The 572757-nt window shown below is 46.1% G+C and overlaps 3 protein-coding genes and 2 long non-coding RNA genes across 14 annotated transcripts in view; 4 read left to right on the forward strand and 1 right to left on the reverse strand.

The window, feature by feature from the left end:
• The window catches only part of PRMT3 (protein arginine methyltransferase 3), a 124142-nt gene extending 43731 nt beyond the window's left edge, over positions 1-80411 (forward strand). Inside the window, exons 2-17 of one of the 2 annotated variants that reach the window (XM_064163055.1) lie at positions 25541-25661; positions 26384-26466; positions 26580-26629; positions 28509-28611; positions 30189-30342; positions 32864-33005; positions 35869-35934; positions 37948-38069; positions 41178-41277; positions 47919-47945; positions 48638-48716; positions 53115-53302; positions 55206-55292; positions 65724-65774; positions 65975-66062; positions 79751-80411. In XM_064163055.1, coding sequence (XP_064019125.1) covers positions 25541-25661; positions 26384-26466; positions 26580-26629; positions 28509-28611; positions 30189-30342; positions 32864-33005; positions 35869-35934; positions 37948-38069; positions 41178-41277; positions 47919-47945; positions 48638-48716; positions 53115-53302; positions 55206-55292; positions 65724-65774; positions 65975-66062; positions 79751-79860 — 1571 coding nt within the window. In that variant the 3' untranslated portion in view covers positions 79861-80411. Of the gene's footprint in view, positions 1-25272; positions 25427-25540; positions 25662-26383; positions 26467-26579; positions 26630-28508; positions 28612-30188; positions 30343-32863; positions 33006-35868; positions 35935-37947; positions 38070-41177; positions 41278-47918; positions 47946-48637; positions 48717-53114; positions 53303-55205; positions 55293-65723; positions 65775-65974; positions 66063-79750 lie in introns of those variants that run through there. The other variant, XM_064163053.1, reaches the window with a different exon arrangement.
• An 18313-nt stretch (positions 80412-98724) lies between these two features.
• SLC6A5 (solute carrier family 6 member 5) lies at positions 98725-125259 on the forward strand. The gene is made up of 15 exons (XM_064163934.1): positions 98725-99241; positions 100404-100542; positions 101840-101971; positions 102286-102459; positions 103477-103618; positions 104092-104224; positions 105131-105265; positions 105624-105727; positions 108787-108911; positions 111495-111607; positions 112510-112641; positions 113502-113601; positions 118811-118911; positions 121842-122009; positions 124836-125259. The coding sequence occupies exons 1-15, from the start codon at positions 98735-98737 to the stop codon at positions 124989-124991; spliced, it is 2361 nt and encodes a 786-aa protein (XP_064020004.1). The 5' UTR covers positions 98725-98734; the 3' UTR covers positions 124992-125259.
• A 9539-nt stretch (positions 125260-134798) lies between these two features.
• Positions 134799-456902, forward strand: NELL1 (neural EGFL like 1). 8 transcript variants are annotated; one of them, XM_064163058.1, is made up of 20 exons: positions 134799-134827; positions 140672-140800; positions 160422-160572; positions 177187-177357; positions 191945-192041; positions 199084-199156; positions 199400-199482; positions 204382-204516; positions 205860-205962; positions 209609-209682; positions 214955-215054; positions 227510-227638; positions 288413-288538; positions 331746-331868; positions 376900-376995; positions 436368-436508; positions 444611-444804; positions 450521-450697; positions 453235-453459; positions 454878-456902. In XM_064163058.1, exons 2-20 carry the CDS (start codon positions 140686-140688, stop codon positions 454926-454928), a joined length of 2364 nt encoding a protein of 787 aa, XP_064019128.1. In that variant the 5' UTR covers positions 134799-134827; positions 140672-140685; the 3' UTR covers positions 454929-456902. The 8 variants fall into 8 exon arrangements, with proteins under 8 accessions (XP_064019128.1, XP_064019127.1, XP_064019129.1 ...); XM_064163057.1 differs by lacking the exon at positions 134799-134827 and adding an exon at positions 134836-134885; XM_064163059.1 differs by lacking the exon at positions 134799-134827 and adding an exon at positions 134947-134965.
• Positions 456903-476576: 19674 nt separating this feature from the next.
• LOC135185890 (uncharacterized) lies at positions 476577-478951 on the forward strand. The gene is made up of 2 exons (XR_010306673.1): positions 476577-476987; positions 477143-478951. It is a non-coding gene; the product is annotated as an uncharacterized LOC135185890 (long non-coding RNA).
• Positions 478952-483213: 4262 nt separating this feature from the next.
• On the reverse strand, positions 483214-536112 carry LOC135186298 (uncharacterized). 2 transcript variants are annotated; one of them, XR_010306812.1, is made up of 4 exons: positions 536035-536112; positions 489219-489529; positions 484627-484744; positions 483214-484314 (listed from the first exon to the last, which is right to left on the reverse strand). It is a non-coding gene; the product is annotated as an uncharacterized LOC135186298 (long non-coding RNA). The 2 variants fall into 2 exon arrangements; XR_010306811.1 differs by having other exon boundaries at positions 483214-484744.
• Between the last annotated feature and the right edge of the window lie 36645 nt (positions 536113-572757).

Here is a 572757-nt window from a genome sequence, read left to right on the forward strand (position 1 = left end):
GATCACAGAATGGTTTAGGTTGGAGGGACCTCAAAGATCATCCAGTTCCAACCCCCTGCCATAGGCAGGGACACCTCCCACTAGAACAGGTCACTCAGGGCCTCATCCAACCTGGCTTTGAACACCTCCAAGGAGGTTGTGGCTCACAGAATCTTTGATCACATTCTGTGATCTACAACCTCCCTTGGCAACCTGTGCCAGTGCTTCACCACCCTCACTGGAAAGAACTTCTTCCTAATATCTAGTTTACATCTTCCCTCTGCCAGTTTAAACCTCATCCTGTCACTACAAGACCTTGCAAATAGTCCCTCCCCAACCCTTAAGATACTGGGAGGCTACTCCAAGGTCTCCTCAAAGCCTTCTCCTCTCCATCAAGAAGATGGAGAAGATGAACATCCATCAAGAAGCAGGAAGACCACGAGACTCATTTATGGTCACTCATGATCCAAGTCAGATTTGCTTTGCAGCATGTCCTCTTCTGTCCAGTTTCACATTTTTTTTCTGTTTGGCTCTTTTTCTATCTTTAGTATAACATAAGGATAGCTTTATAACTGAATCAGTAATTCCCCAAGTAGACAAAGAGATTCTAGATGTACAAACTCACCTGCAGGAGGGGATAAACTAGAAACGTGGGTGTCACATCTGGTTTTGCACTTAGATTTTGACTGTCACACACTCTAATGCATTGACATTTCACAGTCAAGTTTGGGAAAAGCTTTCCTTTAACAAGTTAGTAGAGACAAAATGATATTATTAAGCATTGTAGTAGAGAGATCATATGTGACACGCAAATGTAACAATCTGGAAGGGTTCTCTAATGCCTGAGTTTGTGATTTTGCAGTTGGAAGGCGACTTGGTGATTTACAGATAAAGCAGTATTTGTGAGAGCTCTTCTTGAGATGGAGAGGTGTAAACCAGTTCCTTTCTCTCAAACTGTACTGGCACACTTTTGAATGTAAGAAAATGGAACCCTTACTGAGGCCCTAGGTCTATAGATCTCTGTAAATACTTCTTGTCTAGGTATGTGTAGATATTCTCTTTCAGGTTCTCTTTAGGTTAGTGGCTGCCTCAGCCTTAGCCCTTGACATGCTGCTTGCCTGCAGTACTAAAATACTGATCTGTGTTTTCTGCTGTGACAATATCAGATGGGTTTGGGTAAAACACTAAGAACCACTCATTGTTGGTGATGCTGGTCATCATCTCCCTGGTGATCATTTCCAGCTGTAGATTAACTTTGGAGGATGTATTATTATCTACCAACTTGGCTGTGAAATCGTCCTGGTTGTCAAGAAAATGTCTGAAGTCTTGCTGCATTTGAGGAGATGGCTGGAGTGAAAATAAGTCTTTGTGATCCCTTTTTATCCAGTGTTGCAGTAGTAACCTATTTGTTCATATTCCTGGAGTGTTAGTTTTGGTATTCTCCATCGTCTGGGGAAAACCTAATCTTTGTCATCCTTTTGCTAAGTGATTGCCCTAGGCACTGTGGTGTAAACCAAGGCAAACCATGAAAGGAGCTTCTCTTGCTTCTCATAGTTGATGCTTCACTATTTAGTCAATAAATCTTCAGTGAGGTTGGAAATGTAAAACCAGATGTGAAGAACCTTGTGAGTAGGACACTCATCTTTGGGCAGATACTCCTGATGTTGGCTTTGAAGGTCATTGACACTTTCTGTACAATGGAATTGCAGTAGTTTGGCAGACTGGCAATTGCATAGCACCCATGAAAGCAAATATCCTGGTGGGTTCAAGGCTTTCTGTAGAAGCCCTTCAGGTCCTTTCTTGAAAGGGAAGGATTGGAACCAAGTCCTGGGGGTGAGCTAACTCCTGGACTCCCAAAAGGACTGCAGATATATGTCAGTGAAGATTTCTCTGAGCACACACTTGTCCTTTTTAAAACATATACCTCATTCTAAAGCATTTATTATTATTATCATGCTTTATTTTTGATCAGGAAGTTAACAAACCCCACAAATCTGAACTGTACTCCTTATATCAGTTGAACTGAAAAGTCAATTGCTTGTGTCCAGTTCTGGGCTCCTCAATTCAAGAGAGATGTTGAGGTGCTGGAAGGTATCCAAAAGAGTGCAACAAAGCTGGTGAGTGGCCTGGAGCACAGCCCTGTGAGGAGAGGCTGAGGGAGCTGAGGGGGTGCAGCCTGCAGCAGAGGAGGCTCAGGGCAGAGCTCATTGCTCTCTACAACTACCTGAAGAAAGGCTGTAGCCAGGTGGGGTTGGGCTCTACTGCCAGGCACCCAGCAACAGAAGAAGGGGACATAGTCTGGAGTTGTGCCAGGGGAGGTCTAGACTGGATGCTAGGAGGAATTTGTTGGCAGAGAGAGTGATTGGCATTGGAATGGGCTGCCCAGGGAGGTGGTGGAGTCTCTGTCCCTGGAGATGTTCAAGAAAAGCCTGGCTGGGGCACTTAGTGCCATGGTCTGGTTGACTGGACAGGGCTGGGTGCTAGGTTGGACTGGCTGAGCTTGGAGGTCTCTTCCAACCTTGTGGATTCTATGTTAGAGAGTATTGCTTTCCTAACAGGAAACTTTTAGTATCCATTTTAGAATCTCTTTAAGTAGGATTAATTAACAAATGTGGATCCTTTCTTCTTTAGGCAACAGTCACTCATTTCTCTGGTTGCAGCAGGACTCAACAGTTTGGGGGAAATTCTGAAGCCTGAAATTTTGCCATTGCCTGCTACAGGAGCAGTGTCTCAGCTTTTGTCCTTTCACTGCAGTGTGATAGGGAGGGGGAAGGAAAGGGGAAGACAGATGCGTTTCTGGAGGAAAGGAAAGCAAAGCCAGTGGTTTTTTTTTGGGTACAGTTGTAAGTTTTGTGTGATTGCAGTGCCTTTTTTAGAAGGAGACTAGGTGATCTGTTTCTTGGCTTGCAGTTTTGCCTGAAATGATACTTCTTCCACTGCAGGAAAAAAAGCTTATGGTACAAAATATGACAGTTCATTAACTTGTCATTTTCCTTTGAAACCCAAAAACCCTGTGTTTGGTTTGTAAAAACCTGTGAATGCCATAGTGGATTTTCACAGGGAAGAGGAGAAAAAGGCAAACAAGAAGATTTTGGTAGGTTCCCTGTTTTTATACAGCCATTTATAGCACTCTGGTGGTGCTGCTGGATCAGTGCCACAATCCTAACAAATACCTGCTCTTCCATTTTTTTTCTTTGAGTTCCCTGAATGCTCTGTCACTTGTGGACCCGACCATTTCAGGGTATGTTATCTCAGAGATAATCTATGTGTGCGAGTGCTTTGCCACATCTGGGCTGTAGTATGATGCATAAGATCAGAAGCATCATGATGCCTGTAGTAGGATTGCTGAGAAACTGGAATGTGATCAAAGCATCATCTGGACTTTTCTTTCAGGATGTTTATCTGGTTAGGTGGATTTATAATACAAGTTAGAATAATTTTGCTACCCTAGAAAAATGATGCTCTGTTCCTAATGAAAACCAAAACAAAACCAGTTCAGATTTTCTTTTCCTTGGTTTTTAGTTGTGCTTGCTCTAATAAGCCAAAACTCTAGCATGAACAGTAGTAAAGGACAATGGCTTGAAGACCTCAAGAAAATGAAAAGGATGTGTTTGCAAGTGCTTTTAAAGAGAGCTTAGAAGCAGCCCAGACATAGAGTGCGGGAGCTCAGCAGCTTGGCGCACCACGCAGCGTATGTCTACATAGACATTAAAATGCACTCGGGCTCAGAACGCGCTTTCTCCACTCCCTCTACCCTGCTCCCCTCCCCGTTCTGCGCTGCCTAACAAAAGATTTCCAACAAAAGAAATTCTTCCTGGTTTGTAAAACAGTTGTGTAAAACTTGGACTGTAAAGCCACAGTTGACTGCTTTAATGTGGAACAGTTGGGAGGGTGGGGAATGGCTGGCAGGTTGGGACAGGACACAGCAATGGTGCCCCTATTCTGTCGAGGGTCTACTTAGTCACACCACCTGCTCCCCCTATTCTTTCAAAGGCAAACCAGTCCTGACAGTATGAACAGACGGATGTTTAGTCTCAATACCTTGGACACACAGCACCAGACGGAGCAAGGGGAGTTAAGAAAAGATAAATTAAGTGATCAATAAAGATAAGGGACCTGTTTAGCAGTAAATGGTGGGGACACAGCAGACAGAACAAGGGGTGAACGTGTGTTAAATAATGCAAGTGTGTGTTCAGCTAAACTCAAACTTTTCAAATCCATGTATTGTTCCCCAGAAGCCATCTTCCCCTGGCACTGGTTAATTGTGGTTTAGGTAGATATAAGGTGTAGGCACATAAGGGCTCCTCAGGGTAAGCCTCTGCACAGTCATCTACACTGCTCCATACTTGGCTGGAGTATGAGGAAGGGAAGAGAAAGAGGTCTGTGGCTGGGGTTGAGCCAGTGGCCTATTTGCACCTCCCACTATCATGGTGTAAGGAAAGGAATACTGAAGAGCAACAAAATTTGGATAGAGAATAACGGTGTTTTGACAGCTGATTGACAGTTCAGTGATCCAAAGCCACGGGCTTTTTTCATCTGGGTGTCACACTGTCTCAAGGTCACTCTTCTCGTACTCTCCTTCTCTCTAGCATAACAAAATCCCTGACTTCAGGCTTAGGCTGGTAACAGTAGTGAAGTTTAATGAAAAGAGATAAAAATCAGCATGTTCTCTTCCTCACTGCTGAGCAGCTGCAGAAGAACTCTGTTGCTTTAAGTATCAGTAGCCTGCATCACTTGGAAGGAATCTAACAGTCACATAGCCCAACTGCATTAGTGTCAGCAAGCAGCATATTCAGTGGCCTAGGACCTTGAGGTGCCCTCGGTTCTCGGGTTATGGTTCAAAACCCAAAGAAGAAAATGACTGAGTGAATAGAAGTCCATTAAGTTGATGAGCCTTCTTTTCTGCTTGTTGTTGTCCCACTGTGATTAAAGACACTTTAATTCTCTTTAACTGATTCATTGCCAGACCACATTAAATAAGCTCTTCTGGCTGCACTTCATCTAGTAGAGCATAAAGGATCCTTTCCCTTATTTCATCTATGTATTGTTGTGTGGTGATAAAATGATGCTGCACAAGAAACAGGGAAGTGCTGTGAGTTTTTAAGGTGCCAGCAACCAAAGTGCCCCAGGAGTGAAAATTGAATTGTAGTGGTGCAATGGGGTATAAGATCTATTTCTGTCTTATAAGGCAATATGAAAGTCTATTCCCAGAACACAGTGCAGACCCCCAGAAATTACTAGGAGGAGGAGTGAAGAGACAAGAAGAAACAATGGACTGAAAAAGAAGAATTTAATCAGCCATGGTAACTCAGTGATACAAGTGCAGCTGAGCCTCAGCTGTTCTCTCCAGATTCATCCCCAACTGACACTTTGATTTTCCTTCTAGAGCTGGAATTATTTTCACTGAGTGTCCACTACAGCTGATTGTGTGCAGCTGTGGGGACTTGGGCAGTGGGAACCCATTTCCTGAGAGGGATGGGGCCAGCACAGCTGCATGGAGGCAGCTGTTTGGGGCAGGTTGTTCTCATCACTGCAAAGATGGAGGTGCCCTCCACAAACTCTCCCAGCGCTTCAGGTCACTACAAACACCTCCAGCCACGCTGTCTTTTCTGCAGCAAACCACACAAGTCTGTGGCAGTAGTGGCTAGCTCAGATGCTCCAGCAGATAGGCAGGTTGGTTGTGCTTGTCCTTACCTTCTTAGGCCATTGGAAGACTAAGGGGTTTTGATGTGTCTCTTTTCATGCCCTTAAGCTGCCTCATGAGGTCAGCTCACAGCCTGCTGTAGGCATTATCAGGTATGGAATTAAGGAGTATGGGTTGGGCCTTCTCTAATTTAAGCATTGCTTTTGGAAACCCTTTAGAGCCATCTTTTGTAAAACCCAGGTGGAAGGCAATAAATGACCACAGCATCAGTGAAATGCATGTAACTGCTGTGGGGATTTGTGGGGTCAGTAACACAGATCCAATCACCGCTTAATAAATAGAGGCTGTGTCACAGCTTCATGCTGATAAACCTCTTCCAGAGAGGAAATCCTGGCACTATACAAGGACGAGTCACACATTGTTCCTCATCATTGCACTGATGTTGTGGATTTGGTTGTTCTAACAATTACAGAATCAGTCAGGGTTGGAAGAGACCACAAGGATCAGCCAGTTCCAACCCTCCTGCCATGGGCAGGAGCACCTGGATCAGGCTGGGCACAGTCTATAGCCTGGCCTTAAACACCTCCAGGGAACCACCTCCCTGGGCAACCCATTCCAGGCTCTCACCACTCTCATGCTGAACAACTTCCTCCTCATGGCCAGGCTGAATCTCCCCACCTCCAGCTTTGCTCCATCCCCCCTAGTCCTGTCACTCCCTCAGAGCCCCAGATTTTTTGTAGGGCCCCTTTAGATACTGGAAGGCCACAAGAAGGTGACCTGTGAGCCTTCCCTTCTCTAGACTGAGCAGATTCCTCCTTATTGCACTGACACGGTGGACTTGGTTGTTCTAACAATTGTTTAGCCATAGAGACCAGAGTATTTCAGTTTTCTCACAGCTCTAACTGTAGCAACTTTTATTTCTCTCTTACTTCACAAAATCCCTGCCATCACTTAGGATGAAAATGCAGAATCAAGAGGCAATATGAATACAAGCTGAGGCTTTACTAGCGGAGTTCAGGCAGGTGTAACTAATAGAAAGATGGCATGAGGCTTTGGGAACAAAACAACCTTTTCCAAAAGCAGGAGAAACCCCTGTGCTGCCCCTGGGTGTTGCTTCTGGTGTTGGTGCTGCATCTGGGCAGTCCCATCTTCTCCGTGCCCCTCTGCTTCACTTCCACAGTCGTTTTCCCCACGCGAAGATACCTAAGGAGAAAGCTGCTGAAACGAGGTGGCCCTGTCAGAACGCCTGAGATACGACCCAGAGCGTTTCTAATGAGCGCCCATTGTGCCCTCACATCCTGCCAAGCCTGCCGTTGGCATCGGGCTTTCCCCCACTGTTCAGCATGGTTTCTTCTTGCTGTCACCAGGGCTGCATTGTTTGTGCTGTGGGAGAGACAGTCTCGCAAGTGTGTTTCACTTCACATCGGTGGTCACACGGAGCGATTACTCCAGCTGTACAAATAATGTAGGAAATGGACTTTTCTTTTTCACCTTAGAATTATGCAAGCCCAGCAAATGCTCTCCACAATTGCTGCTTAAGTCAGGGAAATTTCAAGCCATTCAGTTTCCTTGTAAGGAGCTCACGGCTGCTTTGATGAGGAGGTTTGTTAAGCCCAAATGTGGAGAACTAATAAAATAATAAAAAGGCTCCAGAGGTGTTTATAGATTTCAATTATCTCTTGCTTTCTCTCCCAGGATTGGGCTAGGCAGGATTGTGCTGCCCTCAAGTAGTACTTGAGTCTAGGCTGCATTTTCTGCTGCCCGTCTCCGAGGTTTCTTCTTTGTGGCTGAATCGCCTTAGCGTGGGTAGTGTGCAGAGGTGCTAAGGGCTCGCCCAGACAAAGCAGCCATGCTTCACAAAAGCAAAGGAGCCAAAGGAAGCAAAATTGAATCTCTAGCACCCAGCTCCTGGGCAAACAGACGAAACTAATGGATCCACTCTTGCTCCTCCCATCCAATTACTGTGATCCAGTAGAGAGAATATGGCAACATCGGTTCACACAAACTCTAATACTCTTAATCCCTTCCATACATATAAACCTCACATTCACCACCCTTGCTTCATTACTGAGCCACCCAGGCAGCTGGAGCACCGGAATGGACCCACCGGCTGCAAAGACCTGCCTCCTTCAGGTTTCAATCAGCTAATGAGGGATATGCAAATGACAAGCTTATGGGATTATGCCTTGTCTAACAGCAGCCCTCCTCGCAGTGATACAGTACTAATACAGGTGTTAGTAAACTGGTTATTAGGCGCTGGCTAATTTAGGCCCATTCACACTGGGATTGTGCTGGTAGCCCTGCCATTTGTACTGGTGTTTGTGGCCCGGTAGGAGATCTATTAGGGCTGTGGTAGGTCTGACAAACTCCTGGCCACCGGATAGGAAGTTAACAAAGCCTGTTGGTTTGCTCTTTAGCCATCCACAGCAACCCCTGGATGAAATGGGGGCTTGCTTTCCACCCCAGCTGCCTGGGAAATTGCCACAGGAGGGCAAAAGGGGAGCTTAATTGTCAGTTACTTGATATTTATGTGGCCCTTTGACTAACATTTGAAGCATAGCAGTATATTCAACCTGTATTTTCTCTTGGTCACAGCCAACCCACCCACCCTCTCTTCCATGCAAGAGCATGCAGCCTAAAAGCATACAGGGAGAACAGAACACATGGCTTCTGAGGATAAGTGATATCCCTGGGGCTTTGGCTATTGCAGAGGTTCTGTACAGCTTTCTGCATGTTGTTTTTCCATGTTTGATGATATTGCTTTAAGAAGTTTCTTCACTGTACAAGCAACTCTACTCTGCAGTGCATTCACTCACTGGCTCACAGGATGTCAGGGGTTGGAAGGGACCCAAAGAAATCATTGAGTCCAACCCCTCTGCCACAGCAGGACCATACAATACAGCTCAGGTCACACAGGAACATATCCAGGCAGGCCTTGAAAGGCTCCAGGGAAGGAGACTCCACAGCCTCTCTGGAGAGCCTGTGCCAGTGCTCTGGGACCCTTAAAGGAAAGAAGTTCTCCCTTGTATAGAGGTGGGATCTCCTGTGCTGCAGCTTCCATCCATTGCTCCTTGTCCTATCCCAGGGAGCAAGAGCCTGTCCCCCCCCTCCTGACCCCCAGCCCTCAGATACTGACAAACATTTATTAACTCCCCTCTCAGTCTTCTCTTCTGCAGACTAAGCAGCCCCAGGTCCCTCAGCCTCTCCTCACCAGGCAGTGCTCCACTCCCCTCATCACCCTTGTAGCTCTCCCCTAGACTCTCTCCAGCAGATCCTTGCTCCTCTTAAACTGGGGAGCCCAAAACTGAACGTGCTTTTGTGTTAGTGATGGAAAGTGGAGTGACATCAGTAAGATATTCACAGACCAGAATATATGATGTGAGCAGTTTGTCAGCTGATAGCCCTGATGTATGGTTGGCTAAATTGCCTTCAGTGTACTCTGTTTTTTAGCAGCAAATATCTCAGAGGTGTGAGTGCAGGATGCTAAGTCTACAGTAATTTTCATCACTTGTGTGATGCTTTGGGGGTTACCTGCCCCACATACACAATGAATTCACCCAGACTAGACTCAGGCAGCTGGAAGGTAAAGAATGAAGCTTGATATTCATAGCTTAGCACAACATCCAAGCAGGTAGTTACAATGTATTACAAATATTTACAGCTATATGCAAGTTAAAGGTAACACAGAAACACAACAGCCCTCTCAGACATCAGAGTGCCCAGGAGGGGCTCCCAACCACCCTGCCACCTTCTTTCCACCCCTCTGCCTTATCCCAGAGTCTGCCTCATGTGCAAGGTGAGCTGCAAGAATCAGCAAGGGGGGGTTAGAAGCAGGAGGATTACTTGGGTTACACAGATTCAAGCAGGACAGCAGAAGCCCAAGGAGAAAACACAGACACCAACTCTGACAGATAGGGACACTCACTGCCCTATGTCTGTTTGTGTCCTTGTTTTTATACATCTCAGCAAGCCTATGGGTGAAGCAGCCCTCACCACTGATTCCTTTTCACAGCCCAGAAGGTATTTTTTCTCATTAAAATATTCCCATTGGCCTCAAACCAGCACAGCTGGAGACAGCTTCTACAACTCTCCAGTACAAATGAAGACAGGGTTAGCAAAATACATTTCCATGTATGAGGCACCCAGGATAAGGTGAAAATACACAAGGGCATCACCCAAGAAGTACCAAAACCAAATGACCTCTTTCTCCTCCTCCAATCAGAGGGGGAAAGGAGGTATTTTGTAGTCAGTCCTAGTTTAAGACCCAGGTGAGAATTTTGCCCCAAAAGTGTCCTGTTGTGGGGTTTTGTTTTCGTTACAGTAGCAATACCTTCAATTTCTCTTCATTTAAATATTGCTTAAAATCTAAGGCACTCACTAGACTGCTGAACTGTGTTAGGACTGGGCAGAAATCCAGGGGCCCAGGTAGCCTTGTATGGGTTGAAAGCTTTGATTTCAACTTCAAAATGGCTGCATTGGAATTGTCCTCATTATAGGTGGGGAGATTGAGACAAAGGTTTGAAGGGCAGTTCTGGAAAGCCAGTCCCCCAGTGTAAATACACAAAGCTTCTTAGATTTAATGCCTGCCTGTCTATTGTTGCTCTGTTTGCTCTGACTGACCCTGACTAAATGTGTATCTTTAGAGGAATGTCCTGGAGCTGAACTTCTCTTCTGGCATTCCACTTTAAGGCATTTGAAAATTGAATATGGGTCCAAACTTTGCAAATCCAAGTCAGTGATCAGTCTTTTGAACCTGAGAATTCTGCATCAATGAGCCTCACTCACCTGCTTAGGTGGCTCTTACAGTAAGTTTTTCCTGTGCTCCTGGTCTTAAACTGGAAGCTAAGGTGGCCTGTGGACATTGCCTGGTTCAGCTTGTGCTTGGGGTAATCTGTTGCTTGTGCAATGCATTTGCAAAATGATGTACTGGATCCTGTGTAAGCTAAAAATCCACTGACTATGAGTGGAGTGGTTTAAATGGAGTATTTAGTTGTGCTTCATTTACCATTCTGTCCTCCTGCTCTGTGCTCACCTCTACTGATTGTAGCCCAGCAGAATCCTGCTGGCAGGATGGTGGTGTGCTGTTTGTAGATAGCAAAGGCAGCACTGTCTCTCTACCTTCATGCTCTATGTCTGTGCACTTGCTGTTGCAAATATTGAGAAGGTGAGGAAAGTTTACTGAGTTTGGACCTATTCCAAATCTCAGGAGCCAGAATCCCTGAATGTTCACAGAGAACAGCATAAGGAATTCTTTACAACGGGGGTGGGGAAAGGGGATAATAAACATTTTCCTTTCAATGCGTTGATTGGACAGGGTTGGGTGATAGGTTGGGCTGGATGACCTTGGAGGTCTCTTCCAACTTGGTTGATTCTATGACACAGCCTGCAAGCAGGTGGTAGAAGAAGGTCTGCTCTAGGATCTGTTGTGCTTCCAGCTTTCCCCATGTCGTGGTTCCAGCAGAGTGGTTGGAAATACAGCATATGAGAAGGGGACACCAAAAATGGCAGCGTTGCTGTTTTCTGGTGACTGCCACCAGCAGGGAGTTGTAAGTCCGCGTCCTGTGCTGCAGCTTAGTTTACAGCCGATTCACAGCTGCTCTCTTGCAACCTGGGTGTAAGCAACCTGAAAAAAATCTGCCTTCTCATTCCAGGAGATCTTCCAGCAATTAGAATTGCTTCTTGTTTCAAGGAAATGTTCTCCCTGTCTGCAACAGCTGTATAGACTGGACGTTAGGAGGAAGTTGTTGGCAGAGAGAGTGATTGGCATTGGAATGAGCTGCCCAGGGAGGTGGTGGAGGCACCGTCCCTTGAGGTCTCCAAGAAAAGCCTGGATGAGGCACTTAGTGCCATGGTCTGGTTGACTGGCTAGGGCTGGGTGCTAGGTTGGACTGGATGAGCTTGGAGGTCTCTTCCAAACTGGTTGATTCTATGATTCTATATTTGCTCTAGGTGGTAATTTTTGTGCCTACATAACAATGTTAATGCATCTGTCTGCACCTTTTGGGTTTCTTTGCAGTTCTGTGCATAAGGCAGCTCTGCACCTAGATTTTCACCTTCACCAGTGGAAGATTTCAGCACTCTTGGGATAGCTCTTTTAAAGATCAGTTGTCAAAGACAGCTTACATCCACCATCCTAGGGAAAGTGCATACTGCTACCATCTTAAGCACGTCGGAATCCGAAATTGTTTGCAGCATGTTGCTGGATGAATCCTCGGTTTCCTTGCTGTTAAGTGGGATCACCAAATCGGGGCGGGGGATGGGGGGGTGGGACACGACACACCACGCCGTGAAAAATCAGTTCACTTTGGGTTTTTGTTTACAGAGGTATTTGCAAATGCAGAAAGATGTGAGAAAATTGCATCCTAAAGTTACCTTCTGAAAATCCTGAGGTCAAACAGCCTTAATGCTACTCCTTGTGCATCTTTACAATGAGATTTCTAAGCGGATTCCTCCTGCGTGGCAGCCCACAGGGTTAAAGGTTAACAACTGGCCAATTCCTTAGACAAGGTGTTATTCACAATCAGGTACTTAAAACATTTGCTAGGGGACTTAACCATTAGAGCTGTTTGGAATCAGTGCATTTTCCAGCAGGGAAAGTATTTAGAGGGAACAAAAAGAGCGGGGAGGAGGGGAATTCCAGCAAGCCTGTCGCCATATAAACTGAAAGCCACCATTAGAAGCTGAGTTTTCTTTACAGAAATCTCACAGCATCCAAACAGGTTGTGTGGAGATGAGGGTCCCTAGAAAGAGAGGAGAGCCTTCTCTGCAAATACTTCAGCCTGGCTCTATTTAAGCTCTGCTTTCAATGTACACACAGGTTTTCTCTTCCCATGTGGCTTTCCTTTGATGCAGTTGTGCTGCTGACTTCTTGTTTTCAGAGCTTGTAAAGAAAGTGATAATTTTACAGTCAGATCTGAATCAAAGGGCAAAGCTCTCGGAGGCTTCTGATCTTGCACTGTTCTAAGCAGTATTTCATTAGGGATTGGAATTTACTTAGAATCTTGAAATTATAAAAACTCTCCAGGTTACATTGTCCTGTTTTGAAGAGAAGGCTATGATGGCTGAGGTCTGAAATCTTCCTGTTGTGTAAGCTGTGAGGACAGTTGCTGCATCTCCTTTCTGATCCCAGTTGCAGAGTTTCTTTTCTGATTTTTCCATGTGTGTGCTCCTGGATCCTCTGGCCTTTGGAGCAGGTGGATGTTCTGGACAACACAGCTATCTTCTCTCATTGGTACCAAAATGTCTATGGGTTTGAGTGGGAGTTAGAGGAGGAGAGACAGGCACTTACACAACCTTAAAGGACTAATCTGCTTCTCAGGACCAAACTTTTCCATATGCACAAAGGTGAACACATCAGATTCCAGACAGAGGTTTCTAAAAATATAAATGCTGAGTACCACATAACCCCAACCCTCACCTCATGAAGGTATCTGTTATAAAGCACAAAACTACCCTGCTCTGTCACTTCAAACCAGACCACAAACAAGAAGTCACACACCCACCCAGAGGGATGATTCGGGTACTGTTGGAGTGTGACTGTGGAGATAATGCACCCATGCCAAACCATGCAGATGGGCAGCCTTGCTCAAAATGCAGGTGCTGTTGTGACCTGCTAAATCCCCACTGCTGTTAAAAGTGCTTGGTTAGCTTGAAAAATTGAATAGGAGACCAGACCAGATCAGATCCTCGTGACCCTAATCTTACAATCACTGATACCGGTGTCAAAAGCTTGGCTGTTTGAAGAACTGGGAGACATTTGTGGAGCAAGGGCTGGATTCTGAAACAGAGACAGATAACAGGCAACCTGTGCAAGTTCTGCTCTGAAGCCTAATGGTGGCTTCCTCGACCAGTTGGGCTTCCCTCTGGCTCACCCTGAGCATATCACCAGAAAACAAAGTATTTCTGGTAATCATAGAGCCAGCCAGGTTGGAAAAGACCTCCAAGCTCATCCAGTCCAACCTAGCACCCAGCCCTATCCAATCAACCAGACCATGGCATAAGTGCCTCATCCTTTTTTTTTCTTGGTTGTGCTTATTATCGACCCTAAACTAAAATGCTTCTTTACTGCTATCCTTAGTGCCTGTGTTTTGGTATTAGAAGCAGCAAAACAAATAGATCAAAGTCAGTTTTCATCGCCTGGCTCTTGCAGATATTTGCCTGTTTTCTCTGTTGTTCTCACACCTTAGGAGAGGTACTGCATCAAGCTGGTGATTTTTCTTTTCCTCTCTCTTCCCCTTGAGCTCTCCTGCTCCCTGTCAGAGTTACTAAAATTCAGTGTTCTTTACTGCTTTCTAGGAAGATTGCTAAGCCAGCTGAACCAAACAGCAGTGGCACCAATTAGGCATCATTCAAAATTAATAAGCACTATGATGATAACAAATCAAAAGATTGAGGCTTCTGATGGGAGAATCATTTTAATTAATTTAATCCTTGTTGAAAGATCAGCTGTGCACAGTCCTGCTCACCAGTGGGGCCCATTTGTCCCTGTCTGTCCCCCGTCACCTAAAGCCAGTGAATATGATCAGTAGCCAGCACTTAGGGAACAATAAGAAACAGATTGTACTGTCAGGCTTCATTAAAGATCATCATTAGTATTCCAATTTGGAAACAGTCAATCTCTAGCCTAACCTTTTACCAATTCTTTTCAGCTGCTTTTGTGAAGTTTGGTTCAGCTGCTAAATGTAAAAACGAGGCGCAGGCTGCTTTAAACCAGCAGGCTGGCTCTGGCTGATGCCTGTCAGGCTGCAGCTTAGCACAAAGCTCGGGGGAAATAAGTGTTATGCAACCGGGCTCTAAATGATCTCATGTGCAGCTGCTTATGATCTGAGTATTTATGGGCAATGAAACTCTCTTAAACTTGAAGCCTAACAATGACGAATGGCAATGAAATTGATACGGCACTTTCTTTCATCCTGCTGTTGAGAACTTTCATTTTGCTTCTGGTCCCGAGGGGGTTTTCGGAGGGCTGGCTCGCTGGCAGGGCTCTCCTGCTCCTCTCCTGCTCGGGCTGCGGAGGGCATTTGGAGCCCGTTGATGAGGGAGATGGAATTTGAGATTTGTTTGCAGATCACTTTATCTTTTCTGCCGAGGTCAGATTGCTTTGTTTGTTTGTTCTCGATTCTGGTGGCTGGAAATAGTTATGGAGAAATGGATTATAGGATTTGGGGCTGTGTTTCTGTACACTCCTCTCTTTATCTCAGTTATATCCTCTGGCTGCACAGGAGATATATCTTGGATCTTAGTCTTCAAAACAGTTTGTCTGCCAGGCAGTGATCTAATTATTTTAACATTCTGCACATCCATTATTTGCTAACCTTCCCAGTTGTTCAAGCAGCTTCCTGAAGATGGTGGGAGGACAGGGATGTCTCAGGAATGCTCTGCCTGAAATAGCAAGAGAAAAACAGAAGCCTTTCATTTTGAGCAATTGCTTAGAAAAGGGTTTCTTAAAAAGGCTTTGTGAGTTTGTTTTTTTTCCTGACGTGCTTCTCTTTATCAGGAAGGTCTTCACAAAGTTTGCACATGAAAGCAGAATTAGACCAGTGAAATAAGGAAGGAGGGAAAGCTTCATTTTGTCTTTTAAAGTACAATTCTCTTTCCTAATTTGATTAACAACTGAAAATGTTGTGATTACTGTAACAGAATGACAGAAAAACCCAACCAAAACCCCAAACAAGCCCCACGACACAAAGTGTGAGTTAATGTAGTGTAAAAGCTCCAATAGCTTCTTTAGTTCAGTATTCCATTTTCTGAACTTTTTATACAGCTTGGGGACAATTATTTGCAATAATTCATTGCTAATTGCATCCTTATGAAGATTTCTGCTATTTAATTCCACTAATAAGTGGATTTTTCTATAAAGGAAAACTGTCATGGTAGGAGATGCTTCATAAAGATGATCTAGCCCAAAATCCAGCCCTGCCACCTCTGGAGTTTTCCAAAACTAACAATCATTTTTTATTTCCTTTTGATTTTTTTTGTTGGTTCATTGTTTTGGGGGCTTTGTGTTGGGTTTTGTTTGTTTGTTTGCCTTTTTTTTTGCTCATTTATCCCCAGGCAGAGTTATTAACATGCAGAAGAAAAGTTTTTAGATACTTGTAGCTGAAAACAATGAAGAGTCTGTGTGACCTTGTTGAAATTTCCTTCTCTTTATTCTTGATATCTTGGAGCAGGGGCGGGGGGGAAAGAAATGCTCAGAGGCATCATTATCTTTTCTCTCTGGGAAAATGGTAACACTTACTCTGCTGAGAAAATACCAATCTGCAGTCACGACATTTCAGCTGCTTTGCTGTATGTTGTTTTTCTTTTGCTGTAGGTGTAAGTTGTATTGTTTTGCTCTCTGGCAGAGTGGTGTCAGTCAAAACTCAAAAGGAATTGTGGATTTTTACAGATTAGTGCTTGTTAATTGCAGTTTTATTGGCTGCTTGAGTGGAGTTCATGAGCAGCATATCTTGCAGTGGTGAGTAACACGCATGGATAGGGATGCAGAGAAAGAAGTGCCAGCATCCCACCAACAGTCTTTCAAATACTAACATGCTATGGGCCCTTCCTTCTTAAATTTGATTTAGACTTTCCCAGTGACTTCTCTAATTATTTCCCCAAGATTTTAGGTTGACTTGGATGTGATTAATTTATTGATTGATTTATTTTGGTACTACCTGGCTTTGAATCATTTCTTCCCTTTTCTATGTGCCATGCACCTGCACTGGAGGAGCATGCCTTTGGAAGAAGGGGCATACAGCTCTCTTATTACCTTGATGTGCTCCTTCTGGAAGCTACACTCAGCATGTTTGTTACACCTTCATACCTACTGCAGTCCAGGAGATGTTTGAGGAGCTTTAGCTCGCTGAACCCTTGCTTGGTGCCTTTGCTAAGATCCATTTCTGCCACGCTTGGTCTGCTCATGAGTTCAGCCCAGGGAGGCGTGAGCACTTACAAATGGCACAGGACTCCAGAGTGACTGCACATGATTAAAACCTTCAAAGATGTGGACCCCAGCAGCACTGATAAATGCAATCCTTGCAGTAGGGAATTTTTCTTGCCTCTTTTCTTTGTGGGTTTTTTTTTCTTCCCCCTCCTTTCCCCTTCCCTCTCTGCCCTCTCTTCTTGTCCAGAGGAGGGCAATGAAGCTGGTGAAGGGCCTAGAGAATAAATCTTAGGAGGAGTGACCGAGAGAGCTGGAGATGGTTAGTTTGAAAAAAAGAGGAGGCTGAGGACAGACCTCGTTGCTGTCCACAACTACCTGAAGGGACATTGTGGTGGGGCTGCTGCTGGGCTCTTCTCACAGGTACTTGCAGAAAGAAGAAAGGGGAATGGCCTCAAGCTGAGGCTGGGGAGGTTTAGATTCGACATGAGGAAAAAGTTTTTCATGGAGAAAGTGGTCAGGGACTGGAATGTGCTGCCCAGGGAGGCGGTGGAGTCACCCAGCCTGCATGTGTTTAAAGGTCGTTTGGATGTGGCGCTTGGAGATGTGGTTTAAGGTGAATCTTGTAGAGTAGGCTTATAGGTTGGACTTGGTGATCCTGAGGGGCTTTGCCAACCTGCATGGCTCTGTGATTCTCTGTCCTTTCTTACCCTTCCCTTTTCCCTTTGGCAGTACAGATATTTGCTGCACATGCAGAAGAAGTCTAACTGCTTGGCTAGGACTGGGTCCGAGCTTGCTTCATGGCAAGCACCGTCTGCTTCCGAGCCGCTTGCATCCAAACCAGGTCTGCACTGCCCTCTTGCGGCCGCGCCGGGAAAACCCCGCGGAGAGGGCAAGCTTCGGGACGCGCATCCCCTGCAGGGAGGAAAGCGCTCGGGTCTGGACCGTCCATGCTAGCCAAAAAGAACAAAACGATTCCTGTGCCCGCCTACTCAGAGCAGCACATAACCAAATCGATTTTGCCTGCTAGGATCACCCGAATCACACAGGAAAAAGTGAGTAGTCCAAACGGTTTGTTTTTTTCCCAGCTATGCATTCACTGCCTAAACGTGTTGCAATTTTTGTGAGGAGGCTCTGCTCTTGCAGGCAGCCAGCTCAGGGTGCAGGGAGACTTCTGCATAAAGATTTTAGGGCTCCTGACCATTTTGTAGCAGTTTTGGTTCCAAAGCCATCACTGACAACACATCCCCGTGGTAGAAAGCTGCTAATGCAGATGTGAGGTTGCCCAGTTAGTTGTTCTTACCACCACAAATGCTGGGCTCAGCAAATCCTGGCAAGCAGAAAGGAGGGGCTCAGGCTGAAGTGTCTGAAAAGCAGGACGTTCAGCACAGAGGTGCTCATGCAGCCTCCATATGGCCTCTGCCAGAGCTGACAACGATAGCCCACCGGGTTCAGCTGATGCGCTCCAGTGGCATTGGCTGTGCCAGGTACAGCTACATGAAAGCTCATCAGTGTTTACAAATGCGTGCAGGGTGAGTGCCAGGAGGCTGGAGCCAGGCCTGCTGGGTGATGCCTGATGATAGCACAAGGAGCAATGTATGGAAGCTAAGGCAAAGGAAGTAACCATGAGGAGGACTTTTTTCCCTGTGAGGGTGATAGAGCACTGGAACAGGCTGCCCAGAGGAGTTGTGCAGTCTCCCTCTGTGGAGATATGCAAAGCCTGCCTGGATGTGTTCCTCTGTGACCTGCTCTAGGTGACCCTGCTCTGGCAGGGGGGTTGGACTAGATGAGCTTTCAAGGTCACTTCTAGCCCCTGACATTCTGTGATTCCAGCCCAGAGGTTAATTCAAAGGGCTTGGGCAGTGCTGCCCTGCGAGGGACATGAGATGATGGGCAGCAGAGTGTGTCCCTGGGCTGTAGCTGGGTGTGCCAGCAGCCCTTTCCTCTTGTCCAGCTTGCAGCAGAGCAAAGGCACAGGCTCCTGTAGCAGTGAGAGCTGTGAACTGTCCTGTCCTGCCTCTGTACCTTCAGGGCTACCAAGCAGAGACTTCCACTAAACAACGTACAGTTCAGTTTGCAGAAGCAGGTGACCCCTAGCACCAGGTGAAACATTAGTGGAATAACTCTAGATTGACAATCTGTGATGATCCACAGGCATTATTCCTCTGGGGAAGAACTCTGGAAGAACAGCACACTCAGCCTGACAGAAAAAATGCCTTGTTTGCATCAGTCAGTGATTTCTTAGCAGCAGATCAGTACCCAGAAGCTCTTCTATCTCCACCACGTTAAGTCTGGCTAAAATTACAGTCTGTTTCAGAACAAGTGCTCTGTTGCCAAGGGCTGAGTTACAGAATGGCTGAGGTTAGAAGGGACCTCAGAGAGAATCTTATCCCTGGGCATGGATGTCTCTCAACTAGACAAAGTTGCTCAAAGCCTCATTCAATCTGGCCTTAACTCCAGGAACCACCCTCAATTACTCTGGGCAACCTGTTCCAGAGTCTCACCACCCTCCTACTGAGGAACTTCTTCCTGAGATCCAGTCTAAACCTACTCTTGCTCAGCTTCAAACCATTCCCCTTGTCCTATTGCTAGACACCCTTACGAATAGCACCTCTCCAGCTTTCCTGTAGGATCTCTTCAGGTACTACAAGGCAGTTCTGAGGTTCCCCTGGAATCTTCTTTCTAGGCTGAGCAAGCTCAGCTCCCTCAGCCTGTCCTCACAGCAGAGCTGCTGCAGCCCTTGGATCATCTTTGTGGCCCTCCTCTGGACTGGCTCCAACAGTTCCATGTCCTTCTTGTGTTGGGGGCTCCAGAACTGCACACAGGACTGCAGGTGGGGTGTGAGGAGAGCAGAGCCAAGGGGCAGAATCCCCTCCCTTGCCCTGTGCCCACACTGCTCTTGCTGCAGTCCAGCACAGGGTTGTGTCTGGGCTGCACTCGCACTGCAGGCTCCTGTTGAGCTTTTCATCAGCCCAGACCCCCAGGTTCTTTTCCTCAGGGCTGCTCTCAGCCATTCCCCACCCAATTAATTGTGTTAGCATCATGAGCAACGTCTCCAGGGTGAGATCAGGCATGAATGAGGACAGGTAAATCCAAGAGGAAGTATGTTTGTAACGTTTGTGCTCCACAGAAGGTACTTCCATCACCCAATGTGCAAACAAAGGGGATCATTAAGGGCGTACGAGGAGTGCCCAAGCCTGTATCTGTGAGCTGGACATGAATGGCACGTAGTTCAAAAGTACAATGGCTAGCTCTCTTAGGACCTTATATATTGTAAATCAAAGTAGCTTACTGCTCTCTCTCCCTCCTTAGCTCTCCAGCCCACAGACTAAGCCAGAGTTTACCATATTGCAGTTAAAACAGAAAGGAAGGCTCAAAAGCTCTCTTATTCTGCAGTTTCAACCCGAAGGATTGAAAGTGAAGAAGTAAATCTTCTGAGGGCTTGGTGACCTGAGTTTGAGCACGTTTAAACTGCAGAACTTTGACATTTGTAAACGTCCTCTTAAAGACAACAGAGCCCTTTTGCCTTTGCAGCTTTGCTCACCAGCTACAATGTCCCATAACGGAGCAGGAGGGTTGGGAGGAGAGGGGAAAATCCATCTGAAATTTAGCAGCTTAAAAAAAAAAACACACCAAACGTTTATAATCAGCTTGAGAGCTCAGTGGATTTGTGAAATCGTTTGGGATTAACAGGCTATTGATTGCTAATAAAACAATATTTAGCTTTGTCTGATGAACAGCAATGGAAAAAGGTGTGGGCACCTTGTCAAACAAGGCCCATTGAGGGTGGATGATGGGTTAAGTGTGGGGGTCTGAGTGGCAGCGTGGGTGCCCAGGCTTCAAGGAGAACTTGTCAGTTGTTAGTAAGGCTGGTGAAAGGAAGGACGCCAGCGCCTGATGGCTGGGGTAGTATTGATGCAAGTTAGCTGACTAATCAGATTGAAAAAGTCCCATGGTATTTATGTCACTTTAATTTTCATCAAACAATTGGAGACGACAGCACTCTATTAAGAAGAGGTTGATCCAGAACTAAAGCTAAATAAATTAGGGTCTCAGTTTAATCAAATTATCCCTCTACTGGCCTTGGATTAAGTGAGGGAGACAGCGTCGGTCCTGGCACTTCTCATTGGCTGAGGTAGGTAGTTCTTTTTTTTTGAAGAAGCTGGTACAAAGAATGGGAGATTTAACACACATAGCTACTACTCAAAATACCTCAAACCAGCGGCAGCACCTCTTCAACAAGCGGCAATTAATATTTATCAGGGGAATTTGAAGTTTTACTGAAGGTAATTTCCATTTTAATTTTTTTTTTAACCCTTAGTTTTGTTCAGTGAAATGAACTGAAAATGAGGCCAAAGTCTCTCAACAAAACAGCTAAGCCCAGAGAACTTCGAGCAAGCTGGCACAAACAGTGAAACGCTTCATGATTTCTTGTGTGATTCACAATGGGTAGCTGCTTTGGAAGGCATTTGGTTTGCTTCTGCGTTTTGCAGTTGTACATTTACGTTTTGCTATTGTTTGTGCAGGTTAAGCCTTTCTTTTTCCTCCTTCCCAAACTGTCCAGACCTCAGAGAGAAGCATTTTTGGGTAGCTAGATCACCTCTGAGATAATTTTCCTAAGCTGTCTATCTTCTCCTGCAAAGTGATTTCATTCGAACCTTGCAGCAAGAGATAGCAGCTAGCTTTTTAATACTAACAAACACAGACTTCCTGGGTTTGTAGAGCCTCCACAAAAACTCAGCTGGTGCAATCAATCTTTTGACATCTCCAGCTCTTGACATACACCCAGATTTGTGTTGCCAAAGTCGTTGCATAAGGCTCTCCAGGTTTCTAATTAGAGAAGCAGAAGCAAACGGTGCACTCTTTGCTGCAGGGAGCTCACTGAACCCATCCCACTTGGCTCCGACGCTGATTTTTGAGAGATGCAGTGTGGTGGACACTTCCTTCTGTCTTTGTTGGAATGGTAAAAATGATTTTGCAAGAAAAGCAGCCTCAGTGGGTGTGGTCCTATGTCTGGTTCTACTTTCCTGTTTTATCTCCTTTTCTGACTTGGTTTTGTCTGCTCATGATCATCAGTGTTGGTCTCCATTCCGCTGGGGCAGTCACAGCTCAGGGAAAGTGAAGCTGACCCAAAAAGTTCTAGTGTTTTTTTTTGTCACATCCATCAAAGTACAGAGACTAGTCCAGGCTGTGACCTAGTGCACACTAAGGGAAATCATTGACACTGCACTTGTAGCAGAGACGAGAAGTGTGACTGCCTTCTGCTGGTCCCTATTACCCTGTTGTCTACAAAGTTTCACACCCTTCCTCTACCTGCACTTCAGTTCTGCTCCTCAGAGTATTCTTATCAGGCCCTTGGAAATCTGGGCAGTAAGCACTCGATTCCTTGAACAGCTACGAAAATGTGTAATGCTCTTTTTGTTTAGGTTTCTAACTTCTTCAGCTGATGCTGCCATTTCCATCTCAGGTTTCTTCACTGCAACACTCTGAGCTTCCAGCGCCTTTGTTTTGTTGCTTCTTATGAACAGAGAGCAGAGCAGCTTCAGGTGGAGTTACCATCCTCAGATGCTCCCTCAGAAGGGCTTTTATTTCAAAGTAACTCATCTGGCTATTTACACCCAGAGTTTGCTGAGTGTTCCACATTCAGTGTTGTGACACTAAATATCTTGTCAGCATTTAGAAAACATTCTGGGCCAAACCATTGCTTCTGAGGGTTTGTTTTTTATTCACAGGCCTCAGAGTTCCACTGGTCTGGGTGCCACCTGTCCTCGCTTGTTTTCTTGCTGGGAACATACAGAGATCATGGTAAGATGTGGCCTAAAGCAAACACTTTCTTCTACTTCAGATGGGGATAGGACTTCTTTTGCAGTTTACAGAGATTTCCACCCCCTCTGTAGCAATGCAGATAGTAACAGATTGAAACATCTGAATTACTTCAGGATGGCTTCTTCGTGATTGCTCTTTTGTCCTAAAGATGCCCACAAGTACTGCTCTAAACATTTACCTGCTGGATGCCAGCGGTGGAAGCAACTCTGCAGATCAGAGAAACGTGAGGCTTCTGTATTTCTGCCTGTTGCACCTAGAGCTGCTGCAGCTGTGCTTTTCCATTGCTTTGTGAGAACCTCATGGCTACACATCTGAAAGACTCCCCCAAACAGCCAGCTTTTAGACTGCTTTCTACAAAGAGTTTGCACCATTAATTTGATCAAAGGTGTAACAAAATGGTGTGGGTGGACTGAGCTCTGTGCTTTCAGAAGTGCCATTCTCGGTCAGGGCTGGGTTTAGCACCCAAGGAGTGCAGTGTAATGCTTCAGACACTGTGCTGGTTTGAGGCTAATTGGAACATTTTAGCGAGAGAAATTAGGTGATAGGCTGTGAAAAGGAAACAGTGGTGATGTCTGCTGCACTCGTAGGTTTGCTGAGACACACAGGCAAGGACATAAGCATAGATAAGACAGGTTCTATTTGTTGGAGTTGGTGTCTGTTTTCTCCCTGGGCTTCTGCTGTTCTGCTGTGTAACCCAACTAACCATTCTGCTTCTAACGCCCCTTGCTGATCCTCACAACTCACCTGTGCATAAGGCAGGCTCTGGGATAAGGTAGAGGAGTGGAAAAAAGGTGGAAGTGTTGTTGGAGGCCCTCCTAGGGACTGTGGACTCTGGGGGGGCTGTTGTGTTTCTGTACTACCTTTGACTTGTATATTTCTGTCTATAGCTGTAAACATTTGTACTATATTGTAACTCTCTGCTTGTATGTTGCACTAAGCTGGGAATATTAAGCTTTGTTCCTTAACTTCCAGCTGGCTGAGTCTAGTCTGGGTGAATTAATTTGTGTGTGAGGGCAGTTAACTCCCAAACCATCACAGACACTTTGGTCGTTTTAGACAGGGCTTTAGAAAAATTGCCTTCAGCCTTGAGTGTCCATCACTGTGTGCATTTTGTCTCCTCTGTTTGCAACTTCCTGTGGTTTAAGCTGGAAAAAACATTATAACTCTGACTACAAGACTAAGAAGTGATTTGGTTTCTCAGCTTCAATTTTTAAACATTTTCTCTCTCTCTGATTGTTTTTCCCTAACATATTTCACACAGGGCAAAGTCACAGCCACTTAATAAAGTGTTTCATTTGTTTGCTATACAGTTTCTATTACCACACTTTCTTTGCTTTGGAATAAGGGCAAGCACAGTGAGCACAAAAGAGTGGCGCAGGTAGAGGGTGAAGTTACACACGCTTAGAAATCAGGATGAAGCTAAGCCCACAAGACATATCTTGATGGCACATTTTGGGTACAAACACCCTCTAGCAGCTTCCCCAGTGGTGTGGTTTTGAGAGCTGGAAAAGAATCTTGAAGTGCAGTAAAAAAAAAAAAAAAGGTGTATATTTGAAGTTTCTTCCCCTTGGCCCGGATTATGAAATAGTCATCCATTACATTGTAAATCTTCCTGTACCATGCAAATCCCTTTACAAGCATTAGGGGACTGTAACAAAGACAATCATATTTCAGAAGATACCAGTGTAAATTATGCCTATCTACTGCAAGGATTCCACACAGTCTTCACCCCACACGTTACACACACTGACCCAAATGAACAGGTGCTTTGCATCTATCAAGAATCTTAATTCAAGCAATAATAAAAAAGAAGATTTGGTTACAAGGCACATTTGGTCTGTTGCTCTCCAAGTAGACTCAACAATAGCTGAGGGTGTGCAATAGAGCAAGGACTATGCAATCAGTGACCCCTTGCCCCTTTGCAGGGGGAGAATTTCAGTAAAGCACAAAGAAGTTGCTGTTTCTGCTTTTGCTGCTATCAGCCCAGGCATCACTGACAGAGCAGTGGCTGTTAAGCTTACTCTCTGATTAGCTGCTGGAGCAGGCATAGAGGAAAAGTGTATCTTGGCATTCTGCATTTTCTCTTTATTTCACTGCATCAGACCCCGCTGTGAGAAAATGTGGGAGCATCTGACTTGCTTAGAGTTCTTCTGTAGTCTAAGAGTATGCAGCACTTGGCACTAATTCTAATTCAGCAAGCAGTACTGAGACCCTGGGTAGGAAACAGTTCCATGAGAAGCATTGGGTTACACAACTAAACAGTGCTTACAGAACCAGTATTGCTTTGTCATACCTATAGAAACGATTCTGAATGGATAAGCAATGCAAAACCAGAACAGAATTTGTGGAGGAGCCTGAGTTAGGAGCTCTTAGGTCCTTTTCCAGACCTGTCATTCTGATCTTGTCTAAACCCAGTTTCCATATTTAGATTTTTCATATCCTGCTGGGTTTGCCTATAATCCCGCTGGATTAGGCAAAATGAGTCTGTTTAATTAGTGCCATGCTTGAAAGCTTTCTTTGTTAGCTTTGGGAGATAGGAGGGCAAGGGAGAAGGAAAATTAAAGTGCATGGGACTGCTTTACTAGTGCAAGGCTGGATCGTTTAATTTATTGACATATGTAATTCCATGTAGGATGCCTCAGGAGGTGTTTTGGCTCTCTATGTGTTGTTATTTTTAATCCACTTTCTAACTTCTGCATTTCAGCGAGATACTCGGTTGCAGAAGTCTGTTGCTAACCTTCGTTCAAAAGCCGGCAGGCAGGTGTTGCTTCCTTTAGCTCTCGCACCGCAGCCAGGCTATTTGGAAGAATCGGGAACCCGGCAACAGCGCCAGACGCTTACATTTTAGGCTGGCCGAGGCTGCGACCCCTGCCCGGCAGCAGCAGCCGAAGCTGCCGCCGTGAGCGCCCTGCAGGCGGCAGCGGGACCCCCACGAGGTGGCGCCACGCAGCCGCCGCCCCTCCGGCGCCGCTCAGCCATGCTGGAGGAGCTCCGCCAGGGGGCGTGCGAGCGCCCTTGGGCCCTCCCTCCGCGCGGCCTGCGGCCGGGGCCGGCGCCCGGAAGCGGCGCACGTGTGGCTGTGGCCGCCGCCATGGCGTCCCGGGCGCCTTCCGCAGGTACCCGGCTGCGGCCGGCGCCGGCTTCCTTCCCCCTTTGCCGCCTTCTTTCTCTTCCCCGCTTTTTTCCTTCATCCCGGTGTCACTAACGGCCCCTTGCTGTGCGTTCCGCAGGGTCCAGCGGGCTGCCGGCGGAGGAGGAGATGCCCGAGCTGTCCGACGAGGAGGGCGCCTGGGAGGAGGAAGAGGAAGGTGCCGCCGAGGAGCCGCGGGCCAGCTGCCTCTTCTGTGACAGGTGGGGCCGCGGCGCTCCCGCTGGCCCTGGCCTCCCTCCCCCGGCGGAGGAGCTTCCTGAGGCGGGGAGGTGCGGGAGCCGCACGGTGCCCGCGGGAGCCAGCCGCGGCGGGGAGGTGAATAAGTAGCTTGTAACGCCGCTTTGTGGCTTTGCAGCTTGTGCGCGGCGTCTTGAGAGCTGGAGCTCTGTTAAGTCTGGTCTAAAGGAGGGAGCAGTAATTGTTTTCTTTTGGCGCTGAAGCAACGTGAAGCTGCTTGCGTCGTTTCTGTTATCTTCTTCCGTTGTCAGTGAATAGACCCAAAATTGCCCTTGGGTGCCGCCGACCTGGCCGGGCAGCTTGCCTCGGAGATGTATGTGTGCCGCTTAGATCTTGGCTGCAACTCAAGGAGTTTGTGGAAGTTGCTAACAGGCTGTGTGGTTTGGCAGACACAGGTTTCGTATTGGCTGTCTGCTGTTGTAAAACGTTTAGCAAACAAGGGGAGCGCTTCTTTGGGAGTGAGCAGATGCCTGCTCTCCTTAAAGGCAAAAATCTGTTCTTTGCCTTGCAGGTCCTAAAACTAACCCTCCTAAAACAGTGTTACCTGAACGTGTTAGTCATAGAAATCAGCCAGGTTGGAAGGACCTCTAAGATCATCCAGTCCAGCCTAGCACCCAGCCCTATCCAGTCAACTAGACCGTGGCACTAAGTGCCTCATCCATATTCACTAAGTTGTTACTTACAGGTTCTTCAGTTCTGCTGAGGATGTGTTCTCCCACTGCAAAGCAGAGCATCGTTTTAATGTGTGTGAAGTGGTCAAGAAACACGGTAAGATTTTGTCTGTGACTTGTTGTAAATGATTAGTTGCACAACCTGGGTGATTTTCCAGAATGCAAGCTCTACATTTAAATGTTTTCCCCCTCCCCTTTCTTTCTTTTCAGGACTCGATTTTTATGGATATGTTAAGCTAATAAACTTTGCTAGGTTAAAGGTAAGTGCACCACATAACATCTTCTGGAAGCTGTCTGGGGAAGAGGAAATCAAAACACTCTGCCGGCAGTTTTCCTCTTGTGATAACCACGAGATTTAGTATTCTGTATCTGCAAATAAGAATTTGTAGGAATTAAAGTGATTACTGATGGGTTTATGTAGCTGTGAAATAGTTTGCATTTTGTGTTTTATTGTTTCCAGAAGAGAATGTTCAGACTTGCAGAAACTCCACACAATGGCCTGTTATGTTGTTTAGTTGATCTTGGCCTCTCACTCTGCTGTCTTACTCCAGCAGTGGGTTTACTCCTTGATAACTGAAGTTTCTCAGCCTTCACATGTATGTTAAAGGGTCTTTGCTGAGGTCATGAGCTGCGCTGTTAGTAAGGACAGCACAGGATCTCTTAGGTCACAGAGTTTGAAGTTAACCTCTTACCCTTTTCTTTTTCATTTGTTTTTAAACTAAATCAATGCTAAAATGTAAACTATGCACAAAGGTCTGACAAGCTGAGGGGCCTGGAGCACAGCTCTATGGAGAGTGGCTGAGGGACCTGGGGTGGTGTAGCCTGGAAAAGAGGAGGCTCAGGGCAGACCTCATTGCTCTCTACAACTACCTGAAGGGAGGTTGTAGCCAGGTGGGATTGGTCTCTTCTCCCAGTCACCCAGCAACAGTCTCAGGTTGTGCCAGGGGAGGTCTGGGATGGATGTTAGGAGGAAGTTGTTAGCAGAGAGAGTGATTGGCATTGGAATGGGCTGCCCAGGGAGGTGGTGGAGTTGCTGTCCCTGGAAGTGCTGAGCAAAAGCCTGGTTGGGGCACTTAGTGCCATGGTCTGGTTGACTGGACAGGGCTGGGTGCTAGGCTGGACTGGATGAGCTTGGAAGTCTCTTCCAACCTGGTCGATTCTGTGAAAAGTACCTGGAAGTCTTAATAATTTGGTTGGCCTCACTGCTGTGGAAGGTGAAGAAAGGATCTGGTGGTCACAGAGGTGTTGGGTAGAAGGTTGGACTTGATGATCTTGGAGGTCATTGCCAAACTGAATGATTCTGTAAAAATGATAGCAGAATTGAGGAAAGCTGAGGGAAGTTTACAGTTTTCAGTTAGACCCAGTCATATTCTGTGTGTTCTCTGACTTTGAAGTGTCTTCTTTGGTTGTCCCCTAAAGGTTTATGTTCAGCCTTAATACCTCCTTATATAATTGTTTTTTACTTGACTCCTTAAGTCTTAGATACTCAAACAGTTACTCAAAGTGTAGCTAGCTGTACAGGATAAGCACAGAAAGGGAAAGAATGAATTCCAGAATCTGACCTCTTCTTTCCTGGAGAAGTATTGGCTGTCAGGATGCAAACAGGACAGACTGTGGCATTTTTTACTTAGAGCACTGTTTGTGTAAACACACTTTACTCTGTTAGGCTCTTGGACTTAGTGATTTGTCCTGTTGTTATGGGTCTGACACGGCCAAACACCTGAGTAAACCTGAGTCCTGACAGCAGTGTAATCCTACAAGCATCCTTCAGTGTCTGTCAATCTCTTGTGCTGTACTCTTTGTATTCAGTTTCTGCATCCTGTAGCTTCCTGGCTTTGGGTCTGAGTAGCTCGTAGGTGTAGTTTCATTCTGTTCTCTGGTCACCATGGGTGTGCTGTCAGTATGCTAAGGTAAGGACCTGTCAGAGCTGGGATAGAGGCCAGCAGTTCATTTCTTCACTGTTACCACTACTCCTGATTTAAAATGATATCTTTCTCAGCCTTTGCTGCAAAACACAGAGGATATTATTGAAGTGGCTTTAATGGGTGGCAGAGCAGATCTTTGTCTGATTGTATTGAGTGTGTTAGGTTGGTGTTTGTATGGATTTTTTCTCTCATATACTTGCTGCCTTCTGCCTAGAAACCAACAGGAGAGTATTTGAGTTCTCTCAGCAGCCCACTGCCTTGGGAAGGAGAGGAATATTTGAAACCAGAGCTAGAGGATGATCTCCTACTTCAGTTTGGTGAGTAAATTATTTCAGTATGACTGTACTGTGTGGGGGGATAGATGTGGTGTTGGCAGAGTTGGTGTCCTCATCGCTATTGTTCAGTTGTCTTATGTGCATGAGGACCTGCACGTAGGAACTGAAGTCATGACATAAAGTCGTGCTCTGAAATTCTTACCATGTGTTACAAGTTGAGTTTTTTTAATGACTGAGTTTTCCTTAGCCCTGTTCTGTTATCTCTGTTCTCTTGCTGTGGAGAGATCTTACGCTTCTAGACAAATTCCGTGTTGGACTAACCCAGTGCAAGATACTACAGCTGGAAAGATGATTCCTGCTGCTTTAATGGTTCTAGTGATCAGTGCAAGCAGCCTTAGTTCATCTCCTGTGATAGTCCCTCAGATGGTCATTCTGAGGGCATTCAGTTTGGCTTTTGAACTTATTTTTGCTGCCCGTGATCCTCTTATTTTCTTCCTGTTGTGCATCTTTCTTTGACCTTTGTGTGGTCTGGAATGCAGTCTTGCCCTTTTGTGAGCAGGCCCTGCTGCATAGTAACTGAAATAGTCCCAGGGGCTAAATAGTCACTCTTCCATTCCTCTTTTATTGTGGGTTTTTTAGGGGAGTCTTTTGCCCACTAAGCTGACAGTAGCTCCTAACTATATCCACAACTACTGCAGCACCATTTGTAATCTGCTACCAGCTGCTGAAATCACCAGTTGAATTTACAAGGAGTTGAATGTTGTGCTTATGGATATGGTTTAAGGTGAATCTTGCAGAGTGGGGTAATAGGTTGGGCTTGGTGATCCTGAGGGGCTTTGCCAAATTGGTATTTCTGTGATTTCTGTGAATGGGACATGATAGTGAGTCTGGGTTTTGGTAGTGAAAAAGCAGTATTTCACCTAGATTCATTATGCTTAGGCTGCTTTGAGTTTTATGTGTTTAGAAGCTTTCTAAAAGCCAGGGGAATTGGTTTGGAATTTGTGAGTTAGTGTCTAATTATTAAGACTTTTTAAACATTTCTACCTTATTTTGTCTCTACCAGCCCTTTTGGCCTCACAGTGTAACTTGAAAAATAGGGGCCAGGTTTGTAGTGTGGTTAATTGCAGAGTAAATGGGATGTATTAAATAATCAGTAATCAAACACTGCTGTTTAAAGAAGCCTGAATTCTGGATTTATTTGCTTTGTTAACTTAAAGCTTGGCTCTTTCCAGTGAGGGTGGTGAGACACTGGCACAGGTTGCCGGGGAGGCTGTGGATGCCCACTCCCTGAAGGTGTTCAAGACCAGGTTAAATGAGGCCTTGAGCAGCCTTGTGTAGTGAAAGGTGTCCCTGCCCATGGCAGGGGCATTGGAACTGGATGAGCTTTAAGGCCTCTTCTGACCCAACCCATTCTCTGATTCTAGCATACTTGCTTTCACTTAAGTGTCTTGGTTTCCATCTAGTCCTATGAAATTCAGTGGTGCTTCTTGTGAAACAGGTTGCTGTTACAAGTCATCTAAGCACAGAAATAGCATCACTGAGAAGATTGTATGTTTATGAGCTGCTGTGAAGCAACATGTGACACTGTGACACTGGATTTTTTCTCCTCATCTCATCAGATATAGAAGATCTTTGTGAGCCTGCAAGTGTTTTGCTGTGTAACGGTTTGAACGAGTCTGGGATGCTCCTTGAACAGCTAAAACATGCAGAACACAGAGCAAGACTTGCAGAAGCAGCCTTGGCTAGAGCACAAGATGATCTTCAGAAAATGAAGTAAGGGCTTAAACTGAATTTCTGGGTGTTTTTGTTTGATGTGGTTTAGGTGAGATAAGATGTTCATGTTCAAAGACCTGTGGGAATTTGAGTAAGTGCTAGAATGCAACTGAAGTATAAGTCATAACTTGTGCTGGGTATGTAGGCCTGACTTTTATAAGCACACAGCCCAGAAACACAAATTTTGCTTTAGACCATTCTTCGTATTTCAGTTTCTTTTCCATGAGTCTTTTAGAGATGAATTTAAACACTGATGCCCCACATCCCTGTCTTTATTCATAGCAGAGGTGTTCAAGTCTTCCAGTCGTCCTTGTTGCTCTCTGTTGGACTCTCTCCATCAGATCTCTGTCTCTCTTGAACTGAGAAGCCTGAAACTGGACACAGTATTCCAGGTGTAGTCTCACTGGGGCAGAGCAGAGGGGCAGGAAAACCTCCCTAGACCTGCAGGACCCACTTTGCCTAATGCACCGCAGGATGCTGTTGGCCTTTTTGCCTGCAAGGGCACACTGCTGTCCCATGGAGGACTTGCTCTCTGCTAGGACTCCAGGGTCTTTATCCATGGAGCTGCTTTCCAGCAGGATGACTCCTGCTTTGTATTGGTGCTTGTTGTTACTCCTCCCCAGGCACAGGACTCTGCATCTGTGCTTATTCAACTTCACGAGGTTCCCCTTTGCCCAGCTCTCAGCATCCAGATCTCACTGGATGTCAGCACAGCCTGACAGGGGTGTCAGCCTCACCCCCAGTTTTGTGTCATCATCAGACATGCTAAGAGTCCATTTAATCCTCTCATTCAGGTCATTGATGAAGATACTGAACAGAACTGGACTCAGTACTGATCCCTGGGGTCCTTGGTGGTTTTTTTAGTTAAAAAGAGAGGAGGACAAGTTCTGAATCCATAGGCTGGAGGAACTATTGGCTGAATCCATTTTAAAGGCAGTTAAACTTGGGCTTAAATCTTACAAAATGCTAACTGTGCTTAATGATATGCCATAGAACCTTCTTTTGCAGGTTTAGTTGTTTGTCATTTTGCTCTTTATCCAACAGTAAGGCAAAGGCAAACTACCATGGTAAAGAGCAGCAATGAAAACAAGATCTGGACTGTGCCTGTATGTCAGCAAGTGTAGGAAGTTTTGGTCACTGGGACACTGCTAATACAATCTCCCTTGCCACTTTCTCTTCCCCATCCAAACTAGTGTAGTAGGGGAGCATGTGGTGCATCAGGACTGAGCTAGTACTTTTGGGTTCGTTGCTCTGTAAGGGTGTCACTGGTAATGAGATGTTACCTACAGCTCTTATACATTAAGCTTCTATATTAGAAAGTGTGAGCACTGTTAAAGGTGAGCTCTGGCTGCTGTGGAGTGGTCCAGGATGCAGGTTTTCTTGAGTTGGGCATGTAGGCCTTGGAGGAACATTGGCTGGCTGAAGCATGTTTGCTTTTTCAGTTCATTATAGGTGTAGTAGGAACTGTTTGCTTGTCACTGTTGTTTTTGTGGTAAACATCTTAATTTGTGTATTTTGTCATCAAAACTGCTGGGATCACAGGCATACAGGATGTTAGGGGTTGGAAGGGACACAAAGAGATCATCGAGTCCAACCCCCCTGCCAGAGCAGGACCGTACAATCTAGATCAGGTCACACAGGAACACATCCAGACAGGCCTTGAAAGTCTCCGGAGAAGGAGACTCCACAGCCTCTCTGGGCAGCCTGTGCCAGTGCTGTGTGGCCCTTACAGTCAAGAAGTTCCCCCTTGTGTTGAGCTGGAACCTCCTGTGCTGCAGCTTCCATCCATTGCTCCTTGTCCTATCCCAGGGAGCAGTGAGCAGAGCCTGTCCCCCCCTCCTGGCCCCCAGCCCTCAGGTATTTTGAAGCATTTATTAAATCCCCTCCCAGTCTTCTCCAGACTAAAAATCCCCACATCAGTGAGAAATGAGCATGCATATCAGGAGTGGAAGGCCATGGAGGAGAAAAAATAAGCAGCATGAAAGCAAAGTAATAAATAGAATTTAAGCCCCGGTATGTTTCCACCCAAATGCTTTCTTTCTCTAGTGCTCCAGCCCTCCACTAGCCCTGCAGTGCTCTGCACTTCGTAGTTCAGAGGATCACAGGATGTTAGGGGTTGGAAGTGACCTCCATAGATCCTCGAGTCCAAACCTCTTGTGTTGAGGCTGCCTCTCTGTCACACAGCCTGAGACACGTCTTGCTTGCAGCACTGTGCTGCTGTCTTTGTCCCAGGGAGTGCAAAAGAAAGAAGTCCTCTTTCAAAACAGAACTAGGTCCCGAGTTTGTCGCTGCTGCCGTTCGCGGCTCCTCGCAGGAGGCTGCTGGCTGCAGAACGGTGGTGCAGGGGGCTGGAGGAGCCGGCAGAGGGAGGTTGTGCACACTTCAGGCTGGTCCCATTGTTGTCCTAGCGCTGGTGCAGCCTGGCTTCCTCATCTCTTTGTAGCCCCTTTCTCCCCCCAGCCCCCCTGCTTTCCCTGGTCCCATAAAGCTGTCTCAAGGGTGTGTTTCAAACTGATTGCAGACAGTTTGCCCAGGATTTTGTGCTGAAGGCAGATGTGGGGAGCAGCTCGTCAGCCGGCGCCATTGCGGACCTTCGGGAGGATGAGGATGGCGTTTACTTCAGCTCCTACGGGCATTATGGGATACACGAAGAGATGCTAAAGGTTAGAAAGTCAGCTCGGCTGCATCTTGGTAGGACTGAAGAGAAGAGATGGAATGAAGTGGGCTGTGTGCCCATAAATATACTGCAGAGCAGCTGCATTTTTAACCCCTGCTGTACGTGAGCGTTTTTCCCTAGGAGCTAGGCTGGGAGAGCTTTCACTTGCTTTGTGGGGAGCATTAGGAGCATAAAATCATATACAGATATGCTGGAACATATATTAAAGTCTGGGTACCACAACCTTACCTTGCCAAAAGCAGCATTTTCCCAGGTGCTTCAAAGAGAAAGGATAAAACGTGGTACAGACAGCAAATGTTTTTCATTAGTTTACATTTTCCTACCCATTGAAATTTGCAATATTGTGGCTTCCTTTTGCCCTAAAGACACTGAAGTTGTTGATATTTGTGCAGTGTATTGGTAGCATGACACTGAACAGCTAGAAAAATCATAGCTTCCATTGATATGATAAAAGAACTCTTCAGAAGCAAACCTGCCTCTGCCCTTTTAACTTGCCAAAAAAACAAACCCCAACGACTTACTAACTGGCAGGCAAATCAAAATCTCTTCATGCTTCCTAGAAAGTATCACAGCTGTGAAAGACAAAAACATTTTTGTTACCTTAAGGCACGAGTGAAAATTCCTGCCTCGTGTAAGATAGAATACAGAGTTGCAAAGTGACTTTGTCCATGCAGGTATATCTAAATCACGGTAGCATGTAGAGTTTTCTGCTTTGCAGATCATTTACACACATGAATTTGTGTTAAAAATAGTACAAGGCTGATAAAAATAGTATGAGTGTATTAAAAATAGTATGAGAGTGAGGTTAATATTAAAGGAAGGGGTGGTGGTGGTGCAGAAGTCAAGAGATGTCTGCAGAAGAACGCACAGAGAAAGATGGTTTTGCTCTTGAGGATAAATAGAAATGATAGAAGCTTGGTTCTGCAGTTGTGTGAAGCTGTCACAGGCTAGAGGACGAGGAAGCTTTTCTCTTTGCTAATCAAGTTTGTAGGATTATACATCTCTGCACATGGAAATTGGGATAGAATTGTATTTTGTTGGCTTGAGGCACATTTGTCAGTATGTATTTTAGGAAGACTTTTGACGTTCCAAGTGTAGGAAACCAATTGCCTTTTACCACCTGCATTGAATTTATTCCTAGATGCTAGGAATTATTATTATAATCCCTTCTCTATTTTTTTTTAAAGCCTGATAGGGGTAGGATGGAGTTTCAAATGAGTGAGTTTTGCTGCAGTTTCTTCAGAGATAAGGGATGTGTGGTGTTGCTTTACCAAATGGTTTGTGTTTTCCTTCCTCTCTCTGCTTCCCCAAGAATTTCTTGACTCTCACCTTAATACATTTCCTTACCATTTTTTTTATTGCAAACCAACCAAACAAAAGCATTGCACTGAAATGGGAAGTGGGAGAAAGGAATTGATGAATAAGGGGACCTGAAGTGAATGATAGTGCTCTACTCGAGCAGCAGTGCGTGGAGTGGAGGCAGCAGTGAGAATTGTATTGATTGAGTTGGGGCAGTGCTGAGGCAGTGTGAGTGGGCAGGGTGGAAGGCTGCTTTCCAGCTGACTGCCTCCTCCATTGATGCTGAGCATTCTGATTTTTGTTTGATGATTTTATTTTTCCTTGGTTATTTCAGTAAATCTTATTACATACTGCAGCAGAGGTGAAGTACTAAAAATAGTTGCTCTGACTAGAACGTAGGTAAACCAATATGGATTGAAAGAGATCTTTCTCTTTTTTTTTTCCATCTCAATTATGTATAACTTTAAAAGTACCATTCTCTGTAATGATCCTTAATGCCCCTCTGGGACTTGTGTGTGTGATTAAATTGAATTTAAACATAGATTTTAGGGTTTTCAAGCCTCAAAATAATTTTTTGTCTCCAGAATGTTTATGGGCAGGTTCATGGTCTCTGCTGCTGCTCTTGTTCTAATAAAACAGACTTTGTTGTCTTTCACTGGAGAAAATTTTGGTAGCTACTCTGTTGCTTGTAAAAATCTTGCCTGCCACAGTAGCAAAATAGCAATTTAAATATACACAGTTGGATTTTATGCCTCAGGATTATTTATGGCTTTGTGCTAGATAAAAATGACTTAATTTTTCTTTTGCTTTGTTCTGACATTTGAACTGCAGCAGCAATTCCAGAACCTATACTTGCCTGTCAGTTTGTGTACCTGCTGATGCATGTTAAGAGAATCAGTGTTGTGATAGCTTACCTTGCTGGTGGATTGAGCTATGCTGCTAGCTCTCACACACTGAGGTACTATAAATATTTAGTCATATGCTAGAGAACAGTCCAGCTTCTCAGGTCATGTTATATTACAGTTGAGTTTGTTTATTTTATCGGGCTTGGATAGAATGGCCTCTGCAGCTTCAGTTACTAGCTTGTCATTAGAGATTTTCATGTCTGCAGTCTGTTTGGAACTAGAAAAGGTTAATGTGATCCTTAACTCTTTTAGAAGCAATCTGTGTGGCACAGGAGAGACAGAAAGCAAAATAATACAGATGGCTTCTATAGGCTGAAGGCCCAGATTCTTGCCACAGTTATCTAAAGTTGATGCATTATTGTTACTCTGTGGTAAAGTGGCATTAAGGACTTTTAAACATCCAACTGCATCAGGTCAGGAAACTAATTTCTTCTCTGTGCTGTGGAGGCTCCGCCAACTTCATTTGCAAAGGCAAAGTCTTAAGCGAATATTGTATGCAAAAAGTCGTGGCGGCAGAGCCTTTCTAAGTGCAGTAGCCACAAAAGATCTGGAGGCAGAGTTAAGAAGGCAAGTTTTTCTCCTTTTCTGAACAACGTGCTCTACCTAACCAGGAAAATGAACACGTTTTTGTTCTGGAAATCCTAGGATAAAGTGCGCACAGAGAGCTATCGGGACTTCATCTATCAAAATCCACATATCTTCAAGGACAAGGTGGGTGAAGCAGCTCAGAAAAGGCAATCGTTTCTCTGCTGTATTTTCTCTCCAACGGTAGAAATCCTTCAGGTTGGCTCCTTTGGGGAGGGAGTATCGCACAGACAAGGCTTGATTTAACGTGCTCTGGCTTTATGAGGTGGTGGAGTGCTGCTGAACTGCTGGAGGGTGCAAAGTGCTGATAACAGAAGTGCTGATCACTGTTGTCATTGTTCTGTGTGCCACGCTGAGATGTTCATTAATTATGTTGGTGGGCTTAAGTTGAGCCTTTGTCTATTCTGTTAAGCAGAGTCTCTCTTAGATGACCTCTTTACCTGAGTTTAAGGGAATTTCAGTTTGTGCTTGGTATGGTAAAAGAATCCTAGAAGCACTGTGTGAGTAGAGCTGGGCGAATTCATGCACAGCTGATGGATTGAATTAGTGCTGTTCAGATTCCCCAGACTAGGTTATTAGTGAGGGACTTGAAGTCAGGAGCTAGCATGTCACTTGCAGGGAGGAGAGGCTGCACTGACTTGGGCAGAATGGTTTAAGTTGGAAGGGACTTTGCAGATCATCTCCAGTTCCAGCCCTGCATGGCTGGCAGGAACAGACACCTTCCACTAGACCAAGTCATTCAAGGCCTTGTCCAACCTGGCCTTGAACATACACAGGGAGGGGGCATTCTGTTCCAGTGTCTCACCACATTCACTCTAAAGAGTTTCTTAATACCCAGTCTAAATCTCCCCTCCTCAAGCCTAAAGCCATTGCCCCTCAACCTATCACTATAAATACTTGTGAAAAGTCCCTTCCTACTTAAAGTTCATTGATGGAGTTGATGTAGTGGGCCAAATTACCTGGCCTCCTGTGTTTCTCAATTTGGAGTCATTTTTTCCTGTTAGTAAAAGCTGAATCCCAGGTCTGATCAGACTGCAGAGAAGGATGTGGTGCTGCAGTGTTTTGTGGTGTAGTCACATTGCCAGCCCACATACTCCAGATCGCTGGTGCGAGGCCATATGTGATCACGGCGAGAGTACTTCAGCTGTAGATCCTTGTCCTTAGGCTAAGTGGTGATCATTCTGCTTGTCTTTCCATTCCCCACATGTGTTCCAGCTTGTATATTTTCTCTCCTGTGCCTTTTTCTCCATCCTTTTCCCCTGCCTAAGGCTAGATGGGTTCCATCTGGGTTTGTAAGTGACCAGGGCAGCTGTCCAAAGTGGTGCCTGTTGTGATTTTTTTCCAGGTTGTGGTGATTGCTCTCTTTCATGCCACTGTGCATCAAGATCGTTCTCTCACAGAGCTTTATTTCTGGCTCTGACTTCCAGCCTTCCTGGCTCAGCTCTTTGGTTAACTGCCATGGGTAAAGCTTTAGAATAGATGATGGGGGGGGGGGAAGATTTCAGCAGCTGTGAGAACTCTAAATTTTTTACTTCCTATTCCTGCAAGGCCAAGTGCAGGGTCCTACACTTTAGCCACAACAACCCCAAGCAGCGCTACAGGCTGGGGACAGAGGCTGAGAGCAGCTGGCAGAGAGGGACCTGGAGGTGCTGGTAGATAGTAGCTGAACATGAGGCAGCAGTGTGCCCAGGTGGCCAAGACAGACAACAGCAGAAACAGTATGGCCAGCAGGACAAGGGAGGTTATTCTGCCCCTGGCCTCAACACTGCTGAGGCCACACCTTTAGTCCTGTGTCCAGTTCTGGGTCACTCAATCCAAAGGTTATGTCATGAACGCTTAAGCAGCATCTTCACTTTTGGAGCACTTACTGCAAGAAAGACTTCCTCTGGAGCAGATCCAGAGCAGGACAGCCAAGCTGGTGAAAGATCTGGAAAATAGATGTTATGAGCTTTTGCTTCAGTAAAAGGTAGCAGGCAGCGCAGAGAGAGAACTGCAGTTTGACTTGGGTATGTTAGATCCTAATGGTCAGTCGTGATCTTACTGTTGGAATACGGTGTCTCACTGATGTAGAAGGATGTCTGGAGGAACTGCAGCAAGGGGAATCAGATGTTTATTTTTACCTCCATTCATCTGTTTCAGGTGGTTTTGGATGTCGGCTGCGGAACTGGAATACTCTCCATGTTCGCTGCCAAAGCAGGCGCAAGGAAAGTGATTGGAGTTGACCAGTCTGAAATTATCTATCAAGCCATGGACATCATTAGGTAGGAAAAGGTCCAAGAAAAGCAGGGTGAATTCTTCTGTACAAACTTCCTAACCTGCTGGTGTGAGTTAACAATCACCTAGAACAAGGAGAAAGGCTTTGCTGCAGGAGCACACTGCTGCCTTCTGTTCAGCTTGTTCACAGGCCCCTTGCCAGGACAGGCTGAAGAGCAGTGAGCAGAGCTGGTTTCTGACCAGCAGGAACCAGCTTGCAATGTTTCATGGGGTCATTCCAGCCAAGGTGCAGGTCTTTTACTGCCTCTCTGAGGTTCTTCTCAGCCTGTATCAGCAGTCTGAGGTCCCTCTAAATAGCAGCTCTATACTCTAGCTTGTCAGCTACTCCCCTTGAATTCAACATCATCTGCAGACTTACTGAGGTCACTAGAAAAGGTGTTAACTGGTATCAGAACTAGCACTGAACCTTGAGGGACACCCAAGCTGATACCCAGCTACAAGTTAGACTTTGTACTCCTTATTTCACCTCTTTGAACCTCATGGTCTGGACGGCTTTCCACCCATCTGGTTCATTTATCCCCTCCACATGTTGGTAGTATACCTATAGAGGGTATTAAGAGAGTGTGAGTGTATGGGAAGATGAAGCAATGGCATCTGAAGGATTAAAAATTACTTTATAGCATGAAGTAGGGGAAGAGGGAATATGGACTGTTGATAGCTGAGGTGTGTAGGTTTTCTTGTTTTGGTTGTTCTTGTAAAAGCAACTGTGTTCAGGAAAACCCAGGTAGGTACGAAGAAATCTGAGAGTGACAGTTTTTATGCAAGCATAAGTCAGAATTAAGGTTGTCTAGGCAGAATTTTTAGGTTAGATACAACTTTTCACTCTGGAGATGCAACACTGCCCACTTGGATGCTGTAAAATGACTGTAATAAAGAATTGCCTGTTTAAAAAAGGTACTGTATCAAGCATTCCAGAATCACAGACCTTAGATTGGAAAAGGCCATCAGGATCATCGAGTCCAATCATTAGTTTCAACCATTAGGTGCAACTGGAAAGCCTTTATGGTACAAGAACCTGTTCTGTAAAAAGAGTTTTTGCCAGGAGCCTTCGACATCTTCAGAGTGCTTACAAATATGAAATAGTGTTCTCTTGCTCATGTACTAGATGGCAAACTTAGGTTGTTCATACCTTTGAGCAAGTGCAGGGAAAGTCCTTTACGTGTGATTTATACCTAGAGGGGGATAGGACTATCAGCCAGCACTTTGCCTTTGGTGAGGAGAAGGGAAGGCCTTGAAGAGAAAGTAGCCAACAGAACTCCTGAGTGATGAATTGCCACTTGAAGAATGTAGTGAACCCTCAGTAAGGCTACACGTTTATAGATACCTTCTGCTAGAAAAGGTTCAATTCACTTTAAAGTCTTCAGCTGACATCAAAACAATTTATATTTGTCTTGTTAAACCTCCTTTTCCTAAAGGAATAAAGCTGACCAACTTGAAATGGAGTAACAAATTCCTATTGGAATACTAAACAACTCTGTGTAGGTTAAAAGCAGCTGCAGCTGTATGCAGCCACCTGTGATTCCAAGTGGGTGCTCATGAACTTGGCCCTCCTAGAATTTGAGTTGGTGTCTGCTGTGCTAATAGCTAGAAACAGTACAAATCATGTATTTAAGTAGGGTAAGTGGCCTGAGTGACATGATTCCTTCCACTGTCAACTTATGGTTCACTAAATGTTTGCCTGTTACTGGGAATAGCTGCCCATAAAATTCCTAGTGCAGTGAACAACATGATTTTTGCCATCCATCATTGCTATGCTAGACTAGAAAGTTGAAGCAGGCTTCCTGAATAGCATTTCAGCAGCTTTGCCTAGGATGTGTAAACTGTACTGGCTTGTCTGGGGTTTTTCTGCCTTAGAAATGAGATCAAGTGTGTAATAAATCAGTCATTTTCCTCTCTTTTGTTTAAAATCATCTCCCTTTATGTGGTCATTTCAGAAGTTTTCCTTCGATCTCTTTTTGTCCTTCTTAAAATACTGATGTTGGTGCTTGCTCTTCAGCATTTAATTTCTCACTTTGAACTTCTGGGTTTACTTCTCTTTACAGCATTAAATATGCTAATAGTGATGAACTGCTACTCTTCCAACAGAGGACTGTTGTGTGTATTTAATTGATCTCCCCAGCAGCCCACATGTTCAAGCAGCCCTTTGACCCTTTCCTTTCCCTCTCTTCATTCTGATCATTCTCCCATTGTGTTTCAGATTGCATTTTTAATGTGGTTACTGGTCTGCATTGACAGCCAGGCTGAATGTCGGAGTAAGATATCAGGAAGAGGAGGGAAAGGGCAGAGATAAGAACTGCAGTGGAAAGATGAATGTTTTTGGTGGGAGGGAATACTTCTCTGCTCTCTGTAAGCAGAGCTCTTGTATGTGATAATGCTAAGTGCAAGAAAGACTAGAAAGAGGAGAAATAAATTCCAAGAATGTATGTGTTTGGTAATTTCACTGTCACCAACCCTGCAGTCACATCCAGTGCCCTCCTCCTTACACATTACTTACGTAGGAGGTAATCCCTGATTACTGCAGTTAGTAGACACTACAGATGATGTGGGTCGCAATCTCAGTGGGAAGGATGCCTTCATTGTGGAATAACTCCAGTCCTGGTCTAGAGGCAATGTTTATTCTCAGTGACTTTGCAGCTAGTTTTGTTAAATAAGAAGCCAAGTTGTGCAAAACAGCCCCGTGAGGAGGTTAATTTCCACTGCTGTCCTGGTGCGATGAGTGGGCTCTAATCGCTTATGCTACAGGGTTGGAGGAGGAGAACCAGGAGCAAGCAAGTCCAAGTCAAAAGGAATGTCATTTGAAACTGTCCTCATCTCTGTTTTCCTGGTTTCTGAGCCTTAACATGTTTGCATGCACAGCATGTTGCAGCTATATGCATCTACTCTCTGCCATCCTTGTCCAGCACTTGATCTGTTGCAGTTTTCGGCCCTTAAGGAGCATTCCCTCTGAAACAGGGGAAGGGGAATATTACATTTTAGTGCTTTGATTAAAAAGGTACTTGGGAGGGGAGGAGAGAAATACAAAGCAGTCATCAGTATGTCACTTGACAGCATAGATCGGAAGTAAAGAACTAATTTGTGTTTGTTTTGGCTTACAGATTAAATAAACTGGAAAACATAATTACATTAGTCAAAGGAAGAATTGAAGAAGTAGATCTGCCTTTGGAAAAAGTGGATGTAATTATATCTGAGTGGATGGTAAGGTGCATGAATCTTCCTTTCAAGACATAGTTATTTTCCTTAAAAAAACAAACCAAAACTTGTTTAATTTGAAAAACTATTCTCTAAGTGATGCTGGTTCAAGCAAAATTCCATCGTGCTTACCACAGTGCTTTTGGCCAAAATGGGAGTGACAGTCCTGGTTGTGGTACTCAGATGTGACTACTGCTTCCTCTTGTCTGCAGTCTTTTAAGGTTCATAGAATGGTTTAGGTTGGAAGGGATCTTGAAGATCATCCAAGTCAATCCTCCCTGCCATGGGCAGGGCCTGTGTATCCTAGCCTGGAACACCTCCAGGGAGGCAGAAATCCGCAGCTTCCTGGGGCAGCCTGTTCCATTGTCTCCCCAACCTCACTGTCAAGAATGTATTCCTGATCTCCAGTTTAAATCTACCCTCCTCAAGCTTAAAGCTGTTGTTCCTTGTCCTGTCACTACAGACCTTTTTACAAAGTCACTCCCAAGATCTCCTGTGACACCTTCAGGTACTGGAAGGCTGCTCTAAGGTCTTCCTAGAGCCTGATTTTCTCCAGGCTGAACAGCCCCATCTATTGCAGCCTGTGCCCATAGGGGAGGTTCTCTAGCCCTGTGATCATCTTAGTGGCCTCCTCTGGATGTGCTCCAGCAGCTCCATGTCACTCTTATTCTGGAGTGCTGCAGGTGGGATCTCAACAGAGCAGAGGGGCAGAATCCCCTCCCGGTCCTGCTGCTCTCCCTGCTTTGGATGCAGCCCAGCACACAGCTGCATTTCCAGCTCTTGTTGAGTTCATGATCAGTTGACACCCCCAACTCCTCCTCCTTGAGACTGCTCTAGAGCCATTCCTTGCCCAGCCTCTGTTTGTGATGTGTTGTCTAAGTACAGCTGAGCTGGCTGGGTACAGCATTAAGCTGCTGTTACATAGTTAGCAGGTAGAGCTACAGAGGTACTCCATTGCTCAGGTGAAAGTAATGGAGGAATGTTGCATTAGTCATCCAGCTAGGTCATTCTGATGAGTAAAACACCTTTAGTCTCCAGAGACAGCTAAGGACAGCCATGAGGTGAGGTATATGCTCACTGGAAATCTGCTAGTGTTCATTGCAGGTTTCTTTTAGTGTGGGGTATAAGTAAGTGATTATAAAAGTACGTAGTAAAGATGATGACCAGCAGGAAATGCAGAGTGTAAATGGAGCATTTCTTGCAATCTCTTGGATTTCAGCTCTGGGCCTTCCGTTAGTGTGCTGGCTGGTGACTGTTGCACAGTTGTATTTGCTACCTGCCATTGATCCTAATAAACAAATCAATGTGACAAGACCCAGTGCCAACCTGAACTTCATAGCATCTAAGTAAGTCTATGCCCTGCCAAAAATGTAGTAGGAAGCTTCCCTTAAGCCTTTTTTGGTGCTATTTAGTCTCCTCGTACCACAGACCTGCAAAAAGCACTTCCAAATAGATTTTCTTCATGCTATTTCCCACTGGTTAGACTTAAAAGATGTTTTGTCTTGTCCTTCACATTCAAGATTAGTGATGAGAACTTACATTCAGAGTTACTGGTTTGTTTGGCCTAAGTTTCTGTGCTTTGGTTTGGTTGGGTTTTTTGGTTGGGGTTTGTTTTGTGGTTGGTTTATTTCCAAACTGTGTCTTTTCTGCTTAACCATCCAAGGGTAAGTTCACTGTGGATCCATGCATATCTAACTGGTTTCTAGGTAGAGGTGGGAATAAATCATTTGGTTTGGGTTTTTTTTGGGGTGTTTTTTTTTCATTTAACATCAAGTTGTCCAGGGAGTTGAAAATGGACCAGAGGTTTTCCATCAGTACTATAATGACCATTGCTTGAAGCATGAGCTTAATGTAGTGCTGAGATCACTAGCTTCAAACAAAGGATTTAAGCCATTGGTGTGAAATAGTGGTTTAAAAATAGTGTGTTATGGTTGGTGATTTCTGACAGTATAGGGACTTCACTGGGAGTTTAATTATAGTTCTTTCAGGGAAGCTTCTGATGAGTTACTTAATACATGCACCAAGAATAATGTACTCCAGGTCACATTGCTCATTCTGGAACCCAAGATTTGATCTTAAGAGCATCTTGGGCACTTAAGATCTTAAGTGATGCTGTAAATCAGTGCCTCTGAGGTGAGGGGGAAGGATTTTGAAAAGCAGCAGCTCCTGAGCTTGGGTGTCCATGCTGCCCGTTTGTGTGCTAATTTAGCTTTTAATGTCTTAATTATCTGGCCCTGTGCATTGCCCTTAATTAGGTGTTCTAACTATTGCAGAGCCTTAGCGCTTTTATAGGTCGCTGCAATACAGAGATAAAGAGGACAATGCTGTGGGAGTAAGATGGATAGCTGGACAGGGTGCATGCTGTTCCAGCACTGTCCAGAAAGGAACATTGTGTTGCTTAGATGCAAATGGAGATTCTTCTTTGTCTGGCTTTCTCCTGTGAATTTGCTTTTCCTTTTCCTTCCTTGCGTGATGCTGACTGCTGTGAAATGTTTGTTACTAATGTGAATCTCAGTGCTTGTAAATATTGGAGAGCAAAAGGAATCCAATATGTAAGTTTTCAGCTCTTTTGATTTAGAGAGTCAGTGCAGATTGGAAGGAAAATTGCAGTGGGAACAGTGTTTTTCCTTTGTAACACTGTTTAGGAAGCAAGTTTCTTTCACACCAGTCCTTTTTTGGGGCTACAGATCTGTTTTCCTTAGGGCTGGGCTGTGTTTAAGACCAGTATGCTATAAGCTTACAGCTGTGTGTAGAGCATCATTGTGATGGTTTGGAAGTTACCTGCCCCCTGACACGATGAATTCACCCAAACTAGACTCAGGCAGCTGGAAGTTAAGGAATGAAGCTTTGCATTCCCAGCTCAGCACAATATACAAGCAGAGATTTACAATACATTACAAGTATTCACAGCTGTATACAGCAATAGAGCAGTTAAAAGTGATACAGAAACACAACAGCCCTCCCAGAAATCAGTGCCTAGGAGGGCTCCCAACCACCCTGCCACCTTCTTTCCACCCATTTACTTTATCCCAGAGTCTGCCTTATGTGCAAGGTGAGTTTGGAGGACTGGCAAAGAGGGTTAGAAGCAGAATGATTAGTTGGGTTATGCAGATTCAAGTCAAAGACAAACAGACTCCAACAGATAGACACTGTCTTACCTGTCTTTGTGTCCTTGTTTCATACATCTCAGCAACCTAAGAAAAGCCTGGATGAGGCACTTAGTGCCATGATCTAGTTGATTTGAGAGGGCTAGGTGATAGGCTGGACTGGATGAGGTTGGAGGTCTCCAAAACTTAAGTAGTGTTGTTTTCTGGAATGTTCTTACCTAGTTGCAGCATGTGTGTGCAGATTTGTGGGTTTTTTTCCTGTGGGTAAGTTTTTCCTTCCTCCTTTAGCTAAGACTATAAAGCCAGGGGCTGAGAATTTTATTAACTTGGAAAAATATCTGCATTTCTCCCCCTGTAAGGGAGACAATTGTCTGAGGTGGTTGTCTGCAGTACAGTGTGTTCCCAAACTGCTGTTTTATGCAGTGCTTTGTGCTACTGAGTGTGCTGAGTTTTACACAAGGAGAAGCTGGGAAGGAGACAGACTCCATTAAAATAATCCAGTACTCCTGTCTCTTAGTCACAGCATTGCTCAAGTAGTTGCTGCTTTTTTTTTCCCCTCTCCTTTTTTATTATATAATTTGGAAGTAATAGCAAGAAGGGCTGTGAGTGGCAGGTACTCAGGCTCCAGTCCAACCCCCCTGCCACAGCAGGATCTCCTATACCAGATCACACAGAAACACATCCAGGTGGGTTTTGAATAACTCCAGAGAGGGGGAATCCACAACCCCCCTGGGCAGCCTGTTCCAGGGCTCTGTCACCCTCACAGGGAAAACATCCCTCATGTTTACATGAAACTTCCTATGCTTCAGGTTCTACACATTGCCCCTTGTGCTGTCATCAGGCATCACCCAGCAGAGCCTGGCTCCAGCCTCCTGACACTCACTCTGCACACACTGATAAACATTAATGAAGTCACCCCTCAGTCTCCTCTTCAAGCTAAAGACCCGCAGCTCCATAAGTCCTCATAATGGAGATGTTCCATTCCCTTCATCATCTTCATGGCTCTGCCCTGGACTCTCTTAAGCAGCTAGCAGTAGTAGCTGTAGTTCTAGAGTGATTTGCCATTGGAATGGGCTGCCCAGGGAGGTGGTGGAGTTGCCATCCTGGAGGTGTTCAAGAAAGGACTGGATGAGGCACTTAGTGCCACGGTCTGGTTGATTGTTCAGGGCTGGATGATAGGTTGGACTGTGTGAACTTGGAGCTCTCTTCCAGCCTGGTTGCTTCTGTGATTCTATTCCTGTCCAAACCTGCTCATATGTGTGTCTGCTGCTAGCTGGGGAGCAACCATCTCATTTCACCTTTGCAAATACAGCAAGAAGGAACTTCATGTTGGTTTGGAGGAAGAAGTGGCCAGATTTGCTTTTATGTGTCTTAGCTTAGCCACAAGCCAATTGCAATGTTAATATGCAGTGCACAGCTTTGTATCCTGGAGATCCCTTTGCAGTAATTAATTTTAAGGATGCTAATGCACACTAAAGACAAAAGCAAAGCCCTGAACCTTCTTGGGGTGGAATCAGGAGTGCCCCAGAGCATCACGGGGAGGAGACATCAGGTATAATTCTCTTTCCAGACGGCACCCCTACAGGTGAGGCAGCAGCCTGTGAAATTACATTCTAAATTACACTACAGATGAGCAAAGCCTTCAGTGGGAGTAATAAATGACTTGATTCAGTACCACTGACGCTTTATGTAACTTAGAGCAGCGCTGTAATGAGCTGGGGGGAAGAGAGAATCCAGCGCTGGGGGAGAACCAGCAGTGCCAGAGTGGAAGGGAGAGGGAAAGGAGAGCGAAGGGAATTTCACTGTGCTTCTCCTGAGACAGTGTGACTTCCAGCTGTGCTGCTTGCACTGGGCTGCCAGATGTTCTAGGTGCTGGGCTGACAAATGGGGAGCACCTAGTGTCACTGAGACTCCTTGGTTGGACCAAAGAGGTGGTGGAATCACCAAGAAACATATGGACATGACACTTAGGGACATGGTTTCATGCCTGTGGTGGTGTTGGGCTGATGGTTGGGCAAGATGATCTCAGAGGTCTTTTCCAACTAAAACAATTCTGTGGTCCTGTGTTAGGTAGGAAGAATTAAATGAAGAGTTGAGCCATTAAAATGCCACTTTGTAAGTTACTGACCAGCCCTACGATATGTCCTGGAGGTCACATTTAAAATGCTGTGGAGGAACCTCATTTTCAGTGAATGTGGGAGAAGTTTTATGACCTGAACAAGTTCTATTTTTAAAACTGCAAGAGTAAGATGAAGCAAAAAAAAAGCTCTGGTTCCATTTTATGCTTTTGGCTTGCTGTAGGCATTAAATCATCTCTGCCTGATGCACTTGGAGCTCGTGGCCACCTCAGCTGTTCTGCAAAGCTCACCAAAAATCACACTGCTCACAAAGCTGTAGTCTTCATTTGGGCACTTAGTTAAAGACTTGACAGGGTGAAAGTGAAAGAAGGAAAGTGTCCAGTAGGACACTGTCCTATCACCAGCAGTTCTGAACTTGAAGCATGTTTTGTTCCAAGACTGAAATAAAGATCTAAGATGGCATCAATGTGGTGGCCTTAGCAGTGGGATGCTGTCTGGCTGCCTTCAGTAGTATGGCATTTGTGACTTGGAGAGGGAAAATTAAAGGTAGTGATCTCTGTGACTGTCCAAGTTAGGGAGGGTGTAAGAAAGGTGAAGGGGAAAAAATATCTTCGCTTTTTCTGGGGGTGTAGAGAAGAGAAGGCTCCAAGGGGGACATTAGGGCTGCCTTCCAGTACCTGAAGGGATCTACAGGAAGGCTGAAGAGAGACTTTTCATCAGCGTGTCTAGAGACAGGGCAAGGGGGAATGGTTCGAAGCTGAGGGAGAGTAAGTTCAGACAGGATCTTAGGAAAAATTTGTTCAGTAGAAGGGTGGTGAGGTTCTGGAATAGGCTGCACAGGAAGGCTGTGGCTGCCTCCTCCCTGGGGGAGTTCAAGACCAGGTTGGATGAAGCCTTGAGCAGTTGAGTCTAGCTGAGAGATGTCCCTGCCCATGGTGAGGAGGTTGGAATGGATGATCTCTGAGGTCTTTTCCAACCTAAGCTATTCCATGAGTCACAGGTTACTGCTGACTGCTCTTACAGGACTGCAGGTCTAGAGCCTAGAGTGGAAGTTGTCTTCCTTGTTCTTTCTTAGTGGCAATCGATGTATAAATCAAGCCAGATGGCTGAAATGTGTTTTGAGCAGAAGGAGAATTAGGACACTAAGTGAAAATCCAAACCTTAACGCTGCTATGATTTGTCTTAATCGATTTGATGTCCTACGAAGGTGTAGGTGGATGAAATGTGTTACAGCACCCAATAAGAGCAAGGATTATGCTCAGACTCGGAAGATAGGAAGTGTGTAAAATCAGTAAATCAACTGGAAAACAAAGGGCTGTTCATCTCTTGGAGCATCTGCAGTTTAATTGAAGTAGTTGGGAATTCCAGTGTAAATACACCAAAATGCACATTGTCTGTAACACTGCAGGGGGGGTTGTATCTTGCAAATGTTTAATGAAGGAATTGTTTTTTCCTGCTGCAGAAGTTGGCTGTCTCAGTGATGTTTGCAGTAAGTTATCCTATAGCCATTTGATTAACCTGCTGTGAGATTAATCCCATCACCAAAAAAAAAGCTCCACAAATCTTGTTCTGGTTTTATCCTGTGATCTTTTCAAATTCAGGTGCTGCTAAATGATGCAGGACTATCTAGAGAAACTCTGCCTTTGATATATGGTTTGTTTCCAACTGTCTTAATGAACACTGCCCAAGCTGAAGGCAGTGGAACATCTCCCTGTGAGGCCAGGCTGAGGGAGCTTGAAGCAGAAGAGCCTGAGGGCTGCCCTCATTGCTGCTGATAAAGATGTGCAGGGCAGTGTCCGGAGGATGCAGCCAGGCTCTGCTCAGGGATGTCCAGTGACAGGACAAGGGGCACTGAGGACAAGCTGGACCATAGGAGGTGCTATGAGAACAGAAGAGAAAACTTCTTCCCTGTGAGGGTGCTGGAGCCCTGGAGCAGGCTGCCCAAAGAGTCTCCTCTCTGTGGAGTCTCCTCTGGAGACATTCAAATCCCAGCTGGTTGTGTTTCTGTGTGACCTGCCCTGGGTGATCCTGGGCTGGCAGAGGGGTTGGGCTTGGATGGTCTATGGAGGTCCCTTCTAAAGCCTAAATTCTGTGATTCTATGCTGATAAAGTCTATCTGTAGGTTGATGAAACAGACCACAGAAGCAGCATAACAATTTCTCAATCCTTTCCTATAACCAGGGTTATTTCCTTCTCTTCGAGTCCATGCTGGATTCTGTCATCTATGCAAAGGACAAGTACCTGGCAGAGGGAGGCTCAGGTTGGTGTGCATAATTCTTCTAATAAATTTAGCTCTGGGGGGGAACTAAATGAATTTGGAGACTTAGAATAAGCTATGCATGGGTGAGAAAGTTGCCCGTCTAAATGAAAAATGTTTCCATTAGTCTGAGCTTCGAGGCATTAATTTACTCTGTGGGTAAGAGAAGAACATTAGGTGGGGGATCAAGGTCTCCAGTTAATGGTGGTTTTAAGAATAGAGGGGGGTTATTTATTTTTAAGTACAGTCTAAATTTTCCCTCCCTACTTCTTTCCACTTCTATGGGCATTTGTTTTCCTCCTTCAAAATCCCAGCTTCTGCCTCACTACAAATAGTTCTGCTCTGTGAGATATGATAGTGAGGAAGCTGATGTGAAATAGAGAAGTGGTTAGGGTATTTTCCTCCCAGAGGGAAGCTGGGCTGGGAGAAGGTAGTTTCAAACACAAGAAGCCCCGTGAAATAACTGCTGGAATGACACTGTTGCTGTTCAGCTTATTGACGCTGCCCTGGTGGAAGCAGACACTGTATTTTTGTCGTGGTTGAAGGGTAGGGAAGGGGCAGAGCAAAAGGTTTTACTTGGAAGTAGAATTCTTTCTGTCCTTTTAAGTAGCCTAGATAGTGTCGTCTTAAGCGGTGTTTAAATGCCTGTAAATACCTCTTGAGCTCATGTGATGCACTTTCTGCATGTGCTTTGTTCCTTGCTCTTAATTCCTTTGTCACTCTTGTATTTCATATTGACCTTTTCAATCGTAATCATCAGTCTGGGTTTTTCTTTTCCCTTTTGTGCTAACCATGCACATAGTTAGTTTCACTACACTGACTTAATGATTGGATTAATGACTGTGTAACAGCGCTCACTGCAGCGCTCCCCTTCGCAGCGAGCTTTTGTGTGCTGCAGAGTGCAGGAGAAGAAAGAGAGCTAATGCCATTGTTCAACCTTTGGCCACCAAGCTGCATTTGCAAGCAAAAGGTTTCTGTTTGTACGTTTAAAACACGTTTAGGAACTGCTTAAGGTCAGAGTGAGAGCTTTTGTTGTTGTCAGTAGCGTGGAGTAGCCCAGCCCGATCTGGAAGGCGCTGTGGTGTGCTCTGTGCAGACGCATGCCGAGAATTTCAGGGGGGCAGTGGAATTCATTCAGTCTGGGGGCATCTCCTGGAATGGCAGAGAATCACTTTTCTTTAGTTACTACTTCCAAAGCCTTTGAAAAGGGCCAGAAATATGTGACGAAGTTCTTCATAGAATGAGTGATTTGCCATTGGAATGGGCTGCCCCAGGAGGTGGTGGAGTCACCAGAGGTGTTCAGGAGGAGGCTGGATCAGGCAGTTAGTGCCATGGTTTAATTCATTAGAAGGTTGGACTCGATGATCTCCGAAGTCTTTTCCAACCTGGTTAATTCTGTGACCTCTGAGCTGCACTGATGCCACCTTCTTTATTTGTGATGTTGGTATGTTTGGTATTGGCTTGTGCCTCCCAAAGCTTGAGAGACAGGATATTCTGCAGTACACTTTGCCTTTGTGGCCTGAGAATGCTTTTGGGTCCTTACTGTACTCTTCCCAAAGCAATGTACAGTGACTGCTTGGTGTGGCCAGCTTTATATATGGAAAGCTGTTCCCTCAGGCTGCCTGCAGTTAACTGCTCTTCTGCCAGCTCCTACCACAGGTAGGCTGTGCCTAAGACTGCTGAGGAAGCTGTTCTGCAGTCAGCCTGGCAGGACAGACACATCTGCAGCGTAGATGAACAGCAGCAGAACCATGGAAACATCCAAATTGACACTAGGCAAAACTAAGAGCTCATTCTGAGGTGAAGGCTTACCAGAAAAACTCCTGCATCTGCCGTAAAGCTTCGTTGTGTCTCAAGCTGCTTTGTGCGACTGAGCCCAAGACAGTTATTACAGGGGCTGCTGGAAGACTCAGAAAAAAGCAGCAGCAGCAGCTGTGATTTGGCCAGATATTTCTGTGATTGAGCTGGGAACAGAATCCAAATTTCTGGACTTGTGCTCAGTCAGTCATATCATCATTGCTTCCATTCAGCCTATTGGCATGCTGAAGTGGATGGACTATGCCAAAGTGTCTAGAGTAATGTGTACAGTATATAATAGCTTTATTTGGGAACATAAAATTCTTGCTGCCCAGGCCCCATCTGTTTGTTCTTTAGAATTGTTACTTGCTCCAGTGTAGGTTTTTGCAAGCACTTGAGTGCAGGCAGGTTGGTGAGGAGGGGCAGAGGTGAGGAGAACATTGCTCAAGATGTGGTATTGTTTGTGCACATCAGAGTGACGACGGAGTTCACTTGGAATGGTCTCCATCTATCTGGAGGATTGCTGGCTTACCCTTCAGCATCCTGAAGTCTGTGAGGTGTTGCTGAGAGATAAAGGATTTCCCATCGTGTTCTGTTGCCCACGTGAGCTGTGACAGATGACTCCTGGGCGCTGAGTCGAGAAGGACACAGATGGTCAAAACGATGAATCTGTGGGAGCGGTGAGGAGTGTGTGCTTTTGTCCAATCAGCATTCTGTTCACTTCACCTGTGAGAGGGAATAATTACTAAATTATAGCCTTAATCAAAAAAAAAAAGATAAAATCTGTCAGGATTGCCCAGGGAAGTGTTCCAGGGCTGCAGAAAGAGCAGAGGATTTCCAGAGGATCAGAGGGTAAGGAGTGAGATGGCAAATGCTGATTTCACTGGATCTTAGGGGTTGGAAGGGACCTCCAGAGATCATACAATCACCCAGGTTGGTATAAAGTTTAGCTGCAAAGGTGGTTGCTTGCTGTAGAGTCTCCCTATTAAAAAAGGCTTCTGTAAAGACTCTTCTTTATCATTAATATGTATAAGATGTTTCTTTCAGGCTAAGTTTACTCTTATATAGAAGGTCTAATTTCGGTCTTCAGTTTCTGTTTCTACTGCTTCTGTCTTCAGTATTTTACAAGGCAAACCCTTTTTTGACTCACTGTGCTGTACCAGTGATTTCCCCATACTCATTCTGACAATTTCAAGGACACCTGAAGGCAAAATTAATTTCACAGTTCACCAGATTTTGGGGGGAAGAAAAGAGAAACAGCTTCAGTTTTAATAATACCTGCCACTTTATTTTACCTCTTTATGGATATATTAAGGTATTTTTGAGTAGGCATTTTTCTCTGACCCAGATAAGAATCCAACTTAAGTTGCTTTAAAAGCTTTAAAACTGTAAAAATACAACAAGGGAATTTGTGTAAAGAAACCTATAGAAAATTTAATTGAGCTGCTCTTAGTATTTGAAAATGCTATAGACAACCCTGTTCATAGCAGCTGTTCTTTGCATCTTTCCCTGTCAACAGGAGATGGAGATTGCCAAGAGGTTGCCTGGCTTTGCTGTAGGCAGCTGCTAAAAAGGCGGATGTCAGTCTGCCATTGCTGTGTTCTGTACATTCTCAGAGGGGAAAGCACAAAAGTGAAGACTGTGTAAGAATCATAGAATCCACCAGGTTGGAAGAGATCTCCAAGATCATCCAGTCCAACCTAGCACCCAGCCCTAGCCAATCGACCAGACCATGGCACTAAGTGCCCCAGCCAGGCTTTTCTCAAAGACCTTCAGGGACAGCAACTCCACCACCTCCCTGGGCAGCCCATTCCAATGCCAATCACTCTCTCTGGGAAGAACTTCCTCCTCACATCCAGCCTAGACCTGTCCTGGCTCAACTTGAGACTGTGTCCCCTTGTTCTGTTGGTGGTTGCCTGGGAGAAGAGACTAACCCCACCTGGCTACAGCCTCCCTTCAGGTAGTTGTAGACAACAATGAGCTCTGCCCTGAGCCTCCTCTTCTCTAGGCTAAACAGCCCCAGCTCCCTCAGCCTCTCCTCATAGGGTTTGTGTTCCAGGCCCCTCACCAGCTTTGTCGTCCTTCTCTGGACACTTTCCAGCACCTCAACATCTCTCTCTTGAATTGAGGAGCCCAGAACTGGACCCAGCACTCAAGGTGTGGCCTGACCACTGTTGAGTACAGGGGAAGAATAACCTCCCTTGTCCTGCTGCCCACACTGCTCCTGATACAGGTTTTTCACAGAGAGAGTGACTGGCTTTGGAATGGGCTGCCCAGGGAGGTGGTGGAGTTGCCGTCCCAGAACGTGTTCAGGAAGAGACTGCATGAGGCACTTAGTGCCATGGTCTGGTTGACTGGCTAGGGCTGGGTGCTAGGTTGGCCTGGATGAGCTCAGAGCTGACTTCCAACCTGCTTGATTCTATGATTCTGGAGACAAATGGGGCTCCAGAAAATGCAGTAGCAGGAAAAGTGTTTTTCCAAGAGCTGAAATAAGTTACTTGATTTGTTCTTTTAAGATGTTAATCACTCAAAGAGAAGGGGAAAAGTCCTCTTTGTGTGTGTCTAAAGTAATGTCTAAGTACAGCTGTGTTTGGGTTGTTCCAGTTTACCCTGACCGTTGCAGCATTAGTCTAGTAGCTGTGGGGGACATGAAGAAACATGCAGAGAAGCTGCTTTTCTGGGAAGATGTCTATGGCTTTGACATGTCCTGCATGAAGAAGGCTGTCATTCCAGAAGCTGTGGTGGAGGTGCTGGATCCAAGCACACTGATATCTACAGCCACGGTTATTAAGGTACTGTATTCACATTTTTAGTAGTCAGAAGTTCCCTTTCTTTGTAGAGGAGGGGGTTAAAAACACACCTATGAGCTTTGGCATCTTCAGAATGACACAAATGCAGGAAGGTCCTCGATGCTGACACTGCAAGACTTGTATTATTTTTCCCCTTTTTACCAATTCTCAGCTCTTAATAATCTTCCCATATTTAGATTGTTCTGTCCTGCATTTTCTTCTATTCAAACCCAAATTTACTTATGTTTTAGTTGGGTGCAAGCTGTGTAAGTTTTGCAGCTGAAATGTAAACTATAAAAACTAAAACCCACCCAGCAGTATGGAGTTTTTGCTTCTGCTTTGCTTGCCTTTTCACCTCAGTCAGGGAACTGAGTTGCAGGGGGACTTCTTCAGTGTTGCTGTGTCAGTCTAGCTGGCTTTAAGGTTTTTTTCAGTGGAGGATCAATCACTGTCACCCATTGCTTCATCCAATAGAATTACAGAATCCACAAGGTTGGAAGAGACCTCCAAGCTCATCCAGCCCAACCTAGCACCCAGCCCTATCGAGTAAGCCAAACCATGGCACTAAGTGCCCCACCCAGGCTTGTCTTGAACACCTCCAGGGACGGCGACTCCACCACCTCCCTGGGCAGCCCATGGATTACAGGAGGACTATACTGGTCCCTGACTCCATCTGCCCACTCAGGAGCCAGTTGTCCCCCTATTGAAGACTGAGGCTAAGAAGGTGTTAAGCACCTCTGCCTTTTCCTCATCTTCTGTTACTGTTTTCCCCTCCGCATCTAATAAGGAGTGGAGGTTGTCCTTGCCCCTTCTTCTGCCATGAACATATTGATAGGAACATTTTTTATTCTCTTTAACAGCAGTGGCCAGCCTGAGTTCTAAATGGGCTTCTGCCTCTAACTTTTTTCTTACAAGACCTAGCAACATCCTTGAACTCTTGCCCTGGAAAGTGCTGGTAACAGCAGCTGCTTAACTGTGCCCAAGCTGCTGGCATATTAGAAGCCAAATGCTTCACCTGTAGTAATCCTTGTGCCCCTTTCTAACGTGTACTATCCTGAGCAGTGTCCAGCTCAGGTATATGTGATTGGCAGATGCTGCTATCGTGCAGCATTGCCCCTAAGTGCTGTGCTTAATGCTTTTATACTTGTTTGTTCTCGTTAGCAGCCATGGCTCTCAAAATAACCTAGAGTCAGTGCACGAGGCTGTTTGCTGGAGTTACAGTGCAAAGTAGGAAAATTAATGAGTTGAGCAACAGTGGCATTATAAGTAAATTGTTTGAATCAATAGCCATTTCACGGAGCAAATGGGTTGTGTTTTTGAGGGGAAGTTGAAGAAAAGGTTCCAATTCATCATATGATTATTCCAGAAGGTATTTTATTGTGTGTGTTCAGGTTAGCTGCTGATTGGGTTTCATAGTTTGCAACACAACTCTTCAGGAAGCAAAACATTTCCTAAAGAAAGATGAGAGAGCATCAAGAAATATTGCTTGATGATGTACATGGCATTTCACTTCAACATGGTTGGATAAAGCATTTTAACTGAGTACCTAACTCCAGACCTTCATTAAGTGAAAAAATGTGGTGGGATTTTTGTGAACTGAAAACTGAAGCTTACTGCTCTTAAAAAAAAAAGAAAAAAAAAGAAAAAAAATCGATAAATAAGTCAAATACTGAACTGGAGGTTGCAAGTTCAGCTGGCAGTGTCAGTGTTGTCATCCTGGGTGCCTTTGGTTTGTGTTCATGTTAGCAGTGTGCAGGTAGGATTAGGTGGATTTTAAGAGTCACTTCTGAAGAGCTGAACCCTCAAATAGTTGTCTCTTTATGGGTGCACCTGGGCAACCTTCATCCAAAGGAGGATCTTCAATTCAGCACTGGTACTGACAGGACTGTACTGTTCCTTTCTACAGCATATTGACTGCAACACTGCATCCACTCCAGACTCAGAGTTCTCTTCAGATTTCACCCTGACTGTTACAACGAGCACAAAGTGTACGGTAAGACAATTTTAGTCTCCTCGTCTGTGGGCAGTGATTTAGTTGGGGCAATTATCGAGGCAAGAATTATACAGTGTGTAGGTAATTTTATTTCTGGACAGCCCTGCCCACAGCCATATGCTGATGAGTGAAATTTGAGTTCTGTTTTGGTTGGGAAGCTCTTCACAAGGATGCTTATGGGCGATCGTTCATTTAGGAGAATCAGAACATTTAGAAAAGTTCAGCCACAAAGTGCCTTTGCCTCACTTACCAGTTGGCAGCCTGGAGCCCTAGGGAAAGTCTGTGCTACTCACTGAAGTGGAGTAGGAAGTTCAAGGTAGTCCCTGGCTCCTTTGTGGCAGTGTTGGAACTGCTCAGCTGTTGAAAGGCTTCTAGATCTTTCCAGGGTGCTGGGGAAGAGGCAGACAATCTCTGACTGATCCTGGTTCTTCTTGGCAGGGAGGTTTGCAGAGGTGCAGGCAGGAGCTCTTGCACATGTGCAGAGAGTACAATGTCAGTGGCACTTTTCACTACGTTGTGAGGCACTTAATGCCTTCTCCTGCCAAACTTGAGGCACTGAAGTTTCCAGATAGTTCAGGCCCAAAATACCAGAGCTAAGCTGGTCTGAAACACAAGGCGGAGCAGAACATGCTGTCCAAGAGCAGTGAGGCAGAGGCAGCTCATCTGCTTGCAACTTAGCTCAGTTTATATCATTTGCCCAGTGCAGTGGCTGCTTTGGCCACAGAGATTCACCAATCAGAATGGCATTCCCAAAGCTGTCCGTATTAGGTGACACCAGGCCTTGCTCACCCTTGTTTGGGTGAGACACCAAGAAATACCTAAGCACCTGTGTGTACCTGTTTGTCACTTTGGGAGGGGACATAGTGGCCCAAGCCTTTGCTTCCCTCCCACCCTTGCTTCCCCCATCAGCAGAATAGTGGGGCAAGCCAGGACATCTAATAGGCCTATTAGCCTGCCAGGACAGTCAGTATCTCCTTGGACTAGCAGACAGTGCATGCATTAAGCTTCATTTATCACTAGTCCTTGCCTTGAAACAATTGTTTCTGCAGTACAGAGATGTCAAGGGAGGCCTTTTTGTAAAGAGAGACAGAAGTGAAACTCCAGTAAAGGAGTTACAGGTAGCTGAGGAGAGGGAAGCATAAGGAGGCTTCACATTTGGGTCATTCTGGTTTGTTCTCTAGCCCATTTTCTGAAGGAAAAGGGCTTTGTTCAGATGTTTATTCTATATTCACACACAAAAAAACCCAACAAACTATTTTTAGTTGGCAGAAAATGATAGAGTAATTCCACTTGCCTCAGAACAGGATCAGCTTTGATTTGACACCAAGCTCCAGTGCAGCTCTGGGTTCATTTTCATGGTGTGGCTCTTTTTGAGTGATTAAACAGAAACCTTCACAAAGTCTTGGTGATCTTTGTGACATCTGAGTGAAAGAGCTTACTGTAAAAACACACCTTTCCCTAGCACTAGGCCTTTACAAACACTTCATTTCTGTCCTGTGATTATAAATCAAGATGCACACCTGCATCCTCTGACTTCCAGGGAGGAGGGGAGGGCAGAGCAGGGGTTCTGATTTTTTTTTGTGGTGAGTGCAGGTTCTAAAAAATGCTCAGAACTCTGCAGTATTTTGCACTTCATCTCCTAGGTTTATTGACACTGAGTGAAATTTCCACTCTTTCTATGATGGATTGTAGAAGTTTAGTTGGGGGTTGACAGTTCATCCATCATATCAGGCTGCCTAACCTTGCAGTAAATGAACAATAAAAGTCCATTATTTATGTTGAGAATTTTGGAGGAGATGCTTTAAGATTGCAATTTATCCTTTGGAAATAACAGCTGATGTTTTTTTTCTGTTTTGCTTCTGGTTTGTTGTTCTGGCTTTCCATCTTCTGTACACAGTGGGAAAGCTGCTTGCATTTTCCAGAATTCCAGATGTTTTTTCATGGCTTTCTGTTGTGGTTTTGGTATTTTATACCAATGAGCATTTAAAAATACTTCTGCTGTGTTAAAAAAGTAAAAATAACAGCCTAACTTTGCAATCTGTCCTCGTGTGCTTCCGTATATCACAAGTTTTTAGCTCGTAGCCTGAAGTTCATTTCAAAGCAGGATTTTCTCAGACATTTCTGTGCCATTGAAGTGTGAAACCAGGTTTGGTTGTCGTAGGCCTGGTGTTGGCATTATCAGACAAGTGAACACTTCAGACCAGTGTTGCAGTCAGAACCAGAGTCATGGAATCATCAAATCAGCCAGGTTGGAAGAGACCTCCAAGATCATCCAGTCCAGCCTAGCACCCAGCCCTGTCCAATCAGCTAAACCGTGGCACGAAGAGCCCCATCCAGGCTGTTTTCCTCAACACCTCCAGGGACAGTGACTCTACCACCTCCCTGGGCAGCCCATTCCAATGCCAATCACTCTCTGCCAACAACTTTCCCCTAACATCCAGCCTAGACTTCCCCTTGCACAACTTGAGTCTGTGTCCCCTTGTTCTGTTGCTGGTCGCTTGGCAGAAGAGACCAACCCTCACCTGGCTGCAGCCTCCCTTTAGGTAGTTGTAGACAACAATAAGGTGCTGAGCAATGAGCCCCTGAGTGCCTGCTGTTTTGCCACAGGATTTCTGGTGGTTTTGTGCTGTGACTTGGCAAGGAGGTAAAGGACACAAATATCTGCTCCTCAGCACTGAATGGGTCCAGCTGGTTGCTGTGGTCATTGCATAATAGAATCCTAGAGTGATGTGGGCTGGGAAGGAGCTCTGGAGATGAAGTTCAGTCCCCCTGCCAAAGCAGGATCACCCAGGGCAGGGCACACAGGAGTGCATCCGCATGGGGTTGTTTGCTTCCTTCTATCAATCTGTTTGCATGGTTTTGGTACCAGGGCAGTGAGCTGTAAAAGCTTGCAGGAACCAGAGCCATAATGCAGTCCTTGTGCCAGCTGCTAAACACATTCACTTCCATTATGACTTCGAACAGCCCAGGACCCCTCAGGCAGCAGAGGCTGCACCTCTCATTTCTGTGGCAAGATGTTAAATGCCTCTAAATGCTAACCTTACTTGGCCCTCAGGGTTTTGTCTGTTGGTTGGGTTCTTCTGTTGGCATTTTTTTTTTGGGGGGGGAGGATTGTTATTGGTGGGTTTTGGTTTGTTGTTTGGGGTTTTTTGGTGGTGTATTTGTTTGAGGTTAGTTGGGTTGTTTTTTTTTCTCCCTTGAGCATATACTCTCTGAAATTCTGTGCTTGTTTTCATTCTCCTCAGAGAAGCTGACCTCTTTGTAATTTCTCTGTACTTGATTTATGTTCTTATTCTGGAGAACACTTCCGGGTGGATTTCACAGAATCATAGAATCAACCAGGTTGGAAGAGACCTCCAAGCTCATCCAGTCCAACCTAGCACCCAGCCCTAGCCAACCAACCAGACCAAGGCACTAAGTGCCTCACCCAGTCTTGTCTTGAACACTGAAGGTGAAACTGGTCATAATTAGGTATGATTGAAAAGAAAGCCACTTGAGCAGAGTGTTGCTTGAGTCATGTTCAGAGCAGGTCAGGCTGGTGTGTCTCTGTAGGTGCACCTTAAGTGAGCTGCAGAAGATCCTGGAAAACATTTCTTGAGCCATATCCTTAAAAAAACACTCATTCCTCCAGATGGATTTTTCTTCCAGGTGTTCAGTCGGTTAAGTCTTGAAGAAGAACATTCCTCTTGCACCTGGAAAGCCTGAGGAAAACACAGACACATTTTTCAACGGGACCTTGTATGTGGTGCTTTGTCTTTCAGAAGTTATTTGGGGCACTTGCAAGCTCTTGTCTCAGAGCACACTTTCTCTCTGTGCATTTGTCTGCTATCCCTCCTGTGGCTTACCACAAAGTAGCATCTTCCAGCATTGAGTTTGTTTATGGTTATTTTAGCTTTTGGAGAGTGAAGATTTTTCAAAGCATGGAGCAGTTGCATGCAGACATTCCATGAAATTGTTTCCAAGTGCTTGTGGTGTGAGTTGACTTGATTTCATTCAGAGATAATGGCCAAAAATAAATGTAATTAGCCTGCAAAAGTGCATTTTCCTAGTGAAGAGCTGGGGTTTGTCACTGCTGATTTTAATGAGACATCTGGCTAATATCAGTTAGTGGATGCTGCTAGGAAAGTATTCTATTAATTGTATTCTGACTTGATCACTGTGTGAGCTTTGGAGATAAAATATAATGGTGATTACTCACAGTGTAGAAATCAATTGACAAACTTTCCCTTTTGTTTGGGAGCATTTCCCCTGTGAGTCCATCAGGGTTGATCTTTTCTAGCTGAATACAAATATCTCCTGGGAGGAAAATGGCAGTATCTCTTCATTGCTCCCAGGAGATCTTGTCAAAGAGCAGGGGATGTGTATAAAAAGTGGGAGGGAGGGGGCTGAAAGAAGGATAATGAAGCAGAGGACGTGACTGATGTATTAAAATCTTCAGGAGGATAAAGGAAATTGAGGTGACTGGAGGAAATTTTGACTAAGGAGGCCTCTCTGTTAAAAATCATCATAAATGCCAGACAGTTTCATTTCTTAGTGTCCACTCTTCCATTTGGGAGCCAATAGTAAGTATTAGCATATAAGCTTTTAATTCCAAGCTCGGGTGAGAAACTAAATGTTGAAGGTAGAAGTTGGGCACAGTGGAACACACCTAGAATGCCTGGGTGCTGTTTAAAGGAAAGGCTGCTTTCTCTTGTTACAAAGCAGAATCTGTCCTTCTGCTCTAATCATTGGTAGCCTCCTCTAGAGTGATCTACAGATTCTCAGTCGTCTTCAAGCACAGAACTGTTGGGTTTTTAACGGTGAGGGGTTTCTTTTCCCTGTGATGAAAAGGCAGAGGCTCTGCTGTGTGGATGACAAACATTCCATCTCCATGCTTGGATAAACTCCATCAAAAGCACATTATCTCCCACTTCTGTGGCCAGCTGTCTAATTGTATTTGTTGTAGCCACTCACTGCTGGAACATGATACTAGTGAAGAGCAGGAATGATGAATGACTCGCTGTAGGTGATAGCAATGCTGATAATTTTTAATTTCCTTGCTCCTAAGTGAATTGGTAAGGTTGCCTTTGCCAGCTCTCAGAAGGAATCAAGCAGCCTCATTTGTTTTGTCCTCTTAGAATGCTGCCTGCACAGCCAGCCATTTTCTTCAGAAACAAAAAAATGCCTTAGTGTTCAGTTGTATTTGATTTAAAATTTAGGCCCTCCTTCCTGTTCATCAGCTAAGGGCTTCAAGCAGGAGAAGTTAAATAATATACACTAATACTCATCTAATACACGTGGTAAATCAGTTGGTGATTTTAATGTATTGATGAGCAGAAGCTCAGAGGGCTGCAGCAGCTCTGCTATGAGGACAAGCTATGAGAGTTGGGGCTCTGCAGCCTGGAGAAGAGAAGGCTTCAAGAAGACCTTATAGTAGCCTTTCAGTACCTGAAGGGGACCTACAGGAAGGATGGGGAGGGACTACTGAAAAAGTCTTGTATTGACAGGACAGGGAGTGATGTGTTTAAACTGGCAGAGGGGAGATGGAAACTGGATGTTAGGAAAGGGTTCTTTCCAGTGAAGGTGGTGAGACAGTGATACAGGTTGCTCAGGGAGGTTGTGGAGCACATGCATTCTGTGATTCTGTGCTCCACAACCTCCCTGGAGGTGTTCAAGGCCAGGTTGTCCTTGAGTGACCTGTTCTAATGGGAGGTGTCCCTGCCTATGGCAGGGGGTTGGAACTGGATGAGCTCTGAGGTCTCTTCCAACCTAAACCGTTCCATGGTTCTATTTGGCACATGTTACATGAATAGTGGGAGAAGCAAAAGGCTCAAACTAATTTGCTTGGGAGGGAAGGAAAAGGTGTTTAAGAGCACTGCCTTACTGAAGCACATGCTTCAGTTACTGGTTTTTCAAAGGTTTCTATTAACACCTTAGAAACCCTCAGAGATGGATGAAGACCTTAAGATACTTAGCATGGACCCTTCATCAAAACTTGGCTTTGACAAAACCAGGTGGGATTTGGTGGCTCCTACTGTGTAATTTCAGGACCATTTTACTCTTAGTTGAGTGAACTCTCGGACCTTTATGAGGTGATGCTTTGCAGCCTCAGTAATGCACATCTCTTCCTAATTACTTCCTTAGTTCATTATTTAACCTTCTTAGTTCCCTGGGTGTAAATACAGAGACTGGGTTTGGAGGTTGGAGTTTTTGTCGTGATAGCTTTGCTTTTCTCCTAGCAATTTATTTGCCACCAGGAAGAATAATATTTCTGCAGTGTTTCCTAATATTTAACATCCTTTGAGGCTAGAGCATGTGTCAGGTTGGAGTTGCAGTTATTTATTATCAGCCTAGAAGTCATTATTTTTGTTTTCCTCTTTCATGAGATTCAAGAAATTGGCACTTGAGAGATTCTCCCAGAGAAGGCTTAGGTTCTTGCTGATTAGTCATTAGTGAGGTTGTAAATGAGCTGTCAAAAGTGGAGCAAAGAGGTGAGGAAAACTGCAGTGGAAGAAGTAAGTTGTGCTTAAGGAAACCCAACCAACCAAACGAGAAACCCACGGCAGCAGCTGCACAGCAGTCAGGAATTTGGAGGGGTTATTTACTTGTCCCTTTTCTTTAGTTTGCCTCCTTGTATGCCACCATTAATAAAACTCTGGCCAGCACTATAGGCCATTTTAATATACTTGTGGCTGTGCTTGCTTCTGGTATGCCACTTGTAAGTGATTTTATTTCTTCTCCCCTCATATTTTTCTGCCTAGCTGCATGCATTAAATTTTACAAGAAGGGAGAACTTAATCTGCCTTCAAGCTGTACACGTTGGAAATGTCTTTCTTTGTTGCCTCACATGTTTAATAGAAGTCAGTGACTGATTGTTACAGCTGCTGCAATTTGTGGTAGTGCTCAAGAGTGAAATGAAAGGAAAATGTTTTAAACTTGGCTTTCACAGAATTATTTCACTGAGATGTGCCTAAGTGTAACAGGTCTGGAACGTACGTTTCAGCACTACAGGGAAGGCTGAGGGAGCTGCGGGTGTTCAGGATGCAGAAGAGAAGGCTCTGGGCAGACCTTAGAGCTGCCTTCCAGTCCCTGAAGAGGGCTACAAGAAGGTTGCAGAGAGACTGCAGGGACAGGATGAGGGCAATGGTTTGAAATGAGAGCAGAGAAGATTTAGATGGGATGTGAGGAGCAAGTTCTGCACCATGAGGATGCTGGAACACTGCAACAGGTTGCCAAGGAAGGTAGTTGAGGCCCAATCCCTGGAGATACTCAAGGTGAGGCTAGACAAAGCTCTGAGCAAGCTGCTGTAGTGGAGGATGTCCTTACTGACTGCAGGGGGGTTGGAATGGATGACCTTTGGAGGTCCTTTCCAACCCAAACCATTCTGTGATTCTATAATGAATTTTAGAAACAAGTTAGCATATGAGGAATACTTTGCTAGTGATGTGGAATCACTTGGGTTGGAAAAGACCTTACAAATCATAGTCCAACCACTAACCCAGCACTGTCACTCCACCACTAAGCCATGTCTCTAAGCACCATGTCTGCACATCTTTTAAATATCTCCAGGGGTAGTGGTTGCACTGCTTGCCTGGGCAGCCTGATCCAGGGCTTGAAATTTCATCTTGGGAAAGAATTTTTTCCTAATATCCAATCTAAACCTCCCCCAATGCAGTCTGAGGCTGTTTCCTCTTGTCCTGTCATTTGTAACTCGGGAGAAGAGAGGCCCCTACTGTGTCCAGCACTGGGCCCCTCAATTCAGGAGAGACATTGAGGTACTGGAACGTGTCCAAACAAGGGCTCCAAGGCTGGTGAGGGGTCTGGAGCACAGCCTTGGGAGGAGAGGCTGAGGGAGCTGGGGGTGTGCAGCCTGCAGAAGAGGAGGCTCAGGGCAGACCTTATTGCTGTCTACAACTAGCTGAAGGGAGGCTGTAGCCAGGTGGGGTTGGTCTCTTGTGCCAGGCACCCAGCAACAGAGCAAGAGAACACAGTCTCAAGTTGTGCCAGGACAGGTCTAGGCTGGATGTTAGGAGGAAGTTGTTGGCAGAGAGAGTGATTGGCATTGGAATGGGCTGCCCAGGGAGGTGGTGGAGTGGCTGTGGCTGGAGGTGTTGAAGCCAAGCCTGGCTGGGGCACTTAGTGCCATGGTCTGGTTGATTGGCCAGGGCTGGGTGCTAGGTTGGACTGGATGAGCTTGGAGCTCTCTTCCAACCTGGTTGATTCTATGATTCTGTGATTCCTTTCAGGTATGTCTGCTTGCAGCTTTTAGCTTTGTGATCCAAACTGTAGCATTATGGCCTCGTTTTCTCTGGAAGCCAGGGGTTTTTCCCTCAGTTCTGAGTGCATTTTGTTGTTGCTGCCTTGTTTTCTCCAGTAATGATACCCTAGGTCTTATTTGTAAACACAGCAACAGTATTGACCTGATGACTGAAGAATGTTTTTCTGACTTAGCAGATCTCTGACTAACATCCAGAAGAGATCATGCATCAATAGAAGTAGTCTGATGGGTCAATAAAACTTTGTCAAAACCTTTACTCAAGCAGGCATCCTGGAGACAAGGCTGTAATTCACCTGGGGTTGAGATTCGCAGCACTGAGTGACAGGGCTATACTTAAGGGGCAGAAAAGTCAGAGTTTCCAATATCTGGTGCTCATTTGTCACACAGGTTCCTCGGTGTCTCCTTGGTTCCGTGGGCTTGTTTTTGTTAAGAATGTTTGCCCAGATTGAAATGTGGAACTTTCCAGGCTTAGCTGGAGTTCTCTTGGATTGGAAAGCTAATAGAGGGGCTTCAGCATAGAATGAATTTGCTTTAAGGCACTGTCTTCAGTACTCTGTGAGTGAAATCCATTCTGGATTTAGACCAGAGAGGAAAACCAGCAGAATGGTTTCTGTAGCCCTGTGCCTTTCAGATTGTTACCTTCAATTTGGAAGCATGTTTGACTTCTTTCCCTTAACAGTTTTGGGGTATTGTGAAGGCCAAGCTACAGAGCATGGCCTTTGTAAATATTCAGAGCAGCGAGCTTCCTAGTCTTAGAGCAGGAGAGAAACACTGGAGCTGGGAGAGGAAGGATACCATCAGTTGGTGCATACCTTGTTTGAATGTGCTGCAGCTGACGTGGGGAGAGCCCCTTCCTGCTGTCACAGGGGTAGACACTCCTCAGCTGCTGCAGCTGGAGTGACTCAAAAGCTCTGTTCTGAGTCATTTCTTCAGGCCAACATGTAATAGAAAGCAGAACTGCCTTGGCCCCTGGGTTTGCTTTGCCCTTTTCATAAGAGATGGTAGAAAGCAAATAAGAGTGAGCATGGACAGGATTTCAGAGGTGAAACTGGAGTGTTTCTTACTAACATTTTCTTGATCATTATTTGTATGCTTTGAATTTCTGGGACTCACACAAGCATTTTTTTGTCCAAAAGCAGACCAGTATTATAAGTCTGTGTAATTAACAATGTGAGTAAACTGTTCAACATGCAGCCATTCTGTATTTCTTTCCCTCTTCAACCTGGAAGCAAAGTCCCACTGATGGATTCTGTAGAGAAGAGAGAGGCTCTTTTAGAGGTTAGGAATGGGATGGTGAGAGGGATGGAAGAACTGCTCCAGGGTACCCTATGTTGAGTTACTATTAAGAAGCTATTAACTGCTGCAAAGACTACAGTGAATAAATGATTATAAATATGTGAGGGCTGGGGGTCTGGAGAATAGGGGACAGGCTCTGCTCTCTTGCTCCCTTGGATAGGATAAGGAACAATGGGTGTTACTTCCAGCACAGGAGGTTCCAGCTCAACACAAGGGAGAACTTCTTTCCTATAAGGGTCCCAGAGCACTGGAACAGGCTTCTGAGAGAGGTTGTGGAGACTTCTTCCCTGGAGATTTCCAAGGCCTGTCTGGATGTGTTTCTGTGTGGCCTAAGCTAGACTGTATGGTCCTGCTCTGGCAGGGGAGGTTGGACTCGATGATCTCTTTGGGTCCCTTCCAACCCCTAACATCCTGTGTGTGATCCTGGGTGTGTAGCAGAGGAAGGAAATGTTGCCTGCCTCTGTTCAGAGGGAGCTTTAGTGGCAAGCAGTGTTAAGCTATGCAGAGCGTGGACACATCATGCAGAGTGCCTTATACTGTCTGGCTGTGTAGTGAGCCCTAGGGACAAGCACTGAATTTTATGCACCTCTGAAGGACTCTTTTTGTGAATACATAAAGTCTAGGAGCAGTTAGGGAGTGGGGGCTGTCTTGCAAACTCAGCCTAAAATTTGCTCTGTAATAAAAGGCCATTACAGTGAGTTGAATGCTGTCAGAGGTGTGATGACAGCTGATATTTTTGACTTCAGATTTCTGGCATCAGGCTAAGCTCATCCCACTTAGTGAAGGCTCGAAATGGAGTAGAAACCCCAGTAAGTGTATCTATTAGTGATGGGCTTTTTCTCGAGTGTCACTGTTGTTCCTTTATGTGCATTTAACAGGCAGTTGCTGGCTATTTTGATATCTTTTTTGAGAAGAACTGTCACAACAGGGTGAGTATTTGGGGTTAAGCATTTGAAAAACCCTTTGAGACAGGAGGGTGGGCTTGCATTTTATTCTGCCTCAAGGTGTTTGGCAGTGGTTCTCTGTCGCTGTAGCAAACACTTCATGTGCCTGTGTTTGGTAATTGATTGATGTGGTGTGATATCAAAAATGTTGTTCTTAATCAAACTCTTGAACTCCTCCATTGCAGGTCTTGTTTTCAACTGGTCCCCAGTGTACCAAAACACACTGGAAGCAGACAGTTTTTCTCCTAGAGAAACCAATTCCTGTAGAAGCAGGTATGTTTGCATTCAGTTGTGGTGCAGCAGTGGTTGTGTTAAAATATTCTTAGCATTAAAATTAAATGAAAAATGCTCCTGAAATAACACAAATGTTAAAAAGAACTCAGAAGTAAATCTGCCAGCTGCATGAGGGAGCTGGGGGTGTGCAGCCTGCAGAAGAGGAGGCTCAGGGCAGACCTCATTGCTGTCTACAAGTACCTGAGGGGAGGCTGTAGCCAGGTGGGGTTGGGCTCTACTGCCAGGCACCCAGCAACAGAACAAGGGGACACAGTCTCAAGTTGTGGCAGGGGAGGTCTAGGATGGATGTTAGGAGGAAGTTGTTGGCAGAGAGAGTGATTGGCATTGGAATGGGCTGCCCAGGGCCGTGATGGAGTTGCTGTCCCTGGAGGTGTTGAAGCCAAGCCTGGCTGGGGCACTTAGTGCCATGGTCTGGTTGATTGGCCAGGGCTGGGTGCTAGGTTGGCCTGGATGGTCTTGGAGCTCTCTTCCAACCTGGTCAATTCTATGATTGGTGCATTTGTACCTGGTTTGTGTTCTGTTCAGTTTCTCTCTCTAGACAAAGCTGAAGTCTCCTTGCTGCAAGTCATTAAGTTTCAATGTCGCAGTGTGAGGGGAGATTTTTTTTAAGTGCCATGACATTTGTTACAATATGCACATTATTTAATATTGCATAGATCATTTGGCATTTTCTAAATGTGTGAAATTACTAGGAGGTGTGCCTGCCTCTGGAATTGTAGCCTAGTGTGATGGTTTGGGGGTTACCCCGCCCCCCCACACTTTTGAATTTGCCCCAGCTAACTCAGACGGACCCTGGGAATATAGATGAAGCAATTTATTTACAGCTAGCAGAATTTACAAGCAGCTATTTACAATATATACAGTTATATACAATTATATACAGAAATATACAAAGGATAAACAATACAAAAGCACAACTCCCCTCCCAGAAACCTGAGTCCCCAGGAGGGGCTCTCAAACCACCCCAACACCTCCCCCCGTCCCTCTCAACCTTACCCCAGTCCTCAGGAAGAAAAGAGGTGCAGCCAAGAGGTTAGGGAGCAAGGTTAGTAGGAGCAGGGTTAATGAGATGTGACCAGGTCTAAAGCCAAAGCAAGAGTGAGAGAACAAAATGGAGAATGTTTTCTTCTTCTTCCCAGAGTTCTCAGCGTGACTGTGAGAGAAGTAGACACAATTGTTTTTTCATTTCACTGCCCGTTATCTAGTTCTGTTACCAAAACATTCTAGCTTGCTTCAAACTAGCACAATCCACCCCTTGTCTACTTCGCTCAGAGTATCGCTGAGAATTATCCAATCTAATCTAAACCAATATTTACACTAAAACAATATATACAAGTTCAGTTCACACTTCAATCAGATGTAGGTGATTCAAAAGCTCAGAACAGGGACTCCCAGGTGATGTTGGGTTCGTGCTCACGTACTGTAGATTCTATTGTAGATTCTCTCAGTGTTGGGCGCCGATGTTACCTAGAACAGAAAACTCCTAACAACTTGAATTTAAACTCTCTCAGCTAAAGTTAAATTTCTCTGTGGAATACACTGGATTTCACCATTCTCCTGCATTACCCAGTATGTATGACCAGGACCTTCAGCAGAAACCACCCCTCGGACAGGTTTCCCTTCGCCTGAAGGAGAAAATACCCAAACAGCTTTCCCTAACAGATTCTTCTCACGTACAACAGGAACTTTATCACTGTCTACTGTTTGGACTAAATCTGATTGTGCAGGTCCTGCTCTGTTTACTGAACCTCTACTATTTACCAACCAGGTAGCTTCTGCTAAATGCTTGTCCCAGTTTTTCAGAGTTCCACCCCCCATGGCCTTTAGGGTGGTTTTCAGCAAACCATTGTAGCGTTCAATCTTCCCTGAAGCTGGTGCATAGTAGGGTATGTGATAGATCCATTCAATACCATGCTCTTTGGCCCAGTTTTTCACAAGATTATTCTTGAAATGAGTACCATTGTCTGACTCGATTCTCTCTGGAGTTCCATGTCTCCACAAGATTTGTCTCTCCAAACCAACAATGGTGTTAGGTGCAGTAGCATGTGGAACTGGATAGGTTTCCAACCATCCAGTGCTGGCTTCTACCATCGTCAGCACATACTGCTTGCCAGAACGAGATCGAGGTAAAGTGATGTAGTCAATCTGCCAGGCTTCACCATACTTGTACTTTGACCATCTCTCACCATACCATAAGGGCTTGATTCGCTTAGCCTGCTTAATAGCAGCACAAATGTCACAGTCATAGATGACTTGGGTGATAGCGTCCATGGACAAGTCAATTGACCTATCGCGAGCCCATCGGTATGTTCCATCTCTGCCTTGATGTCCAGATGAATCATGGGCCCACCGAGCTAAGAACAGCTCACCTCGGTGTTTCCAATCAAGGTCAATGTCAAGTTCAGAGTTGGTATCAGCTTGAGCAATCTTAGCAGCTTGGTCTGCCTGCTGGTTGTGGTGATGTTCCTCAGTTGCTCTGCTCTTAGGCATGTGTGCATCTACGTGCCGCACCTTCACTGGAGTTCTCTCCAGCCGTGCATCAATGTCCTGCCATAGATCAGCACACCAAATAGGCTTTCCTTTCCTCTGCCAACCATTCTTCTTCCAGTCCTTCAGCCAACCCCATAGAGCATTGGCTACCATCCACGAGTCGGTGTAGAGGTAAAGGATAGGCCAATTCTCATGTTCAGCCACATCAAGAGCAAGTTGGACAGCTTTTACCTCAGCGAACTGACTGGATTCTCCTTCGCCATCTTTCGTTTCGGTAACTCTCCTGGTAGGACTCCAAACTGCTGACTTCCATATTCGCTTGTTCCCAACAAGACGACAGGAACCGTCTGTGAACAAAGCATAGTTCTTTTCCTGATCAGAGAGATCACCATAGGGAGGAGCTTCCTCAGCACGAGTTATTTTCTCCTCTGGAGGTTTGGAACAGTCTGTGCCTTCCGGCCAGTTGGTGATCACCTCCACCAGACCAGGTCGGTCAAGATTACCCATTCGCGCTCGTTGGGTTATCAAAGCCATCCATTTAGACCAGGTTGCATCTGTGGCATGATGTGGTGATGAACCTTTGCCCTTGAACATCCAGTTAAGAACTGGCAGTCTAGGAGCTAAAAGCAATTGTGACTCAGTTCCAATCACTTCAGAAGCTGCTTTCACTCCCTCATAGGCTGCTAGGATCTCTTTCTCAGTTGCAGTGTAATTTGTCTCTGAACCTCTGTAACAACGTCCCCAGAAACCAAGAGGACGACCACGTGTCTCATTTGGAGCTCTCTGCCAAAGACTCCAAGTTGGACCATTGTCACTGGCAGCCGTGTACAAAATGTTTTTAATGTCTGGACCAGATCTCACAGGACCCAAGCCCACTGCATGGACTACTTCTCGTTTGATCTGATCAAAGGCTGCTTGTTGTTCAGGTCCCCACTCGAAATTGTTTCTCTTACGAGTCACATCATGCAGAGGTTTGACAATCTGACTGAAACCAGGAATGTGTAGTCTCCAAAATCCCACCACACCAAGGAAAGAAAGTGTGTCCTTCTTACTGGTGGGAACAGCCATGGTAGAGACTTTGTTGATCACATCCTGAGGAATGTAACGGCGACCATCCTGCCACCGCACTCCCAGAAACTGAATTTCTTTGGCAGGTCCTTTGACCTTGTCTCTCTTAATGGCAAAACCTGCTTGCAACAGAATGTCAATGATTTTGTTACCTTTCTCGAAGACTTCCTCAGCAGTTTGGCCCCACACAATGATGTCGTCGATGTACTGGATGTGCTCTGGAGCTTTACCTTTCTCCAGTGCATTGTGGATGACTGAGTGACAGATGGTTGAGCTGTGTTTCCACCCCTGAGGCAAACGATTGAACTGGTACTGGATTCCTCTCCAGGTGAATGCAAACTGAGGCCTGCACTCCTTTGCTATGGGAATAGAGAAGAAAGCATTAGCAATGTCTATGGTTGCATACCATTTAGCCTCCTTCGATTCCAGCTCGTACTGGAGTTCCAGCATGTCCGGCACAGCTGCGCTCATGGGTGGCGTCACCTCGTTGAGGGCACGAAAGTCAACTGTCAGTCTCCAGTCGCCCGTAGGTTTGCGCACAGGCCAGATGGGACTGTTGAAAGGTGAATGAGCTTTCTCGATGACAGCCTGACTCTCCAGTTGACGAATCAGCTGATGAATGGGCAACAAAGAGTCACGGTTAGTTCTGTACTGCCTATGATGAACAGTTTGAGTTGCAATTGGCACTTCCAGGTCCTCTATGTCATGATGTCCCACAACTGCAGATTCATCAGAAAGTTCAGGTCTAACAGACAATTTCAATTTATCATCCTCAATCTCTACAGATGCTATTCCAAAAGCCCATTTATGACCCTTAGGATCTTTGAAACAACCTTGTCTCAAAAAGTCAATTCCCAGAATGCAAGGCGCATCAGGACCAGTTACAATAGTATGTGTCTTCCACTCTTTACCAGTTAAACTGATCTCAGCCTGTATCTTAGTTAAGTCTTGAGATCCACCAGTGATTCCAAAAATAGAAATGGACTCTGTCCCTTTGCAATTGGATGGCAATAAAGTACACTGAGCACCTGTGTCAACTAAAGCCCTGTATTTCCGAACTCTTGAACTGCCAGGCCACCTAATGAATACATTCCAATAGATTCGGTTCTCTCCACTATCCCTTTCCTCCTCCTGGCTGGAGGCAGGGCACCCCTAATGCTGAACATGGCATGTAGGGTGTACACAATGATTGGTGTTGTTGCGAGAGGAACTGCAACTGTTGGAACAATTGCAGTTGCTCTCAGGAGCCGAAGAAGTGACAGCTACTTTTCTGGCATTATTGCCTCTGTTTCTGCCACTCTGCAGATCCCTGACCCTCTTTGAAAGAGCTGAAGTAGGTTTACCATCCCATTTGTTCATGTTCTCCCCGTATGTGTCACGCAGAAGTATCCACAGTGACGCACGTGATTGCTGCTGTCTAGGTGGAATTTGTCTCCTCCTAGGCTGGAATTGCCTTGCAGGAGGTGGGCGTCTGTTCCTCACTGCAGAAACATGCACCCATTCAGATGATGCAGGAATGGTATCCTTGACCAGATTGGAAATTGAGGTTTTAAGATCCTCCTTCAGTTCTTTCATAGTATCTTTAATCTCTGTAGTCATAGTTTTTATGGCACAGATTAGGCCAGAATGTGACAAGCTGTCCTCAATCTGCCTGAGCTGATCAGTGAATTCACCAACAGTGAAAGATCTTCCATTATCACTCCTTGCTAGAAATTTACTGGCCAAGATGTTAGCATAGGATGAAGGAGCAAGCTTAATCAGCTTCTTCATGAGACCTGTTCCCAAAGGAATATCATCAGGCTCATGAGTGCCATGATCTCCATAAAGCACTTCCTTCACAGCAAACTCCTTCAGAAGCTTAATTCCCTGCTCAACAGTGTTCCACTTCTTGGCAGCCCATGGCAAATCATCTCGGGAAGGATATCTCATAGCCACAGCCAACAGCAGGCGTGTCCACAAGCTAACCCTACCAAGAGGACTTGCTAGGTGTTTGTCCACTCCACTCTCCTTAGTGAGTGGTCCCAGCTGCTTGGCCGACTTGTCTCCTACCTGCAGGGCATTAGCACCAATGCCACGGCATCTCACTAGCCAGCTTAGGATTGGCTCACCTGATTCCCTTGTGTATTCCTTCCTAACTTCCCTGACCTCTCTGAGTGGATCCTTGGAGCCTTGGATGTCATCTTCCTCCTCTTCCTCCTGTTGTTCTGGTGGTGCCGGGCCTAACAGAACCTTCCTCATAGCATTCCTGAACTCATTGGAACCATCCTCTCTCTTGGCAGCTAACCTCACAGCACTCCTCTCACTTGAGTATTGTTGTCTCAGCACATCTACAAGGTCTCGCAGACTAACTGCCTCCTCTTCCTCCTCTTGCTGCTGATCACCAGAGGTCCCCTGTCTTACATCCTCCTGCGAACCACTCTTTGTCTTAGCTTTTGCCTTAGCAGGTGCCAGAAGGGCCTGAGCAGCAACAGACTTGGATGTGTCTGCTGGAGGGTTTGAATCTTTAGGAGTCTGACTTGGAGGGTTTGAATCCTTAGGGGTCTGACCTGGAGCTTGTGAGCTCAGATCTGCCTTGCTTTTAACAGGAGGATTTTGGTTCTGGTCTGCTGGCTGGGGGTTCGAATTGGCTGAGCTGGTGTCATTAGGATTTGGACTGACTGGGCTAGCGTTACCAGCATTAGCATTAGCATTAGTGGGATTGTTTGCCTGTCCTCCTGGGATGCCTGCCAACCCTGACTTGTTTTCATTTTTGCTAGGAACATTCTGATTTTGGGTACCTGTCTGTGCTCCTGAGGCTCCTGCTAAACTCTGACCATTATTTTTGTTTTTGCTATCATTGTTTACGTTAGTGGCGGGAACATTGGCTGTGTTCCCAGCACTTGGAGAAGGAGGGGCAGAGGCTGGCAAGGGGGAAGCCGATGACTGTGTTCCCTTGTTTTGCTGTGAAAGAGACTGCTTCTGAGACACAGAATTTTTCCTAGCTCTTACAGAAACTGGTTTAGAATTTTTCACCAATAATGCCAAAATTAATATGAATATTAAAATCATGAGGCAAATATTAAAAACTGTGAGAAGAAAAACAGTTTTACACGAGCATGTACCTATACAAACAGTTGGAATTCCTGTCTTAGGCTGAATAACTCTCATTAGAGCCATATTTAAAGCAGAATTTCCATTGATTGTCACATTATTGACCAGAGCTCCTGTAATGTCCTTGGTAATATTCTCAGAGATATTAAAACCAGCATAACCAAGAATAAAATCACCCCAGCTCCAGAACATGTTTGAAAGCTTAACTTTAGCCTTCTTAAAAACTACATGAAGCAAGAAATAACCAATTTGATCTTTGATCCAGTTGTACACAAAAAACCAGAAAACAGGCCACACAGCAATCCCCACCAAGTACAATAGCTGCTTGATTAGCTTCATCTTAATTCCCAGAGCTAATTTCCACTCACTGAAATATCTAGCCCCACGTTGGGAAAGCCAATAAAAAATGTGATGGTTTGGGGGTTACCCCGCCCCCCCACACTTTTGAATTTGCCCCAGCTAACTCAGACGGACCCTGGGAATATAGATGAAGCAATTTATTTACAGCTAGCAGAATTTACAAGCAGCTATTTACAATATATACAGTTATATACAATTATATACAGAAATATACAAAGGATAAACAATACAAAAGCACAACTCCCCTCCCAGAAACCTGAGTCCCCAGGAGGGGCTCTCAAACCACCCCAACACCTCCCCCCGTCCCTCTCAACCTTACCCCAGTTCTCAGGAAGAAAAGAGGTGCAGCCAAGAGGTTAGGGAGCAAGGTTAGTAGGAGCAGGGTTAATGAGATGTGACCAGGTCTAAAGCCAAAGCAAGAGTGAGAGAACAAAATGGAGAATGTTTTCTTCTTCTTCCCAGAGTTCTCAGCGTGACTGTGAGAGAAGTAGACACAATTTTTTTTTCATTTCACTGCCCGTTATCTAGTTCTGTTACCAAAACATTCCAGCTTGCTTCAAACTAGCACACCTAGGTGCAGTGACCTTCTGAAGACAGGCCCAGAAAGAGAGTGTGCTTTGAAGCAGTGAGCACAACCCAGCTGACCTTCAAGATTGCTTTGGCCTTAACTCCTTCTTTCCTTTTTATTAGCTCATCTTCCTTAAAATGATCCCCAGAAAAAATCTCGTTTGCTTTTAGTATCTTAATAGGCTATGAAAGAAGAATTTGGTGGCATAAAAGGCATTTAAAACATTTGCTTGTCTTGAAAGCATCTTTCAGACAGGGCAGTGGGTGTTTGTTTCCCTCAGTAAAGAAAAATGGTTCCTTCAGATTGCTAATTCTGAGTAAAACACTAAGGCTGACTTAAAAGTCTCTATCAGATGCTTTATTGCTTTTGGAGATGTGCCTGAAGTGGTTATAAAGCACTGATTGTATTTGGATTCGCTGTGTAAAGGAGGTTGAGCTTACAGATTTCTGAACTTGTCGGATATTTAACAAGAAAAAGCTCCTTCATGCCATGGCAAAATTGTTTTGTTCTGCAGTGTGAACTAGCTCATTTTCTCAGCTGTTTGATGCCAGGCTATTTGTTGTAAAAATAGATCTATTTTCTCAGCCATAAAAAAGACTGAATGTTTTGATCTCTAACTATTAACAGAACCAAGCCCTTACGAGCCAAAGGATGGAGCTCGCAGCTGATCCTCCCTCCTCTGACATTCCTGCCGCAGCCCACGCTACGTGTGCGGTGTTTGCGGTCTCTGGGGTGAAATGGGAGAGGTTTACACTTGGTCCAGGGCTCTGGAGGAGTCATACCTAATTAATACTTCTGATTTGCCACTGAGTTTCAGCTTGGTGCCTACCTGTAGTAGACAACAGCCTTAGGGGAGCATTTCTGTTGCTTAGGTTTAGATTTACTGGCCGGGGAGGATGGCCTCTTACTACTGCTGCTTTATGAAAAGCTGAGTTTATTCCTCGCAGGCTGTGATGAGAGATTGAAGCTGTACAATGAAGGGAAGGAGCATAGGGCCAGTATGTTGGATGTGCTTTGAACTGCTTAGTAGCAAGCAGTAAAATTAACCTGGAGAAAGAAGGCAGATGATACTGCCAGGAAAACTGTTTTTTGCTCAAAGGAGCCTTGAATTGTAGACTCCCTGCAGAGTCCAAGGCTTCGCTTAGCCCTTTTAAGTGGCTTGCAAATGTCTTCATTTCGAAACTTGAAGTTGTGAGGCCAAAATTGTATCTTTTTCTTCTTAGTGATCCGAACTGAACCGTTCTGTTTGTTGAACTCTCCCTGTTAAGTGTCACAAGCAAAACCGAATTCACATACAGAGTACCACTCTCGATTGGTTTCACTAAACAGACAAAAGACTGTGTCGGCATTTTGAGGGGCGCACAGAAGCTTTTCAGTAGCAGTGCAGAGTTAAAGCCCAGCTCCGTGTGCGGGCAAAGCCTCTTAGCAGTAAACCAGCGTCGTGTCGGCGCTTTGTGTCCTCGGTATTGCCTTGCAGTGGAAATAAAACCTTGATTTGCTTTCTTTTCTGCGGTGCTGAAAGGGAGCTGCCCTGAGTACCCCACGCTCCGCTGCCCCCGCGGTTTGCGTGGCAGAGGACAGGCGCCAGACACCTGTCCCCCCCCGGCCGCGCCCCGCGGGGCCGCAGAGGGCTGCCCCGTGCCGTACCCCGTGCCGTGCCCCGTGCGGTGCCCCGTGCGCTGCCCCGTGCGGTGCCCCGTGCCGTGCCCCGTGCGGTGCCCCGTGCCGTGCCCCGTGCCGTACCCCGTGCCGTGCCCCGTGCCGTGCCCCGTGCCGTACCCCGTGCGGTACCCCGTGCCGTGCCCCGTGCGCTGCCCCGTGCCGTACCCCGTGCGCTGCTCCTGAGGGACCAGACCGGCTCGGGGCGGCTCCCCACCGTAAGCACCGTTTGGTGCAAGCTTAATAGGCCTAACGACCCTCGGATGTCTTCTGAAAGACAGAGCTGCCAAGCACCTGGGGCGCCCTTTGTCTCAGCCTAACTTAACCTGTGAGTAGTGAACTTTCTGCTCAGCCTGACTGATGCCGGGAAAGCTGCATTTGCAGCTTAGCCTTTCCCTCTTTGCTGTCTGCAACTACCTGAAGGGAGGCTGTAGCCAGGTGGGGGTTGGGCTCTTCTCCCAGGCACCCAGCAATAGAACAAGGGGACACAGTCTCAAGTTGTGCTGGGGAAAGTCTAGACTGGATGTTAGAAGGAAGTTCTTCACAGAGAGTGATTGGCATTGGAATGGGCTGCCCAGGGAGGTGGTGGAGTCACCTTCCCTGGAGGTGTTCAAGAAAAGCCTGGATGAGGCACTTAGTGCCATGGTCTGGTTGACTGGACAGGGCTGGGTGCTAGGTTGGACTGGATGATCTTGGAGGTCTCTTCCAACCTGGTTGATTCTATGATTCCCATTTCCTGACTTCTAAAATAGCCCAATTTACCTGAAGCATCCTTTGTAAGACATTCTCAATGGATTGAGCCTGCTAATTAAACTGCATTAATTTCTGTATATAGTTTCAGGAAAATAAAATAAGTCTATTTTTATATATATTCCTGCCTCAGCCACGTTAATTCCCTGCCTCCACAACACTAGCACAGCAAAACTGGAGTAGAGCTCCTGTGCCTAAGCCCCTACAAAATCCTCGATTATCATTTCTCTCCCCAATATCCATAACCAGTGGCTGTAATCTTACAAACTGCAGAATGTTCTTTTGTCTACCTGGAGAGCTTTGCAAAAAAGCAGTAAGAAAATGACAGCAGCACAATCAGTCTGTCTGAGTGTTTTAATCTTCTACTGGCATACTTCAGTATTGCTTGTCCCCGTTGGATAATTTGGTTCCAGATGGAGATTTTAGTGTCTGTTTTGCCTGTCTTACAGCTGCAACACAGCGTCTGTAGGAGGCTGTCCCTTGTTTGCTTGCAAGTGGTAGCTCCAAAAATGACTCTAGCCAATTGTCAGCATTTAGGTTTGGAGATCAGACTAAATCTTGTGTGCCTTACCTTGAGTCTGCAGTTTAAAATCATCCTGTTGGCTTTTGGGAAACACTTTGAAGTGTGTATTTGAGGAAGTAAATTAAGAGAATCTCATCCTCACTGTAAGACGCTGAGGGTTCTGTACCTAGACAGGAAAGCTTGGGTGGACTTCTTGTGCTGTTTTGTGTGCCCCACTTGGCAGGTTCTGCAGCTGCAAGTGGATGTGTCTCATTCAGTAACAATCTTATCACAGAATCAACCAAGTTGAAAGAGACCTCCAAGCTCATCCAGTCCAACCTATCACCCAGCCCTATCCAATCAACTAGACCATGGCACTAAGTGCCTCATCCAGTCTTTTCTTTTGTTGCAGCTATTGAGAGGGAAAGACTGGGACAAGGTTGCACAGTTTAGGATCTCTGCTATGAAAACTGGTGAACTAAAACTAGTTCTAGGGGAGTGAATTTGCCTACTGCAGCCATGCGTGTTGGAGGACCACGTATCTGGCAGTCACCATTCCCTGTGACAGCTGTTTCTGGTGCTGAGCTACCTTTTGGAATTTGGTCACCTGCAGTGTGTGCATGTTACCTTAGGCAGCCACACAAGGCTGCTTTACCTTAGACAGCTGGCTGTGTAGATTTCTTTGCAGCAGCCTAGTTCATGGTTTGCAGGGTTGAAGCTGCCATTTGGGCACAAAAGCTCTTCAGAGAGTATACACAGAGCAGAAAAGGAGACAGAACCTCAGAAGAGGGTGTGCCATGCCAGTGGTGTGACAAGAAGGAGCTGGCTTAGTTTATAAAAGCAGCCAGCTGGTGGAAGAAGGCTGTCCTAGATCAGATGGGTAACACCAAAAGGCAGTGATTGCTGCTCTCCTTGGATCTCGCTGGCTTGGGGATTTGGTGACTGCCAGTGGGAGGTGGCAGTCTGAGTACAGCTGCAAGTGCCTGCAGTTTAAGATGAATGGGACAATTAGGGGTAAGTTACTGAGTTTAGGGGAAATGCTCTTGGTCTTGCTTGGTTTTGTACATGGAAACTCCCTTCTAGCCATCTCTTCTGGAGCAGTGCTTTTAAGGATTGTATTTTTTAGCTTGTGTGCTAGACCTCAGTGTTGCATAGTGACCCCCTACCGGACCTGCGCCATCAGCTGCATTTCCTTCCTGCGTTGAGGGATCCAGAGCTGTGTGCATTGCTCGCAGCCTGATGGATGATTGTTGTGCACACACAAGTGAAAGATGCAGCTGCTTACAGCTTCCCTGATCATAAAAGTCAGAACCAAGATGAACCATGTGGGTGCTCAGAGCACATGTGTTGGGGCCACTGCAGACAGCTGTGATTTGGCAGTGGGTGAGTGTGGACCTAGAGATTCGTTGTTTTTCCTGTGCTAGCAAGCTTGTGCAGCAGTCCTGCTGAACGCTTTTGGAGTGGTTTTGTTCTTTTTGGGGATGAATTTGAGGGCTCCCCAAGGGAAAATAAAAATGCAGGGAGAGGGTGGTAATGGATTCAGTTTTGTCCTAATCAAACTGCAATGGCAGTGTGTGGTTTACTTGCATTCAGCTGAGCGTGATAAGAGCAAGGTGATGCAGCTGAGTCCCAGAGACAGCTTCCTCCAGGCAGCTCACAGGACAGCAGAGGGGTGGAAAAACATCAGTCATGTTCTATCTACATGACATTGATTAATTGTTCAGAACTGCCTTTCTGTTGCTTGCTTGCACGGCTGCTGTTTGCTTCAGCCCTCAGAAAAGGCTGTTTAGAAAGGCAGGGTTAGTGTAGTTACTGTGCAGGGAATGCTCTGCTTCATTAGCTGCCTTCGCAAACAGAATCTGAGAAGTCAGATATCATTTATGAAATTCTATGTGTAATTTTACTGTATTCTTTCATATTAATCTTTTTAATGATTAAGATTGAAGCATGGATTAATGAAAGCGGTGGAATTTTAGTTCTCAAAGGCTCTTTAGCTTTGTTGAGTGGTTTAAAAGTTGTTACTTAGAGATCTTAAAATAGGTCAAAAAATTCACTTTTGTAGCAATTCTGAAATGTTGTGTGCTGAAACTAGATTAATTGCCCTAATTGGAGAGAAGCTCCTTTTTTTCTGTACCTTGTTCTTCTACCCATCAAGTCTGGTTCTGTTTAAGTAATCAGCAAAGAAATGTTACAGCACTGAATTTTATGGAATACCTGTTTTGCCTGGTTTATAGCTTTGGGTTTTGTTTTTTTTACTGCATGGATGGAAATGTCTGTTCAAGAGTTTAAAGATGTTATTTATCATGTCAGGAGAAAACTCACAAGTTCAGGGCTGAAGGGGGAGTAGTACAGTGGTGCTCACCACCTGTCCAGCTGAGGCCTGGATGTGCCTAGAAATGCTGGTGGTGATGTGCAGACCCAGCTCGACCAGATACAGAGAGGTTAATTTATTCAAGTAGTGCAGTATTATCCCCTATTCCTAAGTAAAATAGTTGACATATCAGCTTTTGGGGCTGAGAGCAAAGCAGCAGACATAACTCAGCATCTCACCAGGTTTGACTGCAGTTGGTTTGCCTTAAAGTTTGTTGTTAAGATCATTGCTTAGAGCTTTGAAAAGGAAAGCACTGCAGACATCTTTAATGCTGATTAACCGGGGACAGCTTCTCCTGCAGCATAAAGGCACAGAATGCATCTTTCACAGAATCACAGCATGCTAGGGCTTGGAAGGGACCTCCTAAGATCATCCAGTCCCACCCCCCTGGCCACAGCAGGATCACCTAGAGCAGGTCACACAGGAACACATCCAGGCAGACTTTGAGTTCCGCCAGAGGAGGAGACTCCACAACCTCTCTCAGCAGCCTGCTCCAAGGCTCTGTCATCCTCATAGTGAAAAAGCTTTCCCTTCTGTTCCCATGGCACCTCCTCTGCTCCAGCTTATGCCTGTTACCCTTGTCCTGTCACTGGACATCCCTGAGCAGAGCCTGGCTCTGTCTGCCTGACACTGCCCTGCACATCTTTAACAGCAGCGATGAGGGCAGCCCTCAGGCTTCTCTGCTCTAGGCTCAAGAGCCCTAGGCCTGGCCTCACAGGGGAGATGTTCCCCTGCCTGCAGCAGCTTTGCTGTTACTGTGTGTGATTCGGTAATGTAAGCTCTTAGTAATTTCTGTTTTGCTTTTGCAGGGGAGGCCCTGAGAGGAAAGATAACAGTCCGCAGGAACAGGAAGGATCCACGGTCCCTCTTCATAACCCTTTCAGTGAAGGACATGCAGCAGACCTACAGCCTTCAGTGAAAGTCCTGTGCATGGAAATTGGGGAAATGTCAGATTTAGATGCTAGATAGAGCTGTTGGCAGCTGTTCCTAAGTATCCAGAAATGGTGAACTCTTGGATCTTTGTCTGTGTTTACACACACACCAGGACACAAAAAGGTTACCTAGCACTGAGAGTACTGTTGGGATATGGAGACTGATGACGAAAGCAGCAGTTCCATGCAGTGTGGGAAGGCAAGAGAGAGGATTTTGGTTTACATGAGACTGCTAGATGAGAGGAAAAAACAAAACCAAATTAAAGTCTTGCTGTGAGGAACAATAAACATGATCTCTCAATGTCGTATTCTCCAGCTGGCAAAATCCTTGAGAATTCGTTTATGTTTTTTAGGAAAGAAGAGGCTGAACTGTGTGTGAGAACACTTCAAGAGTAGCTGGAAAATCCCAAGAGCAGTAAGTTTGGAATTCCAACTGCAGGATTGCAGCAGCAAAGACTCTATTACACTTCTGTAATCAAAAAATGATATCACAGTTACATTTCTCTAAATAAAGGAACTAAGGATGTTGTGTAATGCAGGTGCTAGTTCCCCTGTTGTTGTTGCATGAAGTCATCTGCAGCTGCCTGCCGTGATAAGTGAGACAGTGGTGATCCAGAGCCACACCTGGCTTCAGCCAGCATCCCTGCATTGACCTCATCAGGCCAGTCAGCAAGGACCTCACCAGGCTGCCATGACTTTTCAAATACGATGGACAGTGGTTTGGCAGCTTCATCTGTGTGCAGTTCTGGAGCACCCAGCACAAGAAGGACATGGAACTGTTGGAGCCAGTCCAGAGGAGGCCATGAAGATGCTCAGAGGGCTGCAGCAGCTCTGCTATGAGGACAGGCTATGAGAATTGTGCCTCTGCAGCCTGGAGAAGAGAAGGCTTCAAGGAGACCTTATAGTGGGCCACAGAAAGGCTGGGGAGGAACTATTGACAAGGTCTTGTAATGACAGAGTGAGGAGGAATGGGTGTAAACTGGCAGAGGGGAGATTCAAACTGGATGTTAGGAAAGGTTCTTTGCAGTGAGGGTGGTGAGACACTGGCATAGGTTGCCCAGGGAGGCTGCGGATGACAGAATCACAGAATGTAATCAAAGATCACATTCTGTGTTTCTGTCATCCACAACCTCCCTGGAGATGTTCAAGGCCAGGTTGGATGAGGCCTTGAGTAACCTGTTTTAGTGGGAGGTGTCCCTGCCTATGGCGGGGGTCGGAACTGGATGATATTCCAACTGATGCCTTCCAACCTAAACCATTCTGTGATCTACTGGTTCCCTTGAGATCTGTGGGTGGATTTCATTGGGCCCCGTGGACTTAAGCACCTTCAGGTTCTTCAGATGGTCTCAAAGCTGCTCTTCACTTACAGTGGGCAGATCTTCCTTTGCCTGCTCCCTAGGTGTGTTTTCTGGAGCTTGGGTGGTGTGCAGCTAGAGCCCTTGCCGGTGAACACTGAGGCAAAAGTAGTTGTTGAGCACCTCAGTCTTCTCCATATCTGTCTGTAACCAGGTCTCCATTCTCCTTTTGGAGAGGCCCCACATCTTTTTCAGGTACATCAGGGCTAGCAGTTCTCCTCTTACTTGCCTTTATGCCCCTAGCCAAGTTTAATTCCCTCTCTGCTTTCAGTTTCCTAACCTAATTCCTGGCTGCTTGGAGAGCTTTTTTGCAGTCCTCCCACGTGGCTCATTCTTCTTTTCATTACTTACAGTGTTTTTGTTGTGCTTAATACTGAAGTTGTCTTAAGAACATTGAATGTACAGAAGGTTTTTCTAGTACTTCATCTGAGAGTTAACCTTTTTCACAAGGAATATTCCCACTTATCAAGCTTCATTCATGCTTAACTAATGTACATTATACTTAGCCCAAGGTCAGAGGCATTAAGATTGACTGGTGGGTCATAAAAGCTCTTTTGACTGTTAGCCTGCCTTCCTCTGCTTGCAGATCTGTGCCCAAAGTCTAGGTGCTGGAAGATAACTCCACCTGAAAAGCCTGGCTGCTCACCTCTAGTTTGATGCTGAACTACAAGATTTCCCTCCCATTTTGTGACCTTTCACTGACTACATCTTCCTTGTCCTCTGCAGAGCTTTGCAAGGTCCAGCTAGCTAAGCTGGGAAGCTCTTTCTGCTTCTAGCCATCAGACAGCAGCTAAGCAAGACAAACTTGCATGCTCCTGGTCCTTCATTAACTGAAAGTCTCTTAGTGTGCATCATGCCTGGATCTCTAATAGGATTTTTCTTAGTTTGACCTTCTAAATTCAGTCCTATGGGGTATGCTTTAATGAGGTAGACCTAGCTCCTATGATCCAGATAAAGGCAATGCCTCAGCATTGAAAAGCTAAAGCTCTGGGGAGGATTCAGAAAGCTGGTTTGGGAGACAGAGCTGCTAACTGGAAAAGGTAGGCTGCTAGGGAGTTTTTATGAGTTCTTTTTCAAGGATGTTTCTCTGCTATCTGTTTAATAGTGCCTGACATTCCCTGCAGGAATGTAACTGAAGATTTTCTGTCCTTGGTTTTAAATTATTTGAAGAAAAAAAATTGCTGAAGTGGATGTTTCCCAAGGGTAAGGGAATGTCACAGCCAGGCAGTGACTGGCTTTCTGGAGGAGCAGGAAGGGCACACACCCTTACTGCAAGGGCATCTTGGAAGGGCAAGAGTTGAAGCTGAAGGTTTGTCTGAAGGCTGAAGTGGTAATCATTTAATTTTTGGAAAACAGATTTGGGAGTACATCAAACTGCAGCAAATCATGTTTTGGGCTGCAGCAAGGGCAGTGTGGCCAGCAGGGCAAGGGAGGAGATTCTGCCCCTTTACTCTGCTTTCCTCAGACTCCACCTGCAGTCCTGTGTGCAGTTCTGGAGCCCCCAACACAAGAAGGACATGGAAGTGTTGGAGCCAGTCCAGAGGAGGCCACCAAGATGCTGAGAAGGCTGCAGCAGCTCTGCGCTGAGGCCAGGCTTGAAAGAGTTTGGGCTCAGCAACCTGGAGAAGAGAAGGCTTCAAGGAGACCTTGGAGTGGCCTTTCCTCACCACCCTCACTGTAAAGAACCCTTTCCTAACACCTAGTTTGAATCTCCCCTCTGCCAATTTAAACACATTCCTCCTTGTCCTGCCATTACAATACCTTGTCAATAGTCCCTCCCCAGCCCTCCTGTAGCCCACTTCAGATACTGGAAGGCCACTCCAAGGTCTCCTCAAGCCTCCAGGCTGCATAGCCCCAACTCTCTCAGCCTGTCCTCATGGCAGAGCTGCTGCAGCCCTCATGAGCATCTTTGTGGCCTCTGGACTGGCTTGGGAACTGCACGCAGGACTCCAGGTGGGGTCTTAGGAGAGCAGAGTAAAGGGGGGGGAAACCCCTCCCTTGCCCTACTGGCATATATCAAAATAGAAACCTCGTTTAGATCCCTTTCTGAATGGCAGCAGTGCTACTCTCTTTGGCTTGCTAATGCCTCTAGTTTGCAGCACTCTCTGGACTCCTCTGTGATCCATGAGAAAGAGTCACCCCATGGAAAATCTGTACCAGGGAACACTCAACTTACAGATCTGCAATGTTTCTATTGCTGTTCTGTAACAATTAGCCAAAGTAAAATAAAAGGCTCTAATGACAGCAATAACAAATTAAAGGGAAATAAAGCTTACTTAACATGTTAATTCTATTTTCCACAAGGGTACTACTCAAAACATCAGTGGAAACTGAGTGGGAGCAAACATGTCCTATGGAAAGCAAACTAATTAAAGTTAGCCTTTCACAAGTGAGAGCTGCAGCCCAAAGAAAGTGCTTCTCCTTGGATTCAGTTGGCAGATGCTGAGACAGTCCTGCTTCCTGTGGTAATTGAGAGCCTTTTCAAATACTTCTTATTTTCCCCCTAGTCCTATCTGGGGATGCCCCTGGTGGTTATTGGTTTGGGGTTGTTTTGTTTTGTTCTGAGTTTGTTGGGTTGGGTTTTTGTTTGGTGGCTTTTATTTGTTTGTTTGCTCCCTTTTAGCACCTTTAGATATGTCATGGTGTGTGCAAAATAACAGATAGATCTTTCCAAAGTGACTTGAAACCTGAAGGAGGACTACAAGCAGACTGAAAAAGGACTGATTCCAAAGGCTTATAATGGTAGGACTAGAGACAGTGGTTTGAATGAAAACAGAACAGATTTAGATTGGATGTGAGGGACAAGCTCTGCACCATGAGGGTGCTGGGGCACTGCAACAGGTTGACCAGGGAGGTAGTTGAGGCTCACTGCCTGGACATACTGAAGGTGAGGCTGGACAAGGCTCTGGGCCACCTGCTCTAGTGGAGGACATCTCTGCTGACTGTGTTGGGAGTTGGGCTGAATGACCTCTGGAGGTCACTTCCAACCTAAACTGTTCTGTAATACCTGTATACAATAGTCCTGTGCAGTGAGTACCAGGAGGTGTTTCAATTACTTAGAAGGTACCCACATTTGGGAAGTTTCCACTGGTGAAAATCCATTTCATGGACTCAGTGCCATGTTACCCAAACCTAGCCTGTGCCCAGTCTGCTCCTCTCCGTATCATCACACCTGCCTTCAATTTGTTTCCACTTCAGCCACTGGTATTCACAGGATATATTCAATGATCTGGATTTATAGGAAGCAAACATCTCTACAACAGCCACAGTCCATCTGGTGCTATCCAAACAAGTCCAGGTTTGGCCAGTTCCTGAGGACTGTCCCTCTCTGGGACTGCTATTTGCAGCAGTTCTTAACGTCTGTCTTGCTTAGAGTTAACTTCCACTGCCGTACATTTCTCTGTGGCTGCTTGGCTGAAAGAAGGAGCTTGAGGCTGGCAGGAGAAAAAGGAGAGCTAGTCAGAGACGTGCTGGAGAACTCCAGGTCCCAGGCAAAATGTACCACAAAGAGAGGTCCCCTGAAGGAGTGTTGATCCACTTTGGGTAGTGACAGGTTGGGTAATTAAGCCTGAAATATAAGTAGGATTCAGTAAGTAGAATTGAACTTTGATTAAACCATCTGATGAGTTATGCAAAGGGAAGAGCACTGAGGAGAGGGAATTTCTTAATAATATTGACTTCTGTCACAACAGTGAAGGTTCTGGAAACAGAGTCTACTCAGCTGGAAAATTGGATATGAGGAGGAGAGGGACTTCTCCGCACCTCAGATGTTACAGCTGTGCTACGAGGCTTGCTGGTGAATTAAACACATAAAGAATACAAAGGCTTCCACCGAGAAGGTAAAGCAGTGGGGAACTCAGGCCTCTTGCCCTGTGTGGACAGATGCATTGATCATTTTGGGAGCATTACAGGTTTGGTGCATTCACAGCTGTTAAGGCTGCAAAGACCCCAAAACAGCAACAGACACTAGGTAGTGTCCCTAGAGGTGAGAACAGTGCCCTTGCCGATGCTTTGCCTGTCAGTTCCAACACCTCAGAGAACAGTTTAGGTTGGAAGGGACTTTAGAGCTTATCCAGTTCCAACCCCCTGCCATAGGCAGGAACACCTCGCACTAGAACAGGTTGCTCAAGGCCTCATCCAACCTGGCCTTGAACACCTCCAGAGAGGGAGCAGCCACAGCCTCCCTGGGCAACCTGTGCCAGTGTCTCACCACCCTCACTGCAAAGAACCCTTTCCTAATGTCTGATTTCAATCTCCCCTCTGCCAGTTTAAACCCATTACTCCTCATCCTGTCGTTACAAGTCCTTGTCAATAGTCCCTCCCCAGCCTTCTTGTAGACCACTTCAGATACTGGAAAGCCACTCCAGTGTCTCTTGGAGACTCTCTTCTCTAGGCTGCACAGCCCCAACTCTCTCAGCCTGTCCTCATAGCAGAGCTGCTGCAGCCCTCTGAGCATCTCTGTGGCCTACTCTGGGCTGGCTCCAGCACTTCCATGTCCTTGTGTTGAGGGCTCCAGAACTGCCCCCAGGACTGCAGGTGGGGTCTGAGGAGAGCAGAGCCAAGGGACAGAATCCCCTCCCTTGCCCTGCTGCCCACACTGCTCTTGCTGCAGCCCAGCACAGGGTTGTGTCTGGGCTGCACTCACACTGCAGGCTCCTGTTCAGCTTTTCATCAGCCCAGACCCCCAGGAACTTTTCCTTAGGGCTACTCTCAGCCATTCCCCACCCAGCCTGGAGTTGTGCTTGGGATTGTGCCTACCCAGGTGCAGGACTTTACGCTTGGCCTTGTTGAATGCCATGAGATTGGCCTGGGCACACCTCTGCAGCCTGTCCAGCTCCCTCTGGTTGGATCCCTACTCTCTAGGCAGTGCCCTGGTCTGTGCAGTCTGCCTGGAGATGGGTGTCTGCAATCTTTTTCACTTGTCACCTAGGACAAACCAACCTCTCCTGCAAATGGCAGCCAGGTAAGGAACATACAGCTGTTGAGGAAGATGAAGGGAAAGTGGTTTCATGGAATTATGCACTCCAAGAAAGATTAGTGCTGGCAGAAGTAGAGAATGTTGAGGGGAAGAAATATCTCCTTTAACTATTAAACTGTTCAGCTGCAGTCAAACTTTTCTGAAGTGTACTGTGAATATTGAAATGAGTTGTGTGAGTTCTGAAGAGTACTATGTCCAATTCTGGGCCCCCCAGTTCAAGAGGGACACAAAACTGCTTGAGACTGGCCAGGTTAGAGCCACAAAGATGATAAAGGGAACGGAACATCTCTGTTACAAGGAGAAACTGTGCAAGTTTGGGCTGTGCTGCTTGGAAAAGAGAAGCCTGAGAGGTGACCTCATCAGTGCTTATAAATACGTAAAGGTGAGCACCAGGAGGCTGGAGCCAGGCTCTGCTGGGTGATGCCTGATGACAGCACAAGGGGCAATGTGTAGAACCTGAAGCACAGGAAGTTTCATGTAAACATGAGGAATGTTTTCCTTGTGAGGGTGACAGAGCACTGGAACAGGCTGCCCAGAGGGGCTGTGGAGTCTTCCTCTCAAAAGATACTCAGAACCTACCTGGATGTGCTCCGGTGTCATCTGCTCTAGATGACCCTGCTGTGGCAGGGGGCTTGGACTGGGTGAGCTTTGGAGGTCCCTTCCAGCCTCTGATGTTCTATGGGTCTATGAAGTCACCAATCATTTTATTTCTTCTTCTATTGCTCTGCTGCAGCTGAGATTTACTCTTTTTTTACAGGAGTTTGCCTTTACAGAAAAAGCCTCAGTGAAGACTGTTCTGTAGCATCTTGTGAAAGAGGGTTTAAGATTGTTTCCTCTAAAACAGATGTCCTGAATATTATTTCTTCATAAAAACTCACTCTATATTTCAATATTTAAAACACATAATTTTTCTCTTTTCCTATTTTAAGGGAAAATAAAAAGCCACAGCCTGTAGACATGGGGCAGGAGTAGTCTCAGTTTTTCATGGCTTTCAGCCTGCCTTTTATTGCATTATTTTGGTCAGCTCCAGCTAAAACCTGGGTTCAAGATCACAGAATCAACTAAATTGGAAGAGACCTCCAAGATCATCCAGTCCAACCTAGCACCCAGCCCTATCCAGTCAAGCAGACCATGGCACTAAGTGCCTCATCCAGGCTTTTCTTGAACACCTCCAGGCACAGCGCCTCCACCACCTCCCTGGGCAGCCCATTCCAATGCCAATCACTCTGCCAAAAACTTGCTCCTAATCTCCAGCCCAGACCTCCCCCAGCACAACTTGAGACTGTGTCCCCTTGTTCTGTTCCTGCTTGCCTGGGAGAAAAGAGCAATCTCACCTGTCTGCAACTGCCCTTCAGGCAGCTGCAGACAGCAATGAGCTCTGCCCTGAGCCTCCTCTTCTGCAGGCTGCACACCCCCAGCTCCCTCAGCCTCTCCTCCCAGGGCTGTGCTCCGGGCTCATCACCAGCTTTGTTGCCCTTCTCTGGACACATTGCAGTATCTCAACATCTCTCTTGAACTGAAGAGCCCAGAACTGGACACAATGCTCAATATGTAGCCAAGGAGTACACTGTGGATGAGGGTGGTGGTTCAGCCCATCCCTTCATTGTATGTTTTTTCACCACCAGCTTCATGTCTGACTTATTCATCCATATAATAGTTAATTAATTTTGAAGTAATTGAGACATTCTTGAAGGAGTTGGATGAGGGAGCTGTCAAGAGGAAAACCACATCAAAATCAGCACCCTGAGATCATCTCACAGCCTGCTTTTGTAGCTGCCCTCTGAAACCCTGGCTTCATTCAGTGGGATAAGCAAGTGATGGCTGAGCAGTTACAGGTCACACCACCCGGATCTGCTCCAGCAAAGATTTGCCTTGATGGTCTACAGAGCTGGGGACAGACTATCAACAAACTTAGAGGGGAGTTTAATGGGAGTTGATAAAACATGCCTGACAGAATGTATTTTTTTGGTCTTAGTCCTGCCAGGGCTCCTCTGGGACCATTCTGTGTTCGACTGTTCTCAATAACTTCATGGTTTGTACAGCTTTTTTTGTAGCACTGCCAGTAAAAGAGAAGCCATTGCCATTGTGCCTGGCCAATGTCTCACCAGTGCTGCAAGCCTTCTTTTCAATAAGGCAACCTGTTTTTCAGCAAGTTCTGTTGTTGCTAGCTACAATAAAACCACAGCAGTGCACCAACCCTTTGGAAGAGGACAAGCACATCTTTCCAAGTAACTCTCTCCATCTGCATTCACTTTGATTTGTTTGTCTGACCTTTACCATGCATTGAGCAGTATTTCAACAGTGTCTTTGAAGAGAGGCTGGTGTGGAGAACCAGGAAGGATGGGGGACTGAGTAGATCTATTGTGTGCATCTTTTTTTAAAGACCTAGTCTCTTTCCACAGTGTCTTACCTCTGCTTGCTCTTTCCTGCCTTCCATAAAGTATAAAGTCTTAGCTGAAGTTACTTAGCCAAGAACAATTTACCTTTTCTCTAGAACTGATGCAGATGCCTCCCTGGTAGCAAGAGTATGGATGGTAGGGATAGTTAATAAAAGGCAATAAAACACCTTCCTGGAACCTGGTAGAGTCATTATATCAACTTGGAACTGTGTGGTTTAAGAAACCATCACCAGATCCCATTCTATTCTCATGTATTTCACTGAAGCCTCTGCAAGTCTCATTTCTTTTTCCTTCTCACTCCCTGTCAGCCTGTTGCAGCTTACACTCTGAAACTGTTTTCCATGCTCAGTAGCATGGGAACAGAAGGGAGAGTAGGAGCTACCACCTGGGGGAATTTCAGAGGGGGGTTAGGTGTGGATCTGAGGAAAGGCCAGTTCCACACCTCGTGGAACATTCTCTGCACTGTGGTTGGCACCAGCTTGCTAATTGTGTGGGATTTAAGAGAGATGTAGGAACCTTCTATGGGTGTCAGTAGTATTCTGGCTCTGCTTACAAGCTTTCAAGGTGATCACACCAGAAGTCAGTGCTGTGCACATGCACATTGCTCTTGCCTGGGACCATCCAATGGGAAGCCATGCATCAAGTCCACTTGCCTCTTGTAGCTAGATCTGAGTTTTGCAGCAGGTTCTTGCTGCATTCAAATAAATAATAAAAATTAAAGAGCTCCTGGTTCACTGCTGACTCTGTTAGCTAATGCTATGAGCTACTGAAAATGTCTGGATCATCTCTGTGAAGGAAAAAAAGAAACACAGCAGTTTTGTCTTGCAGATCATTTTGCTACTCCTCCTTAGACTGTTCTGTTTGATGATGGTTTTTTATTCAGCCTGCTTTTGGTTTGGTGTGGGTAATTTTTTTCCCTGTATCTGACAGATGCTTTCAAACTCTATTTGTCTTGATCAAAAATGCACTGTAACCTGTATTTATATGCTGCTGCATATTCTTTGGGGGTTCTTTGCTTTTCCTCAATCAGGGCTGTGTGATACTTGGAATTTGCCTCTCTGTCTGCTACAGATCAAGCAGATTTTGTTTCACTGACAAGTGTAGGAGTGAACTGGGAAGCTTAATATGAAAAGGGTCTTGATGCTTAGCTCTGGCTTCAGTTTCACAGTTCACTGTAATTTTTTGTGAGGCAATAAGAGTATTTAGAGCCAATGTTGAAGCTACCCAGAATTTCAGAGTATAAACCAGAGTGATTAACAAAATGGCCATTCAAATAATTCATCTTGTGTTTTAGAAGAGCAGTCTCATCCTAGCTGCTTGAAGATTTGTGCTCTGAGCAGTGTTTGAGCCTGATTTTGGCATGCCAGCTGGTAGAACTTTGCTTTTCCCAACTGTTTTTAAACAATTCAGTGCCTGTTTTAAAGTCCAGTACCCTGAATGGGATGCACAGATTGGCTTGGGGAGTAGATTGTGTTTGTAATGTGATTCTTTTAGTTGCAAGTGTTATTGGAGTTCTCACTTGCAGATTCAGGTTGAACCTATGCTGTGATTCAAGCTCAGTTCAGCATGACCAGAAGCAGCACTGCAGGACTGTAGAGCACAGGTCTGCACTTGGTGAGATACAGACATTGTGGGATGATGTAGCTTTGATTAACTGCTGAGGAGGCTTTGAGTAACAGCCACATGCATACAAGCTGTGAGGCATCTTCTCTGCTGTGATGCCAGCCCCTTTGAGCCATCTGACAGTGTAATGGAGCTGAAAAGTGGCTATGTGGTATGTCCGTATCTGCTGTTCCTCAACCATGGGGTAGTTCCCTGCTGCCACAGTGCTTGCATACCCAGCTCTCTCATACCCAAGGCTTAGTCCCTGGTCTGGAGACTCTCTCTGGACTTTACACTGGGAATCTGTAATAGTTGATCAGAATATTCCCACATAAGGGTTCCAGGTGTGCTGGGACCACCTCAGTTTGGGAAGGGGAGTCATTACTGGTATTCTCCAAATGGGTGTCCCAGTGACAGAAGCTGTAGCTGAAAGCTCAGCCCTAGCATTTGTTCTTCAGCCAAAAGAAAGTGAAATTTGACCTATGACCTTAAAAGTTCACTGTTCCTGTGTATGTCCTACAACCCACTCACTGATTGAGACTTAAATCCCAGCACTTGCTTGATTTACCAACCCTGGACCTGTGAGTGTTTTCATCTGGCACTTTGCAAGACAATGTATGGGCTGCTTATTCACGCTGGCAGAGCACAGCTTTGTTATCTCTGCATGGCACTTGCTGTACCCAATTCACTGTGTGTTGGGGATTTCCCCTTTCGTAGTGAAGAAGGAAGCCCAAAAATTAATGCAGAGCACTCTGGTTTAAACGAACCAAGAACTTCCTATGAGATGGCACAGAGCAAGTTTAAGGCTTCCTCTTTTTTTTTCCTTCCCCCATTCAGAAACTCCAGTCACCACGATGGCTGACTTGGTGAAATACTCAAGTAATTACACTAGTATAATGATTTTTTTTCCTTAAGATGGGACCATTTAATCAAAGGACCAAGACACTACAGTTGGGAGAATTGCTCTTTTCAGATAGTGTTGTTTAGAGTGTGGCTCGTCACTAACATTGAAGTGTAGCTGAACTGACACTTCCCAGCTGAGTGACATGTCCCTGTGCTCCAACACTTGCCTCATTTCCCAAGCAAAAGCACCTGGCAGGTGGTTTAGGCACCTTTATGCAGTTCACAGGAACCTCCCTTGTGAACATGCTGGAGTTCAATGTTCCTATATGTGCAGCTCCTTGTTCTCACCCCCCTGACCTGCTCTATCTGGTTGTGGGGCTGTTGGCACATTCTTCTCACAGCCGGGATCTGGTCCCCATTCCAACCTCTCTATAGCATGGTTGCCACAGCCACTGGCTATCCAAGTTAATGCTGGGAGTGAGATAAAGCAACCTGGTTGGTGCTCTCGAGAAGCACTTGGATTGCCCCACAGCACGCTCCATTATGGGGTGTTTCTGCATCTCTCTCTGCCCACAGCTGGAAGGGTTTAAGAAGGCTTATTCTGTTGTGCACAGTTAGAAGTCACTACTCTCAATCCAGTTTTGAGCATCCCTGGCTCAAAAAGATGTCTTTTTATCCTGTTTGCAGTGTAAGAAGCGGGTACATTTTTACATGAATATGAAGCATCGAGCTCAGTGCCTGGGCTAGGCTTAGTGTGGCAGCAGAAAAAAAACCATCTCCTTGACTTGACTGCACATGGGTAAATTGTGGAAATACCTTTAGAGCATTTACTTAACGTTTTCATTAAATGTGTTTGTGTGTAGGGGGGGAGGGATGCGCTAAGCATTCTAGTATTGCAAAGTGAGGATTCCAGCTTTTGCTGACTATGCCCTGTGGTTAAGGCAAATGTCTGGACAAATGAAGAGTATGCGTGGATTAAATGGCTGCTAGGAGCATCAATGCCTGGCCAGTGGTGCAGAAATTTCCTCCAGATGCTTCTGGGTTTCCCCCACCTGATCCCTCTTTCTCTTACTTTTGTTATTTACAGCGTTATCGGCTGAAGGAGTTAAATCTCCCGCAAAGCAACGCCTTTTCACAATTTAGGACACCAGCTATTATTGTTTTGGGTTATCTGAACATCCAAGGGCCAGCCGGTGAGCGATGTGGGTGAAGGCAATTGGAAGCCAGCTCATCAGAAAGTGTACAGGAGAGCTAATAAATAGCGGGATCAGCCTGAGGCGTTTCACGGGAGGAAAATAACAGGTAATTATCACTTGAGAGGTTTCACAGTCTCTTCATTATATGGTCGTAATTAACTGAGAGAGGCAAAGTACTGCAGCCTGATAAGGTGAATCTTTGTCTTAAGAAAAGGTCTATGCTCTATGCACAGGAAAACTGCTCAGTTGAATTCAAGCTATAAAAAATCATGTATGCGGATAGAACGAGAAGGGAAAGAGAAGAAATTGAAGGTGAAGGATCACTTTGAAAGGTCTGGCTCATTGATGCCTGCTTTTGCTGGTTCTGGTTTCTAGCTCATCTGAGTGAATACAATATTCTTCATGTTTTTGCCATGTGTATTGTTGTGTTTAAATAATTTTAAATTGTTTAAAACCCCTTGGTTAGAAGAAACGGCATAATGTATACACACACACACATCTATATAAACCCAAGTTACCCAACATTGGAATTTCTCTGCAGGATTTTCGCGCCCTGGGTGAAAGAAGGTTAATTCCCCCGGGAGCACTTGGAGGTTGGCTTTGTATCCACAGAGACCCGATGGGGACCTCCCCATCCCTCCGGCTGCAGAGAGACCTCCTGGCACTTGCTGGGAACTTGTCCGGCTTCAGTATCATCTACCCCTAACTGTAAGGATCGGATGGAAACACGTTTGACTGCACGTCAAACACACGAAGTGCAGATGGAATCAGGACACTTCACAGCGAACGTTTAACACCTCTCTAATCCAATTACCTTTAACAAAAAGGCTCTTCAGTCGCAGTCCTAACTGGGTAAAGTCATTCCCTAAGGTCCTCACTGTCTTCCTCATCCTGACCATTGTATTTGCCTTTTAGCCTTAGGGGAGAGTTTAAATGGCTGTGCTCTGTGGGGAATCGCACCTAAGCGGCTTTCACTGGATTTGCTGGAAAGCTCCGCGCCATTAAAAGAAAGGGGGGAAAACCCCAATAAACCAAAACACCTAAAAAAAAAACCAAAACCCAAAAAACCACCACCCCAAACTAAAAAGAGAGAGACAGCGGGGAAAAATCGAACAAGTGAAAAAAAGTGAGATCAGGAAGCAGAGGGAAGAAGGAAACCTCCCTCGCGTGGGTTACTGTGTTGTGTGCGATGCCTCATTCCTGAGTGAGGCCCCCGGGACACCCCGTAACTGCCGAGGGTGTGAAGGCTGCGGCTGGAAATCCCGGGAGAAAAAGGGGGGGAAGAGGGTGCAGTTGCTTACTGCCACTGCCTCCATCAATTTTCGGCGGCAAGGCGGACAGGCGAGCTCAAGAGCAATGGTACAGTGTTTAGGGGATCCGTTAGAGAGTAGCCAAGACGAGGACTGTCTCGTAGGGGGCAGAACCCGGGGGCGCCCGTAGGCGTGCTTGGGTTTGGTTTTGTTTTGGGGCAGTGTCACCTCTCGCTGCTGTCGGGCTTGTTTGCTTTTGTCGGTGTTTGGGGGGTGTGTGGGGGGGTTTTGTTTGTTTGTGGGGTGGTTTTGTTTGGTTTTAAAATATTTGTTGGTTTAGTTAGGGTTGTCTTTTTTATGTTGTTGTTGGCTGGTAGATTTGGGCTCCTTTGAGGGGTTTTGTTTGTTTAGTTGTGTTGTGGGTTTGGGGTTTTCTGTTGGTTTGTTTTCTCGCTGAGGTATGGCACAAATGTGGTGTAAAGGCAGGAGCGTGCGTTATGAGGAAGGGCGGGCGAGGGGGCACCCTTCGTGGCAGCAGGCTCCGGGGTGTCCCGGCACGGCCCGACCCCCTTCTCGCAGTGCCAGCTCCACCTCTTCGTTTGCGCGTTTGCTTGTCTACAAAGAGGGGGCAGGGGAGGGGAAGGGATGACGAGCGAGGCACGAAATAGAAATCAATTGCTGTTTTTCATCCTTGACAAAGTAATTAAGACGGAGGCATTTGCTCGGCCGCTCCGCGGGCTGCGGAGGACGAGGGTTTGCTGGGAGGCTTTCCTGTGCGCGGGGATCACCGCAAACAGGCTGCCCACAGAGAGCTGGGTCGGGGAATGGGGAGAGGGGTGTCTTCCTTTTGTCTTTTTCTTTCCCTCCCGGACCACGACCCCTTCCCATCAGTGGGAGTGGCCCCTGGGGACCTGCACCGGTGGCCAAGCTTTGAGAAGCGGGCAGACTCCTCCAGGCAGAGCTTATTTTGGGGGAAGAGAGGTTGGCGAGTGTTTGGTGGAAGATGCAGCCAGGTGCTTTTCCTTCATTCCTTAGATACGTGCCTGGGGCTGTGGAGTGGGGGTTCGGCCCCGGAACAGGCGTTTTGGAGGGACGATGAGAAAAGTAACTTTAATGAACTTACTGGTGGTTAATTGGAGGGTTAAACCCCTACATTGAAGGAATTTGGTTTGGTTTTGAAAGAGTTTGGAGTTACCCGAACTAAGCATTTCAGTCCAGAGCAGGTGACTCCATCTGAAGCCTGGATGGAGGATGAGCAGGGAGCTGAGGACACTCCATTTGTACTCTCCATAGCCAGGAGAGGTAGGAAAAAGCTTCATGACTGAAATCAGAACGCGTTTCTCAGTCGGTTTCTCTGTTGTCCAAGTACAAGTCCTTGGCTCTGATTCTCAGCGAGACCTCCTGGCCATGTCCTACCGAGAGAGACGTTTCTGGGAGTGCGAGGCAAGGAGGGGTGCTCCTGCTTCTCCTGGAAGTAAAGGAGATCAATTCCTCTTTTCCAGAGGTGAAATTTCGATTTCACGTTTCAGTGCTGATGGAAGAAGCAAAAAAAAATAGCGCTTAGAAAAGAAAGTGAAGAATGAGTTTTGTCAATTTCCTGCAAACCCAAAAGAAGTCAATCCTGTGAATCCAGATGAGGTTTGAGGGTCTTCGAGACCAAAATTCTTGGACTGCTGCCTTGTCGCTTTTAATTTGTCCCATGACTGCAGAGGCGTTAATGTGAGCTGAAGGGCAGCATAACTGAGCTAACGACCCTGTTCACTGCCTGCCTCTCGGCAGATCCTTCTGTGCTGGAAAAACACGGCGAAACGCCACAGATTTCTGCTCCCCCCTCTGACCCTCCCCAACAAACCATCTTCTGTGTGCACCCCTCGAGTTCTGAGCAGAGTCGGGGAGAGTAGATGGAAGAACAGAGGCAGAGGAGTGTAGTTAAAGAGAGGAACTTAGAACCTACAGAGTGCACGTGTAAGAACACCTATATGTGCATACTGTGATTGTTATATACCTGTGATATAGGTAGGCCCCTGTACCTGAACAAGTTAGAAGCAGTAGCGGGATGAGTTAGTAGTAGATGTGTTATAAAATGCTCTGCTGCAAGGCGAGGACATTTTTCATCTGGCAGGTGGGGTGATCTTTTCTGGGAAAACCGATTTTCCCCGTTCTGCTTTGCTGGCCCCCGTCTCCTCGGCTTTCGCTGTGCCTTTAAGACTCCTGCTTCCAGCCGCAGTGCCTAGGTGTGATATGAAGGAGCTGGGCTGAGTTCTGGGTGAGATGTGCAGATTCCGTGGCCCCACTGCGCGCCCAACCACACCTTGGCACTGGGGGCAACTGCCTGCGTTGGGTGGAACTAAGCTGCACAGCCCCATGGTGAGGCTTGCAGCTCCTGAAGAAACTTCTTCAGGGAAAGGCTTCTCAAGCACTGGAACAGGCTCCCCAGGGAAATGCTTGAATCGCCATCCCTGGAGATGTTTAACAGCCGCAGTGGTGTTGAGGGATATGGTTTAGCGCCAGACTTGGCAGAGATAGAGAACGTTTGGAGTCGATGATCTTAAAGGTTATTTTTTTGTTTTGTTTGGTTGTTTGGTTCTTGTTTTTGTTTTTCCCAGTCACGATTATTCTGTGATTCTATGGTAGCACCGGGCACCTCGAGGCTCTGCAGAATGATCCGGGCTACTGCGAATTTATGATTCACCCTGTCCGCTGAAACAAGCGTTAGTAACCCGTAAAGCCAAGGACGCACGGGAACTGCATGCGGTGCTGATTGTATCTCTCCTGCCCGCATAGGCGCACACCGCACATGCCTCAGGCTAAACCTGAAATCCTCCCTGGAGCAGCTGACGTTAGCAGCGGGGTTGCGGAGGAGCAGCAGCTCTGACGCTGGAATAACTGGGAAGGTTGCTTAGGGAGCATCCCCCTTTGCCAGGGTGCATTTGATTGTTGTCAGCGTGACCGAAGTTACCTTGTGCGCAACGAATCTTTACGAAAGCCCCTCAAATAGCAAATAACACGTACGAGAGGTGGTTATGGGTGAACTGCTTCGTGACAGAAACGATTCTGGCTTAACACCTGACTTGCAATGATGAGTAATTTTGCGCCCAGTTCTCAAACATAAACGTTTTGATGGGTGGGGGAAGAAAAACAACGGCTTGGTTGTATTTGCTATCATCTTTACTCCCACTTAACTCTTCTTTATAGTTTTGATGAAAGAGAAAGTGCTTTATTGTGTGAATCACTTTAAATTAATTAGGGCTGAGGGCTTCCCCCCGCTTCGAGGCACACTGAAACGAGAGACTATCGTTTTGTCTGGTGCCAAGATAGCAAGAAAGACACGATTAAAATGTGTTTATGTACTTTACAGAGTGAACTCTCTGTGCATATAGATATGTGGATATACATATAAACAGGTAACTTATAGATATAAGCTATTATAATGGCTGAACCAACTGTGAACTGCACAAATACAGAGATTTGGTTTTAATTGAAAGAAAAAAAGAAAAGGGAGATGTCTATGAATGCCGTATTAGAGCAACAGGGAGTGGAAGGTTTCCTCCCATTCCTCTCTCGCTTTGGTCGCAGTAGTACGTGTTCCCTCTAATTAGCCACAAGAAAGTTCTTCCCCGCTCTTGCTGGCTCTGGTTTAGCAGTCAGCCCCCATCTGAGTCACAGGGACCACGCCATCCCGCTGCTGGGTGAGTGACAGCAGCCGACGCTCCGGCTGCGTGTTGTCCCTTTAAAATCTGAAATCAGGGGTAATGATTTATCAAACCCTTATTATCAAGAAAATGTCAAACGAAGGGCACCTTGCTGTGCACTGACGCAAACCTAGTCTTTCCCACGGAAGTATAGAAAGCTTTGCTCTCCACTGAGCAAAATCCAGTCTGTCTATTGCCTGTGCTTCTGGTTTTGCTTGTACTGCTGGTTTTACCTCCACTGACTCAATTGGTGGCTATTTAAGGCATGGTAAGTGCTTGGATCTCTTCTTTGATACTGAAAAGGGCTGAGGGGGCCCGTTGGTCGTTAAATTTGAGGTTGGATCCCTCGTGTTGGTGGCGTCTTTCGCGTAGCGAGAGAAGCGGTACCGGAGGGGGAGCTGCCCCCGGAGCTTTTCGCGGTGCTCCGGGAGCTGTCCGTGGTCTGTCCGCGGAGCTTTCCGCAGCGCCTGGGGAAATGGCCTCTGTCTGTCTGCGGAGCGAGCTCGGGAAGGGTGGTGGTGGTGGTGCTACCCCAAAGTGCATCGGACAGGGACCAAGTCCCTTTTATTTTATCGCTGGGACACTGGGATTAAGACGTGGAGGAAACTTGCAGCGGACACAGTGACGGGTGGGTTTGTGAAACCCTCTTTACAAAAGCCTTATGCTTAATGTTAAATGGGTGGAAAAGGTTTGTAGAGTTTGTCTGTCGGTCGTTTCAAAGACAATTAAAAAATATGCATTTTAAATTACAAATTTGAGATGGAGAGAAAGGCAGAGTTGGGATGGCAGGGAGAGTCGTCAATAATCTGTTTAATGAATAAAGAATGCTTAAAAATCTTTAGAGGTGTGCAAACTGAAAACATAAGCAATACCATAGGGACATTTAGGTGGTTTGGGGTTTTATGTTTCACTGTCTTGCTGTAGGATTTGGAAGGGTGGCAGCCACCTCAGAAAGTATTTTGCTTGGTTGCTTTTTTGTTTGGTTGGTTGGATTTTTGTTTGTTTTTTACCTCTCCAGCTGCCTACAGGGCAGCTTCTCTATCGCCTGTATTTATTAAAAAAGAGAAGGAAAAAAAAGGGGGAAAAAAAGCCGATGTGCATTGTTGAATGACAGAAAGGAAATGGGGCGTAAAATTAAAGAATCTTTCTACACTGGCGATAGGGAAGGGAGCATCCTCGAGCCGTGCCGTGAAATCTAACGAGGGCTGGCGGCGCAGTGCTGTAGCGACACTTTGTTTGACCTCAAATTCTGGTTTTGCAGGCGCTGCCGTATGGGTTTTGGGTGGTTTGGTTTTTTTTTCATTGATTTCCCCCCCCCCACCTTATTCTCCTCTCCCTCAGGATATTATCGCTGAATAAGAGAGCAACCAGGTGAGCTGGGGCACCTCGAAATTCTGCAATGCTTTTGCATCCCGATGTTCTAGTGCACACGTTTTGCGCCCGAGGGAGGAGGGGAAATCTATAGAATCTCTGCACTCCCCACTTCTCTTTTCTTTTCATATAATATGTGACGTTGTTATTTCAGGATTACGCCAGTCAAAGGGATATGAGCAAGCCGGTTGTGAACAATCCTGAAACCGCTGCTGCTGGACCTAGTGAAGGTGCAGGGGTTGTGAGAACCAGCCCCGAAAATGACCCGCAGAATGCTCCATTGCAAGCCCCTGCCGCGGTGGCCAAGCTTCCGCGATCGCTCTCTAACGACAGCAGAACGCTTTCCTCCGAAGAACCTAAACCAAATGATTTTGAGAGGACCAAAGTCGGGATCTGCAAGCTCAGCAGCACCCCAATGCAAGCCAACTCCACCCTCCGGAGGGAATCCGTGGAAACCTTCCCGTGCAAGCACACCCCTGGGGCAGGGTCCGCCGGGCAAGCTGCTATCCCTTACTGCAAAATCCCCGCTTTGCAGAGCACAGACGGGGACGCCAACCTAACCCTTGGTAAGAGCACACTGGAGCAAAACAATGCCAAAGGCTCATGGATGACCTTGAGCCAGAGTACCGTGGTGCTGGGCACAGATGGCAACACTTCTGTTCTTCCTGGCAGAGTGGAGGGGGTAAGTTGGCTCTTTTCAGGGTTTCTTCCCCCAGATCAGCTTGTGGGAGTGAGTGGTCTTTGCCTCTCAGCACTGGTCTGACTGAAGCTCTAAAATCAGGTTCAAATCAGTCAGTGATAGGGCTGTGTCATGGGGAGGGGGAAGCGGAAGGACAGGGTCGGGGCAAGATTCGGTACTGCTGTTGAGGGCTACCCGTGGGATATGGGTATAATCGACAGTCAGCAGTGCTTGGCTAATCCAAAGTGTTCAATGAGCCGTGCCCGTCCCCACCACCCGGTCCAGTTGGTGTACCCTCTCTGTCCCCAAGGCCAACCCCTGGCCCCAGCATCAAATGCCAAAGACAGGAAAGCCGCTCCCACCCTCTTGGACTTGGTGGGCTGCTCAAGCCTTGGAGCCTGTAGCCAAAACCAAGGCGAAATCACCAGAACCTCCCAGGACACCAAACCCTGCCAGCCAGGGCACTGCCACGGGAGGGATTTGCCGTTGGTCGGCGTGCGGGGCCTGGCAGGAGCCGGTGTCCGCCCTCTCGGTGCTCTCCTGCCCCACTGCGTGTCTGGGCTTGCCCGGGAAGGGGGGAGGGGCGGGTTCGTTCTCTAAAAGCGTCTTTTTCACTTGGTTTCTGTGTGCGGGGCAAACGGCAGGGCCCGTGCGGGCTTTGCTGAGCTCGGCGGTCGGTCAGTCCCCGGTCCGAAGACTCCGCTATTCAGAGAGGGCAGGTTGGCCTCCGGTGCAGCAGAGGATGAGGAGCCAGGCCACCCCCAGAGCCCTGCGGGGATGCCAGCATGGCTGGGAGATGCGCATTGCAGTGGCCGGAGGCCCCGGGCAGGCCGTGGAGCCCAGGCCCGCGCATTCAGGGCTTGGGTGCGCGGGCAATGGGGGCTGACACACACCCGCACCCCACACACCCGCCCCGGGCTGCAGTTGCGCTCTCCCGTTCCCCGGGAGCAGCCTGGCAGAAGGACAGGGTTTGAAAAGCTTCTCTGCTGTTTTCTGTGTCAGAGGAAATCCCGGGCGGGGGCGGCATGGGAAGATCTCTCTTTTCCCCTCCCATTCTCTCCCCCTCCGGTGAACCCGGCGGCATCAGCACTGCGATGCTTGTTTGCAAAAGTGGCTGTTTTCCGACCTCTCTTTCCCTCCCTTCCTTCCTTTTCCCCTCTTTTAGGAAGACGATGTAGGGGATGAAAATAAAGCCCGAGGGAACTGGTCTAGCAAGCTGGATTTCATCCTCTCCATGGTGGGTTATGCAGTGGGGCTGGGCAATGTCTGGAGGTTCCCGTACCTGGCCTTTAAGAATGGGGGAGGTATGATGGCTTTTTCCTGTCTCTCTACCTGCGGTACCGTACGTGGCTGAGCCGGTCCCTGCCTTCTTGGTGGGGAGAAACAGGAGGGAAGGAAGCGCGGGGCAGCCGTGCCCGCTCGCCTGGCAAAACCAGGCAGCACGCTCCTGGCTGAGCCCAGGTCCGAGGGCACCTCCAGACCACCTGCAACTCGGCTGAGAATCCTGGCTAGGGCTTTCTGATGGTTAATTCTCGAAGTAGGAAAGCTCCTACAGGATTTCGTTAGAAGGTAGCGCTCTCCTTTAAAACACCTGCAATTAGCTGGTGCTGGTAGGAGAGGGAGGAAAACGAAGAATTGATCACACCGGGCACGGAGTGAGGGCTCTGGGCTTCTCATTTCACCTAGTTTGATCTGGTCTGACTGCACAAACGATGGGACTGGGCGAGTGGAAGAAGGGGAGGACGATGCAAAGGGTTTCCCAATCAGGAAAGTCACAGGAGGACACTTGAACCCATCTCGACCCGTTCTGTTATTTCGTGAAGTTTGGGGCATTTATTTTAAACCTCTCCATGAAACGATTCGAAAACAATCGCTGAAAGTAAGAGTGGTGCTGAGCAGAACAGAGGAGAAGGAAGGTTGGAAGAGGGGTTGTGCCGTTGACAGCTTAGAAGGAGAATAGAAAGTTTATTTGCGGAGGTTCTAACAGAGGTCTCATCTAAACTGGGAGCTGCTGTGGTCACCCTCCTGCAGCTGAGAGCCGCTTCTGGCCGCGCAAGGCTCTGAGTGGGGGATGTGGGTGCTGCGAGCATTGGGAGCAGTTGTGCAGAGGCTGTAAGAGCTGGTTTCTGTGAGGGAACTCAGCGATTTTAAACCCAGTCTGGTCCTTACCGGAGAGCTTTGTCTTTCTTACGTGTAAGAACTTGTAAGCGGGAGCTGTTGAAATATCCGTGTAATGGCAATATTCTCGCCAGTAAATACTGGAAATGCAGAAAGCTGCTTCCCCTCACCCTGCTCTGGGGCCGCCAGGAATCGCCAACAAATCGAAAACGCTTAGGAGCCGCAGATCTTGACTCGGGCTGTCCCTAGTATCCCGGGCACAAATAGCCTGGGTTTACCCCAGGAGTGCCCGCTTCCAGCCTGCTATGGGGGGTGCTGAGGCGGGGATAGCTGTCCTGTGGAGCTTGCGCGGGACTCTCCGCACCGGGTCGTGGAGGTAGGCGAATTCACCCCTATGTAATGGGTGAGGAGGCTCCCCCCAGCCCCGGTCTGTGCGTGCTGATTGAGGTTGTTCTCTCTTTTCTCCCCGCTCCTCCCTACAAGGTGCGTTCCTCATCCCCTATTTGATGATGCTGGCTCTGGCCGGGATCCCCATTTTCTTCCTGGAAGTCTCTCTGGGACAGTTTGCTAGTCAGGGGCCCGTGTCAGTCTGGAAAGCCATCCCCGCCTTGCAAGGTGAGCGGAGCAGGAGCCGACCTGGTTTTTGGGGAGCATGTCCTGCACCCCCTCTCTCGCATGGCTTAAGCATCGCCGTCTCCTTGCGCCCCGCTCCGCAGCGCGTCCGCAGGCATGTAGCCGCATGCCAAAGGCTCTCCCTCTGGTTTCCGCAGCGTTTAGAGCGCATTTTGCGCGGGGGGCGCCCTTTCTGGCGGGGGATGCGCTTTGTACCTGCATCAGACGAAGCCGCCGGGATCTGCTGAGGTGGCCGGCGCCCACCTGGGGTTAACTGCGGTCTCCTCTCTCCCCTCCCTCCCTCTCGTTTCCCTCAGGCTGCGGCATTGCGATGCTGATCATCTCCGTCCTGATAGCCATATACTACAACATTATCCTCTGCTACACACTTTTCTACCTTTTCGCCTCCTTTGTACCTGTGCTGCCTTGGGCTTCCTGTAACAACCCGTGGAACACGCCAGACTGTAAAGATAAGAACAAACTTTTGTTAGGTAAGGTGGGATAGGATTTTAGTTATTTATCTGGGAGGTTTCCAGAGCTTTCTCTGGCACAGCTGTGCCCCTGGGAGATGTCAGCGGGGACTGCGGATGCCCATGGCTGGGCGAGGTTCCTAGCAGGAGGACCGGTCGCTTCCCAAGCCCCTTTGATCTACATCAGATGGGCGTCTTCCACCTCTTTTATTTTTTTCCTCACCAAGGCTAAATGCAATTTTGAATCTCTAGTGCTAAAGAAGCCCAACTCTGTCTATTTCTCGCTTTCTGTCTTCTCGTGGTTTTTGATTTTCAGGTGACAGCCGCGTAGGGGAGAAGGCAGGGGCTAAAACACTGTAGCTAGCAGCCTCCGCTTCTTGTCACAACCCCATGGGCTTTAGCCAGGCGTTTTAAAACAAAACCCAAGCCCAAACAAATAAACAAACAACCAAACAAAAGCACGCACTTCACCCTCCCCAGCCCAAAACAAAACCAATCAACAAAACCCGTCTCAACCTCCTCCGGAACTCGTTTTTGCAAAGAAGGCCAAACCAGGGAATTACATGAAAAGAGGAAAAATAAACTGAGCGAACTCTCCTGGATGAGCTACCAGCCCCAGCAGGGTGGTGCGCTCTCCCATCCTGCCTGGACTGGGCACGATTCCCCCGGTCTCCTTCAGCCCTCCTTAATCTCAGCCCGAGGCTATGCCCCTGCTCCATTGGGGTGACTCCTGAGAAGGAACGAGCCCCCCCGCGGGCTCCTTCAGTTCCTGCGGCTCTTTTTATGCCTTAAACATTTGTGCTACATCATGAGGTCTTTTAAGACCCGGATCTTTCCCAGACCCTTAGAGCTTCTGTAAGGGAGGTGTTCAGAAATCTAACACGGAACAGAAGTCAGTTTGTGTGATCTGATGCTTTTTGTTGTCATTTTACACTCAACCCGGAAAAAAAAAGCAAAATAAGTTTCTCTCTCTCTCTCTCTCTCTCTCTCTCTCTCTCTCCTTTTTTTTCCCCTTTTCTTCCCCTGATTTCCCCCTAGATTCCTGCATTATTGGTGACCACCCCAAAATACAGATTAAGAACTCCACTTTCTGTATGAGTGCCTATCCAAACTTGACTATGGTTAACTTCACCAGTGAAGGAAACAAAACGTTTGTCAGTGGAAGTGAAGAGTACTTCAAGTAAGATTTTCCTTTGTTTGGAGACGTTACATTAATCCATTGTATGCATGTTAATCTTCCCCTAAACCCCACCGTAACAGACAACAAATCGCTGTTTGGAGGACTAGAAATACTCCAGTTAAGGACAGCAAACAATGGTATTTTTTAATGCCCAGCAATGATGAAAGCTACATTTCAAGCACTGGGTTATTTGTGCTCCGTTCCTGTGGTGCTAAGCACAGCTGGGGTGCTGGCCCTTGCCTGGCATTTTTATCTACTACTGCAATGCAGATAAATAAAATAATACATGGTGAGAATAACTGGAACATTCCAGAGAAACCGCTTGAGAATGCTACAGCAAAACAAAACGCTGTAGGAATTTGCACTAAATTACTGCCTGCAGCTACTGTCATTAATCTCCCCTTCTCCCCTTCGAAAAAAAAAATCTCTCTCTTCCTCTCTGCTTTTGTTTTGTTTTGTTTTTATCCCCTTAGATATTTTGTATTGAAGATTTCAGCAGGGATTGAATATCCCGGTGAGATTAGATGGCCCTTGGCACTCTCTCTTTTCCTAGCTTGGGTGATTGTGTATGCCTCCCTTGCTAAAGGAATCAAGTCATCAGGAAAAGTAAGCAAAATCTTTGTCATTGTCCACTTGCAAGAAAGCTTTAGAGGAAACAGGCTCTCATTTAAGGCAGCGAGTTACTGACAGTTATTTTCACAGGATCACAGGATGTTAAGGGTTGGAAGGGACCCAAGGAGATCATCGAGTCCAACCCCCTCTGCCAGAGCAGGACAATACTATCTAAGACAGATCACAGAGATCCATTTTCAGCAGATGGCTAAGGATTAATGAAATGCCTTTTCCCTGACTCTCTTATGTTCCTTCTATTTTTTAACTGCCTTTCTAAAACATTAACAAAAAAAGTTCCTTGGTGCAGTTTAAAATGAGTTCTTCAGCTGCACTTAGCTGCTGGATGATAAAAGGGTGCCTTCACCAACTTTCCCTGTTCTGTGTGCTGGTCGTTAAAATTCCCCAATCACTTCATGTTTCGCTGTAATCAGGGAAATGATGGTGTAAATGAAGCTGTTAAGGAACATCAGGATCAAGCTTCCCGCGGTCAGGGGTGTGAATGGTGACAGTGTGAATCCTCTCTTGCCACATATTTGTGTGTCAGTTTTTAGAAACTCCTCCTCGCAGTAACCCTGCTCCCTGCTCTGTTTCTCTGACCTCTCCCATGTCGTTCTCTCCATTGCCCTTCAAATAGGCAGCTTTCTGCCCTGCCTCCTAATCGGCAGCTAAGTCAAGAGGGAGCATGTCCTCTCCTCGGCATGGAAGCAACAGGCACAGGACCTGGCCTGGCAGCCATCTGAGCAGAGAACTGTAGCTTTGCTCTTCAGCAGCAGCACTGATTTGGGTGTTGTTGGGACTCTTTTTTGCTTTCTTCAGGCAATAGTGCAGCCCTTGTAGTTTTCCTTCTCTTCTTATAGACCCAACTAAGTAGTCTACATAATCTTTCTTTTGCCTGTCCAGGTGGTGTACTTTACAGCTACGTTCCCTTATGTGGTTCTCATCATCCTTCTTATAAGAGGAGTAACTCTACCTGGAGCTGGAGATGGAATCTGGTACTTCATCACACCAAAATGGGAGAAGCTGGTTGATGCTATGGTGGGCTTACTATTGCATTTACATCTCTGCTAGAGTAACAAGCCACACAGATTTCTTCTCTCTGCTGCAAGCAGATTTTTTCCTCTTGATTTCTATTGTCTTTGCTGAGTGTGTTTGCACTGGTATGTATCAGGCAATATAGTGTGAATTTTTTATGCCTTCAATATACAGCAAAGGTTTTATATTGCCACTTTACATGGAACAGGAACAGGATTTTGCTTTTAAGTCTTCTGTTGGCATCCAACACTCTTAAGTTCACTTAAACTATTTCAATGTTAATCCCCTAACAGTAACATTTATCAGTGCTATTGATCTTTCTAATACCCCTGCCTGAAGCCAATGCTGTTTCCCCTCCTAGGTTTGGAAGGATGCTGCCACTCAGATTTTCTTCTCCTTGTCTGCAGCATGGGGAGGTCTAATTACTCTCTCTTCTTACAACAAATTCCATAATAATTGCTACAGGTATGTCAGGGTGAAATCAGTCTTGTTCAAACTTGCAGAAAGCTTTTTTTTCTATATCTCTTTCTTTGGTGTATTCTTATTTATTTATTTGATTTTAAAAAGTGCCTTTTGTGTCTCTTTCATACATCTTCATTTGGTTGGTTGATTGATTTTTGAGTGTGTGTTTATTTGGTTGGTTGAGCTTTTTTGTGTGTATTCTATTTCTGTAATCTTTTCTGGGTTTGTGCATTATGTCTTCTCCCTAGGTCCTAATTTACAAGTCCCAAGATAAGCCTTAGGCCTATTATAGTCCCTATTGATTTTTTTCCCTTTCATAATCAGCAGTTTTAGGTTGAAAAGCAGTCTGAGAAGCTGCCCACAGCTGAGCAGTGGCATGAAGCCCTGCAAGTTGTCAACCTCTGCTGAAGAGCAACTCCTGTGTGGAATGGGCTGAGTTTGCCATCCTGAGACATGGGTGGCATGCAGTTGCCACAGATGTGATTCTGGTTTCTCCTAAATGTTGTTATTTTTTTATCCAATCCCTCTCAGTGTAGCTTCCTATGTCTCAAATTATTTCAAGTGGTCAAATCTGAAATCACCTTTGTTTGAACCACTGCAAGGTATTTTGGTAAGGAAGAAGTCCTCCTTCTGGTGGCATCGCACAGCTTTTTCATCACCAAATGTGCCAGATAAATGTTGGTAGATGGAAAAACCAGAAGTCCATGCTTCACTGCTGTTTTATTGTCTTGCTTTTACTGAAGCAAACCTTTAATGATCCCTGCAGTGAAATGGGTGCTGATTCAGGACCGACAACAGCATGCAGAGGGACTGCCCCGAGAGCATACCTAAAATCTTCCCTGTGTCAAGACTTTACGCATAGAGCCCCTTGGGATTTGAACTCCCATATCTTAAACTCCTAAGTACTGCTTACAAAATGCCTTTGAAAAGAGATGTGGATCAGGGGTTTACAAAGGAATTCCAAGAGTTGTTTCCTACTAGTGTTCAGAAGTAGTGGGGCATAATTACCCTAAAATATAGATGAATAAGCATCAGTTATGTGTACTCAGTTACCTCCATCCAGCTCTCGTTTGGGAAGCATTTTAAAACATGCTTTTTCAGGGCTTGGATTTGGTGAGGAATGAATGAATGCATTTGGAATACCAGGAGATAAAAAAATGGGGGAGGCATCAAGCTAGCTTTGTGCATTCATTTAGCAATACTTTGTGGAGTTTGGGAAAAGTTAATGAGATTTTTAAACCAAATACTTGGGAATGAAGTATAAAAATCTGACAGGGCTAACACTAAGTAGAAGTTTTACCTATAGGAGAGAGAAATATGTGGAACTGAAGCAGAGATAATTAGAAAAGCTCAGTTACTTCTAATCTGCTTAATTTTACAACCCATCTTCAACACTGAAATGAAGCATGACTATTTTCCCTTCCAATTTTGACATTAATTACATTTTAATATTGCAGATAAAATTGTAATTTTCAGTTACATTTCCATTTAAAATGTCATTAAATAATCTGCAGTTGCAGTAAATTTACACAAATTCACTTCAAAAATGCATAACCTAAAAGCATTTTAAGTAAAACTTAGTCAGGTTTGGAAGAATTAAGGCATGATAATCCCAAACAGAACATTGCAATTCTTTTCTGTTGACCTGAGGAATTAACCTAATCATTTCTGTTAAGAGATGCTCTGTTAGAGATTCCAGAAGTTTGCCAGCTCAGTAAGGTTCTTAACAGCATTTGAGGTTGTATTATGTTCAGTTCCTGACAAATCACAGTAGGAATAAGCAATTCTAGCCAACTTCATTTAAACTGCGTGATTCCCACCCACCTGCTTCATAGCACTTTAAGGGCAAGTCTTTTGTACACACATTTTGAGGACAAAATAGAAACCTTGTCAAGAATGTTAATAATTATGGCTGGGGGACCAGAAGTGCTGGTTTCCTGCAATTCAGATGTACTTTCCCAGTACAGTGTGGCATTCTGGTGTGGGTTTCTTCAGATTCCTATAACAACTCAGTGAAAAATGATCCCAGGGAATCCTCTATAGGCTGCCAGATGGGGCAGTGCTTAAGGGAGTGCTGCAAGGTACAGAAAGCTTAACCCTGGAATCTTGTGGATAAATCCAGGAAAGTTACAGGACAGAAGTCATCTTCCCTGGGCAGTGGTGGTTAGTCCATGTGTAACAGAGTAAGCAGGTATCTGCAGCCAGCAAAGAGTAAAAATGCATTGCAGATTGTCTCATCATTGCTGCCTTCTTTGGAGAGGCCATGAGCAGCCTTGCTCGTCCTCCTGCATGTCCTGTTGCTTTCTATACAGCATGTGGGAGGGAGAAAATTCACATCTGCCCTGGTGAGACCTCATCTTGAGTACTGTGTTCAGTTTTGGGCTCCTCAGTTTAAGAGGGGCAGGGATCTGCTGGAGAGGATCCAGCAGAGGGCTACAAGGATGATGTGGGGGCTGGAGCACTGCCTGATGAGGAGAGGCTGAGGGACCTGGGACTGTTTAGTCTGGAGAGGAGAAGACTGAGAGGGGATTAAATAAATGTTTATAACTATCTGAGGATTGGGGGTCAGGAGGGGGGGGACAAGCTCTGCTCACTGCTCCCTGGGATAGGACAAGGAGCAATGGATGGAAGCTGCATCACAGGAGGTTCCAGCTCAACACAAGGGGGAACTTCTTGACTGTAAGAGTCACACAGCACTGGCACAGGCTGCCCAGAGAGGTTGTGGAGTCTCCTTCTCTGGAGCCTTTCCAGGCCTGTCTGGACGTGTTCCTGTGTGACCTGAGCTAGACTGTATGGTCCTGCTCTGGCAGAGGGGTTAGACTCAGTGATCTCTTTGGGTCCCTTCCAGCCCCTAACATCCTGTGGTCTGGTTCCTAGTGGTGCTGTGAAGACTTCTATCACCTCTAATCAGCACCAAATGTACCTGGTAAGTGTAAAGGTGGACCTTCACCAGTGTTCCTATGGAATGTGTGTGCTCATCAGAGGGACTCATTGTGCACAAACTCCTCCTCCACTGCATGGATTACAACAGGTTGATGTGGATTATTGTGTTTTCTTCCCAGGGACACATTGATAGTCACATGTACCAACAGTGCCACAAGTATATTTGCAGGCTTTGTCATCTTCTCGGTCATTGGCTTCATGGCAAATGAGCTCAAAGTGAACATCGAAGCTGTGGCAGACCAAGGTAGGGTATACCTGTTTCACTGCTTTGGCACATGGTAGCACCTTCAGCTCTCTTATTAGTGATGACATCGACATTGGAGGTGTGAATAACAGCTTCAATCTGCAGTGGATTAATAAACTACTTGTAGATATTTCCATATGGGAGAAGCTATGCTGGGAAGTATGCTAGGAGGTCAATGTATTACTTTGAAGCTCCTCATCACTAGTTTGGTAAGAGCAAACCTGATCAAAAAATAGGAGAAATCTCTTAGTTACTTTTGTTTATTCCTTCTCACTAAACTGAAAAATGAATAATCCCATGGATTATTGAGGCCATGAGCAACCTGTTGTAGTGGGAGGTGTCCCTGCCCATGGCAGGTCGTTGGAACTGGATGAGCTTTGAGGTCCCTCCCAACCTAAACCATTCTGTGATTCTGTTCTACGATTCTTGCAGTACTTTTGACCTCAGAGATGCATATAAAGGTGCTGGGTCACACTCAGTTTCTGCAGCAACTTTGGTTGGTACATGGGAGCTCAGCTGTTGAGGACAGAGCTGCAGTTCAGTCAGAGGAAGTTAGTGCAGAGTTTGCACTGGCTGATCCTTGGTGGGTTGGGCTGCTGGAGGGTCTGAGAAGAGAATTTCACAGGATGGTCAGCTAGCAAACTGATTCTTGATAGTAGGAGATACCACACTTGCAAGCTAATGTAATGTCAGTTCAGTCTCTTTTTGGTTTGCCACTTGGCTGAGTGGGAACAGGAAAGCTTTATTCTTATCCCCATTTTCTGTCTGGATTAGGCCACTGTGTTTGAGAAGCTCCATTTTTAGCCAGGTGTTTTAGGAGTTTCTATTCATCTTTTCATTTTAGACCTTACCTTCGTTTTGAAACAATAAGACAGACAAAGGAAACCATCCCCAAAGCTTAATGCATGCTGTAAGGAATTAAAAGTCAAAGCAGCTTCAAAGAGATGGACAGAGGGAGGGTGGGGAGACATAGGTGCTAAGGAAGGTGAAGGAAACACTTGATTCAGCTGGGTCATCTCCCTGGAGATGGCATTTTTAGTGCAGAGTATCACAACACTCTTCTTTTGAGTGCTTGGTGGTGGTCTTTGGGTGAGTGACTAGGCATAAGCTGAAGGTCTGTTCCCAGCTGTTTCAGCAGCTGTTCCAAAGGAGGCAAGAAAAGCTGTCACTAGGCTATCTTATTGTAGGGCTCTCAGTGCCTTTGTAAGAGCCTAGTTAGGTCATTTAAAATATTTCATGAGGGTGAGGCTTCACTGCTCTCTGTGACAGGGGGAAGCAGATTTGGTTGCATAATAGGAGGCAACTGCACAGTAGAAAGAGAGAGAAGATTAAGAACTGCAGATTTTGGATGAACACAGTTAAAAGCACACTCAGCAAATGAGGAAAAAGAGCCACTCCTCAGCCATATATATATATGTATATTTTTTTTGAGCTGGATTTCTTTTAGCAGTGAAGGGAAAAATGACAAGAGTTAGGATGACCTCCATTCATGTTTTAAAACCTTGAATGAAAATGGGAAGGTTTTGTTGGTTTGTGTTGCTTTGCTTTGCTTTGTTTTCTGAAACACATAGTTTATTCCTCCCCTCCTCTCCCCTACTTAGAATCTTCCTTTCAGGAAAACCTCCTGTCCCTGATGAACAAATCAAACACTTTTTTTCCTGGAGGGAAAGCTGAGGCAATCTATTTTTATTTTCCTGTCTCAGTTTGATTAAGAACACACTGCAGTTGAAAACCTGTAGTAATTTCAAATGCAAGTTCAAAGTCCTTGGACTTCTGTGAATGTTTCCTGTCTTTAATAACCCTTTAGAAAGAGTTCTCACCCCCTCTAGATCTCTGAAGAGGGAGAGGATGGGAACTGGCCTCCCTGTGACTGTTTACTTGTGCCTGGATCCTCTCTGGCATGTGGTATCTTGGAGAGTTAATAGAGGCTGAGATGTGCAGCTTCACATTCTAGAACTAAACTTCTTGAGAAGTGTGATTAATGGAAACCCATTATCTCAAGGTCTAATTAAACTCTTACATGCAGCAAGCTAGTGCAAACAGAGCCCTTATCTCTGGCAGTCAAGAAGAACTCTTTAATCAAGAGATGAAAGAACGTGTTCATGCATACATAGTGGTTCTACAGGCACCTTTTGATTCCCCAAAGCCATTTTCCTCCAGAGCATTTTTAAGGCAGCAACACTCAGTGTGTCGTGTGCAGTGTTATTTTTTTTCCCCACCAAGATGTTAACTCTTGTTTTTGTCTTCTGTTCAGAAGAAACTCCAGACACTTCACAAGCTGCCTGTGGAGGTTATTTCAAAAGCTGCTAAAAATGGTGTGGTTTTTCTCAAGTATGTGAGAAAGCAACAGTGTTCTCTGGAGCAGAAACAGCGGGGCTGGGGCTTTAGAGAATGAGATGCAATGCTCTAGATTGCAGCTTTAGGACATGGGACACAATAATCTAGAGTAGAAACGTGTAGAGCCCCTTCCTGTAAGCATGGGTCATGCCTTCAGCACTGTGTGGCTCTCATTTGTATCTTGCCTTCAATCAGCAGTAGTAATGGGATGCAGGATATCACAGCTTCTGTTTTTCTCTTTTCTAGGTCCTGGAATTGCTTTTGTGGTTTATCCAGAAGCCTTAACTAGGCTCCCCCTCTCTCCATTCTGGGCTATAATATTCTTTTTGATGCTTCTGACACTTGGATTGGACACTATGGTAAACCATTTTTGTTTCCCTTTTTTTCCCCTACTTGTTTGTTTGGAGGACTGTGAGGTTAACTGCTGGTTTTGTATGGCCCGTGGATTGCTTTGTAAGCAGAGGAATGAAGTAAAGCCACCAGTGCTGAAATTCTTCAGGGGGGAGCTTTGGTGTTGACAGAGCTTTGGTTGTGCAGCCCAGACAGCCAATTGTGTCGTGGGCTGCAGCTAGAGCAGCGTGGCCAGCAGGGCAAGGGAGGGGATTCTGCCCCTTGGCTCTGAAGTCCTCAGACCCCACCTGCAGTCCTGTGTGCAGTTCTGGAGCCCCCAACATAAGAAGGGCATGGAACTGTTGCAGCCAGTCCAGAGGAGGCCATGGAGATGCTCAGAGGGCTGCAGCAGCTCTGCTATGAGGACAGGCTGAGAGAGTTGGGGCTGTACAGCCTGGAGAAGGCTTCAAGGAGGTGTTGGAGTGGCCTTCCAGTATCTGAGGGGGGCTACAGGAAAGCTGGGGAGGGACTATTGTCAGGGTCTGCTAATGATAGGACAGGGGCAATGGGTTTAAACTGGCAGAGGGGAGATTCAAACTAGATATTAGGGAAGGGTTCTTTGCAGTGAGGGTGGTGAGATACTGGCACAAGTTGCCCGGGAAGGTTGTGGCTGCTCCCTCCATGAAGGTGTTCAAGGCCAGGTTGGATGAGTCCTTGAGTGACCTGTCCTAGTGGGAGGTGTTCCTGCCTTTGCAGGGGGTTGAAACCAGATGATCCTTGAGGTCCCTTCCAAGGTAAACCATTCTATGACACCTGAGTGGTTAGCACCTAGGATGGATTCAGAGCGCTGCCTTATGTTCCATCCTCTCCAGTTGGACCACTTTGTGTAGGTTGTGTGCACTGCAGTGACTCCTTTTATTTTGCCTTTCAGTTCGCCACTATCGAGACCATAGTGACCTCCGTTTCAGATGAGTTCCCCAAGTACTTACGGACGCACAAGGCACTGTTCACTCTCGGGTGCTGCGTCTCCTTTTTCATCATGGGATTTCCTATGATCACTCAGGTAACCACAGTTTCCTTGAGCATCGCTCTCCGTCCCCAGCGCCCTCTGGCGGCCCTTCTCCTCCTCTGCAAGCTGCAGGAGACAACCGAATTCTGCCGCAGCTGCAGGGACGCCCAGCGAGTCTGAAAGCCTTATGTGGTTTTTATTTAGGGAATACTCTAACTCACGCATATTTAAAAGCGTTTGCCGTTTAACCTTTCAGACTTAAATTTTCCCTGGCTGAACCTCTCCAAAGTAGTGATGCGAAGTAGGCGTTCACTTAAGAAAAAAGCAAAGTACATCATATACACGTGCACACCAGTTTTGGGTGTCTCCCTCCCTGATTAGATAGTTTTGGTAAACCCTGGAGTTCACAGTGGAACTCAGTGTCTTGTCCACTAATCCTTCAGTGTTCTAAATTCTTAGCTGTTTCAAGATGAGGTATGCATAATTTGTCTCACTATCTTATTCAGCCCCTCTGTCCCTCCCTCCCTTCCTCCCTCAGCTTTGCTGTTCTAAATTCTGGGGTGCATTCAGTCCTTTCTCCACTTGAATTATGCTGGTGTGGAAGGTCTGGTCACAGTTTAATCCTTCGTCTGGCAGGACTGAAACCAGCATTTTCCCAAGCTCTATTAGTTACCAGACTCAAGTGTACTCTCTGCTTTTCTTCTCTTGCTGGATTTAATATTCATTCAGCCAGAAAGAAGAAACTGTAGAGTGACATGAGTCTGTCCAGTCAGTGTTTGGATTCTTACTAGGGGCAGAGACTCCTGACTCTTGCTCTTGCCTCTGTTAGCACCAGGTAGAATTGTGACATATATGAAGAGGAACACCACCTATATGCCACAAGTAATGACTCTTTTATGCTTCCCTTTTTTCAGGGTGGGATGTATATGTTACAGCTTGTGGACACCTATGCAGCTTCTTATTCTCTTGTCATCATTGCCATCTTTGAGCTTGTTGGAGTTTCCTATATATATGGTAAGAAAAGATGCTGCTGTTGGGGCAGCCTCTGACAAAGTAAGACCTTAGCACATGGTGGAGTAGCTGGTAGTTCTTAAGGAGAGGAATAGAACTTTGTATATGTATGTATGTTTTTTTTCAAAAAGCCTCTAAATTCCCTTAGTTTGAACAGAAGTATAATGGGACTTCACTACTAAAGGATTCCTTTAAATATATATATTCAAAGGACTTTCATACAGTCTAATATCCTTGTCCCACCAACAGTTTAAAGTCAGTGCTTAAAGATGAATATAAAAACAGACCAAGAGTTTAGTGAAACTTCTCCAGGGCTTCTTTTTACACTCCAATAGTTTTAGAGGCAGAGACTTCCTGATCCAGAAGTGATACCTTTGTATTTAATAACTCTTGGAGGATTTATGTCCCATGTAGTCCTTCAGCCTTCCCTTTAGCCCATCTGTCTGTAACACAGAATCAAGACTGTGCAGCTACTCATTCATTATGCACAATGGCAACAGCAGTTCCATCAGTCCATGTTTGGAGGAAGATCCTCAGCTAGCATAAAGCAGTGCAATTGCCTTGATGCTACTGTAGCTGCATCAGTTTGGTCCCAGACTTGTCTATTGCTTTCAGGAGATTGATCCTTAGAAATACAATCTCAGATGGTAATGGCAGGACACATGAATATCTCCCTGCATAACATGATTAATTCATGTCTGGAGTGTGGTGATGCCACTTTAGACTTGCCTTCATAAGTAAAGGAAGATTTGAATATCAGTGTTAAAGATGCTAAAGATTAAGTTGTTTCCTCCACGATACAGATGAGGTTTCCTTCTTCCCTCCTCCTCTGTTTGCTGAGAGCATACCTGAGCACTGCTGTGTTAAAGCACTGCTCTCCTTCTTCCTGGCCAGCATCCTCTCTGTGCCAAAAACATTGCCCCCTTTAGAGCTGCCATTGCTATCTAAGTGCGTTCTTAAAATGTTTTAGAATAACCCCCAAACTGCTTAAATCTGTCGATTTTCTTTGCTCTGTATGTTTGCAAATAAGATTGGAGGTAAATAGGGAGCAGATGCTGGCTCTGTTCCCCCTCTGGACGCTGTGTGGCAGGAGCGCTGCAAACCTGCCTTTGAAGAATAAGATTTTCTCAGGCTCCGAGGCAAAATTGCTGTGGCTGGTGCCCGTTTTGCCCAATCAATTCACTCTCTTAAAACACTGACTTTTGTGAAAGCCATCAAATAACACAGAAAGAGTTCTAAGGCTACAAAGAAAGGACTTGAACAGAGGAGAAGTTTTTTTAGTTGCATATTACTTTGATGTAATCAGAGGTAGAAACGTCTGCCGGTTACAAATGACTCTTTCCATGCTTTCTGCACCAACTGATTGTTAATCAACAGATGTCAGTAACGCCTTTGATGTAAACTGTTGCCAAGATTATTCCCTGGAATTAACCTTTTGCTGGATTAAAGAGCTTCCAGTCTTTTATACACGAAAGAAAAAAATGGGCAAGATTTCCTCTGCAGTAATTTGCTTGACTAATGTGGCTCTGCTACTTCTGTTGCATTAAAGCCACTTTTGTGAGGGCTGTTCACAGCAACGCAGCTTGTATAGCTGTGATTTGTATGTTGTAAACACAAGTTTGCTCCTGCTCCTGTTATATTCCTTCAGGCAGTGCTTAAAATTGGCATAATACATTTTCAAGCTCTGACAGTCGTGGTTTTACACTCCACTGACACCTTTCTCTGTGTGCTGGTTCTCTTCATAGCAAGCAGGTTGGCACAATAGTGGCAGGTGCTTTTATGATGAAATAAATCTGTCTATAGTCCTTGTTACATGTTCTGCCTGCTGAGCTGCTTGAGATTTTTGAATTAAAAAGAGGCACACTTGGTTATTTCCTTGAGATCTCTTATTTTTCAGCAGAGCCAGTGCTTCATAATCCAGTGAAATGCTGGGTTTTTCATTTCACATGCTGCCATAGACATTTATTCTCCAGTTGCTTAGATTATGATGCATGACTGCTAACGAATAGCTCAGAGCTGTGGGTATTAATTTAATCATCAGCATAATTCCCACTGTTACACTTTGTAACGTGGAGATAAATACCAAGATCCTTGTGCCTGAGCAAAACACTGCTGGGAACTGAAAATGTGTGACTTTAACTTTGTTCCTGCTCCTTCCAGAACTGTGTTTTTGACAATCTGTTGTTGAGAACGATCCTCACCAGAGTGAGTGGGAACTGCTGGAGTGCATTTGTGGAAAGTGTTAGTAATTTTGAAACCCTTTACCTGTGGCAGAAGCAGTTGTCTGTCTAAGTTTGCATTCTGCTTTTTAATGGATTTTATATCTACACCACTTATGAATACATCATCCTGCTTTAGAGAGTGGAAATTGAAATATGGGATACGATGTGTCATTTATTTCCCAAAGTGATTCAGCAGGCCTGGCTGATCTGAGAGGGAGATTTAATCCTCATTCCCTTAACTAAAGCATCCTCTGTGCTTTCCCCTGAGAATTGACAAATCTATGCCCAGCCTTTCACGGAGAAAGAGACAAGTGCTGTGTAATCCCTGTGCCTGTTTACCTGCATTTGACCCCTGAGCTGATCACATTTAAAAGTGACTGAAGCTGTGAATATCAACCAATGATTCCCAGAAAGAATTACACTTTTTACTTGGACTTCCCAAAAGTCTCTGCAGATTTCCATGGAGCTTGCATGAATTTTGGTGACTCTCCAGCTAGGTGCACCTCCCTTGCAGCAGCAAGTGTAGCTGGAGTAGAGACACTTGGATGAGCTTTCAACCTTGTGGAAGTCCCTTCAGCTCATGATTCACTGCTGAAATTTGTTTAAAACTACTTTTACTTTTAAAATTGGACTCTCAAAGAAATCTCTGCAGATTTGCATGAAGCTTGCATGAATTTTGGTGACTCTCCAGCTAGGTGCACCTCCCTTGCAGCAGCAAGTGTAGCTGGAGTAGAGGCACTCAGATGAGCTTTCAATGTTGTGGAAGGTTCTTCAACTCCTAATTCTCTGCTGAACTTAGTTTAAAACTGGTTCTGTTCCCACCACTGCACTGCAGGACTGACCACTGTGTGAGCACCTCCCAGATAACTCTCTACAGGTGGTACAGGAAGCTGTAACAAGCAGGTATATAAACCCCAGAGACCAAGCATTCTGTTGCAGCTAGGATCTCCTTTGGGATCTGTGAGTCAGCCACCCTGGGGTTACAGTCTGTCTGGGCATCCAAAGGTCTGTTAGAAAATGGAGCAGTCAGAAGGGTGCTGAAGCATGGTGATGCCAAGGGCCATAAAAGTTACATGTACTTTACAGAGGAGAGAAGAGGCTTTCTGAAGAAGAGCATTTGCTCTTACGAGTGGAAGAGAGAAAAAGAGGGAGAGGAAATTGCAGTTACAGGAAAAAAATGTGACATCTCTGTCCCCTTGGGTTATTTTTCTAAGCTTACACACACTGCAGGTTGTATTTTTCCCCTTCCCTAAATACAGTTCTTGCATAGAATCATAGAATCAACCAGGTTGGAAGAGAGCTCCAAGCTTACCCAGTCCAACCTAGCACCCAGCCCTATCCAATCAACCAGACCATGGCACTAAGTGCCCTAGCCAGGCTTTGCTTCAACACCTCCAGAGACAGCAACTCCACCACCTCCCTGGGCAGCTTATTCCAATGCCAATCACTCTCTCTGCCAACAGTTTCCTCCTAACATCCAGTCTAGACTTCCACTGGTATAACTTGAGACTGTGTCCCCTTGTTCTGTTGCTGGGTACCTGGCAGAAGAGACCAGCCCTACCTGTTTAATTTCTGCGTTTTCCTTTGCTATTTCTTGCCATAACACATTTTTTTCAAGCTTTTCTCTGACATGTTACCTGCCTGAACTGACTTACTCTCTGCTCACACCCTGCTTTAGGGCACCTCCAGTTCAGTCTAGCCCTGCTGCTTTCTTAGAGCTGCATCAGAAAGCACTGAGTATTGAGCCATTGCTATTTTTAACTTGATTCTGGAAACAGCCAGGTTGATAGGTTTATTTCTCTCTGATATCAACAGAAAGGACTCAAAATTAGGTGGATCATGCCAGGAGATTATCCCTTCTTATATTCAGCAGCAGCTGTGGCTGATTCTAAGGGCAATAAGAACATGAACCAGTTTATTACTTTTTTTCCCCCACGTGTTTATTTTCTTACTGAGCTTCTCTCCAATATTTAAGCTCTATTCCTGTCCCCACATCATAGAAGTTAGGCTAAATGCTGTAGAATAGCTTCTTTGTGAAATTTAAATGACAGCCATGACCACATTTTTGCCAGTCAAAACTGGCCCAAGTTGAAAGTGTTTATGTGATGGAGGAGTTCAGCCTTGGACTCCAGAAGTGCTTCCTCTTGTCATCCTTAGAAAAGCTGAAACAAATGTCAGTGGTTTACCTATTCCTTTTGGCTAAGTTTCTACTAGATGTACTGAGCAGGAACCATTCCCCCAAAGAGCTCTGTAGAACAAGGGTGAAATCCAGTCAGGGTTGTCTCAGCTTGGCAATAGCAGCTGCTGGGCCAGCTCACCTCCTCCAGGGGCATGGCACAGTCAGGGAGATGGCTGCAGAGGCAGCTGAAATGCTTTTTTCTGCTCTTGTGTGTCTTATTAAGTAACTTTGCTGATGTGATCAATATGATAATCTGAAGAATTAAGCTGTCAGTTGATCTGTTTGATCAAACAACACTGAATAGAATTTAAAATGCCTACAAGTGCTCTCTAATAATTCACAGTATTTCCTACATATCAGCTGAAAAGTAGCCAGACCTTAGTTGTTTCAGTGTGGAGTGATAGAGTTTGTACCCCAGTCATGTAGCAGAGAAGCTCAGATATCATCTGTGCTGAAATACATCTGCAGATATTAATAAGGTTCATCATCACAATGAAATAACAAGCCCAGGCATAATTGCAGCTACCCAGTGCACACTGCTAATGCTGTAACCACAAATGTACTGAACATTTAATCTCTATGTACAAGCTCATTTTTACTTGAATTCTCAGGAAGCAAATTTGTACCAGAATGGTTCCCACCATCATAGTCTCCTTTTTGCCACTGTATGGTCAGATCCTCCACTGGAGTTTCAAACCAACAAGCCAGAATTTGGTTTTGTAGTTAGACACAAGGAAGACCCCAGGAGCTGCGTTGCAAGCTGCAGCTGGCTTCTTTCACACCTAACTGCATTTTCATTTGCTGTTTTCAGGATTGCAGAGATTTTGTGAAGATATAGAGATGATGATTGGCTTCCAGCCAAGTAAATTCTGGAGAGTCTGTTGGGCATTTGTGACCCCAACTATTTTAACAGTAAGCAAGAAGCTTTTTAATGCCTTCAAAGGGGGTGGGTGTTGTTTTCCTCATCATTCATGAGGTTTCTGGATGGTCGTAATTCGGTCTTGGGTGCAGAGACCTACACACCTGCGCATGTGGCCTGCTCTGGCCTGTTCGCGTGTGTGCGCTGCACCGGCAGGTGGCGCTGCGGGACAGCGGCTGGGGGGGCACGGAGGAGGTGTATTGGGGGGGTGGGGGGGAGGCACGGGGGTGATACCTGCGTGCTGCGCTTAGACTAACCGAGGCAGGCTGTCGATGGGAAGTTAGACCCTGGCTTTTGAATCTTTTTGTCAGTCTTTTTGCCCTTCCCCGCTTTTCCTTCTCTTCTCATCCTGTTTTCTGTCCCCCACTTTTCCTGACTTTTCCCCCTCCTTTCTCCATTCCCCTCTTCCCTTCTTTCTCTCCTTTCCCCCCTTTTCCTCCTCCCTCTCATTTGCCCCCTTTTCCTCCTTTCTCCATTTCCCTCCTTTTCCTCTTTTCCCCCTTTCCCCCCTCTCTTCTCTCCCCCTCTCTCCCCCCTTTCCCCCTCTCCCTACTTTCCTGATTTCCTCCCTTTCTTCTCTTTCCACTTTTTCTCCCCTTTTCCCTCCCTTCTTCCCTTTCTCCCCCTTTTCTCCTCTCCCTGTATTTTCCTCCTCTTCCCGTTTTTTCCCTCCTTTCTTCCTTAATTTCTCTCCTTTCTTCTTAATTTTCTCTCCTTTCTCCCTCTCCTTTCTCTCCTCTGCTTCTCCCCCTTTCCCTTTATTTCCCCCTCAAAGCCAGGAATCAAGCTTTACTTCAAACTTAGCTGAGTGCTCCGTCTCAAAGGTGCCCTGCTCACACTTTTACCGTTCCCACACTTAACTGCCCAGCTCTTTAATGCTATGTTTCTTTTACGTTGTCACCTGAGTACTGATAGAATCTGGCTTACCGTGTTTGCTACAAGCATTAAAGAAGCCTTTCAGCCATTCCAAAAGCCTTCAGCCTGGGAAGTCAGGGTGAGTCCAGAGGAGGGCTCTCTCCTGTGAGGACAGGCTGAGGGTGCTAGAGGTGTTCAGTCTGGAGAGGAGAAGACTCCAGGAGGACCTTAGAGCTGCCTTCCAGTACTTGAAGGGATCCTGCAGGAAGGCTGCAAAGGGACTTTTCATCAGGGTGTCTAGAGACAGGGCAAGGGGGAATGGTTTGAAGCTGAGGGAGAAGAGGGTTAGGCTGGATCTGAGAAAGAAGTTCTTCAGTACCAGGGTACTGAGACTCTGGAATAGGCTGTGGGCATCCCCTTCCTGAGCATGTTGAAAGTCAGTTTGGATGAAGCCTTGAGCAGCCAAGTCTAATTGAGAGGTGTGCCTGCCCAAGGTGGGGAGGTTGGAGCAGATGAGCTCTGAGTTCACTTCCAACCTAAGCCATTCTGTGAAAACCACTCTTTTAAAAGCTCATCATTTCATGGCAGTGCTGTGCAGTTCCTACAAGTATTCAGAGCTTGGAAGTGCAAGGTAAGGAAAATTATTAGACTTGCTGAACAGAGAGGCTTACTGAAACGGTAAGTGAGGTGAAGAAGCAGCATGGTGACTCTGGTCTTCTGCTGCTACTTCTTCCAGAGAAGCTCTGTTTTGGATTATGTGCTGGGAAGTTCCTATTTGTGCTGTTCTTCAGTGCAGCACTGGCACTGGTAAATACTTCTGTTTCTGGGGAGAGGCTCTGGATGAAGCCAGTAACTTCTTTTCATTGTTACTAGGGAGGAGGGGATATCATTTCTGAAAACTGGAAGAGATGTAGTGTTTGCAGACAGCAGTGTGCATGTGGAGAGACTAATGAGTTTTGGTGAGCTCAGCAAAGTCCTGAGTTGGGAGGAAAAGGCATTTTCTGTGACAAGAGTAATTTCTCCAATGGGCATAATGAAGATGTTCCACTCTCCTGCATAGATTTTCTTTCCCAGCTGTCTTCTCTGAAGTATAGGATTGCTGCGCACAAAAGCCAGGTTCATCTTGCCTGCCGAGTGGCAACTGCTGTTTGACTGTGACAATATATAGGTATAGCTTGAAAAAAATCCCTTTTGAGAAGCCTCCCTCTCCCAGTGGCTGTATTCAGGATACTGCCTTAGACCCACTGCAAGGCTTTTCTGCTCTGTTCCTTTGTTGATCAGACTTGCACTCTTAGCTACTGCCAGTAATCATAACCAGGGAACATAACATTTTTTTTGTCTCTTGAGTAAAGCAGATTTGGAAAGCAAAGGAGGTCAGTCCAAACTTGCATGTTCTGTTGTTGTTCCCTCCAAATGTAATATTTAGTGAACTTCTGGTGAGAAATAAACTGACACTGATCAGTCGTAATGCAATTTTTATGTGACGGAACCAGACAAAGCACAAGCAAGCAATATCTTCTTTTCTGTTATTGCCTCTCTAAAGCTAATATTTGATACATTTGGATAGTCTAATATTAGACTTTCAATTACTCCGTATCTCTGGAAATCAAACTGATCATTTTTATATGTGCCTTCACCTAGTTACACTGCTATAAATCTTCTGTGTGCAATTATTGGAAGCACAGGCATTTCCCAAAAGTTACTGAATTATGCACAAATGTAAGCAGATGTATTGCTGCTCATACAGTAAGTGAAATGGAGTAACTTAGCATAATCACATTAGGTAAAACTGCCAATAGAGCATGTAATAAAGCATGTTACTCCAGGGGCAAGATTCTAATTTCAATTCTTCTGGCATAAATACAGTGATTTGGGGGAGGGGGGGAGGCACTTTGCAAGATTTCCATGCAACTCATTAGATTCAGGCCCTGACCTGTTTATTACAGCTTGTGGGAGCTCCTTGCCTTAGATGTATGCACTTTTCATCTGTGTGTGGATGCCTGCCACTTGTTGCGTGCAGGCTTGTTTTGCTTACTCAAATATATTTGTTTTCCTTCCTTGTTTCCAGTTTATTCTTTGCTTCAGTTTTTACCAGTGGGAGCCAATGACCTACGGAGCTTACCACTACCCAGGCTGGTCCATGGTGCTTGGATGGCTGATGCTGGCCTGCTCAGTTATCTGGATCCCAGTTATGTTTGTGATAAAAATGCATCTAGCCCCAGGCAAATTTATTGAGGTAATTCTTCTGTCTTTTTGCTGCATAAAAATATGGTCACAGGAGACTGTCTGGTTTACTTTACATTGATTTTTGTGATATCGAATGCCTGATAGCGCTAAGATTACATTCTGGCAAGCTAGTTATTGTGTTGCAAAGAGATGCTCAGTTGATTTAAAATGCAGCCCTCTATTCCTTGTTCCACAGCAAAATGCTCCTAAATTTTTAAGTGGCTGCTTTCACGAGAACTAGAAGAAGTTATGTTTCACAAGCTCTGGCGTGGTGCTACTGAGAGAAAGCTGTTCTAGATTTGTCGGCCTTCTTGCAAAAGCAGCATGTAGGTGTAGGAAGCACCAGCTGCTGATGTGCACCGTGTCACAGTCAGCCCAGCAGCAGTGCTAGGTGACATCAACCACCAAGTCACCTGTTTGCAGTGTGAGATGGTCAGGTACCTGCATCAGCTGGGATGTACTCCAGGAGGCTGTGCTGCTTGGTGAAGGTCAGGAATAAGATGTATGTAAAGCCCTCATGCTCTACAGCTTAACCCACTCATTACAAAACTTAGCTGGCAGTCTTTTTTCCCCCTTCTCTTTCTTCATCTCTTTGTCTTTCTTGAATAAGCTGATTGGCATCTGAGCATTAAAACATTCCATGTGGCACTGTTTTTTTTTCAGTGCTGCTTTGGTTTATTTTGCGCACCATGTTCCTGCCGCTTCCCCTCCCTGCTTCAGAGATGTGGCAGTCTCCTTCTGCTCTCTCTCTCTGTGCCTTGGCCCTGCCTGCCACCCTGCCTGCCACCACTGCCACTTCCCGGCTGTTGCCATCCCACCAGTTCCTCAGTTCCTTGGCAGGTGCGGTGCAGCAATGTCTTTGTCATGCCAGCATTTCATCCCCTCATTGCCTTCACCTTGTCTCTGCAGAAGTTCAGTGCTCTCATTTTGTCGCCTTTGAGGCTTTCTCAGCTCTGCCCTCTCATCACTGCATGCTGCTTGTGCTGCTCCCTACCTCAGGATAAGGAACAGACACTTGACTCCCCTTTTTGTAGCTGCTTTTGCAGTTCAGCTCTCCTGCAAAACCCATTGGGACTGTTACCTGCCTCAAAAGTGAAAAGGAGAGAAAATGTACTGAAATAGAGTGATCTTTTTGGTCTCTCAATATGTCACACGACACACGCCAAAGGAAAAAGCCCAGGCTTTTCTACCTCACACAGAACACAGCAGCTGAAGCGGTGGGGCACCCTAGGGAGAGCACCCAAATACACCTCTGGCACTAGGGCAACAAGACCACTTGTCAAAAGGGTCATTCAGCCTTTGTGTGGTGCACGTTGGCACGCGTTGGCCAGGAGATGACTGCTCCTACTGGAAATGAGCTAAGGTGACATTTGACTTCCTCATAGTCTCCAAAGTTTCTCTCACTGAGACAAATCACAGAATTAACCAGGTTGGAAGAGACCTCTAGCATCATCAAGTCCAACCCATCATCTAGCCCTTCTAATTAACTAAACCCTGGCACTAAGTGCCTCATCCAGCCTTCTCTTAAACGCCGCCAGGGATGGTGACTCCACCACCTCCCTGGGCAGCCCATTCCAATGCCAATCACTCTCTCTGCCAACAACTTCCTCCTAACATCCAGCCTAAAGCTGCCCTGGCACAACTTGAGACTGTGTCCTCTTGTTCTGTCACTGGGTGCCTGGGAGAAGAGACCAACCCCTGCCTGGCTGCAACTCCTTTCAGGTAGTTGTAAAGAGCCTCCTCTTCTGCAGGCTGCAAACCCCCAGCTCCTTCAGCCTCTCCTCACAGAGCTGTGCTCCGGGCCCCTCACCAGCCTTGCTGCCCTTCTCTGGGCACGTTGCAGTACCTCAACATCTTTCTTAAACTGAGGGGCCCAGAACTGGACACAGCACTCAAGGTGTGGCCTGACCAGTGCTGAATTACAGGGGCAGAATGACTTCCCCGTTCCTGCTGGCCACCTCATCTGACTTGTATCTGTAGTACTGACATATATTTTGCCACAAAACCAAGGAGTTCTCCTTATTGCCCTCCTAGTAGTGCCTCCAAAAGAAATACCCAAAGGTTGGAGCTATGTTGGAGGGGCCTTTGCTGCAGCCTGCTGTTTCCTGAATCCTGAGTCTGCTGCATTAAATTATTATGGTTGATCTGGGAGGTAAGAGTTGCAAACTGGTAATTAAGCAGAGATTAAAATAACTTATAGAGAGGTCTGATTCACTTTATTAGGTAATAAACATATAATTGTTCCCTCTTAAGTCATCAGAAATATGTTTTCTTTCTTTTTTATCTGTAAGTGCACCAAAAGATACATCCAATAAAGAAATCAGCGGAAAGATTAGAAGATTGTTTTTGTTGCTTGCCAGGTTAATGCTCTCCTCTTTTCTTTTTGTCTGCAGATAGAAATCAACCATCTTGTCAGCTCAAAATTAAAATCTTTGTTCATTCATAGCAATGTAATTCCCTTTTTTTTTTGTTTTGTCATTGGTATGCTTTTGGGAAATATGCTAAGCAGAAATCCAATTATTTTAATGCAGTTACCCACTGCTTAGACCATTGGGCTCAGTAATTGTGCACATGTCCTTCGGTAAGCGAGCCTTGCAATCTGCAGCAGTGGTTCTGAGCTCCCCTCATATGGTGTGGGGGGGAAATGTCTAATTAAAACCTGCACACTTCATCCTCTATCAATCTTGCAAACTTTGTGCAAAACAAACACCGAGCAGTGGAGCATTGCAAGGCCATCATCAATAATCTTAAACGAGCCTGTGCTCGTTCCTTCTGCATTGTAATTCTGCTCTGTAACTCTGAGTGAGACTCTCTTTTCTCTCCCCCTCCACTGCAGCGGCTCAAGTTGGTGTGCTCTCCGCAGCCTGACTGGGGACCGTTTTTGGCCAAGCACCGTGGTGAACGTTACATGAATATGATTGATCCACTGGGAACCTCTTCCCTGGGACTTAAACTGCCCGTGAAGGATATAGAACTGGGCACCCAATGCTAATAATTATGATGTGGGTGGCGATGATGTCCACCTTTTCTGGTTTTCTTCTCCCCTGCCCCCCAGCATTTCTTCTTTTGCTTTTTGCGGTGCCTAAAAGTGGTTGCTTAGGAAAGTAGGACTTAACTGTTGCATGCCATGGGGAAGCCCCAGCTAGACTGCTTCCAGGCATTGGTGATGCCCGTGACGTTGTCTGTACCTGCTGAAATAGCAAAAGCATATTGTGTTGCAGGTGACATACCAGTGTTTGTCAGGGAATGCAGAAATAAACAAAACACAGTGGAAAAAAATCTGCTTGGGGCAGTTATACATAGAATTGGAGCCATTTCACACAGGTATCCTTGAAACAGGCAGCTACGATGGGAACCAGGACTTTGTCAGCAGTGTAACTGAAGTTCAGCCCCCTGAGGGGATGGGAGTGAGCAAAGAAGGGGATCTCCTGTAGTCCTGATATAAATGCTTAAGGCTCTCGCAGTAAGCAGAGGCACTTTTTCTACTCTGACAGCAGACCTTGCCTCATTGTGTCTGCACACTTCTTTTATGATTCATACTATGCGAACTTTTGGAGACCCTTCCAGCAGCATACCAGGAAGCACTATGTGGGATCAGAACAGAAGGACAATCTATTGTGTCTTCTCAAGCAGAAAAACAGAAGCAGAATGTGAAGGACTAATTATTTGAGACTGGGGCTAAATGGCACTTGAGTCTAGGAGTGGCTTGGAAGTGGTGCCAGACTGAGGTGTGTGGGCATCACTGTTTAAAGCAGTGTCATATGTTTCTTTTGATAATATGATAGATGCCATCTCAGTTCTACAGAGAGTCTGAAACCTTGCTCCACACTAAGTGCAACTGTGCTTTTTACTCACTCCAATACTCTGAACATAGCTTTCCTTGTTTCTCTGCTTTTGTTTACACTATCTCCTCGAGAAGCCATCATATAATTTGTGCCTAACTTTGTATTCCTACAGTGGTAAATGTAGTCTAGTTACCACCTGGCAACAGTTCTTAGAAGTTAGATGTGCTATTCAGCTTCTTGACTCCCTCTTCATTCTTCTGTAAACATCTTTATATAACCTTTAGATGATGTATTCTTCTCTTTCAACCAAAGGGGAAATAGCAAAGCCCCACTTGTCTATATTAGAGAGAGAGAGAGCATGGAAATTCTTCCAAGCAGTATTCTCTCCAACATGTACATAGGGGTTTGACTGAATTATTTTTTCTTTCCCATTTAAAATATTTTCCTGAGATAAAAAAACCCAAAACCCCACAGCAATTACCCACTGCAGTCATCCACACAGATGCAAAACGTGGAGGGGAGAGGATAATTCAGTAAGTGGCCATTATGCCATTGCAGAGCAGCAGCAGGACAGTTCCAAATCATTACATTGTAGGCATCAGATAGAAGCGGTGATATGAATGCTAGACTTAAGTAGTTTTGTTACATACCAGGAAGAGTAAACATAGAGCTTTTTAAAGAGTACATTTATTTACCTGAATAGCAAATCAGCCCAATTTATTGTAAATGCACTAGAATGAGGGAGAAAAATGTATCTTCAGTAATTGGCAAACCTGTAACCTTTACTATCTTGTTATATCCTATACATACTTAGATGACATTTTTAAAGCAGTGCTCAGTGTTCATGTAGTGTGTGCCAGTGATGTCTTCTGTCCCTGTAAATATCTTATCAATCAGTGTAGAGATGGTGAGCTTAGAGTAGTTTAGCCTGTTTTTTCCCTCCCTACACACACTACTGTAGTAGTCGGTCAATGTTCTTTCCTTTCAGGGGACTGTTTCTATCCCGTTCTTTTTTGTCTGTCTGTCTGTCTTCATATTACAGGGTCTCAGGTAAATCTTAGTTAATGTGTGTCTGTAGATCAGTAGATGTGTTGTTTCATTCCATTGAAGAGAACAAACCAGAGCCTAAACCTCAATGTAACACTTCCTCAAACTGTTCCCTTCTTTTCTCTCTCTCTGTGTGTATATATATATATATGTGTATTAAATGTGTTAATCATTTTGCTGAACTTCCTCTTTTACGGGGCAGTTAGTGTTGCCATTTCTAGGCACTGCTGGAGACCTTTAATCCTCGTGCAGGACAAGCCAAGTGCCATCAGAGGTTGTCACCGAGCAAGGCGATGGCAGATTTTGAAGCACTTTGTTCTGGTTCTAGAGTCTCCACTCCGTGGGTTCTGTCGGTCCCTGTCTCCCACGGCAGCAAGATGGGACCCTTCTGTGAGCTTCTCTGCCTTAAACCTGTGCCCACCTTGCTTCAGCTTTGCCAGCTAGTTTAAAAAGCGGCTTTCTATTCTTCTGGCTTTGCTTTTCCTGGCAGAGGCAGGTCTGAGAAGCCGTGCCCTCTTTGATGTAATGAAGGTCCATAAAGAGCAGCTGAAAATTTGTCTCCCACATCTTCACTGGGCTGAGCAGCCTTCTCTGGGTGAAGAAAGGAACAGAAGTTAGCACTTCTGGTGGGAATTAGGCACTTTTACCAGGATAAGTAGCTTTAGGCCTCTCTTTACCTATATTATGTAGCATCTTGGTTTGATTTTTTTGGAATCCAGGCCACTTTCTCTTCACTACTAATGTGATGAAAAAGAAATAAACCCATAGGTTTGTTCCTCTTTAACCCCTCCCACACTCACATTGCTCAACAGTTCTGAATCCTTTCACTTACTAACTTGTCTCAGGACGTGCATTGAAACTGGGATTAACTAACTGCAATAAAATTACCTCAGTGCAAGGATATCAGTTACTGTCTACCCTAAGTGTAAAAGAGACATGATTTGCAGGAGTGCTGCCAGGTTATGGTGTCTTTCCTGTGGCTTGGATTACCAAACCAAAATGCATATGAAAAATTGAACTGCTTTCCATGATTTATGTAATTAATCTGCTTGCTTTTAATTTAGATGTTCCTGTGCCTGCTAAGTCATTAGCACAGGATTAGGCTTGACTCTGAAAACAGATGATAGTAATTTTGTTCTAGCTGATATTTGTCTTCAGCTTTGACCTCCATTACTAGGCTTGCAAAAACATTTAGAGAGAGGAGAGAAATGCATAAAAAAACCCAAAATCACAGAATATAGCAAGTTCTCACTATGGTAAAAGGAGGTTTGGGGTTTTTTCCCCCCACAGTAGACTTGTTTAAAAAAAAAAAGACAGCCATTTTACTGGCCAGATCTGAGCGTTGAGATTAAATTAACCAGCAGTGTCTTCTTTCAATGAGAAATAACCTTGAAGTTTGGGAATGCACTTCATTTACCACGTTCTAGGAGAAGAAGTTTGCATGTTCTTTGATAATTTTCTAAAAAATAAATTTAGTAACTAATTCAATACCAGTAAAGATCTTAAAAACAAAATGAAAGGAGGGGAAAAAGCCATATTAGTAAAAATGTGATGCGCGCACTTGCAGCTCTATCTATCTTGTGAGTAAAAATGCTACCATTTGGTGAAATTACTGATGTTGCATAATGTTTTATTTCCTTTGAAATGAAATGGAATTTCTGGATAAGCTGAGATGCATTACTGTATGCATTAAAGATTATGCCTAATGCAAATGCTTGCCATCTTCAAATTCTTTGGGGGTGGTGGTGGTGGTGTGGGGTGGTCTTCCCAGTGCTTTTTAATATGCAATGCTCAAAACCTGTGTTTCAGCTAGAAAGGGCAGCGCTTTGTTTCCAAAAGAAGGGTTTAACAAAATGACCTTTAATTGAGAAAGATTTGGGTTGTCTTTAGGTGATGTTTCGATTGGGTAGTCTTTTAATTAGGTTCTGCTCCACTGACCGTGTCAGATGTGCTTCGGCACTGACGATCGTTGCTTCTGGAACACTGTGTGGCTGTCTCTTGCTATGAGATGCCAATGCCTGGTTTATTTTAAATGCCTCTTGTCTTTTTGGATGCATGTAGAGTTGTATGGACAGTATGATGGCTTGTGGCCTGTGTTAAAGCAATTGCTTATCTATGGCAGACATTCGTTTTCTGTTGATTTCTTCTTTTGCAGCTCCACTTCTTGCAACCAGAGAAGGACTTGTAGGGATCGAGGGTTGTAGGCTGCTGGGCTTTGGCAAGTGTCAGCACAGAGATCTTCTCCACTTTGCTGTTGTAAGAGACCCTTGTTTCTTAGCTTGCAGTTAAGTGGTGTGCACATGAGATACGTGTCAGTGTTCCGAGCTTGATATTCCCAAGGGGCTCGGGTTGAAGTCTGAGGAGGGCAGGGGTATTTGGGGTTTCTGCCTTTGCCACCTCAGGCAGCCTATTGTCAAAGAGGGGAGGTTTTCCTGACAGTTTTAACAGCATGTGAGAACCAGGCTGGACCTTATTGCTTGCACTATTATTATTTGCCCGCAATGTTTGAACACATCTTCAGGTAACCATTTGCCTTACAGCTATGTTCCATTGTTAGGAAAACTATCAATTGACTAAACCACCTTGTTCTCTGTCATTTCTATTATGTAGTTATTACCTTGTAAGGTAGATGCTTGGCTGGTATAAATTGCCCCAGCTTTGTCTGGAGCTGTGACAATTTACACAAGCTGAGAACTTGAGCCCTGTGTCCTATGGCACTTTATTACGGACCCGTCGCCGATGGGTTGAATCTTAATTACTTGCGTAATGTCATATATAAATATATAGATATATATTTATTTATTTACAGGCATCCTAAGGGGTACTGCTGCCTATGGATAAAGATTTGTACCCTAACCAGGTCCTTATGATTTTTTTCATTAGCTCGATGTGGAGATGATATATTCTGTTACAAAGGACGCGTCGCATCTCTCTCGTGTAGCGCATACTCTGAAGCTGTATGTTGTTCATTTAAGAAGTCATCATTCTTGAGGCCCTACCTCAGATTTTGTATTTATGTGTACAAATGCAATTTATTGTATTATATATTTGCCTATTATATTTGGATGTGATAAATTACAATTATTCCATAATGTATGGGCTCTAAAGACTCTAAATAAATGTCCAGTGTTTAAACCAGAAAATAAGACATCTTTTTTTGTTCCCCTGGTGAATGAAATATCTCTTTTACCACCGCCTCGTTCCCCACCCAATACACACCACAAACATAATTCTTACTTAACACACAGCCTTAAGGTATCTGCAGAATTGATCCATTTGATTGTTAGAAACCTCAAGCAGCAAACTGGAAATAGCCGTCTTGGGAAATGGAGATATTGCACAGCTGCAGAAGCAGGTATCAATTAAATGCTTGGATTCTTAACTATTTGAGTGCTCTGTAGCTTTTGGAATAATCGAGTGCTTACCAGAGGACCAACTGGATTTGCTTAAATCCTTCTTATGCTATCAGCTCAATTGTCCCAAAGGTTGTTGAACTGAGGTTTGTCTCAGCTGGAGGTGTAAATAAGAGGGGCAGGGGAGGAGCAAGTGATGAAGAAGAGGGAAAATACATGGTCCCTGATGTCGTGCCTTTCATTTAAAGCTGAATTCCCATGCTGTGGTGAGGGCCACGTGTCACAAGAGTGACGTGGTAAGCAGGTTCTTCCCTTCCCAGCAGCTTGCTATGGAAGGGGTACTGATCCAACCTCTTTCAGTGTTGGCAGACAAGAGCTTCTGACAAGCTTTTCCCAAGATCAGTAGCAGAAGCATGGTGTGTGATTGCTCTCCAATGTGGTAACACGAGAGTGCCAACAGCGTTTCTAGGCGAGAGCCTGATCCTGAAGACAGCTCAGTAGGCATGTGGTAGGACTGTTTCAGTACTTCTGGTAATCAATAATCACTTTTTCTCTCAGCTGTTTATGTGCAGATAGAGGTGGTGGTAGGACCTAATGGTGGGAGACTACAGAAAGCCTTTGCACATAGAAGGCAGATTTCATCTTGGAGAAAGCTGAAGTTAAGCAGCGAGCATTGGTAAGAGCCCTGAGGGGCAGGTAAGCCTCATTGCTCTCCCATCCAGGAGGATAAACCCAGGCACGTGGAATTTGTCAAACCTCCAGAGTCAGCCAAAGTGAGTCAACAATACAACACATTGATTTTGGAGTAAGAGACAGTCCTTTGCTGCCACTTTCAGGCACCAGTGCCTCCGATATTTAAACTCACAGTAACAGATAAAAAATCCTGTCCTTTTCACTTGGTTGCATGGCTTCACCCAGACCAAGCTTTAAGCCAGCTCATGTTACTTAAACACTGAGAAGGTAGCAGTGCAGTAGGTGTACCTAGCAGATGTGTGTAGTTTAAAACCATTTTAGGTACTGCAATTCCTGCGGTCAGAGTGTAGACTGAAGGGCACATCTTATACCAACCAAACAGATTAACCAAGTGCAAAATTTAGTTTACACTTTGCAGTCTTCAAATATTAGCTAACCAAGCATTTGGGGCTTAAAAAGACCCAGCAGATGTTGCTCCACATCTCAGTACAGAAGCAAATGATTTCTCTTTGCAGGCCCTCATTCTGGCGTACTTGTTAGTTATTGCTGCAGTTATAGACATCAACATGGGCTCTTTCAGCCTGGAGAAAGTCCTTTATATCTAGAGAGCAGTTGGTAGGACAGATGTGCCATGCAGTATTCCCGCCCTCCTTTATATGTACTCTTAATTTAGTCATCAGGTGTAAATGCTGTTGGTAGTTCTCGCCCTGTGCTGGCCGCAAAGCGAAGCGTGTCCGTGCGGATGGTGTGTGCCCCGTGGGAGCCAGGCTTTCCAGGGAGCTGAGCCTTGTTTGTGAGCCGAGGATATTTCCTCCCCGGTGAGGTTCACGGTGGTTTGTTTTTGCATTCTTTTTTCCAGGTGGTAACACTGTTGTTTTCCAGTGTTTTCAGTTCAGCTGGCAGCCGAGCACACACGTTCAGCTAAGCCTAAAGTAATACCTAGCACTTTTAATTGCCTCTCCTCCAAGGAATGCAAACAGCCTCACCACTGCTCTGGATGCTGGGCTTAGCCAAAAATGCTACAAAACGCCACAAGCTTTGTGGCTGACAACAGGGACAGCTTGACACCACACAGCTAGCAGCATCACAATAACACCGAGAAGCACTCCATGTCTGACTGAGGGTGTGAGAACAACCTTTCACAGGTATGTTATAGTCATAGAATGGATTATGTTGGAAGGGACCTCAAAGCTCAGCCATTTCCAACCCCCTGCCATAGGCAGGGACATCTCCCACTAGAACAGGTTGCTCAAGGCCTCATCCCACCTGGCCTTGAACACCAGGCAGCAGCCACAACCTCCCTGGGCAACCTGTGCCAGAGTCTCACCACCCTCACTGGAAAGATCTTCTTCCTAACATCCAGTTTAAATCTCCTCTTGCCAGTTTAAACCCATTACCTTTCATCCTCTCATTACAAGACCCTGTCAATAGTCCCTCCCCAGCCTTCCTGTAGACCTCTTTCAGATACTGAAAGACCACTCCAAGGTCTCCTCAAAGCCTTTTCTTCTCCAGGCTGCAGAGCCACTCTTGTAGCCTATCCTCAGAGCAGAGCTGCTGCAGCCCTCCAAGCATCTCTCTGGCCTCCTCTGGTCTGGCTCCAGCAGTTCCATGTCCTCCTTGTGTTTGGGTTCCAGAACTGCACACAGGACTGCAGGTGGGGTCTGAGGAGAGCAGAGCCAAGGGGCAGAATCCTCTTCCTTGCCTTGCTGCAGCCCAGCACAGGGTTGCTGTCTGGGCTGCACTTACACTGTAGGCTCCTGTTGAGGTTTTCATCAGCCCAGACCCCCAGGGCCTGTTCCTCAGGGCTGCTCTCAGTCATTCCCCACCCAGCCTGGAGTTGTGCTTGGGACTCCAAGCACAGTCCGAGCAGAAATCCTGCCAGCTTGCCGAGACTGTTGCTTTACTCTGACAAAAGTGCCACCAGGTTTTGTTTTGTTCTAATTGCTAGGAACATTCAGGAAGAGAGTTTTACTTCTGCTCTGAATGTCATGCCTCTCAGCTATTTATACTTCTGACAGGATCATATCAGGATATCAGATTTGTAGGTGATAAGGGAGGATGATTTGCTGCCACTAGAGGAGGTGTAAGAACAGTGTTGGCTGGGAGAATGGCATTTGGCTTTTTTTCCCCTTCATCCATTTGTGCTCTTCATTTCTGATATGAGCAGTTGGAATGCTTGTGAGATTACTGATGCTCTCCCAACGTGTGATCATTCAGGCGTGGAGCTGGGTTAGACCCACATCTGTGGGACCGGCTCTTTTCAGAGCACTTCCTACCCAAGTTGCTTGTGTTACTTTTTGCAGCAGCCGTGGGCTGTGGGGAGGTTTGTGATTGACAGAAGAACAGGTCAGGTATGAGTAGGGCATTCTTTGCCCATCAGGTGATTGTGACGTGTTTGAAGCTGTGCTTTAAAGCTGAAAAGTCAGTGCAAGTGTTTGTGTGTGCTCACAGTAGCTCTTTATAACAGCATTTAACCCAGATGTAGGTTAAGCTAACAGCAGGTCTGTTTAAGAGTCTATCCATGGCCAGTTTAAACTGTGTATCTGCTAAAGACTCTGCACCAAGTGGAAGATGGAGAGCTTGAGCTGAATTAAATTTCGGCTATAGATGGACCTTGATTTTACTGCCAGATAAGCACAAGCATAGCTAAGCTAACATGAACTGGATGACAGACCTGTTTCACAGAGAGAAATCTCCTCTTAAATCAGAGAGTAAATATTATGCAGAAAAATGATGTTATCAGGATGGGATAGAATGACAGAAGGCTGGATTTCCCTTGCTGATGTTCCACTGCCTCCTTTTCTTGTTGCTATGGATATACCTATAGGTACATGCATGTGCTTGTGTGCCATGTATATTCATCTCCCCAACACCCACGGGTGAGAGTGGCACTAATGACACAGCACCCTTAACAAAAGAAAGCAGATACAAACTTTTGAGTGAAAGCACTTTTGATACACTGGAGACAAATTTCTGAGATGCTTCTGGAATGCCCTGCTCGCACCCAGGAGCAGCTGTTTGCACAGATCTTACTGATTGAGCAATTAGGCAGCCAACTCTTTGCTCGTGTTAGTGTAAGGTGTGCGAATGCAACTACCCCCCTAAGATGGGCGCCACTTTTTTGGTGTCATCTTAACTTTACCCAAGTGTGCAGCTTGTTATTTTACATTAAAGATGGCTAGAGTTTGCCTGGTGCAAAACCAACCCCGAACGTGGTGAGAGGAGGCAGCAGAGAGGTGCGTTCTGCGGCTTCAGCGGCTGAAATGGATTGATTTGAAGGGTGGCGAAACTGTTTCAGCGGGAAATCTCGCTCTGCATCGGTCCAGTGGGACAGGAACTTGATCTAGGGTCAAATTTAAATAAGGAGTTCTACGGGGAAGAGTCATTGCATATAATCGATGCATGTGGTGGTCAGTTTCTTGCCAAGGATCAAGCTAAATTAGAGGCTGGAGGAAATATCTGAAGGCAGGTTTTTAGAAGTGCCACCAGAGCAGAATTCTCAGATGTCTCACAAGTACTTTACCTTACACTTTAGAGGTGTGAAAGAGCGAGCAGTTAGGCGATTGGAGCAAGGACATGGGTGAAGCCCGAGGAGCAGTGCAAGTTGCTGTGCTACAGCTCAGGACTTCTCTTTGTTTATTCATAGCAAGCACAAAGTATTGCCACGGCTAAATAGTTAATAAGGGTTGATTCTTGCTGCTTTTGCGCCCGGGGCGCGCAGGTGGCAGCGGGCAGACCGCGCGCCGCCGGCACAGCTGTGCGGCCGCACCTCGCCCCCGGCCGGGGCCCGGCCCGCGCCCCCCGCTGCGCGGCAAGGACCTGCGCCCGCGAGCAGATCACCTGTGCGGGTGAGCAAGAGCCGGGGCTCAGGTACGCGACCCCTGCTGCGCGGCAGGGACCTGCGCCCGCAAGCAGATCACCTGTGCGAGTGAGCAAGAGCCGGGGCCCGGGTACGCGACCACTGCTGCGCGGCAGGGACCTGCGCCCGCGAGGAGTTCCCCTGTGCGGGTGAGCAAGAGCCGGGGCTCAGGTACGCGACCCCTGCTGCGCGGCAGGGACCTGCGGCCGCGAGGAGTTCCCCTGTGCGGGTGAGCAAGAGCCGGGGCTCAGGTACGCGACCCCTGCTGCGCGGCAGGGAACTGCGGCCGCGAGGAGTTCCCCTGTGCGAGTGAGCAAGAGCCGGGGCTCGGGCATGCGACCACTGCTGCGCAGCAGGGACCTGCGCCCGCGAGAGCACCTGTGCGAGTGAGCAAGAGCCGGGGCTCGGGCATGCGACCACTGCTGCGCAGCAGGGACCTGCGCCCGCGAGAGCACCTGTGCGGGTGAGCAAGAGCCGGGGCCCGGGCATGCGACCACTGCTGCGCGGCAGGGACCTGCGCCCGCGAGAGCACCTGTGCGAGTGAGCAAGAGCCGGGGCCCGGGCATGCGACCACTGCTGCGCGGCAGGGACCTGCGCCCGCGAGGAGTTCCCCTGTGCGAGTGAGCAAGAGCCGGGGCTCGGGCATGCGAGGAGATCACCTGTGCGAGTGAGCAAGAGCCGGGGCTCGGGCATGCGACCTCTGCTGCGCGGCAGGGACCTGCGGCCGCGAGATCACCTGTGCGGGTGAGCAAGAACCGGGGCTCGGGTACGCGACCACTGCTACGCGGCAGGGACCTGCGGCCGCGAGGAGTTCCCCTGTGCGGGGGGACAAGAGCTGGGGCTCCTTTGCTTCCCCCCTGAAGCGCTCAGAGAGCCAGAAGAGGGGCAGCAAGGGGGGCTCCCGGTGCGCCGCTCCTCGCCGTGGCGTGGCCGGGCGGCGGCGCTGGCGAGGCCCGGGGGGGGGCGCGCGTCACGGCGGGAGGCGGGCGGGGAGCCCCCGCTGCGGGGGCGTCGGGGCCGCGCCTGGGCAGCGGGCGGAGCCGCCGCCGCTTGCCGGAGCTGCTCCGTGAGTCGGAGGCTGCTCTCGGCTCCGCTGGGCTCGGCGCGGCTTCGCAGCAGCTGCCGGGAGGGAGCTAGGCGGCCGCGGCCGCCGCCGCCCGCGCCGCGCCGATGGATCTCCTCCTGTTCCTTTGGGCGTGTGTAGTCGCCGCCGGGACAGGTGAGGGACCGGGCCGGGGACGCAGGTTCGGTGTCCGTTCCTGTTACCTGCACCGGCAGTGGGGCCTCCGCCCCGCGGGGGGAAACTTTGCGGGGCGCCGGGGGTGTTGGTGGGCTGTGGCCGCTGCGGGGGTTCGGGAGCGGCACCGGTTCTGTGAGGTGCTGCCGCCGCGAGGCTGGGCGCCCCTCGCTGCGCGGAGTGAGTGCGGGTCTCCGCGGGGCGCAGCTCGGCTCGTCCCCAGAGGGGAGCTCCGGGAGGCGGCCGCTCCGTGGGTGCCGTAGGGTAGGCAAGGGAAAGTTTGCGGCGAGCGCGCTGCGCCCTGCAGGGACGAGGAGCGGGATGTGGGCTGAGGAGCGGGGTGAGGGTGGAGTGGGTTGGCCGCGCTGTGGTCCGGCCGGGAGCTGCGCGGTGCTGCCCGCGGTAGCGGGATGTGGAAAGCCGCGTTAAAGCGGGAGGCGGCGGCGAGTGCGTTATTTCTGCCGATGCTGCGCCAGCTGCCTTATCGCTTCAGCGCTGTGCGACCCAAGTACCGTTTCTTGTTCCTAGCGAAGGCTTTGTTCTCTTTTCCCTTGCTCCGCGCTTCCTCCGCTGGAGCTCACGGAGGGGGGGGGGGCAGTTTCTTGCTGATGTTTGTGGCTGTTCTCAATGAAATTATCCAGCGTAATTATAGCAAGTGTGGAGGAACGCATTCTAAAATTATAACTAATCATTACCTTATAAAATGCTATAGCTCTTGAGAGGTGACATAAAAATGGAAGAAACTGTCGCCTGCCCCTTTTCGTGGTGGTGTTCCCACCAGTAGGGCACACAGGCGTTTGAAATGGCTAGTAGGACCCAAAACTCTACTGCTGGGATTGGTGAAGCCTCTTGGAAAGTTTGTGCAACAATTGCTGCCGAGGCTGTGAGAGGAAAAGCAGAGAACGCCTCTCCCTAGAGCCTGTGCTTTACCGGTTAACGATTGCACGTGGGTACGTGGAAATGACTTGGCTGTGTGGAGTGTGCTTTTGCTTGAAGTTTTTCCATCCCCAACCAGCACATCAGACATGTTGAGGAGATTCTAGATGCACTGCCTGCGTTGCATGGCTGCACACGAGCTAGCTGGAGCGTGGCCTGACTGCTGGTGCTTCGGCACAGGTGATAAAGGCACAAGCAGAGGATTCAAGCCGTTGGAGCTGCAAGGCAGAATTAATTTCTTCTAGGGATTTCCTAGTGACATCATTCATAATTATATGGCTTAATTCTCTAATCTACTGTAGTGCCTTCAGTCCACATTGGGCCAAATCCACCAAGTCCTGAGATGATTTTTACTCCCGCCCACCTGAGTGAATCATTTGGAGTTTTGCTTGTGTAAGCCACTGATTTAAGGGGAATGGCCCAATTACTTTAAATAGGAACTGAGAGCAGTGCCAGCCAGACTTGAGGCCGAGCTTTGTATAGCTCTCCAGTGAGAGCAGGCAGGTTGATGGTTAATTTTTACTTCAGAAAGAAACTGTATTTCCATCTTCTTGTTTTGCTCAAGAGAGGTAACTTAAAATACAAGATGCAAGTGCGGTTGATATTCCTGTGGTATCTTTCTGATAGATTGCAGGAGACCACAGGGGAAAAGGAGACTTGGTTATCATACTGAAGCTGCTGATTTGTTGTTTATTAATTATTAACTGGGCTTTTGACTGCCTGCTGCAGTTTGAAGAGCCAGCACGGGAAAATCAGTAGGTATTTAAAGCAGCCTAGGATCTTGCTAAATAGTTGCTGTGACATTAGAAACAGTCGCTGGTTTTGAAAGCGTTTTAAAAGCTGGAAGGGGGCACACTGAAGTTGTCACACAAGATCCTTCACTGGCAGAAATCGAAGCCTGTGGAGCTGCGGTGATCTATACTTGTTGAGCCTTGGGTATTCAGGCTGGAACAAATGGCTTTAATACAGCAGTGGAGCTACTGTGATTTATGGGAGTGCCTGCTCTTGCTAGATGTGGTTTCTGTCCTCACTTTGCTGATGTCTGTGGCAGAGCTTTCACTGACTCTAATGGGGTCAAGATTTGTCTTGCTGGACACAGTTTGTCCTTTCTGTTAAGCAGGGTTTTGTCCTTGCTTGACCGCCTTTCATAGCCGTGCTTTTACTGATCTGAGTAGATCTAACCCTTTTCAAACCAGGAACAGCATGCTCTGTTCTTGGCAGGGACAGCAGACTCTATCTTTCCCCATAGGTAACGCCACACATTTTACAGTGTGCTGCTTTTCTTCTGAATGAAAACCTTGGAGGAAACAATGAATTGGTTTAGAATGTTTCCTTCTATAGCAATCTTTGCTTTTATTTCTTTCTGTCTTTAGTTAGTTAGCTAATTTGTTTTTTCCACAGAAGGCTACTCCCTGTGTTTAGGTGTGCTTGGAGTTTGTAAGTTTCAGCTCTTGCAGTAAAAGAGTTGCTGCAGGTTGAGAATCAATAGGTTGTTAAGTTCTCTCCTGTTTATCAGAGACAGGTGCAGTAAAGAAAAGCCAGTTGCTGGCAAATGGTGGCCAGAGCAGGTGGATTGGTTTCTTCAGCAGCATCTTGGCTGTGTCTGAGTGTTCAGGGACCAGAAGAGCTGACTGGCCATGGTTTTGATGCTGGTGCTTCCTCGAGAAAGGGAGGGTCCATCAGTGTGCACAGTGTCAGTTGTGGTGGGTGAAGTGCAAGCCTGCTGCTGCTGCTGGATGTGTGGGCAGTTTTTACCTTTGCAGAAGTTTATCTGGGTTCATAGTCTCTGGTTTTCTACGAAAAGATCTTTATCCCACATCCTTATAAAACCACTTGGATATGTCAGCAGCCCTGGAAATTCGATCCTGACAAATGGCTTTAGATCTTAATTTTCCTGGTGGGGTGAGCTTGCTAGAGACATCCCAAAGCTCTCCTTTCAGCAGTTTGTACTACTTTGCCACTCGTGCAGTAGAATCCTCTGCGTTAGCACATGTTGTTCCAACAAGTTTTAATCCTTGACTAAAGGAGAGGAGAAAGTGCTGCGGTGCAAATGATTTATGAGTAGAATACATAACTTCTTGTTCATTCTGTACAGCTCAGTAATTTCTTAGAGCCTTTGAAAGAATCAAACTAGAGTATTTGCTGCTTAGCTGATCCAGAAGCACGGTCCTGGAATAACAAATGAATCAATTTAGACTTGAACGTGAAGTCCACTCAGTGGAAATCAATCTGGATATGCTTTACAGGTAATGTCCTTGCTCCACAGAAGTCAGTGTGACTTTTGCCATTGACTTCAGCTGCGTCAGGATTTCATTCTTGGAGCCTGTTCCTGTTACTAATGATGTTAGTGAAAAATTTCATTAGGAAAGTGCTTGGATGCCACAAGAGATATTTGACCTGTGTCAAATAGCACACTTACTGCTATGCTGATAGAGATGCCTTGGTCAGGCTGGCTTCACCTCTTCCCTAGAAATAGGAGGCATATGTTTAATGAACATGGTGTGCCACACAACCATCAAGTCGCCCTGAAGTTGTGAATGTGCCTTCAAACTACTTGAGAGTGTATCTTTTCTGTCAATCCCTTCAGGTCCCTACTACTTCAAGGAGCATCCAGTCATTCCCTGAACACAAAGCATTTCTAAGTGTTAGGTTTAGATGTGTGCTTCTCCAGCAGATGCTCCTGTAGATCAGAAGGTGCTGCTGCTGGTTTAAGTGGATGAATGTCTGCTATTAGTAGGTAGGCTTTGGCACACTTCGCAGGCACAGGCTGTGCTCAGACACAGAGCTGCACTTCTGAAGCTGTATCAAACAGTTCTGTGAGTCACCCAGGGTTCCTGGATTACAGGATCATAGAATGATAGAATCAACCAGATTGGAAGAGACCTCCAAGCTCATCCAGTCCAACCTAGCGCTCAGCCCTATACAGTCAACTAGACCATGGCACTAAGTGCCTCATCCAGGCTTTTTTTGAGCACCTCCAGGGACAGTGACTTCACCACCTCCCTGGGCAGCCCATTCCAATGCCAGTCACTCTCTTTGTCAAGAACTTTCTCCTGACATCCAGCCTATATCTCCCTTGGCACAACTTGAGACTGTGTCCCCTCATTGTGTTGCTGATTGCTTGGCAGAAGAGCCCAACCCCATCTGGTTACAGCCTCCCTTCAGGTAGCTGCAGACATCAATGAGCTCTGCCCTGAGCCTCCTCTTCTGCAGGCTGCACACCCCCAGCTCGCTCAGCCTCTGCTCATAGGGCTGTGCTTCCAGGCTACCACATCTCCTCCAGGGTAATTTTGTTCAGTTGGGAAAACAGATTACATTTAGATTCTGAGCTGTGAGGCCTGATCTGTTAGTTTCAGCTAGATAAGAAATATGAGGAATTTTCAGCCCTCACGTCTCCCTGGCAATAGCATGGCCAATAGATGAATGCTGTAAATCTCCTTCATCTCTTTGCCTAGGTGCTTATGCTTTTGTTTGTTTGTTACTGCTTAGCCTAATGAAGAGACTGGATTAATGTATCAGTCCTGGAATGTTTTAATGGCTGTGTTGTAAGATTGGTGGAAGGAAAATAGTTTAGCTGAGAGAGCTGGATGAGAATATTTCTGTTTCCTGCAGCAGTGACTGTCTTGTGAGTAATTACTGTATACAGTGTGTGCATGTGCAGCTACTAGAAATGTCTGCACTGGATATTTTCCTCCATTCTTTTAGTTGCCTGATTTGAAATAGAAATTGATCTAAACCACTCTCTCTCTTTGCCTCCAACAGCTGTAGGATTTGGAATGGATCCTGACTTACAAATTGATATCATCACGGAACTGGATCTTGTGAATACAACTGTTGGGGTAACACAAGTGTCAGGATTACACAATGCCAGCAAAGCGTTTTTATTCCAAGGTAAGACAAATGCCCTCAATTCTCTTACCTCATGTCTGTCTGCATGAGCTGGGGAGAGCTTTGATGCCAGACTGTAAAGGTGTACTTGCCTACCCTGCAACGGTGAACTTGCACAGCTGCCACTTTCTTCTGTGTTTTCAAAGATGATCCTTCCTACTTTCCTGAAATATGCCTGGCATTTTATTTCATTTTGAATTTGGTTTGTATCTCCCCTCCCCCCCAGCATGCTGTCATTTCAGGTAGGTGAGGTTTGAGCTTTTGGCTTTATTTCTAACTAAATGTCAGAGCCTTTCCAAGGCACAGACTTGGCTGTGTTCTTGTGTGCTTGCTCTCTGCGATCGTACACACGCAGACGCTGGGCTGAAGCTGTGCAGCTCTGGGGAAGCATTTCATGTGGTGACACTGATCAGTAACGCAGCAAATCTTCCATCAACTTTGTGGAAACTGTTCATGTGAGAAAATGCCATTTCAGCTGCCCCAGCTGAGTACCAGGTGTAGGATAAGTCACTCAGACTTGGGATTTTTTTTCATTCAATATTCTAATGTAATGCTACTGGATAGGGCTGGGTGCTAGGTTGGACTGGATGAGCTTGGAGGTCTCTTCCAACCTGGTTGATTCTGTGATTTTATGAAATGGCATTGGGAATATTTTTAGTGAGGGAAGTTCTGGCTAAACTGGCAGGTTTCACCCTGGACTGAGGTAAGGCCTAGATTAAGAGGCAACAGCCTGTGAGGAGGAGGTGCTGAGTTGCTTCAACGTGCTTGCTAGGTGAGGAAGATGTTTGTATGGGTCGAGATTAACATGCACATTAAAGCACAGTTGGGAACATTTGTATGGTGGAGTCTTCAAATGTTTGCTTTTTCCCCCCCTTTACTGTGCATTGCTCTGTTGAAGTGTGCATGCAGTGTCTCATTTTTGATATCTCTCCTCTGTGGCTGTTTTTAGAGGCAAATTTTTATGACCTCATTCAGCTTTAGTTCTGGATCAGCAATGCTGACTGTCTCTTGGAAAGGAGAAAAGAAACAGATCTGTGCTCTTAGTGCTTTCTTCACCTGACCAAGAACAGTTTAGGAGACAGAGCAGGGACACTTCTGGAGACCTCAGAATGTGTCAGTCACATTTTCAATCTCTAATGATGCAATGAGTAGCATGATTTACACTGGTTTCTGGATTCATGTCCAGAAGAAGAGCATTAACTTATTCAGGAGAAGATAGCAGTTTTCCTTTGGGTACCTTGACTCTAGGTTTGTGTGCTATGGACAAATGATACTGAAGTACATTCGTTCCTCCGAGGGCAGCGGTGGCGTTTGACTGACTGAAAATGTTTGTTAGGAGACATTCAAAACCTGCCTGGATGCGTTCCTGTGTGATCTGGTATAGGAGATCCTGCTCTGGCAGGGGGGTTTGGGCTGGACGAGCTTTTGAAGTCCCTTCCAGCCCCTGACATTCGATGATTCTATGGTTTTAGTGCTTCCAGTTGCTATTCCATGTAGCTAATCATAACCACAGAGATGCACTTGTCTTGGTGAGTTTGCACAGGCTGCTGGTCAGAGCTGCAGATGTGTTTTTGAGGATGCTGTTTGAAGCCATTGATACTGATAGTAGCTTTGAAAGGCTAATGGTGAGGGCTCTATAGATATTCAGTTCTTTTTTCCTTGGAGGACCCTGCCTGTAGTTTACAACCTTGGAGAAAACCAGTGTGAAAAGGGTAGAGCTCTTAAAATTCATATGAGCAGATGAATTGGAAGATGGATGTTCATGGGAGGCAATGAACAGAAATTCACTGTATGAAGTGAATAAATAATTCAAAGTCTGTAGTTGGGTAAATAAAGCCTTTTTTTTTGGTAATTCCCACAGCAGAAATGCTTGTTGCTAATGCACAAAGGAATAGCCTTGTGCTTGGCTGTCACCTGTAGTGTAAAACTTCTGGGGGAATGACTTGGGAAAATGAAACTGCTCAGTTAAGATCATCAGCCCTAGGGCTGGGAGAAGACTGAAGAAGACCTCTGCTCTGCTACTCTGTCCTGAGAGAGGTCTGTGAGGGGTTTTTTGCTGCCTGTCAAATAGAATGGAAGTCCAAGGCTGCCCTGTTGGCTGCTTCCTTCCTGTTGGTGTCTGTTGTTTGTGAGACGTCAGCAGCATGTTGGCAGCTCTATGAACTCCCTTTTGCTAACAGAGGTGACTTACTTTACAACTATGGTTTGGCTGCATGCCAGGTGCCTTGGCTGGGAACAGAAGATAGTTAATTTTGATTTTTATCTTGCCATACACCAAAAGCAATATAGAACTCAGGGCAGCTGCTATGTCTAAGGTAGAAATACTTTTCCCCCACAGAGATTCACAAAATCCCTGCAGCCAACATGACACTCCTGGAGGAGAGAGAAGCCTGGAAGCTGGTGCTTAGTTTCAGATGCACTGTGTTGTCTTGGACCAGCTATTCCAGCCTCCAAGATGTGGTCCTTCCAGCACAGATTCGCTTTGGTTAGCTTTTACCATATGTGAGTAGTCAATGCCTGCTGTGCCTCACTGCTCTGGTGGTGCCTCTGGGCAGGGGAGGACTTACTTCCCCTGGCAGGCTGAGTGCTGAATGTGGACCCACATTAGAAGGCCTCCTAACTTGCAGGATTTCTCTGCCAAGGGTTGCCTAGATTAGGAGATGAGAAAAAATGTGTGTGTGTTCTTTGGCAAGCAGTTCTCACAGGGTCATTTTTGCCTGCTGCCTTTGGAGGCATCCTTGCAGCAGTGTAACAGGGCTTGGAGCTTACACAAAGGTTCCCTGAGGATCATCTTCTGTCTTGTGAGATGTGTTTCCTAAAACAGCTTTACTAGAGCTGTTCAAACTGAGAGTGTTCCTTTGTGTGTCCCTGGAAGTCTACATCTTTGAGGTAGAGAAATGGTAATTTTCCCCCAACCCAGACAATTATGTGTACAGCTCCAGTGAAAATATGGATTGTTCTCCTCAGCAAGATTCTTTTTCTGTGAATTAAACTCTTTGAAAGGGAAAGCCTCAGAAGTTTGGGGCGTTCTTTCACTTGCCTTTAGAGGCAAATAGGAGAAATTAGGAAGGGGATCTATAGGAAGACCTGCACAGAAGAGTGAGAAACTTTTATTTTGAATTGGATATTTGATCAGTGCTGTTTGCTTTTTTGTTTTGCTGTAAGTGACATCCTGTTTGTTGGAAGGATTCTGGGGAGTGATGTCATGATTTGATTTAACCTCGAGAGAAAATGTGAGAGGACTCTTTCCCCTAGAGAGTTAATGATTTTCAGTCCTAGACAACCTCAGTGAGATCTGTGGAGCATTCTGATTTTATACTAATATTGGTAGTAAGAGCTGGAAGCTGAGAGATGTGTGTGTGAAGCAGTTGCACAGGCAAAGGAGCCAGTCCAGCTGCGCTGCAAATTGAGTGACAGCATGATTGAACCAAAGTGCCAATTGAGAGATTGGGTTGCCTTTGGGCAAGGAAGAGCTGTTCCTGATTCTGAAAAGCAGGGAAACCTGTAATTAAGTGTAGTAATCTGAGTGGTCCTGGTGGGCATGAATTTCAGTTATTAGAGTATTTCAGCTGGATTTGTGATTGATCAGATCCATTACTTGTGCGTTTCAGTTTCATCTCTCTGTGAAATGGAGATGGGGGAATCCAAAAAGCAGTGTAAGTGCTGGCAGTGTGAATAGGATGAAATCATAGAACCAACCAGGTTGGAAGAGATCTCCAAGATCATCCAGTCCAACCTAGCACCCAGCCCTATTAAGTCAACCAGACCATGGCACTAAGTGCCTCATGCAGTCTTCTCTTGAACACCTCCAGGGATGGTGCCTCCACCACCTCCCTGGGCAGCCCATTCCAATGCCAATCACTCTCTCTGCCAACAACTTCCTCCTAACATCCAGCCTAGACCTCCCCTGACACAGCTTGAGACTGTGTCCCCTTGTTCTGTTGCTGGTTGGCTGGGAGAAGAGACCAATGTTAATACATAACTCATAATTTTAATCATAGAATGGTTTAGGTTGGAAGGGACCTCAAACATCATCTAGTTCCAACTCCCCCACCATAGGTAGGGACATGCTGCAAACAGTCTGACTCATAAGGCCCTAACATTATGGTGGCTTAATTATTTGTCATTTATTTATTCATCCCAACAGGAGTGGGGGAAAAAGAAAAGGTCTTTGTATGCAGGGTGGGTTGTTTTAACAGGAAGGAACAAAGTGGGCTGAGTGGATATTCTTAACTGAAGTGCTCCTGGGGAGTGGGGCACCCTGGATCCTGTGTCTGACTCCATATCTTCTCACCTCCAACCAGAAATGCAAAGAATTCAAGGAAAGAGTTGTGAGGTTGGGACATCTGCCTCAAGGAAATGTATTGTATATATGAATTGTCTGCCTAATGCAGTGCCTCAGCATTTTGCAGACACTGCCTGACATCATCTGTAAGCAGTGTCTTACAGACATGGCAAAGCGATGCTGAAATCCCCACAGGATCATAGCAAGGATTTCAGTACACAAGAAACACTGAGCCATGACTTGCTTAGTGGGGCTCAGTCCTGTGCTGTGTTTCAGGCGGCAGGGAAGCAGGACTTGTTTTGACCCTTAGGTGGAAACCTCAGCAGGATCTTGAGTTAGTGGCAAAGGCTCTCCTTTGTAAATAAGGCAAAAGGAGATGCTTAGCTGCTCATGCTCTTCTGGGCAGATTGTGCCTGTTCTTCAGCCTAGCTGTTATGTGATTGCCTTAACCAGTCTGACTTTTGTTCCCATTGGGAAAGTAAAATCTTATTTCTTTTACACCCTGTCAGCTATGCCCATTTCTTTTTAATTTTTCTCCTCTCAACACTTCTCACGAGTGAATAGAGGCTTGAAGCCTTTACTTATAAAGCAGTTCCTCCAAGTAGTTTATTAAGGCTTTGCTGTGTTCTTTCCCAGAAATCTGGCAGTGTTTTGCAACTTAGCCTTTAAATTAGGAATGGCCTTTTTGCTATGTGTATTACATATAGCACTTGGTAAAATAAACCACTGAGTACTGTTGGAAGTCTACCTAGATGTAGTCCTTTCTTGCTTTTCTTTCTTTGCTTGTATTAAACAGCCTCTGGAGTTATGAGAAATACCTGGCCTGATGCTCCAGCAGCACAAAGTTCAGTCATGCTCCTTCTTCCCACTTTGTGCCAGTGACTGCTGAATTCTTTTCTGGGCAGTCACTGCTCCACCAGGGAAGGTGAAAGAACAGGGAGTATCTTAAAGCACACACAGAGAGACAGCATTCTTGTGAGAAAAGTGCATCTCGTTGAGTTCCTGAAACCAGCAACTCCATTGTCCTGCTTCAGGCCAGTACAGAGAGCAAAGCTGCTTGCTGCTTCCCTCAAACTACATCATTTTCTTTGCCCTTTTGAAAGAGGCTTCCCCTGAGCCACACCCAGCTTGTCCTAAAAGGTGTCCTCCACCTCTGCATGGTATGTATTTATCATGGAAACCTGGCAGGTTCCTTCAGCTCTGGGACTTTGATACTTCCATTTTTTCCTCTTGAAAAAAAAAAAGAAGGTAAAGTGATTTTTTTCCCCCCTCCAGTTTTGAGGAGGCAAAGGAAAGAGAAGAAAAAGAAGTGTGTTGGGGAGCTGAAGGCTGAAAATGAGGTCAATGCAATGAGGTCAATACAAGGACTCTGACTTGAGGGCAAAGAATTGAGATGAAGGGATGAAGAGCATGATAAAGGGAGCCATGGAGAGCAGCTGGGACAAGAAACCTGGGGAGATAAGCAAGGGGCTAGGGCCAATAGGGTGGACCAGAGGACTGCTTTAAGACTAGATAGGCAAGACTGGATAAAGGTTTGGTTATGGTAGAGGCAGCATTAGGGCAGAAAAATAGGCAGAAACACTGCAAGTTCAGGTTTGGTAGTGCTATCAAATATCTGTGATGTGTGCTGATTTTGAACAAATGTCTTTGGAGGATACAACTTGGGTAATGTGGGGTTTTAATGGTGATTTAGAGCCTTAATTTTGCTGTGCTTTGGTTGCTCACCTGTGAAGCTGAGGTACATTAGTACATTTCCTGCAACAACAGTGGTGTGAAAAGAATTCATTAATTTTTGTAGAGGTCTTGAATACTGTGCTGAAATAATTAAGTTGGTCATGGTTTGCTCTGTCTTCAGAGAAGGATTTGAGCATGGTAGATTTGCTGTTCAAGGTGAGCCTCCAGCAATGAAAATAAAGCAGAAGTTCAGATCCTTGTTTGATAAATATTTTTTTGCTCTTTGTTGGTTTGTTTTTTTTGGTCACACTGACTGAGACTCTGGAAAGTGTGATCCTGTAATTAAGGGCAGTGCTGAAATGTGCAACTCCAGAGGGTTCAGCAAGGTTTGCTTGCAAGACTTTAACCCTAGCATCTAACTTCTCATTTATTGTTTGTTTGTTTGCTTGAATACAGCTGATGTTTTAATCACAGTATGCATCTGCTTGGAAAGGACCACCCTGAAGGTCATCTTGTCCAACCCTTCTGCAGTGAGCAGGGACTTGTATCAGGAGCAGTGTGGCCAGCAGGACAAGGGAGGTTATCCTGCCCATGTGCTCAGCACTGGTCAGGCCACACCTTGAGTGCTGTGTCCAGTTGTGGGCTCCTCAATTCAAGAGAGATGTTGAGGTGCTGGAAGGTGTCCAGAGAAGGCCAGCGAAGCTGGTGAGGGGCCTGGAGCACAGCCCTGTGAGGAGAGGCTGAGGGCGCTGGGGGTGTGCAGCCTGCAGAAGAGGAGGCTCAGGGCAGAGCTCACTGCTGTCTGCAACAACCCAAAGGGAGGCTGTAGCCAGGTGGGGTTGGTCTCTTCTGCCAGGCACCCAGCAACACAACAAGGGGACACAGTCTCAGGTTGTGCCAGGGCAGGTCTAGGCTGGATGTTAGGAGGAAGTTGTTGGCAGAGAGAGTGATTGGCATTGGAATGGGCTGCCCAGGGAGGTGGTGGAGTTGCATCCCTGGAGGTGTTGAAGCAGAGCCTGGATGAGGCACTTAGTGCCATGGTCTGGTTGACTTAATAGGGCTGGGTGCTAGGTTGAACTGGATGAGCTTGGAGGTCTCTTCCAACCTGTCTGGTTCTATGATTCTGTCTTGAACTAGGTCAGGTTGCTCAGTTTAACCTTGAATGTCTCCAGGGTTGGGGCCTCCACCACATCTCTGGGCAGCCTGTTCTATTATCTGCACTCTCATTGTGCAGAACTTCCTCCTGACGTTCACCTAACTCCACTTTGCTCTAGTTTCAATCTCTTGTCCCTCATCCTATCGCTGCAAGCCTTTCTCAACAGTCCCTCCCCAGCCTTCCTGGGACATAATTATTGAACAGTGCTTTGAGGCTTTGAAAATCCATAAGTTGCCATGAACTTGGTCAGTTCCCCAAAGTAGCTTGAGGAATACTTGTGTGGACCTATCCATTGCTCACTGTTTCCAGTCTTGTCTGATGTTTGAATTACATTAGAGTATAAAATATTGCCAGGAAGGTATGAGGTCTTTTCCAGCCTGGCTGATTGATTCTGTAGGTTGGACTCAGTGATCCTAGAGGTCACTGTTGATTCTGTGATTCTCTAATTCTGAAACCTCAGTTTCTTGTTCCAGTCTCTTTTTTCAGACACTCCTTTCCTCTCTCCCAAGTCATTGTAGACTAAAGCAGACCTCTAGGCACATTCACTGACAGTGACCAGTTTCTGCTTCTCCCCTGAATGCTGTCATTCTGCCTTCTGTTGCTTGACAATTTTTGGGTTTCCCATCCTGTCTGTAATGATTAAGAAGGAATTCTGAGCACACATTGCCTCTGTCCTCAGCAGTTATTTTTGCTATCCTGGGAGACAATAATTGTGCTGCTTGTCTATCTTCATTGCCACAGTGGTGAGTACAGAGGGGAGGTGGCATGAGCACTTCAGTGTTCCTGTAGTACACTGAAAAACCTTGGCTGCTACTGGCAACCTGTTGACAAAGTCCTGCAGTGAAGATGAGCAGAAAGGAAACAAAAGGTCTCTGCTCTGAAGTGGGCAGAGAGGGGGATGCAGAAATTAGTGTCTGCCGTTGCTGCTGAGAGCTGAATGCTTCCACACTGCGCTTGGGAGCATTTAGGTCCTTACAATGAAAGTAAATCAATTTAGATAAAAGTAAGAATAACAGCTTGGGTTTCTTGTGTCTTCTTCAGAACAGAAATTAGCTCTTTCCTGCAAAAGGGGTTTGGTAAACTGATACTTTTAAGTCATAGCTTACCGTGCATCTACAGCTTCTATTAGCTTCTTGTGTAGTAGAGTTCTGGAAGGTTGAGGTGAAGCAGTCAGTACCTGAGTTGTGCTGCCTTGAGGTGAGTCCCTGCACAATGCTGAGTATCCTTGGGTGGAGAATTCTTCCCCGAAGTTAGGATAAGTTACTGCCCCTCATATTGCAGGTCTTGGTTGCTGGGCAGGTCCTGGGGTAAAAGCACAGAATTGGAACATTACCTGGCACTGCTGAGTCAGAACTGACGAAATGAAGAGGGAGGCAAAAGCAGTGCTGAAGAATTGGGTTCTTGCTGTAGGCAGTGAAACAAACTAACCCATTATGGTTGATTTTGACCCCAAGAGTGATCTCTTAATTTTGAAACCAATTTTGATAGAAATGTGTCTTTATACTTGTCCCACTTGAGTCAACTCCTCCTAAAAAAACTCCCCCCCTTTTTGCTTGAAGGGAGGTGGTGTTATTTGAAATTACTATCCCACAAAATGAAACAACTACAATGATTTCAGAATGCTGAAAAAATGCTACTTTAAAGATTTCTTACCATTAGGAAGTACACAAAAACCTAATGCAAGGGTCAGGCATGGACCATTTCTTGCGGTGAAAAACCCTGCCGTCTTGAACTACCGATGAAGAGTGAGAGTTAGGTACTTGAGGCCTCAACCTACCTCTTCTATGCCAAAAGCTAGATTGGTCTTGCCACCTGCGAGGTGGATGCACAAATGACAAGAAGTGGACATTTTTTTTCCCTCTTATTTTTCATTTTTGCCACAAATGGTGTGAGGTCCTCATGTCATGCTGTGCTGGCTTGTGGCGTTAGATTGAGTGATTACCTCTTCAGTGAGACAGAGTGGAGAACGTTACTTTGGTTTTTTTAATGGAACAGGCAAGAAAATTGGTTTTGGCACTTAATGTCCACTAAACCATCAGTCTAAATCCTTAGTTGTGCAGGCTGTGTATGGGCTGAAAAAGTTGGTTCTGTGATTCCAAGAACACGGATCTACAGGTAACGGTTTGGAAGCAATAAATACCATAGCTGGGCACTGATGTTTTGCCTTCCTAAAAGATATCTCATTACAGTCTTTCCCCTGTCCTTCCTCCTTGCATGATAACATTTCTTTCTTAGTTACAGATGAGTTTTTCCCAGTGTCCCACCCTGCTATGAATAGGAAAAACCAGCACAGAAAAACAACTGCCAGCATGGGTTTAGGTTTAGGTCCTGCCTGACCAACCTGATCTCCTTTTATGATCAGGTTACCTGCCTGGCGAACATGGGGCAGGCTGTGGGTGTAGTCTGCCTGGGCTTCAGCAAAGCCTTTGACACTGTCTGTCACAACAAGCTCCTGGCAAAGCTGGCAGCTCGTGGCTTGGACAGATTCTCTCTGATATGGGTCAAGAAGTGGCTGGAGGTCCGGACACAGTTCTTCACAGAGAGAGTGATTGGCATTGGAATGGGCTGCCCGGGGAGGTGGTGGAGTCACTGTGCCTGGAGGTGTTGAATCAAAGCCTGGATGAGGCACTTAGTGCCATGGTCTGGTTGACTGGCTAGGGCTGGGTGCTAGGTTGGATTGGATGATCTTAGAGGTCTCTGCCAACCTGCTCAGTCCTATGATTACTGAGCTGCACGTATTGCTTTACTGAGGCTGTCCTCCCCTCTTGTGTATGGCTGACTCCTCCCTCTGAAGCTGTGAATTTTCCAGTTGGCATGAGTGGGAGCAGACACTTCCTACAGCAGGCAAGTTTGTGTTGTAAAACTTAGTTCTGTATTGTGTTTCCTCCTCCCCTTCCATTTTTTCCCTCTTATCCTTTTTAAAAATTGTTTTTGACTCCTTTGTAGACTGGAGGGTAGCAAAGATGCTCTGAGAGAGCAACGCCTGTGAAACTGGATCCTGGAGATGAAATACTCATTGCTCCTCTGATGAAAGCCTATCTACAGATGGCATTCAGACCTGCCTCTGCTTTTCTCCCCCTCCACTTTTGCTCATTGTGCATAACAATGTTGAAATGTTAAAGCTTATTCTTGGGGAAAATAACAAAGCCAAGATGTGTGGGAGGAGAGTGGGGCTTGAGTGTGTGTCATGATTTTTCTTGGTCTGTGGATGTCTCTAGGGATGTTCATCGTGCTTTTTGGATAATGAAACAGCACAGCCTTGAATCGTGGCACTTGTGGAATAACTTGGTAAATGCCAATGATTTGGAAACTTCATGTACTGCACTTTCACCTCCAGTTTTCATTTTCAGGGCATCTGCTGACAAGTTGTGGTAGGAGAACTCTGTGCAGCATTGATTACAGTAATCTTATTAAGGAGGCAGCGGACATTGTTTAGGCTGACTTCATGGTAATTAATTATGAAGCTACAACAAAATCAAGTTTCCTTTTTTTTTGGTGGTAGTATTTGCCACACATTTAAAAGTTGTAGTCCTCTCTGTTATTGTCTGGTGCTGGCAGTGCTTTTAATGCCTTTTGATGTCTGGAGAGTCCCAGCTTTTGAGCGGGATATTCTGCCTTCCTAGCTTCATGCCATCCTAATCACTTTCCAAATGTAGTCATTAAGAAAAGAAAAAAATAAAAATCATTGCTGGTGTTACTGCTAATGGCAAGAAATGCAGAAAAGGGGGACACATGTGGCAGCTCTATTTAAATAAAAGCTTATTTTCAGAAACAAAGGCTTAGGGAGCAAAAGGGAGCTCTTAGTACCCCGAGCACGTTGTGCTGTTACGGATGAACCCACAGCAATGGATGCTATCAAAGTTGTCATATTTTATTCATGAGTTGTGGCATGCTTGGGTGAAATAAGAAAAGCAATGCTCCAAATCATAATTATGGTGTAAAAAGATAAAACAGTTATTATTGTGACATTTTGGGAAAATTCCTAAATCTCAAATAATTCCCCCCAAAACGTGCAGGGAATGACTAAATCAATGAGCTGGCCTGGTGATCCCGTGGTTGGGGGGTTGCGTGGAGCACTCCACAGATAGGATTTACACTTCTTTTGGGGGGGGATACGTATAAATGTGTGCTTACGTGTGTTCCAAGAAACAAAGGCAACTGGAATATTGAATATAAACATAAAGAGGCTGACAGCAGAAATTATACTTCAGTGGAGAAGGGCTTTGACAAATGTGTTGTGCCTCGTGCTGTTATCACGCAGCTGATAAATAAAACAGACACCCAGGATTTAATTTGCTTTAGCAATAACAGGGAAGTGCTTTTTCCCAGGGAAAGAAAACAGAAGGCAGAATGAGGTCCTGAAACACATTTGTTTAATGCTTGTACAAATCATATACAGAGAATAAAGAAAAAGCATAAGATTTTAGTAATAAATGAGCCGACTGCTTTAAAAGTAATTAAAAAACTATTTAGAGTGCCAAGTCATTGGGAGCTCTTGAACCAAGGGAGCACTTCCAGCATAGGCTTGCTTTGAACTTTACAGGTAATTTAGTTGGATTATTCATGTGATGAAAGGCTTTACTGGGCTGGAAATTAAAACCTTTATGTAGGTGTAGCCAGGCCTGTTAGCTGCCCCAAAAGGAGCGTTAGGCATTGTAACCTCTCCCTGCGAGTGGGGAAACTGAGTCACAGGTTCCTGTTTCACTGAACCTTTCCTGCTAATGAGCTGTTTGAAACTAATATTTTGGTTGACATCTTTAAGAACGCAAGTTTTCACCAGCGAGGCAGGTTCTGATTTCTGTGTGACCTCTGTTCAGCTTCTCTCCTGTTTCAGTGGGATCTGACACCTCAGAGATCTTTGAACCATCCAAGCTATGGGTTACTTGTTGGCTGTGACTCTCCTATTCATTTTAAACTTAGGAATCCTAAAGCACTTCAGAGGTATTTGATGGTAGTGTTTATTTGTAATGCTGTTGCCACAAAGTCTGAGCAGCATTTATTACTACCTGCAAGAAGGGAGAGTGCTGAATGAGAAGTTAGAATCATTGCATATTGCTTAAGATTACAAAAGGCTCAATCTCTCTGCTTGCTCCATTGGAAACGCTTCAAGTCTTGTTTTGAGATTCCAAACACACTAAGTTATAGTGGGAGGAAGCAAGTCCAAACTACAATTAGGAGTTGTCTGCAGAAGTACTACACAGTTCTGGATACTTCTTACCTTCTGGTACCATCCCAAGTTTCTTCTGAACAACTGTTGCTGAAGAACACATCAGTGTTGTTGAGTTCAGTATATGTTACCTGTTTATAAAAGCAGTCTTGTGGGTTTGGGGGCTGTGACTTTGGGCATACCTGAAAGTGTTTTGTAGATGTGGAGGGAGAGAAGTGCTTAGTTTGCTGTAGCAGGAAGCCAGAACAGTGTTTTTTGAGTGACTCATCATTTTGTGTAAGGCTAGCACCTTGTATACTCTTAAAATAGACCCCTGAAGTGGGCAGTCCTCTAGCAAAATGTTGGTGATGATTCTTAGCAGTTACTGCTCTGTCCCAGCATTGCAGCTCCGTTCCAAGCTGAGTGCTGCTGGTGTAGTCCATGCTCTGTTCTCTCAACAGGTGGTTGTTTAACAGATTGGCAAACAGCAACCTTTAAAGTCACACTGTGTGCTGGTTGGAGGATAGTTGGAATATTTTAATGAGAAAAATTAGATTCTAGGCTGTGAAAAGGAATCAATGGTGAGGGCTGCTTCACCCATAGGTTTGCTGAGATGTATAAAAACAAGGACACAAACATAGAAAAGACAGAGTGTCTCTATCTGCAAGAGTTGGTGTCTGTGTTTTCTCTCCCTGGGCTTCGGCTGTTACACTTGGATCTGTGTAACCCAACTAATCATTCTGCTTCTAACCCTCCTTGCCAATCCTTGCAGCTCACCTTGCACATAAGGCAGACTCTGGAATAAGGTAGAGGTGTGGAAAGAAGGTGGCAGGGTGGTTGGGAGCCCTCCTAGGCACTGATGTCTGGGAGGGCTGCTGTGTTTCTGTATCACTTTTAACTGCTCTATTGCTGTATACAGCTGTGAATACTTGTAATGTATTGTAAATCTCTGCTTGTGTATTGTGCTGAGCTGGGAATGCAAAGCTTCATTCCTTAGCTCCAGCCAGCTGAGTCTAGTCTGGGTGATTTGATTGTGTTGGGGAGCAGATAACTCCCACACCATCACACACTGGTGTGATGCCTTATCTAGCATAGATAAGTGCTGGAGAAGATGCTGTAATCGGTGACTCCTGAACTAATTAACAGAGGATACATCTGATTTGATTAGCTCACATGATTTAAGAGCAGGTTATGTACTTTTGGTGTCAGCCTAACTTCTGAAGCATTTCTACCAAGCATTTAATTTAAGGGATCAACCATTTGTAAATAATCTTGCTTTCAACATGAGTCCCATGAGGAAACAGGAGAGGCTACTTGAGAAGGCGAGCCCGAGCTCAGGAGCTGCTCAAGATCCTTGAAACAAGTTGAAGAGGCTGCCTTGGGTAACAGATGATAGGCAGCCTCAGAAAGGCCAGCACCAGGCTCAGCAGGAGGCTTCTTGCAAAGCTCTTTGGCTTACTCCAGTTTTCTGTTTCTGCAGCATAATGGCCAAATGGTTTGAAGACTCTGTCAGTCACTGTGCCATGTGTTTGCCCAGGCCTGCTGCTCAACCTTCTGCTGTTGGAGAGATAATTCCAGTGCTTTCCTTGGTGGTTCTATCCATTTGGGTGGAAAACACAAGCAAGGGCCCTGGACATGTGAAACCCACATGCAGCAGGCTTTGCTACAGCTTTGTGCTCCTACTCTTTCTCTGTCACCTCGGGTACCTTTTGCTGGCTGGGGCTTGAGAAGTGGAGGTGGCCACCTTCTTTCTCAGCACCTGTTCATCCCCAAGCCTTGTGCAGTGTCTGCTGCTCTGTTCCAGGGGACTCTATTTCCATGGTTCTGTTTGAAATGCTGATAAAGCAAACACAGGACTTGGACTCTCTGACAACTACTTAATTAACATGACTGTGGTCAGTCTAGCTGGTGCCAATTTTCAAGAAGCGATGAGTCTGACATTGAGCCACTGAATCAACTGAATTATTGGTTGGGGAGAAAATGTGATTTGATAAGTAGCCTCTGTTTGTTTTCTTTGGTGGCTCAAAATTCTGCTGTCCCAGGCATCTGGAGTTTTAGGATTGGATTTGCAGTAGCCTCCTGAAAGGAATGAAATAGATACTTAATTTTTAATGGCAAATTAAATTTGTTGCAAGAGACACTTTGGCCACAACAACCCCAAGCAGCACTACAGGCTGGGGACAAAGTGGCTGAGAGCAGCCAGGCAGAGAGGGTCCTGGAGGTGCTGGTAGAGAGTAGCTGAACATGAGGCAGCAGTGTGCCCAGGTGGCCAGGAGAGCCAATGGCATCCTGGCCTGCGTAAGGAGCAGTGTGGCCAGCAGGACAAGGGAGGTTCTTCTGCCCTTGTACTCAGCACTGCTAAGGCCACACCTTGAGTGCTGTGTCCAGTTGTGGGCTCCTCAATTCCAGAGAGATGTTGAGGTGCTGGAAGGTGTTGAGAGAAGGGCAGCAAGGCTGGGGAGGGGCCTGGAGCACAGCCCTGTGAGGAGAGGCTGAGGGAGCTGGGGGTGTGCAGCCTGCAGCAGAGGAGGCTCAGGGCAGAGCTCATTGCTCTCTACTGCTGCCTGCAGGGAGGCTGTAGCCAGGTGGAGTTGGTCTCTTCTGCCAGACACCCAGCAACAGAAGAAGGGGACCCAGTCTTAAACTGTGCCAGGGCAGGTCTTGGCTGGATGTTAGGAGGGAGCTGTGGGCAGAGAGAGTGATTAGCATTGGAATGGGCTGCCCAGGGAGGTGGTGGAGTCTCCGTCCCTGGAGGTGTTGAAGCAGAGCCTGGATGAGGCACTTGGTGCCATGGTCTGGTTGATTGGCCAGGGCTGGGTGCTAGGTTGGACTGGATGATCTTGAAGGTCTCTTCCAACCTGGTTGATTCTATGATTCTACTAACATGTATATCAGAATGGCAGCAATATAGGAATGTTGCCTGCCAGGGTGGTTTGGCATCCAGCAGGAGAGTTTACATGGAACTACACTGCTTTCCCACCTTCTCTAGCAGAAGTGCTTTTGCTGTATAGTCATGGGAACTTACCTTTGTAACATTAGCTATTCACCCTGGTAATTGCTCCATCCTCTAATTTAATGAAAACCCATTAAAGCGAAACAATAATTAAAATGAGACATCATCTCTGTAGGAGGTTTGCATATTAAAACCACCAAGCATTTCACTGCAGACAGGTCTTTATTCTTAAGAAATGGTGTTTGAAGCAACATGTAAAAAAAGCCGTGATTTATAATGAGTAATCATATTTGAGAGTGCTGTGCAGCTGAACATGATTTCCTACTGTTTGTTACTGATTCTGCGTGCTGCCAGCAAGGCAAAAACATTTGCAGTGGCTTTTTGTACTGCTGAGAATGTCTAGAAGCAGAGCTGTGCTCATGAGAAAATGTTGTGCCCTCTTTGGTCATCTCTGGCAGCATAGTTTTTAAGAGAAGGGTGAGGAGCATTCACCTCTCTCTCTGGGTTACTGGCAGATCAGACAGGAGTTGCTGGTCAGCACTGTTGCAGTGCAGGGGTCCCCAGAGATCAGCGTAGTGCTTACTCAGCATGTTAATGTAAGGCTGCACTTATTTTCCCTTGGCAGTAGCCCACAGCCTGCTGAAACCCATGCTTCAGCCTGGCTTGGAAGCAGTGTAGGCAAGTGGCAGGCGTGCTGGATGAATCTGGGTCTGTGCTTAAGGGATGTCTGGGTGTGCTGCAGCTTGGCTGGTGGGTATCTGTGGGCTGCCTCCAGCCTTAGTGCCAGTAGCCTCATTAAGCAACAAAAGTGCTCTGAGGGGAGATATACCTGGCCCTGTGCCTGTTGCCTTGACAGAAGCATGTTGCAAAGTCTGGGTTTGTTTGCATATAAGGAGAAAATGGTGTGAATTTTCTCCCCACGGCTTAAAATAAATATGCTGTTTGCAGATAACTGTATTCTGCCCTTGCTAGGCAGGGAGGGACAAGTGCTTGAGCACAGTGAGTAACTGCACTTGCAGGTAAAATTCATGGAGGTGGCCAAGTGTGTAAGAGCTTGCTAGAGCCAGGCAGGGTGCTGTGGTCTGCCCCTGCAGATCCTGGCTGGAGCCATGCTGCTGATCCCCCGTGTAAGTTTAGTGCTGGTTCTCTTTGTCGCTCTTTCTGGTTTGGTAAGGCTGTTCTTGGCAGAGGCTGAATGCTCTCATGCAGGACAAAGACAACCAGGAGGAGGCGAGGTGGTGTCCTTGGGAACAGGAGTGATAGCACCAGGCAGGGAAATGTGGGATGGCAGTGGCTAAAAGGGTTTGGCTGTCTTGGCAAACTGAACCATTGCTTTGTGCTTGGCACTTCTTCCTTGGACTTGTGGCTTAAAAAGGGGATTAAACCAAGCAGCAAATGTCCTGTCTCAGAAGCAGGTGGATCTCCTGCTTCTCTCTCTTTGCTGAAGGCAGAAAGTTGCCTTCACTCAATGCTCTGAGATGATTTGTGCCTGTTGATTTTTGAGATAATTGTGTACACTTGCTTTGCTTCCCCCCCCCCCCCCCCCCCCCCCCCCCCGCCTTGTTTAATTGTAGAAACACTTTGGTAGGTTTAAAAACCCCCTCCAGACAGTCAGTATTTCAAATTAAGAAAAATACAATCACATAGAAGGGCACATGAAAGTCATATCTATGTTTGTGTGTTTATTTTGCTGAGATTGCATTATCACTCAAGCATGCAGCGATGTTTCACTGAAGATTATTGTCTAAACCTATATTGTTCTGTATTATGGAGGAAATATGACATTTCATTACAAGCAGACAGTTATTTTTATAGAGAACATAAAGAGAATTTTCCCTTTCAGGCACCTGTGGTGAGGAGGTGTATGTATTCTCAATTCTTCTTTCTTGAAGTGTGAAAATCAACCTGAAAATAGAAAGCTCTTACTCTGAGTGGATCATGCTGCCCGTTCGTTTGTGTGCTGCCTTCTGCACACAAAGGGCTGACGAGCCCAGTGGTGGCACGGTGGGAGGAAGGGCACTGCCAGAGAGGGGCAGGCAGGCTGAGGAGCTGAGGTGATGCCATGCTGGCATCAGTGAGGCACCATGTGGCTCCTTGCCAGTAGTCAGGTCCCAGGTTGTGAGCCCAGGGCCGTGGTCATCACCCTGAGAGGTTTATGTCCAATATGCCACACCATATCTCTGAGTCCCAGTTGTGCCTTGGAACTCAGTACCAGCAAACTGGATACTGAAGAACTTACTGGTATATGTGCCACATAAGTTTCTGTGCCGTCTTCATCATCTTCAGCTTTTAGAACATAAACTAGATGGTATTTATGACCAGTGGGGACACCTGCTAGCAGAAGGTAATGATAAAGATAATGGCATCTTACAGATAAATCATAATCAGGTGTTCTGTGCTGGGTTGTTTATTCCTCTGTTCCCCTTTCTGATGGCAGGTGGAAATGATTTTTGTTGTTTGAAGCCTTTTCCTGTGCTATGATAAAAGTGACATTGGACAGATGAATAGTTTGATGCTGTAAAGCAGGCATTATATTTATTTATCAGGTGAATTTGAGCCTCTGGCAAGATTTTCAAATGATAGCATGATTTTTGCTGCCTAATTTGCAGAGGTGAGCTGCTCAGAGTGCGAGTGTCTTAGGAATTCTGAGTGTGTAGGCTCATTTGGAGGGCTTTAAGCTGCACAAGAAAAATTGAGACAGCCAATTACAAAACATGCTTGAGTACTTTTGCCTTGGAGTTCGGTTTCAGTCCATGGCATTCCCTCAGTAGTTGTGTTTTTGAGGCTCAGGTTGTTTTTCAAGCCAGCCTCTCCTCTTTCTGTCTGCAAAGCCTCATTTAATGACACCGTGTTTTGGTGGGGTCGGTCTGTCTGTCTGTCTTTCTGTCTGTCTGTCTTTCTGTCTGTCTGTCTTTCTGTCTGTCTGTCTTTCTGTCTGTCTGTCTTTCTGTCTGTCTGTCTTTCTGTCTGTCTGTCTGTCTTTCTGTCTGTCTGTCTGTCTTTCTGTCTGTCTGTCTGTCTTTCTGTCTTTCTGTCTGTCTGTCTGTCTTTCTGTCTGTCTGTCTGTCTGTCTTTCTGTCTGTCTGTCTTTCTGTCTGTCTGTCTGTCTTTCTGTCTGTCTGTCTTTCTGTCTGTCTGTCTTTCTGTCTGTCTGTCTTTCTGTCTGTCTGTCTTTCTGTCTGTCTGTCTTTCTGTCTGTCTGTCTTTCTGTCTGTCTGTCTTTCTGTCTGTCTGTCTTTCTGTCTGTCTGTCTTTCTGTCTGCCTGTCTGTCCGTCTGCCTGTCTTTCTGTCTGCCTGTCTGTCCATCTTTCCATCCGTCCATCTTTCCGTCTGTCTTTCTGTCTGTCTCTGCAGTGAAGTTCTGACTTGTGAATGCCATCTCTGCTTTGTGTGCTACAGCATTCACGCTGGGCCGGATTCCCAGGATTCAGTACAGTTCTGTGGTTTCCTACCAGCTGAGACTTTGTGCCAGCATTTCTGGCTTCAAAGCGAACCTTTGGAAAGGAAGCGCGCTGGGCTTCTAAGTGGTTGTGACATCCAGGGACCACAAGTGGCACAGGTCTTGCAAATGTGTGACAAAGGCCCAGCGTGAGAGGTGGGGAGGTGAAAGGCTGAGATTTCTCCCTTTCGTCCTTAATCGCCTCTCCTAGCAATGATCTATTGTGAATAAAAGGACGGGATGGAAACGAATGTGGTGGGAGATGCTGCATTTGAATCTTTAGAAGATCAAACAGGAGAAGGCAAGAGGCTGCTTGGCCATCGCAGGATTAGCCAGGCTGAAGTCTCTCTGCATCTGCCTGGCCAGGCTGTGGTTTAATAAATATTGCATGAGCTGTCACGCTTTGCTTCTTTAAACTGAGAAATCCCTCAGAGGCTGGTGGGCTGCAAGCGTGTCCTGTATTTATTTCTCAGGCAGAAGCACAGCCATATAGCATTATTAGCAATCATACATCTCCGCCTTGCGCGGGGCCAGGACAGCTTCCCTCTGATCTACGATGGAGAGGCGGTAGCGGAGTCAGCGGTGAAGGCTGAAATGGGAGCTTGGTGAATTGTGCTGGGAGAGGCAGTGCCTGAGAGTTCTCAGAATTTAGGAGCTTATTTATCTGACTGCAGCACACCTTTTTTACAGCAACTTATTCCGCTCGCTGCGGACACAAACGGCTCAGCACCCCGTCAAAAATTCAGTCAGGAATCAGTAGCCGAGCGGTTGTGAACTTGTCCAAGTGACAAGTGGCCGTGCTGGCAGAGATGGCATTTGGGCTTCTTCGCTGAACAGCTGCAGTACTGGAGCCTGAAAATATGAAAAATGCCAATGGGAAAGTGAAAAATGGAATCTGACTCTTTCTGAAGTAGTGTTTTTACTGTACTCTTGTTTCCTTCTCTTCCTCTTCCTGACACGAACTTCCTAGATACAGAGAGAGAAATCCACGCAGCGCCCCACGTGAGCGAGAAGTTAGTTCAGCTCTTCCGCAATAAAAGCGAGTTCACCTTTTTGGCCACCCTGCAGCAGAAGGCATCAACCTCTGGAGTCATAGTGTCCATCCGAGAGCTGGAGCACAGGTAAGAGGAAAGCCTTTCTCTCTTGCGCCACAACAATCTAACAGGCACTGAGCACTCTGCTCCCTTTTGCCGGTGTGCTGAAGCAGGAGATACAAAACACAACGTGCAAGTTAAAGCCTTTCTGCAGAGTTTTCCCTTTTCTAGTTGGTTGGGTTTGGTTTGAGATTTGTTTGTTTGCTCTGGAAGGAATGCACTATGTATGTATCCTGTCTGTAAAATAAATGAACTTCAGGAGGAGGGTCAGAACCAGAGCAGTGCAGACGTGGCGGGCTTCGGAGGTTACAAACCTTGTAATGCAATTTCTGCTCCTGGCTTCTCGCAGGCGTTCTGGAGTTTGCCTTCTCGTCCAAATTCAGCGTAACATGTTTCCTGCTCTGCTGTGGCTTCCTAGCATTTTAAAGTGCTTTCTTTTTGGAGTTCAGCAATTCGGCTGCTTCTGTGTGGTGATGTGTCTGTTACCCTCCTGACACAAGCATGGCATATTCGTGTTTCATGTTTGTGTCTCTTCTTTTGTTGTCAGTGGAGGAGGACGAGAGGTCTCTTTCGTTAGCTTTTAAGAGTGGCACTCATCATCATCATCATGAAACAATAATGAAAGAGTTGTGCTTTGTGCTATGACCCACGACACTATTCCAGTGATGTTTGGGTGTTGTGAAGTGTGTGTTGTGACAAACCAGACCCTGCTTGTAACTTAGTGAATGCCTTTTCCATGATTTCTTAGGCTTTAGGGACTTCTGTATCTAGTCTGACTTTCTGTTGTCATACAAGCAGGAGGATGTTCCGTGGTTGCTCCCATTTCCAAGCTAACAGCAGACATTCTGCAGCTCTAAAAGAAGTTTTTAATGGAAATAAAACTCCTATTGGTATTTAATCATATTAATTAGATACATTTTACACAACTCCTAGCCTAATTTTATTTTACTGAGAAAGTGTGTGACAGAGAAGGCAATGACTTAATCCATGGCTTTCCCAAAAAACGTGGGGCCAGAGGATCCTTGAAGTCCCTCCTGAAGCCGTGGTTAGCATCAGCTTGCCATGCTGAGCAGTTTTTAATTCTCTCTTTTAATCTGAGAAAGAGGACCTAGAGGAGAGCCACTGACAGAGGGCAACTGTCACATGTTCAAGAAAAGACTGAGTGAGGCACTTAGTACCATGGTCTAGTTGATTGGATGGGATTGGATAGGGTTGGGTGATAGGTTGGAGTGGATGAGCTTGGAGGTCTCCTCCAACCTGGTTGATTCTGTGTAGGGGTGCACACATGCACTTGGCAGAATGCAAGGTCAGACTAGACTGGCAGTGATTATTATACAGTGGAGTTTTAGATATGACTTCTTCATTTAACTACTTAGCTCCTCTATCTTGACAGGCAGAGACAGAGGCTTGTAGAGAGATGTGCTATGCAGGGGTTATCTTGACTGAACAAAGTGCACTGTCGATGTTCTTCCTGGCTCTGAGCTTATCTTTGCATTTCAAATTAATAGACATCCATTAAAAGATAGATGTAGTTGAAGGCTGCTGCTGCCACTGAAACCTCTGTAGTTGTGTGTGGTTGCTCAGCTGGTTTCAGTGTGGGTAGCTCTATGTAAGAGTTGGAGTGGGCATGTCCAGTGTTGGCTAATGACTGCTGTTACATTCTGGCTGTCAGATGGATTACTGCAATTATCCTTCTTTTTATCGTGTATCCCTTAAAGAGAGTCACTGTTTGTTTCTGTGGTTTTCTCAGACCTTGATAACCACAACTCTTAGGTCTGTGATGACAGAAATGAATACAGAGGATGACAGTGAAGAAAAGACTTTTAAACACTGGTCAGGAGTAGAGAGCAAAGATTTGGGGCTGAAGAGAACTCTGCTTGCGTGATGATGGATGTAGTAGCAGAAGTTTCTGCTTGGTGTTTTACTTTGCTCAAATTGCTCAAGTGCATTTTGTCTTCACCTTTACAGAGAAGCTGAAATGGGTGCAGACCCTTTCACAGAACCACAGAATTACCCAGGTTGGAAGAGACCTCTAGCATCATCAAGTCCAACCTGTCACCTTACCCTTCTAATTAACTAACCCATGGCACTAAGTGCCTCATCCAGCCTCCTCTTCAACACCTCCAGGGATGGTGACTCCACCACCTCCCCGAGCAGCCCATTCCAATGCCAATCACTTCTTCTGTGAAGAATTTCTTCCTAATGTCCAGCCTAAGCTTGCCCTGGTGCAGTTTGAGACTGTGTCCTCTTGTTCTGCTGCTGAGTGCCTGGGAGAAGAGACAGCCCTTGCTTGGCTACAGCCTCCTTTCAGGTACTCAGGGGAAGCCTTTGCACATCTGTCACTCCTGCTAAGCTGTTGATAATTATTTAGGTTTGGACTAGAGGATCTTTGGAGGTCCCTTCCAACCCAGACTATTCAATGATTCTATGATTATCACGGTCCTGTGCTGGTGACAGATTTTTCTTTGGCAAGCTTTTTTCAACCTTCCATGAGTCTATGAAAACAAACAGTGTGAAGAGAACAGGAAGAAACATTGTTATGCTGCAGCATAATTAATTAGGATCTATGAGAGTGAGTGTAAGGTTATATTTATTACCTGACCAGAAAGCCAAGAACTCTTCTCTTATGCACAAAACTGGTGATAGTGCAGCTAATCACATAGTGGATTTCAACTTTCCAGCATACCAACAGCAGCAAAGTTAACAGTTCAAGACCTCAGAACATGCAGGAGGTTAACAACACCTGAATAAAAGTAGCTGTGGGACCAGAGTTATATCTTTATGGGAGATATCTTCTTTTGTTGGATACAGATTTAATAGCTGACAGATTTTATTTCAAGCAACAAAAGGAGGTGTGAATATCTAAGTTACATATCCCAGAATAACTGGTTTTAAAGGCACTTTTTCATGATGCATGTAATGGAGATGATTGCCAGGAGGCAGCAATACACAGAATGGTTGGTTTATAGTTTGTTTCTCTGGTGAGTTTGAAAATTATTTTATTTTCCAATAACATGGAATTCTGAAATCAAAAGTATTAAAATAAAAGGAATACAACTTTTCAAAGGAGGTTGTAATCAGGTGGGGTTGGTCTCTTCTTCCTGACAACAGAAGAAGGGGGGACAGCCTCAAGCTGTGCCAAGGGAGGATTGGCTGGATATCAGGAGGAAGTTGTTGTCAGAGAGAGTGATTGGCATTGGAATGGGCTGCCCAGGGAGGTGGTGGAGTCGCCGTGCCTGGAGGTGTTGAAGCCAAGCCTGGATGAGTCACTTACTGCCATGGTCTGGTTGACTGGCCAGGGCTGGGTGATAGGTTGGACTGGCTGAGCTTGGAGGTCTCTTCCAACCTGGTTGGTTTTGTTATTCTATGAAGTCAGTAGTTCAGATCTGCTGTTTTGCTGTGCTAAATGGAGATGTTACAAGAGCCAGAGATTTGCTCTTAATTGATATCATCATCAAATGGACAAAATTTATGCTGCAACCATGATAAATGCACATTTGTTAACATCTTACCTCAGTGCATCAACTTCAATGATGACAAAGAATTTATTTTCATGATCCCACTGTATGGAAAACGGAAATCTTAATTAACTCAGCTTAAGTCTAGTGGAACAGTGCAATGTGCATGTAGTCATCTGTAGTAGAGTGATAAATAGAGGATGTATTTTTCCTGAAGTTACATATACCAAAATGTAATACAGGATGGACAGCCAGGTCACCTGGAATGCAAAAATTGTTTTCTTTAGTGGAGAATTATGCTAGCCAGTTCTTCCTAGAAGGTATTTGTGACCTGATTCACTCCCAGTCTCTGACTCTTCAGACCACTGAGACACTTGGAAAAGACCAAGGTATTTAAAATTTCTACCATAATGAATCCTTACATCAGCAGTGATTTCTTACAGTTTCATCCAAAGTTGACCACTTTCTCCTAACCTGCTCTGGCCTTGCATGGTCCAAAGCACAAGAACATAAATTAGATGGAGTCAGCATTATCTTTGTGCTGTTCAGCCTCTTGAGTTGGAAGCATATTGATGGTTGCTTCTCACTGCTGGTCATAATCAGTGTCTGGAGAAATCTGTCAAGGATGCTCAGGTAGCCAGGCTCAGGCTCTCTGAAACACTGCCTTTCACCATAGCTGCTGGCTGTGATTTCCTGACTGCTCTGCAGCACAATTTACAGCAACTGATTGCTGTAAGATTTTCTCCTCTTACTGATGGGAAAATTGTGCCCCTTATTGACCTTCCCCTCAAGGTCTCATTTTGTGCATTTTTCAAGGTCTCTGAGTCTTGTGTGTTGTTCCTCTCTCTTGCCTTCCCAAAGAAGTCATCCTTGGTTTTGTAACTCTGCCTGGTTACTAACGAGAATGAAAACAATTACTGATTTTGAAAGGCCAAGTTGCTTATTCTTCCCTAATGCTTTCCACGTGTCCCATGTCCATCTTCTCCATTTGCTTCATGTTTATTAGTGCTAACTTTCTCTCCATGTGTTGTCATTCTCTCTGAAGAGTGTTTCAGAATGGGAGCTCCCACCCCGGTAGGACTGGACAGTAAGTCACGAGATGAATGTTTTGAAGATTTTCTTTCTTGGAGCCCTAAAATATTTTTTTCCTTAATTTTTCTTTCTTTATTTCTTTTTATTTTTATGCTTACAACCTATGCCTAGGACCTTAGGCTCAGAGAATGTGTGCCACACCAAATGTTTGGGAACTTGAAGCTACTTACACAGCTATGGTGAAATGGATTTATTGAGTGGACAGCTTGGCCCCTCGCAATGTGACACCAAGCTGTGGGGATTCTCATAAATGTATCACCCTCCTAGCAAGTCACTTTTGGGTGGGAACAGGCACAGGACTGGACGTTAGGAGGAAGTTATTGGAAGAGTGATTTGCTATTGGAATGAGCTGCCCAGGGAAGTGGTGGAGTTGTTGTCCCTGGAGGTGTTGAAGCAAAGCCTGGCTGGGGCACTTAGTGCCATGGTCTGGTTGACTGGCCAGGGCTGGGTGCTAGGTTGGACTGGGTAAACTTGGAGGTCTCTTCCAACCTGGTCAATTCTATGACTCAAGCATATTGTTGGATGCTTGCCCTCAGTGGCATCATGAACAGCGTCTGAGGATGTTGAGGAGTAGATAGAAAGCTCTGTCTTCACAAGTAAGAGCTGGAAGGCTACCAGGCTGCAATATAGTTGATTAAAACCACAGAAGGGTTACAAGCTGGTTAAATTAAACACTGAAACCTGATTAATGAAAAGAAACCTATGCAAGTGACTTGTGACCCTAGTTGTAGACCTGAAAGATTGGATTTACTGCATGCTCCATTTCAGGTTATTTCCTGTAAGTTGTGTATACACACACTGGATTCTGAGGTGCCTGGTACTCAACAAAGGGAAGGCAAAACTCTGCAAATATAGCCATTAACCTTTCTATTTTAGGGTGAAGGCCACATCCTCATTAATATTTATATGTAGAATTGCTAAACTGGGAAGTTGTACCGAGAATATAAAGATGCAGCCTCTGAAGGGGCTGAAGTGAATTTGTGAGGCACCTCCACACCTGTTTAAGTATTTATTTCTCCCTCCCCCCACAGTGGAACAAGCAAATGAGCCTTGTTAAATCTTCTTTGGGTTTTGGTCACAAAAGATCTTTGGAGATGCCAACAGAAAGAGACTTGGGCCCACCTACTTCTGTGCATGGGATTAAAGTATGCAAAGTAAGAAAGTGAGGAAGGAGTCTTCTATCGAATACATCTTCCACTGATGTAAGTGTTGTCGAAGAGGAGTTAGTGCTTGAGGAGCTACCTTCCCTTCTGTGCCTCCCTGCTGAGAGCAGGTTTTATATACTCAAGGCTGACAATCATCATGCCTGTGATGCAGTAGCATGCTGATGATAACCAGCTGTTGGGACACATTGATTGGACCTTGTTGGCCACTGGAGCAGAATGGATGACTCCCTCTATTGACCTTCTACCCTTAATAACCACCACCATATTCTTTACCCTGAACACAACCAACACCCTAAACCACTCAATAATCATAGAATGGTTTAAGTTGGAAGGGACCTCAAAGCTCATCCAGTTTCAAGCCCCTGCCATAGGCAGGGACACCTCCCACTAGAACAGGTCACTCAGGGCCTCATCCAACCTGGCCTTGAACTCCTCCAGGGAGGGAGCAGCCACAACCTCCCTGGGCAACCTGTGCCAGTGTCTCACCACCCTCACTGCAAAGAACACTTCCCTAACATCTAGTTTAACTCTCCCTTCTGCCACTTTAAACCCATTCCTCTTCATCCTGTCATTACAAGACCTTGTCAATAGTCACTCCCCAGCCTTCCTGTAGTCCCCTTCAGACACTGGAAGGCCACTCCATAGCCTCCTTGAAACCTTCTCTTCTCCAGGCTGCAGAGCCCCAACTCTCTCAGCCTATTCTCATAGCAGAGCTGCTGCAGCCCTCCTAGTTTCTCGATTATGTTCTGCTTTCAAGTTGTTGTTAAGGTCTTGGTTCCAAGAGTAACTCCTTTAGCAGTACTAAACCCATCCCAGTGACAGCTTCTACATCCTAATCCTACACCATGCAACAGAGCTCGAGTACTAACTCTGTATGGTATCAGAGCAAGTACCTACCACTGTGTCTTGTCGTGCCACTAGCTGTTGCACCAGGTTAATTGTGAACTGGTTGCCTCAGCAATGAGATCAGCACTGCACCACACATAAGATTCTATATGGCCAGCTCCAGGCCTGTTCTTGCCCTTGAACCCCTGGTACAACTTGCTCGTTTGCACCTCTGATTGTTAGAGCCATCAAAGTGTTGATCCTCCCAGAGTCTGAAACTCTGAAACTGAACGTGGATGGTGCAGAAATGTTGTTGTCAGCTAGGAGCAGGATGTGTGGGTCCCCCAGGACTCTTCTCCAACATGCTGACTTATTCTGCTTGCTTGTTTTATGAGCCTGTGGTACAGGCAAAGCACTGAAATGTCTCAGGCTTACACCAAAGGCAAGTTTCCGAGCGCAGTGTCTGCTGAATTTGGGCTGCTTGTTGAGGATGTAACTGCAATAGTGCCACAACCCCCAGGCAGTTTGATGTCAGCATCACGTCGTTCATGAACGGCCGTTTGCTTGGCCTGGCTGCTCTGCCTGCTCTGGGGTTTTGTTTGCAGTTTGTAAGGATGCCTGTGTGCTTTCCTTGCCCTAGGTGCTGCCATCCAACAGGGGGGAGGGGGGCAGTGCCGGCCCTAAAGACCGCCTGCCGGCTCGGAAAGCTGCCGGTGCTCAGGTGGCAGCAGGGAGGGAAGGAGAGGAAGGGGGGGACCTGCAGGGCAGGGGGAGACTGAAGGCATCCAGAGAGCAGCAGGGAGCAGACGCGACTGAGCCTTGAGAGTGGAAAGGAAAAGCTGCTTCGCTGGGAACCTATCAGAAATGCAGACGAATAGAATTAGTGCTGAGGAGTCGCTGCGAAGCTGGGTTTGTGGGCAAGATCAGAGGGAGGAACCTTTGGTGTAAGGATGTAGCAATTAGTGTAATTTGTTTTCAAACATGGAGGCAGGTCTCATTAGTTTAAAAGGCTGCGTTATCCTCTTTTGTTTTGTTAAAGCCTGCTGCTGAGAGATTGTGCGTGTAGGGCTCCCACGAGCAGAGCTGTCGGGGTGCAGCGATGAGTGGGAGGGAGGGGCTGGAGTGGGGCAATACTCTGCTTTGGCTACAGCTCTGCTGGGGGCTCTGCCCGCACTGGTACTCCATTCTTCTGCGTACCTGGTCCCTGAGTTAATGCCAGCTCCCAGTCCCTGCTTAGCCTTAAAAAGTCAACAGCTACTATTTGGGAAGTTCCCAGGTGGAAATGTTTTGTGGATTGCAAATGGTTCAGTGGGGGAAGGGACCTTTGGTCATGGGTTGTGGATGGTGAGCCCTCTAAGGGCTACTTCAGAGAGTAGTTGTGGGTTGGGTTCATTGCAGGAGTTAGGGTGACAGTAATTACGAGGTGATGGGTTTGGAGTGGCGACATGTAAAGAACTGATGCTTTCCTTTTGTCAGGTTACTTTTCTGTCAGGCTGGTTCACTGGCTTGCTATGCTGTATTGCAACTGAGTGGCTAAAAAGGATGAGGATGGAATAAGCAGGTAGGAAAGGGAGGCTGTGTCTTTCATGAGTGCTGACACTAGGTCCCTTACTGTGAGATCAATTGCTGATTTTGGGGAGGGCATAAATGTCATAGAATCAACCAGGTTGGAAGAGACCTCCAAGCTCATCCTCTCCAACCTAGCACCCAGCTCTGTCCAATCAACCAGACCATGGCACCAAGTGCCTCATTCAGAGGGGTGGTTGTGGCCAGGAGGAGGTTGCTCTCTTCTCTCAGGTGGCCAGCTCCAGAACAAGAGGACACAGCCTCAGGCTGCGCCAGGGGAAATTTCGGCTCGAGGTGAGGAGAAAGTTCTTCACTGAGAGAGTCATTAGGCACTGGAATGGGCTGCCTGGGGAGGTGGTGGAGTCGTCGTCCCTGGGGCAGTTCAAGGCAAGGTTGGATGTGGCACTTGGTGCCATGGTCTAGCCTTGGGCACTGTGGTAAAGGGTTGGACTTGATGATCTGTGAGGTCTCTTCCAACCTTGGTGATACTGTGATACTGTGATACTGTGATACCTCCAGGCATGGCAACTCCACCACCTCCCTGGGCAGCCCATTCCAATGCCAATCACTCTCTGAAGAGCATTCTCCTAACATCCAGCCTAGACCTCCCCTGGCACAGCTTCAGACTGTGTCCCCTTCTTCTGTTGCTGCTTGCCTGGGAGAAGAGCCCAACCCCACCTGGCTGCAGTCTCCTTTCAGTAATGTCTCCTGTTACTTGCCGACTTCTTGCAGATACCTATCTTTAGGAGAGAGATCTTGGTACCTGGGAGGGGGGGGGTTCTGTCTACATGTGTGTGAGGACAGTGTGCTTGGTGGGGGTTTTTGGTTTGTATGAGAGGTAGCAGCTCAGGAGTCTCATGACCTCACCTTACTCAAATGATCAATCTTCTCTCCTGCTGACTGTGCTAGGTCTGAAGCCTACTAAAAGTCTGTACTCTTTCTGGGTGCAGCATGGTGCTACCTACTTGGTTTACTATGATTAGGAGACAGACCAGGTCTTGAGATAGTAAGGAGATAGCAGGCTCTATGAAGATAGTGTTTTAGTCATATAAAATGGAACAAAGAATGCTTAAGGTCAGTCCTTAGAGTGCATGCTCTGAAAATGCATGGCTACTGGGTACCAGCTCTGGCTCCAGCTGCCTTTTTGCTGGTGGGCAGATGCTGGGGTTGCTTTTTTTTCTTTATATGATTAAAAACGAGAGCAAATTTGTATTTGGATGTCCTTTGCCAAGCTGCAGGTACACAAATGCACGTTCTGAGCATCATAAATGAGTGCTGCCTTGCAGCTTGCATGCCCAGCTGTCACCTAGAAGATTTGGAGAACAAAAGACAAAGTGTTTATTTATGGCAAGTGTCAGCGTGGGTGTTTTTATTGCTAAATGTTTCAAGCTAGGTTGTAATAACATGATTCCTGTTGTCCCCAGAGTGGCTTGGGTGGAAAAATAAAGTTGTTTAATTGACTGGATTTAGTTCCTTTTGTTTGCAACGAAAGAATACACATGTCTGAAAAATCCCTGTTTAGGTAGCCAACAACACAGCGAAATGGAACTTTCAGGCTCTTACTTGAGGGGTTTGAAAGAATTTGGTATTAAGTTTTGGCTTGTTTTGGATTTGCTTGTGTAGGAGGAGTACTGTGGGTGATGATAGAGTCTTTGCACAGCATCTGGCACTTAGCTTTTGCCTTTGCTTTTGTAGAAACTTAATATGATTTTTCAGCAAGGTACCTTCGTTGCGACAGGTGATGCTTCTGTTCACAGCATCTTTGTGCCAGCTGATGGCAGTTTGATTGAGCCTGTGAGCTCTGATGCTATCAGTGCATGATTGCTGCCGGGGTAGGAGTGGTAGGACTGACCTTGCGTGGATCTGTGTTGCAGCCCCTCGATTGCACTCCCTGTAGGGAGCAGTTCTGTATGGTTTGCCAGTATACAGTGGAGGACTAGAGCTGTACACCCGAGCGTGTAAGAGCATTTCTTCAGAAGCCCCTCTTTGGCAATGCATAGTGCCTCAGAGCTTGGGATCTTACCCTGTCACCTCACAGTGACTAGGCTGGGAGAACAGCACTGTGGAAGTAACTGAAATGCTTGCCTTGACAACTGCTACTCACTCTGGTTTTGCATCCCTACAGAACTGTGGTGACAGCAGTAAGGTGAGCATTTACTTCTGCTTGAAGAGATGCATCTCATCTCTCAGAGGCACTGCTTGGGCTCTGTATGGCTTCATGGACTGTGGCGATGCCCTGGGCCGGTGCCTGCCAGCTTATCTGCAGTGCAATGTGCCTACTGCTTGCTCTTGGCCTGACTTGCTTTCCCCTGGGAAGCATTAGAACAAGATCCCAGATACATTCATGTTGCTGTCCAGGCTGAGCCACTTGGCAGCACAATTGAAACGCCACTCTGCTGTGTGTTCCACTGTGTGCAGACTCCATCAGTGGTGGGGAGCAGTGGAAGGCCAAGGGAGTAACGATCTGTGATTCATCACTGAGTTTCTGTATGCTGAAACCACTGAAATCTTTGTGACAAAGCAAGTAGATTCCATGGCTCTTTGTGTCTGGATACATCAAGATGTCTGTGAAGATGCTTAAGGCACAGTCTTGCCTGAAGCAGTTTTTATCATGAAACATCATTAACTGCTCTGACATTGTTTGGCACAGTGCTATTGTGAAATGAAAAAGCTGTGTGCAAACGTATCCGAGTAGGGAAACTTGTGCAGAAGCTTCCCAAACTCGTGGCTGGTGACATCAAACGGGCTGGTCTCTGACGTTCCTTTGAATTGGCTTTGCTGTGACAAACCTGTGCCCTGACCAGGCTGATGTAACTTTCCAGAAGCTGCTATTCAACAACAGCTTGATTCCTCTTAGGGCAGTGGTTTTCTTTCTCCCAGCAGCTGAGAGAACGGACACCGTGGCGTTGCTGCAGCGAGAGCACAGTGAATGGTGCTTCCACCCTTGAACTCCTGGGGTTTTGTGACCTTCTCTCACACAATGTTAAGCAGATGCACAAGTGTTTTGACTGGATGGCAACCCCAAGTTTGTACATATTCACAGAGATGCCATCTGTGCCTACTGCCTTGCCCTGGGACATCTGTTCAGTAGCTTTAAGAGCATCTGCTGTAAGTGCTGGTGCTGCTGCTTGAAAGAGGCTGTGGGGCTCCGTTCGACACTTGATCAGGGATGATGGAAGTTGTACAGTTAGAATTGCAGCTCTGCTTTATTTGTGTTTGAAAGTGATAAAGGAGAACATTCCAGAATCTAGTGTAAAAAGTAGCTTTGCTTTAGTTCTTAGAGCTCTTATCAAGCATCTAATCAGTCTCAGGCTTACCAGATGGAGCCCTGTCTTCATTGGGGGATATTTCAATGTCTTGTGGTAGGTGCAAGCATCGTAAAGATAAGAGCAAGAAGTGCTATGTAAGGAGATTCAGAAGGCCACAGATCCCAGAGCTCTTCTTGGGCTCCAGTCTTGGAATCTGTGAGCCCTCCCTGTGCTCCCCACTGCCACAACTCAGCAGCAGTAAAATCTGCAAATGCATCATGTTTGTTTGGCACAGATGTTTAGCCTGGAGAGGTGGAGGCCCAGGGGTGATCTTATTACTGTCTACAGCTACCTGAAGGGAGGCTGTAGCCAGGTGGGGTTGGGCTCTTCTGCCAGGCAACCAGCAACAGAAGAAGGGGACCCAGTCTCAAGTTGTGCCAGGGGAGGTCTAGGCTGGACGTTAGGAGGAAGCTGTGGGCAGAGAGAGTGGTTGGCATTGGAATGGGCTGCCCAGGGAGGTGGTGGAGTCACTGTACCTGGAGGTGTTGAAGCAAAACCTGGATGAGGCACTTAGTGCCATGGTCTGGTTCACTGGCCAGGGCTGGGTGCTAGGTTGGACTGGACTTTAACAATAAATACCTTTTATTTAAGGTAGGGGAGTTACAAAGAGGCATAGGGAAGGGAAACAAGATATATATATATACATATATATACACACAACCAGATTGATGGCAATGGATGGAGGTAGATTCAGGTAGGAGTGGTCCCACCATGTGCTAGGGTGGATGGGTGGCAAGAACAGGGGCAACAGGAACAAGGGTGGTGCTGGCAGGCAGGGAGGGCAAAGAGAAACAGCAAGTTCCTCTGTTTTTATAGGGGGTCTAGATGAGGAGTGGGCTAACCACTACACTTGGGATTAGGTTCAGACCACCCCCAGGAGGGTTAACTCTATACATGCTCATGGCAATGCTGGAAGTCCACACTTGCCTACTGATGATACACTGATTGAGGCTGTCCCAGCTGCTGCAGACTTGTCAGGACTCCAGCTCATTCTCTGTTCCTGTGTTCTCCTGGTGAAATGCTGGGCAGTACCTGCAAAGCACCTGATAGGGATTCATTCATTTTCTGACCCCTTGTATGTTAATCTCTTGGCTTACAGTAGATAAAACCCCCCTGTGTGTTTCAAGTCAAAGATGAGATAGATATTAAAAAAAATCAATTTGTTTTCTCTGATTTACTAATTATTTTCTCTCAGGTTGATGATTTCTTGCCCAAGGTTATGTTTTTCCACTCATTTGTTTTCCATTTCACAATTTGCAGCTTAGAGTTTAAACACAGAGCAGGCACATGTATTGCCAAGAATGAATGGCCTTTATGTTATTGCTTTTGAAGAGGCTTTCCTTCAGAGCCTGGTAAGATGAGGAAAGAGAAGATGTTTGCTATTGAGAAAGCTATTTGCACATGAATTATATTCTGGTGGAGACAAGACAGCTACATTTTCTGAGCTGTGCATGTGATGAAGTGTGTGTATGTGTAGCCAACATCTTGATGAGAATTTGTGCACCTTCAAAAATAAAACCAGTGCCAAGAGTGGTGGTTTGCACTGCCTTGTGTTTTGAACTCCTGGAGATAGACAGCTGGTGGGCTAATCCAGCCAGTTTCCACTGTGAGCATTTTGTGGGCTGTGGTTTATTGATGGCTGTCTAGGTGTAACTGCTTCTGATTTGCACTTGCTGAAGTGTAGTGAAAAATAGGTGCAGGGTTTGTCTGCTGTCATCCTCCTCTCCTGTCACCAGAGAGGTAAAATGCAGTGTTTTATACAGTCCTGTGGTGCCTAGCAGTGATTTGGGCAGATCATAGAATCACAGAATGTCAGGGGCTGGAAGGGACCCCAAAGGCTCATCTGGTCCAGCCCCTCTGCCAGAGCAGGATCACCTAGAGCAGATCACACTGGAATGCATGCAAATGGTTCTTGAATATCTCCAGAGAGGAAGACTCCACAACCTCCCTGGGCAGCCTGTTCCAGTGCTCTGTCACCCTCACAGGGAAAAAAAACTCTTCCTTGGGTTCACATGGAACTTCCTGTGCCTCAGCTTCCACCCATTGCCCCTTGTCCTGCCACTGGACATCACCCAGCAGAGGTTGGCTCCAGCCTCCTGGCACTCACTCTGCACATATTTGTAAACATGAATGAGGTCACCCCTCAGTCTCTTCCTCCCCAGGCTCTCTTCATAAGGAAGATGTTCAACTTTCTCAGTCATCTTTGTGGCTCTCTGCTGGACTCTCTCAACCATCTCCCTGTCCTTCTTGAGGTGGGGGGAGGTCCAGAACTGGGCACAATACTCCAGATGAGGCCTCACCAGGGCAGAGTAGAGGGGCAGGAGAACCTCCCTCGACCTACTAACCACAGCCCTTCTGGTACACCTCAGAATGAGATTGGCCTTGCTTGCCACCAAAGCACACTGCTGGTCACAGCCATCCTTCCATCCACCAGGACTCCCAAGTCCTTCTCCCCTTCACTGCTCTCCAGCAGGTCATTCCCCAGCCTATACTGATCCATGGGATTGTTCTTTCCCAGGTGCATGACTACATTTGCCCCTGTTGAACTTCATTACATTTCTCTCTGCCCAGCTCTCCAGCCCAAGTCTCTCTTACTGGCAGCACAACCCTCTGGTGTGGCAGCCACTCCACTCGGCTTGGTGTTGTCAGCAAACTTGCTGACAGTGCACTCTGTGCCCTCATCCAGGTCATTAATGAGTACACTGGATAATACTGATCCCAGTAGGTAGGTAGAAATGTTAGTACTGGCTTTGATAGTACATTTGAACTAGTCTCTTCTGTACTATATGAGTTAGCTGGGAGACTCACAATAGACTCAGTGCCTAAGCAAGAAGCTGTTTTCAGTCCTGAAGCAACTATTGGCACTAAAGCTTGTCAGATGAGAAGCTACATTGCTTTGCAATTCCCTCTGCTGCTCACGTAACAGAGGAGAGATGTGATTAAGTACAGTATAATAGAGGAGAGATGTGATTAAGTACAGTATCTGACTGACCTTTCCAGGGCTGAACTGCTGCCTTGTTGTTAGCAAACAAAACATTGTGTAGTAAACGATTAGCTCTGTGGCTGTAAGAGATTATGAAGGATGACTGCAGGAAGAGATGTGCTCCCTGCAGCAGGACTTCTCTTGCTCTCAGGCTTTTAAGCTGCTCTGATCAATGACATGAATATATACACACACACACACACACATATATTTTGTGTGTGAGAGAGGCTAGAATGCTGTGCAGCGTTTTTTGGGGTGTTTTTTGAGTTGCCTGCCTCACTGCTGTTTATCTGAACAAGAGAGAAAGAAGGTCTCTTTGATGGCTTCCTTTTGTGCTTTGGCAGCAGATGGCAATTAGGAAACGTTTAACTTTGCAAGGAAGACTTCGCTGACAGTACCTGTCCTAGCGCTGTCCTGGCTTGAAACGCCAGCAGTAGTAGCTTCTGTTCATTGGCTGCGCTCAAAATAAAAGAAGACAACAAGTCCCTCTCCAGGTTTCTCATGACTGTAATTTAGGTGTTTTAATGGGTCGTAGCAGTCATTAATCACCACTGCTGGTGTTTTGGAAACCCTTCTTTCTGAGCCCACCTCGTGCCCCTGTGTTCATGAAGCAGGTCAGTCCCTTCACAACAGCCTCTCTTGTTTTTTCCACTCTGTACTCATGCCTGCTGTGTTTTCATTCTGTGTTGGGTTTGCTTTTATCTGCCTGTGTCTACTTTTACTTTGCCACCTTGACTCAGGTGACCTGAATACGCTCACATGCTGCATGAAAAATGTAATTGCAAGGCACTGGCAGGATGGAGAAGGGCTTGAGTTTCTCTTTTGGTCCAGGTTTATGGGTTTGGTGGTTCCCCCTCCTGCTGTGTTGCAAGCTTTTGCACCTATTCCCAGCTGGTGTTTTATCACCTAAGTAAGTCCCTCCCCAAGAGCTCTGTTTCTGTTTTCAGGTGAAAAAGAGCCCCCACTCTCAGCTGGTGAGAGCTACTCGTGGTGAAGCACACACACCTCCTGCGACACTTGTGCACACTGCCTGTTAGGTCTGTGTACAGTTGAGCAGTGTGAGAGGCTTATGGGAAGGTGAAAGTCAGCACCTGGGTACTCATTTCTTCCATGCTGCCTTGAGTTTTTGGAAGTGGATTCCATTACTGTAGCCATTATTATTTCTTTTACCCCAAATTAGCACTCATCTTTCAACTGTTAAATTGGCATTGTCTGGTCGGGAAGGGCATGGTTCTGTGGAGGCAGACATGGATGGGGACTAACTGGGCAAGCCAACATCTGCACTTAGTTGTAGAGTTATGTCTGCTATGAGAGGAGATCTGCATCCCCTCCTTTCTATCCAGGGCTTCATTTTAGCAGGGAAAAGAAAGCCTTGATTTGATATGCTGTAAATACTCTGCATGATCTGAGTTCCAAGAGAAGACACTGTCAGTGTGCTCCTATCTCAAGGAACTACGATCCCCCTGGAAGAAGAACTGAGTCCTCCCAGTGCCATGAAGTCAGTTAGTAGCTGTGCTTCCTTAGTCCTCCTGTGGCTGTTCTCCTATGACAACTGAAGGTTCTGATTGTGTATGCCAGGTGTTGAGATGCTTAATCCAGCTGAGAGGTTTGATTCCCTTATGAAGCTGCACATTTACAGCTCTAACAACAGAAGTCAGGAGTGGAGCGTGATTACATTTAGGGGAGTCATCAGAGTAATCAGGGTTTTAAGGAGTGGATTTTCAAATAGTAAATAAAGAGTAATCAGATGTTTAAAAAGCAGACTTTGAAATAGTAAATAAAAATGTAATGATTGCCTGTTGTTTCCTTGACTTAATGGCCTGTAGGCTGTTCATTGGTAAGGATATGTGCAGGTCTTTACTTGTGCATTTCCTGCAAATCCTGTGCTTATCCAGAACGTTTTGGTGACTAGAGCAGAGCAGAGATCATTTTCTCGTGAGTTGATCCTGTTCTGTGGGTAAAAAGAGGACTTCAATTTCCAGCACTGTCAAATGGTGTTTTGAGTGTGAGCTGGTTTTGTGTAATTGGTGTTGCAGTTTTTGTAGTGCACTGAATGTATGGTCTTGATCTCTGCCTCTTCTATCGAAACCAACTAGTAGCTAATCCTTGCTGAGCATCCTCTTTAGGTTGTGACCTTCCATGCAGTGCTTGGTTAGAGAAGCTTATGAATTAAGAAAGAAGTGACAGAAGCAATGGGTAAACCAAAACATGGAACTGATTGTTCTTCTTGTTTTAAATCCCAGCTATTTTGAACTGGAGAGCAGTGGCCTGCGGGATGAGATAAGATATCACTACAGGTTTAATGGGAAGTCGAGAACGGAGGTGTTCCCCTACCGGCTGGCCGATGGGCAGTGGCATAAGATAGCTGTGTCCCTTAGTGCATCCCACCTTCTGCTCCACGTGGACTGCAACAGGTAAGAAAATACCTTCAGTGATGTGGGGGTTTTTAAAAGACACTCTGTACTTACAGCAATAAAACTGGGGAAGGGCAGTCTTGGGAAAATCTCTGGTTAAAAAAAGCACAGCAAAGTGCCACGGGGCGAGGAAAAGGAAACGAAGAATTAAAATGCAGTGATTCATTGTGGTTATGAACCAACGTGGAAAAGGCTGATTGCTGGCTGGGGAGCAGGAAAAGCATCTTTGCAGTTTAGGCGCTGCCTGATGTTAGGTTTGGCTGTGATTGCGTTTAAGTGTGATAGATTGGTGTGCAGTCTGCTCTGTTGTGAACTGCCGCACTCAGCGTACCTGAAAACTTGAAGAATAGATAGGCATGTCAGAGGCATTTTAATTTGATTTCACTTAATCAAGCAAGGCACTTTTTAATGAATAGTTTTATTTACCTTTTAATTTATTTTTTTTCCTGCTGTCCCACCTGGAAGCTTCTGAGAAACCTGGAAGATTCTTTTGGCATGTCTAAAAGTGATGCTTTTTGTTTTCTGGACATTCTGTCTGCCGTTGAGCTTTTGTTTTCCCTTTGAAAGCTGTGCAGACTGCAAGGTGGCAGATTGTCAGGATTTCAAGGAATAAAGCCCAGCAAACCCAGAACCCCTCTTCCCTAGAACCCCTCTTCCCCAGGAACTCTATCTCCCAATGTATTGAAGACTTAAGCTTTTGTGAGCTTGGTGGTTGATGAGGAAACTCAGAACACCTGAGACTGGGACCTCCAAAATAGTCTTTAGGACTGAAGGAAATGCTCCCCTGCTTTTGTGTGCATCCATGTGTTTAATAGTGCTGAGAAAAGAGTGAGGGAATAGCACAAATTGAAGAGGTGGTAGGTAGGTGCTGTGTCAAAATGTATTTATTGACAAGTTATTAAAGAAATGTATGTCCCAAATTGTTCTCAGTGTGCCTAATCTGGGGAATGTAAGCTTGAGAGCTTGCTTTATGTTTTTACTGTTTAATTGCTCAGCAGCCATATTGCTCCAGAGGTACTCACCTGTTCTGACAGTATCAGTATTACTTTTTACTTCAGCTCTGTCTGCAGGCATAAAAGGGAGGAAGGCACTTTGCTGGATAAAAATAAAATGAATGCTTTCCAGTGGGAAAAAAAGTGCTGGAGTGCCTTTTACTATGAGTACATCCTGTGGATTTGATGGATACTCTTTGGCTGTTTGATGGAGGGGGGCTGGTAAGAGTGTAAGAGAATAGATTAACAACTGGAGCAGGCTAGGAAGCAGTCTCCAACTGCAAAAACATGTCGTCTGCTTCTGTTATGTTTCTCCTGATAGAACAGTGCTTTAGGGAATAAAAAATACATGAGCAGTGAGAACTTCTTAATTGGGAAAATAAATAAATTAAAGCAACACAATCCAAAGATGGGAACAGGAGACCTCCAAATCCTTATAAATAAGAGATTCTGGCTGCCAACCTGAGGTTAGCTCCACAAAGTCCTGTGTCTTCAATTAAAAGGTAATAGATTTGAAGAAAGCGAAGGGGTGCATTTAAAAGAGGGTTTCACTGCTTTACTTACTGTAAACCACTTGCTCTTGAGAGAGAAGGTGTCGTGGTGGTAGTGTTGTGCAGCTAGGTGGTTTACTCTCAGCGTTTGAGTATGATTTGGTGACCTAGATTGCTTCTCTGCTCTTGAAGCTGAAGCAGAAAGCTGTCAGAGTGATGCTTACTTGGGTAATTGTGCGTTATAGGTGCACCCAACTTTAGAGCTGTGGTGGTGTGTGTTGGAAGTTAATTTTCACCTGCCCATTGTCCCTTTTTGTTTGACAGGGAGGCTATAAACTTCTTAGCCTAAGAGGGATCTCCAGCTGGCATGTCGTGGCAGCTGCTGTCAGGCCTGTATCATTACAGTTATTGTAGTTAAGCTGGAAGGAAATGTTCAAGATGCACTCAGCATTACTTGAGGAAAGTTGGGTGCTTTTAAAAGGAGCTTTTTAGTAGCCAGGGATTTTCATGGAGTGGCTAATGCACCGGCAGAAGGGCAGGTTGGATGTGAGTGAAGACTGAATGCTGGTGTATCTTAGCTGATGCATCTTAACCCAGACTCTAATTATGATGAGTTTATTTTTGTCCTAGATAAGCCAGTTGAGCTTTTTTTGGTGTAGTGCATGGATAGAACTGGGAGAAGGCCATGAGTGTTTATAAAGGTGCTGGGGAAGTACTATAGAAAGAAATGGTAACAAACCTGCTCTGTGTCTCTCTCTCTTGGATCCTTTGACCGCTCCTAGAAGGCAGCAACCGCTCACAGTCAGTACAAGGACCTGGGGCACTGTGCTGCAGCAGAAGCTCCTATAGCTGCTGCTCAGATTGGAGCCTGCATTAGCTGCTTCTTCCAGGAGTTAATCCTGCTGATGGCAGTTACTGAAGAGTCAGCCTTCAGGGGTTCAATAAGGAGTCTTGATCAGGACCTTGTGGCAGTCTGCTGAGTTTTAGGGATCTTTGCAGTCAGAGTTCAGTGGCTGCAAAGCCAAACTTCCACTGAGCATTGACTTCACAGTGGTTTTGCTGCTCACCCAAATCAAAAGTGGGAACTTGTGGTGCTTTCTGGTGAGTTGCAAGTGTGGATAGAAAGGTGATGACTTCAGCAGGGCAGGAGCAATGCATAATGCTTTACCATTGGTATCTTGCATTCATATTTCCTTGCTATGGGTGTGCCAGAGGGAGAGGATGGCTAGTGGTAGAGAAAATGATCTTAAATCAAGACTAGCAAGTCTCAATTAAAATGTGTAAATAGGTGTGTTAGTTCATCTCAGGTTTTTTTACTTTGGGTCAATATAAGGTAGACTGTTTGGGTTTTTTTTAATGTTAAAGCAATAAGCCCTTAAATTCCAATGCTTGCTTACAAGAGCAGCCTGGGAAAATGTAGCCTGCACAGTTTGAACTGTGTCTGAGTATTTGTTTCCTCAGGGTGATTTCAGGGGAAATCTCCTATAACTTGGGTCTATTTTCTTTCCATTTGTTGGAGTGTTGATGGGATCATACAGGCAGAGAGGTGATCATAGTAATTTGAGAATCAACCAGATAGAGCAAATGTTTGGAGGTGATTTTTTTTCTCCCTTTTCAGATTATAAAAACAATTATGTTCCTTCAGACAGGCAGATGAACTGAGATCCAAACCATAAATGAACTCTTCCATTTCAAGTGGTTATAGCTAAATTCTGGTGTTAAGAACTGGAAGTCACACAGGGTAATACTGGAGCTGGATTGGAAAATGGTAGTATAATTTTAGTTAAATACTTCTATAAAAGCATTGGACCTTTGCCACTGAGCAGATTGAAACCTCTCTGATCTGCTCAGAAGCTGACTTGAGATCTGAATCTCCATGTAGCAAATAGAACAGAGATTTTCCAAATGATCTGAGACCTCCTGTGTGCTGTTCAGGTGTAAGAGGGAAACTGAGCAAACAGGACTGGGAGTGCTGAAGTCTGTGAAACCAGCCCAGAGTTTTGTGAAAAGCAGTTTAGCACTTGAGGAGTCTATCTTGGACCACTTAGAACAGCAGTAATTCCCCAGAGGTAATTCTTTTAAGAAATGGAATGTTGTCAAAATCCTCAAGTTATCTTGAAGGGAGGTGGAGACTGCTTGAGTGCAGTTATTGCTACTCGAAATCTGACAGTCCCAGTGATGGGACCACTCAGTGACATGTAAACTGGTAGCACTCCCAACACAGGGCAGTGGTGCAGCAGCAGCTGTGTTTGTTCCTCAGGGGTGGGGAACTGGAGGCTCAGCATTGGAGAAGGGCTGGAAACCCTGTGAGAGTGGCTGTGGTGGCTCAAGGGTGTTAGATGGTGGCACAGATCTTGTAGTGCCCTCTCTCCCTTCAAGTATCATAGAATGCATTGAGTTGGAAAAGACCTTTAAAGGTCATCTGGTCCAGCCTCCCTGCAGTAGCAGGGACGTCCCCTACTAGATCAGGTTGCTCAGACCCCCATTAAGCCTGAACTTCAACATCTCCACCCCTGTGGGCAATCTGTTCCAGCGTTCCACCACCCCCATGGTAAAGAACTTGCTAACATCCAATCTAAATCTACCCTGCTCTGGTTTAAAGCCGTTGCCCCTTGTCCTGTCACAACACACCTTCCCCAGCTTTCTTGTCAGAGGAGCAGTGAGGTGAAAGCTGATAGTCTGGTCCTTAGCAGAGGAGTAGCATAGCATGCAAATTCCAGTCCCAGCAGTCATTTTCATATCTGAGACCAGTCACCGATAAAAGAATCAACTGCATCCCTTAATTGAGCTGCAGTTTTAATGGCATTCCCTCTGCCTGTCACAAGTGAGAACAAATCACTAGCTCTGTGTCAGCTAATGCAACTAGGACTGCCTCAGCCCGGGCTGAGTGTTTCTGTGTCAAACCAGCCACTTACCTGAGACCTGACGCGAGGATCCCTGGGGTGAAATCCTGGCCCCAGTGAAGTCTGCAGCGAGAACTCTCGTTGACTTCAGCTAAGCCATGCTTTCACCTCCTGAGTTGTGTCAGCTGTTGTGAGAAATGAGCTCTAGACCAGAGTGCTGTCCCTGGAGAGTGCTTTCCTGTCTGTCTGCTTGGCAGTTTCCATCAAAACTTAATTTTAGAAGCAGTATAATGGCCTGCTCTATGTTTACTGTATGTTTCATACACCTCCTCTGTCATGGCCAATTAGTTATTATGGAGAGAGTGCAGTGCTATCTTTCAAAGCACCAAGGCTAAACCAGGCAGTTGAAAACTACCTTGGGAAAATGGAGATGTGGGTTATCCAATGAACCTGCAGTAAGAACTGAGGAGCAGGGAATGAGCCTGCCCTCCTCGGGGTTACAGGGACAGTGGCTAATGGGGAGGAGGAGTGGCAGCTCCAGGGAGAGCCACTGCATAGTGCTGAGACAGCAGTAATGGCAGCACTCAGGTGGGACTGAGGCAGCCAAGGCAGGATGCTAACAAGTGAAGTCTGTAGCCCTCAGCCTGCAGTTATCTTCTGCCCTAAAGGGAAAGAGAATCGTTGAATCAACTTGGTTGGAAGAGAGCTCCAAGCTCATCCAGTCCAACCTAGCACCCAGCCCTCGACAATCAACCAGACCATGGCACTAAGTGCCCCATCCAGGCGTTGCTTCAACACCTCCAGGGTTGATGACTCCACCACCTCCCTGGGCAGCCCATTCCAATGCCAATCACTCTCTCTCTGAAGAACGTTGTCCTAACATCAAGCCTAGACCTCCCTTGGCACAGCTTGAGACTGAGTCCCCTTGTTCTATTGCTGGTTGCCTGGGAGTAGAGACCAACCCCACCTGGCTACAGCCTCCCTTCAAGTAATTGTAGACAGCAATGAACCTCTGAACTTCCTCTTTTCCAGGCTTCACAACCTCAGATCCCTCAGCCTATAGGCTATTTTATGACTATACACAAATAATACAGTGATGGCAGCAACCCCTTGCTCAGATAATCCTGTAAGGCAATCAGCTTCTCAGCAGATGGGTGTTTGGAGCAAGGGGCAGGAGCTGTTTAGTAGAAAGGGTGCTTGTGGTTGGCTTCCTTTTAGTTTTTTGTAGCAGTGCAGAACACAGTGGAATCAAATGTTTTACTACACTAGGTAAAGTCACTCTGGGGCTGAGAGTAGGACGAGACAGATGAGAGGAAGGCTGCATGTGTTATGTGTGGAAGGGCTGCATCTGAGCTGAAAGCTTACTGTGCTTCAGGCTCTGCTGTGATTGCCAGTTGCAAGGACCTGCATGCTACAGAGCTGGGGCCAGGGGCTGGCATGTCCTGGTGTAATGCAGGTAGATAGAATAGAGGGAAAGTTTCAGCACTGCCACTTCTCACCCAAGAAATGCTTTGTGACAAGCAGCAGCAGTTTTAGCTCTTTCTTTGGGTAGAGCTTTATTTTGGTGCTAACTGTGCAGCCAGACCTGAAGCACCCAGTGCTGCTTGGGGCTGCTATGATGTGCATTTTTGCCCTCTTGTTTTCTGATGCCAGGTAAGCTTATTTGTTTGCTACCTGTTTCACAGATCCTTTAATGCAGCTTTCTAAATTTCATGTCCATCTCACTCTAAGGGCTTCTTTGTGTTTAATTTGCATGGGAAGAGCCTTTCTTCTTTTACACCTCGGAAGAACCCATTGAATTAATGTATCCCTTTTATTTCTGGCATCTGTTTTTAATTGCTTAGTCTTAGTTTACTGATCTTTGGCCTCTGGGATGTAGTCTGAATGTTTGATTCAATTGAGGTGGGCTTTTGGTGTGATGGTTGGTAACAAATGAATGTGCTGTGCTTTTAGCTTTTAAGAGGGAGGCTTTATTCAGTGTTGTAGTTTAGCAACAGCTTCAGTGTTTGCTGAGGTTAAAGGTGTCTTTTAGTGACTCCCAGATTTTTGCCATTGGTTTCACTTCTGAGTGGATTTGACTCTTTGTCTGCAGTTGGTGCTTGTGTGCACCATAAAAAGCCTGCTGCTGCATGTGTTTTATGCTCAGGTATTTGGGCAGTGATAGTTGTTCACAAGTGGTAAAAAGAGATGCCAAAATGCCAGGAACATGTCCAGAGAAGGGCAACAAAGCTGGTGAGAGGTCTGGAGCACAGCCCTGTGAGGAGAGGCTGAGGGAGCTGGGGGTGTGCAGCCTGGAGAAGAGGAGGCTCAGGGCAGAGCTCATTGCTGTCTACAACTACCTGAACGGCAGTTGTAGCCAGGTGGGGTTGGGCTCTACTGCCAGGCAACCAGCAACAGAAGAAGAGGACCCAGTCTCAAGCTGTGCCAGGGGAAGTATGAGCTGGATGTTGTTAGGAAGTTGTTGTCAGAGAGAGTGATTGGCATTGGAATGGGCTGCCCAGGGAGGTGGTGGAGTTGCTATCTCTGGAGGTGTTTGAGCAAAGCCTGGCTGAGGCACTTAGTGCCATGGTCTGGTTGATTGGCCAGGGCTGGGTGCTAGGTTGGACTGGGTGAACTTGGAGCTCTCTCTTAACTTTGTTGATTCTATAAAAAGTGATATTTGAGCTATGTAGCTCTCAATTCTATATTGAGACATCTAAAGATAAATACCCATTGTCACAGGAAAATCTAAGAGTTGTGGCTGTAGGTTTTAATGCCAGAAGGCTGTGTTGTAGCTGCCATCTCCTTCAGCACTGAAGAGGAGGAATTCTTTTGGCCCATATGCCACCTTAGGCACTGCTGCAGCCCATTCCAATGCCAATCACTCTCTCTGGCAACAACTTCCTCCTAACATCCAGCCTAGACTTCCCCTGGAACAAGGAGACTGTGTCCCCTTCTTCTGTTGCTGGTTGCCTGGCAAAAGAGACCAACCTCACCTGCCTACAGCCTTCCTTCAGGTAGTTGTAGACAGCAATGAGGTCTGTCCTGAGCCTCCTCTTCTGCAGGCTGCACACCCCCAGCTCCTTCAGCCTCTCCTCATAGGGTTTGTGTTGCAGGCCTCTCACCAGCTTCCTTGCCCTTCTCTGGACACCTTCCAGCACCTCAACATCCTTTTGTTTGTAAAGGAGCTTGAGTTCAACTAAGGATCTGGAGATCCTTAGTTGGAAGGCACTGTACAGACAGAGTTCTGCTCTTCAAGTGGCCAGTGTCATACCATTTAGTAGGTCCAGTTACCTGATCATCTAATCACTACCAGTGACTGATTTTTGTTTAGTACCCAAGAGATGCTGCTAAAATTCACTGATGAGTTTGTAGGAAACTGAAGAGTCTGACGTGGTTTGTAGAGGAAGCCCCACACAGGTAATACCTCTGTGAACTTACCCATATGCAATTTGGGTGTGGGGAATTGAAGCCCTGAAGCTGCCAGTGATGTGTACTCCTCTCACCACCTTTACTTGCACTCATTTTCCTCCTGCTTGTTAGAGGATCATCAGAGGTGATTCGCATTTCTCTCGAATGAAAAGGGAAGAAAAAGAAGAGGTTGCTTACAGGTAGTTTATTTAGATACATTTGTACTTTTTAATTTACATATGGACTTGGAATAATTCAACTGAGAAGCAGAATATATTAACTTTATCTCTGTGATCATGCAGGAAAATCAGTGAAATAGATGACAGAGAGCTTAAAACTCCAAAGCCTTTCGCTTAATGTAAACTGCTACTGGACACTCCCAGCTTTTTCTCCCAGAGCTAAACAGCAACTTTGATTAAATATTTGGCAGTCACTATTGTATATTCGAAATTTAATAACAAAAGGCTTCCCTTAAACCCTGTGATTTTAATCTAAATTGCTTTCCTCTGCTAAGCGATTGCAAACTCCTGTACTGCGACAGAGGAGGGAGCACAAAAAATCAGAGTTTCCCTCAGGAAGATTATTTTACAGTGGAAGTGGAATGAATAATTCAGGTAGAGTTGCTCCAGAAGTGAATGCATGTCAAAGAATGCATCCTATCTGTAAACACCATCAAGAAAATCCAATCCTGCTCTTATTGACATGTTCTCATTGGGAAGCATATAGAAAATGGGTTGGAAGAGGAAACTCTAAGGATATCCTGGTGTTTCGTTTTAAAACCAGTTCTTAATCCCTTCAGAAAGACAAATGCCAATGTTGTGTCTTAAAACTCGAGACAGACAGGATCATCAGTTTCTTTGTGCAGTTGGCAGTCAGGAAATGTGGCAGACAAACTTTGGGGAGCAGCTGATTGTTTTCTTGCCGCGGTCTGTGGAAGGAGATCTGGCATGCACTGTTTCAGATGTGCCAGGGTTTTGCAGCCTCAGCTGGAGATGGCAGCAGTCATAGAATCATAGGGTGGTTTAGGTTGGAAGGGACCTCAAAGGTCATCCATAGGCAGAGATGCCTCCCACTAGAACAGGTCACTCAAGGACTTATCCAATCTGGCCATGAACAACCTCCCTGGGCAACCTGTGCCAGTGTCTCACCACCCTCACTGCAAAGATCTTCTTCCTAACATCCAGTTTGAATCTCCCCTCTGCCAGTTCAAACCCATTCCTCCTCATCCTCCCATTCCCAGACCTCGTCAATAGTCCCTTCCCAGCCCTTCTGGAGCCCCCTTCAGATACTGCAAGGCCACTCCAAGGTCTCCTCCAAGCCTTCTCTTCTCCAGGCTGCAGAGCCCCAACTCTCTCAGCCTGTCCTCAGAGCAGAGCTGCTGCAGCCCTCTGAGCATCTTGGTGGCCTCCTCTGGACTGGCTCCAACACTTCATGACCTTCTTGTGCTGGGGGCTCCAGAGCTGCACCCAGGACTGCAGGTGGGGTGTGAGGAGAGCAGAGCCAAGGGGCAGAATCCCCTCCCTTGCCCTGTGCCCACACTGCTCTTGCTGCAGCCCAGCACAGGGTTGTGTCTGGGCTGCACTCACACTGCAGGCTCCTGTTGAGCTTTTCATCAGCCCAGACCCCCAGGTCCTTTTCCTCAGGGCTGCTCTCAGCCATTCCACACCCAGCCTGGAGTTGTGCTTGGGATTGCACCCACCCAGGTGTAGGACCTTACACTTGGCCTTGCTGAATGTCATGAGGTTGGCCTGGGCACAGCTCTGCACTCTGTCCAGGTCAAGGTGGCCAGTCCTTCTAGCAGTGAGACTGGGAAAAAAGGCTGATGCAAAACCTACCTCTCTCCTCTGGCTTTCTGCTGCAGTAGCTGGGTGTGCTCTTGCAAAGGCACTGCCCTGAGCAGTGCATTATTTCGTGTGGCTTCTCCAGACCCTTCAGTTTATTTAAAGCATCTGAGGATCCAGATGGATACATGCAGAGGCAAATGGTTGCAAGAGATTGTCAGCTTTGAGGGTCAAGTTTTGAATTGCAAAAACCTGTTGTGATGATTCACCCTGGTGTCAGGGTTGCTGTGTGATTATTGGAGGTGCCTTCTGAGAGTGATTCATTTACTGTAAGATGAATCACATCCTAGAAACACTTATGATGTCTCTTCATTAAAGAAGTGACTCTGGAGAACTAGCTCCACTGCAGATGTAAACTTTTGAGGCATTGAATTGGGTGTAGTGAGTTCACCACCTTGTCACTATGTGGACATTTACAGATTTCACAGTCAATATGGCAGCAACATCAGGAACCAAAAAGCCAAAGTTCTTGGACTGATAGAGGCCAGGGACTGAGAATTGAGATTCCTCAGCCACAAGAATATTTAACCTGCAGCTATTTGGTTCTTAATTGTACTGCTGGTAGCTCAGTCTGGCTGGCTCCTATCTAGCCTATTAATTTGAGGAGGCATTGCTCTGATTTTTAGTAACCAGCTCATATTTTAGACCTGAGCAAAGCTGAAGGTGTTCTGATTTGGTGTGCTGCTTTCTTGCAACAGCTGCAGCTGGAGTGTGTTTTCTTGTTGAGGTTTGTCTGCAGCTGCATCTCCTGATCAGTCCACGCTGGCTGATGTGAGCAGACACAAAGTTTATTTTCCTGTTCTGCTAAATATTTCAGCTCCTTCCAAAACACTTCTGACATGGCAAATACTGTATGTAGGAAGTAGAGCTGTATCCCCACAGAAGTGGAAATCCTCTTCAGGTCTGAAATTGACTTGTAAGGTATCTTAATCACTGCGAGCCACAGTTCCATGCAATGGTTTTTTTTTCCATGGGGAATGTGCCCCAGTGAATGAGGCAGGTAAGCCTAGTGGTGTCTAGCCTAGTGGCTTAGACTTTGGGCAGTGACCCTCCCTGACTCAGTCTTTGTGAGTTTTGGTTAGTGAGTCTTGCTGTGATTCAGTTTCCACACGTGTAAAATTAGAGCATTTCCCTCTTTTGTATCTATTATGTTGATCATGAGAAGAATTTAGAGAGCAATCCTGCAGCACTGTGTCCAGTGTGGGGCTCCCCGGTTTGAGAGAGACAAGGACCTGCTGCAGTGAGTCTAATGGACAGGCACAGGGATGATTAGGGGTCTTGAGCATCTTCCCTATAAAGAGAGACTGAGAGCCCTGGGGCTGTTTAGTCTGGAGAAGAGAAGGCTGAGAGGGGATCTGATCAGTGCCTATACATATCTGAGGGGTGAGTGTCAAGTGCCTGGGGCCAATCTCTTTTAGGTGGTGCACAGTAATTAGACAAGGAACAATGCATACAAATTTGAACATAGAAGGTTTCACCTCACCATGAGAAGAAACTTCTTCACAGTGAGGGTGATGGAGCCCTGGTGCAGTCTGCCCAGAGAGGTTGTGGAGTCTCCTTCTCTGGAGACTTCCAAAACCCTCCTGGATGTGTTGCTGTTCAGACTACCCTGGGTGATCCTGCTTTTGATGGGGGGGGTTGGACTTGATGATCCCTGGAGGTCCCTTCCAACCTCCATCACTGTGTGATTCTGTGATTTTAGACTGAATGTGTGGAAGGAATCTCTCCTGTCAAACAGAAGTTGATTTCTAGAGAGCTGCTGCTTCTCTGCAGAGAAGTGTGAATGTGATTTGGCATGCAAATATTTCAGATGTGCTTCCTCTCAGGAACCTACTAATTACTTTATAGATTTTTCTGGGGTTTTTTTGGTTCATTATGTCACAGATGCCTGTTTGCAATGTGTCCTTCAGAAAGGTGCTTCTGAGGATTGCATAAGAGTCCTCAATAAACCAAAGTGTGCAGATAGAGCAGAGACACAGAGACAAACCACAAGGATATTGTGGGTCTTTGTCAGTGAGCAGTTAGCAGGAGCTGTTCTTACTGTGTTTAGCTAAATGGATCAGTGGTTAGTGAATGTGGCTCTATTACTCCAGCTTTATGGTTTAGCTTCTTTGAAATATGTCAGCCCAAAGTAGGAGCAAATGAAGTTTTCTCTTGGAAAGGGAGTGCAGTAGTCATAAATCTGAATGTCTTAAGTATGAAGCAGAGCTTCCATTAACCTGGAGCCCTGGCCCTCCTCATGCTGGAGGGGCTGTTCAGTCTGCAGTATTTTTAGACACCACAGGTCCCTGGAGTCCTCTTTCTGAGCATTCTTGTTCGTGTGAAGTGTGTTGCACATTTCTCTGTGTGGGTATCAAAGCCAAATGGATTGGAAACTGATCTCCAAGGAGCTCTAGACCTGCATTTCATAAACTGGAAGTGTAGTAGGTGTAATTTAGCTATTCATATGCCAGACACAAAGTATTGGTCAAGCATGGATAAAGCCACAGAAGATGACATACCTCAGCCCAAAAAACCAAGCAGGGGAGTGAGAATGATGTGGAAGCTTAATGTAGCTGTTAAAAAAAGAAGCATCCTTTTGTGGCTATTGAGCAACTGCACTTTTTGAACATGAAACACACCTCTCTCCTTCCCAAAGAAAACCAGGGTAGGAAGGGGAGCAGGCTAAGGGTTTTTCCCACTTCACAAGCAACAGTTGTAAGAGAGATTCACCTTTAAGTAGTAACTTTGCTCATTACGTTTCAAGATGTGTTTGTTACAAACTGTCTGCACTTTGTGGGTTCCTCTAAGTGTGGAAAGCTCCTGGAAAACCACATGAATAATCAGTAGTAGTTGATGTGTTTGTAAGTGGCTGAAGCCTTGCTACCAGCTCCTTACACCAGTGTCACCTTAATCTTGTCTGTAGAGTGTGGCTTCAACACCTGTGGAGTCTTGCTCTTTCTCAGAAACCTGCTCTGGGAGCACTGCAAGGGAATGCCAGGGATGCTTCCCAGGAGAATGCTAGGTTAGAACACCATAGAATCAGCCAGGTTGGAAGGGATCTCCAAGCTCATCCAGCCCAACCCAGCACCCAGCCTTGTCCAGTCAGCCAGACCATGGCACTAAGTGCCCCAGCCAGGCTTGGCTTCAACACCTCCAGGGATGGTGACTCCACCACCTCCCTGGGCAGCCCATTCCAATGCCAATCACTCTCTCTGCCAAAAACTTCCTCCTAACATCCAGCCTAGACCTCCCCTGGCACAACTTGAGTCTTTGTCCCCTTGTTCTGTTGCTGCTTGCTTGGCAGAAGAGACCAACCCCACTTGACTACAGTCTTCTTTCAAGTAGTTGTAGAGAGCAGTGAGCTCTGCCCTGAGCCTCCTCTTCTGCAGGCTGCACACCCCCAGCTCCCTCAGCCTCTCCTCACAGGGCTGTGCTCCAGACCCCTCCCCAGCCTTGCTGCCCTTCTCTGGACACATTCCAGCACCTCAACATCTCACGCTTCCCAAGGGAATGCCTTCTCTTGAATCCTAAGCCTGTCACTCCCTGGGCAGATCTATGGAGAAGAACAGCCAGTCCCTTAGATGTATATGGAATAAGGCACAAACTGACCTTTAATTAATTTAAGGCAAATACCTGCTTCAGCAATGTAATTAGAGTAAAGCATGGAGGGAAATGTGGAGAATCTTGAGCAGGTGTTGTAGAACAGCACTTTCTGAGAGGCCTCTGGAAGCAAGGCTGCTACAGCTTTTGGCAGTAGATAGAAAGTTCTTGTTGTCAGACAAGCTGAGCTAAACCACTTTAGCCTGTCTCTGCTGTGTCTTCCTTGCTGGCTGCTGTTGAAATGTCATTTAGTAATGTCAGATTTTGGCTTTGTTTTATATGTAATTGCAGACAGATATTGTAGAGTTCCTTTATAAACTTTAACTAGGCCAGGTAAGTGAAAATCAAATATTCTTCAATACATAGTGTTGCTGAACCTGATCTGCATGGGAATTGTATCTGTTAGCAGAAATGGAGTTCTTTATGGAATACTGACCAGGCTTTTTACAAGATAAGACAGTTTCTGGTGAGGACATTATTAACCTGAATAAAGATGGGCTGTGTATCCAAGGAGAAATTCCTGATGTGGCAGTGCAACTCAGCACTTGTCAATTCTTTCTTCCTTCTTAGTTTGCAGCAGTCCTGCATTTGAGCAGATCTTCAGTTTTAGAATCATGGAATCATCAGGGTTGGAAGGGACCTCAAGGATCATCCAGTTCCAAACCCCTCTGCCATGAACAGGGACACTTTCCATTAGGTCTGGTTGCACAGAGGTGCATTCAACCTGGCCTTAAAGACATCCAGGGTTGGGGTAATGAGAAATAAAGCTGAATCTTAAAACACCTTCCCCCATCCTTTCCTTCTTCCCAGGCTCAACTTCACTCCCAATTTCTCCTCCTCTTCTCCTGAGCAGTTCTGGGCAACAGAAGCTGCAGTCAGCTGATCCTGTATTTTCTCTGCCACTCCTTCCTCTATGTGCTCTGGTCCTGCTCCACTGTGGGGCCTCTCCCATGGGAGACAGTCCTCCATGAACTCCCATGTGAGTCCTTCCCTGTGGGCTGCAGTCCTTCCTGAACTGCCCCAGCGTGGGTGTCATCCATGGGGTGCTATCCTAGTTGGATCTAGCTTGTGACTGCACTTGTTCTCCAGAGTGGGGATTGGAGTTTGAATGGACCACCCCTAGGCTAGGATGGTCTCATTTTATTGCCTTCCTTGCTATGGTGTGTTCTGGCATTGGGTTTGCTGGCAGAGGGCTGCACAGCTGCACAAGAGGAGTTTCAGTTGCATGCAGTCTTCATGTGTTAGAGCTTCTAACACCTTCAAATGTTTTGTAAGCAGACCTTTTAACTATCCATGATGCATTTTGCATTTCAGGAAACTTTGAAAATCTGCTGCTGCTGCTGTTGTTGTTGCTTCTACTTTTTGTTTTTTATCGTTCCCTGCCTTTGACTAGGAGCTCCTCAGAGGACCAGGAGGGATCCAGTAATGGCAATGTATTCCCTTTGCAGGATTTATGAGCGCATCATCGATCCCCCAGAAACTAATTTGACACCTGAAAGCAATTTGTGGCTTGGACAGAGGAACAGGAAACATGGGTTCTTTAAGGTAAGCAGATCTGAAATGCCACTCTAAGGAGGAAATGAATCGACAGTCAGCAAGACAGTTCTCATTAGGTGCCTTCCACTCCTGAAAGCTGCTCTGTGAGTTTCAGTAGGCACTGTGGATTTAGGATTGGAGGCAGATCCACGACTCAGAGAAAAGGATCTCTTCCTGCACGGCAGAGTATCCCAGCCACTGGCTGCAGTGCATGGTGTTTGGAGTTTGGTTTCACTTCCTTCCCTTAGGTTTCATCTACCTGCTGTGCTCAGCCTTTCTGCTCCTGGGGACAGAATGAGACTGTAGGCAGTGCTGGAGTCTGTTCCTGGTTTCACCCTCAAATCTTCCTAAAGCAGCACCTTTGCTGTGGTTTCCTGGCTGGATAGTGATGGTCGTACCCTGGGGAGCCTTTTCCTCTTTGACTTCACATGCAGAATGCACTCAGCCTTATGCTGTTTGCCTTGGGTGACTTCTTGTTTGTCCCTGTCAGCACTGACTACCAGAGCCTGAGATCCTTCCAACAGATCCTGGCTATTGTATGCAGTGTGTTTGCCTTGGTGCAAGCCATTAGATATTTCTGTTCCTGGGGTACCTTCCTTTCTGTTTTTATCAACTGGGTATGTTGCTGAGTGTCTCATCAGGGAGTGAATCATGGGTCCCTGAGTTTTGTTTGTGAGATTCTTTGGCCTTTGGAGCTTCCATTGCTTCCTGACTGCCCAGGCTGAAAGGCTGGCTAGCTGGAAGGGCTCAGGCTGCTCCTACCTGCTAGCTGGGAAACCTGTCTTTTTCCACTTAGGAGACTCCCCAAGACATCATTGTTTAGGCCACTACAGGACTGAGGAACTTTTCAGAGGAAAGAGAATTCAATTAATAACAATGTGTTTCAGATTCAGTTAATGGCAACAGATCACCAAAATTGGCAAAGGCCAGAGAAATGACCTACAACACGCAAAGCCCTCTGCACTATCATAGAATCAGCCAGGTTGGAAGATACCTCCAAGCTCATCCAGTCCAACCTAGCACCCAGCCCTAGCCAGTCAACCAGACCATGGCACTAAGTGCCTCATCCAGGCTTTGCTTCAAGTCCAGGGACAGTGACTCCACCACCTCCCTGGGCAGCCCATTCCAATGCCAATCACTCTCTGGCAAGAGCTTGCTCCTAACATCCAGCCTAGACCTCCCCCGGCACAACTTGAGACTGTGTCCCCTTGTTCTGTTGCTGGTTGCCTGGGAGAAGAGACCAACCCCACCTGGCTACAGCCTCCCTTCAGGTAGTTGTAGAGAGCAATGAGGTCTGCCCTGAGCCTCCTCTTTTCCAGGCTAAACAACCCCAAATATGTTTGTTTCAGCTTTTTTTTGCCCTCTGGTGAGGCTTGTATGTTTCCCTGCTTGAGGCTGTATTGCTGAACCAACCAACCAACAAACTGCCCCAACAAACTCCCCCCCCACCTGAAAATGACTTCTTTGGCTTTGTAAGCAGGCTACAGCAAAGTTTCTGACATCTCCTCGAGTTTTGGATAGCAGGCTTCAGTGCAAGCTGTTTGTCTGTAGTGCAGTGCTAGGCCAACCTGCCTGCCCTCCATGCTGGCATGGATTTGTTTCCAAGGTGATTTACCTCCCACTCCCTTCCCTTTTGTCTTATGAACTGAGAGCTTCACTTGTGTGAGTCGCTGTTTTTCCGAGGCCCTCTGCTCGAAGCGCTCCGATTTCAGCAAGCTGGGAGGATTGATTGGATGCAAAAATGATTTAAGCACAGCAACTAACAGCTCTTAATTGTGAAAGGCAGGCAAAAGCTGGCTCGTACCTGCAAGGCTGGTCCGGGAGCGGCTCAGAGCCTAGGGAGGGTTTCATCCTGCGGCAGCTGAGAGCTGTCACAGCGCAGTGCAATTGATAGCATCGTTTTATTCTACAGCTGCTGGGTTTTTTTTTTACCTCAGCTGCTTCCCATCATTCCCCAGATGGTAAACATATGTTTATAGCTACAGAGGAGAAGAAGAAGTTATACCAGAGTCGCCCATCTTAAAGGCTCCTTTTACGCAGGCAGTCAGAGCCTGGGAACTCTGGGATATTATAGGGCTGCAAATTAATATTTCTCTGCATTAACACTTTGGAAACAGCAGGGTAGCTAATGATATGCTAATGAGCTGACAGCTTTTATTGATCATAATGAAAGCAGACAAGTGCCTGACTTTCCTTTCTGCATGCTTGAATATTTTACTAACTCTCTTCAGGGCAGAAATGTAATTGGTTGTATTTTTTTAATCCTGCTTGAGAGTTTCAACAAAAATCTTACTTTTAAATGCTACTCCGTGGCAAAACTTGGTGTTTTGCCAGTTTGTAAAGAGTGCACATGTCACAGTATCACCAGGGTTGGAAGAGACCTCCCAGATCATCAAGTCCAACCCTTTACCACAGAGCTCAAGGCTAGACCATGGCACCAAGTGCCACGTCCAATCCTGCCTTGAACAGCTCCAGGGACGGCGACTCCACCACCTCCCCGGGCAGCCCATTCCAGTGTCCAATGACTCTCTCAGTGAAGAACTTTCTCCTCACCTCCAGCCTAAATTTCCCCTGGCACAGCCTGAGGCTGTGTCCTCTTGTTCTGGTGCTGGCCACCTGAGAGAAGAGAGCAACCTCCCCCTGGCTACAACCTCCCCTCAGGTAGTTGTAGACATCTCCACATCTCTCCCCATACATTTACATGCTCAGCAGGACCTCCTTTTCTTTTTTTTTTCAGAGCAATTTGTTTCACTGTTTTAGCATATATGAAAAAAAAGCCAACCCAACCAAACTCTCAATGTAAACAGAGATCTGCAGGGAAATAAGAGCTTTAAAAAAGCTTTAGTGTTTTTGCCTGTGTGTTGGAGCCATGACAGTGTGAGTAACAAAAAAGCACTGGGTGTTATTCTGGGGTATCATCTTCATCCTTGCAGGGATGTTTTTGCTTTCATTATAGTCAGTGGGTTGTTGTGTCCCTGCATAGATGAATAGCATTAGAGCACCTTCTTGGCCATGCCTACTGCAGGTCATACTTCAGAAGAGGAAGGGAAGGCTGTGCTATTCCTAAGTCACTGGGGCCAGTTGCTGTTTTTATTTGTGCTTTTGTTCCCCACCTTTTCTTGCAGTGATTATGCCACAAATAGCCCTGCTGTGTCTGTGGCCTTCCTGGGGCATGAAGTGCTCCACTGCATAATCAAAGGGGATTGAAAGTCTCACCCCTTACAACTTGCCTGCTAAGACCAGACCTTTGGCGTTCGGATGAGACAATGATTTTATCACAGCAGTGGTTGGAGAAAATGTGGAGCAGCCTTAAGATAGCTTTGTCTGCTTGCTTTGAAGGGAATCTCCTGAATTGCTTTCTTCAAAAAAATATGTGCTGACCCTTCAGGTTTCTTTGTGTGGCCCCAAACCCAAGATTTCTTTTGGCAGTAGAGAATACAGTTACAATCAGATTAGGAAACCCAAGTAAATGCAGTTGAAAGGAGGAGGAGAGTGATACCAGTCATCCAAGCATCCCTCACTCTAGGAGGGGTCTGATTGCTGTCAAGATCAGAATTATCTGCAAAATTCATTTCGTCGTTGAGAGAACCCTTCCCCCAAAGGCTCCCTCCACAGAGCTGCTGCAGAAACGAGCTTATTAATGCACTGCTGACTAGGTGATTCCTCTGCAAAGATGGTAATTTTTGTATCTGCTGTAGCAGGCTCTATTGATCCTGCTGCTGTGTCTGGGGATTGTGCAGTAGGTGCTTGAGAAGGAGGCTGATATTCTTACTGCACAGCATCGCATGTGTGCTTGAGCCTCTGGAGTTGTTCAGACTGAGGTGAGGTAGATGCGGTGCCAAGGGCAGCTGTTCAGGTGCCTGAGGTGGGGTGTGTGTGCCCTGTGTAGTGGGGCACGGTGCTGGGCAGAGGTGTTGGCGTGGCCTTGCCTAGGCACAGGGTTTTTGAGCACCTCTGCTGATGGTGCCGTGTGGAGCTGTGGCCTGGGCAGCTTGCACAGCTGCGTGGCACAGTTAGCTCCTGGAGAGAGGCAGGTTTAAAAGCGGTGAAACTCATTGGAGGAGATGAAAATGAGGCAGGGAATATCTGAGCCTTTTCACAGAGTGTGGGAGGAGTCCTCCAAAGAGATAAGAGGAGCGCAGTAAGCAGAGCTTTTGTATTGCATCCTCATGGGATGGCCTTGATATTTAGTGCTGCAAGCCTGAATTTAATCTGGGAGTTGGTAATCTGCCTGCGCCGATGAAGGCTCTTCAGGCAAGTGAGCCCTGATGCTGAGCTGAAGCTGCAGTTGTACTTAGCCAGATACCTTATGTCAGCATTAAAGATGATGAGAGAGATGAAGAGAGATGTTGAGGTGCTGGAAGGTGTCCAGAGAAGGGCAACAAAGCTGGTGAAGGGCCTGGAGCATAAACCCTATGAGGAGAGGCTGAGGGAGCTGGAGTTGTTTAGCCTGGAGAAGAGGAGGCTCAGGGGTGATCTTATTACTGTCTGCAACTACCTGAAGGGAGGCTGTAGCCAGGTGAGGGGTGGCCTCTTCTCCCAGGCAACCAGCAATAGAACAAGGGGATACAGACTCAAGTTGTGCTGGGGAAAACATAGGCTGGATGTTAGGAGGAAGTTGTTGGCAGAGAGAGTGATTGGCATTGGAATGGGCTGCCCAGGGAGGTGGTGGAGGCACCGTGCCTGGAGGTCTTCAAGAGAAGACTGGATGAGGCATTTAGTGCCATGGTCTGGTTGATTGGATAGGGCTGGGTGCTAGGTTGGACTGGATGATCTTGGAGGTCTCTTCCAGCCTGGTTGATTCTATGATTCTATGATGTCTGCTTGGGAAAGGAAAGACTGGGAAGGTTTTGACCACTGATGCCTCCCTGTCAGGGCCAAATGCTGATGTCCTTCAAGGACCCATGACTGAAGAAATCCAACCTGTTCTGGTGTGAACCAGGGCCCTGCACTTGCCAGGCTTGCTGTGCATGCCTGCTTCTCCTTCTGGCTGTGGTTTTAGAGAGCTCTTGGCAACTTTGTGCTGAAGGAGGAATAGTCCAAGCTTGCTCATGTGTGATACAATAATTATGGCTGTAATAAGTGCTTGCCTATAATGAAGACTTTCTATTAAAAAGATACATCAGCAAAATTTCTGCTTTTTGAAGGTTCTCTTCTGTAGTTGATTGTATTAATTCTGTTTGGGAGGGTTTATGGACTTTAGGTGTCTGTATTGGTGAATTGGAGTTCACACATTTTCCCATGCTTCCATGTAGCCAGAAATTAAGACCAAAAAATAGCTGTGTTTTCTCTAAGGCAAGCATTTAAATGCAAAAGCCAATTGAGTGGAGGGTCTCTGATGCAGCAAGTCAAGCACATTTAAGTTCAATGTCCACTTGAAGTTCAATGTCCACTTCTGGGAGAGGAAAAAAAAAAGCAGGCTGAGGAAAACATCACTTCTCTCTAGATGATGTCTTATTAGCTGTGCAGTATGGTCTGGAGGTACTTTGTAATCTCATTTACTCTTGGTTGAGCTTTTCACTGGAGAGGCTTAAGCACTGAAATGTATTTTTGTGCCTCACCTAATTTCTCGCTGCTGGCAGAAAGTATGTAAAAGGCTTTCAGGAGGTTCCATTTCCAGTGACAGTAGTGCTTCTTGTTATTGTGATGGTTTCATTATTCTGCTAGATGAAAAGGTTAATAAATGTATATACTGCAAGAAAGACTGTGTGATCTGGTTATGTCTATTAATATTTTGGGTTAATGTTTGATCACGAAGCAGTAAGCAGGCAGCCAGGCTTGCCACGCTGATTGCCTTCTGCTGTTTTAGAGAATGAACACATAAATGTTAAATGCTGCTGTGCTTGCCAGGCTGCAGGGGCTATCTCAGGATTATGTTTTATTTATGGATGAAGTTCAGCTCTTTGAGCGAGGGACTGTGTCCTAAGTCTGCAGAACTCACTCGGTTGCAATTGGGTCGAAAAGCAAAGCACAGCCTGACAAATCAGGAGTTTAATTAGGTAATAACTGCTGTGATTATAAATTTCCTTTCAGGTTAAAGAAATCCTCTGTGTCTAGGAGCAGACAGAGCCGTGTCACAACATCTGATTAACAGCCAGGGCAGGTGTGAAGAGTGGCACTGGAAGTCCCTTGCTTTCCTTTGCTCCTCACCCTTAGTGACCATGGCTTTATTAAAACTAGTGGATCATGCGGAGCAAATGTGTGACACAGTCAGTGATGGAGCAAGAGTCTGTACTGAGCTTTAAGGCTTCAGTGTTTTCTAGGCTGTTTGAAGGTTCTTAGGGTTCTACAGAACACAGGTGTGCAGGGATGTTGGGCAGACTTTCATATCTGCTGCTCCTGGCATGGATATCCTTGCAAGACAGGGACAACAGGAGATGCAGCTGGCGCTGGACCTTTGGTCCTTCCTCTCTTCTGTCCCGCCTGGAGTGATTTCTTGGCCTCATACAACCTGCACAAGCTGGCTCTGACCTCAGAGTCCTCATTTCTGCCAGTCCTGCACAGGGGATCTTTCCATCTGTCAGGGCTAGAGAGAGGATTTAATTCAAACTGATGGCACGATTAGACAAGCTGCCTGTTGAGATACAAAGCCAGTAGGCTCAACTAAACCAAACAACTCAAGTGCAGGCTCTTACTTAGCTCTTGCACTATGTGCTTCTCTGTTCAGAAGGTTTCATTTCCCAGCCTGCTTTGGCTAAATCACTAAAGAGCATTGCTGTGCTTGCTTCTGGTCTTCGCAAAAGTGTGTCATAGGCTTGAGTAATGGATATTATTTCCCTGCCTTTCACCACTTTCAGATGCTTAAGCAGCTTATCTTTGGTGATTGCAAAAGACAAAGCAGTATTATTTCTCTGCTTTATGAAAATGAATATCCAAACAGACAGACAGGGAGATAGGAAGAGTCCTGTTCTGGCCAGATGCAGCTTTCCTCCTGCCAAGAGCGAGCAGGTCAGGTTTTGTACCCGCTTCAGAAGCGACCTGTGAAGCAGCACAGTGGGATCTGAGTGAGAGCTTGCACTCTGTGTTACCTGATTTCTCTTCTTTTGCCAAGGGTGTCATCCAAGATGTGAAAGTCATCTTTATCCCTAATGGCTACATAACGCAGTGCCCTAACCTGAATCGCAGTAAGTAGCAATTTCTTTATCCTCTCTTTTAGATCCCTCCCCATAAAAATGACTTTGTTTTAAAAAGACTCTTTCCAGGCTTGTTGTTTTTGCATGTGCTGACTTCCAGAAGGCAGTAATTCTGTGCAAACAGAGAGCATTTTAGGTTCAGACAAATCAAATCTGATATACTGTGGCTTATTTATGGGTTGTTGTGTCTTTCCTTCTCTCCCTCCCTATGTCTTTTCCTGTTCCTTTATTGAGCGTGCCCAACCTGCAGTGATTTCTTAAGTCTGGTGCAAGGAATCATGGATTTGCAAGAACTCCTGGCAAAGATGACTGCAAAAGTAGGTACCTAAGCTTCTTTGTTGGTTGTCCATTTCTTTCTGTGCTAAGACCATCATGGGAGTATTTTCATGGTAGGGCCATTTTTCCCCTCCATCTGCCAGTAGCCATCTCTGCAGTGGACTTATGGGTACAGCTTCATGGATGTGACTCGAGCCTTATGCAGATTCTCTTGTCTGCCTTTGTTACTGGCAAGGTAGTGACAAAATGCCCAGGGTCTGATGTTTGTCTAAGAAGCCTTAGCATGATTTCCCTCCTCGTGCTGAGGGAGAAGTGCAGAAGCAAAGGAGTGAAATCCTTCAACAACTTCCTCGCCATGTGATGCTGTCAGAGGATGTGTGTTTGCCTATGGGAAGTCCTGAGAAGTTTTCAGGAATGGTGTGGCCTTCTTTCTGGGAGCTGAAATGCCCTAGTGGGATTTTTGGGATTTTCTCTGGGTTCTGCTCCCACACATCTCCACAGTGTGCTCACCAACACTGCGGTGAAGTTCTGGGGTAAGGATGTCTTAGAGGTGACTGAATCCCTGTTGTATGTTAAAAGGCAATCTGTGAGCACTTTTTGAGGTTCACATTGGTGAACCATCTGGTTTGTGGTAAAAGACAATTAATTGTCTCATCTGGAACAGCACTTAGGTGCTAATTACTTACAGATTGAAGTGTAACTGCTACCAACCTGTAGGTGCCTTCAATCTCAGTGTAGTTACTGAGCAGGAGTTTCGAAAGGAAGATTTGCATAGTGACTCTGCTAGTATAAAAGCCTTACACTGCTCCTGTGCTGCCTTTGGGTGTTCTTTTCCTTCCTAATAGGGAAGAGGAAGCTCTGCTTTTGGAGTGTGCCCGTTGTTCCCACAGTCCACTCACTCAGCTGACGAGCTGTGGGCAGACCGACTCCGCATGCAAAATGTGAAGCTTTTAGTTCAGTTTGTTGCTTGCTCTGTGAAAGAGAGGCAATTATTTTGAGCCCTGCTGGTGGTATGAGCGAGTCCCAATTATGCACTGTACTGAGTAACTTTGCTTTCTCTGCTGTTAATTATATTTTTGCTTGCAAGTACTTTATGAGGGGAAGCAAATAACACAGTATTTGTGCTGCAGAGACTCTGTGCTTCCATGAAGCAGTGCTGGGATAATCTTTCCTTGCTCGTTTCTTTTCTGTTACAGCAGTGCACTGCCTGTTTGGCTGCAGCTGTTAGAGGAATGCTCTTGTCCAGGAAAAATGCATGCAGCAGGAAAGGAAGTTAATTTGGTGGACGAGTGCAGGTTAAAAATGGAGAGACTCGAGGGAAGCATTAGGGTTTGTCTCTGCCTTTTCCATCCTAGCCACAATAGCCAAAATTGGTATTAATGTGTATCAAATGGGGATAATGTATGGCAAGGCTTAGGAGGGCTGTGCAGAGATCCTGTTTAGCAGGGAGAGTGTCAGAGAATGGCATGCTAATGTAGCCAGGCAGTGAACCCCAGCTCTGTCTTAACACCAAGAGTTGTGGAGCTGTGAACAAGATGCTTTGCAAAAGTGGTTCCTGTGGTGTGGTGTCAAGGAATCACAGAACGTTAGAGGTTGGAAGGGAGCTTCAGAGATGATCGAGTCCAACCCCCCTGCCAAGCAGGGTGTCCTGTTTTTGCTTTTAGGCTCTGCTTTATCTGGGATTTCAGCGTCTTCCTCAGGTTGTGTTTGGTTACAGCTATATTGCTGCACTGAGTAGAGCAGTGGATGTTGTTTGCAATGAGTGTGTACGTGCAGTTGATAGCTAAACATAAAACTGTGAAGACTCAGACCAAGACTTGCCTGGGAAGAAAACATCAGACAGTGGCTTCAGGCTCCAGTGAGTCCAGTATCAGCACAAATTATGCAGTTTGTAGGCAGAAGGAGGCAGGAGCCTCTTGTTTGGGCTTTGCCTTAGGATCCCTTGAGTCTAGCACTGGTGTGGGGGATGTATAAGGGGCCCAGCAGAGCGCTGTCTACAGCAGATTGCCATGGAGTGCTACATACAGGTGCATTTGATCCTGGCCTCTAACAAGATAAGTGCCATCCTGTCCTCTTCCTACCTGTGTCTTGTAAAGACATAGCCTTCCGAGGTGCTCTTAGAAGGCTTTGCATTTTTGCTATCATTTGAATTAATTGTGAATCTTCCCAGCATACATGTTTAATTGATTTAATGCTGTGTCCTTAGGTTGAGAAACACCATAGAGCAGAGTGTTAGAAATCTGTCTAAACTGTTAATCTGCTGCAGCAGAAGAGGATCATGTAATATGGCAGCATTCCCAACTGCCACCCTGGAATGCTGTTAGCTCCTCTCTAAATACAATGGCTAAAGTAATTCATGTGACTTTGGCACTCGACTGCAGTCAATCTGAGCATCTCCTGCATTTCTTTGAGTGGAATGTAATTATTGTGGGGGGGGGATAAAATATGGGGCCCACACCAGAGTGGCCTTTTCTATTCAGATGTGCTTGTTACATGGGCTAGCATGTGAATGACAGAAGTTACTGCACTGAAGGTGTTTCTTCTCTTAGGAATTCCTTCTCTTTCTAGGGAGTAATTTCTTCTAGGTGAGACAAAGCACAATATCAAGAACCACTTCCAAATTTGAGTGTTTCCAAAGTCTAAAATCTATGTAGCTCATTTATATGGGAATGTTAATTAAACAAACAAAACCAAGATATGTAAATAAAACAGGAGTGTAAGACAAGCCCATCAATCACCTTCTTGACTAAACTGAGTATGTTTTATGTACTGTATTTACGGTGACTAAATATAGTGACCTGAAAAGGCTTTCTGCTGAAAACCAGCAGCTCAATAAGAGGATAGTTTGGCCTCTAAAATGTGGGGGGAAAAAAAAACATTTTCAAGTCACCAAACCATGCTGAGTCTGGGGGAGATGAGTATCAGGCCCCTGTTATCTGAGAATAACAACTTAAGAAATAAGGAGCTTTTATTCAGGGCTTTCTCTCATGAGGATTGCAGGGAAAAAAAAACCCAAACAGCACAGAAATTGGCCTAGTATTTATTTTCTTTCTTCCCCCTAAATAATGTGCTCTTTCACTGGCAGGAATGAAAAAGGACATATTCAAATACTTGCCTTTAAAGTGAATGGATTTTAGAGAGTGGAGTTATATGAAATTCAGGTATAGGGCATTATGCAAAAAAATACTGTAGCACTCTGCATTCCTCTTTGGAATACAGTTTGCTACTATTAACATGTAGCAACTTATAATGTAGGGTAATAGCATCATATTTATAGCAGAGTGCAGCATGCATTCATCTTGTCTTGTGCCAGATTTAGGCAGCCTTGTTATTTGCAGTGGCTTCAGTGTGATGGCTTAAATGCATAGGACAAATGTGAGTTAAAGGACCGTGAAAAACTCTGATCCAGATGGCAGCAGGCTAAGTTTTAGAGCAGTGACAGCTCAGGGGCCTGAAGAATGCACATATTTACTGCTGAGCATTAAGTCTGCATTTGTATTTATTTATTTTTAGTATTAGTACATGGGAAAGTTGATGATTGGTGGCCAGAGATGATGGCACTGGGTCCAACGTGTGCACAGGTGGGGTGGATCCTCTCTGGAGGATGTAAGATGGTGTTTGAAGGAAGGGCAGGTCTGGGATATGGCTTAGGGGAGGCTGATGGAGGAAGCCTTGTCCTTTTTGGCTGCCATGTGAGTGAGCATTGTCCCCTCTTGCTGCATGGTGTCTCATCAGGAAGCACAGCAGGTCTGAGGAGAGCAGAGCCAAGGGGCAGAATCCCCTCCCTTGCCCTGCTGCCCACACTGCTCTTGCTGCAGCCCAGCACAGGGTTGTGTCTGGGCTGCACTCACACTGCAGGCTCCTGTTGAGCTTTTCATCACTCCAAACCCCCAGGTCCTTTTCCTCAGAGCTGCTCTCAGCCATTCCCCACCCAGCCTGGAGCTGTGCTTGGGATTGCACCCACCCAGGTGCAGGACCTTACACTTGGCCTTGTGCCTGGACAGTCCTGAGGGGATCTTAGTGGGGTTTATTACAGTACAACTGCATGAGTCATGAAGTGATGTCAGTTAGCATGGATAGGTCTGGGTTGGAAGGGTTCTCCAAAGACTGAGTCCAGCCCCCTGCAGTCATCAGGGGAATCCTCAGCTGGATGAGTTTGCCTGGAGGCCTCCTGGGCGTCGTCTTGAGTATTTCCAGGAGTGGGGCCTCAACTCCATCAGTCCAAGGAGCAGGCTTAGTTCATACTAACTACTCTGCTCTGCTGAGACCTCGCCTGGAGTACTGCATCCAGTTCCAGAGCCCTTATGTCAAGAGGGATGTGGAGATGCTGCAGCATGTCCAGAGCAGGGCCAGGAGGATGCTCAGAGGGCTGCAGCAGCTCTGCTGTGAGCACAGACTGAAAGAGTTGGGGCTGTGCAGGCTGGAGCAGAGGAGGCTCCCAGGGGACCTTCTTGTGGCCTTCCAGCATCTGAAGGGGGCTACAAAAAAGCTGGGGAGGGACTTTTTAGTCTCTTAGGGAGTGCCAGGACTGAGGGGAATGGAGCAAAGCTGGAGGTGGGGAAGGTGAGGCTGGAGATGAGGAGGAAGTTGTTGAGCAGGAGAGTGGTGAGAGGCTGGACTGGGTTGCCCAGGGAGGTGGTTGAGGCTCCATCCCTGGAGGTGTTTGAGGCCAGGCTGGCTGAGGCTGTGGGCAGCCTGCTCTAGGGTAGGGTGTCCCTGGGCATGGCAGGGGGGTTGGAACTGGCTGATCCTTGTGGTCCCTTCCAACCCTGACTGATTCTATGATTGACAGGACCTGTGCCATCCTGGTTTCCTCAGGTTGTCTCGTACTCGGCTCAGCTACAAACAAGTAAACTGGATTCTCCTGTTTGCCTTTTTAAAGATGCATGTATCTGATTGTGTGAATTGCAGAAATCTCATCAAGTTACTTTCATTTCTAGTTAAATTATGCAGAAACAAGGCTGAGTCAACTGGAGGACTGTCACTGTGAGAAGACTTGTCAAGTAAATGGATTGATCTATAGAGACAAAGACTCATGGGTTGAAGATGATCACTGCAGGAACTGCACATGCAAAGTAAGACTTTCTAAAGACTTTAAGGAATGGGACCTAATTAAAGTGTGGGAAAGGTGCTTGAATGCATAAGGTGAACTCTGAGAGGCATGGTTTTCATATGCATCCAGTGCAAGCACCACCAACGTGGAGGGAGATGCTATGTCACTGCTATGTCACTGCCTATGTGCAGGCTTCATGAATAAAACCTGTGTTCCCTCCAGAACACTTCCTTATTTGTTCTAATTATAGCTCTGAGAACTTTGTGGGTTTGGGGTGAGAGTGTGGCATTGCTTGTGTTTGGATTGGAGCTGTTTTGGCTGCAGTGGCTTCTTCCAAAAGGCAGCCTTATCTTAAATAGTATTCATAGATGCTTACTTGCATCTTGCACGGCAGCAATGTGCAGATTGGATTTTCGGTGTTTATCACTCTGAAAAGCCAAGGAACAGAAGAGAATTAGTATGTAAATCTTGTCCTGCTGAAATGATTTGATAAATATCTGAAGAGAGTCTTTGTTTGCTCAAGAAAATAGAAAACTGATTGTGAAAAATCTCAGGGATGATTGGCATAGCCTACGGAAAGTGGTGCTCATGTTCTGCTAAAGGTGGGCTTATGCTTTCCACTTGATGGGCTTTGCTCAGGGAAAGTGGGGGAACCCCAGTAGTATGTACCAAAATGGAGTGGCTCACAGAGTCACAGACTCACAGAATGTCAGGGGCTGGAAGGGACCCCAAAAGCACATCCAGTCCACCCCTGCTGCCAGAGCAGGATCACCTAGAGCAGATCACACAGGAACTCCTCCAGGTGGGTTTTGAATATCTCCAGAGAGGAAGACTCCACAACCAACCTGGGCAGCCTGTTCCAGGGCTCTGTCACCCTCACAGGGAAAAAAATCCTCCTCATGTTTCCATGGAACTTCCTATGGCTCAGCTTCCACCCACTGCCCCTTGTGCTGTCACTGGCATCACCCAGCAGAGCCTGGCCCCAGCCTCCTGGAACTCACCCTGCACATATTGACAAATATTGGTGAGGTCACCTCTCAGTCTCCTCCAAGCAGCACAGCCCCAGCTCCCTCAGGCTCTCCTCCTAACAAAGCTGTTCCATTCCCTTCGGCATCTTTGTGGTTCTGTGCTGGACTCTCCCATGGAATTCTAAGGCCCTCTTGAAGTGAGGGGCCCAGAACTGGACACAGTACTGCAGGTGCACTTTGATTCAAGTTTGTAGTTGGGTAGGATTAAACTTCTTACCCAAGGGTGGTCTTGCAATCCACAATGCTGTCAAACAGGTTTTGGTCTTCTGTGTGTTGTATGAAACATTCACTGATCATAGCACTCATAGCTGAGTCCTGCCTTGAATCCTTTGCCTAGAGTGGAGTTGTGGAGTGCCGAAGGATGTCCTGTCCCCCTGTTGATTGTCCTCCTGATGCTCTCCCAGTGCATGTGGAAAGTCAGTGCTGCAAAATCTGCAAGGGTGAGTACACCAGATGGACCTTTTTGTTTCACCCTCTTTAAGCAGAGTTACACTTGGCTTGCCTGGGTGCTGCTAATTCAGGTAACAGGAGTCAAGGTAGCAAGCTTGATTTTAGAAGAAAATAAACAATTGCTAAGAAATGAACAAGTGAGCATAAAATTAATTACTCATCCACTTGCTTGGGGCTGGGAAGCCTTACTTGGCTTCAGCTTCTATCTCCTGTTGATGTTGGAGCATCAAACCTGTGGTCTGAACTTTCTGTAGAGATGAGTAATGAACTGAGCTGGTCTTTATTTTTACATATCTATATTAGAATTTCAGACCCATGGTTAATATCACTGTGCATGGAGTGATAGTTTAGTGTAATGAAATCTGAAATAAATTCATGAGGAGAAAAAAAAATCAAATTTGGGATAATTTTCAGCTTCCAGATCCTTCTGGGAGCAAAGAGTAACATTCTTAGGGGCCATAGTAGTAATGCCAGGAACAAGGACAGCTTCTGCACAGAAAGTTTAGTTGATTCCTGGTGCCAGGCTTACTTTCAAAAGCATAAATTATCTCCCTCCCCATCCCCCAAGTCTCCAAATCTTGGAGATTTGGGAACTTCATGCACGATTTTCTCAGTAATTCATGAAGACAGGCATATGGAATCATTGTAAGGTTCAACAGGAAAGTAATATATTTCCTGGTTTTTCTTTTTCCCACATCCTGTTACCTTTTTTCAGTCCATGAATTCAGTAGTCCCATGCACAAATCTTCTGTAACTGTGGTCTTGTACTTGCTCTTGTTTACTCATTGTTCTCAGCTGTCTGTTGGCACAAGGATCCTGCTCACTGAAATCACAGAGCCATGCAGGTTGGCAAAGCCCCTCAGGGTCACCAAGTCCAACCTAGAACCCTGCTCTACAAGATTCACCTTAAACCACAGCTCTAAGCACCACATCCAAACCACCCTTAAACACATGCAGGCTGGGTGACTCTACCACCACCTCCCTGGGCAGCTCATTCCAGTCCCTGACCACTCTCTCCATGAAAAACTTTTTCCTAATGTCCAGTCTAAACCTGCCCAGCCTCAGCTTGAGGCCATTCCCCCTTCTTCTGTAAAAGGATGGCAAAGTGGCCTTATTTGCCTGTGCTTTTTCATCTCAGAATGTTTTTATTTGTAATGCTGTGAGCCTAGAAAGTTCTTTCACGGGACTGGATGCTTCTCTTGGTGCTGCTTTGCTGCCGTACATGCACACACAGTGGTCAGCAGCCGGCACAAAGGAGTTGCAAAGCACAGAATTGTAGATTCAACCTATGTCCCCGGGAGTAAATTGTCTTCCTGTTCTTTGTAATGGGAAGATGAACAATGAAAGTTGCCTTTTGTCAGTGATTGGCACAAACTTGACTCGTTATTCTGACAAGAGCTCAGCACGTCAGTCAATGGGAAGAGATGTATGGAAGTTGATTGAAATTGATTGTAAATGCCAGCTCCTTGACAGGATGATGTGCTAGGGCCACAGGCAGTCACTCCTGGGTAGATAGCAGTAATTGCTGAGGCTTTCCGAAGAGCTGCACTGCAGGTGTTAATTTCTCCCTCCTTTTCCTATTTAGCTCTGATAGAATCATCAGTTGTAATTTGCTGTCTCAAGGGATTACTGAATGGCTGGATTATTGAACAGCTTCCTGTCTTAGCTGAGGGTTAACGAACAAAGTAGCTCTAATGCCTGAGATGTCAAGGGGTTTAGAAATGAGGCGGTTCTGTTTTGATCCCTGCCATCTCCTGTTAGCCTTTCAGCTAATATTTGACAAAAGCCTGTAATTTTGTTTAAAATCTCATCATTTCTTTGGGAGTTGTGCATTAACTTGCTTTCTGCTCTGTCCCTTCTGTTGCTAGAAGGAGTAACAGGCAGAAAGAAAAATCTTCTCAGTCATCTTCTTCAGAAACTGGATGCTGGGATTTTGAATTGAAACAGAGCTTCCTGAGCTGGAGTTTTCTTCACAAGTGGGATCACAACAACTTGGGCATAAAAACTGGGGCAGCTTTAGAGGGCTGAAGAAAACTGGGATGCCAAAAGGAGAAAGCATTGTTGATGAAAAGTGAGGAGTTCTGGTGAAAATGTTGCTCTTTTTAAAGAGATGAGCATTTTCAAGGGCAAGCCTCAAGTGCTTAGAAGCAAATATGTATCTGAAAGTTTGTGGAAATTGATCCAGCAGTCATTTCTAGTTGAAATTTGGGAATCAAATGAGCTGTGGCCAAACTGCTGTGGAATGCTTCCATTGCTGTCACCTCTGAGAGTTACACACCTACAGCTGTAAATGCTTGGATCCCTCACCTTAGTGATCAGGAGGGAATTTGAGGTAAAACAGTTGCTGGATACTCTGTGCCATTTCTTGGGAGCTGAGTGCTTGGAACACTTCTGCTTTCGCTGTGCATGTGTCCTGACTCAGCAAACTTGGAAAGCTTTGCTCAGTCACAACACAGGATGGTATGGTTTAGTTCTCTGCTCAGTGTCAGAGGTCAGACAGGTCAGGCAGAGAGCTGAGACCCCACCACACGAAGTTATTTGTGTTCAGCATTGATCTTGCTGGTAGTGTGGAGTGCCTTTGTGATGGGTGCTTGATTTGTGCAAGATTGCCAAAGGCTTCTGTTGTAATGAATGGATTTACTGTCCTCTTCTGGAATTGGATGTAGGTACCTTGTTTCAAAAGGACTCTGCTGGATTGGGTAAGACCTTCCTGAGCTCTTTGCCACTGTAGCCCTGGTGGAGGTCACCACCTTCTTCATAGTGACAGAAGTCCTAAGCTAGGCCATTTGATGTTCCCTTCATGTAAGTGCCCACATGTGCCAGTCTGTTGGTTGGGTTGTGGAGCTAGATGAAAAACGTCAGAGTTGTGCAGTGGGAGCTTGCAGCCTCCTGGGAATTCTGCTTTTTTCACCTGTGCTTTAGGAACCTTTCCCTGAAATGGTTATTTACAGTTTGTTGACTCCATGCAGTCAGTCACTACATCTAATCTGGTTTTGCAGTGCTCTAGGAAGTTGAGGAGTTCACCTTTGTGCCCACAGAACCTGTGGAAGTTTAATTGAAATCTGTGCTTATGTTATTCCCTTGATGAGCAGCATGCTAATGAGGGTCTCCAGGTCCTGCAGGGAGGCACAGAGACCTCTGGTAACACCAACGCTGTGGCTGAGCTGCAGAATGTCACTAATGAAAATATTTTCTGTTGAATACTAATGAATTTGATCCACTGCATTTTGACTTATGCTCTTATTATTTCTCTTTAGTTTGGGCATAGAATCATAGAGTGGTTTAGGTTGGAAAGGACCTCAAAGATCATTCAGTTCCAACCCTCCACCGTAGGCAGGGACACTTCCCACTAGAACACGTCACTCAAGGCTTCATCTGACTTGGCCTTGAACACCTTCAGGAAAGGAGCTGCCACAACCTGCTTGCTACTTGCTCTGCAAATGAATTTGTTGTTAGCTGCTTTGTAACTGACTTGTAGTGAAAGCAAAACACAGCAAATTCTGCATGGCGTCCAGATTTTACATGGGAACACCAGTTTTGTTCTTCTGTTGTGTCTTGACTTTGTTTGTGATTTAAATATTGGTTTGATGTATTATTATCGTTGTTGTTAATCTTCCTCCTTCTCTCAAATTGCAGCAAAGTGTATCTATGGAGGCAGAGTGCTAGCAGAAGGTCAGCGAGTGTTAACCAAGAGCTGCAGGGAGTGCCGAGTAAGTCTCAGCCGCATAAACTTGTTCTGGTTGTGCATGGTTGTGTGGTGTTCAAAAGTGACAGGGGCAAGTTAGGGCATTTCTTTAGGCTTCCTTCATGCAAATGTGACATCTGTTGTCTTGAAAAGGTGACCTTCAATTGTGTGGAAACCACAAATGTGAAAACAAGACAGGAATACTGACCCTTAGAGGGTGGTAAAACTTGGGTGAAATGACTTGGAGGGAGGGGATCTTTTCTTTCATATCTGCCATCGTGAGTGCTGGAGAAGGACAGCAGCATCTTAACCTGCCTGCTGAGTTCAGTCAAAGTGCTGAAATTCGGAGTGACCTGGCTCCTCTTGTTTGAGTCACTCGAGATTATCCTTGGTGCTCTTGAAGCTATATGTAGCCCTGATAATAACTGAGGTGTATTACTGAGTGTTGAACTTGACTAGGATCTTGCTTGGTAACTTGATAAGACCTGGACAACTCCAGACAGTATTTATGAACCCTGGTAAGTGCCAGGAACATTCAGAGGATGGCAGTGACTATAAGACTGCTACATGGTGTGCAAGTGTAGCTGAAATCACTTGTCAAGACCAGCCTTAGGATGAGAGCAGTCATAGAATCAACCAGGTTGGAAGAGACCTCCAAGCTCATCCAGTCCAACCTAGCACCCAGCCCTGGCCAATCAACTAGACCATGGCACTAAGTCTTTTTTTGAACACCTCCAGGGATGGCAATTCCACCACCTCCCTGGGCAGCCCATTCCATTGGCAAATCTTAGATGATTGTAGAAGGGCTCTTGCTCTGCTGAGAGATGTATTTGTTGTGTTTGTGCTTTAAATATGATTTAGCATTTCAGAAAGACAGAGCTATTTTAAAGCACATTTTGCTCTCACCTGTAATTTGGAAGTATTTTTGGTTTTACATCTTGTTGGCTTTGTGGAGGGGGAGGGTGGTAAAGAGCAGGCTTACAGATGTTATTGGCAGATCAGTGTGCTAGGACAATTATGGACAACGCTGGGAAGAGATTACAGTGATCCAGTTATTGTTGTGCTTGTAGCCCAGTGTACAGGGTAGCAATTTTATGTTGCCTAATGGGAATGGACAATAACTGGTTGCAGATGTTGTGTGAGCAGCTTCTTATGCAGAAATGCTGTGTTTAGCTGTATAGGGCAACTCAGCATTGCAAATACAAACTCGTGGGCAAGGTGGCTGCCTTGAGGACAGAGTAAGGTGCCTGCTGTTTATGACACTATGTGGAATGGGTTCTCTGGGGGAGAAACTGCCTGTGTGAAAAAGATGAGAACAGGAAGATTTTCCCATTGAAGTGACACCAGAGAGTGATCAGAACGATGTCTGTGGAATTCACTCTGCTGCAAATAAGAGCTTTAGAGATATGAGGCTGATAATACATTCCTGAAGGTTAAAAGCAAACAGTGACCAGCAAATAGCTGTCACTGTAGAAACGACCAAAATAATGACAAAAGGAACTTTTGCATTTTATTTACTGCTAAAGGGAATAGTTATGGTGATGCTAATTACAGTAACATTGCAGTATGTGTTATTTACATCTCAGTGGAGGCTGATTGGTAGGTGTTTGAAACAGCATCTGTAAATGTGATACCTGAAGCAAATGGGTCCGTGCCTCAAAACCACTCAATAAAAAGGTATTTCCACAGCAGTCTTTCAAGAAGACATCGACCCTCACTGCCAAAACTTGTCATTCTGATTTGAGGGAATTTGTCAGTGAGTCTCCAGGCAGGAGGTTCATTCCGTGTCTCCAGCATGACCTCTTAGAGCTGTACACAAATCACCTACTTATTTACTGCCCCCGGTAGATGGACTCTCCATCCTAGATGAGGGATGAGCGGTGATGAGTTGAGCTGTGGCTGGTGTCGTTGTTTTCTACCCTGCATGGGCTTACTGGTGGACAGGATGTCACATGAATAAAGAAAAGGTTTTGTACTAGGGAAGGACTATAAAAAATATAATATGGTTTAATTTTCCTGATTTGAAAAACAGGCATTGAGTTTGCAAAGCTTTTGATCACCAAAGGAGTACACTGGAGGGTACATGTCAAGTGCTAATATATTAGTGCTGATAGAAATGGCTTGAAAGTCTTGGGAAGTAGCTTTTGTGTCTGTAAAAGAGGATGCATTTGTAGATGGAGTAATGTCAGAAGAGATGAAGTTGAAGTGTCATGATTCAGTTTTTATTTGAAGGTAAATATTTCCTTCTTTGCACAAACACTGATCCAAGCTCAAGAGACTTTTGACTTTGGGGTTTTTTTTCCCCATCTAACAAAAATCATGCTACTGAAGGATCTAAAGAGATCAAATATTGTCTTCATCAGGCTGGGAAGCAGGTTTGGGGTTTTTATTTTCTGAAAATGTGTTTATGATGCACTTGTTGAACTCCTTGGGATTCCTGCTGGCTCACTTCTCCAGCCTCTTGTGGTCCCTCTGGAAAAGACAACCCTGCTTGCTCTTTAGACAGCTGCACCCTTCTGTGTTCCCAGTGCTTGTACTGCTTTGTGGCTTTCACCAGTGTGCTGAAGTCAGGGGAAATGCTCTACAACTTAGGCTGGATTGGAAGTTCTTTTGCTGATCAGCTGAGTTCTGGGCCAGTGCCTGTGAAGGACCTGATGTCTTTTCATAACCAGATGGCATGTCTGACAGCAAAGGGCAGAAGAATAAATTCCTCTTCATTAGTGCTGGCAGTGGGCAGCCAGAGAGTGCCATACAAATGCTAGAAAGGTGGACAGGACTCCAATGACTTTCAGGAAGCTTGACCATAATCATTTCATCAAGATAGGGACCAATGTGGTTCCTAGAGGCCCAGATGAGGATGCTATGTAGAGCTTTCTCCTGAAAGGCTGATCAATATCAGCTAAAACAAGAGGGGAAAAAACCCAAGCAACAGCAGAAACCCACAATAACCTTATCTGAAATCTTGCTGCTGTTCTCCAAAGCTAATTCTGTGAGGAGAGCTGTTTGTGGTTGAGATTTTGCACTGCATGTCACTGATTGGGCTTACAGCCAATCTTTTCAATGTACTTACCTTTGTAATTACAAGGAATTTAATTATCTTGTTGGAGATGTTTGACTTCAGATCTCATTCTCTGTCCGCTGCATGTCACCGTTGGAGCTTGACCTATTTATTCCAGAGGAATGTCTTCTTGATATCTATTTCTGCCCAGTTTCTGGGGCTGCATGTGTGAATTGAGTATAAAAAGTTAGCAGCTTTCCTCAGGCTGCCTGAAGCAGTCATTCTGAAGTGTGAAGTCTTGCTTATCTCCGTGGATAAAATCTGAAATCCAGTGATGATCATTCTTATAATTGGGTCTGTGCTGGTCTGTAACAAATTGATTTTAACCCAAAGAATAATCAACATGAAAACATTTTAATTGTTTTAAAAATGATTTGCAAATACATTAGATGTGTTTTTCCCAAGGTTTAAACTCTGTCCTGAAGGTGTAGCTTAGGGAAAGAAAATCTTGTTGTCATTAAATGAATGGAATTCTCTCTCTGTGGAGGGTTTATCTCGTTGTGCTTCACCAAAGAAGCTGTAAGCTTGGATGGAATTTAGCTTTTTGACTCATCATAGAATGTCTTAGGTCAAAAGGGACCTTAGAGATTATCCACTCCAACCTGCTGTGGGCAGGAACACCTCTCATCAGTGTTGTGTTCAGTTTTGGGCACAGCAATACAAGAGAGATGTGGAGGTGCTGGAATGGGTCCTGAGGAGGGCAACAAAGCTGGGGAAGGGTCCAGAGGGTCTTTTCCATCCTGGATGTTTCTGTGATTCTAGACTCAGCTGCTCAATGCCTTATCCAGCTTGGTCTTGAATACCCCAGGGAGGAGGCATCCACAGTCTCCCTGTACAGCCTATTCCAGAGTCTCAATACCCTTGTACTAAAAAGCTTCTTCCTCAGATCCAGCCTAACCCTGTTCTCCCTCAGCTTCAAACCTTTCCTCCTTGTCCTGTCTCTAGACACCCTGATGAAAAGTTCCTCTGCAGCCTTCCTGCAGGATCCCTTCAGGTGCTGAAAGGCATCTCTAAGGCTCTCCCAGTCTTCTCTTCTCTAGAATGAGCAACCCCAGCTCCCTCAGCCTGATCACTGATCTGACATCAGAGTGCTTGTTTTCTTGCCATCTTTTGACCAGACTTAACCCTCAGTCAGCACCCTGTCCATGTGCTGCCACGCTGTAACCTTTCTGCTGCAGCTGTCTGCGCTGGAGCAGGTGATGCGTTCTGCCGGAGCTGTTCCGCCTGGTGGGTTGATAACCTGAGAGTGAGGGACGGCTCAGCAGCTCTGCTGCTTTTCTCACCTTTGCTGCTGCAGTTGCACAGGCAACCGTAGAGGATTCCTCCTTTTCACTTAGGGAAGTGAGATCAGAAGGAAACCTAACTCTTCCATTAGCTGCAGTGTTCTCCTGTGGGCGCTTGTGGTGGTGATGCTCTATGCCATGCTGCAGGGAGCTGCTCCTAAGGAACAAACCAACAACAGAACCAAACCTGGAGGCTGCCAAGTGCTTAATATAATTTTTCACTACCAAAACCGACAGAAACTTACTTGCCAGTGAAGACAGTTGGGAAGTGAGAGAAAAACTGACACAATTTGGCCCTGCTTAGCATTAAGGTGGCAGTGTCAAGGGCAGTGAGTGCAGGAGGGTCAGTTTTACACGCCCTAGCTCTGCTGCACTTCCCACTTGTGAGTCCTTGCTAGCTGCAGGGCACCTTGTGCAGCATTTGCACCTGACGGACTCAGGAGGCATTTCAGTGCTCATGAGTCTGTAGGGCAGCTTGCTGCTGTGAGAGCTAATTCTGGAGCCTGAAGTGATGTAGCTGAATGTGTGTGGCAGAGAGTTTTATCTGTGCTGGTTGTGACCCCTGAGCTAGGCTTTTGACATGGCATGGCAGTGTCTTGTAGGTATGAAAGCAAGCTTCTGCCTAGTGCCTCTATAGGGCAATTTCTTCACAGGATAGGCACAGGCATTTTCAGTAGCCTCTGTTCAGAACCAAGTATCCCATTCCTCAGACTGTGGGAATGATGCTTTAACATGAAATTTTGTCATCTTTTGGTATCCTTCCCTCCCTTCCTGTCAATAATCAGGTAGATTAGTTTTGATGCTACAGCATAAAGAACGAATGTCACTTGCTGCCTGCAGGTCACCAATATTTTTGTCAGAGGTTACCAGAGCTGTAAGTTGAGAATGGTGTGGTCCTTTGCCTTTTGCAGATGTTTTCATCAATGCCATTTTAAAATGCTGCTCTTTGTTTTCAGAATGGAGTTCTGGTAAAGGTGACAGAGACTTGTCCACCACTGAACTGCTCGGAGAAGGATCACGTTCTTCCAGAGAACCAGTGCTGCAGTGTTTGCAGAGGTAAGTCACAGACTCTGCATGATTGGAAGGAATAGAATCTGGTGATTTGAGAGGAGTGGGAAGCTCTGGAAGGAGTCATTCCTTTGTAGTGAGATATTAAGGTACTTCTATAAACCTGAGTCTATAAGCAGCCTTCATGGCAAACCAGGCTGTAAAAGTCCTTTGCATGGGTTTAGATTGCATGGATTTAGATTGCAAGGGACCTCAAAAATCACCTAATTCCAAGCCCCTGCCATAGGCAGGGACACCTCCCACTAGAACAGGTCACTTAAGGCCTCATCCAACCTGACCTTGAACATCTCCAGGGAGGTTGTGGGTGACAGAATACCAGAATGTGATCTGTGTCAAAGATCACATTCCGTGATTCTGTCATCCACAACCTCCCTGGGCAGCCTGTGCCAGTGTCTCACTACCCTCACTGTTAGGACTTCTTCCTAACATCCTGTTTAGATCTCCTCTCTGCCAGTTAAAACCCAGATAAAAAGCTGTAATTGCTGTGAATTGGAAAGGGAAAGGGAGAAAAGAGTTGGGGGAGGAAGTGTCTCTTTAAGAATATATGTAGCTTAAACTTTGAACTGCTCTGAACACACAGTGGTTTGGAAATGGATCTAAAACTCCCCCTTTTAAAATCACAATAATAATGCTAGGAGTCCAATATATGGAGCCTGATTTGGAGCTCAACTCTTTCAAGAGTCTTTTATGAGTTAAGCTGAACAATTACAGAACAGAAGTGAAGTAATAACCCTGAAGCCCAGAAGCCAATATTTCTCCCTTTGTGGTGGGATGCTCAGATGCAGGATCCTCTTGCTTGTTACATTTCAGCTCTGGTGAGCCCTGGTTGCATGCTGAACCAGACAAGAAGCCATAGCTAAAGATCTTAGTTGAGAAAGATATCCTCCAATGAGGAAAATGTGGAAAAGGCAGCTGAGCAAGCTGAGCTTGAGCAAGCTTTCCTCTTAAAGTGCCTTGAATCAGTGAGCTGTTGGGTAAAAGGTGTTAGAATAACCATTCCCTCTCTGTGTCTGTGCTGGACCTCTGTTCCACACCGCTCCCTTGGTCCTGAGCTCAGGCAGAGCCTGTTTTTCCAGAGCAAGATTTGTGTGTCATAGAATCAGCCAGGGTTGGAGGGCACCACAAGGATCATCTAGTTCCAACCCCTCTACCATGGGGGATTGGGACTAGGTCAGGCTGGCCAGAGCCTCATCCAGCCTGGCCTTAAACACCTCCAGGGATGGGGTCTCAGTCACCTCCCTGGGCAACCCATTGCAGGGTCTCACCACTCTCATGCTGAAGAACTTCCTCCTCACTCTCAGCCCTCAGATTTCAAAGGTGTACTAAATGATCCTTGGACATTTCCAGGCTTAGTTAGTTACTGAGACCTAAACTCCTCCAGTGTCAGTGTAGATGGCATCGGAGCGACAATAAATACTAATAGATACACATGGTTAAACATTGGCTGAGCCCTTGAACTCCTGCAAGCATATGCATATGGTTACACAGGAACTAGATGATCTTAAAGGTCCCTTCCAACCCAACCCATTCAATGGTCTAAGAATATACACATGAATTTTTTAAAACAGCTTCTGGAAACATCTGTGACTACTTAAGCTCTCAGCAAATGTTGTTCCTTTGTCCCTCAGAGGGCTTGCTGTCTTAATGATACTTCTTAACAGATGGCCTGGTTTGATGTAGTGCACCACTGAAAACATCTTCATCACTTAAAAAGCATTAGAAAGCTGAAAGCGTCAGAGCTGATGAAAGATAACTTCTGTAATGATTCACTTCTGTATTATTGCTCCTGCTAGGTACTCTTTGTAGATAGTCATCCCCAAACTGGTTTGGTTGTTTCTAAACTAGCAGGAGTGGGCATGCTTATGTGATGGGCTCTAGCAGCAAATGAAGCAGGTCCTCCTCCCACTCTACTCCGCCCTGGTGAGACTTCATCTTGAGTACTGCCTTCAGTTTAGGGCTCCCCAGTTGAAGAGGGACAGAGATCTGCTCTAGAGAGTCCAGCGGAGGGCTGCAAGGATGATGAGGGGACTGGAGCACTGCCTGATGAGGAGAGGCTGAGGGACTTGGGGCTGTTTAGTCTGGAGAAGAGAAGACTGAGAGGGGCTTTAATGAATGTCTATAAATATCTGAGGGCTGGGGGTCAGGAGGGGGGGGACAGGCTCTGCTCACTGCTCCCTGGGATAGGACAAGGAGCAATGGATGGAAGCTGCAGCACAGGAGGTTCCAGCTCAACACAAGAGGGAACTTCTTTCCTGTAAGGGTCCCAGAGCACTGGCACAGGCTCCCCAGGGAGTATCCTTCCCTAGAGACTCTCAAGACCTGTCTGGATGTGTTCCTGTGTGACCTGAGCTAGATTATGTGGTCCTGCTCTGGCAGAGGGGTTGGACTCAATGATCTCTTTGGGTCCCTTCCAAGCCCTGACATCCTGTGGGCCTGTGAGTTGTACTTCCTATGAATTCCCTTACATGGGAAACTGAGAGCAGCCCTGCAGAGAAGGACTTTGGGGTGCTGGAACAGCTTTTCCAAGGAGGTAGCTGAGGCTCCATCTCTGGGGCTGTGAGGAACCTGCTCTAGTGGAGGATGTCTCTGCTGACTGCAGGGGAGTTGGACTGGATGACCTTTGGAGTTCCCTTCCAAGCCATTCTGTGATTCTGTGAATTGTACTGTCCCTTGCTATGAATTCCTCTACATGGTGCTTTCAGACTGCTGCTCTCAGCTCTGCTTTAGCTAGACCTTTAGCTAATCAGCAGGGTGATTTGTGTTTACTAATTATGTTAAGTGAGAACACTAATTGTGTGCAAAGGTAATCAGCGCACGCTAGCGACCGCTGGCTTCACTCTCCTACCAGTTTGTGCTTTCTTTAGCATCAAGTTGTGGAGCTCCTGAATTTCATGTTCTGTAGAATTAGAGACTATCTTTGCTGAATTGGGCAAGGGTAAGAGGTTTGCAGCTGTGCTTTTCCAGCTGCTGCAAAGGATTTTCCATTTAATGAAAGGATGAGTGTGGGGGATCAGCAGAAGGAAAAAGCTGCAGAGAGAAGCGGAGATTTCATGATGCTGGGGTATGAGACTGTGTCCTCTTCAGGGATCTCTGTAATATCTGCCACAATAACAGATAAGTGCCTAAAATAAAATGGGGTCTGTGAGGAAGAAATAAATCTGTGGTGTTTACGGTGGTGGAAATTGTGAGGCAGCAGAGGAGAGAGTTCAGTCCTGTTGTGTACACAGCAGGTGGGCATCCTACATAGGCGTTGTTGCTTGTAAAGGGGTAGGAGAGTAAAGACTGCAAAGAAAAGGCCTTTATTTAACATTTTCCTCCCATCAAGTCTGATTTGTTTGTTTATAGCAAAAACTGATGTAGTGCTAAAAGCCCCTTTCTAGATTTGTGCTGAATGATTGTGTAAGGCAAGGCAGGTGCAGCATGGAAGAACTCTGCTGTGCAATCACAGCTTAATTTCTGTGATTGTATGTAGTTGAATGCAAACCAGACCTCCTTAGAGCTGTGTGCAGACTCCAGCCCTGAGTCTTACCTGCAGCATACCTCCATTTTCATCCTCATCTGGATGTTCAACAGAAAAGTTTGCTTAAACTCTGTGGCTACTCCCTGCTCTCTTCTCAGGTTACCAGAAATGTTAGTTACTTTTAAAACTCCACAAAGAAGCCTTCTGGAACAAAGTCTGTTTCTTGAGCATCACTCCTTGTCCTTACAGCATAGCTGCTACATTTTTTATAGCCCAGGGACAAATCTAACACACACACACACACAGAGTGTCCTAAAGGTGTTTTATTGTTCCCTTTAGCTGTTTTTCCTCCTTGCCACAGACTGTGTATAATTCTGAAAGGCTGATTTTTTTTCTCCTCACCTCTCTTTTGACTGAGTGATTCAAATAAAGCTTTGTGAGAGAATTTTGATGTTGTTATGCTCACCATTTTAGTGTGTAAGAATAGCCTTAACGTCCCGAGCGCTTTCAGTCCTGCTCTCCTTAAAAGACAGAGCAGGAGGAAATCATGAGGAGCTGTTTGGTTTCTGGAGAAAGTAATTTTTATTTGCTGCCCTGTAACATGGTTTGGCTGATGGATTTACACTGACTGCTGATGCTGGTTAGCAGGAAGTGAAGAGTGTGACTGATGAGCTGCAGAGTCTGTTTTATGGCAGAGGCTTCTGCTGCCTTTATTTGTATTGCTTTGGTTTGTTTTAAGGTTTTGTATGCTTTCAGCTAGAGGATGAGAAGACTCTTTATAGAATCGTTATTTAGGATTTAGAAGTGCTTAGTGCCACATCCAGTTGGACCTTCCTGACTCCCCCAGGCTCTAGCCTTTTGCTTTCACAGCCTTTGCTGTGCATGTAGTCTACCTGGACTTCATCAAAGCCTTTGACACCGACTGCCACAGCAAGCTCCTGCCCAAGCTGGCAGTTCCTGGCTTGGACAGATTCACTCTGATATGGGTCAAGAACTGGCTGGAAGGCTGGGCCCAGAGAGTGGTGGTGAATGGTGCCACATCCAGCTGGCAGCTGTCACAAGTGGTGTGCCCCAGGGATCAGTGCTGGGCACAGTCCTGTTCAATATTGTTACTGATGATCTGGAGCAGGAAATTGAGTCCAGCATCAGTAACTTTGCAGATGACACCAAGTTAGGAGAAGGTGTGGGTCTCTTGGAGGGTAGGAGAGCTCTGCAGAGGGACCTGGACAGGCTGGATGGGTGGGCAGAGGCCAATGGGATGAGATTGAACAAGGCCAAGTGCAGGGTTCTACACTTTGGCCACAACAACCCCAAGCAGCACTACAGGCTGGGGACAGAGTGGCTGAGAGCAGCCGGGCAGAGAGGGCCCTGGTGGTGCTGGTAGAGAGGAGCTGAAGAGGAGGCAGCAGTGTGCCCAGGTGGGCAGCAGAGCCAATGGCATCCTGGGCTGGCTCAGGAGCAGTGTGGGCAGCAGGACAAGGGAGGTTTTTCTGCCCCTGTGCTCAGCACTGCTCAGGCCACACCTTGAGTACTGTGTCCAGTTCTAGGCTCTTCAGTTCAAGAGAGAAGTTGAGGTGCTGGAAGGTGTCCAGAGAAGGGCAATGACGCTGGTGAGGGGCCTGGAGCACAGCCCTGTGAGGAGAGGCTGAGGGAGCTGGGGGTGTGCAGCCTGCAGAAGAGGAGGCTCAGGGCAGAGCTCATTGCTGTCTGCAGCTGCCTGAAGGGAGGCTGTAGCCAGGTGGGGTTGGGCTCTGCTGCCAGGCAAGCAGCAACAGAAGAAGAGGACACAGTCTCAGGTTGTGCCAGGGCGGGTCTAGGCTGGATGTTGTTAGGAAGTTGTTGTCAGAGAGAGTGATTGGCATTGGAATGGGCTGCCCAGGGAGGTGGTGGAGTCACTGTCCCTGGAGGTGTTGAAGCAAAGCCTGGGTGAGGCACTTAGTGCCACGGTCTGGTTGGTTGGACTGGATGATCTTGGAGGTCTCTTCCAACCTGGTTGAATCTGTGATTTATACCAGAAAAAAAAAACAACAAACCCTCTGTCTTTCTGAGCTTCTTAGTCTGTGCAGCAGCACTGCTGTGATGCACACAAATAAGCAGTGTTTGCCAAGGTCTGCAGTGAAATAGCAGCTTGAAAAGATTTATGAAGTTGCTGTTTCATGTCAGACCACTGAGTTCTGGGACCAGTCTCTGAAGGTATAAAAGCTGCTGTGCAAAGTGTCTCCTTGCTCATGACTCATTAAAAACTGATTCAAATCACCAAAGGGCATAATCCTTACTGCAGATCTGATGACTCTTCCTATGAGTTGTCCCCCAGATGCACTTTACACATTTATGTAGTAACTGTGGGGTTAACTTCTCACATTACTAAAGATTTTGGGTTTGAAATTACCTTGGACCTTTCAAGCAATGCTAATGTTGTTAATGAGAGTATCATTAACATTCTTTTTCAGAAGTCTCTGAAAGGTGAGCTGGTGAATTGTGGAATTTTGGAAGGGTATCTTCTTGAACAGCAACGGAACAGGGTTTTACAGGTTTTGAAGTGAGCACCTGGGGATAGTGTGAGAGGTACAGAAAAGAGTACAGATGTTACAAGGAGAGTCTGAGAAAAATGAGAGGCACGTTAGAGTTGCCCAGAAAAAAAGTAGTGAGAGTCATGGATATGAGACACTTTGATTCCAGCTGTGGTCTTGAATGACTTCTCACATCCTTCAGTTAATAATTAAGGCAAACCACTGAATGTGTTAGGTACTTACAAGTGCATGACAGCAAGAGACAGCTTAGCACACTGCTCTGGGGAAGCACCTTCTGGGAAGAGTGGCTGTAATGACTCCAAGTGGAGTCCAGTGACAAGTGGAGTCCCTAGGGGAGCGGTCCTGGCACCAATCTTGTTTAGCATCTTTGTGGGTGCCACGGGCAGTGGCATTGAGTGCACCCTCAGCACGTTTGCTGTGACTGACAACTCGAGGGCAGGGATCCGTCTGGAGGGACCTTGACAGGCTGCAGAGATGTGCCCAAGTCAACCTCTTGAAGTACAGCAAGACCAAGTGTAAGGTCCTGCATCTGGGTCGAGGCAATCCCAAGTGCCAATGTAGGCTGGGCAGTGACTGGCTTGAGAGCAGCCCTGAGGAGAGGGACCTGGGGGTGCTGGTGGATGAGAAGCTCAACATGAGCTGTCAGTGTGCTCTGGTAGCCCAGAGAGCAACCAGAGCCTGGGGTGCAGCAAGAGAAGTGTGGCCAGTAGGGTGAGGGAAGTGATCTTCCCTCTCTACTCCAAACTGGTGAGACCCCAGCTGGAGTGCTGCATCCAGTTCCAGAGCCCCTGGTACAAAAGGGATATGGAGGTGCTGGAAGGTGTCCAGAGAAGGGCCACATGGATGAGCAGAGAGCTGGAGCTGCTCTGCTATGAGGACAGAGTGAGGGAGTTGGGGCTGTTCAGTCTGGAGAGGAGAAGGCTCTGAAATGACCTTATTGTGGCCTTGCAGTATCTTAAGGGAGCTATAAGAAAGCTGGGGAGGGACTGCCTATGGAAGGAGGGTTGGAACTAGATGATCCCTGTGGTCCCTTTCAACCCTGACTGATTCTATGACTTTCTAGGCTGCCAGGTAGTGATAGGACTGGGGGTATGCAACAAAACTAGAAATGGGTAGACTGAGACTGGATGTTAGGAAGAAGTTCTTCAGCATGAGGATGTTGCCACTCTGGAATGGGTTGCCCAGGGAAGTGGTGGAAGCCTCATCCCTGGAGGTGTTTAAGGCCAGGCTGGATGAGGCTGTGGCCAGCCTGATCTAGTGTGAGGTGTCCCTGCCTGTGGCAGGGGGTTTGGAACTGGCTGATCCCTGTGGTCCCTTCCAACCCTGACTGATTCTATGAACTGGAACCTGAACACGTCAAGGAGATTGGGAAAATAAGAGCAGTGTGGAAGTGTCCCAGAGTGGAACAGATGTTTAATTTTAGAATGATCTGCTTTGGGATCACCAAAGCCTAGCCAGTTGTGCAGATCTGGTGCTGCAGAAGTGATAGGCTTATATCTGCTAGTGTGAAATTGGATCACTTTGTAATTGTCTGAATATACTTATTAATGGCCTTGGTACACTCAGAAGAGAGAAGTGGAAAGATGCAAATATATTGTTAAGGAAAACTGGAGCAAAGCTTTCAACAGCCTTGGTAAAAGAGGGCAGTGATGTTATCAGAAATGTTTGGGGAAGGAACAGAGGTCATCAGGCACATCACAAAACCTACCCAGACTCTTCAATATTTAATTCCCAGCTGGTGGTATCTAATTGTATCTTGAATGTCTTGAGTGACTTTGAAGGCCTGATGTGCACGTTTGTGACTGTGTGCTGGGGGGGAGGCGGGGAGTGGTTCCTGACATCTGTTCTGCACGTGTTTATCTGTGACCTCACTTGCTGCTCGCTTGCCTTGTCTTGTCTCAGCCTGAAATTAGTTTAGATTATCAGAACTCTTTAAGATACGGTGTGATGCTGTCAAACCCTCTCCCACTGCCTGCTTGCTCAGATGCCACGATTCTATTTTTGAGCCATTTCCTCTATTTGGAGAGGAGCTGACTGTCTCTGATAAGACTTTGCAGAATATTCTGAAGTCTCAGTAATTCAGTTCTTTTCACCTGGGCAATCACAATGTGTGCCCTCTGTGAGCTGCCACCCACGCTGAGATGCAGAGATCCCACAGAGGGATCAAGGGGTGGATTTGCCATCTGTGTAGGTACTTTAAAGGAAGCCCTATAATCCATTTCACACCAAGGAATTCACAGAAATTGGATGTTTGCATTCTTTTCCATTCTGCTTGGTTGAGGATAAGTAATTGCTCCCGTGCATAGATTAGCCATGAGCAGACTGATGTTTAAGTCAGTTAAGTCTCCCTCTTTAGTCAGGAATACAAACGTGGCCGTTGCAGTCAGTGGCTCTCTCTGCATTCCTGATTGTTTTGCTGAATAAGAATCAGTTAAAATATTTAGCTAACTTAGGTGTCAGCCTGGGATTGTTAGTGTGAGAAGGCAGTTAGCTTCTCTCCTCACACTGCACTTCAAATATGAGGTGGTCTTTATTTGCCAGAAGAACAGGACAAGTGCTCATGCCCAGAACTCAGTGTAGGTTGCATTTTATTCCTCTCTTGTCTCCAAAGACCCAGCTGGGGAGAATGCAGACCAGGGTCTAAAAATACAACACCCAGGCTTCCCTGTTGTGCACCTCTTGGCTTTTCTGAAGTGCTAAATGTGCATCTTCACTGCAAAAGGAAAAGTGCTTGGAAAAGCCTCTGGTCCGATCAGTGGTGTTTGAGCTTTGATCAAGGCAGAGTGAACCTTTGCTTTTCTCTGCCATCAAGTTAATCTGTTTCTTTGTTTTTCCCTTTTTCCTTACTGGTTAAGCCCTGTGAGGAGAGGCTGAGGGAGCTGGGGGTGTGCAGCCTGCAGAAGAGGAGGCGCAGGGCAGAGCTCATTGCTGTCTACAGCTACCTGAAAGGAGGTTGTAGCCATGTGGGGTTGGGCTCTTCTCCCAGGCAACCAGCAACAGAACAAGGGGACACAGCCTCAAGCTGTGCTAGGAGAGGTTAGGGTGGGAGTTGTTGGCAGAGAGAGTGATTGGCATTGGAATGGGCTGCCCAGGGAGGTGGTGGAGTCACCATCCCTGGAGGTGTTCAAGCAAAGCCTGGATGAGGCACTCAGTGTCATGGTGTAGTTGATTGTCTAGGGCTGGGTGCTAGGTTGGACTGGATGATCTTGGAGGTTTCTTCCGACCTGGTTGATTCTACGTGGACTACTGTAACTAAAACACATGGAAGAAAGTGGAGTATTTCTTACAGGTTTATGTGAGAGTGAAATTAAACTACTTAATAATGATAGAATTTATCCTAACCCAGCAGTACCAATCCACACAGAACCAAGATGTGGGATTTTTATACTGCTTAACTCACTGATGTGTCACATTGGTTCTGAGTGGTAGTATCTACCAATAATAATCAGCTATAAAACTGCTTCTGTGTCTGAGTTCAAAGCAGAATTATTATTCTAAAGAAGCAGGAAATAAACTGAGGATATCATAGTCTTAGGGGAAACAGTGACAAAGAAAATGTTATAAGACTGGTTGTCTCTTGGATATTATCTAGAATGCCAACAGAATAGTAATCCTGCTTGGGGAGTATAAATTAGATGCTGAGTGGATAAGTTTGGAGAAATGGGTTCCACTGTTCAGTTTCAATTATAATTATAAAGGCAAAAAACAAGAAGCCAAATACTGAGACTGCATAAATGGCTAATGGCAGTGTAACTGTGCCCTTCTTCGCCAGTATAAAACGTACCCAGGCTTGACAAGGCTGTATCTGGAGTACTTGAGGGGGTTTTACCAGACTGTGAAATGAAGGAAGGCTGGAAGGGATCTCTGCAGTTTTCATTAACCGGGTTGGTTCTTCCACACAAGTTGACTTGCAATGACAGAATGAATGAACTGAGCTCTAGGAAGGTGCCTTAGTTGCAGTAAAACCAATCTGAAGTTTGCATTTAGATGTGGATGTTGACCCTGGGAAAGTGTGCCTCTTGCTACCAGTTGTTTGATAAGAAAAGACCTCACAACCCAATGTTGGATGGTCGGACTCAGCAAGTTGGAGTGCACTAAATGCAGTAAGTGCACTATGCAGTGAGCTAAATGGAGTGCACTAAATGAGTTTCGAATCAGTAGATGACTGAAGCATGTGTTTAAAAACAACTAAACCCCATCCAGTGAACAGCAGCTTCAGGGCAGCCCCATGGAAATTTGCTTACTGCAGATGAAAATTGTGTCTAGTATAAACTGAAGTCTTCCAAAGGGAGTAGATGATCTCTCAAGTCCCTTCCAACCTAAGCCATTCTATGAATATGAACAATGTTCTGAATGGGGCATTTAGAAGTCCAAGTCACCTTTTTCCTAGCTGTCCTTAAAGGGTGGTAACAGAGTTCAGGATCAGTGAATTAGGACTTGAAGTTTGTCTGTTTTATGACCAGGCAAAACCGGGAGAAACTGTTCTGGTGCTCATATGCAAGTTAGAATACAAGTAGCTCATGGTATGATTGAGTTTCTGGTTTCCCTTCTCCAGGAGAGAAAATCCAGGTGTATACTGAGCCTCTGTATATCTCAGGCAAATAGAAATTGACTTCTGGATATTAATAGAGAAAAATCCTTCAGACATACACCAATGAGGGTGAAAAACCCTCCTGTTGTCAAATTCTGGAAGGTGTTTAGCTATTCTTTGCAGTTCTTCCAGTGGAGTGCCTTTAAAGAGATAAAGACTTCAGCACAAGAGAGATTTTGACACATCTTTAAGAAACTGAGCATCAGGAAGAGTGAGCTTCAACCAGTTGTGCCTTTAAAGAAAGAGGGGAAGTTCATCATGTCTGTAGGAATGACTTTGTGTGGAATAAAAGAAGCTGCTCACAAAGAAGCTACTCAGAGTTTGTGTCAAGGGAAAAGGAGAGATTAATAAACATTCTCTCTTACAAAACATGATGCATGGATTAATTATAAACTGTAGAAACAATCCAGCTGGGTATGGATGACAGAATTACAAGGCAGAGCATGGAGACTCTTTTGACTACCAGTGGAGTTTTGTGTTCTAATGCAGTGTCTTATTTTTGCTCTTCCAAAAGCACACTTGATTATATATAGTAAGAGAATGGTGAAGGAAGTTTATATATCTATAAATAAATGCATTTATATTGCTATGAAAATATGCAAAAGTAATAATTGGCATTAATTTTTATGTCCAGGCACAGATTGCTTATAGCTGTGAACACAGTTTATTAACATTAAATCTTGCCAGAAAACTGTCAAGGTTTGAAATGCACAGTTTGGGTACTTATTCACACAGGGAACAGGCAAAACTAGAACCCTTTAATGGTAACTAGCAAATGCAAACATTATCCTGCAAGAGAAGGTTCTTGCAGTTAACTATACTGCTTATCCACTAGGTGGATGCTGGAAGCTCCTTTCTGTTTATGGCAGGAGGCAATTAGTGAATTACAAGAGGCTTAAAGTATTTACTTACAGAATAGTATCCAACAGTACTCGAAGCACATGGAGGGGTTGCTGTCAGTGGTCTCAAAGGCGTTAGAGGCTTTGGAGTTTTCCCAGGCTCTTTTCTCAAGAAGCTGGGAGTCTCTAGCATAGTCTCTGACCTGGTTCCTCTTGATTCCCAATTCAGCAGAAGCCTTGCAGAGGGGCAGGCAGGATGCAATGCCATGCACACACGGTGCTACCTGCTCATCCCTTTGTGTCAATATAGCCTGAGACTAGTTGGCCTTTGGACACAGATTAGCCAATCAGGATGGCAGTTAGCCAAGCTTGATCATATTAGGTGAAGCCAGGGCTTTTGTTTTCCTTTCCTTTCACAATTGCTTCCCCCAGCACAGAAGAAGGAGGAGCAGGGGAACATGTCTGGGCAAGTCAGAGTCCTTAGACTCAGTGGATCCAGGTTCTTTGTCCTCTTCGCCTTGGTTGCTTCTCCCCACAGCAGAAGAGAGGAGAGCAGAAAAAATCATGCCTGGGCAAGCCAGGACATGGATATGCCTATTTTGGCTTATTCAGGCTTACCACAAGTGTGTGTGTACACACACACACACACATATATATATATATTGCATTTTATTGTCTTTTTGCTGTAAGTTAGTGTTGCACTTCTTGGCAATTGGAGATAAGGTGGCATTTTATCCTGCATGGCTTCAGGAGAAGACTAATGTTTGTGATGACTGAATGCTTTGAAGTTGTCTTTTCTCCTGACTAAAACTAGTCATACAAACACATTTCTGAGCAAAGTGGTTTTAGTGAAAATGAATTTGATGGAGGCATGCAAAAAGCCTGTGTATAGCAGATGGATTGAAAGAGAGAATTTCTGGAATGTAGCACACCAAAGGTTTGCAGAGTGTAAATATTAAACCTGAATAGCTGTAAAGAAAACAAAATGTTTCATAGCAGGTTGCATGTTCCTTGTGTTTCAGGCCATAACTTCTGCGCAGAGGGACACAAATGTGGTGAAAACTCAGAGTGCAAAAACTGGAACACAAAAGCCACTTGTGAATGCAAGAATGGTTATCTCTCTGTCCAAGGGGACTCTGCCTATTGTGAAGGTAAACAAAATATTCCAACACCTGTCCCCTTAAGCTGGTCTGAAACACGGTACTAAGAACCAGGCTGAGGAGTGAATTCCATTGCAGAGCGCGTTTTCAGGGTGGTGAATGTCACAGGAACCCTTTTTGTGTTCGTAACTATGGAGTGCAGTTGGCAGGTGGTGCTGGGCTCTTCAGATCCCCTGTCTGTGGGCATGGTTCCCTGATGCAGTTGCCCCTTGGCACACCTTGGTCGTGCTGTCATTACAACTTGTAAAGCAGTTTTTGTGGCCGGCAGCAGCTCCCTTCTGAAATGTTTTCTGTGCAGAGCAATATTTTTACAAGATGCATTCAGGTGGGAAGTGGGAACTCTGCTGCCATTTGTCACAGAGGTAAGTGTGAAGGTGTGCTGAGGCTTGAATATAGAAGTGATGACCTGCAGACCTTCCCAAAGTACTTCTGTGGGCCAAGTACTTTACTGAAATGCTTTTCCTGTGCTATAGAAGAGAACTATTTCTTGGAATAGTGCAACTGAGGTACTTCTGTTGATGTATTATTCCATCACAGGAGCAAATACTACAGGGCATTATTCTCCTTTTTATTTCTCAGTGTTTTCTAGAGCTTGCTGTTGTTCATTGCTGTGATGTACTTACTAAAGCCTCAGTTGAGGAATTAGCATATGCCACGTTCCTTCCTGCCTTTGCACTGCACAGGGTTTTGTTATGCCCTTATATGTCAGACTGCAATGTTGAATCGTTTGGCCACTCTAGGCAGGTTTTGAGGTACTCTTTACAAAGTGTTTCTCTAGATCCTTCTTCCACTCTTACTGGTGATGGAAGGAAGATGGCATTTTTGACAAGCTGTTAAAGCACACTGTAAAAAATTGGAAGGCAGGATGAAAGAATATAAAAGACATGCATGGACTGGGCTTAAACAATCCTGCTTTCATTAAAAGACTTCTCAGTGTGTGTAAGTGAACAGGACTGCTGCAAATAGTGCTTTATGAAGCTGTTCAGTAAATGGCAACCATAAATCTCAGGGTATTTAGTTCTCTGCAAACAAAACTTTAAGTGGTCCTGTTTATGCACTATCAGTGAGTGGGAAAAGAGGCTGCCTGTTTCTTCTTAAAGATGGGCAGCAGATGTAGTATATGCAGAGAAGCTTGTTTGAGAAGAGCTGGTCTAGAGGTTCTGTAAGGGCTACTCAGGAAACAGAAGACAGTGAGAGGGCTTTTTACCAGCTGTGATACAGAATCAGTATTTGTTCTTTATTGCTGGTTTGAATGAGATCAATGGTTAGTGTTTTCACTGACCTAGGAGCTGACTGTCCCTTTTTTCCTTTATGGAAAAGATGTAGGTGACTGAAGTAATTATGGAGATGTTTGCAGTGCTTTATTGGCAGTGGTGGGGGGAAATAAAAAGGAATTAGTAGGAATTACAACATATCTGATGCATGTTGTGTTTCAGTTCGGAAGGGAAATCGCATCCCAGGCTTTTGTGCCTGTGGGTGACTTGTGAGGCAACAGGACAAACACAGCTGCTGCTGCTGCTGAGAGCACGGGATAGATGAGAGGCACGTTCTGCATGTTATGAAATTATAAATTGGCTAGATGGAGAGCAGCTCTTGGGATGGAACACAGAGAAGAAAAGGCCCTTTAGGAAGGGGAGCTGTAGAGTGACAATCGATTAGCCAGGAGGTGACTCCTTTCAGCCCTCTGAAGAGCTTCCTTTCACTCCCTGCAACAGCTCGCTGCGAAATCTCTTTGTAGCTTGCTCTAACCTCATTTCTCTCATCTGGATGTTTAATCTGCTGAGTAGAATCTTTCCATAGCTGGCTGTCTAATGTTCTCAAATGCTGTGATTTAAATAAATCCAAGTCAGTAAGGCTAAGCCATGCAGCTGGAGGCACAATTTGTCTGGTTGTTTGCGAAGAATAATGGTGGAATTTTTGGGGGTGAGTTTTGGCTTTCTGTGCGTGCTGTGTATGAACTAAATGCACAGAACACCCAGACAAGAAGTTGCAACCATACAAACCACTTGTGGAAGCAAGGTGGATGGCCTTCACAACTGTGCTTCTGCATCTGCCTTTGTCGTCCCTAAGCCTTTGAATTTCAAAGACATTTAAGGTTACTGTTGCCTTTGAGGTGGCCAAGCTAAACCATTTCATGCTTGTGATGTGCTGGTATGTCAGGTGAGTGCTCCAGATGATGAACTTGGAGCTTTCTGGATTTCTCATCTCCTCCAGTTTCCCTGAAGTACTTGTGCATGTGAATTCTAATGTGCGGTGTTATTTTTACCTACCCTATGTTTTTGACTGTTGCTTCTGCCTACCCTTATTCATGTAGATTCTTCCTGCTGTAACTTATGGCACCATTTTGGTGGTTTGGTTTGTGCTTAAGTCTGCTTTGCCTTTTGAAATGTATTTGTGTCTTTTTCTATTAGTGTTCCACGTTCACATTTGCAGTATGGTAGAGAGAAAACAGCAAGGTGGAACGGGATGATCTTTAAGGTCCCTTCCAACCCATTCCATGACTCTAAGAGTTTCTGCTACATATTTCACAATGAAGAGCAAAAGCAGGACCCTTTCTCCCTGACAAATTTCAGTTCTACCTTCTAAGCTTGAAACATTACCAGCCCATTTCTGGTGCAAGGTTGTTCCATTGGGATACAAGTGATTATTACATAACTGCTGCGGAGCTCTGATTCACTGTGAGAGCCATTTAGGTCTGAAGTGAGATGAATCTGCCAGTTAGGATGAGTGTGTGCCTCTTCTCACTGACAGGAGTGCATGAAACAAGAAAATAAGTGTTAACCTTCTGTCCTTTGTGCACAGCTATTTATGTCCTGAAGCATCACCTAGTAAGAGTGATACAGTATCATACCGCAGGATGTCTTATCATAGCATGGCTTGGGCTGGAAGGGACTTCAGGCTCCAGCCTCCCCACCGTGGGTAGGGATATGTCTCGACTAGACTGCTCAAGGTCCTACCAGTGTCACCATAGAATGTTGTTGTTATAATGGGTAAGGAAGGATCCATTGACTGAAGTGGTCTTAGTAGAATAATGTTCTGATTGTATGACTGTATTGTAGGCTGTGCCTTCCCTATAGGCTGAAGTAGGATGACACTTCCAGCTGTGCTGTACAGTGTATAAACAAGCTGTGTGAACTGGAGTTTGTCTTTTGGGAGCAGGTAACAATATAAAGCTATTTTACAAGAATCTAAAAGCCCAAACCAGCTTCTCAGGCAGAAGCAGCTCAGGAGGCAGTGGTTAGGACATGCTGTCCCAGGTGACTCTGTCCTGCCCTTATAGAGGTGGCTGAAAGTTCTGAGCCCAAATATAGCACTGAGAATTCATTGTATTGTCTTCTTTATCCCTTTTTTTCCTCATTTCCTGGTAAAGTTGCATGGATTAATAGTGACAGGAGAAAATGAGTGAAAGATATATTTCTGTAAGATTAATTCAGGCATGAATTGCTGCGACCTCCAAGGTCACCTTAGTGCTGTTACTTCAGCTTAAAGAGTTAATGAATTAAATGCCTTATGCTCATCCCGTTTTTTTGTCCTGATGGAATGCAGTAGAACCACTTATGACTCCCAGCCTGCTGGCAATTTGCTGAGTTTCCACAGCTGATGTTTTTCTTACTTTATAAAATAAGTTGAATTTTGTTCAATATTTTTTGCCCCCTTCCTCCTCTGTGGTGATTTCACTGCAGCTGTTGTAATTTCAGTGCGCTGTGGCTTGGGAAGTGACATTACCATTACGTAGTACCCATTTGGACCTTCTGTGTGGCAATGATGTATGACTGAGGTTTTGGATCATGCCCACTGGCTTGACTTTTGGGTCAGCTTTTAATGACAGTCCTTCTGTTTATTGTACTCTCAAAAAACCCTGCTTCACAAGACACTCCTGTTTCCTGCAGCTGGTAGTCACTGGGTAATGCAAGAAAGTTGAGTTCTGTGCTTTACAGGTGTACATCCCTGGAGGTGTTCAAGAGAAGACTTAATGCCATGGTCTAGTTGACTGGATGATCTTGGAGGTCTCTTCCAACCTGGTTGATTCTATGCTTCATAAAATAACCTGAAGTTAAGAAAATGGGACAAATATTGATAACAAATGACTGTGAGCATTGCAAGCACTGATTCGTTTTTCCCCCTGGCCTGTAACTGTAGCAAAATGGCAGGAGAAGAATGCAGAAGTCTCACAGTCAAGATCATCATTGCTGACTCAAAGTCTGCCTCAGTGGTAGTGTTTCAGTCAGATCCAAGTCCTTAGATGGAGACTTAATAAACCCACCCCAACGAAACAACAAAACACCCCAAACCACCTCCCATGCCAAAAACCCTCAAGCAAACAAAACCATCCCCCACCCCATCACCCTTTTTATAAATAGCTGGCTTGCTGCCAGGTTGTGTTCTAGGGGTTCAGTTCCTTTACAAGAAACTTGTTAACCTGCTTTTTAGGACTTCACTTACCTCAAGAGTGTCAGTTTTAGGCTTCCATTGATGTCACCCTGTTTATCAGGGAAAGACTCTTCTCTTGGTGGTGCAATGCAAATCATAGAATCACACAATCACCCAGGTTGGGAGAGACCTCCAAGCCCATCCAGTCCAACCTAGCACCCAGCCCTAGCCAATCAACCAGACCATGGCACTAAGTGCCCCAGCCAGGCTTTGCTTCAACACCTCCAGGGACGGTGACTCCACCACCTCCCTGGCAGCCCATTCCAATGCCAATCACTCTCTCTGGCAACAACTTCCTCCTAACATCCAGCCTAGACCTTCCCTGGCACAACTTGAGGCTGTGTCCCCTTCTTCTGTTGCTGGTTGCCTGGCAGCAGAGCCCAACCCCACCTGGCTACAGCCTCCCTTCAGGTAGCTGCAGACAGCAATGAGCTCTGCCCTGAGCCTCCTCTGCTGCAGGCTAATGCATTTATTCTGCCTTCTGTATACATGGAGAAAGACTTTGAATTTTTAATAATAATAACAATAATAATTGCTTGAATTCAAATTCATCTTTCAGAGCATGATCAGACACTTCTCAGTCAGCCTCCTGCCTTAGTGGGCTTTATGGACTTCAGTACCAAGACTGCAGTTTCCTTGTGCTAGGAGCTGCTAGTGGAGGAAGCTGAGTTAAAACCAACGTAGTCCTTCCCCCTGCCAGGTCCATAAGCAGAGATGAGTGCTTGCTAGTGGACAGAAGGTTTCAAACCCAATGTTAGATTTTTATACCAAGAAGATTCAGGAGTGTGTTGGAAAATTATTTTGCTGCCATGTATAGCTCCAGATAAATTAGTTGTGATTTCAGTGAATCAGTTTAAGTTCATATTCCAGCTGCCAAAGCCTGGAAAGTGAAATTATTTGCCATCCCCTGGAGTAACTTTAGTTCTTTTGGTGTAGTGTCATGCTGAGATTTATATGAAAATAAGTTGTAATTTCTAATGAGATAACCATATGTTTTGGAGTTGTTGTGATAAAGTGACATCAATAATTATGACTCCTAAGCAATCCAGCCTTGCAACTGTCAGCTCCAGCGTTAGGAACTTGCATTGAATGGATTACAATCAGTGCTGTTAAAGAAAAGAAATACCTCTTCACTCCTTCAGGATGGCAACAAAAATCCTGCTCTGAGGCTGTGGAGATTTTTGTTCACGTGGAGGGACTTGAGGCTTCAACAAATGCTCTTCTGAATTGCACTGGAGGTCCTTTGGTATCTCAAACATAAAGCTTTGCTTTTTAGCTTTGGATACTTGCCAAGGATAGGCTGAACATCTCTAGCATGGGATCAGGCAGTGCTGGTCTAGTTCACTGTCTCTGAGCACTTTACTGCCATTCTGGTCTTTATTCCATTCAGCCTCCAAGATCTCTGGGTGTGCCCCCCTTGCAGATTTGGGGGCAGGAGTGCATTCATGTGTCTCTGAGTTTGTGGAGTGGGGGTGAGTGGAAGCAGAGCTGAAACAAACTGCTTCTTTTTAAGTTAGGCCACATTTGAGTGCTGTGTCCAGTTCTGGGCTCCTCAGTTCAAGAGATGTTGAGGTGCTGGAAGGTGTCCAGAGAAGGGCAGCAAGGCTGGTGAGGGGCCTGGAGCAGAGCCCTGTGAGGAGAGGCTGAGGGAGCTGGGGGTGTGCAGCCTGCAGAAGAGGAGGCTCCAGGGCAGAGCTCATTGCTGTCTGCAGCTGCCTGAAGGGAGGCTGTAGCCAGGTGGGGTTGGTCTCTTCTGCCAGGCTGCCAGCAACAGAACAAGGCTCAAGTTGTGCCAGGGGAGGTCTAGACTGGATGTTAGGAGGAAGTTGTTGGCAGAGAGAGTGATTGGCATTGGAATGGGCTGCCCAGGGAGGTGGTGGAGTCGCTGTCCCTGGAGGTGTTGAAGCAAAGCCTGGCTGGGGCACTTAGTGCCATGGTCTGGTTGATTGGCCAGGGCTGGGTGCTGGGTTGGACTGGATGATCTTGGAGGTCTCTTCCAACCTGGTTGATTCTGTGATTCTGTGAGGTGGCCTGGGGTTTTTGAGTGCCTCAAGCTGCACTTCCACAGCCTTCATTTCAAACTACTTTTGAAAAATAGAACTTTATCTTATTTTCAGCTGAGTTAAAGAAAAGTCCAGTGGCATGTTGTTAGCTACTAATTGCAGCAGAATCTGACTTAAAAGCTGACCAATAGGTGGGAAAAAAAATAATTGTGCCTTCCTGCTGGGTCAGCATCATTATCTTTACACTATAATAGCCATTATAGCAGGTTGTCCCCATGGCATGTTCCAGCACTGAAAGGGGCAGAAATCTGTGCAGGAAACAGTGACATGATATGTATGTGCTAACCTTTGTGGGCAAAAAAAGCTCCTGCTGTTCTTTACCCATTAAACCCCTCTATTCATCCTGATACTGCCAAAATCCTGTCTTCAAACTGTGACACAGCAGAGCCCTGTCACATTTCTACTGACATCGTTGAAGAGGAGAAAATTTGGGAAGAGGTTGGAAGTGGAACTGTTGCAGTTCAGACCAGGTAAACGTTTGCTCCAAACATTTGGCAGCAAAGAGAATTAACAGATCTGAGTTGCTCCTGTAGTGATGATCAGAAGTTTGCTTGCAGTTGAGCTGGACTTGAAAATGTTGAGCAATATTTGTGTGTAATGAGGAGGTTTTGCTTGGAAGCCACTTGGCTGTACTTCTGCACAGGTAGCTAAAAATTGTCTGCTTAGCCCTTCAAACCTAGAGCTTGAGGCTTTGCCTTTGGTTGTGAATGAACCATTAAGAAGATGATGTCTCTGTGTGCAAAATGGTGTTCTCCTGTTGCAGAACAAAAAGCCTTTAGTCACCCAGGTTCTGACAAAAGAGCAGCTCTCTCAGGGACCTGTGAAGTTCAAAGGGAGGTTGGAATAGAAAAAAATCAGAGGTAAAATCCAGCCTCAGTTTTTTGGGGGTGATTCCTGCCCCTTGTTTTGCACTGAGAGCACTGCAGGTGCATTAAATGCTGTTGACTCTGTGCTGTTGCCTTTTTGCTGTGCTTGGGAATGTGGAATTTTGCATACTTGGAAGCCTTGGAATGAGACAAAGATAATCTCTCTTAAGTGCTGGTACTTGTAGACATTTTTTCAGCTCCTTGAAAGAAACTTGATGTGCAGCCTTGAAGCTCAAGCTGTCTCTCCTTTGCTCTTAAGGAATGGCTTTGGGAGCATGGAGTCTTCAGACAAAAAAGGAAGTTCTCACAGCCAGTTTATAGGTAACCAGTTGGATTGGGCTTGACTGTGACTGTATGAAAGTGCTTGTTGTAAATCATGTCATCTGACTGCCTCAAGGTCTGTGCTGGCAATATGCTGGTGGAACAAGAGATCCAATTTGGGGGCTGTCGAAATGTAACTGTGAGGGTGTTGTGGGCAGGTCGGAGGAAGGAAGGATGTGCATTTGTCCTACAGCAAGATCTATTACAAACCAAAATGAACACCTCCCATCTCCACTCAATTTTGGCCACAGGGAAAAAAGGCAAACCAAACTTGGTTCACTAGAGGACATGTGTGAAGGACTTAGAGGACTCTGATCTCAGTCTAAGGAGCGTTGAGTCCTGAGGTAATGGATGCAGTGGAGAAAATAATTTTGTTCAGGATTGTATAGAGATCTTAGGGAGCTTGGGGAAAAATAACACTGAACTCCTCAGGAACTGTGGTGCTGTGAGCTGTCAAGGAGATTTAAAGAAGATTATATAAAACACTTTCAAGCAGTTGCAGTTCTTTCTGGCTTACCTGCCATGAAGCAGGTAGGGGCCCTGCACTCCATCTTGGCAGAGGGTAACAGCAATGAATGTTGTTGCATTTAGGGAATTATAAGCAAGTTGGAAGAGACCTTCAAGCTCATCTTGTCCAACCCAGCACCTAGCCCTAGCCAATCAACCAGACCATGGCTCTAAGAGCCTCATCCAGACTTACCTTGAACACCTCCAGGGACAGAGATTCCACCACCTCCTTGGGCAGCCCATTCCAATGCCAATCACTCTCTCTGCCAACAACTTCCTAACAACATCCAGCCTAGACCTCCCCTGGCACAGCTTGAGGCTGTCCCCTTGTTCTAGTGCTGGCTGCCTGGCAGCAGAGCCCAACCCCACCTGGCTACAGCCTCCCTTTAGGCAGCTGCAGACAGCAATGAGCTCTGCCCTGAGCCTCCTCTTCTGCAGGCTGCACACCCCCAGCTCCCTCAAGCCTCTCCTCACAGGGCTGTGCTCCAGGCCCCTCCCCAGCCTTGCTGCCCTTCTCTGGACACCTTCCAGCACCTCAACATCTCTCATGAACTGAAGAGCCTAGAACTGGACACAGCACTCAAGGTGTGGCCTGAGCAGTGCTGAGCACAGGGGCACAAGAATCTCCTTGTCCTGCTGCCCACACTGCTCCTGAGCCAGCCCAGGATGCCATTGGCTCTGCTGCCCACCTGGGCACACTGCTGCCTCCTCTTCAGCTCCTCTCTACCAGCACCACCAGGGCCCTCTCTGCCCGGCTGCTCTCAGCCACTCTCTCTCCACCCTGTAGCACTGCTTGTAGTTGTGGCCAAAGTGTAGAACCCTGCACATGGCCTTGTTAAGCCTCATCCCATTGGCCTCTGCCCACCCATCCAGCCTGGCAAGGTCCCTCTGCAAGGCTCTCCTACCCTCCAACAGACCCACACCTGCTCCTTACTTGGTGTCATCTGCAAAGTTACTGATGCTGGACTCAATTTCCTGCTCCAGATCATCAGTAACAATATTGAACAGGACTGTGCCCAGCACTGATCCCTGGGGCACACCACTTGTGACAGCTGCCAGCTGGATGTGGCACCATTCACCACCACTCTCTGGGCCCAGCCATCCAGCCAGTTCTTGACCCATATCAGAGTGAATCTCTCCAAGCCAGGAGCTGCCAGCTTGGGCAGGAGCTGATTGTAGCAGCCTTGTGTCAAAGGCTTTGCTGAAGTCCAGGTAGACTACATGCACAGCAAAGGCTGTGAAAGCAAAAGGCTAGAGCCTGGGGGAGTCAGGAAGCCACGGATGCACAGGGTCTCTAAAATAGGCCAAAGCCACAGCATTTTGGTGCTCTGGGAAGGACATCAGGTAGATGTTTCTGTTGCCAAGTTGTATGATTAGAATGACAGGCTTTGCAGTGTGTAAAGTTAGCTGCAAAAGAAAAGGCAAACAATTGGCTGCAAACTAATAAAACCATTTCCCCACACTGTTGGCTCTTTTTTCCCCCCCTGGAAACTACTGAATGAGATTAAGTTTTTATTCTTCATTCCAAAAAGAAAAAAAAAAAGCCAATAAACCCCAGACAACTAAATGGAAAAATAATCTGGTTCCTCATAAAAACCATTTATTTTGTATTATTTTTAATAGAAAATGTGTTTTCCACTTGGTAATGGCAGAACTGGGGGCTGCTGCAGTAAATATTATCTGTTACCTTTGTGCTTAGGTGAATATGTTTAGTTTCCTGTCGATGGAAAACCAAATTGGCTCTGAAAATACAGGAGTCTCTAAGCCTGTGACACATGTCACTTTCTGCTGGCAGGGTTTTTTTTGCCCTGCAAGATTTTGTGTCTCACTGTTATGGTTCTGGGTATTTAAAGCTCATCTGTGTATGAGAAACAAAGCACAGGATCACAGAGTGGCTTAGGTTGGAAGGGACCTCAATGATCATCCATAGGCAGGGACACCTCTCATTAGAAGAGATTGTTCAAGAACTCATCCAAACTGGCCTTGAACACCTCCAGGGATCTTTGGTCACGTTCTGTGATTCTGTCATGCACAGTCTCCCTGGGCAACCTGTGCCAGTGTCTCACCACCCTCACTGCAAAGACCTTCCTCCTAACATCCAGTTTGAATCTCCCCTCTGCCAGTTTAATCCCATTCCTCCTCATCCTGTCACTACAAGATCTTGTCAATAGTCCCTTCCCAGCCCTTCTGGAGCCCCCTTCAGATACTGCAAGGCCACTCCAAGGTCTTCTCAAAGCCTTCTCTTCTCCAGGCTGCAGAGCCCCAACTCTCTCAGCCTGTGCTCAGAGCAGAGCTGCTGCAGCCCTCTCAGCATCTCTGTGGCCTCCTCTGCACTGGCTCCAGCAGTTCCATGTGCTGCTTGTGCTGGGGGCTCCAGAACTGCACCCAGGACTGCAGGTGGGGTGTGAGGAGAGCAGAGCCAAGGGGCAGAATCCCCCCCCATGCCCTGCTGCCCACACTGCTCTTGATTGGGAAAAACACTGCTGCTAACCTAGGGCTTTGCTGTCTGTCTGTGGTTAACTCTCTGCTTTCCCCTTTAGGACTTCAGCATGCAAATTTCACTGCCTTTCCTAACATTTCTCCTCGTGGCTTTAGTTGGGATTAATTTGGCATGGAGTTGTACACTGATTGCTGAGGATGTGCCTGTATTAAGTGCAATCTGTCCTGAATTTATGAAGAGGCAGTGAGAGCTGGCATTTTGCAGCTGTAGTAGGTTTAGATGGGCATATGTGTTTCTGCTCACAGCTGAAACTGGGACTGTTTGGTTTAGAGGTTTGTATTGAGTTTTCTTTGCAATAATAAATCAGTTGCCTGTGTTTTTAGTTGTTGGTTTTTTTCCAGTGCAATTCACTCATGGAAAAGTATTTCTAAATTCAGTTAAGAAAAAAGCAGCATCTTATTTTCTTTTGGTATTGCATGAGGAGCTGTATTTGAAGTGGACCTGAAAAATAAGACTCTTTTTGCCAACTGCCCTGTCCTGGTATGAAAAGGAAGCTTTACCTGGGCCTTCAGTGGGTGTAGGATTTGTCTGTTCCCTGGCATCTGTCTGGGCAGGTTTCTCTGGTTTGGTTTGCTGCCTGGAAGCTGGGATAATGGTGTTAAGAAAATCCTTTGTTGTCTTGCTGGGGTGTTGTGAGGTTTACTGGACGAAGGCAATTGATAAGGGCCAGCACAATGATACTGTGAAATAGACTTAAGGTGGTGTAGAGAAGTAAACTGCTTACAGAGTAAGAAATAAGTTTTGTGGTGGTTTGGGTTGGGTTTTCTTCTTTTTTTTCCTCTCCATTTTAATCTGGTAACTGCTATTGACAGCTGAGGAGAGGCATCCTGTAAAACATCCATGTGTGTATTTAGTTTCTGGAGTGATAATTCCTCTTAATCTGTGAGATTTTTGACAGGCAAATCAATTTCATTTAGGTATGGAGCTGCCTCTGACAAACATCTTAAAAGGTTCAGTTGTTTTTGTTTCCTGAGACATCTACTTCTGTTTCATTCTCTGCCTCTTCGTACCTGAGTGCTTTTGGAGGCTGGAAGAAAAAGAATTGTGAGGAGTCTTTGATTCAGCTAAGTGAAATGAGTACAGAACTCTGTAAGTCATCTGCAAACTGAACTCTGGTGGTAGTTTGTTACTGATGTGCTGACTTGTACACGAGGTTTAGTATTAATTTTCCCCCCCTTGTCTGTTCTTCAGATCCAAGAGGTTAGATTTCAAAATAACCTTTGGGTGTCCTAGAAATTTTCCCACTCTCTGTTCTCCTTAGCACTTTAACTGCTTTCATTTCTAGATTAGACCTCTGAGTTTTGCTTCTTACTATTGGCAGTTTCAGATGAATTACATTTTATTAAACTCTTTTAAAAGCTTAGCTTTAATTTTATTGTTTCTGTCGAAGCTGTTGTGTTTGTATCTCGTCCTGGAGCCCCTCACTGAAGGTGTGTATGCCTCATTCCAGTTTTTCCTGCAGGGATCACAGTGTTCAATAGCAGAAAATTATTTTCTCTCTTCTTAAAGGCTTAATAAAGTGCTCGAAAATGGTTAGGATGAAATTGTCAGTGCAGACTCCTTTCTATCTCTCATCTTCCTTGGGATTGTTTACTTCTCGTCTTCATTTTCGTTGTTTTGTTTCCCTAATTCTTATGGCTGATGTTTTCCCTTCAAGCTTTCACCAGAGGATGTGTCTGTACCTATTGGTAGCTATTAGTGCTGAGCTAATTGCATGAGCACACAGCAGCGTCTTCAGTCACGAGTGTGAGTTAGTGTCAGCACAGAGACATGATGTGCTTTGGAAAGGGAGGAGATCTAATTTGCAAAGGGTTTGCATCGAAAAATTGCTGCTTGCCTTAGGGCTGGCTTTAGGCATAAGCAAAGCAGCTGCTTTCCTGGGGCAGCAGCTCTCCAGCATAGCAGGTTGGCCATGTGTTTGCTCTCTGCTTTCTGTCTCTTGCAGCCCAAGACACAGGACTCAGTGGTCTCCTTCTGCAGCCCAGTGGAGAGATTACAAAGTGAGGCCTGTCCTCGTGTTGATGTTCAAGGAGTTGCTGTTGCCTTTCCCACTGTTTCTCTTTTCTCAGGAGCAGGTCACTCAGATGCTTTCCAGTCCCCCAAGCATAAGGCAGTAAAATTCAGTTTTGTTAGAGCTGACTCAGAGCTTCACAGTGTCACGACTGTGCTGTTGCCTGTCTTACATGGGATGCCATGGCAGCCTGAAATGGGTGCTGTTGCTATTGCATTGCTGCTTCCAGGAGAAGGACTGGAATTTGGGCATTGTTTGTAGCTGTGCAATTCATAGAATGGTTTAGGTTGGAAGGGACCTCAAAGCTCAGCCAGTTCCAACCCCCTGCCATAGGCAGGGACACCTCCCACTCGAACAGGTCACTCAAAGAATCATTCAACCTGGCCTTGAACACCTCCAGGGAGGGAGCAGCCACAACCTCCCTGGGCAACCTGTGCCAGTGTCTCACCACCCTCACTGCCAAGAACCCTTTCCTAGCATCTGGTTTGAATCTCCCCTCTGCCAGTTTAAACCCATTCCTCCTCATCCTGTCATTACAAGTCCTTGTCAATAGTCCCTCCACAGCCTTCCTGTAGCCACCTTCAGATACTGGAAGGCCACTCCAAGGTCTCCTCCAAGCCTTCTCTTCTCCAGGCTGCAGAGCCCCAACTCTCTCAGCCTGTCCTCATAGCAGAGCTGCTGCAGCCCTCTGAGCATCTTGGTGGCCTCCTCTGGACTGGCTCCAACACTTCCATGTCCTTCTTGTGTTTGGGGCTCCAGAGCTGCACCCAGGACTGCAGGTGGGGTCTGAGGAGAGCAGAGCCAAGGGACAGAATCCCCTCCCTTGCCCTGCTGCCCACACTGCTCTTGCTGCAGCCCAGCACAGGGTTGTGTCTGAGCTGCACTCACACTGCAGGCTCCTGTTGAGCTTTTCATCAGCCCAGACCCCCAGGTCCTTTTCCTCAGGGCTGCTCTCAGCCATTCCCCACTCAGCCTGGAGTTGTGCTTGGGATTGCACCCACCCAGGTGCAGGACCTTACACTTGACCTTGATGAATGCCATGAGGTTGGCCAGGGCACAGCTCTGCAGCCTGTGCAGGTCCCTCTGGATGGGTCCATGCCCTGTAGCAAGTCAGCTGTGCCACACAGCTTGGTGCCACCTGCAAAAAAAGAAATCTTAGGCAAAAATAATTTTGCAGCACTCACATGGGCTGGATTGTAACTCAGCTGTAAAACTGGGCAGGCATATGGGAGTGCTAAGGTCACTGCTAGGTATTAGAATCTGTGTAGCCAACACTTAGACTGATTCAGACTCTTAAGACACTAATCCTGGAGAGGCCAGGTTGATACCTGGGAACGAATTTCCACTTCAGCACTGTTTCACTGGCATTACAATGTCTGTGTCAGAACCACTACGGTGGTAATGAAAAGCTTCCTCTGCACAGGACATTACGGTCAGGCCTTCTACTCTGTTCTGGCTTCTTTAACCTGTTACTCCTTAGTTGACCTTATTTGCATGCTGGCTCTTGGTCTAGCCAGCTGAAGCAGTGCTGCCATGAAAAGGTCAGCAGCAACCTGTGAAAGACCATGAGGCACAGTTTCCAGTTTCTCTTTTCTGTGAGAATGCATTCACAGCCTGGCACTGCCACTCGGGGTGGGCTTTGTCTAGTAATTTCCTTGTACAAACAGTAAGATCAGATTTGGCTGAAGCAGTGACCCTGCCTTGTGGCTGGTAGGGCAGTCGGTGCTTGACAAGCCAGCAGCTGCCGTGCACCGACGCAGCCTTTAGCAATTAGCACCTTGCTGCTTTTGCTGTCAGCGCTGCCCTAGTACCAGGCTATGGCACACTGACTCCTACAGAGCCTCACAGCTCTTGCCACCAGCTCTTTGGGTTGCCAGGAGCACTTGGGTTTGTGTTGTGAGTGCACAAAGAAAGCAACAGCAGTCTGTGTGCTAACAGCTTCTGTCAGTTGTTCCTTGCCTGGCATTGGCATTATTGGAAATTCATTAATGGGCAGCAGATGATGAATGTGGAGGTGGACAGAGCCATCCTCTCTCATTAAGCATTTGGAAACAAATGAATTTCAGTTTCAGGTGAGTAGAAGTCTTTCAGTTTGGTTTTTTTTTTTTCCCTTAGTTAATACAATATAAATAACTGGAGCTCAGGTATCTCTGTTTAGTGCATTTCAAGACTGATGTGAATTGCAAATGAGGAACATGGAAAAGAGAATTGTGTCTTGGACTGCATGGGAATCTAATCAATAGGCATTCTCCTGCGCTGTATCTGTTCTGTGCTGGCTTCCTATTGATTTTGCAAACATATTACTGTTAGCCATAGTATCCTTTGAATATAAATCTTTCCCTGGTAGCTTCTTCTGTGTTTTAACTAAATCTAAAGCCACCAATTTGAGGACTTTAATGTTATTGCTAAACCAGAGACATTCTTCCTTAATCTGGCCCCTGTGAAATCATAGAGCCATAGACTCAATCAGGTTGGAAGAGACCTCCAAGATCATCCAGTCCAACCTAGCACCCAGCCCTGGCCAATCAACCAGACCATGGCACTAAGTGCCTCATCCAGTCCTTTCTTGAAATCTCCAGGGATGGTGACTCCACCACCTTCCTGGGCAGCCCATTCCAATTGCAGATCCTGAGAGGAAAGCAACCCCTTTGTGGCGGAGGTTGAACTTGATTTTAACTTCTCTGAGTTTCTGTTACAGTTGGTAACTCCCTGTCCTCCAAAAGAAAAATATGAAGGAGCCTGAGATGCCCTTTCTGGCACTGGAGAGTTGGGATGTGAGCATGCAACCATCATTCTGATTTAAGGCTACAGGGAGCATGAGCTATCTATTCCCTTCTCAATCCAATTAGTTTTGAATCTAGAACCTGATCGATTGGTGCAATTTCTTTGACCTAAATCTTGGAAGAGAATGTTACTGAAGTCAAAGAGGTGATAGTGCATTCTGGTTTTGGTTGTGACATAAAAACAAGCATCCAGCAAGTAGTGTAAAAGCTGCACTGTTATTCCTTGAAATATTTGTATGACAGTAGGAGGTATTTTGGCTTGTAGATAGAAAGGCTGTCTCATCTTTTAAACCCTTTGGAGCTACAGGACATCAACTGAGTGAGGGCTGCTTGAACTGCAGTAGCAGCAGCAGCAGCAGCAGCAGCTGCTCTCATTTGATGCTCCTGATCAGGGGTGCGTTTAAAGCCTGAGGGAATATTGTTTGGATGTGTGGCAGTTGTGTGTCTTCTCTTAGGTCAGTTTCATAGAGTGGGATATAGTAGGCTGTTGCTTGGCTGTATAAAGAGAAAGTACTTCTTGAGAAAATGGAAAGCATGTTTTTGTTGCAGTTGTTTAACCAACAGCAGGACCCAGCTGCTGTGTAATGCTTGGCTGAATTAGAGGAATAACGTGGCGTGATGATAGGTGTGGAGATGGGAAATAGCCTCTATGTATGAGTGTAATTATATATAATTAACTGAACCTGAATCAGTGTGCTTGTGGCTTTGGTTTCTTTGCTAGTTTTGTAGTTAGCCTTTCTTGAGAGATGCCATTGCTGTTTTAATGTAGCCATGGGCTGTAAGCATTGCAGTTGGCTTGAGTGCCATGTGAATAATGAGCTGCAAGCAGGACGATGGGCGCTGCTGTGCGGTCAGACCACCCTGTTCTTCAGCTTCTGTGTTGTTCATTTCCATTTCATGACTGCAGATAGCTCATGCTCAGTTTCTGTGTTTCCTTCCATCTCCTTTTCTCCCCCTGTGGAAGAATGAGTTATGTGTACCCATTGCCTCTACATCATTTTCAGAATCAGAATTAATCAGGTTGGAAAATACCTTCAAGATCACCGAGTCCAACCCATCACCTAATGCCTTCTAATTAACTAACCCATGGCACTAAGTGCCTCATCCAGCCTCCTTCTAAACATCTTCAGGGATGGCAACTCTACCACTGCCAATAACTGTCTCTGTGAAGAACTTCTCCCTAACATCCAACCTGAACCTGCCCTGGCACAGCTTGAGGCTGTATCCTCTTGTTCTGTCGGTGGTTGCCTGGCAGAAGAGACCACCCCCACCTGGCTACAGCCCTCCACTTCACTGTGGAAGGATGTAAATAAGGGACATATGAAGGTACCAGCAGAAGTGCTGTAAGCTTTGATTATGTGAGGTGCTTATTATTATCCATAGCTGCATGCATGCTCATACATATTTATACACCGGTGTGTTTTAGATGTTAGCTGTGGCTGTACCTTTAGGCTGTTGTTTCCTCTGTTGTAATCATGTTGCAATAATTAAAACATCAGAGAAACAAACAAACAAAAGCTCGTTTTAATGTAACAGAGCTTACGATGCCTAACAGATAGAAGTAATTAATTTTTGCATTAAAAGCATACAACAGGAACACTGTCAGAGCTGTGCAGGAACCAAAATGTGTGTCAGGGAGGACTAAGCACACTTGAGCTTCATGCAGCTTACTGATTCAGGACACATTTGGGTTTTCTTGTCCCTTTCCAGTATTTTGTTGTGCTTAGAGGCTGCAGTTGAGAGAGTGATTTGCCATTGGAATGGGCTGCCCAGGGAGGTGGTGGAGTTGCCAGCCCTGGAGGGGTGAGGGGCTGGTGAGGGGCCTGGAGCACAAACCCTGTGAGGAGAACTAAAAAACCTCAGCTGGTCTTTTTTTAACCTGGAGAAGAGGAGGCTCAGGGCAGAGCTCATTGCTGTCTACAACTACCTGAAGGGAGGCTGTAGCCAGGTGGGGTTGGGCTCTTCTCCCAGGCAACCAGCAACAGAGGAAGAGGACACAGCCTCAAGTTGTGGCAGGGGAGGCCTAGGCTGGATGTTAGGAGGAAGTTGTTGGCAGAGAGAGTGATTGGCATTGGAATGGGCTGCCCAGGGAGGTGGTGGAGTCGATGTCCCTGGAGGTGTTGAAGCAAAGCCTGGCTGGGGCACTTAGTGCCATGGTCTGGTTGATTGGCCAGGGCTGGGTGCTAGGTTGGACTGGATGATCTTGGAGGTCTCTTCCAACCTGCTTGATTCTCTGATTCATTGCACTGTTTATTAAACTCTGCTTTCCTGGTAACCTCCCTTTCAAAATGGTGCTTGTTTCTATGTGTCTCCTCAGACTTTTGCTGCCAAGCCCAGGCTGTCACTGTGTGGCTGAGATGGTTTGTTGGGACAGGTTAACCACAAAGACTCTCCTGAGCTTTTCAGCTTTTGGATAGACTGCTGATTCCTAGGTGAGCTTTCTGAGAGCTTTGCTGTATATGCTGTGCTCACCTTGATTTTTCTCTGAAGCTTAGGCCAGCAGCTTTAGCCACTGGCCCTAGAACCAGAAGGAAATAGTTAAACTTTCAGCTGTTTGCTGTGCTCCCTTTGCTGTCTCTCTAGTGTGAGAGTTGAGCTATTTGCAAGTAGTTTAAGCAGGATGCAGATGCTTTCCCAAGCCTTTTATCACTTCTTTTTTTGACATTGTCTGTGCATTGACATTATTTTTCTAATGTCTTATTTTTCAAAGCTCCTGAAAAGGCTTCCTAGCCTCTCCATGGGCTCCTTCACTTCCACTTCCAGTGGAACCAGAGCTCAGTGTAGTCCCACAATAGCAGCAGCAGATTGCTGGGGCACAGCATCGTTGCGTTGCCGCAGTTCCCTACACACTGGATCCCAAGAACGCAGCTGCCAGGGTACCTGGAGTCAGCTGCACAAAGCAGTAACCATCCAGGGACTTGCCAGCTGCCACAGGGACAGGAGCAGTGCTCACAACCAGCGGGTGCCAAACCCCTGTTTCTGCCGTTTGCAAAGCAGGTGAGGGAGTGCAGTGCATGCAGGATGCGTGCCATGTGCTGGCAGAAAAGACTACGCTTAGAGGTCGAGTTGGGCACTGCAGACATTCTGTTCTTGACAAAAAAAGTAAGCAAACTCTCCATGAGCTGTTTGATATGACTAAAAAAAACCCAGCGTGGCAATTTTGAATCAGTGAGGCAGACTTGGACCAAGTCTAATTCAAATAACAGAATTACCCAGGTTGGAAGAGGCCTCTAGGATCATCGAGTCCAGCCTATCATCTAGCCCTTCTAATTAACTAACCCATGGCACTAAGTGCCTCATCCAGCCTCCTCTTCAACACCTCCAGGGATGGGGACTCCACCACCTCCCTGAGCAGCCCATTCCAATGCCAGTTACTCTCTCTGGCAGGAACTGCCTCCTAACATTCAGCCTAAAACTTCCCTGGCACAGTTTGAGGCTGTGTCCTCTTATTCTCTCACTGAGTGCCTGGGAGAAGAGACCAACCCCACCTGGCTACAGCCTCCTTTCAAGTAGCTGTAGAGAGCAATAAGTTCTCTCTTGAGCCTCCTCTTGTCCAGGCTGAATGACAGCCATCTGCACATCTCGGGTGACAGCCTGGCTTGGAGAATGTTAGTTTGATTGAACTTGAAAGTCGCAGGAGGTACTGCTTGGTAAGGGCATCAAATGAGGGGTTTGTGGGAATGCAATATGTAGTAAGAATCACACAACATTATGAGTTGGAAGGGACCTTGAGAGATCATCCAGTCCAACCCTCCTGCCAGAGCAGATCACCTAGAGCAAGGTCACACAGGAATGCCTCCAGGTGGGTTTTGAATGTCTCACAGAGCTCAGAACCCAGAGAAGGAGATTATAGTACCATAGCAGGTCTGCTCTACTGCCCCTTTGCTGATGTGGCTGTGGGAGTGAAGTCTTCCTCAGGTTTTGTGGGGCTTTTTGTTGTTCTTTCTCTTGCCATCAGTGTGTTTGGTGTTTTGAAACATGCCCACCTGCACTGGTTTGAGAAAGCTTCTGCCAAGGTTTGGGTGGTTTTTCTGCTGTTGCTTTTGGGTAGCATTTTCAGCTAAGCAATCCCTCTGCTTCTGTTTCTCCAGGGCTCACTTGCTTAGAACCAAAATTTTTGTGTCCAGTAAAGCCATGGTATAATAAAAGAAGTTTCCTGCTTGAGGAGGGGAAAATAGTTGAGTTTATCTTGTGTGCAAATAGTGCAGCAGTTTCAGCATGTGATGAAATGGAGTGCAGCATAAAGGAAAAGGTCCAGTTGTTAGGAGGGAGACCAGCTGACAGCCCTTTCCCCTTGCCTTCCTAAGTGCTTTGACCATGGGCTTTACAAGGGGAATTTCACTCTCTCTTGATGAATCCTTTTATGACCAAAAGCAGACCACTTTGACTTCACCTGCAGATGAGTTTGCTCTGATTGTTAGGATGATGGCCAGGGAAGTGGCAGTGTGAATCCTCTAAAGTGAAGGAGTGACCTGGATGCTGAGTGTGTCTGAGCACATTTAATGGTGGTTGCACAAAGGGAAGAAGCTGCTTCTTTCTCCTCTCTATTGGAAAAAAAAAAGGGGAAAAAAGAAATTTTAGCCTTTTAAGAGAGGGGAGAGAGGATCAGTCCCTAAAGATCCTTCAGCTCTTAATCTCCAATTTAAATCCTTAAAGTCTCTTGACTTTAATGGGTGATTTAAGTGCTTAAGTAGGAATTAGGAACCTACACACTTTGGCCCATTGTGCCCATGTTCAATGTGAGGTGGAGGTAAGTGAGTCCCTGTCACATGGAGTGAGGCCCCCTAAGCCTGGAGGACTGATGGGATTTGAGCTAAACCTCTGCCTTTTGTTTGGGTTTTTTTGGTTGACTAACACTGGCTGCTTCCTGCTCAGCAGGGCTCACTGATGTGAAAGGTTCTGCTTTTATACACAGACCCTGGGAACACCTCAGGGTTAGAGATTTTGGTGAAGGGACCAGACACCCATACACCTTGGGGAGCTAGTAACAGTTACCTCTGAAACAGCAGTTTGGACCTAAGCATTTGTGATCTCTACCTCTCTGTTACCTGACTAAGACTAAATAACTTGCAACCATTGAAAGATTGTGTGCATATTAGTAGCCTAAGGAGTAAAGCCTTGCACAAAGTACTTCAGGATGGTGCAGGGGAGCCTTGGCATTAATTCCTGTCAAAGTCACTTCAAAAATGCTGACTCAAACTGACCCAACTTCAGTCTCCCACAGCATTTCAGAAAGCCTCTTTCGTGTTTTTGTCAGTGGAAAATGAATTCACACAAATGAGTTCACACAACTCACAGCATGTTAGGGCTTGGAAGCAACCTTAAGACACCATCAGGAGCAGTGTGGCCAGCAGGATGAAGGAGGTTATTCTGCCCCTGTACTCAGCACTGCTCAGGCCACACCTTGAGTGCTGTGTCCAGTTCTGGACCCCTCAATTCAAGAGAGATGTTGAGGTGCAGGAAGGTGTCCAGAGAAGGGCAATGAAGCTGGTGAGGGGCCTGGAGCACAGCCCTGTGAGGAGAGGCTGAGGGAGCTGGGGGTGTGCAGCCTACAGAAGAGGAGGCTCAGGGCAGAGCTCATTGCTGTCTACAACTACCTGAAGGGAGGCTGTAGCCAGGTGGGGTTGGGCTCTTCTCCCAGGCAACCAACAACAGAAGGAGACACAGCCTCAAGTTGTGCCAGGGCAGGTCTAGGCTGGATGTTGTTAGGAAGTTGTTGTCAGAGAGAGTGATTGGCATTGGAATGGGCTGCCCAGGGAGGTGGTGGAGTCGCTGTGCCTGGAGGTGTTGAAGCAAAGCCTGGCTGGGGCTCTTAGTGCCATGGTCTGGTTGATTGGCTAGGGCTGAGGGATAGGTTGGACTGGATGAGCTTGGAGGTCTCTTCCAGCTTGGTTGATTGTGTGATTCTATGACATTGGATGGACAGCTTTCTCCAGAAGAGGTGATCGTAACTTGAGAGTAGACTTAGTTTAAGACCTCAAATTAGGTGCCCAGTATAGGATCCCCAGAGTCACAGCATAACTTTTTTGTAGAGTTGGCAGTAATGTCTGGTAACATTTGCATCAGTTTTAAGGACAGGTGGGAGATGTGCAGATGGTATTTGAGTGATAAATGAATCGAATGGGGGGTGACCAACTGAAAGGTTGCTGATGTGCTTATCAGTTTGATTTTTTTGGATGCCTGTTTTAACATCCTTGAATACCTGGTAAGAGCTTTACTGACCTTAGTGAACAAAGAAGGTTAGTAGGAGTTAAGTGCATAAAGAACAGATGCTTTCTGTGTGCACAAGGGAAGGTCCCATGCAGCATTTGACTGCTGTCCTTAATCTTTGGACTGAATAGTTCATAAAGAACAAAGTCTCACTCAGAAAGAAGATGATAAATCCAGTGACAGAAAGCTAAAATATTATCTTTCTGTGTGTCCTGGCATTTCTTACCCCCCAAAAAATGATGTTTGTGTTACCTGCATTGACCACATGGGTTGATGAGTGCTCTGGATGCTGACATCAGAACCAGCCAGCAACAGAACATAGAAACTTCCTGCTGAAATAGAAGACAGAGGAGTGTGGTGGTGTGCTAGAAAGAAGGAGTTTTCATTTCAGGCTTCTATCAGATTCAGCTGGTTGATGGCTCATGCTTCATTTGCTGTCTTCATTGAAGGCTGAGCAACTTTATATCCTAACTGGAAAAAAAATAATCCCAAACTAAAATTGGGAGTTGTTTGGCTCAGAGTGTTTATAAGCTTGGTTGGTTGAGTCCTTTTATTCCCTTTGAGAACAGAATACTCTTTTCTGAATGCCAGCTTTCAAGAGCTGAACTTAAAAGTGCTCTTCTTTTGCCACCTAGAGAGAACCAAGGTCTTTCAGAAGTGCTTCCAGTGTTTTGAGGATCAAGTGAAATAGAATACTGGGAACAGTTTCACAGCGTGAAGTTCTTGTCTATATCATGTTCTACCTATTGCAATGACATCCAAGTGGAATCTGGGCCAGCACCTAAGATTTTGTACCTGTTCTCACAAATTAGCATCTTCTCCACCAGTTGTGTGGCCTCATCTCCATAATGAGAGTTGAGATTTGTGGCAGTACCACTAGATGTTCCACTGCACATCAAAGATCTCTTGTGCTGAAGCCAAGAACTGAATACAGTTCCTTTGTAATTTCTTGTAGTTATTACCTCAAAAGGCAATTTGAGGCTCTTCTGCAAGGAGAATTGAAAGAGAGAGTTTTGTGTGACCATTTGTCACTGTTGTGTGTTATAACAATGCACTGCCTTTCCAGGTCCATGCTGCTACCTCCCTTTTTTGCTTATCCTTTAATATGTTCAGATTAACTGTGAAGAGCTGTACAAGGTTTCAGGAGCTGATTGTGAGTATGGCTGTGCCCTGTTCAGGCTGAGGATGCTCAGACACGCTGGCAGAACTCTGCAGCTGTGAGCATGAACAAGAGCAATGATTAGTCTCACTTACCCTATCCTTACTATGCTTTTGTGTCTTCACTTATGCTTTTTCAGGAAAAACCAGCCCTGAAAGACAGGAAGGTGGTCTGAGAGACCAGTATAGTACATTTTATTTGCTCAGCAATGGATTATTCTCCACCTTGCCTTAAAAAACCTCTAGAAATGGGAATTTTACAGCTTCCACTTGGAAAACCATCCCAGTGCTTAGGTGCTGTTCTTACCAGGGGAAGGCTTTTACTAATAGCTAATCTATGCTGTAATCTCAATCCCAGTTTACTAGGGTAGTTCCAAAAAGGAGAAGAAAGAGAGGCCCTGGAGAGCCCATGTTGTGTTTGAGGCTGTGGGATTCAGCCTCTTCTTGCTGCAAATTTCCATGAGCTCCGTGATGAAAGGAGTAGAAAATGTAGTCTTTCTGTTTCCCTCAGCATTGCAACTCATCACCTTCAGAGCATTTCCTCCAGATCTGGGCACTGTGTGTCAGATCTACATTTACTGGAAGAAAATGCCAGGATTGGGCAGATGCTAGGCTGACACAGTCTGTGTTGAAAAGCTACTGTAGGAAATAGTCTTTTCTAAGCCTCGGGTTCCAGGTGGTGTATTTTGGTCTGTTGGTTGCTGGTTTGCTGGATAAACAATCCAGCTTTCTTCTTGCTCCCATCCAGTATCAGGGCAGGTTCTCATTTCTGTGTGGGTGTGTAACCTTGCCCTCTTTCAATTGCATTCTTTCTGTGAAGAATTGCATCTCCAGTTTGTCAAGACAGCTTTTGGTTCTTCTGTCCAGCAACCTTCTTGGAATTCCTGCCAGGCTGGCAAGCTTTGTCTGTATGCTTCTGGCTTCATCTTCCAGAGAAAAGCACTGAACATTGTGAGAGTCAGGAAAAACCCTGTGGAAGTGATGCTTAGTAGTAGTAAGTTTGATTAGTAAAACAAACACAAGCCTCACAGCTGTCTCAGAAATTCTTGCAGAACACCAGCTATGGAGCATCTCTCTTACAAGGGAGCCTGAGGGAGCTCTTTAGCTTGGAGCAGAGGAGCCTGAGCTGTGACCTCATTAATGTTTATCAATATGTACAGGGTGAGTGCCAGGAGGCTGGGGCCAGGCTCTGCTGGGTGATGCCTGATGACAGCACAAGGGGCAGTGGGTGGAAGCTGAGGCATAGGAAGTTTCATTTAAACATGAGGAGGAATTTTGTCCCTGTGAGGGTGACAGAGCCCTGGAACAGGTTGCCCAGGTTGGTTGTGGAGTCTTCCTCTCTGGAGATATTCAAAACCTGCCTGGATGTGTTCCTGTGTGATCTGGTCTAGGTGATCCTGCTCTGGCAGGGGTGGATTGGATGAGCTTTTGAGGTCCCTTTCAGCCCCTGACATTCTGTGAGTCTGTAGACTACGTCAAACAAAGTCCTTAGCTGATATGTTAGTGTCACAAAATGACTCTGGGATCTTCAAGTGACAAATGAAGGAGGAAAAGGGCTGAATGTCTCAGATCCTGCACTGAATGAGGTAACCACTGTGCTAGGGACTGCAGGTGCTGTTCAGTCTCCCCTCAAAATATATTTTGCATTGACTGAGTCCATTGCTGGGTGATCACAGCATCCTTTGGGAGTTGTGAAGTTGGATGTTCAGCTGATACAACCAAATCATCGCTTCAGCATCTGACTCCTGTGTCCCAGTTCAGCCAAGTCAGCCTTGGCTTAGCTTTTAATGTTGTGAGCAAGTCTCATTGGGTTAGCTCCAACTGCTCAGCTGCTTAAAGCTGAAAACAAGCTGAAGTGCTTTGCCACTTTGTGCCTTTGCACTTCATGATTGCTAAACACTTTGAGGATATTTCTGTTGAATGAAGATATTATCTTCAAAATGTTCAGCTTTAAGGGGTTGTGACTTTGTGAACTTTCAGCACTGGAAAACTCTTTTGTACATGAAACTGTAAATAGCTTGCAAGTCCTTCTAGCTGCCATGGCTCTTACTGTAAAACCTCCTTTTACAGTGGTGCAGGGAAAGCTGGGGCCACCTATATGCTATGAAGTTGTAACAGTTTACTGCTCCTGTGCTCTTTCAGTCAGTGTTGAACAGCATTGTACTTAGCACCACCATTAGGACTTTTTAGCTTAAACAAGTTCACTCTTGTGAGCACTTTGGAATTTAAAGCTTTGTGTCTCACAAGACTTAAAGCAGATTAATTATAGATACTGGTGGAGATGGGGACAGATCCCTTTGCATGGTGAAGCCTGCCTGGACTGTCAGTCACACCTCAGTCTCGGAGGATGCTCTTAACAGCAGCTGGTTTGTATTTTGAGCTTCTCTGCAGTGCACTGTTGAAATAAAAGCCCCATCTTTTCATCTTCTTTATAAACAAGTTGTATTTACTGCAGATGCACTTGGAGTAAAGTGTGAGGCAGGTAGCACAGTTGCACATTGAACAGAAGTTTGGCTACATGTGAATGTAGTTCAGAATGCTTAAAAAGGAGTTGATTTTAAGTGTGGTTTCTTGCACCACCTCAGAGTGGTGCTCCACTGTCTTGTGTGGCTTAAGCTTTTTCCATTTATAAACCAAATGAAAAATTCAAAGCATTGGTGAGTGCTTTGTTCAGGAGCTGCATACCAAAGTATGCTTGAAAGGAAACAGTTTGTTTAACTGCAGGTTTTTGAGACAGTGATAAGAGTATTAGTTAATGGAAACTGTGTCCATGAATCATCTTTCCTGTATGGTACCTGGCAATAGCAGGTGTCCAGTAGTATATGAAATGGTGTTTTTAAAGCAAGTTGAAGCCCAGTGGAAAAGAGTAAGAAATATTTGATCCATTAGAGGTGTTGGTTCTCTCCTATGAGGGCAGACTGAAAGAGCTGGGGCTGCCCAAGCTAGGTGTGTTCCCCTGAGTGAAAAACCAGGTAGCTGTGCTAGGAGACCTGCATGGTTGTATAAGGAGCTCCTGAAGGAAATCTCAGGGAAGAAGAAATCCTACAATTCATGGCAGAAGGGATTGGTCACTTGGGAGAACTGTAGAGGAGTAGTCAGGGCTCGCAGGAAGGCAACAAGGAAGGCCAAAGCCCTCTGGGAACTGAAGCTGGCAAAGGAAGTAAAACAGCACAAGAAAGGCTGCTTCAAATGCATCAGTAGCAAAAGGAAGCCCAGGGAAGGTGTGGGGCAGTGCTGGGCGAGGAGGCAGCCTGAGAGCTGAGGGTGCAGAGAAGGCAGAGCTGCTGAATGCCTTCTGTGCTTCAGTCTTTACTGTGGAGTCCAGACCATGGATGAAGGAGAGGAAGCCTGGAGGAGAGAGTGCTCCCCACTGGTCAGTGCAGACTGGGCTAGGGATCAGTTACACACTTTAAACATTCACAAGTCCCTGGGCCCTGATGAGATGCATGGGTGCTGAGAGAACTTGCTGAGGTTGTTGCTCTGCCACTCTCCATCATCTTTGCCAAATGATGGCAGACAGGAGAGGACTGGAGCAGAGCCAGTGGCACTCCAGTCTTCAAAAAGGGCAAGAAAGAGGTTCCAGGGGACTACAGACCAGGCAGCCCTCACCTCCACCCCTGGAAAAATGATGGAGTGGCTCCTGCTGGAGGGCATCTCAAGGCACTTGTGACAGAAGGTTATCAGGAGTAGTCAGCATGGATTTACCAAGGGGAAGTCATGCTTGAGTAACCTGATAGCATTTTATGATGCCATAACTGAATGGGTAGATGCAGGGAAACCAGAGGATGTAGTCTACCTTGGCCTCAGCAAGGCCTTTGGCACCTTTTCAAAACAATCAGATCCCTCCTATAAAATAAAGTGGGATGTGGAGATTACAGATAATGTTTAATCATGTGGTTTGGACTCTGGTTTGCCTTTGATATGGATGGCATCACCAGGCAAAGCCTGGAAGTTAAGGTTAAAAAGCAGGTGGGGGGAAGAAGCTTAACAAAGAAAATGTTAGCATGACTGCAAGTGAGGCTGCTGGGAGCACAGAAGTTGAATGTCAGTCAGTGACATTCATAAGCTGTGAGTTAAAAGCACTGAGAGCTTCTCTGGTGGCAGAAAAAGAAAGTAATTGGTGTCTGCCATTGTCAGCAGTTTGTTTATCTTCAGTATTTTCCCTTTTGTTGCTTGAGATGATCTGTGTAATTTCTTCCTCCTTTAGCCTGGAGAACAGAAGGAGAGCTGGAAAAGCAAGGGAAGGGAAGCTTAGAGTGATGTCTTTCAACTCCCTCCCTTCCTCCTCTGCTGGTGGTAGTAGATAATACAATAATAAAACTCTGCTAAAACTGAGAATTGAGGCAGAATGGACTCAGAAATAATGTCTTATCAAGTTAGTTTTCAGAATAACATGAGTCTTGAACCACTTTTTTTCTCCAAACTTAATCACTGCATGCAGTGTGCTGCAGAAAGGAGCTGAGCTAAGGCATGTGCACTGCTGGCCAATTCTACAGCCAAAAACTCCATTTCCAGGATTTCTGTTTTTTTCCCCCCGTTGCATAAAAACATTCTTGCATTCACAGAGATCGATAGCTGCTATTTCCCTTTCTCCTTTCCTTCCTCTCTCCCTGGATAATCAGATTGAGTTAGGCTATTTTTAGGTATAATATTTTAAATTGCAAGAAGAACTCTTGGTACCAGCTTAAGATTTTCCAGTTGAAGCAGCATTTGCAGCCAGGAGGTGAGGCACATGCACCCTCCTGCCTGGGGTTTTAAGGAGTGAGCCTCACTGCCTTGGCTGGAAACTTGAGGGGTCTTTTGACCATTCTTTTGTGGCCCCCTTTTGCCCTGCTTTTGAAAATGAAATGGCAACTGGTATGACTGATTGCTTTTGGAAGAATCATGGAGTTATGCTATACTTGTCCTGGAGCTGTCCTGTACTTGTGCTATACTTAGAATCATAGAATCAGCCAGGTTGGAAGAGAGCTCCAAGCTCATCCAGTCCAACCTAGCACCCAGCCCTGGCCAGTCAACCAGACCATGGCACCAAGTGCCTCAGCCAGCCTTGGCTTCAACACCTCCAGGGACAGAGACTCCACCACCTCCCTGGGCAGCCCATTCCAATGCCAATCACTCTCTCTGCCAACAACTTCCTAACAACATCCAGCCCACACCTCCCCTGGCACAGCTTGAGGCTGTGTCCCCTTGTTCTGTTGTTGGGTGCCTGGCAGCAGAGCCCAACCCCACCTGGCTACAGCCTCCCTTCAGGTAGTTGTAGACAGCAATGAGCTCTGCCCTGAGCCTCCTCTTCTGCAGGCTGCACACCCCCAGCTCCCTCAGCCTCTCCTCACAGGGCTGTGCTCCAGGCCCCTCCCCAGCCTTGCTGCCCTTCTCTGGACACCTTCCAGCACCTCAACTTCTCTCTTGAATTGAGGAGCCCAGAACTGGACACAGCACTCCAGGTGTGGCCTGAGCAGTGCTGAGCACAGGGGCAGAATAACCTCCCTTGTCCTATACTTGTCCTATTTAGATAGAGAAGTGGAGAATGATTGGATTCCCTTAAAGGATGCAGTAAGATGGGCTTGAGAAGGATGTTGTTGGGTAAAGAAAAAGAGTTAGTAGGGGCCTGATTCTGGAGTTTGGCAACTCCACAGCCACTGAAGTTACTTATATTGTAAAAGAAAATCTTCTCTGTTGCCCCTTTGCAAAATTATTTCTCACGGGAGGGTGTTTTGTGTCTCAGGAGAGTGCTGTAGCTCAGGTGCTGTTGTGGTTGCCATGGCAGTTTGCTAAGCAAGCGACCTCCTAAATACATTACTCCTGCCAAAGGAATGGTGGCTCCATGGTGGCTTTGGCAGATGCTCCTTTTTATTCTACAGAATATTCTACATGGAATGGTTTGATTTGAGGGTAAAATGGCCTATTTCTCCTTTCCTCAAAACATCATTACTTTTTCAGAGTTAGCTTCACCTTTTAAAAATGTATTTATTCAGTCTATACACAACCCTCCCATCTCCTCCCCCCCCGAAGATTTCCTTCCTCTTAGAAGCTGTTTTGGTAACTGAGATGCAAGTGTGATCGAGCCAAGTGGCTTTGCTTACATAATCTCAGGGAGAGAGATGAATTTTCAGGCATCTCATGTGCTTGTTGAGACTCCCTGCTTTAATTTTGCTTGCAATCTGTCCTTTTCCCCTTGCTAAGTTCTGGGATGTGAAGCAGAAGAGCCTGCGTGCATGCTTGTGTGTATGTGTGGAGGGTGGGTAAGGAGGGTGAGTGAGCTACTTGCTGCTTAGTAACTGAGTCTGGATTTATTCTTTTTATCTTCTGAGCTGCCTGAAAAAAAATGTAGTGTGTGTTTGTTTGGGATTCTCTCTCTTTCCCTCCCCCCTCCCCATTTAAAAAAGCTTTTTCTTCAGACAAGAGTGTTGGTTAGTATTTTGCCTTAGTAAGGAAAGGAAAAGATGTGAGGGTTTCTTTTGAAAATGAAGATGTTGCTACTCTTCATACCTAAACGTCCAAGGAAATGGAATTAAGACAAAAGGGCTTAAGGCTGACCCAGTTCTGGGCTGCTCAATTCAAGAGAGATGTTGAGATACTGGAAGGTGTCCAGAGAAGGGCAACAAGGCTGGGGAGGGGCCTGGAGCAGAGCCCTGTGAGGAGAGGCTGAGGGAGCTGGGGGTGTGCAGCCTGCAGCAGAGGAGGCTCAGGGCAGAGCTCATTGCTGTCTGCAGCTGCCTGCAGGGAGGCTGTAGCCAGGTGGGGTTGGGCTCTTCTGCCAGGCAAGCAGCAACAGAAGAAGGGGACAGAGTCTCAAGTTGTGCCAGGGGATGATTCTATGATTTTATGGCTCTCTGATTCCTTTTGGCACTTCAGACTAAACAAGAAGTGCTGCTGAAAGGAGTAGCTAAGGCTTATGGCAGGAGGTGTGCGGCCCCAGGAGCCTCCTCCCTGAGACCTTGTTCCTGCTTTGCAAGGTCTGGAAGCAGCAGCGAAGTGGTGGCAGTGCAGCAAACTGTGAGTTGTGCTGGCCCTGGGGTGGGAAGCTGGGGAAGTGGGATATTGTCTCCGTGCATTCTCCACACTTGTAATGCACCTGCTCCGAGTGGGAAGCTGCTGGCATCTACTGCGGGAGTGGATTTATTATGACACGTAGCATAAGTCGAAGTCACAGTCAAGCCCTTAAGCAAGGTTTGATTTAGCTGCTCACAGTTTTTTTATGAAGGCTATAGTGCAACTTACTCAGAAGGTTATTCTAATCCCGTTCTGCAGTATGAAAGTGAAAGTGCAGTTTAAAACAAACGACTTGCCAGACAGTGAGTGCCTAGTGAGCTCCTGCTAGTCCCCAGTGCAGAGGGTCATCAAATCAAATATTGTGGCTGGAGTTTTGAAGTGCTTGGATAATTTTATGAGCAGTAGTAGCATTTGTAGTTATGAAAGGTAAGATAAAGTCATCAGCTCTCATGCTTCAAGGCATAAGGTAATCACTGCAGTGTTTCAGGAGGGATATTTCCCCACTGAGTAGCATTACACAGTTGGTTATGTACATTATGAGGTGTGTTCTTTCCTTTGATCTGAGCCATTAGCCAAAGAGGTGACACTTGATGGGTGAACAGGTTACTGAGACAAATCTGATATTAGCCATAGAGGGAATAGATGTTTCTGTGTGAAAGGCTTTTGTTGCTCCATGTAATCCAAGCTGTTGATGCAGGGCTTTGATTAACTAAAGCTCATGTAAAGATGAGGGGTTCCCATTCTGGGCTCAGGAACTTTTCACCTGCAGTGAGATGCTTTTTGGTACTCTGTGTGTGTATATGTTATATCTATGTGTATAGGAGTGACTGTTGTTTTGTTCTCCTGCCTTGCTACCACTTGGAGCCAGCTTCAGGCCTAAATCTGCAGGTGTGTGTGTTTGCTATCACAGTCGCTGGCAGGTAGACACTTGGGCTGAGGAGCAGAAAGCCAGATCCTGACTTTGTGTGCAGCCAGTGACAGGCTGTCAGGCAGTGCTGGGTCCTGCTCAAGCTTTTCTTTGCCCTTAAGGATTAGACTTAGCTTCCATGTGGCCATTTAATCCTTTTCCACTCTCTGTATTTAGAGCTAAGCACGAGGAAAAGCTAAACATAGTAAGATTATGTGTAATGAGAATAAAATACAGTTGTATCTGTTCTCAGGCTTTAACTTAGCTGAAAGACTGTAGTAGTTTAAGCTGGCTGGCCCCTCTAGGAGGGACAAGGGCCTGGGGATGCAAGAATGAGGCTGCCTCCTCCCCAGTGGCACAGAGCCACAGAGCAAGCTGAAGCATCTATTCTGTACCATGCTCAGGTCATGCTCACTGTGTGACACGAAAGAGCCTGGCCACAGCCTATGGGGCTTGTAACACATTCTACAGCTTGTAAAGTTTCCTGTTGTGGCTTTTGTGTTTCTCCCCTCCGACCCTTTCTGGGCTGGGGTCATCCCTTTTGTTCCAGCTGTGCTCCCTGCATGGTGACAGCGGTGTTTTGCAGCTCTCTGCTGCACAGGCTGGTTCCCTTTCTCTTGTTTTCCTCTTGTTTTCCCTCTGGATAATCTGATAGCCCTGCAAGAGAGCAGTGAATTATCCTTATCCCAACTGACATTTTGACCTTCTCTGCTCCTTCCCTCCTTGTCTCCCCAGAGGGGAGGGGGTGAATCCCCCTTGTTGTAACTGGCTTGCCAGGACTCAACTGACTTAAACCAGGCCAAAGGGCTGAGGTTTCCTTGCTTCTTTTCATGGAATCACGGAAACATTCAGGTTGGAGAAGCCCCTCAGGACCACCAAGTCCAACCTATGACCCTATTCTACAAGACTCACCTTAAACCATAGCTGTAAACACCAGATTCAAGCTACCTTTAAACACATCCAGGGTCCTCACCTTAAACCATAGCCCTAAGCACCAGATTCAAACTACCTTTAAACACATCCAGGGTCAGTGACTCCACCACCTCCCTGAGCAGCTCATTCCGGTGCCTGACCACTCTCTCTGTGGAAAACTTTTTCTTCATGTCATGAAGGCTGTTCTCCCATCCTCAGAGTTCCTTCATGAACCCTTTCTGGACACATGTCCAGGGTTTGTTTTGCAAATGTGGTCAGGAATCTCCACACTATCTCCTATGAGATCTGACCAGTCCCTCTCTGAGTTGGCTGAAGTGTCTTACACATCCCAGGAATTCATTCAGCCTTTATGCAGCTGCGACATGTTGGTGCCTCATAATCATTCTATCAACCAACTTTTCTTCTGCTCTGTTTCTTACAGTGGCTGAAGCTCCAATTTAAAGCAAAAAAATCCTGATGATGACTTCATCTTTCCATAGTGATGCACTTTTTTCCTTTCATATTTCATCCCATTCAGTTTTCCAGCTGGCAAGGTCACCTCATTCTTCCTGTGCGATGGTCTTGTCCTTTGCCGTGCTGATAACTCTGTCATCTTTGCATTTCATAATCTAGTCCTTGAGCCAAGGTTGCTAAGGAATATATTTAGCAGGATCAATCCCAAGAGTGCTTCCCGAGAGATGCTATTAGTAACATTTCTCCATCTGAAGAACTGCCTTTTCCCCCTTGCAGTATAGACTCTTGTGGCACCTTCCATAGACAATTTTCTATCTGAATTGTGATTTTTAGCCTGGGATTGTTTAGCCTGGAAAAGAGGAGGCCTGGGGGTGATCTCATTGCTGTCTACAACTACCTGAAGGGAGGCTGTAGCCAGGTGGGGTTGGGCTCTTCTCCCAGGCAACCAGCAACAGAACAAGGGGACACAGTCTGAAGCTGTGCCAGGGCAGGTCTAGGCTGGATGTTGTTAGGAAGTTGTTGGCAGAGAGAGTGATTGGCATTGGAATGGGCTGCCCAGGGAGGTGGTAGAGTCACTGTCCCTGGAGGTGTTGAAGCAAAGCCTGGATGAGGCACTTAGTGCCATGGTCTGGTTGCTTGGCTAGGGCTGGGTGCTAGGTTGGACTGGATCTTGGAGGTCTCTTCCAACCTGATTGATTCTATGATTTGTCTGTATATTATTCCTCATGATGTGCCTTTTGAATAAAAACTTCTTACAGGGCACTATCAGATACTCAGTTTAAATCTGAGTGTTTCAGCTGGGTTATATTGTCTTGCATAAGTAGTCAGCTGTATCACTGAAAGAAGACATTTTTCTCAGGTGATCTACTTGCAATGAGAATTTATTTCTTTTTACCTCCATTCATGTCTGTCTCCATGCTCTCTGTTACCACCTATTACTGCTCTATTTAGCATCAAAATCATAGAATCAACCAGGTTGGAAGAGACCTCCAAGCTCATCCAGTCCAACCTAGCACCCAGCCCTAGCCAGTCAACCAGACCATGGCACTAAGTGCCCCAGCCAGGCTTTACTTGAACACCTCCAGGGATGGTGACTCCACCACGCCCCGGGCAGCCCATTCCAATGCCAATCACTCTCTCTGCCAACAACTTCCTCCTCACACCCAGCCTATCCCTCCCCTGATCAATATGTGCTTATCAGCTCTTTCTTGGAACACAGCTCTTATGTTCAGTGCTCTCCAGTGTTAATTTTACCCTAGCAATGATGATCTGGGATCAGAAAGTTTTCACAGAAGGTCTATGGAACCAGATGGCATAATGGGAAGTGTTGGTTCCCATTTGTTTATAGCTTTCATTAGAGGGAATGCCCTGCCTCTTGCAGAGTGCTGGGAACACTCCTGTCTGCCTCCTGTTACTCTTACAGGAAAGTGAGATACTTGCCCAGCTCTGGAGCTGCACTGAATTAGCTTTTCATTCAATCTGCCTGAGAACAAAAGAATCCATAACTAGTCACTCTCTTTGTTTCCCTCATTCTCTGCTTAGGTAAAACAGAGCCTGTCACTGTTCATTCTGTTTGCCTTTGAAAGATTGAGCTCAGGCCCTATTTTTACTGCATTCCTAACTTAGGAGACAAGGCTCACCTTGTTAATCAGCCTTTCTTTTCCTCTAAGTTATTTTGCTTATTCCTGATATCTTCTTTGAAGTGCTTTTCATCCTTGCTGTGTCTTCCCCACTTTTAGTCCAGGTATTTTCAGCCTTTTATTGAAGTTATTTCTCTGTATTCTTCAACTCCAATTGAGTTCAGTGATTTGTGTTCAACTTTCTTTGGCATTCAGAGCTGGCCCTGTTAAACCCCCACCTTTCTTTGTAGACTTATTTATATAAATAAGGTTTTTTCGTGGTCTGATTTATCCTGCTTTGGCAGGAGGGTTGGGCTCCATCTCTGGAGGGTTGGGCTCCATCTCTGGAGGGTTGGACTCCATCTCGGGAGGGTTGGGCTCCATCTCGGGAGGGTTAGGCTTCATCTCTAGAGGTCTCCTCCAACCCCTACCTTCTGTGATATCCTATGATACAAACCTTATTGTATATCATTTAACATGTCAAAAGGTGTTTGATCCATTTCTTCCTTTAGCCATCTTTCCTACAGGATTAGCTGCTTTAGAATTCTTCATCCTTGATGTCATGCCCAGTGAGGCTCAGCTGTGGTCAGAGGTAATGAGGAAACCTGACTACTTCATATCATGGGTTAAAAAAATGGCAAACTGCCACACACACAAAACCAGCTCTTACAAAGGAGAAAAAGACAATACTTGCAGTTTGTTCTTCTCTCTTGGTTTACTCACAGTCACTAGGATGTGGTGACAGGATCGGTCCCAGCTTCATAGACTTTGTTTAGTGCTCTGGTCTTCATTTTTGGGGGATTGATCAATAATTGAGGTTGTGTGTTTTAATAAGGTATTTTATTTGATTTAGAACTGCCTTCATTTTAGTCCCAGATTTATAACTGTAGTTAATCAAATCCTGTTGCACCTTAATTCACTTGGGAAAAAAAATCAGTAATGAGATTATGAATTTTTTAAAATCTGAAGATTGGGAAGAACCTCTTTGAGCCACCTCTAGTTTGAAAGGAAAACATAGTCTTAGGAAGGAGTTCTTTGCAGTTGAGGGTGAGGAGGCACTGGAACAGGTTACCAGGGAGGTTGTGGATGCCCCCATCCAGGCAGGTGTTGAATGGTTGGGTGAGGACTTGAGCAACATAGTGTTAGTGGGAATGGGATTGGAGCTAGATGATCTTCAAAGTCTCTTCCAACCTAAACCATTCTGTGATCATCTTATGATGTATGTGTACAGGGTTAACACTCCAGGGGGAGGAACCTTGAACCTGACCCTAGGTGTTCTTGACCCCTGCCCAGGGGTGGATCTGAGCACCACCAGGTGATGGTTAGCCCACTGCCCCTTGCTGTCTAAAGATCCATAAAAGCAGGGGGACTTCCACTTCTCTCTCTCTGTGTGCTCCCTGCTTACCAGCACCACCATCTTGTTCCTGGTTCTCTTGGTTTCACCACGTGGCCATCACCAGCAAAATCAGGTTGGAGCTACACATTTGGTATTTGTTTTTCCCTTCCCTAGACCTTTGCAACTTGCCTACCTCAGATACCTTTTTAATTTGTTGTTAAACTTTTCTTCTTTTTAACTTCCAAATGGAGTAAGATGTGGGTGTGCTTACCTTTTTCTCTCCACATCTAATTCCTTTCTTTTGGGAAAGAAGGGGGAAGAGGGAAGGGCACTCTATAAAATTGTTATTTGGTTCTATCCAATTTATTTGAGCCTCTGGGAATTGAAATTAGAACCGAGACAGTATTTGAAGAGTGGACATAATTTTAGCACTAAAACACATAATACAAAGAGGAGACAACAAGTGAAGTGAGAACAAATGCCACAGAGGAGTCTTTGCTGGGGTGTTAGAGGGAGGGGGAAATGCTCTGCGGTCAAGCAAATTGTGGTGCTGGTTACAATTCCATCGCTTCTGTGGAAGGCTGTGGCCAGTCAGGGTGTAAGAACTCCACAGCTGAGCTGCATCATTCTTTTTTGTTTCCTCTTGTAAATCACATTGAACACCATTGCAATCACCACCTGCAAATGAGGTGTCAATTCCTGCAGCAGAAGTATGGCAAAAAGCAAAGGAACCCACTGGTTGGGTTAAGCTGAATGCATGGCTGGGCTGAGAGAGCTCATCCCCAGCACCTCAGCAGCTGGATTTCCTGTGGAGCAGGCATGGCATGCTGGTGTTTCAACACACTGTTTCATTCCAGATCCATTCTGCCTTGCTTTTGGAAGTTTTCAAGATTATAGAATCATAGAATCAACCAGGTTGGAAGAAACCTCCAAGCTCATCCAGTCCAACCTAGCTCCCAGCCCTAGCCAGTCAGACCATGGCACCAAGTGTCTCATGCAGGCTTTTCTTGAACACCTCCTGGGACAGTGACTCCACCACCTCCCTGGGCAGCCCTTTCCAATGCCAATCACTCTCTTTGTGAATAACTTCCTCCTGACATCCAGCCTAGACTTGTCCTGGCACAACTTGAGACTGTGTCCCCTTGTTCTGTTGCTGCTTGCCTGGCAGCAGAGCCCAACCCCCAAAGATGAGCTTTGACTCTCCTGTCTGAGGCTGTGAAATCTGACAGCTTCCCAGGCACAGCTGCAAAGAATTTGTGTATGGAAATCTGCCATTGTCCTTCTGCTTAACCTGTGTTTTGAAGACTAAGTTAGTGACAAACTTTAGATCTTAAAATGTATTTCTAAAGGAAATATGTAAGGAAGGAAGTGTTCAAGAGAAATACTGATCAGAGAAATTGCCCAGGTGTCCTAGATTTGGCCTGCTCAAGGGAATAGAAACAGTCACATTCTAACATTCAGAGGTCCTACACCTTTAAGCAATGCTCATATCTATGTCAGAACACAGGAGAAGAGAGGAATATAGAAGATTACCTTTGCAGGCAGATTGAAGGGAAGAAAGGGACCATTCATAATTCAAGATTGTCTTTGTGAGAAATCAGTGTCAAGATTAATCAAAAAGATTTGGATGTAGCAAGCAATGTAATGCCCAAGGGACTGGAGAGACTAAACAAAATACCCAACCTGCTTTTGAGAGAGGAATAATGGCTAACAGGTGGCCTGAATACTGTGTGCTGTTACAGGGTTGTGGTTTGGGGACGTGAGAAGGCCAGGCTCCCAACTCCTTTGGTAGTGCTGGTCACATATTTCAGAGTATTGGAATTACTTTTGTTTACTTGTGTGAAGCCTGTTGGGACTCCTTGGATGTGCATAGGCATTGATACCTCTGGATGCTGTTAAAGTTACTCTTCAGAATTGTGCCTGATGAATCACACAATCAACCAGGCTGGAAGAGACCTCTAAGATCCAGTCCAACCTAGCACCCAGCCCTAGCCAAGCAACCAGACCATGGCACTAAGTGCCTCATCCAGGCTTTGCTTCAACACCTCCAGGGATGGTGACTCCACCACCTCCCTGGGCAGCCCATTCCAATGCCAATCACTCTCTCTGCCAACAACTTCCTCCTAACATCCAGCCTAGACCTGCCCTGGCACAGCTTCAGACTGTGTCCCCTTGTTCTGTTGCTGATTGTCTGGGAGAAGAGACCAACCCCACTTGGCTACAGCCTCCCTTCAGGTAGTTGTAGAGAGCAATGAGCTCTGCCCTGAGCCTTCTCTTCTGCAGGCTAATGCATTTGTTCTGCCTACTGTATTCATGGAGAAAGACTTTGAATTCTAAATAATAATAATAATAATAATCCTTGCTTGAATGGTCTGCCCTGAGCCTCCTCTGCTGCAGGCTGCACACCCCCATCTCCCTCAGCCTCTCCTCACAGGGCTGTGCTCCAGGCCCCTCACCAGCTTCATTGCCCTTCTCTGGAAAGGCTGAGAGCCCTGGGGCTGCTTAGTCTGGAAAGAAGAAGGCTGAGAGGGGATCTGATCGATGTCTATAAATATCTGAGAGCTGGGGGTCAGGAAGGAAGGACAGGGGCAGCTTCTGCTCACTTGTGCCCTGGGATAGGACAAGGGGCAATGGATGGAAACTACAGCACAGGAAGTTCCACCTCAACATGAGGAAGAACTTCTTGGCTGTAAGGGTCACTGGAGCAGGCTCCCAAGAAGGCTGTGGAGTCTCCTTCTCTAGAGACTTCCCTGACCCATCTGCATGTGTTCCTGTGTGACCTGCAGTAGATTCTGTGGTCCTGCTCTGGCAGGGGAGTTGGAAGATCTCCAGAGGTCACTTCCAACCCTTAACATCCTGTGCTCCTGTGAATCAGCAGCAAATGTTTCAGCTGTTTCTAGAGTTATTAACAAGTGCCAAGATGTTGAGAAATAGATGGAAATAGGATGAAGAGTTGAAAGTGCCTGAGAAGTGCTGTAAACCAAGAAAAACAATCCCAAGAGAGTAAACTCACCACCCCAAACAGGAAGATCTTTTGATACTGCCTCTATTGATGCTTCTCCAAGCTGTGATTGGGATGGTCTGCTGATTGGAGAGCTCTCCACATGCTCTCCTGTGTGTGGCACTTGTCCCACGCCAGGCTGAGAGATGTCATCTCAGAAATGTCAGGCTCTCCAGAAAGTGTTCTATTTGTGTGGCTGAGCTCTGCCTCCTTCATTTGTTCTACAATCAGGAATGCTTTCTGGTAAGCTGAAACTCTTCCTTGCTAAAAATAAAGCAGAGCCACCCATCTTTGGTAAATGCCCTCCCAAAGCCCAGGAAATACTTCCTGGTGCTGGACTTGGCTCTTTTTGATTGGAGAGAGATTACCCCAGGTTGTGTGAACTCCGTTGTCCTGGAGAGCTGCCTGTCCTGCATTCCCCAGCCAACCCAGATTTATTCCCTGCTTGCTCTTGTACCAGATTTGTCTGCATCCATTCCTCAGGGAGAAAACCCAGGTTGTGTCTGTGGTCTTTGGAAAGCTCTCTTAAAATATTTAGGAGTCTGACAATGACTGACAAGCTCTTTGTTCTTAACAGTACAAGCTGGGGATGTCAGGATGGCAGGAAATGAATGTACTGCATTTTCATTGTGCCTGTATTTATTCCACTTTTCTGGGTGTTGTGTTTGTGTTGCCTTTTGATTTAATGTTCTTCTTTTTTTTTTCCTTTACTATAAACATTTTCCCTTTTTTTTTTTTTCTTCCTTTCATTGGGTATTTTTATCATAACTGTCTGGTAAGGAGAAATAGGTTTAGAATAGAAGGAAGTTCTTCACAGAGAGAGTGATTTGCCATTGGAATGGGCTGCCCAGAGAGGTGGTGGAGTCACCATCCCTGGAGGTGTTCAAGAAAAGCCTGGATGAGGCACTTAGTGCCATGGTCTGGTTGATTGGATGGGGCTGGGGGATAGGCTGGACTGGATGATCTTGGAGATCTCTTCCAACATGTTTGATTTTATGAACTGTGTCCAGTTCTGGGCCCCTCAATTCAAGAGAGATGTTGAGATACTGGAACGTGTCCAGAGGAGGGTGACAAAGCTGGGGAAAGGCCTGGAACACAAACCCTATGAGGTGAGGCTGAGGGAGCTGGGGGTGTGCAGCCTGCAGCAGAGGAGGCTCAGGGCAGAGCTCATTGCTGTCTACAACTACCTGAAGGGAGGCTGTAGCCAGGTGAGGATGGTCTCTTCTGCCAGGCAACCAGCAACAGAACAAGGGGACACAGTCTCAAGTTGTGCCAGGGAGGTCTAGGCTGGATGTTGTTAGGAAGTTGTTGGCAGAGAGAGTGATTGGCATTGGAATGGGCTGCCCAGGGAGGTGGTGGAGTCTCTGTCCCTGGAGGTGTTGAAGCAAAGCCTGGCTGGGGCACTTAGTGCCATGGTCTGGTTGACTGGCTAGGGCTGGGTGCTAGGCTGGACTGGATCTTGGAGGTCTCTTCCAGCCTGGTTGATCCTATGATTCTATGATTATTTCACACTGCCACAGCTATAATATCACCTGCTACAGTGTGCTGTGAACCTTACAGCCCCCAGAAAAGAGCTGTGTGGGAGAAATGAAGCAAGCTGTTGCTGCTGCCTCGCAGTGACTTCTCACTGTAAGACGTGAATGGTGGCACTGATTTCAAACAATTGCAGCCTGGGAAAGCTTGAAAAGCAAATCTGCATTTTAAACACAAGCGGTTAACATGTCAACAATTCAAGAGCTTGCCAGCTGTGAAGAGGAAAATTCTCCCTCATCTGCCCCTGTCCACTGAGTAACAGCAGTAGTGGAAGTGAGCGGGTGTGAAGGACTGGTCCCAGTTGAATCTTCTCGTTATGACATCCCTCTGTTTCTGTACATGGAGCAGCTTGCTTCTGTCAGGGGCTTGAGGGGGAAATGACATCTGAACACAGAGGCAGGTAGACTCTACCAAAGGGCTTTTCATTGCTGAGAAACAGTTTTATGGCATAAGAAGCACTTGCTTGTGTTTCAGAAGCTGCCCTCTCCCCTGTGGGATCTCAGGTTAGTGCATCTCCGTGAGCTCCAGGTTTGAGGCTCAGGGACAGTGACTGATTCTGAGCCCAGCTTTTGCAGCCTGAGCTGATAACAGCAGATTGTCAGAAACTAACTGCTGCAGGAGCTCTGTGATCATGTGTAGTTGCCTTTTCTCTCTCTCTCAAAACTGAAAGGAGTTAGCCTAAGTTTCTGCTCGTTTCTGTGAGGCACCTCCCTGACTTTGTCTGTTTCTGGTGGTTTTTTTTGCCAAAAGAATCACCCAGGTTGGAAGAGACCTCCAAGATCAGCCAGTCCTACCTAGCACCCAGCCCATGGCACTAGGTGCCCCATCCAGGCTTTGCTTCACCACCTCCCTGGGCAGCCCATTCCAATGCCAATCACTCTCTCTGCCAACAACCTCCTCCTAACATCCAGCCTGAACCTGCCCTGGCACAACTTGAGGCTGTGTCCCCTTGTTCTGTTGCTGGCTGCCTGGCAGCAGAGCCCAACCCCACCTGGCTACAGCCTCCCTTCAGGTAGCTGCAGCCAGCAATGAGCTCTGCCCTGAGCCTCCTCTGCTGCAGGCTGCACACCCCCAGCTCCCTCAGCCTCTCCTCACAGGGCTGTGCTCCAGGCCCCTCCCCAGCCTTGCTGCCCTTCTCCAAACACCTTCCAGCACCTCAACTTCCTGCTCTTTTTTTTTAACTTTCACACAGAAATCTGCTTTAAAACATCTGTACTGAAATTAATGAAATTATATCTGTCCCCAGTGCTTTTGGGGTCAAAAATAAACCTTCTGTGGTTCATGGCAGATCCAGAAGTTTAGCAGAGAGTAGTAGCAGAGAGACTACTGTTTTAAGCTGTAATGCCTGTTTCTTCATGTTGTACATCAGCTGGCATCAATAGCTGTTGTCAAACCAATTCCCTTATGCCTTGAAGAGGTCTGGGATTTTTAGGTTGGTTGTAAGCTGTCAGCTCTCAGTGTTTATTTACACGGACAGTAGGTAAAATGGCAATTTAAAGTGAGATTGATAAATTGCAACACTGCAAGAAGTCCAAGCCAGTGAAATACGTACTCAGAAAGTAGGAGCAGTTTTCCCAGCAGAGAGAACAGCAAGAGGACTGAGGAAAGAAAAATCAAAGAGAGCTATGACAGAGAGATGAGGAGAGGAAGAATTTATTTTTTCAGGGTAGTCATAACTTGGCTGGTACTTAAGAGAAACTTGGTGAGGAATGTGATTCCCAGTGGTCACCTGGGAAACAAGCTGATCATCCATCAGTAGGTGCTTGAATTAGTCAAGTGTTGGTTTATTATCATATCAGCAACGTGGCTAATTGGCTGCTTTAATATGGGATACTGCAAGAAATTAATTTACCAACCTAGAACCAAATGTGAATCTTAGCTCATAGAATGGTTTAGCTTGGAAGGGACCTCAGAGCTCAGCCAGTTCCAACCCCCTGCCAAAGGCAGGGACACCTCCCACTAGAGCAGGTTGCTCAAGGACTCATCCAACCTGGCCTTGAACATCTCCAGGGAGGGAGCAGCCACAACCTCCTTGGGCAACCTGTGCCAGTGTCTCACCACCTTCACTGCAAAGAACCCTTTCCTAACACCTGGTTTGAATCTCCCCTCTGCCAGTTTAAACCCATTCCTCCTCAGCCTGTCATTACAAGTCCTTGTCAATAGTCCCTCCCCAGCCTTTCTGTAGGTTCCTTTCAGGTACTGCAAGGCCACTCCAAGGTTTCCTCTAAGTCTTCTCCAGGCAGCAGAGCCCCAGCTCTCTCAGCCTATCCTCATAGCAGAGCTGCTGCAGCCCTCTGAGCATCTTGGTGGCCTCCTCTGGACTGGCTCAAACAGTTCCAGAACTGCACACAGGACTCCAGAGTGGGGGAGTGTTATCACACAGTATCACACAGTATCTCTGGATGTGCTCTTGGTATTCCCTAGCCAGCTCTTGCAAGCTCCCTGTGAGTGACTGAAGAGGGATGCTTTGGGATGTTCATCTGCTTTGTCCTAGTGCTTATTCTTTGGTACTGATTGCTGAAAAAATGGCAGCATGTGATGTGCCTTTAATTCTGTGCCTCTGCTTGCCATGGCCAGATAGAGACTTCAGGGCTTCTGAGTGTGAATGATGTTGTTGTATACGATGAGCACAGCATGTAGGGAGCAGAGCCACTCCTGCACCTGCCTCAGGGAACTGGGGATTTTTCACTTTGCTTATGAATGGCTATGTGCACATGCAGCAAGTTGTTTAACAGTACAGACCTTGGCCATCTCGGGGGTTTAATCTGCTGAAGAGTTGGTGTGCAGGTATTCTAGCACACCTCTTGAGCTGAGTCTTGTCCTTGTGCCGGAGAGAACATCCTCTCATCATTATCCTTGGCATAATGTCTAAGAAGGACATTCAAGAACCTGGACAAGCTGGAGAGGTGGACCCAGCTGAGCCTCATGAGGTTGAACTGGACCAACTCCTGCACCTGGTTCAGAACAATCCTCATTATTAATATAGGCTGGAGGGGGAGGTGATAGAAAGCAGTCCTCTGGAAAAGGACTTGGGAATTCTGGACTTGAGCTTGCAGCCCAGAAGGCCAGTGGCATCCTAAGCTGCATCAAAAGCATGTGGTCAGAGATGGAGAGAGGGGATTCTGTCCCTCTGCTCTGCTGAGAGCTCACCTGCAGTGCTGTGTCCAGCTCTGGAGCCCTCAACACAGGAAGGATGTGGACCTGACAGAGTGGGTCCAGAGGAGGGCCACAAAGATGCTTGGGGGGTTGGAACACCTCTGCTATGAGGACAGGCTGAGGCAGCTGGGGTTGTTCAGCCTGGAGAAGAGAAGGGTCCAGGGACACCTGATAGTGAACTTCCAATACCTGAGGAGGGCTAAGAAAAAGGCTGCAGAGGGACTGTTGGCAAAGGCAGTAAGGAAGAATGGTTTGAGATGAGAGAAGAACAGCTTTAGATTGGATGTGAGGAGCAAGATCTGCACCATGAGGCTGCTGGAACACTGTAACAGGTTGCCCAGGGAGGTAGTTGAAGCTTCATCCCTGGACATCCTAAAGGTGAGGCTGGACAAGGCTGTGAGCAAGCTGCCCTAATGGAGGATGTCCCTGCTGACCGTGATGGGGTTGGACTGGATGACCTTTGGAGGTCTCTTCCAACCCAAACCAGTCTATGATTCTGTGTGTCTTCCTTGGATTGGAGCAGACTTATTTATTGGGGAGATTCAGAAGAGTACAGGATTCCAGTAGCTGCTGGAAAAAACAGCAGGCAGGTTTCTATACCTAGAATCATTCCTTCTCATGTGACACGTAAGGAATTCATACCAGTCCTCCTTTGGCACTGTGTAAACCTCAGAGTAGTTTAACCAGAGTGATTTCACCACTCCTGTATAATCTTTTTGCCTTCATTTTCATCTCTGAAAGTGTTCTGCCAGAATCTGGTTGAAGCAGCATGTGATTCCACCCTTCCCAAAGCTTTGTGCAGATTCAGGAGCTGAGCTCAGAGCACGTGAGGCATTGAGGCAAATGACATCTGCAGTTAGATAATTTGAAATTAATAAAGAGAGAGCTATTCAGAAAGGATGAAGGGGCTGTAGGAATTGATTTATGAGGCAAGACCCTGAGTTAGATATGTATAGCTCGGTTGAAGGGAGAGAAAGAACATCACTGTCTTCAGATATCTGCAGGGACAGACTGAGAGCAGCTTTTTGTGAGTTCAGGATTGTGGACTAGATAAAAGAAGTGATTAAGGCTGTCTCTGTCATTATAATGAGAAGATCGGAGCAATGTCAAGCACAGCTCCAGGCTGGGTGGGGAATGACTGAGAGCAGCCCTGAGGAAAAGGACCTGGGGGTCTGGGCTGATGAAAACCTCAACAGGAGCCTGCAGTGTGAGTGCAGCCCAGACACAACCCTGAGCTGGGCTGCAGCAAGGGCAGTGTGGGCACAGGGCAAGGGAGGGGATTGTGCCCCTTGGCTCTGCTCTCCTCAGACCCCACCTGCAGTCCTGGGTGCAGCTCTGGAGCCCCCAACGCAAGCAGCACATGGAAGTGTTGGAGCCAGGCAAGAGGAGGCCACCAAGATGCTGAGAGGGCTGCAGCAGCTCTGCTCTGAGGACAGGCTGAGAGAGTTGGGGCTCTGCAGCCTGGAGAAGAGAAGGCTTTGAGGAGACCTTGGAGTGGCCTTGCAGGCTCTGAAGGGGGCTGCAGGAAAGCTGAGGAGGTAGTATTGGCAAGGTCTTGTAATGACAGGATGAGGAGGAATGGGTTTGAACTTGCAAAGGGAAGATTTAAATTGGATGTTAGGAGGAAGTTCTTTGCAGTGAGGGTGGTGAGACACTGGCACAGGTTGCCCAGGGAGGTTGTGATCAAAGATCACATTCTCTGATTCTATCATCCACAGCCTCCCTGGAAGTGTTCAAGGCCAGGTTGGATGAGTCCTTGAGCAACCTGTTCTAGTGGAAGGTGTCCCTGCCTATGGTGGAGGGTTGGAATAGATCTTTGGGGTCCCTTCCCACCCAAACCATTCTATGATTCCTAGATAGAACTAAGGAACAAAGCTGTGAGGATTCCTGAAAACCTGCCCAGTGAATAGAAACTGATTCTTAAGTAGCAATTTCTGTAGAACCATTCAAGCTTTGCTAGACCACAGGTTGGAGCAGTCTGTTGTGTTTGCTTACACTTGGGTTTGTGACAGTGCTGTGGGAGGATAAGAAGCTGCTCTTTATTGGAAGGAGGTGAATGACTTAAAGCCTTCTTCTTTTTCCTTGTTGGAGTCTTGAATGTCAGTATTTTGTGAGAAAGCAGCATGTGCCCTGTGCAGGACAAGTTTTTCCCTGACATGTATTGTATACAGATGCAGCAGTTGCACCTGGCCTTTGCTTTAACAGAATGGCAAATGAAATCCCTCAAATAGGATGGCAGTTGGGTTCAAAGCTGGTTTCATGACTCAAGAGGGTTTCTGTACCTCACTTCCCCTAATGAAAAGCACTGCTTAACTAATGAACATTTCACCTATCTGCTGCTAGAGTTATTAGCATCATTATTACAGGACTTAAGTAGAGTAGGAACTTGAAAAATCATGATTTTGCTTTTCCATCTTAATTGGGTCTCTCATTCTTCATTCTGTAGTACTTGAGAGGTATCAAACATGGGGAAGATATCAAACCTGGGGCTACAATTGCTCAGATGACTTTTTTTCACAGGCAAAAGTAAATAAAAGTCTGAAATTGTAAGTAAATGAAGTGGGTTGACCTTGGCTAACTGCCAGGTGCCCACTAAGGATGTGTGTGACTTAAGATATCTATATCTATATGTTTCCTTTTTTAATCTTGAATATCAATACTTTGTGAGAAAGCAGCATGTGCCCTGTGCAGGACAAGTTTCCCCCTGACATATGTTATACACAGATGCAGTTGTTGCACCTTGCCTTTGTTTAACAGAATGGCAAATGAAATCCCTGTCTTGGAGGTCTCTTCCAACCTGGTTGATTCTCTGATTCCCTCAAAAAGTTTGGGTTCAGAGATGGTTTTAGGGCTTGGGAGGGTTTCTGTATTGCTGAAGTAATGAAAATTTCTGTGTTGCTTAACTAATGAAAACTTCATCTCTCTGCTGTTAGAGTTCTTAGCATTGTTCTTAGAATCATAGAATCAACCAGGTTGGAAGAGACCTCCAAGATCATCCACTCCAACCTATCCCCCAGCCCTATCCAGTCAACCAGACCATGGCACTCAGTGCCTCATCCAGGCTTTGCTTCAACACCTCCAGGGACGGTGCCTCCACCACCTCCCTGGGCAGCCCATTCCAATGCCAATCACTCTCTCTGCCAACAACTTCCTCCTAACATCCAGCCTGTAGTACTTGAGAGATACCAAACGTGGGGAAGGTATCAAACATGGGGATAAAATTGCTCAGATTACTTTTTTTTTTTCACAGACCAAAGTAAATCAAATTCTTAGTCTGAAATGCTAAGTAAATGAAGTGTGTTGACCTTGGCTGACTGCCAGGTGCCCACCAAGCTGCTCTGTCATTCCCCCTCCTCAACAACACGAGGGGAGAAAATGCAATTAAAAGCTTGTGGGTTGAGATAAGGACACAGAGAACACTTAGCAATTACCATTGTAGGCAAAATAGGCTTGACTTGAGGAAATTAATTTAATTGATTGACAATCAAGTCAGAGAAGGATAATGAGAAGTAAGAACAGACCGAAAAGTACCTTCCCCCCACCCCTCCCTTCTTCCTGGGCTCAACTTCACTCCCAGCTTCTGTATCCCTAGAAGGTGCAAAGAGATGAGGAATGGGGGCTGTGGTCAGTTCATCACATGTTGTCTCTGCCACTCTCTCCTCCTGCCACTCTTGCCCTGCTCCACTGTGGAGTCTGTCCCCTTTTTCTTTCTGCTCTTTCAGTGTGAGCTCTTTGTTGATCTCCCTCGTCTGCAGCATGTACCACGCACACATGCGCTCTGCAGTAGGTTTTGTCCAAGCCCACTGAGCCCAGGCTGCTTCTCAGCCTTCACATGGGTTACCTTAACCCCAGCAGTGCTTCTGTCACTGCCCTGCTGAAGAGGCCTGCATTTCACAGAGAGTTTTGCTGTGATTCCAGAGAACTGCTTGTAGTTGGTAAAAGTCCATCTTGGTCATACTGAAAGTGGGACTGAATGCTGGCAGTGTGCTGTGAAATCACCAGTCCAACTTCTTGGCCAAAAGCAAAATAAGCAACATAAACTTTCATACTAAGTGTTAAAACAGAAATTAGTGGCAGGGAAAAGATATTTCTGTGATCATCTGTTGGATTCTCTCCCCCCTCTCTTCTACTGTTCCTCTTGTTTAGCTCACCTCAGGTTATGCCTAAGGAGTGTGGTATCACTGCAATCTCCAAACCAGAAAATGCCTCTTCTAGTAACTAGAGCTATAAATCACTCCTGATTACCAGATTTGCTTGGATGAGAAAATGCATCTTAGATTTTTCAGTTATGTCAATTAAGGTTATGTTTATAGGGGGGGGAAACCAACCCTGGAACATCTAAAATGAGGAGTTTTGGTTCTGCTGATGTTTGCTTATTTAATTTAACACTATGGATTAAATTAAATGTAAAAGTCACCAAGAATAAGCCTAGATTGTGTAGTGAGGATGCAGAACAAAGAGAGGTGTTTGGCATGCCTTAGGAGGAGGGTGCTAGGGAAGAAACTGTTTTGCAGTGATCTATAATTATCTCCTCAGATTAAGAAATTTGACTCCAACACCCTATGGAACCTGATTAACAGGGAATAGTCTGGCCCCCTGACAATGAAATCATTACATCCTGTTCTAGGAGAGACCACTTGATTCTGCTTGTGAGGTGTTGAAGAGGTGTAGCTGCCAACTTAGCAATGGTGGTGAGCCTGCCACTTTGAGTTCAGCGTTCCCATGGGGTTTTTTCAGCAGAGAGAGTCAGAGGAAGCAGATGTGATGGAAGCAGATGAATAATGGATGTTTGGAAGGATGTAAAGGCAGAGCATGTGGGAAAATGCAGCTAAGTTGTGAAGGCCATAAATAGAGAAGATGTGTCCAGGTCTGGGCTCCTCAGTTCAAGAGGGATGTTGAGGTACTGCAACGTGTCTGGAGAAGGGTGAAGAAGATGGTGAGGGTATAGCCCTGTGAGGAGAGGCTGGGAGAGCTAGGAGTGTGCAGCCTGCAGAAGAGGAGGCTCAGGGAGAGCTCATTGCTGGCTACAACTACCTGAAGGGAGGCTGTAGCCAGGTGGGGTTGGTCTCTGCTGCCAGGCAACCAGGAATAGAAGAAGGGGACACAGTCTCAGGTTGTGCCAGGAGAGGTCTAGGCTGGATGTTGTTAGGAAGTTGTTGTCAGAGAGAGTGATTGGCATTGGAATGGGCTGCCCAGGGAGTTGGTGGAGTCACTATCCCTGGAGGAGCTGAAGCAAAGCCTGGCTGGGGCACTTAGTGCCAGATTGGCTAGGGCTGGGTGCTAGGTAGGACTGGCTGATCTTGGAGGTCTCTTCCAACCTGGTTGATTCTATGATAAGATAGGGCACAGTCAGTGTTCATCAACGTGCCACAGTATTTTTCCATTACCTGTGCTCTGCTTTGTGCTGCAGAATTGGTCACTTGAGTGAACAAGTTACTTTAGTGTGCAAATGATGGGCTCTTAATTCTGTGTGGTTGTTTGCCGTGAACGTGTCTCATTTATCCTGGCAGCGTGTGTGAAAAGTCATTATGCAACGCAGGGCTGGTCGTTTCCCAGGAATTGGCATTCTCCAGGGGATTTTGTTGTTATATTTTCACATGATGAAGCTCCCTTCCAAAACCATAACTACAACCCGACCTCCGACCCCTAAACCCCAGCCCGTGCAGTTTTCATCAGCGTTTAATTTTTCAAAGAGATACAATGTCCTCCAAAATGCCACAGTGAAAGGTTGCTGTGGGCACAGGGATTCCAGATCAATTGTATGGGTAGCCTGCCACAATTTATCATTTGAAGATAGCATCTGTGTGGATTTGAAAGAGTAAGCCAGTCAATATCGCAGGACGTGGGTAGAAGGAGGCAAACTTGGTAAGAGTATGAAGGATAAAAATAGAAGAGTGAAGGGAAAATTGTGGGTGGTGGTAGGAGACCTGTGCTGCTGGAGCGATGAGGTAGTTAATGTGATTGCTCTCAGTGTAGTGGCACGAAGAAGGAATTGTTCCCTTTGATGCAGTAATCCATTGTTCACCCTTAGCCGTTAGTAAAATCAGGCAGAAGGGATTGAGAAGTGTTAGCTGAAGGAAAGTGAATGTGGTTACGTGGGGGGATGGTACTGCTCGCCTAGCCTCGGTCAATGGGAGATGAGAGGAAACCGCCGCTCCCCTCCCCGCTTCCCCTCTTCCCCCCACAGAAGCTGCTCTGAGAGTGTTTAGAGAGATTTAAAGTAAGGATCAAGGAGGAGGTGAATCAGTTCCAGACACCTGACATTCCTTTGCCAGCAGCAGTACTCATTTCATCGCTGCCTCCTGACATCTAAAAGGAGTTTCTTTCTCAAGTGAAAGCAAAAGCCAAAGCAAGCAGGGCTTTGGGAGCACGGTTATGGAATCAGGAGACTAGACACAGTCTGTCTGGGGAGCAGAGCTGTTTCTGGCAGAAGGACGTGATTATATTCCTTTGTTTTCTAATGAGCTGTATTTGGGAGCAGTAGTAGCACATTGCATTTGTTGTGGACTCGTGTAATGGTAAGTCTTACGGCCAAGCATGAAGTAATTAGATTTAGAACGAATTCTCATGCAGAAAAAGCCTCTGCAGAAGAAACATTGGTTAAAGATTGGGACTAAATACTAAGGGAGAGCAGCCCAGTTAGCCCTATGAGGAGAGGCTGAGGGAGCTGGGGGTGTGCAGCCTGGAGGAGACTCAGGGCAGAGCTCATTGCTGTCTGCAGTTACCTGAAGGGAGGTTGTAGCCAGGTGGGGTTGGTCTCTTCTCTCAGGCAACCAGCAATAGAACAAGGGGACAGAGACTCAAGTTATGCCAGGGGAGGTCTAGGCTGGATGTTAGGAAGGAGTTCTTGCCAGAGAGAGTGATTGGCATTGGAATGGGCTGCCCAGGGAGGTGGTGGAGTCACCGTCTCTGGAGGTGTTGAGGCAAAGCCTGGATGAGGCACTTAGTACCATGGTCTGGTTGATTGTCTAGGGCTGGGGGATAGGTTGAACTGGATGATCTTGGAGCTCTCTTCCAACCTGGATGATTCTATGTAATAGATATATTATTATATATTAGAGATGTTATTATATATTAGATGTATTATTATCTCTTAGATTTACTATATGATATTATCTGTATGTATTATATGATATGTATGATATTCCTCCTCTTGTCCCTATAGTTTCTGGCAGGAGATGTTGCCAGGGGGCAGCAGTTATCTCTCTCTGTGTTGCAGATAGGCAAATTGTAGTGCACTGTTGGACAGCATTCCTGTAAGGGAGCAGACTTTCCAGATCTGTGTGGATTGATTGGAGGAGCATGGTGCACATGAGACCCTTGTTGTCATCCTCCAGGTTTTGGCAAGGCTGTAATGGAGAGAAGTGTCAAATTGCTGATTCCAAACTTTAAAGCTTGCAGTTGCCCAGAGGTGTGCTGTGCTGACAGACTGTGACAGTCGAGCTCACAATTTATGGTTTGGCTCTTCGAATCATCTATGGTGGCAAGAATTTGTCCCACATAAGCTTTGTGATGAGCCTCATTTTTTTTCACCATCATCTTCTCAACAGCTAGGGGATGCCCAAAACGTCTCCTGCTTTAGGGAAAGATGGATGGGATGCTTAGGAAGGAATGTCATCATTTTTTTCCCACAGTCTGTTGCCTGCTGCAGGATGGAAAGAGCCAGTGGCATCTCATGATCTGTGTTCTGTTTCATTTCTGATGACCTGCCAAACATAGTTGCTCTGGAGGAGTTAAGCAATGTTTTCATGTTGCTATACCCATGCAGGCATTTCCTGCATGTGCGAGGATGAATCTTGGGTACCTCAGCATCTGCTTATCACATCTGCAGGAGTTTTTCTTTATTCCAGAATAAATATTTGGGAGTGAAGCTTTAGGAAGGCTTTTGAGAAAGGCACATATATAGATTTGTTAATTTCCTGACTTGGAATAAGTATGAGCTATGGGTGAAAGGATATCTAGTGTATGCAGTGTGTAAAAATGACCAGCAAACTGCTTGAGAGACAAAATTAATATGGAAGAAAGCAAGCTGAAACCTGTTGTGGTGTGTACAGCTACACAGGCTTACTTCCAAGGTCACATTTTTATAGGAGAAGATGTCATCACATTTGCATGGCATTCTGTTTTACAGCTCATGCTTTACCTCTCTCTGAATCTGGCTCTTGCCCCTTGCAGTGTCTTCAGCAGTACTGTCAAGAGTTTCACTCTTAACTAGAGACAGAGGTAGCTCAGATCTTAGCTGCTTCATCTAGCTCTGATCTTGTGGCTTACAGCCACAGCTCTGTAACCCATGAGATCCCCTGCGTGCTCTCAACTGAAGAGTGGAAGAAGTTCTCCTCTTGTGGGCTCACTTCTGCCTATTTCAGAGAGCCTGCAACTCCTGTAGGGCCAGCACCAGCTTGTTTGGCATTAGCTGCGTTTGAGTTGAAGTGGTCTCGTTATAATCAGCAGCAGTCACATCTTACCCTTTTTACCTTTTACTCTTCAGAGGGCTTAATACAGCACATTAAAGTGTTCTTTCCTTCTTTTTTTTTTTTCCCTGGGAGACAGCAGGTTATTTCCCTGGAGTACAGAACTCTTTGTTGAGTAGCTGCTGGTATTGCTGTGTTAAAAATACCTGGGGGTGCTGGAGAACCTCTCTGCCCTAACGTCCATGAGGGCGTAAGGAACGTTCCTCAGGGGGCACGGATCTCTCGTAGCAGAGTGTCCTTAAAGACACTGATCTGCTTTGAAGTGACTCCAAGAGACCAGGCAGTATCTGGAGAGCAAGGATGGTGGCACTGACTCGTGTGAGAGTTCTGAATCTTGCTGGCCAGACTGCCAGGCTGAGAACGATGCAGACTCTACTCAGCCACCTGGGGAAAGAGCAAACGAGGCAGCATCTTTAAAGGAAAGCCTTTGCACCCACTCAGGCACACTGCTTGCCAGCCCATTCTGCTGCCCTGCATTCTAAATACAAATATCAGTGTGTTTTCACAGAGTAATTAGAGAGAAGAAACGAAAGGCCTTGAATAATCCTGGATAAAGCAATCTTGCAGAGCTTCAGTGGAGTCCTAACATCACAGCGGCTGCCGCTATAGAAGAAGAATCTTGGGTTTGCTAGTTGCAAATGAGTGGGCTGCTGCTGCTGCTGTTGGCCAAAACCTGTTTCCCCAAATGCTTCTTTCTGCTTTTGGTGCTCGTTTTTAATCTGTGTTCTCCAAACCACATTATCATCTGTGAATTCTGCCTGCGTGGCTATGAAAGTAACTCACTTGCGACTGTCAGAAATACCTTATGAATAAGTTATCAACCACCCCTAAGAGCTGGAGCTGCAAACAGTGTTTAGAAGAGTAATATTTATAACTCTGTGAACATTTTCTGTTAATGTACTTATCAAACAAATGCAGCCATTCACTTAGGGTTAGGAAAACAGCTCCTTTCTCTTAAAAACCTGCACCACAGCCCTTCTGTCTCCTTCCATGCTGCCGTGTCAGTGGCTGCTGTCTAACTGATTTAAATGATCTTTTACAAGGTTCAATTTAAATAAACTGGGTTTATCCTGAGAGACCTCAAGGCTCTTGCAGGAACATCCCTTCTCCCCCCACCAAAAAACATTTAATAATGCATCATAAATTGCCAGTGTAATGATGGAAAGCACCAGGGGGAGCAGAACTGCACATTTTGAGTTTTCCTTCGAGAGCAACAGGATTAGTAGAATAATGAAAGGAAAATCTTCTCTCTTAGGGAGACACTAGATAGCTTTGCTGTCTGCTGCTGTCTTTCCTGGCAGGATTGTGATTTTGATGACCCAAACGACTGTAGCTGAAGTGTTCTGGCTCCAAATTTGGGCAGGTCGTTGGAGACTTGGACTACAGAAAAAGCTGGGTTAGTTTGGTTGAAATCTCAGGTTTGTTTTTAAAGGCAGAAAGTTGTAACCAAAGGAAAGTGACAAATGACTTGTGCATTTTTATAAGCATTAACAAGCATGGGAAGGAGCTCACCGTGTATCTAGGCAGTATTTTGGTGTGTAAGGCTAAATTTCAGCAGAGCAGATTTTAGGAAGCAGTCACTTTCCAGCATGGCTACTGGGTGGACTGTTTGCTAATGTGTAATGGAGTCACAGACTGCTAGGGGCTGGAGGGGACCTCCAGAGATCATTGAGTCCAACCCCTCTGCCAGAGCAGGATTACCTAGGGCAGGCTGCACAAGGATGCACCCAGATGGCTTTTTTCCCTCTAGAGTGGGAGACCTCATAACCTGCTCCAGGGCTCCATCACCCTCACAGTAAAGAAATGTCTCCTTATGCTGAGGTGGAACTCCCTGTGGTTTAAAATATTTGTTTCTATTATGCATTATATTGATAATTATTTTACTGCTTGTGGATTCCCAGATGATGCTACACCAGGTGTAATTTATGAAGGCATTTTTAGCTGGTTTGTTACTCAACAGCAGCCATAGAATCATAGAATCAACCAGGTTGGAAGAGACCTCCAAGATCACAGTATCACAGTATCACAGTATCACAGTATCACCAAGGTTGGAAGAAACCTCACAGATCATCAAGTCCAACCCTTTACCACAGTGCCCAAGGCTAGACCATGGCACCAAGTGCCACATCCAACCTTGCCTTGAACTGCCCCAGGGACGACGACTCCACCACCTCCCCAGGCAGCCCATTCCAGTGCCCAATGACTCTCTCAGTGAAGAACTTTCTCCTCACCTCGAGCCGAAATTTCCCCTGGCGCAGCCTGAGGCTGTGTCCTCTTGTTCTGGAGCTGGCCACCTGAGAGAAGAGAGCAACCTCCTCCTGGCCACAACCACCCTTCAGGTAGTTGTAGACAGCAATAAGGTCACCCCTGAGCCTCCTCTTCTCCAGGCTAAACAACCCCAGCTCCCTAAGCCTCTCCTCGTAGGGCTGTGCTCGAGGCCTCTCACCAGCCTCGTCGCCCTTCTCTGGACACGCTCAAGCATCTCAATGTCCTTCCTAAACTGGGGGGCCCAGAACTGAACACAGTACTCATGGTGTGGTCTGACCAGTGCAGAGTACAGGGGCAGAATGACCTCCCTGCTCCTGCTGACCACACCACTCCTGATGCAGGCCAGGATGCCACTGGCTCTCTTGGCCACCTGGGCACACTGCTGGCTCATGTTCAGGTGGGTATCAATCAGTACCCCCAGATCCCTCTCTGTCTGGCTGCTCTCCAGCCACTCCGACCCCAGCCTGTATCTCTGCATGGGGTTGTTGTGGCCAAAGTGCAGCACCCTGCACTTGGAGCTATTGAACCCCATCCCATTGGCCTCTACCCATCTGTACAGGCGGTCAAGGTCCCGCTGCAGAGCCCTTCTGCCCTCCAGCTCAGTCACATCTGCCCCCAGCTTAGTGTCATCTGCAAACTTGCTGATGACTGACTCCATGCCCTCATCCAGATCATCAATGAAGATGTTAAAGAGGATGGGGCCCAGCACTGATCCCTGAGGGACACCACTAGTGACAGCTGCCAGCTGGATGTGGCACCATTCACCACCACTCTCTGGGTCCGGCCCTCCAGCCAGTTCCTAACCCAGCACAGAGTGTTACCATCCAAGCCGCAGGCTGACAGCTTAGCCAGCAGTTTGCTGTGGGGGACAGTGTCAAAGGCCTTGCTGAAGTCCAGATAGACCACATCCACAGGCCTCCCCACAGCCACCAAGCGGGTCACCTGATCATAGAAGGAGATCAGGTTAGAAAGGCAGGATCTGCCCTTCCTAAACCCATGCTGGCTGGACCTGAGATCCTTGCCATCCCTCAGGTGCGCAGTTATTGGCCCCAAGAGAACCTGCTCCATCAGTTTCCCTGGCACTGAGGTCAGGCTGACGGGTCTGTAGTTCCCAGGTTCCTCCATCCGACCCTTTTTGTGGATGGGGACCACGTTGGCCATTTTCCAGTCTCCTGGGACCTCTCCGGTGAGCCAGGACTGCTGGAAAATGATGGAGAGTGGCTTGGCCAGCTCAGCTGCCAGCTCTCTCAGCACCCTGGGATGGATCCCATCTGGTCCCATGGACTTGTGGGTGTCCAGGTGGCTCAGCAGGTCCTGAACTAATTCCTCATGAATTTCCAGGGGAACACACCGCTCCCCGACCCCATCCCCCAGTTTAAGAGGCCATTTGCCTCCTCCTCCTCTCTCCTTACTGTTGAAAACTGAGGCGAAGAAGGCATTCAGGACCTCTGCCTTTGCTTCATCATCAGTTATAGTGTTCCCCTCCCAGTCCAGTAAGGAGTGGAGGCTCTTCTTGCCCTTCCTTTTAGCATTGATAAATTTATAAAAGTGTTTTTTGTTAACTTTCACGGAAGTGGCCAGCCTAAGTTCTAGCTGAGCCTTAGCCTCTCTAATTTTTCTCCTACATAGTCTGGCTACCTCCTTAAACACATCAGGAGAAGCCTTCCCCTCCTTCCAGAGGCGATACACCCTCTTTTTCTCCCCCACTTCCTTCAGGAGCTCTTTGCTCATCCAGGCTGGTCGCCTCCCCCTGCGGCTCATCTTTCGGCACGTGGGAACTGCCAGTTCCTGTGCCTTCAAGAGCTCCTGTTTAAAGTAAGTCCAACCATCCTGGACCCCTTTGTTCTCAAGAACTGCTGCCCAGGGGACATTGGAAATAAGTTCCTTGAGCAAATTGAAGTTTGCCCTCCTAAAGTCCAAGGTGTAGGTTTTGTTGAAGTGCCTCCCTACCTCCCTGTATATTGAAAACTCCACTAACTCGTGGTCGTTACACCCCAGGCAGCCTCCCACTATCACATCTCCTACCAGCCCTTCTCTGTTGGAGAGCAGCAGGTCAAGCTGAGCTTGACCCCTGGTAGGCTCGTTTAACAGTTGGGTCATGAAGCTGTCCTCCATGCACTCCAGAAATCTCCTGGACTGCCTCCTCTCTGCCGAATTAAGTTCCCAGCAGATATCTGGCAGGTTAAAGTCACCCACAAGGACAAGATCTGAAGATCTTGAGACAGCCTCCAACTGTTTGTAAAATATCTCATCTGTTCCCTCATCCTGGTTGGGTGGTCTGTAACAGACTCCAACCAGGATGTCAGATTTATTAGTCCTGCCTCTGATTTTAATCCACAGGGTCTCTACCCCTTCATCCCTCACTTCTAGCTCAATGGCATGGAGTGACTCTCTAATATACAGGGCCACCCCTCCTCCTCTTCTCCCTTGCCTATCTCTCCTGAAAAGGTTATATCCCTCCAGTATAACAGCCCAGTCCTGTCTGTCGTCCCACCAAGTTTCATCCAGTGCAACCTAGCACCCAGCCCTGGACAGTCAACCAGACCATGGCACTAAGTGCCTCATCCAGTCTTTATTCTTACTGAATGAGGAATTTTTCTTTGCCTTATCTGCTTTTGGTTTGGGTTGTTTCATTGCCTCTGACTGGACAGCAGTCTCTGAAAGTCAGAGAGGCTGTGAGGGTGCTTGTGTTTGCACTGCTGCCCTGGTGATGCATTACTATCAAACAGTCAAGTTGGTAAACAGTTTTAAGGCTAACCTAAACATTTGCAGCTAGTAATTAGTCTTCTCTTATTAGGCAACTGGGGGAAGCTGAGCTGCTGCCAGTTCACAGGGAACTGCTGACTCCTGCTTTATGGCTCCCTTAGGGTTGTAGTGCAGGGTTTGCGAAACCAACCCTGTGCTAAAGGTAAAACCCAGGTATGGGACATGTCAGACACATGAAAGAAGTCAGGCAACAAGAGGGTAAATGAAAACTGAATCAAAATGAAGCAGAGCTGAAGTGCAGTGAGTCTGGCAGTGGAGAGAAGTTATAAGCAGAAGAGGACAGACTCTGCCAGGGCAGAGTAAGGATGGACATTAGGAAGAAAATCTTCAGAGAAAGAGTGATTGGCATTGGCATGGGCTGCCCGGGGAGGTGATGGAGTCGCCATCCTTGGAGAGGTTGAAGAGGAGGCTGGATGAGGCCCAGAGTGCCCTGGTTTAGTTAATTAGAAGGGTTAGGTGCTAGGTTGGACTGGATGATCCTAGAAGTCTCTTCCAACCTGGTTAATTCTGTGATCCTATGAGTCAGGGAGGACTCGGAGAAGAAAAAGTAGATATAATGAACATGGAGCTGCTGAGGCAATGGAGTCAGGCACATGTTCACCTTCACCTGAGCTTAGGGGCACTGAAATTCCAGGACAGGTCTTATGTTCTCCCATTGTTGTGCTTCACTGTTTTGGAAACTTTGTGTCATTCTGTCAGCTTGTGGAAAGCTGGAGCCCAAATGTCTTCATTGTGCAAAGATCTGCCTTATGCAGATGGAAGCTGGTGATATGTGAATGATCATTATGCTGTGTCAAGTCTGATTTTAAAGACCATACATATACCTTCTGAAAAGAAAAACAAACTACTTCCCCAGCCTGGAGAGACACATAAATCATGTATTTTTAGCACCTCCAAAGACCACTAGAAGATGAGCTCTAATATTTCAGATGCGACAAGCGATCCATACGCATGAATCACAATTTGAGTTCCATTACAACCCAGCTGATGTGTACCACTGTGTGCTTCATGGATTTTACTCAAATGATATTAAATAAACCCCCAAAGCTTTTTGTGATGAATACCTAACCTTTTACAAGAGTTTGTAGAATTGTGGTCCAGAACAACAGCTTTAGCATTGCCCTACAGGCTTTAATAAGAAAATGCTACTGCCAGTTTTGACCTCTTGAGTATTATTCTCTGTAAAGGAAATGTGTGTCTTAGAAGAAGCCAAATATTGCAAAGGGGAGGAAAATGTGAAAGACTGGAAAAGTTTATGGAAAATGCACCAAGGAAGACTGAGAAGAGAGCTAGGTAAATGAGCAAAGTTTGAAGAGAGGGATCTTTTGTTCCTTCTGCTTCCTTTGTTAGGTCCAGGCTTTTTCTTCCTGACTCAGGGACTTTTGTAGCAGCCCAGTGTCAGTTGTTCTCAATTCCTCTATTTATAGTCAAGTCATCACTTGCAGTGCTCAGTCTCCTTTGGAGCAGTTCTCCCACAGTGATATTTTCATGTGGGTTGTGAGTTTTCTTTTTCTGCCTGGCTTTTCTGGTGTGTTGGGTTGCTGTCTACAGCTACTTGAAGGGAGGTTGTAGCCAGGTGGGGTTGGTCTCTTCTCCCAGACAACCAGCAACAGAACAAAAAGTCAAGTTGTGCTGGGGGAAGTCTAGGCTGGATGTTAGGAGGAAGTTGTTGGCAGAGAGAGTGATTGTCATTGGAATGGGCTGCCCAGGGAGGTGGTGGAGTCACTATCCCTGGGGGTGTTCAAGACAAGACTGGATGAGGCACTTGGTGCCATGGTCTGGTTGATTGTCTAGAGCTGGGTGCTAGGTTGGACTGGATGATCTTGGAGGTCTCTTCCAACCTGGTTGATTCTATGATTCTATGGGCTATGGTGAGGCAAGCCTTCCTTGCAACGAGTCCAAGTTCAAGTTCCTTCACCTCTGACACCTTTAATCCTCTCACTTCCCTTTGCGGGGAGAAAGAGGAGAAATGTGTCCAGTGGATTCAGCGAGGAAGCCTGAGAGAGAGGGGCCTGCATGAGGTTAATTTTCAGGTGAATTGGTTGCTGTTTTGACATTCTTTCTTTCTTTTTGTTCCTTTCCCTTTTATGCTAGCAAATTATTAGCTATGCAAGAGAAAACTCCTCAAAGCTATGCTCCAAAAGCCTATTAAAAAGAGGCTGCAAGCAGAACAGTGTGAATGCACATCAACACCTGAGTGTTTCCCAAGTGGCTCTAGCACTCAGTGGTGTGATAACAAGACATGTGGGAGGATTTTTCTTGGCTTTTATCTTCCCCAGATTTGATGCTCCTGACTTTTTAAAATTCATTTCGTCAGGTGGCACTGCAACAGAAACAGCAGAAGTGTGGGAACGAGGTGGTTCAAGGTGTTTGCAGTGCTACACAAAGTCTTTTGCCTCCAGGCCATCATTTCTAATTCAGCCTAAGTTGGCAGCAGTCAGGAATCGCTGCCAACTGACAGCTGTTTGGTGGCCAACACGAAGTAGTTCCTACTGGACAGATGTCTGTAGTGTAGCAAGTGTGAGTATAACTGGCATGTGTTTCATTTTCAGAGGCTGGAATCTGTGGGTGTATCTCAACTGCAGCTCCTTTGTTTTAGGAAGGTTAAGCAGGATACCTTGATTTAGGCAGCCAAGAACTCAGCATGTGCACAATTAAACCCTGTCACCTTCTGGGGTTAAATGTCATGGAGCTAACCCCTTATAGCTCTTCCACTGTGTCTCCATAGGCACACCGTGGGCTGAGGGAGAAGGGAGGCTGCTGCTGGTCTCTACAGGTGGCTGTGCAGGACTGGATGAGGCACTTAGTGCCATGGTCTAGTTGACTGGATAGAATCATAGAATCAACCAGGTTGGAAGTGAGCTCCAAGATCATCCAGTCCAACCTAGCACCCAGCCCTAGCCAATCAACCAGACCATGGCACCAAGTGCCTCAGCCAGGCTTTGCTTCAACACCTCCAGGGATGGTGACTCCACCACCTCCCTGGGCAGCCCATTCCAATGCCAATCACTCTCTCTGCCAACAACTTCCTCCTAACATTCAGCCTGTACTTCCCCCGGCACAGCTTGAGACTGCATCCCCTTGTTCTGTTGCTGGTTGCCTGGGAGAAGAGCCCAACCCCCACCTGGCTACAGCCTCCCTTCAGGTAGTTGAAGACAGCAATGAGCTCTGCCCTGAGCCTCCTCTTCTCTAGGCTAAACAACCCCAGCTCACTCATCCTCTCCTCAGTAGGGCTGGGTGCTAGGTGGGACTGGATAATGTTGGAGGTCTCTTCCAACCCGGTTGATTCTGTGTGGTAAAAGACCACGCTGTGGGGCGACGAGCACAACTCTGCCACACTGGCTGGGGAAGCTGTTCAGCTGTGGTGTCAGTGCATGCCTTTCTGTAGAGCCAGCAGCCATTAGCAAGGGGAAAGTAATAGGGGAGAAAAAGCCACGTCTGATTCATCTCCCTTTGTGTGGACGTATGTAACACTAGAATTAATCTTTTGAAAACCAGAAATTACTTTATGTAAAATCTGTGCTGCTAAGCAGAAAATCTATCCTGCTGAGCAAAAAAAATAAAGAGAATGCTTCAATCTAATATCTGCTTTTGTGGGGAAGGAGAGGGGAAGATTTTGCAGTTTACAATATCACAGAGCTTTGGGATATTTAAACAGGCAAGTAAATGATAGGTTTGATTCACTGCTCTGAAAGCAGGTTTGGATTTTGGATTTGCAGCAGCAGTAGGGATTGCTGAAGCCAACAGAGAAACAGGGTTAAGTTTCTGCTGCTCCTTGGTAGTTTTCTTTTCCCCATTGGCATAATGTAAAGCAGCATTAAGATGAGCTTAGGTGACTGGCTCAGACTTCTGCTTGTGCAGGGTGTGGTAGCGGCGCAGAGCACTGTTCAGTCATGTCTGCAGCCTAGGTGTTTTTGAAGGACAGGACACTGTCAGAGTACTTGGGTGAACCTGGAGGGCTGGAGTAGTGGCTGATCAACTCAGCAACTGAATCTACTCAATTGCCCTGACAAACTGTGCTGTGGCTCACCTGGCCAGCACTGCATCTGCCACCACTGTGTCAAGAGCTGCCGTGCCATTGTTATGCCTTGGTTTGTTGATGAGACAGAGTTAGGATTGTCAATGCTGCAGACTTCTGACACTGTTTAACGTTTGAAAACTCTGTATCAGCTTTCATCTTTTGGCATTGTCACAGAAAATACCTAAATGTATGTGTGGCTTTTCCAGAGTTTAAAAAAAACAGAAGAATGAGGTTTCCTGAAGAACACTAGAAGGAGCCCATTGCTATGATACAGGAATTTTAGCTCTCCTTTAAGGAATACTTTTCTACTAAATTTATCTTGTTCTTTATGCTAGAGTTAAGCCAGATTGCCTTTGGAGTTGAAAATGGAATTTATTTTCTCTTATTCTAAGATTGTGTCATGTTATTGATTTTTATTAAGCCTGACTGTAACTTTCCTTGGTGGTTCTTCCCTGCAGATATTGATGAGTGTGCTGCCAAGATGCATTATTGTCACGCCAACACCGTGTGCGTTAACTTGCCTGGATCCTACCGCTGTGACTGTGTCGCAGGATATGTCCGTGTGGATGATTTCTCCTGTACAGGTGAGCTCTCAGCTATACAGCAATGCAGCTCTTATACTCTTGCTGTCTTGTGGTTGTTACTTAGCTTCTAATGAGTCGTCAGCCTCCCCAACAACACACATGGGACAAGGTCACAGAATCACAGAAACAGGCAGGTTGGCAAAGCCCCTCAGGATCACCAAGTCCAACCTAGAACCCTACTCAACAAGATTCACCTTAAACCATATCCCTAAGCAGCACATCCAGATGACCCTTAAACACATCCAGGGTGGGTGACTCCACCACCTCCCTGAGCAGCTCATTCCTGTCCTTGACCACTTTCTCCATGAAAAACTTTTTCCTAACATCCAATCTAAACCTCCCCAGTCTTGGCTTGAGGCCATTCCCCTTGTTGTGTCACCTATTAGCTGTGAGAAGAGACCAGCAGCAGCCTCTCCACAATGTCCCTTCAAGTAGCTGTAGACAGCAATGAGGTCTTCCTTCTGCCTCCTCTTCCTCAAACTAAACAGCCTGAGCTGTATGCTCCTTCTGAGCCCATGTTTCAATACAACAGATGACAATAACCTGATTTTCCTTCTCATTCTACTGGGCTGCAGGGGATTCTTTACCATGAATCATAGAATCAGTCAGGATTGGAAGGGACCACAAGGAGCAGCCAGTTCCAACCCCCCTGCTATGGGCAGGAATACTCTACCCTCGATCAGGCTGCCCACAGCCTCACCCAGCCTGGCCTTAAACACCTCCAGGCATGGGGCTTCAACTACCTCCCTGGGCAACCCGTTCCAGCCGCTCACCACTCTCATGGTGAAGAACATCCTCCTCACCTCCAGGCTGAATCTCCCCACCTCCAGCTTTGCTCCATTCCCCCCAGTCTTGTCACTGCCTGATATCCTCAAAAGTCCCTCCCCAGCTTTTTTGAAGGCCCCCTTTAGATACTGGAAGGCCACAAGAAGGTCACCTGGGAGCTTCCTCTTCTCCAGACTGAACAGCCACAACTCTTTCAGTCTGTCCTCATAGGAGAGCTGCTCCATGGGGGTGGTGGAACACTGGAGTAGGAAGGTAGCTGAGGATTCATTCCAGGAGGTGTTCAAGGTAATGCTGGACAAAGCTGTGAGCAACCTGCTCTAGTGGAGGATGTCCCTGCTGACCACACTGGGGTTGGACTGGATGACCTTTGGAGGTCCCTTCCAACCCACACTGTTCTATGGTTCCACGATTCTATATTAGCTGTCTGTTGGTAAAGAAATTCAGGCACAAGTGAGATAGGTAAACATGGTATGAGGAGGTTCCTTTCCCACGTGTGGGCCCTTTAGGATTAAGTTGGAAGCTGTGTGGTGCACACACCGAGTGCTGTTGTCTATCAGGGCATAGTGTGGTTTGGATTGAAGGCCACCTGAATGGTCATCAACCTCTTGCTATGGGCAGGGACACCTTCTAACAGACAGGTTCTCAAGGCCCCATCCAGCACAGCTTTGAACACTTGCAGGGTTGCAGCCTTTGTGACTTCTCTGAGCACCCTGTTTGCAGTGCCTCTGTGCTCTCATAGTGACGTGGTCCCTTTGTGCCCTGCAATTGCCTTGCACATGAGGTGCAAAGGCTGAAATCAGTTCATGCATCTAGTGAGAAGAAATAACATTTTGTTACTTGTGGTTTGAAAGTGGCCAGCAAATGGAAAGATGAGAAATTATCCAGGAGGAGGAGGTTCTGGACACAGCTGAGACACATACTTAAAGCAAAGCTGAAAATGAGTAAAGTCCTCACACCCAGTCCTTTATTAGGTAGTTTGGAAACTGCTGTTATTGATGCTGAGAACTAAGATCTCCAGGACTGTGACACGTGCTGTTTAGAAAGGACAAGTGTGACAATAAATCTCTGACCTGATCCTGGTTCCTCTTGGCAGGGAGGTTTGCAGAGGTGCAGGCAGGAGCCCTTGCACATGTGCAGAAAGCACAATGACAGTGGCACTTCTCACCACGTTGTGAGGCACTTAATGCCTTCTCCTGCCAAACTTGAAGCGCTCAAGTTTCCAGATGGTTCAAGCCCAAAAAATCAGGGCTCAACTGGTCTGAAGCACAAGGCAAAGCAGAAGATGTTGTCCAAGCTGAGAGCAGGGAGGCAGAGCATGTTGTCTGAGCAGAGCAGCACACTGAGGCAGCAGCAGCAGCACAGCTGCTTGCAATTTAGCTCAATTTCTGTCATTTGCCTGAGTGCAAAGGCTCCTTTGGCCACGGAGATTCACCAATCAGAATGGCATCTGCAAAGCTGACCATATTAGGTGAAACCAGGCCTTGCTCACCCTTATTTGGGCAAGACACTAACAAGCACCTAAACACCTGTGGGTACCTGTTTATCGCTTTGGGAGGGGTCATAATGGCCCAAGCCTTTGTTTTCCTCCCACCTGTTGCTTCCCCTATCAGCAGAAGGGTGAAGGCAAGCCAGGATCTGCACAACAAATGCCTGCCAGCAGAGTGAGCTCCAAAGATTCTTCATGGAGAGCAGGTAGGGTTCATTTCTGTCTAGAGGCTTTTAAGGAATCCTGTCTGGAAATTTCTGGGAGAATTGTGAGAAGCTGCCAGAACACTCTGCCCAACTAGAGGTAACTGAAGACATCTTTTAGTCACAATGCTCCAGAAAGGACAGTCTCAGGGATCTCTTGATGGTGTACCTGTCTGGCAAAGGAGGAGAATATCAGGCAGGTGTACTGGAGTGACAATAAGTCAGGTTGACACAGTAGCATGTTTGGAACTGTGTTGGGGTGAGCTGTTTTCTTAGGTGGAAAGATGGCACAGGAGTGCTGTAATGCACATGGTCCCCTTGGGGAAAGCCATGGGGAGTGCTGACTTTGGTGGTGCCAGCATGTCTTGTAGCTAAGATCAGGTGTTGTAGGAAAGTCCTGCCCACCTCTTGACAGAGGCTGATACTGAATAGCTGTCGGGGAGCTGCTTTCTATTCTGCCCAGAGCGCCGTCGCTTCTGTATCATCTGTGTCTTCTGAGTGCACTTGGACCATTTGATGCTCTTTTACAACCTGCCATGCCAGAGATGCTTCAGCCCTTGGATTTAGTCCTGAGTGTGTGTGCTGTGTGCTGTGTGCCGCAGTGGCCTTCGCAGGGACGGGAGAAGCGCTTCTGAGAAGCTGCTGCTGGCTTTCCACACATGCACTGCTGATTTCCTAATGTTCCTTGCCTTGCAGCAAGGCACTATTATTAGGCATGCAAATGGTTTAGAAAGCAGGGTATTTGTGATTTACAGAGGAAGTGTGGAGTAGCAAGACAAGCTGCTTGACAGTAATGGATGAACATTCGTTGAAAGTCTATGCACAGAAAAAAAACAGCCCACTCCAGACCAGTTTCAAGCTAGGAGCAGGTCTTGATCTGTTGGAGGGTGAGGAGAGCCCTGCAGAGGGACCTGAACAGGCTGGCTGGATGGGCAGAGGTCAGTGGGATGAGATTTAACAAGGTCAAGTGCAAGGTTCTACAACCCCAAGCAGCACTACAGGCTGGGGACAGAGTGGCTGAGAGCAGCCAGGCAGAGAGGGAGCTGGGGGTGGTGGTATATTATAGCTGAACATGAGGCAGCAGTGTGCCCTGGTGGGCAGCAGAGCCAATGGCATCCTGGCCTGGCTCAGGGTCAGTGTGGCCAGCAGGACAAGGGAGGTTATTCTGTCCCTGGGCTGCTTAGGCCACCCCTTGAGTGCTGTGTCCAGTTCTGGGTCCCTCAATTGAAGAGAGATGTTGAGGTGCTGGAATGTGTCCAGAGAAGGTCTCCAAGGCTGGTGAGGGGCCTGGAGCACAGCCCTGTGAGGAGCAGCTGAGGGAGCTGGGGGTGTGCAGCCTGCAGAAGGGGAGGCTCAGGGCAGAGCTCATTGCTGTCTGCAGCTACCTGAAGTGCAGTCATAGGCAGGTTTGGGCTGGTCTCTTGTCCCAGGCACTCAGCAACAGAACAAGGGGACAGCCTCAAGCTGTGCCAGGAGAGGTCTAGGCTGGATGTTGTTAGGAAGTTGTTGTCAGGGAGAGTGATTGGCATTGGAATGGGCTGCCCAGGGAGGTGGAGGAGTCACCGTCCCTGGAGGTGTTCTATGATTCTAAGTGAGAGAACTATTTCTTGCAGGTTTATTACCTTGCTAAAATGTCTTCCTTATTGACATCACAGTCAAGAAGCACAGCAGGAATGTAACACAGATGAGCAGAAACTCATTGCCTGTCAGGTCTGAAAATAATTGTATATTTAAGTACTGTGCAATAGAAGCACTGATCCCAAGTTTGTATCTTTGCATTGTGTTTATGCAGACTCTTCCCCTCATCATCTTAAAAAGATGAATATCAGTTACAAAAAAAAGACCCAGGCAGCAAACACTTAACTATAGTTCCGCCTCGTGCTGGCAGCAAGGTACATCAAGCAAAGGGGAAAAACTGCTTGTAGCTGTTACTCAGTTAGTAAAATCTGTGTCTCTTTATTCAAACAAAATAAATGAGGCATTATCTTCTCACTGAGCCATGTCTGAGAGGCTGAGGTGGATTGGTGGTCTGACTAGAGCTGAGTTCTTTGCATGTGCAGTGGTTTGGGTGTTACCTCCCCCCCCCCCAGTGAATTCACCCAGACTAAACACAAGCAGCTGAAAGTTAAGGAATGAATGATATTCTGGATTAAGTCTGCCACTATATCAAGTTGTGAACTTTGATTTAGAGTTAAGTAGTGGCTATTTTAATATATACTCAATATTGAGTCTCCCATAAGCAGAAGACCTGATGTGTTGAGGTTCCCCCCATGGTGTTTGGTGACAGGTTAGTCAGCCTAGCAGTAAGCTTAGCCTGTGTTCACCAAGAAGGGTACTGTTGGATATAGTCATATTGAATGCAGTGATTGTATGGAATTGTCTGACTGTGGTACAGCTGTTGGAGTATTACACAGTGGAACATAAGCCTTGTCAGGTGAGAGTGCCTGAGCTCAGTAAGTGCTGAGTAGAGATGAAGTGGAAAGTTGGAATGACCTTAGAGAATGGTGTAACAGATATAAACAAATGTGAGGCTGGAGTCTGTGGGTTTCTCCTGTCTCTGCTCAGACACACTGTAGGTGTTGCTGAGAAAGTATGAAGAGTGTCTGTGCTGATCAGTGTGTGAGCCTAACGTAGTCCTAACGCAAGTGTATGTAGCCAGCCAGAGTCCAACATGATTTGTAACCCTGTTGTGTAGCCTTCTGATAGAAGGTATGTGAGCCCATGCTTGGGGTGCAATGAATTGGATTTGGGTTGGAACTTGCTTGTATCAAGCCTTTCTCCCCCTCTCTTATTACCCTATTACCAATGGTAACCAGCCTGTGGCAAATGGTGACCCAGATGTGATTCGAGCACGCAGCCTTCCGATGGTGGTTTTCTGCACAGCAGCTCCTGCAGCTCTGAGCTCTCAATGTTAATGAAGTCGTGGAGTGAAAGACAGTTTTATTAAGAAAAGTTGCCCTCGACTAGGAAGCTCCTTTCAGGCAGCTCCTGTGACACTGACAGGTTGGTTGTCTGTTCTCAGGTAAATCACAGACTCGTCCATTCCGGAAATGGCAGCAAAATTTGCTGCTCCAGATGTTCTCATTTACTGGAATCTACTGAATTAAAGCATTGTGTTGACTCCCACAGGCTTTCCCCCTGCCTGCTTGTTGAAAAATAAGTTCTCTTGGGTAGCTTTCTTCTAACAAACTGTTTAGGTAGTTTACTTCAGGAGGGCATTATTTATTTCCATGCTTTTTGAAGCGTTATGAAGTAGATAACAGCAGTCTCATTTCTGATGGGCTCCCTCAGTTCTCTGCTGTGAAAATGCATGTGTGTGAGCTTCTGTAGTTTGAAACTACAATATACAGTTTCTGTGTCCCACTGCCATTCAATCAAGCAAACAAATGTTGATTCATCTTAATGGGCTGTAAGTTAACTATAATAACTACATATATCATGCTGATCTGAGGAGGAAGCAGTGCAGACAGCTCTCAGCTCTCTTGCTTTTTTTGCATAGTGGTGGCATTTTCTCTGAAGACATTCACGATGATCATGATAAATTCCTGGCCTCTAAAGCTTAAAAATGAGCTTCCAAATGAGAGTGCCAAGAGTTTATTACTGTTTGTGTGTATTACTCATGGCCCTTTTGCAAAATGAAGAATCTTCATTTGTATTTTAGAATCATAGAACAAGCCAGGTTGGAAGAGACCTCCAACCTCATCCAGTCCAACCTAGCTCCCAGCCCTATCCTATCAACCAGACCATGGCACTAAGTGCCTCATCCAGGCTTTGCTTGAACACCTCTAGGGACAGCCACTCCACCACCTCCCTGGGCAGCCCATTCCAATGCCAACCACTCTCTCTGCCAACAACTTCCTCCTAACATCCAGCCTAGACCTCCCCTGGCACAGCTTGAGGCTGTGTCCCCTTGTTCTGTTGCTGCTTGCCTGGCAGAAGAGCCCAACCCCACCTGGCTACAGCCTCCCTTCAGGTAGTTGCAGACAGCAATGAGCTCTGCCCTGAGCCTCCTCTGCTGCAGTCTGCACACCCCCAGCTCCCTCAGCCTCTCCTCACAGGGCTGTGCTCCAGGCCCCTCCCCAGCCTGACTGCCCTTTTAGGGACATGTTCCAGCACCTTGACATCTCTCTTGAATTGAGGAACCCAAAACTGGACACAACACTCAAGGTGTGGCCTGACCACTGTTGAGTATAAGGCTAAAATAACTTCCCTGGTCCTGCTGCCCACATTGTTCCTGATCCAGCCCAGGATGCCATTGGTTCTGCTGCCTCATCTTCAGCTATAATCTTCCAGCACCCCCAGGTCCCTCTCTGCCTGTCTGCTTTCAGCCACTCTGTCCCCAGCCTGGGGGATGGAACCATTTTGCCCCAGGGAAATGATTTGGGCCATTTTGGCCTAGGGACATCTTTTCAGGAAACAGTGTGGGAAACTCTCTGGCTACTTGTCATGGCCAGAACATGTCAGCAGCAGCTTCTGCCAGAATGGGGCTTGACCTAAATGCAGCAACCTCTTCTTTATGCACCAAGCTATGTTTTGTTTTTTTCCTCCATGAAAGGACTCGCCTCCAGTTCTGCATCACGTTTGAACACTGGGCTCTGCTTTCAGTTCTCATGTTGTGTGATAATGAGCACAGAATTTCATTTACTTTTGGCTGCTCTAAACAATGAGTCACTGAAATACTAATAGGTTACTTGCAAAAAGTAAGCCTCTTCCTACTGCAGAAACAGTATGGATTTTGAGAAATACACCAACCTGTGCTTTAACTCTGTGTGAAAATTGAGGTTGCACAGAAATACATTGTTTAGAAGTAGTCAGATTTGAAGTGCTGGCCTCTAGTTTATATGCTAATTTGATTTACAGTATGGATGGAGAACATGAACTGAGGAAACTTGATGATTAGAAGGAAGTTCTTCACAGAGAGAGGCTGAGGGAGCTGGGGGTGTGCAGCCTGCAGAAGAGGAGGCTCAGGACAGAGCTCATTGCTGGCTACAACTACCTGAAGGGAGGCTGTAGCCAGGTGGGGTTGGGCTTTGCTGCCAGGCAAGCAACAGTAGAACAAGGGGACACAGTCTGAAGCTGTGCCAGGGCAGGTCTAGGCTGGATGTTGTTAGGAAGTTGTTGTCAGAGAGAGTGATTGGCATTGGAATGGGCTGCCCAGGGAGGTGGTGGAGTCACTGTCCCTGGAGGTGTTGAAGCAAAGCCTGGATGAGGCACTTAGTGCCATGGTCTGGTTGACTGGCTAGGGCTGGGTGCTAGGTTGGAGTGGATGAGCTTGGAGCTCTCTTCCAGGTTGGTTGGTTCTATGAGTTTGACAGGTTATCCCATAAACTCTTTCAGTTCTTTCCTGTGTGGTTTCTGGAATAACCTCCAGTTTTCACCCTTTAAAACAAGCCCTTCTGCAGCCTGTTACTGGCAAAGCTGTGCCTAAAGCAGAGAAAAAGAGAGTTCTGAGAAACCTCAGTTTCAAGGGAGAGAAACAGGAGCCCTCTTCTGCTCTGCCCTTCTTCCCATCCCCTGTGTGTGAAAGGCACCTCAGCTGCAGGTTTCCCTGCCGTGGTCAGAGCAAGTGTTCAGATTGTTTGCTATCACTGAAATTGATGCCTTCATTTTTTAGTTGCTGAAGTTTGCTGTCAGGTTCAAGATGACAGAGTTGACCCTGTAATAATGCTAATAAAGCAGCACCTCTGACAGCAGTGAAATAGCAGTCTCACAGGGCAGGTTGCTGGCCTCTCATCCAGAGCCACTTGAAAAAGACCTGAAGAGAAGCTTTAGGGCAGCCAATTGATAATGCAGACTCCCTTTGAAAGACAGAGCCATTTCTGCACTCTAATCTACTGACCTCATTGTTCTTCCTCCCTTTTATTTTCTTTGTTTGGTGACCTACATTAGCATTTAAGAAAGCAACATGAATTTTTTTTTGGTGTGGCACCTGAACTTCTGAAGTATTCAGCAGGGTCAGTAATGTTCACAGGTGGCCTGGAGCTGGTGAGTTGATAGACATCTGGGCCAGGAAGCAGTGAAGGTAGCTCTGTGATGAAATGGCTCTCAGGATGAGGCCTCTTAGATCTCGGTGTTCTAAAGGATGCCATTAGTGAAGATCTTGCCTTGCATTACATAATTGGTAAAAAACACTATGAAAATATTAATTGAGCTGGGGATCATAGTCCTGTCACCAGTTGTGGATTAGATTCTATCTGTCATTCTAGACTTTAATAAATGGTTGTCAATATCTGAGGGCTGGGGGTCAGGAGAGGGGGACAGGCTCTGCTCACTGCTCCCTGGGATAGGACAAGGAGCAGTGGATGGAAGCTGCAGCATAGAAGGTTCCAGCTCAACACAAGGGGGAACTTCTTCACTGTAAGGGTCCCAGAGCACTGGCACAGGCTCCCCAGAGAGGCTGTGGAATCTCCTTCTCTGGACTCGTTCAAGGCCTGTCTGGATGTGTTCCTGTGTGACCTGAGCTAGACTGTATGGTCCTGCTCTGGCAGGGGGGGTTGGACTTGATGATCTCTTTGGGTCCCTTCCAACCCCTGACATCCCCATCCTGCGAGATAGCAGATGCTGAGCACGATGGGTTATGACTGGGGGAGAGGACCCCAGGCAGATCTGGACTCTCCTGGTTTCAGTTGACACCAGTATAGTGATAGGGACATTCTGAAGCCTTTGCTGCTTCAGAGGCCAGCCTGTCCTTCACACACGGAGGACAGCCAGCCCGTTGTCCTACAAGCTGTGTCTTGGTTTGTGTGCTTCTCTTCTCTCTGCACTCTATCTTGAGGGCAACTCTTGGGCACTTCCAATTTATTTGGAAATCAGTCTTAAAGCCACTCTGAAAGGGAGTCCCTCTCTGTGGATTAGCTCAGCAGGCACGAAATGCTCTTAGGCTAGTCTTGCCTTGCCTGACGTCCTTTGTCAAGTGCTAAGAGGCAAGGCAGGGCTTAGCTCCTTGTGTTAAGTAGGATCCTTTTGTCTGAACTGCAGTCGATAGCTTCTCTGTTGCCAGAACTGTGAAGGGAAATGCTTAGTTCTAGGTGATGTGAAATCTGGACACATTTGCTTCAGATCCCTGGTGGGCTGTTGGCCAAGCTCAGCAGCAGGTGATCTGTGCACCAGTGGGTAGTGCTTGCCTCTAAGAGCATTTCTTTGCTCTACAGGACAAGCAGGACTGGAAGAGTGCTGAGTCAATCCAGCAATACAATGGAGTGCTTCCACAGAGGGTGTGGTAGTTTAATGCAACAGTTTAAACTGGGCACTAAAACTCACTCTGGTTTCATTGAGCTCCCGGAGCCTGTGGCTCTGTCCACTCATTCTGCTATCTGCAGCAGTGAGCATCCAGGTTCCAGAATAAAAAGCATGCATTTAGATCCTGAAGAACTCATTTCCCCCTCCTTTGAGAAGTTATTACTTTCTAAGGGCTGGATCTCTTCCACCCTTTGAGGGCAGTTACCTTGCTTGTCATGTTGCAGTGGGTGCAGAGGATGCACTTGGGGAAGTTGTCTGTGACAGGGCAAGAGGAAATGGCCTCAGATTGCACCAGGGGAGGTTTAGGTTGGACATTAAGAACTGTGATGGTTTGGGTGTTACCTGCTCTCCCCCACTTTGAAAATCACCCAGACTAGACTCAGCTGGCTCTGGAAATTGAATGAAGCTTATATTTACAGCTTAGGAGAATATACAAGCAGATACTTACAGTGTATAGAGCTATATACAGAAATCGACAAGGTAAAAGGTAATACAGAAGCACAGCAGCCCTCCCAGAAACCTGAGTCCCCAGGAGGGGCTCCCAACTGCCCTTCCACCTTCCCCCTGCCCCTCTTACCCCAGTCCCAAGGAAGAGTGGAGGTTTGGCCAGGGGGTTAGGAAGCAAAGTGGGTTAGGAAAGAAGAAAACCAGAGGGTGAGGTTAGAGAGAGAGAGAGATGCAGCTCAGAGCTCCCCAGCAGCAGAAGAGTGCCTTACCTATGTTTGCATTTTTGTTCTTATGCATCTCAGCAAACCTGTGAGGGAAGCAGACATCACCATTGTTTTCCTTCCACAGCCTGTAATCTATCTTCTCACCAAACCATTCTAGCTAGCTTCAAACTAGCTCAGGAACAATTTCTTCACCAAATTGGTTGCTAAGCCCTGGCCAAGGCTGCCCAGGGCAGTGGTGGAGTCCCTATCCCCAGAGGGATGGAGGGGCTGTGGATATGTGGCGCTGAGGGACGTGGTTCAGTGATGACCTGGCAGTGCTGGGCAGGTGGTTGGACTCGATAATCTTAAAGGTCCCTTCCAAGCCAAACAATTCCAAGCAGTTCTGTAACATCTTTTGTTAATGTGGAGCTGAGTTATTCTCCAGGCCTCTTAATTCTAAATGCCATCTTACATTCTTTTGTTCCTCGCTTCACCTTCATTTACTGGGTTTAACTGCAACATTTTTCAAGCCCCTTCCTGTAAAAAGAATGCCTCTGGGAAGCTGTGTGTGTTACTTTGTCCCCAAGAGCCTTCAATCCCAGCTAAAAAAGGTACTGGAAATGGAATATTTGTAGTGATTTAAATTCCTCGCTGGTAAATAGTTTAATTAAACAGCTTTGTGCTTTCCCTCTGCTCTAGGCATGGAAGTGTTGCTAATTTGTCCAGAGCAGTTGGTAATCCTTTCAAGTCCTTTTGACACATTGATTTCCTGTAACTTTATTAATAGTAAGATTAATTAAAGAGCTGACCGCAAATCATGCTGGTAGTTGTATTTCTTGGCTGGAGCATAATTAGCATGTTCCCATGATTTCTCAGCTGCTCTGGATGCTGTTAGCACAGAAATTTAGTACTTCAAATTGTTCTGCATATGCATGGTCATGCTGCTGCAGAAAGTAAGTGTTAAGCTCATGCTTAGAAAGAATAACATTGATGTAATACTCACTGATGAAGCTATCCAAAGAGCAAACAAGGGCAAGCCTTTCAGCATCATCGGATCATGGAATGGTTTAGGGTGGAAGTGACCTCAAAGCTCACTCAGTTCCAACCCCCTGCCATAGGTAGGGACACCTCCCACTAGAACAGGTCACTCAAGGCCTCATCCAACCTGGCCTTGAACACCTCCAGGGAGGGAGCAGCCACAGCCTCCCTGGGCAACCTATGCCAGTGTCTCACCACCCTCACTGCAAAGGACCCTTTCCTAGCATCTGGTTTCAATCTCCCTTCTGCCAGTTTAAACTCATTCCTCTTCATCCTGTCATTACAAGACCTTGTCAATAGTCCCTCCCCAGCCTTCCTCTTCAGATGCTGGAAAGCTACTCTAAGGTCTCCTCAAAGCCTCTTCTCCAGGCTGTACAGCCCCGACTCTTGTAGCCTGTCCTCCTAGCATAGCTATTGTAGCTCTCTAAGCATCTTGGTGGCCTCCTCTGCACTGGCTCCAACACTTCCATGTCCTTCCTGTGTTGGGGGTTCCAGAACTGCCCCCAGGACTGCAGGTGGGGTCTGAGGAGAGCAGAGCCAAGGGGCAGAATCCCCTCCCTTGCCCTGTGCCCACACTGCCCTTGCTGCAGCCCAGCACAGGGTTGTGTCTGGGCTGCACTCACACTGCAGGCTCCTGTTGAGCTTTTCATCAGCCCAGACCCCCAGGTCCTTTTCCTCAGAGCTGTCCTCAGCCATTCCCCACCCAGCCTGGAGTTGTGCTTGGGATTGTGCCCACCCAGGTGTAGGACCTTACACTTGGCCTTTTTGAATGCCATGAGATTGGCCTGGGCACAGCTCTGCAGCCTGTGCAGGTCCCTCTGGATGGATCCCTGCCCTCTAGCAAGTCGGCTGTGCCACACTGGTCACTATTTGTCCTGAGCTCATGGCAGGATTTCTCCTTGGTACAGTAGGACTAAAACCATTTCTGTGGCCCACAAACTCTTCATTCCTAATCTGGCAATTGCTACAAGCAGATGAGAGATGCTATAAGAGCCACCACACTCATATCCTTGTGCAGACATGTCTTGAAAATGTGCAGCAGCCTCAGGATCGATGTCAGTGGCTGGGAGCAAAAATCTCTCATGTTTTAGTCATCTGCTTCTGTAGTATTAATGCCTTCAGGAGCGTAACTTGCTTTTGGGAAAGAGTTTACTCAATCAAGTTCTGATCCTTTAGGAGCTCTAACAGCCACTTTGTCATCATCTTTGTACAAACAAGCACCAAAAAAAATCCTCTATGCTGTTTCTAGAAATCCTTTGTAACGAACTCTGATTTATTCAGACATAGGATTCAACTCCTACTAAATTATAGAATCATCAAGAAGGGCATGTGGCTCATCACTTCTCCTCAAGGCCCTCAGAGCACAGGGGCCAGGCAACAAAGCAACCCAGTACAGGCCTGCTCAGCATCACACAACATCTCCCCAACAGCAGCCAATGACTTTGTGCCTTGACAAGATAGACTCAGACTTCCTAGCACAGGATACCTCCTAGCTTTGTGGACCAACTGTGTGGATGTGATGGCTTGGGAGTTATTCCCCTGCCCCCACCAATGAATTCACCCAGACTAGACCCAGCAGGCTGGAAGTTAAGGAATGAAGCTTTGCATTCCCAGCTCAGCACAATATACAAGCAGAGATTTACAATACATTACAAGTATTCACAGCTGTATACAGCAATAGAGCAGTTAAAAGTGATACAGAAGCACAACAGCCCTCCCAGACATCAGAGTGCCCAGGAGGGGCTCCAATCACCCCTCCACCTTCTTTCCACTCCTCTACCTTATTCCAGAGCTTGCCTTATGTGCAGGGTGAGTTTAGAGGATCGGCAAGGGGGGTTAGCAGCAGAAGGATTAGTTGGGTTACACAGATCCAGGCAGAGCTGCAGAAGCCCAGGAAGAAATCACAGACACCAACTCTGACAGGTAGAGACACTCACTGTGCTATCTATGTTTGTGTCCTTGTTTTTATACATCTCAGCAAGCCTATGGGTGAAGCATCTATCACCACTGTTTCCTTTCACAGCCTAGAATCTTTCTCATTAAAGTATTCCAATTAGCCTCACACCAGCACAACAGGTGCTGAAGAATCCTGTGCTTGATCTGCTCTTTAAAAAACCCAAACAACTTCAGTGAGGGAACTTCCTTAATCTTCTTTTAGTATGGTCCTGTGTCCTCCCCTCCTTCCCCACTACTTAGCCATTTAGAGATTTGCTTAATGGGTACATTAAACCTCCCCTTGCCACAGTTGAAGCCCTTCACCTGTGCTTCAAACCTCTGGTGTTTTGCAGCAGATTCCTTTTGTGGACATGGTGGTACTGGTTTAGTGGTTGGATGGTATAGGGTGGATGTTAGGAGGAAGTTCTTCACAGAGAGAGTGATTGGCATTGGAATAGGCTGCCCAGGGAGGTGGTGGAGTCACCATCCCTGGAGGTGTTCAAGAAAAGCCTGGATGAGGCACTTAGTGCCATGGTCTAGATGACTGGCTAGGGCTGGGTGCTAGGTTGGACTGGATGGTCTTGGAGGTCTCTTTCAACCTGGTTGATTCTGTGACTTGATGATCTTAGAAGTCTTTTCCAGCATTAATGATTCCATGAGAGTGGTCCCAGGTAAGAGATGCACTGTACACGAGAGTTGGCAAGTCAGACAGGCAGGTGTAATGTTGGTTCCCTGAGGGCTGGGCTGTGTGGGTGTCTGCTGCCACAGGCTGGCTAGCCAGGCGCGATGCTGACCGCGCTGGGCAGGAGCTCTGTTCACCCTGCTTTCTCCTCTCTTTCTGTCCAAGCACATTGTTCAGCTAGACAAAGAGGAAATGTCAGGCAGCTGACTAATGGCCTGATACAGGCTCTTTGGAGTGTTTGCTTTTGGTTCTATGGATTGTCTGAGGTCAGTAATAATGAGCACATTACTGCTGCAAAACAGGAGAAAAGGCTCAGAGGCTCCCCCAGCCTGCACCTGTGTGCCTCACGGTGTGCAGTGTCTGGAGTCTGCCATCACCAACATCTGCACAGTGCATGGGGCACACATCTGTATTGCTTCCAAAGAAATCCCCACACAGGAGAAGGGAAACCCATCCCCGTTGGAATGTGGGAGTGTCGATAGTGGGGTGCAACCCCTGGTCTTCTGGAAAGGCCAGGAACTTGAGGTTGTGAGGATGACTTTGACAAGTGTATAGCTTGGGGATGTCCTCCTGAAAGGCAGTGTGCCATGGTGAGTGAGCCAGTAGTATGCCCAGGTAGCCAGGAGAGCCAATGGCATCCCGGGCTGGCTCAGGAGCAGTGTGGCCAGCAGGACAAGGGAGGTTACTCTGCCCCTGTGTCCAGCTCTGGGCTCCTCAAGGCATTGGAATGTGCTGCCCAGGGAGGTGGTGGAGTTGCTGTCCCTGAAGGTGTTCAGGCAAAGCTTGGATGGGGCACTTAGTGCCATGGCCTGGTTGACTGGCTAGGGCTGGGTGCTAGGTTGGACTGGATGAGCTTGGAGGTCTCTTCCAACCTGGCTGATTAAATCCCTTTAAATCACTAACGTGCTGTGGTGGGTTGAGACCTGTGTGCCAGGGTGGATGAGCCTCCCCTGGAAAGGAGCAAGTGCCAGATCTGTGCAATGTGCAGTGCTCTGCTGCCACATCTGCTGCTTGGATGGAGATTTTCCAGGGTGAAGCCTTTATTTCTGAAACAAAGGGATTCTCAATGGAGAATTTCCTGTGAAATTCTGATGGGCTTTTCTGACAGTGAGCAATAGGTGTGACAAAGGCTTCTGCAGGGCTTGGGTTTTGCTTTTTCCAAACCTAAATGTGCATTTTACAGACAGGGAAATAATGCATGAACAGTGCTGACTTTGCTGTGGTCTCCTATGTGATAGCTGTGCTGAGTATCTCACACATCTGTGCATACTGGCTGGGTGAAAGCTGATCTTCTATGCGCAGCTATTGATCTCCAGTGCCTATTACTGTGTACAAGCCATCAAAGAATCACCTTCTGACCACTCTTGGGTACTGGAAGGACCTCAGGACCCACGTTAAGTGATGGGCATCTGTTACTTGTTTGAAGTGGCCAGGGTTTTGTGTAAGCCCTGTTTAGACATGCGTTGTACAAAGGCCAGTTCTCACTTTGCTGCTTCTGCAGCTTTCCAGACAACTTCAAACCCACTCTTTTCTTCTTTTTACTTGTTTTTTTTTCCCCCCTTGCAGAAATATGTGAACTAGGGGATGGGCCAGAGCTTCTGTTGCTTTGGAGGTGTGATCTGGTCTGTCCTTTGGGGTTGTCTCATTCTGGGTTTGGAGGACCTTGATGTTCTGTCTGTGAGCACTGAGGTGGGAGTGAGTGCCTGTGTGTCTGATAAGCTAGCTCTGCCCAATTGCTTTCTGGGTTTGTAAACAGTGACTAACCAGAAATCTGGCTGTGTTGCCTCTCTGAAATGTTTGTGAAGTCATTTTAAAGCATGTAGAGGAGCTGCCACTGGCAAGCAGACTTGCTTAGTCCTTAAGAAATGGAGCCTTTGGGAATAGCACATGGAGGGGGAGAGGGAGAGGTGCTTTGATCTATCACTTTGTAGTTAATATTTCCATGCTTTCTACTGTAGGCTTTTTGCCTTCCAGTATGAGATTTCCTATTTAGTTACATGATTGCATGTAATAATTGCTCAAACTGGGGATTTTTCTGACTCTCCCAGAAATAACTCTCACTCTTCATTGTCAGAGAAGTGGGACAGAGCTAAGCAAACGAGTGACACACTCTTGCTAATAGTACTCCCATTAGAACAGTCTATTGTGGTTTTGATGTGCTTGGATAGTTGCTTTTCCTCTTCAGAGCTACCAAATAAAGTTCAGCTTCAGAAAATGCAGTCTGTGGGATAATCAGAGTGAGATAATCAGGTGCTTTGGAGAAGGCCTTTGTGCTAGAACAGATGATAGCAGAAGGGGCCAGAAAAGAGGGCTGCCAAGCAAAGGCTGAGGATGGCCACTGAGAGGCAGCTTAATGACCTGTAAGGGTAAAGGACTTCCTATTTATGGTGAAGAAAGGTTCTATTTTGAGACTCTCAGGGATTTGGTTTACCCTGCTAATGTTCTATTTCACAAAATGCAATGTGTATAAGCTTGCAGTATCTACCAACATGTGTCCTTCATGCTGGTGTTTGGTTTGCCTGTTGCTGGTTGCTGGGTTTGAGTTTTCCTTGCTTGGTTGGTTGGGTTTTGGTTGGGTTTTTCTGGTTTGTTTTTCTTTTCTTTCAAGTGACAGACATGTTGAGAGTGGAGTTCTGTGGAATACCTGGCACTGTGAATTTTGCCTCTGAATGGCACAGTTGTATATTTAGGCAGACATGTGGTCCGTGAATCATAGAATCAACCAGGTTGGAAGAGACCTCCAAGATCCTCCAGTCCAACCTAGCACCCAGCCCTGTCCAGTCAACCAGACCATGGCACTAAGTGCCTCATCCAGGCTTTGCTTGAACACCTCCAGGGGAGGCAACTCCACCACCTCCCTGGGCAGCCCATTCCAATGCCAATCACTCTCTCTGCCAAAAACTTCCTCCTAACATCCAGCCTACAAAATACCTGGGGAGGGACTTTTTAGGCTATCAGGGAGTGACAGGACTGGGGGGAATGGAGCAAAGCTGGAGATGGGTAGGTTCAGACTGGCTGTGAGGAGGAAGTTGTGCAGTGTGAGAGTGGTGAGAGCCTGGAATGGGTTGCCCAGGGAGGTGGTTGAGGCCCCATCCCTGGACGTGTTTCAGGCCAGGCTGGCTGAGGCTGTGGGCAGTCTGACCTAGGGTAGTGTGTCCCTGCCCATGGCAGGGGGGTTGGAAGCAGATGCTCCTTGTGGTCCCTTCCAACCCTACTGATTCTCTGATTCTGTGCCTCTCTCTGATCTTTGGAGGTGGCTTTCAGATAAATCCCTTGGTGTCTATCCAATTCTGAACTACACCCTGTGTCTTAATTAGGCCATAAATATGGCTTTGCAATAAAGCAAAGACATTCCAAGTGTAATCACATTCCACCACGACATAAAATGTTATTGGTTTTTTGCATGTGCTGGTAGTATCTGCCCAGAAGACAGCTAAATAAATGCTGTCTTTTACTTCACTCTTTACATGATTCTTACAGCCCCACAAACCCTAGGGTGAATTATGCAAAATCAGTTCTAAGTGATTCCTGAGTCATTGTGGGTTGGAAAGGTAAATAGTTACCTGACCTGGCTTTGGAGAGGCTGGATGCACTGCATAACTGAATGAGGAAAAGCAAGAAGGTAGAGTCCACCTAACCTTCTGCTGTCCAGTCTTCTCTTCTGTGTAGGTCCCTGTGCTCCTTGCCTTTGTGCCTGTGCAGGCACTCTGCATGTGCAACCACTGGTGTTGCTTCCACCTTTGGCAAGAGGAGCTTGCACATGCAGGGCACTGCAATGGGAATATGGCAGAGGCTTTCTGTGACCTAATGGAGCAGGTCTCTCTGTGCTGTGTGCCCAGCATGAACCCAGCATGAATGCTGCTGGGGTACTGGGAGGCTTATGGCATATCATAGAATCAACCAGGTTGGAAGAGACCTCAAACCTCATCCAGTCCAACCTAGCACCCAGACCTGGCCAATCAACCAGACCATGGCACTGAGTGCCCCAGCCAGGCTTTTCTTTAACACCTCCAGCCACGGCCACTCTACTACCTCCCTGGGCAGCCCATTCCAATGCCAATCACTCTCTCTGCCAGGAACTTCCTCCTCACATCCAGCCTAGACCTCCCCTGGCACATTCTCAGACTTTGTCCCCTTGTTTTGTTGCTGGTTGCCTGGCAGAAGAGACCAACCCCACCTGGCTGCAGCCTCCCTCCAGGTAGCTGCAGACAGCAATGAGGTCTGCCCTGAGCCTCCTCTTCTGCAGGCTGCACCCCCCCAGCTCCCTCAGCCCCTCCCCACAGGGCTCTGCTCCAGGCCCCTCACCAGCCTTGTTGCCCTTCTCTGGACACGGTCCAGTACCTCAACATCTCTCTTGAATTGGGGAGCCCAGAACTGGACACAGTCACATCTTGGGTATCAGCTGCAGTGAATGTCACATTTCTGAGACTCTGATGAATCCCCAGAGAAAATCACTTTTCTGCTCTGAGCTTAGGGTGTGCTTTTCAAGGAACATTTCACTGAGGTGTGGAAGTCAGTAGGTTCAGTGTCTCTCATTACTCCCACGGCCCCATCCAGCTTAGTGCTCAGGAATTAATCCTTACTCTCTAGGAGCTAGGATTATAAAATAAAGAAGTAGCAGATGAAAATAAAAAAGAAGAAGAAAAGACAGCTGAGGGAAATTGTTAGCTGCTGTAAAACCTGTGCCAGTAGCAGATATCTTACAGAAGTGTTTGCTCAGGGCAGCAGGCAGAGTGGAAGACATAAACATGCATGCTGTCTTTGGTGGTTGATGCTTCCAGAAGCAGCAGAAATAACTGTTCTTAAGGGCAACACAGCAGCCTCCTTCCATCTGGACTGTGAGAACTTATGGCCAGTTTTGAGTGATGGAGTATCCACAGCTGAACGTTATTGATGACACTTGTACAGACAGCAAGAGGCTTCTTTATTGCACAGAAACAGAAGAAGCTGTATCAAGTCAGCTGCAAAGACCTAATCCAAGGCATTAATGGGATTTGGAATGTGATCTGTTTTTTTGGGGGGGTTTGTTTGGGTTTTTTTTAAGGCACTTTGGAAACAAAAAGCTACAGTGAGGTTGGAGAAATTAAGAGTGCTTTACTATAGAATCAGTCAGGGTTGGAAGGGACCACACAGATCATCTAGTTCCAGTTCATAGAAATCAGCCAGGGCTGGAAGGGACCACAGGGATCAGCCAGTTCCAAACCCCCTGCATGGGCAGGGACACCTCACACTAGATCAGGCTGGCCACAGCCTCATCCAGCCTGGCCTCAAACACCTCCAGAGACAAGGCTTCCACCACCTCCCTGGGCAACCCATTCCAGGCTCTCACCACCCTCATGGTGAAGAAGTTCTTCCTAACATCCAATCTGAATCTACATGCTTCTAGCTTTGTTCCATTCCTCCCAGTCCTATCACTACCTGATAGTCTAAAAAGTCCCTCTCCAGCTTCCCTGTACCCCCTTTAAGATACCGAAAGGTCACACTAAGGTCACCTGAGAGCCTTCTCCTCTCCAGACTGAGCAGCCCCAACATCCTCAGTCTCTTCTCACAGGAGGTGCTCCAGCCCTCGTGTACTTGCATGTAGTACAGTCAGGCCACTTCTTCAAGGCTGCAGCCCTTTGTGTCTGTTTGATCAATAAGCAGAGAAGAATTCTTGACTTGGAACAAACTCAGTTGGTAACATGAGCATGGAGGAGATTTTTATTTTTCATTTGTCCTTGCACATGAGTTCAGATGGAAAAAAAACCCCAATGTGGCTAAGTCATCAGGTAACAGCACTGAGGCTGCTAGAAGGGAAGTTGCCTGCAAACCCCCAGCATCCAGAGGCTGCTGGAATTCAGACTACATCCACTCTCAAACTGGGTTCTGCACTCTTTAGTTGCTGCTGCTTCTGAGTTGTTGCTCTGAGATTGTTGATTTATTACAAATCATCTGTGCCATTTGACTGCCTGTCAGAACCCATAAATTGGTCTGGGGACCAAGAGCAGTTATTAGCCTGTGTGGATTTTTGGCTTTGCACTGCAGGAAAGAGACTAATTAATTCACTGACAAAATGAACACATGCTTCTTTTGAAATATGAAGCTCTTAGGTGATTTTTTCCCCCCTCCCTAAGTCCATAAAGATGATTTCCTTACATTATTTCAATGGGTTAGCTGCCTCTACAGTACAAATCTGTTTTCCAGTGGAAAGCTTAGTGTTGTTAACACCCTTAACTTGAGATGTTGAGTTTAAAACACATTTGCCAAGTACTGAAACCTATAAAAACTAATGCTGCATTAAGGTTAAGTGCTTGTTGTGCTTGGTATGTGAGTACACTCAGACAGCTCTTGAAGGATATTAAGAGATCAGTTTTGAATCCTGTGCTGTAGGATGTCCCAGTTCTAGAGCATTCCCAGCCGCAGATGGATTAAGGATAAAGAGCTACCACAACAACAAGCTGTCCCTCCCATTTAATTGGCAGCTCTTAATTGTTCATGATTTGTGTCACATACCAATACAGAGAACATGTAAAGTATCTCAGGTTATGTCTTAGGAATTAAGTCACTGAAAAGGTTTTGCAAGGTGCTGAGCTGCTACTGGATGCTGCTGCAGGCATGCGTTGGCTTTCCAGTCAGATGCAAAACTCGTCAAGCTGGATCTGAGCCTGCAAAGTATTAAGCATCTGCTGCAAAATGTTAAGTTCCTTCTCTTTGAGAACATTAATGTGAGTTGTCAGCAAATCTCTGGAAAGACTCCACACTATATTTGTTCTGGCCTCTGCTTTGATGAACTTTCCTGCCTCTCCTTTCTGTCTGTTACAAGGGAATAGAAATTAAGCAAGTTTAGCTTAGTGATTGAGGGCATTAACTCTGTAAACAGCTGGACCTCAGGCTATTATTATTTTAGTCTTTTAATATCTCTGACTCTTTCATTTTTTTTCCTCTAACCAGATTTGAGTGCAAGCTACTTTCTGAGCAGAGGTTGCTTATTAAAAGGAGGGGGGAAAAAAGCCACAATTTTTTTACAGTGTTAAAAAAGGAAAAAACCTCAATTGCTAACATGGAGGACTTCTCCCAGTGATTCTTTAATGAGTCCTGCTTGTATTTCTTCTTGTTGACAGCTCTATGACCACAATAATTCTCTGCAGAGAAAGGTCTTCTGACCTTATCTTTTCTTTTATGTCTTCTGAAAACAACACTTTGGGTGATCATCTTGGAAGAGTTTTGTATGTAATTCAGTTAAGGCTGAGGAATATGTAGGTACAGTTCCCTTTGTAAGCTGTGAGATTTACACAAGTGTTTATTTCTATTCGTTATTGGTGTTAATTCCTGCTATTAGATGCACCTTTTCCCAGAAACTACATTTCATAGAATCAACCAGGTTGGAAGAGAGCTCCAAGATCATCCAGTCCAACCTAGCACCCAGCCCTGTCCAGTCAACCAGACCACGGCACTAAGTGCCTCATCCAGGCTTTTCTTGAACACTTCCAGGGACAGCAACTCCACCACCTCCCTGGGCAGCCCATATTTGCCATATAAGCAGTGGTGGTCTGAAGATCTTGGGACTGTTTTTTCACTCTCTGACTATTCACAGTTCCATGAGATGCTACCTTCTAGCAATAAGCATTGTAAAGATAAGATACAAGCATTACCATAGGGAAAATAAATCCAGGCTGCTGCCTACTGGGTATCATAGAATCAACCATGTTGGAAGAGATCTCCAAGATCATCCAGTCCAACCTAGCACCCAGCCCTAGCTGTGGCACTAAGTGACTCATCCAGGCATTTCTTGAACACCTCCAGGGTTGGTGACTCCACCACCTCCCTGGGCAGCCCATTCCAATGCCAATCACTCTCTCTGTGAAGAACTTCCTCCTAACATCCAACCTATACTTCCCTTGGCACAACTTGAGACTGTGTCCCCTTGTTCTATTGCTGGTTGCCTGGGAGAAGAGACCAACTGTGCTAGTTTGAAGCAAGCTAGAATGTTTTGGTAACAGAACTAGATAACAGGCAGTGAAATGAAAAACAATTGATGTCAACTTCTCTCACAGTCTCGCTGAGAACTCTGGGAAGAAGAAAGACTTTTTCTCCATTTTGTTTCCTCTCTTGCTTTTGCCTTAGACCTGGTCACATCTCATTAACCCTGCTCCTACTAACCTTGCTCCCTAACCTCTTGGCTGCACCTCTCTTCTTCCTGAGAACTGGGGTAAGGCTGAGAGGGCCGGGGGGAGGTGTTGGGGTGGTTTGAAAGCCCCTCCTGGGGACTCAGGTTTCTGGGAGGGGAGTTGTGCTTTCATATTGTTTATCCTTTGTATATTTCTGTATATAATTGTATATAACTGTATATATTGTAAATAGCTGCTTGTAAATTCTGCTAGCTGTAAATAAATTGCTTCATCTATATTCCCAGAGGCCGTCTGAGTTAGCTGGGGCAAATTCAAAGTGTGGGAGGGGCGGGGTAACCCCCAAACCATCACACCAACCCCCAAATGTATGACACAGGGTAGCTTGATAGCAATACAGAGTCACTGAATCGGTCCAATGCTCTGCACAGGCAGGCTTAGGCTGCTTCTCAATGCTCTTGTGTAAGCCCTTGAAGACCAGCATTGCAGAGACTAAAACTCAAAAGTCCTCTCAACTATTATGAAAGCTTTAATGATTTCTGCCCACTTGCTTACTGTGCTTCAAGTGATGATCTAGTTGTCTTGATAGGGCTGGGTGCTAGGTTGGACTGGATGATCTTGGAGGTCTCTTCCGACCTGGTTGATTCTATGACTTAGAATCAAATTGAAAAGATCCTAAAGGTGGTAAGGCAAGGGTTGGAATTTTGTAAAAAGTGGATCTCACCATCTGTAAAAAGTTGAGAAAGTTTTGAAGAATCACTGAAGAGAGAACTATTTTTGTTCTTTGACTCTGTTAAATCTTTATCTAGTGAGACTGAACACTTTGGTCTTCTCTAAAGCGAGCAATCAGAAAGTTCCTTTTTCTCCTCCCTCCCCCCCATGCCTTCTGCTAAATCATAATGCACATCTGTTGTGTGCATGCTGGCCTTTTGCTTCCAGTGATGTCTCTATTTGCATGCTTCAGCTTTGTAGGTGACCACACTGCCTGCCTATCCTGTGTTAGCTAAGGGGTGTGTGGAGTTGTGCGTTCAGAGTCTCGATGAGAGCTGAGAGCCTGAGTGAATCTGAGTAGTCCTTTACCGCTGCATGTGCTGGCTCAGCTAGCCTTGGGTAAAGGCAGGAAGACAAACTTCCCTCTCCTTCCTCCCCCAACCAGACTGAGTAGAAACTTGGGCTTCTGTCCCCTGAACTCACAAAGAACATGTAATTACATTGGTGTGAGCTGGAAGGCTTGCCTGAGATCTCTTCAGATAGCAGTCTAAAATCTATTATTGTCTCTTTTCTTAAGATAAAATTAATTGCCTTTTTATTAGAACCTGGCATCTTGACCTGCACTTGGCCTACTATTTATTCTCTGGCAGCAAAGTTGGTTGCTTCAGAGCAAATGTAGTCCTCCTTGCAACTATAATCTATCATAGAGGGAATATCTTTCCTTGGTTCCATCTAATGATCATTTTATGCCTTGAACTGTAGCAATCAATAGTTTCATAATTAAATCCTAGCCAGCAAATCTGTTCACTCTGCTCTTGTGCACTAAGGGGTACTGTTGAATATTATTGCCCCTCAACTTAGTACCTTCTGAAGCCTTTTATCAGTCAGACCTGCTCTATAAAATGACTTAGCACCTTCTGAAGCCTTTTATCAGTCAGACCTGTTCTATAAAATGACTTAGTACTTTCTGAAGTCTTATATCAGTTAGACCTGTTCTATAAATTGACTTAGTACCTTCTGAAGTCTTATATCAGTTAGATCTGTTCTATCAAATGACTTTGCCCACTCTGATTTTGTTTTTGTTTTGTTTTTCCTTTAATTTCACCTTTTTTATTGTGGGTGAGAGAGTTTCCTACATCCTGTTGCTCATTTCACATACCTTTGTCATAGCTGCTGTTAATTGTAAGTACCAAGTAATCATCATCATCTTTGAAATCTTTTTTCCTTCAAAGAAAACAAATGAGACCTTCCAAGGAAGGAAGTTAAGTAGATAGATGAACATTATAGTGATCTTTAAAAAACAAAAGAGCCATTTTTATCACTTTCATGTTCCACAAAGAGAAAGATAATTGCTGCTATCTGTTTAAATCCTCCAAAAGCTGTTTGTTGGTGTAACATAAATTGGCCACAATACATTCTTCTCACTGTCCTTGCCTTTTAGGCTTTAATATACAAATGTGATTACTTAAAAGGTGATAAAAGCAAAATTGTGTCTGGAAAGGCAGTCAGGTTGTTAGGAAATATCTAATCTCATTAGATTAGGAGAACTTGATGTGATTTAAGGCAATCTGTTAGAAACAACAGTCAAAGGAGAATCACAGCTAGGGAGCACTTAGCAACAGCAATGGTGATCATTACAGTCCTAAGATATTTCCATCTGAGTCCTTCAAGATCCTTCAAAGTCAGAGTGCATTGAATGTTGTAGTGTTGTTGTGTCTCATTTACCTTCATTTTACAACGAAGCATAAATCACACAGAAAATCTTACTGCAGGGGTGTTTGGCTGTGAATATCTGTAAACTACTCTCTCTCTTTTTTCCCTCTGTGATTATCTGTCTGTAGCAGTCCAAATGGTAACCCCTGAACTGCACATAACTCTCTGGAACAGTTTTTAAATGATAACCCCTCGACTGCACACAACCACAGGGAGAGGGCAGCAACCTTTAGCCTTAGTGAAATATCAATGTCAGGCATCATATCATGATGACATCTGGGTTTTCCCCCTGTAGTTTCTTGACATTTGTGCAGGCTGTGATGCTCCTAAATCATAGGATCATAGAATGGTTTGGGTTGGAAGGGACCTCCAAAGGTCATCCAGTCCAACCCCACTGTGTCAGCAGGGATGTCCTCCACTAGAGCAGCTTGCTCACAGCCTTGTCCTGCTTGACCCTGAATATCTCCAGGGATGGGGCCTCAACTACCTCTCTGGGCAACCTGCTGCAGTGTTCCACCACCCTCTTGGTGCAAAACTTGTTTATGACATCCAATCTAAATCTCTGCATCCCTAATTTCAAACCATTGCCCCTCTCCAGGCCTTTGTAACAGTCCCTCTACAGCCTTTCTGTAGTCTGACTTCAGGTACCAAAAGGCCACTCTTAGGTCTCCCGCGACCCTTCTCTTGCCAGGTTGAACACCCTCAGCTCTCTCAGCCTGTCCTTGTAGCAGAGGTGTTCCAGCCCCCTAAACATTCTTGTGTTCCTCCTCTGGCCTCACTCCATCAGGTCCATGTCCTTCCTGTGGTGAGGGCTCCTGAGTTGGGCACAGCACTGCAGGTGAGGTCTCCCCAGAGCAGAGCAAAGGGGCAGGATCCCTCTCTCCATCTCTGGCCACTCTGCTTTTGATGCAGTCCAGGCTGCCATTGGTGTTGGCTTAAAGTGCCCATTGCAGGCTCATGTCCAGCTTCTCATCCACCAGAACTCCCAAGTCCTTTTGCACAGGGCTGCTTTCTGTCACCTCATCCCCCAGCCTGTATAGATAATGAAGATTATACTGAGCCAGGGGCAGGACCCCCTGCACTTGGTCTTTTTGAACCTCATGAGGTTCACCTGGGTCCATCTCTCCAGACTTTGCCAGAGTTGCCATTGTTCAAGACACATTCTTGCCTTTTTTGGGTGTTTTCAGTTACTTTCTGAAGTGTACACTTGTGTGCTTTACAGAAAATGCTGTTCAATATTCTGCTCTTGTCTATCTCAACTCATTTTCATTCCAGATAATTCTTTCTGAGCCTCAAAATTACATTTTCCCCTCTTTGTTCTCCCCCCTTCCCCTTTTTTATTAGTACTGAGTTAAATTTGTTGCTTATTATCACCTTTTCTCCCCCCCCACCCCCCCTTTCTTTTTCTCCATGAATCTAAAGTTGTTTGCATTCTATTGTATTATATTCCATGGCTTTGTCCTCCTGTATCTTTTCTTACTGGGAAATGAAACTAGTTCATATCTTATTCCCATGTCCCCTTCTCTTTCTGTGTGCAGCTTATAAAAATCTTGAGTGATGAGGTTTCCTCCTTTGCATGCTCAGGACCACTCCATTTTCAGCTTTTAGTTGATTGCTTGGGGTTTTTTTTTTGTTAGGTTGGTTTGTTCTTTTAAGTGCTGTTTATCATCACTTGTAACCCTATTATGGTTCTCTGCTTGGCCCAATGGTCATCATGCCAGCACTGACCAGGGATGTAATGCCCCCTTTCCAGCCTACAGAGAAAATGAGACAAGCCTGTCCCAAGATGAGCTAGCAAATCCTGCTGCACTTAATGATCCTCTTTTGATAGCTCTATTATTATTAGACAACCTGCATTGTGCCTTTTCAAGCAAGAAATGGTGCTCAGCCAGCAGCACAGAATGACAAATGTTTCTTTTTGAAAAGGGTTCTTGAAAACCTTTACAGCACAAAGTCAGAGGCTGCAATATTGCCAAGGAAGTCTTTCAAAGAGAATCAGCCTGAAATATAAATCTTCCCCAGGAATTGTTCAGAGGGAGAATGGAAATTAGGATTGGAAGCCAAAAATTGTCACTCTTTATGTTAGAAATAAAAGATGGGAAGTGGTGGGGTTTTTTTTTTTGGGTCTGTAGCTAAGTGTTGGTTCATCCAGTCCAAATCCTCACCTTCCCACGGGTGCTTGGGCTAGAGACCTTTCACAGAAAGGCAGTGTTAGAGAATGCCTTCTGGAGCTGCTGCTGCTTTACCACGGGAAGCTGCAGGCTTTTCTTAAGCTGTCATTTGCCCATGGTAAATGGGCTCAATTTTTAAGACACTCCCCCCCAGTGCTTTGCCACGCTTATTTGGGCACTTCTCTGGGTGCAAAGAGAAGGAGGGAAATGCTTATTTTTCTCCTTGCGTTCCCCTTCGTTGTCACTCCCCCAGCAGGCATCTGCTTAGCTGTGTCAGGCTGTTTGCAAAGGGCCATGCCTGGCCACAATTCCTGTTGGCAGCAAGGATTTCGTTCCAGGCTGTGTTGTGCGTTGTCAGTCAGATCTCTCATAGGGTGAACTTTTCTCCCTGCTCTGCCTGGCTGCTTCTCGGAAGCGCTTTGGAAATAGAGCAGCTTTGCCAGCGTGGGTATGGTCACTGGTGGCAGGAATCACAGAACCACAACATTAACCAGGTTGGAAGAGACTTCTGGGATCGTTGAGTCCAACCTATCAGCTAACCCTTCTGATTAACTAAGCCATGGCACTAAGTGCTACACCCAGCCTCCTCTTAAACACCTCCAGGGATGGGGACTCCACCACCTCCCCAGGCAGCCCATTTCAATGGGCAGTCACTCCTGTGAAGAATTTCTTCCTAATGTCCAGCCTAAACCTGCCCTGGCACATCTTGAGGCTGTGTCTTCTTCTGTCACTGGGTGCCTGTCAGAAGAGATCGACCCCATCTGGCTACAATCTCCTTTCAGGTAGTTGCAGACAGCAATGAGGTCACCCCTGAGCCTCCTCTTCTGCAGGCTGCACAGCCCCAGCTCCCTCAGCTGCTCCTAGTAGGGCTCTGCTCCAGCCCCATCACCAGCCTTGTTGCCCTTCTCTTGAATGTGTCCAGCACCTCATCATCTTCCTTAAATTGAGGATCCCAGAACTGGACACAGCACTCAAGGTGTGGCCTGAGCAGTGCTGAGTACAGGGACAGAAGGACTTCCTTGGTCCTGCTGGCCACACTGCTCCTGAGCCAGGCCAGGATGCCATTGGCTCTCTTGTCCACCTGGGCACACTGCTGGCTCATGTTCAGTTGCTTGTCAACCAGCACTCCCAGGTCCCTCTCTACTTGGACTAGGGATGTATCCTTCATCTTTCCCAGGGTGCATACTTTTTAGGATGCCCAACATGTATCAGCTAGAAGAGCTCTTTGTGATTTTCTTCTCCTGACAGCAGAATTAAAAGAATCAATATTGAATGTGTGTAATTTTTGAGCTTTAAGATTGTTCCTGCTTGACCTTTTTTTGCTTCTTGTTAAATATTCACAATGCATTTTGATCCTACTAATTTTCTGCAGTGCCTGTGAACCCACTGAGGTGTGCCCCTCCAGACTGACTCACTTGGTTTGCAGTGGCATGAGGGATTCCATTGAAATCCCATTTGTGGTTGCAGGCAATTGTTTTGTTCCATTAATTCCTTTAATTTGCCATTTTCATTGTGCAGTCACCTGGGATGATGCAAGGTCAAATTAATATCAAAGAAATATTTTTTCTTTCCTCCTTCCAGATTAAATTATTAATAGTTAACTATTCAAATTGCTATTAATTTTTAACATCTTGATTCACTGATCTCTTTATGTTGGACCAGAGGGCTTGTGAGTGTCATGCCTAAGGAGTCTGTGCTTGTGTTGCTGTAAGATGGAGATTAGATGGAGGGCTCCTAGCTGACATCTGCTCTGTATGTATGGGAGCTTAGGGCAGGAGATTTTCTCCAGGGAATTGATCACCATGTCTGTGTGTGCAGGTTTGCTGAGGAGTAGCTGAAATAAAAAACTCCATAGTCTTCTGCAGGGAAAAGTTACTTAATGACTGTAATGATAATTTAGTGCTGGTTTCAGCACTCGTGCAATGTGGCTCTGGGATGCTTTGGACAGGCAACCTCTTCCCTGTAACTGTAGTATCTGTTGTTTACAGACACTTATCTTGTGTGATAGAAGTGACACAAAACACCAACTGTTAATGATTGTAATTGGGTCTGAGCCCTTCAAATGAAAGATGTTAACAGGACTGAATTATGGTCTTTGTCAAAATGATGTGCAAGTGAAACTTAGAATCATAGCATCAACCAGGCTGGAAGAGACCTCCAAGCTCATTCAATCTGTCACCCAGCCCAATCCAATCTATCACCCAGCCCTATCCACTCAACTAGACCATGGCACTAAATGCCAGGGTGTATCCCTTCCTTTCATTCTGTCTGGAGAGCATGGGAGCTGGAACCTTGTTTTTTCCTGTCTATATAGAGATATTCAGAAGTTTTTCACAGAGAGAGTGATTGGCATTGGAATGGGCTGCCCAGGGAGGTGGTGGAGTTGCCGTCCCAGAACATGTTCAAGAGAAGACTGGATGGGGCACTTAGTGCCATGGTCTAGTTGACTGGACAGGGCTGGGTGCTAGGTTGGACTGGATGACCTTGGAGGTCTCATCCAACCTGGTTGATTTTATGATTCTATGATTCAGACACAGAATGCCTTTGCAGAGGTCAGAGGTATAATCTAAAGCAGGAATGTTATTTGATGTGTAAAGTATGGCTTCATTTAAATAATAAAAGCCTTTGATCTTTTCTATTTCTTGACATTCTGTGAGGCTGGTGTCTGAGTATGTACTCCTGTTCTCCTGTCATCTTTCTCCCAATAATTTCATGGTGATTATCTGTCAGATACTCAACCTGTGACAGCAAGTTTACATTTATCACTTTCCCAGTGGGTTTTTGTCAGGCTGGTTTCAGCCACTCTTTGTCTCATGAAGTGATTACAGGCAAGCCTTTTCAAACAGTCTCTTGATTATTTGCTGGCTCTGGGACATGCAAGCCAACTCTGCAATGTCAGTGGTGTTCCAGTGTGTCATGTTCACCTGACAGTGATAAGTGTCAGGTTTTAGCTAGGTTCCTACCTTTCAGTTTCAAATGGTGCAAATATCCCACGTCCAGTCTCTTCCTCATTCTAGTCTGTTGGTGAACAAATCCATCCTATTAGATGAGTTTTCCATTGACACAACACATCTCTAAGCAGGGCTTTACAAAATAGGTGCTAAAAGTAGCTTAGTGTCCAAGTCATGTATCATAGCATCATAGAATCAAGCAAGTTGGAAGAGACCTCCAAGTTCATCCAGTCCAACCTAGCACCCAACCCTAGCCAGGCTTTTCTTGAACATCTCCAGGGACAGCAACTCCACCACCTCCCTGGGCAGCCCATTCCAATGCCAATCACTCTCTCTGGCAGCAACTTCCTCTTGACATCCAGCCTAGACCTGTACTGGCACAACTTGAGACTGTGTCCCCTTGTTCTCTTGCTGGGTGCCTTCCAACCTGCTTGATTCTATGATTTGTTCTTGCATTGTCACTTTTCTTGGGTAATCCTGTACTTAAATCCCTATTTTTCTTGGATAATAATATATACTCTTTGTTATCAGGTTTTGTGACTGTGACTTTTTAATGCATTTGAGCAGAAGTATGTTAGAAGGAAAAAATCCCAATCCCTGTTGGATTGATCCATCGACCAACCATGTGGTGTTTGTGGTCTTGTGGCTGATAGATTTGTGTATCTAAGTAGTTTTTCTTAATTTTTGCTGAAGTGATGAAAATGCAAAGTAAATTTGAGCTGTCATTACCCTTTAGCTAAGTTTGTTGTGAAAGCCTGAACCAGGTACAGCATACAAATTTGGTTTGATCTGCCTTTGGTCTCAGCAGTGGAGTCTTCATGCTGTGCAGTATTTTGCTGATATAAGAAGGTGAAGTTGCAGCCAAAAGAACTCAGATTGTGATCTTGTCAGATCTCATAAGACAAGTAGGGTCTACTGTGATCACTCTGTCAGTAGAGTACCTCCAGGGTAAAACACTGATGTCTGAGGAAATCAGGATGCACTAACTGCCATTCCTCCTTGAAAATAGAAGTTGATTCTGTGTATTGAGAGTAAATCTACTGCTGAAGGTGCACCCTTTGGAGAAGTAAAATTCCTGATCACTTCTTTCCATGTAAACATTCCACAGTATTTTTGTGAGGCTAAAGGAGTAAACTGAAGGCTAATACATGGGAGAGACAAAAAAAAAAGAGTAAATTTAGTGCTTTATCTTTTTCTCTCTCTCTTTTCTGTGCTGGGGAGCCCTTTCTCCTAGTGAAATGCACTGCAGGGTCCTGCACTTTGGCCACAACAACCCCAAGCAGCACTACAGGCTGGGGACAGAGTGGCTGGAAAGCAGCCAGGAAGAAAGGGACCTGTGGGTACTGGTGGATAGTAGCTGAAGATGAGGCAGCAGTGTGCCCAGGTAGCCAAGACAGCCAATGGCATCCTGGCCTGCATCAGGAGCAGTGTGACCAGCAGGACAAGGGAGGTTATTCTGCCCCTGTGCTCAGCACTGGAAGGTGTCCAGAGAAGGGCAGCAAGGCTGGGGAGGGGCCTGGAGTACAGCCCTGTGAGGAGAGGCTGAGGGAGCTGGGGGTGTGAGGCTGAGGGAGCTGGGGGTGTGCAGCCTGCAGCAGAGGAGGCTCAGGGCAGAGCTCATTGCTGTCTGCAACTACCTGAAGGGAGGCTGTAGCCGGGGGTGGGGGTTGGGCTCTGCTCCCAGACAACCAGCAACAGAACAAGGGGACACAGTCTCATGTTGTGCTGGGGGAAGTCTAGGCTGGATGTTGTTAGGAAGTTCTTCACACAGAGAGTGATTGGCATTGGAATGGGCTGCCCAGGGAGGTGGTGGAGTCACCATCCCTGTTCAAGAAGAGACTGGATGAGGCACTTAGTGCCATGGTCTGGTTGACTGGCTAGGGCTGGGTGCTAGGTTGGACTGGATGAGCTTGGAGGTGTCTTCCAACCTGGTTAATTCTATGATTCTAAGTTAGGTTCTCAGCACTCTGAGAGCAGAACATGCAGCAGTTTAGATGCCTAAACACTGTCTCAAAAGCCAGGTTGTAGACATCTGTTTGTAAGAGTCTCAGTCAGCACTGAGTGGCTTTGTTGGGTGAGCTGCTGCTGGGCCAGCAGTCTGTTTGCCTGCCGTACGAAGTGCCACTCCATCTCAGCTCTGTCAAAAGCTTGAAATGCCCTGGAGTCCCCCCTCTTGGCAGCCTTTGCTTAATCAGAAACTTGAACGTGACACAGAGGTGCCAAGTCTGGAGGGGAACCTAATAGCTTGACTGTCTGTGGTTGTAAACAGAAAGTGGAGCAGAGTCTTTGTGGCTTTCCTATCCCCTGTGATAGAGCTCCCACGCCGCAAACCACCCAATGCGTCGCTGAGAGCTGTCCTGTCTCGTTGTGCTTGAACCCTGCTGCAGAACCTGAGCTGTGATTTGATGTGTCCTTGTATCAGCAGATTGACACATCTGTCACACAGGCAGGCTCATTTAGAAACAGTTCCACCTTCCTACACTGCAATAGCACCAGTAGGCTTTGGTGTGAGTTTGGAATGGGCTATAGATTGCTTTTTCTCTTTGTTTGTGAAAGTTAAAGCATCAATGGACTGCTGAAGTCCAAAACTGTTTTGAACTTATATCCCCATAGAAGTTTGTCAAGCCACGAGGAAATGCTGGCTAAAAATTACATCCTGAGGCTTATTTGATACTTCTTGTGTTGGTGATTTGGGGATTTCTGCAAAGTCAAGCTTGCAGCTGTTGCTGAATTGAAAAGTGCCTGAAAGACGAGGTGCTGATATCAACTTCATAAAGCATGCAGCTTTCACAGTTGCATAGATAAAAAGCAGCATGTCTTTTTAGAGTGTTCTATATTACTATAGAAATAAATCAGTGCATATTGCTTTGAAGTTTGTTTTCTCATGCAGTTCAGGTCCTTGGACCATATTGAGCTTTTAACAGCGCAGAGGCAAAATAAAGCTCAGTGTTAAAATGTAAGGGTAAGAGGCCTCTCTCCTGAAAACTTTTTATGAGGCATTGGCAGCTGTCAGACTGTCTCAGTTTCCCACATTGTGCCATTGTGTGTGATTCCTTTATTTTCCTCAGTCACTGTCCTGTGATGTAGAGGAGCTGAGAACTTCAAAGGTTGTTCCTGGGGCTTGGTGGTTGTTCTTCTTCCCCTTCTTGTATCAGTATTAACATCACTGCTCCAAGCCTAGCTGGCACTGTATAGTTGCTCCCAGTGTGGTAGATCCCATTGAGCTGAAGGCTGTATTTTGCTCTCTGCTTTGTAACTATGTCAAGAAAAGCAATAACTACTTAGAGGAATTTGGAGTAACTAGTGGTTTACAAATATACAAATCAACATACACCAGTAACTAGTGGTTTACAAATATACAAATCAACATACACCAGTAACTAGTGGTTTATAAATATACAAATCAACATAGACCAGTAACTAGTGGTTTACAAATATACAAATCAACATAGACCAGTAACTAGTGGTTTACAAATATACAAATCAACATGCACCAGTAACTAGTGGTTTACAAATATACAAATCAACATACACCAGTAACTAGTGGTTTATAAATATACAAATCAACATACACCAGTAACTAGTGGTTTATAAATATACAAATCAACATACACCAGTAACTAGTGGTTTACAAATATACAAATCAACATGCACCAGTAACTAGTGGTTTACAAATATACAAATCAACACGCACCAGTAACTAGTGGTTTACAAATATACAAATCAACATGCACCAGTAACTAGTGGTTTACAAATACACAAATCAACATGCACCAGTAACTAGTGGTTTACAAATATACAAATCAACATACACCAGTAACTAGTGGTTTACAAATATACAAATCAACATACACCAGTAACTAGTGGTTTATAAATATACAAATCAACATACACCAGTAACTAGTGGTTTACAAATATACAAATCAACATACACCAGTAACTAGTGGTTTATAAATATACAAATCAACACACACCATCAACTTGCCTCATTGCAGTCCAAAGCCATGAACTGTAACTCCTTGGTAGAAAGGGCAGGGATTGTAGGAAAAGTTTGTTATCCCATACTAATAACCAAGACTACCACTGTGTTTAGCATGTTCTAATAAAACAACATTGGCATGCATTGTACTTCCAGCATGACAGCATGAATGGTGTGAGGTATTGTCCCTCTGAGAAGGTACCAGAAGAGAATGAGCTTCCAGTTCTGACCAGTACCCCTCCAGGCCATGCTGTGGCATCTCTGATATCTGGGATTTCTTCTGGCTGCCTTGAATGAATGAATGGATACATCATAGAATGGCTTGGGCTGGGAGGGACCTCCAAAGGTAATCTAGTCCAAACCTCTTGCAGTCAGCAGGGACATCCTCCAATAGGGCAGCTTGCTCAGAGTCTTCTCAAGCCTTACCTTGAGTATCTTCAGCCATGGGAACCTGTTCCAGTGTTTCACCACCGTCAAGGAGCAGAGCTTGTTCCTGACATCCAATCTAAATCTATGCATCCCTGATTTCAAACCCTTGCCCTTCATCCTAGCATTCCATGCTTGTCAGCATTAGACAACCAGAGAATGCTCCATCCAAACAGGAATAATCTGGTTTTCAGAAAGAGGTCCACAGATCTGCAGCAAAGCATCTCATAAAATGAGAAGGCGACTTGGAGACCTTCACTGGAAGAGAGGATGTGGCAGAGCAGGATTCCTGACTGCAGGAAAGGCTAGATGGCATGCATGTTTGCACAGGTGCTCTTTAGGATCTCTATGGTAGGAATAGCTGCCAGCAAAAGGCCTTGTGCTGATACAGAAGGAAAATTAAAGTGTATTTGATGTCGTATTAATCTCAAATGAAACTTGACTTTTACTTTATGTCTTGAGTTTATTCACAGACTCTGGAGTATAATATGAAAAATGTTTTTAACAGGACTGAGTAAAGGCCAAGACTGAAAGTAAGTGTAAGCTGAGCTGAATACCAAAGAGCATAGAGGATCTGAAATTAACAGCAAGTGCTTCTTCCTAGGCTATTCAAAAATAGTTTCAATGCCACAGACTTCAGGTTTCTGTGTGTTCAATTAAGGTCGAAGAGAAGCTCCTTATGAAAACATGAGTTTGTGAAACACAAATCACTCTGGAGAACTTTCTGTCCTTTTTGGTAGTCTATCTTTTGTCATCCATGGTTCTTCTTACTTCTGTCCATATGTATCATAGGAGTGGAACTCATAGGGTTTGTGAGAATGAGCATCATTACTAAGATTAATGATTTGGCAATAACTAATGAAGTCTCTGTATACTGGAATAGAATATAGACCTTTGCATTCATCTCTGCTTTCTGCCTCTTGCTGAAGGGAAGTAAAGAATCAGTGGTGCAGAGGGTATGCATGGTGAGGTCTTTTCTCATTGGAAGTTGAAATCATTCCAACTCATGTGCTGCTGTCATTGCTGCCTCCTTTCCATGCTGGCCTCTTAAAGATGACAGTAGTTTTAGTCCACTTGCTGCTAGATATATCCATGCATCAGGTTAGTTCTGGGATGTATTAAATACATGAATAAGATTAAATTCTGCTTGTGATCTTCTAATGAAATACTAAAAGATTTCATTGTGGTGTGAAAATCTAAACTAAACCAACTAATAATTAAAGCAGAAATGGAGCCCCTGAGACACATCTCAAAGATTCTCTCTCAATGGCAGCTTGGGAACATGAATCTTACTATTTTGATACATTGGTTTCTAGTCATTTCTAGGTAGATTAACTTGTTAGAATAAACCAGAGCAAAATAGAGTGAGAAGAAGAAGAAGCATGGGTCATTTTATAAACTTGATCTGGATAGCCACATGTGACTGAAATCTCACCAGGTGCCAGAAAGCAAAGGGAAGAAGTTTAGTTGACAATTAAAAATGGAACATTTGAGCAATTTTGTTCTGCAACTGCATGCACATTCCAGGTTTTATATTCAAATCAGAGCCCACTGTTTTTTCCTAGTTGCCTAAGAATAGCATATGTCTACTCCTTTAGAATGCCTTGGTCTAGCTGATTGAGCAGGGCTGGGTGATAGGTTGGACTGGGTGATCTTGGAGCTCTCTTCCAACCTGGTTGATTCTATGTACCCTAAAGTTAATGTTTACCACCAGAAACTCTCTGTGGCAGTGTAAACTACAGTAGCATTTTAGTTTCTTATTAAACCCTCAGCAAATCTGATTCTTCCGCACAGATTTGTATGTTTAGCTACCTGTAAGTGTAAAGCTGCAGCATATGGATGTTAGAAGGAAGTTCTTCACAGAGAGAGTGATTGGCATTGGAATGGGCTGCCCAGGGAAGGGGTGGAGTCACCATACCTGGGGGTGTTCAAGAAAAGACTGGAGGAGACATTTAGTGCCATGGTCTGGTTGACTGGCTAGGGCTGGGTGCTAGGTTGGACTGGATGGGGTTGGAGGTCTCTTCCAGCCTGGTTGATTCTATTATTCCATATCCTTGTCAAGAAACAGTGGAGTTTTATTTTTCTTTCTCTGCCTTTCTCCTTCTTCCTCCTTCCTTTTGGGAGTGGGCAGGCTGAGTGTGGATAACTGAAGTTGAGAATGGCCACAGACAAACTTTGCTTTGTTCCTTTAATGATGGTGAGCAGGGGCTGGGAGTTGTCTGCATTTACGACTGGCTGTTACCTTCCACCAGCCTGCCATCTGCAGTGTAATTCCTCATTCGCAGTGTGTGTCCTGTTTCTAATTGCCCTGGATTTTTGGGTGGTGGGGGAATTCTTCTTGTGTGTTCAGAAAAAGGCCTGCTTTTATCCAGCCTTTTGTTTTAACAGAATTTCTCAGGAGCTGAAATCCTGTTTCCACTAAGTCTGCAATTCTTCCTAAATTCAGGGGTTTTTTTTGTAACCTCCCATTTTTAAAGCCTTAGTTATTACATAGACATCTAAATCCTAATGCCCTGAAACAAAGCCCTGCTTCTTTTAAAGAGTCTTTGGCTTTCTCATTGCTGAGTTTTCAAAGGCCATTGCTTAACTGTTAGCAGATAGCTAATTAATTTTCCACTAGGGTATGTATTCTGTACAAGTGGCCTTTGTGTTACTAAACAATGGTAGAATCTGATGACCTTGTTATTCCATCAGGGACTTGTCTCTCTATTCTAGGTAGCTTGCTGTATGGGAGCCCTGCTGCCAGTGTGGTTACGTATCCCAGAAGCAGGCTATCATCTCAACAATTCAGAGAGCAACTTAGATTTCCTTTCAGTGCTGCAAAAGCAAGTAATAAGAAGTCAGAATCTTTGCACAGTGTTCTTGATAGAGGAATGTTTTATTATTAAAGCATCGAGGCTTTGAGGAACTAATGGAAGAAAATCCTTACTATAAGAAAATTGTTTCCATCTTGTAAGCAGGTTCAGATTGAGGCCTTTTCTTGCAATGAGAAGTGAGAGCAGCTGTGGTATGCATGGGATGTATCCAGGAATGGCATTCCAGTGTTGGCCCTTTTGTGAGGAACATGCAAATTTAAGGAAAATAAAGATGAAAGCGTTTGAGCTCTTGCTACAAAATACAGCCAATGTCATACACCTTTTGGAAACCATAAGTTTGAAATCCATTATGGGCTTTAGAACTGTGTGAGGCACTGGGGGGCTGTGGTGTGCTGGTCTGGTAACTGTGCTTAGCTCAGCAGATTCTTGTTTTCATCTTATTGAAGATGCTCAGAGGGCTGCAGCACCTCTGCTATGAGGACAAGCTACAAGAGTTGGCCTCTTCATCTTGGAGAAGAGAAAGCTTTGAGGAAACCTTACAGAAGCCTTCCAGTATCTGAAGGGGAACTATTCTAGTGGGAGGTGTCCCCATCTATGGAGGGGGGCTTGGAACTGGATGGTCTTTGAGGTCTCTTTCAACCTAAACCATTCTATGATTCTACAGGAGGGCTGGGGAGGGACTATTGACAAGGACTTGTAATGACAGGACAAGGAGGAATGGGTTTAAAGTGGCAGAGAGGAGATTGAAACTAGATGTTAGGAAAGGGCTCTTTGCAGTGAGGGTGGGGAGACACTGGCACAGGTTGCCCAGGGAGGTTGTGGCTGCTCCCTCCCTGGAGGTGTTCAAGGCCAGGTTGGATGAGGCCTTGAGCAACCTGTTCTAGTGGGAGGTGTCCCTGCCTATGGCAGGGGGTTGGAACTGGCTGAGCTTTGAGGTCCCTTCCAACCTAAACCCTTCTGTGATTCTAATAGGAAATGCTCCCTGTTTTCCCATCATGCTGTAACTAGTTCCTTGTCTGGGAAGGAATTAGTTGAGACAGGGGAGGTTTAGATTGGACATAAGGAAAAAGTTTTTCATGGAGAGAGTGGTCAGGCACTGGAATGAGCTGCCCAGGGAGGTGGTGGAGTCACCCAGCCTGGCTGTGTTTAAGGGTGGTTTGGATGTGGTGCTCAGAGCTATGGTTTAAGGTGAATCTTGTAGAGCAGGGTTCTAGGTTGGGCTGGTGACCCTGAGGGGCTTTGGCACCCTGCCTGTGTCTGTGATTGCAGGAAAAAGGAGATAGCAGTGTTCTTACAGACCAGCCTGTGCTTTGCTGTTAGGTGGCTTTCTGTGGTCTGAAGAATGCACTGGGGCTTCTTACTACAGAATATACAACTAAACTGTTTTCTGGTGAATGAACTTGGCTTTTGATGTGATTGTTATCTCTCTAAGGCCATGTAATATTGAGTAGGCTGCCTGTGAGCCAAGCCAAGACAACTACAATGCTTGTCTTCAGCTGCCGTCACGAAACGCTGCCCACAGAGAAGCAGCATCCCCAGACCTGTGCTGCTATCAGTCAGTGGACTTCTGTTCAGGTTGATGCAGTTTCAGTTGCTTGAGGCAAGAAGTTAAGCAGAGTTGACTTCCCAGTGACAGCTTTTTCCAACAGAAGTTTCCAGCAGAGATCTGCTTTTAAAGGCCCAAGTTCTTTAGAACTGGAGTGTTGTTTAGTGCCTGCATACAGGACATTCTCCTTTGATACATGTTGTGATTTCAGGGGCACACAACAGAGGTGCTGCTGTAAAAGGAGAGGTAATTTCTTGCCAGTGAAACTCTTCCAGTCTTTGATTGCTGTTTATGATTTTAAATCATCCCTGTTTATCACTATGTGCAGGGTGAGTGCCAGGAGGCTGGAGCCAGGCTCTGCTGGGTGATGCCAGTGACAGCACAAGGGGCAGTGGGTGGAAGCTGAGGCATAGGAAGTTCCATGTAAACATGAGGAGGAATTTTTTCCCTATGAGGGTGTCAGAGCACTGGAACAGGCTGCCCAGGGGGGCTGTGGAGTCTCCCTCTCTGGAGATGTTCAAAACCCATCTGGATGTGTTCCTGTGTGATCTGGTCTAGGTGATCCTGCTCTGGCAGGGCGGTTGGACTGGATGAGCTTTTGAGATCCCTTCCAGCCCCTGACATTCTGTGATTCTAGTCAGACAGCATTTAGCATAGCATTAAAGCAAATCCAGGTTCTGTCTGATGTGCTTGAACAGGAGACTTTGAAGAAAGTGCTGTTCTTTGCAAAGTCATAATCACTTTCCTGAGTAAGCAAAACCTGAGCCTGCTTGCCGTGCTCACGTCCCATCTGAACCCAAGTGTTCCAAAGGATGGGCTCTTGTGAGGGAGAAGGAAACCCAAGATAACTACTTGCTGACAGAACCTTAAGGGTTTTTCCATCTGGACTAAAAGATTTTTGTACCTCGACAGAAAATCAATGCTTTCTCCTTCTTAACAGGCCTGCAGCAACATCATCTGCAGACATCTCTACACCAGGGAAAGCTCGATTTAAAGTTCCCACCATTGCAGCCAGATTGCTGCTAAGAAATCTTAGGATTCCTCATGCAGATGAGGTTCCCTTAGTCCCCCTTGTGGCAGCAGCGCCAGGATGGCTCAGGAAAGGCAGGCTCCCCTCCTCAGATCTGCTGCTAACTCTTTCAATTATCTCATCTTGGGAAAAAATGCTGTTTTAAGCATGACTGTGGGAAAGAAGCTTTGCCAGTGCCAACTCTCCCAATATTGCCAGCATCTGCACATCTGCAGGAGTGGTAAACACAACGATTTCCACTGTCACAGGCGGCATGGCAGAGCTCTGCTCTCGTGTGTATTTTGGCAAAGCACCAGTGCTGCCACTGGGAAATCTGCTGTTTGTTCTTGGAGCACTGAGATGCTAATCAACTGATTTTGATGATTGTTTGATTGGGAATGTTCTTGTGTGTACATGAGCCTGCCACCAAGGCGCTCTCCTTGCAGTCTGAATATGAAAGCCAATGGGAGAAGTAGTAAGAGCAGAGAGAGATGTCCCTGGACATAGGTTTCTTATGGAGAAGGTGTCTCTTTAAAGAAAGCGCCCCTCAACTTCAGCTGCCTGCTAAGCACTTCTGTGCAGGGCAGCTTTCTGTGCCAGCAGTTTCAGCACCCTGAGACCAGAGTGGCAAGAACCAGGCTGTTAAGAGTTTCTGCACTTTGGCCACAACAACCCCAGGCGGTGTTACAGGCTGGGGACAGAGTGGCTGAGAGCAGCCAGGAAGAAAGGGACCTGGGGGTACTGGTGGATAGTAGCTGAAGATGAGCCAGCAGTGTGCCCAGGTGGCCAAGAGAGCCAATGGCATCCTGGCCTGCATCAGGAACAGTGTGGCCAGCAGGACCAGGGAGGTTCTTCTGCCCCTGTACTCAGCACTGCTCAGGCCACACCTTGAGTGCTGTGTCCAGTTCTGGGCTCCTGAATTGAAGAGAGATGTTGAGGTGCTGGAGGGTGTCCAGAGAAGGGCAACAAAGCTGGTGAGGGGCCTGGAACACAAACCCTGTGAGGAGAGGCTGAGGGAGCTGGGGTTGTTTAGCCTAGAGAAGAGGAGGCTCAGAGGTGACTTTATTGCTGTCTACAACTACCTGAAGAGAGGCTGTAGCCAGGTGGGGTTGGGCTCTGCTGCCACACAAGCAGCAACAGAAGAAGGGGACACAGTCTGAAGCTGTGCCAGGGCAGGTCTAGGCTGGATGTTAGGAGGAAGTTGTTGGCAGAGAGAGTGATTGGCATTGGAATGGGCTGCCCAGGGAGGTGGTGGAGGAGGCACCATCCCTGGAGGTGTTGAAGCAAAGCCTGGATGAGGCACTTAGTGCCATGGTCTGGTTGACTGGCCAGGGCTGGGTGCTAGGTTGGACTGGGTGATCTTGGAGGTCTCTTCCAACCTGGTTGATTCTATGATTCTAACAAGACAAAGCAAAGAACAGGCAGTCGAGCGTTCAGATTACATACAGTGTCTTAAAACTGGCAAGGAGCTGAAGCAAATAAGTAAGCAGAGCTGGGGACCAGCATAAACTGCAATCATAAATGCAAGCTCGCATTTATCAGCTGAAGGCAGGCACGTTTGAGTGCGTGAGTGTGAAAGCAGAGCGAGGAGTGCTGGGCGGCTTTGATGCGCTTTCAAAGCAGGCGGCTGCGCTCCTCGGCACTTGGCTGCCAGATGTGTTTGACAAACACAAAACACGCTGGATCCGTGCTTCTGGAAGCAGTTATCAACGGAGCTCCAGGAGTACTTCATTTGGAGTGTTCTTCGGGATCCACCATTCAGATCTCCCTCTGTCTCCAGCTACCTTGAAATCAGCACCTCGTTCTGTGCTGTGGAAAAGTGAGGGCATTGCAGAGGTTAACTTGAGCCTGCTGAAGCTCTTGATGCAGTTTCTCTCGCTGGAGGGCCTCTTCCAAAGGGCTTAATTCCAAGTGTGTGAAAAAGGAGCATTTTTGCTCTTGTTTTAGAGGTGCTGCTTCTCTCTGTGGACTGCTGGAAGCTAAATTCAATCCCACTTACTCACTGATGTATTTAAGCAAATCCTTCTCTCCAGAAGGGGATTCCTTTTACCTTCAGCCTTATGATTGCAGTTACATGGATTAAGACTATGGAGAAAGGATCCAGAGTCTGGTATTGAGTTAACTGTTGTCCTTTGTGTGATTTGAAGAAACTTCATTGTATCCTCTTGATTCCTCTGAACAGAACTGTAAATCCACCAGAAGAGAAGTGTTCAGGTTTTCTTTTTGCCATCCTACTGGATGAGGGAAGCTCAAGAAATTGCAGGAAGAAAGGAGAAACTTGAAGTGTCAGGTAGCTTGCCACCTCCAACTGGTGATTTACTAGAACAAAATGTAGCAGGAGAGTGAAGTGCAGGAGCTACAGCAAATTAGGCTCTGTGGCAGCAGAGTTTGCTGTATGAAAGCACAATGCAGTCCATTTGTCAGGAGAGCCTCCCTGGGGTTGTATGGCATGAGTGATGCTCTAAAACCATGCAGTGTTCTTACATGCTGGTACAGTTGGGTCAGCATGCATTGAGTGTGGCTGTGGCAACTGAGCTGTGTATTTGAAGGTCTCTTCTGTTAACTTACCTTGTATTTCTGCTTATTCCTCTTGGACAGTGATGTAAAGGTTGTTTTTCACAGAAGTTGTTGTTGGGTTCTGGGATAAGATTTAACAAGGCTAAGTGCAGGGTTCTACACTTTGGCCACAACAACACAAAACATTGCTGCAGGCTGGGGGCAGAGTGGCTGGAAAGCAGCCAGACAGAGAGGGAGCCGGGAGTGCTTGTAGATAGTAGCTGAAGATGAGGCAGCAGTGTGCCCAGGTGGCCAAGAGAGCTAATGGCATCCTGGCCTGGATCAGGAACAGTGTGACCAGCAGGACAAGGGAGGTTATTCTGCTTCTGTACTGAGCACTGGTCAGGCCACACCTTGAGTGCTGTGTCCAGTTCTGGGCTTCTCAATCGAAGAGAGGTGCTGAGGTGCTGGAACATGTCCATAAAAGGGCAGCAAGGCTGGTGAGAGGCCTGGAGCACAGCCCTGTGAGGAGAGGCTGAGGGAGCTGGGGGTGTGCAGAGTGCAGCAGAGGAGGCTCAGGGCAGAGCTCATTGCTGTCTGCAGCTGCCTGAAGGGAGGCTGTAGCCAGGTGGAGTTGGGTTCTTCTGCCGGGCAACCACAACAGAAGAAGGGGACAAAGTCTGAAGTTGTGCCAGAGGAGGTCTAGGCTGGATGTTAGGAGGAAGTTGGCAGAGAGAGTGATTGGCATTGGAATGGGCTGCCCAGGGAAGTGGTGGAGTCACTGTTCTTGGAGGTGTTGAAGCCAAGCCTGGGTGAGGCACTTAGTGCCATGGTCTGGTTGATTGGCTAGGGCTGGGTGCTAGGTTGGACTGGATGGGGTTGGAGGTCTCTTCCAACCTGATGGATTCTGTGATGTGCCATAAGCCTCCCAGTACCCCAGCAGCAGGTGGAGCATGCTGGTGCCCACAGGGTTCATGCTGGGCACACAGCACAGAGTGACCTGCTCCATTAGGTCACAGAAAGCCTCTGCCATGTTCCCATTGCAGTGCCCTGCGTGTGCAAGCTCCTCTTGGCAAAGCTTTTGATTCTGTGACTCTAACTGAAGCAGACCTTAGCTGACTCTCACACCAGACTCCCTGCTTTCAGCCGTTGTGGCCACCTCGTTACCCCCCCCTGGGTTTCAAGTGTCACATCAGTACACTGAAAAGTTTGCTGTCTGTCTTGTAATTCTTTTTCCTATTGCTCTGTGTTTTATCCCCTCACAGAGCACGATGAGTGTGGCAGCGGCGAGCACCACTGCGATGAGAACGCAATCTGCACCAACACTGTCAGGGGCCATAGCTGCACCTGCAAACCTGGCTACGTGGGGAATGGGACCATCTGCCGACGTAAGTCTGGTGCTCCAGAAGCACCCTAGAAGTGGCAAACTCTACTCAGATTTCCTGTTAGTCACCTACACTGTGGGAACTGGGCCTGGCTGGATGCTGGCAGTGACTTGCTGTAAGATCATCTGGCCAAGGGAGTGTGCACGGAGGTGGTGGGAGTTGATTTGTGCATCACTTCTTGGCAAGAAGGATGCTTTTGGGGAATACTAGGATGGTATGTGCTGTCACCTTGGCTTTTAAAATGTGACTGGGTGTCTTTGTATGGGGCTCACAGGATGTTAGGAGTTGGAAGGGACACGAAGTGATTGAGTCCAACCCCCCTGCCAGAGGAGGACCATACAATCTAGCTCAGGTCACACAGGAACACATCCAGACAGGCCTTGAAAGGCTCCAGAGGAGAGTCCCCAACCTCTCTGTGGAGCCTGTTCCAGTGCTCTGGGACCCTTACACGAAAGAAGTGCGCCCTTGTGTTGAGGTGGAACCTCCTGTGCTGCAGCTTCCATCCATTACTCCTTGTCCTATCCCAGGGAGCAGTGAGCAGAGCCTGTCCCCCCTCTCCTGACCCCCAGCCCTCAGACATTTATAGACATTTATTAAATCCCCTCTCTGTCTATTCTTCTCCAGACTAAAAATCCCCAGGTCCTTCAGCCTCTCCTCACCTGGCAGTGCTCCAGTCCCCTCATCATCCTTGTCTTTTGTGGTTTAATATGCCAAAAACCCAGGGTGAAACTCCTGCTGTATACTTCCTAGTGTAGTAATGTTGAAGCAATGAAATTGTATTGAAGAGATGCAGTGACATTTTGACCCTCAAAGTTCTGTAGATATTTCACCTACAACCTGGGTTTCTATTGCACATCTTTTTCAGTTTGCCCTGAGTTGAACACGTGAGTTGTCTTTTTGAGACAGCTGAACATGGGAATAGAGGAAATAAAATGTGTTCTTATATTCTGAAGCACGAATTGCAAGGAAACCTGGAGATTAAGGAAAGGGGTTTGTGGTCTAATAATTCAAGTCACTAGGGATGAGAATAATCTGGCACTGAGTGTAACTGTTGCTACTGCAAACCACTTTAATATTACAATTGTCTGCATTTTAGGGAATAATGAGCAGTTGTAGAGCAGTGGTCTGAGTTCCTCAGCCTGTGGTTCTGTGGTCACCTGAGGTTTGGACTTGTAACATGAAGATGATGTTGTTCTTCTGCCTGTGGTAGTCCCAGAAGCATCACTTTTGCCTCTTCTTTTTCACCAGGTTTAACAGTGACATATTATCACTAAGCAGTCACAGTGGTTTCCTTGCACAAGTGTGAGGGCTAGCACAAGAGGTGTGAACAGGTCAGGATTAAGTATGGACTACACACTGGTCAGGCCACGGCTTGAGTGCTGTGTCCAGTTCTGGGCTACTCAGATCAAGAGAGATGTTAAAATACTGGAATGTGTGCAGAGAAGGGTGACAAAGCTGGTGAGGGGCCTGGAACACAGCCCCGTGAGGAGAGGCTGAGGGAGCTGGGGGGGTGCAGCCTGCAGCAGAAGAGGCTCAGGGCAGAGCTCATTGCTGCCTGCAGCTACCTGAAGGGAGGCTGTAGCCAGGTGGGGTTGGACTCTGCTGCCAGGCTGCCAGCAACAGAACAAGGGGACACAGTCTCAAGTCAATGAAAAGCTAATTCAGTGCAGCTCCAGAGCTGGGCAAGTATCTCACTTTCCTGTAAGAGTAACAGGAGGCAGACAGGAGTGTTCCCAGCACTCTGCAAGAGGCAGGGCATTCCCTCTAATGAAAGCTATAAACAAATGGGAACCAACACTTCCCATTATGCCATCTGGTTCCATAAACCTTCTGTGAAAACTTTCTGATCCCAGATCATCATTGCTAGGGTAAAATTAACACTGGAGAGCACTGAACATAAGAGCTGTGTTCCAAGAAAGAGCTGATAAGCACATATTGATCAGGGGAGGGATAGGCTGGGTGTGAGGAGGAAGTTGTTGGCAGAGAGAGTGATTGGCATTGGAATGGGCTGCCCAGGGAGGTGGTGGAGTCGCTGCCTCTGGAGGTGTTTAAGGAAAGATTTGATGTGGCACTCGGTGCCATGATGTGGTTGATGTGGTGGTGCTAGGTCGTAGGCTGGACTTGATGATCTCAGAGGTCTGTTGCAGCCTCAATAACTCAGTGGTTCTGTGCGATTCTGTGACTGGCTTTGTGCCTGCTTCTCCAGTCTGTTTTAACAACGTTGTAAAGACAAAATCAGAGCCATCTACCTCTTTGGCTTTACTGTGATAGGCTTTATAGATCAAGCCCAGAATGCTGCAACTTGCATTTTAGGGAAGAGGTGTGCAAGAGAAATGGAATTGCATGGTGAACTGCTGGTAAATACAGGGAAAGGACTCTGGCAGGAATTTGTGCTGTTTGCATTTTGGTGAGAAGTCTGGAGCAATGCAAAGGCCAGAAATAACCTGGATGTGAATGCTGTAGTTGCTGGGGATTTAGGAATAGAAACACAAAGCAGATGTTGAGGAGGAAAAGCAAACATTTAGTGGTATCTTGTCTAATCAGGCTGTCATGCTTCTTGAGGAGGAAAATAAATGTCATGCAGAAGGAACTGCTTTCCTCCCAATCTGGTAGCCTGGACTATGCAATTAGGGACAGAATTGTGTCATACTAGATGTGGGAACTGTCACAAAGGAAGGTGTTGGAAAAGGGTGCAGAGTGAGGCCAAATGCTCTTCTGCGTTAAAGTAGATACTGCCACACTTGAGGTGGTGTGAAAATGGAAGGAGAAGTGGAGATGAAGACAAGACCATGTTCATAAATACATGGTTATCAATACATAGATAGATCATAGGTGGGACTTACTTCCTATGGGTGGGATCCAGATCTGGACAGGCTGAGAACTGGGCAAAAAGGAACCTTGTGGAGTTTAATAAGGATAAATGCAGAGTCCTGCACTTGAACAAGAGTAACACCAGGCACCAGTACACACTAGAGGTTGTCCTGCTGGAAAGCAGCATCATGGAGAGAGGCCTTGGAGCCCTGATGACTGCAAGTTATTGCAATTTTCTTCTTTGTCTCCGTGTGGGAGCTTCTAAATGTGATTCTTAGTCTGAAGCCTATTTAATAATCTGACAGATGTGTATTTTCCAGTGTGATGGCAGTAGGGTGATGGCCTAGTAAGTTACTAAAGACAAAGAAATTGTCATCTGTTCTGAAATTCCACTCAAGGCTGTCCTTAGAAGGGGTGAAGAAAAGGCAGTCTCTTTGCTGATTTCTGTGCTGGGCTTTCTGCTTTTTGCATGTCCCTTCTACACTGACATCAGCAATGCTAAGGTAGATTAACTTTAAATGCCAGCAATGTGGGACAGTCAGACCTGCTGATATCTTGATGTTAAAGCACATCAGATCACTGTAAGGTGACTAACTGCCACTTGGGTTTATGGCTTTGGCATGTACCTGTGTTGTCTGGAGGTGGAGTTGAAAGCCTTTATGGAGCATTGCAGTGTGTTGTGAGTAGTGCCAGACACAAGTGGAAAGCAACAAACAGGTTTTTCCCTGTGACCTTCAATTTTTGTGGCTGTAAGGCTTTGAGTTGTTTCTTTGCCTTAACACAGCTTTAATTGCTGTTTCAGTGGAATGTTCACAAGCCTCAGGAACAAAATATGGGAGTTCTGACTAGTGTTGAGATTCTGATCCTCAGTCTTGATCTTTCTGGGGCGTTTTTATACCTAATAGTTAGGGAATCAATCACTGCTGAAGCAGTTAAGTGTGGAAAATGCTATGGCAAGGGTAAGATATTGGATAGTCACTTTTTGGGTGAAGCATTCTGTGTGCAAGTGATTTAGTAAATTTGAGTATAGATACAGTTGGACAACAGTGCAAACAGAATCCCTGCAGGTGGTTTTTCATCCTAAAATTGCCATGATTGGACTCAGGGTCAACCAAGTGTGATTGAATCCAGTACATTTTCTATAGCCCTAAGTATGAATGAATAAAACTGAAAAGCTGAAGTTGTAAGGCAAGAATCTTTGTCTTTTTGTTCGTGATAGGTATCAAATGTGGCACATTATAATTGCTACCTTTGTGTTTAGGCTTTGAGTTAGGTAAGCTCCCTGTGCCTGTATGCCACATACCTGTTAAGAGCCTTCAATTCTGATGTTATTCTTGCTTGGGTTTTGGAATGGAGTGATTTAAAATACCTTTGAAATGGAGATGATTTGTGATGATTTGGGGGTTTTTTAGTCCTTTACACATCATTGCCATGTGAGGTGTTGAAATTGAGGTGTAATGATTCTGGTATTAAGAGCTGAGTTGTACACATCCCCCACTATGCAGCTCCATCTTGCAGCCTCTTTAAAGGCTCTCTGTTTTTCCTGCTGATTGGATCCTGTTCTGTGTATGAGACTGTTCAAGATGATTTAGAATGCACATCAGTTATGGAAATAGATCATTTAAAAACCATGATTGATGTAACTTGTCAGAATCCAAATCCTGATCTCTCTGCTGTCACAGATTGTCTCACGGCTTCAGAGTTGCAGCTGATGTAAAGAGCGCAGTGCTGATTTGTGCCTGCTGAAGGGAGCCAGTCCAGAGCAACTGTTGTAGCTTTTGCTTTAGATTTCATGTGTGCCCCATCTATGTTGTGTATCTTTTACACACTTGGAGATGTCTCAGTCAGGATACTCTTCCCATTTGCAGCAGGTGTGTCACAGAACTCCTTGAGGACCCCAGCCCAGCATCTCCTGAAAGCATAGAGTAGAATCATAGAATCAGGGTTGGAAGGGACCACAAGGAGCATCTAATTCCAACTCCCCTGCCATGGGCAGGGACACCCTACCCTAGATCAGGCTGGCCAGAGCAGCATCCAGCCTGGCCTGAAACACCTCCAGGGACAGAGCCTCAACCACCTCCCTGGGCAACCCATTCCAGGCTCTCACCACTCTCATGCTGAACAGCTTTCTCCTCACCTCCAGTCTGAATCTCCCCAGGTCCAGCTTTGCTCCATCCTCCCCAGTCCTGTCACTCCCTGACATCCTGACAAGTCTCTCCCCAGCTTTTTTGTAGGCACCCTTCAGATCCTGGAAGGCCACAAGAAGGTCAGCTGGGAGCCTCCTCTTCTCCAGACTGAACAGCCTCAACTCTTTCAGTCTGTCCTCTTAGGAGAGGTGCTCCAGCCCTCTGAGCATCCTCCTGGCCCTGAGGAGAATTGTGAAGCAGCTTTCTAATGCTATAAGAATGGCTCATTTATGCTACCCAAATTAGTACTTTTTCCTTTCCTCCTGTAGTTTTGAAGTCTCAAATGTGAACAAAACTTTCAGTGATGAGGGCCTCAAACACACCCTCCATTCAAAGATCTAGTTTGTTATGCTCTACTGCTTTCTTTTGACAGTAGATCAACATTCACTGTGGTCAGTCATTTAGTCTGCAGTGCTGTCTGCCTTGAACTCGTAATCCTTGTGATGTGTGAAACCCAGGCTATTAGATCTGTGACTCTACCAGCCTGCCCTGGGAGCTTGCCATGCAATTATTTGGAACAGAGTACTTATTTTTTTCCATGGTGGGTGGGAAAAATCAGTTCAGTCAGAGCATCTTGAAATCTGTCACTGCACAAAGCCTGTTGCAGTGTGGGCTTGACTCTGCTGCAGCAGGAGCACAACAGCACCAGCAGCACAGAGCTCTCTCTTGTGAAGCCAGTTACAGTGTGCAGCCGTTTCAGGGTTAATGTATGTGGAACAGGCACATTACAAGGCAAGAGGATGCCAAAACCATGAAATCCTTTCTACTTCTTGTAGAGCATAACCAAACACCATTGAAAACTGCATATACATTTCGTGCCCATCTGTAAAAGAAGAACATTACAGTTACTGCTTTTGGCAGTGGTGCTGTTGGTGTGCTTTCAGCTCCGTCTGGAGGGAAGGGTTTTCTCATCCAGCACATAATGCATCTGAAGGAGCCTTGGTCACAGGGTGGGGAGGAGGCCAGATGGATGGGAGAAGCTGCTGCACAGCAGGAGGATTTCCCAGCCTGTGGGTGCACAGTTCCTGAAAGGCCATGTGGAATCCTTAGGAAGCGTCACCAAATCCTTGCCTTGTTCTTCCTCTCGATGTTCATTATGAGCTGCAAAGAGAGGATGCTGGGCTGGTAGGCTCCCTGCAGTGACCTCAGTGATACATTATTCTCTTCTCTGGCTGAGGTGGGTGTCAGAGCCATCCCGTTTGGGTAAGGATAATATCAGCCATTTCTTTATGTATTTTTCACTTGTACCAAGGGGTCACTGAGACTTTCAAAGGGGGGTTGTGGAGATGTTCTTTACCATAGCAGTGGAAGAGTCTCCAGCCAGAAAGCTTCTTTCAGCCTCCCTTTTCCATGAATTTTTCACCCTAGAGTAAGCCAAGATTAAAACCATGAAGTGATTTGTCAGATGTGACACAGGGAGTCAATGCCTGATCCAGGATTCAGACGCTGTTCCCAGGCTGACAGGTCTGTTTCTAAACCACAGGGCTGTGATTTCTCCACAGACACTATCAAAAGTATTTTAAAACTGCCTGAGAAAGCAAACTGAAAGAAATGTTGGCTCCAAACTCAGGCACTCAGGGATGTGGAAAATTTGGGTCACCCATTCAATCTTGTCACTTGCATCCACTGCTGAAATACAGCCCCTACCAGTGCAGTCCTTGCTGATAAATCACAGGTGGTGTGAGCTTTTTTGGACCTTCTGCCTCGTTCAGTGCAAGGTACAGACACATCAATCAGGGGGCAGGTGAAGTCCTGAAAGTAGGTATTCAGTGTTTATTATGGACAGAGCAATCAGTGCACCCTCAGCAAGTCTGCAGAGGGCACCAAGCTGTGTGGCACAGTCGGCTTGCTAGAGGGCAGGGATCCATCCAGAGGGACCTGCACAGGCTGCAGAGCTGTGCCCAGGCCAATCTCATGGCATTGAACAAGGCCAAGTGTAAGGTCCTGCAACTTGGGTGCAATCCCAAGCACAACTCCAGGCTGGGTGGGGAATGGCTGAGAGCAGCCCTGACGAAAAGGACCTGGGGGTCTGGGCTGATGAAAACCTCAACAGGAGCCTGCAGTGTGAGTGCAGCCCAGACAGCAACCCTGTGCTGGGCTGCAGCAAGAGCAGTGTGGGCACAGGGCAAGGGAGGGGATTCTGCCCCTTGGCTCTGCTCTCCTCAGACCCCACCTGCAGTCCTGGGTGCAGTTCTGGAGCCCCCAACGCAAGCAGGACATGGAACTGTTGGAGCCAGTCCAGAGGAGGGCACAGGGATGCTGAGAGGGCTGCAGCAGCTCTGCTCTGAGGACAGACTGAGAGAGTTGGGGCTGTGCAGCCTGGAGAAGAGAAGGCTTGGAGGAGACCTTGGAGTGGCCTTCCAGTATCTGAAGAGGGCTACAGGAAGGCTGGGGAGGGACTATTGACAAGGTCTTGTAATGACAGGTCGAGGAGCAATGGGTTTAAAGTGGCAGAGAGGAGATTCCAACGAGATGTTAGGAAAGGGTTCTTTGCAGTGAGGGTGGTGAGACACTGGCACAGGTTGCCCAGGGAGGTTGTGGCTGCTCCCTCCCTGGAGGTGTTCAAGGCCAGGTTGGATGAGTCTTTGAGCAACCTGTTCTAGTGGGAGGTGTCCCTGCCTATGGCAGGGGGTTGGAACTGGCTGAGCTTTGAGGTCCCTTCCAACCTAACCCATTCTATGAAAAATAGTAAATGTGGCTGTGCTCAGCAAGCTTATGCTAAGCACAAGAGTAATGGCAAGCTTAAAGAGTGTGCTGTGAATGGCACTTGAAAGAAACGTTGCAGTGCAAAAGAATATATTCCAGAACCTACTAAAGCAAATAAATAGTGCCTCAAAGATTGTATGATCAAAATGAGTTATTAGGTGAATTCAGTCCACGGGCTGCAAGAAGAATGTGAATTAAAATAGCTTAGAAAACATTACCTGCAGAGGGAATTACAAGTTCAAGTAAACTAAGTACAGGTGGGAATTGAAAGGGTCCTGCTTATCAATGTGATTTAAAATTCAGTCATCCAAGAGTAAAAATGAACCAAGTGTGTGTGATAAAACCAAGGAGTTTTATGTAGGTATTCCTGAGGGGCCAGAGCTGCGTGACCTATGTTGTTATCCTGCCAATAAATATGCCAGCATCTTAGTGTGTCACCTTGATGGTGCTGGCACTTCTCTCTCTCTCTCTCTTTTTTTCACTTGAAATGTTGGTTATCTGCCTAAAGATGGGAATTGTCAGGCTGGGGGTTTGAAATTCAAACCTGGCTATTTATTTGAAGGTTACATCCTACACAGGCACATCCAGCAGGGTTTGAAACGGTCAAATGATGTAAAATTCACACCTCTACCTCTGCTACAAAAGGTAAAAAGCAATGCACAGCTATACCTTTGTGCACACCCATCTTAGCCATCTTCCTCTCTAGCCTGTTAATTATAGTGTAGCCTCAAGGGTATACGTGGATGTCTCCCGTAGATTATGGGATGCATTTGCTGCCGCTGCTAAAACAGATTCAATAACTGTTTTCAGTTGTCACTTGCACTATTAAAATGTATCTGCCCATTCCCCAGAGCATGTGATTTGAGAGTGCCTGGTGGCTTTGCAGAGGAGCTGCTGCGAGCAGAAAGCCCTGGGACAGAATAAAACAGCAGTTGGGTGCAGAGCTACAGGAACCTTGCCGAGTTTAAGCAGGCAATATCCATTCCCCTGTGCTAATTATAGTGGTTTAGAGATGCTCATTAGTATGCCACTTTTATTACTGAGGCACATGCTTGCATTGCTTTCCTGACACCTCTGATTTCCTGCCTCTGAGCAGAACCAAGGGAGCAGTAGTTTGACATTGCCAGGCCACGCGTTGCTGCCCAGGAAAAGACCGAGACGATGGAATCGGTCCCATGCACACAGCACAGCCTTCTGAGAGGGCAAAGCCTTAATGTGGTCGTTTTAGACCTGGCTGAGCAAGGTGTGTGTCTAACTAAAAGCAAGTGATTGGCTCCAGTGAGACTCCTTACATAATTGGGCACTTAGATTTTTAGTTCCATGCCTAATATTCTCTGCTGCCTTAGCACCACACAGGTTAGCATCAACACAGAGAGCAGGACTTTGCCTTGTGCTGTCGGTATCAGCACAAGGGGCAGGACACAGAGCTGCTGGAATGAGTCCAGAAGAGGCCACAAAGATGAACCAAGGGCTGGAATACCTCTGCTCTGAGGATAGGCTGAGGGAACTGCAGGTGTTCAGCCTGGAGAAGGCTCCAGGGGGACCTTAGAGTTGCCTGCCAATACCTGGAGGGATCCCACAGGAAAGTTGCAAAGGGACTCTTCATAAGGGGGCCTAGAGACAACGCAAGGGGGAATGGTTTGAAGCTGAGGGAGAGAGTAGGTTTAGACTGGATCTTAAAAAGAAGTTCTTCAGTACAAGGGTGGTGAGACCCTGAATAGGCTGCCCAGGAAGAGTGTGGATGCCTCCTCCTTGGCAGTGTTCAAAGCCAGGTTGGATGAGGTCTTGGGCAGCCAAGTCTAGTTGAGAGGTGTCCCTGCCCATGGTGGGGAGGCTGGAGGAGATGATCTCTGAGGTCCCTTCCAACTTGAGCCTCTCTGTGATTCTATGATGAATTCCCTATATCTGAAGGAAAAAAATGAGTAGCCAAAGCCACCTATTGCTTCTCTTGGAATCCTTAGCAGATAGACTGGGCTTAGAGGAAGGTTTAGAAACTAATTTTCAGTGGTATCACAGAGCAGCAGAGCCAAAATAAAAATGAGTGGGAATCCATAAGTGGTTGCTAATGGTTATTACCAAGTGATGTTGAGTGCCCCATCATTTATTTATTCTTTTACTGCTGTAAAAGCAGTGGAATTCAGAAATAGCTCAGATGTTAAGGTTTCATCCACTGAGTATTTGTACCCATTGCATGAAATGTTCATCAAGTGAAAGCAGGAAATGAAAAAGCACCTGCACACAGCTGGAGTAGAGGGCAGGCAATACACTTCCCATCTCATGCCTGCCTGCTGTAACATCTAGCACAGGCAATTATGCATCCTTGCACTTGAATTTCTGTTCCACGTTTCCCAAGTGTTCAGTTTGGGATGAGAGAGAAAAATGGGAAACCTCTCTTGCTTTCCCTGACACAGTACTTCTTTGGGAATGAAATGCAGCTCTGGATCTCTCCTAGAGCAAAGAGGAGCTAACCTTCATTCTTACCCAGCTCCTGGATAAGTGCTTCAGAAGCAGGCAGTGGCACAGGGCATTGCTGATGGTATTGCCCCCTCGCCTTGATTCACACAGAGCTGTGAAGCCTCAGCCTGGAGGCTCTTTAAGGAAATCGGTGCTTTCCTTGGGGCTCCCTGGCAGGCTCTTGGGACACTTGGGCATGGGGACAGTGAGGCTGGGAGCCCCTACAGGCTGAGGCAGCTTGTTTTGTGCTTAGTCCAGCTGACAGCACCTCATTGTGTGCCAAAGGATCACAGGATGTTAGGGGTTGGAAGCGACCTCCACGCATCATCAAGTCCAGCCCCCTGCCAGAGCAGGACCATAGAATCTAGCACAGGTTGCACAGGAACATGTCCAGACAAGTCTTGAAAGTCTCCAGAGAAGGAGGCTCCATAACCTCTCTGGGGAGTCTATTCCAGTGCTCTGGGATCCTTACAGTCAAGAAGCTCTTCCTCATGTTGAGGTGGAGTGTTGGATATAGTCATATTGAATGCAGTGATTGTATGGAATTGTCTGACTGTGGTACAGCTGTTGGACAATTACACAGTGGAACATAAGCCTTGGACAGGTGAGAGTGCCTGAGCTCAGTAAGTGCTGAGTAGAGATGAAGTGGAAAGTTGGAATGACCTTAGAGAATGGTGTAACAGATATAAACAAATGTGAGGCTGGAGTCTGTGGGTCTCTCCTGTCTCTGCTCAGACACACTGTAGGTGTTGCTGAGAGAATATGAAGAGTGTCTGTGCTAATCAGTGTGTGAGCCTAACGTAGTCCTAACGCAAGTGTATGTAGCCAGCCAGAGTCCAACATGATTTGTAACCCTGTTGTGTAGCCTTCTGATAGAAGGTATATGAGCCCATGCTTGGGGTGCAATAAACTGGGTTGGAACTTGCTTATGTTAAGCCTTCTCCCCCTCTCTTACCCTATTACCAGTGGTAATCAGCCTGTGGCAGTGGAGCTTCCTGTGCTGTAGTTTATACCCATTACCCCTTGTACTGTGCCAGGGCACAACTGAGAAGAGTTTACCTCCATTACCCCTTGTACTGTGCCAGGGCACAACTGAGAAGAGTTTACCTCCTCCCTCTTGACACCCAGCCCTCAGCTATTTATACATATTGATTAGATCCCCTCTAAGTCTTTTCTTCACCAGGCTGAAAGGCCCCAGGTCCCTCAGCCCCTTCTCCCAGGGCATGCGGTCCAGCCCCTTCATCAGCTTTGTAGCCCTCGGTTGGACTCTTTCAAGTAGATTCCCTGCTCCTCCTGTCGAGGTTTCTGTGTAAAACCTCTCTCTCCTGGGGCTGCAGAGCTGAGCTGGGGAGCAGTGCTGAAGGACATTTTCAGATGTCACTGTCTACCTTCTGTCACAGTGCATTTGGGGCATGGGAGTGCTTTTTTGGATCTTTCCCTATCTGCCTTCTCTTTCTTTTTCTTTATGTATTACATTACTGTTCCTATTGGCCTGGAAGTCTCCTGGGGAGAGTTCCACCTAGTGATACAGTGAATTCTACCTAATGCGTGAAATCACTCGCATGAAAACAAGTGTAATTAACTGTCACTGATAAAGGTAAACGGTGGAAATCTGTGAGCAGTGTTTCTTTGTGCCAAGTACTTAAAACTGAAGATTGCACATTAAACAGGAGCATGATATAAGTCTTGAAATGTAACTTCAGGTGCTTTAACGGCTGTGTTTCTAAGCTCTGAACTGTGATTTTTTTTGTACAGGCTTCAAAACCTTTTATATTGCTGTGTTCCAGCAGTCGGGTTGAAATACTGTGGCCTTCAGCATGAATAAACTCTGCTGTGGAATGTGGCTGAGCTTAATGTGGCATGCTGCATTTGCATCTGAATAGAGTTACTTCGCTGTTAAACCTTACTGCTTTCTTGGTTAAACCTTACTGCTTGCTTCTGGCACTGTCACCGTGGTGAACCTTCTACATTGTCTCCTAGGTCACACCAGACAGGTCTAGTCAGGCTGCCATCTGTTTTAGGTAGACATGCTAGGCACATGAGACTGTAGCCAGGTGGGGTTGGGCTCTTCTCCCAGGCAAGCAGCAACAGAACAAGGGGACACAGTCTCAGGTTATGCTGGGGGAGATCTAGGCTGGATGTTAAGAAGTTGTTGTTGGCAGAGAGAGTGATTGGCATTGGAATGGGCTGCCCAGGGAGGTGGTGGAGTCGCTGTGCCTGGAGGTGTTGAAGCAAAGCCTGGATGAGGCACTCAGTGCCATGGTCTGGTTGATTGGCCAGGGCTGGGTGCTAGGTTGGACTGGATGAGCTTGGAGATCTCTTCCAACATGGTTGATTCTGTGATATCTAAGGGGGCAGGTAGCCTGTTCTTGCCTTGCAGATTTCATTTGACAGATAGTATTTGAAACTTAAGCTGTTACACCTCAGTATCTTCATTAGGAATTTGTTCACATCACCTACAGAATACCTGTGCTCTGCTGTTTCTTGCCCCTGCTCATTTGCAGCGCGCCACAGTGCTGAGATGCTCGGCAGGACTGATAGCTCTGAAGTGACACAAGTTGCATTCATGTGTCTCACTGGTGACTTCAATGTACTGCAAAAGCAGCATTTATCTCCACTTAGCTGAGCCAGTTAAGCACTTCTCTCCTCTGCAGACTGACTCTGCTGTCCAAGGATGAAAATGCTTCTAATTGAAGGGAAATTATTCCAGCTGCCCAGCCAGTAACACCCTCGTTTATAACACATGCAGAAGGTGGAGGCTGCTGAGGTTGCTGGTTACTCACATTTATGTGGACAGTGACATTTGTTCATGGGGACAGTTCAACACTTCTTCTAAGGCTTTAGCAAGCCTTTTTAGCCTGTCCAGTGATACATGGTTGTATAGAATCATAGAATTAACCAGGTTGGAAGAGACCTCCAAGATCATCCAGTCCAACCTATCCCCCAGCCCTATCCAATCAACTAGACCATGGCACTAAGTGCCTCATACAGGCTTTGCTTCAACACCTCCAGGGACATGGTTGTAGATGTGGAAGAGTGAGAGCAAGACACTTGTGAGTATTCTGGTTGAAATCTTACACTTCAGAGTTCTTTGCCACTAAAAGTTGGTCACAGAATGTCAGTTCTTACACGCTTAAAGACATTTTTGTCTTATGCTGATTATTTCTTTTCCAACATTAGAAGCATCTCTAATTGTGAACTTTAAATAAGAGTACAAGTGTGGCCAGCTTGTACAGTCAGAAAATGTTTAATTTCCAATTAAGTATTGGGGCAGCAATGCCTTAGAGGCAGAAAGGCAAGTGGGGGAAGGAACTCGTCAGTGGTATTTGCTGACTGAGTGATTATTAGCAATAGGAAATACTGAAACTTAATTAGAGTTTCTGATCTGGAGCAGTGTATTAGGTTTAATTATGTCTGGGAGTCTGGTATTTTAACACTTTTTAATTAAATGTATGAATTCAAGAAGCAAAACTTCTAAATCTTACAGTCTGGGCAGACCACGAATGAGAAGAAACTACTTTTGTCTGCGTTCTGCCACGCTGAGAAAAGAACACAACCATGTAGAAGTAGAGCAGGTGGGAAGTAGATGGGCTCCAAGTATCTGTTAGAAGCCAAATGAATTCCAGTAGTGTAGAGAGCTGGTCTTCTTGGCAGAACTCCAGCCAGCATCTGTGTGATTCCATATGGAGCAGCTCAGCCTGCTCTCTGCTGTCGTGGGGTCACACTAAGTGACCTCTCTTTGATGCCAAGCATAAGCATCCGAGAGTCAATATGGAGAGCATTTAGAATCATGCGAATGTGCTCTCCAGGTGTGCTGAGGAAATTCCTGTTGCTGCTCAGCCTTGATGAGCTGCAGAGATCTATGTCTCTCTCAGCAGTGGATGAAAGAATTGTTCTGCTGGGTTTTTGCAGCGTGATTTCAGGTTTAGGAGTATTGCCAAGTAAGGTGATGTGGGAGATAAAGGAGGCAATTCAAAGCACACCAATTAGAAAAGAAAAGGATGAAGGGAAATGCTTATGTTGATGAAAGCACTAACAAACTATAGTAATTAAAATGATACTCACTACAAGATGAACTTGAAGTGATCAGCCTCAAAGTTGCTTCTTATGTTTTAATCTGTGCTGAAGGCGAGTGATCCACCGCTGAGATGTGGCTGGCGGTGGTGATAGATGCAGACCGTTTCAGCAGTTCTCTCTGTCTTGACAGCTCAGCTCACTCATCTGTGGTGCTTAGACTGGTGGGATATATCTCCCTGGGGTTTGGTTTATGTCTCAGCAGATTTTCTCTCTCAAGTGCTGCTTTTGTTTTCTGTGTTGTGGTACAACATGTTCATTCCTCCTCAGAGTCCGGAAGGAAACGACACAGGGGTAATAACTCCTCATGTGAATTAGGTTCCACTTGTTCTTTTTCCCATTTCCAACCTTCCAGTGACAGAAGGTCTGTATTTAGCATAGGCTAGGATTTGGAGTTGAACATAGGTGAACATTCATTCAGTTGAAGGATCCAGGAATGGAGCCTGAGGTGGGCTCTAAGTGCTTTAGCTGCATCAGTGCTACTCATGGAGTTGGGCAGGAAGCTGAAGTGCAGTGCAGGCAAGCAAATACAAACTATAAGCAGGTTATGAGTCATGGCTGATGTGCTTGTAAGGTCGTGAGGGGCTTGCTTTGGTTGTCTGAAACATGTAGAAGAGACCTGTGCACTACTGGGGGGAACTGGTAAGCCCTGATGGCCTGGGCTCCAGGGATCTCTCTCTGCTGCTACTGAATCTCTGCACTGTTACTTTCAGTATGTTCATCTCACTGGGGTCATGAAACACCATCCTTAATTGCATGTGCCTAAGAGTAGTTTAATATACTCCATAGAGGCAATATGCTGATGAAACTTGTGATGAGTTTAAAGCCTCCATGCTGTAAGAACATATGGGAAGAGAATAAATACCTGAGAGCAAAAGTGAGGTCCCCCTGAGTGGGTGGCAGTGATTCAATAGTTTTGTGCTGTCCAGAAGCTCCCTTTGGGTGTGGTGTAGGCATGGAGTGTCTGCTTGTGCATGGTTGGAGGGCCTGCAGGCAGGCATGTGGAAATGAAAGATTATTGTTTGGAGGCACAGGCATGGTTTTGTAGATGACTTCTGACAAATAAGTAGAGCCAAGATCTGTAAACTCTAGATGTAACTGTAAATGGGGAGTAATGAATTATTGGTTGCCTTACGTAGCAAAATTGTGTCTTTCAAGCAGAGAAAAGGGTGGAAGATCTTGGACATGGTGGTGGCAGCACCACCCTCTGTAGTACACCAAGTGTTTTGTTCTTAAAACCATGGTCTGTGTACCCTACAGTGATTTGAATGGGGTAGGGCAAGGTTAAAACTTTGTCCTCTCTCCCACCCATAACTCACAGCTTTCTGGCAATAATACTGTGTTGCTGGGGAAATGATTCCCATTTGTAACATCTGGCTCCTGGACATGTTTACAGATCTTTCTGCTGTTTCTTTTTATGATCTGCAAGTCATGGGCAGATAAAACAGCACCTTACCTGAAGATGTTGTTAATGGGTCAGTTGGTAGAATGAACATAAAGATAGATCTGGAGTTGTATCAGTTCTATATTACCTTATTATGACTGCCTGGGGGAGGAGGGGTGTTTCTTTAAAGTTTTTTTGGGGGTTATATTTTCCTCCTGCATTAGAACTGCTGCTTAGACTGGACCTTTCAAGCTGAGCTACCTCTTTCCTGGATTAGAACTACTGCTCAGTCTGTTGGACCTTTCAGGCTGAGCTACCTCTTTCCTGGATTAGAACTACTGCTCAGTCTGTTGGACCTTTCAGGCTGAGCTACCTCTTTCCTGGATTAGAACCACTGCTCAGTCTAATGGACCTTTCAGGCTGAGCTACCCCTTTCTGGGTTAGAACTACTGCTCAGTCTGTTGGACCTGTCAAGTTGACCTATCCCTTTCTCTCCTGTTTTTTGCAGCACCTGTTTTGCTTAGCCATCCATGATGGCAGTGTGACATGTTAGCAGCTATGTTTATTGTAGATTATAAAATCCAAAGAATTGAGTTTTTATCAGATTTTCCAATGAGCAGAGTTCTTTGCCTTGAAGTTTATTTAGATACCACTGCATGCTGCTGCACATGAATTGGAAAGATTGATTTTTCTGTGGGGGAGGAAGGACTGCAGCATTTTTTTTTAGTTGCTGGTAAATTGCACATGGAATTGAAAAAGAAGGGTGGACTTCTGTTGTCTATCAGCAGCATGACAGCAATCTTAAAAAGCAGCCTCTTCCAACAAAGGGTGCTCTAGAAAGACAACTTTGCACTCAGCAGGCTCCCTCATTCCTGCAGCTTCTGCATAAAACAAACAAGAGGGAGCTTTGAGTGCTCCTGAATGTTGAGGCAGGGACTTGCAGTGACATAGAGTGGTTTGCAGATCTGTTTGTGGCTGCCCCAAATAAAAGCTCTTTACATTTGGCATTGCAAACCCACATATGCTCAGTGTCTGCTGCTTAGATTTGAGCAGCCTGAGTCCCAGAAGGTGTTGCAGGCATCCTGATTTCTGACATTTGTTGTGTTGTGAGCACTTGTCTTTGGGTGAAGCTCCATGTTGTGGTTGGTGGAATGACCACTGAGCCAAGTCTGCTGAGGGCTGGGAAATTGCTGCTCTTTGGAAGTCTGAGTGCTCTCTAAATGCAGAATGCTTCCTGGGCGTGCTGATGCTTCCATGAACCAAGATACAGAGTGCTTCTTGAGCCACCTCTTCTAGTGTGAGGTGTCCCTGCCTATGGTGGGGGGGTTAGAACTGGATCATCTTTGAGGTCCCTCCTAATCTAAACCATTCTATGGTTCTTCCAGCAGCAGTAAGAGTGCCACAGCTGCTGTGGGCCTCATTCATGTCTTTGAAATTCAGGAGGCATCTTTGCACCGAATTAGTGAGGATGGGTCTGGATTTGTTGCAGGTTGTTAGTTGGTAAGAAGGTAGTGCCAACAGCACAGTGTGAACGTTAGTAGGTAACATGCTAGGTAGCCACTCAAAATACCAAAAAGGCCTCATTAATCTCAACAATTAACATATTAATGATGACTTGTGGGGGTTGTAAGACTTTCACCCAGAGTTCTTCTCCAGGAAGAGTTAGGTGACCCTATGGATTACAGCAATCACCCACCTGAAATGCTCTAGCAGCCTAGGAACTCCTAGAAGCTGATTACAGGGAGCTTTTCTGTATGGCTGGGACTTCTCATTTTGAAGTAACACAGAAAGTGAGGTGGCATTGGTCTGTTGCTCGACCAGGTAGTGAGGCTGAGCTGCTACTGTGTTGAATAAGATCAACTTTAAAGGACACTGTTTTCACAAGAGCAAATGATATGAAATGTTGAAGAGCAACTTCTGCTTGAAAGTTAGAGAAGGTGTCTGTGTATGAAGTGGAGAGGGTGGTTATCACTGAAAGTCACCATGCTGATACTTAGGAAAAATGGTTCTGGGTAAGGTCTTAGTGGTTTGCTACTTCTGTGCACACCTGGAAGATGGCTGGGACATCACCTGCAGGAGGAAGTTCTTCACAGAGAGAGTGATCTGCCGTTGGAATGAGCTGCCCAGGGTGGTGGTGGAGTCACAATCCCTGGAGGTGTTGAAGCAAAACCTGGATGGGGTGCTTAGTGCCATGGTCTGGTTGACTGGCTAGGGCTGGGTGCTAGGTTGGCCTGGATGATCTTGGAGGTCTCTTCCAACCTGGTTGATTCTATGATTCTATAATTTGTCTTACACCAAGCTTCTCCTCTGGCCCACAGGCCCAGCTGTGTCCCTTGGCACCACAGGGGGAGTGAAACTAGCTGTGGTACTGTCCTTGCTTGGTGGCAGTAGTTGAGGTGCTTTGGGGATGGGAAGGATCTCTGGTCACATTCATAAGCACCATGATTGGGTCCAGCCCTGCACACGCAAGTTCTCCATGGCTGGTACCCGATGTTTTCTACTTGGTGACAAATAAGGTGGTGGGGTGGCTGGTCTGCCAGATCAGGACACTGCCAAATAGCTACCAGCCCATGAGCATGATTCCAAACTTAGGGAAGAAGCAGTTTTCTGACAGTCCTAATTTAGCATGTCTTTACTAGTTCAGGGCCTTTTGCTGATGAGGAGGTGCAAGGCAACAGGCTCATTTTCGGTGAGCTGTGCAATTTGAGGGTGTTGAAAAGAGGTCGAAAAGATGGGCTGTGCATTCCAATGAAAAGGCTCAAAAAGGGAAAGATCTCCAAGTTATGTCTAATGGTTGGATTATTAAGAAATCTACCCTACCAGTTAACTGTGTGGAACTAAAAATGTGAATGAAACTATTTGGGGGAAGCAGTAAGTGAAGGGAGGGGAGCTTTTGCCTCTTCTTTTTGGCAGAAACTGGAAGTTTAAAGAAACAGAAGGTTTGTTTTTGTGGCAAAAATAACTGTGTGTGGATGAGGTAGAAATGAGGACATGCCACCCAAATCTGACTCTTCCCTTGAAATATGTTCATGTCTCAGCTTAGATGTGATCGATGGTAGCTGTGGTTGAAGGTGCTGATTTGTCTTGCTCTTCTACATGGTTGTTATCGTTCATGTGTCTGAGGTTCACGCACGGATCCTGGTTTGTAAACAGATCTGTCAAATGGCAAGGGAAAAAAAACAGAAAATGCTTTTTCTGTTCTTTCATTGAAAGAAAACTCTCAATGAAAAAGCCTCACTTCACCATACAAAGCCTATGAGGAGAGGCTGAGGGAGCTGGGGGTGTGCAACCTGGAGAAGAGGATGCTCAGGGCAGACCTCATTGCTGTCTAAAACTACCTGAAGGGAGGCTGTAGCCAGGTGGGGTTGGGCTCTTTTCCCAGACAACCAGCAACAGAACAAGGGGACAGAGTCTCAAGTTGTGCTGGGGGAGGTCTAGGCTGGATGTTGTTAGGAAGTTGTTGGCAGAGAGAGTGATTGGCATTGGAATGGGCTGCCCAGGGAGGTGGTGGAGTCACCAGTCAAGAAAAGCCTGGGTGAGGCACTTGGTGCCATGGTCTAGTTGACTGGGTAGGGCTGGGTGCTAGGTTGGACTGGATAAGGTTGGAGGTCTCTTCCAACCTGGTTAATTCTATGATCTACTGCTGAAGTCCAGTAGACTCAGGCAATGTCCTGTGCACCAAGCTTTAAAGAGAGAAGGAAGGAAAAGTGGCCCGAGGCAGAGCTTAAAGAGCCAACCAAAGATCCTCTGCACCCATCCTGTGCTTACCTGAAAAAAAAATACTGCCTGTTTAGGTTAAACTGGTGCTAGTCCGTGGCTATGTTTACTCTGAACTATGTAAAGAGAAGCTAAAACCAGAAATCAAAGTCAGTGACCTGACCTGAATGAGCAGAAATGAAATTCATGCAAGAAGTTCATGAACAAAAAGTCAGATCTCACCAGCAGTTTGGAAAGGGTTAGAAATCAATACAGCTCCAGCCAGAGCGGTAAATAACCACGAGCACTGCAGTCAGCTCTTGTATCATTTAAGCATCTGGTCTGCTACAGTTAATGCCAAATTTAGTTCATGTAAAATAGATGTAAATGAATGTCTGCTGCAACGAAAGACTGGGAAGTGGCTAAACGGGAGGTTGCTGCGGCAGAGCGGCACAGCATTATCGTGCACAAGTCCCCAAAGCCAGCGACGTGCTCTGCAGCTGCACTCGGGTTCATAAAGCGGATTCCAGCTTCCTCTGGAAGAGCTGCACTCAGTGCTTCAGGAGAATGAATGCATCGCTCTTGTCTGAGAGCCTGGCTAAGCCGTGGCCCTTCTCCTCTGTCCGGTTCCAGTCAGTGCTCTGAACAGGCAGCTGGGAGCAATGCTTGCAGTGTCTGCCTTGCAGAGGCAGGAGGGATGGGAGCACTTGAGTGCGTGGTGCTCGCAAGCAGATGGGCAGGCAAGCAACAAACAAAGCAGGGCTGAGCCAGGGGGCAAAAGAGAATTGGCCCTTGCCTGTAGAGAGTGTAGTAATGCCTCCCAATATCTCCTCTCTTCTTCCCTACCACCAACACTTTAAGGAGGTCATGAGTTTGGAACTGAAACAGTCACATTTTACCCCTGCAGGTGCTTGGACCATGAGGGTTTAAGTCTCAGATCTATCTCCAGAGGATGGCAAGCATGGCTTTGGCAAAGTTAGGAGGACTGGTTCATGACAGAAGTAGTTTCTGTGGGTTAGTTGTACTTTTGGCTTTGCACTATTTGCAAGTTTACAATTTGCAGGTTTGAGGGATCGTGGTGATGGCTGCCAGAGTCTTCTTCATGCCTGGATGGCTGAATGGAAATTGTCCACATTCTATGATTTGCACCCCTGTTATGAAACTGAGGATAGTTTCCTGCCTCTCATTCTGCTGTCTGGCTGCTGCTAACCACATGTAAAGACTTTCAAGGAAGAGTTATGCATGCTGACCAAAATATGGTTGTGTACGGTGACAGAGTTGTTTCTTCTTCCTTCTTCCCTGCTTGTAGTATCTTTTCAGTGGGAGCTTGTTATTTAGGTGGCCTTTTGCAGGCTTAATATGTTGTCATGCCTGCCAAGGAGGAATGGGACTCAGCCTCTTTTCATATCCTAAATCTTCCAGGGTTGGAATCACTTCTGCAGCCAGACTCCTGTTTCGTGCTTCTGCTGACAGTGTGCAATGAGCTTGTTCAGAACTGAGTCCTGGAGGAAAGGAAATCCTCCTTTAAGTGAGGGCAGTCCCTGTTGGAAAGTCTGGCCTGCTGAAGTAACCTCAGAGTGGAAGTAGCAGAAGAGGTTCTGGTAGAGCAGACTAGTGAGAAGTGTTTGAGCAGTGATTTTTGAGTGCTTCCCTACTCTGAGAAGGTTCTGTTGGGATACAAGGCCAGGTCTGTACCAGTTGTGCTCTGCCTTCTCTCACTGTGCCTTTTGTTCAGCTTCATTAAAGTTCATCTTACAGTAAGGTTGGGGTTTTTTTTGTTCTGTTTTGGTTTTAATTTCAGTATATTAGAGACCATTTCTTATTATCCAGGATGAAGAGAATTGGCTCCTGGTTAATTCCTCAGTTTAATTCCTCTCAGACTTGTGTATTTTGGCACTGACAAGACAGCCTTTGAACAGTCAAAGGTGTCATGCTCTGTGCCACCTTCTATCCACAGGGCTGCCTGTGGATAGGTGACTTCATGTACCAGTTGGCCTCCTGGTTACCAACAGGTTGTGTTATGTGCTGTGGCAGGAAGGCAAGCCTAGTCTAGGTGTGACCTTAAAGAGTCCATACCCAGAAGGTTTCTGTGCAAGCCTTTCTTCTTGCAATGATTCTTCTCTAGTGGCTCATAATCATAGAATCAGAATGATTTAGATTGGAAGGGACCTCAAAGTTTATCCAGTTCCAACCCCTGCCATAGGCAGGGACATCTCCACTAGAGCAGGTTGCTCAAAGCCTCATCCAGCCTGGCCTTGAACACCTCCAGGGAGGGAGCAGCCACAGCCTCCCTGGGCAACCTGTGCCAGTGTCTCACCACCCTCACTGCAAAGAACCTTTCTTAACATCTAGTTTGAATCTCTCCTCTGCCAGTTTAAACCCATTACTCCTCCTTCTGTCATTACAAGACCTTGTCAATAGTCCCTCCCCAGCCTTCCTGTAGCCCCCTTCAGAAACTGAAAGGCCACTTGAAGGTCTCCTTGAAGCCTTCTTTTCTCCAGGCTGCAGACCCCTAACTCTTGTAGCCTGTCCTCCTAGCAGAGCTGCTGCAGCCTCTGAGCATCTTCATGGCCTTCTCTGGACTCACCCTAACAGTTCCATGTCCTTCTTGTGCTGGGGGCTCCAGAACTGTGCAGAGCACTCCAGGTTCTTCTGGGAGAGAATAAGCTGGGCTGCAGATTCCTGTAGATGAGATTTTGCTTTCCAACTTACATATCTCATTGTTCATAACACTCTCAAAACTTAATTTAGAGGTTAAATTTTGTCCATCAGTGACAACATGTAAATAGCAAAGCTTCAGGAGGCTTTGGGGAAAAGCTGTGATGCATATTAGAAATATATGATGTTAGCTTTATTGCAGGACTGTACCACTCAGATTGCCACCCCTTGCATCTGTGACCATCAACAAATGTGCAAAAGGCCAAGCTGTAACTAAACTGTTCTGTATCTGTGTTGGGGACGTGCCAGTGGCATCAGTGGTGAAGACATCAGCATGTAATAGCCTTCTGGGCTTGAAGGCTTTATGCCTTAGACCGAGCTGCCAACTCAGATGCTTGTTTGGGTGAGCAGTCATTGGAGTTTGAGTCATTTGAGATGATATTTCTTATTTGCACCAGACCTGCAGGATGTTCTTTTTCCATTACTCCTGGTGCATCTGCACTGGCACTTGGTGAAGTTCATGTACATAGAATCAATGAATCAACCAGGTTGGAAGAGACCTCCAAGCTCAGCCAGTCCAACCTAGCACCCAGCCCTAGCCAGTCAGCCAGACCATGGCACTAAGTGCCCCATCCAGGCTTTGCTTCAGCACCTCCAGGGACAGAGACTCCACCCCTTCCCTGGGCAGCCCATTCCAATGCCAATCACTCTCTCTGGCAACAACTTCCTCCTAATATCAAGCCTGTGTAAGCTGTTGCCACTGGAGTGAATGATCTGTTTGTAAGTGCTGGAAACAGTGAGGTGGGATCTTTACTCTGAATTTTACAGGTGAAATTCTTTCATGATTTGTAAGTTGAAAATCATAATTCAAGACTGCATCAGGGCTGGTGATTTGTATTAGTTGTATTCACCTTCCTGGCATCAGAATCTGCTTTCAGACTTGCTGTCACACCTGTGATGACACAGTGACTTTATACAGGATGGCTTTTCCAAAAACACCTTCTTTTTCCTTGGATTTCTGTGCTGTGCTGCAGGTTAGTTCTTCTGTTTCGGATCCCTCTGCCTTTTGAAGTCAGCAGGCACTTCTCTTCTGGTTTTTAAAATTGAAATAGGAAAGATCTGGCCAGAATTCCTGTGCAGCCAACAGTACTCCCTTTTTTCTGGTGACTGGTTGTCAATCAGATCTAAAGTATCTAGGGGTGCTCTCATGTTTCTACATACATTTCTAGTTTCTGCTTCTGCTACACTTTTGCACATCCCAACTTGTTTTGCTTGTTTTTGTTTCATTTGCTTCATTCTCTCCTTGCTCTGTTCTGCTTTGCATGGCTTCCAGAAACTTTTGGGAAAGAGAAATACAATACTACTGTTCCTTCCCTTGCATGGAGTTTGTGCAAAGCTTCAAGACTGATCAGTCTACAACTACCTGAAGGGAGGCTGTAGCCAGGTGGGGTTGATCTTTTCTCCCAGGCAACCAGAAACAAGGGGACACAGTCTCACGTTGTACCAGGGGAGGTCTAGGCTGGATGTTAGGAGGAAGTTGTTGGCAGAGAGAGTGATTGGCATTGGAATGGGCTGCCCAGGGAGGTGGTGGAGTCCCCATCCCTGGAGGTGTTGAAGCAAAGCCTGAATGAGGCACTTAGTGCCATGGTCTGGTTGATTGGCTAGGGCTGGGTGCAAGGTTGGACTGGATGAGCTTGGAGCTCTCTTCCAACCTGGCTGATTCTATTCAGAGAGCCCTCTCAGCCAGCTCTCCTTTGGCTCTGGGGTGCCTTCTGTCTTCACATCTCATTTAGAGTGTACTCAGCAGGCAGTGCACTGTTCAGCCCTGTTTGTTGTGACACCTGAATCACTGCCTTGCTGCCAGCCAAGGGCTTCCACAGTCCATTTACATAAAGGAAAATCTTTCTAATGAGGATTGATTCCTTCTTGGCCCTTTTGGTGCACCCTTCCTTCTGCGAGGCTGGAAGACAGGTCAGGAGGCTTCCATCTTTGGGAGAAAGCTTTAGTCTGGATTTGCAGCCCTGTATTGCAGCTGCCTTGCTCTCAGGATATCATCATTACAGTTTTTATGTGGATTGGCAGCAGCTTTTAGGTGCAGGCTGAACTTCATAGAGACCTAACTTTAAATGCACAGAATGAGAAAAATGCCTCCCTTGAAAGGCTCCTGCTGAGCTGATAACAGTCTAGAGGAAGACATCTATTTAAACAGAAATAAACATGCCTTAGGATGCTTGGATCCTATTTTCAGCTTTATTAAGCTATTTTCAGCTTTATTAAGAATGCTGTGTTTAATTTTTCCAGCATTTCCAGCCCCATTAATTTAGTTTACACTGCATTTGGATCAATTAGTGCACTTGATGATAATGCACTATTTGCCTCTGCCTATTTAAAACAAGAGAAACAACAGGATGGGTTTTCAGTGTATTAAAGAATCTGGAGTTCCTCCAAAGACTCTGATCAGTCCAAATGGTAAATCTCAGAGGCTGGCCAAGTGGAAAGGGAAGTTCCTTGCTGGGTAACTTTAGTGGATCATTTTTTCTTCCCCTCCAATGACTTCTCAAGCCAGTTCTAGTTCTTCCCCCAGTCTACATGTTCTCATGAAGTCTGCACTTAACAATACACACAAGTTAATAACAATAGAGGCAGAGCCACAGAACGTTCAGCAAAAAAGATGAAAGGGGAAAAAAAAACAACATAGTGCTACAAAACTGCAAGGAAAGGCATCCCAATGTGATGTCACTGCAGTTATAAACCAGTTGAGGTTGCATTCAGCTTTGCAGTTACAAACTAGTTGAGGTTGCATTCAGCTTTCTTCTTGTCAGTAAGCATCTTTACATTTTCTTCTTGGAGGTTAAAACGTGCTGGGCTCAGGACAGCAGTGAAGGCAGCCTCTTCAAAGCTATGCTGCCTGATCCTGCCCCACACATAATCAGAATGCTGATAGGTTAGATTCCAGCTTTGCTGGATCTATGCGACCTGCTGGATGTCATAAAAGGGAGTCAGAAGTCTTCTACATTTCCACGTTTCACTTCTATTTTAGAGAGGTGCTTGCTATAAAAGACAAATGTGAGCCATGAATTTTATGAGAAGACTTTTCAAATACCAAAGGATGCATTTAGTATTGTTTCAGGTCTGAGTAACAACTCTTCCTGCCCTCTGCTCAGCAGCATTGTAGTTCTCAATATAAAGCTCGCTGCAATCGTGTTTGGGACCTACTGTGCTGGTTTGAAGCTAATTGGGATATTTTACAGAGAGAAATCAAATCCTTAGCTGTGAGAAGAAAGAAAAAAACCCCAAGAGTACTCTGTATCACTCATTCTTCTGCTGAGAAACACTACTAGTCAAAATATAGATAAGACACTCCTCACACACTTCTTAGTTCTCAGTTCTGCTCCTTCTCCCTGGCGGTCTGTGTGTGTGGCTCTATCTGCCTTAACTGTATTCTGACCTAACCCTTTATTTCCCCTGACCTTCTTGTTGTCTTTTTGACATCTCACCTCAGATCTCTCCAGATTTATCATGTTAGATATATGGAGATTTATCTGGTTACTTCTGAAGGGAGGGAAAGAGGGAGAATGGGGGAGGAATCATAGAATCAACCAGGTTGGAAGAGACCTCCAAGATCATCCAGCCCAACCTAGCACACAGCAATCAACCAGACCATGGCACTAAGTGCCTCATCCAGGCTTTTCTTCAACACCTCCAGGGATGGGGACTCCACCACCTCCCTGGGCAGCCCATTCCAATGCCAATCACTCTCTCTGACAACAACTTCCTCCTAACATCCAGCCTATACTTCCTCCGGCACAACTTGAGACTGTGTCCCCTTGTTCTATTGCTGGTTGCCTGGGAGAAGAGCCCAACCCCACCTGGCTACAGCCTCCCTTCAGGTAGTTGTAGACAGCAATGAGCTCTGCCCTGAGCCTCCTCTTCTGCAGTCTGCACACCCCCAGCTCCCTCAGCCTCTCCTCATGGGGTTTGTGTTCCAGGCTCTTCACCAGGAGGTTTGGGTCGGCAGCCTCCTGGCAGCCTGATTGTTTTGGGAGGGGTTTCATGTTTCTGTCTTGCTTTTAACTTGTATAGATATGCCAATATTTGTGTATATATATCTGCTTGTAATTTGTGCTAAGCTATAAAAACAGCTTCTTCATTCCTTAACTTCCAGCCAGCTGAGCCTAGTCTGGGTGATTTCACTGCGTGTGTGGGGCAGGTAACTCCCAAACCATCGCACATCCACACTACTGAAGCGCCAAGGTGCAGCGTGTGAGTTTGAGCAGGCAGAGTCTATGACTGAGATGATGCAGCTTGGAGGAACTACTTCTATTTATCTTTGATGCAAAATTATTTTGGAGGTTGTCACATTGCATTACTGCACCATGATCTTTTTGCTTTTACGTGAGTGAATAGTATCACACTTTGCCTGGATGTTTTGAGTGTTCATTGTTCCCAGGGGACACCTTGTTTATTTGTCTTCCTTCTGGTCTGTCACAACATTTTTGGTTTGATGCAGATTACTTACAAGTTTGCACATGATGAGTCTTGTAATCTCATTTCCTTCACCAAACTTCATATGCAGCTCTGAGAAATATTCCCATTTCACTGAAGTACTTCCTCAGTGGCACAATATAGATAAAAGTAGGTATAAGTCACTGTAAAAATTGTATTGTGAGGCTGGATTTGTTGATTTATCCAACAATAACAAAATACAAAGCAATAGGTGAACAACCTGGGCTGAATTCCCTCGAGTATGACTGATGCAGAAGCTTCTTATTCCTTTCTGCTTCTTTTGGAAACAGCAAAAGTCAATTCTTCTCTAACTAGCTTTGTTCAGCTTCTTAATGTCTTAAACGAGTATTTAAATGCCCTGATCTTGGCCAATTAAGTAAATGGGGTTGTGGACGATGAAAAAACAGAGGTGGCTTTTAAATGGAAAACCATCAAGATCCTGCTGTTCACTCCAGGTGTAAACTCCCCTGTACCAAAGGCTCCATCTTTGCCTTAGCCCCTGGTTTCTGATGTTTTGCCAGCCCCGGAGAATGACTGTGCTGGTAATGTGCCGTACAGACCACAGCTGAAAAGGCTGGTTGTGGAGAGCTGTGACAGCTTGCTACAGCCATGAGGAAGCTTGCCCCGTGGCTGTGCACTGCCCTGGGGGTAAATAGATGACTTGAGACTGAGCTGCCTCTCCGAGGAGAACAAGTACAAACCCTTGGGGCTCTGCGCTCCCGGGCAGTGGAGTTCTCTCTGTGAAGATTTGGCACTGATGTCTGTTACTTCCCTTAAGCTCTTTTAGTACCTGGCTGCTCTTAAGGTCTCTCTAGAGCTTTATCTTCTCTAGGCTGAGCAGCCCCAACTCTCACAGCCTGTCCCTGTGGGGAGGTGGTCCAGCTTTCTGATTGTCTTCCTGACTCTTCTCTGGACCCACTTCAGCAGTTCTACATCCTTCTTGTGTTGCAGGCACCAGAACTGGGTGCAGTGCTGCGGGTGGGGTTTGATGAGAGTAGAGGGGAGAATCATCACCCTCCTCCTGCTGGGCACACTGATTTTGGTGCAGGCCAGGACCTGGGCTGTTCTCAGCATTGTTCTGCTGCTCCCCTGCAGTATACATCTGTGTTACTACTTTAGCTGCAGCCGTAGCTGGCTGCTGTTAATGACTGGTTACCCATGCGCTGAGAGATCTGTCTCCAGCCACAACACAGTGTAGAACATACTCAGTAATTTCACTGAGAGATTTTCTAGGGGAAGACAGAAACAACATAACAATAGGGTGCATAAAGTTTCAGACAGCCTCTTTTCTCCACAGTTTGACTCGTTTGAGCATCTTCTCTCCACAGTTTGACTCATTTGAGCATCTTCTCTCCACAGTTTGACTCATTTGAGCATCTTCTCTCCACAGTTTGACTCATTTCAGCATCTTTTCTCCACAATTTGACTTGCTTTGTCACTTGTGTTCTGTGATCAGAAAAGACTGGATAAGGCACTCAGTGCCATGGTCTAGTTGACTGGCTAGGGCTGGGTGCTAGGTTGGTCTGGATGATCTTGGAGGTCTCTTCCAACCTGGTTGATTCTATGATTCTGTGATTTGCTGTAGAGATGACCACTTGATGGCTGCTCAGTGAAGCCACACTTTTGGGGTTTTTTTTAAAGGCCAAACTTTCTTTCCCTCAAAAAGTATCTTTAAACAGAAGTGATTTATGTCCTCAGCCATTCTAAGATTTCCAAGGTATTCCTGTTATTTTCACTTGAAAGGGGAAGTGGCTTCAAAAGGTTCCTTTGCCCTGCCAGAGTTAGCATGGTGAGGCAGTAGAATATTGAAGGACTTGTGGTGCTGCTGCTCTAGTTTTATTTTCTGCCCAGCATTATTAGGTATGTTTTCAGCTTAGCACACGTGGAATTGAAAGCAACAATGTCTTCACAGTAAGTAAAACTGTTGTGTCTGGTATGTGCCTCCATGCTACCCATCTCTGGCTTGTCCTTGGTGTGAGAAGTATGCTTTGGTGTGAAGCAAGCTGTCATTTCCAGTTATGCTTAGTGTGCTCTGATTTCCATGGAGAGTGATGAAGGCTGGATATTACATGACAGAATAACCTACAGTGCATTATATTTATGATGATTTTCTGAGTCATGGTGCAGCATTGCTATATTTGTCATACCCAATGAGTGACATTTTTACACAGGCATGAGTACTAAAGATTTCTGCTATTGCTTTGCCAAGTGTGTGCTCTTCTAGCATCATTTAGAGTCATAAAATTGACCAGGTTGGCAGAGACCTCCAAGCTCATCCAGTCCAACCTAGCACCCAGCCCTACCCAGTCAACTAGATCATGGCACTAAGTGCCCCAGCCAGGCTTAGATTCAACACCTCCAGGGACGGCAACTCCACCACCTCCCTGGGCAGCCCATTCCAATGCCAATCACTCTCTTTGTGAATAACTTCCTCCTAACATCCAGCCTAGACCTCCCCTGGCACAGCTTGAGACTGTGTCCCCTTGTTCTGTTGCTGGTTGCCTGGGAGAAGAGCCCAACCCCACCTGGCTACAGCCTCCCTTCAGGTAGTTGTAGACAGCAATGAGGTCTGCCATGAGCCTCCTCTTCTGCAGGCTGCACACCCCCTGGAGGTGTTCAAGCAAAGCCTGGATGAGGCACTTAGTGCCATGGTCTGGTTGACTGGCTAGGGCTGGGTGCTAGGTTGGACTGGATGATCTTGGAGGTCTCTTCCTACCTGGTTGATTCTATTCTGTTCTATGTACATGATCAAGTCTGCTAAGAGCTGGCCAAGCTGTTTGCTGTTCTGCAGGGCAGAGTGATGTTCTGAGCAAGCAGAAGTGTGTGCTACAACAGGCATTAACACCACAGCTTTGCCTGTTTCCCACGCAGCATTTAATGGCTATGAAGCAGTTTAGTCATGAGCTCAGGGAAGTGATACAGCTGTTAAGAGCAGTGCATTTTATGCACTGTAAAACGAGCCAAGCATTCTAGCAAGAGTTCTTGCAGACAGTTTTTTTTTGCAAATGAAACATTGTAAAGTGCTACTGTAAGAAGGTGGTGTGGGAAATCTGTTTGGGAAACATATTCCATTAGGGGCATGCACTGTACTCGACGGGAGGGTTGCAGCTGCCATTTGTGGTGCTTTATTGCCTCTGCGTTAGGAATGTTCCACGTGCTGGTGGCAGCCTAAAGCATGAGAAGGATATTTCATGTTTATGTTGAACCTTATCATTCTAAATGAATCCCAAGTGCTAACAAAATGGATGTGGCATATGCTCTGTGGTGTTGCTGAAGTGCTGTTGTCAGGCTGTGAGGCAAACAAATGCTGTCTGCAGAGTTTTGTGACTAAAATTCTTGGCCAGACAATGCCAACTTTTAAGTAGGGCACAGTTGAAAAGTCCCAGCACCTTGAGGCACACTCGTGAGAGTTTTCATTGCTTTGAGTTGTTGAAGCCTGTGAATCATAGAATCTGTCAGGGTTGGAAGGGGCCACAAGAATCATCCAGGTTCAACACCCCTGTAGTGGGCAAGGACACCTCACACTAGCTCAGGCTGTCCACAGCCTCATCCAGACTGGCCTTAAACACCTCCAGGGAGGAGGCTTCCACCACCTCCCTGGGTAACTTGTTCCAGGGTCTCACCACCCTCATCGTGAGGAACTTCTTCCTAACATCCAGTCTGAATCTACCCATTTCTACCTTTGTTCCATTCCCCTCAGTCCTATCCAGTTCCTCCCCAACTTTCTTTTAGCCCCCTTAAGATACTGAAAGGCCACAACAGGGTCACCTCGAGCCTTCTCTTCTCCAGACTGAACAGCCCCAACACCCTCAGTCTGTCCTCATAGCAGAGCAGCTCCAGCCCTCTGCTCATCCCCGTGGCCCTTCTCTGGACACCTTCCAGCACCTCCATATCCCACATGACACCATGATGGGGCCTGTACAGCAAAATATGCTGATCATAGAATCAACAGGTTGGAAGAGACCTCCAAGATCATCCAGTCCAACCTAGCACCCAGCCTTATCCAGTCATCTGCCATGGCACTAAATGCCTCATCCAGGCTTTTCTTGAACTCTTTCAGGGATGGTGACTCCACCACCTCCCTGGGCAGCCCATTCCAATGGCAAAGATGAGACTTGTGGCCAAAGTGGCATTGCTCTGTGAGAAGCAGTTGAGGATCCATGTTTCATCTTCCCTTTATCTTTCCTTATGCTACCCCCAGAGTTCCCTACAGAGAACACAGCAGAGTGTTGTGCTTGCTCTCTAGCACTAGAATGTTTGCTTGGCCTTCCAGTATCTGAAGGGGGCCTACAAGAAAGCTGGGGAGGGACAGGAACTTTGTAGGGTGTCAGGTAGTGATGGGACTAGAGGGAATGGATCCAAGCTAGATGAGAGGAGATTCAGATTGGATGTTAGGAAGAAGTTCTTCACTGTAAGGGTGGTGAGACACTGGAACAGGTTGCCCAGGGAGGTTGTGGAAGCCTCATCCCTGGATATTTTTAAGGCCCAGGCTGGATCTGGGCAACCTGGTCTAGTGGAAAGTGTCCCTGTCCATAGCAGAGAGGTTGGAACTAGATGATCCTTGAGGTCCCTTCCGACCCTGACAACTCTGTGATTACCTGTGTGTGTGGGCATACAAGTCATCAGTCTGGCCTTGGAAGCAGTAACAGAGATGTGCTCCTTAGAGTCTTGTAGCTTAAGAATTGAAGGGGTAAATTTTTAGTCCCAGTGTAAATTGATATAGGTTTACTAATTGACAGGAGCCAAGGGTATGGCCCCTTGGGTTTTTGAAAGGCTCTTGGCACAGTCAAAGATTATGCACAGACAGATTGTATTTGCTTTTCTGCTCTTACTTGTTAAATGTGTTCTTTATTAATCTGTGTTTCTGTAGTTAAGTCTGCTCTGAAGAACTGCCTGGCAGGTTCGGGTTCTTAATGCCTCTTCCTCGCTGGGGGGTTGTAAGGCTTAATTGTTCATAATGTGTAAAAGCTTGAGATGAAAGGATTTATGTGAAAGCAGCACATTATGATGATTATAAGGGTGATGGTGATGCATATCACACCTGCTGTCACACCACCTTGAGCAAAAGCAGTCTCTGCGTTCAGACTGAAATGTCTGTGTAGCGCTGGGAGCAATCTCACTTTTCAGGGCTCCTTTTTTTCTCTCTTGAAAAATCTGGTGGCTCTCTCACGTAAGTGAAAACCTTTCAATGTATTCTCTTCTGGATGAGCCTTGCACTTCAAGATAAAACCTGGTTGCTGAGGTTGTTTTGTGTAAATACAGATGTTGAGGTGAACATGGAATCGCGGAACCACAGAGTCACAGATGTTTGGTTGGAGGAGTCCTCTAAAAGTCATCCAGTCCAACCCCCCTGCAGTCAGCAGGGACATCCTCCACTACAGCAGCTTGCTTAGAGTCTTCCCAAGCCTGACCTTGAGTATCTCGAGGGATGAGACCTCAACTACCTCCTTGGGTAACCTGTTGCAGTGTTCCAGCACGCTCATGGTGCAGAACTTGTTCCTAACATCCAATCTCAATCTGCTCTGCTCTCATTTCAAACCATTGCCCCTGGTCCTGTCCCTGCAGGCCTTGGCACACAGTCCCTCTGCAGCCTTCTTGTAGCCCTTTCAGGTGCTGGCAGGCTGCTGTTAGGTCTGCCTGGAGCCTTCTCTTCTCCAGGCTGAACCACCCCAGCTCCCTCAACCAGCCCTAACAGCAGAGCTACTCCAGCTGCTGATCATATGTGTGGCTGTTCTCTGGAGCCACTCCAGAGCCCTCAGCGTGGGAAGGACATGGATTTTGCTGCTGGGAAATTGAAAATAATTGCTAAACATCTGCCTCTTTCTTACTTTTCTTCCCCCCCCCCCCCCCCCCCCCCCCCCCCCCCCCCGTTTTTCTTAAAGACTCTGCTTTTGTGGTAATATTTTAGCTACTGAAAAGCTTTTTAATTTAAAATGCAGATAAGAACTGCGACTAATTGTGTCCTATTAATAGCTGTTTGTGTTCTCCTTTTCATCCAACAAATGCCAAGGTCAGGAGTATAGAAGAGTGGAAAAGTTCCCTAGACTTAAGAGAATGCATTATTTAATGTGCTGTGTTTTAGCAGTGTGCTCCAATCTCTTCCCCATCTCTCCAACCCCTCTTCATTGTTTTCTGTGTTATTCTTTCCCTTCTCTGAACTTGATTTGAATGAGAAAGAACACTCTGGGGCATTGCTGATGGGATACAGGGCTTTTCATCTCCTGATTGCCTTCTTGGCAGTGTCTGTTGTGAATTCAGACTTATCTGTTACAGGCTGCAAGGTAAACTAGATTCTGTAAGTTGAGATTAACTCTTAATTCCGTTCCTTAACGGGGAAAGGTCTCTATCAAACATGGCATCTCCCTCAATAAAGAGTGAGGGCTGGACAGGTGTTGTGGGTGAGCTAGGCTGGATGTTAGGAGGAAATCCTTCACAGAGAGAGTGATTTCCCATTGGAATGGGCTGCCCGGGGAGGTGGTGGAGTCACCATCCCTGGAGGTGTTCAAGAAAAGCCTGGATGAGGCACTTAGTGCCATGGTCTGGTTGACTGGCTAGGGCTGGGTGCTAGGTTGGGCTGGCTGAGCTTGGAGCTCTCTTCCAACCTGGTTGATTCTATGATTCTTCAGTACTGAAGTCATTCCTGTTGTGTAGTCAGAGGGCTCTGATCCCTTGGACTGACAATCCCCATCCTTCTGGTGTTGGTCAATAGAATGTAATCGTGCTTAGAACAAGCTTTTTGTTTTGGCTGGAGAATCTTGGCAGAATGATTTAAAAGGTGCTGCAAAACGCTGTTAGGGTTTTCAGAGAGGCTGCTGTAGCCCTTACTTGCAGCGTATCCTAAGTGTAACATCGAGACAAGAAAGAAACCTAAATTTTGGTGTGCTTGCTTAAAGATGCACTACTTAAGGTCTCTTAATGTCTTTGGAAGTTATTTGTCATTACACAACCTTCAACCAGATCAAAAAAAATCCCACTACCATTTTATTTCCAGCTTGCTTCTTCTCCCTCCCAGCAATGTCACCTTCAGGTAGCTAAATGCTATCAATAATTCCTTGATTTACTCTTGCATTTTTTTGTGCAGCTATCAAAAGGAAGATTTATTTTCCTTTCCAATTGTCATGCTTGCAATAAGGTAACAGCAACCTTCCAAAGGAAAGCTGCTGAATGCAACACTCCAGAGGCTGTGACTGCAGGCAAGCAGCACACTCGCTTCCAGCCGCCACTGAAAGTGCTTTCTCAAAGCTCTTACACAACTTCGACACCTTGTGTTCCTCACACACAGAATCAGCACAACATTAGGGTTTAGTAATGTTCCAGGCTTCTTTTTTTTGTTTGGTTTTGGACAGCTTATTCATCGTTCTGGTGTTTTTAATGACATGTGGTTTCTTGGAGGATGCTAGGTAGCTTTTCGTTACAGGATGTTAGGGGCTGGAAGGGACCTCTGGAGGTCTTTGAGTCCAGCCCTCCTGCCAGAGCAGGACCACAGAATCTAGCTCAGGTCACACAGAAACACATCCAGACAGGGCTGGAAAGTCTCCAAAGAAGGAGACTCCACAGCCTCTTTGGGAAGCCTGTTCCAGTATTCTGGGACCCTTACAGTCAAGAAGTTCTTCTTCATGTTGAGGTGGAACTTCCTGTGCTGTAGTTTCCATCCATTGCCCCTTTCCTATCCCAGGGCACAAGTGAGCAGAGCCTGCCCCTTCCTTCCTGACCCCCAGCCCTCAGATACTTACAGACATTGATCAGATCCCTTCTCAGCCTTCTTCTCTGCAGACTAAGCAGCCACAGGGCTCTCAGCCTTTCTTTATCAGGAAGTGCTCCACTCCCTTCAGCATCCTTGTAGCCCTCCTTTGGACTTTCTCCAGCCAGATCCCTGTCCCTCTTGAATTGGGTGGCCCAGCACTGGATGCAGTATTCCAAGTGGGGCCTCCCTAGGACAGAGTAGAATGGGAGGACAACCTCCCTTGATCTGCTGGACACACTCTTCTCAATGCGCCACATTAAGCGACACAGAGCAAATCTTTCAAACTGAGGCAGTATGTTACGTACAGGTAAATAAGACTCACTTTTCTCTGTGAAGGTGCCTATCAGTGCTACAGGGCAAGGCAGGAAGAGTGAATTTAAGGCCTGAACACCCCTTAGATGAGGGGAGAATCCAGCTAGTCTTGTGCTGAGCGCATCTGCGAAGCGCATTTGTGTGGAGTTGAAGGCTGGGATCAAAGAACTGCGAAACGTGGCTAGAAAACTATTTCTCTGTGTCTGCATCTTCCTCTACAGTACTGAGGTCAAACAGGCCTGAGATTGTATCTCCTCTTCATTGAATTCAGGCTTTTTTTCCCCCCATGAGTTTGATGGCATTGGAATCAAGGTCTTTCTAAAGTTGTAATAATAGATCAGGCAAGGGAGAATGTTTCTATTGTGCTTCTGGAAGATGCTTCTTTATCCTTAAATTAAGACTGATTAAGTGTAACTGATTTCTAAAGAAACTGTGAGCCACAGCACTGCAGCTAAGTGGAAGCAGGTCAGGAGTTCCACATCCTCCCTTTCTGGCTTTGTGATGATTACAGGTTTTTCAGTGAAGTGTTTTTTCTCTCCTGATTTGTTTTGATAACTCAGGTGAATTTAAAACACCCGACGCTTTAATCTGCCTGTTATGTTTCTGAAGAGAAATTGCTCCATACCCATTTGTAATTAAAAACAACAGAACCCAAACAAACCACCAAATGAAAGAGAATGGGAGCATGATAAGCAGAGGGATGCAATGCAAAGTCAAACCCCAGTGATATGTCATAGGATCATAGAATCAACCAGGTTGGAAGAAACCTCCAAGCTCATCCAGTCCAACCTAGCACCCAGCCCTAGCCAGTCAACCAGACCATGGCACTAAGTGCCCCAGCCAGGCTTGGCTTCAACATCTCCAGGCACGGTGACTCCACCACCTCCCTGGGCAGCCCATTCCAATGCCAATCACTCTCTGTGTGAAGAACTTCCTCCTAACATACAGCCTAGACCTGCCCTGGCACAACTTGAGACTGTGTCCCCTTGTTCTGTTGCTGCTTGCCTGGGAGAAGAGCCCAACCCCACCTGGCTACAACCTTCTTTCAGGTAGTTGTAGACAGCAATGAGGTCACCCCTGAGCCTCCCCTTCTGCAGGCTGCACACCCCCAGCTCCCTCAGCCTCTCCTCACAGGGCTGTGCCCCAGGCCCCTCCCCAGCCTTGCTGCCCTTCTCTGGACACCTTCCATCACCTCAACATCTCTCTTGAATTGAGGATTTTTTTTCCTCTATGACTTTGCTGGTAAATACATTTAAAAACCCCACAGGAATACCTCTATGTCCCCCAGAGGAGACCCTGGGATTACAAGAGAATGACTTTGCCATGCATCCATCAGCGGGCTCTGCAGAACCTGCCACCTCAGAAGTAAATTTAGTTTGGTTTGATAGTGCTAACTGTTGACTTTTTGAGTGAGGAATGTTTGGTTGGGTTTGGGAAGAAGCATTGAGCCCTGGCTTGCTTGTGTGCAGTGTTAGGTTCCTAGGCAGACAGCTGCAGCTGACTTAAAATGGTGTGCTAAAAATATTGAAGAGCTTAGGCTTGAGGAAGCAGGGCAGTAAAATGGCAGTGAGAATATTTAGAGTGGCTTCATCTGGGGATGGCAGAGATGCTTTTGAAAGTGTAATGTATCACAGGACAAATTTGATTATATTACTTTTGTCTCTCAGTGCTTCTATTGATCTTTTTCATGCACGTTTCAGCAAACTGTCACTTATCTGTCCTCAGAGCTATAAAGCAGGCTTGACATCAGCAAGTGTTTCATCTGTGCCTTTTGAGCAGGCAAGTGGAATGGCCAGTTTCTGTCCATGCAGTGTGCTTTCCAAGTGAAGTTAATGAAATGCAGCTTGTTTGTGCAGGAGGTAGCATTGTTGGGGCTGTTTTTTTCAGGAGAAAATGTATTGATGGAGGTGCAGAGGTTGCGTATTTGAGAGTAAGTTCCATCATTGGGCTAATACAAAGTTTGCAGATGACACCAAGCTAGGAGCAGGTGTGGAGCTGTTGGAAGGTAGCAGAGCCCTGCAGAGGGACCTGGACAGGATGGATAGGTGGGCAGAGGCCAATGGGATGAGATTTGACAAGGCCAAGTACAGGGTTCTGCACTTTGGCCACAACAACCCCAAGCTGCACTACAGGCTGGGGACAGAGTGGCTGAGAGCAGCCAGGAAGAAAGGGACCTGGGGGTACTGATAGATAGTAGGCTGAAGATGAGCCAGCAGTGTGCCCAGGTGGCCAAGAGAGCCAATGGCATCCTGGCCTTGAATATCTCCAGGGAGGGGGCCTCAGCTACCTCCTTGTGCAACCTGTTGCAGTGTTACAGCATCCTCATGGTGCAGAACTTGTTCCTAACATCCAGTCTCAATCTGCACTCATTTCAAACCGTTGTCCCTTGTCCTATCACTGCAGGCCTTTGCAAACAGTCCCTCTGCAGCCTTCTTGTAGCCCGTTCAGGTACAGAAGGCCTCTGTCTGGAGCCTTCTCTTGTCCAGGCTAAACATCCCCAGCTCCTTTAGCCTGTCCTTGTAGCAGAGCTGCTCCAGCCCCCTGATCATTTTCGTGGATCTCCTCAGGGGAGCATCACATCCATGTCCTTGCTGTGTTGGGGACACTGGAGCTGGACACATTAGCACAGGTGAGGTTTCACCAGAGCAGAACAGAGGAGCAGAATTTGCTCTCTCCACCTCTGGCCACACTGCTTTTGATGCAGCCCAGGCTGCCATTTGCCTTCTGGGCTGCAAGTGCACACTGTTGGCTCATGTCCAGCATGAGCTCAACCTTTCAAATTTCCCCTGATTTTGCAAGTGCTGTGTAAGAGAGGACTGGGTACTTAAAAAGATCCTCTGCCACATCAGCTAAAATTGGCTAGCAATGAATTGCAGTACAGGCTCCTCACTTGGCTAAGTGCATAGCATGCAAATATATGCACACATACAAACTCACATACAGTGTCTGTGGCTGTGTCTGATCTCTCTAACATCATGATTACTGATGTATTAATTATTCTTTATCATCCTTCCAGGTACTTTTCTGTCTGGCTCTTTTCCCTTCTTCACTCTCCCTCTGCATTGCCTCCTGAGTCTGAAGTAATTTCCTTTGCACTTTTCTGAGTGCTTTGGAAAAAACAGCTCATCTCCAAACCTTAATTCTGAGCTCACTGATCTTTGCTCAGACTGATCTCTAAGCAGTAGTTTTGTTCTACCAGGGTTTGGAACTGTCACTGCACTGCACAGCCAGTATGCTAATTACATTTATAAAGCACCTCTTATATGCAAACCCTCTAGAGATATACATTTGGAACAGTACTTTACAATCACAGTGTCACAGTATCACCAAGGTTGGGAGAGACCTCACAGATCATCAAGTCCAACCTGTTACCACAGAGCTCAAGGCTAGACCATGGCACCAAGTGCCACATCCAATCCTGCCTTGAACAGCTCCAGGGACGGCGACTCCACCACCTCCCCGGGCAGCCCATTCCAGTGTCCAATGACTCTCTCAGTGAAGAACTTTCTCCTCACCTCCAGCCTAAATTTCCCCTGGCATAGCTTGAGGCTGTGTCCTCTTGTTCTGGTGCTGGCCACCTGAGAGAAGAGAGCAACCTCCCCCTGGCTACAACCTCCCTTAAGGTAGTTGTAGATGGCAATCACTTGTTAGGCAACCTGAGATTTTATAGGCTCTTCCTGGACTCAACTAACCCTCATACACACCATACATAAAACCTGAACTATAAATTAGGTTGGAAGCCACTCACAAAGGTGATCACTTGCCCAGCTAAGGATTTGTCTTCCAGTCTCAGATGTGTTTGCCTCCTGCCTGCCAGACTGACCTGCGTTCCCCTCTCCTACTCTGACAAGTGGGATGAAAACTTTCCAGGATGATTCTTTTGCCCAAAGTTCACTCCTGACAGATTTGTCCTTCTCTGACTCCAGCCAGCTGTAGCAGGGCTCGGGTGGCATTTGGCAGACTTCATATCAAATAAGCTGCACCCCCTATCCGAGGGATGTAGCTCACTGAACCACAAAGAGCTGTGCACTCTTATAGATGATAGCGTCACACTCGAGGACGGAGAGAAAGAGCAAAACCTCCGCTGCCCCCTTATTTTATTTGTGTGCTTTCTCCTTCCTTTCTCAGCTCTCCTCTAAACCTATCTCAGCAACTGGTTGCCATCTGATTATTGGGGTAGCTGGCTCACACAGTTGGATTGTTATCAGTTGTGACCTTGTGCGTACTTGGCTGAGTAAATTCAATCAGCTAATGAAACCGTGCTCTTTCCATCAATTGATTAGCAAATTGCTCATGTGGTTCAGCTAGCCCAGCTCTCCCAAAGCTGGAGGGTTTTGTTTACCCAGGCACTCTGTGCCTCGATTGCTTCCAGTTTAAGCTTCCCAGAGACTCAAAATATAGCTAACAGAACCAATACAGTAATAGGATACCTTCCCCCCACCCCCTCTCTTTTCACACAGAATCAACCACGTTGGAAGAGACCTCCAAGCTCTTCCAGTCCAACCTATTCCCCAGCCCTATCCAGTCAACCAGACCATGGCACTAAGTGCCTCATCCAGGCTTTTCTTGAACACCTCCAGGGATGGTGACTCCACCACCCCCCTGGGCAGCCCATTCCAATGCCAATCACTCTCTCTGTGAAGAACTTCCTCCTAACATCCAGCAGGGGAGAAAGGAAAAGGGACATTTTCTTTTGGAAAGAAAGGAATTTGATGTAGAGAGGAAAGGGGTAAAACACTCAAAGAAGGCTCTTGCTTCCATTTGGGAGTTAAAAGAAAACACTTGAACAATAAATACCTTTTATTTAAGGTAGGGGAGTTACAAAGAGGTATAGAGAAGGGAAACAAGATACAGAAAGATACAACCAGACTGATGGCAGTGGATGGAGATAGATTCAGGAAGGGGTTGTCCACTGTGGGATGAATACGTGGTAAAGCAGGAGCAGCAGGAACAAGGGTGGAGCTACCAGGCATTTCATTGTTGTCTTACAACTACCTGAAGGGAGGTTGTAGCCAGGTGGGGTTGGGCTCTTCTCCCAGGCAAGCAGCAACAGAACAAGGGGACAGAGTCTCAAGTTGTGCCAGGGCAGGTCTAGGCTGGATGTTAGGAGGAAGTTGTTGTCAGAGAGAGTGATTGGCATTGGAATGGGCTGCCCAAGGAGGTGGTGGAGTCACCATCCCTGGAGGTGTTGAAGCAAAGCCTGTCTGGGGCACTTAGTGCCATGGTCTGGTTGACTGGCTAGGTCTGGGTGCTAGGTTGGGCTGGCTGAGCTTGGAGCTCTCTTCTAACCTGTTTGATTCTATGATTCAAAAGTATGAGAGAAGCTAATGTGACTTAGTCTCTTAGGCTGCCACGTGTAGCAGTCCCCTGCTCGCTTAGAAGGTGAACAGAAGTGTTGTCAAGAGAGAATGATGCTTGCTGAGGTAGTGGCCAGGAGAAGCTGTGGTTTATGTTTTGGGTCGGGAGCCTACCTGAAGAGGTGCATATCAGGAAGGTCTTTATATGATAAAGGCTTTTATTTTGGAGGAAGAAATCTGTTAGCATTAGAGATCTGTTGACTTTGGCAGAGGCTTCCTGAAGTCAATTGATTCAGTTTCTTTTACATATGGAGTAAGACTCCTAACGGTGGAGGTTAACCCTCGAAGACTTCACCCTAATGGCATCTTCACTTAATTTTCCTGCTAAAACTTTTATTGCAAATTCAGTAACCATTCTCCTTTTTAACAGGGCTGCTAGCCTGCAAATCATTCCAGAGACTCTATTTATGGGAATACATTAGCAAAATATGATCCAGCCATGATTTATCTTTCCTGGGTAGCTTTCTCTGAGGAGGGAGTCTGCAGTCAAGGTTTACAACTGCTTAGTCTCATGGGACTGGTAGGTCCTTATGTGCCCACTCCTCCTCAAATAGAGGTTTAAGTTTGAAGGGTCTAAACCACAGTGGAAGGCTAGACCCTGCAGCCCATAAGGTGTGTAACAAAGCATAAGCAGCAAAGCAGGCACTTTCCTGAGTGTGTGGGCACTCAAGTGGATTTGCTATTCAGTCCCCAAGCTGCTCCCTGTTGGGTGCTCTTATCCAGAAGGCACAGGTACAGAAGTGATGTAAAGATTTTCCTTAATTAATGTCTTCTGCTAAGGGTGTGAAGGCAAAGTCTCATTGTTGGGAATGAATGGATTTTGATAAAATGTCCTAAAAAGCTTCAGCCAGAGGCAGAACTATTAGATAAAATAGCTCAAATAAGGGAAATTTAGTGAAATTGCTACCATTTGAAACTGAGTTCCTATTATTAGATGTATTGGGCAGTCTTAAAATTCAGAGTAGTGCTACTAGTATTGCATCTAATACAGAGAGCTCCTTTTCTAGCTGCTAAGGACAGCAGTAGCCTTTAGACAGGTTTGATTTTGTAGCTGTATTCAGAGACTTGTGGGTTTGATGTTCCTGCTTCCCTCAAGGCTACAGTGCAGGATCTGGAGGGTTTGTTGAAGGACCATCAAGAGAAGAGCAGGAGATTTCTGGCACTCTTCCTTGGGATTTTCTTGTCTCTCATGAAAATGTAGGAATGAGCCACCTCCCTCAAATCCACCAAACCCTGAGCCACAAAGGCAAGTGCAGTTGGGCTGCACTGCAGAGGACTTTTCAGCTTCTGTAAAACCTGAAAAGGAGAGCTGAATTCTTTCCTTCTGGCCATTGGAATGGGCTGCTCAGGGGGGTGGTGGAGTCACCATCCTTGGAGGTGTTCAAGAGAAGCCTGGATGGGGCACTTAGTGCTGTGGTCTGGTTGATTGGATAGAGCTGAGTGAGACTAGATGGTCTTGGAGGTCTCTTCCAGCCTGGTTGAGTTTATGATTCCATCGCCCAGCTTCATCCTCACCTTTCTCCTCCTACATCCTCATAACAAGCTAGTGCCTGGCTGACTCCTCATGCACTGGGCAGTACAGAATCCCTTCTCACAGGAGCCTCCTCAGGGTGTCCCTGCACTGATGTTGTTGGGGTTTTTAAGTTGCTAAGATGTGATGCATGAAGGACAAAGGAATTTCCAAGTGCTCTGTAAGGAATCATAGAATCATAGAATTAACCAGGTTGGAAGAGACCTCCAAGCTCAGCCAGTCCAACCTAGCACCCAGCCCTGGCCAGTCAACCAGACCATGGCACTAAGTGCCCCAGCCAGGCTTGGCTTCAACACCTCCAGGGATGGTGACTCCACCACCTCCCTGGGCAGCCCATTCCAATGCCAATCACTCTCTCAAGTGCTAGCAGATTAGGATACACATGCAGGAGGTGTGTTTTGCTATGGATCTGAGGAAGGAATTGAAAGACAGAGTTCTGAGCCATGGCAGGCACCCTAGTCTTTCACTCCCAGATGTGAATGTCATGCTTGGCTGTGCCTGTAGATGTCAAGACCTGGCTGCTGTGCTGACATAACACAGTTTTTGCACTAATGGGAAAATCTTTTACATGACCAGCCCTGTCTCATAAACCTTAATCTTAAAACAGAAGAAAACACCACCTTACTGTGCAGCCTTGGGAGTAGGATTTATTGCTTGAAGCAGATATTTCACAGTAGTAAGCTGATAGCACTGGCTTGGGTGCCAAAGAAAGGGAGAGCCTTAACTGAAGCTGTCTTGTCTGCCTGTTTCTGTCAGCCCTACCAACTTCCAGTCCACGTGCTGTAGAAAACAAACCCAAGTAGTTCTTTTCCAATGCAAAATGGCACATATTGTGGATAAACTATTTGCTATTTAGCCAATCTTTTCCTTTTTATGCCCTGTGTAGTCTCCCACAAGTTCTAGCTCTTCTCATGTCATGCAGCAGTGTGTTACTACATCACAAATGTCACTGCCTACTCTCAATTTCAAACCAGAGAAAATACAGCTGAAGGGTGTAACTTGCACCTTCATGGCATGGCTGAGAGTAGAAATAAGCAAAGGCTCTTTTGGGAGCTCCAGAAGGCACCTTTTGGCTCTCATCATGGTTTCCATGTGTTTGGCAGCTTTGTCTCATGCTGGTACTTTCAGCTTGTTGCACAGGTAGCCTCTGCTACAGATCTTTATGCAGAGTATTGCAAGATACTACTCCTAAGTAGCAACAGCAGAGACTAGGAGAAACTGGCTGCTTTCAAACCAGACAGAGAATGGTAGATCAGTCAGGGTTGGAAGGAAGCTCAAAGGATCATCCAGTTCCAACCCCCCTGCCATGGGCAGGGACACCTCACACTAGATTGGGCTGTCTGGGGCCTCATCTAGCTTGGCTCTAGGGATGAGGCTTCCACCACCTCCCTGGGCAACCCATTCCAGGCTCTCACCACCCTCATGGTGAAGAACTTCTTCCTAACATCCAGTCTGAATCTCCCCATTTCCAGCTTTGTTCCATTCCCCCCCAGTCCTATCACTACCTGACAGCCTAAAAAGCCCCTCCCCAGCTTTCTTGTAAGCCCCCTAAAGATACTGAAAGGTCACAATGATTTATTTTGGAAGGCTCCTGCATGAAGTGTGTGCATAGATGAGCAGGGAGTAGTCCTGGATGTTCTTTCTCCACACCACTGCCTTGCACTAGGTGCAGGAGCATTTATGACCTGCTGTCATCTTCCCTAAACCACTTCAGCATGGTCCCCCTCCATAAAACAATGCTGTGTGCTACAGATGATGTCTTTAGAGCGAGGCAGAGCCATCTATCAGTTCAGTCCAAGATATGATGTCCTTTTTTGCCTCTAAGTGGTTAACAATTGCAAAAGGTTCTTTTTAATGCCTAGCACTTTATTCACTTTATTTTCCCTTTTAGTGCACCAGGAAAATAAATCTCAAGCATTTCTTCTGTTATCTGGCACTTTAAGCCTTTTCACAGCATTTGTAACATCTCTTTGCCAGCACTCCCATCTGTGATTTTAGCTCGCAGGAAACACTTTGCAGTTCTGTTATTAGTTTAGATGCAGAGAGCTGCTGCTGAAATATTAATTGTAACTTCCCTCACAAGTGCAGTCAAAGCCACTGAGTAACTTGTACAGCTCAACAGATGTCTATGAGAGGGTGGGGAGTGTGTAGTGGGTAGGGCCTGCTGGTACCCTTAGCAAAGCTCTGAGTTAACAGGACTGAGTAGACCATGGCCTGATGCTTGCAGTTTTCCTTTCCTCTTCTCACCTCACTTCCACTGCCTTTGTGCACATAAGAGAAAGGAAGGAAGAAGACTAACACTCAACTGCAAGCACACCCCTTGCACAGATAGCAGGCATCCTGCTGAACCTGCTAGTAGCAAGAGGAAGATGACAAAGTGCTTGCAGGAAAGGCTGTGAGATATATCAGTAGTTTCAGATCCCAGTTGCTGCACAAATGCACTTCTCAAGGACTTGTGTGCTGCTCTGTCAGTAAGGGGTGTTGGCTTCCTCTGGAGTCCCTGTTACTGGAGAGAGATGGACATGCTGGGGAGTGTCCAGAGGAGGCTCACGAGGGTGATCAGAGGACTGGACACCTCTCCTATGGAGACAGTCTGAGACTTGGGGTTGTTCAGTCTGGAGAGGAGAAGGCTCTGAGGAGACCTTATTGTGGCCTTCCAGTATCTGAAGGGGGCTACAAGAAAGCTGGGGAGGGACTTTTTAGGAGGTCACATAGCAATGGATGTTAGGAAGAAGCTCTTCACCATAAGGGTGGTGAGACACTGTTGCCCAGGAAGGTGGTGAAGACCCCATCCCTGGAGGTTTGTAAGGCCAGGCTGGATGAGGCTCTGGACAGCCTGATCTAGTGTGATGTGTCCCTGCTCATGGCAGGGGTATTGGAACTGGATGATCCTTTCTACAACTACCTGAAGGGAGGCTGTAGCCAGGTGGGGTTGATCTTTTCTCCCAGGCAACCAGTGACAGAAGGAGACAATCTCAAGTTGTGCCAGGGCAGGTCTAGGCTGGATGTTAGGAGGAAGTTGTTGTCAGAGAGAGTGATTGGCATTGGAATGGGCTGCCCAGGGAGGTGGTGGAGTGGCTGTGCCTGGAGATGTGCAAGCAAAGCCTGGCTGGGGCACTTGGTGCCATGGTCTGGTTGATTGGGCAGGGCTGGGTGCTAGGTTGGCCTGGCTGAGCTTGGAGCTCTCTTCCAGCCTGGCAGATCCTATGATTCTTTGGTTTTTGAGGTGCCTTCCAACCCTGACAGTCCTGTGATGAATCTGTGCTGCCTGTTTTCTGTGGATCACCAGAGCATTGTGATTGAAATACTCCTGTGGAGTAGAATTGGGAGATCATCCCCATTAAAACTGTACATTGTACTTTCCCCTCTCTTCCACCAGATGGTTATTAATCTTTTATTGGTGAGGTGATTTGCCTGTGGTGTAGTCCCAGATTTTTCCTTGTGTCATTTAAGTGAGTTACAGCTCTTTTTGTTTGCAGGGGGACCGACTTTTAAGATGTTGAATTCTGTTAACAACTCAGAATTTAGATGCTCTCTAGTACCTTGCAAATGTATAACAAATGAAAAGAAAGGGGGGAAGAAAAAAGTTATCCACACATTTCTCTTCTTTTTCAGCATTCTGTGAAGAAGGATGCAGATATGGTGGAACTTGTGTGGCCCCTAACAAATGTGTCTGCCCTTCTGGATTCACAGGAAGTCATTGTGAGAAAGGTAAAGCTTTGCTGAAGCACATCTTCTGTGGTAATGGGAAATAGGCCATGCTGAAGTAAGACATCATTACTGTGCATTCACTCATTCTGTTTGTTATGGTCTCTCCCTTGAAGATATGACTGCTCCATAGCTGCTTTTTGCTAACTGAAAGTTTTAGGCAGGGATGCATCTGCTTCCAGTGACACTTTTAGTCAGTCAGAAGGGAGGGCAAATCAAAACTATTTTACTCCACCAATTTCCTGTGGTGGAATCTCCAGGTTACCTTCTGCTTTTTTCCTGAGTCTGTTGTGCAAATTGTCGTAGAATCAGGCAGGTTGGAAGAGACCTCCAAGATCATCCAGCCCAACCTAGCACCCAGCCCTGGCCAATCAACCAGACCATGGCACCAAGTGCCCCAGCCAGGCTTGGCTTCAACATCTCCAGGCACAGCCACTCCACCACCTCCCTGGGCAGCCCATTCCAATGCCAATCACTCTCTCTGCCAACAACTTCCTCCTAACATCCAGCCTAGACCTGCCCTGGCACAACTTGAGACTGTGTCCCCTTGTTCTGTTGCTGCTTGCCTGGCAGCAGAGCCCAACCCCACCTGGCTACAGCCTCCCTGCAGGTAGCTGCAGACAGCAATGAGCTCTGCACTGAGCCTCCTCTGCTGCAGGCTGCACCCCCCCAGCTCCCTCAGCCTCTCCTCACAGGGCTCTGCTCCAGGCCCCTCACAGCCTTGCTGCCCTTCTCTGGACACCTTCCAGCACCTCAACATCTCTTCAATTCAGAAGCCCAGAACTGGTCACAGCACTCAAGGTGTGGCCTGAGCAGGGCTGAGCACAGGGGCAGAATAACCTCCCTTGTCCTGCTGGTCACACTGCTCCTGATCCTGGCCAGGATGCCATTGGCTGTCTTAGCCACTTGGGCACACTGCTGGCTCATCTTTACCCTACTATCTACCAGCACCCCCAGGTAGACTGGAATTTGGATCCTTGTTTTTCATTTGAAGTTATTGAATTCTTAAGATTTGGTTTCAGTCCCTCAGGCCATCAGTTTTCACAGAATCACCTGTTCAAATCTATCTCACTGCTGATGATTTCATTCTGCCTTTGCACAGGCTTCTTCTGTTTCAAGCTGTGCTTCTGCCAGCCCCATAGCCTCAGCCCTCTGCTTGTTTCATGAAGATCTGGCTCCTTCTCTGCCTTAAATGAGAACGATGGGCTCCATGTGGGGCTCTGATTAGGCTCTTTGGACAGCAGATGCAGCATTTTATTTTGATTGATGTTTCCTGAGTTTGCATTTCATTTAACTAACGACAGAGGGTTTGGGTGTTACTTGTTTGTTAGACATTTTGCCCTTCACTGGTGGAAATACAGTGGATTGTTCCTGCAGGTTGCACGATGCTGCTATGGGTAAGGTGATAACTGATGAGGATTTTAAGGAAATCCCCCAACCCCCAGAAATAGCTGTTAAAGGCTGAGTTGGATCACTGGAACCACTTGTTCCAGGAGATTGTTGCTTTGTCTGGAGCAGGGTCTGTTTATTACGTGGCTGTTCTAGTGTAAAGCTAAGTAGCTTTAAGCCCAGCTGTCAGCAAATCTTCTTTGAGCAGCTTCTGAAGACTGTTGGAGCTTTTTGTGGGTGTGCTCAAATCACTGTGTACCAAAATGCCACAGTTAATAGTTGTCAGCATTGTTTCTAAGTATTCAGGAATGAGCTGGGATGTTAATATTTTCAGATCATCCTGAGTAAATTTGAGTCCTGCATCTTTTTTTTTTCCTTTCCTGTAGCCTTTGGGTTATTTAAGTAGAAAAAAGCTCCCAAGCCTCCTGACATTTAGCAGCAAGCATCAGGAAGTACTGCAAGAAGTTCTTGCCTCAGAGCCCCATCTACCAGAGCTCCTCAGCCTCTAATCCTTCCTGCTAGTTAATCCTATCCCATGTAGAATCTGCTAATTCCTTTGGAAAAGATCTGTAATTTAGAGGGGAAAAATCCACTCAGAGGGGTGCAGGATGCCAGCAATGTACTCTGTGTGTGTGTGCTGCAAACCCAGCAGCTGCCTTGCCCAAAGGTGCCCTGCCTACCCAGGGTCCAGTGGCTTTAGGCCACCTCTCAGCTCCACTGCAAATGATTCTTTCACCCCAGGATCTTAAAGCTGCCTTTTTCCCCCCTTCCTTTTTTCCCTTGTAACTGCAAGGGGACTTTCATAACTGGAACACCAAGTCTATAAAGCCTTGAAGTGAAGGTTTAAAATTGATAAATGGGCCACACAACTGTTGTTGGCTCCTCTGTTTTTCATGTCTGTTGTATTGCTGTGATCTAAAAAAGGAGTTAGTGCAGCAAGTAAAGGAAACATGGCAGCTGTGCTGCTCTTAGTGTTTCAAGACATTTAGAGGTAGGTGTCAGAAGGAGCTAGGTCTTGTCTGTAAGATCTATACAGCTTGAACCAGAAAGCAGTTGTGGGTTTTTCCCTTTGAAGATGCACAGGATTTACCAGTGGCCTACAGACTGAGCTAGTGCTGGTAACATTGGGCAACTGTGCAGGTTGGTTTGAGAATGAACAGGGCTTGGAGTAGGAGAAGTTGTCACATTTCAGTGGTCAGAGGTTTTGAAAACTCCAACAGATACATGTCATGCTGGGTGTGTGTTTCAGAGGCTAAGGGATTATCAGATCTCTGTGGGAACAGCTTCAGCCTTCTGAAGGTGCGTGCCCAGGAAAACCTGAATGCTCAGAGTACAGAGGGGATGAGCTGCACTTGAAGCAGGCTTCCCTTTGCTTCCCTGCATGCTCACAGGATCACAGAATGATATGGGTTGGAAGTGACCTCTGAAGATCATCTGTTCCAGCCCCCCTGCTAGGTTCCCCTAAAGCATGTTGCACAGGACAGCATCCAAGGGGGCTTTCAATAACTCCAGAGCTGGAGACTCTACCACCTCTCTGGGCAGCCTGTTCAGTGCTCTCTGTCACCCTCTAAGTAAAGAAGCTTCTCCTCATGTTCGGATGAAACTTCCTATGTTGCACTGAAGTTTGTACTCCTTGAAGATGTAGAGCTGTCAGGACCAGTGAAGACTTCCCCTGCAGTCTCCCTGTAGGTTGCTGCAGTGTGTTTAGAGAACATCTCAAGTGTTCAAAACCCATGCTTGTTTGGCTGAGGTTTTCCCTCCTGTTGTCTGTGATGTTGAAGGAGGCACTTTGTTCTATTGACCATTGGAATGGGCTGCCCAGGGAGGTGCTGGAGTTGCCATCCCTGGAGGTGTTCAAGAAAAGCCTGGCTGAGGCACTTAGTGCCATGGTCTGGTTGACTTGATAGGGCTGGGTGCTAGGTTGGACTGGCTGATCTTGGAGGTCTCTTCCAACCTGGTTGATTCTATCATTCTATGCTATGGTAACACTCCCTCCATCATTGTGCCACAGACCAAAGACTACAGAGTGCTGGCACATTACTTTAAATCAAGGCTTCAGTGTCCCTGGTACAGTCTTGTCTGATGAAAGCTGATGATGAACTGATGCATATCAGAAAGAAAATGATGTGTTGTGGTAATGTATTCTACTCACCACAATGCATTTCCAAATGTCCTTCAAACCCACCAGCCAGCAATTCCTTCTAACAGTATTTGTGAGCTGAAAGGACTCATCACTGGCTGAAAACATTGTGACCCAAATTGGCTTCAGCATCATGTAAGGGTAAAAATGAAGCAGTAATTAGAAACGTTGTCAAAGACCAGGTGTGCTTACTGCTGGGTATGAATCATGTGTTACTCACTGCTTCTGACTGCCAGGTTGAAATGATGATATTAGGTTAATTAAAAATTCAGAGGTATTTGAGAAGGGTAGGATTTATGTTGGTAATTTACTCAGGTGAAATTAAAATACACATTTAAGGCTTATGTACAAATACATAATTCAACAGGCTGCTAAGAAGAATTATCTCTTGCCAGTTGCTTTGCTTGAAATGTGGAATCATCACAGCAGTTATGGGCTGCCTTTCCTTTTTTGAAGGTGAACTGCAAATTGATATCCAGAGATACTGTCAAGTAATCCCTCCCTCCATTCATTCTTGATGATGCTGTTTCTTTAAGCTCAGTGCTTCTTGCAGAGTCGTTGTCTTTTTCTCTTTAGGATCTGATTCTATCTCCTAATCTGTTTTTTTTCTTTTGTGTCTGGCTGGTCAGGGCTGAAATCAATCATCTCTGTGATCATTACCATTTATGATCATATTTAACACAATTGAGATACCTGTGCTGGAAAGATTGATGTTATATTTTTGCTGACGTTGCTGTGTGGTTCCAGTGTGTCCCTGCCTGACAGATAAGCACCCTTAGCTGGAGGGAACACTGCTGACTTAAGCCTGGGTGCATCCTTGGTAGGGATCCTTGCTAAAGGCTTCTGAGAGTGTGTGCAGAGAGGGATGCAAACACAGGAGGCTGTGAGAGCTGTTGGCAGAGAGAGTGACTGGCATTGGAATGGGCTGCCCAGGGAGGTGGTGGAGTCACCATCCCTGGAGGTGTTCAAGCAAAGCCTGGATGGGGCACATAGTGCCATGGTCTGGTTGACTGGATAGAGCTGGGTGCTAGGTTGGACTGGATGATTTTGGAGGTCTCTTCCAACCTGGTTGCTTCTATGATTCTATTAAGGGTGGACTCAGGTGCCCTAATTTTCCATCCGGTTATGTGTTCTCCATCTTGAATCTTTGCAATGTTAAAACATATATTGAGGTCCATTTATTCTTGAGCTGTTTTTTCTTTCTCTGTGGAAGAGCCACAGGTCAGAGGAGTTTTAATGCTACCCGGGGTAGGTATAGGCTGGATATTAGGAGGAAGTTCTTCCCAGAGAGAGTGATTTCCCATTGGAATGGGCTGCCCAGGGAGGTGGTGGAGGCACCGTCCCTGGGGGTCTTCAAGAAAAGATTGGATGAGGCACTCAGTGCCATGGTCTGGTTGACTGGATAGGGCTGAGTGATAGGTTGGACTGGATGAGCTTGGAGGTCTCTTCCAACCTGGTTGATTCTATGATTTTTGCAGACAGGGTTTGCCTTTTTAATGTGTTTCTGGAAAATCAGTCACTACTGCCACTGAGGAAGTGGTGAACATGAGATAGGCAGGACAGTCCATGCTGTGACCGAGTGCCTAGACACTACAGCTTTGCTTCAACACATACCTTTGTGTGGTACAGTCCTTGGTACAGGCTAGAGAAACAAACCCCACCTGCTGTACAGCTCTGGGATGGTGGCCAACAGTGGCAGAAACTTCAGCTGAAGGAGTGCAGTGTTTTTCCAAAAGCTGTAGAAGGGCTTTTGGCAGTGATGTGGCATCACCTCCGAATGGCATTTGCACCACAACTTTTCTCCCCTGGATCAGGACAGCTCCTAAGTGATACAAAGTCATAGAATCAGAATGGTTTGAGTTGCAAGGGACCTCCAAAGGCCATCCAGTCCAACCCCCCTGCAGTCAGCAGGGACATCCTCCACTAGATCAGGTTGCTCAGAGCCTTGTTGAAACTGACCTTGAATATCTCCAGGTAAGGAGCCTCCTTGGGCAACCTATTGCAATGTTCCTACACCCTCGTGGTGCAGAACTTGTTCCTAACATCCAGCTTAGGGATGTTCCCTCTCTAGAGGTGTTCAAGGCCAGGTTACATAAGGCCTTGGGCAGCTGGGTCTAGCAGAAGGTGTCCCTGGCCATGGCAAGGGGGTTGGAACTAGATGGCCTTTAGGGTCCCTTCTAACCTCAACTATTCTGTGAATCCCACGAGTGTGCTGCTTTGTGTATTTATCTCTTTGATGGCTTCATTGGGAATCTGTTGTCTTCTACAGTCCTTCCAGTGAAGCTCTTTACAGTCTGTATTACTTTAGACCCTAGAGAGAAAAAAGTAGTGAGACCTGTATGTCCACAAGTTAATTCTTTGCTTCCTGAGCTGGGTCAGTCTTTGGGTGTGTAGCTAGCAAAGACATTTCAGTTGAGGAGCATGGTTGAAAAAAAAAAAGAGCAAACAAAACAAAGCAGAGAAAGATTTTTTTCCAGTGAGCACAGTAAGCTAAATGTCAGAAGTCCCTACCTTTCTCTAGCTCAGATCTTTTGTAAGATACAGAGCAAGGTTTATTTGGGGAACAAACCAGCTCTGCAGCTGTGGGCACAAGGCTTTGCATGAGATTGCCTCTAAAGCCCTCTCATTTCAAGGTAAGGCAAAGCCAGTGTGGTGTGAGATAGGAGGGGTGAAGTGAGCCATGCCTGGCTGATTCCAGAGCAGGGTGGTTGTGGTTGATATGACACTCCTGAGGCTGTGACAGACCCAGCTGCTCCAGGTGGCTGAGGTTACCCTGCTCCATTTGCTGCCAAGCTGTTTACAGCCTTTGCCCCACCGGTGCCTGTTGCAACCTGGCAAGGGATGATGTCTTAATGTGCTAGAAGAAACTAAGCTGCCATTTGTAAAGATATCAGGGAATAGATCAAAGAAGATCTAGTAGAAAAATCTGATTAAACTGCCTCTGAGGATCAAGGGGACATCTGTCTGCAAATCAACAAGTAGCTCCAAGTGGAAGAGAAAAAGGTTTTCTGTCTTGCATTGCCAACCACAAAACCAAGTCACAGAATCAGAATGGGTTAGGTTGGAAGGGACCTCAAAACTCAGCCAGTTCCAACCCTCTGCCATAGGCAGGGGCACCTCCCACTAGGTTGCTCAAGGCCTCATCCAACCTGGCCTTGAACACCTCCAGGGAGGTTGTGAAACACAGAATCACCCAATGTGATCAAAGATCAAAGATCACATTGGGTGATTCTGTGCTCCACAACCTTCCTGGGTAAGCTGTGCCAGTGTCTCACCACCCTCACTGTCAAGAACCCTTTCCTAATGTCTAATTTGAATCTCCCCTCTGCCAGTTTAAACCTATTACTCCTCATCCTGTCATTACAAGACCTTGCCTGCAGTCCCTCCCCAGCCTTCCTATAGGTCCCCTTGAGATACTGGAAGGCCACTCCAAGGTCTCCTCAAAGTCAATTCTCCCCATCCATGAACACCACTCACTCATCCTCACAGCTGACCACAGCAGAAGCAGTCTGGACTCATTCTTGTACTGCTTGCCCTGCCTCATCTACCCAGAGCTCCACTGATGAAGAAGCAGTCAACAGAAGGAGAAACTCCCAACAAAATGATGCCACCTCCTTTAGCTTCAGGTACCCTGCCGCAGTGTTGGGTGGTAACCTGTGTTCAATCTCTTTCAAAGCTACTTAGCAGTTGCTCTGCAGTTAGAGATGAGTAGGTCTTGCAGCAGGGTGGGGGGAGCTGACTGTGTATTAAAAATGGACATTTGGATGTGGTGAGGACTAAGCCCCATAGCTTTCGTGGAGCAAAGCAGCTCTTTAGCACATCAGAACCTAACGATTCAGCCAGCCAAGTTCTACATGAGCAACGTCTCCTGCCACAGGTGAGGTTTCAAAAGGCCCTTCACAGAACAGGGCTACACAAGCTGTGAAGTCTAGGGTGAGGCAGGAGTATAAAGCACCCTTCAGTTGAGTGCTTACAAGAGCTGTACCAGGTGGAGCACCTCTGTGAGCAGCCTTCCCCTCACCATGTTCCGTGAGCCCCCAGGTTTCTGCAGTCCGATGTCACTTGCTGTGTGTGGCAGTCAGAGGGTGCAGGCAGCCACTCTCTGGCCTGGAGTAACCTGCAGCACAAAGCAAAGGGAAGAGTAAAGAGAGCATCCTTGTGTTGCCCTGCGTCTGGGCGTGCTGCATGCCCTGCTCCTTGGGTGCCTGTTGGCCACGGCAGCAGTTCCTCAGTTGCCCCCTCTGCTGTGGCATGGCTTTGTGCAGGGCAGCTGGTCATCTGCTGGCAGGGATGCATGGCTGAAGGGCACCGTGAGCTTCCCCAGGCTGCGTGCAGCGCTGCGAGCACAGGCATGCTCCTGGGGTTTGTGAGATGCAGAGCACAGGGCAGGCTGTGAAGGCAGGCAAAAGAAGGTGTCTGTGGTTCCTAGGTGAGAGAAGGACACAGAATCACAGGATTAACCAGGTTGGAAAAGACCTCTGAGATCACAGAGTCCAAGATGTCACCTAACACTTCTAATTAACTAACCCATGGCACCAAGTGCCTCATCCAGCCTCCCCTTAAACACCTCCAGGGTGGGGACTCCACCACCCCCCTGGGCAGCCCATTCCAGCCCAATGCCAATCACTCTTTCTGTGTAGAACTTCTTCCCAACATCCAGCCTAAACCTGCCCTGGTGCAGCTTGAGGCTGTGTCCTCTTGTTCTGTCCATGGTTGTCTGGCAGAAGAGCCCAACCCCACCTGGCTACAGCCTCCCTTCAGGTAGTTGTAGACAGCAATGAGGTCTGCCCTAAGCCTCCTCTTCTCCAGGCTGCACACCCCCAGCTCCCTCAGCCTCTCCTCACAGGGCTGTGCTCCAGGCCCCTCACCATCTTCGTTGCCCTTCTCTGGACACCTTCCGGTATCTCAACTGGACACAGCTCTCAAGATGTGGCCTGACCAGCACTGGATACAGGGGCAAAAGGATTTCCCTGGTCCTGCTGGTCACATCATTCCTGATCCAGTCAGGATGCCATCAACCTTCTTGGCCACCTGGGCACACTGATGTCTTGTTTAGCTACTGTCTACTAACACCCCCAGGTCCCTCTCTGCCTGGCTGCCCTCAGCCACTCTGGCCCCAGCCTGTAGCACTGCTCGGGGTTGTTGTGGCCAAAGTGCAGAACCCTGCACTTGGCCTTGTTAAAGATGCTAAGGAGGTAAAAAATGGCAGAGCCTCTCTGCCTTCTGCTTAGCACCTGGAAATCACTGTGGGAAAGGGAGATTGGTTTGCTCCTGGTTCCTTTGTTTCAGCTGCTGGTACACAGTATGTTAGAGTTTATTCATCCATAAGTCCTAATTATGTACTACAGGAGGAACATCATGTCTGGAAAGAGACAGGTAAACTAAGCAGCAGTAAACTCTGAAGCTCTAAATAGAAATCCCTGCATTCCTTTTCAACTTCTGACAGCCTGCAGCCTGCAGAGCTGAAATTGGTGCCACAGCCTCAAACCGAGGTGCTGGAATTTGCTCCCTGCTGGGGGCCAGGCTGCTTCAGCCCTTTCCTGCAGTGCTCTGCCCCTGACTGAGTTTTATAGAATCATAGAATGGTTTAGGTTGGAAAGGACCTCAAAGCTCAGCCACTTCCAACCCCCTGTCATAGGCAGGGACTCCTCCCACTAGTACAGGTTGCTCAGGGCCTCATCCAGCCTGGCTTTGAACACCTCCAGGGAGTTCACATTCGATCACATTCTGTTCTTCTGTCATCCACAGCCTCCCTGGGCAACCTGTGCCAGTGTCTCACCACCCTCACTGCAAAGAGCTTTCTAACATCCAGTTTAAGTCTCCTCTTTGACAGTTTAAACCCATTACTCCTTGTCCTGTCTTTGCAAGACTTTGTCAATAGTCCCTCCCAAGCCCTCCTGGAGCGCCCTTCAGATGCTGGAAGGCCACTCCAAGGACCCCTCAGAGCCTTCTCATCCCCAGGCTGCAGAGCTCCAACTCTCTCAGCCTGTCCTCCTAGCAGAGCTGCTGCAGCCCTCTCAGCATCTTGGTGGCCTCCTCTGCACTGGCTCCAACATAACACAGTTGCTGTCTGGGCTGCACTCACACTGCAGGCTCATGTTGAGCTTTTCCTCACCAGGTCCTTTCCCTCAGGGCTGCTCTCAGCCATTCCCCACCCAGCCTGGAGTTGTACTTGGGATTGCACCCACCCAGTTTTCATCCAGTTTGTCACCAGGAGCATCTCCCACACCTTCTGTGCAATCACAGAATGGCAGAATGCTAGGAGTTGGAAGGGGATCACCTAGAATAGGTCCCACAGGAGCCCATCCAGGCAGGTTTTGAATGTTTCCAGAGAAGGAGACTCCACAGCCCCTCTGGGCAGCCTGCTCCAGGACTCTCACCCTCCTGGGGAAATTTTTCTGGCATTCTCTGTGCCACCTCCTCTGCTTCAGGCTTGCCCCCAGTGCCCCTTGTCCTGTCTTTGGCCATCCCTGAGCAGAGCCTGGCTCAGTCCTCCCAACACTACCCTGCACACCTTTATCACCATGAATGAGGTCACCCCTCAGGCTCCCCTGCTCCAAGCTCCAGCTCTCTCAGCCTGGCCTCACAGGGAGCTGTTCCACTGCCTGCAGTGCTTTGCAGCTCTGCACTGGACTCCTTCCTGCAGTTTCCTGAGGTCCTTCTTGAACTGAGGGGCCCAGAACTGGACATGGTATTCCAGCCCTATCTGCTTCACCCTCCTCTTGCATTCTGAGGACTCAGGCAAGCAGATTTAAGCCTGTTCCAAGCGGCAGAATCACCACTGAACGCGTTAAAGAAAACAGAGCTACAAAGCACTCCGAAAGGTGAGCAAATATTTGTATTTGAGCAAGTAGAGCTGTCCATATGGTAATGAAATTTCCCTTTTGCAACTAAGACATTTCCATATATGAAGCATTTCTGTGCTGTGAGTGGTGCAGAGAAGACAGTTGCTTTGGAGTGCCTGCTCCATCAGGAATTAACTGCAAACCACGTCTCACTTCACCGTGGTTAATTAAGAAGAGAACCCCAATGAGTCTGCTTGGAGTGCAGTGCAGTGATGCTAATTTCATAACCTGGCTTGTCAAGACATTCTGACCCCCTTTTTAGGTTCTTCCAGGCAGATGCCTGCAGCACTGAAACCCAGACAAATTCTGAGGAGGAATACCAAGGCCATCTTAGATAGAGAACTAAATATTAAATAAAGATGACCTCAGTCTGTCCAACTACAGGCAGTGTTTAGGAGACATTATGAGTTTAATAAGCTCTTTGCCACCTTACTCCTTCTTATTAATAGCCTGCTCCAGACTGGAGAATCAACCATGAATATTTAAGCTTGCTGATAACCTAGAAATATAACCCAAGATGTGCAGAGCAGCCACAGAGAGCTACTTACATTTTTAAAGGCAGAAATCCTCTTGGCTTCAATGGGAATTTCACCTGAGTGGAAGCCTTAGGATCTGGTGCAATTGAATTAGGTGAAATGAAAAATACATGGCTCTAGTGAAATGAAAGAGCATTTAGAGTGGGGTTTTTAATGTGGAACAAGCTGTGTTAGTTGCAGTTACTAAGGATAAATTTGCCTTTTCCATCTCATTGATCTATGGTACAAACCTAAATGTAGGAGTAAGCTCCTGTTGGAACTGGGTGGGGAATTCAGTCTCTTTAGAACATGTGTACAGCTGAGAATGGGACTATGCAGAGCCACATTTCTGCTGCAGTTCAGCACAGTGAGTGCTAACACATTTCCTGAGCGATCTCATTGAAGTTAATCAAGGTGTAGTGAGAGAAAATGTGCCTCAGTCATCAGAACCAGCATCAGAAAACAATTTCTTCGGAGAAATAATGTGACAAGTGAAGGTAGTGGAGCAAAACAACTTGCTGTAGAGGTTATTGTGTATTTCATTCTGGGGGAAGAAAAAAAAAAGGTCACTTTTGCTACATTCTGTCTGTTTTAATTTAAGATTTTTCCCCCTTTCCACCTGAAAAATTATGGTGTGGAAAGAACACTTCAAGTTGGTAGAAGTAATGCAACAGGGGGGAAAAAAAAGTGAGTGTAATCAGCAGGCTCTTTTCCCATGTTGATAGGAATTCATCACAAAGGCATAGCCACCTCCACTTGCTTTCACTGGGCTGACATTCTGAGGGAGAAATCATGTCCCTGTTCATTTAATCCTTGGATGGCAACTAAAATGGCACAGCTCACTTTCTTACATGACTTAGGTGGATTGCAGTTTATGTGCCATGAGGATAACTAACCCCATTCGCTTGCTGCAGGAGTCGGGGTGAAACTCTGAGTAAAGCCTGGCTGAAGAGAGTGTGACCCTTTATTGACTGAGGGAGCCTCTGTGAATCTACAGTTGCACTGATTTTGATTTATTATTATGTTTTTAAAGTATCTGGTTTTGTCAGAGTAGCACTTCTGGATTTTCAAGTCTGCAGAACTGAGTTGTTGTTTTACAGCATCACAGTAAAGAGACAACCAGAGGGAGATGGCACTGCAAAATCTGCTGCATTGAAATTCAAGCCAAGTCTTTCTTTAGCATTATGCTCATGTATGTGTGCAGAGAAGGAAGTATATAGAAAGTTTTGCCAGTGTAGAACCTTGCAAACTTTCTTTTTACCTTCTAAGGCTTCTTCTGTATCAGGTGATACATGAGTGCTGTTTGTTTGATGGCTGGATGAGGGCACTTAGTGCCATGGTCTAGTTGCTTGGCTAGGGCTGGGTGATAGGTTGGACTGGATGAGCTTGGAGGTCTCTTCCAATCAGGCTGATTCTACGACAGTGATGTATCTGCTCTGCTTCAGGAAGTACATCATCTACCTAGAGTCTTCTCTTCATAGTGGACATGTCTACAAACAACCCAGCACATCATAACTAGCAAACCAGCTAAAACTCAGCAGAGTAGAACCTGCTGGGTGTGGATTAGACTTTTGTTGCCAGCTAAGACCTATTTTTGTCTTCCCCCTTGTTTTGTTTTGCACCCTTGGCATGTCCAACACAGAACTGTTACGATTCTTTCTGTTAACTGCACAGAGAAAGTAGAGATTTAGTTTGTACCTCAGAGAATGTCTTCAATTTTCTCATCTAAAACCTTGTTCCTCCTCCAACTTTCATAGAGTTTGAAGCTGAAGTGGTTTCAGACATGTGCTGGCAGCAGCAACAACTCCCTCAGCAGTCCCTATTAATCATATATAGGCTAGGCAGTCAGCTACAGTGTGATAATGCCTAGCTGTTCCTGAGGCCCCCCTTTTGAGATGGCTGAGCCATCTGTTTTGATCTGAGGAAAGCTTCCATTTACCTTTCAATCTCCCTCCCCCTTCTTCTCTCAGCAGGCTTTATGAGGTGTAGTCATTACTGAGCAAGATGCATGCATAGATGGAGGGTGGTAGGTCACAGAGAAAACAAGAATCTGATCAGTAAGGACCAGAATTTCCTGATAACCTAATGTCTGTCTCACTGCTTTGACTGGGGGGGGGGGGGTTCTTTTTGGACCCCCCCATGACATATAGCTTACAAGTGTGAACAGAATTAAATACAAAAGCAGATAAGAGGGAAGCAATCCACTACTGGCTGGTCCAGCCGCTACCAGAAGACATTAGCACTTTGTTAATGCTGTAGGCTGTCCTGGTACTAGGAACAGTTTCCTTATGGGACGTTAAATAAATTAACTGGTGTGTTGAATCCATTATCGTATCTTCTTGCTCCAATCAGCCAAGTGAAATTGGTGGCTTAGTAGTCCATTTGCTGAATAAGTCTCAACAGTGAACTGCTTCACTGTAAAAAAAAAATAAAAGGCAAAGAACAGATTGCAGTAGCTCCTTCGGAGGGGATTCTTCCAGGGATAGAGAACATCCAAAATGGGAAATGTAATTCAGCTGACATTGCTGCTCTGCTGGGTCTCTTGGAGAAGAGGAAGACACCTCACTTCATTGCAGTGGATGTGATTTTTCACAAGTGCTGAATTGAATGCAGCAGCAGAAAGTTATCTCTGGCATAATCGCGTCGCCAGAGCTCCTGTTTCTCTCGTGTCTGTGTTACTGTCAATTAAATGCCAGGCCCAAAGGTTACAGGCAGTTGTTGTCAGCCCAATGGAGTTGTGAAATGAGGGAAGAATTAGGGGAATAATTTTATGCCACTCAAAGCTTGTAGGAGCGAAAACAAATTTTGGTTTTCCACTGAAGGAACAGAGAGCATTTCTGAGACATGAAGAAAAAGGTTCAGCCAAACTGAGAAGTAATTCCTTAGTTTTCTTTCCCTTTTCTCTGTTAGAATGCATCACTTGTGAATATAAATCACAGTACCTAAGTTGTGCCGGGGAAATTATAGGCTGGATGTTAGGAGGAAGTTGTTGTCAGAGAGAGTGATTGGCATTGGAATGGGCTGCCCAGGGAGGTGGTGGAGTCACCATCCCTGGAGGTGTTGAAGCAAAGCCTGGCTGGGGCACTTAGTGCCATGGTCTGGTTGACTGGCTAGGGCTGGGTGCTAGGCTGGACTGGATGATCTTGGAGGTCTCTTCCAACCTGGTTGATTCTATGATTCTAAGGGGCTGACCATAGCTGAACCACAATGTAACACCCAACATACATTAGAATAGAATATAGAACAGAATCAACCAGGTTGGAAGAGACCTCCAAGATCATCCAGTCCAACCTATCCCCTAGCCCTATCCATTGTAAACATTGTATAAAGCCTTCCTGGTTTCTATAACCTTTTTGTTTCCACTGTTAGCTGTGTTGAAACAGGCTGAGAATCTTGACCTGTTCAATTTAGTGACAAGTGATTTTATAAAGACCTCATTTATCCAAGGGAGTCATAAAAGGCTTTGTCAGTCTTTACCCCACTGCGTTGTCTTGCACCGCGAGCGGTCATATTGATTTCAATTGTCTAGCAATGATGTAAAGTACAGCTCAGTGTAGAAGCAGGTGGCTGAAAACACCAGCCAAGGATAAATTAATCCATAAAACATCATTAATAGAAGGAATATAGAGTGGCCACATGCATTCATAACACCAGTTTGGAAGGAACACTTTATTCAGAACAGATGAGTCATTTATCTGGCATCCAAACGTTCATAGAATGGTTTAGGTTGGAGCGACCTTAAAGATCATCAGACACCTTCCTCTAGAGGGGGTTGATCAAGGCCTCATCCACCCTGGCTTTGACACTTCCAGGGAGGGAGCATCCATAACATCCCTGGGCAACTTGTTCTGTAAGCAATTCCTTCCTAACCTCCAATCTAAATCTGCCCTCCTTAAGCTTCAATCCATTCCTTCTCATCCTGTCCTGACAAGGCCTTGGGAAAAGTCCCTTCCTGGCTTTCATGCAGCCCCCTTCAGGTACCAGAAGGATGCTCTAAGGTCTCCCTGAACAAGTGAACAGCCCCAGCTCTCTCAGCCTGTCCCTATAGAGGAGGTGCTTGAGCCCTCTGTTCATCTTTGTGGTTCTCCTCTGGACCTGCTCCAGCAGCTCCATGTCCTTCTTGTGCTTGGGAGCCCCAGAACTGGACACAATACTCCAGGTGGGGTCTCAGCAAAGCAGAGAAGAAGGGCAGAATCCTCTCCCTTTGGCTGCAGCCCAACACACAGCTGCCTTCTGGGCTGCCAGTGACCATTGCAGGCTTAACAGCGAGTTTTTTCATTAACTGACACCCCCAAGCCCTTCTTCTCCAGACTGCTCTTGAGCCACTCCTTGCCTAGCCTGGATTTGTGCTTGGGATTGCCCTGACTTGGGAGTAGGACTTGGCCCTGTTGAACTTCATGAGGTTATAATTAGGACCAAGTCCCTCTGGATGGATCCTTTCCCTCCAGCATGTCAACCAAACCACAGGCAATAGATGCTTCTAGGTGTCTGGGCTCAGGAAGAAGCTGTTGTTTGATCCTCAAAGTTCAGATTGTTCCAGTGAATGAATAAGCAGCCTTGTTGAGCCTGACCTTCAATATCTCCAGGGATGAAGCCTCAGCTACCTCCCTGGCAGCAGTGTTGCACCACGCTCAGGGAAAGATTTGTTCCTGACATCAACTCTAAATCTGCTCTTATCTAATTTAAACCAAATTAAAATAAGTTATGCTTGTTGAGGAATGTAAGCACAGAAGCAAAACCAGGAATGCAAGGTCTAATTCCAGCCTTGCTGTCTTGTGCTTATCAAATATCTTGGCACATTGTGTGAATATTGGTACTGTTTGGGAATGCTGCCACAAGGTAGGTGGCAGAAGTTTGCTTAGCACAGAGCATCTTTTCTCTAGAGTACATAGGAAAGCATCATCATTAAGTATGTTTGGAGCATCGTTGGTTTGTCTTTACAGTATAGAGGAGGATAGAGGAAGGGAAAAATAACCCCCCCAAATTGATATTCCTGAAAGTCAACTGAGGAGGGAGCACAGAGTGTATTTTAGGAAGTGCCTTGCATCAGCCAGGACTAGATGGTGTTTCCAATTCCATGTCAGGTCTATAAACAAGAATCATACATTGATAAATTACTTATTTCAAGCAGACTTTAGCAGAGGATTCCAATTTTGAGCAGGTCAGCCAACGATGTGACTCAATGATCATGTTGTTAAATTACAGCAGCATCATTTTTTTGTTGTACCATATAAAAGAGCGCTAATAGGAGAGACCGTGGTGATTTATGGACGTAGAGCTTATTTTCTCTAGGGAATCAGCTGTTAATGAATGTGTCAGCTGGAAAGGATGGAGATTAGAGATGGCTTATGAAATTCCTTGCAACTGTTCCAAGACACCACTGTGAGGCACGGGGTGAGCAAAGACCTGGTGTAAAGTCATCACAAGTTGTGTGTTCCCTTCTGTGAGTAAAGATCCTGAGAACCTGGCGAGACCATCTCCAAGGGCACAGCTGCCTTGAGACAGCCAGGCAGATTTTCTGCTTCTCTGGGTTTTTTTCAAAGCCAAGGTAAAGCCTCCTGAAAAAAAAAGTTTGTAGTGGAAAGAGGAATTGCTTTCTCTGTTGTTAAGGACTGACTTGGCTGTGCGTGATTCCTCCTGCTTTCAGAAAGAGAGTTGCAAGCAAGCCCTTTAGTTGACCTCATCTATATTGTGGCTGTGTAATGTATGAGCTGGGGGTGTTTAGCCTGGAGAGGAGGAGGCTCAGGGGTGACCTCATTGCTGTCTACAACTACCTGAAGGGAGGCTGTAGCCAGCTGGGGTTAAGCTCTTCTCCCAGACAACCAGCAACAGAACAAGGGGAAACAGTCTCAAGTTGTGTAGGGGGAGATATAGGCTGGATGTTAGGAGGAAGTTGTTGTCAGAGAGAGTGATTGACATTGGAATGGGCTGCCCAGGGGGGTGGTGGAGTCACCATCCCTGGAGGTGTTTGAGCAAAGCCTGGCTGAGGCACTTAGTGCCATGGTCTGGTTGATTGGCTAGGGCTGGATGCTAGGTTGGAATGGATTATCTTGGAGCTCTCTTCCAACCTGCTTGATTCTGTGATTTATAATAGAGCTTGCACTTGACTGAGGGGATGTGGCTGTTAGAACTCCCCAGAAAGGAGCGCAAACATTGCTTGGAAATGTTGGCAGATTAGTCACAGGATTCGTGAGTTCTCATTTGTTTCCCTTCTCTTTCCTTCTCAAAAACCACCCAGTGTTGTTGTGAGCATTCTGTCACTTCCAGAAATTAATTTCAAAGTGAGATAATCTAATCTAAATTCAGTGTAAATAGAAATGCTTCTAAAATATGCTTTCAAGACTAATGTAGGATTCTCTGTGTACTGTGGGGTGTAGGTCATTGCTTGTTTTCAGCAAACAAGGATTTTGGTGTCCAAGTTGAGTGTTACTAATTCAAAACCACAATTTGTGATTTTCCTATACATCTGCTTGGTGGAGATCAGTACAAACAAAATGCTACAGCTACCCACTTGTGTTTTCTAGCAGTGGATACCTGTGCTGAAGCAAGAGATCCTGGATCTGGGCATTGACACGGATGAGTCTGAGAAGCCTTTGTGGGGAGGGATCCTTAGATCATAGTGAAGAAGTGGAATAAATTTCCTGTTCTCATCATTGCATGTCTGGGGTTTGTCTGTGCCATTGATTCGTGCATGCATATACATTTAGCATGACTTAGGTGGGGAGGATGGCTGACCAGGGACATCAGGGATGCACCATAGAGTCAAAATAAGTGAGAGAAAGAGAACTCAGGGTCTTGTTCATCTGGTCCTCTGGCTGCATTGGTTTCAGAGTCGGCACCATGAGCTGCACACTCAGCATCATGATTTTTTAAAGACTGGTTGGACTTTCCCAAAATATTGTTTCTCTACGAGCACTTTTATGGCTGTTAAAAGTCATCTCCAGAAGAAAACAATGTGCTGATACGGTGCATAATGGTTTCTAGTTACCTATTTAACCTTCTCTCTGTGATTTATGATGTTGCCCAGATGTAGATAGTGAGGATGTAAAATCCCTTTAGGTGATGGCATGAATGGCTAAAGAGGCAGGCTGGCTTTAGAAGGATCTGTGAAGTCCTTCTCTTTGGAGCTGAGGAGGGTGGCAGCGGAGCTTGAAGAGTGATAACAAAGAGGTGAAAAGAATGAAGATGCTGTTGAATTGTTGGTTAGAAGGATGACTCGGTCATGTGGGTAGATAATGTGGCATAGGTAATTCTATCCCTGTGGTGCTTCATAGATCAAACTTCCGCTTCCATTGCTCGTTTGTACTGAGCAGTGATACTGAAAGTGCCACAGCACTGACTGTGAGGAGCTCTAAAATGATGCACTGCAAACTTGGGTGCAGACTGTAAGCATCTGGTGTAAACATCTAAGAGTTATCAAGTGAATGATGCTATAAAAATATTCTGGATTCTGAACACCCCCCCCCCACACACACATCTATTTGACTTCTTGCTGTAATTCAGGCTTTGGTATAAAACATGGCTTATTACTGTTTAAAAGGAGAGGCTTTGCTCTAGAAATCAATGAGGAGATGTAATTATTTGTTTTACCAAGGGGTTTAAAAATGAGAAATTGTCTGCTGGTGTGGAACTGTCCTAATGCTGCTGGCTATGAATATATTATAGAGCTATATCTTTACAGAAAACATTTCTGCCCTGTCATGTTTATTTAATACAATCATTTCACCCGGGTTAAATTTTGTTTACACTGTAATGCAATTTATGTTATTGAATATGATTCTCACAGGTCCCTCACTCAGAGGCAGTTATAAGCAGCAGCCTGCGACTTGCCTTTCCTTTTGGTGTCTTTATTGCTGCAACCTGCTTACATCAGAAGTCTATGAATAATGAAGCTGGCAGGACTTCAGTGTCAGAGCAAATAATCTCAGAACAAAAGCCTCTAATTCCAGGTGTGCCTATCTTTATGTGGCATTTTAGGCTCTCGTGTTAGACTAACCACATTGCTTGCACTAAAACCGAGAGGGGAGTATGTTGCTGAAGGTAGTTCTGCAGCGAGTGCTCGAGGTTGGGGAATCAAAAGATGTGTATTTCCTTCCAGTGGCCTTTTCATTCACTTCAGGCTGTTTTGGCAGACTTTCTTACCCAATGTAATGGGCTCTTGACATGTTTTGGTGTGCTTCAAATGCTGTGTATTGTTTCTGATATTAAACTCTCTTCTAAAAGTGCTTTTCCAAACTTCTGAAAGCAGAGCACTTTTGCACAGGAAACACTCTGGTCTTGTTGGCCCAAAATTCTTCTGGGGGAGGAGTCCTGCACTGGTTTCCATCTCTTATTTCAGAGAGTGCAGACAGATGCCTGGTTTTACTGCCTTTATTCTTCACTGTTCTGAGCCTTTTTAACATTTTGAGTAGAACTGAAGTTTCTGACAGCAGAGTCCACACAGCAGTGATAAGGGCTCAATATAATGCAGACAAGTGGCAGGTGCACACCTTGCATAAGGCTTTTGTTACTTGAGCCATCAGACTTCCTTGACACAATTTCATGCCACATCTGATTGGTTTTGTCCATGGGGACAAAGCTGGATGCAGCTCACTGATAATGCTGCTCAGTCTGAGCTGTCTGAAGCAAGGCTGGAATGTGCATCTGTGCTCATGAATCACCCATCCACGGGCAGAGGGGGAAGCAAGCTGTTGGATTGTGAATGCAGTGACTTCTCTCCAGAGCAAAACAGTTGTGATGATCTTCTGCCCTCTTGTTTCCACCATACTGATAGGGAAGTGTCTTCATTGGTTGCTCAGTCACAGCCTCACAGGATATTAGGGGTTGGAAGGGACCCAAGGAGATCATCCAGTCCAACTGCCTGCCAGAGCAGGACAATCCTATCTAACACAGATCACAGAGGAACACATCCAGACAGGCCTTGAAAGGCTCCAGAGAAGGAGACTCCACAACCTCTCTGGGGAGCCTGTCCCTGTGCTCTGGGACCCTTACAGTAAAAAAGTTCCCCCTTGTGTTGGGGCAGAACCTCTTTTGCTGCAACTTACACCCATTGCTCCTTGCCCTATCCCAGGGAGCAGTGAGCAGAGCCTTTCCCCCCCCCCCACTCCTGGCAGCCTTCAGATACTTATAAACATTTATCAAATCCCCTCTAAGTCTTCTTTTCTCCAGGCTAAGCAGCCCCAGGTCCCTCAGCCTCTCCTCATAAACCATGTCCTCCAGTCACCTCATCATCCTCCTAGTCCTCCACTGGACCCCCTTCAGCAGATCCCTGTCCCTGTTCAACTGGGGAGCCCAAAACTGAACACAGTACTCAAGATGAGGTCTCACCAGGGCAGAGTAGAGGGGGAGGAGAACCTCCCTTGATCTGCTGGACACGTTCCTCCTAATACACCCCGGGATCCCATTGGCCTCCTTGGCCACAGGGTACATTGCTGTGCCATGGGTAACTTATTAGCCACCAGGACCCCCAGGTCCCTCTCCACAGGGCTGCTCTCCAGCAGATCACCTCCCAGCCTGTACTGGTGGAGTTTGTTATTTCTCCCCAGATGCAGGACTCTGCACCTGTCCTTGTTGAACTTCATCTGGTTCCTCTGGGCCCAGCTCTCAGTCTGTCCAGGTCTCTCTGGATGGCAGCACAGCCTTTGGCTGTCTCAGCCAAGCCTCCAAGCTTGGCATGGTCAGCAAACTTGCTGAGCAGACTCTGTCTGTGCCCTCATCAATGGCATTGATGAAGATGTTGAACAGGACTGGCCCCCAGCACTGATCCCTGGGGGACACCACTTGTCACAGCTCTCCAGCTGGACCTGGCACCATTGATCACCACCCTCTGAATTCTATCTTGAAACCAGTTCCTAACCCTCCTCACTGTCCACTCTTCCATCCCACACTTCCTCAGCTTGCTCACTTCAATCAAACATGTAGATGAGAAACACTGTGTTAAGGGCAGCAAAATTCAGGCATGTTCATTGTTGTTCCTTATGTTTATGGAGGCCCAGTTTGGTCTGGATCTCTGTGTGCCTATGAAAGAGAGTGGAGATAAAACCAGAGCAGCCTCCTCATGCAGAATAGCAGTGAGAGTAGAGGAGTGTTTTCTTGCAATTGCAGCTGGGTGTAATGGAGGGGTAATTTACTAATGTGAGATGATATTTTCCCCAAATGAATATTGTTTATTCATTTTGATATTCAGGAGTCTCACCCCCCCCAAGCACTGATTTCAATAATAATCAGGTTCTTCTGCAACAGTCATGGAAATGTGACACAGATGGTAGCATAGGGTCTAGAACAGTTAGGAAATGACTAGCAAAAACATAAACATTAGTTAAACTAGAAGAGATGGTTCTTGTGGTCAATATACTGTTTGCCCATTAGATGGGCTCAAGGAAGCTCCTTTCTGTTTATGGCAAAAGGCAATTAGTGAATTATAAGAGGCATTAAGTATTTATTGACAGATATTAATCTCCCAACTCGCAGGGCTAACTACAGCTTCGAACAGCACCCAAACACTTGCAGAGGTCCTATTGGTGTCTTGTCAGCTGCTTCTGATTCTTGTCAGGCTTCACAGGCTGCTGGGGAAAGGAGGCAGATGATCTTTGACCTTCTCAGGACTCCTCTGGCTGATCTGTGTACCTCCAAGACTTCCCATCTTGGTAGGAGACTTTCAGGCGTGGGCAGGACGTCTTGCGGTGAGCAGTCTGGGCTCAATGTCAGGCTGGCTGTGCAGGCTGATTGCACAGAGGCATTTAGAGCCTGTTCTTGGTAAACTGGAGGCAGGCAGTTCAGGATGCAGTAAGGTAGTGAGGCCAAAGACTGCCAGAAGCAGAGAGCAATGGCAGCAGGCAAGCAAGCACGAGCACAAGGGCAAGGGCACAGCACATTGTGTTACCTGCTTATCTCTTTTATCAATACAGCCCAAGACTAATGGGCCTTTGGACACAGAGTAACCAATCAGAGTGGCAGCTAGCCAAGCTTGACCATATTAGGTGAAGCCATATGTTTGTTTAACCCAAATCTGGGACAAACATAGGCCTTGCAAGAGGCAGGCAAAAGCCAAGTGTATGTACCTTGTTCACCACAGTATGTAACCAGGAGCAAAACAGGTCTGGGCAAGCCAGAGTCCTTAGACTCAGTGGTTCCAGGTTCTTTGTCCTCTTTCCCGTGGTTGCTTCACCCCATAGCAGAAGGAGAAGGGCAGAAAAACATGTCTGGGCAAGCCAGGACGTGGATAAGCCTATTTTGGCCTGTTTAGGCCTACCACAAGACTGTGGGACATGTTTCTTCAGCAACATGTGCTGCTTTTTATCCCCTGTTTGGTTGTGCGATTGATAGATGTTAGCATCTGGTCCTAACTCATACCAGGAGGCCTTGAGGAAGGAAGTTTAGGGGATGTATCAGTGCATTGACTGCTGGAAGTCTGAGGAAGAGCTCTTTGAAACTGTTCTTATGGTTTCAGTTCTTTGAAACAAGATTGTTCACCTCCATGTGTCCTGTGGCAGCTACTCCTCCGAAATCATCATCTGTCTTCTGCTAAAGCAATGGCAAATGAAGAGCTCTTGCACCCTTCATGTGATGTTTCTTTTCCTGGCTTCCACTTAAACTCACTCAACTTCATACAGTTAGCTGCTTTATTGATTTCATTTTCTCCTTTCTTTTCTTCCTTGTGGATTGAAAGAAAAACTATGCTGAAAGATGGATTATACAAAACCCTTTGGTATGAGCTATGGACTACAATTGTTCTTTCTTTGCCTCCTCCTCCTTTCTTCTGTGAGTAGAAGGTGAAAAATGGTCCCATAATTGCAAAGAGACTGTGATTTGCTTTGTCAACAAAGGTCTCTTAATTCCTACCCCTGTTTCTTCCTGCAACTGTTTTAGGTTTTGCAGGGCATATCTGGAAACAGCATCTCATAAATCGGATGGCAGTCAGCTTCTCTGCAAGAGTGGTGTTTGTAGCACTGAAAACTGTGGATTTTGTGGCTGTGGTAGCCTTGATTTGTGCTGTTTACTGAGAGGAGGCTGTTGGAGCTAGATGTGGCTCTGCAAGCTGCTGACAAGAACGTAATCTTCATTGTGGCTCACTCTTCTGCAGATGAGAAAAGGCTGATTTGCCCCAAGCAGAAAGAAGACAGATGCTTCCTCCATGTTTAGGAAAGATGGTTGAAAGTGTTGGTGTGTAACTGATAAAAGGAAGCAGCTTCATCTGTGATTGACAAGCTTCAACCATGATGGAAGGGACAGAGTGGCTGAGAGCAGCCAGGAAGAAAGGGACCTGGGGGTACTGGTAGATAGTAGGGTAAAGATGAGGCAGCAGTGTGCCCAGGTGGCCAAGAGAGCCAATGGCATCCTGGCCTGCATCAGGAGCAGTGTGGCCAGTAGGATGAGGGAGGTTATTCTGCCCCTGTACTCAGCACTGGTCAGGCCACACCTTGAGTGCTGTGTCCAGTTCTGGGCTCCTCAATTCAAGAGAGATATTGAGGTGCTGGAAGGTGTCCAGAGAAGGGCAATGATGCTGGTGAAGGGCCTGGAACACAAACCCTATGAGGAGAGGCTGAGGGAGCTGGGGGTGTGCAGCCTGCAGCAGAGGAGGCTCAGGGCAGAGCTCATTGCTGTCTGCAACTACCTGAAGGGAGGCTGTAGCCAGGTGGGGTTGGTCTCTTCTCCCAGGCAGCCAGCAACAGAACAAGGGGACAGAGTCTCAAGATGTGCCAGGGGAGGTCTAGGCTGGATGTTAGGAGGAAGTTACTGGCAGAGAGAGTGATTGGCATTGGAATGGGCTGCCCAGGGAGGTGGTGGAGTCACCATCCCTGGGGGTGTTCAAGAAAAGCCTGGGTGAAGCACTTAGTGCCATGGTCTGGTTCACTGGATAGGGCTGGGGCATAGGTTGGGCTGGATGATCTTGGAGGTCTCTTGCAACCTGGTTGATTCTATGATGAAGGATGTTGCAATGAGGACTCTTATTTACTGATGCTTGTGTTTGATTTTATGTGAGTCACTCTTGGTGAGCCAGGGCATTTGAGTTATTTTTGCTTCTCTTGCCTGTCTCCTCTGTCCTTGAGTGTTGTTAATCTCTGCAGCTCAACGGTGGATTTCTTTGTCTTATCTTACAGAACTTGTCTGTACGAATCAGCATAGGAGAAAGAGAGGGAGACCTTAACTTAGGTATTTTTAACTTTGACAGACATCTGAACTTGAGCCTCAGATTGTTTCAAATCCATATAACGCTCAGGGAATGCTCCACGCACTTCAGCAAATACTAATTAGATAAGTGTCCTGTGTGCCTGCTCTTAAAATGCAGTGAGGAGTCTGGAAGGGTGGGAAGAGGCTGCTCTGGGAAGAAAGCTTCTCATGCTCTGTGACTAAAATGAGTTATGGCTCTTTTGGGCTTGAGGTACACATTTTTGTTGGTTGCTCATAGATCTCCTGCTGCTCAAGCACGCTGGGAAACAAATGCATTTCTTCTATGAGAAAATAAAACCCAGGGTTACTTTTCTCAAAGCTTGTTTTGATCCTTTGCAGAAAACAAGATTATTGCCTGCTTCCCTTGCTGCCCCAGGTTGTCTGTTGATCTTTCCTTGTCTACTCTGAGACCATGTAACAGAGAAGTAATGAAAAAGGATAGGCATTTCAAGGAGATTATAGGTCCTGAGTTTCAGAGAGCACTCTCCTCCTTGTTGATTAACATTCCAGATGAATTCCTTTCTTTCCAAAGAGAAGGCAGGGTTTTGCTGTGTCAAAATATAGTATCAATGTCAGTTGTAGCTCTTTCCAGAAGGAGAAGAATCTCAGATATATGGAAGAATCTCTATCTATATGTAGATTTATATGCATAAACCCCACAAGTTTATATATATCTCCTGGAAGACTCTCTTTATTTGGTCTTAATAGTCAAGCACAGAGATACAAGAGAGCTGGTTGTGCTAATCAGGAGCCATTTCTCATCTCCTTAACACCAGATCATTTCTCCTGGTGCTTTGAATGAGACTGTTTGGGGAGCTGGAATGTTGTTATTCAGTTATTACTACTGTAATCATTCATAGCAGCTGTGGATGGAGTTGGTTTTCAGTATTTTTCTCCCCCAGAGCACATGGGGTGGTTTAAGCTTGTTTCTGTCACCCTGTGTTTTGCTGGTTTTGGGAGGCACTGCATTCTGGTGAAGGCTAAGCAAAACACTTGGGCACCAGGAGAGCTAAAGCAAGGATACTGCCTTACACAAGTGATGGAGTTGGGGCAATTAACAAGGCAGGGATCATAAAATATGTGATTTTATTTCCAAAAAGCCCTGCCCACAAACTCTCTCAAAGCAGTTACATTTGGGTTCTAATCTGGTCAGGAAAATCTTCACAAGGATGCTTATAAGCAAGTAATTCATTCAGGAGAATCAGAGAATTGGAAAGGTTTAAGCCACAAAATGGCTTAACCCCACTTAAAAGACATCCTAGAGCCCCAGGGAAAGTCTGTGCTACTCACTGCAGTGGAGTAGAGCAGGAATTTCAAGATAGTCCTGGCTCCTTTGTGGCAGTGTTGGAACTGCTCAGTGTCTTGATAGCTGTTGAAAGCCTTCTAGATCTTCCCAGGCTCTAGCAGGGTGCTGGGAAAGAGGCAGAGGATCTCTGATCTGATCCTGGTTCATTTTGGCATGCAGGTCTGCAGAGGTGCAGGCAGGAGCTCTTGAGATGTGCAGAGTCAGTGGCACTTCTCAGCATGTCATGGGGAACTTAATGCCTTCTCCTTGGAAACTTGAGCACTTAAGTTTCCAGGTAGTTCAAGCCCAAAGTATTAGGGCTAAGCTGGTCTGAAGCATGAGGCAGAGCAGCACCTGTTGTCCAAGAGCAGTGAGGCAGAGCAGCATACACAGAGGCAGAGGCAGCATGGCAGAAGCAGCACAACTGCTTGCAACTTAGCTCAATTTCTGACCCTTGCCCGAGTGCAAAGGCTGCTTTGGCCACAGAGATTCACCAATCAGAATGGCATCTGCAAAGCTGACCATATTAGGTGACACCAGGTTTTGCTCACCTTAGCAAGCACCTGTGGGTACCTGTTTATCACTTTGGGAGGGGACATAATGGCCCAAGCCTTTGTTTTCCTCCCACCTTTCCTTCCCCCATCAGCAGAAGGGTGGGGCAAGCCAGGACATCTAACAGGCCTGTTAGCCTGCCAGGACAACGAGGTGTGCAGTTGTACATTCTGTATCTGTCTGACCTGCAGATTTGAAGGAAAGCCAACTGTGATGGCAGCTCAGAATGGACAAGCTGTGGAAGAAGTAGTCTGGAGGGACATGAGTGGTGGGAAAATCACTCTGGTCAGACCTCATCTACTCCAGTGCTGGACAAATGCTCCCTTAGAAAATCACAGTCAGCATGGGAAGTTTAGCTGGGTGGTAGGATATTTAGTATTCTAATAACAGAAGAGACTTGGCAAGTGCATTTTGTCACTGTTTGGTTTGTTACCTGCATGCTTTTAACTTGAGAAATCCACAGAAGTGTTGCTTAGTGCAGCACATGCAGCCACTGCCTAGCCAAAGTTTTGTTCCCAGGCCTGCCCTGCTTCTGCTCCAGAGTGCCATGCAGGCTTCAGCAAGCTGGCAGTCCCTGGCTGAGTTTGGCAGAGCAAGTGATGGGGAAGGGCAGAGCTGCTTCCTGGGCAGGCTGCAAAGCTTGCAGGTTCCACAGGTCTGGCTAGGTCTGAGGCTTGCTAAAGAAGGCTGATTTTGTGCAGTGTTTTTTTGGTATTTGCTTATAAGAATTTGGGTTGCTTTGGGTTGGTTTTTTTCTGGTGTGTTCCAAACCCATCTGCAGCAGTACCATTACTTTTGTTCAAAATTAACATCTCCACAAGGTGCCCTACATCAGATTTTGCTCTTGCAGAATTTAAGCATGCCCACAGAAACAATCAGTGAAAGCCTGACCTTCACAGTCCTTTGATCTCCAGAGTTCTGGGGAAAGTCAGGGGGTTTTAACTGTCACTTAGGGTTATGTATGGGCTGCAGAAAAATGTAATTCCCTTGGCAAAGTGAACGTGGAGTAATGTGATAGAACTCCCTCGATTAATCCATCCAAGAGCATTGTTCTTCCACATAAAGGAATTTCTTAGGAAATGCCTCGTAATTAAAAGGCAATTATTAGTTTTCAATTGAAAGGACTGACCCCCCAGCGTGTTCATTTGACAAGGCTTTGGGGTTATTAATCTCCTTTCTGAGAGGACTGTAATGACTGACCTTCACAGGCCATTTGTCATGCTTTTTAGGGGATTGGGTAGTACTGTGCATGTGAGAAGAGGGGAAGGGAGAACCACATCCCGTTGAGAAGTGATTGAAGTGAGTCCATGCACCACCTTAGCTTGCAGTGTGGAATCATAAAACAGTTTGTGCTGGAAGGGACCTCCAAAGCTCGTCCAGTCCAACCCCCGTGCAGTCAGCAGGGACATCCTCTGCCAGAGCAGCTGCTCACAGCCTTGTCCTGCTTGACCTTGATTATCTCCAGGGATGGGCCCTCAACTACCTCCCTGTGCAACCTGTCCCAGCATTCCTGCACTCTCATGGTGCAGAACTTGCTCCTCACATCCAATCTCAATGTCCTCTAGTTTCAGGCCATTTCCCCTCATGCTGTCCCTGCAGGCCTTTGCAAACAGTCTCTCTGCAGTCTTCTTGTAGCCCCCTTCAGGGACTGGCAGGCTGCTGTTAGCTGTCCCTGGAGCCTTCTCTTCTCCAGGCTGAACAGCCCCAGCTCTCTCAGCCTATCCCTATAGAGGAGGTGCTCCAGCCTCCTGACCATCTTTGTGGCCCTTCTCTGGACCCACTCCATCAGGTCCATGTCCTTCCTGTCTGGCTCCAAAGCTGGACACAGTACTGCAGGGGAGGTCTCATGACAGTAATGTGGCAGGATCCCCTCTCTCCATCTCTGGCCACACTGCTTTTGATGGCTGTCCTTGGCCTTCTGGGCTGCAAGTGCCCATTGCAGGCTCATGTCCCGCTTCTCATTGTGGCCATTTGAGCTCATCCACCAGAACTCTCAAGTCCTTTTCCACAGGGCTGCTTTCTGTCACCTCATCCCCCAGCCTGTACTGATATTTAGGACTGCCCTGACCTAGCATGTTCAGTTGACTTCAGGAGCAGTCGGAGGGTTGAATGCTGGGAATGATGGAGGGTCCTGGAGGAAGTTTCTTGGTCCTGGTGACCTGCTGATGAGCCACCTACTGTCATTTGTGTGTTCCTTTAACAGAGTCCAATGCCATAATTTTGCATGGGAGTAGTTACAGGCTGTGACTGACACTTCTATTAAAAGCCTCTGCTTTTCAGGCTCCATTACATAGCCATAAAAATCACTTGACATTCAAGGTCCCTGCCTGAGAGCCCTTTTTTCTTTCCCTGGTATAAAAGTTCAAAACATAGACTTGACTGTTTTTTACCTCTCTAATAAAAGAAGAAAATGTATTGATTTTTGAGACACCACCTTCTGGTATCCCAACCACTGCTACGTTTTGATGGCTAGAACAAAGCAGTGCTTCTTCTTTTCTAGGAGCAGCCCAAGTGACTGGTTCTGCTTCAGGCTGGGCTTATACTGAATTTTGTCCCAGCCTGATGTGAAGCCAGTGCAGCTAGGAGGTGATACCTCAAAAGGATGGACTTCCTTGCTGTGCAGAGAGCCAATCTGTGGGATTTGGAGCTGCTCCAGGGGGGGCACTCTTCCTGCTTTGCTCCTCTCTGCAGCTAACCTCCATGGAGGTGCACTGCTGCTGCTGTGGGAATCCACCAGCTAAGGAAAAATGTCTTCACCCAGAAGGTTGTCAAGCCCTGGAACAGGCTTCCTGGGGAGATATTCAACAGCCATTTAGATTTAATGCTGAGGGAAATGGTCTGGTGGTGGTCTTAGAATCATAGAATCAACCAGGTTGGAAGAGACCTCCAAGATCATCCAGTCCAACTTTGGCTGTGCTGTCCTGGGTTGATGGTTGGACACAATGATGTGAAAGGTCTCTTCCAGCCAAAATCACAGAATCATGGAATGGTTTAGGTTGGAAGAGAGCTCAAGGATCATCCAGTTCCAACCCCCCGCCATAGGCAGGGACACTTCCCACTAGAACAGGTCACTCAAGGCCTCATCCAACCTGGCCTTGAACACCTCCAGGGAGGGAGCAGCCACACCTCCCTGGGCAACCTGTGCCAGTGTCTCCCCACCCTCACTGCAAAGAACCCTTTCCTAACTTCTAGTTTGATGCCAGTTTACACCCATTACCCCTTGTGCTGTATTTGTAGAAGCTCAGGCTTAACAGCACCTTTATAATATCACTCCAAGCCCCAAGCTGCTTTCTAGCAGTTGAGAAATGTGTGTGATGAGTGGGGGTGGCCTTGTTCATCAGTTTTTGCCAGGCTGTGCCTGTGTGTTGGCTAGGTTTATGGTTGAACTTTCCTCCTTTTGAGCTCCAAAGTGCAAGAGCTTGTGTTTCTTTCCACCCACAGTACTGCCTCACTAAGCTAAAGTCCAAAGTGTTTTTGGCAAGTCATAAAAACTCTAAGTGGAAGATGCTGGTGTTATTTTAATGAAGGATCAGATGTTAGCTAGGAGTTAGCAGACACCATTCATAGACAATAACAGAGCTGTCGAGTTCTTCAGTGAAAATGTCATGGTGATGTCTTCCAATATCTTGTAATGTGATTTCTGTATGTATGCCTTGTGGCTCTTGGCATCTAACGCTCCTAAAAGTGATATTTACCAGGTACAGAATGCAGATAATTGCCTTCAAAGTACAATCAAATGTTGAGGTGCTGGAAGGTGTCCAGGGAAGGGCAGCAAGGCTGGTGAAAGGCCTGGGACACAAACCCTATGAGGAGAGGCTGAGGGAGCTGGGGGTGTGCAGCCTGCAGGGCAGAGCTCATTGCTGTCTACAACTACATGAAGGGAGGCTGTAGCCAGGTGGGGTTGGGCTCTGCTGCCAGACAAGCAGCAACAGAACAAGGGGACAGAGTCTCAAGTTGTGTAGGGGGAGATATAGGCTGGATGTTAGGAGGAAGTTGTTGGCAGAGAGAGTGATTGGCATTGGAATGGGCTGCCCAGGGAGGTGGTGGAGTAGCTGTGCCTGGAGGTGTTTGAGCAAATCCTGGCTGAGGCACTTAGTGCCATGGTCTCGTTCACTGGCTAGGGCTGTGTGCTAAGTTGGACTGGCTGATCTTGGAGGTCACTTCCAACCTGGTTGATTCTATGATTCAAATCTGTGGCTGCCTTTGAGGAGTGAGATTTGCTTTTCTTCTGTCTTCAACCGGTTTTATACTACAGTAACTTTTCTTGAGTTAGTTGGCAGTAACAGATTATAGCAGAGTGAGTTTTCTTGGGAACTCTGACTTCATTTTTCTTTCATCCTTCTCTTGGTGTTTCTCCTTGACACTGTGTGCAATACTTCATCTGTGGACCTGGCTGAAGAGAAATGTCATGCTCTGCTCAAGAGGTTGTTCGATCCTGGTTCTTGGGAGCTGGCAGGCTCTAGTGGTGTGAGGTAAAACTCACTAATGAGATGTTCTTCAGCAAAATCCCAGGCACTCTGTGATCTGTGAGACACTGTGGGAGAGCCAAGGGAAAAACTCAAAAAAGAAAGAATTCTGCTGCGTGGATGTGGTTGGCTGCTAACAAAGGCAAGCTAAGAGGATTAGGAGGTCTTTCACAAACACCAAACTGTGCTTAAGTTCCTAGTAGAATATATTAAACATATAAATGTGTCTTTTAATGAGCCAGAAAGAATTTTAAACACAATATCTGGGGCATTTGACTCCTCCTTTCCTTCAGTGTCATGTTCTGATGTCAGGAATCTGTGTCGCCTCTTCTTCTTCCCCCCAGTTAGCTGCGTTTAGCAGAACTCTGAAGTGATGAAAGAATCATAGAATCAAAGAGGTTGGAAGAGACCTCCAAGCTCATCCAGTCCAACCTATCCCCCAGCCCTGGCCAGTCAACCAGACCATGGCACCAAGTGCCTCATCCAGGCTTTTCTTGAACACCTCTAGGGATGGTGACTCCACCACCTCCCTAGGCAGCCCATTCCAATGCCAATCACTCTCTGTGAAGAACTTCCTTCTAACAAGAGGCATAGAGAAATGAATATTGTTTTGCTCCCTGATTTTGTAAGTCAGTACTTGAATAAGTAAAACCTGAGACAAAAGAATTGCTTAGGATCGAGAGTGCTGATTGAAAGGTACAATTGGACTGATGGAAAATAAGCTTAGATGTGATCTTAGATCTTTTTGACCTGCTTTGGGATGAGCTGTCCTTTTTCTTCATGCATCTGTGTAGCATGCTAAATCTTCCTGGGTGGAGGTTGCATGCTAAATATTCCTGGGTGGAGGTTGCCTGTTAAATCTTCCTGGGTGGAGGTTGCCTGTTATATCATCCTGGGTGGAGGTTGTATGTTAAATCTTCCTGGGTGGAGGTTACATGTTAAATCTTCCTGGGTGGAGGTTGCCTGTTAAATCTTCCTGGGTGGAGGTTGCATGTTAAATCTTCCTGGGTGGAGGTTGCCTGTTATATCATCCTGGGTGGAGGTTGTATGTTAAATCTTCCTGGGTGGAGGTTGTATGTTAAATCTTCCTGGGTGGAGGTTACATGTTAAATCTTCCTGGGTGGAGGTTGCCTGTTAAATCTTCCTGGGTGGAGGTTGCCTGTTAAATCTTCCTGGGTGGAGGTTGCCTGTTAAATCTTCCTGGGTGGAGGTTACATGTTAAATCTTCCTGGGTGGAGGTTGCATGTTAAATCTTCCTGGGTGGAGGTTACATGTTAAATCTTCCTGGGTGGAGGTTGCATGTTAAATCATCCTGGGTGGAGGTTGCATGCTAAATCTTCCTGGGTGGAGGTTGCATGCTAAATCTTCCTGGGTGGAGGTTGCATGTTAAATCTTCCTGGGTGGAGGTTGCATGCTAAATCTTCCTGGGTGGAGGTTACATGTTAAATCTTCCTGGGTGGAGGTTGCCTGTTAAATCTTCCTGGGTGGAGGTTGCATGCTAAATCTTCCTGGGTGGAGGTTACATGTTAAATCTTCCTGGGTGGAGGTTACATGTTAAATCTTCCTGGGTGGAGGTTGCCTGTTAAATCTTCCTGGGTGGAGGTTGCATGCTAAATCTTCCTGGGTGGAGGTTGCCTGTTAAATCTTCCTGGGTGGAGGTTGCCTGTTAAATCTTCCTGGGTGGAGGTTGCATGCTAAATCTTCCTGGGTGGAGGTTACATGTTAAATCTTCCTGGGTGGAGGTTGCCTGTTAAATCTTCCTGGGTGGAGGTTGCATGTTAAATCTTCCTGGGTGGAGGTTGCATGCTAAATCTTCCTGGGTGGAGGTTGCCTGTTAAATCTTCCTGGGTGGAGGTTGCATGTTAAATCTTCCTGGGTGGAGGTTGCCTGTTAAATCTTCCTGGGTGGAGGTTGCCTGTTAAATCTTCCTGGGTGGAGGTTGCCTGTTAAATCTTCCTGGGTGGAGGTTGCATGTTAAATCTTCCTGGGTGGAGGTTGCATGCTAAATCTTCCTGGGTGGAGGTTGCCTGTTAAATCTTCCTGGGTGGAGGTTGCATGTTAAATCTTCCTGGGTGGAGGTTGCCTGTTAAATCTTCCTGGGTGGAGGTTGCCTGTTAAATCTTCCTGGGTGGAGGTTGCCTGTTAAATCTTCCTGGGTGGAGGTTGCATGTTAAATCTTCCTGGGTGGAGGTTGCCTGTTAAATCTTCCTGGGTGGAGGTTGCATGCTAAATCTTCCTGGGTGGAGGTTGCCTGTTAAATCTTCCTGGGTGGAGGTTGAATGTTAAATCTTCCTAGGTGGAGGTTGCCTGTTAAATCTTCCTGGGTGGAGGTTGCATGTTAAATCTTCCTGGGTGGAGGTTACACAGCTGTCCTAGACAGCCTGTCTGTGTGCCTCTCTAACTTCACAAGCACTTTTTGACACCCAACATATCTTTTCTTACAATTTAAGCATACTACTTTGGTCTTCTGCAGAATTCAGCCCTGTTTTCATATTGGCAATGTGTATAATCTGTGTGGAAAGCTAACCTCCCTCCCCACTCAGTATTCCCTTGCAATCATGTTTTCTAGACCTCTCATTCTTGTTATCCTCTGCTCTGGATCTTCACTTGGCCCAGAACTGCCCTTAAGTTCATTGTCTGCTCTTTGGTGGACGTACTCCTGCAGCTAAGACCTGGCAGGAGTGCTGAGCAGCAGGGAAGGGTACGCAGCCCATTCCTTCATTCCTTCCAAGCTGGCAATGGCTTTGATTTTGTACTGGTTTAGCATCATCCTCAGGTCATGGCCTGCTCCAGGTCTCCTTCTGCTGCATAGTTCTCCTCGTGAGAGTGGTCAGAGAAGAGGAGTTGGTCCAGTAGCCATGGTGCAGGTAGAGCAGACTGAGCAGAATGACTCCCCTCTGCCATCTCCTTTAATCTCCTGGAAATTGGCTGCATACTTTACCCATTTGCTGCTAGGCAAATCAAAACAGCTCAGTGTGACATTGCTGCTTAGCAGGCCTCGTAATGAGCATTACCAGATGATCGTTTGTAACCCTGAGCCTCTAACTTCCACTCAGTTCAGTAGTCAGAGGGGCCTGTGCTTGGGTAAACAAAGTGTTGAGTTTTGCCAGCACAACTACCTTCATTCTCTCTGCACACACACAGAGCTTAATTAACAACACACCAAGATTGCATGTATGGCTGTTCCCGGGGTAAAGGTCCCGTGTCTGGAAGCTTAGGAGTAGCATCACATCCCCCTGTAAACCTGAAATGGCTTTTGCAAAGCCTTGAAAAACATTAAATTAATGCTAAAAAAACAAATGAAGCATTATTTGACCCAAAGCAGGATTGTTTTGCTTTCCAGTGTTGCAAGGCAGTAAAAAGCCTCGTTATTCTGACCCGCTCTACTTAAAATGTTAATTGTGTAATATAAAGTTTAGAGATCTTCTGCCATTGCTAATCTCAATCTTCATTTCTCTTCTTAATTGCACATTGGAACACGAAATTGTAATGTTTTTAAATTAGCTCTTGCCATATACTGGATCTTATGTGAAGGGGAAAAGAGTTCTTGGGAAGCTCTGTGGTTTATATATAGAATAGAGTCATGGAATCAAGCAGGTTGGAAGAGACCTGCAAGATCATCCAGGCCAACCTAGCACCCAGCCCTAGCCAATCAACCAGACCATGGCACTAAGTGCCCCAGCCAGGCTTTTCTTCAACACCTCCAGGGATGGTGACTCCACCACCTCCCTGGGCAGCCCATTCCAATGCCAATCACTCTCTCTGCCAATGACTTCCTCCTAACATCCAGCCTAGACCTGCCCTGGCACAACTTGAGCCTAACCCCTACCTGGCTACAGCCTCCCTTCAGGTAGTTGTAGACAGCAATGAGGTCTGCCCTGAGCCTCCTCTGCTGCAGGCTGCACCCCCCACAGCTCCCTCAGCCTCTCCTCACAGGGCTGTGCTCCAGACCCCTCACCGGCTTCATTGCCCTTCTCATTGCCTACCTCAACATCTCTCTTGAATTAAGGAGCCCAGAACTGGACAAAGCACTCAAGGTGTGGCCTGAGCAGTGTTGAATACAGGGGCAGAACAACCTCCCTTGTCCTGCCGGCCACACTGCTCCTGATAGAGGCCAGGAACATAGCCAGTCCTGCCTGATTCCCAGGGGTGTTGTAGGAGAAGTTTCAAGGGTATCAAGCATTTTGGGGAAGCAGACACTGGAACATCAACAGCTTTCCCTCCCCATGTCCTTGCTGCCTTTTCCTGGCTCAGAGGAGCCCACCCATGCTTTGTATGCAGTGCTGCTGGGCTAGGAATGCAGGAGAGCTCTCAGGGTGTGGTGGGCAGTTCTTGATAGCGAACACAACGGAATTGGAATGCAAACTGGGCAAGTTCTGCTTGCACAGGGAAGGGCAAGTGGATCCCAAGGTTTGCCCTGCAGTATCCAACAGAAGCTGTGCAGTCTTCTTTAGGATTTTGCAATATGCTAGCAATTATTCTGAACAAAATAATGAAGCCTGTGGCATTTCAAGCTGCATGTCACAATGGGTTACTTTACCACATCATCCTGGGGCGCAGGCTGGAGATAAGAAGCATCTGGGGAGATCTAACAGAAGCCTGCCAGTACCCAAAAGGGGCTACAAGAAGGCTGCAGAGGGACTGATTGCAAAGGCCTGCAGAGAGAGGATGAGGGCAGTGGTTTGAGATTAGAGGAGAGCAGATTTAGACTGGATGTTAGGAACAAGTTCTGCACCATGAGGGTGGTGAAACACTGCAGTAGATTGCTCAGAGAGGCAGGTGAGGCCCCATCCCTGGAGATATTCGAAGTGATGCAGGAGAAGGCTGTGAGCAAGCTGCTCTAGCAGAGGATGTCCCTGCTGCCTGTAAGGGAGTTGGACTTGACCTTTGGAGTTCACTTCCAACCCAAGCTGTTCTGTGGTTGTATGATTCTATGGCTCTATGATTCTAGAATCTTCTGAATCTCTCATATCTGACCTAAAATTTATTTTCAGTAATGATTGTCTTGCTCCTCAGCCTGCAAAGTTATTCCAGACATTGCTGATCTCACAGCTGGGAACCTTCTGCTGCTTTTCAGCCTAGGCAGTTAATACTGACTTGCAGTGGTGCTCAGCCACTTGTCATCCTTTATCTTGAATGAAAGGAAAGAATCATTTAATATCTGCTGCTGATGAGCTTACACAAAGGAATAATATCTGCTCTTGCCTTTGAATGCGCTGGGTGAGATGAGCGAGGAGCACTTCACAGAGGAGGGAGGGATTCAGTGCTGTGCCCCAGCAGCTCTGTTTGGCTGTTTGTTGTGGGTTTTTTTCATTTTGAGCAAAATTGAAGAAGATTGTATTGAGATAAGTGTCACTCTGCCTTGTTTTATGGCATTAATACTTCTGTGTTTCTGTTACAAATGCTTCTGTTGAGCAATTCTAGAGAGCTTTAGCCTTTTTTGGCAAAGCTAATCCTCCTTATCCTGGGATCCTCTGATTGATTTATATGGTCTTTATCCTCCCCAGTCATTTCTCACTGATAATTTCCCATCTTTTAGCAGAAATGCTTATTACTAGGCTCTCAAGCAGAATCACAAGGCACTTCATATCATTACTTTTCATTCAGCTTCTCTTAGGCCTCTTCTTTCAGAATGAAATTCCAGTATTCCTTGCCATTAGCTCTGCTTTCCCAAGCTGTGTCATTTGTAGCAACCAGAATTGTGCCCTTTCTTTGCTGAAAATATGAAGTCCAAGGCAACTCTGTCAAGAAATTACCCTCTCCAGCTCTCTCTCTCTCTCTCTCTCTCATTTTTCTTTAGCTCTTCACTCTTCCAGGAGCTGTAGGGGCAGAGGTACTGCATTTCTGCTGGGCAGTGTGCTGAGATGGCACAGGTGGAAGAGCCTAGGTCCCCAAGGTAGTTTAGTCACTTGTAATGGGGCTGTGACAAGGTAAAATGTGGTGTCTTACTGTGAGGCACCCCATTAAATGATGTAAGTAGATGTCTGTAAACACTTTAGGGCTAAAATGCCCTAAAGGCTGTAACTTCTCCCTCTGTATGTATCACAGTTGTCAAGGATGCCCAGCCCTGTGCCAAAGCCTCTGTAATTAAAACCCCCAAACAAGCTTCACTGAGGCCAAAGGCACTAAGCCAGAGCACTCCAAGAACCCAGCCTTGGGGATGGGCTCTTGGCCAACAGTCACTGCTGCTCTTTGTTGGAGACATGAGGCAGAGCATTTCTGTTTGTGGGTGTACATGGCTTGCAGAGGGGCTAATGGCATCTTTCACCCTAGATTTTTGAGACAGGCTGGCTCCCTGTGCTTGAGACACATCTCTCTCCTCCCAGAGAAGGGTCTGCAAGAGAGTCTGTTGTAAGGTCTCCTGATGTTGGTGTCCAGACTGCAGAAACCAGTCAAGACTGATTTGCAAGGTTGATGATCATGGACATAGTTTCCCAGGGGAGTGGTTAGGTGACTCTGTTGGCTTCCAGGAGCAATAACTGTTTAATCCAGGGATGACTTCCTGTCTGTGTTTCTCTCACTGCTTATCTCTCCCTGTCCCTTAGGTGCTTCCTGACAACTGGGAGTGATGCTCCTATTTCACTCTGGCTCAGCCTCTCCCCATCCCCAAAGAGTCTTTGGGGGACTATACATGCAAATAACTGAATGTGGCCATCATCACCCAGCAGATGAGTAGCACAGCCAGCAGCTAGGGCTGAAGCTCTGCAGGGCTTTTCTCTTTGCCTTTCTTTGTTGTGGTGGTTTGGTTTGCTTTTGTGGGAGTTTGGTTTGTTTGTTTTGCTTGCTTATGTTTTGTTTTCTCTAAGTTTTTAAGCTGCAAAATCCCAGTGAGCTAGTGAGGGAGGGAAGAAGTGGAAGGATGTTCCCTGTTATTTGGAAGCATCCTTCTTGCTTTGTAGGTGGCTTAGCTTGCTGCTGTTGGAGCTGAAGGAGGGAGTCACGGAGCAGCCTTTAAACAAAGGTTTCCTATTAGGCTCATTTTAGAGCAAGGATTTCTTCTTTATTAGAAGTATCACTAGATGGAAATCTATCTTTGTAATGATAGACTGCCCTGAACTGGGATCATTTCCCACACACTTTGTGTAATTTCACCTAGTGTTTTCATTTTCTTCTGGTTTTCTTGCCCTGACCACCTTGCTCCAATCTATTTTGCTTCTCCTAAGATAAAGGGCCAAAAAGCTGCACCCTAAAGTGCTTTTGTGACTCAGGGGAAGCGTCAGGTAGTTTAATTATAATGCAAATAGGAGATGATGTATATCTGGGAAAGACAAGACATTCCATTTAGTACCAAATAGCAGGAATGAAAATTGCTCTATTTTCTAGCTGTGCAATTGGCCAGTCCTCTCTGCCTTGCATATTTTGTTCAGGCTGCTTAATACACTTTCAAGTTGTAGATTAAATATTAAGTGGGATCCAAACTGTCAGGCTTAGGAAGTGTTGCTGCATGCAGGGGTGTAATTTAATGGGTCCTGTCAGGAGATAAATTCATAGACTATAGATTTTAGTCCTGACTAGGCCACTAACTTAAGTGACTGGAAGTGCTCCCCTCATTTCTCCAGGCTCGTTTTTCTCTGTCTGTGGAGCATATATCATGGCAAGCACCTCAAACTTGAGTGAATGACTTAACTCCAGTTGTTGATGTGCCTAAGAAGGTGGAATTTGCTTTCAGAGGAGATGGCAGTGTGCTGAAAACGAAGTTTTGATGTGCTTTGGACTATGTTGTGAGTCTGAAAAGAGGTTTGGAAACACTTCAGGAGTGGGGATTTCATTTTCTGCATTGCTGTTTGTGCTTGGTAGCTCACTTGGCTTTCTGTGCTCTGCCACTGCTACCAGTGCATAGATTGGTACTAACCCATTTAATCATAGCCCATAGTGTTAAGCCCTTTAGTTATAGTCCATAGTGTTAAGCCCTTTAGTTACAGTCCATAGTGTTAAGCCCTTTAGTTTTAGTCCACAGTGTTAAGCCATTTAAATGTAGTCCATTCTGTTTAGCCATTTAATCATAGTAGAAACTGGAGAAACAGTAACAAGTAACAACTGCCCAAATTCTCTTTCCAAGAACACAGTACACTAAAATGCTGTGTGTGGGCACTAGGGCTGCAGACTGTGCTCTGGAGGAATATACACCAAGAAAAAGATGGAAGCTGAAAGTCCTCATGAAATAAAACTTCAAATGGCTTCTCAGAAGGCAGGGCTGGACTGTAGGATTTATTAAAGCTTTTTGATGTAGGAGAAGGCAGCATTTGAGAGTCAGTGCTGCAGAGCATGAATTAGACCTTTCCTGATCTTAGCTCTCCTGTCAAGAAAGACTGAGAGCCCTGGAGCTGTTTAGTCTGGAGAAGAGAAGGCTGAGAGGGGACCTTATCAATGTCCTTAAGTGTCTGAGGGCTGGGTGTCAAGATGAAGGTGCCAGGCTCTTTGTGCTGGTGCCCAATGACAGGACCAGGAACAACAGGCACAAGCTGGATCAAAGGAGGTTCTACCTCAACATAAGGAATCAATTCTGTATGGTGAGGGCAACAGAGCCCTGGATCAGGCTGTCCAGAGAGGTTGTGGAGTCTCCTTCTCTGGAGACTTTCAAAACTTGCCTGGATGCATTCCTGTGCAGCCTGCCCCTGCTTTGGCAGGGGGGTTGGACTTGATCTCTGAGGGCTCCTTCCATCCCCTAACATTCTGTGATTCTGTGATACTCTTCAAATATATTCTCAATAAGCTTTTGAAGCAGACAACTGTTCTGCTGCCCTCTGGCTAAGGAATATCAGTAAATCCTCCCTCATTATCAATGCAGCAATTGGTAGGCAATTATATCAATGCTGACCACAAGCCTTAGAGATAAGCTCTAAAGCAGCAGAGGAAAAAAGAAAATAACAACATTATGCTGGTTAAGAGGCAGAAATTTATGGTCTGTGCTGCTGAAGGGGTCTTCTAAAGTCAAAGGAAGAATACATGGTGTTTTGCTAAAAAGAGACAGATAAGCTGTGACTCATGATGGCAATGAAGGTGAGTCTGAGCAGTCCAAGGGGCTAACTGCACATGGAAGTTTCCTTCACTTTTCTTGGGAGTGACAAAAACTCTTCTGAGCTAAAAGGAGCAACTGGCAACATGGTCTGTGTTTCTCCACTGTTTCAGAGCTGCCTCCTCTGTGCAGATCACAGAATCAACCAGGTTGGAAGAGACCTCCAAGCTCATCCAGCCCAACCTAGCACCCAGCCCTGCCCAATCAACCAGACCATGGCACTAAGTGCCCCAGCCAGGCTTGGCTTCAACTCCTCCAGGCACAGTGACTCCACCACCTCCCTGGGCAGCCCATTCCAATGCCAATCACTCTCTCTGACAACAACTTCCTAACAACATCCAGCCTAGACCTCCCCTAGCACAGCCTGAGGCTGTGTCCCCTTGTTCTGGTGCTGGCTGCCTGGCAGAAGAGCCCAACCCCACCTGGCTACAGCCTCCCTGCAGGCAGCTGCAGACAGCAATGAGCTCTGCCCTGAGCCTCCTCTGCTGCAGGCTGCACACCCCCAGCTCCCTCAGCCTCTCCTCACAGGGCTGTGCTCCAGGCCCCTCTCCAGCCTTGTTGCCCTTCTCTGGACACCTTCCAGCACCTCAACATCTCTCTTGAATTCAGAGGCCCAAAATTGGGCACAGTGTTCAAGGTATGGCATGAACAGTGCTGAGGAGTACAGGGGCAGAATAACCTCCCTTATCCTGCTGGCCACACTGTTCCTGATGCAGGCCAAGATGCCACTGTCTCTGCTCCCCCTTGCTTGTAGCTGTTGTATTGGAACTATGGAGCAGTAGTAAAAAATCAGGATAATTATTATGAGGTTGGATTTATTTTTAATGACGTTTTCAGGACTGCTAGTGTGCAGCCTGAGATTGGCTTTCTAGCATGGTGCACACACACAGAAAAAGAGCTTGCAGTGCTACCTGGCTGAGCAGGGTGGATAATTGCTCTCCTGAGAGGTGAGGCTGGCTGCTGAACAGGTGAAGGCTTCGACTTCCTTCTCTGCATCCCACTGGAGTCGAATGCATGTGCTGTCCCTGAGTGCAGTGGCAGGGCTCACTGCCTTCCAGAGCTGGGAAGGGCTGGCAACAAGTACAGTGCTCCAGGAGGAGCATGCTCTCTTCCCTTATACATGCAGGAGCTCTTCCTGTGCTGGGGAGCAGAGGTTGTGCCAAGAGACAGGTGTCTGCAGTCCACTGAGGCAGTTGGGACCCATGGGTTTCTGTAAGCTTTTGTAAGTACACATCTTGAAATGGTAGCAGGCTTGAGCAGTAGAGGTTGTGCCAGGAGAGTATCAGCCATGAGCAGCCTGACCTAGTTAAAGATGTCCCTGCTCACTGCAGGGAGGTTGGAGTAGGTGACCTTTAAAGGTCCCTTTCAACCCAAACCATGCTGTGGTTTGATGTTAACTGGTGGAGACACTGTTTACCAAAGGCAGAAGATCTCAGTGATGGTCGTGTCTGGGGACAGGCTCTGGGCCAGTTCTTTATATACTTTTCCTGGTGGTCACTGATGTTTGGCTCAGGATGTGCATGTCCTTTGTCCTTTGACTCCAGTGCATGTCCTTTGACTCTAATTTAATCAGAGGGCACCTGAGTGGTATTCTTTGGGCCTGCCACTGGTCCCTTGCACAACATTCTCTGATGGATGCACCAAATACCTTTGCACAGCAAATGCCTGCATCTCAAGAGGTTGCTTTAGTGTTGATTTCCATCTTGCTTAATAACATGTCAAGAGCAGCAGTGTAATGGAAGGGGTCACTTCCACTGACATTTCATAATGTGAACTCACACTTTGGGTAATCTATTTCTAAAACATTATGGGTAGCTACTAATGACTAAAGCTCTTTACATGCACATGTGTGCATCAAAGCATTTCTCATATTACTGCTGCAGTGAACCAGTTTGGCTCCTGCGTTTCAGTGCAACACAGCCAGGTGATGCTTTGGTCTAAGTGCTGATCTCTTCCTTTGCAATGAGCAGGACAGACTTTGTGGCAGGTAAAAAATGACAAAAACAAGATGGAAGTTTCATTTGTGGTTAAGTTTTCCACCTTGATTTTTAAACTATCCCAGAGTCACAGAATTAATCAGGTTGGAATAGACCTCTGGGATCATTAAGTCTAACTTATCACCTAATTCTTCTAATTAACTAATTCATGGAATTAGCCTCCTCTTAAACACCTCCAGGGATGGTGACACCACCACCTCCCCGGGCAGGCTGTTCCAATGCCAATCACTCATCCCATGAACAATTTCTTCCTGATGTCCAGTCTAAACCTGCCCTGGTGCAGTTTGAGACTGCTTCCTCTTGTTCTGTCACTGGGTGCCTGGCAGAAGAGACCCATCCCTGCCTGGCTACAACTCCTTTCAGGTAGTTGCAGACAGCAATAAGGTCTCCCCTGAACCTTCTCTTCCCCAGGCTGCACACCCCCAGCTCCCTCAGCCACTCCTCACAGGGCTGTGCTCCAGCTCCCTCACCAGCCTTGATGCCCTGCTCTGGACACATTCAAGTCACCAGATATTTGGAAGCTGGTGCTCCAGCTGTGCCATCATGTCTCCTTCCTGATAGCTTCATGCAAAGCAGTCCATGAATCACAGAATCAACCAGATTTGAAGAGACCTCCAAGCTCATCCAGTCCAACCTAGCACCCAGCCCTGTCCAGTCAACCAGACCATGGCACTGAGTGCCCCATCCAGGCTTTTCTTGAACACCTCCAGGCACAGTGACTCCACCACCTCCCTGGGCAGCCCATTCCAATGCCAATCACTCTCTCTGCCAACAAATTCCTCCTAACATCCAGCCTAGACCTCCCCCAGCACAACTTGAGACTGTGTCCCCTTGTTCTGTTGCTGGGTGCCTGGGAGAAGAGCCCAACCCCACCTGGCTACAGCCTCCCTTCAGGTAGTTGTAGACAGCAATGAGCTCTGCCCTGAGCCTCCTCTTCTCTAGGCTAAACACCCCCAGCTCCCTCAGCCTCTCCTCCTAGGGTTTGTTTTCCAGGCCCTTCACCATCTGTGTTGAAGTGTGAGGGGATGCAGTAGCTTTGCAGTTGCTCTGCTAAGGTGGAAGCACAGCAGCTGTGAGGTGGGAAGCTGAACTATTTTTCACTGCAGCATGGCCTATGGTATTGACACAGGCAGGGTTGGGGTCTTGAAAAATTCCTCTGTGGAAAATTACACTTCACAAAGCAAATCTAATGTCTGTGGTCAAGGACACTCTCTCTTTGTCCTCGCCTGCATAACTGTATGCCATGAAATAGCTGCTGTAGGTAGCTCCAGGGCTGGCAGCAATTGGGAAAGTGATTTCTTGTTCACTGTTTACTGTTTTGCTGGTTTTTAATGGAGGAAGCAATTTTTATGTGTTGATTCTTATGTATTTTGTCATTAAGAGTCACAGTTAGCCTGCAAAATAAATATGTCAATAATCAGTTCTCCCCAGGAAGCCCAATTCTTAGCTTATGCCTTTGGTGTAATTCTAACACCTTTACAAGAGGCATTTTTGACTAAAAGCAATATAAATGAAGGTAAAAATTTAAACTTTGATGAGGGAGGTTATAAAATATGAAAGCTATTAAAGCAGTTCAGAAGATTCTAGTCCCATCTCAGAAATGCAGAAATGCTCTACCAGTGTTTGGGTCAAAAACTCTGTTGTGGAGGTGCTTTAAAAGAGAAGAATTCAAACAAGGTTCAAGTGCTCAGTGGCTTGTGCAGGAACATGCAAAGCTTGTTCACATGTTTGCCAGCAGAACATGTGCAGGTTGCTTGGCTTGTGAAAGAGTATGAGAATGGTTTGGGTTGGAGGTAACCTCCAGTCCAGCTCAACCCTCCTGCAGTCAGCAGGGACATCCTCCATTAGAGCAGGTTGCTCACAGCCTCCTCCAGTCTGATCTTGAGTATCTCCAGGGATGGGGCCTCAGCTACCTCCCTGGGCAACCTGTTGCAGTGTTTCACCACTTGTTCCTGACATCTAATCTAAATCTGCTCATTATAGAATGGTTTAGGTTGGAAGGGAGCTCAAAGCTCAGCCAGCTCCAACCCCCTGCCATAGGCAGGGACACCTCCCACTGGAACAGGTCACTCAAGGCCTCATCCAGCCTGGTCTTGGACACTTCCAGAGAGATCATGGAGCACAGAATCACCCAATGTGATCTTTGATATTCACAACCTCCCTGGGCAACCTGTTCTAGATACTGGAAGGCCACTCCAAGATCTCAGAGCCTTCTCTTCTCCAGGCTGCAGAGCCCCAGCTCTTGTGCCTGTCCTCATAGCAGAGCTGCTGCAGCCCTCTGAGCATCTTGGTGGTCTCCTCTGGACTCACTCCAACTCTAATTTCAAACCACTGCCCCTTGTCCTATCACTGCAAGCCTTGGAAGCAGTCCCTCTGCAGCCTGCTTGTAGGCTCCCTTCAAGCACTGGAAGACCTTTGTTAGGTTTCTCCAGATCCTTCTGTTCTCCAGCCTGAACAGCCCCAGCTCTCTCAGCCTGTCCTCTTAGGAGTGCTTTTCTGGAATAGAGCAACCAAAGAACAGTCAAAAGGGAGGGAGGAGAGAGAGGGGAGGAAGAGAAAGAAAGCAGGAAGGTATAAAAATGTATAAAAGAGCAATAAAAGCAGGCAAGAGCTTATTGTAAACTATATCTCTCTTAAAGCATTGTTGGAAGCACTGTTTTCATATCTTTCAAACTGTTTTCTGCATTTGATGTCTCCCACTGGACCATTAAAGTGGATAAAAGAGCCCCAGTAGCTTACTTGCCTGCATGCCAGACAAACAGCACTGCCCTGAAGATGATCTCCTCTAATTCATCATCAGCTTGCTGAGCAAACGACCTCACCCTGCTCCTCTGGAGCCCATCCTCACTGCTGATGTGGTCTGATGCAGCTGTTATTGCTGCTAGTGGAAAGGTGTCTCAAGAGGGCCCATCTGAACAGGAGGCCAGTGTCCACTGAGCAGCAAGCAGAGAAAGGAGGAGCAAGCACCAAACAGGGTTTTAAAGCACCTGCTCTGGACACAGAGGAGAGAGCTGCTTGGAGAAAAGCAGAGGGAGACAGCCCACCCCATGGCCAGCTGTAGCTGACCCAGGAGGAGGAACTTCTGAAGCCAGGGCTGTACTGATAGGAGGATCAAGCTAGGAGCAGGTAGTTGTTGTTTCTAATCCTCAATTTACTCATCTGGGGAGATTTACAGTCTTTGCAACTGCTCAGAAACTCCAAGCACTAATATTTAGATCCTGTAGCTGTCTGAGATTCTAGAGAGTTCAGAATGCTCCTTCTAGTGCAATAAAGCCCAGCTTTATGTGCCAGCTTCTGCAGGTAAGCTTTTGCAGAGCACTTGTGTTAGGTTAGTGCATTTGAAGAGAGTAAATTACCTTGTGGTATCCACCAGGAGAATCACCTGCTGTGAGAAACTCCTAACTGTGAGGATGCTGCTAAAAAACAGTTACATTCATTGATATGAGAGGCACCAGTTTGGACACTGGAGTACTGCAGCCAGCTCTTGAGCCTTCAACACAAGGATATGGACATTATGGAAAGAGTCTAGAGGAGGGACGTGATGATGATCGGGGGACTGAAGCACCTCTGCTAGGAGGACTGGCTGAGGAAGCTGAGGTTGTTCAGCCTGGAGAAGAGAGGGCTCTGGGGACACCTAACAGCAGCCTGCCAGTACCTGAAGGGACTACAAGAAGGCTGCAGAGGGACTGTTTGCAAAAGCCTGCAGGGACAGGATGAGGGACAATGGTTTGAGATTAGAGGGAGAATAGATTGAGACTGGATGTTAGGAGCAAGTTCTGCACCATAAGGGTGCTGGAACACTGCAACAGGTTGTCCAGAGAAGTAGTTGAGATCCCATCCCTGAAGATCTTCAAGGTCAAGCAGGACCAGGCTGTGAGCAAGCTGGAGGCTGTCCCTGCTGACTGCATGGGGTTGGACTGGCTGAGCTTTGGAGCTCCCTTCCAACCCAGACCATTTGGTGATTCAATGAAATGTGGTTTTGAAGGAGTGGTAGTTTTATTTGTGGAACAAGCAGTGGTGACTGGATCTTCACCCCAAACAATCAAACCTCTGCCAGAGAACCAGATCAACAAAGGCTTTTTGTTTGGTTGGTTTTGCTTTAGTTTTGTATTTCTACCATTTTTTTAAGCAAGTATATTAACATTACATAAAGCTTAAGAAGCATTTTGAGATCACAGGATGAAAGAGGATACAGAAGTGCAAAGTATTTATTATTATTATTCTCACTATTAACATTTGATGAGTCCCCTGGCTTTTCTTTCAGGATTTTCTACTTACTTCAGTTGCCCATTTTTAATTGCTTAGTGAAATGATGTAGTCATATCTCAGGGTTGGTTTAATTGGAATTATTGATGTCTGAAGCAGCACCCAGGCTGGGAAAACTGGGGGCCTGATCAAAGTCTGCCACTAATGGTTTAGTGAAGTTAAAAATTCAGTCTTAATTAAAAAATGAGAAAGAGGGAGAGAGAGAGAAAGAGGAGAGAGAGTGTGTGTGCTTTCACAGTGCACATTTTCTGCTCAGGGAAGAGTCATTGCTTATTTACTTGGAAAAGCTCAGTGCAGTGTTTAAGCAGAAGGGTGACAATAATGACTGAAGTTTTTAGTCCTCAGTCTTTGTGGAGCTTTTCACCTGGAAGTGTTTACTGGATGCCACACTGTGCTTTTGTACCTGCTGCTATACTTCATCCCCTTTAGTTATGCTTAGCACTGCCTGTAAAATGGGAAGTTCATTTTAAGAGCTTTGGGCTTTAAGATCTGTGATTATTTCATATTTTATTTTAATGTAGACTAAGAATTCTGAATTTTCTAACTTGATTGAAAAGATCTGGGGGTGCTGGTAGAGAGTAGCTGAAGATGAGGCAGCAGTGTGCCCAGGTGGGCAGCAGAGCCAATGGCATCCTGGGCTGCATCAGGAGCAGTGTGGGCAGCAGGATAAGGGAGGTTCTTCTTGCCCTGTACTCAGCACTGGTCAGGCCACACCTTGAGTGCTGTGTCCAGTTCTGGGCTTCTCAATTCAAGAGAGATGTTGAGGTGCTGGAAGGTGTCCAGAGAAGGGCAGCAAGGCTGGGGAGGGGCCTGGAGCACAGCCCTGTGAGGAGAGGCTGAGGGAGCTGGGGGTGCGCAGCCTGCAGAAGAGGAGGCTCAGGGCAGAGCTCATTGCTGTCTGCAGCTGCCTGCAGGGAGGCTGTAGCCAGGTGGGGTTGGGCTCTGCTGCCAGGCACCCAGCAACAGAACAAGGGGACACAGTCTCAAGTTGTGCTAGGGCAGGTCTAGGCTGGATGTTAGGAGGAAGTTGTTGTCAGAGAGAGTGATTGGCATTGGAATGGGCTGCCCAGGGAGGTGGTGGAGGCGCTGTGCCTGGAGGTGTTGAAGCAAAGCCTGGATGAGGCACTTAGTGCCATGGTCTGGATGACTGGCTAGGGCTGGGGAATAGGTTGGACACTGGATGAGCTTGGAGATCTCTTCCAACCTGGTGGATTCTATGATTCTATACATAGAAGTGTTTACAGTTCCAAGATTTACACGGCCCTGAAGGCCAATCTTATCTTAGACTGCATCAAGAGGAGTGTGGCCAGCAGGGCAAGAGAGGTTTCTTCCCCTTTAATGTGCTCTTGTGAGACCCTCACCTCGAGTACTGTCTCCAGTCCTGGTGTTCCCAGCAGAAGAGGGACATGGACCTGATGGATTGGGTCCAGAGGAGGGCCACAAAGATGATCCCAAGTTCTGGGACACCTCTGCTGTGAGGACAGGCTAAGGGACCTGGGCTTGTTCAGCCTGGAGGAGAAGACTCCAGGGGGACCTTAGAACTGCCTTCTAATACCTGAAGGCATCCTAGAGGAAGGCCACAGAGAGAATTTTCATGAGGGACAGGACAAGGGGGAGTGGTTTTAAGCTGAATGAGAGTAGGTTTAGACTGGATCTTAGGAAGAGCTCTTCAGTAGGAGGGATGCTGTGGGTGAGACCTTGAACAGCCAAGTCTAGTTGCAAGGCGTCCCTGCCAAGGTGGGGAGGTTGGAGTAGATGATGTCTGAGGTGCCTTCCAACCTAGGCCATTCTATGATGATGATTTCTGTTCTTAAGCAGCCCTTACAGTCTCTTGTTTGGCAGGTCTGGGGTCTCTTGCATACCTTTCTTGTTTCCCAGGGTGGATGAGCTCATCCCAGGGTGGATGAGCTTCCTTCCTGGAAGGAAAGCAGTCAGTCCCCACGTATGCTGTGTGGGGTACCCACCACCAGTGCCATCATCTTTACCAAACAGTGTTCATATCTTCTCAAAAAGTATGCACCAAAGTGATCAGCACTTCCTGAACTGTTTTCTCCCCTAATCAAGGATGCAGAGAGGTTTACATCACTCCACTTACGATCTCAAGAGCTCCTTTTACACTGCTTGTTTGGAGATTGGTTTCTTTGGGAGAGTTTATTACTGTGTGAATGGAAATGCATTTCTGAAGCTGTTAATCATTTCAAGATTAGAAAAAAAAAACCCAACCCCACCACCACTAGTTGAGGATATTTCCCATTATTATTAAACTCTCAGGGGTGCTACAGGGCAGGCAGGCACACTAATTTAAACCTACAGTTTCTCTTTGCTCCCCTTACCCTATGGCACAGTACCATGCCTGGGAACCTCAAGGAGCATGACCAACACTCACCCACCCCAGCCACAGTGGAGAAAAGGTACTTTTTAGCATTTCCTCATCAGCTGCTGCCTCCTGTTAGCAGTGAAATTGTTTTGACAAGTGGTGTTGTGTCTGAGCCACATCTAAAGGCTCAAACTAATCAAAAGGAGCTCCTAACGCTGCGGACTGTTGGGCTGTGGTGTAATCTTCCCAGTGAAGTGGAGGTTGAAGCAAATCACCAAGGCATGTATGGTAGTGAGCATTCATTCTCTGTCCTAGGGTGTGCTAGATAAGATAATAGGCTATTGCTGGGGCTTCTTGGTGTTGAACTTTAGCATCTCAAGTGGTAGACAGAGTTGGTTATGCTTTGTACCTAAAGGCTGTGCATGAAGCAGGTTGCTATCAGTGGATAATAATGCTGAGGCTCATCAGTGAAGCTTTCATACAACGAGCCAGTGTCATCTAAAGGATTCTTTTTGAGCAGAGCACTGGACTGCAGACAGCTGGTGAGTTGGGTAGAGACTGCTGGTAGTCACTGGCAGCTCTGGTAAACCAATTTGCAGCCTGGATCCAGTTTAGCAGAATGTGTTGGAGTGAGAATTCCTTATGAGACAGGATCACAGGCTGACAGGATGGTTGAGGTTGGAAGGGACCTCTGGATGTCCTCTTGCCCAACCATGCCTGTTGCCAAGAACATGTCCAGATGGCTTTTGGATCTCTGAGAATGGAGACTCCACTAAGTCCCCTGGCAAACAGTGCCAGTGCTCGGTCACCCTCACGCCGAGAAACTGTGTCCTGATGTTGAGACAGAACATTCTGTCCCTCAGTTGGTGCCCACTGCTTGTGGTGCTGGTGATTCTGGCACTGGGCACTGCTGGAAAGAGCCTGGCTCTGCCCTCTCTGCAGCTTCCCTTCAGATATTTATGTGTGTTGGTAATATTCTGAGCCTTCTCCTCTCTAGCCTAGAGGATCCTATTGCTCTCAACCCATCTCCTATGTGACATACTCCATATCCTCAGCCTTGAGGGTCTTTGTTGAACTCTTCTCAGTATGACCACACCCCTCTTGTGCTGGGGAGATAAGAACTGGACCCAGCACTCCACTTGCACCTCCCCAGCACTGAAGAGAGGGCAAGGATCACCTCCCTCAATCTGCTAACAACACTTTGCCTAATAGAGCCAAAGATTTCATTTGCCTTCAACCCTGGCATCCACCAGGAGCCCCAGCTCCTTTTCTGCCAAGCTGCTTTCCAGCTTGTTGGCCCCCATCAGCTGGTTAATGCATGAACCTTGACATCAGCTCTCAAGTGTATTTTGGCACAGAGGTTTTCTGACACATGATTCTGCAAGCTGTAAGATGTTTTTAGCATGCTCTTGCCAGTGATTATAAATGAAATGGATCTGGACTTAGAGCAGTTACACTTTGAATGGCTTAAACCAGCTTGGTGCCCAGGAATACTGTGCTGTTAAGGATGGATTTGAAACGTTGTTTTTTAACTCTAGATAATTGTAGCCATGTAAAAGTGTACCTGTGTGTGCTGGGGGCTTCACTGATTACAGTCTGTTGACACCATAGACCTCTCCTGTTGATCTTGTTCTCTCATTTGATGCTAGTGCTCAGATCTAATATTCTGAATAGCTGCTCCTGTATAATATATGCAGAGATGACTCCAGGATCACAATTTAATTGAATTAGTAACCAAGGATGAAGATACTGAACATCCTTCCAAAGTAAAGCCCATGTTCATGAGTTCTGAGGGGGCAGCACAGATTGCTCTTGCTTCATCCTGGGTATTTGAGAACATAGAATCATAGAATCAACCAGGTTGGAAGAGACCCAGCCCTATCCAGTCAACTAAACCATGGCACCAAGTGCCTCATCCAGTCATTTCTTGAACACCTCCAGGGATGGTGACTCCACCACCTCCCTGGGCAGCCCATTCCAATGCTAATCACTCTCTCTGTGAAGAACTTCCTCCTAACATCCAGCCTATACAACTTGAGACTGTGTCCCCTTGTTCTGTTGCTGGTTGTCTTAGAGGGAAGAGAGAAATAGTGACCTGAATGAGAGGACACTAGGCTGGAATTACAAGGTTGAGGAGCTTCTTCAACATTAGCTTTGGGCAACTTTGGGCAGTTTGCTTTATCAGTCTGCCTTAGTTATCTCACCTGTAAATTGCACCTGATATGACTCTATTTTGCTGCAGAAAGTGAGATAGAGTAATTCAGTGGCACATTTCTAGTGGAGTGCAGTTGAGTTTCTGTGCAGAGATGCTGCCAGATTGATTCACATGGCCTAACATAGCATGGAGATCTACTAGGCAGTGCTTCTGCCTCAGTAGGTAGGAAATCCAGAGTCCTGATGGAGTGGTCTGGTATTTTTGGCACAAGTGAGCAGGTATGATTCTTGAGGAATGATTCAGAGGAGCATTCCTGGAGAGCTGTGGGATATTGCCACCAGGTACAAGATGCCAGCAGGCAACAAGATCAACTTTTGTCCTCCAGTTGCAAAGCATCAGTCCAGCAGGGGCTGGAGTTTGCAGATGGGCTTGGTGTTCCCACAGCTGCCTCCAAACCAGCTGTGCCAAGCCTGCTCTTGTCTTCCAAGACATGGCCAAATCCCAAATACAATAACCATTGGGTTACAGGTTCTGTTCTTTTCAGGGTGATGGAATTTCAGAGATGTGTTGGCTACAGGCCTCAAATTCAGCAGAAAGTCTCTGCCTCCATTTGAAACTTAACCTGCTCACAAAGTCAGTTTGTTTCTGGCTTGAAGAGTGAAAGTTAAAATCCTCTTTGTAACAGAAGCTCAGATGCAATACTGAATCTGAAATAGTTCTTCCCCCTGCCTGGTGTATTCCTGACATGCTTCCACTGAGCAGTTTGGCCATGATTCTTATTGCCTACAGCAATCTGTAAATGTGGGAGTAAACCCCTCTTATTTCAGCTCCAGTATTTAGAAGTGATGTTGATGTGAACCATTGAGGACCTTTAGATTGTGTTCTCCAAGTGTTCTGCAGGTTTGGCATGCATAGATAAATGTGAAGGCAGTGAGAGAGACATGCACTGAACTGATAAAGACATCAGCTTGGAGTGTGTATTAAAAATGATAAATTACATGCTATATATTAAAAAAAAACTATTCAGCAGGAGCAGTGTGGGCACAGGGCAATGGAGGGGATTCTGCCCTCTCTGCTCTCCTCAGACCCCACCTGCAGTCCTGGGTGCAGTTCTGGAGGCCACTGAGATGCTCAGAGGCTGCAGCAGCTCTGCTGTGAGGACAGGCTGAGAGAGTTGAGGCTCTGCTGCCTGGAGAAGGCTCTGAGGAGACCTTGGAGTGGCCTTCCAGTATCTGAAGGGGGCTACAGGAAGGCTGGGGAGGGACTATTGACAAGGTCTGGGAATGAGAGGATGAGGAGGAATGGGTTTGAAGTGGCAGAGGGGAGATTGAAACTGGATGTTAGGAAGCTCTTTGCAGTGAGGGTGGTGAGACACTGGCACAGGTTGCCCAGGGAGGCTGTGGCTGCTCCCTCCCTGGAGGTATTCAAGGCCAGGTTGGATGAGGCCTTGAGTGACCTGTTCTAGTGAGAGGGGTCCCTGCCTATGGTGGGGGGTTGGAACTGGATGAGCTTGGAGGTCCCTTCATAGAATCAACCAGGTTGGAAGAGACCTCCAAGCTCATCCAGTCCAACCTATCCCCCAGCCCTATCCATTCAACCAGACCATGGCACTAAGTGCCTCATCCAGTTGTTTCTTGAGCACTTCCATCCTAAACCAATTCATGGTAATTGCAGTTATCATTATTACATTCCTCATGCAAAAGCTGCCCAGGAATTTCAGATGGCTAAAACTGACTCCTCCTTTGGTTCCCACACATAACACCAATGCAGGCTTACACAGTAAGGCATATTACAGCTGCTCTTTAGTTGCAGTGAGTGGGGGGGCACACCTGAAAGCCATTTAGTGCCATTAAACTGTTTGTGTGGGGTTGATTATAAATTGGAGCTGTATTCACTGCCTCAGTAAGCTGGAAGCTTTGTGGGTTAGTGCTGAAACAGACAAATGCCCCAAAGCCTGTACTATTCCTGCCTGAGAAGGAGCTGCAGAGGCCAATATAAATCTAATGCAATTAAAATCAGTCTGTGGAAACAGTCATGACTGCTGAGGAGAGAGAAATATGTTATTTGGTGCTGATTGTTTGCCCAAAATCTCCTAATGAGTTAAAATGGAAGTAATTAAAAAAAGAGGCTAAATGTCAAGGAATCATTTCCCAAGCAACTATTTCAGAGCCTGCTCCTGGCTTTGGTTATAGAGAGGGGGAATCTTAATGACCCAAGACACTTAAATCTATAAGACCAGAAATTGATGATTAAAAATGTCAATAGGAAGGGCTCAGACAGATGTCTTTCCTGGCCTTCCTGATTTTTTGTACCTCTGTAATCTTGAGGATGATCTGACCTCAGGACGTTGAGGCACAGCCAAGAGTCATTACTCAAATCTAACTTAATTAGTGTTAGCTGTGTTCGTCTAAAAGGCGTTGAGGGGCTGGAGCAGGTGCGATGAAGAGCAGCTAAGCTGGTGAAGGGTGAGAGAATGAGTCTGATGGAGAACAGCTGAGAGCCCTGGGACTGTTAAGTTTGAGGAGAACAGCTGAGGGCATTGGGACTGTTGAGTTCGAGGAAGAGGAGACTGAGAGGAGACCTTATCGCCTTCCACAACTACCCGAAAGGATGACGTGGAAAGGTAGGTGCTGGTCTCTTCTTACAAGTAATTAGTGACAAAACAGGAGGGAACAGTCTCAAGCTGCACCAGAGGAGGTCCAGGCTGGATATTTTTCACCATCTGAGTGTTGAGGCAGTGGATCAGGCTGCCCGGGGAGGTGGTGGAGTCACCATCCCCAGAGGTGTTTGAAGGTCGTTTAGATGTGGTGTTTATTGATATGGTTCAGTGGTGAACAGGGTAGAGTAGGGGTAATGGTTGGACCTGATCACCTCAGGGGTCTTTTCCAAGCTGAATGATTCCATGAGTCGAAGTTAGCATTTGTTTAGTGGCTAGATGGCTGTACTAGTGCTGTAGGTATTGCAGGCATGCTGGACTGGAGAGTGGTGGCAGAGTCAGCATGCTTTGAACTGGGAAAATCCAGCAGACTTTACTGGTGGCTGCTGTTGATGTGTTTCAGCTCTGCTTTGCAGGTGTTTAAAAATAAATGCAGGCCCTTCTTGATAACTGCAGTGTATTGTCAGAGCTAAGGCAGAGATGTGCTGGTGGAGCCAGCAGAAAAGTTGATACTAAAGGATAAAATTCAGCACCTTTGCACAAGTTTATGTAAAACAGCAGAATTGTTATTTGCTTGCCTCAACTGATTTTGGCATCAAGGTAGGCAGGTAAGGAGATGGCTTGGTTTGTTTTTGTTGGGGTGGGTTTTTTTCTTTAGAGAGAGGATTTTTCATCTCTGCTCATCCCAAGTAGTTGTCTTTGCTTTCAAGGTTTGTTTGAAGTAGTCAAATGAGGCCTTTGCAGCAGGGAAGCTGTTTGCACAGTGCTGTCAGCAGCATCCCTTTCTTGCTGCTGCTGTCTCCTGGAAGTGAGGCTCATGTGAGAGCAGAAGATGAGCAAAGGCTCTGTTTTGCATAGAACTTAGACCTTGCTTCTGGTGGGTTAGTGCTGAAGAAAAATTACTCCAAGGCAGCAAACAAAGCTGCAGTGCTCTGGAACTAACAGAGCTAACTGTCAGGGTGCAGTTTTAATTCGGGAAGCTTGAGACCTGCTTGATCACTTCTTGCTGGTGTGTGCTGTTCCTCTTAGAGGTCTCCTGATCAACAGAGGGTTAAGGATCTTCTGGGTTTTTTTGTGTTTTGCATGAAAAAGAGCACAGTAGGAGTTTGATGAACAGACACTTTTATAATAAACCCCTTCTGTCTCATTGAAAGTGTAGATTGCTAGCTATTACATGACACTGAACAGTTTTCCTTTCAGTATTATCACACAGTGACTTAAATGTGATGGAGCATTAGAAAAGATTGAATTATTTTAATTTTACTCTTTCTTTTTTTTTTTGCTGGGTTCTGAAGCCATTGTGTTTTATTTGGAGGTAAATTATGCTATTTATCTTGTCTGCATAAATACCTTGATGAATAATGCAAGAAGTTGGGATGCTAAAAGTAAAAATTACAGACCTGTCCTTAAAGGACAGGATTAACATCCTGCAAGAGCTTATTCAAAACCAACTGGTGCCTTTTTTATTCTGCAATACAGAAATGTGCCATTTTAGAGGCTTTGCAAAGCCATTACAGAGGAGTGTTGCCAGATCCATTAACAATTCTGTCCTAATGACAGTTAAATAACTGAGTGGAGCAGAAGCAGGCAATGGAACGGTCTGTACAGACTCTCCTTTTACAGGGACATTGCGAGAGGCTTGAAGGGAAACACTGCAAAAATAGTTCCTCTGGGTCTCGTGTTGAATTACAGCTAGGAACAGAAAGTAGCACGTTTAAGGCAAAGGTAATGCAGATATTTAGCCAAAGACTGCAGAGGCAAATTATGGGTATGGAAAATGGTCAGTTCCCAAGGAAATATTAAATTGGCCACTGCTCACAAGCACTCTGCTCTGGACTGGCTGGCTACCCCTTGTTCTGTTGCTGGTTGCCTGGCAGAAGAGACCAACCCCCACCAGGCTACAGCCTCCCTTCAGGTAGTTGTAGATAGCAGTGAGGTCTGCCCTGAGCCTCCTCTTCTCTAGGCTAAATAACCTCAGCTCCCTCAGCCTACCCTTGTAGGGTTTGTGTTCCAGGCCCCTCCCCAACCTTGTTGCCCTTCTCTGGACACCTTCCAGCACCTCAACATCTCTCTTGAATTGAAGAGCCCAGAACTGGACACGGCACTCAAGGTGTGGCCTGGCCAGTGCTGAGTACAGGAGAAGAATAACCTCCCTTGTCCTACTGGCCACACTGCTCCTGATGCAGCCCAGGATGCCATTGGCTCTCTTGGCCACCTGGGCACACTGCTGGCTCACCATAGCAGGCATGCAGAAAGCCCATACTCATTTGTCAGTCGGTGAATGTGCTTGCTCTGACTCCTGTGAGCATGGCTTAGCCATGTGGGATAACAAGACACAGATGTGCTCGCAAAGACCCAGGCTCCTCCATCCATGGTGGGATGCCACGGTGCTGGGGGAAGGCAGAGCCAGGAGCCCTGCTACCAGCAGCCCTGCTACCAGCAGCCCTGAGCATAGGCAAGACCTAAAGCACAAGAACACAGCAAAAAAAATGTCCACCCAATTTTTGAACAGTTTTTTTCTGTGCTCCTTTGAAGAATGATTATAAGTTCTGTACTGCTTTCCCTCTCAGGTCAGAGATATACACCTTCATTTCAGTTTAGCATAACTTTTATGAAGAGGATCTATCTACCGTGTTCTGAGAAGCATCTGCACACACAACACACACACAAATAGTGCATATAGATGTCCAATTTTATAGCAAAATCCCAACACAGACTTGGATAGAAAGACACTAATCCTGAGGCAAGTATGCAGATACAGTGCTAGGATCTAAAGATGGCAAAGCAATGATGAGGAAAGGTGAATTGATTCTAATTCCCTGAAGTAGCCATTATATATAACAGCTTCCCTGGCAGAAAAAAACCCTCCACACAAAAAAAAGAAAGTACTTTCAATAGCTACACTACACCCAGATGGAAATCATCTATCAAGTGAACTAAGCAATGTCACAGTACCTGCCGCTCCGTTTTATAAAGCTGTTAGTTGCAGTTTTCTCTTGGTATTACAAACACTTTAAATCGTTCTGAACTTCTAAAACAGATCCCTAATATTTTGCTATACCTGCAGAGATGTATTTACACATGAGGCAGAGGATCACAGGAGAAGTTTGCAGACCCAATCATAATATTTTCTCCCCTTGTAGTCTTTAGCTACCTGATTTAAAACACGGCAATAAGAAGCTGCGATGTCTCGGAGAAGCTGCTGGTGGTTTTCCCTGTTGCTACAGCTCTCTATACACACTGTGTCATGTGGCACTGCTACTGATGTGTTGCTGCAAAAGGGTTGCTTTGCTGTTCTCCTCCCCACGCCATCACTCCAGCCCATATCCAGCATGCACGCAGACACGCAGTAGAAGGCTGGACTTGGGAGCAAGGAAGATTGCTGGGCTTAACCTAGAGAGGAGCAGGGCACCTCCTGTGAGCTAGAAATAGCTCTGATGAGAGAGCTGTAGAGGTAGGGAGCAGAGCTTGGAATTTTTTTTCTCTTTTACTAGTTATTCCTGCCTCAGTGATGTCTTTTGTGGCAGATTTTCCCACAGCAGCCCATACAACACCTCCTTTTCTTTCTCCCTGGCTGGTGGCACTCCACTGAGTTCAGGAGGAGAGCAAAGTAAAAGAAGAATCTATGCAACTGAAAGCAATTCCCATTCTCTAGACTCTCCTGATTGAAGAAGTTGGTTTGTGTCTCCCTAAGCATCAGTGGACAGAAGCTATAGCCAGTTAAGGCACTGCCACAGCAAAGCCATCCAGTCTTGAGGTAGCTTTATGTATTGTTTAACTTTTTGATGCAATCTACAGGGTCTGATACTCTCCTTCTCCCATGAAGTCATCTGCTGCCTAGATTTGGTGTCCCAGCCCACAAGCTTTCTAGAAGTCATCTACCACGCAGTCAGTGTCCTGCACCCTAGGCTGAAATCCAATAGGCTTTCGAAAGGGCATAGGTTTAGAAATGAACTTCAGGGAAACTGTATTGATTTTTGTGAATTAAAAATGTAAAATGGAATGGACAGAGGTCCAGAACAGGTCTGACCCAAGGAAGCAAGCCTTAAACAGGAACATTCCCTGATTCATCACTGGGAATGAGAAGAAAGGATCCATTTGCAGTTGACCTGCGATGGTGAAGTCATTCGCTTTCCAAATAGGATTAAACTTGTTCCATCAGCCTTGACATGTGAAAAGATCATGGTTAGAAATTCCATTTGCCTTAATGAATTGAAAGTGTCTGAGTTTGCAAGCAGCACTCGTTGATGGACAGCTAGATTTGTGCAGCGTTTTAACACCAAAATTAGCTTCTACAAAATAAAAAGCACAGAAAAGGTGGCAGCAGTGACAGATTTTAAAGCATTAAAGCATTGACTTCATTGTTAGATGGAAGCTGAATGAATCTAGAAGCAAGCAGTGGTTATAACCCTGTTGTGTAGATAACTTGCTTTATTCGTGACTGAAGGTGAGCACCAAGCTGGAAAAGGGATTTGTTTAGGTTTCTCAGCTCTATTTCAACAGGAGCAAATATTGTTACTCAAATGAGGAAAAATTGAGCTTTCCTGTGATACTGCTTTGTGAGATGTGAGAAAATGGAATTGTATTGAAGGATGCTTCATTCAAATCAATTCAGTGTACATCAACAGGATGCCACTGCAGTCCGTGAGACCACGTTGGTCTGTGTATTCCCTAAATTGAGATAAAAGCTATGCTCTGTGGTTACCTAATAACCTTACCCCAGTCTTGCATCAGGATCATGAGAGAGTTTGACTTTGATCCTTGCAAAACTCAGTGCTGTGTCAGAACCTGTTATCCCCCAAATGCGTGTGTTTGGCATGCACAAGTTGGAATCATAGAATCAGTCAGGGTTGGAAGGGACCACAAGGATCAGCCAGTTCCAACCCCCTGCCATGGGCAGGGACACCCTACTCTAGAGCAGGCTGCCCACAGCCTCATCCAGCCTGGCCTTAAACACCTCCTGGGATGGGGTCTCAACCACCTCCCTGGGCAACCCATTCCAGGCTCTCACCACTCTCATGCTCAACAACTTCCTCCTCACATCCAGTCTGCATCTTAGAATCACAGAATCAGTTAGGGGTTGGAAGCCATTGTAGCCAGGTGGGGGTTGGTCTCTTCTCCCAGGCAACCAGCAACAGAACAAGGGGACACAGTCTCAAGCTGTGCCAGGGGAGGTCTAGGCTGGATGTTAGGAGGACGTTGTTGGCAGAGAGAGTGATTGGCATTGGAATGGGCTGCCCAGGGAGGTGGTGGAGTCGCTGTGCCTGGAGGTGTTGAAGCAAAGCCTGGCTGGGTCACTTAGTGCCATGGTCTGGTTGACTGGCTAGGGCTGGGTGCTAGGTTGGACTGGATGATCTTGGAGGTCTTTTTCAACCTGGTTGATTATGTGATTCTATGAAAGGACCACAGTGATCATCCAGTTCCAACCCCCCTGCCATGGGCAGGGACACTCTACTCTAGAGCAGGTTTAGTGCCTATTTTAAATGTGCTGGTTGCCCATAAAAAATATCTTCATGGGTGGAAGTGGTGAATATTAAGAAATAATTTGAGATTTGCTTTAGTTGATAAGGTACCCAGCTGAAAACTGCCCAAGAGTTTTAAAAAACTAAAAAAGGAAAGAAAGAAAGAAAGAATACAAACCCCAAACCCTTGAGCTTCATAGAGGAACGAAAACATAATAGCTTCTTAAATTACCACAAGGTTAACATACAATTAATTTGCTAATTTTAATTACAACCCTACAAAATCTGCTGGAAAATGCTCAAAGGGGAGAAGCAGCCAGGTGCCAGCCGTGATTAACCAAGGTCACTGGCAATTACGAGGTCTCTATCAACCACGGCACAGGAATTGCACAAACTCCTGCATAAAACAAGCACATCTATTGCAACTCAGCAGGGTTTTCATCTCGCTGTGCCTTGCCGTTGCTGCAGACTCGCCCGTCTCACTTTTCCAGCTAAATATTTGATTGCAGCTGAAACCAGAGGCTGCTTTTCCCTTTCGTCACGCATTGTGCTACACGGGCTAGGTATTTATTTTAATCTCACAAACAAAAGAGGTTTAACTATTGTTTGCGAAGTGCTCTGAGCACCCGAAGTGCTGCCAGCCTCGCAGGTGAATGCTAGAAGCCCAAATCCTGGAGAAAATGCTCTTTCCTTCCAAGGTGTTCCGGGATGTGCAGTTTGTAAAGCAGAAGGCTTGCTGAATTTGCCCTTTCAGAGGGGAGCCTGCTGTGCAGTGCTTTATATGCACAGGCAAATGGAACTCCTGAGCTAAAGACCACCGAAATGTGCATGGGTTTGCTTTGCCTTTCCAAACCAACCGTGGTACAAATGATTGTCTTGTATCTATCAAACTCCATCATGTTATCATTGCTCTTTTTGTTGTTGTTATGTGAGTCATGTTTTAAGTGCTTGTTGTTTGGAAATATAATAAACCATCATCCATCTCTTAAAGGAAGATTTAAACAAAAAAAAGAAACCAAACCACAAAACCAAAATATGAAACTAAAAGAAAAAACAAACAAACAAACAACAAAAAATCAAACCTAAAGCGTTGATGTCAAAGGAAATTAATTTCCTGGCTGGCTTGTGTTTTTCTCTGAGGCAGATATTGATGAGTGTGCAGAGGGGATCATTGAGTGTCACAACCATTCACGCTGTGTTAACCTCCCAGGGTGGTACCACTGTGAGTGCAGAAGCGGTTTCCATGACAATGGAAGCTATTCTCTTTCCGGGGAGTCCTGTGTTGGTAAGCAATGATCAGCATAGTGCTTTTTGGTTTTTTTCCTCTTCTCTCTCCTTCTGCATGGGGTTACAAAGCGAGTGCCGAGCCGTGCCCGCAGCAGTTGCCACGCATGGGCTAAGGCGAGCGTGTCGGTGTTTGCCAGCCTGCCCAGCCCCGCGGCGTGGGTGCTGCTTCCAGCCGCGCCACGCTTTTGAATGCTTATTGCAGCAGGGAGGCAGCTGGAGAGCCAAAATGTGACTTCCTGCGCCTTGCCATTTATCACTGGAAGCTGAAGTGTGAAAGTAGGCCTTCTGGGGAGTAGAATAGGCCACCAAAGGGGAAGAGCTGGCTTTCCATTTTCAGATTTCAGCAGAGGACACATTTGAGGTCTGCCTATGTTGCTTTGCTTGGTTTGTTTTCCATTATTTGGCATCTCCATCGTTTTATTTTCAGGCTTATGCAAATAGGATCAAGCTCTCTGTGTGTACAGCGCTTGCAGGGTCAGTCCCTATGAGCACAAACACAGAGCAATATGTGGAGAAGTTTGTTGGCTCTTTCTACGGGAGGACATGAGGCTCCATGCATGAGGGGTTCTTGCAAGCTGGGTGCCCCTCACTGTAGGCCTTGGTGTGCCACTACAGCAGGTAGCCAGGAACAAAATCACAGTGAAGAAAGTTTCCTGATGTCCACCCTTAAACTTCCTTGGCAAAACCCGAGGCCGTTTCCTGTCGTGCTGTAACTTGCTACTTAGAACAAGCCAAGAACCCACCTCACTAACAGCCTCGTTTCAGGTAGTTGTAAACAGTGAGAAGGTTTCCCCTCAGTCCCCTTTTCTCCAGGCTGAACAGCTCCAGTTCCCTACCTTCAAAAAATCTTGAGGCAACAGGAGGTAAGAGACATTTCTAGCATTGCTGAGGCCAACTTGTGCTGCTTGCCTGGGGGAACCCTGTCCCTTGTCAGGCAGGTTTGGGACAAGGACCATCAGGGTGGCCTCGGGAAAAGGTGGATGCTGCCAAGACTCTGATTTAAACAGCCCTTAGCTGGGCTTAGTTATTGCAAAGGTCAATATTGCTTGCATTGCACTGCTGTTAGAGAGAAGGGCACTTGGCTACCTCTCAGGAAAAAGGGAGCCCAAAATGTTCTGTATCTTGTAGAGATTGAAGGGATGACTTTTGGTGAAAACAAACTGCCCTTGTTTTGACCCACACAGCATGCTGGAAGGTCGTAAGGTGAGGTACTCATCTTGCCATATGCAAGTTGTAAACAGAATGTGAAATCAGTGGGGTTATTTGAACTAAATAGCTTTTCTAAACCATCTGCTGCAGGGTACCAATGAGGGAGAGAATAAACCAGTTTATTTGCTTTTGCTAAACTGGCTAACCAATTAAAAATCAACTGAAAGATTCTGCTCACCTCTAGCGACAAAGACATTTCAACCCCTGATGTTTGTGTCCAAGTGCAACTAAGAACTGGTTAAAATGACAGGTAGGAAACAGTAACATTCTAGCTAAAGGTTTGTTTCTTGAGCGTTGACTTTCATTGCCTTGCAGAGGTTGTTTGCATGGTGGAATGTTTAGAGTCAGGGTCAGAGTCATTCACTCTATTTCAGATAAAAGAGCTCAGCAGCAGCAGCATTTTGCCCTGGCACATTTTAGAGGCTGTGTGCTGGAATCCTAACACGTGCTTGAGAGTTGGGCCATTGTTCTTCAGCATGCTTGAAAACATTTCTTCTTTGTCCTTGGAAGGACAATAAATAGACCAAGAACATAAGCTAAAAAGATGACAACAACCAAACTGTCCCCCCACAAAGTAATCATACCCACAACAGATGACTATCATGAGGCAGTGGGAAGGAGCACTCAGCTACAGATTGCCCAAGCCCAGGCTGCTTTTGCTTGATGCTGCTCCGTATCTCTTGGTCCTGTCCCTCTGGTTATGTGTAGGTGGTCCTGGAGCTGAGTCATTGCTTGCAGAGTCTCTGTAGTGTGTGCAGAACGTTTTGAAAAATAACATCTATTTGGGAAGTGTTGTGACACTTCAGTGCTTCTAAAAGCTTTGTTCTCATTGACTAGGAGGAAACAGTGGAGTTTGTCACCTGGCAGGGCACAAATGTGGCAAGGAAGGTCATAATATTGTACCGCAGCTTGGCTAATAAGGATGTATGGCTTAGCCAGGCTGCTTCAAGCTTGGGCAAAGTCTGTTAGTGCTCAAAATGCCAACTGAAGGCAGCTTTGGAAGGGGAATGTATTTCCACAGCCATGCTTGTGTAAGAGATGGCAGCTGGATAAGGTGATGGTGAGCAGGCTCAGATTAAGAGAGGGTGATTTCATTTCCAGCAGTAGCATTCTCATGAGGTACTGCCCTTTCACAACAGGTTATTAAGAACACTGCCTGCAGACAAAAGACAATTGCTAGACTAAGTTGCTACCAAAGTTTGCTTGGCAATTGAGATATGTAGCTGCAGTTGCTGGGTTGTAGTCTATATTTCCTTTTTTAATAGCTTTGCCCTGCTTGAAGGTAAACAAACAAAAAGACTTGACTGAGAGCTGTGAGTTCTTTTGTGATACATATCCCTATATCAGCTAGTCTGATAATACTGTATAGAAGGAACTGATATTGTTTTTTTCCCTGCATTAAGTGCCTGTTGCCAGATACTGCTACCTCATAAGGTAAGCATTGAACAAGCCCTCACCATAGAATCATAGAATGGTTTAAGTTGGAAGGGACCTCAAGGTTTATCCAGTTCCAACCCCTCTGCCGTAGGCAGGGACACCTCCCACTAGAACAGGATGCTCAAGGCCTCAACCAGCCTGGCCTTGAACACCTCCAGGGAGGGAGCAGACACAATGGTAACCTTTAAGATTATTTTGCCCCTTTCCTGTACTGAACAAAAAGTTAGACCCATCCTTTGAAAACCTTCCTGTGTGCCCAGGAATTGCTTTTCTGGCTGTTCTTGGAGAAGTGACATATAGACACTAAGGTTTGCAAATGGTACAGGGTACCCCAGACCAACTCTAGAAGCTGTTTTCTGGCTTTCTTCTGCTCATAGAATTTCTGAAGGCTCATGGTATCAGAGTCTGTGTCTGTGGATTTTGCTTACTTTCCATTTAGTAAATCCAGATTCTTCTACTCTGAAAGTTTTGCTAGATGTCTTCAAGCTGACTGTGTGTAATCATTTCTGTGTTTCTAGGAAGCATTAGTAAATCCTGTAACCAGAATCTAATTTGCAATGCAACATTCTTTAATAGGCTATTATGTCTGTGTAGAATGCAAGTACTATCAGAAAGGGTTTTCTGACTAAAAATGAACCTGCTTGGTGTTTGCCTTTTTTTTTCCTTTCAAAGACAAGTCCAAATCATTTTGATTAAGAAAACAGGCAAACAAATTAAGTACCAAGTTGCCTGTGGAAAAATTACATGTCAAAGCAGTGTTTAGTTAACTTGTACATACATTGGTTTGGGAGCCCAGCATACATTTTTCATGTTAACATTATACCATAATGGCTTAATGTACCATAACAGCTAAAATTAGCACATTAGTAGGGTTCTTTCTCCTGCAACAGCTTATCATGATATTACAGAGCAGCACACTGCATGACTCACTTGCACGCATTTATTAAGGTGCTATAGAAAACTCATACCATTAAAACCTGAATAGCCTTGAAAACGAAGCAATGAGGCAGCTAGGGCTTGGGGGAAAGCAAGATAATGAACTTGTGTTGATGTGGACAGTCATGCCTGTCTTCTGCCCCAGCCAAATACAGTGGCCCTGGGACCTCTCAGAATATTTGAGGCAAATTACTTCTTCTTGCTGCCAAAAAAAGTGAGGATGGAAAAGGAAATCGCATCTCAAGAGACGATTCCGTTTTGACTCTGATTTCTTGTCTCCCACGTTGCCAGGCTATCTTTATGTATGTGGAGGGTATATAGGGTAATGAGCACATCTTGGGTGGTTGGTTTTCTTCCTTCTCCCAGCCACAAGATGTGACTAGTTACATTGCAGCTAAAATCTGTGTCACGGGCACTTGTTGCTGTGCATTTGTTTAAAGCGGCAGAGATCAGGAGCGTTTGCGGAGTGCCAGTCTTGATCAGTTGTGTGATAGTCCTCTGCACTGCTTGAGATGACAGATCTGGGCAGTAACCACTTTGCTGTTGGCTATGAGCTGTGGCTAGAACATAAGGCTAGCCGTACAGATAAGCTTCTGGTCATCCACATTTCCACCCTATCCTCACTTTTCCTTGGAAAGGAAGTGTGTGGAGGAAGGAAGCACAGCTCTGCCAGGTTTTCTTGGGTTAATTACTAGTCTGCCTCGGATTTATTTTGATATGTTGAGTAAGATTGCAAAGTCCTGCTCCAGGTGTGAAAATGAGATTGTTTCACAGGCTGACAGGGTACATGAAAGAACAAATTCCCCCACAAGTTGAGAGAGACATCTTGTTCTTGTGTTATAAACAGTGAAAGACTACAGTCTCGTTGCTGTCTCCCATATGTGCTTGCCCATTGTCCCTCAAAGCTGCTTGAGTTATAAATTAAGATTTCATCTTCCTACTCAGTGTTTTTATAACAGGAAGTAAGATCTGTGTAGTTCTGCCTTGCCCATCATTAAATGTTGCAGTTTTGGGCCCCTAACTTCAGAGAGCAGTTGTGGGTAAAAAAAAAAGCCAAAGAAGGCTGACGGGAGAGTGGGGAATTGGAGCTGAGCAAGGATTTGAATAATATATAAAAATAGTCTATATGCAAGAGTCTTATCATATAATTTTCATATTCATTAGAAGATTGTTTGGGGCATGTTCAGAATTTTAAGCTAGGCTAATTTTTCAGCACCAAAGCAGACACATTGATCCCAGTTGGTAGGAGAAATTTCCCACTCAATATATGAGCACTTTCTCCCCCGTTTTGCATAGCCATCTACATGCTCATCTCGTGTCAACACCAGCGAGTCCACTTGAACTCCAGGAAGTGCTTTCTTAAGCTAATTGGGAGCTAGCAGCATGGGAGTGATTTTTTTCCTTCTCCACCCCTGTAATCTGGTTTGAGGCTAAGTGTGAAAGGGACAAAAACATGTTAGGCTTCTAACTTCTCTTTCTCAAGTTAGGGAGAACATTGGCTGCTTGTTCTGACTCCCAGAACTGCAATCAGCGAGAAGGAAAAAAAGAACTGCCAAAGGGATGTTCTCAGAAAATTAGCTCTATTAAAAGTTCATCTGAAAACGAGTGCAGTGTCCAAGCCGTTTAGACTTGATTAATGGCTAAGAATTTTAATTAATACATGCCACAACACAATAAGAAATTGTCATTTGCATAGGGAACGGGGAGACAAAAAGAGCAAACCGAGGAGCAATTAGGAATCGATGTTGGTGCTCTGTTACTCAGGCTTTGCTTGATTGGCTGCTTTGTCAAGAATGTCCCGTGCACCAGTTTGGGCTCCTCTTAATGGGCACATCCTCTTTGCATCTGCTAAACGGGGAAGAGGGGTGGTAGTCCATAACCAGGGCGTGTGTAACAGATGAAGTTGGCTTTGTGCAGTGTGAACAGGTCTGTGCTGCCGAGGCTATGAATAATGTTAGTTTATGTAATTGCAAACATCTGGCCTTCCATAAATCTGTTAAATTACATGGAAACAGAATTAGATTTCCCTGTCATAAGTAAAGCAATTACATGGAACTCTGTAGGCACTATGGCTTTATATTCATCTGTGAAATCCTTTTAGTTTTGAACTGTGAGAGCTACCCTTCTAAGCGGCACTGTGATCCTGCCGCATCCTGTAGATGTGCTGTTCAAGGAGCCCTTAATGTGATGGGGAAGAGAATATCAATGATGTTTTGCTTTTACCTTTGTCTTCACCAGAAGATACAAGTCCAAGTCTACTAAAAGGAAAAGAGGATATCTTGAAGCTGGGTCTGGGAGCCTGAGGAGTGACCTCATTAATGTTGATAAATGTATAAAGAGTGAGTGCCAAGAGGCTGGAGCCGGGCTCGGCTCGGTGATGCCAAGTGCCAAAACAAGGGGCAGTGAGTGGAAGTTGAGGCATAAGAAGTTCCATAGAAACATGAGGAAAACTTTTTTTTTCCTGTGAGAGTGACAGAGCACTGGAACAGGCTGCCCAGGGGGATTGCAGAGCCTCCCTCTCTGGAGATACTCAGAACCTGCCTGGCCAAGTTCCTCTCTGACCTGCTCTAAGTGATCCTGCTCTGGGCTTGGACTGGATGAGCTTTTGAGGTCCCTTCCAGCCCCCAACATTCTACCATTCTGTAGTTTCATACCTGTAGCTCTTTCCAGGTTTACTTCCAGTGCTACTCAGGCACACATTAAGCAAGAAATTCCAAGTTGAACTTCACTTAGTGCAGCACCTTTTACACCACTGATATGGGACCTTCCAAGTACTCACTTAGTGTTAGGATGTGCATTAGAACAATGGATTTTTTGGCAACTAAGACCATCAGAGCAGCAAAAAACCACCCTTTTTAGGGAAGTCTGAGCAACAAGCATTTGAATCATGCTACCAGGCCACTGGGAATGTCTCTTGGCAGAGCCTCAGAAACCCCTCTACAGTGCCTCCAGCTTCTCTTTGCATCCAGAAGCAGGAATAGAAAAGGTCATTTTCTGGCTGAGTTGTGCAGGATGGTTTTGTATTTGATGACTACTGCATTTCTACTTGCTCCTGGACTCTTCATGAAGTGAAATCAGGATTTTTGCTAACCAGATCAGAGGGAATTTAGTCACTTGGTTGTCAGAGAGAATTTCCTTCAGCAGGGTATTGTGAAGGACTCACTAGGATCTGACTTTCTGAGGAGGTGACTCATGAACCTGTGGCACTTGTTTAAGAAGCAGGGCAATAGACCATCCCATCCTACCTGAAAGAGACTTTAGGGTTTTTTTGGGGGTGGCTTTTTGTTTGTTTGTTGGTTTGTTTGTTTTGGTTTTTTTTTGGTTGGGTTTGGGTTTTGGTTTTTTTTTGGGGGGGGGATGTTGATTATTTGCTTTAATCTATTGATTTTTTACATCTGTTCTTTTTAGAGAGGAGTTAGAAGCATTCAGGTAACGTACCACAGTGACAAATTTCATGCTAGCCAAAAGGTAATTTAATAGAATTAGAAGCATGAGGGTTCTTCGTTGTAATTCTTGAATTCATGTACATAGTATTCTGGAATTTCCAGGGTAGAAACCATCACATACTTGTAAAGGATTTTCTTCTTCAGCCTTCCTCCCACTGCTGCCTAATGTTTGCCTGGTTCCCGTTGGAACAAGAGGGACTCACCACTTCACTCCTATTTTCTCTGGGCAATCTGTCAGTAGATGGTTTCAGAACAGTCCAGAGTTGTTTTCAGAAAGAAAAACCTGTTTGCAATGAAGTGATTAAAAATCTCCTGGCTCTTGCAAGGAAAAGAAGGCTGCACTAATTCCCTGGGTGAATTCATGTTGCATCATTATATTTTACCCTCCAAAAGCAGGTTTAATGAGATGCTCTAAGTCAACCTTCCTCAAGCGTATCATGGTTTTCTTTTGTCACTCATTCCTTTGTCATTCCTAAATCATACTTTTCCTGCACAGCTTTGCTCTAAGACTTTTTTTTACTGCATAAAGTGTCTCGAATTTCTTTCTTCCTTTTTATTTATTTATGAATTTATTTGCTTTATTTCTTTTGTTATCCACTTCTCCCTGCCAGCAATGGGGAAAGGTGCAACAGATCGCTTTTAGTAGGCGAAGTGTTGACCATGCTAGAAACTTAAGAGTAGTGTGCTTCTCTTTGGGTGTGCAACCCAGAACAGAGAAAGTTCTGATTGACAGCAAGTCACTAGGTTGGAGCTGCTGGGAGATCACTCTGCACTCTTGTCTGAACGCTTAGGCTCATCACTGATAAAACAGTTCTGCAGGTCGCAGCATTCACAATTAAGCCTGCTGGAAGTCGTTAAAGAATTCTTAGTGTTATCAAAGCAAACGCTGAAGGATAAGGTAAAAGAGTCAATGTTTAATATCTAGCAAGTGAATACAGAAGGCAGTAAAAAAGAAGCTACCCTGTTCCACCAGCAAGGCAGATGAGCAACAGTTACTTAATACAGGAATAAGATTTGCCCTGTGGAAAAAACCCAGAACTGTCCCCAACATCATAAGCCTGCTGTTTTGCAGATATCGATGAGTGTGCCTTAAAGACCCACACCTGCTGGAACGATTCGGCCTGCGTGAACCTGGCAGGAGGGTTTGATTGTCTTTGTCCATCCGGACCATCGTGCACGGGAGACTGTCCCCATGAAGGCGGCTTCAAGCGGAACGGGCAGGTGTGGACCCTGAGGGAGGACAGATGCTCCGTGTGTTCCTGCAAGGTGAGATCCAGCTGGGCTGGCTTTCAGGAGTCCTTTCATTCTCTGGGCTTGTGTCAGAGACCAAATATTGCGGTGCCACTGGTGCTGGCAGTAATGCTAGCCTCAGTCGAAGGTGCTGAGGCAAACGCTAAGCTGTGGTGGGGGAAATCCTCCTGGGAAGCCAACATTTTCCTGGTTTTGCACAACTGGGTAGTGGCTAACCCTGCTGAGCCTCTACCGTGCCACTCCATAGACCCGAGCCACTCGGAACATGCCTTGGGGAGGGCTTGAGTTACCTTTCACACACTTTGCAGGTGATTAGCCTGCCTGTGGGAAACGCCCAGAGAACGTTTCAGCTTGTGGCATGAATGTGCATCTCTCAGGACAAGTACTGTGCTCAGCCATCTCCCTTGAGTGGCATCTCTCTTCACTTGGAATGCATGGGAATTAACTGGAGGAGGGGGAAGGTCTGATCATACACCAAAGGTGAGAGGAGCTGAAAGCAGGCACTTAATTGGCTCAGGTAAAGAAGCCTGAGTGTGGGGGCAGCTTTCCTGGTTGAGCAGCACAGCCTTCTCTGCACCCTGGGAGAAGCCAGACATAGAACAAGCACATCTACCTTGAAGATGGTTCTCAGATCAGGTTTTTCTTTTCCCCTCTGTTCTTTTATGAGCAAGTTAACCAAGTTAAAAGAACATTTAACTCTGCTGGCTTCATTTTCATTAGTTTAATTAGCTGACATGGCTAGAGATGCACCAACCTGAGGAGGGGTTGGACTTTTAAGGCCACTTTGAGTGGATGCATTCATAGCACTGGTAAAGCTGTCCTTAGATGTGGCAGAGCACCATTTGCCCTTGCACAAGTGTAAGTAAAATGATATATTGGCCCCTGTGAAAAGATGAATGTAGAGCTTGAGAATTGGCCTTTCAGCCTCTGTGTTCCAATGCTTATGAGTCAGGGAAGCATTAGAGGGTTTGATGGGGAAAGCAGGCAAGAGCTGTTTTGAAGTTGCAAGGAGCTGAAAGCCTCATCATTTCTGTGTTGCAAAAGTATAGCAGGAGGGAAAATCAAGGCTTCAGAGTGAACAGAACCCACAAAGTACACTGCTGTCTGGGGCTCAAAAGGGAATGTGATCTTGTTAGCTGCTATATGTTTTACTTCAAGAGCCTCAAGGTCCCTAAAACTCCTCTTTTCAGAAGCTGAAGTGTACAACTCCGCTGAATATACATCAAGCTTTTATTGTAATGGTGGGGAACTGGCTGGCTGTTGAAAGGATTCCCAGTCAATAGAACAAACAGTTTAATATATGTGAAGACATCTGGTCTGCCTTTGCAGAATTAGAACTATTAGAATTCCCATTTTAGACTGCTTGTAATTTGCTTTATTTGCCACTTCTCATTGCGCTTACTTCTTTTGCTGAATGCTCTTATTAGTCTATGAAAATACACAGAATGATTAACTGGCTCATAGATATTTTAAACCAAGCCTGGCACTGTTTGTTGCTAGGACTCTTCCTTTATATCTTCCTCTCTTTCTATTTTTTCCTCCCCTGTGAATTAACATTTACATTCCATTTCGTTCCTGTAGCTGCTTGCTTCTTGTCTGTAGAGCAGGAGAAAGAGGGAGAGCTTCCTCTCCGTTGTGTCCCAGGAAGAATGTAAGCTCTTCACTCAGTGTTTAATGAAACTTATCATTGAAATGGGTATTTTTGTAACTTGTGATAACTTCCAGCACCCCAGACTACTGCTCAGAACTGCTGCAGGCCTCTCTCCTTTCCGTGGCACTGCACAGAGAGTTGGCTCTGCTTGGCCTTTTGGCAGCCTGCTCAGTTTTCAGCCAGGGAAAGGGCAGGCTGCAGCTAAATAATTCCTTGTACATCTTACTCAAACTTTGAAATGCTGCTGCTCACTGGGTTTATCTAGGAGACAGATCAGCATTTCAGGCTGAAATGAGTGCGTTTGCTTTCTCCTGGCTTTTCTGTTGGTCTGGTTATTTTAGGAAAGGTCAGATGGATGCATTCTGTGCACTGGCTGAAGCACACTGATCTCAACTTGAGTGTGTTCTAACTTGTCTGATGCAAAGGGAATTAAATAACTTTGATGTTCATTAAGTAAAGGTTATTTGTGGGGTAGGATACTATGGAATATGAGAAATTGTGTTACTTGGGTTCTATACAGAAGCAAAGTGACATTATAGAAGCACAGAGGATTATTTCAGTGTTTCATCAGACCTGGGCTCCTCAAACCATCCTCATTCACCTGAACACCATTTGCAAAGCATACATTATCAGAACTAGGAATTAATGTACCTTTGATGCATCTTCTACTGGCATCTCCTTGAACTCTTGTGGATTTAATACACAATCAGTTTGAGGACTAGCAGAAATATGAAGAGGAGCAGGAGCTGTTGCTCTCTCCCATGAAAAAATGAAGCCTAGCCTGTGCAGTCTGGCTACAGCAGGGCTTTTGAGTCTGTCCTCTATCAAACGCAACCTTCCACTCCCTGTGTGAAAAAAGCCTGGGGTATAAGTACAGCACTGGGAGCAGAGGATGTGCCAAGGTGAAATGTGTTCCTGAGGGTGGGAACAGTTTAGTGGGTTGGTTTCTGCAGGATCTGATTTCTGTGCAAAATGGCTTTGGGGCTCTGTGGCAGCTTGAGTCACCCCTTACAGCTATTCCCTTAGGTGTCAGCTTTTCCTTTGGCAAGAACAATGGTGTGTTCATACCACTGATGCTTATGAAGTGTGTAGAGCCGAGTCAGTGAGGAAGGCAGGGAGGAAGAATACTAATGGCATGCTTTATGTTAATAGCAAAAGAAAAGATGTTGCTTTCTCTCTATTTCTCAGTGCTATTACAGAGCTGAAAGCTGCGAGTGAGATGATGTAGCTTAAGAGGCTTTGTGTCGCTGCCGTCCGTGTAGGATAGAGGTTTTTTGAAAGGTGTGGAACTAATGAGGCTGTAGATAAAACACAGATGCTTAAAGAATAAAGAGAGTAGCAGTGTATTATGATTACCAAAAGGTCTCTGGCAAAACCATCAGGCTTTGTCAATGTTGTAAAATACAGAGAGTAAAGGCAACGGAAAAGGTTAGCTGGTCCCTAGAGGTGAGAGCACAGGAGCTCAGGGAAGCACACAACTACCCAGCACTGTCAGCAGCTGAAAGGGGAATTTGAAAACTGATCTTGAAAGCTTGGAACTGGGAGTAGGCAGGTTATCACTGGCTGTTAGAGATCAGCACTCCTTTATGGAGAGGAGAGGGACTGCCATTGTGCAGGGCCTTGGGTTGCCTGGCTGCTGGGCACAACTCCTTGTGCCAGGAGCTGTCCAAACGGGCAGAGCTTTTGTGCTGAGCTGCCTCTTGATGTCTGCCCACAGCAAAAGGTAGAAGATGCTTTTGCTTTCCCACCTGTAAGAATGGATGCTTAGTCGTAACTCCATCAGGGAAGGCTTTCAGCTCCCTTCATTTAGCACTTGCTGAAAGGGGACAGCAGCTTCTTTCTTTGGTTTGGTTTGGGTTTATTTTCAGCATTACATCTGGACCTGGCTGGATCCGTGGCCCCTGCCAGCCTTCCTTACCTTACAATTTCCTCTCACTGCTGAGTGAGGAAGTGAAGCTTCTTTATTTCTTCCCTCCCAGCTCAAGCAGCAAACTAGCCAGAAGCAGAGAACGTCTAGTTGTCTGAATTTGATACAAGACTGAGGAAAGTCTGTAGGCAGTCTAGTCTTGTGCCCGGTGGCTGGCAAAAGCAGCTCAGAGCCGTGTTAGCCTAGTGTGCTTTCTCTGTAATTCTGTGTGCTCTTTGGCTTTCCTTGTTGGGCAGCAAGAAATAATTTTAATTCTTTGTGCCACAGAAGGTAATATTCTAATAAATTTGAAACTGTGATGGAATGGCAGCAGTGCCACTGGCTGTCCTGGGCATGGATTCCCTGCTGCTGCTTTTGTACTGGGTGCGCTGGTGGCCAAGACTGACTTGGCTTGAAGATAAGAGGCAGACACAGATTTCTACGACACACACAAGGCAGCTGCCCATGCTGTGGACTGTGGTTATTTATGGCTGGTTTTGGTTGCCTGTGGAAAAGACACCCAGGGCCACTGTCACTCTTATTAGTAATTAGTCTTTAAAAGGATCAGAGGAAATAAATGCCCTTGCTTTCACAGGATCACAGAACTTTAGAGGTTGGAAGGGACCTCCAGAGATCCAACCTCCCTGCGGAGGCAGGAGTCAGCTTACTGCTTGCCCTCCAGGGGGACTTGAGAGGCTCCTTTCTGCTGAAGCAGAAAGCACAATCCAGAGCAAGCAGAGGAAACAAAACCGAAGCAAAGAGCTTTAATGTCAGAGAGGCTTTTCAGAAGAAGATTTACTCACAAACTGGTATCTCCAGATTCCCAGGGCTGCATTATAGCTCCGCACAGTACCCAAAGCACTCCAAGAAAGCTTGGAAGCTTTTGGAGTTTCCCCAGAACTCTGGCAGGGTGCTGGGGCTGGCACAGTCTCTGACTTGCTCTTCATTCCTTCTCAGGAGGACGGTGTCCTCCCAGACCTCCAGACTTGGCATAGAGGCTTGCAGGTGTGCAGGCACAGACCATCTCCCTTTATTTGGTGGTAATGAAATGAATTTTTTCTTACTTGGATCAAGTACAGATTTACAGACTCTGAACAAGGTTCTGGTGAGAATATGGAAAACCTGCAGTGAAATGATTTAGTTGTTTTAGGAATTGTACAGTTGTGATCCAAAGCAGAATATAGCTTCATGCCTCTTGCAGCTCGACCTTCAAATTGGCTGCAGGGCACCATTTACTTGAGCGAGGACTTCCCCACCAACTAGCACTGAATGCAAACGAAGCTCAGGTCAGAACTTTTCAGTAATACCTTCATTGTTAGCTGTGATTTCACTTCCCAGTCTGCTTATGGCATATCAGTATGTTGGCTCACCTACAGCAAGGGATGTCATTTCAAACACGACAGTCCATCCAATTTTCCTAACTAGAATTAGAATCAATTTGGTTTTCTGTGATGCAGAAGCAATCTCTTTCTCTTTACATGCAGAAGCAAATTTTCTTTTCCTCTCAATCAGTTCTGTTTAATGGTCTTTAACAAAATGGGCCATCTGATGCTGTAAACAAATATTTAGCAGAATCATATTTTGGAGAGCCTGTGGAATACAGGCACTTTGTAATACATGAACTGAATTACATTGGGTGATAAATCTGTTTAGTGTTTTAGCTGGTGCTCTGTATGTCCAGACATGGAACAGAAGCAGTGTTGAATTCAGAGGGGAGAATGATTACTGCTGCTGTCAGTTTGCTCCTCTGAAGTTATAGGGCCCACCTCCATCACTACAGTTTATTTGTTCAAGTCGTTTTCTCCACAGTGATGCTCTCAGGCAAAGTAGTGCTAAGCAAATATTCTGTGTATTAGAGTGGTAACTGCTTGAAGAGTTTGTTGATGTAGCCAATGAGATAGAAAATTCCTTCCCTGCGTTCCTTCTGAGACACTGACTTGCTTTAAATGCCATTGGCTGAAGGCAGTCAGTATGCTCAGGTTCAGGTGATGCTGGTAGAAATTAGGGCAACCTTGGTGTTTGGGTTGTTACAACTGGCAGGGTCCAGGCCTGGTGGAAACACTGACTGCATTAAGAACTTACTTCCTGGCGTGCTAGAGCTGTGCCCTTGGAGGGGCACACCCTGCAAGCCGACCCGGGCTGGTGGTTGATGCCAGGGCAATGTGTCCTCACAGGACGGGAGGATCTTCTGCCGGAGGACAGCCTGTGACTGCAAGAACCCCAGCGCTGACCTCTTCTGCTGCCCGGAGTGTGACACCCGTGTCACCAGCCAGTGCCTCGACCAGACTGGGCACAAGCTCTACCGCAGTGGAGACAACTGGACCTACAGCTGCCAGCAGTGCCGCTGCCTGGTAGGGGCAAAGCGCTTCGGAGGGGAGCAACAGTGGTTCTGGTCCTTAGCAAAGCAGAAAGCAGGCTCTTGGCTCTGTCTGCTCCTGCTTTTGAGGTTGGGAAAGGTGATAAAGCACTTACAGAGCACCAGAGAATCAAAAGCTGTGCCATCAGATTTCCTCTTATTGCTGAATAAGTAGCTCTAATGAACAAAATGAAAAGCTTGGCAAGCTTGACCTTGTGTTAATTTCAGCATTAGTTTGTTTTGGAGAAGTGTTGTAAGGTTATTTGACCTTAAATGTCTTTATATATATATATTCATATGCAAAGGATTTGGTTGGAGGAGTTTCAACTTGTAATTAAATCAGTGGATGTATCTGTCTTACCAAAACAGACAATGAAGTTTCCTTTTTTCAATCAGCAAATGCTGGAAAGAAGGAGTGGCAGTGCCACGTGGTGAACTGGCAAAAAATAGCCATATATATATATATATAAGCAAACTTGCAGAATAAAGAACATTTGTTCTGTAGATTACTTCCATAAAGCCTTGGGTTTTGCACAGACACACTAATTAGTGCAGCAATGAACTTCATTAAAATGATCAGGTTTCCATTTATAGCTGTGTAATGTAGACTTTATGATATTAATCAAGAGGTGTCTGAGCATCAGGAAACAAATTGCACTCAAAGCTAAGTTACTGTTAAGAGATAATTATCCATAATGTACAGCAGTAAGTATTGTACTTTGTATTCTCCTAAGATAGATATTTATGTAATGTTTGCAAAAGAACAGCAAGCAGCACTTGCAGCCAGCAGCAGTGGCTGCTGCTGGATGTGACATGTTCTACCAGGGATCCTGAGCTTGTGGCTGGGGGTTCTTTGCTGAATTTGCAGGTTGAGGTAACATACAGAGATAAAAAACAGTGATGCTCTTGTGCAGTGCTACACAGAAGGGTCCAAGGAGTGCTACACCCAGTGTCTGATGTTACCCACACCTGAGGTGCTTACAGAGTAGCATAATGCAAGCTATTGGAGCCCTTCACAGGGTAAGTTTAGACACACAGAGCACTACTCTACAGAAGTGACCTGAGCACATTGTCAGGGTATGGTAGGGGTTAGATGGGACCTTTGGAGATCATTGAGTCCAACCCCCCTGCCAAGCCAGGTTCACTTACAGAAGGTCACGCAGCAAGATATCCAGGTGGGTTTTGAATGGTTCCAGAGATGGAGATTCCACCACCTGTGGAATGCTTCAATGCTCCATCACCCTTGATTTAAAGAAGTCTCTCCTCATGTTTAGATGGAACTTCTGTTCCAGTTTGTGCCAATTAACCTTTGTCCTGTCACTGGGCACAACTGAAAAAAACCTGCTCCCATCCTCCTGACACCCACCCTTTAAAAACTGATCAGCATTGATGAGATCTCCTCTCAGCCTTCTCTTCTCCAGGCTAAAAAGACCCAGCTACACAAATGGGAGTAGAAGGTGGATGTCAGATCACTCCAGCTGTAGACCAGAAGTTCTTGTTTAAGGTCCTCTGATCCTGTTGGAATAATCTGCTCATTCTCTATTTCTTTCTGCTAAATTATTGGGGGATTTTAGTTTGGTTTTATGTTTTTTTGCCCCCACAAAGCTAAATAATGAAATGACTCAGTGGAACATAACTGGCATTGCTCTAACAATTCTGTTAGGAGTTGACAGCAAAATCAATTTTGGCTGTTGCTAGTTAGATCAATGCTCAGTGCTTCTCAAACATACTAACCTACATCTATCTGCAGCATTAACTTTCTATTTAAACAATTGCTGTGATTCCACAGAGAGGTTTGTGTGACCAGGTGTGGAAAGAGTCTGCAAGGTGATTGCTGCAAAAATTAGACTCTGTGGAAATACTTAAACCCAGTGTTTAATGTTGCCCTAGAGGGCAAAGGTCCCCCTGCAGCCATGATGGCAGTGTGGCAGTTGTTCAGCCAAGGAACAATGAAGCCTGGAGAAGAGAAGGCTTTGAGGAGACCTTGGAGTGGCCTTCCAGTATCTGAAGAGGGCCTACAGGAAGGCTGGAGAGGGACTACTGACAAGGTCTTGTAATGACAGGACAAGGAGGAATGGGTTTGAACTGGCAGAGGGGAGATTCAAACCAGATGTTAGGAAAGGGTTCTTTGCAGTGAGGGTGGTGAGACACTGGCGCAAGTTGAGGGTGGTGAGACCCTGGCACAGGTTGCCCAGGGAGGTTGTGGAGCACAGAATCACCCAATGTGATCTCTGATCACATTGGGTGATTCTGTGCTCCACAACCTCCCTGGAGAAGTTCAGGACCAGGTTGGATGAGGCCTTGAGTGACCTGTTCTAGTGAGGGGTGTCCCTGCCTGTGGCAGAGGGTTGGAACTGGCTGAGCTTTGAGGTCCTTTCCAACCTAAACCATTCTATGACTCTACAGTCTGCTGCGTTTAGGAAACTTCAGCTCAGTATTCATGCATTTATATGACCAACCAAACTGAGAGCTGATCTGTTAAGGTTACTTCAGTGGTGACACTTTCAGTGAGCTTTGCTTCCATTCCTGCAGGAAGGAGAGGTGGATTGCTGGCCTCTTCCGTGCCCAAATCTAAACTGCGAGTACACAGCCATCTCAGAAGGAGAGTGCTGTCCCCACTGCGTCACTGATCCCTGCCTGGCTGACAACATCACCTACGACATCAGGAGAACCTGTCTAGATGGCTACGGAGTCACAAGGCTCAGCGGCGCTGTGTGGACTATGCTGGGATCTCCTTGCACAACCTGCAAATGCAAGGTAGAGTGGAAATGGAGATGCTTGTTGCTATGTAAAATTAGGGTCACTTTGCCCCTGCAAGCTCACGTTCAGATCTGGGGAAAATAAATTAAACCCAAGGGCAGAAGCTGATGAAAACCTCACCCCTTTTGTGTTTGCAGGCTGGAAACAAAACAATTCCGAGCTTGTTGAAGATGTTGAGCACAGATCTGTAATATCCTAGCACAAATTTCAGAGATTCTGCTGGAGAGCCCTGCAGGCATTCTCAGTATGAATCTGGGCTACTGTTTTAATGATTGCCTAATGTGGATGGTTGTGAAAATGCGTTTTAAGGAGCCAGTAAGCAGAGGCAAAACCACTGTCGGCAAGTACACAAGTACAAACGCACTGCAGCTCAGAGCTGAGGGTGCTCTCATAACAGAAGTGGATAGGGAATGTCACAGTTTCTCTCCCCAGATCTCATCAAGATAGATTTTACCCAGTGGCTCCACTGCAAAGTGCAGTCTGTCTCCTTTGCTCCATGTGGTGTTGCCCCCCTGCACTAATATCAGAATTATGAAAATCTTGGTTTGGTCTATCAAATGTTCTTCTGTTCGCTGTTGGAAACCAAGCTGTTGCTCCAGGGCTCTTCTGCCATCCCTCAGAGTATTCCTATTTGTCTTGGATTAAAAAAAAAATAATATATATATATGTAGATAGATATAAAAATTAAAAATTGCTTCTCTGGGGTTTTGGTGGTTGCTGCAGTGTTTTGATTGCATACTGCAGTTCTGTAAATAACTGATGTTGCAGAAGGCTGTTTAACGACGCATCGCTCTCCAAAGGTGTGTGTTGCGTGTCCCCACCATATAATCTCATCTGCTGTGAATTCAGATTCTGAAGTATCAGCTTATTGCAGACAAACAGGAAGCTGCCCTGCATGGGTCCCATCTCAACTCTCTCCTTCCTTGCGTGGGAGAAAAAAATCCAATCATCTCTGTTACCATTGCTGTGCTTATTTATCATGGGTACCACTGAGCCTTTCAGGTGTAGGTTTCTAGTTCAGTTGTAGTTCAGGTGGCAAAGGCAGCCTCTTTGACAGAGCCACCACATGTGGGAGAGAGTGATTTGCCATTGGAATGGGCTGCCCAGGGAGGTGGTGGAGTCACCATCCCTGGAGGTGTTCAAGAAAAGACTGCATGAGGCACTTAGTGCCATGGTCTGGTTGACTGGCTAGGGCTGGGTGCTAGGTTGGATTGGATGATCTTGGAGGTCTCTTCCAAACTGGTTGATTCTATGATTCTATGACTGCTAAGGACACCTTGGAGGATGTCTTAAGCAGATGTTACCGTGCAGTAGATGTGCCAGAGATGCATCTATCTGTCCGTGCCACCAGCCCCTTTGCTCTTTGTGCCTTGCTGTGCGGAGGTGACTGATGCCCTGCTTGTTTGTCTGTGCAGAACGGGAACGTCTGCTGCTCGGTGGATTTAGAGTGTCTCAACAATAACTGACATAGGCAGACTGGACTGTGCCAAGGGAGGGAAGCCGCCGCCGCCGACACCTGAAACGAAGCTGTTACGCGTTGGCATTTTGTACAACAGACAATTGCCGAAGTCTCCGCCTGAGGAAGGTGTTTGGGAGTTGCCTTTGGGACCTATCACTATGCTCATCCTTGCTAGCCTTGTCTGGGTGACTTACGGTACAGCGCATAGCCGTCAATGGTCGTTCCAAGTTCTCAGTGTTGTAGATGACACTCTGCTCCTGTCGAGCCCTTTCTGTTATCTCATGCCTAACCTAATGCTGTATTTTTGGTTTAAGTTGTGTACTGACCACATGAGAGCCTTCAGCTCCTCTTCCTTTGGCTCGAGATCTTACAAATGAGACAGCCTGTTGTGATTTTTTGTCCCACATGTCACATACTTAGTTCCCAGGTCCCTGTCGAATGTATTTATGAAAATATGTATGTATGTACAGTCAAATTGCATAGCACTTATATTTCACAGCTGTCCAACATTTTAAAGCATACAAAGGTATATTTGATTGGACAGAATGGAAGTGATCAAAGTTAAGTCTGTCTGAAAAAAACCCAACCCAAAATTAAATGCCATCATCTTGACAAAATGGCCAAATGAAAAAGAAACAAAAGCACTTTCTCCTCCCAACACGGGGAGCAGCAGCAAGACTCCTGTAGTGAAACAGGACTGGACCAACATTCCACTGCCAGTCCAACACGTTCAGGGAAGGATCACCTGTCATTAGCAGTCCTCTGTGTTGCAAGAGAAACTGCAAGCGCTGGAGAAGGGGATGCACCCTCTGGATTGTGCAGTGATAGAGCAGTCAGAGACCCTTGGAACGATATCGTTTGAATTGACTAGTTTAGAGTTTGCTTTTGGTTGTAACTCCATTGATGAGTTCAGAAGTTTCCCTTTTGTGTTTGCAGTAGTGACAGTATCTGCCACGCTGGGTTACTGCCACCGTAGTGACCAAGTGCAGGAGCACCTGTACCAGCCACGGATGGGCACAGGAGACCTAACACTTGGTAGCTTTCAGTACCTGGTTAACAGCTTATAAGCAGACTTTTCTCTTTTCATATTTTATCACCCTGAAAGATACTTACTTTTACATTCACTACACCTGCAGTGTCGCTTAGGACCTAAGTTTAGACAAACACAAAACTCTCAGCCCTATACTGAGGTTAGAGTTTAGATTCTTTTCAGCCAGAGTCTGTTCTTTGTTTGTTGGTTTGTTTTTTTCATGAGGCTAGAAGGTTTGTGGCATTAGATCAAGAATATATTTCTGCAAGGATGGCATCTGCAGCTTCAGTGTCACCATTTCAATGTGCTGTTGTGTTTTCCTCTGCTCATTTGTGGTGGTTTTTTGCTTTGTTTGTTTGTCTCTTTAATTGACCACACTGAATATACGGAAGAAGAATGCAGGAGTAAGCTTAGTGGCTACAGTTTGGGAAGTCCTACATTTGTGAGTTTTGGGGGGTTGTTTTGTTTGTAGTTCCATGCAGAGAAATGTGAAACTGATTAAAAGAATGACATGTGACTATACAGTGGCAGAAAAAATTAGTTGTCTTTGAAATGAAGCACTGCTGTGTTTCTTCTGAGGGGAGAGTGGCAAAACAATGTGAGAGTTACCTGCAATCATTCAGACAACTTAATTCCCATTTTTTTACACAGAATTTGTTTTACCTAACAGGTTTGTGTGGTAAAGTTGAATTTATTTTCCTAAAATGCCCCATCATTTTCAGCTACTAATGTACTGCCTATATTTGCATCACCCTAATGATTGTATAATAAGGGGAACAGTTGTGTTTTATATGATACTCAAAGGATGTTTGTAAATCATAATGTCAGCTCATTTTGTATATCACGTTGTAAAACCCAATGGTAATTCAGTTGGATGAGATCTCCAGTGGGCTGAGATATAAAGGGGAATGATTTAAAACTTGTGGGCATCTAAATAAACTCCTATGTACAGATTGCTTTCCCTTAGTTTTATTGGCAGATTTAAAACGCTGATCTCTGGTCTTTTTCCCGACTTGGAACTTGTGATGTTGCTAAAAGGAGAAGTGTTTGCCTGGAGATGTAGCATCAGAGTTGTAAGAAATACTTTGTTTACGTTTATCTGGACAAAATCTTAACACTGCAGTCTGTCACACACACCAATTCCTGCAGCTCTGGGAATGGGATTAAAGACAGCACAGGTTGAAAATCACTCTTTACCCATTTGTGTTGCAGTGGCGGAGCCCTTTCCCAGGATGCTTTCTCGAAGCTCCAGGCTGGATCATACTTCACAGGGGCAGAGAAGTTCATATTGAGCACTGGAGCAGGCTGCCCAGGGAGGCTGTGGAGTCTCCCTCTCTGGAGATATTCAAGAACCATCTGGATGCATTCCAGTGCGATCTGCTCTAGGTGATCCTACTCTGGCAGCGGGGCTGGACCAGATGAGCTTTCGAGATCCTTTCTATGATTCTATGATATTTTTCCACTACCCAGACCCTTTTTCTTCCAAAACTCAAGTGCAGATTAATTCAGTACAACCCTTTCTGAGCATTTTACACAGCATTATGTGTCTTTGTCTCTAGAGTGATACAGTTGGAGTTGTTTACGCAGAGTCCAAATACTGACATGGAGCTGTTTATGTTGCATTTTAAGCAGTTACCCTGCCTGTGATGAGCTTTTCCTCATGAAGCAATCTGATCACTAGTTGCATCACAGTTACCTTCAGAGCCCTCAGAAGCCACAGATCGCAGCATATTGAGGAGGAAAGCATCATTCAGAGTGTTTCCCTGTGACTAAGGTAAGGACTTTCCAAACCTCTCTCTTGATGAAGTTTCCTGTAAAGCTCTGAGCACCACAGTGCAAGTGCTGAAAAACTCCCAAACATAATAATCAAGTTTAATAGGAGAATTTCTGGAAGCCCTCTTTGTTTGTGAGATGATTTCACTGCTCAGAGTAGAAGAACAATGGCATGCATGTGAGGAGGACTACCAATTTAACCTCAGTGAAACGAAAGTTGCTGTAAGTTAAGTGACTTGGTCAAAGCTCTCACTCTAGGCAGTTGGAATTTTGTAGCTGCTCCTACTCACCCTGTAAAGGAGCAATTTCTGTGTGTGCAACACTGCTGATGACCAAAAATAAGGCAGAAAGAGAAAACTGAACTGCCAGCTCTGGTAAAATGTTTTTTGCCACCTTCTTTTGGCAAAGAGTTCATGCATTCATAGAAAGGGTTAGGTTAGAAGGGACCTTAAAGATCACCTAGTTCCAACACCTTACACTGGACCAGGTTGCTCAAGGCATTATCCAGCCTGGCCTTCAGCAGCTCTAGGGAGAGGGCAGTCACAGCCTCCCTGGGCAACCTGTGCCAGTGTCTCACCACTTTCAGTGCCAAGAATTTCTCCCTAATCTCCAGTCTAAATCTGCCCTCCTCAAGCTTCAATCCATTCCCTCTTACCCTGTCACTACAAGCCCTTGTAAAAAGTCCCTCCCCAGCTTTCTTGTGGCTCTCTTCAGTACTGGAAGGCTGCTCTAAGGTCTCTTTGGAGCCTTCTCTTCTCCAGTCTGAACAGCCCCAACTCTCCTAGCCCTTTGGACATCTTCATAGCCTCCTCTGGACCTGCTGAGGTTCCAGCCTAGGTTCAGCCTAGAGACTAAACCAGAATATGCTATTGTATCAGTTCTGCTCCTTGTGCATTTGCAAGCTCAGTTAGTGAGTTAAAGCAAGTGCAAGTGTTCTTTATAGTGCTCCTAGTCTTGGCTGCTAGTGACCGTTAAAGGCCAAACAGCGTCCACAGTGCTCCCCACACATGCAGAATAGTGTCTGTCTAATTCACAGGAACGGGTAGGAGATTTATTAATGTCTCTGTGTTACCTCAGAGAGCTAAATAACAACTGTCTTCCAGTAATACATCTTCTCCCATGAGCTGTCAGTGAGTCTGCAGGTCTAACTGTGTACAACATTTAATTAATAACATCTTTTCCATCAGATTGCAGTGACAAAATATCAGCTGGGTTTTGGGTTTGTGGTTTGTTTGTTGTTTTTGGGTTTTTTTCTCTGTGACAGACAATAATGTTTTGCAAAACAAAAGGTAAAGTGTCAGGAGTGATTACACAAATGGTGGAGTAGATTAGAGTAGAATTAAGTCATAACTCCTACAAGCAATATGGAAATGCTTTTCATCTAATGCACCTTACATAAGCATCATTAACGAGGAGATTTCAAAAGGGCCCCACGATACAGTTTGATGTAACATTTTAAGTAAGTATTGTGATAAGACATAATTGTTTGAGGAATATGTTCTGCCATCAGAAAGATGTACTTACCAACAAGCTGCTGATCCTCTAAAGGCAGCGCTTTGGTGCTTGTAGAAGTTTAAACTGGTGTAAGGAAGAGTCATGGTCTCTGAATGCTTCACATTTTTTTTCCTTTCTTACTGATAAAAATCCCCAATAATTATGTTTCAGCTAGTCATGGACCTCAGAGAGGTGTTAGTGAGGTGCTGGTATTGCTTGTAATCTGCAAATAGTACTTGCAGGTGCTAACAGGATTATTCCTTGCTGCTAGCTGCCAGTGAGCAATCCTTTCGTGTGCAGGTTGAAAGGTGCATGTCAGTAAACTGATGGCAAGGGTCAAATGCAGGGGGGGTTAATGGAACCATCAAAAGGAAATTTGCAGCACATGGGCAATGGATGTCAAAAATCCTGTCCACTCAAAAAACCACCACGGGCCAGTCAGGAAACAAACAAGAGCCCTCCCAGACCCATATATGTGTTGTTTAAATTCTTTGCTGCTGCTTCAGGTGCGCAGCCTGAGGGATGCTCTGAATTCTGATGAGTGCATTTCTGACTGGAAGCCAAATCTTTGCTTCAGCAGTGCCTCATGCTTGAATTGTTTTTCTTCCTGAATTTGTACATGAGATTGTTTTATTTAAGTGGTTTGATTGGAACTGAGCAGTGTTTGGAAGCAAGCCTTACCCTGTTCTCTCTGTCCCTGGAGCTGTTCAAGACAGGACCGGACGTGGCACTTGGTGCCATGGTCTAGCCTTGAGCTCTGTGGTAAAGGGTTGGACTTGATGATCTATGAGGTCTCTTCCAACCTTGATGATACTGTGATACTGTGAGATCAAAGTGGTTACAATGGGATCTGGAGTAGTTCAGCCTTCCTTCTTGTGTGTGCCTCTATCTTGCTGGGGAGGAAAGGCATGGAATTACCTCGCCAGCTCACTTGGGTTTGGGTGGCACTGTCACAGCCAGTGGAATTACAGGATTGTGAGAATATTTACTCTGGAGACAGCAATACAGACAAACCCTCTGACAGTGGTTTTCAGTTGCCGTTCTCTGTTCCTTTCAAGCAGCCAGCCCTGTTCTCAGTGCACCTATGCTAAAGCTCTTTATTACCGAGTGGTTGTAGTGCATGTGTGTAGATCCACCAGGTGATTCAGTGAAGAAGGGCTCGGAGGTTCTGCAGCAGGTCACACCATCAGTCAAACACAAAACAGAGACCAGGAGCTGATCATGAAATTAAACCAGAGCTGAACCCTCCTGCTCTCTAATAATGCAGTTGGTTGATTGCAGTTGGCTTAAATCTGCTTTTCCAGTCACGAGGACGGCAGCTTTCCTTGGATTGATGCAATGCTTCTTTGGCCTGACTTTGACAAATTCCCTTTTGCACACTTCAGTATTCAATATGCAGCTTTGGATTTCTAACTGAATATTAGGTAAAATTCTCATACAGGTGCTAGGATGTGTGTGGGCTCTGCTGCTGTTGTGCCTCTAGACTCAAGGTAGGCATTTCTTTACTCAGTGTCTATGAAGGTAGAAGCAGTGTCACTGAACTGTGTCCAGGTCAGCACTAATTTTAAAGGCAAGCCTTTAATTGTTAAGATGGAGGGCTAAGGAAAACTAAATATGCCTTTAAAGAGTACATTTGTATCTGGAGAAATGATTTTTTCAGTTTGGTCATTTCCTCAGATTGGTATGAAATAATCAGCTGCTTAATATGCTCTTTAACCACACATTTATGTGGGATTTGCAGGGTAGAAGGCAACTTTGAGAACTTGCTAAGCACTGCCTGAAGTCATCCTGCTGAGCAGGTTTTCATGCAAAAAGCTAGCATTTCTTTAGAAACTCATACATGATCTCCCTGCAGTGTGGCTGAGGGTGGTCAGTGTGCTGGAGCATCTGGAGGAGGCCCTCATAAAGCTGTTAGCAGCAGGATGACAGGACTCACACATTGTTCGTAATGGGTGATGCAGAGCAGAGTAATAAGCTTGATTCCTCCTCCTTCTCCTCCCACTCTCCACCAAATTAGTGAAAAAGGCCTTGGAAATGTCAGAAACGCTAGGAATGAGTTGGGTTTCTTAGTGCAGGGGACAGTTAAGGTTGAGCTTCCCAGGACTGAATGGGAAGAGTGGAAGTATTTAACTGTGTGCCAGAACCTGTCCTTACCTCATTGGCCGAGTAGCGATGTCAACAGGTATTAATAAATTCGCCTTCTGAATTTGGAAGCATTTTCATTCTACTGAAATGGTTTCAGTATTGACTCTCTCAGGGACCAAAAGAACCTTACCTCTGCTGTTTGGAAGGAGGACTGCAGACCACCCCTGGGCACAGCCTGGTCCCTGTCCGTGAGCTCTCGGAAACGCCTCATTGCTCTCCGAAAACAAATGGGTAAACCAAGAAGAGGACTGTAGCCAAAGCCGAGTCAATAGACCTGTAGAAGGGAGGATAAGTGAGCCTGTAATTGATAGCAGTCTTACATCAACCCTTAACAACCTTTAGGCATCACTAGAAAGTATCTTAAGACATGCAGGATGGTGTAAATCACAACTGCTGGCTGCAGTTCTGTACGCTGCAAAGTTCAGAGGAATTAAGCTGAAGGTTTTCATTGTCCAGGTATTGCTCAGTGTGAAAGTTCAAAGCCATTTCTCTTCCTGAATTAAGGCATTATCGTAAGCTATCTGGGATTATGGTGTGCACACACAGGCCTTCTGCAGCTGAAGGAGAAAGAAATTATCCCTGATGACCTTTCCACCTCTGAGTAGCCATCTTGGTTTATGTCACTTGTCAGTGTTTGAGGTAATAGCTACAAAGTGAGCTTGTCTAGTGTGAGTAATCCTATTTCAAGTGAAAAACAAATGTGTGCCATCTATTTCAGGTGAGTCGATCCACAAGATGGATAGCAGTGAGCAAAGTCAGCCCCACACGTTCCCAAATGATACCCCAGCAGTGCTACAGTCAAGAGCTGGGCTTTGGTATCTGCTTTGGAAATGTTTCTCAGTGATCCTGAGATTTTGGTGCTGAATTTGTATTTGTTGGTAAGACTGCAGCCTGTCCTGGGCCACAGAGGCCACAAGAAAGGGAGTCACCCAAGCACCTGAAACATCTCTAGTGAGGGGGCAGGCCAGAAGCACAGGCTGGTGTGTGGCATCTGCCTTTCCCTGGGAGACTGCAGGCAGCCTGGGCTTCAGGGACAGGCTGAACTGCGGCTCTGAGAGCTCAGCTGCCCTCTGAGGAATGCAGGGCTTGGGCAGCTTCAGGAGGGGCCACAGGCCAGTCACTGATCTGAAAGATTGGTTTCTGCTGCAGGCCAAGCTCAGTGTGTCAAGGCTGAGTGTACATCTGAGCCTTCACAGAAAATAATGGGCTAGAGAGAGCTGACTCCCTTTAGGGGAGTTTGAGAGCCTTTGGAAGGCAGCTGATGCTGGGGCCAGGTCTGTGCTTGGAAAGAAGTGAAACATGGTGCTTGTGCTGACCTACTTTCTGCTCAGTGTTTGTGCTCTGAATTTATGCCAGAAGGTGACCATTTCTTGTGCCTAAGTGAAAGCAGAAAAATCCCCAGACCTGTGAGGGAGGGGGACCCTCCCCTAAAACTTCAGCAAGTAAGAGCAGAGCTAAAAGGAAACACATTAAGTCTTGGTTACTGAGCAGGCAAATACACTTAGCAGTTTTAGTTCTAATGGGAATGCCATAGTATCACAGCAGTGCCAAACTCATGGTACAGCTTTAACACAGAAAACCTACTCACCTAGCAGCTAAGTGGCTGTCAGAGCTCACTGTGCACTATGGTGTGTCCTAGAAGTGTATGCAGAAACATTTTCAGCTCAGAAAATGTATTCTACCCAAAAAGGATCTTTCAACAAGTGCAAAACAATTGCAGAGCAGTCTGTTAGTGGAATTTGGTTCATAGCTAAGGAGTGATGCTCAGTATTTAAGGCAGAAGGAATTATTATGTCAAAGCTTGCAAATGGAAGGAAGAGAACTGGAAAGCAAGTGAAGCATCATGTCAAAGTGAGAAGTAACTCCAGATGAGGAGAGGCTGAGGGAGCTGGGGGCGTGCAGCCTGGAGAAGAGGAGGCTCAGGGCAGACCTCATTGTTGTCTACAACTACCTGAAGGAAGGCTGTAGCCAGGTAAGGTTGGGCTCTTCTCCCAGGCACCCAGCAACAGAACAAGGGGACACAGCCTCAGGCTGTGCCAGGGCAGGTCTAGGCTGGATGTTAGGAGGAAGTTGTTGGCAGAGAGAGTGATTGGCATTGGAATGGGCTGCCCAGGGAGGTGGTGGAGTCTCTGTCCCTAGAGATGTTCAAGAAAAGACTGTATGGGGCACTTAGTTCCATGGTCTGGTTGATAGGATAGGGCTGGGTGCTAGGTTGGAGTGGATGATCTTGGGGGTCTCTTCCAACCTGGTTGATTCTATGGTCTCTGTATGTTTTGTGACATGAGAGTACTGCCTATAGCCAAATTTACTGCTTTATTAAGCTCGGTCTAGCACCAGACACAATGAAGTCACAGTTCACAAACTGGAAATCCAGTCTTACATATGTAATGGGACATCTACTTTTGGCTGTCTGCATGAGAGAGGAGTGGAGCTAAAATCAAGCAAATAAAACTTATGTTACTTGAGGTTGCAAATATGATGTCACTGGGCAGTTGAAGTGCAAGAGGAAGGTGCAGGAGAAAGCGGTGGGCTGAGCACCAATGATACTCTGAGCAGAGACAAATAGGTTTGTGAAGCTGGGGACACTAAATGTGGAAGTGATTGATAGGAAGGATTCCCAAGCCAAGGAAGCCAAAAAAGTAGTCCAAAGGAGTCAATACACTAAAAGATGATTAGATTTGTTTTTCTTTGTCTTCCAAGCATAGACACTTGAGGTTTGACACTGCTTCAGCAGTGGTTTTACTTAGAAATGAATCCAGAGTGCTGCTGGCGCTGCCTGGGCTGTGACCCTGCCCACAGGGGAGAAGGTCCAAGCGCAGGAGCGCAGGGCTTGGAGCTGCTGCTTCCCCGAGGCAGGGGGAATGTGCTTGCTGGGGGTCAGCACAGCCCACTGCTTCTCTGGGGCTGTGTGAGGGAGCAGGAGGCCGGAACAAGGGGTTGCTGTGCTTTAATTTAGATGTGTAGGCAGAGCTGTTTACAGAAGATAAGGAGGAGAGGAACTGTTGGTTTATAAGATTAATGGAGTCTGAGGCTTAGTTGCCTGGGATGGGTGTAGTGAGAATGGGGCTGGTGCCAGGGTGGGGGCATGGAAAGGCAGAGCAGGCAGGCAGCAGCCTGGCATTTGCTAGCTGTCTGGCTGGAGCTGTAAAGACAAGATTTATTGTTGAAGCAAGGGGCTGTGAGTAAAATACAGCGGGACTGGGATCTCCAGTCTCTGCATCGCTCATTCCTTCCTCCTGAGCGGGGGAAAGCAGTGACTCCAGTGGCAGCTTAGAAGTGATTACTGCAGGCTTGATGCTTTGTAGACCTCCAAATTAAGTTCTGCTTGCAGCTGTGCCCTCCCCATCCCACATCCCCATGTTCATCCCTGGTAGAATATTTCTTAAATGCTCTGTGGGACGTCTGAGACCTTACAGTGACTGCAGAGTTCTTCCCAAGCTGTTCTCAGATGTTAGGCATTTAACAGAAGGGTACCTTAAATGCATGCAGAGGGCCGTAGACAGTTAGTGAAGAGCAGTAGATACCTTTGAGGGCCTTTACAAGGAATCCTGGGTGCCTGCCTTGAGGCACACAGGTGAAGTGAGCAGAGAGGTGAGCTGGGCAGAGAGGGAGCTGTGGAGGGAGGTCAATGTGCGAAGCTCTCAGCTGCACATGTTGGTGATTAAAGGTAATAATGGAATTGCCAGGTAGGGTCTAACGATGTCATGTATCAGATAATCACCAACTCTCAGCCTCAGAGGTAAACAAAATCTTTTCTGATGAGGGTGAACTTTCACAGGGAGTTACAATTTCTCTCTCTGCAGGATTTCAGTGTAATCTAACCAGTTCACTTATTGAAATGCTAAAGCAACCAAAAAGCTTTTTGATGGGGCACTGTCTTAGGCTTGACAAAGGAAATTGTTAGTCTGGCAGTAAAGGCTTTGCTGCAGCAGAACCTGCTTTGCAGCGATGGAAGCAGATGGTTTACAAAGTTACTGAGTAAGAACTGGTTATTGATTTGCTATCCTCTAACAACATCAATGTGGAGTGATAATGTACTGTACTTCTTGGTACAGAGTTAATAGCTATTTTTACATTACCTGGCTTCTTGCAAAGTGGCTACTAGCAGGGAAAGGAAAATACATGGCTGGCTACTATCTTGAAGCAGCAAACAAATTGCAGTGAAGCACCACAGAATGCTGATATTTATAGCTTCTGCCTCTGACAAAACCCTCCAAATCACAAGTTCACACTTCCCCCAATACCAGGCAGAGCCCGAGCCCTGCTGGTTTACTGTTTGCTTTCAATCCATACAGCTGGTTTAGCCCAATGCTAAATCTGTTCTGTTTTACAGAACTCAAGAGGGCAAAGGATTTTTAGCAGCCACTGAGCATCCAGTGAAGTGTTCCTGCTTAATTTTGTCTCTTGGCTTGAAGAAAAGAAGATTCTAGCAGGTGAAAACTGCAGCTAGAAGCAGGAGTATGTTTAAATAAACATGCACTAAGCATTTCCTCTTGCATCGTGCTAGCTGCTTAGTTCAGGCTGGGGGGGAAGGGAGGAGACAATTATCTTTTGGCAAGGAGATTTTCACTCGAGCTATTGTTCTCCTAAGAAAACAAACTTGCAAGTCAGCGACATGCAGGTGAGTTGTGACCCAACCAGCAGCAGACGTGCAACACTTACCAGGTTTTACACTGCTGATTTAATTCCATTTCTGATCATTTTCTTTTTTGCAGGTTAGACTGTCAAAGCTGCTGGGTGCTGGCCCGACCTGTGAGTCAACTTGTTGCATGGTGTTACCCCAGTGCATGTTCCTGGGGGCTGCAGTGTGCTCTGGGGAGCAGCATGGGCTGGTAGGTGGTGGTGTTTTGGCGCCTGGTGAACTGGATCCATCGGTACCTCTGCCCAGCCTTCCCCTCTGCCCCAGTCTGCAGAGCTTCCACAGGGCATCCTCAGCTGTGGCTCCCCTGTGTGAGAAGTAAATGACTTTAGAATGAGATTGAACAAGGCTAAGTGCAGGGTTCTACACTTGGACTACAACAACCCCAAGCAGCAGTTCAGGCTGGGGACCGAGTGGCTGAGAGCAGCCAGGCAGAGAGGGCTCTGGTGGTGCTGGTAGATAGTAGCTGAACATGAGGCAACAGAGTGCCCAGGTGGGCAGCAGAGCCAATGGCATCCTGGCCAGGATCAGGAACAATGTGGCCAGCAGGACAAGGGAGGTTCTTGTGCCCCTGTGATCAGCACAGCTCAGGCCACACCTTGAGTGCTGTGTCCAGTTCTGGGCTCCTCAAGAGAGATGTTGAGGTGCTGGAAGGTGTCCAGAGAAGAGCAGCATGGCTGGGGAGGGGCCTGGAGCACAGCCCTGTGAGGAGAGGCTGAAGGAGCTGGGGGTGTGCAGCCTGGAGAAGAGGAGGCTCAGGGCAGAGCTCATTGCTGTCTACAGCTACCTGAATGAAGGGAGGTTGTAGCCCGGTGGGGTTGGGCTCTGCTGCCAGGCAACCAGCAACAGAACAAGGGGATGCAGTCTGAAGCTGTGCCAGGGGAGGTCTAAGCTGGATGTTAGGAGGAAGTTGTTGGCAGAGAGAGTGATTGGCATTGGAATGGGCTGCCCAGGGAGGTGGTGGAGTCACCGTCCCTGGAGGTGTTGAAGCAAAGCCTGGATGCGGCACTTAGTGCCATGGTCTGGTTGACCGGCTAGGGCTGGGTGCTAGTTTGGACTGGATGGAGTTGGAGGTCTCTTCCAACCTGGTTGATTCTATGATTCTCTGACTTGTTCTGCCTGGTGCAAGCTCTGGAAAGGGTTAATGTGCCACTGAGTAAACAGCAGGAAGAGGAGAAAAAAACTTGTTGTTGCAGAAAAAGAAAGGATCCCTGGTTTCATGATGCCAATCTGGGATGAGGATCGGGGTCTTTTGATCTTGCTAGATGATTTCTTCTCTAGTTTTTAAAGCTGGTGTTTTTATTTAGAGCTGGCTCAGGGAGGCAGAGTAACCTGCCCTCTGCTCACGTGCCAAAGCAGCACGGCCCGGTTATGGAGACATAATACACTTACTGATTAAGTAATAACATGACAAGGCAAATAAAAGATTTTATGACAAATTTAAATAGCAGAGGATTAAAGTTCAGGAGGACTGGGGATTAAGAAAAGGGACTTTATCTGGTCAAGGTAGATAGTGGCCATTAAACTGTCCTCTGGGAGATTTGCTGAGCCATGAATCAGAGGAGCTGTTTGTGTGCGTATGAATTGCCAGAGCTTGTTTTTCTTAATGAAATGCAGGCTGAAGCAATTCATGTGCCATGCCCTCCTCCTTCCCAGCCCCACTCCCCTACCCCTCCTCCCCGTGCCGTGCATTTCCTTTATTCTATTTATGGGCTCATAAGTGGGAAATAGAAGGTAATTGACTACTCATGCTGCATTTAAAATAGTGGCATACCTAAATCCAATTATGCAGGGGAAGGTAATGAGTGGCAACTCCTCACTAAGGTGCATTGCCTTCAGCAGCATCCATCCGATTCTCCTTCCTTTGCATTTCCTACAGTGACTGCAGTATAGGCAGGAGAGGGCTGGATGGGTGGGCAGAGGTCAGTGAGATGAGATTTAACAAGGCCAAGTGCAGGGTTCTGCACTTTGGCCACAACAACCCCAAGCAGCAATACAGGCTAGGGACAGAGTGGCTGAGAGCAGACAGGCAGAGAGGGATCTGGGTGTACTGGTAGATAATAGCTGAAGATGAGGCAGCAGTGTGCCCAGGTGAGCTAATGGCATCCTGGCCTGGATCAGCAGGACAAGGAAGGTTATTCTGCCCTTGTATTCGGCACTGGCCAGGCCACACCTTGGGTGCTGTGTCCAGTTCTGGGCTCCTCAATTCGAGAGAGATGTTGAGGTATTGGAAGAAGGGCAACAAAGCTGGTGAGGAGCCTGGAGCACAGCCCTGTGAGAAAAGGCTGAGCGAGCCTGAAGGGAGGCTGTAGCCAAGTGGGGTTGGTCTCTTCTCCCAGACAACCAGCACAGAACAAGGGTACAGTCTCAAGGTGTGCTAGGAAAGGTCTAGGCTGGATGTTAGGAGGAAGTTCTTCCCAGAGAGAGTGATTGGCATTGGAATGGGCTGCCCAGGGAGGTGGTGGAGTCACCATCCCTGGAGGTGTTGAAGCCAAGCCTGGCTGAGGCACTTAGTTCCATGGTCTGGTTGATTGGCTAGGGCTGGGTGCTAGGTTAGACTGGATGAGCTTGAAGGTCTCTTCCAACCTAGTTGATTCTATGAATAAATACTGTAAGAATGTTTTGTGCCTAAACCCATCTCCGTTGCTGTAAGTTTGCAGTGCTGAAGTTTACAGAAGATGTGGTTGTGCTAATTAGAATGCTGCAGCAGACCCTTCCTTACTACTGGTACCACACTGATAAATCCCAATGCGATTTGGGGGGGGGGAAGAAAGAAAGAAAGGAAAAAAAGAAAGTGTTGATTCATTTCTTAAGTGCATCTTTTTTGAGCCATGCAATGTTTTTGAAAGAGCACTGGGATTTCTTTTGAAGCACATCTTGACTTTTAATAAAGATATCAAAAGTGCTTCAAAATACAGCGGAGTTAATTTTGCTCCATCACTTTTTATTAGCTTTTAACTAACTCACCTGCTTCTAGGAGGGTGAGGAAATGGTTCAGATCTCTGCTTTGTCTTTCAGTTTACTTGGCTGTTGATACTTAGGGGAAGAAAATTACCTAGAAAAGAGAAAAAAAAAATTAAAGAATTTTCCCATATATCAAGCTTAAGGTAAAGGAGGACAGAAATGTGCTCCCTTGTGACACCTGGGCTAAGTGGGCTATGAAATACCTACAGGTAACCCAGCAAAACAGCAATACTGGAGCAGCCTGCAGTGCAAAATGGCACTTTAGGAAAGCAGCTTCACATGGCTTGCTGATTCCTGTGATGAAGAGGTCCAGGACTGAAAAACAGCCTAGAGAAGCACCCGGAGCTAACCTGGGGTTTGTTTGCTTATCAGCCTCTTGCATTTCTGCTGGTGCCTGTGGGCTGCTCTGTGCTGTCTGTGGAAGAAGAGCAATACCTGCAGTTCCACCTCAGATGCTTGGACCTTTAATGGCATTCATTAAAGCTTAGCAAGGATGATATGATGTGTAAAAAAATAATCCTGTTGCTTAATTGTCTTCAATGCCAAGGGCTGTTAGGCAGGGATTGCATGAAAAGATGAGAAGCTGGAACATTTCTGTTGTGGGCACGATGGGAGGATCCTCAATTATCTAAACATTCAGTTTGTTGCTGTTGGGTTGTTTTTTTTTTAACCTGTAGTAAATTTTGGATTATCAAAACAAGTAGCATTAAAAAAAATCAGATGCCCTTTAGCTGAGTCATCTTTTCACTCACATCTTGAGAGAAGCTGCTGGCAAATGGCAGCATGAAGTGACTGCTGCCCATTGCCACAGCACCCAAGTGGATGCTTGGAATTTTGCTGGGCTTTAAGAAATAATCTAAGTTGCTTTCCCTGTACACACACCTCAGACATCTCCCTCAGGCACGTATGTGACATTGCACACTGCTTGCCCTCTGAAAGCTTTGTAATCTGTTACACAGTTCCAAAGAGGAGAAAAGACTTCTATTTCATGGCAAGGAATGAGGCAAGGAGTTAAGAGCTGTCATTCTGGGCTTGCCACCTTTGCTCTTCCTCCTGCCCCAGCTGAACATCAGCTGCAGGGTTTCTGAACTGCTGCAAGCAGCGTTTGCAGCCGAGTATGACCCTTGCTAGGCAGCTGACAGGTATGAGTGAGCTGCTTCTGCAGTGTGCTGTTCTGGGAAGCCAGTCCCAACGGATGGGAGCATGCCTGTGAGAGAGGAAGGAAAACTGACAGTGAGGAAGCTGGATGCAGATGTCAATTTGTGCTAAGCAGTTCGGGAGGAGCTCTGCCCCACAGCTATGGAGCTTGCGATCCGCAGCGCCAAAGCTGCGTTATCAGGCGCCGAGCCACACGGTGCCTGGCAGGATTCCAGTGTCATCTCACTGATGAGATAATGGTTTCCACACATGAATCAGACAGCAACGTTAATGGAAGATGTTTTACGACAGGGAGCTTTAAAAGTTCTTCCATTATCCTATAGTTAGACCATTAGGATATTCTGTAAGGTGCAGCATGCTGCGGTTGTGATGACAGCAACACGTTCTTCCTTCAATTGGTAGATAAGATATGATGGGAGCTGAGATTTCCAGGCCTCAAACATGCTTCTGAAATATCCATGGATTACCAAAGATGCTTGGTATATATGAGGAAGTCAGGGTAAAGTGTGGGATACCTAGACTAATTACCTGGAAATGGCAGCCTGAGGCTGGCTAAAGCCCGGTCTGATTAGCATTCAGTGTCAGTGCTGGCAAATGAGGAAGAACAGAAACTGCCAGAGCAACAGAAAGATGAAAGGGTAGTGCTTCCTACCTGTCCTTCAAGCTCTCCTCCCTAATGAAGCCCTCTGCAGCACTTGCAGCCTGCTTGGCAGTGAGATGTCTTGCTCGGGTCTGTGGATCAGGTGGCACGGAGCTCACCATCCCCTGCTTTGCAGAAGGAGAGGAGAGATGGCAGCACCTCCAAACACCTCCCTGCCTGGGCTAAGACCGTGTAAGAACTCAAAGCAGCCAAGTGCTAAATAAGTGGCCAGCCAAAATCAGGGTAGAGCTGCTGAAGCAGCAGGTTTCCCAGGTGCTGCCCCAGTCTGTCTGGGGGAGGGTTTGTCAAGGAAGACAAATGCTGCTGTCCTAGACCTGAAGATGAAAAGCACACTGTCCTTTTCCAAAGGAGGGAAAAATCATTTTACACAATTAGGTTTTAAATCTAAGAAGTGCAGCTTTGCCTTGCTGCTAGCAAACAGTGCTCTGTGCAGGATGCTTATTTATTTATTTCCAAAACACAGTCAAGGCTGCCTGTGATTTGGATCTGATTCCACATTTATTTTTCATAGTTTGTTTGCTTAGCAGCTCTGCAGTAAGGCAGTGATTAGTTAAGTCAGGGAGACATAAATTCAAAGCCTTGTTCTTCATTTTAGATGTTCAGGCTTAATTGGATTTAAATCAGATTAAAAAGTGACTTCTGAGGGGAAAAATCCCCCCCCCAAGCATGAAGAGATGGTTTTAAACTTATCACATAAATGGCAGCAGAGATTTGTATCTTTGTAACATCTATTCCCTCTTACAGCTTGAAATTCTATTCGACAAAGTACTTCTATATTAAAATGGTGGCAGGGTAGAGTAGGAGGAAGCTACTAACTCATAAAATCAACCAGGTTGGAAGAGACCTCCAAGCTCATCCAGTCCAACCTAGCACTCAGCCCTATCCAATCAACCAGACCATGGCACTAAGTGCCTCATCCAGGCTTTTCTTGAACACCTCCAGGGATGGCGACTCCACCACCTCCCTGGGCAAATACTTCCTCCAAATAAATTGTTTTCTAGTCCAGAGTGTTTTCTTCAGAGTGTAGTGAAGTTTTAAGCTTTAACATGATAAAAGGAGGTCGTTCTATGAGTTCATTAAATGTATTAATTGCTGTGAAAATTATATAATGTAAGCTGCATTAAAAGCATGGAAGGGACTCTCCCTGGAGATGCCCTGGTAGTTCCAGATAGTTTCTCCCTTGGGATTTAAGGGACCATCAGAGATTTATTTACGGGCTTGGGCCACATGTAAATATGAGTTGCTGAATTTGGAAGAGTTTGGATGAGGACAGAGTAGTTTTCAGTGCTGTGGGAGTAGTTTGGGGTCTCCACAAACAAAGCAGTGCAGGAACCGTGCATGGCTCCATCCTGACTGTCAAGCAAGGGTTATGCTGTGGGGCAACAGCATTTTGCTGCCTGGCCTTTTGCCTAGTTTACTAAATTTGAGCACTTGGACAAACAGGCCAGCTGCAGGATCAGCTGTCTGTGGCTTTCCAGGCTCCTCATGATGCAAAAGATTAAGGACCTTATGCAAAAATCAGGTACTTAACCATATGGGAGGCAGGATGAATATACAGTTTTTGGAGGACAGAGCAGAGATTTGTATTTAGATAATTTCCCATCTGGAATGATACAATGCTGGGGAATTCATCTTCCCCAAAGGTGTGTTCTTGGGGAGGGGGAGAGGGCTTGACAGAGAGAACTGCTACCAAGATAAGGCAGAAGGAATAGCAACCACTGACTCCAAGTGCCTGTGCTCATCTTCCCCATCAATTATTCAGACAAGAAAGATTTACATGAAAATTAATCATTAAATTTTGAATTGCTTCTTTACATCAATAATGAAATAGCTGTGCCAAATACAAACAGATAAAGAGAACAGCATAAGAAATCATCCTTAATGCACAAAAGGAGAAGTAATGTTTTAATGAAACTATAAAGCTCATTACTGCTTTACGATGGAGGGTTGCTGTCAGTGACCTAGAATAGAGAGCTTTATATGCCAAACGTGAAGCCTCTTGTTTAATCTCTCATATTTGATGTTGGCATATTAAAAATTGTGGGCTGAATTCTTCTACATTGCAGAAGCCAGGAGGTTTTGGCACCAAATTAATTATTGTACAGCCAAGGGGTTGTGTTCCAAGTACATGCATCCAGAATGATCACGGTAGGCATGGCACTTCGATAGCTTTGCTTTTTAAATGGCTACATCCAGTGTATCTCCTGACAAAAGAAACCTAGGCTGAGCCTAAGCCTGCAAAGAACAATTTAACTGGTAAATTTCAAATTGTTATCAATTGCTGTGACTCTATCACTGACCCCAAAATGCTGTGGGAAAGCTAAAGCTTTAGCTTCTTTTGCCCTTACCACTGACTAAGTTTCTAACGCTGCTATCCAGGCAACAAAACGTGGAAAGCATGGAGAATAATCAACCTGTATACACAAAAATCTGCAAGTAAATAAAGTGTTCTCATTATTTATTAAAGTAACATGATGTTGGTCTTCTGTTTAGGATTTCTGAGTGCTTGGTGGTGAGAAAACCACAAATGAAGTCAGATACAGCATTGACCTAGAAAGCACTGAGACCCTGCAGTGTATTTGGTAAGCAGAAATGCTTTCCTAAATTCAATTACTTTTAACTTGCCGGTGGATCTTTTCAGAGCCTTGCTCGTGATGGAATCCCCTCCAAAGGCAGGCTGTGACCATCAAGCACTAAAGAAGTGTAAAGCATCTGTGGGACAAAGTAACTTACCTAATTATGCAAAGCTCTGCGCCGCTTCCTGAGCTGCTCCAGCTCCTTCGGTGAACGTTGTTTTCATTTGGATACAGGTTCGGTTTGCCATTTCCCTTCACCAGTCTGGTGCCTGTACTGAATTAGAGGGAAGACAAGCATAAAGTCAATTCCACCTGCTGTAATTCCCCAGATTGTAAAAAGGAAAGACATTTATTTAATTTGCTTTGCAACCTATAAGCTCTCGAGGGTCATTAATTTCTCAAGAAGTAAATAAGTTCCAGTGTTTTGTTCTTGGATTTATCACTTTTTGTCTCTTCCCATTCTCGCTGTTAATTCAGCTCCTGCCTCTTGCCTGAGTGCACTCTGCGAGAGGCTGCGGCTGGGCTTCTCTAGCTCGGGGACCAGAGCTGGGTTTTCCCTGCTTGCTCTTGTAATTGGCAGCACAAGGCTGCAGGAGCACAGGTAGCACACAGCTGGGGGTTGTGTTTGGGGACATCTCGCTGAGCATTCATACAATCACAGAGTCAACCAGGTTGGAAGAGACCTCCAAGATCAGCCAGCCCAACCTAGCACCCAGCCTGATCCAATCAGCTAAACCATGGCACTAAGTGCCTCATCCAGGCTTTGCTTGATCACTTCCAGGGACAGCCACTCCACCACCTCCCTGGGCAGCCCATTCCAATGCCAATCACTCTCTCTGCCAACAACTTCCTCCTAACATCCAGCCTGTACCTCTGCCGGTAGAACTTGAGACTGTGTCCCCTTGTTCTGTTGCTGCTTGCCTGGGAGAAGAGACCAACCCCAACTGGCTACAGCCTCCCTTCAGCAATGAGGTCACCCCTGAGCCTCCTCTTCTGCAGGCTGCACACCTCCAGCTCCCTCAGCTTCTCCTCACAGGGCTGTTCTCCAGGCCCCTCACTAGCTTTGTCACCCTTCTCTGGACATGTTCCAGTACCTCAGCATCTCTCTTGAATTGGGGGGACCCAGAATGGGATGTGCTGATGCACATCTTTTACTGGTACCAAGGCTTTTTGGGCATGAATCTTACTGGCTTGCACCTCACAGTGAGTGGCATGAGGAGTGCTCATGGGCATGGCAGCCAGCCAGTTGGTGTAGCCATGGAGAGAAACCTGTAGTCTTCTGGCAGAACACCACAGTCCCTGGAGGAAATTGCCTCAGCAAGAAGTTCAGGGGACACAGTCTCAAGTTGTGCTGGGGAAAGTCTAGGCTGGATATTAGGAGGAAGTTGTTGGCAGAGAGAGTGATTGGCATTGGAATGGGCTGCCCAGGGAGGTGGTGGAGTCACCATCCCTGGAGGTCTTCAAGAAAAGCCTGGATGAGGCACTTAGTGCCATGGTCTGGTTGACTGGCTAGGGCTGGGTGCTAGGTTGGACTGGATGAGCCTGGAGGTCTCTTCCAACCTGGTTGATTCTATGATTCTATGATTCTCTTGAGGCCACTTTATTAGCAGCTTTTGGTGGGATGGGGGTGTGAAAATATTAGATTTGGGAGATAACCAGCCTGCATTTTTATCTCTGCTCAAAACAGTAGAAAGGAAAATTATCTTATCTCTATAAACTGCTACTTTTCACTTAGTAAATTATTCCACCACCCAAAGCAGACTCCACACAAAGAGCTGTGGTTGGGAGGCATGTAGTTATTTATCTCGGTCAAAGTGTCTCACTTAAAAAGCTGTCAGAAGGAGATAATAACAATAAATACATATGGCATTTGACTAGATGGGTGCAAGATTTTTGCTAAACAGAAGACATTTCTGAAAAGAATAATTGTAGCTAATTAGAAACCTCCAGTTACGCTTAGAGTTGTAAGAAAGTGAAATCAAATTTAATTATTCAAGGTCCCAGTTGTGCCAAAGATGTTATAAAGAATATCTTTATGGAGACACTCAGTATAAGAAACTGGCTGGTGCTATTATTAGCATGCTCAGTTGCACATTTCCTTTGTATTAGTTTAAAGTTTAATGATGGTATTTGTAGGACTAATTACCAAGACTCTGCACAGCACTCATTGGGGTACTCATCCAAAAGGCATCCATTTATTTGATGCGAACTCCACAGTAGCTTGGAATAAATTCTCTATGTTAAGTATATGTACAAACAGGTACTGGCATCTGGAAATATCTGTGATCCTGCCCATTGCTCCCTTGGAAGCCTCAACAGTGAGCACTAGCATGCTCCTGCATGCTAGCAGAGGATGCACTGACTGACTGCTGGCACTGCTGTGCTGGGAGATGGCCTGCAAAGCACAGCACAAGTCTTTCTGCCAGCTGATCCGTAGGCAGTGTTGGAAAAGAGAGGGTGTTTCATGCTACTTGGAGTGACTGACAGGTAAGATTCACTTCTCCCCACCTCAGAAACCTGGGACAGCTGAACTGGGCACTCCAGGCTTCCTTTCTGAGTTTCTGGAGATGACTGGGTATTTTTAGGCATGACTCATCTGTCCTATTTTAGCTCTCTATTTTAGTGCAGGATGAATTGTACGATGTCCATTAGCTTTAAAGAGAGCCTAATCTGAGTAGTGCTGATGTGGATCTCTTAATTGATTTATCTAGATCAGTTCTACCCCTGTCTGCCAGGGTCTTTAAAGCATCAGGCTAAAGCTGAAGCAAACAGTGCAAGAGAGGCAGTGCAAAAAGATGTCTTTTGCTCTGCTTTTCCCAAACAGCAGCATCTTGTCAGGTGATGATTTTGTCAGCCAAGCACTTGAGTTGGCTGTGGTCATTTTGTACTGTCAAAACTACTGTTGGTCCTAGTCTACAAGCCAAAGAGTCTCCATCTGTACAACCTCCATCTAGGTGGAAGAGAAAGTTTTTTAGTCCCCTTCCTTCTCAAAGCATTTGGTTTTCCACTGACAACCTTCTTTTTTCTCTTGCTCTATCCCTGCCCTCCTTTTCCCTGTGGCTTTTTGTCTTGACCCCTCCTGCCACAGCCAAACCTGCCAGTTCTTTGTAGCTCCTCTGAGGCTGCTTTTGTTGCAGCTAAGCAAAGAGGCTCCCTGCCAGGGAGGCAAGAGTATCAGCTGCACCTCAACAGTGCACTTGTTGCAAGACCTCCAACATATGTCCCACACCCCCTTCTGCCTCCTGTCCCAGACACAGAGCTTGCTGTGGGCTGGAGGAGGCAGCAGGAGAAAAGGCTGGGTCATGCTGAGCATTTCAAAGATGATGAGAACAGCTTGATCATGAGCTCTGAGAGCTGCTGTGCCTGAACACACTCTTACTGAATCCAGCACCAGCTCTAAGCTGGACTGTCAAGAGTGCTCACACACACAGAATGAGCTCCCACTTGCTTTCTTCCCAGCTGACACAGTGAATCCTGGCTGGACTGAACACACTGAATCCTGCTTTCTTCTGCTCACTATTTGCGTTCTGGTTTTAGGTTGTCATTCCAAGACAGCTGAAGAACTTGGCCTGTTCAGGGTGAACATGGATCTGATGGAAGGGATTTCTTCTCTGCAGAAGTGCAGGGTATGTAGGATGCAGAGAGTCCACCTCGTGCAACTGATCCCTTACAAACCTGAGCTCAGAGCGTGTGTGTGTGTGCAGCTGTCGTGTCAGGGCACAGCAGTGGTGCAACTCCCAGCAGGCTTTGTCACTCTTCCACCAGGATCCTTCTCCAACAGGTCACCTCCTGACGCTACCTGATGGCTGCTTTTCCAGTGCAGAGATGATCCTGTGGGATGTCTGATAACGTGCTCCTCAGCATCAGAGCACACAAATGGCAGCTCCCAGCTGGCTCACCTGGGGCGTGTCTGAAATGTGTCCAGCTACTAGAAGGTGTAAGACAGCACAGAATGTATAAAGTACATGAACTACAGAAAATACAAGTCATTTGGCACACTTAGGGAGCTCTGTCCTACTATTCTTTCCCCTTCTGCTTCTCTTGTTGTTAATGAAACAGCTGTGCTTTGGTTTTGGGCTTTAACCTATTTTTGGATTCCTTTTATGCTGCTGGCTCTTTGAAATGCATGAATTGCTGGGAAAGAAAGGCAGTGTCATTGCTTTGAGGCAAGAGGAAGGCCTATAGGTGAAGTCATGTCTGGTAATGAGAGATTGTCTCACCTATTCATCTCCTTCCTTCCTTTATTGCTATGAAGCTACTCCCTTGGGCATGTGGTTGCACACCTTTGCTGCTCTTATTTAAGCATTACAATATCAGCCTCAGCCCTTCATCAGCACAGCTCCTTTGGGGTGGAGGGGTGGGTGTTTTCTTCACATCTGGGGTGCTGCAGAGTTGACATGCTCTAGTGTGGTTTCTATAGATGGTCCTGTTCCCACCAGAGCAAATGTGCTGGCCCAGAATAAAGCTTGGATTTCAAGGACAGAAACTGGAGAAGAAAGGAGGAAGCTGTGAATGGAATAAGGGGCAAGCAAAAGGGAAGGTTTATCTGTTGGGTGAGCAGTACAACCTCTTCGCTGTCAGCTGCTGGGTTCTACCTGGGATGGCAGGCTTTGCCTTTGTGCAGAAGGGTTTCACACCAAGGGATGTGGGTGGGCAAGCAGAGTATCATCACCTCACCAGTGAGATTGTCCCACTGACTCTGTATGCCAACAGATACCAAGCCCAGAATCTCTGGATTAGTTTACAGTCTGACCAATAGAATGGTGTTAGGATTGCTGTGGTTTTAGATGTGCTGCTGTAAATCATTGCAGTGCTTCATTAGTTATTTACTGCCTACAATTAATTAGTTCAGCCCTAAACTAACTTTAAGCAGTGGTTCCTCGTGGGATTTACAGTTTGTAGGCTGAAGGCTTGGCTGTGTCTTGGCTCACACTAATGAACATGCTGTGGTTAATTAAAGTGGGGAGAATCCTACCTCCTGTCTCGGTTGCAGGACTGAACTGGGTCGGTATTGACAACTTACTCATCTCTTTACAAACCCAAGCTAGGCTCAGCACATTTAAACGGATTAAACAGGAAATAAATTATTTTTACTGCCTGGTTTCTGAGTTTTAGGCTCCTGAGAAATATTTCTGGACTGATTGAACCACGTTACCCTCCCAGGCAGACCTTTATTTTCGTCGCTGCAGCCATCACTGTCTTGAGGCAGTGAAAGAGGAGCTCTGTTTGCTCTGCCTCCCCCCACTGACACCGTTCCACTGGAATCGAATCCTGGCTGCAGACAAGGAGAGCTCAGCGCAGCAGGGTTTGGTTTGTTTTTTTTCTCTTTGTGGCTGAAAATCCTGTGCTTCAGGGAAGGTCTAGCAACAAAATGTGTGTCTGTGAGCTGTAATGGCAGCTGCTGTTGCGGGTCCATGCGGGGAAGTTTGCACTCAGAGGGAATGTAATGCTCTGGGTGTTCTCTTGGCTTTGCACACCGATCTAAGTGCTTTTCATGCTGAATATTCCAGGGCTTGGGGATGTAACCTTACACAGCTTGCAAATAGCTGCCATGATTTCCCCTGCTTAGAATAAAAGCAGCTCTGACACCTGTGTGAGCATTTGCATTCTTATTTGCACAGTAGATGATGAAGTTGAGAAAGCCACAGTTTGTGAAACAGAGCATGGGTAAGGAATTAGATGGCACAAATCATCCTTCCTAAGATTAATAGCTCTAATTCCTAGCTGCCTTTCCTGCCCTCACTCTCAGTTCTTTAAGAAGATATCCAGGCATTTGCTTTCACCTCACAGTGCAGTTGAAGATACACACCTAGTGGTGGATGAATGAGGGGAAGGCCTGATGGAAGTGATGGATGGGAGCAGCTGGAGGCAGTGAACGTAGCTCTGGTTTTGGAAATAAATAACAATGGAATAAAATAAATGTAGTGATTTTATAATCATCACCACCTCTGCTTTATGTCTTTGTGCAACACTCAGCAGACTCTCTTGTTTTTGTAAATTCATCTAAGGCTTAGTGCCTCACAGGGACACGTGAGGAGAAATGCTAATTGTGGCTTTGCATTTAGCATCAGCTGAGACCACTGCAGCTACAAAGAGGTCTTCTTCATTGTCCTCTTGCCAGTCAGATCAGTTTCTTGATTTCATTAATCTGCCTGCTCTGTGTAAATCAGTTCCTCTCAAGCTTCTCTGCAGGCCACTGGTCTGAGCAGGGCTGGTTTTGTTCCCTTTTCCCTGGGCACGACACCAGTGCCTGAGCATTTTAAAGAGGCAGCCAAGAAAGGGCTGGGAACTGAAGGCAGAGGAGGATGATAAGAAATGCTAAATGAAAGGCAGAGTGAAGTGTAAGAGAACTGGAGGCCTTGGCTGATGAGAGAAGGTGCCCAGGACTGGTGATTCCTGAGCAAGGGTGAAGGCAGAGCCTGGGCTGCAGGCTTTGGGCTACAGCTGGTTGAGAAGATGCCACAGGGAGAAAACAGAGCAGCACGTTTGGAGAGCTCAGCCTTACCAAAAGCAGTAAACAGTGTTCCAGCACTGCTTAGAGGATGAGAAGACCCACAAATTGTGGTGTGCCCTGCAATAAAACGTACCATGGGCCATAGCCTGCTCTCTTTAAATCACAGTGACACTGGTGCTGACCATATTGTAACACATCAGCTTCCCCTTTCAGTCCCCAGTCTGTTTAAAGGTCTTGCTCATTCTGACAGAAAGAAAACATGTTCTGGTGCATCTCCAACAAAACCAGTGGTCAGTGCAGAGCAGCAAATGAACTTCACAAGCCTGCCACGTGCTTCTTCAGAATCTCACATATAGGAAAACAAAATGCCAGCTCCTTGGGTAAACTCTGGACAAGCTACACGAGGCCAGTGGCTTTGGTTTGATTGAACCTGTTGTTTGTGCCTGTATTTATTAGTTCAGTTACAGTGCAAGCTGCTTTTCATTACCATTTTAAATAGACATTCCCCACCATAGTTAACAACTTTCATGGTATTTTCACTCTCCAGCAACTTTAATATTTATCCTTAAATTATAAAGGCTCTGCTTTTGTGTGTGTGTGTGTATGTGTGTTTTTTTGGTGAGATGGTTTAATTTAGTGGGGTTTGGTTAGCACTCCATAGTAAACTATTCAGTAGATCCATGTACTCGTGAAAAGAAAGCAATGGGATTGAAACCAAATGCCTACCTGTGCAGCAGAAGTCATGTTCAGCCTGGAATGTTGCTGTAAAATCCTTCACACTGATGCCTCAAGCCAGAGGAAGTCTTTGTGGGCTTGTGTGCAGGCAGAACACATGAAATGCTGCAGCTGCAGAACCCTTCCCAGCAGTGTAAGCTACTTGTTGAAGAGCAAGCATTCAGGCATGAAGGTCATGTTGAGTTGTGCCATTGGGTCACTAACACCACACAGCAAAACAGTCCTTTGCCTTCTGGAGCTCAGCAGTGCTGCTCTGGCCATGCCTGGAGAGGTAATGGACACCTACATAAAATGGAAATTAAATGAGAAGCCATTTACTTACATGATAGAATGGGTTGGGGGTTGTGTGTGTGTGTGTGGTGACGCTTAAAAGTCCTCTAGTCCAAGTGCCCTGCAGTGAGCAGGGGCATCGTTTACTACAGCAGGTTGCTCAGAGCCTTGTCCAGCCTGACCTGGCATGCTTTCAGGGATGGGGCATCTACCACCTCGATAGGCAACCTGGGCCAGCATTTGACCAACCCTTTTTGTAAATGGCCTCTTGATACCTGGTCTGAATCTGCCCTCAAGAGACCTCCCCTCCCCAGCTATAACGTGGTCCCTGCTGCCTTGTGCTTAGTCAACAGACAGAGCTAAGCAGCTGCTGTGCCTTACAGATTGTGATTATAGAGTGCTCATCTCACAGAAATGTGATGTCTTTGCAATCCCCTCTGCTCCTGCAGGACTTTGGGCTTAGGCTGTATCAAGATCTCAGCTTGCAGGAGCTGGGGCCTAAAATTACTTCTTCAGCTAAAGCCCAGTGGAAGCTGGAAGGCAGAAGAAAGAAGCCTGCAAAGAAGTGGAGTTAGAAGATGCACTGAAAAGCTAATTCAGCAGGTTGCTGGTAGGGAAGTCATCACCACTTAGCCCTGTGAAAGGAAGAGCATTTCTTGCAGAAGCAGAGTGAGCTCTTTTATTTAGATGCACTGGTTGACTCAAGCAGAAACAGTCAAAGAAGATTTTTCTCCTACTGAACAAGTACCAGCTGCTGCCTCAGAAAGGGGGAGGTGATGCAGCTGGATCTCTTCCTTGCTGTGATCCCAGCGCACCACAAAGGCTTCTCTAGGCTCTGCTGTCTGCTAACAGATCCCAAGGGATGAGAATTGGTGGCTATGACTCTAGCAACAGAGAGCTATTCTCATCCCCTCTCCTGACTGCATATGAGTTCTTGGCGTGGGCTATCTTTCAAGAGTATTTTTACATGTGAACAATTGAGTCACACCATAACATCTCCAGCTCACAAATTCTTCTCCTCTGCCACCTCTGCATCAGTAAAGCTACCACTGAAACTTTAGTGTTTAGTCAGAAAAAACAGCAAACCTTGTTGGGAGCCAGGAGGTATTGAATGATAAAAAGCCCAACAGAGTGAATGTGACTCAGTACATGAGGCAGCAGCAGTTAAAAATACAAACAGCAACGTGAGGAAATAGAAGATATTAAAAACACCAGCATGACATCAAAACCCAGCAAAGCATGGGATGCAGAGCAGAAAACCTTTCTGACAGGGGAAAAAATAATAGATAAGTGTACAGAAGTGATTCCTAGAGGGAATGCTGACAGCCCACTGACAGAGCACTCAACCTCATGCAACCAGGAGAAGTTGGAAGATGGAAACTAAAACCACTCAGTGAAAGTCCTCTAAGAAGTGTGCACTGGGTGCTGTGAGACAGGAGTGCTGAGCAGGCTATAATTAGAAAGCAACACAGGCCTCAGAAGTTGTTTCTATTTCAGCTGTTTCTAAGGGCACTTTTAATTGGCATTATTCAACTACAAACTCCTCCAGAGATGAGTAACGACAAAGTCTTAAGGCTTGCTCCTAAATCATTCTAAGTTTCTCATCGAGAGATCATTTTAGTATGAGCCAAATGTGTGCTGGGCTGCAGCAAGAGCAGTGTGGGCAGCAGGGTAAGGGAGGGGATGCTGCCTCTTGGCTCTGCTCTCCTCAGACCCCACCTGCAGTCCTGGAGCCCCCAGCACAAGAAGGACATGGAAGTGTTGGAGCCAGTGCAGAGGAGCCCACCAAGATGCTGAGAGGGCTGCAGCAGCTCTGCTGTGAGGACAGGCTGAGAGAGTTGGGGTTCTGCAGTCTGGGGAAGAGAAGGCTTGGAGGAGACCTTGGAGTGGCCTTCCAGTATCTGAAGGGGACTACAGAAAGACTGTGGAGGAACTATTGACAAGGTCCTGTAATGACAGGACAAGGGGTAATGGGTTTGACCTGGCAGAGGGGAGGTTCAAATGAGATGTGAGGAAAAGGTTCTTTGCAGTGAGGGTGGTGAGACACTGGCACAGGTTGCCCAGGGAGGTTGTGGATACTCCCTCCCTGGAGGTGTTCAAGGCCAGGTTGGATGAGGTCTTGAGTGCCCTGTTCTAGTGAGCGGTGTCTCTGCCTATAGCAGGGGGTTGGAACTGGATGATCCAACCTAAACCAGTCTATGATTCTACAAGCTAGTTGTTATCTCCTGGTGGTCATTTAAAATGGCAAGAAGCAGCTTAACCACCTGCAGCCTTGGCATTCTGGATGCAGAACCAGGCTGCTGTGGCTATGAGCTGAGAGTTGCTGTTTGTATCCCTCTCCCATCTAAAAGAGACCTTTCTCATGCCTAAACAGAATTCACCATGGCTCTCTGTCATCAGCTTTCACACTTAATCAAAACACACAACTCTTTCATTAGCCACTTGCATCAAGAAGATAATAATACTCAGACCAAATTCCCTGTTTTCTGGAGAGCTCACTATTAGGCAATTCTTAATATGACTACTCAGGGCGCAGTGACTTTGAGCAATGACTTTCTCCTATAGTGTATTTGTGAAGCAAAATTGTTTTCTGATGTAAATGAATAGCAGTGCCTGGTAGGAAGCACAAGCCCCATGCGTGTACATGGCTGTGAAACGTGCCAGCAAAGCAGTTCTCATCTTAAGCCACAACAGACCCTGCAAGATGCAGCTCCTGCTCAGCTCAGGAAGTTTAACAACCCTGAAATTTTGCAGACTCCTGGCATGTGCCATCTCCCAGAGAGCTGCTGCAAAGGAAATGGGGTTCAAGGCAGGTAAGGCTGTGCTCTCATTCATACCTTCGTGGAATGTAGTTAGCAGATTGGTGGATGCTTTCTAATGATCTGGAAAGAGGTGAACTGGGTAGCAGCAGTGCTTGAAAGCTCCAAGCAGCTCGCCCCATGGAAGGTCATGCACGTATTTGGGATCTCAGTAGAAATGCAGGCTTCTAACTGCCTGAAATAAAGGTCCCCTTGGTGGCTTCATGGGCAGCAGATGAAGTTCTTGCACTTTCAAAGCAGGCTATGAAAGTTCTGACAGAGAGGAATGGGCATTGTCAAAGCTGCTGGAGCCACAGGGGAAAGCTGAAGGCCACGCTTTTGCCTCAGGCTTCTGTAAACACAGCAGCAGCACAAGGACCAAAATGGAGTTCTTTTCTCTTAATTTATCCTTTCTTTCACCGTGGGAAAAGGCTCCTTCTGAGCACCATTTGTTCTGAAAACAGATTGCTCTAAAAACCAAGCTGCAAACAGGCCAGTCACCTGCAGGAACTTCATGCCATCTTAGTGTAGTTAAAGTACTTGGAGGCCAGAAGATGAGAGATCCTTCCAAAGGATGTGTTCCCTCAGGACCTTCACTACAAGAAGGACTCTGAGGTGCTGGAGTGTACCCAGAGAAGGGCAATGAAGCTGGTGAAGGGTCTGGAGATCAGCTCTGGTGAGCAGCAGCTGTTCAGCCTGAAGAAAAGGAGGCTGAGGGGAGACCTCTTGCTCTCTACAACTCCCCAGAGGAAGTGCTGGTGAGGTGAGGGTCAGTCTCTTCTCCCATGTACCAAGTAATGTTTTAAATATATACTTCCAACTGTCTGCACCCTCCCCCCCCAACACCCCCATGGCTATGTACAGGCAGGTGGGAGTCCCACCTATCCAAAAGGAGCCACATCCTCCATCCCTGACATTCCTTTTCCCAGGAAGGCTTCAGAACTTGAGCAACCACCAGCTGGGTCTCATGACCCTTTACCCTTCCCCAAAGATGCCACTTTGCTGTACCTTGTTGACTGCCACAAGTAGCTCCTCCGGGAAGAAAGAGAATGTGGTTATGATGCACTAAAAGAACACGAATCAGCAGCACTCATCCCACTGCAGCACAGCTCCTCACAAGGGGAACCTGAAAAGCAGCAATTTTAGCTCCAGGTTAAAAGAATTGTTGAAATTTCAAGGAAATTAAGCCTGAACTTCAGGTTTAATTAATCAGAGAGGCAATTACTACTTAAGTCTGAGCTGAAAGCAGGTATTTCAAAAACATCTTCATGAATGTATGCTCTAATCACAACTTGTGCATGGTAAAGGCCCAAAATAACATGAGAAATAAGCACCTACAAAACTAGTAAGTGTTTATTCTCAGTGTTCTCCTCACTGTAATGAAGGACTACATTCCTCTATCAAGGTCAGCTCTTTGACTCGGTGGTGTCAAGTGCCTTAGAAATGCTGCTAACTAGGCAGAGTTATCAATAAAAATCAGCCCTTCTCTATTGATCCTTTGCTTTTTTTTTAACAGGTGATAGCTCCCATCAGCCTGCAAAGAGAGGTCAAAGTTAACAGGGTGGCAGCAGTGTTCATGTCCTCCCCTCATTTCAAAGATCACCACATTTCCCCTGCATGACATTTAAAACACAAACAGTTCTCACAAATTAGATTGGCATCCGTGAGCAATTAAAAGAGCCAAACCCAAAACCCAAACCAGGGAGTCCAGCATCATTATCACTCTATTAGAAAACTGGACTGGACTATCATTGCTTTGGTAACAGAGCAAAAAATGGTCCTGTAATTGACACAGGATAGCTAGCTGGAGAGGAAACTAATGAAGTTGCCCAGGGTGAACTCGAAGCAGCAAAGTCTTTTAAGTAAAGACAAAAATAATTGGAAAGTTTCAGCTAAGAAATAATGGGAAAATGAACAGAAGACTACCATAGAAATAGCTTGTGTAGGCTTAGATAAAAAATAGAGCAATTGGGACTTGAAGACAGAATTGGCAGTGATTAGAAAAGCAGAGACAGAAAATTAGAGAAGATGACAAAATGTTATGCAGAGGCACTGCTGCCTTTGAAGTTCTTGTTTTCGCTGGAGTAGTTCAGAGAGTAGCAAACAAGTTGGGCAAGGGGGTGAGGAGATGTGACCGCAGCACTGCGGAGGCAATCTGCCTTGAATGAAAAGCAAATTGGCTCTGGTTTCCTGGGGTGCACACCACATGAGCTGTGCTGGTTGCTTTCCTCACCTGTCAGCACTGGCACAGCAACATGGGCACCTACTGTGGTGTGCCCAAGCCCTGCGCGGTCTGCGTACCCTTCCCCAGTAAGTATGAGCTGTGCTGGAGCTGCAGCTCTCTGCTGTGCCCAGTGCCTCACACTGCCCCAGGAGCGGTGTGCTAACTTCACTGCCACGTTTGCAGGCCTGCTGGGGTGATGTGCATGTGCATGGAGGGGAAGGTAGCCCAGGCTCTGACTTCTGCAGGTGAATTTCCACAGACTGTTGTGTTGGCCACAACAACCCCAAGCAGTGCTACAGGCTGGGGACTGAGTGGCTGGAAAGCAGCCAGGAGGAAAGGGATCTGGGGGTGCTGATAGATAGTAGCTGAAGATGAGCCAGCAGTGTGCCCAGGTGGCCAAGAGAGCCAATGGCATCCTGGCCTGCATCAGGAACAGTGTGGCCAGCAGGACAAGGGAGGTTATTCTGCCCCTGTACTCAGCACTGGTCAGGCCACACCTTGAGTGCTGTGTCCAGTTCTGGGCCCCTCAATTCAAGAGAGATGTTGAGGTGCTGAAGGTGTCCAGAGAAGGGAAACAAAGCTGGTGAGGGGCCTTGAACACAAACCCTATGAGGAGAGGCTGAGGGAGCTGGGGGTGTGCAGCCTGCAGAAGAGGAGGCTCAGGGCAGAGCTCATTGCTGTCTACAACTACCTGAAGGGAGGCTGTAGCCAGGTGGGGGTTGGTCTCTTCTGCCAGGCAAGCAGCAACAGAACAAGGGGACACAGTCTCAAGTTGTGCTGGGGGAAGTATAGGCTGGATGTTAGGAGGAAGTTCTTCACAGAGAGAGTGATTTCCCATTGGAATGGGCTGCTCAGGGAGGTGGTGGAGGCACCATCCCTGGAGGTGTTCAGGAAAAGCCTGGATGAGGCACTTAGTGCCATGGTCTGGTTGACTGGACAGGGCTGGGTGCTAGGTTGGACTGGATGATCTTGGAGGTCTCTTCCAGCCTGGTTGATTCTATGATTCTATGACTCCTGAAGTCTCTCTTACTAGGTATATCAGGGAAGCAAAAAAACCTCCACTCTGCTGTTACCTCCCTTGTGCCCCTCACAAAGCCAATCCATAAACCAAAACACCAATAAAAGGCATCACAGAGAAGAAGGCAGTGGTGCTGGCACATGATGAGTGATGAGAAACAGCACCCCTGACCTCCTTGTGAGACACACTTACAGCAATAACATATTCCTTAAATTAGTTAATCCCACTGCTTGCCATTTTCTGCAGGTGGCCTGCTCTCTGCTTGGATTTTTTTTCCCTTTGCTTCAAACTTTATTTCCTGTGAAATGGTGCAGATGTGCCTGCAGAGGGATTTTTCATCAATATGTGCTGTTGGCTCACAAGGAAGAAGTTGTCAGCAGCACTATGCTCCTTTTAATAGATGATCCTTTCACAAAGGACACATTTAAAGCCAGCAGAAATACCCATGACCAAATATATATCACACACACACACATATATATATAATAGAAAAAACCTTTCCTACCAAACTTCAGGAAGATCTCAGATGAAAGACTACAAACCTTTAGCTTGGTAATATGTACCAACATCCCATAGTATTGGTTCTTTCAGTGTTAAAATTGATTGAAGGTGGTTACTAAGAGCCACAGCATTTGCTCCTCCTTCTGCTCTCCACTCTTTTAAATAACCTTTAAATTTTTAATAGCAGATTTTTTTTTCTCCCCTCTGCTGTTTCTACCCCAAGGTTAAAGCTTTTTATTTCCACCCACTGGCTGAAGACAAGAGCTTAGAAATAAGCAGTGCTGGTTGCAAGGATTGCAGCAAGGTTGGATGAACAATTAAGCTAATGGTGGGACTATCCAGCTGAATAACCCTTAGATAATGATTGCTGGCTTGGAACATTGTGTGAGGTATGGAATAAAAGGGAAATCAAAAGGAATTCCCTTTGAATAGATGTTTGGCATGGTTGAGTGCTGCAGCAGCATATCTGAATGATAAAGGATGTTCCCTAAGACAAAAGCAGTATTCTTTGCCAGAGAAGAGGAGGATTTAATTTTTATTTATATTCCAAGTGCAAAGTGTTGCTTTCTTGGATGCTCAGTTAATCTTTGAAAGAAATAAGCAAACCCAAAGTGCTTCTACCTTGGTTGTGCCAGAGCACAGAGGCAGAAATAAGCTGAAGAGAGGATGTATTTGAGCAGCCTGTAGAGGAGGAGGAAATCTGATGATTAGGGGACTGGAGCACTGCCTTATGAGGAGAGGCTGAGGGACCTGGGGATTATTAGTCTGGAGAAGAGAAGACTGAGAGGGGATCTATTAAATGTTTAGAAACATCTAAGGGCTGGGGGTCAGGAGAGGGGGACAGGCTCTGCTCACTGCTCCCTCTGATTGGAAAAAGAGCAATGGATGGAAGCTGCAGCACAGGAGGTTCCAGCTCAACCCAAGGGGGAGCTTCTTGACTGTAAGTGTCCCAGAGCACTGGCACAGGCTGCCCAGAGAGGTTATGGAGTCTCTTTCTCTGAAGACTTTTGAAGCCTGTCTGGATGTGTTCCTGTGTGACCTGAGCTAGATTGTGTGGTCCTGCTCTGGCACGGGGGTTGGACTTGATCTCCTTGGGTCCCTTCCAACCCCTAACATCCTGTGATCTGTGCTGCTTCCTTTCCAGGTAACAAACACTGGTTTAAGGCAGAAGGAATATGGGCTGCAAGCTATGTTTGACTACCTGGCTGGCTGGGCTCACAGACTTCCTGGGGCAGGTACAATATTATTGCATCCCCTGATTTGCATTTGCTGATCCAGAAGACCTACTACAGTCTCTGAGCAGTGGGGTTCCAGGCATGCTAACTACACATGTTCCTCAGGGAGCCAGGCTGTAACTCTGGGGCTTCACTTACAGCTTCTGTGAGCCACCAAGACTGACAGACTCTCAGAGTCACAAATGCACTGGCATCCTGAAGACTTTAGTACCATGGCACCACCTTTTGCAACCCAGAGGCTTTCTCAATTACATCTGTAGATTTGTATTACTTGGAGTAAGTTTTAAGATCTATTGTTCATTGAACTGGCCTTGATGTGTTGGTTGGTTTTGGTTCTGTGAGTTTACTAATCAAATTCCAGGAGTATGCTCAGATTTCTCGTGGTTTAAAGATCTGCTCTTTTGGACTGGAGTGGAGGAAAGCAGAGTATTTTGCTTCAGGCTGCAGGAGAAGCAAGCCTTCCCTTTTGGCCAGCCTTAACGAGGCAGCAGTCTATCCCCAAAACCCCAGTGCCATTTCTCTGCAATGGCTCAGGCAGAATCTATTGAACATGCATCCCCTGCAATATAGTTGCTAACAAAAGCAAACACTTCAAATGACCTTTGCCAGGCCCTGTGCTTACCTGGGGTATTAATTAAACTCCCATTAAGAAGTCCACAAGGGTGACATGAGAACCAGGACTAACATCCCTCGGACATAGCTGGCCTGCTTGGGGGTGGCATTTCGCTGACAGCAGAAGCTGTTTGTGACCTGTCACCCTTCTCCTTAAACACTCAGTATTCTTGGCTTGAGCCTCCAGACAGAATCACAGACCTCTAGCTTGGCAGCATCAGCAGCAATTTTCCATTTCACTCAGCATGACACAAGCCACCAGACCCTCTGAAGGTGCTTGGGTATCTGCTCCGGCTGGCTGGTGTTGTCTTCCTTGTGGTCCTGAGGAAGATTAAGAGAACAATCACTTATGCCAACTCTATCAAGCTAAGATGGATTTTCCAGTCAGTTCATAAGCACAGTCTTTAACACTTGACTATAGCCCTAGGATTTTGGATGAGAGAGGTAAACCACATGTGCCTGGAAATCTGTAGTCCTTTAGCCTGTGGGAGGTGTATGCTTCTGCTCTACAAAGCAACACCCAAACCTGTAAGCTCCACATCCTGCCTTTACTATTCCAGTAGCACTGGAGGCAAAGAAAATAGCTTCAGCTATCTTTGGGCCCCCATGCCCCAGGCTAGAATACAATAAAATGTACTTTTCTGTCCTCTGGAAGAGGCCTGACTTGAAAACAGCAAAGCAAGCCAAATTGAGTAAAACTGTGTCTCTAGAGGCAGTAAAACACATGCAGCACAACATAAGCTCCTTCACGCCTTCCACAGAGGAGCCTCTCTTACTTAGAAAGTCCCGTGGCTGTCACTGGCACCATGAGACTTTGCATGAGCTCAAGCTCCATCCTGCAAGTCCCCCAAATGAGGTTGCTTAGTTGTGGCACCTGTGGGCCCAGGCCACATTGGCATTTGCACGTTTGTCTGCAAAGGCTGGGCAGTTAGGGCACAAACAGCACACACCTGCCAGCACTGCAGCCTGTACTGAGAGCTGCCTTTGGGAGCCCTTGCTCACATCTCATGGCAGACTTTACCCTGCTGGGCTTGACAGAGCAGCCTGTGCAAGAAGCAAATAAAACTTCCTTAAGCCCTCTGTTCGATTCTGCACTCCCAATAAAGTTTTAAAGTCACAACAGACAGGAGCTGATAGGAAGCTCAACAACTTGGTTTAATTCATTAATCCAATGTTTGACATTTTTGTTTGAAAAGGAGTGTCAAAGCCCACTAAAACTGAAGAGAAAGAAAACAGGGGCTGAAAACAAAAGCTCAGAGAGACAGATAAGCTACTTGGAGATAGGAAGAAATGCAAATCTCCTGCAAATGCACTGGAAAGAAAAACATACCAGAGAAATTAAAGGACTAACTGAACCTAATTTCTTTTGTTATCACTCTCAATAAGCATGGGGGGTGTGTGTGTGTGTGTGTGTGTTTGTTTTTCTCTCCTTTCATGTATTCCATACTCTTGGTGGAAATTTAAAGGAACTTATATGTTCTTCCAAGGAGGCCTCTTTACAATTACCCACTTCAAAACAGAGCTGAAGATTGAATCAGATCTCCACAGTTGGGAGGGACAAATGGAGTTTGCTCCTGAAACGATGCCTTGTTGCATCTCGTTGCAATGAAATCACAACCAAACCAGAGCAAAGAGGAGGTATTTGTGTACTGGGACCACACAAACACAACTCTAACTCACTAGATTTTATTTTGATCACAACTATAATACAAATGTTCCCCTGGCTGACAGCTTGGATCCAATAAGGAGGTAATTTGGGATAGGTGCTAATGTCTTGTCAAAGTTATATGGATTCTTTTTGAGAAAGACATCTGGTTTAAGTGCTCACTGCCAACTGAATCCTTATAACCAAAGGCAATAATTGCTTGCTGCTGATGTGTATCCATGAATAATTGAAGGACTTGCCTGTCTCTATCCTCACTTTGGCTCCCAGGATTTAAGGGACCCAGGCTTTGCATTTATTAAATAGATCTAATCTTGGTTTTATTTAATTTCCATTTTTATTGCATCTCTGTTCTCATTCATGTTAATAACCTTCCCCTCTTGTTGCACACAGAGCTGTCTCACAGCACCAAAACAAAAAGGTGCCTGAAAGCACAGCTTCTTTCCAGCGCTTCCATTTCTTAGCCACGACAGATCTGCTGGAGGTGATCCTGCTCTGGCAGGGGTGGGCTGGACCAGATGATCTTTATAGGTCCCTTCCAACCCCTGACACTCTATGATTTGGTGTGTTTTGGGGGGAATCTAGATCTGAAGTATCTACAAAATCATAGAATGGTTTAGGTTGGAAGGGACCTCAAAGCTCAGCCATAGGCAGGGACACCTCCCATTAGAACAGGTTGCTCAAGGCCTCATCCAACCTGGACTTGGACACCTGGTGTTTAAGGCCAGGCTGCATGAGGCTGTGGTCAGGCTGGTCTAGGGTAGGGTGTCTCTGGCCATGACAGGGGGGTTGGAACTCACTGATCCTTGTGATCCCTTCCAACCCTGACTGATTCTGTGATTCATTCACCCTTCTCATCTTTATCAACATGAAAGAGGTCACCCCTCAGAGTCTTCTCCCAGCTCAAGAGGCTCAGCTCCCCTCAGCCTCTCCTTGGAAGGGAGATGTTCTCCAAATCTCATCCTTTTCTAAGTAGACAGTACTGAGAAACACCTGTTGATCTGGGGCTTACTCCTGTGTGCCTTTAACTCAGAGTCAAAAGTGTCAAGAGGGAGAATACTGATTCATTAGAGTCTCCAAAATAATATGCAAAGTGCTATAAACTCCAGATGTTGACCACTGCTAAATGCAATTTAATAGGCTGAATGAATGCAGCATGCAATATTTATATACATCCTTAGAGTTCTTTAAGGATATGCCATCCATTATTCAAAGCACAGCAATATTAGACCTCTGCTAGTCAGTCAGAGCAAAAGATTAATTATGCAGGGCCAGAAAATAGCTGAATATGCCATTATGTTTCTTCATTCTTTTTGAGCAGGAATTCAGGCAAAACTTCTCCACCTAGAATCATAGAATCAGCCAGGTTGGAAGAGACCTCCAAGCTCATCCAGTCCAACCTAGCACCCAGCCCTATCCAACCAACCAGACCATGGCACTAAGTGACCCAGCCAGTCTTCTCCTGAAAACCTCCAGGCACGGTGCCTCCACCACCTCCCTGGGCAGCCCATTCCAATGCCAATCACTCTCTCTGCCAACAACTTCCTAACAACATCCAGCCTAGACCTCCTCTGGCACAACTTGAGACTGTGTCCCCTTGTTCTGTTGCTGCTTGCCTGGGAGAAGAGGCCAAACCCTACCTGGATACAGCCTCCCTTCAGGTAGTTGTAGACAGCAATGAGGTTGCCCCTGAGCCTCCTCTTCTGCAGGCTGCACACCCCCAGCTCCCTCAGCCTCTCCTCACAGGGCTGTGCTCCAGGCCCCTCACCAGCGTCATTGCCCTTCTCTGGACATGTTCCAGCACCTCAACATCTCTCTTGAATTGAGAAGCCCAGAACTGGACACAGCACTCAAGGTGTGGCCTGACCAGTGCTGAGTACAGGGGCAGAATAACCTCCCTCATTCTACTGGCCACATGCTCCTGATGCAGGCCAGGATGCCATTGGCTCTCTTGGCCACCTGGGCACACTGCTGGCTCATCTTCAGCTACTATCTATCAGTACCCCCAGGTCCCTTTCTGCCTGGCTGCTCTCAGCCACTCTGTCCCCAGCCTGTAGTGCTGCTTGGGGTTGTTGTGGCCAAAGTGCAGGACCCTGCACTTGGCCTTGTTAAATCTCATCTCATTGGCCTCTGCCCACCCATCCAGCCTGTCCAGGTCCCTCTGCAGGGCTCTTCAACCTTCCATGATTTGAATCCTGAGTGTATTTTTGGAAGTACTTATCACTCCCAGAGAATATACAGGCAAAGAAAAAGCTCAAACCCATACATGGATTAAGACTGGAAAACCTCAAGCTTTCTAACTCACCCCCTTTTATTCATCTTAGAAGTGATTCATTCCACATATAAGGAACAGATGTGAACTTGCTGGTGAAACAGGGGTCATATCACTACTGGAGACTTTTCCTCAAGTGAAAATAGAAGTTATTTCACTAGATCTGGGTGTTGCTGTAAACTTCCAGTGGCTACTTGGTTAAATTCTCAGCAGAATCACTTCTAAAGGAGATATTCCAAATGACACCCCACAGCTGGGACATTCTCTTTGGATTTCAACCTCTGCTCCTGACCAGGTAGGAAAGAGATATCAAAACATAGAACAGAATCATAGAATCAGTCAGGGTTGGAAGGGACCACAAGGATCATCTAGTTCCAACCCCCCCTGCCATGGGCAGGGACACCCTACCCAAACACCAGGTGAGCATAAAGGGGTCCCACTGGCTTCTCTCTCAAGTCTGAGGAGGGATGGGGGCCACTTAAATGCCCAAGTGTGCACAGGAGAGGAATCCAAGACAACAAAGTGGCATAGACACAGAAATCTACTTTGGAATGACAGAAAAATTAAGAGTTCTTATCCCTGATCAGAGAGAGGCATGGCAGCATGGAAAAGAAACAAACTGCCTGCATTCACCAAGTTTATCCCAGGAAAAGGGCATGCACAGGGAATCTTAGCACAAACTCAGCTGCTTAAGCACACCAGCAGCGAGATACCTCCCAGGAACTCTCACATCCCAAAGTAAGGAGTACCTTCCTCAGCAGGATTTAAGCCACAGCCTCCCCTTAAATGTCCCTCAGATATATCTGCTCAATGCAGTTGAATTTTCCATTGGCCTTCTAACTATAAATTTCTTCTTGCTCTGCACAGCAAAGTCTGGAGCCACTATTACAAGAGGGATATGGATGTGCTGGAAGGTGTCCAGAGAAGGGCCATGAGGATGAGCAAAGGGCTGGAGCTGCTCTGCTCTGAGGAGAAACTGAGGGAGTTGGGGCTGTCTGGAAGGGAGAAGGCTCTGAGGTGACCTTACTGTGACCTTTCCAACATCTTAAGGGGGCCTACAAGAAAGCTGGGGAAGGACTTTTTAGGATGTGAGGGAGTGATAGGCCTGAGGGGAATGGAACAAAACTAGAAATGGGGAGATTCAGACTGGATGTTAGGAAGAAGTTCTTCACCATGAGGGTGGTGAGACCCTGGAACAGATTGCTCAGGGAGGTGGTTGAGGCCCCATTCCTGGAGGTGTTTAAGGCCAGGCTGGCTGAGGCTGTGGCCAGCCTGATCTAGCGTGAGGTGTCCCTGCCCATGGCAGAGGGTTGGAACTAGATGATCCTTGTGGTCCCTTCCAACCCTGACTGATTCTATGGTCCCTTACACAGAGATATGCTGTGAAGCAGGGCCTTTGTGAGCCAGTGCCTTCCCTGCTTCTGGGGAGTGCATGGAAACTCTGGGAGTCAACAAGCCACAGCAAAAGCACACAGCCTCAGCTCGCTCTGCACACCAAGCTGCCACCAATACACTTGGCCCCCAGCTCACAAAAGCCCGAGTGTCAACTCACTACATTAACACAAGTAGAAAAGAGTAACTTTGATGGAGCTTGTTTTGATCTGGGCCACTGCCTTGCAGATCTGGAGTCTATTGATAAGAGCAGCCTGTCCTTGGGCTTAAAACTGAAGACATGACATTTTTGTTAATGCTCTTAATCTCATTAGATATCTGCCCAGAAGTTTTTCTACAGCAAAACAAGTCAGAGAGTAGAATGGTTATGGATTTTTTGTTAACTTGCAAGACTTTTTCCCTGGCTTTGGAGCATTCACAGCTACCAGAATGAAAGAGCTTACACTCTGCAGAGCCCTGTAAGCCCAGCATAATTCACAACGAGAGGCAATTCCAACTGATTCAATAATGTGAAGGCCACTTTCAATTTGTTGGAATGCTGCATAGAACACTTTCTATAGAGAAATAGCTTGACAGTTTAGCTTATTTCAATGGACTATTCACATCCAACTAGGCTGTCACCATCTGTTCCACCTTGCAGTCATAAATGCAAGCAAGCATTGTTCACAGCTTCAGCTGGGGTGCATTCCTATTCCTGCATAGTGTGAGCCATGCATCTGGTTTTGGATGGGAAACCTAGAGCCAAACTGGGGAAAGTGCCCTCTCCTAATGCTGTCAAGTCTTTGAGAAGACCATGGTGGGTTTGAGATGATAATGGGGTGTTTGAGGTGAGCACCAAAACAGTATAAAGTGTGTAATTGATGCCTGAGAGCACCAGCCCCTTTCCACATTCTCCCCTACATTACAAACTCTCCCAATATATCATAAAATCCACTCAGGAGGAAAAGAGTTGTAAGGCATTAAAACCACCTCAGAGGAGATACTGATATATCCTCCTTCCTTTTAATAGAAAATAATTGTTATTAACAATGCCAACAACAATAATTGTAATAGAAATAGTTCCCTTCAAAGCAACAGTCCAAGGAGATCTCAGCCCTTTTGTAGCTGCTGTACAGCAGAATCAGCATCTGTGCAAATTGATACATTTGCTTCTCTAAAGGAGCTCTTCTTTCAGGCCCTTTTAAAATCTCAAAGTGAACTGTCATAAAGGAAGCCCAAGAGGATTTTCCTGTTTCTATCCTTTTTCCCCCCTGCTTTTCATTGCCTATGTATAGCATTAACCTTTAGCTCACTCTGCTTGCAGAAGGCAGCCTGGCAAAATGCTAGGTATGGGTCACACAAAGGTACACTCACTGAACTGTCAATATTCAGCTGTTAATTAGTTGATAGGGGTGCAAATTGCAGTATTTCAGCACAAGAAACTCTCCTGTTGTGACAGCCTTGTTTTCTTGACATATTAAGACAGAGCAATGAAGTCTGCTATTTTTTCTGCCTTTATATCTTCCCTCCAAGATCTCCTTTGAGACAGTGAAGTGCTGGGATGTAAGAGACAAAGTCTTGAACTCACACAAGGATGCTAATAACCAGAAACTATTATTTTCCAGCACTAGATTTTAGCCTGGCAAGACATTTCCAGTAGAACATGTTTATCACCAAACCCCATCACTGCAATTGCTGTCTGTCCTAGGCAGCCTGCCTAACCTAGACTGCACACATCAGAGCCTGGCCAGCACTACAGCTTACAGACAAGAGAAGATGGGAGGGTCCCTTCTCTGTTAAGCTTCAGCTTATGTCCAGAGTCATAGAATCATAGAATCAGCCAGGTTGGAAGAGACCTCCAAGATCATCCAGTCCAACCTAGCACCCAGCCCTATGCAGTCAACCAGACCATGGCACTAAGTGCCCCAACCAGCCTTTTCTTGAACACTTCCAGGGACAGCAACTCCACCACCTCCCTGGGCAGCCCATTCCAATGGCAAATCTAATAACTACAGCTGCTGAACAAGTAAAATAGGTACCAACAGAAGAGATTTTCCACTTGGTGATAAAAACTCAAGCAGCATTCTTTGGCAGTTTCCATTGCCTATGACAGAATTTTCAATCAAAAAAACAAACAAGAAGAGATTGCATTTGAATTCCTAGGAGCTCTTCTATATGCTCTCTTCAAGATCTTTGCTTGGATCCTGGGGAGATGATTGTTTAAGCCTGTTTATGAAATAGCAGTAGAGTTATGAGTTCCTCATTTGGGATGATAAGCCACAGCATCTCAGCTTATCTCATGGGACAGCTCACACATCTGATGAAATTAGAGAGATCCCTGCACAGTCCTATACCTGCTGGTTCCCACAGCAAAGAAGCTTTGGGCATAAACTCCATGGTTCTCTCAGAGAAGCTGACCCAAATATGATACCCAGGCAAGATTTGGTTGTCATTCCTAACAACAGTCAGAAGCCAAATATTCTCTCCTCTTGAATATCATGAGCCATGGAGCCACCAGTACCATGGTACCACAAAACATGTGTAGCACAGGTACAGTTGATTTTGCTGTAAGGCATATATTTGTTTTATTGGGTTCACTAAACAATGAACTAGTATCTTTTACTCACTTTTTGCCTACTGTCTTATGCTTAGTAACAGATTCCCTTTAAAGGTGTACTTTTATTTCCCTCTGAGGAAGTTGGTGCTGCTATTCTAAACCCAGACATAAGCAGAAGGGGCCCAGGCAGGAGCTGCCTGCACTCTCCATCTTAAACAGAAGAGAATCGTGTCCTAAGCAGCTGTGACAGCTGCATCTTCTTAGAGGAGCTCACATGCTGCAGACAATCATCCACACAAAATGTATGCCTAAAGAGGTGTGTTTGGGACTGACTCCTCAAGGGATTTGTTTTGTGTTCTATTTGCTCCCCTTCAGCCTCTAATTCAGATTGGAAACTTATTTTCTATATTGCCTACTACAAACTCTTGCATAAGATCAAAATCTTTGAGCCCCCAACTGAATTTTCAGCCATGGGGACTAAAGCAATCTCAGTGACAATGTCTACAGCAGAGAGCTAGGCACAGCCCCACCACACCTCACCCTAAGTGCCCTCCCACTGGCCACACCATAACCTCCTCGATACAAGTGCTAAAAATGTATTAACCCAGGGAAGCTGGCACTCTCAATTACCTTAACTCTTGCCAGGGCATCCTAAGGAGATGGGCTCAAGTGTCACCTTCTAAGAAGGCCAGGGCTGCAGGAAGGCTTTGATAGTGGAGATTGGGAGTCCTTTATCTCAAAGCAGGCGAGCGCAGGCTCCTAGCGGCAGACTCCTGCTTTTAAACAAACAACAGGAGGATTTGAAGCTCAGCTTCTCATCCTCTGCGTGGCAGCTATAAACACCAGGCTGTAAGTGAAAAAGAAGGGAAGTCCACAGCATGTTTCCTTTTGCTCTGCCCTGTGTTGAGTGTGAGATCTCTCCTGGCTTTCTGATCTAAGAGCACTCATTTGTTCAGTCCTTGCAGGTGCTGTGGGGATGGGGGAATTTCGTTTCTGAATCCCACTGGAGATTACACACCACACTGCCCAGGAAAGAGAAAAACTTATGCCTTGGCTTGGGAGATGACTCCTGAGGCATCCTGGTTAGTGGACATGCAGGCCTCTGCAGGCTTAACTACTCTCTGGGGAGGTTTTGGAGAGTCCATAGTTTGGATTTAGCCATTAAAGCAATGCATTTTAAAGACCAGTCGGGCTTTATGCATGCCACAGTTAGAAGGAAATTCATTGGTCCCAGTGCCAGGCAGTGGTTGCTGCAGTGCTGCAGCTTTCTTTGCCTGTGTACATCAAAAGGAGTCAACAGGGGTTTCTCCAGTAATTGGGCTCGCTGTGCTGCTGAATGCTGATGAGGTTTCCCCATGCACCAGCAAAGACTTCCTCTGTATTTCTGGACTTGTTTGAAATGATTCTGTAAAGCGATTTGCATTCTGGTCTAAGCCAGATGCATTTCTGACATTTACTTAAGAGACACTAACAAGTTTTGGTGAATCCTGTAACTTGTACCCCAATATGATAGCAACAAATCATGACAGACACTGGATCCAGTGACAGAGCACTGGAACAGGCTGCCCAGCAGGGTTCTGGAGTCTCCCTCTCTGGAGATACTCAAGAACTGCCTGGATGAGCTCCAGTGTGATCTGCTCTAGGTGATGCTGCTCTGGCAGGGGATCTGGACCAGATGATCTTTTGAGGTCTCTTCTAGCCCTTGTCATGCTATGATTCTAAATGCTTCAGGAAAGTGAACATAGGTGGTTGTAATAATCTAGGCTGCACATACTCTGGGGGGAAGGGACCAAAGAGGTTATTTGCTGATGGCTTCTCAGCACCATTGGAATGGGCCGCCCAGGGAGGTGGTGGAGTCACCGTCCCTGGAGGTCTAGAAGCCAAGCCTGGCTGGGGCACTTAGTGCCATGGTCTGGTTGATTGGATAGGGCTGGGTGCTAGGTTGGACTGGATGATCTTGGAGGCCTCTTCCAACCTGGTTGATTCTATGATTCTATGTTGGCTGGTTCCACCCTGGTCCCATGAAGCACAGTACAAAGTCTTCCTCTAACAAGCTCTGCTGATTATCTTTTTGACTAATCTTTGCAACTTGCTTCTGGAAAGGCATCAAGGAATTTTCACAGCATGTTCCAAACAGCCTCAATGGCATGCTTGTGCCCAGAAACACATGAAAAATGGAGGTCTTTCCAGGAGCATATAAGAGTGATTTCCAAGTCTGAGCTATAGATTTGCAGTCCCAAGATAGGAAGTCAATAGATAAGCAAAACCAATTTAACTCTTTCCTCCCCAGCTGGAAATAGTCCTCTGACTCTAAAAACAGTGTGGATGGAAAGTCAGATTTTTGCTCATGTAGATCCATGAAAGGGATTGTAGCCAGGTGGGGGGTGGCCTCTTCTCCCAGGTAACCAGCAATAGAACAAGGGGACACAGACTCAAGTTGTGCCAGGGTAGGTATAGGCTGGATATTAGGAAGAAGTTCTTCACAGAGAGAGTGATTTCCCATTGGAATGGGCTGCCCAGGGAGGTGGTGGAGGCACCGTCCCTGGGGGTCTTCAAGAAAAAACTGCATGAGGCACTCAGTGCCATGGTCTGGTTGATTGGATAGGGTAGGGTGATAGGTTGGACTGGATGATCTTGGAGGTCTCTTCCAACCTGGTTGATTCTATGATTCTATGACTTTCATGAGAGTTCACAAAGACTCATTCTGTTGGACACTTATGTATGTATTTTATTGTCATATACACCTTAAGAAAACAGGTGAAAAAGGGAGCTTCAGATGCTACAACTTGGCACATAAAAACCTCTCTTTTATTCTTTTTGGCCTGTCCAGTCTGCCTTTCCCAAATCTCACTAGTCTGGTTTTAGTTAAGATTGCCATGTCTTTACTTCTAGTTACTGGTGATTGTGAGTGCTTCAGATTTCAACTCATTTAGCTCTTCCTTGACCTTTCATTTACAGATGTGATAGCCTATTTTGAAGTACTGGAATGAAAGTGTATTTGCCACAGTTGAACTTATCTTGCCTAATGCCATTTTAAAGGGTGCTTTGCTTTACTCTACCTTTCCAGGTAGGTATTTTATTTTTTTAATGCCATATTTTTATACTCAAAATATCATCCTGCAAAGTTTCTGAACTGCAACCGTGCAGTGATCTGTGTTTTTAAATCAAGAGGCAGCACTACTCACTTGTGGAGAAAGGGCAAAGTTTTAGTAGGGAGATTATTCATGGACTACCTACAGCTCCCTTGTGGGTGAGCCAAAAAGACTTGTATTTTACAGGGGGACATGGCTTTTGATTTTTAACTCACAGGATCATAGAAACATGCAGGTTGGCAAAGCTCCTCAGGATCACCAAGTCCAACTAGAACCCTACTCTACAAGATTCACCTTAAACCATACCCCTAAGCATCACATCCAAACCACCCTTAAACACAGCCAGGCTGGAGGACTCCACCACCTCATTCCAGTGCCTGACCACTCTTTCCATGAAAAACTTTTTCCTAATGTCCAACCTAAACCTCCCCAGCCTCAGCTTGGAGCCATTTCCCATTGTTCTGTCTCCAAGTACCTGTGAGCAGAGCCCAGCAGCAGCCTCTCCACAATGTCTCTTCAGGAAGCTGTAGACAGCAATGAGGTCTGCCCTCAGCCTCCTCTTTTTCAAACCATCTCCAGCTCTCTCATTCACTCTTCATAAGATTTCTTCTGCAGGCCCTTCACCAGCTTTGATGCCCCATGAGGAGCTGAGCATATTTGTTTGTGTGGTAAGGCTCAGGGTCCTCTGAAGCTTAGCGAGTTGCCATTGGTCAAGGAAAAATCTCAGCTGCTAGTGACACTCACCCCAAGTTGTAAGGCTCAGTCTTCTCATCACTCACATGAACATTCTTTGTCATTCCCTAGTGCAGTGCTCAGTCCTTAAACTGACTTTTCTCTTGGATTATTCACAGACTCACAGAAGCATTGTTAGGCAATCTTTCATTATTTTTCATTTTAGCTTAACGTGGCTTATTGTTAGTCACAGAATCACAGACACATGCAGGGTGGCAAATCCCCTCAGCATCACCAAGTCCAACCTAGAACCCTACTTTACAAGATTCATCTTCAACCATCTCCCTAAGCACCACATCCAAACCACTCTTAAACACATCCAGGCTGGGTGACTCCAGCACCTCCCTGGGCAGCTCATTCCAGTCCCTGACCCACTTTCTCCATGAAAAACGTTTTCCTTTCATTTACTAAGCAGCACTTTATGACAAGAACCCAGTACATAACTGGGAGGTCTAACAGGGCCACTTTGATTTAGGAGTCATTTTATCTCTAAGCATTGGGTCCATCTGTGAGAGGCAATAAAATGACGGACAGGAATTTGTGAAGTGAGATATTTCCCCCCCTCACTGCACGCAGAGCCTCACTGAGCAGTAATTGCAATGTGTAGCTACACGCACAAACACAATTAGACACAGGGACTTGAATGTATAAATATTCTACTTGCTTATTCAGGAAAGGCTGCTCTAAACACATGCCAAATAATAGCACATTCATTTTGAAGTGCAGTTACATTGTGAGTTTTGCCTTGCTGGTTCATAAAGAAGCAGGCTTTGTCCAGTGTTACAGATGAAACTGCGTTCCTGTCTATGCTCTTGGTCTGACACTGAACGTGTGATTAACTGCTACACTTTATGGGATCACAGATGTTAGGGGTTGGAAGGGACCTCTGGAGATCTTCCAGTCCAACCCCTCTCCCAAAGCAGAGTGATTTCCAGGTCGCACAGCAACACATCCAGACAGGGCTGGAAAGCCTCCAGAGAAGGAGACTCTACAACCTCTCTGGACAGCCTGTGCCAGTGCTCTGGGACCCTTACAGTAAAGAAATTCTTCCTCATGTTGAGGTGCAACTTCCTATGCTGTAGTTTATACCCATTACCCCTTGACCTATCACAGGGCACAACTGAGAAGAGTTTGTTCCCTCCCTCTTGACCCCCAGCCCTTTAAAACCCCACTTTATGAATCTGCAACCTTTGCTTTTTGATTCATCCCCTTTGTGTGCATTAATTGTGCTGTGAGAAAGTTTGACAGCCCATTGAGCAGAGGCCACATGAATTCTGTGCTGGCTTTGGCATAGGAAAAATTCTGCAGAACTCCAGGGGGTAGCACACTCTGCTCTACAGAGTAGAGTCAACAGGCAGTTTCAGGTTGTCCAGGGAGGTGTGGCTGCTCCCTCCCTGGAGGTGTTCAAGGCCAGGTTGGATGAGGTCTTGAGCAATCTGTTCTAGTGGGAGGTGTCCCTGCCTATGGTGGTGGGGGGTGGAACTAGATCATAGAATCAAGCAGGTTGGAAGAGAGCTCCAAGCTCATCCAGTCCAACCTAGCACCCAGGCCTAGCCAACCAACTAGACCATGGCACTAAGTGCCTCAGCCAGGCTTTGCTTGGGTACCTCCAGGGATGGTGACTCCACCACCTCCTTGGGCAGCCCATTCCAATGCCAATCACTGTCGCTGGCAGCAACTTCCTCCTAACATCCAGCCTGTATCTCTGCCAGCACAACTTGAGACTGTGCCCCCTTGTTCTGTTGCTGGCTGCCTGGCAGAAGAGACCAACCCCACCTGGCTACAACCTCCCTTCAGGTAGTTGCAGACAGCAATGAGGATCTTTGAGGTCCCTTCCAACCTAAACCACTCTATCATTCCTTGAGCCCAAGAGTCCTCTGCACCTACAGAAGCGAGATCAAGGGGGCAGGCTTTGCAGTGCTCTATGTCAGTGCCTGCAATCTCCATATCAATCTTTACTATGGCTGCTGGGAAGGGGGGGAGGGGAGAAGAAACCCAGTTGGTTTTAATCTTATTTCCACTGTGTTCCTGATTTCAAAGCCACTGACTGTAAAGCATTACATTAAACCCAGCTGAGCTAGTGTCAGACCCCCATCATTACAGGCACGTTGCCATCATGCAGAAAATATCAACAATTACATATCTAATTCAGTTAATGAGGAAAAAAAAGGAAGGAAAAATCTGCTTGGTTTTACAAGATATTTGGAAATAAAATTAGCTGCACAGTGGTTTTTTGCAGGTGAAGGAAAGAAATATGTTGTCTACACGAATATTAAATCAGACTAGGAGCAGCTTAAAAGTACATTCCCAGAGATAGCAATGCAATGGACTTAGAAAACCTGTCCAGCCCACACTGTGATAATCTTAGAAAGGTCAAGAGTCTCAATCAGACTGCATTCAGGACCAAGGTAAATCCAGTTTGGGGGTATAGGATGAGTTTAAATGAAAACCTGGCTGAACTGGGCTGCCTTGCCACTGCTGTAAAAGCAGCAATTTGCTGCCTTCAGTTACTGGCCTAAACTGGGAGAACACAAACCCTATGAGGAGAGGCTGAGGGAGCTGGGGGTTTTTAGCCTAGAGAAGAGGAGGCTCAGGGGTGACCTCATTGCTGTCTACAACTACCTGAAGGGAGGTTGTAGCCAGATGGGTTTGGTCTCTTCTCCCCTCAACCAGCAACAGAACAAGGGGACACAGACTCAAGTTGTGCTGGGGGAAGTGTAGGCTGGATGTGAGGAGGAAGTTGTTGGCAGAGAGAGTGATTGGCATTGGAATGGGCTGCCCAGGGAGGTGGTGGAGTCACCGTCCCTGGAGGTGTTCAAGAAAAGCCTGGATGAGGCACTTAGTGCCATGGTCTGGTTGACTGGCTAGGGCTGGGTGCTAGGTTGGACTGGATGATCTTCGAGGTCTCCTCCAACCTGGTTGGTTCTATGATTCTATGAACAAAGAACTCTAAAAAGGGAGGCAGATGCAACGATGGATCTGGCTTAACAAAGTGAAAATGTCACAAAATCAACAGCTTCCCTTTGCTCCTTTCCATCTCCCAAAGCGTGCAAACAAGGGAATGGTTGGAGGAGATTTAGCAGTTCACTGACCTCAAACAGCTGTGTCCTGGGTGTCACCAGGGAAAAAACAGTCATTTTGCTGAGTTCAAGGATGACCTAGCATGCTGGACAAGGCTCAAGCATCCTACAGACCTGCTGGCTTGGGTTTTAATTGTGGGCTTTTATTCTTACGAAAAAAAACTCTTTCCTGTAGGTTTCTGCAATCTTTTAGCAGTGAGCTGTGAAGTCAGAACTGGGAATAAGACCTGAAACTCATCTCATATTTATTTAAAAGAGGAGTCTACAGCATTCAGTTTATCAAATAGCTGTGAAATTAGGGAAACAAAAATCAGAACCAAGTGCTTCCTGGGCTTACCTTGACAGACTAAACATACACAGCCAGCATCCTTGAGCAGCTGTGTTTTCCACCTTTGCCTCATTATTTTCATGGCCTGGTCTTTTTTAAAGGCAAGCACCAAAAAAAACCACCTCAATTATTTCTTCTTGCCAAACATGTAGCCTGCTGTAACCCATGGCTCCACATCATGCCAGCAGAGGCACTGCTCTTCTGGTGAATGCCTTCTAGTCTACAGTTGTCACTAGGCAGCTAACAGAGCTTGCTTTGAAACCACAGTTCTCCCTCTCTCTGCTTTCAGTAAGAAAGACTTGTGGCACCCTTTGAGGAAGCAGTAACAGGACAGTTTGCACTCCTTCTGAAAGGTACAGGGAACAGCCATATGAAAAGATGAAGCTTTACCCCTTCAGTGACAGAAATGATCAGTTCTTGTATAGGACAGTTTGATGGGAGTGAACTATGCAGCAGAGGAAAACACTTAAACGCCAACACCTTTCGGCACCGTTCTTTCAAGGAGAGGAGCAACTCCGTGTCTCTTTCCCTTTCTGCAGCATTCTCTGGAGGAGAGGAGAACTTCTGTGTCTCTTTCCCCACTCCAACCCTGAGCACTGTAAGAGCCATCTTTGCACAGAGAGCACTTGGTCAGACCCAGCTCTGCAGGAGAACACAGAGTGTGTGCAAAACCCTTCGCGATCGGTTCTAGAACCCCCAGGGGAACAGGCACAGAGTGACTGCAGTTCACAGCCACGTTTAAGTTGTACAGTGCCACAATTAGTTGCCATCTGAGAGTCTGCTGCAGGACTGTTGGAAGAGTTTGGGCTGGAAATACAGCCCACACGCCTGCCTTGCTCTGCCAAAGATCAGTCAGAATAATGAGGGAGGAAAATGAAAACCCTGAACAGATCCCTTAATGTGCTGACTGCACTCTTCCCAGATTGGTTTTCACTGAGCTCTTGTTCTTACCTTCTGTGACTGTTTGAAGGCAAAGGCAGGAAGAAAAATAAAGGTACCTCTCCAATTAAATTCAAACATTTTGACTTCTCTGGCACATTGGAATAGAGAACTGATATTTAATTATTGATTAGAGTGACTGGATAGGTTCCACCAAATGTAATTATAGCCCAGTACAAAGACGAATTTTGAAACACCACAATATTGAGATGTATCAGAAAAGCAACCAAAGGAGCAAATTCTCCACAGGAGGCTACTATGGCAACAAGCCCTTCTGAGGTTTTGAGACCTTGTGTCCCTCAGGAGCCCCTACCACAGTGGATCCAACAGTCTAGAAATCAGCAAGTGCAGCACACACGACAGCAAGCCCAGTCTCAGCCTACAAAATGCTGAGCTAGGACACAGTAAAAAGACTGAAACAGAAGCTCTCCAGAACCTGCTGTCACTCAAGGTTTTCTCTGAAGCCCACTGTAACAGTGTTTGAACTTGGGAGGACCCTAATAATGAGATTAATTTTATCTTCAAAGTTCCCACTTGTAGCCATCTGCATTTTTGCTACTCAAGTAAACTCCTATGAGTCAGTGGAGAGAAATGAGCATTTCTGGAGCACAACTCATCTGCTTGTATTTACATATTCACTCCAAGAAGAAATGAGTCATGCTCCATAAGTGGGTTTTTCTTTCCTCTGACTCAAAAAGAAGTGTAGACAATTAGCTCAGATGTTGGCAATAAAAGATATATCAGCATTACGTGATACAAATCCTAATCTAAGCACTTGGCTTCCACAGGCTTTCACCTGCAGGTTACTTTCTCCCTCTATCTCCAGAAGAATTATTTTTCCTATGTGCCACACAGGAATCACACAGTATCACAGTATCACCAAGGCTGGAAGAGACCTCATAGATCATCAAGTCCAACCCTTTACCACAGAGCTCAAGGCCAGACCATGGCACCAAGTGCCACATCCAGTCCTGCCTTGAACAGCTCCAGGGACGGTGACTCCACCACCTCCCCGGGCAGCCCATTCCAGTGTCCAATGACTCTCTCAGGGAAGAACTTTCTCCTCACCTCGAGCCTAAATTTCCCCTGGCATAGCTTGAGGCTGTGTCCTCTTGTTCTGGTGCTGGCCACATGAGAGAAGAGAGCAACCTCCCCTCAGGTAGTTGTAGACAGCAATAAGTTCTCCCCTGAGCCTCCTCTTCTCCAGGCTAACCAATCCCAGCTCCTTCAGCCTCTCCTCGTAGAGCTGTGCTCAAGGCCTCTCCCCAGCTTCATCGCCCTTCTCTGGACACACTCCAGCATCTCAATGTCCCTCCTAATCTGGGGGGCCCAGAACTGGGCACAGTACTCAAGGTGTGGTCTAACCAGTGCAGAGTACAGGGGCAGAATGACCTCCCTGCTCCTGCTGACCACACCATTGCTGATGCAGGCCAGGATGCCACTGGCTCTCTTGGCCACCTGGGCACACTGCTGGCTCATGTTCAGGCAGGTATCAATCAGCACCCCCAGATCCCTTTCTGTTTGGCTGCTCTCCAGCCACTCCGACCCCACCTGGTTCTCCCATCACCCAGTTTCCCAGCCCTGCTGCCTCCAGCCTCCCTTTTCACATTTACTAGCTTTTCTTCTTTCCCTTAGCATTAATCTGGCTGCCACCTTGTCTGCAACAGTTTATTCTGAGCCTTTTGACTGTGAGGGTTAAAAAAAAAAAGGACAAAAGAAGAGGATTTATTTCCAATATGAAAACTCAGAGGACAGTTAAGGATTTAATATCATCCGGAGCCACCCTGCGTTGTGGTCATTGTGATGCCTCCTTTACGTCTCATAAACCAGAATGAAGCTGCCCCGGTTGGTGTCTTTTGATTGTAGATAAAGATAACAAGTGATGCATAAGATTAATGTATATTCATGAGCAGAATTATAGCTGTGCATGAAAGCACTACATTAGTGCTTGGTAATCAACATCTACTTTACTCTTCTTTTAATTTTTTTTCCCCATTTTTAAAGTTAGCACAGTCACTAATCAAAGCTAATTACAGCGCTGCCATTTGAAATGTTTATCAGGAGTTCTGGAGGAGGAGGAGCAAGAAATGCAACTTCTTTTCCTCTAGAGTGACACTCAGTACTAAGTAAAGCTGGGCCAACAATGCTGTGATTTGGCTTCCAAAGAGTTTGGGTAGAGTTTGGGCATGGAAATAATAATTGCTGAGAAGCTGGATACAGCATTCAGCCTGCAAGTCAGGAAGCGCTAATAAATACTAACCAACTATCACAATAAGAAGTACAGAAGCACTGAAGCCCCTCGTGATGGCAAAACTGAGGTACAGAACACAGAAAGCTTCCAAAGAAGTGCAGTGGCACAGAACACAGAAAGCTTCCAAAGAAGTGCAGTGGTACAGAACACAGAAAGCTTCCAAAGAAGTGGGCAGAGGCCAATGCCATGAGATTTAAGAAGGCCAAGTGCAGGGTCTTGCACTTTGGTCACAACAACCCCAAGCAACGCTCCAGGCTGGGGACAGAGTGGCTGGGGAGCAGCCAGGCAAAAAGGGACTTGGAGGTACTAAGAGCTGGGGGGAGGGTAATTCCCAAACCATCACAAGGAGAGAAGTCAAACACATTATCATTCTTGGTTCCAAAAAGGTACAAAATCCTATGATTGCTTCAAGCACTTCAGGACCTCATTGATAATTTGCCTGGTATTAGTAAGTAAAGGTTAAAATTCTCCAGCTGTCATAGAATTCTTGCAAAATAACTTCATTTCTTCATCCTAGACCAGGAACAAAAGTTTTCTGGTTGCTGGGGTCACGAGAAGGTACACAAAGATGATTGTTCTACTGATTCTGTGCTACTTCTCATTTGAAAATCCCACCCACCCACCCACCCCTGAAATATGTTCATTCTAATTGTCAGAGAAATTCTACTTGAAGACTGAATTTCAGACATACCAAGCACCACCTGACTGTCATTAATTGAGTGGGAAGGACTGGGACACAACAATCAGAATTGGCCACTGCTAACTACCACCTCTCATCTTCATATTCCAGGCAATCACTGCTTGCTAAATAGTTTTATAGACTCTTGAGCTCATTTCAGGTGCTGTGAGATGGTAGTGGAGTGTCACTGAGCACAGAACTGCCAGGATCATAACAATTACATTGGACAGCCCAGTCACAGCAGTTTGCTCTTTCAAAGGTTTTCATGTATTGCAAATGTGGATGGAGATTATTTAATTGGACTAACAAAATAAGAATAATAATAATAAAAGACTTTTTCTTTTAGCTTTTTAAACTGAGTGTGCAATAGTTTTCCATTTGCTTCTGTGGAGAATCCTGACACAGGAATGTGCAATCATAACGTGTGGAAGTGCAATGCTTTTGATATTGCCACATGTACCTGGAAATCTTAAACTTACACAAGCAGTGAGGTGGGATGCAGTGCTTTTAAAGAGCTCCCATCCCACCTGTCACCACTGAAACAGTTTGGTCGCTATGAAGCCATCAGACCAGGAGCTATTGACCAGAAGAGATATGTCATTATGGCTGCATTGGCACAGCCCTGAGGCTTGGATCACCTGGGCCCCTGCAAAACTCTGCCTCAAGTCCTGCTGAAGCTATCTTCAGAGAATTATAGGATCAACCAGATTGGAAGAGACCTCCAAGATCATCCAGTCCAACCTAGCACCCAGCCCTATCCAGTCAACCAGACCATGGCACTAAGTGCCTCATCCAGGCTTTGCTTGAACACCTCCAGGGATGGTGCCTCCACCACCTCCCTGGGCAGCCCATTCCAATGCCAATCACTCTCTCTGCCAACAACTTCCTCCTCACATCTAACCTATACCTCCCCTGGCACAACCTGAGACTATGTCCCCTTGTTCTGTTGCTGGTTGCCTGGCAGAAGAGACCAACCCCACCTAGCTACAGCCTCCCTTCAGGTAGGTGTAGACAGCAATGAGGTCACCCCTGAGCCTCCTCTTCTCCAGGCTGCACATCCCCAGCTCCCTCTGCCTCTCTTCATCTGGAGTAACTTCTCACTTTGACATGATGCTTCACTTGCTTTCCAGTTCTCTCCCTTCCATTTGCAAGCTTTGACATAATAATTCCTTCTGCCTCAAATACTGAGCATCACTCCTTAGCTATGAACCAAATTCCACTAACAGACTGCTCTGCAATCTACTCAGGAAGGATCCTGAAGCCAAGATGCTATCAACAGTCTGTGAATGGCAATGGTCTTCAGATCAGTTCTGTTTGAACACCCAGCAATAAAATTCATTTTGGGGGAACTGTGTTCCAAATCCAGTGCCTGACTTTGCTTCCCATCCTGTGATTCTTCTTCCACTAGCAATTCAAACTCCAATAAAATCCCAATGAAAGCCACAGCAGGGAGTTGCTTCTACAGCATAAAGTGCTACTTAGGTTTCCTTTCAGATCTCTCAGTCGTGTCCCTTGGCTCTCTTTGTTCTGCTCATCAGCAAGGCAAGGGCTGCAGCCAGGTAGAACTCCAGGTCTGTGCTCCATGCTCTGCCTGATGGCCATCCCGATGGGTGCCTCTGAGTATGAATAGCCTGTGTCCAGCCTGCTCTGCTGGCAGAGGCAAGTGGCTACCTCGGGCAGGGACCTTACACACAAGAGCTCTGCTTTGGAAGCTCCCTGCCTCTTCAGGCAGTAGTTTGGACTTAAGAACAGCCTTCACAAATCAAGGTTAAGCATGTTTATGAGTCAATGCTTTTAAGCAGTTTCTCAGTATGCTCTAATGTGGAGGATTGATGGAGGAGGAGTCCACCATGCTATTGTGGCACAGACTAAGGGGCATCTGTGTATCAACTGGTTGCCATATGGTAGCAATGGAGGCAGGCCAGGTTCCTCTGGCAGTGCCAGCAGAGAGATCTCTGCAGCAGAGAGACTCTAGCAGAAGGCAGCACAGCATTGCATCAGTTACCAAAGGCCTGTACAGACCACAGGGTGGCTCAGAAGTGGATAATGCTCACTGGGAAATGAACACAGACGAGGCAGCAAATAGTCAGGAGACCAGTGCACGGCTAGAAGAGAGACAGCAGAGCCCCTCTTCTCTGTGCCTAAAACCTCTTTTCTTTTCAGGATCACTGTCTTCACCAGCACATTCATGAGAACACTTGGAGCTCTCAGACAGCCAGGGATACAACTGGACTATTTCCCAGAGAAAGTGCCATTAAAACATAAGCAGGGAGCACAGCCTGAAACAGAATTATCCCTAAAAATGCTTAATATGAAGCTCAGATTCATACAGCGCTCATGTACTGTCTGGATGGCTGTGACTTCTTGAAGACTTAGTAACAGAGAATGTTTGAAGAGCATCAGTTTCCTTGGGTCTTAGGGTCTCAGCTTTGCTAGTCTATAGCTGCTGAGGTGGTGATAAGCACTGCAAAAACTGTAGGAGAAACAACCCTGAACTCAGCTGTGGAGCAATGCACACACCAACAGGCCACTCAGATGCAGAAATTATCACAGTCTTGGTGCTTGAAAACTAATGATAGGAGGAGGTGACACATGCAGAATTTCTTAGATTGGAAAAGACCTTCAAGCTCATCAAGTCCAATCTTCAGTTTCACACTGACAAGTCCTTGACCAAACCAAATCTCTCAGCACAACATCTAATCACTACGAATCACTGTGGTTGGAAAGGACCACCAGGATCAGCCAGTCCAACCTTCATCCAGCATCCTTCATCACCAGACCACAGCCTCAAGTGCCACATCCACTCTTTGCTTAAACACCTCCAGGGATGGCAACTCCACCACCTCCCTGGGCAGCCTGTTCCAGTGCCTGGCCACTCACTCAGTAAAGAACTTCCTCCCAACATCCAACCTAAACCTCCCCTGATGCAACTTGAGACCATTTCCTCTTGTCCTGTCATTAGTAACTGGGAGAAGAGACCAGCTCCAGCCTCACTGCAGCCTCATCCAATCAACCAGGTTGGAAGAGACCTCCAAGATCATCCAGTCCAACCTCCTTTTAGGTAGTTGTAGAGGGCAATAAGGTCCAGTCTCAGCCTTCTCTTCTCCAGACTAAGCAATCCCAGTTCCCTCAGCCTCTCCTCATGAGAGCATTTCAGAGCATTCATGGAAAATAGGGCAGGCTTTTTATTGGCACCATCCACCCATTTACCTGGGAAGTTCATATTCCTCATATGCATGAGAATTGGAGTCCATTAACTAAGAGGGGGATAGAAGAAGAAGAATTTCCATGAATTGACAGCACACTGGGGCAGTGAAGGGGGGGAAATATGCCAATTATTTGTTTTCCAAGAACAAAGTCTCACATTTACATGAAAATAGGTTTAATTCTTAAACTAGATTTTTAATCTGTGTGTTCAGAATGCCACTACTCAGGATTTAACAGTGCATGAATCTTCCTGTCTCAAAAAAGACTAAGGAGGCTGCCTGTAAAAATGGGAGTGGTGACCCACAGATGGGAACATGCTGTTGTTAACCTCTGAGTGGGCTGACTAAGCTCATGGAGAAGCCTGAGGTGGTGGCAGACCATGGACAAGTGCATTCCCTGGTGCTTTGTATAGAGTCAGGCAGGGTTGGAAGGCATCACAAGGATCACCTAGTTCCAACCCCCCCTGCCATGGACAGAGACACCCTACCCTAGATCAGGCTGCCCAGAGCCTCATCCAGCCTGGCCTTAAGCACCTCCAGCCATGGGGCCTCAACCACCTCCCTGGGCAACCCATTCCAGCCTCTCACCACTCTCATGCTCAACAACTTCCTCCTCACCTCCACTCTGAATCTCCTCACCTCCAGCTTCGCTCCATTCCCTCCTGTCTTGTCACTACCTGACACTCTTTAACCTCAGAGCGGAGTACAAAGCTACAGGAGATGCTGTGTGGTGTCCTGTTGGGAAAGGGATGGAGAATAATAGCAAGCAGCATCTCAGGAATGCTGGGCTGAGACACAGCAGCTGTTGATTTCTGGGTACACTGTTGCTTGACTAAATCAATGCCTCAGCTTCTGCAGCTTTATACTGGGAGTAGGAAAAATAATTGCTTTAAGTGATTAATTACATGTTTAATTGCATTAATTAATGCTACATTATACATTGAATATATGCTCCAAAGATTGACACTTCAAGACAAGAGTCTAACTGGTCCTGTTAAGCACACTGATAAGTTTCAGTTCACAGACTGCTACATGGATCCTAATTAATTAGTAATGGCAGCAAAGCTTTTGTGTCTTCTCTGCCTTGCTAGCTAGGCAGGAGAGAATTTGATGGGCTGAAGGAAGTGCTAATCAATCACACAAATCTCCTCATATCCCTGGCATATATGGTCAGGCCTTGGCTACAAGTGAGGTATCTAAGTTTAGTCAGTGTTGATTTTCTTTAACAGAGCTGCCTGGCGGTGCAAGATCACATGCACAGAACTCAAAGCAGTTGTGAGGCAGGGTAGGGATAAAAACAAGTCAGGATCAATCCAATTTGCTTATAAACTGAAAGGCTTTTTGCCAGATCTAAGATGCCATTTATGATGATGCAGTGATACAGCTCTCATGTAATAATTACTGCTAATTTTATGCACCTCCTGGAGTAATTTAGGTGGCACCATTATCAAACATTTGCAAAGTTTCCACAGTCTCACAGAAACTACCCTGGGTGATAAATTTCTGGTGAGCTTAGTATGCATTTCCAAGTGCAGTGAGCTGTTTCCATTTAGCCATTTTAATTATGCAAGGCCATAAGCTGCTTTATGAATTACATTATGAAAAGCATTCTCATTCTTATATTGCAATTACGCAGCCAGGGTGAAAGCAAATGAGGAGGCTGAGGTTTGAAGTCAGGAACACACACATCTTTAAGGGAGGCACCAGCACCAGGAACAAAAGCTGCCAATGCTGTCATTCTGTGGAGCTGATTTAAAGCCAGTGGTAAATGCAGGCACGTTTTGAAAAGCCATTCTCAGAATCACAAACACAGACAGGGTGGCAAAGTCCCTCAGGATCACCAAGCCCAACCTAGAACCCTGCTCTGCAAGAGTCACCTTAAACCATAGCCCTAAGCACCACATCCAAACCACCCTTAAACACAGCCAGGATGAATGACCATGCCACCTCCCTGGGCAGCTCATTCCAGTCCCTGACCACTCTGTCTGTGAAAAACTTTTTCCTAATGCCCAATCTAAACCTCCCCAGCCTCAGCTCGAGGCCATTCACTTGCTTTACATCTGCTGGACAAATGTGGCTGCTTTAATGGCTGCTTCCTTACTTGCACCACAAAGAATCCTCCATCCACCACCTCTTTCAAGCACAGACTAAGCACAATTATGTCCTAGTTCTCTCCTGCACTTAAAAGTTTGCTGCCTTTTGCATGACATCTTCTTGCGACCAGCTGGGGTCAGGAGGGAGCAGAGATGAGGAGTGAGCAGAATTACCAAAGCAATGTTCTCCTGGTGAGAAGGGAGGAGAGCTCTCATGCTGGTTGTCAGAGAGGCAGAGCAGAGAGGACAAGGGTATCATTCTGAATGCAGAACAGCAGTAACGACAAGATCTATTAAAGCTCCTCTTGGGACAGGAAAATCTTACACAGAGAATCCATAACACTCCCCCACAAGTGAGGTGTGACATCTTCACTACTTTGAATAAAAAGCTTACTTTTTTTTCTTTATTATTATAAAAGTCTTACATCTTCTGAGGATAATTCTCCACACCTGTCATCCCAGCTTCTGGCAGCAAAGTCAGAGTGTCTCAGAATTACATAGCAGAATGCATTAAAGGAAGGAAATAACGTTCAGAACACACCCAGCAACGGCAGCCTTTGAAAGCTGCAATTAAAAAGGAAATCAGTGTGGAACAGAAATGCACAACTGCATGTTTTGATTCTTGTGGCAAGCACCTGGGGTTAGGTTGCATCCACTTATCAGGGAGGTTGTGCCTGAAGACTCATATCTTGACAGATATTTACAGAATTACAATGCTTCAAGGTAAGCAGACCTCGAGGATGAGCTCCTAGGGTTTCACTGGCAGAAGCAAGACAGAAGAGCTCTCCCTCCACCACCATAACCACCATATCCTTTGGAAGTGAGAAAGGCAGCAGAAGAGAGCTGTTTGGCCACGGTGGGAGGAGGAGGTGGGGAGGGAAGAACAAACAAATCTCTTTTGAAGACCATTCCCCCTGTTCTGGTAATTAAGGCTCTCTCTAATCCTGCTCCCAGATACATTAATCTCTTCAATGTATTTCAAGGAAGCTCACGTAGGTGCTGGAAATGAGCAGGCGTGTTGGCCTTGTTGCAGGACAGGATTAAGACCAAGTGATACAAAGGAATACAGCTCACAGTGTTTCTGGGACTTCAGAGTTACAGGATGGGCAGCATCAAGCTTAAGCATTTCTTTCCACTCTTCTTAGCTTACTTTGTGAAAGCACAAAAGAATAATCTTCTTATGTGGAAGGACAAAAGAAAAATGAAGACAATTCTTTATTCCAACACACAACTTTCCCCCTTAAGCAGGTGCTATGTTAATAGATTCCCTTGGCTTTGACCTTTCTGGAGGAAAACAGTCTTATTTTGCTACAGCATTTATCACTGGGCCAAAATGTCAGCACTGGGGATGGTATTTTTTACCAGCACTTGTTACAGTGGCTTGCATGTAATTCTGCAAAGGGAGCTCCTGCCACAGTGAGAGATACGGTATCTCCTCCAGAAGGGGCACAAACAAAACTGAATGCCACAATCACTTTTCTCCAGTATAAAGACTCCCAACTTGATTAGGAAACAGGTCAGGGAAGATTGTTATTGCTAAATATACTCTGTCTATGAAAGCAACAGTGTCAGCAAGAAGGTCTAAATAGGTTTTCTTTCCCAGTGCTGTGACTGGCAGTTTCCTTGCCTTTTGTTTTAACTTACACTTTGCACTGATTTGCTCAATAATCCAACTGGCTGCATTCATCTGAGCCTGGGTGCATTATTAAGACTCCTTTCCTCCTTTCTGGAGTTCCCCCCAATAATGCCACTGCTTTTCAGTTCATTTTTGAAAGTCAGTACTGCAATGAATCAATGCACTGAGTCTTCTGACTGTAACAACAAAGACCTCATAGAATCATAGAATCAACCAGGTTGGAAGAGACCTCCAAGATCATCCAGTCCAACCTAGCACCCAGCCCTAGTCAATCAACCAGACCATGGCACCAAGTGTCTCATCCAGGCTTTTCTTGAACACCTCCAGGGACGGTGCCTCCACCACTTCCCTGGGCAGCCCATTCCAATGGGAAATCACTCTCTCTGGGAAGAACTTCCTCCTCATCAACCAAAAGAGATATTTACCCCTTTTAGGAGTCATCCTGCATGCCACTTAATGAGGCACAAATACTACTCTGACAAAACTGCTGTAAAGAGACTCTGCTTTCTCTCCACATGGCTAGGTGGGTTCTGTGGGTCTGCTCCCATCAGCAGCCTTGCCAGCACATGGCTGCTGTGTGCTGCTTCACTGAGAAGTCAACAGCAAGGAATATGAAGCAAAAACTGCTGCAATGATTAAAGGTCTGTAACAGTGATTTGTCTCATTGGAAACACACAAGGAAAGAGGCACAGAAACTGGGGGCAGTGGAGGAGATACCAACCAGACTGTTGGTTTCCCTGCCAGAATTACTCACACTGCTCATGACTGCTCTTAAAGATTTCTGCATGGATTTGGTGGATTACTGCAAGTTTATAATCCTGTAATGGATTACCACTTCTTGAAGCAAGTGTAGCATTGAGGTCCACTTCTACTAGTCTGACAGCAGCATGACTGAAGTGACTGTGGCTGGAGTCAGATGTCAAGTTGAACAGCTTTTAGTCAGCTCCTGACATCTGAAGTTAGGTCAAACCCACTGGCTCGCAGACATGCTGCTAGGTTCTGCACTGATGTCTTTCCAGCATTGAGTGTAACGATGACTATGCTAGAAGATGCTGTGCCAGCTTGAAGCTAGCTAGAGTGTTTTGGTGAGTAGAACTGGACTACAGGCTGTGAAAGGGAAACAGTGGTGATGCCTACTTCACTCATAGGCTTGCTGAGAGGTATAAGAGCAAGAACCCAAACATAGATAAGGGAGTGTTGTTGATCTCTGTTCAGCCTTTGAGCTGCATTTCTCCCTCTCTCTAACCTAACCTGATTAATCCACCTGCTTCCTAGCCCCCCTGGCCAACCCTCCATTCTTCCTCGGGCACAAGGCAACATCTGGGGTAAGGTAGAGGGGTGGGAGAAGGTGGAAGGGTGGTTGGGGGCCCCTCCTGGGGACTCAGGTTTCTGGGAGGGCTGTTGCGCTTCTGTATTACCTTTTACCTTATATATTTCTGTATATACATTGTAAATAACTGCTTGTATATTATGCTAAGCTGTAAATATAAAGCTTCATTCAATTTCCAGAGCTGGCTGAGTCTAATCTGAGTGATTTTCAAAGTGTGGAGGAGCACATAACACCCAAACCATCACATATGCTGGTCCTGTAAACTTAACTCCTACCAGAGGAAGTCTATCTTTAACTCCCCTGGATCTCACCTCCTCTATCTTTAACTCCCCTGGATCTCACCTCTTCACTGGCCAAAGCATGAATTCTTCGATGGACAGAGGCTTCTAAAGATTAAAATCTCCTTTCAGGCTATCAGGTGCTGAGTAAGGGGAAAAGGAATTCAAATAGGTAACATTTGTATCAGAGTTTGTCACCCCCTCACTCCCAGAGCATCAACATAAAAATTAGAGTGACTGAAACACCTTTGCCTGTGTAAGGATAATCTTCATTTCACTGTTGTCTACAGGTTACATTCCCAGTAGGAACATCCTTCAATCAATAAACCCTCAGAGTTACCAGGTAGGACGATAATAAGATTCTGTAGCATCTTTGCTTTCCTTAAGGTGCGTGCACAGATTGTCTCTGCTCACTCTTTGGTGCTGCTGTGACTTTATTAGGATGCCAACAGAATCTTTTGGCTAGCAAGGTGCTCAAAGCAGGGCTGGAGCTTCTTTGCTGAAGTTAAAGAGCTCAGATCATGCACGCTAATGGTTCTTAGTAAATTGATGTGTTATTATTGCTTAATTTTGGTAAACATTCTTACTGGAAAGTAGTCTCTCAATTGCAGCCCATCTAAAATAAGCTCATTTATGCTAATGTCTTTCTCCTTGACACTCAGTAAATTCTTCCTAATGCATTAATTATGACTCCAGATAGACCAATGATTATTTCATATATGCTAATTAGGAATAATTTTATTCAGTCTGCCACACACATCAGTAAACAAGTGGAATGAATTCCCCACAGAGAGGATAAAAAGACAATGATTTTCCTTCCAATGCAGCTTAGAAAATTTACCCCACAATCAAGACATAATTAGGGAAGAAATGAGGAGTTAGAAAATAGACTTACAGGTGTGAGAGATACCAAGAATATATTATTTCTCCAGGATACAACAAAGTGGATTCTTAGCTAATTCACCCTCAGCTAAAACTTCATTCTTAGCTAATGAGTTTTTCCTATATATTATTAAGATGTGCAACCTCATTCTAGAAAGTAAATAAAAATTACAAGCAAATTAGTTCCATTTATGGTAGAAGAAACTGATATGCAAAAAAGGTGTCATTTCAGCCCTGGCTTTGAGTATGCTGTCTCCTGACTCCCAGCAATACAGTAAAGTACCTTAACATAGAATCATAGAAGCAACCAGGTTGGAAGAGACCTCCAAACTCATCCAGTCCAATCTAGCACTCAGCCCTATCCAATCAACCAGACCATGGCACTAAGTGCCTCATCCAGGCTTTGCTTGAACACCTTCAGGGATGGTGACTCCATCACCTCCCTGGGCAGCCCATTCCAATGCCAATCACTCTCTCTGTGAAGACCTTCCTGTCATTCTCATTCCTTCTCATTAAACATCAAAATTAAAACAGAGAAGAGAATTTTTTTCTCCACATGCTTAAAATCCTTCCCAGGCTACCAATTTTCCCAGAGGAATAAAAGATTGTGGTGCTAAAGCTGCCCTTGAGTTTATTCCCACCCTGCTGGCTGCCACACCATTGAATTAGAGTCCTATTTTCTTTCTGGTTTTAAAAGCAAAGTGTTCTCAGGGTCTTCAAGGTGTTCAAGAAAAGACTGGATGAGGCACTTAGTGCCATGGTCTAGTTGACTGGATAAGGCTGGGTGCTAGGTTGGACTGGATGATCTTGGAGGTCTCTTCCAACCTGCTTCATTCTATGATTCCATGATTCCACACTCCTCGCTGCTGGGAATATGTGCCACGATCTGACTGCACAACCACTGAGGAACTCACTTTGATTTCTTGTTGAATTTCATTGTGAATGTTCTGTACTTACTTACATCTGTACCAATGGAGATATATTTAAGCAAGTGAAGATATCATTCCCAGGCATCCATTCTGATTGACTGATCAGATAAGTCTGTCTTTACCCTGCTCCCAAACAGGCTTTCAGGCACCTTCCCCGTCTAAGCAGGCCCTGCTACTTGTTTGAGTTCAGTTTATCTACCTGACTTTCATTGGTGCCTGAGTTGTACTCACATTTCCAGTTCTGCTGAATAGTAGATACCTAACAGGCTGTTCCAAAAGAGTAGTGCACTATGCTCAGTCTTTCCAGCTATTTCTGGTTAATTCTTGGTTATTTAAGGAGTAATGAAGGACTAATTGATGAATTCACTGTTTTGTTTTGGGTTTTTTAATAAAAGAAACCTGGGAGGATTTGCCCAGAAGTTTTACTTTTGCACACTGCATGTTCCAGTTTCATTTCTGTTTCAGAGGTTTACAGCTTGAAGAGTTGGTTCTCTTTAAGGTTAGCAATACCTCTCACCTGCTTACACTCTGAAAAGTCTGCGAGGAAATTCCTACTTCTTGATGCAGGACTAAGAATGAGAATTTCTAATGTTACAAATTTGGTACTTAAGGTCTTCAGCTGCAGCCTTCCCCTTTAATAGTGGTGGCCTCTTCTCCCAGGCAACCACCAATAGAACAATGGGACACAGTCTCAAGTTGTGCCGGGGAAGTATAGGCTGGATGTTAGGAGGATGTTGTTGGCAGAGAGAGTGATTGGCATTGGAATGGGCTGCCCAGGGAGGTGGTGGAGTCACCATCCCTGGAGGTGTTGAAGCAAAGCCTGGATGAGGCACTCAGTGCCATGGTCTGGTTGACTGGCTAGGGCTGGGTGCTAGGTTGGACTGGATGAGGTTGGAAGTCTCTTCCAGCCTGGTTGATTCTATGATTATGATTATTAATCTTTACCCCTGGTGTTTCTTTCTATTAATTTTTAGGTCTGTTTCTAATACCATGTCCAAGCTTGTGTGGCTCTGTAATACAGTGATTTGGATAACCATGGGGTCATCAGCCTGACCTCAGCAGAATGTGAGACTTGAAAAGAGATCTTGAAGGAAGAGATAACAAAACTAGTTATAGACTTGTTATAATTACTGTGGGTGAATGATATGCACCAGACAAGTTGTAATTAAAGAAAGAGAGATAAAGGGGAAAAAAAGGGTAGAAAACTAACCAAGGATTTGCCCAAGACAGATGGAGTCTGAATAATCAAACAGCTGTAAGTATGCTAACTGATTTTTCTAACAAGTGCAGCAGATAAAAATCTATCTGGACTTCAAAAGTTTTATGACTCCTCTGTCTAGAAAATCAATTGTCATTTTGAAGTCTGGAGCTGTGCAACCCACAAAGCAAGGAGGTTAGAGCTGCTTCTACACAGGCAAAGCACTGGGGGAAGGAAAAAATGACTCTAGTTTCTGCCCTGCTTCTGGAGAGGAAGGTTTACATCGCTTGTCATAGACAATTTCATACATCATAGAATCAACCAGGTTGGAAGAGACCTCCAAGATCATCCAGTCCAACCTAGCACACAGCCCTAGCCAGTCAACTGGACCATGGCACTAAGTGCCTCATCCAGCCCTTTCTTTTAACACCTCCAAGGATGGTGACTCCACCACCTCCCTGGGCAGCCCATTCCAGTGCCAATCACTCTCTCCATGAAGAACTTCCTCCTAACATTCAGCCTATTTCTCCCCTGGCACAACTTGAGACTGTCTCCCCTTGTTCTGTTGCTGCTTGCCTGGGAGAAGAGACCAACCCCACCTGGCTACAGCCTCCCTTCAGGTAGTTGCAGACAGCAATGAGGTCACCCCTGAGCCTCCTCTTCTCCAGGCTGAACAACCCCAGCTCCCTCAGCCTCTCCTCTTGTCACCGTTCCAGCACCTCAACATCTCTCTTGAATTGAGCAGCCCAGAACTGGACACAGCACTCAAGGTGTGGCCCGAGCAGTGCTGAGCACAGGGGCAGAATAACCTCCCTTGTCCTGCTGGCCACATTGTTCCTGAGCCAGGCCAGGATGCCATTGGCTCTGCTGCCCACCTGGGCACACTGCTGCCTCATCTTCAGCTACTATCTCCCAGCACCCCCAGGGCTCTCTGTGCCTGGCTGCTCTCAGCCACTCTGGCCCCAGCCTGCGGTGCTTTGTTTGGTTGTTGTGACAGCTTGCTTACTATAGGCTTTTTCTCCCCAGGCTTTCGCCAAGATTTACATATACCATGCTAGCAAAAATGAAATTGCATAGCTCAAATCCTTCAGATTTACCAAGGACCCCAAACCCTGTTGCCAAATGTTATTTACACAGTCCCAGCAATTTATTGCTGCTAATGAAACCATAGAGGAGCACAATGCAGTGTCAGATCTGACTAGGCTAAAGCAAGCTCAGAATTTCCCTTGGTCAGCATCGCTATCGATAGCTCTATTTGCTGGCACTAAAATCCCCAAATGCCAAGACACATCCTCATAACAGGGCATAACTTCCCACTAGCAAATGCAATTAAATCATTTTGTTACAAGAAAACAACACCAAACAAAAACAGAAGGTGAAATATGCTGGTTTCAGGGGGACCTTAACTGAATAGTTCTGCTCTGTTCACTCCCTGTTGTGATGGCTGCAGAGGATAAGTAGAAACCTTCTTGATGGATGGTTTAGAAACAGAAACAAAGGGAAAAGAATATTAAATGTAAGAAAAGTGAGTACTTTTCAGAGGAAGTGTATCAAAGGTGATGATCATCTTCATTCCAGGACTTCAAAGCAACACTTGTCCTAGAAGCAGCTGCAAATTTAATTTGTGCTGGCTTAAAAGAACAATTTTCCCAAGCCAAGCCAGATGTGTGGCAAACCTGATATTTGTACTGGCCTCAGAATTCTGTCACTTAGGATTTCTTCCTTTCCACTTTATCCTTCCACAAATTCTCCAGACTAGAGAATAAAAGTTCACCAAACTGTCAGGTGCATCACAGCTTGCATGGCTCTCCGGCTCTTTTGTTGACAACCCCCATCTTTGCTCGGAGAAGCAGTGTTAGCTTCCCAACAGAAGCCACTGAAAGTCAAGGACTGTCAAGTGCAATGTGACAGACACATGAGTTCCTGCTCTGGAGGTTGCCCCTGGGAGTTTGAATGAATAAGGTTTGAGCAAAAAGAAAGCAGGCTGGAGGATCTGGGCCTGCATGGTGCTGACATATCCTTCTAGATCTCTTTTACTGAGCTCAGGAGACTTATTAATTTTATGCTTCTCACAGAGTGTTGTGGATGTGGAGGAACTTTACAGAGCTGCTGAGAAATGGTACTGAGACAGTTCACCAAAACGCTTGAGTCCCCCTTGAGACCTTCCCAGTAGTCCACCACCTGCAGACTTAAACAGCCAGAGCCTAGAACAGGGAGCACTTTGCAGCAGCACTTAACTCTGGGGGCTCCCCCACATCAGCATTCCCTGGAATCTCAAGTGGCACTAAGGACAGAAGTGTTTTACAGAGAAGAAAACAACAGATTCCATCCTTTTCCTCTTAGATGAGCTGCAATGCACAGGGAGTATCCAGCTAACAGTGCACTGCAAAAGACCAGGGTCAGCTCCTGCCTGCATGACTGGAGGAATGAGATGATAGTTTTCTAACAGCATAGGACACCAAACCACCCAATTTAAACCACAACGAACCTTTTAAACAGTGTTTGAGTATGAAACAGATAAATACAACTTCCTTGGCACATACTAACTACTAAGACAGAAAGAAGCAGGCATCAGGTTGTTTGCAATGTGTAGATTTAATTGGGAGTTTCTTGTTCTTTCTTACTGATGATCTTTGTAGATTGCTGTAGGTCCTTTTCCTCTTTTTAAGAATACTGATTTAATAAGTCTCCCTTGCCAGCCATGCACTCAGGGTGTCAGAGAGGGGAATGTGCCATGAAAATCTAGGACTATATTCAGGAACACTGTGTGAGGAAGGTAGTTTTCCTGATCCTAGAGGATGCAAGTCCAGAGGAGAGCCACAAAGATGCTCAGAGGTCTGGAGCACCTCTGCTATGAAGACAGGCTATAAGAGCTGGGGCTCTTCAGCCTGGAGAAGAGAAGGCTTCCAGGAGACCTTATAATGGCCTGCCAGTATCTGAAGGGGGGTTACAGGAAGGCTGGGGAGGGACTATTGGCAAGGTCTTGTAATGACAGGATGAGGAGTAATGGGTTTGAACTGGCAGAGGGGAGATTCAAATAGATGTTAGGAAAGGGTTCTTTGCAGTGAGGGTGGTGAGACACTGGCACAGGTTGCCCAGGGAGGTTGTGGCTGCTCCCTCCCTGGAGGTGTTCAAGGCCAGGTTGGATGAGTCTTTGAGCAACCTGTTCTAGTGGGACATGTCCCTGCCTACGGCAGGAGGGTGGAGCTGGATGAAGTCTGAGGTCCCTTCCAACCTAAACCATGCAGTGATTCTGTTTCTACAGTAAGCATGCAGTCCCTGGGTCATGTAGCCAGGCTAAATCCCTGGATGATGCTTTTATCAGGCTGAAATTTCCCTGGCTTTCATTTTTCCACTGTATTCAAAGAAGGCAAAATACAATGCCTGGAGGTGAGCTCACTAACTCAAGTCTATTCTGTAGCAAGGCTGTACCTAAAAAGGACAGGTGCAGAGCCCACTCCTAGCATAGTTTATGGCTTTCTGTTCCCAGCGTAATCAGAATTAAATCTATTGAAGAGTTCATCAGCACCACACAGAAGAGCTGAGCTCCACTGAAATGCAGTTCCAACTCCCTTTTGATGGATTGGTGTTGTTTGTGGATAATTCTATTTATTATCCCAAGCCCTTAATAAACACTGCATCTTCATTCATAGCCTCTTAATCTTTCATGGGACTGCATCTCGATGTGATTCTTTGGCCCTGCTCCTCATCATGTTTTATTTCATCTGCTGGAGTCCACACCGACTGGAAATAAACCAAGCAAGTTGCAGATAATCCTTTGCTATCCAGTCAACAATTTTGGACAGTAGCTTGAATAATAAAAGATCTTATTAGGCTCTTCAGCTCGCTTCTCAGAGCTGAGCTAAGGTAATTCCTTAAAGTGTAAATAAAAGCAGGAAAATTACTGGCAGACAGGCAGGACAATATAACCTCAGAAATTAGAATCTGTTTCAGAGTTCACTGGCTGCCAGTTACAAGAACTTCTCAGATGGGAAAAGTGTTTATTCTGTGCTCCTTTAATAACTTGCAAGACTCTCTGCAGGGAGTTTATATACTCACTTCATATTAGGACTCTCAGAGCCTTGCTGTATAGTAATATGTTTGTATTTCCCCCCCCCAAAAAAAAAAAAAAACAGATTATGTGAAGAAAATGTAAGACTTCTTTTTGGGCATATATTTCTTCAGAGAAATAGTAATGCTGCCAGCCTTGCTTGTTTTGCCTGTATTAATGCAACCTGCTTCCACTGTGTAATGCTGATGAATAAATCACTAAATGCATAATGGTGCCTATTTACTCTGAATGGCAACATTTTAGTCCAGACAGGGCAGGACTATTCTTATTTTCCTCTTCTGCTGTCTGAAATTAATTGTGCTGTGTGTCACTGTTAGAGGAATACACAAAATTACACCTCACAATACAGTAGCAGTGCATTTTCTAGTCTCAGGCTGAAGGTATTTAGCTTCCAGTTTGCAAGTAAATTGCTTTTCTCACTGTTGTTGCAGGGTGCTGAGATTGTAACAATTCTGTCAAAACAAGGTCTTTAATTACTGCACCTTTGCAATGTATTAGAGTCCACAAAAGTCTTGACAGATTACACGAGAAATTCAACAGAAGAAAAAAAAAAGTTTAATCATCACTAAACTGTGAATGGGTTCCAAATCTGATGGACCTGTCATAGGAAAAAAGTTATTAACTTGATTTTTATAGCTTTTGCTTGTCCTTATGTTCTTACTGTACCAGTGACAAATGTATCTCGTGTACCAGCTTCTACTCTGCAGGAATACAAAGGGGGAAAGGAAGGTCTGCTCCCTGCTGCCTGGGAGCCTGCTTCGTTCACAGCAGCACAAGGCAGTGAGGCCACAGGAGCTCACTATCTCCTGACTCTGTGCAAGCTTAGAATCATAGAATCAACCAGGTTGGAAGAGAGCTCCAAGCTCAGCCAGTCCAACCTAGCACCCAGCCCTAGCCAGTCAACCAGACCATGGCACTAAGTGCCTCATCCAGGCTTTGCTTGAACACCTCCAGGAACGGTGACTCCACCACCTCCCTGGGCAGCCCATTCCAATGCCAATCACTCTCTGACAACAACTTCCTAACAACATCCAGCCTAGACCTGCCCCGGCACAAATCGAGGCTGTGTCCTCTTGTTCTGTTGCTGGTTGCCTGGGAGAAGAGACCAACCTCACCTGGCTACAGCCTCCCTTCAGGTAGTTGTAGACAGCAATCAGGTCTGCCCTGAGCCTCCTCTTCTGCAGGCTGCACACCCCCAGCTCCCTCAGCCTCTCCTCATAAGGTTTGTGTTCCAGGCTCCTCCCCAGCTTTGTCATCCTTCTCTGGACACACGAGGAGGATTTTTTTCCCTGTGAGGGAGACAGAGCACTGGAACAGGCTGCCCAGGGGGGTTGTGGAGTCTCTCTCTCTGGAGATATTCAAAATCCACCTGGATGTGTTCCTGTGTGATCTGGTAGAGGTGATCCTGCTCTGGCAGGGGGGGTGGACTGGATGAGCTTTGAAGGTCGCTTCCAGCCCCTGACAGTCTGTGATTCTGCTTGCTTAACAGAAGGCAGAAAGTTATCCCAAATGTTAGGATGGTGAAAGGTTGTGATGTGCCAGGCAAGGCTTACTGTGCCAGTGACTTAGGAGAAACTTCTGGGAGTGTAACAACAGAACAAATCATGAGAGAGGAAAGGGGTCTCAAGTGGTGCAGGAATGGACCTACTGGCTGCTTTGATACACAGATTAGGATTCCTGCTCCATGGCAGATTTACAAGCATTACCTTCCAGGACTACAAAAAGAGTGGGAGAACTCTGATAAAAAGCTGAACTAAGTGGAGGGTGATTGATGGTTGCAGATGGCCACTAACCCTTCTCCTTGTGAAAGCAGTGCAAGTGTCACTGGAAAGGAAGGGAGAGAGCGGGTAGCGGTTGAAGTCTGCATGCTTTACTGCCAAGGACTACCTTCAATCATGCTCACAATGAATTTTATTCATGCCCAGAGGACCTAGAAGGTTGGTAGAAGTGCTAGAAAAAAGGCACCAGTGGTATCAGGTGACTGAAGCAGTTAGAATGAAGTCAAACTGATGAGTAAACATTGATAGTGTGGGTATAAATAAAAGCGACTGAAAAGATAGGGTTCATTTTTCCCTGTGCTTCCAGTGCTGAAGCTTGTAGGCTACCTCACATGACCCCTTAGATAATTAATAATAGCCTTATTTCATGAATGATTATATGCATGCTCAAGTGCTACTTTCCCCTTTTAAACTACTGGCCATTTTTAATTAACACAGGTACAGCAGAGAGCACTTTGCTGACATTTGATTAAAGCAGAGAAAGCTGCAGTGATAAGCTATGAAAATTACATCTTCTGAGGTGACAGAGTTTACATTAGGACCTAATAGCACTTGGTACCAATTGATGCCCTGCTTTGGAGCTCCAGCAGCTGTATGATGGGGTTCAGGGGGCAGAATAAGATAGACCTTGGGTATTGCTATTAAAAATGGATGGTTCTCTTCTGTGAATTAGCAGCAAGAAGGGTAGTTTTTCAGTGGCAGTAAGCAGGTGGCTCAAACTGGTATTTGAGCTGTTGCTCTGTTACTTGGCAAGTCTGCAATCAGCTTTCAGTATCATATCTGTACTCAGACACAGAGCCAGCTCTAAGGAATGCACAGTATAAGTAGAAGAACAAGTTTGTTTGAGAAATGGCCTCCATCCATTGGGTGATTTTGACCTGGCTAACAAGTTAGGAGAGAAGTGCTCAAGTAACTGTTGTAGCTTAATCTTCCCAATATAACTTCTTGCTCTAAACTTCCTCCCCCATGACCAGTCTCTTGGCTTTTCTACCTCTTTCTACTTGCTGCAGACTAAGAAAAAGTCCAGGCTGCTATTCCTTCTGCTTTTCTCAAAGGTGTCACCCAAATTAAGTAGACTCAGCTCAGCTGAAAGTAGTGGGATTGCTGCCACAACTCTTCTGAATGGGCTGTGCCTGCGCTGTGTGTACCTCCTTCCAGCGACTCACTGCTGAATGGTTCTAGGCTATGCAATGCATCATTGCATGCCTCAATTCAAGAGAGATGTTGAGGTACTGGAAGGTGTCCAGAGAAGGGCAGCACGGCTGGGGAGGGGCCTGGAGCACAGCCCTGGGAGGAGAGGCTAAGGGAGCTGGGGGTGTGCAGCCTGGAAAAGAGAAGGCTCAGGGCAGAGCTCATTGCTGCCTGCAGCTGCCTGCAGGGAGGCTGTAGCCAGGTGGGGTTGGGCTCTGCTGCCAGGCAACCAGCAACAGAACAAGGGGACACAGTCTCAAGTTGTGCCAGGGCAGGTCTAGGCTGGATGTTGTTAGGAAGTTGTTGTCAGAGAGAGTGATTGGCATTGGAATGGGCTGCCCAGGGAGGTGGTGGAGTCGCTGTCCCTGGAGGTGTTGAAGCAAAGCCTGGATGAGGCACTTAGTGCCATGGTCTGGTTGACTGGACAGGGCTGGGTGCTAGGTTGGACTGGCTGAGCTTGGAGCTCTCTTCCAATCTGGTTGATTCTAAGATTGCTGTTTTACACTAGCAGTTTCTTATTAACATCCAATTTAAGAGAGAGCTAACTTGCAGAACTTACCCTTTCCTTTATGACATAATTATACATAAACCAGCCAGTGCAGAACACAATTTTTTTTCACCCCCTCCACCTGGAGCTGAGGTGCTGAGACTGACAAACTACTGCTTTTAGGGCTTTTTGCTTAAAAAAGCCATTCCCAAGTTAAGCTGAGGCATTCTTCAAAAGTTACTCTTCTTAAATTAAAAAGAAATAAGCCAGTGCTTAATTTAACATTATGTCTTTGATTGAATTAATTGTTTTCTCTGACTATGTCTTATAGATTTATGTTCCTTGTAAGCATGACTAAACCCAATTCTCTCTTAGCTGGAACACTAGTGCCTTCAATTAATTTAATGCATTTGTAGCCTTGTATTTTCAGGCTAGACCATTTAAAGAACTATCAGGAAATTTCAATTCTGGGGTCCTGGTGTCATCCCCCCCACCTTTATTTAACAAAAATCTATCAGGCTCTGAACATTTAAGGTCAGGCTTCATACACATATGCTCTTGTTTAGAGTTAATAGCCACAAGCAAACACAGATGAATTTTACAGTGTCATCTACTTCACTGAGCAACTATTTCACTGCAGAAGCACAAGTGTTAATCTTCCACAATCTGAGCACTACACACTATTGGCTATTAAAGTGGTGATAGTTGCTGCCCACAAGCCCTCATCAGATGCCTGCTGACTGATTTTTCTCCTGACAGGGCCATATACTTTTTCTGATCAACAAAACCTGAAGATCCTTCACAGGCTCACAGGATGCCAGGGGTTGGAAGGAACCCAAAGAGATCATCAAGTCTAACCCCCTTGCCAGAGCATGTAATCTAGTTCAGGTCACACAGGAACACATCCAGACAGGTCCTGGAAGACTCCAGAGAAGGAGTCTCCTCAATCTCTCTAGGGAACCTGTTCCAGTGCTCTGTGACCCTTCCAGTAAAGAAGTTCCCCCTTGTGTTGAGGTGGTTCTATTGGTGGTTGTCTGGTTCAGAGAAGAGTAGGCAAGGATAGAATCAGTCAGGGTTGGAAGGGACCACGAGGATCAGCCAGTTCCAACCCCCCTGCCACGGGCAGGGACACCCTATCCTTGAGCAGGCTGACCAGAGCCTCAGCCAGCCTGGCCTTAAACACCTCCAGGGATGGAGCCTCATCCACCTCTCTGGGCAACCCATTCCATAGAAGCTTGTTTCAGTGTTTGACCTCCTGCCTGAAAATTTAGAGAGAGTTTTACACCCTTGAGAGAGAAAGTGCCTTATGGATTTACAATATTACAGAAAGGCAGAGAGGAGGTGAATAAGGTTCCATAATGAAGCTTAAGGTCAGCACAGTCCAAAGCTGATCCTTCCTCACAAGTGTCAAAACTCACATAAGCTTCTCCTTTCCTTGCTGTCTATTTTTGGTTCCATATCCAGACACATGAAAGCTGTAGCTGGCTATGATTCATCTGCACCTCACATTTGAATACAAAGGGAGGTAATCTTCTCCACAGGAGATTTCTGTTCAGATGACTCTCTTCATCTAAACCACTTCAGTGACAACCAATGGCATGCAAACCTTGCAGCAAGCATTTCAAAGCTTGTAAGACCAATCAATAACTGTCAATTAAATGGAGGTGTGGGCTTTGCCCATATGGTTTGAATGCTTACATCCCTGATCATAAATGCAATATGACAGCACTGCTCACGACAGTAAAGTTTCAGTGGATTTTAATTGCTGTAATTGCCCCTCCTTTATTCCAGCAAGCTAGATAGCAGCTTTCCCTTCTGCTAAAATTCTCTTTACTAATTTTGTCCTGAACTAATGTTGTAAGGCACTTAACTTCCTTAATTAAAGATGCCAGCCAAGCACGATGCTTAAGGTTGTTGCTGCCAATGGCATTCTCTGTTCTAAAGAACCAGAGTGAGATTTTTAACCAACTGCTCTCTAAATCCTGTGGCCAATTACCTGGTAGTGAGTTCTAAGAGAGTAGGAGATGCAGACCTTCTCTGCGTATCTGGATAGTAGCCACACATAAAGGCCTACCTGAAAGGAGGCTGTAGCCACGTGGGGTTGGTCTCTTCTCCCAGGCAACCAGCAACAGAACAAAGGGACAGTCTCAAGTTGTGTCAGGGGAGGTCTAGGCTGGATGTTAGGAGGAAGTTGTTGGCAGAGAGAGTGATTGGCATTGGAATGGGCTGCCCAGGGAGGTGGTGGAGTCACCATCACTGGAGGTGTTCAAGAGAAGACTGGATGGAGCACTTAGTGCCATGGTCTAGTTGGTTGGATAGGGCTGGGTGCTAGGTTGGACTGGATGAGCTTGGAGGTCTCCTCCAACCTGGTTGATTCTAAGTAAATAAAAAAAATAACTAAAAACCCTGAGAGCTTTCTTGCTCGTTGGAAGCAAAACTATTGTCTGATGGAAGCAGGCTGTATTTTGTCCTACCATTTCTTTGTAACAAATGTCACTCAGCTCATTCAATGGCTTTCTTTATCTGTGTTACATCTGCCTCCAGATTACTTCACTGACTTCCTTCAGGTAAGTCCTACTGGACAGTAGATGCATTGCCAGCTGGGTGTTTCTTACACCTCAGTGCAAAGGTCCAGCACTGCTTGACCAGATTTCACCTTGCACTTCTTAAGCCTCAGACCTGGAAGTAGTTTGCTGTCTTATTGCAGCAGTCTCTGACATTTGTCTCATTTAATCTCCTCAAGATTCAGTTCTGCTGACTGCCCTGAAAAAGACCCAGATGTAATCTCCTGTTGAGGTTACTGTCAGTGGTGCTATCTCATCTCACGTTTTTACAGCACCAAGCACAATTAGCTTTCAATCTTGACTGGCACCTTTGGGCACCACAGGACACATATAATGCACAGTAAGTGAGAGAGTGGATAGTAGTAGGTTTTTTTTCCCTTAATAACTTCTGCATTTCTATCACAGCATGCTCATAAGCTAACAAGAATTGCTAGATGACAAAAGCCAGAGTTGATTTCCCCCAACAGAAATGGGATGCTACTTTCACAAAAGCTCTACAAATGACCTTTAAATTCCAGTACTTTTAGTTTATCAGGTAGTTCTGAATGGCTCAGTACACTGCCTATGCATACAGGAGTATGGAATATGCCTATGCATACAGGAGTGTACAACACAAAATATCACAGGATGTTAGGGATGGGAAGGAACTTCTAGAGATCTTCAAGCCCATCCCCAGTGGCAGAGCAGGGCCACAGAATCTATCTCAGGTCACAGAGGAACACATCCAGACAGGGTTGGGAAGTCTCCTCCTTGGGGAGGCTGTTCCAGTGCTCTGGGACTCTTACAGTCAAGAAGTTCCTCCTTGTGTTGAGCTGGAACCTCCTGTGCTGCAGTTACCATCCATTGCTCCCTGTCCTATCCCAGGGCACAGGTGAGCAGAGCCTGTCCCCTTTCCTGACCCTCAGATATTTATAGACATTGATCAGATCCCCTTCAGCCTTCTCCTCTCCAGACTGTCCAGCCACAGGGCTCTCAGCCTTTCCTCATCAGGCAGTGTCCCTGTCCCTTTAGCATCCTTGTAGCTCTCCCTTGGACTCTCTGTCCCTCTGCAACTGGGGATCCCAGCACTGGATGCAATATTCCAGGTGGGGTCTCACTAGGGCAGAGTAGAGGGGGAGGAGATGCTCCCTTGATCTGATGGATGATTTTAATCCACACAGCTCAAAATTAGGATGTTATTTGTGAATGAATTGAAAATGTTGTGTCCTTCACTGTGGCACAATCCAGCAGTTTCCCTCCAGAATCAGTCTTGTGGCAAGCATGGCTCAATGTGACTGCAAGGTACAATAGATCTTCATGCAAAGTTAAAGACCTAACAGCCCATTCTTAATGTGTTTGGTTTGTGGGGGCTTTTAAGGCCCAAACTTCCCAGGACTATGGAATTACATGCACTTTGTGTTTCATTCCTTGTCTTTAATTGCCTTTCCATTTTTTTTGTTGTTTTGTGAGATCTGTAGCTTTACCATAACAGCCCTCAGGGATGATTGCTCTGCTTGCAAATCCAAGCTATCTGTGGAATGAGATATTTACAGGGGAGAACAATCCTTGTGAGAATTGGGTTCTGTAATAAAACAAAAGCAATGTGATAAAAGTAACTACCCATGCATCTTTCAATAGGTCAGCTGCTCTCTGCTCACTAATATATCTTTGCTGATACCTTCTGAAACTCTGTTACCCTCTAAGGCACTTCAAACAGCTCATAAATCACCCTTCCAGTTTTAAATGTTTCCTGCTTGTCATAGAATCAATCAGGTTGGAAGAGACCTCCAAGATCATCCAGCCCAACCTAGCACCCAGCCCTAGACAATCAACCAGACCATGGCACTAAGTGCCCCAGCCAGGCTTGGCTTCAACACCTCCAGGGATGGTGACTCCACCACCTCCCTGGGCAGCCCATTCCAATGCCAATCACTCTCTCTTCCTCCTCACATCCAGCCTAGACCTCCCCTGGTACAAATTGAGGTTGTGTCCCCTTGTTCTGTTGCTGGTTGCCTGGGAGAAGAGGCCAACCCCACCTGGCTACAGCCTCACTTCAGGGAGCTACAGACAGCAATCAGGTCTGCTCTGAGCCTCCTCTTCCCCAGGCTGCACACCCCCAGCTCCCTCAGCCCCTCCCCACAGGGCTGTGCTCCAGGCCCCTCCCCAGCTTTGTCCCCCTTCTCTGGACACCTTCCAGTACCTCAACATCTCTCTTGAATTGAGGAGCCCAGAACTGGACACAGGACATAAGGTGTGGCTTGACCAGAAATGAGGACTCCCTACTATTCCCTCCCCCCACCCTAAAATTTATTTGCAGTTGGAATTTGCATCCAGGGCAGTGTGAGCAACTTTTCAGCATAAGGTAAAGAAGTTCTTTTGTGGATCCTTCTCAAGGCAAAGATGAAGAACTGGCTTCCAGAGAGGAAGAAATGCTTGCAAACCCTAAGTGCACAAAGGCCTGCACACTGCTCTGGAGCTGTTGTGGGGCTGCCCAAGCAAGATTTTACTACACCTTGGAAGATGATGCATGAAATGCAGGAGTTGCTGTGTGGGAATTTGTTTTGCTTGTTTTAGAGGATTATTTTTTGTTCATTTTTTGCTGGTGTTTTCTTGGTACAACAATGATCAATTCTCAAAGTGACCTAAAAATCATAATCTAAGCTCCAAATTAATGACTCCAGCTGAGGCAGCATTGGAGGTGGCTGAGTGTCATCAGGATGGGAAGAAATGGAAGCTGTTACAACCAACCTACCTCCTAGGAGCAAGAATAAATACACCACCACTTGGATGTTTCAGTTTGTAGGAGTTAGAAATGATGCCCTTGTGGCCCAGAAGACAAAGCAAAACCAGCACCATCTTGGAGGGGATGCAAGGCAGGGACAAAAACTTCATCAACTATGTCAAGTGATGTCTACAGCTGATGACAGGGCTTAGAGCTTCTGTTTATAGAAACATTCAGGTTTAGCCCTGATTTCAAGTGCCTGTCAGATGTCTCAGGTTGTGTTTAAAACATGCTGAACACCAAAAATGAAGGAAAGGAGCCTGTCAAAGTATGAAACTGCTTAAACATATAGAATGGTTTAGGTTGGAGGGGACCTCAAAGCTCATCCAGTTCCAACCCCCAGCCATAGACAGGGACATCTCCCACTAGAACAGGTTGCTCAAAGCCTCATCCAACCTGGCTTTGATCACCTCCCTGGGTAACCTGTGCCAGTGTCTCACCATGCTCACTGGAAAGAGCTTCTTCCCAACATCCAGTTTCAAACTCCCCTCTGCCACTTTAAACCCATTCCTCCCCATCCTGTCATTAGAAGATCTTGTCAGTAGTCCCTCCCCAGCCTTCCTGTAGCCCCCTTCAGATACTGGAAGGCCACTCCAAGGTCTCCTCGAAGCCTTCTCTTGTCCAGGCTGCAGAGCCCCAACTCTCAGAGCCTGTCTTCATAGCAGAGCTGCTGCAGCCCTGAGCACCTCTGTACTACTCTAAGGATATTCTCAAGGTGCAATTTAAACTACAGCATTACGAGTGCCTACACTTGTCAGACCATGCTGCAGGTTGTTGGGTTTGAGGTTTATTTCCTTTTATTTAGTTTTTGCACGGTTCTTCCATCTCTTTACTGAAATCTAATCTGGAGAGAGAGAGGTGGTGTCAGATAACAGAGGTTTTGTTCCATTAAAAGGGGAGCACAGGAACACATTTCTCACCCATTTTGTGATTTGTGTATCTTAGGCATGTGCTCCACTGCAAACTCTTTCTGCTATTAACCACTGTAGGATTGAAGCTGTATTTGTTTTGTCACACAGACATATTCCTGCTATTACCTTTTGGGTAACACCAGTGCCCCATCTCATAAAAAATAAGGGCTTAAACAAAGGACTTGGTAGTAGCTTTCTTCTGGAAGAATCCAACTGGAGGAGAGAAGCTTATCACACTTTTGTTGAGCTAATATTTTCTGCCTTACTCTGTTTCAGCGTATTCAGCCCTTTCTAAGAGCATGCAAGAGAAAAACTTCTATGAATACCTACATGCAAAAATGTTTAAGCTCCTGCAGGCTCTAAGGATCTGAGCATTTGATACAGTTGATTATAACACTGCATTGGATAAATTAGCCCCCTGGGGTTGGATGGTTCAATGCTGGAACAGATCACTACATACATAGCTGTAACATGCTAAACCCAGAGAAGTCTTTTCAGGGACTTTGCTCTTTTAAAAGAGCAGGAGTGGTGAAAGTGCTACCTGCCTTTTAGTCTAATATCTCTGCATTTGGGGGGGTTATAACCTTACTTCTGTGCTGTGATGCTGCTCATTAATTGCATTAAATGCCCAAGTGCTGGTGACTCTTTGAAAGGAAAAGGGGGAAAGATGGAAACAACCATGAAACAGAGAATTTCATGCCTAGTCCTCCATTAAAAGATTGCAGTTGGTTTGGAAGTGAGGCTGTTTATCATTGCTTTAAAATGCTGAAGCTGAAAGATCTGAGAGAACTGAAATGTTCTCTTATGATATCAATAAGGTCAGCAGCAGTGCCAGTTTCCTTCATGTCGTTCTGCTAATACACCTTAATCTGTCCTGGGGGACCTGAGCTAATCACAGCTTTTCTGTTGAGGCTGCCAGCAGGGATTTGAGTCTCTGCTCTCCTGGATTCTCCATCTGTACACTTGGCTTGCTACAGTAAAGTCATTAAAGAGACAACACTCATTAAGTTTCTTCATAAGTACTTACTATTCTAGATCTAGAGATACCTTTGTCAAGTAACTAATCCAGGCCTTGATCTGCACTGCAAGATGCTTGTGGCAAAGACACATTGACTTACTGCACCCAGTGGTTTTAGGGCTTCTCTAATTTATGTTGCATGCAACAGAAATGGGAGCACCCAGGATCAAGGGGTCCCTGTATCCTGCCTCTATCAGGTAGAATCACAGAATGTTAGGGGTTGGGAGGCACCTTGAAAGTCTTTCATTCACATTGCAAGACATTTCCTAGGGAGATTAAACATCTAGTGAAGCAGTAAAGCACAGAATCACAGAAACATGCAGGTTGGCAAAGCCCCTCAGGATCACCAAGTCCAACCTAGAACCCTGCTCTGTAAGATTCGCCTTAAACCATAGTCCTAAGCTTCACATCCAAACAAATCCTGAACACATGCAGGCTGGGTGACTCCACCACCTCCCTGGGCAGCTCTTTCCAGTCTCTGACCACTCTCTCCATGAAAAACTTTTTCCTAATGCCCAATCTAAACCTCCCCAGCCTCAGCTTGGAGCCATTCCTCCTTGTTCTGTCTCCAGTTACCTATGAGAAGAGCCCAGCAGCAGCCTCTCCACTATGTCCCTTCAGGTATCTGTAGACAGAAATGAAGTCTCCCCTCAGCCTCCTCTTCCTTAAATTCAACAGCCCCAGCTCTTCAGTTTGGAAAGCCATAGGAAGACCCAGTTCTCACAGAAGCAGTGTCTGCAGCCAATATGACAGTGGAGGACAGATCATAAGCAACAGCATTTGAAAAAAGAAAAAAAATGGCAACACAGCTAAAAGGAAAAACAATTGGCATAGATGCACTCTGAGATTAGTTTTCAAATTAACAGAGAGGGGGAAAAAAACACTTGTGAAGCTGTCAGAGGTTCCTTTTGAAACAACAGTCACTTTTAAGAACATTAATAGCTGCATTTCCATCATCCAAGAACAACTTTACATTACTGTGAAGCTTTTTGCTTTAAGCACTCAAAGCAAACACCACTGATCAGATCACAGAATCGACTGAGTTGGAAGAGAGCTCCAAGATCATCCAGTCCATCCTAGCACCCAGCCCTGGCCAATCCACCAGACCATGGCACTAAGTGCCCCAGCCAGGCTCGGCTTCAACACCTCCAGGGATGTCAACTCCACCACCTCCCTGGGAAGCCCATTCCAATGCCAATCACTCTCTCTGACAACAACTTCCTCCTAACATCCAGGCTAGACCTTCCCCAGCACAACTTGAGACTGTGTCCCCTTGTTCTACTGCTGGTTGCCTGGCAGAAGAGCTCAACTCCACCTGGCTACAGCCTCCCTTCAGGTAGCTGTAGACAGCAATCAGGTCTGCCCTGAGCCTCCTCCTCCTCTCAGGGGTGTTTCTCATAGAAACATCCAGGCTGGCAAAGCCCCTCAGGATCACCAACCTAGAACCCTACTCTACAACATTCACCTTAAACCATATTCCTAAGCACCACATCCAAACGACCTTTAAACATAAATCAGCAACACTTACTTTCAGAGTAGCATCCTACAGGCTCCTTCCTCCAAAACCAGTCAGCCTTCCCTGTTGGGGTTTTTCCTCTTTTTGTTCATACTTTACTGATGCTTCTGCTTTAATTTCCTCCTCTGCTGCCCACACCTACACCAGGTACTGCTAATGCAGCTAGTCCCAGCTGCAAGGCGTTAGAGATTAGACAGTAGCAGCAATGATTTAAAAAGTCCTTTACAGTCCTTGCATTCTCAAACTGGTCAAGCTGAAGTTTTAAGTCAGGGAATGGGAGTTTAGGAGATGTCTGAGTATGTTTAGTCATAACAGAGATGTTTATTGTGGGTCCCAGAAGGAAAGATTGAGCCTTGAGCTCTGTGGTAAAGGGTTGGAGTTGATGATCTATGAGGTCTCTTCCAACCTTGGTGATACTGTGATAATATTCATCCTTTCCTAACAAAAAAACCCACCTTTGTATCACCCTTGCAATTGCTCCTGCACATTCAGGTTGCAGATGTGGGGATTTGTGTGGAATGCCTTGCAGCATTCCTTTCCACCAGAAACAGAGGCAGACACTCTACACATGGAGTTAGAATCACAGAACAGTTTAGGTTGGAAGGGATCTCAAAGCTCATCCAGTTCCAACCCCTCGCCATAGGCAGGGACACCTCTCACTAGAACAGGTTGCTCAAGACCTTTCCACATTTACTACCATGAATTTACTGATGAGCAACTTCATCTGCTAGTTTATTATTAGCCAGCCAACTGTTGAGAGACCTTTCTGTGACTCTTCACACTCAGATTTCATTTTCTGCAGTAATCCTCTAGCATCAGTAAACTTTACCAGTACAACACTCATTCCCTTCACACTTTTTTTTAGGTGATGCCCTCCAAAACCTTGGCTTCTTTTGTTTTGTGGAAACTATTCAGTTATGATCCTGGTGGCTGTTCTGTGTGTATGAAAAAGCCACCTCTTGACTATTGTCTGCTTAAACAGCATTTCATATTAAACTACTCCAAGAAAGAAAAGTTTGACATTCATCTTACCAATGCACCTATTTACTGCTTCAAACTTCAAGAGATTTGTAGGAAATGACATTTTCCCCCTTTCTCCACAGCCTGTGTTCATTCTTTCCCATTATATCATGCTCATCAGTGTGTCTAATCAAGTTTTTACTTATTGCCTTCTGCTCCTCTGAAACTGAAGATGATTTAAGCAATTACTTACAAACCACAGGCTGTGTGGCTTGGAAGTTTCATTCTCAGGTTCCTCCCATGAAAACCATGTAGCAGTCCAGGGGAGCTTCTTTACTGTTCTTTTTGTTGATTTGATCTCAGACTGCTTCCACTGATAGTTCCTGTTTAAGGCAGCTCTTTTATTAAAGTCTCTTTGAAGTCTGTGATAGAGGAATCTGGCAGATGCCTTTAGTGAGCACTAGTGCGATAAATTAATTCAGCTTTTCTGCTTTTACATTATTTTGGAGTGCTCCTTTTATGCACTGATCTTGAATAGCCCCACTTGGGAGACTTCATTTTCCTCAAGTGTTGTCAGGAGAAGGTGGGGGTAAGGTAAAGGGGATGCAGGTGTTTGTGCTTTGTGCCATTGTAGGACGTACTGCCCAATACATCTGTCAGTCTGACATACCTGGTTTCGCTCTTACTCAATTAGGCAATCTTCCACTACTTTTCATTTGAGCTTAACATTGCTTATTGCTCACCAGAGAAAAATCCAGATGGGAAAAGGCTCTCAGGATCACCAAGTCCAACCTAGAACCCTACTCTACAAGAGTTACCTTAAACCATAGCCCTAAGCACCACATCCAAACCACCCTTAAACACACCTAGGGTAGGTGGCTCCACCACCTCCCTGGGCAGCTCATTCCAGTCCCTGACCACTCTCTCCATGAAAAACTTTTTCCTAATATCCAATCCAAACCTGCCCAGCCTCAGCTTGAGGCCGTTCCCCCTTGTTCTGTCTCCAATGACCTGTGAGAAGAGACCAGCAGCAGCCTCTATACAATGTCCCTTCAGGTAGCTGTAGACAGCAATGAGGTCTGCCCTCAGCCTCCTCTTCCTTAAGAAAGGGATGTTATAGCCAGGTGGGGTTGGGCTCTTCTGCCAGGCATCCAGCAACAGAACAAGAGGACACAGTCTCAAGTTGTGCTGGGGGAGGTCTAGGGTGGAGGTTAGGAGGAAGTTTTTGGCAGAGAGAGTGATTGGCATTGGAATGGGCTGCCCAGGGAGGTGGTGGAGTCACCATCCCTGGAGGTGTTGAAGCCAAGCCTGGCTGGGGCACTTAGTGCCATGGTCTGGTTGATTGGCTAGGGCTGGGTGCTAGGTTGGGCTGATCTTGGAGGTCTCTTCCAACCCGGTTGATTCTGTGATTCTATGTTAAGGTACTTTACTGTATTGCTGGGAGTCAGGAGACAGCATACTTATATTAAAGGACCTCATGGTGACTCTGGGTCCTAATAATTCAGCTTTTCAGATCTGGATCACTAATAGTAGTGCCCTTGCCTAGCCAGTGTGTTGGGACAGCCTTTAACCTGATTAATTTTCCTCTTCAGCCAGATGAAATATAGCTTAACTCCAAGCAGCAGAGAGGCCCTGATTTACAGCAGGCAGGAGTGTAGCTATAGGTTCCAAATGTATTTTGAATACTGAGGCTTCCTTGACTGAATACCTATACGTTTTCAGGCCTCTTTGAATGTGCAGTCTATAAAAATTCAGGCTCATACAGATTGCAGGATCAGAGAAAATTGCCCCAGCTGCCTGCTCATTCATTCATTCAGCTGTAGTCATCCAAAACATGAAAAGATGACCATAGAGATGCAATGAGGATACTTATTTTGTCAAGGCTATCTCCTGCCTAGTCTTTTACAGATGTTTTCTGACAGGTGCTTGCACTGTCCATAAATTCAGAAGCCAGCAGCTCCTGGTTCCTGTTCTGAGCCTTTGTGTGTGAGTGTGAGTGCATCTCCCAGTGCATCTCAGTTTCTTTGCTTTGAGTCATTATAAAGGACATCTCCTTGTGGATACCTGAAAAAAAGGAGGGAACGTTCCCCTGGTATAACTATGATCTACCTCAACTTGGAGCTGTAATGAGCTACTTAGCTCACAAAATGATAGACAAGGATGGGGATGGGGGTGGGGGACAGGGGGGAAGAGAGGAGGAACAAAAGGACAATGAATACAAACCGAAGTCAGAAGTAAACTTAAAAAAAACCCAAAAGGAGTCTTTTGAGGAGAAGAGGAGGGAAAAAGAAAAAGAAGAAGGAGAAGTAGTGAAAATGCAGGTCAGAAAGAAGGGACAGATGAAATGTGTACATCTGTCACTGCAGTAGCTGAGTTTCCCATATACTTCCATTGAGAGCCGATTAGCTCTGCAGGGAGCAATCCAAGTGGGAAAGCATTAGATGTAACTGAACTGGTGATAAATCCTCCTGCAGCCAAGCATTAGTCAGAAATATACTGATCTAATAACAAGTTGTGATTACAGTTTAATCCTGACTGCTACTTTCAGAATTACAGATAAAATGGATCGTTTAGTGTTGACTTTTACAATTCCCCAAGGTAACAGTATGGGGTTCTTGTTAACTAGAGGAATTATTCAGTTTGAGGCTGGAGCCATCTAACTGCATGCTTTTACAGGGCTGGGATCATTAGTATTGTCGCAGAGGTGTGCCTGAATGACTTCAAAATCAAGCACTAGTCACATCCCGTGTAGTTAACTCTTAAGCACCTCACTTAACATTTTTACAGCCCTGATAGTTTGTAATCACAGGGGTGGGGGGGTTGGAAGGGAGATTGAGAGGTTCAATTCCCCTGCAAAAGCAGGTTTACCTAGAGCAGGTTGCATAGGACAGGGTTTTGAATGGCTCTAGAGAGGGAGACTCCACACCACTCTGCCTGTTCCACTGCTCCATCACCCACAGCAAGGCCTGATCCAGGTTTGGAGCTGCTCCTGTGATGTCAAACTCAGCCCAGTCTTGATCTGCTCACTGCTTACTGCAAATTCAAGGGCTGTGCTTGCAAATTGGTACCTTGGGGGCAGTACCTGCTCCCTTCTACCTCTGCCCAGCATAGCTGCAGGTGCCTGACATGTGGGTGACATGTGGCCTCCTGGCTCCTTGTGCAGACATGCTGGGCTGAAACATCTCACACTGCAGCCCTGCAAACCCGAAGCATCCTTCTAGTTCGTGGCCCTGGCCATAGATAAGGAGTAATCAGCTGCCATGGTGACAGGGCTTGGAATATGAAACCCTCTTCTTGGAATATGAAATAATACAGCCCTGCTAGGAAAAAGATAAATCCAGGAGGCTGAATCCTGGCCAGGGCTTTGGTACCCATGTTATAGGGGCTGAGGGAGCTGCTCAAGAGATGTTCACCCAAAAATAAATGAAGATTATTTTGTGCACAGGTTTCTGAAGTGACCAAACACAGGCTGTACCTTTCTGCTGAGGGGGATTGTTTCCCATGAGGAGCTACCAGTACACAACTGCTCTGCAGCAGTAATGAACACTGGCAATGAGTTGACTGCTTCCTATGCATGTAAGTTTGATTTCTACAAGGGCTGCATGCAGTTTGTATGCTAAGGCTGCAAAGACATTCCAGCATTAAACTCATTAGTGTAATGAATTATCTGACACAGGCACAATTTGGTGGAATCCTAGCAAAGAGTGCTTGCTTAGTACAGGCTGGGGGCGGGGGGGAACAGAATCACAGAATGCTTTAGGTTGGAAGGGACCTCAGACCTCATCCAGCTCCAACCCCCAGCCATAGGCAGGGACACCTCCCACTAGAACAGGTCACTCAAGGCCTCATCCAACCTGGCCTTGAACACCTCCAGGGAGGGAGCAGCCACAACCTCCCTGGGCAACCTGTGCCAGGGTCTCACCACCCTCACTGCAAAGAACCTTTCATAACATCTGGTTTGAATTTCCCCTCTGCCAATTTAAACCTATTACTCCTTATCCTATAATTACAAGACCTTGTCAGTTGTCCCTCCACAACCCTCCTGTAGCCCCCTGGAAGGGGGCTGGAAGGACTGGAAGGCCACTCCAAGGTCTCCTTAAAGCCTTCTCTTCTCCAGGCTGCACAGTCTTAACTCTCTCAGCCCATCCTCATAGTAGAGCTGCTGCAGCCCTCTCAGCATCTTGGTGGCCTCCTCTGAACTGGCTCCAACACTTCCACGTCTTGCTTGTGCTGGGGGCTCCAGAACTGCACATAGGACTGCAGGTGGGGTCTGAGGAGAGCAGAGCCAAGGGGCAGAATCCCCTCCCCTGCCCTGTGCCCACACTGCTCTTGCTGCAGCCCAGCACAGGGTTGTGTCTGGGCTGCACTTACACTGTAGGCTCCTGTTGAGCTTTTCATCAGCCCAGACCCCCAGGTCCTTTTCCTCAGAGCTGCTCTCAGCCATTCCCCACCCAGCCTGGAGTTGTGCTTGGGATTGGACCAACCTAGGTGCAGAATCTTACACTTGGCCTTGTTGAATGTCATGAGGGCACAGCTCTGCAGCCTGTCCAGGTCCCTCTGGATGGATCCCTGCCCTCTAGCAAGTCGACTGTGCCACACAGCTTGGTGCCATCTGCACGCCCACTGAGGGTGCACTGATTCCTCTGTCCATGTTGCTGATAAAACTGTTACACAGCACTGGTGCCACACTGACCCCTGAGGGATGCCACTTGGCACTGGTCTGCAAGTGGGCATTGTGCCCTCGATCACCACTCTCTGCATGCCACCATCCAGCCAGTTCCTTATCCAGTGAGTCTGTTTTTCCAGTTTGGTGACCAGGATGCCATGTCACACCTTGAATCATATACACCCAGGATCATTACTGACCCAGAGTCCTTTTACCAAAGCTTAGTGGCTTGGGGTTTTTTTTGTCATCATGGCAATTTATATGTAATCTTCATGAATGCACAACTGAGTAATAGATCTCTAATTAGTATCTTTGGGACTATTTCTCCTATGCCTATAAGCCAGTATTTTCAGACCTGATCTATAATGGAGTATGAAAATAAAGCAGACATTGGCAGGTCTAAAGCAAATTACTCTTTTGCAGGTATTTTTTTCTGTTTCAGCCTGCTGAAGTTATTTACATATCAATAGTTTTCAGATTGAAATTATCCTTATACATTTTCTGCCTGCTTTTTTTCTGTCCCCTAAAATGCCTTTTGGTTTTTCTGGACTATCTCTCAGTGTCTCAGAAAATATGGGTTATGATGAGGTGGATGCCTGACTTAATTTTTAAAATGGAATGATTTCTGGGGCAAAGAGGTGAAGGAATCTATCTTCAGGTAATAATTCTCATTAGTTTCAGAAGAAAAAGCACCAACATGGAAAAGGAGTGGAGGGAAAAAGGAGGAGACCAACTAATAGATGGACTAGGGAGTTCTCTCTGCAGCTCTGTTTTCAATCAGGAAGGAGAGTTAAGTAAGTCTTTTGAGGAAGCAAACCAGAAGTGAGGAATCCAAGGTGTAAAAAGATGGGAGAGAAAGAAGAATCTCATCTCATGTGGGTTCTGGAAGTGCAGCCAGAAAAGCTGCAATAAAAATATCCTCCCAATTCATTCCTGCAAAAAACAAAGTGTCCACTAAACCTGGCCAGTGCCCCTCATCCTGCAGACTGTTCCTCTGCAGCCCTCTTGTAGCCTCCTTCAGGTACTGGAAGGGCTCTACTAGACCTCTCTGGAGCCTTCTCTTCTCCAGGCTGAACAACCCCAGCTTTCTCAGCCTGTCCTTGAAGGAGACATGGAAGGTGTCCAGAGAAGGGCAGCAAGGCTGGGGAGGGTCCGGGAGCACAGCCCTGTGAGGAGAGGCTGAGGGAGCTGGGGGTGTGCAGCCTGCAGCAGAGGAGGCTCAGGGCAGAGCTCATTGCTGTCTGCAGCTTCCTGCAGGGAGGCTGTAGCCAGGTGGGGTTGGGCTCTGCTGCCAGGCAGCCAGCAGCAGAAGAAGGGGACACAGCCTGAAGCTGTGCCAGGGCAGGTCTAGGCTGGATGTTGTTAGGAAGTTGTTGGCAGAGAGAGTGATTGGCATTGGAATGGGCTGCCCAGGGAGGTGGTGGAGTGGCTGTGGCTGGAGGTGTTCAAGAAAACCTGGCTGGGGCACTTAGTGCCATGGTCTGGTTGATTGGACAGGGCTGGGTGTTAGGTTGGGCTGGATGAGCTTGGAGGTCTCTTCCAACCTGCTTGATTCTGTGATTCTATGTTCCAGTCTAAATAACCAAAGATTTTTTTCAGACATTTTCTTTCATATCATAATTTCTGAAAGAAAAACCCCAAAGTGCTGAGAATTAGAATGCTTTCAGCCTAACTGCTGAACAAAATGAATTTATTTTTTTCCTGGCTTCAACTAAGCAGAACTCTGATTTTGTCTGGAGCCTTACACTCAGCTGTAATATGACCTACTGCAAAATTGCTGCAAATATTTATCAAGGAGAAGTGGAGACTGTTTAGGAAAATCCAAAGCAGCACATAAATATGTAGAACCTAGAATCCAGATAAGCTGCACCTGAACAGCCTCTCCTGAACTTTCCACCAAGTTCAGGTCCTCAATTAAACAGCAGAAGATTGGATCCTATCTCTGGGAAGCCAGCTGCTCCTCAGCAGAACTCAACTGTAAAGGCACCATAAACATTACTCCAGCACTGGACTCTTAGTTATATCATATCTCCTTCAGTAACCAAGGGGCATCTTTCTTCTAAAGGAAAACTCTGATGCCAGATATTGTCCTGGGGGTCTGGGCTGATGAAAAGCTCAACAGGAGCCTGCAGTGTGAGTGCAGCCCAGACAGCAACTCTGTGCTGAGCTGCAGCAAGGGCAGTGTGGGCACAGGGCAAGGGAGAGGATTCTGCCCCTTGGCTCTGCTCTCCTAAGACCCCACCTGCAGTCCTGGCTGCAGTTCTGGAGCCCCCAGCACAAGCAGGACATGGAAGTGTTGGAGCCAGTTCAGAGGAGGCCACCAAGATGCTGAGAGGGCTGCAGCAGCTCTGCTCTGAGGACAGGCTGAGAGAGTGGGGGCTGTGCAGCCTGGAGAAGAGAGTGTTTTAAGGAGACCTTGGAGTGGCCTTCCAGTGTCTGAAGAGGGCTACAGGAAGGCTGGGGAGGGACTATTGACAAGGTCTGGTAATGACAGGATAAGGGGTAAAGGGTTTAAACTGACAGAGGGGAGATTGCAACTAGATGTTAGGAAAGAGTTCTTTGCAGTGAGGGTGGTGAGACACTGGCACAGGTTGCCCAGGAAGGTTGTGGCTGCTCCCTCCCTGGAGGTGTTCAAGGCCAGGTTGGATGAGGCATTGAGTGACCTGTTCTAGTTGGAAGTGTCCCTGCCTGTGCTGGGGGGTTGGAACTGGATGATGTTTGAGGTCCCTTCCAACCTGAACCATTTTATGACTCTATCATTCTATGATCCCTATCATGGGGTAGATTTCAGATATCTTCTGGAGTAAGCTGCTTAGCTACATTTATTCCTATCTGGAGATATGGCATATAGAAATAATCATAATAGAACCACAGAATGACTTAAGTCAGAAGGAACCTCAGAGATCATCTACCCCAACCTTCCCACCATGGGCAGGGACAGCTCTCAACTAGACTCAGTTGCTCAAGGCCTCATCCAGCCTGGCCTTGAACACCCCCAGGGGAGAGGCACTCCCAGCCTCTCTGGGCAGCCTATTTCAGTGTCTCACTGCTCTCGTACTGAAGAATTCATCCAAAGATCCAGTGGAACCCTGCTCTCCCTCAGCTTAAAAACATTCCCCTTTGTCCCAGGGCTAGACCCCTTTATCATGTAGATTGATAAGTAACTTCCAGAGAGCTAAAGCTGAGCCTGATCTCTACTCTTGATTTGAAGAGGGCTGCTGTTTTCCAGAGCCTCGATTGCTTCGCCACTGCATGCGACAGAAATCCATTCAAGCTGACCTCTTCCCATATGCTTGTTTTAGCAGCAGCAGAGCTGCTCTTTGTCAATCCTTCTCACTAGCAGTGTCAATATGAATTCTTCCAGGCCTCCACTGATGCCAGCAGAGAAAGGCCGCTGCTAATATCGTTGTTTTGGGGATGCTAAAACTTCATATGGGATCAAGAGGCAGCTAGAGAGTTTCAGGGGAAAGAAATTCAGTCTCTATGTATGCAGAGAGGAAGTTTTGATCTGGGAATACTTGAAAGTAAAACTGTGTGACCACCTTGTTCTGAAATGCTCCCTAGCATCCTCTTCGAGCACCTGCTAAGACAGGATCCAGGCTGTCCCTTGCTGTCTGGCCATATTCATCTGTTTAAAGAGATGTGACCTTGTGAACATAAGAATTAACAGCTCTGGTCATAGCTGGGGCTAGTCCTACTCAATATATTCTACAATCTGGCTGTGAGGGAACAGAATGGCCTATCAGCAAGTTGTTGATGACACCAAACTGGGAGGAGTGACTGACACAGACACACCTGAAGGCTGTATTGGCATTCAGGAAGGTCTGGACAGAGCCAGGCTCTTCTCAGTGATAGGACAAGGGGCACTGGGTGCAAGCTGGAGCAAAGGAGGTTCCATGGGAGCAGAAGGAAAAACTTTTTCACTGTAAGAGTGACAGAGGCTGCCCAGAGAGGTTGTGGAATGTTCTTCTCTGGAGACATTCAAAACTCATTTGGATGTGATCCTGCTCTGGCAGGAGGGTTGGACTTGATGATTCTTGGACATCTCTTCCAATCCCTAATATTCTGTGATGACTTAACAGGCCAGTGGAGGCCTGGCTTTTTCACCTGAGAGAACTGATTTCTACAGGCTGTGGTGAGGCCAGATTCCTCTGGAACTAAATCACATGGGAGGTGTCCATTGCTTTTGGGTAGGCTGCAAGTACCGCTCAAGCCATCTGTTCACAAACTGCTGTCTGCAACCTGCCTTTATTGCCTTTCCAAACGGCTGATCTCATCATGGCATTTGTGGAAGGCACAGAACAATGTGTGGCAAATGCCTGGGCTGGCAATTGATTTGATTCCCCTTTGCCTGGAACCTTTACAAGATGAAAGGCTTCTGTAATTTTCACTAACAGAAATATTTTGCTGGTATGGAGACCCATCTAATAAAATGAAGTTGGTGCTTCACACAGCCTATCTGCACACACACATACAGATGTACCCCTGGCAGGGCATGGACTTTGCTCTTCCCTCTTGTTTTTTATCACCCCTTTGAGTTCTGAGCCTGAAACTATATGGGTTTTTTTCTTTGTCTGCCTTGTTTATGGAGAGGTGCTGAACATTTTAATGGAACTCTGTGCTAGGCTCCTTTTTTAATGCACTGTTAAAATAATTATCTAGTGCAGGGTATTGGAATGACAGAGTTTCAAAACTTGCTTTTATTCTAGGTGTCTACAGCTTGCAAGCATAAAATAGGAAAGCAGTTTAGCAGACATGGCTTTAATTCAGCTACAAACACGAGAGGGTTTAAATGCTCTGGGTGACCAAATATACAGGGTTCCTAAATCCCTCAGCCTCCTTTAACAATCTCTACTCTCATAATATTTGTTACTCAAAAGTAATGACTACATCCCTGAAACTGATGGTGTTGACAAGCTTTGCTTGAAAATCAAGTTTATTTTCACAGGCTTTCAAGGTAGTGTTTAAAATATCCATGGGGTTGTGTTGTTTACTGAGATGATATTGGAGCACTGTCTTTAAGCTTCTCGTTTGTTTCTGACTCTCACCAGTTCAGCAGAAGTGCTTTAATTACCTCCCCTAAACAAGACTTGTTTGAGTCAAGTGGTTGCAGCATTCTGGTTCAGTGTATTGTATACAACGTAAAAGTATATCCAAAGCCTTTAAGTGTCTAGCAGAGAGCAGACAAAAGCAGTGACAGCACAGAGGAAGTTCTGAAAGGAATGTTTGCTGCTCTCCACCTGCCACCAGCACCTCAGCTGAAATTGTTCCTATGAGGAACACTATTAGCAGGATTTCTGCAGGCAAAACTCTACTTTAAAGGATTCCTTTGGTCCCTTAAGGTAAAAAATCTTAAGGAAAAGACAGCTAAAGGAGCAGTGATCTGTTAATGAACATCCAGTAGGCTGGATAAATGATTTGTGCTGGAAATGATTTTTAGAGTAGTTAGCTAAGATCCTTTAAGCATCCAACACTGCAGATAAAACACTACCAGTCCTGTAAAGTCCTGAGTCTTTCCTTGTACAACTGCTCATAGGAAGCTCTTGATAAAGGAGTTCACATCATAGAATCATAGAATCAACCAGGTTGGAAGAGACCTCCAAGCTCATCCACTCCAACCTAGCACCCAGCCCTATCCAGTCAACCAGAGCATGGCACTAAGTGCCTCATCCAGTCTCTTCTTGAACACCTCCAGGGACAGAGACTCTACCACCTCCCTGGGCAGCCCATTCCAATGGCAAATCACATCTCCATAATCTCCCAACAGGTAGCTCAATTGGGGTGATTTTTTCCCAAGGAAAACCTGTCTTGGCCACTGTCAGCCATGCACAATCTTCCACTACTAAGTATTTTTATGCTCCTGTCTTGCCCACAACAGAGCATATTCATCCTACTTCGCCACTTCCCTAGCAGGCAGTTTCCCTGGTAACAGAGCCAATGATAAAAGTTTCTGCTGCAAATGACACCAGGGTGAATATGGAGCCATATTACTGATTTCATTTGAGGCTATATTCTGGTGCATCTGGAAGAAGAATTGGTGTTGGTGATATTATATCACCTCTTAATTAAGGTGGGGTTTTGCCTCAGGTAGTCAACCTATGACAGAAAGCCAAGTAAAACCCCAGCCTGCTCCATGCCTCCTTCTGCCCTCAGACCCTTGTCTCTTTCCCCTTTCAGATGACTAAAATGCAAGGCATGTCCAGTAATATGAAAAGATTTGTCTTTGCTCCTGGATCACTGCTGTATGGGTCCCAGGGTAAGGCCTTTTAGCATGTCTGTGAGAGGGTACATATCTGTTCCTGTGACTAGGACAGAGCAGGTGAGGATTCCTCACAGAAATATCCTAATTCTCTTCCACATTTTTTTCTAGAGAGAAATCCCCACAAAACCCTATTGAAATGAAGTGTTAAAAGGCATGTCTACCAATGAGACTTAACAAACATTCAGTGAGAATTAGAGTGCCAGCAAACTCTGTCCTTTTACCCTGACACCTGGATGTTTACCTCACCCTCAGGGATACTGACCTAGCCACGGGTCAGTAAAATGCCTGCATTTAACTTCCTCTCTATTCTAGGTGTAGCAGGTAGTCCATTGCTTATCCTCCACAGCCACAGCTCTTGCTTCAAGGACCACTGGCTTAGGACTTCTTTTTATGATTCTTTCCTTGCTTTTTAAACCTGCTTTTGTAGGCAGTGACACACTATCTGGCTTCATGTCAGCAGCTGCTGAATTGAAGTTGCTCTATTCATTCCAGACTGCTCAAGAGAGAATAGCCAAATAATAAAGCAGCACATGATCTATGCTTAGCAATTGAGTTTACTCACTCCAGCTTGTAATCTGTAGCTGCTTTTGCATGATGCTGCTAATGCGAACATCAGCACCACTTGAGCTTCGATCCGTGGTACCTCTGACAGCACAGCTCTATGGAGTTTTAGAGAATTACTGAACTCAGCTTTGATGCAAAAAACGTCAAGTTCTGTCTTGATTCAACACTGCACTGAATAGGAGACAAAGTCAAAGTGCTTGTAATGCCAAAGCCATCGCTGTCCTCGGGACCACTGCCCAGCTGAAGGAACGCAGCTGCGGTGCATGATGTGTAGGTATGCAGATATGCAGCTTCAGACTCTGCAAATTTAAGCCATTTCTCTATCAACAGCACTCATCTGATTGAAGTTTATCTCACCACACCCTAACAGCTGGAGACTTGCTCTGCTTTAAGGTATGTAACAGAACTGAGAGAAGAATCTAGGCCTGCCACATGCACATGCAACGCTGCCATGCTCTCGAGGCACCAAGCCAACACCACAATGGCTGCCACAGCATCTCATGCCCTGCCTCTTCTCCTTCTTGCCAAAATGAGACTTGCATGAATGCCAACATCTGGTGCAAGCCATACTGTACCCTGGATCTGTGCCTTGCCACCACCTGGAAAAAGGACTGCAGATTAAAGCATTTCTAAAAGCATTTAATTTTGTGAGCTGGGGGGAAACACAGCATTTCTGCTTGTGTCTGCTGCTCTGAGTCTTTCACCTTAGCTAACAAACTGAGGGCTGCATGTAGCTAAATCAGAACCAGGTACTTAGTGATGAATCTTTATATAAATCAGTCAACAGCAGCTAGCACTCAAACCTAATGGCAGCAGATGGACTTCATGGTGCCTATTCCAAACACTTTGTTACTGTGCTACTCCCTCCAAACCCCACTTTAGTTGAGACCTCTTTGTTTTAAACTCAAGCACAGTTTCTTTGCTTTTCCTAATATTTGTTTGGTTGCTTTACCCAGGGGATTCTATTGCAAGGGTATTGAATTCCAGCATTAGACTGCACCTGTGAACAATTTCCTGTGACACGCTGAATAACAGGGCATGCCCCTTAAAATCTGTGTGCCTCATAGATCAGTATAGTGCAAATTGAATCATCAGACAGAAAGGCAAACCCTTCAAAGGCTAAATTGCTCTTATTCTGGGGTGGAGGCTGTTCTCCTTCATACCTAGCTAATGAGGAGTTATCTCTCAAATAGGTCACTTCAGCTAATGCCATACCATGGACAGCTCCAAAGTAGATCAGGTACTGAGAGAGGGAGAGAGAGATTTAGTTTGCTCGGTAATTCACTTTGTGTGGCTCTGAACTAAATGAGAACATTAAAACTGGTCGTATAAAAGCAAAACCAAACCAAAACAAAAGCCAAAACTGCACAGTATTATCACAGAGATGATTTTGCTAAAATAAATCAAAGTCCAAGAAAATTTAGAGGGGATTAAGCATGAAAAAGTGCTACAGCATTTTCAAATGATCTGGTACAACACAGCAAAAAAGCCACTGAGATTATTCCTCTTGTTCTTGTAAAAAGTAGTTCCACTTCTGTGAGCATCAGACTTGAAACATTCCTGGAACATCTGATGTAATCAAAGGGATGGAAATGATTTGCTGGCGTTTGCAAGGGGATGTTGTGCTCTTCTCACTTACAAAATCTTCTCAGATGTTGTACTTCAAACCCTCTCTGGATATTTGAGTCAGTGAATGGCTGCTGAACATTCAGATTGATTGCTTCTCCCCTACATACTGCTGAAGAGTTCATTTATGCCTCTGAAATCTGGTGTGGTTTCCATTTGAGTGCCATCCAAAGCCTGTGTTCAAGCCCAAAGCCATTCTGTAGATTCGACATGCATCTGTGCTGCTCACACCTAAACCTGTGCTCAGCAGAAGACCTGAAGAGACCTTGATGCCCCAAAGAGGAATATGCTAAGTGCCCTAAATGAAGCTGTTCAAAATTGAGGGAGGCTGTAGAGGATTTGGATGATCCCTCTACCAAATGTCTACCAGAGGTTGGTGGATGAGTCTTCTACCAGATGTCTATCACAGTTTGGCAGCAGTATTGGGGTAGTTAGGTTAAGCTCCATCATCCACCAGCATAATATGCAGATGGTAAAGCAGCCAAGTATCAGACATATACGATGTAGATGGAGCATGCTCAGCAGCCCATGTGTAGAAACCGTGGATTCCTTCAATAGCCTCTGAGAAGCAGTTTTCAACAGGCACATCTTCTGCTGTTCCTTGCTAGGCCCATCTAGCTCAGATCTCTGTGTTGCTAGTTACCTAGCCAGCTCAATGCAGAAGCTGGAAAAGAAGTCCTGTTAGTTTCAAAACTCCTTATGTTGGCATGAAGGTTTCCTTTAAAAGTGGCTCTGAAAGAATTCTTTTTTCTTTTGTTTTTCCCTCTTTACTTTTCCTTAGTTTAAAAGGCAATGATGCAACATTAACAAGAGACAAGTTGGTAAGGTACAGTAAAGTACTTCTTCAGCCCCAGGCAGTTGGTGCTTGGTTGTACCATGCAATGCTGGCTTTGGTTTAACACAAGAGCTGAACAGAAGCTCCTAGAATCTTAATCAGCTGCGGCTTTCATCTCCAGAGCAGCCATGTAAAGGTGCCACTCCAGAAAGAAATGTGTATAAACAATGAGGTGGAAGCAGAACTCTATCATTTCCCTTTTATGTCAGTGTCTCATAGTCTCAGAGGAAGGCAGAAGCTGGATTTTCTACCAGGATGAGCTGAAGTGAAGCAAGCCCTCAATGTCAGCACAGCCTGACTGCCAAAAGGGTTTGATTCAGCTGTGCTGGGTGATGGTGGAAATCCCCCTACCCAGGGAGGAGATGGGCCCACTTTGGCCTTTGTACAGTTGCCTGCTTGACCAGAGAGCCACCCCCCTTTGGGAACTGCTGCCTGTCACATCAAGGAAATGATCCATGAGGTTGGAGTTTCTGTGGGAGCAGAGTGTAGAGGGTTGTGCAAATCAAAATAAAAACTGGAATGCTTCTGCAAATTTTGTTATGTCATTCTAAATTCCAGTGCTAATTAATTCCAACAATTTAAAGCAGACTCAGGGACCCTAGGTCCACACAAATTCACATCAGAACTCTCATCTATTATTGTGAGGAATAATAAGTCTGAAGCTGCAAAATTCTTATGATTCTTTCTTTTTTTTTTTTTTTTTTTTTTTTTTCCAATTTGGTTGCAGCAAAAACAATGCTACAGTAATAGGAAAAAACCAGTAGAGAGAGATCAACCTTTCTCTCCAGCACCTTCAAGTTAGCAAATTTTTTTCAATGAGTATTTTTGTTTTTCTTTTACTGCAACATGTCCAGAGAAGGGCAATGAAGCTGGTGAGGGGTCTGGAGCACAGCCCTGTGAGGAGAGGCTAAGGGAGCTGGGGGTGTGCAGCCTGCAGAAGAGAAGGCTCAGGGCAGACCTCATTACTGTCTACAACTACCTGAAGGGAGGCTGTAGCCAGTGGGGGTGGGCTCTTCTCCCAGGCAACCAGCAACAGGATAAGGGGACACAGTCTCAAGTTGTGCCAGGGCAGGTCTAGGCTGGATGTTAGGAGGAAGTTCTTCCCAGAGAGAGTGATTGGCATTGGAATGGGCTGCCCAGGGAGGTAGTGGAGTCACCATCCCTGGAGGTGTTGAAGCAAAGCCTGGCTGCGGCACTTAGTGCCATGATCTGGTTGATTGGCTAAGGGTGGGTGCTAGGTTGGACTGGATGAGCTCGGAGGTCTCTTCCAACCTGCTTGATTCTATGATTCTATGGTTAGAACAGTTCCTTCATTTCCTCTAGAAAACCATCAAGGCTGTAATTATTTTAGACAAAACATTGTGATTAAAAGGCAGAGATCGGTGTGGTTGTTTTAACTGTTGTAATGTTTTGGTGCATGGTTTGACTGTGCTTTTACACTCTTGCCATCAGTACTGCTGCAGGACTGAAATGCTTCTAGCAGCTATCACAAAACTACCCAGTTTTGATGTTCCCCCTCCATTTCTTATCTTCAAATGAAAGGTTTTTTTTTCAGATCTTATAATTAACTAAAATGTTTGCTAGATAGATAACAATTGGGAAATTAATTTTATGTCATGCAAAGTGTAATTAAAAATTTAAATCAATAAAAGGCAACTGTGGATGGCCATTTTAGAACTTGAAAAGCCAACTAATCAGCATTGAATAGGGGCAACAGCTTTTGTGCATTCAGTATTATTGCAGAGATTCTCAGGCAGGGCACATTAATTTTCACATTAGAGATGGGATGTTGGAGAAAATGTAACATTTTAAATGTAGCAAGGCTTGCTTTCCAGAATCATGCAATCAAAGAATCAACCATGTTGGCAGAGACCTCCAAGCTCATCCAGTCCAACCTAGCACCCAGCCCTATCCAGTCAACCAGAGCATGGCACTAAGTGCCTCATCCAGGCTTTTCTTATTTGCCATTCCTTTAACTGGGTTGTGCAGAGCCCATTGTCATCGTTCTCTATTTTTCTCATCTTGGTTGTTGTTTTGATTTTGGGTTTTTGTTTGTTTGGGCTTTTTTTTTAACTTCAGACTTTTGTACTGCAGTTTCATGCAGCACTGGAAGCAACTTAAAATCCCTTCTTTCAGGTGCCTCATTTTTTAACTGTCAGCAATACTGAGTTGTTCTCTGATGTAGGCATGTAAGAGCACAGAGCAAAATATTCACAAACATGCTTCCAAATTCACTTAAGCCTTTACTCTGCAAGCAGCTACCCTCACTGACAGTTCTGTTTCAATGCTTCCAATTATTTGTAGTCCAGCAGCATCAATGGAACTCAGAGGGAGGTCCATCACATCCCATGCTGAACAAATTCAAAGACACATTTTTCTTCCCAGAATACATCATGTAGAGCAAGTTGACACAAAGAAGTCCAGTAAGCCTAGATTGTTGTCCTGATGGGTTTATTCCAGTGATCAATCAGTGAGGTGCTGAGTGCCTTTTCTGGATGGAAAGCAGCATGAAGTGACCTTCCTACAGCTGTACTTAGACATGTGTTTAACATGCAGAACAGAGTTCAGAAACTGCTTTTGATACTGCTCCAACAGTCTGGGAACCAACACCCAGACATTTGAGAAGTGATGGATCTGCATTTTCCTAGTTTTTCACTTCCAGTTCTGAAAACACCTCACTGGCCTTACAATAACCTCCAACTCTACAGCAACTCTTTAACAAAAGAGAAAATGCTCCTGTTTTTCTCTGGTGCAATTGTTCTTCTTCCCAGTGAAGCCTGAATAAAGCCTGAATTCTGAATAATGTTGATATATTAGCTCACTTAGGAAAGCATTGTTAGCAACTGATTGCTTATATAATCTCCTTGGCCATTTTTTACATGTAAGTTGTCCTTGTTTTGTTACAAGAGAAGAGCACAGAGGTTTTTACTTCAATTGGGTCCATTAATTTTCCTAAGTCGTTTGGACAGCAAAGTATTTAACCAAGCTCCTGCACAGTTTCAGTGAGACACTGTTTCTAAGGAGCTGAAATTGAGTAGTCTGAGGCTTAGGGCTTTCACTGGAAACAGGCCACAGTTAAAGATTAATGCCTGTATGAACAAGAGAGGGGAATCCAAGGAGGAAAAGAAGCCTTATAGCATCACACAAAATGGGGCTTGCTAAAAATCACAGGGAAAAAGATTCAGCGTTTCAAATAACCCTCCCTATCACTGGTTCTTTGATCATTAGCAACAAATTAAAACTGATTCCCTTCTAATCACAGAAGAGCACAGCCTGATGTTCCAGTCATACTTTGAGGCGATTACAAAGGCAGGTGTGGAGCAATGGGAGTGCTCAGCTAACATGCATGAAAGACATGAATGAGTGGAATTGGTTCTGTGCGGAGTGCTGATTGCCTTTCGGGCTTCCCAGTCTGTTTGGGAGCAGGAGGATTGATGCTTCTCTTTTCTCCCAGAGATGTTCTGCTCACAGAAGTTCATTTTGGTGATTTGTAAAGACACAACATTCCAGCCAAGCAGTTAGAAGATGTATTCAAGCTGCATACATTTCCCTGAAATTCGAGGAACTCTAATGACAGAGAAGGGGAAGAGCAACTCCAAAATTCCTCACACCCACTCAGCTTCCTTTTGTTAATTTCCCCAATATTGTGCTGGAGAACGAAGAAGCCTCAGAAACAGACAAAGCAGCCAAAAAAAACCCAAATCAAAACTCTGATTACAGTTTGCTGCAGTCTTTCTAATCAGTGTGCTTTTGACTTTGCTCTACATGGGCTATAATATTTTGCTGAATAATACTTTCTTTTTTCGTGCATGAAAGCTGAATGCTTTCGCTGTCATACATGGGTAGTGTGGAACTCAGTTCTCACTGCTTCTCCTTAATGATCATGCCAGCTTTGTTTTGATTTCTTATTTCTTTTCCTTTTCCACTGATATTGGTTCTTCAAGAAAGGTCAGCCTTACTAGTCAAGGAATATCCCCTTGACTCCCAAATAGGAATAGGGAGAACAGTGCCTAGGGGAAGAAAAACAATTCTAGAGCAGAGATTTTTTTAAAAGCCACTCTAATAAACTGATCATTACAAAGAGGATCCTCACAAGTCCACAGGACCAGATGGGATCCATCCTACGGTGCTGAGAGCTGACAGGTGAGCTGGCCAAGAGACTCTTCATCATTTATCAACAGTCCTGAAGAGGAAGCTCTTCACAGGGAGAGTGATTTGACATTGGAATGGGCTGCCCAGGGAGGTGATGGAGTCACCATCCCTGGAGGTGTTCAAGAAAAGACTGAATGGGGCACTCGGTGCCATGGTCTGGTTGCCTGGACAGGGCTGGATGCTAGGTTGGACTGGATGAGCTTGGAGGTCTCTTCCAAACTGGTTTGGTTCTATGATTCTTGGATTAAACAGAACAAAATGATGCCTGTAGATATTGTGCTGAAGAAATGCATAGGAGCTGTAATTGCATAAACTTAATGGGATGGGAAAATTCCAACATTTTAAGACCAAATATTTTAAGAGTTGAGGTACCCTAAGATGTGCTTGGCCACAACCAGAGTGGTCAGGCACAAGCTGCCCTTAGCAGACCCATGCTGGCTGTCCTCAGCTTCTTGTCTGACAGGCTTGTGGTTCACCTGATCTTCCTTAGCACAGAATGCTTTAGGTTGGAAGGGACCTCAAAGCTCAGCCAGTTCCAACCCCTCACCATAGGCAGGGACACCTTCCAGTAGAACAGGTCACTCAAGGTCTCATCCAACCTGGCCTTTAACACCTCCAGGAAGCTTAGGCAGCACAGAATTACAGAATATGATCTTTGATCACATTCAGTGATTCTGTGCTACCCAACCTCCCTGGGCAACCTGTGCCAGTGTCTCACCACCCTCACTGCAAAGAACCCTTTCCTAACATCTATTTGAATCTCCCTTCTGCCAGTTTAAACCCATTCCTCCCCATCCTGTCATTACAAGACCTTGCCAATAGTCACTCCCCAGCCTTCCTGCAGCCCATTTCAGATACTGGAAGGCCACTCTAATGTCTTCTCAAATCTTTCTCTTCTCCAGACTGAAAAGCCTCAACTCTTGTAGCCTGTCCTCACAGGAGAGGTGCTCCAGCCCTCTGAGCATCTTCATGGTCCTCCTTCTTGCCCTCTTCAAAGATCAGCAAAATATTTGCCTTTTATTAGTAGTATTTTTTTCCTTTCTGAGTGATCAGGAATCCTTCCAGTCTTTAAAACATGGAATCTGTGACGAAGTGTTCAGTCCTTACTGAACACTGCAATTCCAGGCAGAGCAATTGGGTGGCTGTATTATAAATAACTCAGGCAATCCTCTTGCTGTGTTATGTGTGCCAAGAGGCACACAGATATTGGAGCCTGACAGATATTCAAAGGAAATGTGCAGAGTTTTACATGGTGTTTCCTATTGCTGCTTCCACTGTCTTTTGTCTGCTTGCATTCCAAGTTCTCAGACATTTTGTGAATCCAACTGCATGATTTTTTTTTTTGAGGTTAGGGTGTCATGGTTTAGAGATTCATAACATCAAAAATGTTGTGCAGGAGCAACATCTTTGGCAAAGCTGCCTTAAACTAAAGAGGAAGGAGAGGAACAAGTATTCTGTCACAGCTGAAATCCACAGAACAGGGATTCTTCTCTTTCTAGTCTAAATTTCATGTGGCCTTATGACTGCTGTGACTTTTTTTTTCAGGTGGGCACTGCTATAAGTAGCAGATTTAGTTAATGCCCTAAACTTGATGACTTACAATACTCCCAGCATGCCAAATCTCTGTTAAATCCACATCTTTTAAGCTCTTTTGTGATTTTTAAATCCTCAATAAACAGGACACAATGGAATTACCAATAGACTCTAGAGGTTTTTTTACATATAAATGATTATAGTTGAATGTTCTTTTTGTAAGTGCCTGATACTGACTGAAAAAAAAAAAAAGACACATGCACACCCCCAAACAAAAAACCCAAACAATAATCGTGACTGGGATTAGTTGAGGCAATTATGTATTTATGTAATTAAAACTATCATCCCTTACATTGAATGCTCTAAAAATTCTCACATAATTGATGTCAGGCTTGTCCAGAGAGTAGGTTTTGTCTCCAATGGAAAAGAATATTAGTCCCTGATTTAAAAATTAACTGCATGGATTCTACTGCATCCTCACCTCCCCTCAACACTGCTTCCCCATCCCCTCTGCCAAGGAAGCATGCAAGCGCCAAGTGGCTTGAAGAGAAGTTCTGTGCTACTGAACAAATGTAAGTTGAAATGTAGCAAAGCATTCTGAGATCCTACTTCCCAGATCCCATCCCTGTGTAGTATAAAAAGAGCACAAAGATCCCATTTTCTGGAAAACACTTGCAGGAGTGAAAAGGAATTTGCATAGACAAATGCAAGAAAGAAGGGTGAATGTCAGACTGCAAACGCAAATGTCGACCATGAAATCCTTTTCTTATGTCTATATTCATATGAAAGGTATCAAAAGTATAAAGGTGCTCAATACCTGCAGGCAATAGACAAACACTAGTAGCAAATTTAGTCTCACATATATATATATACACATGTAGCAGTGAGCTGATGATCTGCCAAGCTTTTGGGAGTTCCTTCTGGGGTTGGACCTGCATTCGCACTAACTTTTCAGAGGACTTGCACTAAAGAGGCTTTTGTTAATTGGTAGTATTAATCTCTAGGCATTCCTTGCCTAACTGAGCAGGATCCACCTTTCTCCAACCCACCTTCTCTAGAGGTGTGCAGATTTACTTACGGTGGATTAGGCCAAGAGAGCTCAAACTGATCAATGAAACCCCCAAAGATGTGAAATGCTGGAGAAGATAATGCAGTTAACAGCAAAGTGTCCCCATCTTCTACACTCTTACCATAATGTTTCCAGTGCTGTGTGGGTGATGCCACAGACTGATACAAAGGTTTGGGTTGGAAAGGACCTCCAAAGGGCATCTAATACAATTCCTAACTAGGACAGGTTGCTCAGAGCCCTGTCGAACCCAAACTTGAATATCTCAGGGCTCTCAACTACCTCCCTGGGCAATCTCATGTAGAATCAACCAGGTTGGAAGAGACCTCCAAGATCATCCAGCCAAACCTAGCACCCAGCCCTATCCAGTCAACCAGACCATGGCACTAAGTGCCCCAGCCAGGCTTTGCTTCAACACCTCCAGGGACGGCGACTCCACCACCTCCCTGGGCAGCCCATTCCAATGCCGATCACTCTCTCTGCCAACAACATCCTCCTAGACCTCCCCTGGCACAGCTTGAGACTGTGTCCCCTTGGTCTGTTGCTGATTGCCTGGGAGAAGAGACCAACCCCACCTGGCTACAACCTCCCTTCAGGTAGCTGTAGACAGCAGTGAGGTCTCCCCTGAGCCTCCTCTTCTCCAAGCTAAACAACCCCAGCTCCTTCAGCCTCTCCTCACAGGGCTGTGCTCCAGGCCCCTCACCAGCCTTGCTGCCCTTCTCCTGGACACCTTCCAGCACCTCAACAACTCTCTTGAATTGAGGGGCCCAAAACTGGACACAGTATTCAAGGTGTGGCCTGACCAGTGCTGAGTACAGGGGCAGAACAACCTCCCTTGTCCTGCTGGCCACACTGCTCCTGATACAGACCACGATGCCATTGGCTCTCTTGGCCACCTGGGCACACTGCTGGCTCATCTTCAGCTACTATCTATCAGTACTCCCAGGTCCCTTTCTGCCTGGCTGCTCTCCAGCCACTCTGTCTCCAGCCTGTAGCGTTGCTTGGGGTTGTTGTGGCCAAAGTGCAGGACCCTGCACTTGGCCTTGTTAAGTACTAAGTAGTAACAGTACCAGTAGTAACTGATGTGTGCAGCATTAAATAGGTGTTAACAAAGTGATCTCCTGCCTTGGGTTATTTGCTTCAATTTCTTTGTTTCAAACAGATAACAAATGAAGCCCATTTGCTAGGGAGAAGATGGTTGTTGAGGATGTAAACAGAATTATGATGCTTTCCTGTAGCTTCTGATTTCCATGGAGGACAAAAAGATTAGTTCATCGAAATTTCCCCTACTTTTGTATACTAAAACTCAGTAGGAATCTTGATTTCCACAGGGCTTCGTTTGATGTTTTGTGAGATAGATAGATCTGAATATTAAGAGGGTGTAGTGAAAGACAAGTGAAGCATGCTACTGCTGTACTACCAGCAAGGGACCAGCGTTATTGTTCAATCAGTTTTCAACATGTTGGATGTAAGTTAGTTTAACTTTACTCTTCATTACTTTGTTTAAATTAACATTAAGGGAATGGCCTCCCTTTTAAGTAGTGCAGCATGCAAACGACTTGGGGTTTTGGTTTCTTCTCTTTAAAAAGTCATTAGTGGCAAAATCATCTTGTTCTGTTGTCATAAACACATACCCCATTAGCAGCTATGTATTTGTAGATTTAAAACTACTAATAGCTTACAGTGTGGTCATTATGGCTAATGCTCTTGAACAGTATCCATCTGATCTTTCATTACCTTTTCCATAAACTCTAACAACCACTCAAGCAAAGATCAGACCCCAGGCACCAAAGGACATGAATGAAAAGAAAATTTACATTTTTCTAGTTGGGGATTTATTTTTTGCTTATCTCTCTTGCATTCCTGAGACCTGTAGTGGAGTTTGTCTGTAAGCAGCCCTTGCCTCCAAGGAATTCAAACGGCTGAGTAATCTAACTGGACAGTAAAGGATTTTCTATCTAAGCTGACTGATGTTAATGTTAACAATCCTAGACCTTTCCCCCCCCCTTAATGTTTCAGGCAGTCATTAGCACAGTTCAGCCTTTTTTTCCCCCTCCACTAGGAGTAGCTTCGTATACTTGCTGACCCTTAGGTAAGGAGCTACCTCGCTTGACAAAAGATAGGATGATAATGGCAATTTAAATGCAGAAAGACAATTTTGCACAGGGACTTTTGCTTCTAATGGCATATCTTTAGTAATGATCTGTGTCCCAGTGGATTGAAAGTGTTCTTCCAATTCCCAAAGTTATATCTACAAAAAAACACCCAAAAAAAAAACCCCAACAAAACCCAACCAAACAACCCCCCCCCCAAAAAAAAAATACTACATGCTGCAGTTCCTCTGCAAGAGCAATTTGAACGCTGTTATAGATTGATAAGAGCTGTAAAACTGAGGTCCAGAACCAATCTATTCTTAAGTACATTTGTAGACATAAAATTACAGAATCAATCAGGTTGGAAGAGACCTTCAAGTTCATCCAGTCCAACCTAGCACCCAGCCCTAGCCAATCAACCAGACCATGGCACTAAGTGCCTCATTCAGGCTTTTCTTGAACACCTCCAGGGATGGTGCCTCCACCACCTCCATGGGGTGGATCACTGTGAATCACTTGCCTGAAGAAGGGTTGTTTCATGTTCTACTTCTTCAGTATCACACAAATGTACTGAGAATCATAGAACGGTTTGGATTGGAGGGGACCTCAATCCTCATCCAGTTCCAACCCCCTGCCGTAGGCAGGGACATCTCCCACGAGAACAGGTCACTCAAGGATTCATCCAACCTGGCCTTGAACACCTCCAAGGCAGGGAATAGACACAAACTCCCTGGGCAACCTGTGCCACTGTCTCACTGCCCTCACTGCAAAGAACCTTTCATAGCATCTATTTGAATCTCCTGTCAGTTTAAACCCAGTACTCCTCATCCTGTCATTACAAGACCTTGTCAATTGTCCCTCCCCAGCCCTCCTGGTAGCCCCCTTCAGATACTGGAAGGCCACTCCAAGGTCTCCTCAAAGCCTTCTCTTCTCCAGACTGCAGAACCCCAACTCTCTCAGCCTGTCCTCATAGTAGAGCTGCTGCAGCCCTCTCAGCATCTTGGTGGCCTCCTCTGGACTGGCTCCAACAATTCCATGTCCTTCTCATGTTGCGGGCTCCAGAACTGCACACAGGACTCCAGGTGGGGTCTTAGGAGAGTAGAGTAAAGGGGCAGAACTCCCTCCCTTGCCCTGCTGCCCACACTGCTCTTGTTGCATCCCAGTGCATGGCTGTCTGTCTGTGCTACATGTGCTTCTGACAATATAGGATACATGGTTTATATTCCTTGGGATCTTTTTAGGATGAAATTGACTTCTTTAGAATTCAGAAATTGGCTCAGATTTCATCACTATACTCCTGGACTGCAGAATCATTCAGGCAAAAATTGACACATTATGTCCATGCAGGCAACAGAATGTGTGACTCTTGGGGCTGAAAGAGAGCTTACACATAAATGGCACATCCCTAACACCGTGGGCAGGCAGAATAATTCTCTGATTCAGTGTTCTGTTTGGCCTGGTCATTCAGTAATGTCTTTGTGCTATTTTTACAGTTTCACAGCTTGCTACCAAACTGCTACTTACCCATTACAGCAAATCAACCTTCAAACACAGAAATATCTGATTTTGAAAGACCAAATTAGTTCATAAAATGGCTCAAACATCAAAATTGATACTTGAATTCAGATTGCAGTGTCTTCTATACTCTTTAGCCATGTTTTCAGAGGATACCCAGCAGGAATCTAGGCCCTGTCTATGTAAAATGAGGGAATGAGTTAACTTGAGACCAGAAGAGAAAGATAAAGTAGAAATTGTCATGACTACACACAAGACATTTTTCTTCAAGTGAGAATCTAATCTATACATAGGGTCCTGGCCTGCACATTGCCAGCCTTCATTCTGCAATATATTTAGTATTCCTGGTGTGAGGCTCTAGAGTTTGTGCTTAACAACAGATATCCACCTGATGCTGTTGATGCTGGTTTGAAACATTCCTTTTACGTTTTCTCTCCTTGGCTCTCGGTCTAAAGCTAAGCTTGTATGGAGATTACCCTTAGCGATTGCACAGATGCTATGAACAAAAAGTGTAAATGATCCAGTGTCAGAATGGTGGGCAGTAGTGCTGGCCAGATCACCCATTCTGAGGGCCAAAAGATAAAGTGCAGCAAGTAAGCCAGCAGGAAATCCAAAGAAGGGAGAAAACCCAAATACTTGAAAGATCCGTGGAGGTGGTGGAGTCAGCATCCCTGGAGGTGTTCAGGAAAAGCCTGGATGAGGCACTTAGTGCCATGGTCTGTTTGATTGGCTAGGGCTGGGTGCTAGGTTGGGATGGATGAGCTCAGAGGTCTCTTCCAACCTGCTTGATTCTATGATCTCTTCAGATCCACGATAAACAAAGATATGTTGGCAACTCAATCATCTTTCCCCAGTGTAAAAGTAATGAACGTTAGTGTCCTAAAAGATCTGCCAGCTCTGCTCTGCTCCCTTGTCCCTGAGGGCAGCTTCTCTGGGGCTGCTGTTGAATAATTCCTTGATATCTTGGGTTTTATCTTGTTCTTCTGGGGAAACAAATGTACAAATTTGAATATCTGTAGTTGAGGTTTTTGTGGTGGAGCACAATTATTTGTGTAAAATGAGACTGTGTGCTATGAGTATTTAAAGAATGCCTTTTCCCAGACAATTCAGCTCTCTTACTGGAATTGTAGGAAACTCACAAATAATTGAGCCTTAGGATAATATTAACTTTGCAACAGCCATTCTCTGCCCTTTTTAATAACTATGCAGATTTCTTTGTTGCTGAAGTGAAGACATTTGGTCTTCAGGATTTCCTCGCCTAGGAATTGTACACCCATTGATTCTGTAATTCAGACAACATCCCCCACACAGGGAAATAAAGTTGTCTTGCTGATTACAGAATTACACACACTTAATAGAAAAATACTCTTTTCAATTTAGCTTCTGTGTACAAATACAAGTAATCATTTCAGATATTCTAAGTACATATTTAGAGAAAAGCTTTCTGTGTGGAAGAAAAATTGCATTTTCTAATTACAGAAATGTACATAATTTAAGAGGTAATTGACCAACAAATGTTGTGTGTGAGTCTGTTTAACCCAATTACATATGTCATTTATAAAGTGGGAATCCTTTGCAGAGGCAGCACACATAACAATTAAGAAAGGGTTAGATGTTTGCCTGCTTTCCTATAATCATCCCTGACAGATGTCATCAGAAAACAGGAGGACCCCAGATCCTGCAACAGATCCTAAGCAAACATTTCAATTTAGATTTCAGACAACACACTTCTGAAGGAAGCTCAGAGCTTCAACTGCACAACCAGGTCCTTAGGGCACAAGTTTCCAAGCAAAATCTAGGAGCAGCAAACCAGCTCCTTGTCCCTCAACACCTGGCCAGTTGTGTCCGCGGTGCTAATGCTGTCACCTTTACAATGAGAAACAAAGTCCTAACAAATCCAGACACTAAGAACGTTACCACACTTTGCCCAGCACTGTAACAGCCAACATCAGTCTTCCTCAATGCTGCCAAGCAATTTATTCATCAAAAGCAAAGCAATCTTCACTGGAAAACATCCACTTTCTGGTCTGGGCCACAGCAGGGCATTTAAAAATTTCTGCCTTCAACTCCTCTTACGTGATAAGGAAAAAGAGACTGATAGGCAGAGATCCTCCATATTTAACCACTGCCTTTTTGAAATGCTATCAAATCCACATGATTATTGGGATTTCAGGACAGTGTTGAAATCTTCTATACCTGGACGAATGCAGGAATTGAATGTTTGCATTAGACTTCTCCTGTAAGTGCTGTTATCAGTCTCACCTGGGTTCTCTCAAGGAATATCCATTTGCAATAAATGGAAAAGCTCCAAGAGGGATAAAAGCATAAATATATTTAAAAACCACTCCAAATTGAAGTCCAATTTGAATGTGACTGACTTAGCTGTCTGACACCATAGATGAATGTCTTTCCCACAAGGTGTTCTTTCCATCTCACAGCTCTGAAAAGCCTCGGGTTTCATTCTGCTGTGGTACAGAACCACTTCTGTAATCTCAGGAGGAAAAATACCCACCAGATGTGGAAAACAGTTCCTGTGCACAGTTTTGCCAGAGGCCAGACTGGATACAGCATCTGCATGTACCTCAGCCTGACTCTGCACATTTCCCCATGCCTGGTAGCTGTGTGTGGCTGTGCCCCGAGCACTGCCTCACTGCCTGTGCACTGAGCCCTTGGCAGGGCAACCAAGATGCAGTGACTTCTGCGTGATGGGCAAACACGAGGATGCAAATGTGGTGCTGCCTCAACGTTGTGCCTTTGCAAGACTCTTTAAGAGTAAATCCTCAGGAAGCTCCCTGCAATGGGTCCACACTGTATATCCCATATCTAGCCCACATGTCACACATGCCAGCTATACCTACAAGGTGTCCTGTAGAGCAAACCAATATTGATATTGATTGTTACCTGAATGTTACTGTGAGAGTTTTAACTTCCCTCATTTATGCTCATATCTTTCAGCTGAACTGTTATGTATAACCTTACTCTACAGGGGAAGGAACAACCTTCCCCAGGAATGAAACACAGACAAAAGGATAACTTAAGGAAATCGTGGAATGGTTTAGCTTGGAAGAGACCTCAAAGAACCCCCACTACAGGCAGGGACACCTCCCAATAGGTCACTCAAGGTCTCATCCAACCCAGCCTTGAACACCTTCAGGGAGGGAGCATCCACAGCCTCTCTGGACAACCTGTCCCAGTGAATGAACCATGGAATGGTCTGGGTTGGAAGGGACCTCTGAAGGTCACCTAGTCCAACCCCCTCTGCAGGGACATCCTCAACTAGGTCAGGTTGCCCAGAAACATAATGTGCTGAAGGGAAAACATTCAAGCATTGTTGGAGAAACCACTGTGCAAGAATCCAAACAAAACCATTTGTATAAGAGGAAGGTATTCCTAGGCATGGGAAAGCCAATGTTTCTGTAGTGTAGGGTTAGCCAGGTGAAGAACCACCATTGCAGTATGTGCTAACATGATTATAAACCCTTATTTCTCTTCCTCCAAGACAAAGGAATCCTGCCCATGTATTAATGCTGTTTGCTAATACTCATCTCTCTGAGAAAAATCATAGAATCATAGAGTCAACCAGGTTGGAAGAGACCTCCAACATCATCCAGGCCAATCTAGCACCCAGCCCTGTCCAGTCAACCAGACCATGGCACCAAGTGCCTCATCCAGTCTTCTCTTGAACACCTCCAGGGATGGTGACTCCACCACCTCCCTGGGCAGCCCATTCCAATGCCAATCACTCTCTCTGACAACAATTTCCTCCTCACATCCAGCTTAGACCTTCCCTGGCACAACTTGAGGCTGTGTCCCCTTGTTCTGTTGCTGCTTACCTGGCAGAAGAGCCCAACCCTACCTGGCTACAATGTCCCTTCAGGTAGTTGCAGACAGCAATGAGATCACCCCTGAGCCTCCTCTTCTCCAGGCTAACCACCCCCAGCTCCCTCAGCCTCTCCTCATAGGGTTTGTGCTCCAGGCCCCTCACCAGCCTTGTTGCCCTTCTCTGCACACCTTCCAGCACCTCAACATCTGTGTTGAATTGAGGGGCCCAGAACTAATCTTTGCTTAGATCAGAATACCTGTCCACGCACAAGATAAAGAGTCTGAGTTTCTTTCTGGCAAACAAAAAAACCCACAACACACACAACAAATCCCCCCAAAAAACCTCCCAAACACCTCTGGTAACGTTTAAAGTGTAATTGCTTTTACAAACTGACTCCTAATTATCCCAAAGCAAAATGCACACGAGGCACTTAAATAATGAAATGTCAGTCAGTATAATGGAAGTGCCACTTTACCTTTTGGCTCCTGGAAATTATTTCAGTCTTAACATTAATCTACATATACATAGGCACATGAATTTTGCAATTATGCTTATTCACACAAAATAAGATCTTAGTAAAGTGTACTACGTCTGCCTACAGACTGCTTGCTTTTGTCCTTCAACTACCACTGCTGTTTGTAAAGCTACAAATACCATTGCTACTAGAAGCTGTTTCAGGCTCACAATTATTTTCAAGTGTTCTCCACCCTATCTTTCTGCTTGCCAAGGGAATTTTCTATCCACTGCTGATCACTAGGACACTCTTGTTTTGCTGTGTTCTGAATCTGTAGGTCAGATGGCATTACCTGGAGCAGCAGTAGGATTGTGAAGTCTAGAGAAATGGTCCACCATGCAGCTGCATTACTGATCTGAAGGATGTGCTCCTTTCCCCTAATCAATCACTGATTTTTTATGAGGCATTAAAGCATAATGTAATATTTGCTTACTTAACACATATGGGTTTTTAACAGCAGAGATGTGACAAACAAGTGCACAGCTAAGACTGTTCAGTAGCAGTTTCCCTAAGCACATCACTTCTAGTTATAGAATCACAGAATGGTTCAGGTTAGAAGGGACCTCAAAGCTCATCCAGTCCCAGCCCCCTGCCATAGGCAGGGACATCTCCCACTAGAACAGGTTGCTCAAGGCCTCATCCAACATGGCCTGAGCATCAACAACCTCCCTGGGCAACTTGTGCCAGTGTCTCACCACTCTCACTGTAAAGAACTTCTTCCTAACATCTAGTCTGAATCTCCCCTCTGCCAGTTTAAGCCCATCACCCCTTGTCCTGTCAATACAAGACCTTAACAGTAGTCCCTCCCCAGCCCTCCTGGGGATACTGTCAGGTACTGGAAGGCTGCTACAAGTTCTTTGCAACAGATTCTCCAAGAGCTTGTCTCAACTCTGAGGTTAACTCAAGCATCTCACAGATGCTTGAGGAGGAGAACATCTTCTAGTTATATACACTCTGGTCCAGGTGCTAAACATGACTAGGGGGCACTCAGATTAGCCTCTCAAGGCTTCCTACTCCAAGCCCCTGCAGGGCAGTAATGCTGCTGCTTCTCCCTGTATTTCTCTTCACATACTCCCTGTAGGGCACAGCTTACTGAACTTCATGAGATTCTCCTCAGTGTACCTCTCCAGCCTGTCCAGCTCCCTCTGAATGGCACCCATCTGGCCTCTTAGTCTTGTCAACTGCACCGCTCAGCTTTGTACCATCTACAGACTTGCTGAGGGTGTTCTCAGCCTCGCTGTCCAAATCACTGATGAAGATATTGAACAGCACTGATCCCACTAGGAACCCTGGGGGACACCACTTGTCATCCCTCTCCATCTCGACATCGAACTGTTGACCTCTACCCTTCGGATGTGATCATCCAACCAATTCCTTATCCACTGGACAGTGCCCCCATCAAATCCTTATCTTGTCAGCTCATAAAGAAGAGTGTTCTGGAGGGCTCTGTAAAAGGCTTCAAGAAAGTCCTTACAGATGGATGAGGCACTTAGTGCCCTGGTCTAGTTGACTGGCTGGGGCTGGGTGCTAGGTTGGACTGGATGATCTTGGAGGTCTCTTCCAACCTGGTTGATTCTATGATTCTATGACATTTGTTGGTCTTCCTTTGTCCACTGTAGTAGTTACAGTGGCATAAAAAGCTGCCATGTTGATCAGGCAGGACTTGCCCCAGGTGAACCTATGCTGGCTATCTCAAAGCACCTCCCTGTCCTCCAAATGTTCCCATGTGTGTTCCAGGAGGATCTGTTCCATGACACACGCTTGCCTACACACATGCATGTTCTCTGCAGGTGCAGAGGTACATCAGGACTGATTTACTCTGGTAAATAGAACAACCAACCACAAGACAACAGCTGTATCCTCATAGACAATCATTTGTGTGGAGAACTACACTGGACTTGACCTTCAAACAAAATTCTAGAGCAGAGGACCAGGATTCAGTGTGAGGGAAAGAAAGACTTTCCTCATGAATATTTATGTGGAGCTGTTCAACACGAGCAAAAATGATAAGGATGTGCCAGTGGCACTCTTGCTGTAATACCATATTTTAACAAAACTATTTGCAAGGATGGAATGAAATAGAGAGGATGAAATAAAATACACACTATTTTAATAGATTGGGAAATGCAGCCCTGTTCCAAACACATCCATCATTTCACCTGTAACAGCTATTCTGTTTAGCAGTGGCCCTGCTTAGGTGCAGCACTAAGTGAGCATGAAAAGAGATCTTCCATGAGTTTCCTATAATGGCACAGCAGCAGTTATTGTAACTGAGGGTACCAAATTGTTTCCTCCAAATAATCACTGCTTGATCTCTATCCAGGAATGGTTTCTATTAAATAACTTACCATTATCTTACTCAAGCTACAGAACAGATACTTCACACATTTTTATTGTGATGAGAAGAAAAATAATACCTTTTACATTATAAACAAAGAAAAAAAACGGAGACCTTTTGGGTAACTTTTTACATTTTGGAGTTTTTAGGTTAAAGTTTCAATTTGCCACTGTGATAATCCCTACTGAGAAATAAGTATAGCATTATGGAAAGCAAGGCTTTGATTGGACCAGATTGGGAGCTTTTGGGAAACAGTGTGCAGAGTTTGTGTGAAGCTTCCCAGGCTGGCAAGGCACTACACATGCATTTCCAGCTTTACAGTTCACTGCTTAACTCAGACACACTAATTTAGTCACAAGTCACAGGAAATCCAGGATCAGAAATAAGGACTTGAATGTTTTTCACTCCTCTTATTCATTTTCCTTTACAATATCTCTTCAGGCAATTATAACCCAAGTGTTAGGAACTGCTCCATCTCCATGTATACTCAAATCATTAAACTTCTTTATTTGGTATATATAGCTCCAATTTAATATGGCCCAAAAGAGACTCTGGCCTGATTCATAATTTGCAAGAATAAAAAAGAAATTGCCCTGCAGCTGTGAAAATTCCTCCTGTGGCTTCATACATGAGGTGCTCTGCAGATGCAGGCAGCACCTCTTAATTATTCACATCAAGGTATCTAAGACTTCACTGAGGCTCTCTCCTTCTCCAAGTGTCTGTGTTCAATTTTGAGGGAAGCAATATCATAGCATTGTTAAAGCTCTCTCTCTCTAAGATCATCAAGTCCAACCATCACTGGGGACTGACCTGTTGGAAGGTAGTGAAGGAGAAAAGGAATTGGGGGTCCTAGTTGATGAGAGGTTGACCATGAGCCAGCAATGTGTTCTTGTGGCCAGGGAGAGCAATGCCATTCTGGGGTGTATTAGAAGGGCTGTGATTAGTAGGTTGAGAGAGGTTCTCCTGAACCCCCTACTCTTCCCTGCTGAGGCCACATCTGGAGTACTGTGTCCAGTTCTGGACCCTCCAGTACAAGAAGGACATAGAACTGCTTGAGAGTCCAGTGCAGCACCACAAGGATGATTAAGTGAATGGAACATCTCTGTTATGAGGAGAGCCTGAGGGAGCTGGGGCTGTGCTGCTGGGAGAAGAGAAGTCTGAGAGGTGACCTCATCAATGGTTATCAATATGTGCAGGGTGAGCGCCAGGAGGCTGGAGCCAGGCTCTGCTGGGTGATACCCAGTGACAGCACAAGGGGCTCTGGATGGAAGCTGAGGCATAGGAAGTTTCGTTTAAACATGAGGAGGAATTTTGTCCCTGTGAGGGTGACAGAGCCCTGGAGCAGGCTGCCCAGGGGGTTGTGGAGTCTCCCTCTCTGGAGATATTCAAAATCCACCTGGATGTGTTCCTGTGTGATCTGGTATAGGTGATCCTGCTCTGGCAGTGGGGTTAAACTGGATGAGCTACAGAGGTCTCTTCCAACTCCTAACATTCTGTGATTGCAGTAGCTGATTTTTGAGCTACCTACCAAGACCCTTTTTTGCAATAGACTTTGAACAAGAGGAAGAAGGGCTGCATCAACATCCCCTCCCTGCTGCTTCTGTAAAGAAGAGACAGAGCTAGCTCACAAATTCTAAATATCTACAGACTCAGACATGACAAAGACTCTGCTCTGATGCTAGGTTGACAGCACTGTGATTATTGGAGTCATTTTCAGGGCAATGGGAAGAGCAAGGAACACTGCCTGCTACTAATTCCATGTTGCAAAAGGGGAGATGGAACAGACACGAAGAAGATATTCTCACTGCACTGCTTCACCTTCCCCTCCCACCTTCCCACACACGTTCCTGAGACTCAGGGCATGTAATAGTCCTATTTTGGAGATGAGTGAGCTGTAAGTAGCTCATAGCAGGCTTTTTTTCCAGTGAACCAAGTTTAATTTTTAGCAATACTAAGCAAAGCAATCACAAACAGAAAGAGTCACTTTGTGATGACAGCCATGAATTTCTTGCAATTTCCTCTATTACAGTAAGAAAATGGGAACTATATCCAAATATCATTTTCTCCTGCAGATTTATCATCACTAGATTGCATTTTATTGCTATTATATGAATGTTCTATTTAGACACTTGTGCTCAGAGAAAACCTCCTCGTTTTTGGCAATTTCCCTTTTTATAACTCTTGAATTCCAGCTAATTTCTGCCTCATTACTTCACTATAATTCCTCACTGATGAGAATCTTAGAAGGGACACACTTTACAACATCAGTGCCTCTTCATGAAAAGAGAATGTAAAAATAAGTATGAAAGCAACTGAGTCCAGCAGAAAATGGACAAGAATTAGAGCCTCAGTCTAGACCTGTTTATCCAAAAAGAGTTTTCCCCCTATGTCACAGATGGATTAAGAGAAACAAAAATCCAACTTTGTATATCAGGAAGAAATAGGAATAAGGGAAGATCAGAATTAAGATACAGTTTGATTTACTAGAACCACCAGCTTCTCTCAGGGATAAAAGACCAAAGCCTAGGATATTTGTCAAACTAACCTGATAAAAGAGACTCCAAAGACTAGCCACAGATAACCATAGTAGTAATTTTCAGACCTGAGAAAATACTGCCCAAAGTAAAACCATGGTAGAAAAATTCACATCTCTGCATCCTAATAGCCAAACAGACCCATTTTTGAACTCCACAGCCCTTCACAGGCTCATAGGATGTCAGAGTTGGAAGGGACACAAAGAAATCAAGTCCAAGCTCCTCTGCCAGAGCAGGACCATACAATCTAGCTCAGGTCACAGAGGAACACACCCAGAAGGGCCTTGAAAGTCTCCAGAGAAGGAGACTCCGCAACCTCTTTGGGCAGCCTGTGCCAGTGCTCTGTGACCCTTACTGTAAAGAAGTTCCCCCTTGTGTTGAGCTGGAACCTCCTGTGCTGCAGCTTCCTCATTCACAATATGCAATTAATGCCTTAAGTTACTTATAGCCCCAATGTTATCCCATAGTGAGCATCCTTGGCAGAAGTCACTTAGAACCACTGAACATTCAACTACCCATTTCTCAGTAGGCTGTGTCTCCTATGCCTTTACAGCCATGAGGAGCAGCTGTCAGATCCACCTTTCAGCAGCTTAACAGGCACCTAGATCATCCCTCCAAGCTCAGTGGCTGCACACAGCAAGGCTGATTCCAACTCAGTTGTGAAGTCTGAACTTCTGCCTCTTCCTCAGCACCAGCCTTGCAAAACTACCACAGCTCTAAGTCAGTCACTACCACCCAGATTTTCATCTCTGCCTTTAAAGTAATGGGGTTTGTGGAAGGCTTTGCACAAATCCCTGAAAACCATTTCACATGGAGGCTTAGGGGCTCCAACTTCTCAGTTGAGGAATAACAGGGGTCAGCTAATAACAGCATAGCCAACAGCTTCAGCACTACCACCTCACAGCTAATCAGGCAAAAGGGGAGGAAACAGGAAGGCAAGAGATCACCAGTTCCACAGACTTTTCATGAGAGCAACACAGTGCTAGGTTCTAAATGCTGGGTGAATCTTAGCAAAGGTAAAAAGTGGGATCTGGGATCTTAGAGTGGGTTTACTCACCCAGAATACTGGTAAAGAACCAGCCTGGCAGAAGAGTTCTGCTGCTGCAAAAGGAGATGCAATAACAGCAGGTAACCAAAACCAAATGCTGCTCACGTGCACTGAACCTGGGGGGGCTTTGGCCCCGCTAACAAATGTCATCCTTCCAAGACTGTAAGAGCGAGCATGTGGGGCCCCTAGTGAGCACCTTTCTCAGATAACCATCACAAAGAAACCATTCCAGGTCTCACCATAAAGTATAATTGCTGAACTTCCTCTAACAGTACTTCTTCCCCAGGGCTCTGTAAGCTGCATGCCCCCATAGTTCAACTGCTGATCTCAGAGCAATATGAAAAGAGAAAAAGAGGAGCCAGAAAGAGAAGTAATCAAGCCTCTAGTTCTCTGCCACAAAGTGTTTGCAACACTACACATTCAAAGTGGCCAGCAGTTGAGCTGACACCTACAGAAAACAGGCCTTTAATTTGTACTTCTTTGTAAGTAATTTTCAGCACAGACCTTGACACACAGATAGAGAGAATAGGAGTGCTGGAAACACTGCTGCTAAAATAAAGCTGCTGAGGTTTCCTGATATAGCCTATCTTGCTTTTGTATAAAACACTGTCATGAAACTAAATGCTGCCAGTGAAGCAGAAGCGTGCCAAGCAGATTCTGCTGATCTGAAATGTGTCCAAAATATCTAAACCTTCTGGCTGAAAATTCCATGACAGTAGACTTTCTAGCACTGGCACTCGGAGGTCTGGAAAGTCATCTTTTCTCCTGGTCTTGTTAATCTCTTGATTGATACTCACTTTTATGTGCAGCCCGAAGTAATTCAGATTCTACTCAATGACAATATTTCCCCACCCAATTGCATGGTGTTCCATCACACTGAAAGAAAATAAAGAGGCTACAGAGATGCAGCACAGAAAATAATTCCTTCTTTTCTCTCCTTTTTTTTTTTGAGGACCTAAGTTTGCTTTGCTTTCTTTTTTATCACCTCTCCACTTTTTCTAAACTCCTAAATGAACCTGAGACTTCCTCAGCATCTTTTAGAAATCTGTCATGGCCATTCTCAGTCCTCTGCTGGTCAAGAACATAAGGAGTATGGAATCATAGAACCAACCAGGTTGGAAGAGACCTCCAAGATCATCCAGTCCAAGGAAAAGAAGTATTCCTTCCTCATGGTTATGCAAGGTTGGGAAAGAACTGAGCTTTCAC

The sequence above is a fragment of the Pogoniulus pusillus genome, chromosome 24 (genome assembly GCF_015220805.1).
Source record: "Pogoniulus pusillus isolate bPogPus1 chromosome 24, bPogPus1.pri, whole genome shotgun sequence".
Lineage (NCBI taxonomy): Eukaryota > Metazoa > Chordata > Aves > Piciformes > Lybiidae > Pogoniulus > Pogoniulus pusillus.

Bases quoted from the DNA above. Each gene is read 5' to 3' on its own strand.
- SLC6A5 (XM_064163934.1), top strand. From the start codon at position 98,735: ATGAGCAAGCCGGTTGTGAACAATCCTGAAACCGCTGCTGCTGGACCT. The intron at 102,460-103,476 runs GTAAGGTGGGAT...ATTTCCCCCTAG, and splicing joins TAAGAACAAACTTTTGTTAG to ATTCCTGCATTATTGGTGAC. The intron at 118,912-121,841 runs GTAAGCAAGAAG...CCTTGTTTCCAG, and splicing joins TGACCCCAACTATTTTAACA to TTTATTCTTTGCTTCAGTTT.
- NELL1 (XM_064163056.1), top strand. From the start codon at position 135,907: ATGGATCTCCTCCTGTTCCTTTGGGCGTGTGTAGTCGCCGCCGGGACA. The intron at 135,956-140,671 runs GTGAGGGACCGG...TGCCTCCAACAG, and splicing joins TGTAGTCGCCGCCGGGACAG to CTGTAGGATTTGGAATGGAT. The intron at 227,639-288,412 runs GTAAACAAAATA...TCTTCCCTGCAG, and splicing joins GGACTCTGCCTATTGTGAAG to ATATTGATGAGTGTGCTGCC.